The sequence below is a fragment of the Stenella coeruleoalba genome (assembly GCF_951394435.1).
Source record: "Stenella coeruleoalba genome assembly, chromosome: 2".
In the NCBI taxonomy this organism is placed as follows: domain Eukaryota; kingdom Metazoa; phylum Chordata; class Mammalia; order Artiodactyla; family Delphinidae; genus Stenella; species Stenella coeruleoalba.
In genome coordinates, this window is record NC_137147.1 from 180,100,444 (window position 1) to 180,677,159 (window position 576,716).

General features: G+C 48.5%; 2 protein-coding genes and 3 long non-coding RNA genes across 28 annotated transcripts; 3 read left to right on the forward strand and 2 right to left on the reverse strand.

The window, feature by feature from the left end:
- Positions 1-48,438: 48,438 nt before the first annotated feature.
- On the forward strand, positions 48,439-93,177 carry LOC307183143. The gene is made up of 4 exons (XR_013827380.1): positions 48,439-48,754; positions 55,359-55,464; positions 92,862-92,960; positions 93,063-93,177. It is a non-coding gene; the product is annotated as an uncharacterized lncRNA (long non-coding RNA).
- Positions 89,988-384,427, reverse strand: SVIL (supervillin). 23 transcript variants are annotated; one of them, XM_079915216.1, is made up of 43 exons: positions 384,150-384,427; positions 382,105-382,238; positions 339,946-340,089; positions 327,121-327,246; positions 325,799-325,951; positions 262,176-262,277; positions 255,495-255,674; positions 192,251-192,308; positions 186,547-186,638; positions 180,291-180,348; positions 180,025-180,176; positions 176,115-176,790; positions 160,287-160,367; positions 156,913-157,785; positions 156,382-156,552; positions 155,600-155,634; positions 154,957-155,018; positions 154,561-154,700; positions 151,304-151,547; positions 150,111-150,687; positions 149,061-149,286; positions 140,601-140,730; positions 136,971-137,018; positions 129,879-130,026; positions 126,033-126,122; positions 125,858-125,944; positions 123,995-124,172; positions 121,175-121,347; positions 119,500-119,655; positions 117,287-117,423; positions 116,021-116,168; positions 115,750-115,895; positions 114,038-114,213; positions 111,163-111,307; positions 110,561-110,837; positions 104,023-104,174; positions 101,693-101,798; positions 100,800-101,007; positions 99,083-99,216; positions 96,060-96,215; positions 94,415-94,558; positions 93,023-93,147; positions 89,988-91,227 (listed from the first exon to the last, which is right to left on the reverse strand). In XM_079915216.1, exons 10-43 carry the CDS (start codon positions 180,296-180,298, stop codon positions 90,967-90,969), a joined length of 6,570 nt encoding a protein of 2,189 aa, XP_079771342.1. In that variant the 5' UTR covers positions 180,299-180,348; positions 186,547-186,638; positions 192,251-192,308; positions 255,495-255,674; positions 262,176-262,277; positions 325,799-325,951; positions 327,121-327,246; positions 339,946-340,089; positions 382,105-382,238; positions 384,150-384,427; the 3' UTR covers positions 89,988-90,966. The 23 variants fall into 23 exon arrangements, with proteins under 23 accessions (XP_079771342.1, XP_079771347.1, XP_079771348.1 ...); XM_079915221.1 differs by lacking the exon at positions 384,150-384,427 and adding an exon at positions 383,677-384,069; XM_079915222.1 differs by lacking the exons at positions 382,105-382,238; positions 384,150-384,427 and adding an exon at positions 344,794-344,925.
- On the forward strand, positions 93,798-97,627 carry LOC307183144. The gene is made up of 4 exons (XR_013827381.1): positions 93,798-93,974; positions 94,355-95,148; positions 95,698-95,829; positions 97,556-97,627. It is a non-coding gene; the product is annotated as an uncharacterized lncRNA (long non-coding RNA).
- On the forward strand, positions 99,830-101,616 carry LOC307183145. 2 transcript variants are annotated; one of them, XR_013827383.1, is made up of 4 exons: positions 99,830-100,585; positions 100,825-100,990; positions 101,184-101,320; positions 101,450-101,616. It is a non-coding gene; the product is annotated as an uncharacterized lncRNA (long non-coding RNA). The 2 variants fall into 2 exon arrangements; XR_013827382.1 differs by having other exon boundaries at positions 101,184-101,616.
- A 117,846-nt stretch (positions 384,428-502,273) lies between the features above and the next one.
- On the reverse strand, positions 502,274-539,826 carry JCAD (junctional cadherin 5 associated). Its single transcript, XM_079914932.1, has 4 exons — positions 539,770-539,826; positions 525,538-525,879; positions 509,613-513,130; positions 502,274-504,953 (listed from the first exon to the last, which is right to left on the reverse strand). The coding sequence occupies exons 2-4, from the start codon at positions 525,819-525,821 to the stop codon at positions 504,919-504,921; spliced, it is 3,837 nt and encodes a 1,278-aa protein (XP_079771058.1). The 5' UTR covers positions 525,822-525,879; positions 539,770-539,826; the 3' UTR covers positions 502,274-504,918.
- Between the last annotated feature and the right edge of the window lie 36,890 nt (positions 539,827-576,716).

Here is a 576,716-nt window from a genome sequence, read left to right on the forward strand (position 1 = left end):
CTAGGCTGGGGGTTGAGGGCATAGCCAGGGAAGGGGGAGAGGGCAACACTGTACTAGATTGGCAGGAACGAGCCATTCCTAAGCCCAGCTCGTTTCAGTAAAAACAGGCATGAGGTGAAAGCAAGTTTGGAAACTGAATTCTCCCAACATGACTCAAGGGTTGTCTTTCGGATGCCAATTTGCAATTTGGTTTTTAATAGGTGGATGAAAGTCTAATCTCCACATGAAGAATAGGACATCCGACGTATCATGTGAGCATGAAGTGGGAAGGGGCTCTTCCCCAAAACCTAGAGAAATGTTCGAATGCGTATTCTGGAGAGGGAGATAATGTCCAGTGGGTCTGTTGTATAATGCAGCTGCGTACGGGGCAGGGGCAGGGGGAGGAAATAGGATTTAAAAATACAACCGTGTACGTCAGAGACGGGTTATAAAAGCATAGGTGCCTCTTCCAGGAGCCTCTGAAGTTGGAAAGTGTGAGTTACATACACTCATTAAGACTTGTTACGTTAAATTCAGAGTAAAATTAGAAGCCACGCTAATGATCCCGCCATCCAACAACTGGGCAGCAGATGCTGGAGCTTCTGGTTAAGAGATTACATGGTTCCAGACGGCGATTTGCTGTATGTGTCCCTGGCCAAGAGGAGGTGTAACAAACATATTATCAGACACAGAAAATATGCAGCCCTGGAAAAGGGACGCACGAATCGGACTGCCGTGACGCTTTCAAAGCTGCACATTTTCCCACTAAACCGCTGTTTCGGAGAATTAGTGGCTTTTTTTTTTTTTTTTTTCCTTAGAACGAAGAGTTAATCTTATCCAGGTTCAGAGCCAGAAACCTGTCATATGAAATCCCAGCGAAGACCGACATTCTTTCCAGGTTCGTTACTCGCCGTGGAGCTGAGTTTTCCAACGATGCCCAAGCTGAGTAGCTGTCTGGAGAAACGGAGCCACTTGTGGCCACTCTGGGGGGCTCGGGGGGACGGCTCTCCCGGTGTGCGGGTTCCTTTTGGGGGGGAAGTGCCGCTTGGGAAGCATGAATAAGGAAATCTGAAAGACTGGGAGGGACTGGGGCGTCCCGGTTTACAGACACCAGGAGGTCACAGGTTTGGTCCCCTGCAGAGGTGCCCAGCGCACTGATGGAAAGTGTCCCAGGCTTCAAGCTTCAAGCCTGCAAGTTTTAACTCCTACCCCTTCCAACCATCAGAAGAGGAAGAGCTGCAAGAGAGCTGTGAACAGAGGAGTGTCCACGGGAGCGGAGAGGCTGCAGCCAGGCTCCCCATCCGGGGATGCGTGCAGGGAGATGGGCGCAGGCCGCCCTTTCCATCCCGTTCTCCTACACGAGCCGAGGGGCTGGCGGGGCAGGTGTGACACGATTCTGCTGGTTCCGTGCATCCAAGCCCTCTTCCCTTTTCCACGTTGCCTGCAGCACTTTAGTTCCTCTTTCGGGGACCGGGCAGGGCTCCATTGTTTTTCTGGATTCCAGGGTGTACCCCACAAATTACCCGGGGTGGCTGGGAATGAAGCCAGTCTGCAATGTTCTCGTATGCAGCAGTCACAGCTGCCTGACCTCGAAGGGAGCAGTGGACCCAAGAAACCAACCATGAGGCAAAACCTGGGGGTCCACGCCCTCCAGTCGTGCACCCTCGGGCCGGAAACTTGCAAACGAGGAAGCGCACCGGGGCCGGCTGGCGAATGCCTTGCTCGCCTAGCTCGCATCTGACCGGTGCCCACCGTGTGCCAGCTTCCGAGCCAGCCGCCGGGCAGAGACATGGACCCCTGCCCCTGGGGGCTCACATTCCAGTGGGGATACAGACCTGACGCTGGGGTCCCCCTGCTCTGAGCTCTGGGGGTGTCAGGGTGCTGCCCACCTGCCTGCCTGAACTTCCTGTCCCAGCCTGTCACCTGCCAGCCCGCAGTGGGCAAACCTCCAGCTGCCGTGTCACCTGACTGCTTCTCGGGGTGCTTCCTGGTCTCCAGGCTTCCCTAGGGTCCCGGCCAGGAGAGGAGATGGTCCCCGTGTCACGGCTCAGGTGCCCTGTTGGCGGTCCTCCCCGACCCTTGATGGCTGAGAGCCGCAAAGCTGGGACTAAATAGAGAGGTGCGCCTCCTGGGGACCTGGGAAATACCGGGGCGGAGACCTGCAGGTCTTCAGTCTGCAAATTGTGCATCTTAACCACGAGGGTCCCTGTGTTTGAAGAGCGCGTTTCTCCATAAAGCGCAGGACAGGCAGGGCTTTCAGGTGACCGAACTGCATCAGCACCTCCTCGGCAGCAGGCAGGAGGTGCCCAGACGGAGCGTGACAGGAACGGGTCAGAACCCCTGCTCCTCCTGCCAAGGAAGCGGACAGATGATGAAGGCAAAGAAGTCAACTGTGGTGTATTCGAAGGGAAACGGTTACGGAGAAAGAGGAATCAGGCGAGAGGGAGAGGATGACGCGTCACGGCCGTTACGAGTAGAGTGACCCATGAAGGTGGCACTTAGAGCACGAATTTGGAGGTGAGGAAGCAGCTACTCGGGTATCTGGGAAGCGCACCCCCAGTGGAGGGACAAAGGCCCTGAGGTCGGAGCCCCCCGCCCTGGGCTGGAGGGAAGAGGGGCAGAGCGTAGGACACGAGGCCAGGGGTGCAGCAGGCCAGTCAGGGGTCTGAGCTCTGAGTGTGCGGGGCCTCAGAGGGCCACAGCGGACGCACAGGGTGAGGCCTCGCCCCGCGGAGTGGGAAGCAAGGGCGGGCGCCACAGCAGCAATGCAGGAAAGGAGGCTCCTGGCCTAGGTGCCAGTTCGTGGTGGACTGGATGTGACGCGTGGAAGAAAGAAAGAAAGAAACCGGGGACCGCGTCCAGGGCATTGGACTGGACGCCTGGGTGCCCGGGCGGATGGGGTTGGCATCACCCAAGGAGGGGGCAGGCCTGGTGTGGGGCGATCGGGGTGAAGTGTGAGACACACATAAAGTCCACGTGAGGATGTCAGGCGGGCAGGAGTTTAGTGCAGACAGAAGGCTGGAATCCCCAGCACAGAGGCGTTCTTCAAGCCCCCAGATGGCAGCGCTCATGGGGAAGTGGGTGAGGCTAAAAGAGGCCTGAGCCCGAGCCCTGCGGGCAGACAGGTTAGACCCACTTTACTCACCAAGGTCTAGAGACGTCTCTGTCCAAGGCTGCGGAAGGGGGTCCACTTGGCCGGCCCCCAGCTCCTAGGGCCCTGGGAGACAGGCCCCCAGCCCACTTCCTCTTGTCTACTGCGCTTCTCCCAGGCCAGGAGCAGCAGTGATGGCCGGTCGCCAAGTGTCACACGGGATCAGGGTGGGCAGGATGCTGCACGCGGACGCGCACAACCCCCAAGGCTGCCAACCAGACAGCAGTGCGCAGTGTGGCCACAGGCCCAGGAACAAAGGCAGGTCGGCCACTGCACGACATCTGCAGTTCTGCACAGAACGCGCCCTGTTACGCCCTGGGGCTCGGAAGCAGCCGGTCAAATGGGCTTCCCAGCAAACCCCCAAACCCGATCTCTTTCCTGGGCCAGACCCCAAGACGAAGGTTCCAGAAGGTTCCAGAAGGTCCCTCAGTCCCTTCCCCCCTCCAACCTCTCCCCACTAGGTGGCTGGGAGTTAGGGCTACATTCCCAGGTAGCATTTCCTCAACATGAAGCCACGTTTCTCAAACCCAGGCGCCTGGAGATCCCTCTAGATTCTTCGATTCCCACATTGTTCTAGAGGAAACTCTGGTCACCTCAATCCACTCTGAGAATTACCGACTGTGGAAATCCACATGTCTGGTGTTTGTTTTCGTGTTTTTGAGCCTGAGATTAGAAAGGCTTTAGGTGCTGAACCTCTTCCCCGGGGTGAGGGGGGGGGGCGGTGAGTGGCCAAGAGTTCGAAAGCCCAGCTCTGGATTTCCGTAGCCTCTCGGTAAGGCCTTACTCCCCTCATCCGTGAAATGGGGATAATAACCGTCCCTGGTTCTCGGGGTTCAATGAGTTAGTAAGTGTCAAGTTCTTAGAATAGCGCCTGATATAAGGAGCCCTCACGCAGTCCCAGGGACTCTTATTACCCCCGCAGAGGTGTGACAAATGGACAGAGCCCTCTGCCTAGGCCAGGTTGGAGCCGTAGTCGGAAAACAGAAAGTTTCGCATTATTTAAGCCTGGCCGCAGCGCACGCCGAGGCCTGCGTCACTTCGAACTGCAGTGTGAAGGGGTCAAACGGGGACTTCCTTAGATCGACTGAAGTTTCTCTCTGTTACACTTTAAACACAGTCTCGCCAGGTGTCCTGGGAGCAGGACGAATTAAGATAGTCTCTGCCAGTGAATGAAATCCAGGGTTTGGAATCCAAAGAGACAGAAGCCCGAGCAGCGTCAGGCAGCTGGATGGGCAGAAAACTGTCCCCTTTTGGTGTTTTCTTTTCATCCACAGACTTTCGTACGTGTCCTCGGGCATCTGTCACTCCCAGGGACCATCAGGCTTGGCTGGAGCGATGCAGTCCTTGACGCTGGGTTCTGAAGACTCAGGGAACATGCGTTCATTGCTGTTGTTTGGAAAACCAGGTGAGCTTCTGTGCGGCTCAGCCCCCCTGGGTGCCGGCTGGAGGGGACTCGGGGCAGCTGGAGTGTATGCTCAGCCTGTGATCCCGCAGCCTGGCCTGCCCAGCCCCAGGGACCAGCTCCCTCGCAGTCGGGGGACATTCTTTCCTGGGGGCATCCCTGAGTTTTCCTGGGCATCTACAACTGCAGTCACCCGCTTACAAGTCTCATTTCTGCTCCCACCTTGTAAACTTTCGCAGCCAAGCATTTGCCAGAGCCCTGGGGCCACCACCTGCGTTAGCCTCCAGCCAAGCAAGGACCTGCAGGGAGGCATAGACTTGAGGTTCTAGTTTACATTTTTTCGAATGAATGTTAAAACAAAAACATAACTACTGAAATTAAAAATGCTTGTCTGTGCAACACCAAGGTCACCCAGCTTGCCTTGGACGGACCGTCATCACACTTTGGGATGAAGAAAGTAAACATGACAGAACTGTGATCAGAGCCAGATAAATTTCATCTTTGTTACAAAATAAATTGACGAGGACTTTAAAGAATTACCTCCTCACTCCTCACGGCATTCCTTTAAAACTTAATTTCTGGGGCAGTGGTTAAGCATCCACCTGCCAATGAAGGGGACACGGGTTCGAGCCCTGGTCCGGGAAGATCCCACATGCCGCAGAGCAACTAAGCCCGTGCGCCACAACTACTGAGCCTGTGCTCTAGAGCCCGCAAGCCACAACTACTGAGCCCACGTGCCGCAACTCCTGAAGCCCGCGCGCCTAGAGCCTGTGCTCTGCCACAAGAGAAGCCACTGCAATGAGAAGCCCGTGCACCACAACAAAGAGTGGCCCCCGCTCGCCACAACTAGAGAAAGCCCGTGTGCAGCAACGAAGACCCGACGCCGCCAAAAATCAATCAATCAATAAAACCTTAATTTCTGTGTCCTTAGAGGAGGTAATCATGTCATTGTTCATAGAATAGTGGTTTCTGATTGTGTGTTGCATTTTTATGCCTAAACACACGTTTTCACATTAAAAAAAAAAAAAAAAACACTGGTTTTCAAAAAAGATGCAAGAGGCTTTCACTGCCAGACCTGCGAGGGTCCTTAAACGGTCAGAGAACCCTGTCTGAGACATGAGTACGCTGAGGCTCTAGAGCAGCTGAAGGGAAGTCCTCGCAAGCTAAGGTGAGGCGCTGGTTCCCCCTGTGCCCCCCTCCTTCCCGGAAGACGCCCCTTGCTCCCTTGCCCTCTGCCGGATCCCAGCCCCGTACACCAGAGGCCTTGCTCCCACTCTCCCTGCCCTCCTGGGAGCCTCTGTACGTCCTCTGGCTTGGGCACCTCCTCCTGGCTGCTCCCCTGACCCGCCACGTCCAGTGTATCCCACGTTTACAGGCGGCTCCCTGCAGGCCACCCTAGAGACACAAAGGGGAATGGAAGCCAGTCCCAGGCTCGCACCAGCGGCACTTGGCCTCTGGGGCGACCCTCTGGCCTCAGCCCCAGCCATCACACTCTGAGGGCTGCCGAGGGTCTCTGGCAGGACCTTCCTGGGATTGTGATTCCGGAGGTGGGAGGCCTTGGTGTCTGGCGGAGGGAACAGGCCACATGGGAAGATGTCTGCTCGGTTTCGGGGGTTTTGTGAGATGCTCCACAGCTGGGGCTCTGTTAGCTGGTCCCAGAAATTGGAGTCCGTGGAACGTCAGTGTTCCTCGAGAAGATCTATGAGAAGCAGGCCCTGTGATCAAGGCAATTTGGGCAACACTGCAGACTCTAATCTCCCTTTGGAGCACGATACCGTGCTAGCTTACGAAGGACTCCCAGGAATCCTAGAGTGGAGAAACTTGCTCAGCCCAGCGCGTCCCCATCTTATCTGATCACAGAATCCTTTCCTGGCAGACGACATCTGGAGAGGACGGAGAACACTGGATTCTCCTACGGTCCAGCTCAAAACCCCGATATCTCGTTTCCTCTGATCCGGTGGCGAGCTCTCAAAATTCGGGACAGATTGATTTTTCAGGGACGGTAACAATTTCTGATAATTGCTGCTGAGAAGCCTTCCCTCCCCCTCTCTCCCATAAGAAACTTAACCACAGGGGGAAAAAAATGAAGTTCTGGCCTCGAATGGAAGTAAACAGCTGGAGCTGATGAATTCCAGAAGCAAGTATCCCTCTAAGCATCTATGTGAGAGAGAGATGCATGCCACGGAGGCTATGTAAATATAATTACTTCTAAGTAGAATACCTTCAACATTTCCCATTTTCCATGAGGTAGCAGGGAGGTCACGGTGAGGCCAGTCGTCCAAATATGGCTGCCGATCCCTCTGAGTCAGCAAAGTGTATTAAAAAAAAGATCTTTGGGAGAGAAATTTCTATTTTCATATTCTAGTTAAGTCTCTCCAAATGTATGGGATATTATATTTAGAGCTGCGGTTTTCAAACTTGTTTTCAAAGCATGAAAAAAACCCCTTTCGAGGAGAATCATACTCAAAACCCCTTCCCACAAGCCCCAGGCCAGCTTCTGAGGCAGCCTCAGGAGACCCCAGGAATCCGGTCTGGACCTCAGTGCTCTGGGGCCTTGGTGCTCAGAGGCGGGCCTCAGACCAGAAACTTCTCGTCACCCGGGCGCCTGTTGGAAATGCAGCCTCTGGGCTCCACCCAGACCTGCCTTTACACTCCGCCTCCAGGGAATGTGGGTGCACGTTAACGAGGAAGAGGCAGGTACGGGGATTTCTTCCTCGATTGGATCGTTCTAAATACCAGAATGAGGCTTCTTGAAGGTTAGTCTGGAAATGTTCGACGCCCAGCCCGGCGACCGCTCTGAGCAGGTAATCCAAGCGGGTGCTGTCTTCTCTCTGCAGAATCTACTGTGTAGCCCTCCTCTCACAGAAATGGCAAGAGAAGAAGTGAGGGTGGCCTGGAAGGAGGCAGGAGAAGAGAGAGCAAAATGGTTAAAAGGAGAGGGTGTGAACCAGAGTGCCGGGGCTTGAACCGAACACTCCCACCAGCTCCCCGCCTCCCACCCCCGGGTGGAATCGGGAAGGTTGATTAAGGTCCTGTCCTATTATCCCCATCGTCACAGGGGGGTGGGGGGTGATGGCCATGGTGAACATGATGATGGCACCTATCAAACGACTGATAAGCAGGAAGCACCTGGAATCGCCTGGGCGGCCGGTCAGGGCCGTCACTCCCGAGTCAGTAGGCTCTAGACGCGAGGCCCGGGCGGTGCTTGTAAGCACCTGGGCTGGGAGCCCTTCCGGGCCCAGGGTTCAGCTGGGGCCTCCCGGGCAGCCCCTCTGCAGGGTGGTGCTGGCAGCCGGGAGCCTTTCTGCATCGTGCTCAGAGCCTCTGCAGCCTCTCTGGTTTCTTGGCACCGTGAACCACTTGGTCTCAGTCCAGGGATTTGCTCTTATAGAAAAGAGAGGAAAAAAATAGAAAAGTTGTGGAAAACTGACACAAGGAATTAGGTCACCCTAGAAATGCTAAGACATCAGCAAAGCCCTTGATTAGGAGGATTTCATTTGGGGACCTCTGATGGCCGCCAGGCCCTGGCTGTGTAGGCAGAGAATTCCAGATGGGACAGGCAGGCGGGTGAAGGTCAAGACGATCCACCTCCTGACCTCCGCCTTTCTGCTGCCGAGGGCAAGCCGTGGGGCTGCCCCACCGGTGAGGGTCTTGGACCTGGGGTCTGGGAGTTTGGGATCCTGATGTGGTGACCGAAGCAGGCTGCCCCTCCTCGTGGGATTCAGCATCGAGCTCCCCTACCAGCAGAACGCTAAGCCACCCTCCCCTCCTTCGGGGGCCTCATCATTGGACTTTCGCTTCCTTGGTTTTGATGCCAGCGTCGTGTTCGCAGAGACGGAGCAATTGTCACCATTTGCCCTGCAAAACACCTCGAATGATGAAAGCTAGTCTTCCACTCTGCTGTAAGCCTTTAAGCCACTTACCAGACTGTTCTTACTATAAATGCATCTCTGCATAGACAGTCACCAGCCTCTGGAACACACTTACACCTTGGAGCGGCGGAATGCATTTTAATGGCATTAGTAAGAGCTGGGACCCGAGCAAAGCGGTAAGGCCCTCTCTTGCTCAGTTAAAGGCGGCTGGATGGGGCAATGGACCACCTGTCTCGCAGGAGCCGGGCTGCAGGGAAAGGGATGCTGCGACCCATGCTGAGTGAGAAGGGAGGGCTTGAAAGGAAAGGGGGCTTGTAGGTGGTGGTTGGATTTAACCGAAAAAAGAAGCAAAGGGAGAAAGGCTTGTGATGCGGTGGAATGAGCACCAGGCTTGCGATTAGCTCTGAGGCAAGTTTTCTGCCTGTTTCCCCATCTGTAAAATGGGTGCAATGGTATCTATCTACTCCCGTGAAGAAGATGAAAAGGGGGTTTCCGAATCCATTAAGCACCACCTCATACGGCCTCTGCTGTTGATTGGGCGCTGACTAGGAGACCGGCCCTGTGTTTGCAGCAACCTGAAGGAAGGCAAGGGTGGCTGTGCCCATTTTACAGATAAGGAGAGCAAGACGGTTCCCTAACTTGCCCAGGGCCACGTGGCTGGCAGGCGGTGGAGCTGAGCTTCGGATGCAGGGCTGCCTGGCTGCGTCTTTACTTCGGGAAGGATGTGCTGTGTTTCCTGGTGACTGTGTAACGGGACAAAGCCACACGCCTGGAAACAGCAGCCTGAGTCCGTGAACTAGCTCCTCTTCTGCACGACTGCACCCCTGTGTGTACCCCGGCCCCTCTCCAGCGCCCACCACCCAGGAGCGGTGAGCTCTCTGGTCGCTTGCGGTGCCGGCCACCCTGAGCCAGGGCAGCAAGGAGCCAGACTTGCAAAAGTCCTTCTCCTCCAGAGTCCTGTGTCCGGCTGCTTAGACGGCAGGTGGGACCAGGCCGCCGAGCATCTCTCCAGGCCCTGGCCGGCAGCCGGCGCCTCTCTGGGTCTACGCTTACAGAGGGGAGAGTGCAGACCTCCCTCACGTGGCTTCTAGAGCGGGACAGCCCGCTGTCACGGCAACTCCAGTCATTCCCCAAGCGCCCACTGAGCTCACTTATTCTAAAGGCGCTCAGTGTGAAGAGAAACCCGTCCCCATTCTCCCTGCAAGGATGTCGGCCGGCCACCTCCGTCCAGTCTCCTGTTCTCTAGGTGAAACCTCCCTGCCCCCTTGTCTTCGGGGCTTGTGGGACTGAGTTCTCCGAGCTACCGGCTTCCTGCAGCCCGAGCTCTCCTTGCTCTGTCCACCCACGTCCGGTCTCCATCCTTCCCAGCTCAGGGCCCAGAGAGATGACCAACCGTTCTCAGCCTCGACGGCTCGGGCGGAAGGTGGGAGCCCTGGGGGGGAGGCAGGCAGCGCTCTCGGCAGCAGCTGGCCCTACGAGAGCTGAATAATTAGGGGATTCTGTAGGTGCCAGGTTCATGATCTGGGGATGAAGATGGGCTTTTCTGCGATTGTCCATGTTACATTGCTGATCCTTCATCTGCATTTATAGACCCCCGATTCCAAGAAAGTCTGGAAATTCTGAAAACCTGGAAATGTATCAGCCATTCCCCTTCCTGAGCCGCTGGGAACATCAGAGAACGAAGCCGCCAGCTGGACCCCGTGCTCCACAGAGCGGGTGATGCTGGTTGGGAAAGGAGAGAGAGAGAGACAGAGAGACAGAGACAGAGACAGACAGAGACAGAGAGAGACAGAGACGGAGAGAAAGAGAGAGAGAGGGAGAGAGAGGGAGGGAAGGAGGGGGAGAGAGAGAGGGAGAGAGAGAGGGAGGGAGGGAGGGAGGGAGGGAGGGAGAGAGAGACAGAGAGAGAGACAGAGAGACAGGGAGAGAAAGAGGAGAGGGAGGGAAGGAGGGAGGGGGAGAGAGAGAGAGAGAGGGAGAGAGACAGAGAGACGGAGAGGGAGAGGGAGAGAGGGAGAGAGAGAGGGAGAGAGAGAGAGGGAGGGACGGAGAGAGAGAGAGGGAATGAGCTGGAATCCAGTCCAGCTGGACCCCAAAGCCCAGACTCTTTGTTCATACCTCCACCCAGCCCCTCCGTCCTGGGCTATCTGCCTGTCCAGGTCAGATGGGGAGGGGAGGGGAGGGGTCGGCTCAGCCCCCTAGGGAGCAGGGGCTCCCACCTCCTCTGCTCCCTCCCCTCCCCCTGTTAAAGTGCAATCGTGTAACTAACACATGTCAGATGAGCTCAATTTGGTAATTCTGGGCACCTGCAGTGCCCAGGGCCCGAGGGCCCATCCTGCACGGGGAGGGGCGGGCTTGGTGCGGCTGGCCCTGCCCACCCTCAGCCTGTGGTCAGGACTTTGCGACCAGGCTTGGGGGATGCTCCAGGAGCTACCGTATTCCTCCCCATGTTCACGTTCCTAAGAAACCACTCTCAGATTGAGGGCTGAAAGGAAGGGGCAGAAGAGAAGAGAGCAGACGTCAGGGGAAGACGCAGGAGAAAGGAGACGGGCTGACGTGACGTGGATTCCCGTGAGCTCAAGCTTTAGCTTGGGTCCGATTGTAAGTTAATGCCCGCCTCCGAGATGATTTAATTAGAGGCAAATCCCACAGGCCACCTGTTGGTTTAGCTCTTTTTCCTGTCTGGTGGGGATGCTGGGACTCCCCGGGGGAACATGGAGCAATAGCCAGTGACCAGATTCTCCTGGGGGAAATGAGTGAGAAAATGTTCAACCCCAGACCCCAACTGTTAGATTTTCGTCCCTAATTGGAACGCAGACCCTTGCGCACGCTTGTCTGCATCTCCCACGTGCGTGTTGTGTTTTCTTTATGGGGTTGGGATGGGCGGGGGAAGGCGGGCCCGGCCCTGGTTCTGCTGGCGTCTGCACAGCGTCACCCCCGAGCTGGGTCTCCCCACTGCTTCTCCACGTCAGGGGGGGACTCGCGTCAGGCCGCTCATGCTACATACATGACTTCACAACGGTTCGCATTTCTTTTCTGCTGTTCATTCCCAAACAGCTGGAGGCCCGAGAGGGAATTCAAACCAAGTTGCCGGTGGATGGGCCCAGGGACTGATGCCGTCCTACAGGCCTCCCCGGGACCAGGGCACGGGACGCGGGGCTGCGATATTGGCTCACGATGAGCCGTGGCCTCTGAGGACGGCGCCGCACCAGCCCCCCGGGCCCCCTCTTCCAAAGGCTTTGCTAAGTCTACTCCTCAGAGGGTCACCCTTCCTGCCGTGACGTCCTCGCACCAGCAGGTACTGTCTGGATCATTTTTGCCGTATCCACGTACCACATACTGTAGTCTGCTGCTTACTCCATCCTTTTTCCTTAAGTGGACTCACGTTTTTACTTCGATAAATTAGTTTATAAGGAAATGACCTCACGTTTTTACTTCGATAAATTAGTTTATAAGGAAATGAACTACCGCCGCACTAAAGGGGAAAGTGGTATCATTTGTCAGCCGTGGAAGTTACCATTTTAAAAAACGCCATGAAAACCACGGTGTTCTCAGAATGTAGCTGCTGCCTGGGGCCGGCTCTCTGCCCCGCAGAGGGAAGGGCATCGCCGGGGGACACGCCGCGTGTTGGGGCTCCCTCTGACGTCACCAGGCGGGACGGGAAGCATCTCTCACCAGGGACGCAGGGTCCCTCAGCTGGTCTCTGGGTTCCTCATGCTGGGGCGGCTCCTTGCCGGCACCCTGCCGTGTGGCCCCCATCCTGCCAGCCATCAGGACCTCCTGGTCTCCAGCTCCGTGTGTCCCTGAAGTCCTCCCCTCTAGAAAAGCCTCTCCTTGGCCCCGGCACCATTGCCCTGCCTTCCAGATTCTTCCTGCCGTTCACCCCGTTTGGAATTCTGCCCTTCCTCCCCGTCCTTTGTGGGCTGGTGCAGCAGAGGGCTGGGAGCTGTGTAGACATCTCCAGTCAGGAGGACCGCGGGGCCACCTCACTGACCCCAGCGTCCTGGGACGTCACTCCAGGACGGGGCTCCAGGTGCACAAGCTAGGCTGGGGTGGTGGGTGTCTGTGGGTGCCCAGAGCCCACAGCTGGGTCGGTGTGGTACCAGCTGGCCGAAGGGCCTGTCGACAGTCAGGGCTTGGCCTCCCGGCCTCCAGGTCCCCGGGCAGTGGGTGCCCAAAGGGCAGGCCGAGCCTGGCACGGTCAGTGCTCGCAGGACTGCCCCTGTGGGTCACAGATGCGCCCTCCATAGATTCAAACCCTGCAGCCGAGTGATGCCCACGTCCCTGTGCTGGACCCGGTGGTCGGCCCGGGGGCGGGCGCTGCTGGTAGCCGGGCAGGTGGCCCCCGCTGCTGCCCCTCCCCTGTCTCACCCCCTCCCAGGGCCCCTCCTAGCCGGCAAGCACGTCTGCTCTAAGGTTCTCATGGGTATTCTGGCATCCATCCCTCCTGCCTCCCAGGTGTGTGCTTAGCCTGGGGCCGCGCTGGAGACAGATTGTTGATTCCAAGGTGAGGATGTCGACCCGGTCCGGATGGAGGGGGTGGGTAGGCGGAGGACAGCATGCCCACCCCGCCACGGCCGCGCTCGGCTCTGGGGCCACCCGTTTCCTCCTGCAGGCTGTGGGGCTGTGCTCCGCCTCTGAAACCCTCCCTGGGGTGACGAGGGTCCCTCGGCAAACACCTGTTTCCGATTTCTCCCAGGCTTAACCTCAGGTTGGGGCGGTGATGCCGCCTCGCTGGGATCCACTCCTGGGTGTGGCTGTGCAGTGTGTTTGCTCAGAGGGGTGGGGAAAGCCCAAGCCCACGTCCCGTGTCACTCAGGGTGGGAGACGCCGGGAAATAGGACTCACAGGGGTCGCGTCGGGGGAGACCAGAGTGATGAGGAAAGCGCAGACAGGTGCTTCCACGATGCTGAGTGACCACCCATCTCCCTGGCCCCCGTGGAGGCCCTGGGATGGGCTCCCACCCGCCTGGCGTGAGGGCGGCAAGCTGACCGGTCAGGCTTTAACCCCGGCCGTCCGACTCCAAGGCCAAGTGCTCTCACTACGGTGAGAACAGATTCCCTCTGGCACTCTTCGTGTTTTCACACCTGTTGAAGTGTGAACACTCTTAGATTAGACGAGGATGCTAAGGTAGTTAGATTCACTGCGCTTTTCCTTGTCCAACAGCTGCTTTTGCTAGACTGTCCTGGGCCCCAGGTCCCAGGCTTCCTCAGGAAAGAGAGGGAACCAAGGCCAAGCCTAGAGACACAATTCTTTTTTTTTAATTTTACCGAAGTCTGGTTGATTTACAATGTTATGTTAATTTCTCCTGTGCAGCGAAGTGACTCAGTCATACATATATATTCTTTTTCATATTCTTTTCCATTGTGGTTTGTCACAGGATATTGAATACAGTTCCCTGCTTTTTTTGTTTTTAAACTTTATTGAAGTCTAGCTGATTTACAGTGTTATGTTCACAATTCTTGGTTTGAAATGGAGACTTTGAAAAAACAGACAGAACAGTGCTCTCCACCATCAGGGGCAGCAGAGCCACAGGCCTGGCCTGCGGGGCTGGATGGATCCAGCAAATGCTGGGGTCCTCGGGTCTATCAGGGAGATGCAGGGCGCTGAGCATGGGGGCTCCCCTGAGTCTCCCCCTCACAGCCACCCTCCTCGGTGCTGCCTGCCCAGCCAGCCAAAGCACCCGTGGGCTTAGCTCGGCGGTGGCGGAGCGCCTGGGGACCCTGGGCAGACACGCTGCAGCCCCCAGGACGATGGGGCTGACGTGCTCGACTGCCAACCCGGGCTCTGCAGCAAGAAAGCAAACACGCCTTCAGCCGGCCTGACACATGGCCCTAAGACTTTAATAAAGCAACTCTTTGACACAAAACATAGGGATGGTTCCTTGGACCTGTTTCAGTGTATCGTGTCGCTCTTTGCTCTTGGAGATGTTACAAGCCTGTGAGGGACACAGTCCAGAGTCTAGTTTTACAAGGTTTTTGCTTAGAAGTGCAACCGCGTGTTGGCTCGGCCGACGCACAGATCTTTGGAAGAGTTTAGCGGGGAGAAAGATTAAAGTGACTCTAAAACCACAAACTATGTACAGAATGTATTACGGACTTGAATTTGCGGGTTTTTGTTCTTTTTTTTTTTTTTTCCTTGCCTCCTGCAGCTTGGGGCAATGGTTTCCAGAAGAGTCTGTTGTTTGGATTTAAAACTGCTTTGTGGAAATACTCTGTTCTCCAAGGTTCTGCGGGTCACGGAACAGTTGGCCGGAGTCCTGGTGGGCCCCCGGGAGGCTGGTTCTCTGGGTGATTCGGGCAGGGCTGGGCCTGGACTAGGGGCTCCGGGAGTCCGGCCTGGGTGGGAGTGGGGCCGGCCAGGTGAGCCCAGGGGCTGAACACCAGAAGTCCAGACCTCACTGGTCTCTTGTTTTCCTGCCTAATTTCTAGTTAAAGAAAGTAGGTCCTAGGGGCTTCCCTGCTGCTTTTGTCTTGTTTTGTCCTGAAGAGTTCACACCCTAGGGTGGGCCTTAGACACAAACCTCATCACCACCCTGACCTTCTGAGCTTCCAGCTGCTTCTGAGTCCAGGGTGGTTTTGATCATGGAACACAGTGTTGCGAGACCAGACGGGGCAGGAGGCTTCCGTGGCTGGGACTGCCCCTCCCTGTGTTTCGTGGGTGGTGAGATCCCACACACAGTGGATCACTGTTGCCTATCGTCCTGGGAGTGTGTCTTGTTTCCTAATCAGAGGGCGAGCTCTGTCAAGACAGACCCCATCCCTCATAGCTCCTTTCTTTGCCCTGGTGGTAAGAGGATTCAATACAGAATATGTGGAATCTAAAATAAGACACAAATCAACATATCTACAAAACAAAAACAGACTCGCAGACATAGAGAATAGATTTGTGGTTGCCAAGGGGGAGGGGGGTGGGGGAGGGATGGAGTGGGAGTTTGGGATGAGCAGATGCAAACTATTATGTACAGGAGGCATCAACAACAAGGTCCTACTGTATAGCACAGGGAACTGTATTCAATATCCTGTGATGAACCATCATGGAAAAGAATATGAAAAAATATATATATATGTAAAACTGAGTCACTTTGCTGTACAGAAGAAATGAACACAACATTGTAAATCAACTATACTTCAATAAAATTTAAAAAAAAAAACATAATCTGGATTTGATTGGAAGTTCCAGACCCAGCATTCCGGCCTCAGGCATCTGGCCTGGAAGAGGAATGTAAGAACAGCCGAATGCCTGCGATAAAGGCGCTGGTCCTATCTTTCTGGTGATTTTCCGGCAACCTTTAGCCAATCCTTGGCTATAAGCCTTGGCTTATAGAAGCACCACCCCCACCTCTGCCTTCGTGTTTGCATGGGGTTCTCCCTGTGTGCACGTCTGGGTCCAAGTTTCCCCCTTTTAAGGACACCGGCCATATTGGATTAGGGCCCACCCTCATGACCTCATCTACACTTAACCAATTACATCTACAATGACCCTGTTTCCAAAGAAGGTCATGTTCTGTGGAACTGGGGGTTAGGACTTCAACATATGGGTTTTGAGGGGGGTGGGAGGGATATAATTCAACCCATCACACCACCCTACCTCTTGGACCTTGGGACAGTGGGTGAATACTTCTGAACCACATTTTCTCCATCTGTGGCATTGCTGGTCTTTTAAGATTCTTTCCAGCTGCTAAGCTCAGTGATTCCAAAAGTCTGGAGCACATGATGGTCTATTTCATTCCCTTTCTTAACGGTTTTAGAGCAAGTAATTCTTTTCATTGGACGTCATTTTTAAAAGCACTTTATCTGGGCTTTAAGAAACTTATCATGGTTATTTGCATGGATGACACTCAGTATATTTAATGACCAGTATGGAGGGCCCCAACCAAACAAATGGCCACTGGCCGTTACAGCTGCACTGAACATATTGGTGTGTACTGATGTGTACTGGCTGGATCCCAGCCCTGGGCCTTTCTGTTATTTGCTTTGTCTCCTTTTCGACTTAATCTTCTTCTTTCCAAAAAAGATTTTTTTTCTGGCTTTAAAATAGACATATAATCATTGTTGAAAATTTAGAGGACCCAAATTTTAAAAACCTAAAATACCACTTCTTAGCGATACATGATGGTATTGAAGCAGGTTTTTATGCATATTCTTCGTTTTTCATATTTTAGCCTTGATATTCTCCTGTGCATTAAATACTTTTCGAAAATATACTTTTTATTTTTGCAAAAATTCTATCCTACGGATGTGCTATTTCCATTTTTTCAGTATTACAAATCACCCTGTCTTGAACATAATGATGTTAAGCACAGTGGTATTTAATCTTTGTGCCTGTCCTAACTGCTTCCTTAGGTGAAGCTCCGTAGCGTGGAATTACTGAACAAAAGTTTATACATATTTTAAATGTGTTGTCAAAATGCCCTCCGGAAAGGTGGTGACGATGAACACGCTCACCAGCAGTGTCTGAAATTACCTTCGTTTCCTAGAGGGATATTTGCTCTTTTCTTATTGATTTGTACAAGCTCTTGTTATACTTAAGATATTGGATCTATTCCCAGCACACGTGTTGAAGTATGGACTTCACATTTCTCAAAGTAAAGGTCCATATGCCTTATCTCATGAGATTCTCACAGTGTCAAGTTCCATGACTTGTACACAGAAACACCCAGTCAATAGCCACAGCATATAAAGGGATGACATCTGCCATTAAGAAGCATGTGTTGTAGCCCAAGGAATTTAAACAGATACAAAAACCAGAGTGAAACAAATGCTATAATGGAGGCATCAAATACTGTGGGATCAAAGAGGAAAGTGTGATCCGTTCCAACGAGGAGAACCTGGGAGGTCCAGTTTCATTTGGGGCTCGAGTATGATTTTTAACCAGAGAAGGAGACATTCTAGGCTGAAGGGTCAGCATAAATACAGCACATGGCATGACAATGCCTGGTGTGTTTGAGAGAGAGAGGGGGGCGTTCACGCCTCCCAGTGCTAAGAGGACCTTGAAGGCTACAGGGCTTTATGTAGACAGTAGGACCGAGTGGAGAACACTCTGCCCTGACCTGTGTTTGGGGAGGATGATGCTGGCAGCTGTGTGGATGAGAGAAGGGAGAAGAGAGAGACCGCTAACTTGCTTTAAAGGAAGCTTTGTGGGACTTCAGACCAAGAGGGCAGCAAGGGAGGGAAATTCAGAAATTTTGTTTCTGAGCCACTTAGTCTGGTGGCTAGAGGACAGTGTGTGTGGTGGGGCTCCTTCCCAAGGGGCCGTAAGAGGGCAGGGCTGTCTCTCTATAGCATCACAAACGTTTGCCTTGAGACGGACAAGTTGAAATGTCTGTAAGGGAGACACCAGAGCAGGCCTTGTTACAAGTTACCCTGTTAATTTTTTCAAGTTCTTTCCACATACGGGGAAAAGAGAATCATTCAAATGGAAATCGTTGCCACCTGCTGTAAAATAACAACAAAATTAAAAGAATAGGCAAATACGGTTTTACCTGGCTGCCTGGCGAAATGGGTTGAAATGCCAGGGAGGTAGAGGCAGTTGTTCTATTATTAATGGCACAGTCCATAATACTCAGAACAATGCTGTTTTCAGGTTTAAATTTTAGTGAAGACTTTTTAATGTTTAGGCTCTAAAGAAGATCCTCTCTTTTTTTTTTGGAGATGATGTGATTGAAATGACAAAGTGGTAAGTTACGAATTTCAAACGAGGGCACTTCTGGCCTCTGAGGAACAGTCCAGAATACCCCTAGATCTAGAAAAGTGTGTTGCTTTTATGGACTTCAGGTATTTCTTTAGTTACCCTTCTTCCAACCCCCCAGGGACACTGGCTCAAAGTGTCTCCTCCGGCCTCTGTCTCCCCCCCTCACTCCAGAGGGGCTGAGAAATACAGTCACGACAAGATGTAACTGACACTCAAGGCCGGTGTGTGCCAACCTGGGGAGTTGGCTTTTTCTGGGGTTGGGACCCCCGTCACTAGGAGGGTGGCGTCCCAGGTGTCCTCTCTCTGTCAGAGGCCCCCTTATCTCCCTCCTCCCTTGATGCCGTGTCTCCATCCTGAAATCTCTTCTTCCTCCCCTCCCCCTGCAGCGTGTAGCGGGCAGGGACGGGGAAGTGGGTCTGGGGTCAGAGGGCTGGGATTCGGACCTGCCATTGTCATGCCAGTTACTGAACCTCTCCCGGCTTCCGGAACCTTGAACTGCAAAATGGGATCACAACGTGCCTTATCCGTTCACAGTTAAACCCACAGAGGAGGCGGGTGCAGTGCTGGGCACAGAAGAGGCGGGCGGGCTGTGTGGCCCCGTTCCCAGTCTCTGCGGGGCAGGTAATTGCCCTGTCCTCTGAACTTGTAGGGGACGTTCAGTTTACACTCCTGCATTACCGAGACCATCCCTGCGGGCAGAAACACCCCCATTCTGCCTCTGGTCCCCACCGCAGTCGTCTCTCCAGCTCCCAGCTGACGCCTGAGCCCCCTGAGGCTCTACAGAGACCTTCTGCCTCTGGGTGACAGATGACTCTCTTCTCCTCTGGCCCAGGGAGGGGAACCACCGCCTAATGTTACCGAATGTGGCGAGTGTTCAGATGTAGCGACCAAAGCCACTGCCTGGATCAGTTATTGTCCAGGGTTCTCGTGTATTCCCTTCTCTCCTACCCTTTCTTCATAGCCAGAAGGGGTGGAAATTCCCTAATTCATCTGTGCGCTTCGAGGAGAATGAGAATGATGAACGCGCTGCGGTTCGTGGAATAAATAGCTCTTGTAAAGCCAGACTAAGTTGTGATTTGCAATACGGATTTTCCCGTCCGAGTTCTTAGAATCTGTTCCGTCAGCACATTCGGGCTCTGTGTCCAGACATACGTCAAGTGAACGGCATCACCTCCAGCCCCGCTCAGGGTGTGGGTGGGGCTTCGGTTTGTCTCGGAAGGCTGGGCTGAGGGATATGCAGGGAGCAGGCTCCGGGTGGATGTGTGTGGTCAGAGAGTTGCCCGCCGGCCTCCTGCTGTCTGGAGGACAGAGCCTAGTACCCAGTGGTCCCCAGGCCTCCCTCCCACCTGCATCTCAGTCCCTCCCCTCCACAGGGCTTTGCACACAGCAGCTGTGAACCGCCCAGCAGGCCTGCCTCTGGGGGGGACCACAGGTACCTCTGAGAACTCCCAGGGGACCTGGCCAGCCTGGCTGAGCAGCTGATGGTGGTGGGGGGAGGGGAGAGGTAGACAGGGAGTCAAACACAGCCTGCAAATTTTTTTTTAATAAATTTATTTATTTTTGGCCGCGTTGGGTCTTCGTTGCTGCGTGCGGGCTTTCCCTAGTTGTGGCGAGCGGGGGCTACTCTTCATGGCGGTGCGCGGGCTTCTCATTGCAGTGGCTTCTCTTGTTGAAGAGCACGGGCTCTAGGGGCATGGACTTCAGTAGTTGTAGCTCACCGGCTCTAAAGCGCAGGCTCAGTAGTTGTGGCGCACGGGCTTAGTTGCTCCGCCGCATGTGGGATCTTCCTGGACCAGGGCTAGAACCCGTGTGCCCTGCATTGGCAGGTGGATTCTTAACCACTGCGCCACCAGGGAAGCCTCAGTTTACAAATTCTTAAACAAGAAAATCTGCTATAAAATAGCCCTGCTTGGCTCTAAAACGAGCGCCTCTGTAGCTCATTCTGGAATCTGTAAGATATCAAGAGCCGAGCCCCAGGACGGGGTGGACAGGTGCGTGGGTGCTGCCTCTCCTTGGGCTACCTGCCCACGTGCCCCGTCTCCCTGGAGGGCAAGGCTGGGCTCTGAGCGCGCTGTGTGGAGGCCTCAGCCCTGCCACCTTTCTGCCTTATGGGATTCTGTGCTAAGTTGTTGGCTCCACTGGCCAGAGGGTCACGTGCCTTCCTTTGCTTTGAGATGAAATGATGCTACAGGATGCATAGAGCGACACACATCGTATTGGAAAAGCCACCTGTGACTTGGAGGGTTCAGGTCTGAGGTACCCACTTAATAAGTGACTTGGGAAGCTCCCCTTGGACCTCCCGGGCCTTGCAGGCTCTGCTACAATCCTGTCCTCGGGATCCCAGGCCACAAGGGCACCCTCTAAGGAATATTCTTAGTGTCTCTGGCTGAGGTGCCAGAAGACCCCCTTCCCCTTGCACCACGTGCTCCACCGTCACAGCTACTTGGTCGACAGGTGACATCTGGGCAGAGACTTGGAGGCAGGGAGACGCTCTCCAGGAGGGGAATAGCCAGTGCAGAGGCTGCGGTGGGAGTGAGCTGACCCGGTGGAGAAGTGGCTGGCGGGAAGCTGGGGAGTGAGCCAGAGGGGTGGCGGGGTCCCACCTCGGGGCGCCTGAGGGCCATCGGGCGCCACCTGCTTTTACCGGGAGGAAGGGAATGGGTGGGAATCACTGGGGGATTTGGAGCAGAGGAGAGGGCGCTGCTCTGAAGACAGACGTGTGGCCTGCGTGCACGTTCACACACCGAGGTGAGCACACCCAGGCCTCAGCGTGAGCCAGTCTGAGTCGCAGGACTGCCATCCAGCAGACGTGGCAGCTAAGTGCTAGTGAAGGTCACTACCTGGGCACTTAGACAATGGTGGGACTGAGGTCACAGATGAGACAAGGCTGACGGCAGAGAATCCAAGGCACAGATCCACTTCCAAACTGCAGATGGCCAGGGTGGGAGAGCCAGGCACCCAGGGGTTTCCCCGGGAAGTGCTGGGCGCCCAGCCCTCCTGTCCGGCCCGGGGCATCCCGCCCAGAATTGCACCTCCTAAACCACGCCCTTGACATTCACGGCCATGTAACTTCATTGTTCCTGATGGCAGTAGTCTGTTTAGTTAACCTTTGGCTTCCTTTTTTCCTGGTACTTTTATACATCTGGTTCTGGTAAAATAAAAAGATTCACTCCATTTACAACTGTACTTCCTGTGCTGGCCTGGGCTTCCCTCCCCCTGCCCCCAGCTGAGGCGGACATGACAGAGCCCCTCCGGAGAGACCCTCCAGGGGCGGGACAGCGCCCGCTGTGTCCCCCGGGACATCAGAGACTGCCCCTCCCTGGGACCGGCCACCGCACCCCCTTGGAAGTCACCACTTAGGAAGGGCCTTTCCAGGACACCACACTGCAGCATAGGGTCCCCTCCCAGGCTTTACCGGGACCCCAGGTGGAACAAGGCTGCCTCCTGAGAATGTGCGTTCTTGGTCCTGTGTGGGTTTTACACGGGTCCCCCTTTATCCACTGGGGATAGGGTCCATGACCCCCGGTGGAGGCCTGAAACCATGGATAGTACTGAACTCCATAGACACTATGCTTCTTCCTATACTTACCCACTACGATGAAGTTTAATGTATAAATACACACAGAGATGAACCAATATAGCTAAAAGTAAAACAGAACAATTATAATAATACAACATTTTATTGTAAAGATGTCCTGCCTTCATCTGAGCTAAGCATTTATCACCCACTGTGGCCGTAACTTTTGCAGTTTGCGGTGCAACAGCGGGACCAGCACGAATTCTCTCTTCCTTCTTCACAATTTCATGAATAGGAGATTTGTTCTGAATGTAGATCTTAGCAACCTCAGCGAGATTTCATCAGTCCTCAGAATGGCATGCAACTTAGAACATATGACTTGTTTATTTCTGGAATTTTCCATTTAATATTTTCTTTTTTAAGTTTTTGTTTTATATTGGAGCATAGTTGATTCACAATGTTGTGTGAGTCGTACACCTGAAACTAACACAACATTGTTAATCATTTAATATTTTCGGACCACGGTTGACCGCAGGTAACTACAGCCTCGGAAGGTGAAACTGTGGATAAGGGGGAAAGACTGTACTTACTGTTTCCTACCAGCCGCCGCGTTTGCTTGTGTTCAAGCAAGATGCAAACTCTTCAGTACAGGGAAGCCTCTGACCTGCAAAGGCTCACAGAGTCTGTATGTAGAAGAACAGGAAGAAGGATGCCAGAAGAAGGAGGGCCCCGCAAGGCCCGGGGAGGCCGCTCAGTGCGCAGGGGCCGGGGCCGGGAATTAGGACGGGGGCTCCGGGGCGCCCGAGCTCGAGGGACACCCAGAGAAGGGCCCCCACCCCGGCCACCGGGGCCAGCCTCGGGCTCCTTTGGGTCTCCCGGTCACGTGCTCCAGCAAGATTCCTGCAGGTGCGGCGGTGGAGCCCGACCTGCACACACGCTGCCCCCTGACCACAGCGCTGACCTGCCTGTGAGTCTGAGCCCTGCCTGCGCCATCCCAGCCTTTCCCACCCCCAGAGAGGACGGCACCTGTCGCACAGGAGGAGGCCACCCTGAAACACCATAACTCACAGTGCCGCCCACGCACAGGGCTCCGGACCCACGGGCCCTCGTGGATACAAAGGGGCAGTGCACACAGATGCACACACACACCCTGCACACTGTACACACCCCGCACTATACACACTGTACACACTGTACACACTGTACACACTGTACACACTATACACACTATACACTGTACACACTACACACTGTACACACTGTACACACAATACACTACATACACCCGACACTGTACACACGATACACACTATACACACTGTACACACTATATACACACACACCACACTTCACACACACTACCCTCTGCACACACGTTCCCCACAGATACACACACATACACTCCGAACAGACACATGCCAATCCACACACACACACACACACACACACACACACACACACAAATATCCATGTCCAAAAACATGACAGCAAAGCAAAAAGATCAAAATATTCAGATTGACTAGTGTTCAAAGAAATACAGTTTTTTAAGAAATATGCAATTGGCCACATTAAACAAAGTGCTGCTCTGGTGTTGAGAACACAGGCTCTGGCGTCAGGCCGCCTGGCACGAGGTGTCACCTCCCTGCTTACGTGCTCAGTGACAGCGGGCAGGTGAGTGAACCTCTGTCCCTCCTTCAGCTCTTCTGGGATGAGGGCCTGACAGCACCGACTTCAGAGCTGGGGTGTGAGGCTTTAATAAGTAAAAGTAAGTGAGGTGCTGAGAACAGAGCCTGCCACGTGGGGAGGACCCCACACGTCCCTCTGTTGTCACCACGGTAACCATTACGTCTGACGTGGACCAGGGGCCCAGCCTGAGCCCCTCATCCCTACTGGTGGGGACGTCTCTCTGGAAGGTGATGTTAAGACACATCAACTCCTGAAAAACCGTTCCACCACGTGACCCAGTGCCTGCTTTACCCTGAGGACACAGCAGAGGGGTGCCCACAGACTTGTGTTTAAGGATGTTCCCTGCAGCACTGCTTGTAGCAAGAGAAGGAAAAACACAGACTGCCTGAGGCTCCTACACCAGGAGGTGGGTCATGGGCCACCCGCCTGGCGCCCAAGCAAGGGACCTGGACATCACCCTTTGTTCCTTCCTCACATCCAGTCCTCGGCCAAGCTCTGTCGTTTCCACCTCTTCCCTTAGGGATCTGACCGCTTCCCAGATTCCCCCGTTCACGCCTGCGCTGGAGCAGGACTTCCTCAGAGCCACACCCTGCCCACCGAGGATGCCCGGTACACGCGGGGTGACGCTCTGTCCTTTCCCACCACGCTCACCACCTTGGCAATGACCGGATCCCCACTTCCTTCTCCCCCACCAGGTGGTGAGTCCCCCCAAGGGCCGGGCTGGCCGTCTCACTAAAATTGTGTCCCCAAAGCCTGGGACAGCGCCTGGCATACTCCATGTTTCCTGACTGAGGAACAAGCCAGTGAAAGAAGGCATGTGATTCAGCCTTCAAGCCATATTCTCAACAAATCCATATGGCAAAATGCTCACCATACAGTATTAGATGAGGAAAAAGCCTAAAAAACCGGACCTGTAGCATGACGTTAACGTCATCATATACAGATACATGTGTGAAAACCCAGACGAAAGGCATTAAATTGTTAGCTGTGGTTATTCCTGGACATTTTAATTTATATATATATATATATATGCCTGTCTTTTCCAGATATTTTGCAATGTCCGTTTCCTTTATAATCATGAAAACAGTGGGAAAATAGATGGATACAGCACCGGATCCAGAATCTGGGGCATTAGCCATGATTGGAGTCCAGGACGTGGGTGGTTGAGGCAGCCTGCGAAACGTCCACATTTGGACTTGCCCACGATGTCTATTAAAGCATCGTTTCCAGAGCAGCTCTGTACAATCACTGGTGATTCTGCTAATAACAGGCTCCTTCCTTTCTCGTGGGGACTCATTAGGCTGAGCGCATCAGAGGTGACAGGTAGTGGTTTCAGAAAGATAACAGAAATGTTTTTCTTCTTCTTAACAGAAAATGTCAGGGTAAATGAGTTTTTTTTTTTCCTTCGTAAGTCATCATACTACACATTCAGGGGAATGTGGTCAGAGGCTCTTACAGGAGGACTTGTGTCTATGTCTATGTCTTTGTTTGCAGTAACTGTTGCAGGGTACCAAGGTGACAGCCCCACAGTCGGGCCGTCGGAGCATCTCTAGGCCAGACCTCCCCAGGCTTGGGAATCTGCAGTCCCAGGGACGCAGCACATAGAGAGGCGGCCCTTGGATGGACCCAGGGAGGGTGGAACCTCGTGGGAGGGACATTGGTTTCAAGTCTTGATCTGGACCCTGGATTTCTTCTATTGCCAGATTGCTCAGGACCTTGGTTTTTCCATCAGTCAAATTGGAATGTGTGTGCATCTCTCTGAGACAGTTGTAAGAAGCAGTGAAATGTACAGCACTGCCTTTGGGGATATGTCCTCCCGACCTTCCGCCCAGAAGTCTCTCTCGAGAAGATCACCAAATGAGGAATGGAATGGAGAGAAGGAGGGCTGTTCAGCCTGGAGTAGAGTTTTTTTTTTTTTTTTAAAGGACAGGAAGTTGGAGCATAAAAGGTGTCGTATGTATGCAGGATAGATTTGTCCCATGTGGCGTCCCAGAGCAGAACTGGAGCCTGGGGTGTGAGTAATAGAAAGTAAGATTTTTGCTTCCCTTAAAAAAGAACCTTCTAGGACTTCCCTGGTAGTGCACTGGTTAAGAATCCACCTGCCAATGCAGGAGACACAGGTTCGAGCCCTGGTCCGGGAAGATCCCACATGCCATGGAGCAACTAAATCTGTGCGCCACAACTACTGAGCCTGAGCTCTAGAGCCCGCGAGCCACGACTACTGAGCCTGAGCTCTAGAGCCCATGAGCCACAACTACTGAGCCTGAGCTCTAGAGCCCGAGAGCCACAACTACTGAGCCCACACACCACAACTACTGAGCCTGTGCTCCAGAGCCCGTGCTCCGCAACAAGAGAAGCCACCACAGTGAGAAGCCCATGCACTGCAACGAAGAGTAGCCCCCGCTCACCGCAACTAGAGAAAGCCCGCGAGCAGCAACGAAGACCCAACGCAGCCAAAAGTAAATAAATAAATTTATATTAAAAAAAAAGAACCTTCTAGGAACAAAAAGTAATCCAAAGGGCTGTCCTGTAGGGCAATACTGAGTCACCTGTCACTATGAATATTTCACTGGGGCTGGTGATCACGGGGAAGTTTCGGGAGAGGGATTCAGCGTTAAGTTGAAGACAGGTAACCGCTAACATTTTTCCCAACTCCAAGAACCTATGTTTCTGCCACTTGGCCTTTCTGATTTTGGAACTGCTTGAAAATAATGTCTAATTCCTCCCAACCATGTTATCTAGGTCCAGCCAGAGCTGCAATGGCCAGAAGTTCCCCCTCCCCATTCGACCCGGATGGTGGAAATCTGTCATGTTTATTACTATCTCCCTCTTACATGAAGAGCTCACAATGAGTCCTGCCTTCCCAGAATAAAGGTCAGAACTCGAATTCCCAGCCTTCCTCTTACATGAAGAGCTCACAATGAGTCCTGCCTTCCCAGAATAAAGGTCAGAACTCGAATTCCCAGCTTTCCCTGCAGGAAGGATAAAGGCTTGACCCCTCAAATGGTCCCATTCAAGACCTGAACTTGGAAGTGAATGACCTGGAGGGAAACAAGGTGAGGGTGGGGAGAGGAGGAGGGAGTTCCTCCTGGGGCTTCCATACTTTCTTAGAAGTGTTCTGGGTGATGGCAGAGACATCCGCCCTTCAGTGGTGGCGGCTGTTTCCCAGACACCGCAAGGTCAAGCCCTGGGACCGGAAGTTCCACTAGTGCTAGCAGAGGTGGCACGTGCACCCAGGCAGGCCTCTGGCATTAGTGGCTCCGAGTGCGGAGGCCACCGCGGTCTATCCTTGGAGCCTGCGGCCGGGGTTTGGGAACGCTCCTGGAAGTTCAGCCTCAGCTCTTACCCGCGCCCGTCCGTGACGCTGCATGTCCTAACATCACCTGAGAGAACGGCTAGATGCTCGCCCGAGTCGTTTTCTCTTTGTCCTTGGGCACACACGGGGCTGCGCTGCTGGACTGCCTTTTCCAGGCTTCCTGGCCTTTGCGTGTGGCCACATTACTGTGCTCTAACTAATGGAATGTGGGCAGAAATGAAGGACTTCCATGCCTGGTCCCAACCCCGCCCCCCGTCATCCCACCCCCGTGCAGTCCTCCATGCTCTTAGCTCCCAGGATGGGGGACAGACCCAGTGGAAGACACAAGGTCCCTAGAAGATGGTGGAGCCAGGAGAAGTGAAGGAGCCCGGGGCCCTTGAATTCCCCCGACTGGACTGTGCCCAAAATAAGCCTCTAATTGTGTTAGGCCACTTTGATTTGAGTGTTGTGTTAGGGTTAGCCCCTCCTGACTAATACACTTAAGAAATCCATTTTCTGCTGAACTAGATTTATTTTTTATGACCAAGAGCGCTGAGTGTTTCCCCTCCCTACCTGGTCTGCCCTCAGGAAGTCTAATGCGAGAGACAGTCACGCCCGCGGGCAAGCTTCCCTCCGGCCAGGAGGCACTGGGCTCCACTCTCCTCCCCTGGCGATCCCCACCCTTCCTCCGGCCCAGGCCACAGAAGTCTCCCTGAGAAAGTCGGCTTCTCCTCCGCTGTGGTCTTGCCCCGCGTCCGCGACTTCACACCTAACTCCCTGCCTGACGCGGAGGGAAGTCAGGCACGTTCTTCCCGGCGCCCCTGAACTCGGCGTAAGGAATCCTGCCTCCTCTTTATTGTAAGGCGAAGCTGGCGCCGGGTCAGGAGCCCAGAGAGCCAGCCATGAGGAAATTACCCTACGCCGGGTTAAAATCAGGCTTTGGGTTAGCGCAGTAGATGCCCTTTGGCACGTCTGGCCCCTCCCACGCCTTAAGTCTCCCCTACCCGCCACGGGTGGGGGTGGGCCCATGGCAGCCATGTTTGTAGCATGTGACTGAGTCCTCACAGCGGATTGGGCCAGGGCTGGGCACGTGATCTAAGCGGGGCCAACCGGAGACTTCGTGCCTGAAAGCAGGAAATGCAGCCTCACCTGGGCTGCCCTGAGCCCACCTGTTGAATGGATCGTCGTGTGTGCCAGGTAGACTGAGAAAGAGGCCTAGAGGAAGCCAGTCGAACAAAAAGCAGAAATAGAGAAGAAAAGGTAAGTGAAGGAGAAACTAGGAACTTTCTGAGCCCGGTGCATCCTGGGTCGTGGGTCCACTAGCAAACCCTCTACCCGTAAACTAAGCTTTCTCTAGTTTGCATACGCCAGTTCAAGGTAGCCTGTAAAATCTAAACTGGAAGAGTCTTACCTGATACAGGAAGAAGCAGAAAAGGTCACCCCACAGATTGCCTCCTCATGGAAGCCAAGGCACCTGCTGGCTTGCCCTGAACTGGGAAACCTAAAAGTACTGGGAGCGAGGGAAAATGTGGCAGCTGGAGAGACCTCTGGGGATTTATCGTCAGCGAAACGCGCCCGACTGATTTTCCAGCCGAGCAGCCTCATGTCAGAGCCGAGCAAACACAGGGAACCCGGGGCCGGGCGGGAGCTCTCTGGATAAGTCAGCACGTGTTGCTAGGATGGCGACGAGCGACGCGCCTAACTCCCTGGCCCCGCCGGTCCCCGCGCCGCGGAGACGCGCGCTCCCTGCGCACACGTGCGCACTCGGCCGGCGCGGGAGGGGCTGCGGAGGCCTGGCCTCGGGGGAGACGCTCGGGCCCCGCGCCCACCCCACCCCTGCGCGGCGGGGAGGGCCCAGCCCGCCGGGCCTTTCAGAGTTAATTAGCCTTCATGCATATGGATGGTACCGCCGACTGAACGCCGTGGCGGGGTCATGACCTGACCCCGGCGAGGCGTGCAGAAAGAAAAGACTCCTCTTCCCAGCTCGCTCCCTCACTGAAAGCCCAGCTGCCGGGCGCAGCGCCGGGGTGTGATCGCCGCCGCCCCATTTCTCCCGCAGAAGAAGCGCTTGCGGGGAGGCAGGGGGCGCTGTCCCCGGCCCCCATGAGCAGCCATCCCCCTGATCTGTCGCCGTACTGATATCAGCGCTGGGAGTTTACTCCGAAGCTTTCCTTTCCCGTGATGGTTTTCATTTCCTGTCATTTAAAGCTGCAGCCTTTATGGAATATCACATGGTTTTCGTTTACACAGGAAATCAGCTGCAGTTGTGAGATGCCGACTTACTTTTTTTGTTTGTTTTTTAATCCTCCCCCCCTTAAAAAAATTGAGAGGGAAAGGGGGAAAAAAAAAGCCAGCTAGCAACAGTTTGTTTTGAAATCGTTTTCCTTTTTGATCCCAAGTCCCTGTTCTCCGAAGTGGTCTGCGGTTGTACAGAAAGCAGCAGTTTCTTTCTGACACGTGGTAGTCACTTTCCGTGAAGAAAGCCTAGCACCGAGAGATGCTTTTGCTTTTTCCAGGCCAGGGATGGGGGCGCGGGTGCAGCTGCGCCAGCAGCTCCGCCCCCGGGATGCGCCGCTTGACCCGCCGCGATCCGCCCAGGGAGCCGCGGGCCCGGCTGTGTCCAGGAGCTGGGTTTACCCTCCTGGAAAGGTGGCACGTACTGCCCAGTTACCCATTCTGGGATCCCTCTCCTTGAACCCGAAAGGAGCAGTGTCCTGACCGACCCCCGACCCCGGACCCCCCAAGGACCACAATAGAAGTCTGTCCTCGACCCGGTCCCAACACATCACGCCAGGAATCAGAGAATCGCAGGGCTTCAAAACGGGGGTGAGGATGGTGTGGAAGAATTCGCGATTCGTTCTTTAAGCCCCGCCCTGCAGTTACTACTGAGTTAGGAACTGCAGACTAGAAGCAGCCCCGCCCCCCAAGACCGCACTCCCTGGTTACCCTCTGCACGCCCGCCCTGAGGGCAACTAGACGGCCCTGGGCAATAGCGCCACCTGGTGCCCAGCATCCCTCCCAGCGATTCCTCGTATCCCTTTCCAGGATGCTGCGCCGCCTGAAGAGATCAAGGGTGCCCAGGATGGGTTCAGGACTCCAGGGGAGCTCCCACCTGGGGTTGAAATGGCCCCTGCCTCCTCCCGTCTTGTCCCTGAAGGAGCTTAAAGCACAGGGAACAGGAGGTGCTCCTGTCTCTACAGAGGCACCCACGATAACAGACCCACTCCTTTCATGGAAGGCCGAGCCCTCAATTAAATGGAAAATGCCCTTGAAGAGATGCAGTTTAGGCACCTCTTTCAGAGTGAACCAATGTGTTACCTTTTCCCAAGGGTGGGCGGGCATCTAGAGAGGCGAGAAAGCAAAGAGGCAGGAGGCCCACCCTGAGGTCCGGGAGGGCCAGAGCCAGCACCGCGGCCGCCCTTCAAGGGCCCGGGCCATCCCTGCGGTGGGACTGGGCGGAAGGGAGGGACGGCTCTGGAAGGCTGGGTACGGACAGGGCCTGCGCGCACTTCATGGGTGAGCAGGGGGCCTCACAGGACCCAGGTGTCCCTCCGCGACGGCTGCAGCCCTGGCAGCTGAGACCCCTTTAACTGAGACTCAGGCAGCCCGCCCGTGACCGTCCGCACCGCCCCTCCCCCAGCCCGTAAACCAGCAGCCCTCTGTGTGAACATGAGCCCCACGTGTTTACGGGCGGTCTGCGGGGACGAGAAGGGGACAGGGCTTAGTGCTGCAGCCCTTTCAGCCTCCAGGTATTAAGCTGCGTGATGTGACCCATTCTCTGAAACCAAATGTTTGCAAGGACACCCGGAAGCCACCTGGGAATTTCTCTGGGCTTCCACGGGTCAGCAGGCAGAGCTCCCCTCTGTTACGCAGGGGAGCCGCCCGCCGGCTGTCACCGCCCGCCCCAGATCGGGGTGCGCAGGCAAAGTCTGCGGCAGGCCTGTGAGCCCGGTGAAAGGAACCCTGCCCCTTTCCGCAGCAGCGGGCGGCTGTGGTCTCTGTCTGAGGCCCTGAGCTCTTTTCCTCCCAGGAAGCTGATTGGCCTCCTGCTGCCTATTACCTGACTGGGGGCTGCGAGAGTCAGCGTGATCCTGTGTCCAGACTCTTCAGGCCCGGGGTGAGCTCCGCTGGGGAGACCAGTTCGTCCCGGGCCAACGCCCTGATTGGGTCCCTTGTGAGATGCACCTTCTTCCTCCAGGTCCCACCCAGCACTCCTCTTTTTCCTCCCCTTTCTCTGGATGTATGGAGTTTATTGGTCTCTGCACGGAGGCCGGGGTCGGGGGGAATGATCTTAATTAAGAAAAGATCCAGCTCTGGCCTGGCTGTTTCGGTTTTAGGGCGGTTGCCAGCGAGTCACGCGGACTCTCACGTGAAACCTTCTCCGCTCAGGGCTCTTTCTGGTCCCCTTACTTGACCATCTGGAAGATGGGAGAGTTTGGAGGGAAGTTTGGGCAAGAAAAATCAGATGCGTGAAAGCCTCTTTCTCAGCCTCGCAGCTTCTGAGGACCCCCGCATTTCTGGCCAAGAGTGGGTCCTGCCGGCCCCACGCCCCAGGCTGCCTCCCCCAGAGAAGGCCTTCCCGACTCTGGTGAGTTGGCCCCTGGACTCAATTAACATTTCAATATGTATTTATTCCTGTTGCATGAAAAAAAACCAAAAAAAATAACCTGGTAAGGTGCCAGAACGAGACATATAATGATGCTGTTTATCCGCGACTGTGTCGTTCGCTGTTGTTGACAGTCAAATAAATCAACATAGTAAACACAATTTGCTCAGAAACGGCTGAGGAAAAGCAGATGGTTAGCACATTTCAGCAGGACCTGTTGGTTCAAGTCTGCACGGATGTTTAGACTCTGCGCTGCCTGCAACAGATGCTCGCCTGGGTCCCCATGTGAAGGGCCCAGGCGACGCTTGCGCTGGCCCTTGGGGGCGGGGAGGGCAGCCCGCCCGCTGGGGGGCAAGCACCCAGCCCATTAGCATTCACAGCCCGTGGCCGCCCAGCGCCTGGCCTTTGTGTGCCAGGAACAAGCCAGCTTTCTTCCCTGGGAGGATGGCGCCTAAGCGCCCCACGCGGCTACTGCCTTCGAGCTTTCCAGTGGCTTTGGGGGCCAGAGGGCCTCGCTTGGCACTCAGAGTGGGTGCCTCGTGGTGCTCAAAAGAGAAGAAAAAGTTATTTTTGCAGCAGGAGGAGGCTGTGGCTACCCGGTGCCAGGGAAGCCGTGGAGTAGTGGTGGGCGGGTCACTCCTGGGAGGGGACGGGACCAGCAGGTCGCTGCCATCCTAGGTCCTGGTGACCAGGCCCTGCTTCCGCCTCCAGCTCCAGTTTGTGTCTGGGGATGCCAGGGCTGTCCCTGGAAAGGGGACCCTTACCAGGGCCCCGACGGGCCCAAGAAGCTCCTGGACATGTCGGCACTGCCGGGGCACTTCTGTATGCAGAGCCCCGGGGTGGATGCTGGAGCCTTCAGAGTGGTTCAGGCGTGATTTCCCACAGGAAGGTTTAGGGTGGGAGAGGCAGCGGTGTATGAAATCACCAGGAAGAGGGAGGCTCTGATGCAGGGTGGCTCGCCTGCCCGCTGCGCGGCGGCTTAGCTGTGTGACGCCGCACAGGGACCCAGAGTCCGTCTCCTCGTTCCCTAAGCGGGCTTGTTCTGAAGACGGGGTATGGTGACAGTTGCAAGCTTAGCACCACGCCCCGCATGTGCTACGTGCCCACCAAACGGCAGCCACTGTTCATCCTGCCGGCAACATGCAAGGCGGCTGCGTGGGAAAGGCAGCATGTGCCCTGGGTCCAGGGGTAATTAGGACCTCATCCAACTGTCTGATAACTTCCTCAGACAGAGCACAGCCAAGACTTACCCGTCTGCCGATTTGCTCCTGAGCGGCCCCGACTGACCCGCCCCTTCCCCTTTGCTCCAGGCAGGATGCAGGATGGACCGCTCGGCACCTCTGACCCTGCTCTTGGGCCGGGCTCTCCGGGAGGCCGAGGCGAGACGGAGTTAGGAGGCTCAGGGCGGCGGGGGGGGGGGGGGGGGGGGGGGGGGGGCGGATCTGGAGGAGGCAGGGAGAGCCTTCAGACCGGGATGCAGGTTTGACCCCTGGGAAGGGAGAAAGGGAGGAAGGAAGATGGGGTCTCAGGAGCCTCAGACACCGGAGCAGCTCTAGAAAGCTCACCCCCGCCCGGAGGTGCTGTGTGTGAGCCTCGCCTCTGCTCTCCTGGACGGCTTGCGCAAGTCTAATAGGAAAGTCTAGTAGGGAGAGTGTTCTGGAAAGCTAGGGGCACCAAGTACCTGGCAGGAATTGATCCCTTATCTAAACATTTTAGGGTTTTTAGTATAACAGCCACTATGGTGCTAACCTGCTAGGGAAGGATGACTCAGAACCAACATCCCTTCTCTCTGTGTAGCCTTGAAAATCCTTTAGCACACAAAGCCTACTTTCATTTTCTAGCCCAGGAGCCTGGCTCAACTGTTGGCAATGTAGTCATTACCAGCGGCCTTAGTTCTAGAACGTTCCAGAAATGTGCTCTGCGACTTTGAGCACTTTGCTAGCATAACTCTTAGGTTATCTTGTGGGGGCAGTGGGAGGGTCTGTCTGTACAAAGCTCTCCTTGCTGACGTTCATGCCCAGTTGTTTCCAGTTGATACACACCCCAGACAAGCAGCATGGCCCCTAGAACCGTACCCCACGCAAACCTTAAACCCCGTGGAACTTCTGATGGTCCCAGGCCCTCTCTCCTGACTAGCAGAGCGCCGCGCCGTCAGTACGACACGTCATCGCCCAGTGATGGCAAAAATCTCCATTGGCTGGTGCAGCTGTGGCACAGATGTCCTGCACGGCAGTTAGAACATCGCCAGCGATCGATCAGCGCTGTCTCAGAGACATGGACCGCAAGCATGGAGCCAGAAACTGCGACAGCAAGAGCCGTGCGGACCCTTCGCAGGGAAATGGTCACAGACTCAGGACCCGCGGCGGGCCCCTCCCGCCCACAAGGAAGGCCTGCACGCCGTGGATCAGGCGCTGCGTTTTGGCAGGGCCCAGGCTTGAGTCTCTGTGCCAAACTAGGGTGTGCACCCCTAGAGTCTGCTCCTGGGGATGGATGCCTGGAGTTTGTGCTAAACCCGAACCCCGCAATTTGTGGTCCTCAAGCCCTGGGTCCCGCCTCTGGCGTTTGTGTGGCGGGTGGCTGCCAGGCTCACTCAGTACGCACTGCTTTGTGAAGCCGCTCCGGCTTGCTGAGCTCTAGTTGTGGTAGGCCGCGGCCAGTTTAAAAGAAATTTCTCCCAACGAGATAGCATCCCTCCAGGGTCCCCAGCGCATGTCTCCCTGCGTTCCTTTCTGCCAGAATAGGCGGCCTTTAGGGATGACGGGCTGCCACGTGGACCCTCAAAACTCACCGAGGTTCCTGGGAGGAGGAGGATGGAGCAGTTCGCCTGCCCGTCAGCAGGAGGCGCTGCAGTCCGCGCCACTGGACTTGAGCCCAGAGGGCACGGAAGAGATGGCCCAGCCGAGCCCTCATTTTGCAGGTGTGGAAACCGGGGGCAAAGCAGCGACATGACCGTCCAAGGTCACACGGCCAGAGCTGGACCACAGGCCAGTCTGATGTTTGGGTCTCACTTCCATTCACTGTGTTGTTCTACCTCATCTTTTTTTTTTTTCTTTTAATTTTATTTATTTATTTATTTTGGTTGTGCCGGGTCTTAGTGGTGGCAGTCGGGCTCCTTAGTTGCGGCGGGTGGGCTCCTTAGTTGTGGCACGTGAACTCTTAGTTGCAGCACGCGTGTGAGATCTGGTCCCCTAACCAGGGACTGAACCCGTGTCCCCTGCATTGGAAGGCGGATTCTTAACCGCTGCGCCACCAGGAAAGTCCCTACATCATCTTTTAAATGTAAATCATTGTGTGTGTTTGCGGGGGAGAGGGTTAGTACATTCTCAATTAAAGGGAAATTCTTCAATAAAATCTGACATTAAAAAAAAAAGAGTCAGCACAAAGCCATACCTAGATTCTGAGACCCTGAGTTGAAAGGCTCCTGACCCTGTAACATGGCAAGGACACAGGAGGAGGACATGAGTTTACAGACGGACAGACTCCAGGGACATTTGTCCCAGGGAGGAGGAGTCCAGGGCTTTGACTTGGCTCTGAAAGGGCTACGATTCCAGAAAGTCCGGCTTGCTCTGTCCCTGTCTCTTCCAGGGTGAGCAGAATTGCCGTACAAGTCAGAGCGCTGTGCGCTGCCCTGGATGTCGGGGTCTGCGTGGGCGCCCCCTGAGGCTGCTTGCCCCAGGGCCAATCTGAGTCAGAGACGGCCTTCTCAGGGCCCCTCTTCTGGTCCAGACCAGGTGGCAGTGTTCGTCCCCGACCTGGTCCACTCGGACTTGTCTCCCGTGGCTTCTGGTACTACACGGAGGGCCACCTCTGGACCCCGGCCGATGTCCTGACCCCACCTGCCCCGCTCTGGTGGAAGCCCCGTTTCAAAGTCACCATTTCACTGGCATCGAGCCTTCTTCCAGAAGACATCCAGGTGGACCCTGAGGAGGTCAGGACTGATCACTCACTGGTTGTAGGGGCGAGGAGCCCCCAGCTCTGCACCCCCGAGGTCACCAGGGCCTCATAAACCCTGTCTCCAACAAGGTCCCACAGACAGCAGCACCTCGTTCATTCTGATGTTTGTTCAATACTCATTTGCACAGTAACTCTTCTAAGGGTCATCCAGTGGGGACCGTCCCTCTTAGGGCTCCACAGCTGAACATTTACTGACATGCTGACACGAAGCTTCCAGGAAAAGAAAGAATTTCAGGACTTTACGGACCAGTGAGATTCTGCACAGTTCCCCATTAAGTTTCACTCTCCCTATTTCAAGGGAAAATCGTTTTCCCAAGTGACTGGGGGAGTCAGTGCCTGGTCTGGGGTCAACCCTTCCAATCCCGGCCACAGTCCCTCTGGCCTCATGAGCAGCTTTAATGAGCAAGGGAAGCACCAGGGCCCACAGAGCAGCTGCTGGGAGGCGAGGAAGAACGGACACCCGCGTGGGGACGGCCCCCTGTCCGTCCGTCTGTCTTCTCGCTGATGACGGCCCCACTACCCTGCTGGTTGATGCTAAGACTCACAGAAGGCAGGTCTGGGAACGCCTGTCATTAGACCAGCCTTTGTGGAGCAGCTCCCACCTAGCAGGCATGGTGCTGGGTGCCGGGGCCACAAGAACTGGGAAACAGGCTGCCACGCTCGCCCTGGGCAGATGCAGGAGGGCAGCTGTTTCTGGTCCAGCAGGAAGTGCCCCGGGGCAGGGGAGGTGTGGTGGGCTTTACGAAGAGCGTCCCGGGCAGACAGGGCCGCTCCAGTGAGCCTGGCAGGGTGGTGGATGCTGGCGGGCGAGGACGGGGACAGAGGTGCTGGCCTGGGCTCCTCGTCACCCCAGTGTCTGGCCAGGTCCCCGCGTGTGCACACGCCTGGCTCCTCTAGCGCTGACGTCAGTACCTGCAGGCCCACGGGGCCCGGAGGAGGTAGGAGCAGCTGCCGCGCCCTGCGCCTCCTTGGCCAGGTGCGCCACGGCGGGAACGGCGCTCCCCACGTCAGCACCTGTTCCTCCTGCCCGAGCCCCTCCTGTTGGTGGTGCAAAAGGACACGCCAGGCGCACCCCTGCCCCAGGCGAGGCGTGCATTGGGGGTGTGGCTTTTCAGGTGGGTTAACGGCGGCCGTGACCTGGGGCCGGGCCAGGAGATGCAGCGCCCAGCCTTGCCCAGGTGTCTGGACGCCTCTCAGATTCCTCAGAGCGGCCTGGGGAACACCCCCCAACACAAGCCTTGTGGATTAACAAACGCCATTTAAGAATGATGAGAAATGATTGATAATTAATTTCAGGAGAGTAGCCCTCGCCAAATAAGCCATTAAACGGGCTCTCGCTGGCTGTCTGTTCAGCTCATTGTCAGGCCTCCAGCACTCAGGAAAAGCAGCACCAGGTTTTAGCCAAAGTTTCCAGTCCGACTCTGCCGTTTTCGGCCGCTTTCCTGATTCCTGGGCCCCCTGATGTCCCAGCAGAGTCCACCCTGGTTCTCTGCAGACCAGGGCTGCAGGGCGTTGGTCTTGCAGGGCGTTGGGTGGGGGGCACCTTGGGTTTTTCTCCCAAGTGATCACAGGCAAAGCCCGAGAAATTCTCATTTTTATGTTTATGTCCGTCCTGATCTTTGTTCCCAGTTGTCAGGAAAGATAAGGAACAGAGATCCGAGCAGCCAGGACGTGTGCCCTAAGCCTCAGTGCTGGTCCAGGGACAGAGCGGAGCTGAGGCTGCCCAGGGACTGCGGGCCCCTGTCCTCAGAGTTGACAGTGGCACAGGGAGTTCACTGAGGTGGGTTTGCACCAGTGAGCATCTGGTGAGTGAGGGAAAGAGCTTGGAATGGGGGCGTGTGTGCCAGGGGGGTGGGCAGTGGCCAGAAGGGGGCAGCTGGGGGCGGCTGCATTTTCTGCCTCCTCTCTCCAGGCTGGCCGGTGGCTGGCTGTGCTTTTGTCGGATGCATGGCCTCGTGAGAACAGCCATGACCAGCTCACCTTGGAAGATGGAGATGCGAGCGCGTGGGGGACAAAAGCAACCAGACCCCTATTGACAGTGGCGTGTGGTGTCCAATGAGGGGTTTGGACAACGTAAACCCTCCCGTAAAAGGCAGGAGAGGCAGCAAGCCCTGCCGTTGAGGTCTTGGAAATTCTTCACCCAGAAAAGATTTGAGCTCTGTCCTAAAAACACGGTAGGATCTGGAAGAAGGTGTGTGGGGTTCTGGGAACAGGCTCGGGACAACACAGGTGGATCCGAGTCCCCCGGTGGCGGGTGTGGAGGAGAGTGGGCGGGTCTGGAGGGGAGCAGGTGGGTCCTGCTGGAGAGCTGGGTGAGAGCTTTGGACGGAAGACTGTAATACAATAGAAGATTTGTTCTGAAGGAAGTGATGAGATGGGAGTGTGGTCCAGGGCTCTCGCAGTGGAAGGCGTAGTGGGGGGCTGTTGCCACCCCCCATGAGTGATGCTTCAGGAGACTCTGGCCGTGGGGTGCAGGACGGATCGTTGGGGTACAGAGCAGCCTCCTCAATCTGCAACTCTGGGCTACCGGAGGATACGTTATACCCCAAACAGCTGTTAGGTATTCGGCTGCAAGTGGCAGAAAAGCCCCCAGTAACAATGACTTAAGGATGGTTATTTTTTTCTCTTATTTTAAAAATTCAGGGGTAGACAGTTAAGGATTGGCTGGTTTTCCTTGGTGTCAGGGATCCAGATTGCTTCTAGCTGATCTGCAGCACGTACCTTTTACTCCTAACGACTTCTCATGGTCCAAGGCAGCTGCTGCAACTCCAGCCTTCGCATGTCACTCCAAGCAACAGGAAGAAGGAGGAGATGAAGAAGGAGTATGGAAGACTAAAGATGGCCATAAATTCCTTGACGAGTCTCCCAGTGAGAAGTGGGGATCGTGCCCCCTTCCCTTGAGTGAACTACTGTGTCCACTAGAAGGTGGCAGTAGTCACGTCGTGCCAGTTTCTAAACCCACATCTGAAGACGATGGCAGACTACACGGCCTCTAGGAATAGTCTCTCTGGAGTAAGGAGCTGTCAGGTGATGCCCTTGACCATCCTGACTGCCATGCTGGAGAGGCCACGTGCAGGGACTCTGGCTGACAGTCTCTGTTGCTCCTGGCCTTCCTGCCATCTCCACCTACGCGCCAGCCGTGTGGCCCCCATAGGCCAGCCCCCACACCAGCTGAGTGTCACCAGCTGACCCAGTGGAGGAAAAAATTATATCACCCAGTGGGCTCCATCCAAGTTTTGGATCTGCAAAATTGTGGAAAACAATAAAAATGATTGTTGTTTTAAACCCCCCAAGTTTGGGGGTAATTTGTTATGCAGCCATGGATAACCGGAACAAAATTTAGTACCTGGAAGTGGGCTCCTGCCTCATAGAAACCTAACACATGGCCTTGGCTTTGGGATGAAGCATTGGGCAAAGCTGGGAGGACCTTGGGAAGGTCGTTAATAAAAGCCAGAAGGACCTCAAGGAGACTTGATGAGAGCTTGGAGGAAAGTGAGGAAAATATTATTTGGAGGCTGGACAGAAAGCTTAGCAACACTGTCACCCCTGGCAACATGGAAAATAGGATACGCAATGAACCCAAGGCCCTGGCTGAGGAGACGCCAGGCAGAAGATAGAACACGCCACTGGCTTCTTCCAGCTGCCTGCGATAAGCTGTATGAAGAGACAGATGGACTAGGGAAATATAAAGGGACCAGGGCTTTCTGGGTGTGATAACGAAACTGTGTCTCCTTGCCACTGTCTCCCAGAAAAAGTGACTCACAGTGAGACGTGGCTTTAGGACAAAGATAAAATCCAGGGCACTGTCTGCATAGCATGGCCTCAGGGTGACCATCCCAAGGTGTGGCTCTAAGACTTCTTTCCAGACCTTAGAAAGATGTAAGGATATACCTTGCCGGGCTTCTAAGAGCCTTAAAGGCAGGCCTTGCAGACTTTCTCGGTTAGACAATGGGGCTTTTAAGAATTTTAAGGGCATTGCTCCCAACAGCTCCTGACTAAGAGCCATTGGGAGCCCCTCCCCAAGAGTAGGACTTGGCTGTAATCGGGGAACCAGAGATGTGGCCTGGATGGGTTTCCAAATTGCATGGACCCGCTGCTGATATAGGCTCTCTCTCCTCCCTGCTTTGCACGGAGCGTGTTACGTGGAGCTTTCCTGCCCTGATATCACATCGTTTGTTGAATGGCTGGGTCATGGCGCTCTTTTCTCTGGTTCACAGGTCTTCAGAAGAAGAGAAACTGGGCCTGAGTTGCTGTTCCTGAGGAAACACCGAGATGGATCTGGACCTGCCTTGGGAAGCGCACTGCGGGACCTCGAGCCTGAGCCTGAGCCGTGATGGGGAGAGACCTTCGGGGGTCTTTGGATTCTATGTGCAGAACGAGTGTAAGTAACTCATGCCCGAGGGAGGTCTGGGGAGGGTCAGGTTCTTTGATGGTCGTGCTGTGGGCCTGGATCCCACACTGGCTGGGTTTGAAGGGTGTTCACTGGAGGCGACTTTCTATTCCGGTTGAAATGCAAAGCGAAAGCACAGCAGGTTGGTCCTTGGGGTCAGCACATCAGTTCTAGAAAGCCCAGGCTGGACTCTGAGGGATGATAAATGGGCGACACTCCACGGGGAGCTGGGGGCCGAGAAGTAAACAGGAGAGACCAGGCTCCAGGTCTGCTTGCCCGTCCGTAGCTTCCGTTGCGGCTGTAGAGGGTGCCCCTCGCTGGGGAAGGTGACACAGTCTAACAGACTCTCTGTGACCCTCTTAGGGGTCACACGTGGAAGGACAAGAGGTGGCAGGGGCCGAGGAGCCCGTGGTGAGATGTGGCTCCCTTGACAGCCCGTGAAAAATGACTTGACTGAGAAAAAGTGAGTTTTCCAGCTCTCTGGGGGTGGGTCCCGAGCTCTTTCCCGTGGGAGGTCAGAGTCCCCGGGAGGAGCTATAGCCCAGGGACGGGGTGGCCCCGTGGGACCAGCTTCCACCTGTCTGCACGCTCCCCTTGCATTTTTCTTGTAGCTCTGTGACCACGTCCAGTTTTTGCTGCTCACCCGTTCTCCTGAAGGCACGCTCACTTCTGTCTCCCCAGAAACACTTTAGAAGTGATGGCTAAACCAGGCCTCCAAGGTCAGGGCCCACGTGAGCCCCACTGCGGGACAGGGTGAGCAGATGCAGGAAAGGGCCCCAGATGCGTATTTCAGCCCCTCCAGAAACTCCCTCTGCTCCGCATCTGCCGGAAGTTCTGCGTTTGTGCTTTAGGCTCTTCATTTAAGTAACCGAACCGAATGGATTCTACCGCGCGTGATCACAATTGCCTCGAGTTAAACCATAAAAACGTTTTACTGCTCGTCTGCAGTTCGGCTGTTATAAAGAAAGTAAATGGAAGTGTACGAGTTTAAGAGCTTCGAACTAGTTTCCTCCGGGGACAAAAGTGGCAGCTGTCAGACACCTAGCTGCTAAGTCATCACTGTGCTTCCTGTTGTAGGAACGGGGCCACTGGGGCCTGAGGCGCTGCAGACAGGGATGCAGGGAAGGAGGACGCAGGGGCTGCTCCTGGGAGCGGAAGGCTGAGGCACACGTAAGACCTGGAGCAGGGCTTCCCTGGCGGCGCAGTGGTTGGGAGTCCACCTGCCAATGCAGGGGACACGGGTTCGTGCCCCGGTCCGGGAGGATCCCACATGCCACGGAGCGGCTGGGCCCGTGAGCCATGGCCGCTGAGCCTGCGCGTCCGGAGCCTGTGCTCCGCAACGGGAGAGGCCGCAACAGTGAGAGGCCCGTGTACCACAAAAAAAAAAAAAAAAAAAGACCTGGTGCAGGAGTCCAGGCCTTATTTTCTCTTCCTAATTTTTTCCTAAATGAGCAAATGCCCTGCTCTAGAAATGGCAAGCATTTTCCGAACGATGGTCCAGGTAGAGTCTCGCATTCCTGAGAAAGCACTTAAAACCAAACTTCAGGAGCAGATGTCGGCATTTTGGCCTCTCCTGACGTCAGTCGTTGAAGGTGCAGATGGCAGCTGACATGCTGAGTGGGCGGGGCCGGAGCTGGCCCCTCCCACCCAGAGGCATTGAAAAGCATCATCCCCTAGAATACCCACCAGGGTGATGGGCCAAGCCTGGGAAAGGTGGGAAAACACTTGTCTTCACTCCAAGTTACGCGTGGAGCCCATCCCCAGAGGGAACAAATGATCGCAGGCTGCTGTTCAGGACGGCTGGTGATGGGTGGCGGGGCCCGGGCTGCCCCGAGAGCCCTCGCCTGTAGCTCAGCCTCGCCCTGGTCTCACCAGCCTTCCCGGTGGCGCCCAGGGACCCCAGCCTGGACCACGCTTTCCGGGCCACTGGGCTGCAGGAGCAGAGCTGTGTGGGCCAGCCAGCGCCTCACCACACACGCCCCGCCCCCCCGACCCCCGTGTCCCCCACCACTCGCTGCCTTGGTGGGCTGTCCCGTCCCTCCGGCCAGGCCATGGTGGGCAGCGCGTCCTGCCCGGAGCGGGGGCTGGACTGCAGATCCTGTTTCAGGAAGCAGCTCGGCCTCCCGCCTAATTGTAGGGGTGGGAACAGAAAGGCAGCCACAGGGCTTTCCTTTGCCAACGAAAAGGCCGGAGTTGGGTCCTCCTCCCAGCTTTCATTTCAAAGAAGGCGAAAAACAATCCGCTCATTTTGCCTGAGTGCTGCCTTCCCAGGGTGAAAATGGAGACTTTGATGTGTCTCTGCCCGCCCAGCTCTCCAGGCCACCTGCCTCGGGGGCGGCCTCAGGGTGAATCACTCACCCCTGCCACCCAGTTCCAGGGCCCGGGACAGGACAGTGCAGGAGGCAGGCACCGCAGGGCGTGGGGCAGGGGACGCACTGCACTGTGGCTCCTCCTCGGGAGGGGCCGTGGACGCGGTGCGTGGCCGCCTCCAGGTCTGCCAGGGCCCAGCTGGCCTTCCGGGAGCACCGATCTGGGCTCAGGTGGGGCTCCTGTGCATGAACGCTCCAAGAACAGCTTTCCTACTCAGGCCTCTGGAATTGGCCGTGGGGTCTGAGCTGGAGCAGAAGGAAGCCGCTTCTCTCACCCCATCAGCCCCCATGGGGCACGGCTGGGCCACAAGGCCTGCCTGACTAAGCTGGGCTGTACTATCAAAGCGGTGCTTGATTCATTAAAGCTAGAAAATTTTTAAACCCAGTCTTCCTTAAGGTTTTAAGCCAGCTTTTAACAAATCTCGCATTCATTTTTAACTTGAAACGTTTCACCCCCTTTTGAGCTGTCATCTTACCCAGCCGGTCCATTTAAAAGCTTGGAAGGCTTCGTGGATCGCCCATAAGAGTGTCAGCCTCACCCGCAGTTCAGTCCAAGCAGTTTTCCTCTCTGTCTCCCTTTCCATCCAAATGCCCCATTATCTGAAGGGAAAAAGTGACTTGGGAAATTGTCAGTGTTCCGATGTGAACTTTCCTCCAATGTACATCTGGAGGCGTGGTTCTCTGTGTGCTCCATCTTGCTGTAGGTGCCTTATGTACGTGGCACGTGGATTTTTACAGTCCAGGGCAAGCTGCCTCTTTCATCACTCAGACCAGAACATTTCAGCGAGAAGCCCTCTCTCTGTGTCTCTTCTCGTTCCATCTGGAAGACAGGCTCACGGCGCCCATTAAGGTGGGCTGCTGGCACTGCACACCTTGCCCTCAAAAGCCTGGTGGCCCATCTGGAGCACCTCCACCTCCGTCCATCCCTGAGCTGACCTGAGGGCCCAGCTCCATCCTCAGCCGCTTTGTCTCATCCCAGGCCTGCGGGTAGAGTGAGATACTTGTTCGTCTGGGGTGCCCCCAACGCCGCCCCAGGCATGTCCTTCCGGACCTCACCTCTAGACCCGAGCTCAGGTCTGTTATTCTGCACCCGAGTCCCATCAGCACACGGCTAATCTGTTAGGATATCGCCAAGCAAATACTATACATTTCATAAAGCTGTTTGTGTCAGTGGACACTTCCACGGGAAGTGAGTTTTCAGGCATGACTTGGAAGAAAACTTTATTGCTACGGAGTTAGGGAACCTTCCAAATTTAAACACACACACAGCATGAACTTTGCAATAATAGACTATTAACAGAGTCTTTGTAGCGTTTTCAATGAGTTGTCTCTGGACGATAAGCGATGGTCATTAACAACAGCTGGGGGACTTGAGTTACCGGCTGAAGGCATCCCAGGTGCGCCCCACTGTCTAGGGCCTGTACCAGACGGCTGGCCATGAGCAGCCTTGCTTGGCTTGCTGGAAACCAGTGGCGGTGAACACTCTGACTAGGTAATTGGAAAGTTGCCCTTTGGGATCCATATATTTTAGTTTCAAGACCTTCATTCATGAGCAAGTTTATTCAATGAGGAACAGGCACGGTGGGGGGCGGGGCTTGTGCAGAGCTAAGAAAAATGTCCACCAGGCCAATTACACGCACTGGGGCCCTTTAACAGCCCTGGTGCTGGGCATGTCACGTCTGTAAGAAAGTGCATGGCATTGCACTGGTTTGCGTGTGTGTCAGTGAGTTGGGATTTCTGCGTTCGCTCGGATTGATTTTTCTTTTCCTTCGTAATTTTGCTAAAAAACAAAATCAAACCTCCCGTCAGCCTTCTGGAACTTCCGGGAAGGTCCCTTTGCTGAGGAGCTCGGAATCTGTGCAGAGTTACGGGGGCAGAGCTGGAAACCCCTCTTCCGCAGCCCTGTCCGTCCTGGGCTGCGTCTGGGCGCCCACGGGCCCCCAAGGCCTCCGTGGGTGAACAGGAGGCCAGTCAGCAAAATCAGCCCAACCAGACGGAGTTTCTGTCGGCGGAGGCACGAGAAAACCTCGCTGATGGTGTGAAAGGGCAGCTACGTCGTGACGGGAATGAAATTTTCCTCCTCTCCTCTAATTACAAAGAAGAAAAAAAACACACACCAAAAAAATGTTTAAAATATCTTAATATCGGTCCGTACAGCCCCAAGCCACCATCTTAAGCTTCGAAGGCCGAGTACTTTGAGGCGGTTTCCGATCGTAACTCCACCTCAGGGGGAGTTCCAGCGGTCGTGGGGACGATTCTGCTCCGGAGACGCGTCCCGCGGCCCTGCGTGCGGGGCTCACGCTAGGTGCGGAGCTTCGTAAACACGAAGGACAAACGTGGCCGGGTTGGTTTGCTCGGGGAGAAGCCGTGTCCCGGGCCTTCTTCTCCACTAACCACCAGCATGGCCCTGGCTCTGGCTCCGCCCCCTCGTCAGTGTCACAGGGGACACCCCGCGCCACGGCCCTTTGGGGCTCGGACCCAAGGCCTGACCCTGATAGGGCTGCAGGGACTTGCAGACTCATCCTTCCTCACAGCTCGCTCCCTCTGGGGCTGCTTGGGCCATGGAAGGGGTGCGGACAGAGTGAGAACGTTGTGGCCTCCAAGGCCTCCGGACACTGGGCTCTGTGTGGCCCCCTAGGGTGCAGGAATCTTCCATCTCTTCGGAATTCCCGTCTCTTGCCTTTCTGTGTTAACTCACTTGCACTGCCCTCGGCTGGGCCTTGAGGAGGCTGTAGGGGACGGAAGAAGGGACTTCCATGGACTGACAGGAGGGGGACCTGGGGGTCAGTGGGGGTCATTCAGCATTGGCGCTGGCCTCTTAGGCAGGTAGGAGGTCTTTAAATGGTCCCTCGTGCCTCTCATTTCGGTATCCACGGTCGCCCCAAGGTCACCCAGCGCTCACTTCTGAAGTCCTGCCTTACTGGCCGTTGCTGCCCACGGTTCACGTCCACATGGGGCGTCACCTGGGGTCTGTGCCGGATCTCCCATCATGTCCTGCCCATCTTTGCCTCTTTCCACCCTGCACCAACTCCCCAGCCTCGTGAGGCCCAGCACAGTTCTCTGAATTCTGAAAGTGAGCAAAGCTCTGCTGAATCATTTACTCTTTTGTATTTATTTAATGTATTTATAGCCGCCTTTTCTAGAAGGCATTTAAGATGACTCATAAGACACAGAAATAACAGCTAGATGGACGAATTTATTTTTTGAGTAAATGAATTCCAGTTCTTTCCAGATATGAGAATCTGAGAGTTGACACACACAAGGTCCCTTCTGCATAAAAACACGCACGTAAAGCAGCAGTCCTGAAACATACGCCCAAAAAGCGGTCCTGAAACATACATGCAAAAAGCCGTGGAGGGACCATATTCTTGAGTCTGTAAAGAAGACCCGCCCCCTGGAGCCTCCCACCTGGTCATGCAGTGACTGACAGCGTTTCACGCGTGTAAATCATTTCTCCTCACTGGAGTACGTGGCACTTGAAGAGGGGAATGGCCAGCTGTGTTTGTGTCCACCAAAGGGCATATGCTAAAACCTAGGCCCGCAGGAGAGGTGTAATCGAAACCTTGGCCTGAATTGAGCCCAGCCCTGGACACAGTTGCCCATAAAGGCTACAGCAAACGATATAACATTTTCCTTACTCACCCCCGTAATGGGGCCAGTTGCTACGTGCCCTTAAGCCTTTTAAAATATGTGTAGCATTTAATGGGCTATCCAATCTCTGTACCAATTAGGGCCCTGGATTTCAAGCCCAGAAACTGAAATTTCCTGAAAAGATAGGGTAGCTCAGAGAATCTGCAGGAAGCATCGGGAATGAGACTGTGGAAACAAGGGGTCTGGGGGGGAAGGTCATCCATGCGGACTTGGTCCCATTGCTGCCGCTGACTTACCACTAGCGGGTCCTGCCCCTGTCACCCTGGAGTCACCATCTACCATCACCACCGCATTCTCACCTGTCTCACGGTGTGCCTCACTCCTTCGAGAGCTAAGCCCAGGGACCCAGTCCGAAGCAAGTGACTTCACTGTGTCTTCCTGTCCAGATGTCCAGTTCCACTGCAGGCAGCCACGTCACCCTGGAATCCTTGAACCCTGGACACCCTGAACACCGTTCTAGGTAGACCCGGCCCAGTCTCCCAAGCCCTTCCCTCCATGAGCACTTGATTCCGGAGACCCCAGGCCATCATTCAGCTCTTTTCCTACTGTGGTTCAGAGCCCCATCTCTGAGCAAGGGAACGGCTCTGCCCTCAGCCAGGCAACAGTCCAGGCTCCTCCCCATTTCCTCTGGGCTTTGCTTACTGGCAACCCGCTCACACTTGGCAACGTCTCCCCTGCTAGACTGTCACCCTCAGGAAGGCAGCCTTGGACTGATTATCCTGCCCATCAGTGTGATGCCAGACAAGCAGCAGATATTGATGAACGTGTTGATTAAACGAATGAATATATGATTCCATTAGCACTCCGTGTCGCAGAGCTACGCTTAGGAAATTCTTTCCTGGAATTCTAAAATCCTCCTTGTACGGCCAAGATTAGCCAAGAGCCACGTCTGGTTTCTTGAAGGGAACAGCAGCATCTGAAGTAGGACCCTTGGCTGCCTCTTAAAGGCTAGAGAGTAACCATCCCCCACTTGTAACCCTCAGGCCCATCGGTGTTTCACATCAGTGATGGAGCGAGGGGTGGGTTTGATTATCTGAACTCATCCAGCCTAACTTGGGGTGGGGACCCCAGACTGGGGGCTTCTTCTAACTTAGGGTCCTCTGTGAAGTGGATTCAGGACTGGCCTGGACCTACAGAACTAGGTGCAAACTCTTGGGCCTACCTGCTGAGCGATGGCCTCTGAGTGACCAACTCAGGTTTCTAAGAGGCTCAGGGTTTTGAGTCTTTGAAATTGTGATGAGTCTGCAGGGCACTGCTTGGAAAGTTTTAGTGATAAATGATGGACTTAAGTGTTCGGTGGAGTCTTTGCTGATTATTTTCAAAGCATTGCTTAGAAATTGTCCGAACAAAATCCCCTCTGTTCCGAACACACGGTTTGTCTACGTACAAACATTACAAATAGTGTTCACAGGAGTTTATTGGCTGGTGTCCAGCTCCTCCGTTTCTGGGGCCCCTAGTGAGCCGAGTACTAGCCCAGGGAAAGTGATGACATGTTAGTGCATCTCTGTAGAAAGCTGCTTATTGGTCAGACGGATCCCAGCCAGATTGGAGAGTCTTCGAAAGAGCTGACCCGAAAGGGACCTTCAGGGTCATCCACGCCAACGTTTTTTTAATTGAACTGTAGTTGATTTACAATATTGTTGGTTTCAGGTGACAGCAGTGATTCAGTTATCCATATACATACCGATTCTTCTTCATGATAGGTTATTACAAGATATTGAATATGGTTCCCTGTGCTCTGCAGTAAATCCTTGTTGCTTATCTAGTTTATATTTAGTGGTGCGCCAACTTCTTAACCTAAGAGGAATTGGAGGCCCCGAGGGAGCCTTAAAGGCCTAGGCTGGGCCGGCACCCGGTTCGCCCCGCCTTGAGAGAACTTAAGCCCGCCGGTGCTGGTTCTGGCGCGGGAGGCTGAGACGTGAACGCCACGACCGACCTGACGCCTGGATGGGTCTCAGCACCTGGGGATGTTCCTCGGTGTCTCTTCTTACGCCTTGTTTGCCCTTGGACGTGACTGGGCCCTCTGGGGCCGAGTCTGCAGCTGGCCTTGGCCCACCTGTTCCCCCGCCTGTTTCCCGGATGCCCTGATGGGGGGGGAGGGGCCCGGCCAGCAGCAGCACGGCAGATGGAATTCATTCCGGGGGAGCCCGGGGCGGCAAGCCCGGCCCGGCCCGAAGTGGAAACTGGTCCTCCACCAGATGGGGGCCAACTCCAGCCGCTCCACGCCTTCTTCACACGAGATGTGCTGCTTTCTTTGGAAAGTAACTTTACACGAGCCCGTCCAGGCTGAGGCGGGGAGCTGGAAGCCTAGCATCGGCCCATGGGGAAGCAGGAACAAAAATCAAAACGGCACAAGATCCGGTCCTTCTGCCCATTCCAGCCCCGGTCCCATGGCCTCCAGCTGGAATGGCTGAGACAGCTGGGATTTATCAGCGGCCCGACATTAACCCATTGGCTCCAGGAGTTGGGATTTCCTGAACCCAAAGCACTAATTTCTGCCATTTTTTTTACCTTTCCTCTCTGACTTCTAAGGAAGCAGGGAGCGTGTGTGGGCGAGGAGGCCAATTTGGGCAGCAGGTTGTTTCAAGTGAACTCGGCAGCTCAGGGAGGGAGGAAAATGAGCTCCAGCGGCCCTTGTTTATTGTTCCTGTGGGGTCCCCGCGTTCCTGCCCAATGCGGCCTTTCTGTCTCTGGCTTTTGGAAGACAAAACCCTAGGTAACAGGGACCCTCATCACCCCTCCCTGAACTGATTACATAAACAAACGTGGGGATCTTGGACCGCAGAGGTGACCCTCCCCCAGCTCGGGGGGCGCCGTCGGGTCCCAAGTGAGCTAAGCACCCTCGTTCGGCTGGGCCCGGGCAGCCCGCGAGTGCAGGGGCGACAGAAGGGGCCCACTGCCTATGCTCTCTCACCCCCTCTTCCGAGGCTCGCCCACAGGCCCGGCCGTAGCCGGACTGTGAAAGGAAGCCGACGTGCAGCGGGACTGGAGGCCAGCTTCCACCTGGCCAATCAGCTCCAGCCTCCCCACGTGGCGGCCGGGCGGGCGCGTGCGCACACGCACACGCGAGAAGCTTAACTCAGGGCCCGGCGCGGTGGAGGACGGGGTCGTGGCAGTTTCCCGCTGCCCCTGCGATATCTTCTTGGTCTCCTGCTCACGCTGACCTTTCCCCGTGAAGGTCCCCACCAGGTACGTGCGTGTTGGGTCTGCGGCCGAGTGGCTGCCGTGTAGGTAACCGTGCTATTTGCCAATGAGCTGCAAAGGTACGGAACCCAGGGGCCGCGTCTGCGCGTATCGGGCGCACAGTTCCCCCGTCCACTCTGCCGCCCCTCTCCTGCCAGCCCCCTCTCCCTGGCGGCTGCCCACCCCAGCCTGGGAGCTCAGAGGCCTCCTTTTCAGTGAGCACTCGGCTGTGGGACCCCAGCACCCTCCAAGCATCGCTCCAGAGCCCCCGGGGAGGAGGGAGAGGCGCGGGGATTTGAGAGGAAACAGCTGAGTCACGGTACTAGCTTGTGGAATGGGTGGGGGGGCCTTCATTTCCTCACAATTCTTGGGGCCTTTTCTAAACTGGTATCTGGGGTCTCGGGGCGTCAGCACCAGGGGAAGGCAGCTCTCTGGAGACCAGGCCGAGGTGAAGGCAGGGGACACCCTGTCACCTGGCTGCACGCCAGGGACAAGAAAGCAGGGAGGCCATTGGTGTCTGCACCAGCGGCCGGGAGAGAAGAGGAGGGCGGCCGGGCCCTGCCAGTGGGCCCAGAACAGGGGCTTCCGGAATGTTTCAAGTGCTGTCACAGACGGAACCCCCGACAGGCCTCCGTGCTGCCCTCCGTCTGGAAACGGTAGCGTTTGTTGTCCGAGCTGCATAGCCTTGTGTGCTGTGAAGGGCGAGTTCCCCCAGGAAGGCTGTGCTCTCAGGAGTTTATAGATTGGTCTCCTCCAGGACAGGAGCCCCTGGGCTGTTGACAAGCAGGAGGGAAGAAAGGAGAAGGAGGGTTCTGCCGTTGTATTTGGTTTCCTTTACAGTTATTCCCTGGGCGGCCCAGAGAGGAAACAGCAAAACAGTCTTAAAGAAAAGGAAGTAAATACGAGAAGGAGACGAGGATAACTAATACTCTTTCCCTTAGACCCGACTTTCACTTGCTTATAAACACCCTAAAAGACAGCCCAGATTTATTTAAACGGCCTGGATGATACCTAAAGCAGTGGAGAAGCAGGTGGGACATTGCAGCTCAGGCAGGCTTGGAAACAGATGAAGGAAACCAGGCTCACAGCTGCAGGGATGGGGCGAGGAGGGGCGCTGACAGCACCCAATGCCAACAAGAGAAAGGGCACCCTTGTCGCCGGGCCAGACAGCTGCAGGGCGAGCCTTCGGGGCTGCTCCCAGAGCCGCCCTGACGGGGGATGGAAAGGACAGGTAGGGAGTTTGCGTTTCGGATCAGGCCGCTGCCCGGTGCTCTGATCCCTCGCGGGCCTCGGCTCCTTTGTATGGCGAATGAACGACTGTTAAACACGTATCACTTGGGTGAAAAGGGCCTGGCCTGCAGGCACTGGGCGCTCTGGAAGTGTCTGCGGTGGCCAGTTTGTGCTCAGTGGTGGCTTCAGGGCCACCTGGCAAAGGCGGAGCTGCGGGCGTTGTCGCCGGGGAGGGTGCAGGCCCCCAGACCCTCTGGGAGGAGGGGACAGAAAGCCCGGTCGGGGGTCACCCATTTCTCCAGCAGAAGCCAGGCTCTCCTCCTCACAGGTGCGTCTGCTCCAGGGCCGCCTGCGGGCTCAGCGGCGGGGCCTCTTCCACTTTGGGTTGGAGGGCTAAGGGGCCGCTTTACCGTTTGCAAGCGGATGGGCAGGCGTCTTCCTAAGCGGGGTCTGTCGCATCATTTTCTTGTCCTGCTGTCCCTCTGGGCACTGTCTCTAGACCCACGGGCAGCGGAAGCCACAGGCCGCCCTCCACAGCTGGGTGGTACGGACACGTGCCGCAGTCACATTGAACTTTCCAGAGCTGTCACGTCTCGGGGTCCTTAGCCTTTGGAAGACTCTGCTCCCTGGCGTGGGGCATCCAGCCTTGCCTTCACGGTCCCCTTCGGCGTGTCCGGTGGCTCTAGCTCCTGACGTCCGCCACGGGCCGCCAGCGAGCCGTGCGGGGTCAGAGGGGGCCTGCCAGCCGCCTGGCCTCCGCCCCTGGCTCCCTTCCCCTCCCCCTGCCTCGGTTCAGGATTCCAGCTTCAGGATGGCCAGCGGGCAGCCCCGCACAGAGACGAGCCCCAGGCCGGGGCCTCCAGAGGCCGACTGGAGCTCCGTGGGCCTTGGCGCGGGCTGCGGTGCCGGCTCGAAGGGGAAGCAGGGCTTCCCGGCCCTGCCCGCTCCCGGCCTGCAGTTTCCTTCCGCTGGTTTTGTCGCCTCTTTCCACTGGCTGTGACTTCACCGCGGACACCAGCCTCCGTCAGTTGGCAAGTGGGGACGGAGCCAGCTGGCTTTCTGAGCGGCCTCATCCCCAGTGTGCTCCGGCGGCAGGGCACACTCGGCCGCGGCTTCCCCGCCTGCAGCCTGGCTCCCGGCAGGCCTGGGGCCCCCTCTGCCGGCGGCCGGCGTCCACGGCACCCGGGGCGGGGCCTCGGGAGGGCGGGCCGCCCGCAACTCTAGCCGGGAAGCCAGCTCAGAGCTGACCTGCACCTCTCTTGGCTCCTAGGGTAACCGACGATGGGAAGGGAGGACAGAATCGGTCCAGCTGGCCATGCTTAACTGGGGACGCCTGCTTTCCTAGGCTGAACCACCAGCCTTCTGTGTGCGCGGATCGGTTTAGATGCTCTTCAGCAAGGTGGAACTGTCTGGCCATAATGCAGGGCACAACTTCCCATGATGCTCTAATGGGCTTTATCGCTTTAGGTCAATTTTCTGTTTGCTTCTCACCCCAGAGATCGTCCTGAGATCCAGTGTAGGGCCTGGAGCCCTGCTCCCAGCGGCTGTTTGGGTTTCTGAGTACTGTGTGAGTGACTCTATGAACCAGTCGGGGGTTGGTGTGTAGCTCTGGGACAGAAAGCTCTGGTCTCCCGAAATGTCGAGGAATGAAAAGGCCTGTGATCTGACAGCCCGCGGGGCCCGTCACCAACTTCTCTCCAAGGCCGTCCAGCCTGGGGCCTCCCACCAGGCTGCCCATCTGCATGGGCCGAGCTCTGTTAACAGCCCACCAGCATCTGCAAAGCTGGAAATTTCTAGCATCTTCCTGAACACACGTCGGGTTGAAACTCTCCCCGGTGGACAGCGGTGGAGACAGGCAAGCCTCGGCCGGGCCACGCAGAATAAAAATAGCCCAGAAGGGCTTCCCTTGTGGCGCAGAGGTTGGGAGTCTGCCTGCCGATGCAGGGGACATGGGTTCGTGCCCCGGTCCGGGAGGATCCCACATGCCGCGGAGCGGCTGGGCCCGTGAGCCATGGCCGCTGAGCCTGCGCGTCCGGAGCCTGTGCTCCGCAGTGGGAGAGGCCGCAACAGTGAGAGGCCCGCGTACCGCAAAAAAAAAAAAAAAAAAAAAATAGCCCAATGGCCCGCAGAGGGTGTTTTCTCTGGGCTGTCTGTAGGGCCGGATTTCCTGAGGAGTGGGAGTGGGAGAGGCATGAACCTCTGTCACTCGCCTCAGGAAACCCTGACTCCCCAGATGGCGAGCAGACCCCCCGCCCCGAGGGCCCCTCCGAGCCAGGCAGAGGCTCAGCACAGGCCCCGCTGGCTGTCCGTGGCAGGCTGGGGGCAGGTGATGGGCTGGTGTCAGGGGCATGTCAGCAACCATGGCCTCTGCGCAGAGCGAGGCTTGGGACCGCCGACCCGCCTGGTGGGCACTGGGCCTGCGGTGCCCACGGCCCCCAGTTCCTCACCCCGGTTTGTGTTCATGGCATCCTTCCCTCCCAGCCCGCTTGTCCGTGGTCGGCGATGACAGCCCCGTTGCCAGGATGACGGTGGCGCCGGGAAGGCCCTCCTGTCGGCCATGGGGCGCCTGTTGTCCCAGACGGGTCTCTGCGCCCCGGCCTGAAGGCCCCTTCATCCCAGCACCTGCCCGGCCCCTGGACCTGACTCCGCCCCGGCTCCAAGCTCCTGTGTCGGCTCCCTGAGGCCTGCGCGGTCCATCTGTCCTCCTGCCCCGCGCGCCTGCCTCCTGGCCTCTGGCCGCTCGTCACACGGCCTTCCGTCCGTCCAGGTTCCCTCGAAGGCTCTGTATCCATCTGTCCTGCCCGATTGGAGCCCCGTCTCAACGCCCGCTTTGAGGAGCCCCTGTGGCCCTCACGCCCCAGGCTCTGGGCCTGGCTCCCTGCTCCCCATGGGCCTTTGACAAGTTACCCCGCCTCAGGGGGTCTCAACTGGGGGGTAGCGTCGCCCCACAGGGGACACTGGCCACGTCCCGAGACTTTCTTGGTTATCACGCGTGGGACGGTCCTCTGCTGGGTAGGGGCCCGGGATGCTGCCGAACCCCCCCGCCCCCCGGTGCACGGGGGAGCGTCCGCCCCAAATAGGGACAACGCATAGCGAGGAACCTGCCTTGGTCTCCCCACCCGTGAGAGAGGAAGGTGGTGGAAAAGGCGCCAGGACGGCCCGCGTGAAAGCAGATGAGACAGTCGATGTTCTTTGCATCCTGTCCTCCCCGCCCTTCCTGCAGTACTTCTTTTGCGGGGGCTGCGTTGGTGGGAGTTAACAGCCCGCGCCGCACGCGCGCTTGTGTGGGTGAGCCCACGGCGTCCTCCTGGAAACCCAATCGCACGGGGACTAGTGTGGACCCTACTTTCCGGAAGAGGAAATGGGCGCTCAGAGCCACCAGGAAGGAGCCGGAGGGTGCCCGCTCGTGGATGAGGAGGGCTTTCCCAGCCCGCACTCGAGTCCCCGGTCTCATCACCTCGAGACAGCGTCTGGAGCAGCATTCGAAAACGGCGAGACACTGCAGGTGTGCTTGCGATTCTCTACCTGTAGCCCCTCCCACAGGCTCCCTGCGGAGACTCAGCCGTCCCAGCAGACGAATTCAATGTGCCTGACGCTGGCAGGTCAGGAGAGGCTGTGGTGTGGCCCGGAGGCCGAGTCACCAGAACCTTGGAGAGTGCCGGAAGCTGGAGGAGGCTCCGTGGCTCCAGGGGAGCCTGAGGCCTAGTGAGGAGCGGCCCCTCACGGCCCACGCCCGGCCTGGCTGGCGTCTCTGGCGCCTGAGCGGCACACGCGCGCCCCTGGCGGAGGGCACTGCTGACCAGGGCCCGGGGCGGCTTGCCTCGTGGCAGCAGCGCGGCGGCCAGGGCAGCAGTGCTCACCTCCAGAGTGGGGGGCGCCCCAAGCTTGTCGGGGCGGGCAGCTCGCATCACGCTGTGACGTCCACAGCACGACTCTGTCCCCTAGAGCAAGGCCAAGTTCTCTCTCAGGCACCAGGGAGAGGTGGCCAAGCTCCTTTGGGGACGCACGTCCAGGAAGATGGAAGGCCCAGCCTCACACCATCTACCGAACCACAGTCAGCCACTGTCTTCCTGTACGTAAAGGGCAGATCAAATCAGGATGGCTCGCCTCTCGTGACCTGGCCGGCTTTGGGGAGCAGTTACTCATCTCCGTCATCATTTCCTCTTTGTTTTTCCATTTGGGAAGTAAGAGATTAAATCTGTAGGTGAAAATCTCTTTCCCAGGTTCTCCTCTGAAAATAATTCTGAGGTTAGGGACGGTTACTTCTCTGCTCTGGGCATAATGCCCGTAAGACGAGTGACACTGACAAAACCCTCCGAGCAACACACAAGAAGCAGCATAATCCTTCTGGGAAAAAACATCAACCCAATAAGAAGATAATATATTGCCTGCTCCCCTGTAAATAAAATGGGCCACGTCACCTGCCCGTGAGTGATGACCAGTTTATCCAGTGTACGCTGAATAATGATTTTCCGTGGGGGCAGCAGCTCTTATGATAAAGTGTTACCGCTCTAGCTGTATTATTATAAACAACATCCAATTTATGGCGTTAGGAAGCAGTAATGTGCCGCCGTCGTTTAGAACGAGCCGTAAACTCTAGGCTGTCACGTGTTTTCTGGCTGCACATTTCAAACACTTAATATTCCTGTAACACAGTCTTGATCGCAGGACCAATTTAGAAATTACTTGTTCAATATGATGATTGAATTGCAGAGTTAGAGCTTGCCGTGGCCAAAGGTGAATCGCCACATGTGACGAACCTTGTACAGCTTCTCCGACGGAAGGAACTCTTTGAGACATTGGGGATTCTGGGTGAATTTCAAATGAGGTCCCTTCACCTTAGGAGGATGCCACGGTCTTGCCTGCCTTCCAGAGGAAGATGAGTCACTGGTGTTTTCCTGCATCCAAATACCACGGCCGTTCCCTGGGCCTGAGTCAGTCTACGGAGGCGGCAGACACACACCCAGGAGGACCCTTCACCTTGACAGATGGCAGAATCTCTCCCCTGCTCTCCCCGAAAGGTCTTAAATAAGGTCATCTTCTTCTTCCCCAGCTCAGGGAAGCCAGACGGAACTGCAGGCCTGGGGGACGCAGAATGAGCCCTAGGAGACATAGAGCTTGGAGTGATGCCCCTCTAAAATCTATGCCACCAACAACCGGGTGGAAAGAGTGACAGGTGATGGGGACATTGTCACTGACTAATAGGTTATTTTAAATACGTGGGCAGGGCCAGGCCCGAAATTTTCATCCATACCGTGTCAGCAAAAGAGCGTCGTTTTATCATTTCGTTTGCAAACCTGTTTCAGCCTTCTGTTCACGTGTAAACATGTCCTACGTTTCCTTGGTCATTTCAGAAGTGCTGTCTTTTGTGTATCTGTAGGTTCCCAAGGATGGAGGTGAATTCCAAAGACGAATTTCCCTGTATCCTGCATGGCCCACTGCATCTAAAATGGAATAGCCGAGAAGAAACCAGCCGCTCACTGGTGGTAAGTGTCTGGGGAGAGGGATGCTCGTACACATGCTCCGGACGGTACGCCCTGTTAGGAAACTCGGGAAGGACAGTGTGGCCGTAAGTATCCAGACCTGCGTTCTCTGACGCAGCCGTTCCACTTCCAGGAATTTATTCTCAGGAAGAGTCAGTGGAGGAGTGCTGAGCACAGCATCCCTGCTGCTCCCAAATGCCCGGCGTGAGGGGATCTGTTCAGTGAGTGTGGGGTCATCCATCCGATGTAATGGTAAACAGCCATGGAAACCGTGTTATGGACCACGTGGTGATCTATTGCCCAATGCAAAGGGCCACTTAAAAAGCACATCTCCTATGACCTCAATTTCATATAAAAACGGATATCTTACACAGGCTTGGGGGGGGGGAAGGATCGCGAAAACGTTAACGCCGACTATCTCTGTAGTTGAGAGAGTGAGTGGGTGTCAGTTTTTCTTCTTGGCGCCTGGCTAAATGTTCTAGAATAGACACGCATTACATTCGTTATCAGAGGAAAAGAATCCGTGTGATCGTTGAAGCACATTTGCCAGTTGTTAGCAGAATTCTTACAGAGACTGAGAATTTGTATGATATACTGTGTCCCGTCAGATCGTGTTATATTATATAAAGTTCTGTTCGTCACCAGGGGATGGATCAGGGAACTTCTTGGCCGTTCCATTTATGATCAGATGATCTGGAGAAGAAGTGGGGAAAGGAGACCTGGGGCCTGTTGAACACGGGATTTTCTAAAGAAAATCATTTATGATGACCTCACCTTGGAAAGTAGATGTAAGAAGAGTCCTGGATACCTTTTGGTTTGGAATTCACCATACATTGGAAAGAAAGTGGTCAACTTATCCCATAACATAACTTGGAATCCTGGTAGCGTTAAGCTGCCATCCACGTAAAATGGAGCAGTGAAGGCAAGACCAGTCACGCCGCCACCGCTCAGAGTGAGGTCCTGTGCGCAAAGCACCAATAAGAGAGGAGCCTGGCCAGGGCAGCTGGAGTGGGTCATCACCATCGTGGCACCGTGAGACCCAGCCCTAAGCCTCCAGTTTCCCCAGACGGAAGCCCCGGCGGGGAGGGCGAGGAGGACCGGCCCTGTGTAGGAGCAGCCGTAACACCACCTTCCTTGTCAGCCGCAGTCCGTGCACCTGTGTGCGTGCACGCCGGGCAGAGCTCACCCACGTGCTGTGTGTGTGTGTGCGTGTGCGCGCGCCCATGCGTGTGAGCCAGCCGCCATCCTGGCTGAGGTCCTGCTCTGTTCTGGCACCAGGGCCGGTGCTGTGGGTGCCCCCGCTTTGTTCTCTGTGTCTTAGTAAACAGCCACTTCCTCTTTTCATGGTAGTGAGGGCTCAGTTCCTTAGAATCACGGGGGGAGCTTGTGTAGGGGGACATGTAACTGTATTATGCCCTCCAGCACCCAGATTCCCGTCAGCATTTCTCAACAGAGGTGCTGTTGGCACTGGAGCAACAAAAAAGTGTTGTTGCTTGGGATTGGCCCAACGCCTTATTACTTCAATGTCTTTAGTTTTCCGAAAGAATTCCTCCAAAGGAATGCCATTGGGGCCCTTTCTGACCCTGTGGTCACCAAAAACGCCCTCACCACTCTTCCAAAGCCACTGCAGGAGCCATTCTGAAATCAGAGGTTTACTCCCCGCATAGAGTCGGGTCGATTCTCAAACCTGGACCCTGCTGCTCTCTCCATCTGTGCCCGCCTCTCTGGGAGAGTGGCTTTGCATAGCCACCCGGTTTGTATGATGGCTTTCCTGTTTGTTATTCCTGGCTTTCCAATACCCCATCCCTCTGATGATTGGAAGCATGGAACTTGTGGCCTTGACCTATTTTGTGAGGTCATAAATCTTGGAATATCAAAGGTGGGTCAGGGCCCTATATTTCAACTCACTCATTCATTCAGTCAATATTTGTAAAGAACCTACTACTGTTAGTTCCTCTGTTAAGGTACGGGTATACAGTAGTGATCAGAGAAATCAATCCAACAGTCACATGACTGATACGTAATTGTAGACTGAGATGCATATTCTGAGGAAGGAAAAGAATGAGACTTCAGGGGAATTTGTTCTAAAGGACCCCCCCTAGACCGAGCAGCCAGGGAAGGTTTTTAGTGAAAGGATGCTTGAGCAGAGACCCGAAGGGGATGGCTGGATGGAAGGGGTGGCCGTGCGTGCTGGCACTGGGTCATTCCGGATGCAGGGAAGAGGGTGTGCGAAGGCCTGTGCGAGAGCTGCCAGGCCTGGGAGGAGACGCAGAAGCCAGGGTGGGCAGAGCACGGAGGACAAGGGCATCTGAGTAGCGGCCTGGGAGGCTTGTTAGAGAATTGTTTTTCCTTTTTTTAACAATGTTGTGTTAATTCCTGCTATACAGCCGAGTGATTCAGTTATACGTATATTGTACATTCTTTTTCCCATATTCTTTTCCATTATGGCTTATCGTGGAATACTGAATGTACTTCTCTGTGCTCTACACTATACGTTGTTGTTGATCCATCCTATATATACTAGTTGGCGTCTGCTAATGCCAACTCCCACTCCATCCCTCCTCCTCCCCTCCCCCCTTGGCAGCCACGAGTCTGTTCTTTATATCTCTGAGTCTGTTTCTGTTTCATAGATATGTTAATTTGTGTCCTATTTTAGAGTCCTCATATAAGTGATATCATATGGTATTTGTCTTTCTCTTTCTGCTTTCTTCACTTAGTATGATAATGTCTAGCTGCATCCATGTTGCTGCAAATGGCATTATTTTGTTCTTGTTCATGGCTGAGTAGTATTCCATTGTATATATCGACCACATTTTCTTTATTCATTCATCTGGCAGTGGACATTTAGGTTGTTTCCACATCTTGGCTATTGTGAATAGTGCTGCTATGAACGTAGGGGTGCATGTATCTTTTTGAATTAGGGTTTTGTCTGGATATATGCCCAGTAGTGGGATTGCAGATCGTATGATAGCTCTATTTTTAGTTTCTTAGGGAACCTCCATACTGATCTCCATAGTGGCTGTATCAACTCACATTCCCACCAACAGTGCAGGAGGGCTCCCTTTTCTCCACACTTTCTCCAGCATTTGCTGTTTGTAGACTTGTTACTGATGACCGTTCTGCCCTGTGTGAGATGATACCACACTGTAGTTTTGATCTGCATTTCTCAAATAGCTAGTGACGTTGAACATCGTTTCATGTGCCTTCTGGCCATCTGTATGTCTTCTGCCCATTATTTTATATTTTATTTATTTATTTTGCGGTACGCGGGCCTCTCGCTGCTGTGGCCTCTCCCGTTGCGGAGCACAGGCTCTGGATGCGCAGGCTCAGCGGCCATGGCTCACGGGCCCAGCCGCTCCGCGGCATGTGGGATCTTCCTGGACCGGGGCACGAACCCGTGTCCCCTGCACCGGCAGGCGGACTCTCAACCACTGTGCCACCGGGGAAGCCCCTTATGCCCATTTTTGATTGGGTTGTTTGTTTTTTGATGTTGAGCTGTATGAGCTGCTTGTATATTTGGAGATTAAGCCCTTGTCAGTCGCATCATTTGCAAATATTTTCTCGTATTCCATGGGTTGTCTTTTTGTCTTGTTTATGGTTGGCCTGGCCCCTCTGCTGTGAGATGGAGGCCTATGTATGTCTCTAGGAAGGCTCTCAGAGGCCCCTGCCCGGGGCCATTCATTAGTAAGATGGTGTTTGTGACGTCTCCCTCCATGTGTGGGGGCCCCCTTTCCATTCCGAAAGTTTAGATGGCGCAGTGATTTCCGATGCCACAGGCTCCCTGAGTCTCCCGACACAATTGGTTGTTGGTACTTCGGCTCAGCTCTGACACTGACACCCCAGCCTCACAGGTTAAGGGCTGCTCCCACGTCAAACACCAGTCACAAGCCCTGGGCGTCCCCTACTTCCCACCAGCTGGCTGTCAGTCGGGTTCCTGTGATCATTTGCTAGAGCACCTCCGAGAACTCAGGAACACGCTGCACTCCCATTTACCAGTTTATTACAAGGGATGCGACAAAGTGAACTCCTATATGGGGAGAAACACAGGGCGAGGTCCGGAAGGCTCCCAGGCGCAGGGCTTCTGCCCTGTGCACTTGGGGTGCCCGCCCTCCTGGCACATGGCTGTGTCCACCAGCCTAGAAGCTCCCTGAACCCCATGCCATTGGGCTTTCTATGGAGGCATCATCACGTGGTGATGATGGATCATAACTCGGTCTCCAGCCCGTCTCCCCTCTCAGAGGTTGGGGATTGGGGCTGAAAGTTCTGAGCTTCTAATCACCATTCGGTCTCTGGGGACCTGCCCCACTCTGAGCTATCTAGGGACCCAACAGCAGTTGCCCCATTAGGACAAGAGATTTTCCCATCACCCAGGAAGTTCCGAGAGATGGTTCCAGCCACAAAGACCAAATAGTAGGACAAAAGACACTCCTCTCACCCCATCACTTAGGAATTTCCGGGGGTCTCTGTATGAGGAACCAGGGACAGGGACCAAATACACGTTTCTTCTTATGCTGTAGGTGGCTGGTCCACGGCTGGCCCACCCTGGAGTAGGGCAGGGGCACTCCCGGGGAATTCTAGAACAGTCTGCAGCTGCCGCCCATCCGCCAACCTGCCCTGAGCACCACCCTTACCTGCCGGCAGGGGGAGCCCGTCTCCGACGTAGGACCCACCTCTGAGGGCAGCGGAGGCCCCGGGACAGGGAGGGGGGCGGGGTGAGGAGGGGGCCTGCTCACGCTGCGGGCTTGTGCCCCCGGAGTGTGACTGTGTCACGCGGCTGGGACCTCTGCCACCACAGGCACGGGGCAGCAGCAAGAACGGGGCAGCGCTCGCCGCTCGCTGGCTTCCGATCTGAGCAGATCTTAGCCGCGTTACTGCTCACCCTGGAGCCCTGCAGGGAGGCAGGAGCAGCCCCATCTTACAGGCGAGTAACCGTGGCTCCCGGACGCCTGCAGACCTGCTCAGCGTCGCGGTCTAGTGGCAGAGGCGGGATACACACCCCACCTGGTGGGCGCCAGTGTCTGTCGTGTGCGTTTTCGTGATGGTCGGGGGACAGAACCCAGACCCAGGAGCCGATCCCGGAGGCTGGCCACACCCAGACCACAGCCGGCTGACTTACCCGTAAACTAAACCAGGGCGCCGCGAGCCCGGAGATGCCGTAGACACTCTTGTTCGCGGCTTGCAGCCTTCGCTAGGCCGCCAGGATGGAGGGGAAGTTCCTCAGCTATTTCCAAGTTCTCTTTCCGGTGTCTCTGGGACCCTATTTGAGAGGCTTCTGTGCATCTTCGTGAATGCAGGCTTTGCAGCCCTGGCACGGGCCCCTCGGGCACCGCGAGTAGGCATCTGGGCAGGGCCGGGGAGAGCACGGCGGCAGTCCACCCATGCCGCTGCCGTAGGCAAGCCTAAAGCTCCGCGTACAAAGAGCTTGACCCCCCCCCCCCCCGCCCCCGGGAAGGACGGCCCCGTGCTCCCCACACCCACTTTTCCTGCTGCCCCTCCGGCCACTTAACTCACTTTCTTTGGCCAAAGAGACCGGTGTGTGTGTGTGGGAAGCCAAGTTGTGCCCTTGGGGCAACTCCGCTTCTATTTTCAAACCCGCGGATGCTCCCACACCTGCTGAAGCGCCGTCCTCTCCCTTCCCAGCCTCTCCCACACCTCGCTCCCTCTCCGAACGCCCCCTGACCTTCCCAGGTGCACCATGATCCGTTCTAAACAGCTGGTCCTTAAGCAACTTGTTGGGGAAAAAACAAACAACCTGACGAGCGCTTTAAACTGCTTCCACCCCTCCAGGCCCCTCTGGACCCCCGAGGGGGACTGGACGTCTGTTTACCCATCACGGCAAACGGTGTGCACACGCCACCTTGCGACCTCCTTCTGGAAACGTTCCTTTCCGAGGCCCCCTCCATGTATGGACATGAGCGGCACGCGGGCCGTCTCCAGCGGCTCTGCAGCGGGCCGCGGGGTTGCAGCGTTTCAGGCTTTGCTTAGTCATCACAGGGTGGCTGGGCGTTTGGGTTGCCTCCAGACCGAGGCTGTTATAAGTAGCCTTGCTGCCTTCCAGTTGTTTTTTGCACCGAGTCACCCACTGCTTAGCTCTTTAGCTGTTTCCTGGGGAGGGTCCTCCCTCGCCGGAGCAGCAGGAATGTGCTTTAATCTCTTGGGTCCTCCCCCCTGCCCGCGGGGGTGCTGAGCCCAAGGAGAGCTTCCTAACAAAAAGAGCCACTTCTTGAGCCTCTGCTCTCTGCCAGGCCCCCGGGAAAGCACGTTCTGTGTATTTTCTCATTTAATCCTCAGGGCGTCCCTGTGCAGTAAGGGCCACTGGGATTCTCATTTTATAAATGGGAAAATCAGCACTTACAGAGATCAGATAATTTCACCAGTCACATAGCCAAGTAAGCGAGCGGCAGGGCAGGGCGTGGATGTGAGCCAGGCCCCGGATCCATGCTCCCCTGCGGGGCCCATCCCAGTGAACTCATCTGTGCCCGCAGGCAGGTGAACTCCTGTGCCCTCCCAGTGCGACTGGCGGCTCGTCCCAGGCTGACCTGCAGCTTGGGAAGAACGTTCCTCACATCAGCCTCATGCGGGATCCTGTGATGGAAAGTCAGTGCCTGGGCTGCTAGTTTCAGGTAGAAGCCACCTGCGGGGGTGTCTGCCCGGGATGCCTGTCTGTCCCACCAGGTTCAGAGCGAGCTCCGTATGCCCACTCCAGCTTCTGAGCCCCCAGACTGAGTTTTCAGAACAGAAGATGTGGTCTTCCTCCGGTTCCCAGGGGAGAAGGCAGGCAGGAAGGACGTGGGGTTCTGCTCGCGGGGCCCTGGGCACCTCGGGCATCTTAGAGGCAGAGGACCACAGGCGTGCCCCGTGTCTGAGAAACCCCTGAGGGCCGGCAGCAGAGGCCCTGGGGCGAAGGAGGGCTGCAGGGCCACAGCCCCAGGAGAGGAAAGGACAGCGGCTTCCTCCTCTTCCTGAAACTCCTGCCTGGTGGGGCAGCTCAGGGCAGCTGCGGCCCTGGAGCGAGTCCTCGGCGCGAGACATGGAGAAGCACGCGGCCTCCGCCCTCCTCGCCCCTCTGGCCGGCTGGTCCTAGCCACGTATGTCCCTGTCTGAGAGAAGGGGCCTCACCAAGGTGGCTCCTACGAGACCATCGGGGCTGGAGAAGCCTTTCAGATCGCCTGACCCGGCCCGCGGCCTTCAGACAGGTGAGGATCCGCCGCCGCTTCTCCGCGGAGGCCGCCGCGGTCCAGAGAGGCGAGTCCACGGGCTGGGGGCTGCTCGAGGCCGCACGTCCCGGGGGCCGCGGCTGCGGCAGCACCACAGGCTGCACTGGCACGGCTCCCCAGCAAGCACCCGGCGTCTTTTAAGATAGCATCATTTTTCGTTCTGCTTCAAAAAACAGTCTCTCATTTTAGAAACTGTCGAAAAAGGAAAATCAAAACTGTCCGTTATCTCATCACTTGGCAACGGTCACCGAGGATGAACACTTGGCTCTATTTTATGTTCTTCTTCACGCACACGCTTTTTACATAATTACGTTCACTTACGTAGTATTTTGTGTAGCTTGCTTTTCTCACTTACCATTATCGACATTTCCCCCAGTCATTCGGAGGTCTTTGTAAATACGCGTTTCATAGCTACATACGTGTCGCTTGATATCATGCCAAACTTTTCTTAACTATTTCCTTAGATAATAGTCGCTCAATTCCAGTTTTCTGCTGTCGTTCATAATTCTGGGGCTAACGTTTTCGGAGTAAGCTTTGTCTGTATTTTTGCGAACTTCCATAGGATTCCCCAGGTGTGGAATGACTGGGTCCAGGTTCTTGGTAAATTGCTCTCCAGGGCAGGAGCGTCCTTTTATACTCCTGCATCAGGGCCCGCTTCACCCCTCCAGTCTGAGAGTTCCCATTAAAAAATTTAAAATATGTAATAAAATGATCGAAGCCCATCAACGTCTGCAGTCATGACGTTCTCCACGCCTCAGCTCCGTCAGTCACGCGGCTGATAAGGAGCATGTCCCCTATACCAGACTCTGTGCTAAGCATCTTACCTGCTTTATCTCGTGGGATCTTCCCAGCAACCCTGGCCATGTGCTGTTACTGCTGGTGCTTTGCAGATAAGAAACCTGAGGCAACAGAGAGGTTCAGCAGGTTGCCCAAGGCACACAGCTGGTAAGTGGCAAGACTGCAGTTAAAGGGTCTAACTCTTACCTGCCTCCTCCACCCACCCATCCCGAATGCCAGGGCCAAGCTGGGCCCGGGTCCGGACCGCTCTGCCCGGCACGGGTCTTACTGCTGGTTCGGAGTGAGGACCCCACGAGGAGCTTCCTACCTGGTTGACTTCATGGCGTATCAAGAGCTCGGCCTGTCAGGGTCAAACCAACCGAAGCGGCCGTAGCCGTTCACACTGCCGCCAGACTCAACGCCACGCAGCGCTGGGCCGTTCGTGACACGCCGAGCGCTCTGCGGGATGGAAGGTTGGGAGAACGTCCTCTTTCCGTCAGAAGTTTACAGATTAGCTGAGGGGTGAGCGGAAATACACAAATGGCTGCTATATAAGATGCACTACGTAAGGGCCTTGAAAGAGATTTGAGGGTCTTGGGTGGTCAGAGAAGGGAGGGGCAGCTGGCTGGAGGGCTCCGCTGAGGAGGCGCCGTGTAAGCAGCATGAAGGGAGGGAAGAAGGTCAGTTGGCACAGGTGGCAGGCGGGGACCCCGGGCAGAAGGCCTTGCTGACCCAAGGGGTGGAAGGCTGTCGAAGAAGCGGTGGGATGTCCTGCGCGGGGAGCCGTGAGGGGCGGCGGTCGCAGACTGAGGCTCTGCTTTTCCTCTAATTGAAGTCGAGGGGATTGACAGTGTTGGGTTCATTTCTGCTGCACGGTGGAGTGACTCAGTTACACACATTCTTTTTCATCTTCTTTTCCATGATGGTTATTGCCGGATGTTGAACGTAGTTCCCTGTGCCCTACAGTAGGACCTTGTTGTTTATCCATCCTATGTGTACTAGTTTGCATCTGCTGATCCCACACTCTCCCTCCCCCACTCGCCTCCCCCTTGGCAACCACAAGGCTGTTCTCTGTGTCTGTGAGTCTGTTTCTGTTTCGTGGATAAGTTCATTTGCGTCATATTTTAGGTTCCACGTGTAAGTGATATCATATGGCATTTGTCTTTCTCTTTCTGACTCACTTCACTTAGTATGATAATCTCTAGGTCCATCCGTGTTGCTGCAAATGGCATGATTTCATTTCTTTTTTATGGCTGAGTAATATTCTATTGTATATATGTGCCACATCTTCTTTATCCATTCATCTGTCGATGGACACTTAGGTTGCTTCCATGTCCTGGCTATTTTAAATAGAGCTGCAATGACCATTGTGGTACATGACTCTTTTTGAATTATGGTTTTCTCAGGGTATATGCCCAGGAGTGGGATTGCTGGGTCGTATGGTAGCTCTATTTTTAGTTTTTTGAGGAACCTCCATACTGTTCTCCATAGTGGCTGTATCAACTTACATTCCCACCAACAGTACAGGAGTGTTCCCTTTTCTCCACACCGTCTCCAGCAGTTATTGTTTGTAGACTTGTTAACGAGGGCCATGCTGACCCTGTGAGGTAGGCTGTGCTCTCGACGTGGGCTGCAGGACCAGAGGTTGTGTCGCCGCCCAGGGGGGCAACACCAGCTGCCCGTGGGGCTGGAGGGGAGCTCTTGAATCCAGGCGGGAGATGGAGGGCTCGAACAGTGAAGGTGGATGTGAGAATTGGGAGCAGAAGGACACTTGAGAGCCTTTGGAGATGGAGCTGACGCGCCTGGATGATGGGATGAGGAGGAGTAGCTCATGATTGCCCAGGTCCCTAATTCCTCTCTTTCCTGCCCTTCTCCACCCCCGCCGTCAATCCTGTTGGCTCCACCTCTACCACACATCCTGGGGGTGTCAGTCCCCCCAGCTCCCCAGCCGCCACCCTGGCCAGAAGCCCGTATGGCTTGTCTTCACTGCATTCACTTCCAGCGGACCTCTCGGCTTCCACAACAGCTGTGCCCACGCCCCTCCCTGTGACCAGAGTCACGGGAATCCTGTGATTTATTGTCTGAACCAGGACACTTTTAAAATTGGAAGGAGGCACGATGATGAATTACACCAGGCAGAAGACACAACAAACCAGGACTGTCCTGGGCAAACCTGGACCTACGGACTTTCTAGCCAGAGGGGTCATTTGCAGATGTGAGTCACATCACGTCACTTCTCTGCCTGCCGGCTTCAGCTCTGCATGTCGTCACCCCAGACGTCCGCCCAGTCTCTGTCCTCCCTCCTCTCTGCCTCTCCCTGTGCTCTGGCCACGTAGGCCCTTCCATTCCAAGAACTCACCGCTGCCAGTCCCGATGCCGGAGCGCCCTCCCCTGGACCTTCATGAGGCTGGTTCCTCCCCACTCGTCACGTCTCTTCCACAGACAGCCCTCTCGTGACCTTGCGGTAACTCATGCCCATCGCCCCAGTCAATTCTCCCGCACTTCATCACCACCCGAAAGTAAGTTATTTACTGACTTTTGTTTCCGAACCAACAGGTAAAGAGTTTGGAAGTTCTCACTCCCATCCTTAACGATAAGAAGAAGCTGGCCAGACTGAAAATTAACACCTTTTCTTTGACCCGTTAGAGCAGCGGCCCCCAGCCTTTTTGGCACCAGGGACCGGTTTCGTGGAAGACAGTTTTTCCACGGACAGGGTGGGAGGGGTGGCTTAGGCAGTCATGTGAGCGGCGGGGAGCGGCAGACGGAGCTTCGCTGCTCACTCGCTGCTCACCTCCTGCTGTGCAGCCCGGCTCCTAAAAGGCCGTGGACTGGTACCGTCCACGGCCCAGAGGTTGGGGACCCCTGCATTAGAGAACTGAGGTTTCTGGGAAAACCACAGCCCTGAAATCTGCAGAGAATGCAGAGAGGCACGGCTGAGAGGTTGTTACCCAAAGCCAACGCTGCTGGACCCGTGAACTGGTAGGGACACGTCAGCGGCCGTTTCAGTGACTTGCTGGAGGCTGAGTATACACTTGTGTGAGAGCACCCAATTCCTGGGGAGTGCGGCCTTCAGGGGACGCCCCCCCCCCTTCTTCGAGCTTTACCTCCAGAAACTCCACCAGGTTGTCCTGGCGAAGGTCTAAGGCTATGGCTGAAGTGAAGGAAGAGTGGCCCTTGTGAGATATCCCAGAGTGCCCTCTGTGGCTTCACCGTAGCTAGCCTTGTCCCGGGTCTGGGAAGAGCATCCCTCCCCAGGCCTCCCTGCCTCACTACACAAAAAGAAACACTTGTGAAGGTCGCAGACAAGAGGCACACACCCCCTACAGGGCTGAGATTTAGCTAGAAGATGATGACGTTTCTCCCCTCCCCTCCACTTCTCCACACCAACAGGGATCCCCATAACAACAATGGGTTGCAGCTGAAAGGGTTACAAGACACACTCCCTCCAAGAAGGAGGATGTAGAGAAGCCCAAGATCAAGAGTGGAGACAAAAACCAGACATGGGGACCCCAGGGGGATCTAAAGTCTGTGGCGCTTATAGCTGCAAAAAACATTAAACAAAGCCAACTCCTAGCCAGATTATCATAAATCCTTACAGAAGACGCCTGTTTGCCTCAGTTTCTATTACCCAGTGCGGCACGTCCAGCTTTTGACAAAAATAATCGTAAGTTCCACCCAAAACCAAAGAAAAACAGTCTGAAGAGACAAAAGATGCATCCGAAAAGCAGACTCAGATGTAACACAGATGGTAAAAGTGATCATTCAGGGAATTTAACGGTGATTAATTTGTTCAGGGCTCTAATGGAAAAAGTAGACCACATGCAAGTGCAGATGGGAATGTAAGCAGAGAGATAAGGAAGACGCGAAAGGAAATGCTAGGAAGAAAAAGAAAACAGGAATGAGGAGTGCCTTTGATGGATTCATCCATACACTCAACACAGCTGAGGAGAGAAGCAATGAGCTTGAAGATAGACCAATGGAAACTTCCCAAACTTAAATACAGCAACAAAGAATTTTTTTAAAACATCCAAGGATGGAGACAATTATAGAAGGTGTGACACGCACCTGATGGGAATACCAGATGGAGAACTGAGTAGAACAGATATTTGAAGTAATAATGGCAGAGAACTTTCTGAAATTAATGACACAGCAAACCGCAGGGCCAGGAAGCTCGGTACAATTAAACTAGCTCCCTTTGTGTCTGCCGCATACTGCCTGCCCCGGCCCTACCGGGACCCCACGATTGTGTAGGCTCTCTGAGAGCATCCGTCTTCTTCATTTCCGTAGCTCTGGAGTCCAGACAGGGCCTGACGCACGGTAGATACTCAGTAAAGATTTGTTGACTGAATGAAGGAGTCAGGCGGGTTTTGAGACTGGGTGCCTCCAGAGCCTGGGCGTGTGCCCTGTGATCTCCTTGGTTCCTGGTGGTCACTGTGCCACTCCTGGCACCATGGCTTCCTACCCAGATGACAACAGAGGCCTCGGGACCCGTCTGCTGATTCTAGCTCTGTTTCCCTCCAATCCACGGTCCACGCTTCAGCTAGGGTGGTCTCGATCAACAAACATATCAGTCCTTTCATTTTTCTCATTACAGATCCTTCCGCAGCTCTTTATTGCATTCATGATAAAAAACAAACCAACAAAAAAACCAAAAACCCAATTCCTGGGCATGCGCACAAGACAGCTCATTATTTTACCTGCTGTCCTGGCCAGTGTCGCTGCATGCCCCAGTCCCAGTGTCACCGACCAGGGTTCTTGGCTTCCTTAATCAGTTGAAATTGATAAGAGGCCAGACAAGAAATGCAGGCAAGGGTTTACTGGGGCCCCTGCCGCAGCAGGGGGAGTGGGAACAAGTAACAGTTTCCCTCGCTCGCTCCCCAAGCGGGGAGTCTGGTGCATACCAGGCCCTGCTGTTTCAAAGGCACTGGGAAGGCCTCTGCAATGGCTTCTGCTCTGAGCTGGTTTGGTGCCTTTCATTTCAAAGCGCCCATGCCTCCCACACGACCTCATTTCTCCTCACAGAGTCCGTGCCAGGGCAGAAAGGCTCAGGCATGTGACAGAGGGGACGTGAGGAAACGGACCAGAGGAGAAGAGATGCTGCGGCCTGCCAGGCCCCGGAGTAGCTTGGGCAGGGAAGCTGCGGCCAGACGCCTCCCCCCACCACCACCTCATGCTGCTGCTGGGCCCCCTGGGCTGAGGAGGAACGGGACAGGCAGGGAGGAAGCCGAGCGCTAATTCGAAAATTCTCCCTCGTAGTCCTGACAGGTACAAAATCTATGCAAACCTGTGTTTAAGATGAATTTCCTGATCATGCCTTTTTCTCTGGTTATTCAGCAAGTTGAATAGATGATTATGACTCATTCCCCCCAAGCGTGGCTGATTAAATATTTGGTAAATAGAATTTAGCGCTTTTCACCCACAGAGAGCTTTCCTGACATTAACTAATTGCTTCTAAGAAAGGTGTCACCTTCCTTCTATGGACAGCAAACCTGGCCAAGGGGAGACACTCACAGGAGCCAGCAAAGAAAATGTGTACAGGGGACAGATGCTGCGAGCAAGACGATCCGTGGCCCACGGGACCCCCCGATTTGGGGCAGTTTCATTTAACTGTGAAATGTCTCGCCGCAGGGCTGGCCTCACGAGGTGGATTTGCTTCTGGGAAGGTTCCCTGGGCGCGGGCAGCGGGGGATGGAGAGGAGGCAGCAGCGGGATGGGAGCCCCTCCCCTCGGGTCACCGAATTCAAGTTCTCTGTGCTGGAAACAAATTAACCGGCAGAGGTGGGGTTGCTCGGTGTCAGATAGGGCCCTGCGGGGAAGGTCTTAGCCCCAGCCCGACTCCGACCCCGACCCCCGTGCCCAAGAGCGGGCGCTGCTTTAGGGACGGTGACTCGGGGCGAGGCGGGGTGGGGGAGTGGGGGCGGGGCGGCCCGGCTCCTCTGCGTCCGCTGCGAGCGACAGCGCCACCTGCTGGCCCCACCGCTCTTCGCTCCGCGCTGCGGGCCCTGGGCCAGATGTCCTCCTTCTGTCATTTCCCTACTTCCTCCCCAGGCCAGTCCAGGCTCTGAGTTCTGGCTTTTCAGCCGGAAGAATTCAATTGACACGTTATTTCAAAATTAATATAAATTAATTGGCCATTGGACCATTTGGATATAAACAGCAAACATCTCCCCCTGAGACATCACCCCTGCGTTAAATTCAGTATTAAAGAAGAAACTTCAGGCTTGACTGGCCCTCGGGAATGAGGTCTCACCTATCCCAGGGGGCGCTGAAGCCCTTCCACCCTGGGGGCCGCTGGGGGAAGCGCTCTGTCTGGGCGTGGGTTTCTGCATAGCGAGCGCTGTTTTCTCCCTTAAGCTGCGCGCCTGCTTGGGGCTGCCGGGGGTGGGGGGGCGATAGAGATGGCGGGCTTTGGCGCAGTTACAGGTCTGCTGTGCGAAGACCCCCCGCGAGGCCTGGCTCCGCCACCCCTCCCGCCCAGGGTCTCTATTACCTCCTCCAAGTGCACAGAGATGAGAAGCCTCTTTTGTTCTCCGAGTTCTGAATTACTCTCCAGGCTGACAGGTCCTTTCTCCTAGAAGGCAAGGCGATTCAGCTTCTCCTTCCCCCGCTGCTGCCACGCGGGAAGCACTCGCTGGCACCCTGTCTGTTACTTCCTACAACCTTATGTGGGGTGGGTACTGCCATCGGCAACCCCATCCTGTGGGTGGGAATAAAGCTGGGGCACAGAGAGGGTGAGGAATTTGCTCAAGGTCAACAGCTGTAAGGGGCAGGACAGGGACGGGCACCGGAGAGCCCGGGGCCTGTGCTCTTTGCCTTGGATGACCACCCCCCCGCCTCCCCCCCCACCCGGGTACTGTGTTTCCAGCACCCACAGCGCCACCGGGTATCTTAGCCTCCGACATGGAAGGCAATGGGTTTGGGGGACGGGTGGGTGAATTGGGAACTTTTTTTAATTTTATTGAAGTATGGTTGATTTACCGTGTTGTGCTAATTTCTCCTGTACAGCGAAGTGACTCAGTTAGACATATGTATATATATACATTCTTTTTTATATTCTTTTCCATTACTGTTTATCCCAGAAGACTGGGTATAGTTCCCTATGCTCTACAGTAGGACCTTGTTGATCCATCGTATATATAATAGTGGGCATCTGCTCATCCCAAACTCCCATTCCATCCCTTTCTGTACCACCCTCCCGCCCCCCACACCCCCAGCAACCACAAGTCTGATCTCTCTGTCTGTGAGTCCATTTCTGTTTCATCGATAAGTTCATTTGTGTCATATTTTAGGTTCCATATATAAGTGATATATTTGTCTTTCTCTGTCTGACTTCACTTAGTATGATGACCTCTAGATCCATCCATGTTGCTGCAAATGGCATTATTTCGTTCTTTTTCACGGTTGAGTAATATTCCATTGTATATAGGTACCACATCTTCTTTATCTGTTCATCTGTCGATGGACATTTAGGTTGTGTCCATGTCTTGGCTATTGTGGATAGCATTGCTATGAACATTAGGGGTGCATGTATATTTTTGCATTATAGTTTTGTCCAGATATATGCCCAGGAGTGGGATTGCTGGATCATATTGGCAGCTGTATTTTCAGTTTTCTGAAGAAACTTCATACTGTTCCCCATGGTGGCTGCACCAACTTACATTCCCACCAACAGCGTGGGAGGGTTCCATTTTCTCCACACCCTCTCCAGCATTTGTTATTTGTAGAGTTGTTAATGATGGCCATTCTGACCAGTGTGAGCTGGTACCCCATTGTGGTTTTGATTTGCATTTCTCTAATAATTAGTGATGTTGAGCAGCTTTACATGTGCCTCTTGGCCATCTGTATGTCTTCTTTGGAGAAATGTCTATTTAGGTTTTCTGCCCATTTTTCGATTGGGTTGTTTGTTTTTTTATTGTTGAGTTGTATAAGCTGTTTGTATATTTTGGAAATTAAGCCCTTGTCAGTCACATCATTTGCAAATATTTTCTCCCATTCCAAAGGTTGTCTTTTCGTTTTGTTCATGGTTTCCTTTGCTGTGCAAAAGCTTCTAAGTTTGATTAGGTCCCATTTGTTTATTTTTTTTTTGTTTCTATTGTCTTGGGAAACTGACATAAGAAAACACTGATATGATTTATGTCAGAGAATGTTTTGCCTATGTTCTCTCCTAGGAGTTTTATGGTGCCATGTCTTATATATGTCTTTAATCCATTTTGAGTTTATTTTTGTGCATGGTGTGAGGGTGTGTTCTAATTTCACTGACTTACATGCAGCTGTCCAACTTTCCCAGCACCACTTGCTAAAGAGACTGTCTTTTTCCCATTTTATATTCTTGCCTCCTTTGTTGAAGATTGACCGTAGGTGTGTGTTTATTTCTGGGCTCTCTGTTCTGTTCCGTTGATCCGTATATTCTGTTTTTGTACCAATACCACACTGTTTTGATTACTGTAGTTTTGTAGTATTGTCTGAATTCTGGGAGAGTTATGCCTCCTGCTTTGTTTTCCCCCCTCAGGATTGCTGTGGCATTTCTGGGTCTTTTATGGTTCCATATAAATTTTTGGATTATTTGTTCCAGTTCTGTGAAAAATGTCATGGGTAATTTGATAGCGATTGTGTTAAATCTGTAGATTGCTTTGAGTAGTATTGCCATTTTAACAATATTAATTCTTCCAGTTCAAGAGCATGGGGTATCTTTCTTCCATTTCTTTGAATCATCTTCAATTTCCTTTACTACTGCAATTTTATAGGTGCAGTTTTATAGTTCTCAGCATATAAGCCTTTTCTGATATTTCATTTTTGGTGTAAAGAAATGCAACTGATAACTGTATGTTAATCTTGTATCCTGCTACTTTGCGGAATTCGTTTATCAGTTCTAGTAGTTTTCGTGGGGAGTTCTCAGGGTTTTCTATATATAGTATCATCTTATCTGTATATAGTGACAATTTTACCTCTTCCCTTCCAATTGGAATAACTTTTCTTTTTCTTGTCTGATTGCTGTGGGTAGGACTTCCAATACTATGTTGAATAGAAGAGGTGATTGTGGGCATCCTTGTCTTGTTCCAGACTTTAGCGGGAAGGCTTTCAGCTTTTCACCATTGAGTATTATATTGGCTGTGGGTTTGTCATAAATAGCTTTTATTATATTGAGATATGTTCCCTCTATATCCCCTTTGGTAAGAGTTTTTTCTTTTATCATGAATGAATGTTGAATGCTTTTTCTGCATCTGTTGAGGTGATCATGTGGTTTTTGTCTTTTTTGTTTATGTGGTGTATTACATTGATTGATTTGCATATGCTGAACCATCCTTGTGAACTAGAGATGAATTCCACTTTGTCCTGGTGTATGATCTTTTTTATGTGTTGTTGGATTCAGTTTGCTAATATTTTGTTGAGAATTTTTGCGTCTATATTCATCAAAGATATTGGCCTGTCATTTTTCTTTTTATTTTTGGTGGTATCTTTGTCTGGTTTTGGTATCAGGGTGATGGTGGCTTCATAGAATGTCTTTGGGAGTGTTCTCTCCTCTTCAGTTTTTTGGAAGAGTTTGAAAAGGATCAGTATAAGTTCTTCTTTGTATGTTTGGTAGAATTCCCCTGTGAAGCCATCTGGTCCTGGACTTCTGTTTGTAGGGAGTTTTTTTTTTTTTTTTTTTTTTAATTACAGATTCTCTCTCACTTCTGGTGATTGGTCTGTTCAAATTATCTGTTTCTTCTTGATTCAATTTTGGTGGGCTGTATGTTTTTAGAAACTTGTCCATTTCTTCTAGGTTGTTGTATTTGTTGGCATATAATTGTTCATAGTATTCCCTCGTGATTTTTTGTATTTCTGCAGTATCAGTTGTTATCTCTCCATTTTCATTTCTTATTTTGTTTATTTGGGTTCTCTCTCTCTTTTCTTCTTGGTGAGCCTGGCCAGAGGCTTGTCAGTCTTGTTTACCCTTTAAAGAACCAGCTCTTGGTTTTATTGCTTTTTTTTCTATTGTTTTTAATCTCTATTTTATTTTTTTCCTCTCTGATCCTTATTATTTACTTCCTTCTGCTGACTTAAGGTTTTGCTTGTTCTTCTTTTTCTAATTATTTAAGTGGTAGGTTAGGTTGTTTATTTGAGATTTTTCTTGTTTTTTGAGGAAGGCTTGTATCATTATGAACTTCCCTCTAAGAACTACTTTTGCTGCATCCCATAGATTTTGTATAGTTGTAGTTTCATTGTCATTTGTCTCAAGGTATTTTTAAATTTCCTCTTTGATTTCCTCTTTGATCCATTGGTGTTTTAGTAGCTTGTTGTTTAGTCTCCATATAATCATTTTTTTCTCATTTCTTTTTCTGTGGTTAATTTCTAGTTTCATGTCGTTGTTGTCAGAAAACATGCTTGAGATAACTTCTATAGTCTTAAAATTTGTTGAGGCTTGTTTCGTGCCCTAGTATGTGGTCAGTCCTAGAGAATGTTCCATGTGCACTTGAAAAGAATGTATATTCTGGTTTTTTTGGATGTAATGTCCTGAAAATATCAATTAAGTCTAACTGTTCTGTTGTATCATTTAGGATCTCTGTTGCCTTATTGATTCTCTGTCTGGAAGATCTGTGCACTGATGTGAGCGGGGTGTTAAAGTCTCCTACTATTATTGTATTTCTATCAGTTTCTCCCTTTATGTCTGTTCGCATTTGTTGTATTTGGGTGCTCCTATATTAGGGATATATATGTTGACAAGTGTAAAATCCTCTTCTTGTATTGATGCATTTATCATTATATAGTGTTCTTCTTTATCTTTCTTTATGGCCTTTGTTTTAAAGTCTATTTTGTCTGATATGAGTATTGCTACCTCTGCTTTCTTGTCATTTTTGTTTTCATGAAATAACTTTTTCCATTCCCTCACTTTCAATATATATGTGTCCTTTGCCCTAAAGTATGTCTCTTGTAGGCAGCATATCGTAGGTTCCAGTTTTTTTTTTTTAATCCAGTCTACCATTCTGTGTCTTTTGATTGGAGCGTTTAGTCCATCGACATTTAAGGTAATTATTGATAGATATGTATTTATTGCCATTTTAAACCTTGTTTTCCCACTGATTTTAGACTTCTTCCTTGTCTCTCTTTCTTTTTCCTATTGTGGTTTGATGATTTTTTTAATTATACTTACGTTCTTTTCTTTTTGGTTTTGTGAATCTATTTTATGTTTTTAATTTGTGGTTACCCTGTTTTTCAAGTATGTTAATCCCTTCCTATTATCTACGTGCCTTAGACTGGCAGTCATATAAGCTCAAACACATTCTAGGAAAAAAAAATTTACATTTTCTTACCCTTCTTCCCCTCACTTTATGATTTTGACGCGTCCTCTTTTACACCTTCGTGTTTGTCCTTCTGCTGTTCATTGTGGTTATCATCACTTTTCATAGAAATTTTTTGATTTGATTTTTGTTTTTTTAATCTGTGTACTGGCTCTTTTAAGTGATTTTATTTCCGATTGTGATTTCCTCTTTGGTATAGATTCTTACTTGTTTTCTGTTTAGAAAAGGCCTTTCAATATTTCCTTTAGAACAGGTTTAGTATTGCTGTATTCTTTTAGTTTTTGCTTGTCTGAGGAACTCTTTAACTCTCCTCCTATTCTAAATGATAATCTTGCTGGGTAGAGTATCCTAAGTTGCAGAATTTTTCCCTTTCGGGACTTTGAATAGACCTAGCCACTCCCTCTGGCCTGCAGCATTTCTGTAGAGAAGTCAGCTGATAGCCTTACGGGGGTTACCTTGTAATTAACTCTTTGTTTTTCTCTTGCTGCCTTTAGAATCCTCTCTTTAACTTTTGCCATTTTTATTATAATATGTCTTGGTGTAGGTCTGTTTTGGTTTATTTTGTTTGGGACCCTCTGTGCTTCCTGTACCTGGATGTCTGTTTTCTTCTTTAGGTTTGGGAAGTTTTCTGCCATAATTTCTTCAAATACATTTTCGATCCCCTTTTCTCTTTCTTCTCCTTTTGGAATCCCTATTACATGTAGATTGGCGCACTTTATATTATCCCATAGGTCTCATATTGCTTTCACTTTTTTTTTATTTGGCTTTCTGTTGGCTATCCTGATTGGGTGATTTCCATTATTCTATCTTCCAGGTCACTTATTCTTTCTTCTGCATTATTAATTCTGCTGTTCATTGCCTCTAGCTTAGCTTTCATCTCTGCAAATGGGTTTTCTAATTTTTCTTGCTTACTCATTATATCTTCTAGTTCCTTTTTACAGTAATCTGCATTTCTGTCGATAGCCTTTCTTAATTCCTTCACTATTTTCATTATCTCCTTTTTGAAATGGGTGTTTATTAAACTGAAGAGGTCTGTTTCAATGTTTGTTATTTCTGGGGAATTCTCTTGGTCTTTTCACTGGTGTAGTGGTTCCCCTGCTTCTTCATTTCACTCGTATTTCTCTCACTCTGTGAGTTCAGGAGAAGCAATTATCTACTGTGGTCTTGGAGGGCTGTTTATATTCGGGAGTGACCCTGTGTAGCTTGTGTGCGTTTAATATATTTGGCCTGAAGGCTGTTTTTTTTTTTTTTTTTGGTGTGTGTGGTACGCAGGCCTCTCACTGTTGTGGCCTCTCCCGTTGCAGAGCACAGGCTCTGGACGTGCAGGCCCAGCGGCCATGGCTCACGGGCTCAGCCGCTCCCGGCATGTGGGATCTTCCCGGACCGGGGCACGAACCCACGTCCCCTGCATCGGCAGGCGGACTCCCAACCACTGCACCCCCAGGGCAGCCCAGGGCTGTTTTCAGTATTGACGCCCGTCGCCTACTTCCTCAGCATGTACTGATCACTATCCCCTTGACTGGGGGTGTGCAGACGTGGTGGCTGGTGCCCAGTCCTGGGGTTCTGGGTGGCTGTGGAGGCCCAGGCCTGCCCCCGGAGCGTGCGATGGGAGTGGAAGCGGCTCTCGACCACTCCTGGAACCCGTGCAGGCAGCATCCTGCCCTCTGCGAGTGCGTGCACAGGGAAAAAGGCTACAATGCCACCCCTTCCTTAGTGCACCCCCCAAACAATCGCGCCTGGCCTCTATGGCGGCCCATGCTTCCTCTGCCTACAGCCTCAGTTGCGGTTGCACCAGATGCCAGCCTGCCCGGGCTGCTTCTGCACAGCCAGCCCAAGCCCTCTCTCTGAGTCTGACCTCCGAAGCCCGAGTTCCAGCCCCCAGCCCCCACCTGCACCGGCGGACTCCGCCTCAGGCTGGGGAGTGCAGCGCGGCAGCACTGACTGTGCAGTTCTCCCTCTGCTCTGGCTACCGCAGCCCGGCCGCCGTGCTCTGCTCTGAGGCTCTGAAGCTCCCCTGTGTCCTGGCTGCTCTCCCCGTCTCCTCTTCTATAGCTTCCTCCCCCCGGGCACAGGTCCCATCCCGATTCCTTTCTTCCTTTCTTTCTTTTTTCCTACTCCGGTGCGTGGAGGTTTTCTCGCCCTTGCAGCAGTCCGAGGTCTTCTGCCAGCGTTCAGCGGGTGTTCTGTGCGACTCGTCCCACGTGTCGATGTGGCGCTGACGTATCTGTGGGGGAAGGTGAGCTCCGCGTCCTGCAGCAGCTCCACCTTCATCGCTCCCCCTGCACTGACTTCTTACAAGTAAAGGAGGAAGTAAAGTAGGGCTTTTTCTTTGGGTCAAATACTGCACCAATATATTCAATTTCCGACTATTTCAGTTTTCAATTTGACACTCCATTGTTCGCATTTGAATCATGACCTTGACCTTGACGTGTTATTGTCCCCCTGACCCTTACTAGTCTCTCACTACACTGCTGACCTGCTTTGCACAGAGGCCTGTTTTGAGGCTTCTGGCCCTGACTCTGGATCTCAGATCAAGAACGGGCTTTGAAAACCAATCCCCAAACCCTCCCTCTGGGCCCTGGCTGGATGCCGCCCACCCTCTGAGGAGCACTGAGTGCTGACCTGGGCCTTCACACTGTGCCCCACGTGACCGCAGAACCTCACACACAGCCGGGTCAACATCCAGAGACCAGCGTCTGAGCGCTACTGCTGATGGGAGATGAACACGCCAAAGAGCAAATGCAAGTTTTCCCTTGGAAAAACCCCAAACGTGAGCACGCATCTCTATGTTAGTTAATGTAAAGAAGAATCTGGAAGACTGTAAATCAAACCACTGAAGTACTTGTATATGGGAAGTGGTGATGAAGACACTGTCTTTGGCCAAGCTGGACTCAGGCTCCTCTGAGCCTGGCCTCGGGCATGGCCTCCAGGACAGGCCCACATGCAGCAAGATCCTCACCCTTGATGTCTGATCACCCTCGTTATCTAGTCGGGTGTCTCCACCATCCCCCGAGGCGGCGTCTGGTCACCCTGACCTGCACTCAGCAAGAGTCGTCTTAGGTTGATATGGCCAGACCCCCCCTTACCCTGACGTTTCCTCCTAGTGATATCCACTGATGCCCACACCCCGCCTCTGCTTCTTCACTGTAAATCCCCACTCTTCCTTCTGTATCTGGAGTTGAGCCCAGTCTCTCTCCCCTTCAGCAGTGGCCCCTACACCTGTCATGATTGTTGGGAGTAACGTCTGCCGTACTGTCTTTTTTGGGGGGGCGGCGGGGGGCACAGCTCACAGCTTGTGGGATCTTAGTTCCCCAACCAGAGGCTGAACCCAGGCCTCCTGCAGTGGAAGCGCTGAGTCCTAACCACCAGACCACCAGGGAAGTTCCTGCCTTACTGTCTTGACCAGCGTCATAAGTGATTGTTTCTTTAACAGCAAGAATAGCTGTGATTTTCCATCCCTAAATTATATATCCTTACAATGCTGACATTTTCCACGTAGATCAGTGTTCCTATTTTTCTGAAGCAGCACCCTCGTGGCATGACATCATATGCGGTAAGACACACCTACGCGAGTGCACGGCCCAGTACCTTCTAGTGCTTCTGCAGAGTTGTGCCACCATGACCAGAATCCAGCTCTAGACTGTTTCCGTCAGCCCCCCCGCCCCCAGAAAAGTTCCCTGGGGCTCATCCCCAGTCCCCTTCACTCCCATCTCCATCTCGAGCCGCCACACATCTGTCTGAATGGGTTTGCCTTTTCAGGAAATTCCATATAAATGGACTTGAACAATATGTGGCCTTTTGTGTCCGTCTTCTTTCATTGAATGACGTTTCTTCCCCCCCATTTATTTATTTAAATGTTATGGAGTGTGGTCGATTTACAATGTTGTGTTAGTTTCAGGTGTACAGCAAAGCGATTCAGTTATACATATATTCATTCCTTTTCAGATTCTTTTCCCATATGGGTTATCACAGAATACTGAGTAGAGTTCCCCGTGCTACGCAGTAGGTCCTTGTTGATTATCTATCCTATATATAGTAGTGGTGTGTGTATGTTAATCCCAAGCTCCTGATTTATCCTATCCCTTCCCCCCATTTTTCCCTTTGGTAACCCTAAGTTTGTTTTCAATATCTCTAAGTCTGTTTCTGTTTTGTAAATAAGTTCATTTGTATCATTTTTTTAAAAATTAGATTCCACGTATGAGTGATACCATATATTTGTCTTTCTATGACTTACTTCATTTAGTATGATAATCTCTAGGTCCATCCAGGTTGCTGCAAATGGCATTACTTTGTTCTTTTTTATGGCTGAGTAGTATTCCATTGTATATATGTACCACATCTTCTTTATCCATTTCTCTGTCGATGGACATTTAGGTTGCTTCCATGTCTTGGCTATTGTAAATAGTGCTGCTATGAACGTAGGGGTGCAGGCATCTTTTCAAATTATGATTTTCTCCAGATACCTGCCCAGGAGTGGGATTGTGGGATCATATGGTAGGTCTATTTTTAGTTTTTTAAGGAACCTCCGTACTGTTCTCCATAGTGACTTTATCAGTTTACATTCCCACCAGCAGTGCAAGAGGGTTCCCTTTTCTCCACACCCTCTCCAGCATTTGTAGACTTTTTGATGATGGCCATTCTGACCGGTCTGAGGTGATACTTCAGTGTAGTTTTGATTTGCATTTCTCTGATAATTAGTGATGTTGAGCATCTTTTCATATGCTTTTTGGCCATCTGTATGTCTTCTTTGGAGAAATGTCTATTTAGATCTCCTGCTCATTTTCTGACTTGGTTGTTAATTTTTTTTTTTTAACATCTTTATTGGGGTATAATTGCTTTACAATGGTGTGTTAGTTTCTGCTTTATAACAAAGTGAATCAGTTATACATATACATATGTTCCCATATCTCTTCCCTCTTGCGTCTCCCTCCCTCCCACCCTCCCTATCCCACCCCTCCAGGCTGTCACAAAGCACGGAGCCAATATCCCTGTGCCATGCGGCTGCTTCCCACTAGCTATCTACCTTACTACGTTTGTTAGTGTGTATATGTCCATGACTCTCTCTCACCCTGTCACAGCTCACCCTTCCCCCTCCCCATAACCTCAAGTCCATTCTCTAGTAGGTCTGCGTCTTTATTCCTGCCTTACCCCTAGGTTCTTCATGACATTTTTTTTTCTTAAATTCCATATATATGTGTTAGCATACGGTATTTGTCTTTTTCTTTCTGACTTACTTCACTCGTATGACAGACTCTAGGTCTATCCACCTCATTACAAATAGCTCAATTTCGTTTCTTTTTATGGCTGAGTAATATTCCATTGTATAAATGTGCCACATCTTCTTTATCCATTCATCCGATGATGGACACTTAGGTTGTTTCCATGTCCTGGCTATTGTAAATAGAGCTGCAATGAACATTTTGGTACATGACTCTTTTTGAATTTCGGTTTTCTCAGGGTATATGCCCAGTAGTGGGATTGCTGGGTCATATGGTAGTTCTATTTGTAGTTTTTTAAGGAACCTCCATACTGTTCTCCATAGTGGCTGAACCAATTCACATTCCCACCAGCAGTGCAAGAGTGTTCCCTTTTCTCCACACCCTCTCCAGCATTTATTGTTTCTAGATTTTTTGAGGATGGCCATTCTGACTGGTGTGAGATGATATCTCATTGTAGTTTTGATTTGCATTTCTCTAATGATTAATGATGTTGAGCATTCTTTCGTGTGTTTGTTGGCAGTCTGTATATCTTCTTTGGAGAAATGTCTATTTATGTCTTCTGCCCATTTTTGGATTGGGTTGTTTGTTTTTTTGTTATTGAGCTGCATGAGCTGCTTGTAAATTTTGGAGATTAATCCTTTGTCAGTTGCTTCATTTGCAAATATTTTCTCCCATTCTGAGGGTTGTCTTTTGGTCTTGTTTATGGTTTCCTTTGCTGTGCAAAAGCTTTGAAGTTTCATTAGGTCCCATTTGTTTATTTTTGTTTTTATTTCCATTACTCTAGGAGGTGGGTCAGAAAGGATCTTGCTGTGATTTATGTCATAGAGTGTTCTGCCTATGTTTTCCTCTAAGAGTTTGATAGTTTCTGGCCTTATATTTAGGTCTTTAATCCATTTTGAGCTTATTTTTGTGTATGGTGTTAGGGAGTGATCTAATCTCATGCTTTTACATGTACCTGTCCAGTTTTCCCAGCACCACTTATTGAAGAGGCTGTCCTTTCTCCACTGTACATTCCTGCCACCTTTATTAAAGATAAGGTGTCCATATGTGCGTGGGTTTATCTCTGGGCTTTCTATCCTGTTCCGTTGATCTTTCTGTTTTTGTGCCAGTACCATACCGTCTTGATAACTGTAGCTTTGTAGTATAGTCTGAAGTCAGGGAGCCTGATTCCTCCAGTTCCTTTTTTCGTTCTCAAGATTGCTTTGGCTATTCGGGGTCTTTTGTGTTTCCATACAAATTGCAAAATTTTTTGTTCTAGTTCTGTGAAAAATGCCAGTGGTAGTTTGATAGGGATTGCATTGAATCTATAGATTGCTTTGGGTAGTAGAGTCATTTTCACAATGTTGATTCTTCCAATCCAAGAACATGGTATATCTCTCCATCTATTTGTATCATCTTTAATTTCTTTCATCAGTGTCTTATAATTTTCTGCATACAGGTCTTTTGTCTCCTTAGGTAGGTTTATTCCTAGATATTTTATTCTTTTTGTTGCAATGGTAAATGGGAGTGTTTTCTTGATTTCACTTTCAGATTTTTCATCATTAGTATATAGGAATGCCAGAGATTTCTGTGCATTAATTTTGTATCCTGCCACTTTACCAAATTCATTGATTAGCTCTAGTAGTTTTCTGGTAGCATCTTTAGGATTCTCTATGTATAGGATCATGTCATCTGCAAACAGTGACAGCTTTACTTCTTCTTTTCCGATTTGGATTCCTTTTATTTCCTTTTCTTCTCTGATTGCTGTGGCTAAAACTTCCAAAACTATGTTGAATAAGAGTGGTGAGAGTGGGCAACCTTGTCTTGTTCCTGATCTTAGTGGAAATGCTTTCAGTTTTTCACCATTGAGGATGATGTTTGCTGTGGGCTTGTCATATATGGCCTTTATTATGTTGAGGAAAGTTCCCTCTATGCCTACTTTCTGCAGGGTTTTTATCATAAATGGGTGTTGAATTTTGTCAAAAGCTTTCTCTGCATCTATTGAGATGATCATATGGTTTTTCTCCTTCAATTTGTTAATATGGTTTATCACATTGATAGATTTGCGTATATTGAAGAATCCTTGCATTCCTGGAATAAACCCCACTTGATCATGGTGTATGATCCTTTTAATGTGCTGTTGGATTCTGTTTGCTAGTATTTTGTTGAGGATTTTTGCATCTATGTTCATCAGTGATATTGGCCTGTAGTTTTCTTTCTTTGTGACATCCTTGTCTGGTTTTGGTATCAAGGTGATGGTGGCCTCGTAGAAGGAGTTTGGGAGTGTTCCTCCCTCTGCTATATTTTGGAAGAGTTTGAGAAGGATAGGTGTGAGCTCTTCTCTAAATGTTTGATAGAATTCGCCTGTGAAGCCATCTGGTCCTGGACTTTTCTTTGTTGGAAGATTTTTAATCACAGTTTCAATTTCAGTGCTTGTGATTGGTCTGTTCATATTTTCTATTTCTTCCTGATTCAGTCTTGGCAGGTTGTGCATTTCTAAGAATTTGTCCATTTCTTCCAGATTGTCCATTTTATTGGCATAGAGTTGCTTGTAGTAATCTCTCATGATCTCTTTTATTTCTGCAGTGTCAGTTGTTAATTCTCCTTTTTCATTTCTAATTCTGTTGATTTGAGTCTTCTCCCTTTTTTTCTTGATGAGTCTGGCTAGTGGTTTATCTATTTTGTTTATCTTCTCAAAGAACCAGCTTTTAGTTTTATTGATCTTTGCTATTGTTTCCTTCATTTCTTTTTCATTTATTTCTGATCTGATTTTTATGATTTCTTTCCTTCTGCTAGCTTTGGGGTTTTTTTGTTCTTCTTTCTCTAATTGCTTGAGGTGCAAGGTTAGGTTGTTTATTCTAGATGTTTCCTGCTTCTTAAGGTGGGCTTGTATTGCTATAAACTTCCCCCTTAGAACTGCTTTTGCTGCATCCCACAAGTTTTGGGTCGTTGTGTCTCCATTGTCATTTGTTTCTAGGTATTTTTTGATTTCCTCTTTGATTTCTTCAGTGATCACTTCATTATTAAGTAGTGTATTGTTTAGCCTCCATGTGTTTGTATTTTTTACAGATCTTTTCCTGTAATTGATATCTAGTCTCATGGCGTTGTGGTCAGAAAGGATACTTGATACAATTTCAATTTTTTTAAATTTACCAAGGCTTGATTTGTGACCTAAGATATGATCTATCCTGGAGAATGTTCCATGAGCACTTGAGAAAAATGTGTATTCTGTTGATTTTGGATGGAGTGTCCTATAAATATCAATTAAGTCCATCTTGTTTAATGTATCATTTAAAGCTTGTGTTTCCTTATTTATTTTCATTTTGGATGATCTGTCCATTGGTGAAAGTGGGGTGTTAAAGTCCCCTACGATGAATGTGTTACTGTCGATTTCCCCTTTTATGGCTGTTAGTATTTTCCTTATGTATTGAGGTGCTCCTATGTTGGGTGCATAAATATTTACAATTGTTATATCTTCTTCTTGGATCGATCCCTTGATCATTATGTAGTGTCCTTCTTTGTCTCTTTTAATAGTCCTTATTTTAAAGTCTATTTTGTCTGATATGAGAATTGCTACTCCAGCTTTCTTTTGGTTTCCATTTGCATGGAATATCTTTTTCCATCCCCTTACTTTCAGTCTGTATGTGTCTCTAGGTCTGAAGTGGGTCTCTTGTAGACAGCATTTATAAGGGTCTTGTTTTTGTATCCATTCAGCCAATCTGTGTCTTTTGGTGGGAGCATTTAGTCCATTTACATTTAAGGTAATTATTGATATGTATGTTCCTATTCCCATTTTCTAAATTGTTTTGGGTTCGTTATTATAGGTCTTTTCCTTCTCTTGTGTTTCTTGCCTAGAGAAGATCCTTTAGCATTTGTTGTAAAGCTGGTTTGGTGGTGCTGAACTCTCTCAGCTTTTGCTTGTCTGTAAAGGTTTTAATTTCTCCATCAAATCTGAATGAGATCCTTGCTGGGTAGAGTAGTCTTGGCTGCAGGTTTTTCTCCTTCATCACTTTCAGTATGTCCTGCCACTCCCTTCTGGCTTGTAGGGTTTCTGCTGAGAGATCAGCTGTTAACCTTATGGGGATTCCCTTATGTGTTATTTGTTGTTTTTCCCTTGCTGCTTTTAATATGCTTTCTTTGTATTTAATTTTTGACAGTTTGATTAATATGTGTCTTGGCGTATTTCTCCTTGGAGTTATGCTGTATGGGACTCTCTGTACTTCCTGGACTTGATTAACTATTTCCTTTCCCATATTAGGGAAGTTTTCAACTATAATCTCTTCAAATCTTTTCTCAGTCCCTTTCTTTTTCTCTTCTTCTTCTGGAACCCCTATAATTCGAATGTTGGTGCATTTAATGTTGTCCCAGAGGTCTCTGAGACTGTCCTCAGTTCTTTTCATTCTTTTTTCTTTATTCTGCTCTGCAGTAGTTATTTCCACTATTTTATCTTCCAGGTCACTTATCCGTTCTTCTGCCTCAGTTATTCTGCTATTGATGCCATCTAGAGTACTTTTAATTTCATTTATTGTGTTGTTCATCGTTGATTGTTTCATCTTTAGTTCTTCTAGGTCCTTGTTAACTGATTCTTGCGTTTTGTCCATTCTATCTCCAAGATTTCGGATCATCCTTACTATCATTATTCTGAATTCTTTTTCAGGTAGACTGCCTATTTCCTCTTCATTTGTTAGGTCTGGTGCATTTTTATCTTGCTCCTTTATCTGCTGTGTGTTTCTCTGTCTTCTCATTTTGCTTATCTTACTGTGTTTGGGGTCTCCTTTTTGCAGGCTGCAGGTTCGTAGTTCCTGCTGTTTTTGATGTCTGTCTCCAGTGGCTAAGGTTGGTTCAGTGGGTTGTGTAGGCTTCCTGGTGGAGGGGACTAGTGCCTGTGTTGTGGTGGATGAGGCTGGATCTTGTCTCTCTAGTGGGCAGGTTCACGTCTGGTGGTGTGTTTTGGGGTGTCTGTGGCCTTATTATGATTTTAGGCAGCCTCTCTGCTAATGGGTGGGGTTGTGTTCCTGTTTTGCTAGTTGTTTGGCATAGGTTGTCCAGCACTGTGGCTTGCTGGTCGTTGAGTGAAGCTGGGTGCTGGTGTTAAGATGGAGGTCTCTGGGAGATTTTCGCCGTTTGATATTATGTGGAGCTAGGAGGTCTCTTGTTGACCAGTGTCCTGAAGTTGGCTCTCCTACCTCAGAGGCAGAGCCCTGCCTCCTGGCTGGAGCACCAAGAGCTTTTCATCCACACGGCTCAGAATAAAAGGGAGAAAAAGTAGAGGGAATTAGTAGAAGTATGAGGAAAGAAAGAAGGAAAGGAGGGTAGGAAGGAAGGAAGAAAGAAAGAAAGAAGCAAAGAAGGAAAGAAGGCAAGAAGGAAAGAAAGGAGGGAGGGAGGAAGGAAGGAAGGAGGGAAAGAAGGAAAAAAGAAAGAAAGAAGATACAGTAAAAATAAAATAAAGTATAATAAAGTTATTGAATTTAAAAATTCTTATTTAGAAAAAAAAAAAGGGACGGATAGAACCTTAGGACAAATGTTGGAAGCAAAGCTATACAGACAAAATCTTACACAGAAGCATGCACATACACCCTCACCAAAAGAGGTAAATGGGGAAAAATCATAAATCTTGCTGTCAGAGACCACCTCCTCAATTTGGGATGATTCGTTGTCTAAAGGAGGGAAGGAAGGAAGGAAAGAAAGAAAGAAACAACGAAGGTAAAGTATAATAACGTTATTAAAATTAAAATTGATTATTAAGAAAAAAATTTTTTAAAAAACACCATGGACGGATAGAACCCTAGGACAAAATGGTGGAAGCAAGACTATACAGACAAGATCTCACACAGAAGCATACACATACACACTCACGAAAAGAGGAAAAGGGGAAAAAAATCATAGATCTTGCTCTCGAAGCCCACCTCCTTAATTTGGGATGACTCGTTGTCTATTCATGTATTCCACAGATGCAGGTACATCAAGCTGATGGTGGAGCTTTAATCCGCTGCTCCTGAGGCTGCCGGGAGAGATTTCCCTTTCTCTTCTTTGTTTGCACAGCTCCCAGGGGCTCAGCTTTGGATTTGGACCCGCCACTGCGTGTAGGTCGCTGGAGGGCGTCTGTTCTTCGCTGAGACAGGACGGGGTTAAAGGAGCCGCTGATTCGGGGCTCTGGCTCACTCAGGCCGGGGGGGAGGGAGGGGCACGGAGGGCGGGGCGGGCCTGCGGCGGCAGCGGCCGGCGTGACGTTGCACCAGCCTGAGGCGCGTGGTGAGTTCTCCCGGGGAAGTTGTCCCTGGATCCCGGGACCCTGGCAGTGGCGGGCTGCACAGGCTCCCCGGAAGGGGGGTGTGGAGAGTGACCTGTGCTCGCACACAGGCCCCTTGGTGGCGGCAACAGCAGCCTTAGCGTCTCCTGCCCGTATCTGGGGTCCGCGCTTTTAGCCGCGGCTCGCGCCCGTCTCTGGAGCTCCTTTAAGCAGCGCTCTTAATCCCCTCTCCTCGCGCACCAGGAAACAAAGAGGGAGGAAAAGTCTCTTGCCTCTTCGGCAGGTGCAGACTTTTCCCCGGACTCCCTCCCGGCCAGCTGTGGTGCACTAACCCCTTCAGGCTGTGTTCACGCCGCCAACCCCAGTCCTCTCCCTGCGCTCCGACCGAAGCCCGAGCCTCAGCTCGCAGCCCCGTCCGCCCCGGCGGGGGAGCAGACAAGCCTCTCGGGCTGGTGAGTGCCGGTCGGCGCCGATCCTCTGTGCGGGAATCTCCCCGCTTTGTCCTCCGCACCCCTGTGGCTGTGCTCTCCTCCGCGGCTTCGAAGCTTCCCCGTTCCGCCCCCCGCAGTCTCCGCCCGCGAAGGGGCTCCTAGTGTGTGGAAACTTTTCCTCCTTCACAGCTCCCTCCCACTGGTGCAGGTGCCGTCCCTATTCTTTTGTCCCTGTTTTTTCTTTTTTCTTTTGCCCTACCCAGGTACGTGGGGAGTTTCTTGCCTTTTGGGAGGTCTGAGGTCTCCTGCCAGCGTTCAGTAGGTGTTCTGTAGGAGTTGTTCCACGTGTAGATGTATTTCTGGTGTATCTGTGGGGAGGAAGGTGATCTCCGCGTCTTACTCTTCCTCCATCTTCAAGGTCCCCTCTGTTAATTTTTTTGACATAGAGCTGTATGAGCTATCTGTGTATCTTGGTGATTAATCCCGTTGGTCGCTTCATTTGCAACTATTTTCTCGTATTCTGTGAGTGGTCTTTTTGTTTTGTTAATTTATGCTGTACAGCAAAATGATTCAGTTATACATATACTTTTTCGTTTTCTTTTCCATGATGGTTTATCTCAGGATATTGAATATAGTTCCCTGTGCTATAAGTTGGACCTTGTTGTTTATCCATCCTATAGATAATAGTTTGCGTCTGCTAATCCCCAGCTCCCAGTCCTTGAATGACGATGTTTCTGAGTCCATGCATGTTGCCGTGTGGATCAGTGCTTTGTTCACTTTGCTGTTGGATAGTATTTCATTGTGTGGATGTACCACGTTTTGTCTATCTGTTTCTCAGCCAGTGGACAGGTGGGCTGTTTACAGGTTTGGGTTATTATCAGTGATGCTGCCGTGAACATTTGTGTACTACAAGTCTCTGTGTAGACAGTGTTACTTTTTTTTTTTTTTTTGCGGTACGCGGGCCTCTCACTGTTGTGGCCTCTCCCGCTGCGGAGCACAGGCTCCGGACGCGCAGGCTCAGCGGCCATGGCTCACGGGCCCAGCCGCTCCGCGGCATGTGGGATCTTCCCGGACCGGGGCACAAACCCGCGTCCCCTGCATCGGCAGGCGGACTCTCAGCCACTGCGCCACCAGGGAAGCCCAGACAGTGTTACTTTTATAATCAGAAGGCAAGAAGAACAGAAGCGAAGGGCCAAAACGGGTTCTCAAGCTGTTTCTGGGGTGCATCTCCTTCTACCAGAATGGGAGCTCTGCCACAAGGGGGGGCTAAAGTTTTAAAATAAGGAGAGAATGAAGTGGGCTCCTGCGCAGTCTTTGACCCTGACCCTGACCCGGGCACAGCCCGAGAAGGACACATTGGGGCAATGGCGCCTGTCCTTTGGAACCTGCTTGTATTTCTGCGGGAATTTTTATTAAAAACGGTTGGTGTTTTCTTCATTTGCTGCTTTTGAACTCAAGGACTTTTAAAGAGGGGAACAGATATCTGGGTGGAGACAAGATGTCACGTGTGTTCTGAGGCTCTGGAGAGGGAGCGGGAGAGGCCACAACAGTGAGAGGCCCGCGTACCGCCAAAAAAAAAAAAAAAAAAATTCCCCAGATGGTTTGCCTTGGAGTGGCACTGGAGAAGGGGTGCAGCCCAGGGGGTTGAGTTGTTGAGATTTAGCATGTCATATGTTCAGGTGGGGTCCTTTCCCAGGATGCAAAGGTCATGTCCTGCTACGAAGGGAAAAGGATCACAGAGCCACATACGAGAGGATCTAGTCCTGCAGGCCAGAGAGAGAGCTGGGAACAGCTCAAGAAAAGAGGCGAGAAGTACTTATGAAATGCAAGACAGGGTTCCCTGTTTACAGAGAAGAGGCGAGAGGCAGAGCACAGCGCTGGGGGACAGTGTTTAGTACCAGTGGATGTACGCGGTTTTAAAGCATTTGGGACAGTTTGGGGTAATGGGTATTGCCGATGACTGTGTTATTCATCACACCTACAGCAGGCTGTCCTCTGGAAGTTCTCATCACAGCCCTGGTTACTTTCTGTGCGTCTAAGGATCCAGGTGACTTCCTTGGACGGTCACGACGCAGGCAGCCCTGCCTCTCTGACACTCACTGGTTGTCCTCCTGGCTCTGTGCGCCCCCCTCTGCTCCTCTTTGCCTACTACCCATGGGACACACAGCCTGAACCCCTCTCTCTACTTTTCCTTCTACATTTTTTCTTTGGAAGGTTCTACTTGCTTGGGTCGAACCTGTCATTTCTAGGTGCGTGACTGTGTTCCTTAACGTCAACTCTCTTGCTTTCCTAAGTCCACTGCCATGACGGTAACATTGGTAGCAGTGGGGATCTAGCCCTCCTTGCCAAGAATCAATCCTGGGAGGTGGGCAGTTATAGGATTGATTTCTTTTCCTTAAAGAGATCGAGGTGGGATAGTTCCGTGCCTTCCCAATGTCACACAGTCATCAAGTGGTAGGGCCAGAGCAGGTAGAGACCCCTGACCCGGCACAGTCCTGGGGCACGGAGGGGGTGGCGCTCATGAGTCAGCGACGGAGTTTAAGGAAATTCTGTGATCGACGTGTGAACTAAGACCAAGGCAGGTGGTGGTAACTCACAGCGGGCTCTGTGGTCTTTGTTCAAAACCAGGGATTTGGGGTTTGACTGACTGACTGAAGTACAGTTGATTTACAGTGTTGTGTTAGTTTCAGGTGTACAGCAAAGTGAGTCAGTTATATATATTTTTTCTTTTTATTGGGGTGTAGTTGCTTTACAATGTTGTGTTAGTTTCTTTTTCAAATTTTTTTCCCTTGGACCTAGGAGTTTAAGAACATAAGAGCTGGTGAGGAGTTTTTTTTTTTTTGCGGTACGCGGGCCTCTCACTGTTGTGGCCTCTCCTGTTGCGGAGCACAGGCTCCGGACGCGCAGGCTCAGCGGCCATAGCTCACGGGCCCAGCCGCTCCGCGGCATGTGGGATCTTCCCGGACCGGGGCACGAACCCGTGTCCCCTGCATCAGCAGGTAGACTCTCAACCACTGCGCCACCAAGGAAGCCCTGGTGAGGAGTTTTTAACGCTTTCTAAATGCCTTATGTCTGCAATGTTTTTTAAAAGGCACTGAGCTCTTGAATTTGAGATGCAGCTACAGTTGAGGGTAAAGGGCTTCTGTTGAATGATGACTTGCAAAAATATGTTCTTCGGCAAAGGACTTACAGCTTACTTTACGGGCCGAATTTCTGTCTATTTAGCCTCATAGCCTCGTATTACGTCTTGCCCTGAGCTCAATTAAAAGTTACGGCAGTTAATACTGAATCGTGGCATATTGGTACTAGGTTAACATTTACAAAAAAATATTTTTCAGAAAGGAACTCAGTGTGAACTAAGCAATTCATAGTCGTGTTTATTCTGAAGCTTTTATTTTGGAGTCTTCTATCGCCGAATGACACATTTAATTTTTACAACAGGTATTAGAAATTGAGATTCTTTTTAAAATTTCTACCATTTCAGCGTAAAATTGTAGATGATGTTCCAAACCATCGTCAAAAAATGCAGAGCAAACTTTTCTGTATATAAACTGTACATAATACAAGGCACTATACATTCGGGGGCGATATTAAGGTAGAAAGGTGGATTTGCACAGATTCTTAAGAGCCTGTGCCTGGAAGTGTAAATTCTTTGTTCATCTTAGCACCGGAAGCAGCACTCAGAACGAGTCCGACTTAACGCTGAAGGAGGCGCCTCTGAACGTGGGTGAAGGTATGCGTTGGTGGCAGAACTAATTCAACAGAAGCAACTACCTTTTAATATTATTTTGACACCAAAAAAAAACCCTTAAAAGTGAATGAATACATATTGCTTTGTTAAATACATATTTGATTTATACGGTGTTTATATAAATATATATATATTTAGAATCCACAAACTATCAAAATAACAATTTATAAAGGGAACCGCTTAAAAAGTAATAATAACAGGCAGCGCTTAGCAGGACCAGGAGGGCAGTGCCGTGGCCTTCGCTGAGGACCCCCTGCGTGAGCGCGTGTGGAGATAAGGATGCCTTATAAACATCGTCTGCTCAATCGTGGAAGGTGTGTTTCCAGAGTTTTCTGGAACATTTACAAAATACACAACTCCCAAACAAGCAGGAGAGCTGATCGCTTCAGGTTTCAAAAACGCAGATGTAAAAATATTTTTTAAAGGACTAGCCATACCCCGCTTCCAAAAACAAAACACATCCATTTTCCTGGTCCAACAGTATTGAAGGTGACAACAGAGGTTCCTCCAGCATCTCATGACTCAGAACAGACCTTTTGCTTTCTTCAGGTTCACCTGCTTCCAGGCAGGCAGTGCGTTGTATTCGTCGCGGGTCATGTCTAGTGCAAACTGGAAGGAGGGAAAGAAACGCCCCGAGTGAAAGGACCCTCCGACAAGCCACGCATGCTGTGTTCAAATGCTGTCCCACCCGAAGAAGCGCTTACCTCGAAATCCTCGTCGGTGAGGTAAATCTCCAGCTTCAGAGGGTCCACGCCCTCGGGCAGGGGCCTGGCTAGGAGGTCGGCCAGTGGGTAAATGGTTTTGCACAGCTTGGCTAAGACATCCTCCACCAGGGTGATCTGATTTGAAACTTCCGTGTCCTGGAGAAGAGGAGGGGGCAGAGAGGGGGACCTCCGTGTCCCACATCTGAACACGTTTCATCATGTGCCTGAAAATATGCCCCCCTGGCCCATCTGCACCGCAGCCTGGAGACCCCGCTCAGGGAGATGAGGCTCTGAGATGCCATCTCACCCTGCACGGCATTTCAGATACATCAGGAAAAAGTTTAGGGACTGTCACACGAGTGAATTATCCAGAAGATGATTAAATGTGAAGCTGAAACGCTGGAAGCATGCAAATAATGGAACTTGTTTACAAATATTTAAAAACGGTTAACCTTAAAAGGAATTACCCTCCTCCACCCCCTCAGACCCCATCTCTTCATCCTCAATAGAAAAAGGAGGTAAGAAAATGCATCTAGAATAAGCTGGGGCTGAATTGAGGTCTCTTGCTTTTAAACCACTGTGTGCATTTCATCTGAACAGGTTATTCCGGGTGAACGATCTTCCTCTGTTAAACCTGGGACCCCGCAGTGGGCTACCTCCTTTGGGTGGACGTGTGTGTGGGGAATGATGTGAATTCAGCTGCACACAGACCAGGGATCGGGGGCGAGTGGCGGAGGGAACGCGTCAGAGATCGGGCGAGCTTCTCCGAGTGCCCACGCCTCGGCTAGTTCGCCAGTGAAATGGGATAAGCAGCAGCTGGATCTTAGTGGACTGTTGTGAAAATTAAAGGCGAAGCTAAGTGCGGTGTTCGGAGCAGTGCCTGGCACAGAGCGGCCCTTAGTGAATTCTCATCACGACTTGCCCGACGGCAGACTGGCCGATGGCCTGCAGGCTGTACAGGACTCCCCAGAGCCCCCCGGCCAGCCCCCGGGGGTCTGCAGGGCACACGGGACAATGGCAGTGATTCATGTAATTGAACTTGGACCGCAGCAACGGGGCTCGTAACCCCTAGAGCTCTGAGGTGTCCTGGGTCACACGTTCATCATGGATAGAGCCACCTTGCCATGCCTGTCGGCTCCCAGGCGGCCTGAGCCCCCATCTGTGAAGGTCAAGTCCACGGGGCTCCAGGGAGTGAGCTTAGGGTCACCAGCAGAGATGAAGCAGGCCCTCTCCGTGGTCGAGAAGCGGCACACATTTGCTGTTTGTTTAAACTTACCCAGACCTCCTATCAAATACCCCTCCACGTCATCTCTGCCAGGGAAGTGGCCCTCCTCCTACACAGTGAGAAAGCCTGAACGGAACAAACCTGTCTCCCACGACACCAAAAACGCCCTTGGGATTGCTACTGCAAGCAGCGTTCGAAGCTCAGACACTGAGAAATTCTACATAGCGGCAGTAAGCGTCCTCTTTTCGGTGCAGTTGGAAAGGGTACCGCTCTGGCTCATAATGAGCTGCGTACCCCTCAGGACGGGCTCACCACCTCCACTCCCTGACGCAGCTGAGCAGGGACTTCCCCACGGGCTTCTCTCGCGTCCCCTCTGACCCAAGGTTAGGGTCTGAGGCCCGGGGCGCTTTTGCGGTGCCTTATGTGGACTTGGAGAGGCAGCGGATCTTTAGCTGACGGGAGGGAGGGACGGCTGCTCCAAATGAATTAAATTCACCTTTGCGTTCAAGTGTTTGAACTAAGCCGTGTGCAGATTACCAAAATACTTCCACTGACTTCTCCTCAGGCCCTTCCTCTTCCTGAGCTGATTCTGCGGAGACTGGTGAACGTGTTGTGACCAAGGAAACGTGTTCCCACGTGAAATGCAATTGGCTGCTTCTCCCAGGTGAGGTCCTCCCACAGTCCGAAAGGCAGGGGGCCCCCTGGACAGGGAAGGGGCGTGCTCACCATTTCTGTGATTTCTGCAATGTCTTCTCTGTGCTCCCAGCTGGGAAACATGTTGGTGAAGGTCAGGGGCTCCAGACCGGCATGGATGAGGTAAGACTTGGGGGGCGGCTTCTTGAGGTTTTTTCCTGCGGTCACACAGAAGGCAGATGTCACAGAGCCAGCGTGGCCCCGATGGCCCTGGCTTTTCCCCTGTAATTTTTGCCCTGTTTGCATCTCTTAAGGGTTAAAATGGAAGTTATGAGTTTGTAGCCCCTCCCCGCCATGATGTTTACCAAAAATGTTAATTTCATGCATGTGACTGTGCATGAAATTGCATGGGATCGACCTGACTTTGAACTTCCTGAACCCAACAGAACACTTCTGGGTCCCTGGATGGGAGAAGAGCAAGCCTCTCTCTGTGGCGTCTGGGTGGGACCGTCCCTCCTGGACTCACCTGTGAAGTATTCCTCTGATTGCCTAACCCAGCCATGAGTTCGGTGTGAATTACCAGCTAGTGGCAGCATTTTAGAAGCTACTTTAGCTTAAACATTTGGTGGGAAGTTTATTAAGTTATTTTTTATGAAAGAGCTTTCCAAGAGAAAATCAGCTGTATACATTCAGCAATACTAATCAATGAACTCTTAAAAATTCAGGTAAGAAATTAATCACTGGCACCTTCGTTTTATGTAAGAGAACAGACGTTTCAGGTGGATGGCATAGTAGGAAAGCCATGAATTGGCTACAGATCTTTCTTTTTAGGTAAAACACTGAACAGAGCAACAGATGGCAGAAGGTTGCCATTGGCCTTCCAGCCCGCTTGGGGGTGCTCTCTCCTCTCCGACGGGGCTGACACTGGGTGTGGACAGTGTGCGGATGGGGCCTGGTGTCCCCCAGCATGATCGATCCTCAGTGCAGAAGGGTTTTAACCAGGCCAGGCATCCCACAACTCAGCCGTTAACCTCGAGGGTGACAGGTTAGTCGGCCTCATAATATAAAAGAGAAAAATGATATTCACTAGTTTGTTGAAGGGGGGGGCATATAGGGGGAGTGGGTTAAAAGGTACAAACTATTAGGTATAAAATCTGCCACCAGGGTATATTGTACAACACGGGGAGTATAGGCCAACATTCTATAATAACTATAAATGGGGTACAGCCTTTAAACATTGTGAATCTATATTGTATACCTGTAACATACAATATTCCACATCAACTCTACTTCAATTTAAAAAAGAGAGAAAAATGAAATCTCATTCACGGTGGCAGCTGAGAATGTACTAATCTCAAAAGTAACAAGCCTCAAGAGCTCAAGGGAAAGCAGTCGGCTTCAGGGCTGTCTGCCGGCTCTGTCCAGGCTGCTGGCACCCGTGGAAAGGGAAGCGTGTATCCGGGCCCCCCGCCGCCGCGGCCTCACCTCGGCAGTACTGCAGCACCGTCTCCATGGCGCTCTTCCGGTCCGAGGCCCAGCGGATGCGGGCGGAGCCGGTGATCTTGTTCTCCACGGGCCACCAGCCCTGCCAGAGGTACACCTCGTGGTGATTGTCAACAAGGAAAAGTGCTGCGAGGGCGGAGCAGAGCAGACGTCTCGTCAGGGGCTCTGTCCCACACCGAACCGACGCCTCCCTCCCTGCCGCCTCGGTCAGTGCGAGAATCCGCTTGGCAGGTAAACTCGGGGCCGCAGGGAGGGTGCCCCTGATGTCTTGGCGGCCCTTTGAACGGTGAAGCAGGAGATGCCTCGAGGCAGAGAGATGGCGTTGATGAGGGGGGCTCTTTCCTCCCTCTCCCCCCATTCCTTCCCCCTTTGCCCCTCCTGCAGCCGCCCTCTGGGTCCTGGCCGGTTGCGAAGAGTGGGACAGATGACATCACACTGGCCCTCGGGGCATCGGTGGTCATGCCCCACGTAGGACTGCTTGGCAGGCCATCTAAGTCCATGGTTCTTTCAGGGAGGAATGGGCTTTGGAAATCAAGTGTTGCTCCCTTTTCCCTTCAGCAGACCCTCAGCCTGACTCTTCCACGTGGTCAAGGGCTCTCACACCCGCCAGCCCAGCTCGCCTGAGTCCTTTCCTAGCCTGCATCTCAGAATTCTGTGATAATCACATGCCTGAAAAGCCCGGCGGAGGCTGCCCCCCCGAGCCGCAGGACGGAGAGGTGGGTAGCAGCCCCTTTTCAGACACTGGCTGATAGTTCCCCAGTATGACCCTGTGACCACGTGCACCGTCGAGGTTTTAAGGTGGTGACCGCGGCTGCCAGGGTCCGGGAAGTTCCTGGTGCCGCTCCAGGCTCTTGTAATATGAGAGCAGAGATGCCGTGAGGCCAGGGCGGCCGACCTCAGCCTCAACTGTCTCTACCGCCTGGTCTCTGTCCCACGACAAGAGCGTACAGCTTCTGCCTCGAGGTGGCAGTCACGTGGATACAGCCCTGACCTTGGAATCAGAAGACATGGGCCTTGGCCCTGCTGTGCAGCATGGCAGACACTGCTCTTTGGCTCACTCCACAGATACTCCCAACCCCCTGCTCCTTGGACTCTTGCAAGGTTCCCTTGCAGCTGGGGTGTGGCCATGGGACAGAGCTCTGGCCAGGGGGATGTAAACGGAAGTCTGCTGGGGGCTTCTGGGAAAGCTTTTGCTTTATCTGGTAAGAGAGAGACATGGCCATCATTACTGCCCTTTTCTCTACTCTTCCTTCTGCTTTGAACAGAAACATGATGGCTGGAGCAGGGGCAGCTACATGGAGACCATGAAGCAGCAAGCTGGAGGGAAGGCTGAGAGAACAGCAGAGACTCATGCCTGACACAGCTGCACTCAACCTACTCTTAACTGACGAATTTGGGTGAGTTGAGTAACTGAGGGTCAGTGTTTTACACTATAATATGTGATTGATGTCAACTTCCTTTGGGGGGGAGGTGTGAGGATTAAATGAGATAATATAAAGATTAAGTGAGATAATATTAAGTGTACTTGGCAAATTAAAAACTGCTTACTAGATGCAAAAGTAAAAAGCCTTTTGGAAGGCGTGCCTTCTGCTGGCTCAGCACGACTACCCCCTTCTGTGGGCCATACCTGGTTGCGGGGCGCTGTACAGGTCTTCCTGCAGGAAGGGCATAGAATTGACCACAGAGGGGTCTCGGGCTGGATACATGAACTCGGTGGCTGAGAAGTCGCCAGAGGAGCTACTGAGGATGAACAGGCGGGGTGTGAAGTTAAAATTTCCAGGATCTTTGAAAGAAAAGAGAACAAAAGCTAAAGACAAAATAGGCACCAAAGTAAATTCCAGGTGGATTGGAGAATTAATGTTTGTTAGACGTGAAATGATCAAAGCATTGTAAGGTGTAAAAAGAGGTGAGGTTTATCTGAGCTTGGAGGTGGGGAAGGCCTTTTTAATCATAATTACGAAAGAAGTATAATTCAAGGAGAAGAGATTTATGCATTAACAACATAAAAATGAAAAATCACATTATACAAAAAGCACCCCCAACCAAAGAAAACTAAAAGGGAAGTGACAAAATGGGAAATATGGAAACCTGTTAATATCCTTAGTAGTCTATAAAGGAAGATAATAATGAAACAATACATATCTAAAAAATGTGAAGGCACAAAGAAAACATTCACCTAAACGGAAGTACGAATGGCTAAAAAATACATATAGAAAGCATTTAACATTCTAATTTAAAATATTAGGTTATAACAGTGTTTAGATAGTAATTTCTACCATCAATCTTGGCAAACAGGAAAAAGTAATAAACTGTATGATTGTGCTGTGAAACGTACACATCTGTAAATTGCTGGTGAGAGTGGAATTTGGTGCCAGTGTTCTGGGGACATTTGCTGATCTGTAACTGTAAGGCTTTTATACTAACTTCAGCAAAGGAGATCCATGTCTAGGAATTTACCTTAACTAGAAATGAATGCAGATGATTCTTTTGAAAATTATTTGTAACTTTATTATCGTTGGAGGAAAACTGGAAAGAACTCAGCTCTCCAACTATAGGACACAGGCTAAGTAGAGAGTCGCAGATATACTCATGAAATACCCTGCAGCCATTAAAAGTCTAAATATTAAAATAGGATTTGGGAAATTGTTCATAATAAATTAAGGGGAAAAAGCAGGTTGCAAAACTGTGTGTATAAAGAATGCTATCCAAATTTTATTTTAAAAAATAAGTATTTATTGCATAAAGAAATGTTAATTCTGGTTCACATCTTTTGAAAGATGTCATTATAAGGATCATATTTTCTTCCTTAATTTCTTTGTACTTTCAAACATTTCCCATCATCAATATGCCGTACAGTTAACCCCCGAACAACACAGGTTTGAACTGCACACACAGGTCCACTTAATACATGGAGATTTTTCAACAAATATATTGGAAAAATTCTTTGGAGATGTGTGACACTGAAAAAAACCTGCAGACCGAATAGCCTAGAAATATTGAAAAAAGTAAGAAAATGTAGGTATGTCATGAATGCATCAAATATATGTAGATACTAGCCTGTCCTTACATAGGCATGAGGTGATAGTTGAAATAAAATGTGTTAGTTTTCTTACTGTTTTATAGCTTCGCTTTCAGAGAATTACATTACCGTACAGTATGCCTCTCTCTAATTGGGGAAGCTGTGTATCAGCCTATCATCACGGGTGAGTGATTTTTATAAAAATGTGACAATGTTTCCAATACTTGAGTATGAAGAGGACTGTAACACTGCCATGAAGATTTCATAGCTGTTCATAGTGTATAGGCTGGGCTGCTGTGAAGCAATTGTATTGTGACACTAGCTGACTGTAAAGTAATCATATTGCTGCTTCTTCGTTATACCTGTATATAGGAATTTCTTTTTCACGTTATCTTTTCTTTTTTTTTGTTTAACATCTTTATTGGAGTATAATTGCTTTACAATGGTGTGTTAGTTTCTGCTTTATAACAAAGTGAATCAGTTATACACATACATAGAGGGAAGAGAGATGGGAACATATGTATATCTCTTCACTTTTGATGTCTAGTGTTAGTATACATATAACATCTATAGTGTTTTGTATCATCTAAGAGAATATTGATGTAGGCACTGACAAATGATTCATTTCGTAAACAGATGATGTAAATTTACGGTGTCGATAAATACGATACAGTAAATGTAATTTCTCTTCCTTATGATTGTCTTAATAACATCTTCTTTTCTCCAGCGTACTTTATGGTAAGAATTACGGTATTTAATACATATAACCTACAAACTGTGTGTTAACTCTCTATGTTCTCGGTAAGGTTCTTGGTCAGCAGTGGGCTGTGAGTAGAGAAGTTTGGTGGGAGTTACAAGTTACACGTGGATTTTCGGCTGTGTGTGTGTGTGTGTGCATGCGAGGTTGGCCCTTAACCCCCATGTTGTTCAAGGGTCAACTGTACTTTAAAAACCTAGGTAAAAGTTTGTAAAAGCTGAGAGGCAGTACGGTGGTGTGGTCATGAGGACATCCCACTGTTATCCAACCCGGGCAAGCTGGTTAACCACCCCAGGCCTCAGTTTCCCCATCGGGGACCAGGGCAGCTTGTTGGGTTGTGAGCACTGAGCGAGGGAACATCCAGCAGGTGTTTAGACAGGGCCTGGCTCGCCTTTTTCTGACGTTATTCTGCACGTATGTCGACCTGTATCTTGTGTATTTAAACACAAGACCGACCCACTCTCTCACTTAAACCCCACTATTTCCCTGCACCCCAGATGCCGGCTGCACCGAAAGCGTCTTGTTCCAGAGCTTCAGGCTGTGCTCAGCTCGCTTCCTGGAATTCTCCCCCCTCCTTCACTTCTCTCCAAGCCACCAAGGCTACACCTCCAAGGCTCCGGTAAGTGCTGACTTCCATGGAGCCCTGTGTGATTTCTTCCTGGAGGAAGAAATCTTTCTTTTTAACTCTCCACCTCTGTCACCTGTACCTCTTTTCTGACACACACAGCTTTTCCTTGGCATCATGATCAGTCATAAGCATTATTTAGCCTCCTTGTTGGCCCCAGAGGAGTCGGCCTGGGTGTAGCTCCCGGTGTGCTGTACAGAACACGTGTGCGTAAGCGCGCACTGAGTGAGCCGGGGCGCCGGGGGTTACCTTGGAGCATGCAGTCGTAGGCCTTCCGGTCTCTCCTCCCCAGAGCGTCCCAGAATCCCAGGGGCTCCGACCCTTCGTCACACTCGTGAATTGTCACTTTGCTGCTACTGTGCAGCCCGGCCTCCAGGGGACATCTGCACAGAGAGTCCGAGAGTTTGTATCAGGCCCAGAAGTGAGGGCGGCACAAAATTAGATCCCTGCTAAATCTGCAGGTCGGTTCACCAGCTCGCTCCTACTTTCTAACTAGAGCAATTCTTGTAAGGAATAAAAACACGCTCTGTGGTACCTGAGTGTGTGCAGCAGGGAGGGGTCGGCTTGGCCCTTAGAGAGGAACGTCGGATTACAGAGAAGCCGTGATGAAAACAGTCAGTGTTTTGCACGTACACACTTCCCGTTCCTCGGCCCGGGGTTGGGTGTGTCGCCTCGCATGGCCCTGGTCCCTAGATCTGTGCGTGACTTCAGGCGGCGGCTCATAAGTGTTTGTTATTTTTTTTTTTTTGTTGTTTTTTTTTTTTTTTTTTTGCGGTACACGGGCCTCTCACTGCCGTGGCCTCTCCCGTTGCGGAGCACAGGCTCCGGACGCACAGGCCCAGCGGCCATGGCTCACGGGTGCAGCCGCTCCGCGGCACGTGGGATCCTCCCGGACCGGGGCACGAACCCGCGTCCCCTGCATCGGCAGGCGGACCCCCAACCACTGCGCCACCAGGGAAGCCCAAGTGTTTGTTATTCATTTTGTTTTTTCTCAGGGGTCCAGGGGCGAACCTGATGGGCCTCAGTGCCATGTGAGACCTGGCTGAACCCTATCATCTAGCTTGCTGGCCCTCAGCGTGGTGTCGGGAGATGAAGCATCCCGCTTCACAGCTGTCCACCAGCCGGAAGGTCCCCCGCCCTCCACGTGCGCTGGGTCACGTGTGCGCCGTGAGGGGGAGCCGACCCTGACCGCACCGCTTTGGTGCCCAGAGAATGAATTTACCAGGTGGCACCTGGTGGGATGTGGCCCCGGGAGACTCTTCCTCTCCACTGTACGGGTGTCACCAAGGTCCCCCCAGGTCTCAGCTCGAGGGGGCACTGGGCTCTTTGGCTGCCCGAGATGCACAGAGGCACCTGGGCAGGTGGTGGGCGGCACAGCTGCTTCTGGGCTCTCCCCGCCTTCCCCTCCCCAGGGTGGGTCCTCACCTAGCGCTGTCATGCTGTGCTGTCTCTGGGTCGTGGGCACCTGTGGGTGCCTGTCTGGGAAAGGGCAGCTGCCTCGGACGCTGGGAAACACACTTGTCCCCGAAGGAGGGGGCATTCCTCAGTCTGACACAGTGGGTGGTCTCCTAACTGTCTTTGGCTAAATGCCCTTCAACCTTCCACTGCTCCGATACAACCAGCTCTGCTCCCCTAAATGATATTTGAAATTTGCTCTCTTTAAATAGACAAGGACTCCAGGTTGACAATTCAAAAGCCAAATCACACCTTCAGAGAAGCTGCTGGGGGTCCTGTGCCTTTCACGGAGGCCAGGTAAGTCCTCAGGAAGCGGGGAGGCCCTCACGGGGGAGAGGTTTGGGCTGGACACGTGCCACATGAACTTGGACCTTCAGGGCCCCTGACCACGTGGGGCTCAGCTTCCCACGCTGAGTCACTCTGGGCACACGGGGCGTCCACGGGGACCTCAGGGTCCTTAGCCTGCACCCGGGAAGCCCTCGGGAGAGGTGCTCACACACACAGCACTCACTGTTCCTTGATTTTATTGGCCGCAGTCCTTCCGACCTCCTTCGTGTGGGCCTGGGCTTTGCATCCGTGCCACAGGTAGATGAGGGCTTTGTGGACGTTGAGGACGACCATGGACGTCCTGGACCTCAGGCTGCTGCAGTGACAGGCCACCTCCAGCAAGTTCCCTTCCACGGGCACTTCTCCACGCACACAGTACAGCCTCCACTCGCCTGCAGGGGGCGCCAGTGGCACAGTCAGGACGCGGCGCGGGGGGGGGCCTGGAGGGAGGGGAGCCTGCAGGGGGCGCCAGCGGCACAGTCAGGACGCAGCGGCGCGGGGGGGAGGGGCCTGGAGGGAGGGGAGCCTGCAGGGCAGCCCACGCCCCGCCTCCTTTCTGTGTCTGGAGGGGCAGGTGGAGGCCAGGCCAGGCTGCGGTCTTACTGAGTCCCAGGAAGCCAATTTTGTTGGAGTTATAGTTAGAAGCAGGCTGCCCAGAGCGCACGATGCAGAAAAACCAGTTTTACATAATTTATGAAGATCCAGGTAAGTCATAACAGGCATAGTTTTTTAAGAGGCTCTGAAACTATGATTTCTTTTTTGTTTTTTGGATGCTGGTCAACAAAAATCTCGTAATTTAGAAGAGAAGATCACTAGTTTTTTTTCCCCCTCCAGGATCCAGTTTAAGGTCGAGTCATCTTGCGGCCTCCTTTATGCAAAGCTGCTTTCTGAAGGCAACTCCATGGAAGGAAGGGGGAGGGAGGCACCCAGGAAGCTGATTTATAAGGCAGACATCAGGAGGCCTTCGCTGGTCAGGCCGCAGCTACGTGAAGAGAGAGTTACTCTAAAGCCCACGCCTATAAAATACCTTCCCGGAGAGGAGAACAGAGTCGAATTCCAGCCGCAAAAGTGACTCACTCTGTGCGTTGTCTTCTTCCTCCTCCCGTCTCCCGGAGTGGACCACCATCCCTCCCTGGAAACACTGCAGAAAACAGGGGGGCTCCTTGCCCTGCAGGACCTGGACCTTCCGATTTAAACACATTACAGTGAGTCACGTGTCCTGGTTTTGCAGAGTCATAAAAATAACACATGCCTGTTGTCGAAAATCTGAAAGATACTGAGAAGTACAAATAAAAGCCACTGATAACACTGTGATTTATGGAGAACACTACTACAGTTCTGGCGTGTGGCTTTCCTATAATGCAAAGTATTTTTCCCAAATAGGATCGCTGTTTTTTATGTTGCTTTATCCCTGGATTTTCTTCAGCTGACGTTTTTCTGTCGTCACATAAGATTCTTAACATGAATTTTGATATTTTAATGGTAGTGTTCCATGGTACGGATATAACGTGATTAACTTAAACATGTTTTTAATAAAGAAAATCTCTCAGCAGTGAGAATGACTAATCCCTGACTTAATGATTCCGGGGAAAAGAACTGTCTCTTGCAGGCTCTGGTCCACTCACAGGGCCTGTCACTCAGCGGCGCCTCTGTCAGCACAACAGTTAGGCATCAGCGTGAGACGCAGCAGAGTAACAGGAACGTACGTAGGGCGGAGTCAACTGACTCACTTTGCCAAGGTATATCCCCTTAAACAAGGAAATGTTTACTGAGCCTGGCAGTCGGGGAACGTTGAAAGGTAGGACACATTTCTCACCATGAGTTAACTTATTAATCTCAGGGCCCCTCTGTGTCATTAAGAGCCGTTCTGTGGCAGTGTTTTCTATTTCTGCAGTGATTTTTCCATCCGTTGGATTGATAAAAAAATTAAATGCTCCAATTAGATTAAGACTCAAAACTCTAAGGATGATTTTGAAGGCATGATAAAACATATTCGTTCACAGCCTTTACGAGAAAAAAAAAAAACAGCTGAAATGATCCACTATGAAACAACTGTTTGTCCCTGAAAGCTACTTGGAAAATATAGTCCATAGTAGAACATCTGCATTAAACACTTTCTAGGGAAGAGGACTGGTTCTTAGGAACCTGGAAGGCTGAATGAGTGTGGATCTATTTCTGGAGAAAATTCCTCTGCTCTCTTTCCTGATGTTAGTTTTAACTATTCATCCAAGATAGTAAAAGGATCTGCACAGGGTGTTATGGTCCCCAAAACCCCAGAGTTAACTCTTAATTACTGGTAATAAAGGAAGGGACAAAACATTAAAAAGAAATGCTTTCAAAACCTTGACTTGGGGTAGTGGTACCTGCGAGGCGTCATGCAGGCCCTGGGGTTACAACGGTGGGTAAGACCAGGACAGACATAGTCTCTTTCATGCTCACGGGGAAGACAAAGAATAAATAAGTAAACAAAATGAATGTTGTTTTACGTAGGGGTAGGTGCTATGAAAAAATGAAGCAGAGCAAAGGGACAGAGGAGGACAGGAAAATGGGGAGAGATGTGGATAAAACATGGAGGCGACATTCAAACAGAAACCCGAATCGTGTAAGGTTTCAGGGGGAGTGTTCCAGGCCGGGGAATCAGTGCAAAGGCCCTGGGGTGGGGGGGCGGAAAGAGGTGTGTCTAGGAACTGCAAGGAGGTGGGAGTAGACTGACCAGGTGCAAGAAGAGGGAGGTTGGAGGGGGGTGCAGGGCTGACCCCCGGGAGACCCTCGGATGGTAGTCCGAGTGTGATGAAGGACAAGGAGGGGCACCATCTGATGTGTCCTAGAAAAATCACTCAGGCTGCTGTGAGGAACGCAGATGCTGGGCAGACACTTTACATCAATCCCTGATATCTCCTTAGGGTGGGTTTGTGTACGTGGAATCACTGATCAAAGGGTATGAGCATCTTAAGGTTCCTAAGCCATGGTTGCTTTCGGGATGGCAGTTCACACTTCTCAGTGGAAGCAGGCACGGGTACCCGTCCTACTGAATCCCTGCCAGCCCTGGATCTAGTCTTTTAAAAATCTCTGCCATTTGAGGCGTGGAAAATGGCATCTCTTTGTTTTAGTTCCTTGATCAGTCCAGTGGAAACTTAAAAAAAAACCACCCATGGGCTCTCTGCACTTGTTTTGTGGATTTACTATTTGCAGGTGTACTTTAAGGTCATATTGCGAGAGGTCTGCCTTCCTGGTGAGGGGGTGGCGAGATGAAAGATGAGGCAGACCCTGACACCTGGAGAAGCCAGACCAGGATTAAAGGGGCTTTGGATGATACTGTCTTCGTGTTTAGGGGACCAGGCCACACACCCTGCGGCTCCCGGAAAGGCCAGTCCCTCATTTCCGGCGCATCTGCCTCCAGGACTTACCTGGGCTCCCCTTTCCTCGTCCAGCTGCACCGTCATCAGAGCCGATGTGCCCTTCTCACTCACAGTCGACTGCCGGCCTTGCCAGAAGAAGTAGACGCGCTTCTCTTTGCCAGCCACCCTGACCGGGTGCTCGCCCTTCTGCCGACTTCCCACTGTGGACACACACAAGAGCAGAGCGCGGGGTGAGCAGCAGAAAAAGCCCAAGGAGAGCCAGTGCCAGCTCAGGCCTCCAGGCCCTGTGAGGACGAACAGTGAAGGCGCAGCGCTGGGGAGAAAAGTCATTCACAGCTGGGGGGAACGTCGATCATGGCTTCGGAGGAGCGAGAAACCGCCTTTCTTCTAGCTAACGGATCCTGAGCCTCCAAACTGCAGAAAAATGATCTCCAGGGCCCTCCTGATACCCTAAGACAAACACCTGTCATCCTGAGGGAGGTGGCAGGCCATCCAAGTGTGTGACAGAGAAAAGTGGGGACGCCAGAGCAGGGTCAAGGGCTCCCGAAGACAGACGCATTTTCCACATGACACCATCCTTTGGCAGAAGATTAGCTGGGGGAGAAAAGACACTGCAAACGACTGCTGGGCCAGCTTTAAGCACGAAGGGAAAATGTAGTCTGCTAAGACTATTCTAGTAAAAAAAACCACTTTGAAGTCTCCAAGTTGTGTCAGAAAGGGGAGAGAGAAATTGCTGACCTATGGCTTTCACAAAATAATCTGGGATTTAAATGATATCGGCCGCCAGGGCTGTAGCCAGGATTAAGGGCTGGTTCTCCTCACTGTCTGGGACCTCGCAGGCACTGGATACCTGTCAGCAGAACACAGAACACAGACCCCACTGAAGGGCAGTCACGGAAGGTTCTCTGGGCAAGTGGTCGTTTCAGATGGTATTTCAGACCCCAAACTGCAACCTTTAGGAACAGATCTCTCTCCAGATTTCTCTCATTTCTTCATTCAGCAGATACTTACTGAGCACCTACTGTGTGCCAGGGACTCTTCAGGATACTGGGCTATGGCGCTGAGCAAGGCAGCTCCGGAGGGTGGGAGGCGCCGTGAGGAAAAGACGGGATGTGACATGGGGCGGGGGAGGGCTGCTGCGAGTGCCTGGTGGGGGAAGACCTTTCCGAGGAGGTGCGCGAGCAGAGGCCCGAGTGGCAGCGACCATGGGGCATCCGGAGACTAAGTTCTCGACTCAGATGCCCGGGTGGCCCCAGGTGGGGTCAACCCAGGGAGGATGCAGGTGGCTATGGTACCCACACGTGTTAGCAATCAAAAATAATAACTGGGGCTTCCCTGGTGGTGCAGTGGTTAAGAATCTGCCTGCCAATGCAGGGGACACGGGTTCGAGCCCTGGTCCAGGAAGATACCACATGCCAAGGAGCAACGAAGCCTGTGCACCACAACCGTTGAGCCTGCGCTCTAGAGCCCACGAGCCACAACTGCTGAGCCCATGCACCACAACTACTGAGCCCACATGCCACAACTACTGAGCCTGCGCTCTAGAGCCCACAAACCACAACTACTGAGCCTGCGCTCTACAGCCCATGAGCCACAACTACTGAGCCCGCGCGCCTAGAGCCCGTGCTCCGCAACAAGAGAAGCCACTGCAATGAGAAGCCCACGCACCGCAACGAAGAGTAGCCCCCGCTCACTGCAACTAGAGAAATCCTGTGCACAGCAATGAAGATCCAACGCAGCCAAAAATAAATTAAATAAATAATTAAAAAAAAAAAAAAGAACTGGATCCCCTGGTTCTATACGACCTCAGTCCTCCTCAGCTCCAGTCCCACCGACACAGTCACAGCTGTCTTGAGGTTTGAAAGTAAGAAGGAAGCTCATTGTTTTCAAGTTCTTAAGAGGTCAGGGGCCATACTTAGGTGATTTTTTTGCGGGGGCCCTTTATCAAAGTCCTCTAGGACAATTTTCATAAATGATTCTGAGAATTCTTAAAGGATTCTGACCAAGCTCAGCCCTTAGTGCCTTCTACTGTGAACCTGAAATGGTCAAGTTTGTGTAGTTTGAAGTGGGCAAAGTGAACAGAAACCATCCTGAATAGATGATGCGTGTCCGCTGTTAACCTGGAAGCCACTCCACTGAAACTTCGCTAACTTAGGTAGGAGCAAACGTTCACCTCTGATTAGCAATCCCGCACTCTCATGCCAACTAGATTACTGGGGAGAGATGTGCATGAAACAGACCACAGATCACAGCAGCTGACACGTATCTTGGAATTGGGTAGCACTTTGTGTAAATACACGTTCACGCTTGAATAACCAACCAATGTTTTACATCCTGACATTCAAAAACGGGCTTGTGTGTATATACCTAAAAGAGGGTATTTCCTTAAAAATATCCCATAAAAGTTTTCATGAATTTTCCTTGCAGTTTTCTGCAGCATACCCCAAATTTAATCCTATGTACAACTTACTTCTTGACTCATTTCTTTCGTTTTAATTTTAGCAAATTAAAGGCTAAGCTATATAGTAACAGCTGCTGGGCTATCATCTTTGCGGCCTGGCCCCGAGGCCGAACTGAGTGTGTCGCTGCATCCCGCGTCCACCCTGCTTTCAAGAGGAAGTTCACTGCCAGCAGCTGCGTTTACGAAGTAACAGAAAACCGAGGTACGAAGAGCGAGCTGCTCTTGGCGCTGTCTTGCAGCCGGACCCCATTTACCGACCCCCTACTACAGGAACTTGGCCCCTGGATGGCGCTCCAGCGTGGCCTGACGCAGTGTCCCTGGGTGCCCAGAGCTGCCTGTCTGCTGACCCTGGGGGGACACGAGTCACACCCTGCAGCGCCTGAGGCAGCCTCTGGGGCAGGACACTGACCACCGGGGCCTCTGGGCTCCCTAGTCTGGGGGCCACAGTTCACTTCGCAAGAGCAGGCTGCCCGGCATCTGCCAACAGGGCGACTGTGCTGTGTCCCCCGGGACTGCTGTCTGCTGGGCCCGCCCCAGAGGGGCGCCGGGCTCAGCCCTGTCGGCAGGTGCGGCCCCTGTGGGGTCTGAGCAGCGTGAGGGCTGGACCAGCTGACACCGCGGGGCTGGGGCTTCCGTGACGACCACGGGGCAGCTGCGGATGCCATCGGGCCGCGCTTTTCTGCCCCCCGAGGGACGGCCTGGAATCTGAGCGCTGCCCGGCCTCACTTAATCCTCCGCAGCTGGGCTTGGTCAAAGCTGTCACTTTGCCCATTACGGTGCTGCTGGATCAGGCCGTGACATGTACCTTCTGTTCGCCGGGGAGAGATACAGCAAGCATTTGCCTGGGTCAAATCAGCGTTTCTTAGGGGTCTCCAAGTAAATAGTCAAGGAAGACCTCAGAAACCTGAGATCTGTTTTTAAAGTTCATTCATTTTCATATCGTTTTAGTCATCCTTTCACAGACCATTACTTCTTGTTTTATATCTAACAGCTGAGGTAAGGAAACGACTGAATTTCAAACTGTAGTGCCCAGTGTGGTTTTGTAAAACACCAAGTCCCTTCACTTCCTGTATCTTAAGGAGGAGAACGACGGGTGCAGGTCCACGACACCAAAGGTCAGTAGATCCTTCCCCGCTTAATTCTCTCTTATTGTCTTTATTGCCACGCGGCACAGATTAGTCTTCAGCTCGCCAACTCCGCACGCACTCAGCAGCCTAAACCCACCATAGAGACCTTCTGAGAACTGCTGTCGTTTGGGGCGGGGCCACGTTATCTGTCTGATCTTCAGGTTCAGTGCAGGAACTATGCTTTGCCTGCTGAGAACGTCAGCGATGATGATTTCCTGTAGCCTCACGTAAGTAAGCGGTCGGCTCTGCGCTGAACATCGCGCACCAGATCCTGGGACCCTGCGGGCCGGGTCTTAGAAGCTCTTTTCCAGGTGAGAAAACCGAGGCTCAGACAGGTTAAGTCACTTTCCCCAAGTTACACAGCTGGCACGTGGGGCCTGAGAGAAGACTGAGACCCAGGCTATAAGGCCTCCTTGGGTAAAAAAAGGGGCTTTTAGTGTCCAGCCCTGTTCTCTCCTAGCCGTGTGACTGCAGGGGGCGTTCCTTAATCTTGGTGTCCTGTTTCTCTTCTGAGAAGTTAGCGAAAGGACAGAACACATCCCGCGGAGCCTCCGTGAGGCACTCACCTAGTGCGGGTGGTGAAGCCCAGAGCGGTGCCTCTCGGCCTGCGGTCCGTCTCCCCACCTCCGATGCCTGCCCATTGGCCGCTGGGCTTTCCCACAGCCGCCAGGTCCTATTCAGGGAACGGAGCTCTCCTACCCCAGCAGGAGGCAAGCACCTCTTCCATACTTGCCCACCGCCACCCCCCGTCATTTATACCACATGCTTCTGGAAGGCAGGGCCAGGAATATTTACTGACACCCAAAAGAAGGGTCTTATTCCTTAAACATAAGACATGACACCATAAAACTCCTAGAAGAGAACACAGGCAAAACATTTTCTGGCATAAATCGTACCAATGTTTTCTTAGGTCAGTCTCCCAAGGCAATAGAAATAAAAGCAAAAATAAACAAATGGGACCTAATCAGACTTACAAGCTTTTGTGCAGCAAAGGAAACCATCAACAAAATGAAAAGACAGCTATGGACTGGGAGGAAATATTTGCAAACGATGTGACTGATGAGGGCTTAATTTCCAAAATATACAAAGAGCTCATACAACTCAACAACAACAAAAAATAAGCAACCCAATTGAAAAATGGGCAGAAGACCTAAATAGACATTTCCCCAAAGAAGACATACAGATGGTCAACAGGCACATGAAAAGATGCTCAACATGGCTAATTATTAGAGAAATGCAAATCAAAACCACAATGAGGTACCAGCTCACACCGGTCAGAATGGCCATCATTAAAACCTCTACAAGTAACAGATGCTGGAGAGGGTGTGGAGAAAAGGGAATCCTTCTACACTGCTGGTGGGAATGTAAATTGATACAGCCACTATGGAGAACAGGATGGAGGTTCCTTAAAAACCTAAAAATAGAATTACCATATGATCCAGCAATCCCACTACTGGGAATATACCTGGACAAAACTATAATTCAAAAAGATACCTGCACCCCAATGTTCATAGCAGCACTATTCACAACAGCCAAGACATGGAAGCACCCTAAATGTCCACTGATAGATGAATGGATCAAGAAGATGTGGTGTGTGTGTATGTGTGTGTGTGTATATATATATATATATACACACACACATACATACACACATATACACACACATACATACACATACACACAATGGAATACTACTCAACCATAAAAAAGAACAAAATCATGCCATTTGCAGCAACATGGATGGACCTAGAGATTACCAAACTAACTGAAGTAAGTCAGACAGAGAAAAACAAATACCATATGATACCACTTATAGGTAGAATCTAAAATACGACACAGATGAACCTATCTACGAAATGGAAACAGACTCACAGACATAGAGAACAGACTTGTGGTTGCCAGGGGGGTGAGGGACGGACTGGGAGGTGGGGTGAGCAGATGCAAACTAGTGTCTATAGGATGGATAAACAACAAGGTCCTACTGCAGAGCACAGGGAACTCTATTCAATATCCAATGACAAAGCATATATATATATATAACTGAGTCACGTTGCTGTGCAGCAGAAATTAACACCACATTGTAAATCAACTATGTTTCAATAAGATAAATTTTAAAAGGTGTCTTACCCACAGAGATACATTAGGAAAGAAACCAAATGGCTCTAAGCCTGCAGGTGTTTGATCAGCTAACCGTGGCCTCCGCCCTGTGCCCGGCGGGGCAGCCACACCCGGACGGCAACGGGGCTGGAAAGAGGTGAACGAACTCCCTTGGCAAGTGAATCTCGGAGCGACCGAGTTGTGTCATAAACTGTCTCCTAAATGCGCCGGGCTGCGGGACACTGTGCACGGCCTGATTCGTGCTTTCTTCTTGGCAGGAAAAAGGGATTATTTCTCCCAAATCTGCGGCTGTCCGCCCTCGCTGCCTCTAGCGCAGAGCACAGCGCGGAGTGTGTTGTTTCGCCACGAAGAGCACAGCACTCGTGGGAACCACGAGTAGTTCTGACCGTGTCTTTATTCCTCCAGACCCACAGAGCACGGTCAGCGCTCTCGGCCTCAGAGGAAATGCGCCTTTCATTCTGACTACGTCTTCTGGGCGTGGATTTACTGTGACGTCATGGCACCCTTTTGTTTCCGCACTGACGCGTCGGCTCTGTGTTACTTAATGGCTTTCATTGCGGCAGCATCCAGCCACATGGTGACCGTCATGTGGGGACAGATCATCGCTTTCCTAGGAAGCCTCTGGGGACGGGGCAGGGGAGGGGCGAGGGCGGCAGAGGAACCTTACCACGCCAGTCGGCTTTCTAGAGGGAGACGTCACCGCTGCCGGCCACGGTGGGGTGTTAGGAATCTATCCACGAGGTTTACGAGGAGGTTCTCAAAGGGAACAGGCCTCGACCGGTCCTTCGCCCGCGGCTGGGGCAGACACGGCACGCGCTCCGTATCTGGCAGCCACGATCCCCGCGGCGGGGCTCGAGGGACACGCGAGTGGCTCACCCACCTGCCGTGCTCACGATGAACTTCCACTTGACCACGTAGGCGTCGCCCTCGTGGAACTGCCCAATGCTCTGCTTGGGGAGCCTGCTGTAGTCGAATTCCAGGATGTGCCAGACGTCCACCGACAGGCTGGCGACCTCCAACTGCCCGCGGTCGTCCCCTTGCACCAGGCCGTAGCCCCGGCCCACGTTGACCCCGTCTAGCACGGTGCCGGCTGTCGTCTGGGGCACCGGCACCATCCGCGTCACGTCGTAAGGCTTGACCTCTGCCCGCGGGTCGTCCTAGGAGAGAACGCAGAGATGCTCGGCGGCAGCCCGTCGCACTCCACACTGCTGCGCTGGCGGTGGGACGGCCTCAAGTACAGCGCTCAGGCTGTTTCGGGGCACTTAAAGAAAGGCTGCGTTTAGGGGACAGAGAGCCACGGCTGTGAACGGGCCGCCATACACCTGGAGCCGCAAACACGGCTGCTCTCACCTCGTGAAGTCAGAACATGACTGGAGGCCGGTTTGCTGTCCTAGGAAAACCCCAGGAAGGCGTTTAGCATGAAGGCCCCTCTGCCGGGACCCAGACCAAGCCCTGAGGTTGGGGCTTGATCGTCCCACATACCTTGTGCTGGGCAAGTTCGCTGGCGTTCTTCTCGTTAGGTCTCTTCATTTCCGTCCAGTCGAGAAATTTCTCTTTGAACAAAATCGTCTCGTTGTGTTCCGTGAGTCTCCCAAATATCGCCCAGTCAGGCCGCCCCTGTCCTTTTCTGTCGGGCGGGTCGGGGAGGGGAGGGGAGGGGAAAAGAACCAAGATCAGACAAGTCCTGCCGAGCCCGAGAAGTCCAAAACCCACACACGTGGTGAGTGAGAGGAACGCAGAATACATAGGCAGTAGACAGAGCAAACAGTTCGCTTTCACTTATGTGACCCAATCAGTGGCGTTTTGCTATTTTAGCCCAAAGCCTTGCAGGGCTTTGTGTCCTTGGAGCTGACGTGCCTGAATGTGATGTGACCCACGGCAGGACTGGACCTGCCTGGCGTTCCAGCAGATTCTCGTGTTGGGGTCCCCTGGGGGGCAGCACGCTCGGCTGGGAGCTCAGCACAGGCAGGAGTCACACGCGTGGCTTCCTCGCCTCCTTTACGCCACCCGTGCTCACCCCGGGGGCTCGCCGCGTTTCCGTCAAGTTAGTGAACAGGTGGAAGAATTTATGCTCACCCCGAATCCTCTTTTTGTAAGTCACGTTACAATGGAGACGTCCAGTCTCCAGGAACAGGAAATTCTCCTCTGTTCCCCAAGTGAACACACTCTCGTCAATCATAAAGTGAATGTGTGCATGTTGATCTCTAGGCCACTGGACGGGGCAGCGGGCAGGCAGAGCACAAGGACGGGGAAGGAAGCAGCGTAGCCCAGTCGGGAGGTCCGAACCGCTTCGGGGTCTCAGAGTCTGACGCTGAGCTCGGAACACAGCTCGCTCAGAAATGCGCAGAGCCAAGAAGAGACGTGGGTGAGCCCTGAGGTTAGGGTGCGGGAAGGGGGTGAGCCCTGAGGTTAGGGTGCGGGAAGGGGGTGAGCCCTGAGGTTAGGGTGCGGGAAGGGGGTGAGCCCTGAGGTTAGGGTGCGGGAAGGGGGTGAGCCCTGAGGTTAAGGTGCGGGAAGGGGGTGAGCCCTGAGGTTAGGGTGCGGGAAGGGGGTGAGCCCTGAGGTTAGGGTGCGGGCAGGGGGTGAGCCCTGAGGTTAGGGTGCGGGAAGGCGGTGAGCCCTGAGGTTAGGGTGCAGGCATTTCCCATCCTTCCAGACCAACCCTGGCTTGTGGATTGGGGCCATCAGACCGAGGGGCAGTGCTTCCTGGGCCCCGCGGTGGCCCCTGACGTGCTTCGTCACGTCCTGTCTGGTCCAGACCACAGTTTCTGGCATCATGGCTAAGGCACATCAAGGGGGGCTGCCCGTTTCAAAGGGGACTGAAAGGATAAAAGGCACTGTGTGCAAATACTTCCACTGCCAAGGCTCCCGGGACTTAGGAACCAAATACCAGCAACTGTGGAAAATTCAGGGCTACCCTGAAGGCTGTGGTCCTTATCAGAAAATAGCGGAGTGACTGTCTTTTGTATAAATTCCGCTGGGCAGACTTGCTAAGGTGCCTATGGAAAGACGCTTGGTCTCAGCTTAGCAATGCATCTTGGATGCGTGAGGTCAGGGGGCAGAGGGCAGGTCTGCAGCAGGAGGGTGTGACGCTGGATGCTCTCTACCTCCGTCCTGACTTGCAGGTCTGAGCTGGGCTAAGTCATGACTCCTCGGTGAAGAAGGGCGGGGCGCCCTACCTTGGCTGTACCTTCAAATCCCGGGGGGAGCTTTTAAGACGTACTGACACACAAACCCCACCCCACCCAAACTGAAAACACAGCTCCTGGGCCAGGACCGGCACATGCATTTTTTTGTTTTAAAGCTTCTCCGGTGCTTCCGATCTGGGAGACGTTGAGAGCCAGCGGGTTAGGTGCCCACTCATCTACCTTCAGATCTCGGATGATGTCACGACTAAATATAAATCGTCCATCACACAGATTTTATGCTGCAGTATGTTTTTTTTTACTATACCAACTAGAACATTCTTTTTAGTCTTACCTTTAGGCCTTACAAAACTAGTTGTTTCAGTACTAATTTTATGTTAAATGTGCACTCGCTTGAAAAGGATTTGAAACCTTTTCACCTACACTGACATCCCTTTGTTTCTATAATGACAATGAATAATAAAATCAATAATTGTATTTTAAAATAGGAAACTAGGTAGGAAGGTTGAAATCTGTGTGTCAGTTCAACTGGAAACATCACAAAGCAGTTTTAATGTGCAATTTCTGACCCATTACGTGGCATATGCATGGTTTAAACGCACTTCTCTTTCTTCCTGGTAGTTAAGAGATAAACAATGGTCCTTTGCGTGTAAGAATTCCTGTTTTCATGACCGTATTTCTGAGAGTTTCGTGCACCTTTGGCTGATTTGCCAAAATGACTTTTAAAAGTCCAGTAGACTGTCGGAAATATTATAATTACAGCCATTATTTCAATACCGCATCCTCCCTCCCCCCAAAAGGCATCATCTACTGCCAGCTAAATGGAATTCAAGGGCTGGGCTGGAAGGTGTGAAATCAGAAAGAGACGCGTTGCTTTTGCACCTTCAGACCCACGGCTGAATTCCAGGGCCTGGCAAGCTTTTCAGGTCAGCAAGTCATTGGTTTAAACAACAGATTATACGTGACAGCAGCACCTGAATACTGCAGGTACCATCGATTTGTCTCCTTCAAGAACTGAAATATAACAGGAGCACCTTCCAGACGACCACACCGTCCATATTTCTGTATCTCTTAGGGAGAAGCGAAAGCACTGTTCTCGTTGTGAATACTTGTGGTACTGCCCTGCAATCACTTATGAAAACTAAAACCCCTGAAGGGTGAAGGCTGAACACTGCGGTGGGAGCCTCGGCTGCCCAGGGCCCCAGCGGTACCTGGGAATGAGCGGGTTGCACTCTCCAGGGTCCAGGGGGTTGATGTCACAGTTCTCGTAGTCAAAGGTTCCGTTCCATAAGTGCTTTGCCAGCTGAAAGGCTATCTTCCGTTGCGCTAATGTGACTTCTTTCCCGTGCCACACGTAAACTTCGCTCCCAAAATCAAACACCAGGACCTGGGGAAATGGCACGGAAGGACGTGTTCACTTCAAGGGCATGTTCTCGTTGAACCAGGGTCCCTAGTGACCGTGAGTCCAGCAGGTGATGATTCAAATACTAACGAAGCACTCAGTACAGGCACAGCCCAGCCAGCCTCTGCCCTGCGGGGATGACTTCTGTCTTGTGGTCCTAAATGCCCAGGTTAACACCCCTCCTCCAAACACATGGGCTGCCCAACACTTCTGATTCCTCACAGCTATTTAAGCAGGTCTTCCTCCCTGGCCCCGCCCTTCCTTCCGCCTTTCCTCCTTTGTCATTCACTCACTTAGCTCATAAGGGTCGCTTCACATGGCACTGAGGACCCAGTGATGTCTTTTCTCCCCTATACAATTCTAGGGCCCTCAAGGGCAAAGAACATACTGTACTCATTAACGTATTTACCGTCGGGCTCACTAAGTGTTTGGTGAATGAATACATGAACTCAGTGCTCTTATTTACATACCTGTTGGTTTGTTCTACGCTTTCTTCCTAGAATAATTTCTTTCTTCATTTCCAGCGATCCCAATTCTACTTAACTGCAAACTAGGCTCAATTTCACCTTCTCTTTAAAATCATTCCTGATTATGTCTTTTTCTGTGACATTTTTTCTCCGTTTAAATTTGTCATACAATCAGTCTATCTTTGGATTACATCCTTTCTGCTAGCCTTCTACCCAATTAAATTTAAAGTCCTTTTGCGTCTTCCCGTTTTTTTCTCAACACTCAGAATACTTAGTGGTGGGACTTCCCTGGCGGTCCAGTAGTTAGGACTCCAGCTTCCACTGCCAGGGGCTCGGGTTTGATCCCCGGTCGGGGAACTAAGATCCCCGCAAGCTGAGTGGTGCAGACAAAAAAAAAAAAAAAAAAAACTTAGTGGTGCTGGAAATATATGTAATTTTGTAAAAATAAATATGTGCTGGTGTGAGAGGAAAAATGAGCACATTACTTGGCAAACGCACACACTATAGATACACCTATGTCTCCTGAAACCTAAGGACTGAAAGATATTTAATGTTTATACAAAAATCAAGAGACGGGACTAAGTCGTATTTCCATCTGGCCTAAAACAGAAAAGCCTTCAATGAACAACATTCGGAATTCGGTATCAGCATCTAAGATGGCAGTAACGGTTTGAAATCACAGATTGGTAGGTAGCCTTTACAAAGATGTCTCTGCATGTACACACTACTATATTTCAAACAGACAGCCAACAAGGACCTACTGTATAGCCCAGGGAACTCTGCTCAATATTCTGTAATAACCTAAACGGGAGAAGAATGTGAAAAAGGATACATGTATATGTATAACGGAATCACTCTGCTGTACACCGGGAACTAAAAAAACACTGTGAATCAACTAGACTCCAATGTAAGATACAAGTTAATAAAAATAAAAAGATGTCTGGTGTGCAGCGAGTGCCATCCCTGGCTAGCGTCTGGCGGTACTTACTGCCTGTTTTAGCGGGCAGCCCGGGGCCAAGGGCTTTCCTGCCGAAGGGCAGACCACTCACTGTACCTCTCTTGCCTGCAGAAGGGAGCACTTTGGAATCTTCCCCCAGTAGTCGTCATCAGGAACGAGTTTGTCATCCATTAGTCGGTAAATGCAGTTGGTTTCTATTATGGCCGTTTCATAGAGCTCATCTTCCTTTGGGTCTCCAGCAGCTTTGGGGTAAGAACGGGAAGAGGACATTATGTTTCCCACTGGAGGGAGGCTGGTTTGGGAGAAGGAAGCAGGCGAGGAGGAAAGGTAGGCAAGTCTCATTCTCTGAGATGCAGTAAACGCTTACACTGGTAACTGGTTTGGCCGCCCAGAAGCTTCCAGAAGTCTTTGGCTGCATGAGTGTGTGTGTTAATTCCTTCTTCGATAGTTTGGATATACGTAGCTCTACAACCAAGTTCCCTCTTGGTCTGAATTAAACTTGCGAGTTCTGAGGCCTAAAAAGAGAGAGGAACACAGTTACCTGGGCAGACAAGCCCACGGTCAGAGGGAGGGGCAACGCTGAAATCAGAGCAGAGAGGCAGCGTGTCTGGAAGGAAAACCTTGTGACCACAGGGTCCGGGGGCACTGGCGGCTGGGGACTGTCTAAAAGTCAAGAAAATGGAACGAAAGGACTGGGGGCATCCATTCTTTACAGCAACACCTGTCCGTCTTCAAATTCAAAAGATCATTCATGAAGATTTTAAGAATACCCATCCCATTACTCAGCCACATAAAAGAACAAAACCATGCCATTTGCAGCAACATGGATTCAACTAGAGATGATTATACTAAGTGAAGTAAGTCAGAAAGAGAAAGACAAATACCATATGATATCACTTATATGTGGAATCTAAACTATGACACAAATGAACCTCTCTACAAAACAGAAATTAACTCACAGACATAGAGCACAGACTTGTGGTTGCCAAGGGCGAGGGGGCGGGTGGGGGAGGGATGGAGTAGGAGTGTGGGATAAGCAGATGCAAACCATCATATAGAGGATGGATAAAAAACAAGGTCCTACTGTAGAGCACAGGGAACTACATTCAACAGCCTGTGATAAACCGTCATGGAAAAGAAGATGAAAAAGTATATATATGTATAACTGAATCACCTTGCTGTACAGCAGAAATTAACACAACACTGTAAATCAACTCGACTTCAATTAAAAATAAATAAATAAAGGGGAAAGAAAACCCCAAATAAAAATACTCACTCCCTGGTCTTCTCCCACTAAAGTCTCATTCAATAGACCCACAGCAGGACTTCCTAGACACCTAGGATAAACAACTTGGAAGTGATGGGCCAGTTCTTTTTCTCCACAGAAAGAAGGATGAAGCAGAACTTCCAACCTGGAGGCACAGGTCAGACTCCTTTTAAAACATCCCCCTTAAGCACTTACTAGGAGCTCGTTTCAGAGACCTTCTGGACGATAAACACGCCTGTCCCCTCTCGCCTGAATGAAACACTGGACGTTTAACAAGCTTTCTGGGGATCTGGCCACTGGAAGAACATTCTACCTGTGTCTAAAGGAGATGCAAAACGAGACCACTTTCGTTCCTCAGATACCGACCTTCGCCTTCTCTATGACGTTGGCAAACTCTCCGACCCACAGGAAGCAGTGGTGGGGGGACAGCACGAGGAAGCAGTCCCCGCTGTTGAGGGAAGAAGCGCGAGGTTCCACCAGCCGCGTCTGCACGTGTCTTCTTCCTGAGCACGAGGCACAGGGTCACCGTCTCCCCAGAGACGAGCACTGTCCCGCAGCCCCGGCAGGGCCGACCCGGAAGCACCCCGCGTCCGAAGCATCCCCGCCCCCGACTTCCCATCCTGAACAGCCTCATCTGTTCACGTGAGTTCCCATGACCCAGGGCACTTAGAGGCATAGCCTCGTCGATGACCTTCCCTGGTGGCAGGTTCCCAGAGGTCACCATGTTTCCCAGGACCATTAGCAGTGTCCCTTGACAGAACGTGAATAGATTAATTAAGGTTCCCTCCCCAAGGGACACCAGCAAACACCTCCTTTCCCCTCCCCCACTCATCTCCTGATCTCTCTCCACTCAGCCCACCTCCTACACTTAACAGCCTCTGCGGGCCGGGGCAAGGCGAGGGCCTTCAGAGAGCCTCTGCATCCTTGGGAGTTCTTCTCTAAACCGAAAACTTTGAGTCTGGAGAGGACTCAGCTCAGAGGGAAGCACTGCCTTGTGCAGGTTCCAACTCCTCCTAAACGGTTTCAATCTTTCCACAATCACACTGATGGTGTAGTCTCTGCGCCACAACGTAGGAACGGAGGCGGGTGGTGTGCACTTTTCACGGGTCTTTTAAATACACTAGAAAGGACAGTGGCCACGCAGACACACCCTGCAAACCCCCAGCGAAGCAGAGGACAGGTCATGCTTTTCTTGAGCATTAATTTACAGCAGTGCCACCCGAGGCAGCTAAGTCACTGGGGCAGAGCCAGAGCCCCCCTGGTTGTGGGTTAGGGCTCCTTGCTACAGGGAGAGAGGGAGGGAAGGAAGAAAGGAAAAGAGATAGAGGAAGAGAGAGAGAGGGAGAGAGACAGGGAGGGAGGGAGGGAAGAGAGAGAGAAAGAAGGAAGGAAAGGAAGGAAGGAAGACAGGGAGGAAGAAAGCAAAAGAGGTTGAGAAAGAGAGAAAGAGGGGGGGAGGGAGGAGGGAGGGAGGGAGGGAGTGGGAGGGAGGAGGGAGGGAGGGAGGGAAGAGAGAGAGAAAGAAGGAAGGAAAGGAAGGAAGGAAGACAGGGAGGAAGAAAGCAAAAGAGGTTGAGAAAGAGAGAAAGAGAGAGGGAGGGGGAGGGGGAGGGAGGGAGAGAGGGAGGGAGGGAGACAGGGAGGGAGGGAGGCGGAGGGAGGGAGGGAGGAGGGAGGGAGGGAGGGAGGAGGGAGGGAAGAGAGAGAGAAAGAAGGAAGGAAAGGAAAGAAGGAAGACAGGGAGGAAGAAAGCAAAAGAGGTTGAGAAAGAGAGAGAGAAAGAGGGGGGAGGGAGGAGGGAGGGAGGGAGTGGGAGGGAGGAGGGAGGGAGGGAGGGAAGAGAGAGAGAAAGAAGGAAGGAAAGGAAGGAAGGAAGACAGGGAGGGAGAAAGCAAAAGAGGTTGAGAAAGAGAGAAAGAGAGAGGGAGGGGGAGGGGGAGGGAGGGAGAGAGGGAGGGAGGGGGAGGGAGGGAGACAGGGAGGGAGGGAGGCGGAGGGAGGGAGGGAGGAGGGAGGGAGGGAGGGAGGGGAGGGAGGGAGGGAGGGAGGAGGGAGGGAGGGAGGGAGGAGGGAGGGAGGGAGGGAGGGAGGAGGGAGGGTGCTGGAGCTGCTGAGACCCCCTGCCCCATGCTCCCTTGATCCCTTCCTCAGGGACGGCCCTCTCTCCATCCTGCTGCCCTAACTTCTGCTGACCCTGGCGAGGAGGACAGATGGAGAGAACACTCTGGTGGCTGAGGGGGTGCCTGGCGACCGCATGCAGTGTGCGGCCGGGGCCACGGGAAGCGGAGCAGCAGCAAAAGCTGAGGTTCTGGAATCAGACAGACCAGGGTTCAAAGCCAGCCCTGCTGCTCAGCCGCTGCTGGGGCCTCGGGCGCGTCAGGAAGCGCTACCACGCGGGCGTAATGTTTCCCACCTAGTGGGATTCTGTGACGCTGATGTGAGATGAGGTGGCACCCGGTGGGCTCTCCAGAAGCATGCGTTCCCTTCTCCCTTCGGGCAAGTAGGGGGACGTCAGGCCTCCCGATGTTACCAGACTAAAATCCCTGGTCGTGTGTCATTCTCTCTGCTGCTCTAAATACCTTTAACCTGTAACAGCATCAGCTTTTTGTAGGGCACCGCGCTATTGTTGGAATTCTGTTCCGTCAGGTTGACGCTCCGCAGGCTGACGTTGCTGAAGTTTTCTTTGCTGGCTAATCCCGCCAGGGTGACTTCTGAGAAGTTGGAGCTGGCGGACACTGGGAGGGTCAAAGGAGGAAACACAGTGCAGGGGAAGCAAGACATTCAGGAGAAATGACAGTGTTTACACCCAGCGATCGTGCATAAGTGACTCTCTCCTGTTTTCCTTTCAAGTTAATCCTGATGGGGAAAACACACTCCAGTCTGATTAACTATGCAGTGAAGCTTGTGTTAGGAATTAAACATAGGATTGAAAGTGTAAATGCTTGCTGGAGAGTGTCACCCTGGCCATGCAGAGAGACAAGAACTGAGTGGCCCTGTGGACCAGCCACATCAGTATAAAATCAGGAGCTGGACTCGCGCTGCAATTCCACTAAAGCTGTTATCGTTCCTCACAGTGTTAGATGCTGAAAACGCATTCCTAAGGGAGACTGTTAGACATCTTCCATCCAAAGTCTTTATATGCAGAAAAGCAGGCACCTTGTAGGCATGGTTTAGTTCTCATCTTTCTCTGGAGGCTAAGTGAACAACTACATGATCTCTTGAGATCACCTGCTCTCAGATTTAAGATTGTAACAAGATGCTGGATTTTCAGTGTGGACCAACAAATGTACATGTGTCCCCAAAAAGTGGAGATACAGTTAAAGTACATAAAACTTGTGCCAAGAAACCTTTATTTCTCCAGCTCATTGTTTAAAAAACTATGCATATGCTAGAGAGAAACTCAGAAAATTATTTTGCTGGGATGAGGTTCTAACGCTGAAGAAATATAACACTACCTGACAACTCGTATGGCACAGAGATTTCGTAATATCTTATTTAGTAAAACAGTTATAATGGAAAGACTCAACCACTTCATCCAAAGACTATTTCTAAAAATAAACTTTAGTAAGTAGGTTTATGAGCGCTATAGGAAAATAAAAATGACAGCAAGAATCTTCCGAATAACAAGATTATGCATGCCATTAGCTCCGCTGGGAAAACCAGTCTGAGAACCGGGGAGCCCCACAGGACCAGGCAGATAGAAGCCGAAGGTTTAGTCTGAAGTGGGATGAAAACCTCAGGCCTGCTCCCACGCTCCATTCACTGCCCCATCCCACTCTCCCGACTCCCCCACAGCCCACACCCCAGCTCCAAGGAGCCCGAGGGTCCTGCCCAAAACAATGTGAAGAGCACCGGTTTCTGCATTAATTAATAATGCAGAAACAGAGATTTGGGACACTTGCCCCTGAGAGAGCGAATCATTTGCTCTAGAATAAGATCAAGTGAAGAATTGCTGTGTTTGGAAATGGGTTGAATTGCAAAGCCCAGCAACCTCCCTTTCCTCCAACCTCTTGAAAGAAAACTCAACAAAACAGGATAATTTGATGTCAGTGAATAGATGGGCCACACTGCAAGCCTTTCCGTTCCAAGCAGAGTTTCTGCAGGTGTGCACGTGTGTGTACAGACTTGCTCATTTTTCTTGCACGAGAGTCTCTGGGCGCTGTCATTGGCCTTTGCAAGGCAGGGAAAGGAGAGGACAGAGTCACCTGCTCCCCGGTTCCCGAGTGCACAGCTGGGGATGGCCCTGATACTCACTCTTTTCGACTTTCATACGCTTTGATTCCACGAAGGCCACGTTCAGTCTCTGCTCCGTGTACCCCTGGAGGAGATCTTCCCTTGCCGCCAGCATCTTCAGGGGGTTTTTGGAAGCCTGAACCCGGCGCTTGGGCCTCACCGCACGCTTGTGCTCAGCCACAGAGGATGTCAACCTAAGAGGCAGAGCAGAGCTGGTGTGGCCTGGGGCTGCAGTGTCACCCACGCCTGGTGGCTTGCGTGTGTCTGAGCTGAAGCGGCGGGTGCCGCGATTTTAGTTCTTGACTTCGTTATAATCGTACAGTTCCTCCCCTCCCATCACCCCTCCACTGAGGATCTCGGAGGTGGGAGACTGAAGCCCATTTAGTTCCAGATGCCAGCCCACGCCTGGAGCCCGGCTCTCACCACGCCCCGTGGTCTCCAGCTGGAGGAGCGGCCAGTGCCTCTGGGGCAGCCCATCCCCCTCCTGGACAGCCCTGAAGGGTGCGGTCCTTCCCTCTCATCGCACCCACAACACGCTGATCACTACTTCTCCTGCCGGAATAGGACCACCTCTCCTCCTCTGGGCTCCAGTAAGCCCTCCGCGGATGGACAGCCAGCCACTGCTTCCTGATTTAACCCTCTCTCCACCAGACTCAGCTTTCTCTCCATGCAAGTTTCCCAGTTCCCTCCCCAAGCTCCCCATCACTGAGCCTCCTCTCGACCCACTGCCCCCCTCTGGAAAATAAGCACTATTTTGAAAAATATATTGAAATAAAAGAGGCCCACAAAACCAACTATGACCCTCACACACGCACACTCAGCTCTCTGGGGCAGAAGACCAGACACCGGGAGAGGGGTGGACCCAGTCACATGGTTTCCCAGCAGATTCCAGCTGCTTTTAATGTCTTAAGTGCATGGATCTCTGTACCTGGAGGTCTTCTTTCATACAGAACATTGTCGTGTGTGTGTGTGTGTTTGTGTGTGTGTGTGTGTGAACATACATATCAATGTTTGAATTACATGTAACCATGTAAACAATATCTGGGTGAGGAGAAGATTGAGCAATGGTTCACTACCAATGTATGCAAATACCCAAAATATTACTTCAAGGTGGGGAATGGCAAATTGTTCATTTTCTTAAGGTAGCAAATTGAAAGAAACTGAACACATTGAAAAATGCAAAACAGGTATCAGGAGCAGCTTAAGGAAACATTTATGATAACCACGCAGACTTCCGGAAGAGACGGGCACTCTGAAAAATTTGTGGGCAACAGATACACGTGGTGGATGGCCGTGGGGTTATAAGCTCACCCAGCACATTCTCCCTGCTTCTCGTAAGAGCTCCTTGACTTTCCTTTGGGGGAACCATCTCCCTCCATGCCCTGTCCCCTACCCTGGCTCCGGAGGGGGAATCCAGAGACCACCCACTGCTGGCCAATCAGCATCTTCCATCCCCTTGGCCACAATGATGGCTGTAGGGCTGGATGCAAACCCAAGAAAATCAAGCCTGGAACTTCTTCTGGGAAGGCTGGGCAGGTCAGCTGCCTGTGCTGGCAGTGGCCAAGGAGATGGGATATAAATCTGGAGTGAGGGGTGACCACCTACCACGTGGTGACAGCCTGACTGAGAGGAAAGCCAGCCTAAAGGAACCAGGTGCGAGAGACCTCATTCTGAGCCCCCGGAACCTGAGTTCATGCCTGCGCTTTTCCAGGGGTGAACCTGTAACTCCCTCCACGCCTCTCTGCTGCTGCAGCCAGCTGGACTTGGCTTTCTTTGTGGCAATCACAACCAAGGGAATCCTAACGCCATGAACACTCTTTGGTGGTTTAGTCACGTTCCTGCGTGAAGAGGGACCCTGGGACATCACTGAGAAAACCCTCAGATCTATTGATCTTATCAATGATTGCAAATTAAGTAACACGTTTCATTGATTTTCCAGTTAGCTGTATTCATTAGAGCCCAGGTGATCCAAACAGTTTGCAAAGTTGAGTAAGAATTTGACATGTCAAATGAAGAAAGGCATAGAAATTTCTGCTAACCAGTGTTCATAAAGTCTGCAAAACAATATTTGAGTGACGTGATAAACACAGTCACTTTATTTTTATGGACCAGGCATGTGGTGGGGATGCAAGGCTTTCTGCCGGAGGGGACGTCTGTCCTGGGTACGCAAGCTCTGTCTAGCCCAGTGTCTGGTTCTAGAGAATAGTGATTTTGAGACGGGCTGGGACCTGAGACCTGAGACCCTTTGCTGCAGGGCTTGCACCTGGACACACGCCTCTCCTCAAGCAACAAAATACAAAAAACGATAAGGGACTAAAAATAACTGTGCATGTGCAATTGGGCCAAATTATGGACAAAGGATACAGAAAGACCAAAAAACCCAACTGCTGCTTCTGAAGAGCAGGGAGCAAAAACAGGGTACCAGGAGCCAAAGCAGGGCACTGCCCATGCCCTATACACACACCACCACCGAAGGGGTGGGCAAGCCACCTAAGCCACGCCTCCAGCCTGACCCCTGGACCCGCCCCTGCCCTCTCCCCATATAAGGAAGCAGCTCACCCCACCTCGGGGAGCGAGCAAGGGAACCTGTTACTTGTTCTCTCTCCCCACTGCTGCAGCAGGGGTCCCAATAAGGCCCTGCCTGAATTTCCTGTCTGGCCTCTGATCAATTTCTATTGACTGGGGGAGGCCAAGAACCTTGGCTGGTATCAGGCTGGCTGTAATGAAGTTCTATCGCAGAAGGAGGTAACAGTGAGAGAAGATTCCCGAGGAAGTGCTGTGTGGAGACCAGTGAAGGAATCCGTGCTCCAGGGGTGAAAGATGGGAAATGAAATAACTCACTTGGGGGCATAAGGGTCGAAAATGACATCAAAGTCCTCGTCCAGCTCCACGGGGCTTCTCGGTAGAGCAGAATCCATGCTGCGGTAGAACTTGGCAAAGGTTTCCTCATCGTCCGGCTTCATCACCTCTTTCACGGATTTCCCGGTGACGGTGAGGACCGTTTCTTGCATCCCACCAACTACCGACAAACAAGCAAATCAATGACCTGAGATTCGTGTAAAAACATGACTCCAACTATGCTTCACTGAATCTTAAAAATGATTTTCTTCCCGCTAAGGTCCAGGAGTGGAGCAAACATGACAGGGCTGTCCAGGGTTCTGTAGATGCTTCCTGGGTATCAGCTGGCTTCTCAGGAGAGGACTTTCCGTCTGAACAGAGCGTGCACTGTGAGTGCTAGGAGGGATGGAGGCTCCAGCGCACCGGGAATTTCTGAACCTGCTCTTTTTGCTCTTTTGGACGCAGAACTAGCTCAGCCTCGTTCTAGATCAGGGCTTGGTGAAAACTTTTCCTGCAAAGGGTCACGTAGTAAATATTTTAGGCTTTGCACGGGAGTCTATTTGACCTGTGTCGCCCCTTACATGACCCTGCTGCTATAGTACAAAAGCAACTATTACCAATATGCTAAGGAATGGGCACAACTGTGTTCCAATAAAACTTTATTTACAAAAAGAGGAGGTGAGCTGGATTAGTTTGCCGACCCCCGGGGCTAGATCACCGTTACATGTAGGTAATAAACTCTGACTCGTTTGCATTCTTCGCCTTGCCAGCTTTGTTGTTATATTACACTTTTGTATTTCTGGTTTCAGGTGGTTGTCGGTATTATTTTCAACCTATAGGGGTCACTGTCAATAGCAGGGACTCCAGTGCTTAGTATTTGATAAATTGCAAGTACTGGACGTTTTCATTAAGAGATGAGGCTATTTCTGCATGTTATTCTTTTATTATGTATACTTCATGGACTTTTGTATTGAAATCTTTATTTATTCACTAGAAATTTCTTTTAGAAATCATTTGTGATTATAATAGCAGCTGCTACCTTACTGGAAATTGACATATACGACTGAAAGTTTATCAGGCCCAAGTTCACGTTGATTTCGTGTAATAATCTGCTTTCAGGGTTAAAGGCAAAATTACCGAGTCTACAATCCTGATTGGATGACATCCCAAGGGTTTATTTACTTCTTTTTCATAAATTTATTTATTAATTGATTTTATTTTTGGCCGCGTTGGGTCTTCGTTGCTACGCGCGGGCTTTCTCTAGTTGCAGCGAGCGGGGGCTACTCTTCGTTGCTGTGCACGGGCTTCTCACTGAGGTGGCTTCTCTTGTTGGGGAGCACGGGCTCTAGGCACGCGGGCTTCAGTAGTTGTGCCGTGTGGGCTCAGTAGTGGCTCGCAGGCTGTAGAGCGCAGGCTCAGTAGTTGTGGCTCATGGGCCCAGCCGCTCTGCGGCATGTGGGATCTTCCCGGACCAGGGCTCAAACCCGTGTCCCCTGCATTGGCAGGCGGATTCTTAACCACTGCGCCAACAGGGAAGTCCATCGCAAGGGTTTAGATCCAGGAACAAATGTGTTATTGGGGGCTCCCTACTGAGTTCATTAGCAAGTGAACCAGAGTTTGGTAATCTAATCAATGTTGACCAGTAACTTCATTTCTTAAAACCTAACAACAAAGATAATGCTTACAGTATGAACTGGTGACGTCATAATAGAAGACAATTTAGCTGAGGAGAAAAAGCAATCCGGGATTTAGAGACTCTGAGAGCAGGGCAGGTGTTCCTAGGCTTCCTGAGCTACCCACTGAACCCCGAGTCACACTGGCTACAAGCACATGAACCCAAGCTTCCCTCTGGCTCCTGGCGTGTACCTTTGTTATTCAGCCTTCTCAGAAAGGTTTCCAGCCTGTCCAACTTGAGGTCTGATTCTAATTGCATGTCTGGTCTGGCTTCGATATCTAGGCAAGTAGAAAACACAGGTGAGAGAAACACGGAGGGCTCTTCTGACCACAGACCTCTTGGCCCATTGGGTGCCTGGTGACTCACCTTCCAGGGGTCTGGAAACTGGCGTGGTGCCCCTCGTTCTACTGCAGATAGGGGACGCTACTGGGGTGATGGCAGTGGGGGACGCCAGACCTGCAGAGCAGACAAAGGAGCTACTGAGCATCTGAAGAAACTTCCGGAAGTTCCCAGGACCCTGAGGGACGGCCACGAGTCCCAACGGAGATCTAACAATTGACAGAATTTACACACACGCGTGGGACACACATATGTGCATCTGGCAGGGACCGTGCCCACACGTGCAGGACACCTGCCAGTGGAGACAGGGTTTTACTGCTTCTAAGGCCTGCAGCAGCTGTCAGGCTGCCACTCCACACTGAACCACGAAGACACGAAGGCAACCAGAATGTCCTGGAACAGATGAAACGGTGACGTCTGGAGGCTTTGGGGGCAGTGGAGGTAGCTGAAGAGAAAGTATACAGTCGTCCCTTGGTATCCACAAGGGATTGGTTCCAGGACGCCCGTGGGTACCAAAATCCACAGATGCTCAAGTCCCTTATACACAATGGCAGATTTGCATACAGTCTACGTACACCCTCCCCTATACTCTAGACCATCTCTGGATGCCTCATTATACCTAAGACAACGTAAATGCTGTGCAAAGAGCCGAGGTGGCAAATTCCAGTTTTGCTTTTGGGAATTCTCTGGAATTAAAATTGTATTTTGATCACGGTTGGTTGAATTCGTGGCTGCGGAACGCGAGGATGCGGACGGTCAGTTGTTTCTGCACCACCCCCGCAGAGGATGGGGGAGACTGGGCTTGCCACGCCGGCCGGGAAGTGCCCCGCGGTGTCCCTCCCAGCTGAGAGGACATGGGGACAGTCTGGCCTTTGGGGGCGTCACTCAGAGTGTGGTCCTATTAGGCAATAATGCAGAGGGTGCTAAGCTTTGTAAGAAAGGCACAAGAGGAACCATCATCTGTACTGATCTGTGACTGCTGGAGGATCGTACCAGTGTCAGGTGTGGCTGGGAGCTAGGGACATGCTTCCACCTGCGTCTACCAAGAAGCAGGATGGGGAACCTTTCAACGGAGAAATGGTAAAAGACACATGAGAGGGAAAGACAGACGTTCCAGCCTGAAGAAGGCATCTGATTAGAATAAGAAACCTTAATAAAGACAAAGGTGAGTATTCTTCCCTAACCTTAGGAGGGATTCGAAAGGGAAGTAATTAGTTACAAAGAACAAAATGCGACCTTAATATTCTTTGTCTCTGTTTGTAAGAAACGAGAAACCCTTAGGTGACGTTGCTCCAAGAACCACAAAGGGAGAATATGTAAATCACTGTCACTTACAGGGAAAGAGAATCACTGAAGCGAATGGATCTGCGCCTCCCTCCCGTGAGGTGGAGCGTGATGTGCTACAGCATAAAATTTTTAAGGAAAAATACTGGAATGCAGTTTACGACTTAAATTTTAGGTGATATTCTAGAAGTACTTCCCAACATGTACGTATACTTCCTTAATGATGTCAACAACGTTTTAAAAAATTATTTCTTTACCGGAACTGCAAAGGGTTTCTATCCGTGAGAAAGTCAACTTTCTTGAAAGATGCTAAAAGGATAAGTAAACTTTGGTATCACCGGCTGGGGCAGTAAACCATCACCTGCCAGGAGGGTGCGTAAGAGGCACGGGAAGATTTCATGAGCACAGAGGGTCACCAACTCTGAAGCCAATCAAACAGGCCTGACTCGAGCCGACCAGGACACCGGCCCCTCGTGCTGTCGCGGCGCGCCCTGCTGCCTGTTCAGGCTGCAGTGCTGAGCTCCCAGAGGTGGACCAGCTCCTTCCTGGAGAGATTTAGGGTTCGGCCATAGTGGGGGAGGGCACACAGATTTAAATTTCACGATGTTAAAACAAAACAAAGCATTCCCCACACCTCTTTTCAGTGAATTCTACAGGCAATAACCAGTCACCTGCTCTCTTCAGGAACATTTCACATCTCTCTTATTCAAAGGTGCACTTTGAGTACCTTCCTTCCAGGAGAATTCTAGAATACCACAGAAATCTGTGGCGTCCTCACTGTTATGTAGCGTCTAGGAATAAGAAAAAGGGAGACAGTCCTGGCGAGGCTGGGGAGAAGAGAGTGTTCTGGGGTGAGAGAATGAAAATCAGGGTACGGCACGCCTCTTGGCAACTCGCAGGTACACAGTAACCCGAGGAGATGGGAAACCTCGGTGGCTGCAGCGTGGGGACTACTAATTCTTTGGCGAGTGTAGGACATTGGACGCCCTATCACTGCAAATCCGAAAGAGCGGTGACTGAGTGAAACACATCACTGTGTAGGTGGTAACAAATATTAGAAAACAGGGTACAGTTTTTCCATTAGATTGAAAGTATAAGACAATTATTTCCTGAGCAAAGTCATATCGCACCCGTTAAATCAAGATCCCTGATTTATTCAGAAACGCGTGAACGTGAACTCATCCACTAAGGGAGAGGAACATCTCTGACTTTACTCTCCAAACCTGCCTAAGAGCAAAGCTACTTCCTCTGACACTCCTGTGGACAAGGGCAGTGGTATCTGGTAGTAAGGGCCCGACTTCAAATAAATTACCATCTTTTCAGATGGAAGAGGAAAAGAGGAAACCAAAGTGAAAAGTCATCAGGATAAAAGCCTGGGCTAGAAGCTGGCAGGTCTGAGCTCCAGTTCAAGTTCTCAGCTCGAGTTCTTCTTAACCAACGTGGGCCTTAATCTGCTTTAGTTAACATGGGGATGGGGGTCATGTAAAGTATACAGAACATATTCAAATGCCACCTCATTCTGAGAGTAAATTATCTTCTGTTATCCTTGACAATTCCAAGCAAAGTTAATAAATTTGTTACAAAGGGTTTTTCCACCAAGATCTAGGTTCATCTCAGTTCGGGGCTTTTCCCTCCCTCCTTCCCTTCCTTTCTCTCTCCCTCCCTGCCTCCCTCCTTTCCTTCTGCAAATATTTATCATGAGCCTACAATGAGCTAGGCATGGTCTTTGAGTGAGGATCCTGAAAGGTTTTGAGGAAAGCCAACTGCAAACCGAGAAAGCAGACACCAATGTAGGTTAACTCTACCTGAATGTGAAAACCTTTATCACTAAGTTAAGAAATTTGCTTAAGCCACAGCTTAGAAAATGAAGGTACGTGCACGCAGGTGAACAAGGACCCCAGATTTTAACCGTCTCCTACAGGATGTGGAGCCCCTCAGCTCTCTGGTGACTTCTAACCACGTGATTCGTCACTTTCATACATCTTTGGATTCCCCGCTGCAAATTAGTTCCAAGAGCTCAGCTGCAGGGAAACTGCCCCTCTGTAGGGAACTCTCACTTCCCTGTGGAAGTGGATCCATCCTTTGGACAGCTATTAAAACATCGCTGGAAACGGGGCTTCCGAAGCCAGGGAACTCTGGTTTGATGGAAAGAGACCTGGGAATTACCCTAAAAGGGAGAAGACAGAAACTCCTCCTTCATTGAGAAAAAGGCTTATTTGGGTGAACTGACTGCCAGATGGCAAGAAAATGGAAATAATTTCAAAGCAACGACAGGAAAGGACTAAGCTTTGTTAGCAGATTTGCAAAATCGCTTTTGAAATCTGGGCTCCATCTCCAAATGGCTGTTTTGAAACGTGACTAATTGCATTACGCGTCTGACGTCGAAGATGACGGCGTCGTAGGAAAAGGCTTTCGGTAGGAATATCTCACAAAACCGACCCAGAAAACGCGTGCACAATTTCAGCGAGAGTGAAAGCCAGAACGGACTAAGGCCTCATTTTTCACACTGAGCCCTCCCCGGCCATGGCCCCTCCGTGGGCGGGGGTGGGGGGGTGGGGGTGGCGACGGAGCTCGGACACGCATCCTGACCTCGCTTCACCATCCTGCCGGCCACGGTAAACTGGGTGGAGTCGTTGGCTGCCCCTCGGCCTCTGCTCTTCCAGGCGTCCTCTCTCACGGTGATGAGCTGCTTCCTCTCTTCAATCGTCATCTGGCTCTCTCGACTTTCTGTGACCCGCTGTTTACCCAGAAGAAAACAGGAGAGCAAATCACAGAGACAGAAGCGTTAGCGCGCAGCCCCGTGAACTGAGAAGCAGGCAGAGCGCAGCCGTGCCTCGTCCCCACACGTCCCAGCTGTTCTCGCTGAAATAGGCGGGGCTTCCCTATTTCCAGCTTGGGTTAGAGATCGCCACCACCAACGCGGGAACTGCAGGTTAGAACTTTGTTTTTCACTTATTTGTTTGCAACGCTGGAATATCAAAATGATACTCTGTAAAAAGAAACAAAAATAGACTGTCTTCCTGCCATGAATTTTACAGGGTTTTAAAGTTGCTCTGTTTTACTTATCTAGTTAAACGCAGTTGACTAGGACTCTCTATCCATTATACTCACAAAGAGCACGGTGGGTCTAGAAAATCTTACCCTCTTAAGTTCACGAGGAACATGGTCAATCATAAAGGAAGGAAAGCTGATTAGGGGAGGATGTGCTATCAGAAGGCTTCCTGGAACTCGCGTGCTTTTTCCTAGAGCAACTATGTTACATGGGCAGTTAGGCAACCAGGTCAAGCCCATAAAAGTGACTTTTAAGTCACAGAATATCTGACACTGGGTTGTGCTATAGAGATAACCTACATACACAGTAACAGTTCCACCTAAAAAAGGCTTGAATTCAAACGCTTCTAATGGGGGTTCTGCAGATAGGTGCCTCTTCAATTTCTAAGCGGTTGGTGACACTCATTTGGCCTAAAAGGCAGAAGCTGGAGGTGGTGGGTGACTTGAGGGAGACCAGGAAAGGAGGGGGATGGGCAGGAAGGAGGCCGAGGACGGAGCCGAGGACCAGTGCAGAGGAAGGGGCGTGGCCGGGAGAGTGGTTGACCGTAGCACCGGGCCCGGGAGGTGCTGGAATGCTGGCTGGAGAAAGTCTCCTTTCTCTCCTCCTTCGCCCGTCCCTCCTTTCACTACAAAATCCCCCTGGGTATGGGGGTGGGGCACACAGGGGGAGGGCAGGAGCCGTGGAAGCTAGTGCAGAGGAAAGAAAAGCATCGTCCCCAGAACAGAAAGAGCTTCTATCTCCAGGTCCTTCCTACTCATGAGTGGTGAGATGACCCTAATTCCAAGTAATTCTCTGAATCACAGGCCCTTATAAACTATGAGGTGGACCTGCTAGGAAAACCTCATCAAAATTCAGAAAAGAGGATAAGTTTTCTTGGAAAATGAAGTTTCAGGAGTGAATTTTAATCAAATCAATAGGACACGAGCCTTAAAATATTTTCAAAAACATATAAAGTGCCAAGAAAGTTTTCTTCTCCGCAGATCCAGACATCACCAGTGCTATGGTGAGCTCAGCGAAATCTTCAGAGCCCTGGTGCCTGGGGAAGTGTGGTTCATGACTCAGAAAAATGGTGTCCCCGGATCAACAATTCCATTTCCCAAGGCACCTGGATTCTCCCGCAGCTCCAGGGAGAGCGTGATGCACGGAAGCCCTGGGATGATACAGGTGTCCCAGGATTCAAAGTGTCCGGTGGTGCCAGATCTACGTTAAGGAGCACGCTTTCCACTCACCTCTAAATGATGTTGTTAAACATAAACGTTTTTGCTTCTCTAGAAGTTTCACCTTAACTTTGCCACTTAGTAGGGTTGGTCTAGAGGCCCCTGATTCCCCTTATCTGACTTTAAATGGTTCTATAATGCAGTAAGATATATATATCTTATATATATGTACACATATCTCGTATATATATCATATGCGTGCGTTATATGTATGAATATACACAGTTTATTTATTCCCTTTAGAAATTAATAGAATGTATCACAAGTTGCTATTACATTTTAGAACTCAAAATGTGAAAACAGGCAAGATAGAGATCTTCGTCTATGTACTTTTTTTTTTTTTTTTAGCTTAAAACTTCATGATTGTCTTGCCTTGCTTTTCCCTTCGAAGGTTTTCTTTCCTCATTTAGAGAAGGACATAATACATAGTATAGTAAGCACTGTGCCATTTTTCAGGTTTTCCTAGGTTTAGCCGATGATATTTAGGATTGACTGGGAGAGTAAGGGAGTTGGGGCATAATATGAATAGAAGCCCTACCCAGTCTATCTTTAACTCTTTCAAATATAGATCTCATGAACGTGATGCAGAAAGATGGGGAGGGAGAGAGAGGGAATGAGAGAGAGAGAGAAGGAGAAAAGAAGAAGGAGAAGAAGAAGAGGGAGAAGAAGGAGAAGGGGAAGGAGAAGGGGAGGAGAAGGCAGTGAAACAGTTGGGAGGAAAGGAGGGTCTTAGGGATGGACAGAGCCTCGGCAGGACACAGCTAGAAACTGTGCAAAGGGTTGAGCTGCAAGAATGTTCTCAGCTTACCATACTGCTGCTGATGGGTTTGCCTCTGTACACCTGAGAAATCACTGTGCAAATCTCACTAAGCGTTTCCGACACCAGAGGTGATACACGAAACAGAACTAACATGTGTGACTAGGATTAGTGCAGATCTAAGGGTAAAATTCTTCTATACGTGGAGAGCTTCATAGATAGAAAATACTGTGATCTGACTTTTAAGTTTTTAATCTTAATTACCTCTAGTGAAACTACATGACAGGAAGAAATCACAGAATCATGTGTTAAGAGAAATAAGGTACAGTGACAAATCGTCCCTTCTCAGTTTTCAAAAATGCTATCACCATTTCGAATCCTGTGCACTGTTACGGGAATTGAGCTCTGCCATCTCTTTAAGTGATTTCTATCCATCATCAGTGCCCAGAGCCTCACGTGGCCTGAACAAAACACGGAAAAAGATCTCAACTAGGTTTGGACCTCAAAGTGACTATAATCTGACCTTGTCACCCTTTCCCAGCAACTAAGATGAAAGGAAGGGAACAAGGAAAATCTTATTCTGCTACAGCCCTGAGGCATGTGAGGAAGAAGAAAACGTGGGTTGAGGACTGACAAGAGACAAATAGTCCATTTAGGCAGAGCTTGTGTTTAAATGCTCTGTCTCCCTCTCTGAGCCCCTGCACTGTTGGATATCTATACCAGGGCTGCTGGAGGAAAGGCTCTCCAGGAACACTGAGGAGCTAGTGCCCCATCACTGGTATGTAAAACATTTATCTGGGAAAATTGTCCAGAAGTAAAAATATAGGATTTTTAGGCCATTTTAATTTTGAAGTGATAAGACATAGATTGCCTCTGGTAAATGTTATTTTTCTTTAAACTTAAAAATATATGGATGGGGAGATGCCATCTTGTCAAGATGTCAGTTCTTTCCAACTTGACTTATAGATCTGGTGCGATTCTAATCAAAATCCCAGCAAGTTATTTTGTGGGTATTGATTAACAGACAAGTTTATATGGAGGAGCAAAAGACCCAGATTAGCCAACACAATATTGAAGGGGAAGAAAAAAGTCAGAAGACTGACACTCCCCAACTTCAAGACTTACTGTAAAGCTACTACAAAAGTACCATTACTACCAAGACAGGGTGGTACTAGTGAAAAAACACACAAATAGATCAAGAGAACAGAGTAGAGAGCCCAGAAATATACCCACACAAATATGCTCAACTAATCTTTGAAAGAAGCAAAGGTAATACACTGGAGAAAAGACAGTCTTTTCACAGTCTTTTCAACAAATGACTGGACATCCACAGGCAAAACAAAAGAATCTAGACACAGGTTTTGTACCCTTCACAAAAATTAACTCAAAATGGCTCACAGACCTAAATGTAAAATGCAAAACTATAAAATTTGTAGATCACATAGAAAAAAATCTAGATGAGCCTGGGTTCCGTGATGACTTTTTGGATACAACACTAAATGCATGATCCATGAAAGAAAGAGCTAAGAAGCTGGACTTCACTGAAATTAAAACCTTTTGCTCTGTGGAAGACACTGTCAAGGGAATGAGAAGACAAGCCACACGCTGGGAGAAAATATTTGCAAAAGACATATCTGATAAAGAACTGCTATCCAAACTATACAAAGAACTCTCAAAACTCAACAAGAAGAAAACAACCAATTTAAAAATGGGCAAACGATCTGAACAGACACTTCACCAAAGAAGATGTACAGATGAAAAGATGTTCAACATCCTATGTCATCAGGAAAATGCTAATTAAGACAACAAGATACTTCTACACACCTATCAGAATGGCCAAAATCCAAACCACTGACACCACCAAATGCTGGCGAGGCTGTGGAGCAACAGGAACCCTCATCACTGCTGGTGGGAGTGCAAAATGGCGCCACCACTTTGGAAGACAGTTCAGCAGTTTCTTACAAAACTAAACATACTCTTACCATAAGATCCAGCAATCATACTCTTTGATATCCAAATGAGTTGAAAACTTATGCCCACACAAAAACCTGCAATGGATGTTTATAGCAGTTTAATTCACAATTGCCAAAACTTGGAAGCAAGCAAGATGACCTTCAGTGAGCAAATGGATAAACTGGTCCATCCAGACAAGGACGATTATTTAGTGGTAAAAAGAAGTGAGTTATCAAGCCATGAAAATACATGGGGGAAACTTAAATGCATATTACTAACTGAAAGAAGCCAATCTGAAAAGGCTATATGCTGTACGATTCTAACAATATGACATTCTGGAAAAGACCAAAACTGTGGAGACAGTAAAAATATCAGTGGTTGCCAAGGGAAGGGGTGGGGGGAAGAGGCAGGGATGAAGAGGCAGAGCACAGAGGGTTTTTGTTTTCTGTTTGGTTTTTTTTTTTTTTTTGGGCCGCGCTCCACGGCACATGGGATCTTAGTTCCTCGACCAAGGATCGAACCTGCACCCCCTGCAGTGCAAGTGTGGAGTGTCAACCACTGGACCGCCAGGGAAGTCCCCACAGAGGGTTTTCAGGGCAGTGAAACTACTCTGTATGATGTTACAATGATGGATACACGTCATTATACATTTGTCAAAATCCAGAGAATGTACGACACCAAGAGTGAACCCAAATATAAATGATGGGCCCTGAGGGATGACAACCTGTCAACTGTAATGAACATGCCACCGGTGGGGTACGCTGATAATGGGGGAGGCTGTGTGGCGGGGGGGGTTAGGGGAAGTCTCTGCACTTCCTGCTCAATTTTGCTGTGACCCTAAAACTGCTCTAAAAAGTAAAGTCTATAAAAAAAAGCATACCATATATATATATATATATATATATACACACGACATGTGTATTATATAATATACATAAGTTATATTTAAAGACTTGAGTAACATATCTTTTCTTTTAAAGTCTCACGTTGGCTTATTTAGAAGCAAACAGGCATTTCCCCCCTTAGTGATGGGACAGCAGGTCCGCTCCAGATTTCAGCCTCTTTTTGGGGGTGGACCCCAGCTGGCAATGCAGGGCTGGGTTCCCACAGACCCGCATCCCTAACTTCAGAGGAAAGGCACTAAGAAGAGTGAGGGAAAGGCCGCCTTCGGGAGAGAAACGGGGAGTTCCTGCTTGTGAAGATGCCAGATGAAGCCGGGAGGACCCAGCAGACCCTTCCTCTGGCTGAAACCCTGTGCCTCTCCCTCAAAGACCTGTTTGGCCACCACTAGTCCTAAAGGAACAGAACAGTCATGAGACTTCTAGTTGGAGGCCACCTGAGAGGCGTGGTCCCAGGGCTGGTGAGGAGACAGAAACCCTAAGAGGGGAGTGACCGGCCAGGTCCCCCAGACGGAAGGCAACTAGCACCTGGGGCTCGCGGCAAAGGGGATGCAGCCACTGTTTCTAGCTACTTTGACCCCAGGGACATTCCAAGGGGAATAACAATCACTGGTATTTTTAGCTTTAAGCATCATCACATATCATGTACCAATGTATCATATCAGCCCAGGCTAGGTCTCCCTTCTGTGGCGGGGTTCGGACGGGGTGCAGTGGAGGTGGAGAGTGGGGAAGGAGGGCTGTGGTTGCCATGCCAACAGCACCATGGCAGCTAGCTCCCATCAGGACCGCCTCTTCCATCCTGTCTCTTCCACGCCCCAAAGCACCTGGGCCACCTCCTCCTACTTTATCAAGATAGCCCCGGGGTCCTTTCTTGGGCTCCTGACTCAATTTAGGATATAAACCTTGGAGATTAAAATGGGGGACTTTCCTCTTGAACCAATTACGTGACTATGAGATGAATTAACACCATAGGTCTCCCTAGGGGTCTGAGCGAAAGTTGAGGTGTGGGTGACTGACCCTAAATATATGAAGTAGCAATTACATCTGCGCGCGCGCGCGCACACACACACACACACACACACACACACACACACGCACACACGCACACAGAAATGCAGCAGGAGTTACTTCCCCAAATGAAACACGTTTCTCCCTGCTGCTCAGAAATTGCAATGAGGCTTAATACGTGTAGGCAATTCCTCACCTGATTAATAGATACAAAAGACAGGTATTTATGGGCAGCAGGTATAGCAGGAGAATAAGTAGAAGCATATACAGGTTCCTATAGAGCAAAGCAAGAGGATTAGAGGTGAAAAGAGAAGATTTATCACAGCGGGGTGGGGAAGGGGGAGGGACAAAAACAAGGATTTCTCTCACAGAAAGTTAATTTACTCATTGCAATTTCAATTCGCTTCCCAAAAGAGTCCGTCCTACTTATTTTTTTAGAATGCTAACAGAAATCCCCACATAAGCACAGTAAATAGACCCAAGTCAGCTCTGTGCAGTAATTGAGTTACTGGCAAGATTACTGCAGTTTACAGAAGATATTCCGTGACATACAGGGGAACCCTGACTTCCATGGACCGTTTTAACATCGAATATAAAATATCTTCTTCAACGTCTTTCAAGTTTTTTCATTCTACGGTTGAAACAAAATTTCAGGAAACAGGATAGTGCTCCACTCTGGATCAAGGTGGCATCTTGCCTCGGGATAAGAAAACCAAACAGAGAGGGGCACCAAGGGGAACCGTCGGGGATGTGAGTTACACGTGGCGAGGAGATCTACGCGAGAGTCAGGCTTACCCAGAGCAGATTAGAAACGGCATTATCATCTGTCAATGCTCCTTCTTCCTACAGGTTAAAACAAATAGGAGACACTGCAGAGGGCTGGAAGGGTAGGATCGGGTTATGGTGTCACAATCGTCTTCGAGAACTCTGTGCTGGGTTCCAGGAAAAGCATGCACATGCCCACAAGACCAGGTGGCACAAACACCAAGTGAACTCATCACTCGTCAGTGGGATAATAATCTTTAATTTGGGGGTCATACCAACAGCCTTCCTTGCCCTCTTAGCCTCGTTCCTTCAACTGACTTCACGCTCTTGAATTGGGATTTCGAATTTCAATGACAGAGCCAATCAGGACACGAATGTGGCGGACTGATCTTCCTAGAATTTTCAAGGACTTGTTCTGGGGACAGCATAGACCTTAGCTTGCTTCACTGACCTGACACGCTGACGGAAGCAGAGCCAGATATCAAATCCTGGTCTGTGACTCAGCTGTGGACTCGCGGCTGTAACCACAAACTCTATACAGGGTTTTTATTTCCTGAAAAAGTCTGAAACACTGACGATTATCTTGACCCAAGGGCACAGGAGTCACGTCTCTGCCTTAAATACTGAAGATGCCAAAATGGGGCTGGAATTTTAACTAATTTGGTGCAAATTTGGTGCAAATACATAACTGCAATTTAGTTGAAACAAAGAGACGCCTGCCAAATCCCTTTTCTTTCGAACTTGGCTTCATTTCATCTCTCTCACCCTTGGGACGGGATGAGTTACTCTGAAGGAAACTGTCCACATACCATGCTCCAGTGGACACATTCCCTGCACTACAAGCCTGGCCGTACCTACAAACCAATGGGCTTTGCCATCTTTAGAACTAATTCTATACACTACAAGGGCAAAAATGTGTAAGTCAGGTTAGCAATGCCCTAAACCATGAACAGGAGGAAGGGAAGAGGCACGGCGAGAGAGAGAAAACCCAAGCTGTTCGTCGTAGGAAACGACAGGGTCCGCCAGGTAAACGATTAGCACTGTTAAGCTCCAAATCGTCAATCCTGATTTCGGGGGGATAAATTTGGAAAGCAAGGAACTGATGTTAAGTGACATCAGCTCTTGAGACATGACTGATCTTTCAGAAGGGAAAGGAAAACGCTAACTAACCTAAAATCTAACCTCAAATCTATTCATGGACCAAAAGAGTATTTTCTTCCATATAGGACCCCCGGTGAGATGCGGGTTAGAGCACCGAAACTTTGTTTTGTTTTGGGACAAACCCTTTGACAGAAACAAAAACTGTTTTAGATTTTCAAGGCATCCTTTACATCATTTTTTTTAATGTGGCCGCATGACAATCTCTAATTACTCGTGTGGCTCGCATTATATTTTTACTGGACAGCATGGATTTTCACAGGGGAAGTGATTTATATAGAGGCCGGTCTCCATCTCCTGCTTCCTCCGCTTCTCCACAGGCTGTAACTCGTGGGACCCTGCTCACTGCACACAAAAGCTCGAGGAGGCCAAAGGGTGAAATGTTTCGTAACCACGAATATGTGCATTTGATGAACTCAGAAACTGTGCGGGAAGTGATGAGCTGACTGTAAATCTAGTCCCTTGTCCCTTGGTGCAAAAGATGGAAGGTTCCAGAGCCTGTGCCCCTAGCAAGTCTAGCTCCAGCCCAGGCAGCAAGCTCCCATCTGCATGGAGCACGTGTCATGAATGTCCTTCCTTCTCCAGAGAAGCGTCTGGACACCCAGCAAGCCCTGGCCATGTCTCTAGCAACAACCCCCCCCCCGCCCCCCACCGCCCCGGGGGACTGTCTTAAGGCAGATCAGGTTCACCGCGGCTCTCCTGCTTCATCTGAGCTGGCGAAGGCGTGGCTGAAATACACGGCCTGCCCTTGGGAAGACACGAAGCTAAGGGCTTATCAGAGGCCATGGGAAAACCACCTGACCTCAACAGAACCTGCGATTTCCCCATGCCTGCTACAAGAACTGGAAATAGGTGGGCTTATTTTAACTTCAAAGAGCTTATTGTCTTGGGCTGAAGTGAACTAGGTCACTCAGCAGGAGAGCGACAGTGAGTTCACTGCTGGTGCAGAACCTGCCGCATCCGTGAGCCCAAGACACCACTTCCCACTCAAGCCAGGGGCAACCGCAGTCACCTCCTCCCATCTCTCGCCTCCTGAGACCCTCTGCCTAGTGTTAAGGCCATTCTGTTCTCACCCGCTACTCCCAGCCTCTGGGTTACCCAGCCTCGCATGATCTCTGTCTCCAAAGTGGGCAGAGCACTGAAATCGATTCCACTGATCACGAGGGCTCTACCTGGCTTTGTGTCTTGCAGCTTTACTTTTCACCATGCCGTGCGGGACCTGCTAGGGAAGGTTTCTTTGCATCTTTTGACATGACCAAGAATGAAGCGCTCAAGTTATGTGTGAACCAATGATTTCAAATCAAGTTTTACATAAAGTTTGTGGGCAGTGGGGATCAGTGATTTGAGGGACAGAGTTTTCTTTCACTTCCGGGTCTCATTCTGGAAACCCAGATTTCCTGCATAGGTGCTGTAACATCCAATTGGATTTGAGATCTTTACAAATGGCTCAGCTTTAACTGTCTTTAGTCATTATCTTTAATGTCATGTCTGTCTCAAAAAAGAGAATTCAAATTGCTGTTTCAGTTTAACCTACGAAAACACAGGGGTGCCACAGGAAACAGTGTCAGAACTCTCTCCTCGCAGCCCTGTGGACACACCTCCTCTTAATGTAAGTTTCTGAACGCCTGAAGGTCACATTCATCATTTCTTTCTTCCACGGATGCGTATGAAATTGTTTTAGATTAGAAGGGGTCCAGGTGATCATCTGGTTGTAAGTATGTTGTTTTCCTTTTTGTTTGAAGACTTTTGATCCTAGAAGTTGGCCAGTGGGAGTGTGTTACACCATCTACTTTGCCCCCAGCCAGCAGGTGCATTGCCAATCACAGGGCCATGCAGTGGGCAAGTCACCATCCGCTTTCAAAGTGTGCACTGACTGGTCAAAGCTGGTCATCATTACTAGTAATTTAACAATTACATTTGCCTATGAAGAAATGCTTGCCCGTATCAACAACAGTGTATTACTTTTCTCGAAACTTGTAATGTACTTTGCAGTACCTTCTCAATAAAAGGCTTACCTGCTCATCATGAAACATGTCTTTAATTATGAAATAAGTCCTCACCGACCACAAGCATGTCCTTCTCTTGTATACTCCTGTTTTCAACCTCAGCATAGGACATTCAAGCCCATATTTTATATGCAACTTAGAAACGGTTAGCGGTCAATGACAGTTTTTCATTCTAAAGACTTTGATAACATTGTAAAGTCAGACTTCATTTAAGAAGGTCTGGAACCCAGGTAAAAGTGCACACTTCCAAATTTAGGAACTTGCTTGCTGCTGCATTAGGCATGTGGTGCTGTTCACAGTTCTAGAACATCTCAAGACTTTACCTGGTGATCCACTGAAGCCGCTGTGGGACAGGCGTTAAGTGTGGACCCTCGTGGCAAGACAGTGCTATGCTGCCCGGGGCAGTAACCAGCTAAGTTATGCATGCTCGCCTGGTGGATGCACGTCCAAGCGTGGTGTTAGTTAGAATGATTTTCCCGTGCACGGACAACGTTACCTTCTTCTTGAGCGACTGTCCCGCTTCTTGGATGTGCACGCTGCTGGTGACGGACGCTTTGCCATACTCCTGCTTCCTGTTAAGCCTGTTTCTCCAGTCTTCCTCACCACTCTTCTTCAACAGTGCTAATCTAAGGGGAAGACACGCCGACCAAAAAGAGTTCAGCACCAGCCCTTCCCGGTACCAGAACCACAGTTTAAGTCACCCAGAAGCCTTTGCCCAAGAAATGACCACAGCTGCCTAATTTGAATCATTCTGAATGTCACTTATTCTGAAGAAAGTCTGTCTGGAAAAATAGTACAGATGACTATATTATGTAGATTATTATATTTTCTAAGATGGCCCCAACAGTCTTAAAATCGGATTGAAATGCAAAGCTGAAAACTGACTTTCCCAGATAAAAGAGGCAACATCATTCTACCAAAGGAATATCTCTGTTTTTTTCCTTGCCTTTGGGCTGAGAGCAGGAAGGAAAATAAAAGTAAACGTCCCCAGAGAAAAATGTGTTCGAGCGATCCCTCCTGGTCACTTGATGAATTAACATTTAATGACTAAAGCTGGATAGCAGAAATGGGTTTAAACATCTAAAGCTATTGACAATCTCTGAATATCACATGTTTTAATTACAGGTAAAAGATGATGTTAAGACGTCCTGTATTCTAAGTCCTGTTCTTTTCTTCCAAATGAACTTGGTCTTTCCAGTCTGCCTTCTTAATACAGAAACTTCTCTAGAAACCCATTTTAAAGATTATCATTTCAACTTTCCTCAGGGGAAAGCTATATACAAAAACAGAATCTAATTAACTGAGGTTTTTACCTAACCTACTTTAGCTCAACTATGGTGTGACTTGATAAAAAGCTGCTTGGATGTTAAAATCTATGAAAGGCTATTCTCATGGACATGAGGCTCTTTCAGTCTTGGGCATTTAAGTTGGACAAACCCAGGAAAGATAAAAGGCACGAAAGTGGTGATCATTAAACTCGTTTGAGCTGATGCTCAAACAATTTAAACATTAGGGAAAACAACGATTGGACTCCTTTCCCTTATGGTGAGTCTGCTGGGCCTTTTAAACATTCACTAATGCGTGTCCATAAAGAGTGTATTTTGAGCGACACATCAGCGCTCATTTGGCTGTTAACTCCTGTCAAGTAACCTGGTCTCCGTTCCTTACTGGTCACAGTGGGAACTGAACTAGATGGTTTCTAAGGGCCCTTCTACCGAGTGTCCTGACTCCATTAAATATCTGAATTGGAGATGGGATGAAATATATCATACTCCACGATAAAGGTTTAGCTAAGCAAATAAGAAAACAGATTTTGCAGTAAATATGACTCCATGTACATCTACAAATTCATACAGAATCATACTGTATATCTGGATTCGCTCAGTCAAATAATGGAAAGCAAGCTATAAAGAACTCCCCAAGGCGTTCAAGGGGGGCAAGGGCTTCAAACCCTGGACCTCTCCCCTTTCCCGACCTCTTCCTTTTCCTTCTCTTCCCTTCTGCTATGTGACAGCAGATAAGACCCAACATTCACTCCACAAAGCTGGTATAAGGCCGCCTCATTTACCTGTGATATTGTGATTTATAATAAATATATACTTGGTCTTTGCCCCCTTTCCTGGCACAGAGCTCCTACAACTGCTGGAATTTCCTGAATGATGAGAGTGGTAATGCTATCTTATGTGGACGAGGTGACTTTTGGAAGCATCTAAGTGTGGGCTTGTTGCCAGGAGAACCAACCCTGTGATTAGAGGGTTGGAACTTTCAGTGCCCCCCCCGCCCCGCTGACCTCCAGGGCGGAGGAAGGGGCTGGAGATTAACTACATCATTGGCCATTGGTGATTTAGCTCAATCAGGCCTATGTAATGAAGCCTCCATAAAAGAGCCAAAAGGACAGGTTCCGAGAGTTCTTGGGATGGCAGGCAGGCGGAGGTCTGGGGAGGGTGGTGCACCTCGTGAGGGCATGAAACTCCACACCATCTCCTCACACCTCGCCTGTGCGTCTCTTCCATCTGGCTGTGCCTTAGTTACCTTCTCTGATAATAAACTTGAAGTCTAGTAAATAAATGTATTTCTCTGAGTTCTGTGAGCCACTCTAGCAAAGTAATTGAGTCCAAGGAGAAGGTTGTTGGAACCTCCAGTCTGTAGCCGGTTGGTAGGTCAGAAGCACAGGTGACAGCCTGGACTTGTCACTGGTGTCTGCAGAAAGGGGGAGGGGCGGTGTTGTGGGACAGGGCGCTTACCCTGTGGGGTCTGATGCTGTCTCCGGGTAGACAGCAGCAGAACTGGGTGGAACTGTAGGACACCCCGCTGGTGTCAGACAATGGCTTGATGGGGAGGGAAAAAATCCACACTGGAAACTAGAGTCAGAATCTTATGTCTAAGACCCTCCTTGCTCTCATTTAGCCCCGAAGTCTATAATCTATGATGTCTGGCAATACTCTGCATCTACAAGGGCTGGTTCATGTACTTGAAAACAGATTCTAATTTCCTTTAAGGATTTCCATCTAAATGCCAGACTATATAAAGACTACGATTTATCTTTCCTCCAATTATTCTGAGTGAGTCAGTTTTATTCTAACAGGAAAAAATAATCAAATAAAATCAAATCATGAAAAGAAATCATGAGTCTTTGCACGCTGCAGTAGAGCTGTCAAAGCGTCTATAAAGGAGACTTCCAAAAGGTAAGCATGCCAGTACCACCCAAATGCAGATGTATTTCCAATTCCTCATCTTGTGAACATGGACATTCATCTCGTGGATACTCTCCTTACCGCTCAGAACCAGCTCTGACTTCACCCTTGACCTAGACCAGTAGTTATTCATCTTGGCTACCTTACCTTTGTAATCAGATTAGAGTCCAAGTGATTTCAGAGAAATTAAAAAAATCAAATGCAGCCTCAGAAGTTGCGTTTATTAAAAAGAATGCACTATGGTCTTTAAGGGCATTCTCAAAAATAAGGTCCCAAACGTCTGAAGCCATGCCAACATCATCTAAATAATCACGTGGCTACCCTGGTGGCTGCGCGGAGGAATGGAAAACTGATTTAGAAAAAGGCGAAGTATGGATCTGTAATCGCTCTGTAGTCCACCGCACACCCACTCTGCTGACCTGCTCAGCAACCTCTAAGACACTGGATATTGTTCCGAATGAGACAGGGGTGCACACACAGGCCAAGGATGTCACTGACCCAGGTCACCTGCATGTCACTGGGGCAGGGAGCTCTGGTTCCAACCCCGGCACATCCTGGCTTGTTTCACCAGTTGTGTGGAAGCTGACCAGGCACGTTTTCGCTCTCATGTGTTCGGAACTGCACTGTAATTCTGGCTTTTTTATATATTTCCCCCCTCTCCTGGGACAGCCTTCAAAGAATTCCTCCATTCCAACAGCCTGAAATCTTGCTGTTAGATACGCTGGCAGGGTCATCCTCAGGAACTTCCAAAGACTACAGAGCAACCAAAATAATACGGAAGGGGCGGTGCTTCAGTGGAGCCCACCTGGTATCAGGCCCAGCCGGAGCCCGCAGAGTGCAAGTGACGGAAAACAAGCAACACGCACTGAAACACACATGTATCACTCCTGTCCGCTTAGATTTCCGGCCTGGTGTTGAACAAGCTGAGGAGGGCGGGTGCCTTCTCTCCTGCGATCTCATGACGCTCCTGAGTCCCCGCAGACCACCGTGCGCTGCAGAGGGCTGGGGTGGGTCGGGGGCAAGCGTCTGGCCCTGCACCTACCATAAATTACTGCCTATGCAGCTCAAACAGCTGTCGGCACTTTTAACGTCCACCAAGTCCAAGTGCTACTTGCAGGGCTGGGATGTTGAGCGCCTGGGCATCTGCTTAGTCTGAGGCTGAGTTATTCACCCCAAGGCCTGGCCGGGGCCACCGTGATGGGTGCTTGCCAGGCCACTGGGGAACCGGCTCTGCCTCCAGCCACAGCCCACGCTTTCCCAGCAGGGAACACTGGCCCAAGGCGGCTGTGTCAGCAGCAGTGCTGACAGCCCTGCTCCACTGCAACAGGTTTCGCAGGCTCACGGCAGCCAGGGCTGGGTCAGAGCACGGGCCGGCAAACCGAGTGCCTCTAAGACGCAGTCCTCTTTTCTCCTCCCTCCTTTAAAAATGCCCCCTCATTTCAGAGGATCGCGGACACCACACAGATAAGGCTGAACAGCACGGGTTAGTCCTCAGATCGGATCTTGGCCTTGGCTGGTTTATAGGCTGGAGGAGTGAACTAATATGTCTTTTATATGAGGTCAAATCAAAGCTCAGAAAAGGAGGCAGCAAAGGAAGGACACCTCTGTCCGTAATGCCAACACAAATCCGGGGCCCTCCAGTGCCTGAAATCTCTGGGCCGCAAGGTAAGAACCTCGAGTCTGACTGGGTGGAAGGTGGGGCTCGCGGGGAACACAGGGGGACCCCAGCCAGGCCCTATAAGGCAGGAGTCTGCAGGCTCAGCCAGAGGCACGGGCGGCCTCTTCAGCATTCCTGGGAGTTCAATACATCCTTACGCTCCATCAAGTTCCCGGTGGAAGGACGGCTCTTCTGCCTTTTTTAGTCATCTTCTCCCCCCGAAAATGAAAACACAGAGCAGTTGTTTCAGTAACGGTGGAAAAAAGATTTCTAAAAGCCTGATAAACTTCTAAAGAGGTGTCAAAGGTTTTATCCCTAAATAACACAAAATATATTCGATTTACCATGGTTTTCAAAGACGTGTCCCACGAGGGACAGTTTCAACCCAAACCACGTAGGCAGTTACAAAACAGTGGTTTTATTAATCCAATGGGAAGAGCAGAACATATCCTTAACCTGATGTTACTTATGATCCAAACTTGACGCTCGAGATGTCAGAAAAGCAGAACATATCCTTAACTTGATGTTAGTTATGATCCAAACTTGACGCTCGAGATGTCAGAAAAGATGAAAGAAAAGGACCTTTTATTTATTTATTTATTTTTTTTTTTTGCGGTACGCGGGCCTCTCACTGTTGTGGCCTCTCCCGTTGCGGAGCACAGGCTCCGGACGCGCAGGCTCAGCGGCCATGGCTCACGGGCCGAGCCGCTCCGCGACATGTGGGATCCTCCCGGACCGGGGCACGAACCCGCGTCCCCTGCATCGGCAGGCGGACTCTCAACCACTGCGCCACCAGGGAAGCCCAAAAGGACCTTTTAGATACGTTTCCCCGACCGTCAAACATGTTCTAAAATAGGAAGGTATGGAGGATTTCCTCTAATTTCTCAGTTGCTACCCTGTCGTAAGTCTTAGTTTACATCTACGAAATGGGGATAGCATTGCCTCCTTCGAAGGGCTGTCTTCAGCCCTCAATAAGGTCACACGGGGGAAATGCCTTGGGCAGCCTAGCAGCCTCGGTGGTCCTCCGTACGGAGGACTTAAGATACTCAAGTCCTGAGCCGGAAAGAGACAGACGCACAAGATCAAGGAAGGCAGAACCACATCCTCAGGCTGCAGCTGCTTAGAAGAAACGATGAAGGAAACTGACAAAGTCCCGTCACTACTTCTGAAGAGTCTGAAACATGAAAGTGAAATTTGAAACAAGTGAAGCGAAGAACACATGAGTTGAGGAAATTAGTACAGGAGGAGGGTGCGCTCTTCCGAGCACTGCTGTCCAGTTAGAAGTTCTGCCCTCTAACCGACATCCCCCCGTGAGCACACGCGTCAGCTGCTGAAACGCTGACCTGAACACACGGCAGCCTTGTCACGTGTACTGAGGGGAAGAGTTGACGACCAGCCCCTGGGGGTGGTCCTATTGGCCACGTGGCCCCAGAGGCCACTGGAATTCAACCTCTCCTTCCGCGAAATGAGGCGGTCAGAGGAATTAGAATAAGGTTTAAAAGTTCTGTTTTATGTCATCTCAAAAAAGGAAAGCCCAAATGAATATAAGAAGAGCATTCTTATTTTTAATGGTCAAGCTTCATTATTTTATTTTAACAGAAGGGAGTAATAGAGACCCCCGCCCTTGGGGAAAAGCTATTGCATATGGCCCGTAAAGATATATAGCTTTAGCAAAGTACAAACAAAAGTACCATCAACATGGGGGGGGTAAGATCTCTGGCAATATGTTTTGTTTTGGCATAATTTATTACAAACATAAATGCTAAATAAAGTGTCCCTCCTCCTTTGTTAAATGTACAGTTTGACAATTAAACTGAATAGCTGAAAATTTAAGAAGCATTCTCACGATCACGCTTCTGGACACGATGGGACCAGCAGCCCGTTGGATCTGTGAGAAGCGCCACCTCCCACCAGCCAGGAGGTCCGAGGTCCGTGTGTACGCGGTCGGCTTTGAACACCCTTCCAGGCAGCTCACAGCAACCTTACAGCCACCCTTCATCTCCTCAGACACCTACAAAGCCCGGGTTAGGGAGAGGCACCTTTACCACATCTCGCGTTTTTTAAAAATTACAATTTTACAGCAGGATTAAAACTGTTTTCAGAAAGAGAGAAACTAAAAATTCACTAAAAACAGGCAAGTGAACCAAGAATGACTGCATAGCAGATAGGACATCTGATGAAGTTTTTTTGTGTAACAGACAGAATGTACCCCAAGATGGGGAATCTCTTTAAAAGCCTTTGAGAGAAGGGGTATATTATTATTTTCTACTGGAATCTTACCCCAAGGATGTTTTCTGATGGGTAAAGCATCAGAACTTGTGTATAAGTGGATACTTACCATTATTTCCCTTAAATGGTACCTCGTCCTTCTCACCTAACCAGTTATCAATAGTTGGGTCTCTGGAGGGTGTGGAGAAGAAAAGGGAACCCTCCTACACTGTGGGTGGGAATGTAAATTGCTCCAGCCACTGTGGAGAACAGCGTGGAGGCTCCTCAAAAAACTAAAAATAGAGCTACCATACGATCTGCAATCCCACTCCTGGGCATATATCCAGAGAAAACTATAATTCGAAAAGATACATGCACCCCTATGTTCACAGAAGCAGTATTCACAGTAGCCAAGACATGGAAACAACCTAAATGTCCATCAACAGAGGGATGGATAAAGAAGATGTGGTACATGTACACAGTGGAATATTACTCAGCCATGAACAAGAATGAAATAACGCCATTTGCAGCAACATGGTTGCGGCTAGACATCATCATACTAAGTGAAGTAGGTCAGACAAAGAAGGACAAATATTATATGATATCACTTATTCGTGGAACCTAAAAAATAATCCAATGAGCTTATTTACAAAACAGACTCATAGAAAACAAACTTATGGTTATCAAAGGGGGAAAGTGGGGGGGGAGGGATAAATTAGAAGTATGGGATTAACATACACACACTACTATATATAAGATAAACAAACCCTACTGTACAGCACAGGGAACTATATTGTACATCTTATAATAACCTATAATGGAAAAGAATCTGAAAAAAATGTACAGGTAACTGAATCACTTTGCTGTACACCTAAAACTAACACAATGTTGTAAATCAACTATACTTCAATTTAAAAAAAAAAAGTGAGGTATCTGGGATCAAACCCTCTTTGAGCCAGTTTCTGTGGAGAGGACTTCATTCCAGAATGGGCCAAACTGCTTCCCTGATCCAAGTGTCACTCCCTGTATTTCGCTCCACTCCTTTGGCCCCAACACCCACACCTCCTCAGTCTGGCCAGTGCCGCCCAGAGCAAGAAAACTCCTGAACAGTGGAGGTGCTAAGGAGGGATCAGCGTGGGCGGAACCATGCTTCTGCCAATCAAATTGGGAAATTCACGAGAACATTCCGGACCCAGTCCTCCTGTCACTCACATCCTCCGCTAAAGGCTAGCATGGAAAATACAACCCCAAATATTTCACTCCGATTCATTGTATCTGTCCCCTTTATCTCCTCTGAACCCTCCGTGACTCTTTGAATGAAATGAGCGCTCAGTGTTATTTAATCCTCAAATGTAGTCTTTCATAGCTACTACCGATAGGAAATGTCTAGATGCAGTGCAGAAGAGTCGCCCATTTTACTCTCTGTGAGATAAACAAAACTCAGATTCTAATCCCGAGGATTTCTGTCCTAAATGTTAATTGTTATCCATTCCCTCCGCATATAATTTACACTGACACACAGTCACAAGCAGTGGACACGTTCAATTTCAAGCCATGTGTATCTGAAAGAGAAAGAGCCCAGATCTCTGCTCTCGTCACTGGCTGGTCAGAGAACCGAGTATAAAAAAAGAAAACAGAAGCACCAACAAAAGAAGCAGGCAAAAGCCTGTTTCTGTTTGTCTCCTCGTCTGAGTCTTGAAGCGGCATCTCCCAGCGTCAGGAAACCAGGCATGGGGATAAACGCGGTTTCCTCTCAGATGCCCTGAGAGCACAGTCCCTCTGGTAGCTGGATTCATGAGTTTCTCTCTCTGCCCATTCCTCAGATCTTTTTCTAAAAGTAAGTTGTACGACGCCCTCCCACCAGTAGAGTTCCTTCTCAATCATTAAATCTCGTTACCTTTCTTTAATGGACATGGTTTTGCTGGGAGAGTCGAGGATGCCCTCCGCCGCTGGTGCTTTGATCTCTTCAGCAGCAAACATTGCACACGGACTCCGACAGCGCTTCTCCTGCGGCTGTTCAGAGGGATCTTGCTGCTTCCAGGACACGGGGGCTGCAGTCTGAGCGACTGGTCTCCCGGCAGCTGCGCCTGTCTGCTCAGCAGTGAGATCCAGGAACTCTGCCGCTGGGAAGCAACGGAGCCCTGTCAGCACTTACTCCCCTGCGCAAGCATTCTTCGAGCCCTTCACCCCGACCCTGACCCCGGATGACCCGCACTTGGAGTTCAGTCCGTGGGCACATGGCAGGCTACCCAATCCACTTGGATTTATGCAAATCTAGGGCATGCTCTAGTCCCTGAGAAAACCAAACTTCCCCGTGGATGACTCCACCCAGCGACTTCTTTTGTGACAACTGGTCTTTTCCTGCGTGCGACACACAGGAAGTCGGTTTGGACTACACACTGCAGAATGTTTCTACGCCTCCAAGACAATACTTTGACATTTCACATGGGTCAGACTCCCAAAGCAAAGCCACTATTATAATTGACACACTATCATTTCATGGAAATGCAGAAAGAGAATTACAGTCCCACGCAGCACGGCTTGCCAGTCTGCACGAGAAGGATCTAGGAAGAGAACCTGAAACCCAGAGACTGGGCTCCAGCCCTATCCCCTATATGCTCACCCAGCCCGGGACCTTTGGGGTCACCAATTTCTAAAAGGGGCCAGAAGAGCTAGGGGTTCACAAGGCTGTCGTGTCAGTTAACGTGACAAAAGTCATCAAAAACCCTTATCAAGATGTGGGAAAGCGCTTCAGGTATTTTTATGGCAGAAACGTTGATGAGTCCACCAAACAAGCCGGGTCCAAGAGGAGGGTGCGATTCACACTGGACTTTCAATCAACACTTAACACTTAGTTGTCAACTGCCTTCATAATTCAGTTAAAAGCAATCCCAAACACACGCGACCCGCCAAGCAGAAAGGAAAGGAGCAGTAAGTGGTAAGTTACCTTTCAGCGAAAACTTCCTCTTCGTGACATTCTCCACATCCACCTTCTCTTCAAAGAGCTGCCTGTCCTTCCAGTCCGGGCTCCCCTGTGCGGTGCTTTGTGCAGTGGAAAATTCCTTCGGTTCATCACCGAACTGAGCCGCGGGAGGATGGGCGAGCTCCAGGCTTCCCCTTCTCGGAACAGCATAGATGGGCTCCTTGTGGCCATTTCCTTCCCGGACTCTGCTAAGCATGGGGTAGGATGGCTCTGCTTCCTCCAAGGACCCGTACTTCGTAACACCACCATCTCCACCTGTCAAGACTCCCTTGCTTTCTGTCTCTTCAAATTCTCTCAACATTCCTTTGCTCCCACCAGCCTCTACCGAAGACTGCCAGCCCTGGGATTTCAGGATGCTTCTAACTGGAGAGTCTGAACTTTCTAGCGAAGAAGGAAACTTCTGCTCAGCGGCACCGGAGCTGTCATCCAGCGGTGGCTTTGTCCGAAGATTCCCTGCGTACATGGGGGTGACGGTAGATGCCGGGGTGGACACAGATGTGTTAACAGTGGGGCAGAAAGGGCTGAGCTTGCCACTTTGCACCTGGGAGGACACAGTTCAAAAGGAAAAGGCTGATTTAAAAACACCACCTAGGGAACTCCCTGGCGGTCCAGTGGTTAGGAACTCCGCACTCCCAATGCAGGGGGCCCGGGGTGGGGGTTGATCCCTGGTCAGGGAACTAGATCTGCAACTAAAGATCCTGCATGCCGCAACTCAGACCTGGTGCAGCCTAATAAATAAATAAACATTAAACAATAAAAACACCGCCTATGTAAACACTGCCGTATGGATTGACGCGGATGGAGACACTACACTTGGGGCAGTTTTCCTGCTTCTCTGGGTGAGAAACCAATCCTAGACGTAGCTGTACAGATGCGTCTCGTTAATCAAATCATCTGGGTGAAAAGCAGGTCATGCGCCCTATTTTTCTCCCCGAAAGGGACCCAACTCAGATGATTTCAGCCATGATGCGAACAAGAGAAGAGATCCATCCTCGGCATGGTTATATCCTCCTTAAGAACGAAGTTATTACCAAGTAACGACAGGTAACATAGTTTACAGGTAGACGCCCTAACTATACGCTAACCTCAGAGGGACACCGTGTTCCCATCTTTTAAGGACATACGTGCAAATTGGAGCTGTATCACAGGCCACCCACCTGTTCCACCTCTCCAAGCGTGACCGGTTGGGTTTGATAGCGAGCATTCATCCTCCTGTGTCTCACATCTAATCTGTTCCGCGTTGAAATCGCTTTTGAGACCGGCTGGGACAGTTTGTTAAACAAGGCCAACTTCTCCGCTAAGCTCAGGGTGGAGATGTCAGGTTCTCCTTGCTCAGCAGAATCTTTGCCCTCATTCGCCTGGTCTCTGGCTAACGCCTTCTGGTGAGCAGATGCCTGCAGTCTGAAAGGGGGCAAAAGTCAACCACACACAGGGAGACAAACAGAAGCCCACTGCCAAGTGTGTCTGTTAACTTTCTTCAAGGTGTCACTTCAATTGGAAAAAGGGCGTATCTTTCCCGGCAGCTGGTTAGCTATTAACAAGACGACAGCGTAGGCTGGAGACCCTCGCATGGTCAATATCACACAGAGCAGACTTTCAGCTCTGAATTATTTCTAAAAATTGAATTGCCTATTTAAGGAATGAAAGTCGCCTTGGTATACCTTATCTTGGAGAGCTGAGCTGTACTGTTAGTATCAACGATAAATACGGCTAAAGGGAGTCCGCAGACATCACCTACTGCATATTTAGACATTATCTAAAGGTGTGGTTCAGCAGGTGGTCTTTACATTTTAAATAAATAGGAAATAACACAGTCATTCCATCAACAGCGCTATCTACAACACAGGGTTTTGAGCTTCACTTGCTAAACACAAATAGCTTAATTGTAAAGATTCTCTCCCTCTTTTTAGTCTAGTATTTTCTCTCATAGGTTTCTACCTGTCTCCTGAAAGGTAGTTAAATCTGAAATTCCAGGTAACTTGCAAAGTGAAGGAAATGTCGGGGCTGATAAATCCCTCCCGCTTCCAGGTAGAGGAGAAGCCTTCTAGTTACCGGGTCAGTTCATCTTTGAAGGTCTAAGACAATGTCCCTTCTGCCACTGGAAAATCTAATTCTAAATCCAGTGAAAAATATATTCTGCCTCGACTCTGATTAACCAGCGCCTTACAAGTTGTCCCAGACGAGAGCAGTGTCAGTTTTCCAGGGCACACTGAGGATGGGAGTAAGGGGACCTGAGTCTTGGCATCTTTCCTGAGGTCCAGCAAAGAACTAGGAATGATGGCAACCCGCTTCCCCAAAGAGAGCCCCGCTTCTGGACGAGGCCAGCTCTACTTCTGCACTGTCATTTTCCTTCTTTTAATTTTAGCTTTAGCCTTTGCATTTGGCCCAAGATAATAAAACAGAGGGGATATTTACGTGCCTTAAGGACATCATTTTAAAACACCACCATTGAAAACATAACAGTAAAACAGTAAAACATCTAAGTTCAGACACAATAAACTGTTACTGTCCCAATCCCCAAATATAACGGCATTGTCTCTCTATCCATTAGAAACAGGTAGGATTGTTTTTAAACATGTATTTATGTCTAGAAGTGTTTAAAAAAAACTAGGTATTATCAGACTTTCAACATTCAGGTTAACGTCCTATTTTTCTGTTAATCTTTAGTAAGTGCTAGTGTTTTAGATGAAGAATGAAACTTTTTAGGGATGACCAGCGTTATGAAAAACAAACAAAACAAACGGATAAGTGGGTTAGTGGGATCCGAGTTCCAAGACATAATGAAAGGCCGTGGATGAAATGCTGTCATATACAGGCCGACGTGAAGTCCCCAGGGTGACAAAGCAAAATGCCCCACGTTCCCTGGGACAACTCCTTGTTTGTCAGACAAATGACAGGCATTGAAGACCTGAAGATGCACCTCTGCTCTCAGTGCGACATGCAGCTACTTCTGTCCAGTACCTGGCAGGCTGCCCGGGGCTCTTAGCTACAGTGGGACTAGGATGTCTTGTCATTACAGGGTGGGTGGCCACAGAGCACGAAGCAGGGGTAGGTTCGCTTTAAAACCAATTGCCAAAGATGGAACATTCATAAGGAGAGAGAAGAAAAGAAGCATTAAGGAAGGTGTAGTTTTCAATTCAGAAACATTAAATCAAAAAATATTGGAACGAAATCCTTTGCTCATTTCTTAGGGAAAATCACAAAAGAACTTGAAAAGCAATTACAAACTTCGGAAATAAGAGACAGAGGTGACCAAAGTCAGTGGAATAAGAATAGGTTTTCAGAGCTTGGAAAGGATTTAGAATATTTAGAATAAGTTCCCGGTTTAAAAAAAAAAAAACTTTAAAGAAAGCCAGTATTAACCAACACCAGCAAAGCAGTAGGTTGTGTCCGTGTTTTACAATGTTGTTCTAAGCTATTTTTAGAGTCAGGGTCCTCGTATAACCTATAAGCACATCAAAGTACATTCAGCGAGTCTGACAAGGGGATAATTCTTGCTTATATTTACTGTTTTGCTCCCAGGGGTAGCTGCTTCTTATTTTACAATAGCTGCTCAAATATTAAAAACAAAAACAAAAAACTGATTTGCTAAGAGTTCCCAATGAATACAAGATGTACTTGTCCACAAATACACAGAGAAGTGAAGGGAGTTAGGGCAGCTAAGTGAACAGCAGGTTCACAGTTGGGCTGTTGATGCCCTCGATGAGATGAACTTCATTTTTTCAGGAAGGGTGTGTATATGTGTGTGTCTGGGGGGAAAACAATTTGAAAAAAACTGGTAAAAGTTTTCACTTTAATGGAAGCAGTAATCCCTGGAGGAATTACTTTGGGAGATTCATTCTGAACACATTGGGACAATGCTCAAAACCTACCTCCCACGGTTTGGAAAGTTATCAAACTTCCAATTAATCTTTAAAAATTCGTGATTATTTAAAAACAAATCAAGAGAACCCTTATCTTTTTGAGATACAGACTGAAATATTTACGGCTGAAATGATACCTGGGGTTTGCCTGAAAATACTGCAGCAGGAAGTGGGATTGGGTGAGAATACAGGTAGAGCAAGGGGGGCCGGGGGTCGCTGGCTGTAGGGACTGAGTGACGAGGACATGAAGGCTCATGATATTACCCCATCTACTCTTCTGATTTAAATTTTCCATTGCAAAGAGATAAAAAAAATGCACAGGCAAAAAGAAATTAAACAAAATTCCTCTTCATGTTCTTCTAGGAGATACAATAGGTAACACATCCCTTTACAAAGTTCAGAGACACCAGAGCAAGGAAAATCCCTAAACACCTACTTCTCCGTGGCTTCTAACTGAACCGTCTTCCGACCTCCTCATTTTAAAAGTCTTTAAATCTTTCTTTAAAAAGAAGACCTTACAGCCAAGGCCCAAAGGCCCCAAGGGCACTTACGTGGCTGCAATGACCACCTCCTCGGTGGTGACAGGCTGCGTGTGGGATCGGTCCTGCAGACGCCGCAGCCTCTGCTCTACGGCTGCATTCCTGGAGCGGCGCTTCGGAACGTTCTTCTCGTCAAATGACTTTTCCATTTCCTGAGATTGGAAACAGTGTGGATCCTGATAAGTTGGGGGAAAGGGAGTCGGGGCTGCAGAATGTCGCGACTCTGTTCCCCTGCAGGACCTAGAGGAGGGGCACCCCGAGAGGCAGCATCGGCGTCAGCAGTGCACACGCCAGCCACACCGGAGGAGAGAAGCGCAGGTGGGCCCAGGGCCGGCGCAGGCAGCAGGCTGGCCGCGGGGCCGCCCACAGAGGTGACGGCTTCTCCGACAGCCCTTCAGCACATCTTACCCTGAAGAGCAGCCTCTTCGCAGCAACGCTCAGCCTGGCTCGCTCATCCACCTTCTCTTCATCTGTAAAAGGTCACAGGTGAAAACTGGATGTCATTAGAAAACGTAGGGAAAGCCCGTGAAACGTTTCCCAGGGCTGACCTGGAAATCCTCTGAATGTGAGAATTCTTAGATATACTAAAAATGACAACAGGCAATACTTTCCCCTTGGCGGGGGAGGCTATCCTTCTGCTTCTGAAAAGGTACTAGTTCCCACTGCAATTAACCAAACGGAGCTCCTGTCTGGGCCATAATTTTCTACTACAATATTTGACTTAAGTATAGATATTATGGAACTAAGAAGAGATTTTATGGAAGGAACTTCTCTTCTTGATTGTTAAATAGTAACAAGAAAGCAACAAGAAAAGTCTGCTTCTTTGATTCCAATCAGTTGTTTTAGTATGGTTCACGGCTCCGTTCTCTCTCTTGGCACTAAGGGAAAGTGCGTGTGAAAATCTCAACTAGGCTTTATTGTATTCACAGGAAGAAAACCTGCCAGAAAGAACGCAGTATGTTCCATCATCTCATTCTTTCCAGAAGCAAAAATCTTATGATCTAAATCTAATCTGGGTGAGATGACAAAGAAGAAAAAGACAGATACTTGCCCTCTGCAGCTGGCATTTCTGAATTTGAAGTTGACCTGGGAAAGACATTAGCAAAAAAATAATAACTAACAATTAGCTGGTGGGAGTGGAAGATCCAAGGATAAACTAAAAGTGAAAATAAAACTGCAGTTAAAGTCTCTTAAAGAATATCCCCCTGGTAGCAATTCTAGCTGTGGACACGCGTGGACAGCTGTGGACACGCGTGGACAGCTATGGACACGCGTGGACAGCTGTGGACACGCGTGGACAGCTGTGGACACCGTGGGCTACGTGTGCACACAGACCGGCTAGGTGTTTCACCTTGTGCAGACAAACCAGGACCAGGTACGACTCATTAAAGACGACTGATCATCACCCTTTGGACGAACCCTTTCATTTCTCTGCATTCGCATACGATAAGATTAAAAACTCACAGATAACACGCAGGTAGACGTTTATAAACTGAATATAAAATCCCTTTTCACCGTAACATCTGGTGGACAGTCCATCTGGATTCTAACTTAACAAGGGCATAAAAATTTTATACCCTTAAATGAATAACGTTTCTCACTTCTTACCATTTGAACGCAACTGAAAACTACGTGGTGATAGTGTCGTCATGGTCAACATTCTTTAAAGATACATTTACAAGAGCCAAATAAATATCCCGTATAGCTCAGATGGGAGAATTACGGAGTCATCACATCCCATTGAAACAGTATCGGGACCATCCCTGGGATAGAAATTCCCATAGGATTTCTTGTAAGTTCCTAGACCAGGGAACTTGACAGACACATGCCTACCTATCTGATTCCTTTCGTTCTGCTGAGGTTATGGGTTGAGTTCTAAATCTCTCAGAAGTCTTTCTACTTTCACCAGGAGAAAAATAGCGTCTTGGTTTCCGGGACCCTCTCTCCCGTTCCACGCTGGTAGGCAAGCCAGCACCTTCGCTTGACCCCTCGACCCGTGAATGGCTTTTACAGTCGTGGGGAGAAGGTGGACAGAAGGGAGACGGGGAGACAGAGAGAGGGAAGAAAGCACAGGTTTATGCAACTCGGTGAGTCAAGGCACGAACACCGCCAAATCCCACTGCATGCCTCTACCATGCACGTCGGGAGATGGAACATTGCGAGACCCGACACTCTAGAGCTCCCCGTTAGTAGGCGAAAGCAGACTGGTAGTCGTGGAGCCATGTCCTGGATGGTCTGCCCTGCACACACTTGTGAGCTAAGCTGGTAAGACTCAAGGCAGGACACCACACAAGTCGAGAAGTGAATTAACTCTGCCAAGGACGTGCAAGTGACACATCGGGGGGACGCGTGGACATCACCTACAGCTCGGGTCTCTCGCTGGCCCGGGCTGACTGCAGGAACACATTGCAGAGCTGGGCGACGGAGACCTTGGTGTCCAGCAGGCCCACTTCCGACTCAGCCTTGGACGCCTGCGGCTCCGGGTCGCGCTTGGAAGCCGGGGCCGTGGCCTTCGCGGCCTGCAGCTGAGGCGGGCCCGTGTAGTCAGACAGCGAGCGGGTGAGGACCTTGCGCTTCCTCGTGGGCTCTGCCTCCTTCCTGTGACCTTGGGACACAGACTCGCTCTGAACATACACAACCATTTCGCTTCGGCCCATCCTCTCCGTGGGCTGCTGAGCTGGAGGCGGGCGGGCCAGGCTTTCAGGTTCCTTCTGAGGTTCCGAGGTGACTGTGCTAGCAGAGGGCTTACCCGAGTCCTCGGTTCCAGGGGGGTCTTCCTGGCTTCTCCCAGGCCCACGATCCTCCAAAGCGAAAAGCGTTTTCCTGCTTTTCTCCAGAGCTTCAGAGAAGAGCATATCGTCCTCTGCTTTTGACTCACAAATATGGAGAACCGGGGTATCTCTTCTCTCACCTTCTAGAACCTTCGAGGGGGGAGGCTTTGTGACGGTCTGGGTGGCCGACTCCACCCAGCTGTACTCGGATGCGCTTTCTGGGGTGTCCGAGGTTGCCAGCGTGATGGTGTGACTGGGATCTGCCGGCTGGACGTAGCCGTGGATGGGCTGTCGTGCAGAGCTGGCTGCCTTGCCCGAGACCCTATCGAAGGCTGAGTTCTCTGACCGAAAGGCCAGGTAATGGCCTGGCACTGGCTGGTGTCTCCTCTGAGTTAAGGACTCAGGGGCAAGTTCAGGGCTGCTGCGAGCACTCTCCTCTCTCACCAGTTTTTCTCTAACTTTAACTCTTTAAGAAAGAAAAAGGATTTAAGTGCAGTAACTGCTTAAGGGGAAGAGAGCATGTGTGTGCAGATCAGGGATGCCCAGAGAATGGAAAAGCATCTTGGGGGTGGGGGCGGGTGGAGTCGGTGTCAGAAACCCACTGCTGTTTGCCAGAGGGAGTCTGAGTTGTTTCCAAATGCCAAACTCACCCTTCCTTCTGTAAGGCTAAGAGGGGTCAGATGCTACCCTGGGAGAGAATGGATGCCTTCCGACTAGATGAATACTCAGAAGCCACAGAACGATTCATTAATAGGCACCACGGGTATGCACCAGGGCACGCTGAGGCTGGGCTATGGGTTGGTACGTGTTCCACATGGACAGGCCCAGTGTAAGGGGCAGGGACAGCTTCCAGGCGTTTACAAGCCTGCAGACCATATGTAATTTCATTGTCTCCTGCTCGACCTTGCTTACCGCTCAAAATTATATTTACATTCAGAAAAGCTTGGTGCTTGTTGGTCTGAGGTCTAAGAGAATTTTATTTGTGGTAGTTTTGCATTTATCGAAGATAGTTGTGTGCAGACCTCCGGTGTGCATATTAGACTAATTCCTACTTTCAGGAGTTAGCTCTCCACTCGTTCGTTCTAAGCTTTTTGTGGTACCTTAGCTAAATCCCTTTGCCCAGCACCTATTCCCTCTTGTAAGTTAAAGCACAAACTGTAGGCATTTATGAGATACGTATTGAAAGTGATATTTCTGTGAGCCCCTTCTATTTTTGTGTATGAATATGATTAATAAAAATTGTAGATTCCCACTGAAAAAAAATTTCATTGTCTCCTGTAAATGTCAGAGCATTCGTGATTATTATTATTTTTTATTGAGCTCAAGATATATCAGACGATTACCTCTTTTCAAGCACTCAACAGTCACAAACTTTTTCATGCCATGCAGACTACATTCAATCATTCAGAAAACGTGTGACCAGTTAAGACACCATGACTTCTAGCAATTCGAGCGCTAAGAAGAACGTTAGGAAAAAAAGATATTTGTTGAAAGAATTAATGCACTGAACATTTTCTCCCCTCTGGAATTGCCATTAGGCCCTCAGTTAAAAACTAATCTAAAAAGGGAGGGCTCTGGTTGTTTCTAGAGCTATTTAAGTATCTGAGAGCAAAACTGAAATCCATTTCAAAAGCTACCAACCTTTTCTTATGACTGTAGCCAAGAGCGCTGGCTGTGGGTCCCAGGAGACCTCTTTTCAAAGCCTGACTCAGCCAGTTCCAGCTGTATGGTCTCAGGTAACCTACCTGCCCCAGCTGCTTCACCTTTTAAATGGAAATAATGTGATGTCTGCAAAGTTCGCGGTTTAGTGCTTAGCAAAGAGTAAATGTCCAATAGTGCAAACTAGTTCTTGTTTTTACTTTTTTAAAATACCACATAGTGAGGAAGAAGAAACCATTCAGACTGCTTAGGAATGGATTCCTTCCTGGGGATAATCTTCAAAAAAAAAAGAAATGCTTTTGAAGTGGGAAAAGCGATTTCTTGGGGAACGTAAAACCTTTATTTACTCAAGATTACTCAGCAAAAATAATTGCTTCTGATATTTATTTTTTGGAAGGGACTATTTCCTTAAAGGACAAAGGCACCCTGCTGAATTTGATATAAATACCTACATGTTTTTCAGCGTAAGATGCAAGGTATCTATCTATATTTCATTAAAAAAAAATCAATGACACCTAAAAGGCAGTTACTATGAACAATTCAGAGGGGAAAGAAAGCATTCTGGGTTGTTACTCTTCCCAGAGACTAGCCAGTGCTGGATGTTTTCATATTTATAATCTTTGTTAATCAGAAGGCGGCTGAAATGTGGTTCAAGTTCTCCTGCAGAATATGTGTCCTTCTCACCAGAGACAATCTGAACGTTGCCCTTGGCCAAGAACAAAGTGACTGTCAGAAACTCAATATATGGGTGTTTTGTCCTCCCAATGACTTATTCATTCTAACTCCTGCTGCCTCTCCCTGCCCCCAGCCTTAACAATGAAACGAGAGGGGGTCTTGTCTGCTTTGAAAACCACATGCCCTAAATGTAGCTGTGCCAATGGTTGAGGGACAGGCAACACGGAAAGGAGGAGGCTGGATGGGCAGGGGCAGCTGCGGACAAGATAGGACACTAGCTGGTTAGCCTGGTTCAGGGGAGCAGCCCAGAGATGCTGGTTACATCGTCACTACTGCCCCTTCCTGGCAGCACGTGAGTGTGAGAAAGGAGAAAAAGCCAGAGGTGTAGCCAAAGAGTTTCCAAAAGAGAAGCTGAGGGAAACACTATTGACATCAGCAGGGATTAGGGCAGGAGAAAGAGAGAAGCAAATGATTGGAAAGTAATTTCCAGCAGCCCCTTGGGAACACATGACTTTTAAAAGTCCTGCCACCAAAAAGAGGGCAAAGGAGAGTTAGTTTCGGTGACGTGCGGGACATAAGCCAGCTGGACCAGAGATGCAGTCGCTAAACGCAAGCCGAGAGCTCGGGAGATACCTGGAAGGCCAGTTGATAAGCGAAGGTGTGTCCCCTTCTGAATCTTTCTGGAGAAACCACTCATGTTTGGGTTTCCCGGTACTATTGTGTACAAAAAACAAAACTTCAGGTAATGTCTATGAAAATGTTGACATATACACAGACTTAATTATTATAATTTAAAACTCTCAAGGCTGATTTTTCTTAAGTAAAGAATAATTCTGGCTTTTGAAAAGGTCTAAGCACGTTTTGCCATGGGGTTTCTATTCAGTTCACGGAATTTCTAGGACGTTTGGTCCAGTACTGAAATCAAGAGATCGAATAAATATATCCGAAGCCACCAAATAAAGTGTTTTTGGGGTCATTTAAAAGTATCAGGAGTCACACTCTGCCCACAAATAGCAGACAATTCTCTTGTAAGAAGCTGGATTAAAAATATCAATTAATTTATCACCTATAATTGTGTTAAGGTACACTGGTAAATAGCGAAATATAAAAATAGTGTCCATGGGCTTCCCTGGTGGTGCAGTGGTTAAGAGTCCACCTGCCGATGCAGGGGATGCGGGTTCATGCCCCGGTCTGGGAAGATCCCACATGCCGCGGAGCAGCTGGGCCCGTGCGCCATGGCCGCTGAGCCTGCGCGTCCGGAGCCTGTGCTCCGCAAAGGGAGAGCCCACAGCAGTGAGAGGGCCACGTACCGCAAAAAAAAAAAAAAAAAAAAATAGTGTCCATGCAAAACAGTACCTATCAAATAAAGGTAATAAATAAAAAGAAATTCAATAAGTTCATATCTTTAATTGCTATTCTATATTTTCCTTTTATATTTGTCATTGAACAATGCAGCCAACATTACAGTTACCAAATACTAACGCGAGTCCATCCGATAAATGTTTACTGAGTTCCAACTATGTACAAAGCACTGAGCTGGGCGCTGAGAAGTAGCAAAGGTGAATCAGTACCATGCCAGCCATTAAAAAACTTACACCGTGCTAGGCAGGATAAAATAGGATTTATACAGTCACTCCTCAATGCACAATCGAATATAATGCAAGCCCGAATGTGACAAAGTAATAACGCCAGGCTGAAGATACCTTACCAAAAAATCATAGGCAAGGAAAACCTTGTGGTCATTATGCAGAGCGAGACACAGGAGGAATACTCAAACCACCGACCTGTACCCTCTCACAATATACAACGAAAGCATGGAAATTCTACAGGCTAGTTAAAATGTTTACCAGCTCAAAAGCTTGCCAACCTACCTGTAAGAGTCCTTCAAGACCAGGCTGGAAACACATTTCAGATCAAAGTAATTTCCAAAAGAATAGAATAGAATAGAATAATAATTAAAATAAAATTCTCTTAATTTTCTAAAATCATTTTAATTTGGGTTTTGGTTTGAGCTCACAGGCAAGAACCTGTCGATCATCACTACCCTGCATTTTGCTGCGACCACTGAACTCTGTCACGACTAGGTGTGGAACTAGGTGTTCCCCAGTCTTGCTACACCCAAAGCAATGACCCCTCCACCCCTCCCCGTCTCCAGTATTATAGCCATTTAGCCCGGGGTAAATAAAAAAGTCAGATGTATGGGAAGCCATCTTATTTCCAACAATAAAGGGTCTAACTTCTCGACATCTATTTAAACATAGGAATAGTCTGGCATATCCTCTGTGGCCCGGAAAGGAGGCAACTGATGTGGCTCAGGACACAGAGGAAGAAGAGAGAGCGATGGATGCCTGCTTCGGAAAATCATCAGTTAGTAACTCATACGCCTACATCCCAGAGCCATTTTAAGGCTCAAATGCTTTTTGTACGATAGAATGCTTTGCAAACTCTGACATATGCTATACAACTTTCTGAATATAACCTTCATTAATCAGAATAAACCTTGGTCAGTATTGCCCTAAAAAATTATCAGGCCACTTATGAGACCAATAAGTTCTCAGGATGTAATGTACAACGTGGTAAATATAATGAACACTGCTGTATTTTATATATGGAAGTTGTTAAGAGTGAATCCTAAGAGTTCTCATCACAAGGAAAAATACTCTTTTTCTATTTCTTTGACTTTGTATCTATATGAGATGATGAAGCACACTCAACTCACTCTGGTCATCGTTTCATGACGTGTATACGTCAAATCATGATGTTGCACACCTGAAACTTACACAGTGCTGTATGTCAACTATATCTCAATAAAACTAGAAGAAAAAACTAAAGATAAAAACAAAGACAAACAAAAGCAAACAAACTTATCAGGGGGTTGTTTAAGAATATGTTGAGGTCAGCATTTGTAAAATGAAATCATACCCAGACCTGGGGGATCTGCTGGGATCCATTTATCCATCACAACTTAGATGTGGGACTAGCCAAAAAGCCAAATAACCACTACCATCGTGGTGGATACTCAAAGCCTGACGCTTCACATATGATAAATACAAATGTATGTGACAAGACGTAAACGAATGTGAAGGCATCACGTGGAGACCGCAGTGAGCCCTTCACAATGCTGGTCTCCTCCTTGCCTTTCCTCTCCAAGACGACACAGCACTGCACGTCTGTGAGTTCCTGGTGAGTCACCTCCCACATGTAAGGAGAGTGGGTCCAGCCTGAGCTCGCCCTAAGTCAATTCAAAGCAGGAGGGATTTGGAAGAGCATTTCTCCAAGTAAGGCTTTCAGGACCCTTGAGGTCGGCCAAGGCACTTACTAAGGTGAGGTTTTCTGCCATCAAACCCAGAAAGAAGGTGGGGCAGGTGGGGAGAGACCTAAATTTAATGAAACGTTCACTGTCCACGAGGCTGTCCTGGGCACTTGGTCTGCTCCATGTCACAGAGCGCAGCCGCTTCTCCGCCCTTCTCTGACTCACCCACTGCAGCCGGCGGTCGCCCCCTTCACCTGCCCCTCCTTCACTCCTCACCGTCCTTGTCGACTCTGCCTCCCCGCCTGCCCCTCTAAAGCTCAGGGGGCTCCACGGCTCTGTCTCCTTTCCTCCTCAGTAATCAAGGCCGTGACGATCTCACCAGCTTCCACTCCCCTGCGGACCGTCTGCCAGTGGTTTCTCCCCATCCGCTCCCTCCCTTGGAACTCAGGCTCTTGGGTTCATTGCCATTTGGGTACCTAACAGGCATCTTAAAGTTTACCTGTCCAAACATGAACTCTCGATTTCCCTCCAAACTCAGCTTGTGCTGGCGTCTTCCCTATTTCAGCCATTGGCAACGCCCTGCTCTGAGCTGCCCCGGCCAGAAAACGGAGACTCACCTTTAACTCCTCTGTTTCTCTCTTACGTCACATCCAAGCCATCAGCAAATCCTATTGGTTCCCTTCAAGAGATGACCTCTTTTCACGACCTCTGCTGCGTTCACGCAAGTTCAAGCCACCGCCCTCTCTCACCTAGATTACTGAGATGACCTCTTAATTATTCCACCTGTTCTCATGCTTGCCCCCCTACCAGGTCCGCAGCCACAGTAATCGTCTTAAGATGGGAGGCAGATTGGTCATTCTTTTCTTGGAAACCCTTACATGGCTGCACACGTCATCTAGAGCAAAACCCAAAGCCCTCACGATGGGCAACAGGTCCCCACTGACCTGCCCACCTCACCTGACACATCTCACCAATGTCACCCCATCACTCCACCCCCCTCCAGGCTCCTGCCTCACTGGTGACTGGGGGTTGCCTCAAACGCTCCACACATGGTGTCCACTCAGGCCTTTGCAGGGGCTGCATCTCCCTGGAACCGTCCACCTCCAGAGCTACACGGCTCGCTGCCTCTCTTTATGTAGGTCTCTGCTCCATGCCTATCTTATCAGAGAGACTGTCCTAACCACTTTATATCAAACAGCAGCCCCAATCGCTTCTTTTATTTTAATCATTACTTTTTAAAATTTTAATTATTATCTATTCCTTGAAGTACAGTCGATTTATAATGTTGTGTTAAGTTCTCCTGTACAGCAAAGTCAGTTATACGTATATATATATATATATATATATATATATATATATATATATACACATACACACACACATTCCTTTAAAAATTCTTTTCCATGATGGTTTATCACAGGATACTGAATATAGTCCCCAGTGCTCTATAGTAGGACCTTGCTGTTTATCCATCCTATAGGCACCAGTTTGCATCTGCTCATCCCAACTCCCACTCCATCCCTCCCCCAGCCCCCTCCCCCTCGGCACCACCAGTCTGTTCTCCATGTCTGTGTCAGTCTCTTCCTTTCGATGAAAGGTATGCCCTGGCTCCCCAAAATGGTGAACTGAAGTGCAGCACTGATCTCGCTAACCCACAGGCTCCCAAACCTACGGAACATGATGGAAGTTTGGGACCAAGTTTTCCACCAGGGAGCTAGGGGAGGCCCAGGCTCAGACGAAAAGATACATCATTTTATCAAGGGACAAAATTTATTTCTGGAGCCTGGGGGCATTGTTTTGAAGACATAATAATAGCAGGTGAGTGTTTTAAAATGTGGAAAAAAAAAGAGATCACATCTGGAGAGTGGCAATGAAGCCACGGGTTCTTTTCTCTGTTTTTTAAATCTTGCGTGGACGTTGTTATTTTGTGTCTCTTAACATTATGCTTAACTCTTTTTTAATAATTACGCTCGGTTAACAAGTTAACAGTGGGAAGGATTAGTGTCATACAAACATAATGAGTTGAATATATGACACTACCAGCCTCTGTATGAGAGCTAAGTGAGGTCCTTACAAAGTCAAGAATCGATGTAGGTGGAGAGAGGCACAGCGGTGACGAAACTTTTTCTCTCTAGACAGGGGTAATGCTTACACATTTCCCCAATTCACCAGCCTGTGTCCTTAAAATACTACATGCAGTTTGATGTAAATTATACCTCAATTTAAAAATATATCACTGTTGGGGCTTCCCTGGTGGCGCAGTGGTTGAGAGTCCGCCTGACGATGCAGGGGACGTGGGTTCGTGCCCCGGTCCAGGAGGATCCCACATGCCGCAGAGCGGCTGGGCCCGTGAGCCACGGCCGCTGAGCCTGCGCGTCCGGAGCCTGTGCTCCGCAACGGGAGAGGCCGTAACAGTGAGAGGCCCGCATACCGCCAAAAAAAAAAAAAAAAAAAAAAACATACAGATGGCCCCAGGCACATGAGAAGATGCTCAACGTCGCTAATTATTAGAGAAATGCAAATCAAAACTACAATGAAGGCTTCCCTGGTGGTGCAGTGGTTGAGAGTCCGCCTGCCGATGCAGGGGACACGGGTTCGTGCCTCGGTCCAGGAGGATCCCACATGCCGCGGAGCGGCTGGGCCCGTGAGCCATGGCCGCTGAGCCTGCGCGTCCAGAGCCTGTGCTCCGCAACAGGAGAGGCCACAACAGTGAGAGGCCCATGTACCGCAAAAAAAAAAAAAATCACTGTTGGGACATGGAGAACAGACTTGTGGTTGCCAAGGCGGGTGGGGAGCAAGGAGTGGAGTGTGGGGTGAGCAGAGGCAAACTATTATGTACAGGATGCATCAACAACAAGGTCCTACTGTAGAGCACAGGGAACTGTATTCAGTATCCTGGGATAAACCACCATGGAAAAGAGGATGAAAAAGAACGTGTGTATGTGTAACTGAATCCCTTTGCTCTACAGCAGAAATGAACACAACACTGTAAATCAACCCTACCTCAAAACAAGTTTTAAAACTATCTCACCACCAGGTTATAGAGTGAAGCTTTCTTGAGTAATCAAAAGGTAGAAAGAGAGTCTTCTTGGGGCAGAAGCAAGATAAACATGTTAGATAACCAATTTCACCCAGGCTCCCTCGGGGCTAATCTCAGTGCTAAACGCCAAATGCTGCGATCTCGGCCAAGAAAGGGTGAAAGGACGGAGGGCTGGAGGGAAGGGTGGAGTCTGCGGCAGGGGCCGGGGTGGCCTTCGGAGGGGGGATCAAGTTTCCTGTTCCCAGATCCATTTGGGTTTCCACATCTCCTGCTTCGCTTCTAATGAAGTAACCAAGCAAAGTCATGCAGGGATTCAACTGCCTTGAGACCAGCCTAGAATCAGCCTTTCGGGGCTGGAGGCTGCATTGACAAGGCCAGCGGCTCGTCAAAGCGGCCAGCAGCTTTTTGGCTCACGTATCACGATCCCCACTCACAGCTGAGCAGTATTTATGTGGCCTCAAGACCACATACAAGGATTCTAAGCCCAGACAAAGTGGACAGAGCCTGGTAGTAGAAGCAAGGGCTACTCCAAGCGTACTCTGCTGATTGGGGTCACTGGTCCACAGTTAGATGAAAGGCTTGGACCAGAATATAAATGACCATCCCTGAGTCCGCTGTGCAGTTCAATGGCATCTTCTTCCCAGCACAACTTTCCTGAGGAAGGAAATGACCCAAGACTTACATTCCTTACAAGTCCCTTATACGTTGTGGGCTACTGTCTCTTGACACTTTATGAAGACATGGAAAACAGCAGAACATTCATTCAGCAATGACTGATGGAGCCCCTTGGTATGTGTTAGATGCTGGGAAGGAGATAGGAAAGTGACTGAGACACGGTATCTACCCTTCCTGTAAGGCTTCTACTAAAGCAATGCTATCACTGAGATCGTCCTTACCCATCTTACGGATTGGCTTAATACCAGATTCAAGGCGCCATGTTTGGGGGCATCCTGACAAAATCGTGAACATCCCTGTCTGGGTGCGTCCGCTTTGCTGTAGGATGCTGGGCACTGAGATGCCCCTCTTCCTGAGACGTGAGGTGCAGCTGAAGCTGCATTTGTGAGACGCCTCATCTGGTTCCTGAGCTCTTTCTCTCCTTTCCCCCTTTTGGCAGAATCATCATCAACCAGAAGCCAGCCTGGTAACACGAGGGCTCCCTGCACCAATTCAAGCTACAGCTTTATGACCGTGCTGGGAAAAGGACAGTCTGATAAAGAGAAGAACAGACTGCTTCGGGAATCTAAGCACCAGAGAATGTGTAAGAGACTCCCAAAATGACTCTTAGGTTTCTCCTAAGACAGACAGAAGCTTATACAAACTTGGAGAGGTCAAGAAAGCAGGCAGATGGGAAGGTGGACTCTCTGAACGTGCTCTCATAGGTTGATAGCCCAAGGAGAATGAGATCCCCAGATGTGATCTGAGCACTGCAGAGCACAGGTGGACCAGTGCTACCTGTGCTTTTGACAGTTCATGTTCATTAATGTCCCCTAAGATTGGACTAGCCATTTTGGCAGTCAAATAAAGGACTTACTGTCAACTAAAAGTTCTAGGTCTGTTTCCCATGAACTGCTATTAAATCAGGTTTCCCCAATCCTGAACTTGTACATTGATTTTTTTTTCCCCTTCTAAATACAGGACTTTCTTAAATTTCATCTTGTTAGTTTCCAGCCATCGTTCCAGGTACATGTGCTCTCTCGCCTCCATGCTCATGTTCTCTCTTCCTTCTCTCTCTCTCACCCTCCCTCTAATGTCTTCTCTCTCCATCCCTCCCTCTCCCCTCTCTCTCTCTTTTGCTATCATCAAATTTATTTACACAGTCCCTCCTCCAGAAATCTGACCACCCTAACACTGGCATCTCCCAGATCATCTGATGAAATGCCAAACAGGACCAAGCCCAACTTGGAACCAGACTCCATCACTTCATGCCCGGGTAACTGCAACCACCTCTTTCGTGACCTCCCTGACTGGAATCAATTCTCCTTCAGACCAATCCCCCCCAATCCTCCAGCGCTATCTTTCTAAAGTACATCATCAAGCATACTTGTTTTAAAATCCTTCAGACACTTCCCACTGTACTGTCCACAAGGAGAAGGCCAAATGCCTTGTCATAAGATGCTCTATGGTTGGTCCCCACCTGGCTCTCCTGCTTCATCCCGTCCCCCTCCTTCTAGGTCACCTGAAGCAGCCTCCCCTCCACGTCTAGCAAACTCACCACATCCTTAAGGACTTGGTTCAACTATGCCCGCTTCTCCAAGGGAGAAGGTTGAATACCTCATCTTGGTGTCCCCATGTCACCCAGCCTCGAGCTGTGTAACCTTATCAACCTGTGTTGTAGTTATATCTCCCACACTTAAAAAAAAATGACACGCCCACCCAAGAGCACAGTGCCTGGCACGAGATAGTTTTCTTAAACTACTTCAGAGCTGAAATTAACCCATAAATCAAGACTTCTGAGGTCTGGGTGGATGGACAGATATCTATTGAGTTTGAGTCCCCCCAGACTATATGTTTTCATTTTGTTTATGAGGATGAGGTCCTTAAATACCTTATGTAAATCCACATAAATGGTTTCTATAATATCCCTGACCTTCTTTCCTAAAGTTTCTAACCTTCAAAGGTCAAAAACAGCAAAACCTCTTTTCCACTATGATGGAAAACAGAACTGACATTAATAACAAGAGCAGCGTGTCATGGAAAGAACTCTGACGGATTCGGAGACCTTGAATGACCGCATCATGGACTCAGCTATATGGTCTTATATAGATCATACAATATTCAGAGGTTTTTTCATGTATAAAATAGATTTTTAAAGTGAATAATCTCCCGGGTTACTTCTGGTTCTGAGAGTTTAAAATTCTTTAACACAGAATATCTATTTTGTGGGGTCCTGGGGTGAGCCCGCTCTCCATAGGGCGGAGGTTACCTCTCGGGAGAGGGCTGTAGGATTAGTGTGGACGAGACGGTGACCTTGAGTGTAACCGAACTTCTTAATGATGTGGCAACTGTCTGGCAGAGGATTGTATCACCAAGAAATAAGAATTCACCCAAAGCTGTCAAGGACAGGAGTTGCTCTGGGTTTGTATCCCTAAGTATACAATAGGGTGACATGCTTTAACTCCCTGTAACCCCTAAGAGTTAACAGACAAAAAAGTGCTTCCTGCCACCAAAAGGAAGTCAAACCCAGCACAGTAACATTAGTTTCACCCTGTGGGTGTCCAGCTCTAATTCTATAACAGCTCCTAACGATAAAACACGATTCAGCTTAGGAAGAACAGTTATTAACTTCGGCATCTCATTCAAACTAAAAGTTTATTTGCTGCAAGTTGTTTGGAAAGCTGCTAACGATTTCTTTGTATTCACTAGCGGTGAATATGTATGCCACTATTCCTACACACTAGGAATGTGCAAAGGCACAAGCACACAGGCACAACTTTACATTTTAAAATCCGGCAGACTTCTGCATTTTTAGGACAAACCAGCTAGTATTGGGGGTGACACAGTCTTATTTCTTTCAATGGACAGAAATGGATACTTGCCAGTGAAACCAGAATAAAATGGAAAAAAACGGCAATGAGTTAACCACAAAAATAGCCCAAATTTAGAAGAACACGGCAAGGGCTGATGTTTGGGGATACAGGGACTGAAAGGTGAAAGCCATCCTGTGCTGATACAAAAACAGACACGTGAGGAGCACCCAGCGGTCTCTTTAAAGAGTAGATCCTCGGAGATCTCTGTTCTTATGACATTCTGCCCTGACGCAGAGTCTCTGCTAGGAACCTTCCTGCCCCGGTAGAGACAGGAGCTGAGCCAGGAACACAGACGGTCCAGAGGCAGGTGCCTTCCTCAGCATCTCTCTAATTAACCAAAACAATGAGCTTCAGGCTCTGGAGATGGTTTTTAGATGCAAACCTCTCACTGGGAGATGCCCAAACGATCAGAAATAAGGGATAAAAACTCTAATTCAAAATGATACGTGCACCCCTGTGTTCATAGCAGCACTATTTACAACAGCCAAGACATGGAGACAACCTGTGTCCATCGACAGAGGAATGGATGAAGAAGATGTGGTATATATATGTGTACACACACACACACACACACACACACACACACACACACACACACACACACACAATGGAATATTACTCAGCCTTGAAAAAGAATGAAACAATGCCATTTGCAGCAACGTGGATGGTCCGAGAAATTATCATACTAAGTGAAGTAAGTCAGAAACAGAAAGACAAATATCATATGACATCACTTATATGTGGAATCTAAAATATGACACAAATGAACATATCTACAAAACAGAAACTGACCTACAGACATAGAGATCAGACTTGTGGTAGCCAAAGGGGAGGTGGGGAGGGAGAGGGATGGAGTGGGAATTTGGGATGAGCAGATGCAAACTATTATGTATATGATGGATAAACCACAAGGTCCTACTGTAGAGCACAGGGAACTATATTCAATATCCTGTGATAAACCATCATGGAAAAGAATATGAAAAAGAATATATACATGTATAACTGAATAACTGAGTATATGTATATGTATAACTGAATATATGTATAACTGAATGTATAACTTTCCTGTATAGCAGAAACTAACACACCTTTGTAAATCAACTAAACTTCAATAAAATTAAAAACAAAAGAAAACAAAAGAAGTTTTTTGAATTAAAAAGAAAGAAAGACTGCAGCATAATCCCCCTTCCTTCCTAGTTGGCCAGAGTCTGCACGTCACAGTGTTGCAGAAACAGACTGTTCTGGAGGATATACCCTGGCCTATCTTCCTGGCCAATGCTCCATCGCAAGGGAAGCCCAGTCTAAACCATCAGATCACCAGTGGCGGCTGCCCCCGGTCAAATGTCAGCATCAGCTCTGCATGAAACCCCCATCATCATTTTCTGGCCACGAATGATACAGTTTACTATGTGGGAGAAGGTGTGATGGGGATCCCAGTAGAGTAATAAACAAACAAACAAACAAAAACAAGGGTTTTCCAGAGCAGGTCACCTCTAGGAAATCAGGTGTGATTCTCTTCTTTCCAGTCACGTAGGAAAGTATAGACGCTCAGGAGAAGAGCAGCTGTGGGACTCGGGGTAGTGAAGGAGTCCCTTCACGCACAGAAGGAACCGAGACGGTACATCTTATTGCTTTTACTATTAAGAGATACGCCGAGGAGCAAATTCAACAAGAGCTTTGAATTTAGGATTTCTAATAGAGCTCAGAGTTCTAAATTTTTGAATAATAATTCATAGGCCCCAGATCCCTTTGAATTTTATTCTAAAATTCACAGTGGCTGAAGTAACAAAGAATGGTTCGTATCAGTAACACCACCTCGTCAGAAAACGTAGTTTCTGAAATCCCAGACTTAACAGGATTTGGCAGGATTTGGGGAATGGTGGTTGGGAGGTGTTTTATTCTCTATTACTGATATAATATAGCATATATATATATATATATATATATATACACACACACACACACACACACACACATATGATGTGGTGTATATATACTGCTCTGTTACTATGTACATTCTTAGTTTGCTACAGAACAATGTTTTCACCCGACTTCCTGGGAAACTAACAGGGTTTCTGAACTGAAGACCCTGTGACTAACATACATAAACATACATTAACATACACACATACATGTGTTCTTTATCATATAAACTGGACGTTAAATAATTCTAAAATAAACTTACTACTCAGCTAAATATTGCCCTAGAGATTGTTACTGAGCTTATAATGCTTAAAAACAGTATAGTACAGTGCGAGAACTAATGGTTATTCTGTGTGTACATATATTTCTGCGTTAGCATATATGAGAATATACAAAAACCATGCATTCGCTACCTGGCTCACATTTGAAATTTAGGACACCACGGGCAGTGTTTTGATGTTATAGTTCATGAGTGATGTATTCCTATTTAATTAATGAAACAAAAAGAGCCTCTTTCTCGTGAGCACAAAATGAAACGATGGAATGGGCATGACTTAATTCAGAGATGAATTGTTCCAAATCCTGGTAGAGCTAGGTGATGGAAGAGTAAAATACAGCAGTGAGGAAAATACTCCGTTTCAGTGACAGGACAAATCCATGATTAAGTACGGCATTCAACTGTTTTGTTATTTGTAGATAATTATTTTGGGTCATTCCTTAATCTTCTAAACTTCTCTGTCACATATTTCCAGGTCAGACACCATCTTATTTTCACTTATGGTTACTGGGTCACCGAGGGTTCTCTGGTTACTGTTTCAGTTCACAAAATATTTTTTGTCTTTCTTCTCCCCAAGTGGAAGTGAGACAACAGTGACCTTCTGACACCTGAATTTCCTGGCTCTAGAGAAAGGACAACTAGCAGAATGTTCATCCATTTAAATCCATCTTTAAAAGGTGAATAAATAGAATCATTGCCAAATAAATCCCAACGCTATTTTAACATCATACCTGTCACACATTCTTTTCCATCCTTTTTTAATGTAAATATCTCTGAGGTATTTTCCTTACACGTATGAAATGATTTGTGTTTCTTTGCCTGTAAGTCATAGAATTGTATGCCTTGAGTGGCTTCAAAAAAAATAAGGCACGTGCTTCCTTGTGAACTCCTTTACAATTTCTCAATACTTTTAAGCCTTTCTTCCATGAAAGTAAGGCGCTGTCAGGCTAAGGCTTACGAAATTTTCCAGGTAACGTGCCTCTTCAAACAATCTAGAAGGAAATGGGCTCTTGCGATTTTAAGTGATATATATTTTTGAATATTGAGATTTTAACTCACAGAGAACTATTAAGAATCCTGTCATTTTACCTGGAATACTCAACATGGTTTTAATTATTATTACAACTGCTTCAAAATCTCTTCTACTATATGTGATCTAGATGGCTAACTAGACACCACGATAATAAACAGTTTTCATGATATGGCACTCAGAAGTTAGATTCCTCGTTATTTTTTAACCCATGTAACCAAACTGCGATGTTAAGTTTGTCTGTCCTGCTCACACAGCCCATGAGGAGTTTGCTTTGATAGAGCGTAACTAACGCCAAAACACTGCTTCTACTACGAAAAGCAAATTTCCCAAACAACAGACTTCCCTTTCAAAGTACGAGACAATAGGTCCCTAAATTTTAAGCAGTTAAGTTCAAAGGCTGGACAAAGGCCCTCAAAATACAATCAGGACCCATACTATTGAATTCTCTTAGAAACTAATATCCCTAAATATTCTAGCATAGATGATCAAGCAAGTGGTGACAGGTCTTGAGGTCAATATACTTCAATAACTAAAACAAGCTGCTTTAGACATACAACTGCCACATGAAGACGACCATCTTTACTGCTCCGTTCCAATGTGGAATAAACAGGAGTATTTTCCAACATCTTTTTTTTCTTCCAGAATAAATTTGCTTTATCTCGGGTTCTCATCCTTCCTCAATTCACCTGCAAAGCTAACGCTTGTTTGAACTGAAAAAATACATGTCGGAGTCTGTCTAGACAATTACCCCAAACCGTTATGTAGGATGTTCAAGTAGACTGCATTTTAATTGGTCATCACGCTTATTAGATTTAAATATCTAAACTGAACTTAAATTTAAATTGAGAAAGAAACACATATCCTCTCTGGCATCTGACCTTTTGATTTTATTCCTTTTCTGATTTTCCATAGGTTGACCCTGTGACACGGCGATTTCTCCTACTGGCTGATCTTTTCAATGAGATGCTCGTATACACAGCTGTCTTCTTAGCGTGCCAATATACTTATAAAACATATGTCACAGTTATATTCAGCGTATATCACAGTCACACTTCATACCCTAAACTGAGACCCAGTGGAAACTGGTTAGTGGTGTCCTTCTGCTTGGTGACTTTAAATGACTGCAACAAAAACAATCGCCCCAAAGTCTTGGGTATGACCACAGAAAAACAAAGAAAAAGACAGTTGTTAAAGGCGAGCGAGAAACACAGTAAGAAGAAAGGTCATGAGGAGGACCTTCAAGATGGCGGAGGAGTGAGACGTGGCAAACCCCACAAATACATCAAAAATACTTCTACGTGTGGAACAACTCCTACAGAACACCTAAGACCTCACACCTCCCAAAAGGCAAGAGACTCCCCACATACTGGCCGTGTGGCTGACAGGGTCTTGGTGCTCTGACCGGGTGTCAGGCCTGAGCCTCTGAGGTGGGAGAGCCGAGTTCAGGACATTGGACCACCAGAGACCTCCCGGCTCCATGTAATATCAATTGGTGAGAGCTCTCCTAGAGATCTCTGTCTCAACACTAAGACCCAGCTCCACCCAACGACCAGCAAGCTACAGGGCTGGACACCCCCTGCAAACAACTAGCAAGACAGGAACACAACCCCACCCATTAGCAGAGAGGCTGCCTAAACTTATACTAAGTTCACAGACACCCCAAAACACACCACTGGAGGCGGTCCTGGCCACCAGAAAGACAAGACCCAGCCTCATCCACCAGAACGCAGGCACTAGTCCCCTCCACCAGGAAGCCTACACAACCCACTGAACCAACTTTAGCCACTGGGGACAGACACCAAAAACAACGGGAACTACGAACCTACAGCCTGCAAAAAGGAGACCGCAAACACAGTAAGATAAGCAAAGTGAGAAGACAGAAAAACACACAGCAGATGAAGAGCAAGGTAAAAACCCACCAGACCAAACAAATGAAGAGGAAATAGGCAGTCTACCTGAAAAAGAATTCAGAATAATGATAGTAAAGATGATCCAAAATCTTGGAAATAGAATAGAGAAAATGCAAGAAACATTTAACAAGGACCTAGAAGAACTAAAGATGAAACAAACAATGATGAACAACACAATAAATGAAATTAAAAATTCTCTAGAAGGAATCAATAGCAGAATAACTGAGGCAGAAGAACGGATAAGTGACCTGGAAGATGAAGTAGTGGAAACAACTACTGCAGAGCAGAATAAAGAAAAAAGAATGAAAAGAACTGAGGACAGTCTCAGAGACCTCTTGGACAACATTAAACGCACCAACATTTGAATTATAAGGGTTCCAGAAGAAGAAGAGAAAAAGAAAGGGACTGAGAAAATATTTGAAGAGATTACAGTTGAAAACTTCCCTAATATGGGAAAGGAAATAGTCAATCAAGTCCAGGAAGCACAGAGAGCCCCATACAGGATAAATCCAAGGAGAAACACTCCAAGACACATATTAATCAAACTATCAAAAATTAAATACAAGGTAAAAATATTAAAAGCAGCAAGGGAAAAACAATTAACACACAAGGGAATCCCCATAAGGTTAACAGCTGATCTTTCAGCAGAAACTCTGCAAGCCAGAAGGGACTGGCAGGACATATTTAAAGTGATGAAGGGGAAAAACCTACAACCAAGATTACTCTACCCAGCAAGGATCTCATTCAGATTTGATGGAGAAATTAAAACCTTTACAGACAAGCAAAAGCTAAGAGAATTCAGCACCACCAAACCAGCTTTACAACAAATGCCAAGGGAACTTCTCTAGGCAGGAAATACAAGAGAAGGAAAAGACCTACAATAATAAACCCAAAACAGTTAAGAAAATGATAATAGGAACATACGACGTAGAGAATGGACTTGAGGACATGGGGAGGGGGAAGGGTAAGCTGGGACGAAGTGACAGAGTGGCATGGACATATACACACTACTAAATGTAAAATAGGTAGCTAGTGGGAAGCAGCCGCATAGCACAGGGAGGTCAGCTCAGTGTTTTGTGACCACCTAGAGGGGTGGGGTAGGGAGGCTCAAGAGGGAGACGCAAGAAGGAGGGGATATGGGGATATATGTGTACGTAAAGCTGATTCACTTTGTTATACAGCGGCAACTAACACAACAACATAAAGCAATTATACTCCAATAAAGATGTTAAAAAAAGAAAAAGGTCCTGAAAGTGTGTCCCCATGACACCTGTTCAATTTATTCTTTTAAAAAAGAACACACCAAGAATTATAAAAATCAAAAAGGCCAGGAAGCTTTCTGCTTCCGTAGGACCTGTGTTGAGACTGCGGAAATTAAAAAACCATAAATCGCATTATTTCTGCGGTGAGCCCAGACTTCCGCAGAGCGCCGAGAACCCCCAGATCCCAGACACAGCAGTGGCAGAGGGGACGCAGGTGTCTGCAGGTCAGCACTTACCTGGCTCGAGCCTCGGCAGGGAGTGGCAGGTCGCCTGTGGAGTGGCTCGGAGAGGCTGGCTGCCCAGGTGGCGGCCCGGGCAGGCTGTGCGTTGGCTTTGGGGACCTTGGCATTTCACCGAGGGCGCAGTCTCGCCCGGAGAACGGGAAGGATGCGGAGCCCTCCCCCGCGGGGGGCAGGTCTCGGGCTGGCCCGGTGGCACTGGGCTCTTGACCTCGTCTTTGGTTTTCTACGTTGAGCAGCACCTCTGTGTCGGAAACACCATCGCGCCGGTGGAGGGCGTGGTCCTTGGACCCAGCCATGCAGCTCCTGAGCCCCGGGACCTCGGTCCTGGAGTAGGAAGCGCCCGAATCTCTGCTGGGCTCAGCAGAGCGGTCACTTCTTCCTCCCCTTTTCTCAGCCGTCTCAGGGTCCTTCCTGGACTTGCTGTATCGAGACGGAGATTCAGCGTCGCCTTCCGGGTCCAGGGTGAGCCCATACTTTTCTGCCAGCTGCCGTCTCCTCTCTGCTTTGTACCTGGCGATCCTTTCGGCTTTGGACTCTAGGCTCTGGGTGTCCATGATGCTGGAACCGTAGGGGGAGTCACCATGGATGCCCGAGGATTCTGTGCAGTGTTTGGATCGAGTCTGCTTTTCTAAGGAAGAATCCAAAGTTTCTTCCTCTTCATTTGATTGGCCTACAAGAAGATCACACACACAGATTTCAAGCAAATAATAAAATGAGGTGATTCTACTCTGTTCCGTACACGATATGCTCCGAGCGCCCAGGCTGTGAAGGTCCGATTTCTCACTTACGTGCAGCTGCCTAAAATGATTTACCGGGGACGCTGAGGAAGTTTGAGGTCTGCAGTGAAATACGTAAAGGCCGTGACGTTCAATGGGCTGCGTAAGCTGGGTCAAGCATGGCCGCAGCTACAGCTCAGTCCCGACAGCCCTCGCTCTAGTTCAGTGCCTATTTCCCCTTATTTACTTTTCTGCTTTTGAGTTTAATGTTTCATGTGTGAGGCCAGAGGACGAGTTCAGACTCCTCTAGAAAAGATAACAGATATTCGAACTGCTGTAATTTGACGAGTGATGGATAGTGGTTTCATGGGAAACCACACAGGATCTGATAGTAACCATAACAATAATGGCCCATGTCAACATCTGCAGGTGTGGCTGTGTTTTTCGTTTTTTTTTTTTTTAACAGAAGTGGCTTTTTCCAATTATCCTCTGCATGCTTGATGTAGAAAAGGTCTACGGTGAAAACAGGAAGGTTACCCTCCAAATCACCAATAATCACTAACATACAATAATCAGTAATAAATACATGGATAATTTGCTAAACTTTTCTATACACTCTTTCTAGTCTTTTATGTGTCATTTCTTTTTATATAAGTGATTTCTTTTTTTCTATATAAAATAACTCATATTTTATGTAACCTTAATGTCCTACATAAAACATTTTTCTAAGTGTGGAAATCTTATTTTGAAGACATCATTTTAAGGTTTCATAATATTTCACACTACAGGCATTCCAGAATCAATTTAACCATTCTCATATTCCTGGGCACTGAAGTTGACTCTAACTTTTAATCCATCTTATTTTCTGATTACTGTTACGAAAGATAGTTGCACGAAAGTGGAATTGCTTTACCAGTAGGTGCGTCATTTTAAGACACGTGCTAGACTGTCAAACTAGTTTTTGTAAAGCTTGAATCGATGTACACTGGAACCTGCAATGTATGCTCTCACTAACGCCGAGTGTTAATTTTACAACTCGCCTTTGAGGATATGAAAAAGAATGTATACATATGTATAACTGAATCACTTTGCTGTACAGCAGAAATTAACGCAACATTTTAAATCAACTATACTTCAATTAAAAAATTTAAGAAAGCACATACGTAATATATAAAACTATACACGAGACTATCAAATAATCACATAATAATTTATTATCTATCTGTATCTGTTGTACTTCATCTTTATATCTCTATTTTGGATTTATATAAATAGTTCCACTTTTTTTTTTTTTTTTTTTTTTTTTGCGGTATGCGGGCCTCTCACTGTTGTGGCTCCTCCCGTTGTGGAGCACAGGCTCCGGACGCACAGGCTCAGTGGCCATGGCTCATGGGCCCAGCCGCTCCACGGCACGTGGGATCTTCCCGGACCAGGGCACGAACCCGTGTCCCCTGCATCGGCAGGCGGACTCCCAACCACTGCGCCACCAGGGAAGCCCAGTTCCACATTTTTAAAAATGTTTATCATGATGTCCTGTTTCTCAAAAAAATTTTTTTTAAATTAAATTAAAAATTGCCTTTGATTACTAGAAAAAGAGGACGTATGCATTTTTCAATTATTTAGTAGCCACTTGTATCATTATCTTTTTCTTCTCTGGAATATCTGGTCAAGCTTACTGCTCTATATTCTTTTGATTCACAGTGTCATTTTTATTGTTGTGTAAAATTTTATAGGAATATGAGCTCTTTATCTTCTTCATGGATATTTTTAAACTTCCTTAATTTTTTGTGAAGTCAAAGATCTTCTTTGAAGCACAGATGTTAATTATTATGTAGTCAAGTCAATGGACCTGGTCATTGGTGATTTCTGCAGCTGTTTCAGTGTTTTGAAAGTCCTTTTCCATTCAGCTGGAACTAAATACTCACCTTTGTTTTCGTGTTTTTAATTATTCTCTTAAAATTAATTATGTGATTAATTGGACCTTATTTAGGTTTGGGTAGGAAGTGAGGAAGGGGTATAGTTCCTCCCTACTGCTATCCCATTTTTCCCATTACTGGTTTATTAAATAATTCTTCCTTTTCTTACTAACGTGATGCTTCAATGATCATATAATACATGGACTAACATGTTATATACACTGGGGTTTATTTCTGGCCATATATCTCGGCACTCTGTCTACTTTTGCTTCTTCACGTATGTAAAAAAGAATCTTAGTTCTCTAGTTTTCTGACCGCAGAAAACCAGAAACTGTAGAGACAGGCAAACTTATCACATCACGAAGGGAGACCAGCATCTCTCTCTCAGGAAGGAACCAGAAAATACCGGATATAAGAGCAGCAGCACAGAGCCGCAGAGCCAGGGACGGGGAGGGCAGGAAGGGCAGCCCCGCGCGCGTCACCCTCTCCCAAGGTCACGTGGATTATCTGATGCTACAGCAACGTCTGAGTAACCAAGGAAAAGCTGTCATGTTTGACATGCTGTTCAGTATGAAACAGATACACAATGCATTTAAAGTTACACCTATTAAAATAACTTAAATAGGATGCTTGTTGCATAAACACAGAGATTAAGAGCCCCAGTCATTCGAGGTCCAGCTTTGCTCTTCCAGGCTCCCTGCCGAAAGCCAACGCTGTCCTGTGCTGGGCATCTGTGCATTCTATTTAAACCTATTATAAGAGATGCCTGTCTTACTCAGCCCTTTCCCAAACAAACCTGAGGGTCTCTGACAGCTGGGGCCCTGAGCGGGTGGAGAGAGAGACAGTTCCTGCCCTGGGATGGTCTGAGCGCGGGGGTGGAGGTGCGGGAGACAAATGACTGGTCATCAATTACCCAACTGGGGGGCCACTTCTCACTGCTGTGACACTGAGGACCACACCTGGGGCCCTGAGCAGGTGGAAAGAGAGACACAGTTCCTGCCCTGGGATGGTCTGAGCGCGGGGGTGGAGGTGCGGGAGACAAATGACTGGTCATCAATTACCCAACTGGGGGCCACTTCTCGCTGCTGTGACACTGGAGGGCCACACCTGGGGCGTGTGGCACAGCTGACACGGGTGTTGCTGCTGGTGTGAACACACCCACAGATTTAATACACATTTTACATCTACACAATTCACGCTCTTGGAACATCTCATTTTCCAGGAGTGCTGGATAGAAAAGGCTGATGACGGGCCAGCGGGCCACAAGCTCACCGATGTGAGGACTGGCTGGGTCTGTGGCGCGCGTGTATCTGGGCAGGTCCTCCTCCAGCAGATGATGACTCACTAAGCCCGTGCAGCTCTGCAAGAGGATGGGCTGCGTGTCGGTTTCGATTCCTTCTAGGCGCCTGGCAATTCTTTCTTTTCTGTGCAAGACACCAGCAAAGGCGTGGTGAGCCACGGACATCAGTTCTCAGGCAACACTGGACACTGCTCTGCAAACTCTTCTACTTCCTAATTATGTACAACGAACATCTTACCTTTTCATGTCTGAAAATTCTTTCCTCTTTGGTTCAAAGAGTTTTCTTAATTCTGCAACTAAAATAAGACAATAAAGAAGAAAAAGATAGTCCAGTATTTAGTCGTCATGCGTTCATTTTATTCATTCATTCGTTCATGCAACATCTATTTATGGAACTCATACTTCTGTTCATGGCTCCCATGCAACAGTGATACACAAAACGGACACAGTTCCTGCAAACTGTCTTATAATGGGGGAGGCAGATGCCAGATGAGCACGTGTACACACACACACACACACACACACACACACACACACACACACACACACACACACACACACACACACACACGTCACAGGCTGGTCTAAGAAGTAAAACCATGGAGTAATAAGAGTGAGTTCTATTTCATCCAGGGGAGCCAGAGGGAGCCTAGCCCTGAATCTCTCTCCAGCCAGCACAAATCTCACCGTATTTTAGTTTTATTAGGTTTAGCACAGTATTTCAAGCTTTCCATCATGCAAAACTGCAAACGTGCAAAAGTAGAGACTAAAGTACTGTGAACCCCCAAGTGCTACCAGCAAGCCGCAGCAGTCAGGAGCTCACACCACTCCTACGTCCCCCATCACTGACCTGTAAAGACCTGTAACTACCCGGTGGGGTTTCTAACGGTGCGTGACTGCACACCTTGGTCAACTACAGTTGAGATTAACCCAGTTCCTATGCCTCCCCTTACAGGCTTTCCCTGAAGGAAATGTTAACGTTTGCTTCCTGGCTGTAATTCAGGTGGACGATGGAAAATGTAACGACCCCTACTCTCCCGGCAACGCTGGGAGATGAGATGAGCGTCCTACTGATGTTGCGAGGGTCTCCCGTGACGCTGGCCACAAAGATATTGCACTGAGAGGCCAAACAATGGTTTCTCTGGAGAAATGGTCAAACTTGGCAGAGAACCGAGGTCTCTTGTGTCCTCCTCAATCAGGTGAATTCGTAAGGGCTCGTCTGACCAGCTCCCACTGAGGTCCTAGGAACAGAGAGCTGTGACAGCCCTGGGGCCCACGAAACATCTGCAAGGCTGAGTCAAAGCAGAAACTCACAGGATAGGGTATGAATGCACAGAATTGAATTTTCAGCTGCTTCAATTTCCACTGGATTTTTTTAAGTGGTTATTTTTATTTTGGGCTCTGCCGCATGGCTTGTGGGATCTCAGTTCCCCGACCAGGGACTGAATCCAATCCACGGCAGTGAGAGCCCCGAATCCTAACCACTGGACCGCCAGGGAAGTCCCTAAGTGGTTATTCTTAGTAGTGAGTGAAAACCTCACATGTGCGTGCACACACGACTTTCATACTGTCCTTTGATTGTGTTCAGAGATACCAGCCATCTTTCCAAATTTATTTTTAAATGACGGCCACCTGAACAGTTAGCTGGATTGACAGTTTTCAAAGGACAGTTGGCTTCACAAGTCTGTCTGTCCAGTGGCCTTCACAGGCACCAGAGCAGCTGGGGGTGGGCGTCTGGCTTCTCGTGTTTGGTGTAGAAGGCAAGGGTTTGGTTACCATGGTACCTCCTGCCTTTGGAGGAAGTGTGGCTTAGAGCAGTGTCCCTGATCATTTACTGGGGAACAAAATAAGGTCATAAATCAAGCTATACTTTAAATGGGCCCATGAGCTTGTTAATTCTTCGTGGAAATCTACAGTGAATCTTCTAGGAAAATAAAAAATCCCTCCAGTAAATAAGTTACCTCTCCGTCTATTCTTTCTCACAAATTAATTCTTGAGGACCAAGACCTGCCTCACTCCTACAGACACGAGACAACAGAGAAAAGAAATGGTGTGGAAGGCAAAAAGAAGGAGCAGAGAGACATCTGGAGTTTGGTTTCCCTTCTCCAAGTCTACCATTTAAAAGCAAATTTAGTAAAACACACATGTAACATAATGACTCTGGTACACCTATTCCATGTGAAAACATGTCGGTTGTATAAAAGAGAAGGATGCTTTATTTCAATGGCTGACGTGTGTGTGTGCACTTTTTTCATTCCTTTCCAGGAAACAGAACACCTTCATACAGGCACGTGCAGTCCTTATTAGGCACCCCCCCTCCCGCGTTTTGGTTGGGTTTATTATAAAACACTGGAAAAGAAGCTAATACTAAAAAATCATGGGAATTGCCCCGACTGTGGAAACATGTCATCACTCCATGTACCAGGTATAGAGACCACGGACTCGTCTATCATTGTTATCTTCTGCCAGCCCTGAATATAGTTTATTATTAGTTATAATCTCCCAAAAGGTTTCCTTCCTTTAAAATTTTTATATAATTTCAGACTCAGAAAAATTCAAAGACATATTTCATACGTTAACATTGGTCACTACATTTGACTGAGTTTTTTACCCCCTTTCTCTCTCTCCGTATGCATGTTTGTGTATATACACATGAATACAAATGCACATATTTACATATTAATCTTTCTGAATCATTTAAGAGTAGGTTGCAGCCTGATGCCCTTTCTACCTCTAAATTTTTCAGTGTCTGTTTCCTCAAAACAAGGAATAAGAATTTTGAAAAAATTAGACGCAAAAGCCATAATTCAATTGATGGTATGCTGTGTCATGTGTATATAACTAAAACACGGTTCAGAAAACAGTGATGTTCACCAACATAAATCCAGACAGAAGCCAGCAGCTGATCTAACTTCTGTTGTAACAAATTTTCTACTTTGCTTTCAAGTGCATTGAGACTTGTACCCTTTATACCTGTGATTTTAGCTGCTGCCCTTGTCTAACAATATAGATTCTGTGAGTCTAGTTCTTCAGTTATTTCTGCTGGGCCTTGTGTTGGTCATTTTCCAAGTAAGGCAATTTAAGGGACTTTGACATCAGGGCTGTAATACTTTATAAAAAATATTTAACTGCCTCATATACTTTGTATTAGTATATAATACCAATACTCAGGATAATTGGTTCCGTTAGGGGCTTTTTTTAGGAAACGTGGTTTCTTCAGTTAGTTCTGAGAACAGGCTTTCTGGTAAAGTTATTGTTGAGTTCAGTCTCCCAAGCCTGAGTACAGCAGAATCTTCCAAAGAAATATAAGTGGCGGGGGGACTGCCAAGAACAGCTCTCTCCCTGCCTGCATTTGATACCTTAGGCCAGATCCAGAATATTCTGAAGGCTTCTCTTTCTTCCCCAGGAGTAAATCCCCTTTAAGTTTTACACGTGGATGGCAGCCACTAATATAAAGACCAGCAACTTCTAAAATAAGTCATCACACACCTAGAGGAACGAGGGGGAGACCTGATGGCTAAGAGAAGGGGTTTTTTGGGGAGAATAAGAATATTCTAACATCGCCTCTGCCGATCGATGCACGATTATGTGAACCTGCCAAAAGCCACTGGACTGTCCACTTTAAATGGATGAATTGTATGGTATGGGAATTATGTCTCAATGAAACTGTTAAGAAAAAGGAGAGTCATATATTTGGTCCATTTCATAATTCATTAATGGAACATCTATTTTAATATGATAAGTTTTACACAGGTAAAGGGTCTTAATCCCTCGATTACCTGTTCGTGATACACAGTTAAAGGAAGTTCCTTACAGAAAAATCAATGATCATTTTAGAGCTCAATTTCACGGAAGCAAAAATCCCTCACTAAATGAACAGGAAGAGACTTCTGTAAACTTATAAACATACATGAAACTCCATGCCATTAAAAGTCATAATCAATTCCTACTTTTAACCTGCTATTGCTAAGAACCGAGAGAATAACAAACATGGAAGTGCAAAGTTCACTGGTTATACCTGGGTCTTTGCAACCACGCCTGCCCAAACTGATAAACAGTAAAGACTGTAAAATAAGACTATGGGAATTTAGATGAAATTTAGGGGAACAGGGACTCTGACACTTTAAAAGCATGTTTTAAAGGCCTTGTTAATTTAGAAACATAAATCTGGTGAGTACATAAAGTTAATGATCTTTGATTGGTGAAAATCATGATTTTTATTACCAATATGGTAACATGTTTAATTAAACTGGTTAATAAGCTTGTGCATTTTAAAATTTTGTTATATGTAGAGTTCCAAGTCGTTGAACCTTAAGGAATCTAGGCTCTCATACTGTTCTTAATTTTTATGATCTTAATATTGTCTATTATTCATCAAGGAACTGGGGGCAGGGGAGAGAGGAAGAGGGAAAACTTTAGCTCTATATAACTTTCCTTAATCAGTCAAGTCTAAGCTATTGCTAAAATCAAGCTGTTCATTCTTATTCTTTGCTTTGATCGTCTTCATAGACTTTTACATTTGGCTCAGATTAAATTGAGTTTGTCTTTCACAAACAGTCTTAAAAAATCGGAAGGGCCTTTCCATTTCATACTTGGGGTTCCAGGTGGGAACCCTTCACGGCATCTGTCCTACCCTTGACTACGTGGCTTCTGACCTGACTTGAACAGTTAATGCAGAACGAATGAGATCACAATGCAGTGCATTTCACTTCGACGTACTACGGACTATCAGAATTTTCCTTCTCCCACAAAATTTCACCCGCCTCCTTGTAATTCTAGACATTCTTCTTACTTTGGCCTCCGGAGCAACACAGAATAAGCCTCCATTTCAGTTGACAGTGTTGTTAAGTACTTGAAAACTGAAAAATTTCCCTGTTTGTTTCCACCGGGCCAGATCCCTGGGGTCCTTCAAGTATCCATCTTTGTCACCCTGTGTCCGGGCGTACGACCCACTCAGTTCCTCATGATACATGCGAATTTACCAGTGGGCCTGTATAAATTGGATTTCGTTTCTATTAGAAGACTATTTTTTTTCTGGTCTAATTTCTTCTGGGCTTGATCTCATGTGTTTTGTTGCTGCTTTTTTTTTTTTTGGTTTTGTTTTTTTCTGAATAGAAAAAAGTTCTGACCTTTCACCAAAGCTGTTTCTTTTTTTTTTTAATTTATTTTTTATTGAAGTATAGTTGTATAGTTGATTTACAATGTTTCAGGTGTACAGCAAAGTGATTCAGTCATATATATATATGACTTTTCAGATGCTTTTCTATCATAGGTTACTACAAGATACTGAATATAGTTCCCTGTGCTATAGGTCCTTGTTGTTTATCTATTTTATATATAGTAGTGTGTATGTGTTTACTCCAAACTCCTAATTTATCCCCACCCCCCACCCCTGCTTTCCCCTTTGGTAACCATAAGTTTGTTTTCTATGTCTATGAGTCTGTTTTGCAAGTAAGTTCATTTGTATCAGTGTTTAGATTCCACATATAAGTGATATCTGATATTTGTCTTCCTCTGTCTGACTTCACTTCGTATGATAATCTCTAGGTCCAGGCATGTTACTGCAAATAGCATTATTTCATTATTTTTTATGGCCGAGTAATATTCCATTATATATATGTACTGCATCTTCTTTATCCATTCCTCTGTCAATGGACATTTAGGTCACTTCCATGTCTTGGCTATTGTAAATAGAGCTGCTATGAACATAGGGGTGCCGGTATCTTTTTGAATTAGAGTTTTCCTCTTTTCTGGGCATATGCCCAGGAGTGGGATTGCTGGAAAAGCTGTTTCCTCTGAAGTAAGGGTTACACAGCTCATCTGGGATGAAGACAGCTTGTGAGCTGGTACTCCCCTGCGTTAGTGTTACATTTGGTAGAAACAAAGTTCAGGTAATGTTCACATCATTCCACGGGCAGAACTAGGCACAGGGGGCTGGTGGCTGATGCAAATATGTGACTGCATGTGCGTCTAGTCCAATGAAAATACGAATTCGCCAAATGTGTGAGAACCTACTTGGGTGAGAAGAGAGATGCTTCCGACGCAGTCTGCACTGCTTGCCCAGTGTGCACCCCGGTTGGGAGCTGAAAGATATCAAGTGTAAATGCCTTTCCTAGCGCTGGAAAGCATCAGGGGCTGGAAGCAGGGGGAAGGGGTGGAGAAGAAATGGGCAAATGAGCGGAACCCACCACCCGTGGAGAAGGTGAAAGGTAGGAGAGAGATGAGGTGAGGATGATTCTAGAACCCCTCTCTCATCCTCTGCACCAGCTTCCAGTGAAAACCTGAGGACGCCTAAAGTGAAAGGAGGGAACTTGTGGAAAGGTGAGGTCTAACCACGCAACAAGAGAGGTACTTTGAGGCTGATTCCTGGAAGAGACAGAAAGGTACACAGAGGAGAGCAGAGCTGGAGGTTAGCGTAGGGGCCTCCTTCAAGAAAGTCAGGTCACACAACACTTATACACACTGTGCACTTGTCAACCATCTAGAAGCCTCACCTTTCGGGAGGGCAGCTAAAAGCTGAGCATCGATTCCTCTTTTGTGGTTAGCAAGCGGTTCTTTGTCTTCAAGCAAGAACTCTTCCTGAAAGCTAAAAATAATTCCATTAAGAAAATGTTTAAAGTCATTTTAAACCCTGGTATCTGATATGAACCAAAACAGTGCAGAACGTAAAAATTATGCTACTGTTATACATAGTTAAACATGTGTGTGTAGATCACAAGTGAAAAGTTCTATTTGGGGGCGTTAACTGGTACCTTTTTTCAATTATTTATGATTTTGTTAATATGATTTTTGGGTGCAGCTAAATAATTACATCAGCATAGGCGGGGGCGTGGCCTAGGGGAGTGAAAACGTCGCTGTGCTGGGAGCCCGATGCCTTGGTTCAGACCGACAACCTCTTCAAGGGTCACCAAGAGCTGTGCAAGCCTGGATTACTCATTCAACCTCTCTGTGCTACAGCCTTCCTCAGAAAATCAGCAACTTGTCTAGGTGATCTACATGCTTTCCTCTGGGTTGAAATCAAAGTAACAAATGCCTTCAAACAAACAAGAAATCAAAGCATGGTGAAGAGGTCTGAAAGGTTCATGAAAACTTGTCTGGGAAAAACAAGAATCAAAAAGGGGAGACGAAGAAAGGAACTGAGCGCTTGCCTCGCACTTGCCTCGCACTTGCCTTCTACAGGAAGCCATCCCGGGTAGGAGCTAGCTTCACAAGACCCTCTGGGGTGTGACCTCCTGAGCGCTGTGCCGGTGCAGGCTTAACAGCCGACTCCCTCCTCCGCCCACCCTGCCCGCAGCCCCGCAAAGCACCTGTTGGGCAGCATTGGCTGGTGGCGTAAACACTCCCCTCCCCCGGCACTGCCACTCTTCCAGCTCTCCCGTGGCTCAGTGACCTATGCACGTGGGCACACTCGCTAGGGAAGAGGGGTGCGAGCCAGTCCCAACACCCCCGGAACTACTGTCAGCCTCGGCTCCCGGATCACGAACCCGTTCGAGGCTTTGCCCATGCGGCAAGAACAGTACATGAGGCGCACATCTCGCTCAGGCTCCTCCACTGTGTGCCGTCGCCCCGAGACTCAGTACCCACAAGTTCAAGGTCTCCGTGGGGACGTGCCTGGAGCTCGGCGAGACAGAGCTGCTGCCTCGCAGGAAGAAAACGAACCTAGGGAAACAGGAAACTCATCTTCCCCAGCGACACGATCACCTCTGGAGAGGCGGCAACAGGTCTGCAAACACACCCAGCGCGAAGCCGACCTTCCCTGTTGATGGTCCCCTGTCTGTGCTTGTGCCTGGCAGGGGTGCGTATCCACAGAGGCCCGAGGGGAGACTGAGGAAGCGCTGTGCGTGCCATGTGAGGGAACGCGTGGATTACCTACATCCCATGTGTAAATTAAATTAAATTTCAAGGATCGCCTGCACATTCCAAAATATGGCCATCCCATCTTCCTAGAGCCAAGCTCATCTCAAACCTTCGTTATTGCTTATAAATGTGGAATGGGAATGGGTGATGAGGGCCACGTTCACATCAAGAGCCTTGAGAATGAGCAGTCTTTGTAAACCACAGTCCAGTTGGCTTGAAGATCCTAAGACGCTTGCTGAGGTCAGAGACTTGGGATTAGCCCTGACTTCTCAAGAGTGAACCGCAATGCAGGGACAGTTCTCAGTGTTTTTTTCAGAGGTATGATGTAGTCTAAACCGAAACATTTAAACAACTGCAGAAAGGTATCCTACTTGAGGAATGGCACGCTATTTTAACTGACTGTTTAAATGCTTGGAATATCCGGATGAAGTTCTGTACTGTCTTTGGGAAATGAAAATCTCAGGGAAAAAATCCTGTATTACAATGAAATGGTGCAGCCCCTGAAACAGCCAGCTCCTGTGGCCACGACCTTGGGGTACAAATGTATTCTCTCATCTTTTCAAAAATAAACATGTGTGTTTCTAGTTTTCCCCTTTCATCTGCTCATCAAAAAGCTCAATGAAGCCGCTAATAAAGACTAAGAAACGACCCCCTACTTAAACATTCTGCTGAACTTCTACAGAGTGGGGTTCACAGGCCATCACCCTACACCCCTGGCTTCACACGCACTTACTTTCTTGAAACAAACTACAAATGTGTTTGTGCCGATGGAAAGGATTACAGGTGGTCAGAAACCAATGGAAAACCAGAGCACATTAGGAAAGTCTCTCCGGCCTCCTCGCGTGGTTCACTGTAAATGCTGTTTCCGCCTGAATTCTCACCTCTCCTGCTTCCTTCCATCCTGGCTGAGTCCTGCTTCTAGTCTGGGCCTCAGTTTAAGGTTGTTTCCTTAAGAAAGAACCCTCTGACCCAAGTGCCTGTCCTACCAGAGCTGGTTGTTTCTGTAAGAACCCTCTGACCCAGTGTCTGTCCCACCAGAGCCGAATCTATATTATGCACCTCTGTTATTTTCTCTCATGTTATCCTGTTTTCCTATTTACAGAACCAAGTGTCTCACTTTAAATTACTGATGTTTAAGAATATTTTTAAAAAATCAATAAACGTATAGGGAATGAATGAAGGAATGGCTCCAGTAAAATATTTCAGATGTCTAGTGTGACTCGCTCTGAAGTGTTTTACGTATACATCTTATACACTGTTGATGTGATGGGGCAAAGAGCGTTAGAAATACTGAGACTAATTAGAAGGGCATGCATTCAATCACATCAGTTATAAGCTTGCTTTCTCCCTCCCTTCCTTCCTTTCTTCCTCTCATCCTTTCTTCTTTAGAATAACATATAATTGGGAAAACATCTCTCCTTATTACCTCTGCCCACCTGGCATGAACGTATGAAGATATGTGTATGTTTGCCCGCGTGTGAAGTATTCCATGTTTCAAGTCTCCATCTTCGAGCTAAACTTTGCTTATTGGAATCCACGTGTCATCGTCACATTTTGTTCTTGCTTCTACTGCCTCTCTCTATGTTCACCAAACGACTGCTAACTTCTGAGGAAGCAGATGAGCAGGTCGAACGAATAAGGAGGATGGGTCGGAACCAATGACCCTGACTTGAGATTGTCACAGAGCTGTGACTGACACAAGATCCCCCAAATCGACGTGGAACCAGGTTTTGAAAAAGGTCACGTCTCTGCCCTGGACTTTCGACGCCCGAGGGTATGAGGCAGCAGTGAAAATGCTTGCAAGACACGCTGGTAAAGAAGTATGGACTCTTCGTGAATGAGTCACCCCTTCTGATCACCACGGCCGGTGAGACACTTACAAAGGCCGCCCCTACCCCAAAGCCCTGACAGCACGTCCTCTTGCTTTTCTGAATCAGAGGCACCCAGAGCAGCCTCACTGGTGGGGCCCATCCTCAGCTCACACAACTGGTGACTCCAAACCTAAGCTTCGGATGCTGGCTTGCAATCTTCCTCGTCGTCACCCACTCGGGGATCAGGGGTCTCTGCCTGGACAACCTCTGTGGGTCTTGGTGGGTTTCCACAGCTCCAGGTGGGATCCTCTATTTCAGCATGAAACTCTCTCTCCATATATAATGAAGACATGCTACAGTCTTCATTTTTTGGAATTATAATTTAAAAAGCTTCTAGTGTGAAGAAACACCTTTAATATGTCTTATTTACCTTCATCTGCTCTGAAATGGAGCTCACTCCTCATGACTAATTATTTTCATGCTTCTAGCTCTTTCCATCTGCTTCAGTAATCTAAAAAGAGCTTGCCCTTTGCTTCCACGATAATTTTTTTTTAATGTGTCCCATTAACCTACTTAAATGCCCAGCAATAGCAACAAGGGGAAATTTTATTAAAGTGAGAGCAGGATATTCTGCTGTCATTACCTCCTATCTTTTACACAACGTGGGATACGGTATTCCAGTAACTGTTCAGTATCCACACAGTGAAGGGCTCCCCGACATCTGCTCACTCTTCTATTGCAGTTTAAGTTACAAGATAGATGAAATCCATTACCTCATATTCTCACCTCTGGTGTCTGGGTGACTAGATTTCTTTGAAGGAAGCAGGTTCTTGTATTTCCAGCCCAGTTTACACTTAGGAGCATAGCAAGGGGGCCACTGTTTTAATAGGTACACATGAAATAACACCGTTTTAGAACGGCAGTGTCCTCTGAGTCCCTCTCCACTGGAGTGACTGACCTGCATTCATAGTTCATACTTCTCCTTCCCAACTCCCTTCCTATTGTTCCATTCTCTTAGTCACTTATTAGGTCTATTACAGCCAAACCAACCTGCTAGAGACGTATCGGGAATGAAGCTGCTGTGGTCTGAATGTTTATGTTCCCTCAAATCCGTAGGTTGAAATCCTGACACCCAAAGGTGATAATATTAGGAGGTGGGGCCTTTGGAAGGCGATTAGGTCATGACGGTGGAGCCCTCATGAAAGAGATTAGCGCCCTTATAAAAAGAAACCCAGAGAGCTCCCTGGCCCATTCCACTAAGAGCAGATACAAGAAATCAGCAGTGGGCAACCCGGAAGCGGACCCTCACCCCACTACGGTGCACCCTGATCTTCGACTTCCAGCCTCTGGATGTGAGAAATAAATTTCTACTGTTTATCAGCCACCCAGTCAACGGTAGCCTGGACGAACTAAGACATAAGCCTTAGCTTCTATTAAAAAGATGGAGAAGATGAGAAATACGGGAGATTGTGTCAAGCCCCACAAGAGTGAGATTTCATGAGTCAAGTAAGACAACCTTACTGATAACTCTGCCTCCCCACCTGACGCTAAGATGCGCACGCAATTCATCAAAGCTTTACCCCGTCCAGTGCGTTCACAAGGCCAATGCTAACATTTTCAAATGCAGAGCCAGGCTCAGCCTGACGAGGACAGTGGTGACACAACTGTTTATCCCGATGCTACTGAAATACAGACTTTTTAAGTAAAGAAACGATGTCTTACGTAACAAGCGCATCCATGTGGAATGAGGGGCAGATCTGGGTTGGGTCCTTCTAGCATAATAAAGTGTACGTTAAAAGCCACACCTGGCTGTGTAAGAGATAATTATTTTGTGCCTCTACCTGAAAATCTCAAAACCTGTTAGGGACAGCGATGTACTAGGAGGCATCTGAGATACAGCTGCCTTGTTTGGTACCAACTTTAAGTTTTGTATTATCTCATATCAGTTATGATGTACTGCATCAGGTAAATCAAATTAGCACATCAGGTAAATGAAATTAGCACCCATAACATCCTGCAGCCAATGGAACTGGAGTGCAGAAAGGTTAAGAGGCCAGGCAGCAAGAACTCACCTGGACAGGGGAGTGGCTGGATGGGTGGAGGGAGGGAAGTAAGGGGAGAAGAAAGGGCCGAAGGAAGGGAGAGAGAGAGGAGGAACAGGCTAGATCCTTTCTTAAAAAATGAAGAGCTCCCTTCCTCGAGGGATAGACTGCGAAAAGGACATCCCATGCTTAGAGGCAGGTGTGAGACAGAAAAGATAATAGCCCTTGACAAGTTTGTAATTATAGAGATACCAGTAGCCGGTTTTGCAAATAGTTCCCATAAAAAGCATTAAACACACAAAGAATCTTTGCTAGCTGCGTGTACTAAGTCAGCTCGCTTCGCGTGTTTTAACGAGTCAAACTCTGGGGAAAAAACACTTTTTTTTTTCAAACATTTAAAACTCATGAATTAGGAACGTAGGAGAATAATTTCAAAAGCTCTTACAAATCTTCAAAACTTAAGATTCCTTGAGCAAAGACTACTTTACCTTGGAACTATTCTTTGACGCGGGAATCCAGCAAGGCTTAAGTTTTTCTTGTTCAAATCTAAGGGGAAAGAAATAATATAAGATTGAAATACCCACACAGTCAGTTAAGACCAAAAGAAAACACTCCAATGGGAAAAAAAATTCTTCAGCCTCCCTTTGAGAGCATTTAAGAAAAAGGAAACCATGAACCAGAAATGTGAATACAAAAAGGACACCTTTATGAATCAAATTCCACCACATACATTTGACTTAGGCAAGTTTTTTTGGTTTTGGTTAATAGTAGCCAAGATACTCCATGGGTTAAAAAAAAAAAAATTCTGACATAGTTCAATGCTATCACTTAAATTCTCTATGGCTACAAGAGTAACTCAAAGCAATTAAATACTGAAAAACATGGATATTATCCTCAGGAAAAAAAAAAAAAAAAAGGAGCGAAAAAAATTGAACAATTTTGGTCCAGGTGACCAGGAAGGTTGAAAGTCATCACTGCCTGATATATTTGAGATGCTTTTAAAGAATGCATGGTGGGGGGCAGGCATGTGAGGGGTTGATGAACGGGGGGCGGGAACACTTCAGGTGTGTTTTTATTGCCTTCATTAAGATCTAAATAATAACAATACATCGAATTCGCCACTTATTTATTTTTGAAGACAAGACATATATTATGTAAAGACAGCTGGTAACAATCCCATCCGGCAAAAACACACACTGAGTGAGTTGGTTAATGAAAACCAGGCACAGACAAATGCACAGCCAGCCTTGGGTAAGTAATCTGTTTTACAAGTTTTGGCATAGAGCAACCGTTTGTCCACCCAGAAAACCACAATTAGACCACTTACGGAAATTCTTTCCCCCGTGGAAATTCCTTTTACTGTTTAATATTTGGGGGCAGAAGCTTGAGGAAAAGGAGGTACAAGATATACCAGATGCCGACATGTCGTTAGTCATTAAAATACACCCTGAATCCCGGAATTTGGAAATTCCGACCAACTAGAGAAATACAATAAAATGAAATGTATATTGCCAGTTAAACATCTAGGCTTTTCTGCTAATTACACAAATATCTTTGTGTCACATTTAGAAAAAGAGAACTCAGTTCGAAAAGCTATCAAAGCACAGGGAGATCAGCGTGGTGCTTTGTGTCGACCTAGAGGGGTGGGATAGGGAGGGTGGGAGGGAGGTTCAAGGGGAAGGGGATATGGGGACATATGTATGTGTATAACTGATTCACTTTGCTGTACAACAGAAACTAGCACAGCATTGCGAAGCAATTATACTCCAATAAAGATGAAAAAAAAAAAAAAGCTATCAAATACGGTAGAAGAAAATTCCTGCATCTGATGCCCCAGCTGTTCAAATCACTTCCTAATCGTGCATTTGGGCTCGAAAATGCTTTTATAGGCAATGGCTGAATTTCCAATGTGTCCTTCAAGATAACCTAAGCGTCTCCTTTTGGTTCAGTCAGTGAACTGAATCTGAGATGTCACTTCACTAGTTACATTGAAAGCACATCTTTTCCTCTGGGCTCAAAAGGAAGCCACTAAAAAGACAACATTTTGTTCCAAACAGTCTCCCATGAAGATTTCGTAAAAAGACAACCACCACTGCCTACTGGAAATAATTTAGTAGATATAACATTTGGTTTAGAAAAATATTTTAGCGAAAGTACAGCACATCCAGAACTTAATCCAAAGTGTGGGCATTCCAATTTAATCTGCAGTGTTTCCTCCATAAAGGCTTTAGTGGCTTAGCAATATCTTTAACTTACAACAGAAAAAAAGAAGTCATGTTTCTCAGCAATCGCAAGATAAGCTAACTTATAAAGTCAATGAGACATTTAAGGTATCCTTTGAGAAAACCACAGAACCGTGTAACAGGGGCATCCGAGATGAGATGGAGGATGCAAGACGCTCCCGACGTTATGAAATAGACACTTCAGTGCATTTTGCATTTCTCTCGCCTTACCTTGTTTCTCAGAGAACTTGAAAGCTCCCAAGTAGCTAGAAATCCCTGGGCTTCTGAACATGGTTGCACACAGAAAGTTCAGGGACAGAGCCTGCTCCACAGCTAATTCTCAACCAGCCACGGCCTGAGGCCTGTCTGAGCAAAACTAGGTTGAGCTTTTCCCAGCGCAGGGCTACAGCAGTCAGGCACTGGTGTCCTTGACAGTATAGTAAACGCAAAGCAAGAGACTGCAGGCTAGAAGAGCTCAAACCCCGTAATCAGATTACAAGCAGAAATTAGGCCTGTGGATGCTGAAATAGACTGGATTCCAGGGATGGGACATTTATGAGGTTACTACTTCAAAGCCATGGGCAAATCACAGCTTCCGCTTAGGAGACAATGCCGTAACCTAACTACCATGGGGAGAGTCCGGACAGCTCCTCCCTGCCTTAAAAAGAAACAAACAAATAAAAACAAAACCATACAAAGCCTCTCAATGTACTGGGAAGAAGGGAAGACTCCTAACTATTCCCAGGCCGCTCCGAGTCTGGCTTTGGCTAAGTTCAATGAAATACTTTACCGAACAGGGAGCCAAAATCCCATAGTTAAGACTTAAGATTATGAACAACATATGAGTGAAATTGTGGGAAAAGGACGGACAGATATTACTAGAGGTTCAAAAATTTTAATTGGAGACAGAAGCTCTTAAGAATTACTTATTCTACTGACCCTGTTTATTTTACTTTTTAAAAAAACATTTTTAAATTTATTATTTATTTTTGGCTGCATTGGGTCTTCATTGCGGTGCGTGGGCTTCTCATTGCGGTGGCTTCTCTTGTTGCAGAGCACGGGCTCTAGGTGCGCAGGCTTCAGCAGTTGTGGCTCGCAGGCTCAGTAGTTGTGGTGCACGGGCTTCAGTAGTTGTGGCTCGTGGGCTCAGTAGTTGTGGCTCATGGGCCCAGTAGTCGTGGCTCGTAGGCTCTAGAGCTCAGGCTCAGTAGTTGTGGCATGCAGGCTTCAGTAGTTGTGGCTCGCGGGCTCAGTAGTTGTGGTTCGTGGGCTCTAGAGCTCAGGCTCAGTAGTCGTGGCACACGGGCTTAACTGCTTCCCGGCATGTGGGATCTTCCCAGACCAGGGCTCGAACCCGTGTCTCCTGCATTGGCAGGTGGATTCTTAACCACTGCTCCACCAGGATGTGAGAACTTCAGTTTTGTAGTAAACCCAAACCTGCTTTAAGGACATTTTTTAGAGCAGGTTTGGGTTTACTACAAAAGCGAAGTTCTCACATACTCCCCACCCCACACGTGCACAGCCCTCCCCATCTTCGACATCTCCCACCAGATGCTATATGTTACCAAGGGTGAACCTTGGTAACACTGATACATCATAATCAGCATAGTTTAACCGCAAGGTTCACTCTTGGTGTTGTACATTCTATGAGCTTGGACAAACATACAATGACACGTACCCATCATTTTCTCTGCCCTCAAAATCCTCTGCACTCTGCCTATTCATCTCCCTCCCTTGGAGACCACTGATGTTTTTATGTCTCCATAGTTCTGCCTTTTCCAGAATGTCACAGAGTTGGAATCATGCAGTACGTAGCCTTTCAGATCGGCTTCTTTCACTTCGTACGTAGTATGCACGTAAGGTGCTCCGCGGCTTTTCATGGCTTAACAGCTCATTTCTTTTTTTTTTCTTTTCTGCGGTACACGGGCCTCTCACCGTTGCGAACTCTTCCGTTGCGGAGCACAGGCTCCGGACGCACAGGCTCAGAGGCTATGGCTCATGGGCATAGCCGCTCCGCAGCATGTGGGATCTTCCCGGACCGGGGCATGAACCCGTGTCCCCTGCATCGGCAGGCGGACTCTCAACCACTGCGCCACCAGGGAAGCCCAGCTCATTTCTTTTTAGTGCTGAATAATATTCTGGATTATAACTGGATGTAGCACAGTTTATTTCTCCATTTGCCTACTGAAAGACATCTTGGTTGCTTCCAAGTTTTGGCAATTATGAATAAAGCTACTCTAAACACCCACTGTAGGTTTCCGCGTAGGCTATACATTTTCAGCTCCTTTGGGTAAATACCAAGGAGTGTAATTGTTGGATTTTACGGTAAGAGAGTGTGTAGTTTTGTAAGGAGCTCCCGAGCTGTCTTCCAGAGCGGCTGCACCACTGCGCCCCCCCCAGCAGCGACGAGCGTTCCTGTTGCTCCCCAGCCTCTCGCCAGCATCGCGTGCTGTCGGTGCTCTGGTTCTGGCCGCTCTGATGGGTGTGTCGTGGCGTCTCACTGTTGCTTCCATTTCCATCTCCCTGATGACCTGGGATGTGGAGCATCTTGTCAAGGGCTTATTTGCCATCTGTATCTATTCCTTGGTGAGGTGTCTGTTCAGGTCTTTGGCCCAAATTTTATTCAGTTGTTTGTTTTCTTATTGTTGAGTTTTAAGAGTCTTTTGTATATTTTGGATAACAGTTCTTTATCAGATGCATCTTTTGCAAATATTTTCTCCCAGTCTGTGGTTTTTCTAATTCTCTTGATATTGTCTTTCCCAGAACCGAAGTTTTTAATTTTAATGATGTTCAGCATACCAATTATGTTTTTCACGGATCGTGTCTTTGGTGTTGCATCTAAGGTCACTGAGGTTCTCTCCTAGGTTATCTTCTGGCAGTTTTATAGTTTTGTGTTTTACATTTACGTTTATGATCCATTTTGAGTTATTTTCCATGCCGGGTGTAAGGTCTGTGTCTAGATTCTTTTTTTTTTTTACACGTGAATGTCCAGTTGTCCCAGCACCACTGGCTGAAGAAACTACGTCTGCTCCATTGTTTTGCCTGGGAGTCTCTGCTCCTTTAAGTAAGAACGACTCCCTGTATCTGCCTGTGTCGTTAATCTTAGAGGCAGTGAGGGCCTCACTTTCTCCATTCCTCTGTTGACGGACGTTTAGGTTGTTTCCGTGTCTTGGCTATTGTAAATAGAGCTACTAAGAACACGGCGATGCATGTATCTTTTTAAATTACAGTTTTGTCCAGATATATGCCCAGGAGTGGGATTGCAGGATCGCAGGGTAGCTCTATTTTTAGTTTTCTGAGGACGCTCCATGCTGTTCTCCGCAGTGGCTGCACCAGTTGACATTTCCACACCTGCCTTTCTTTTTGCACAATGTTAGAGTACTCTCTCAGGATCACACAGCTCGTGGTGTGGCAATGCCAGGCTGGAAGTCCACACCCTCTCACTCTCCCCAGGACGAGTCCCACATTAGCCTGGGCACAAAAGAACGGGGGCCACTGCTATAAACTCGTCCTGGACTGACGTCATGGTGTCCCCCAGCCCAAGAGCCCGGGTTGCCTTAATGGGCAAAAAGATGAGTCTGACCCCAAGAAGAGGAGGCAAGCCAGCTGCTGCCTGCTTTTTACAAATCTCACACGATTTCCTGGTCTGGTTTTGGTGCTACAGATGTTCATCGAGACCAGGGCTGTTGACTCCAGACATGAGTAACTAGGGCATATCTGAGACCCAAAGCAAAGACGGAAGCCGATGTGCCTGCTGTGGGTGGGTGTCACGAACCAAGCAGGCGGCTGGTAAGTCTCTGATTTCTTCTCCCCTTCCCAAGCCCTCACCTTATGGCAGAAGGACAAGGTACAGATGTTATTAGCAACTTTGAAGAGTGTATAAAACAGTGAGTCAGGAATTCTACTTCTGGAAATGTACCCAAGGAAGGAGGAGAAGGATAGTTACCGCCGTTGTGTTTATACACGTATAACGCTGGAACCAGCCCACACGGGGCCGTGGAGAACGGGTAAACAAATTACACAAGAAAAGCAGATCTGAAACTCCACTGGTGATCCGAACCCTTTTCATGAAATGTGAGATACACACACACACAGACATTATCAGAAAGACAATAAACATCCCAAAGCATTAATTATCTCCCAACTCAGAGATAACTCTCTCCATGTTTTCCCCTCTCTATTTCCAAAGTTTCCACAATAGGCATGAATGGCTTCTATAATTACCAAAATAATTAAGCACAAATAAAGATGAAGGTAATAGGTCCTTCTGAGATCCCAAGGCTTAGAGCTGGCCTAAAAATCCAGGGCAAAATCATGATGGGAAGCGTGCCCATGGGCCGATGGCACGAGGTCAAACCGCCCATTCCTTCTAAGCCTCCTGTAAGCATTTCTTGGCTATAAATGAAGCTGAGCCAGAGACTGGCCAACGCCCTCAACGACACGCAACACAGGCTTTCTCAAACTTGACCCCGGGGGGCCCTCCTTGAGACTCCTTCTGAAGTCGTCTTGTCTTTCCTGAAATGTGGGGCTATTGCGGGAAGCAAGAATATGGGTGCTGGGGGAGAGACGGGAAGAAAAGGTCAAAGATTCTCCAGGGATGTCTCGTAATGGGAGAACCCAGGGAGATGATTCTTGTTGTACAGCCGTGGACAATGTCACTAGGAGGCCAGGTAAGAAGGGTCACCTCCTCCATTGCCAAGGTCCAAAGATAAGGTGTTGGATGACAAAGGATCAAGGTGTTAAACCCTGAGGGAGTGTGCTGCGTGGTCATGGCTGTGGCTAGACCGGGGCCGGCGGTCCTGTGGCGGGTTCTAGCTGAGGACATCCACGCATCCCCGCAGGACAAGGGGCAGCTGTTCTTTGGGAGTCATCACCACGGTGGACGAAATGGAAACAAAGCCAGTGAAGAGGGAAAGAGCCACGTACCGCAACTGGCAACGAGCCATTTTTCTACCATACCCGGTGGGATGATGGGCAGAAGCTGGGAAGACCTGGCCAGCATGCTGACAGCATGGTGGGGTGGGCGCAGTGCTGAGTGCTCTAGGGCAGCGGTCCCCAACCTTTTTGGTTTCGTGGAAGACAATTTTTCCTTGGCCGGAGTCGGGGGGTGGGGGAAGGTTTCGGGATGATTCAAGCGCATTACATTTATCGTGCACTTTATTTCTATTATTATTACACTGTAATATATAACGAAGTAATTATACAACTCACCATAGTGCTGACAGGAGGCGGTAACGCGAGCGACGGGGAGCGACTGTGGATAGAGATGAAGCTTCGCTCGCTCACCCACCACTCACCTCCTGCTGTGCGGCCCGGTTCCTAACAGGCCAGGGACTGCTACCGGTCCATGACCTGGGGGTTGGGCACCCCTGCTCTAGGGCGCTAACTCATGTGGTTCTCCCTAGGAGATCCTACTAGTATCGCCCCCTGCAGATGAGAAAACTGAGACACGGTGTGATCTGGGAGAAATATGCAAGCCTAGATTGACCCTTTAAAACGCATCTCTAAAGGCAGATCAGCCATTCGCTGGGCAGACAGCCAAAATAAAATCAAAGAGGGAAATACAGAGGCGAGGTCATGACTCAGTGAGAAAATGATGCGCAGGCACCCTGAACGCTGGAACGTGTTATTTAATCCACGCAGGGATCTACATACTGAAAAGACCTGCAGGCACACGGCACCGGGCTGTGTGACCGCACCCTGCGTCTCTCACTGTGCTCCCTGAATTGCAACTGGGGCAGCCCCAGACCACAGGAAAGTGACCTGAAATCTAAGGCAACACGGGCCGGTGTGCAATGACTAACAACTGTCCGAATACACACTGTTGTGAGTTACCAGTGCATTCCTAAAATTAAGACGTGCCACACGATTTTAACGAAATCTACCGTAAGCTACTAAGGTCGATGGCTGGGCTGACATTCCACAGTGAAGGATATACGTTTCCAGCCTCCGGAAGGAGCATCCTGCGCGCCAGCAGCAGCTGTAAACGGTCTTCTCATTTTCTTTAGTGGATTTTATGTATGTGCACAGACTCTTAATCTGGGGCAGAATTGCCGGCCATGAGGTAATCCCATCAGCGGGGAGACCGTTGGGTCCCTTTCATTTCCCTTTTATCACATACTGGTTATTCATGCATTCCAGATGCCTCATTTTAGTGTGCACTGTGAAATGCTCTGTAAATTTTCGTTAGTGGTAATATTTAGGGCAAGTCTGCAAATAAAATTGGGTGTTGTGTGATTATGTAAGGTAATTTAATACAGGCCACGTATGCAGAGATGAAAAGGCAAAAGTACTTTCAACAATAAGAAATATTACCACTCAAAGATATCTCTTTATCAGATGTGTTGAAAGAAACATGCCAGGTCTTGCCACATTCCAGAATTCTTTTTTAAAGAAAAGGCCTATTGCAATCCTTCAAAAGACTTATTAACGCTCTACACTAAACGTTCAAACAAGTAATGTTAACATTTGTTGTGAGAATTTAATCATCTGAACTTCTGGCCGATTTTGAATCTATAGCTAGTGAATCTTGCTGGAAAACGATCCAACGAGCTTAGAGAGGATAATCCACTGTTTCTCAGAGCGAGAGAAAAACAGACAAAGGGCAGTTTCGTGTTTAAGATATACAGACAGTGGCATATGATTATTCAGCCTTAAAAAACGGCATTCTGACACATGCTATGAACATGTGTCATAGATGAACCTTGAAGACCTCATGTTCAATGAAACAAGCCAGACACAAAAGGACAAACCTTGCATGATGCCACAGAGAAGAGGGAGAAGCAGAAGAGTCAAGTTTATAGACACAGAAAGGAGAGTGTGGTCACCAGGAGCTACGGGGAGAGGATGCTGGGGAGTTCGCGTTTAATGGAACAAATTCAGTTGGGGAAGAAAGCAAGCCCTGGAGGTGGATGGTGACGATGGCTGTACAATGTGAATGTGCTTAAGGCCATTGAACGGTGCCCTTCAAAATGGTTAAAGTGGGGGACTTCCCTGGTGGCGCAGTGGTTAAGAATCCGCCTGCCAATGCAGGGGACACATGTTCAAGCCCTGGTCTGGGGAGATCCCACATGCTGCGGAGCAACTAAGCCCGTGCGCCACAACTACTGAGCCCGTGAGCCACAGCTACTGAGCCCACGTGCCACAACTAATGAAGCCCGAGCACCTAGAGCCCGTGCTCTGCAACAGGAGAAGCCACCGCAATGAGAAGCCCGCGCACCGCAACGAAAAAAAGTAGCCCCCGCTCGCCGCAACTAGAGAAAGCCCGCGCGCAGCAACGAAGACCCAACGCAGCCAAAAATAAAATTTAAAAAAATAAAATAAAATAAATTTTTAAAAAGGGTTAAAGCGTTAAATTTTGTGTTACATATATTTTACCACAATTTTTAAAAATGTACACTGTAGGTAAAGCACAGACAGACACAAGATGTAGGCAGGTGCTGGACGTCCAGGGCACAGTTCCCCCGAAGGGCAGGGGACCAAAGACGGATGTTGACCTGGGTCGGGGAGACACCAAGGATGTTTCTGACCCGTTAGGGCACCAACACACAAAGGGCCCTTACGTGGTGATGTGATGAATAAACAGACACTTAGGTGTTTACTGTATAAAATCTGAAGCTATCTCCTAGAACATCATAAGGTGCAGACACCCTTTCTTTAGAGCAGCAGGGGCCCAAGCCCCATCTCACTGAGGAGATACCCCATCACAGGGGAAGGACGCGGACAGGATTACAACGACCCAGGAAAGTCGGAGAATGCCGATCGCTCAATACGCACTAGTGGATGGTTTTCACATGAACAGAAAGCTAGGAGATACTGAATCATCAGATGGGAGAATTTTCTAAGAGTCTAAAAATCCAGATGGCAGACAAGTAAACATGTCAAATCCCTGTTGATATCTGATAGATCCTAACTGTTCAGGGTTATGCCAGAGTGATTTGAGGGAAACAGCTCTGAGTAAAAGAACTTCTGGGCTTCCTCGTCCTCAGAAGGGCCTCTTAATAAAAGCAACACCACGGCCACCTCCACAACACTCAGTGTGAAAACCCAAGAAAAATGCAGCGATCTGCCATTCCCAGTACCCCTAATGTTTCCCAAAGGTTATGTTAGCTGGTACCCCAAAGCCCTTGCCTAGAGTCTGAAAACAGGTTCCAATGCGTTTGCTGGTTGATTGGGGCCGGGGGGAAGAGGGGTGTCAGTGACACCTGACTGTTCATGGTGGCTTTTCCCTTGGCAAGGGTCACCGAGAAGGCAGATCCTGTGCTCACACATTGAGTGGCAATGGAAGGTCATGAGAAAGACGTCGAAGACGTATTCTCCTCTGCTCGCAGAAATGCCTAAAGATATATTTGCACTTCTGAGTCAGTTTCACACCTGATAATAGGCAAATGATGCAAAACATGGGTGCCCTCAGAGCCACGTGGGGTGCTTGTTAAAAATGAAGGCCCTCCCCCATTCCCTGGAGGTCCAGTGGTTAAGACTCTGTGCTTCCGGGACTTCCCTGGTGGTGTAGTGTTAAGAATCCGCCTGCCAATGCAGGGGACACATGTTCAAGCCCTGGTCCGGGAAGATCCCACATGCCGCAGAGCAACTAAGCCCGTGCGCCACAACTACTGAGCCTGCGCTCTAGAGCCCGCGAGCCACAGCTACTGAAGCCCACGTGCCACGACTACTGAAGCTCGCGTGCCACAACTACTGAAGCCCACGTGCCACAACTACTAAAGCCCGCGTGCCTAGAGCCCGTGCACCGCAACAAAGAGTAGCCCCCGCTCACCACAACTAGAGAAAGCCTGCACTCAGCAACGAAGACCCAATGCAGCCAAAAAAAAATAATAATAAATAAATAAATAAATAATCTTTTTTTTTTTTTTTTAAAAAAAAGGCTCTGTGCTTCCAATGCAGGGGGAGCGGGTTTGATCCCTGGTTGGGGAACTATGATCCCACATGCTGCATGCTGTGGCCAAAAAATTTTAAAAAAGAAAAAAATATATAACAGAGCTGTAATTATATTTTAAAAAAATAAAATGAAGGTCCCCCTGCCGCAGACGATTCTGAGATGGTCGAAAGTTCGGAAACCACTGGTCCATGCCATTTGTGATGTGAGGACATAGAATCAGAGGATGAGTTTGAAGAAGGAAGGCTTCTATACGGTGACTGGTGAGCCTTACGAGTGGCGAGGAGAGGGCTGGACATGGCAGGAGGAGGAGGGGACAAAAGCATGAGAAATGGGATGAGAACGATGCTTAAAGGAGGTGCGAGCTTAAATGGGGCCCCATCCAGGAGCTGAGAGGGGGCCCCACCAGGCCATTCAGAGGTAGGGGTGGCAATAGAGAGCCTCCTGGATTGGGATGGGGGAATACATGTGCTGTGAAGAAACATGGGAGCTGTCACTGAAGCCCAAGCAGAAAAAGAAATGTCAGGTCCCCCTTCACAGCCGGACACCAAGCTGAAATGTCACACTGCACGGTCTGCAAGTGGTGAGAGAACAAACCCTGTCTCAGGAACAGAGAGGGGCCGACCAACATCTCCTAACATGTGGCCTGTGTGCCTCTTAGCATTTCAGCCTCTGAACTGGGACTGTAGACAGTGAAATGCAGAAGCTTCTACAAACCACACTTTGGGGATTAAGAACCTCAGGACTGCGATCCCCTCCCCAACCTGGCTGCCCCCAGCGCTCCTGGGGCTTGGTCTGCGTTAGACGTGACCAGCCAGCCTTCACGTCCCGGCCACTTGAAGCCGGTGAGACAAAGGTCTTTAGACCTCTGGACCCGTCTCTTCTCACACAGGATTCACTGAGCAACTACTAGAGGTCAGGCACCAGGGCGTCGGTACCGTGAGTCAGTTCACGGTCTGGATGAGGAAATCACCTGCTGCATCAAGGGTGGCAGCACAGTCCTTTTCCCCCTGGTATCTCCGCCTCTTTGAAAGTTTCCCTGCTTCCTCCATTACTCCCATCAAGTACGTGCATTTGTCTTCCCAGGTACGCTACTCTTCCTGGGTCTAATGAGAGGACGTTCCACGAGCTTTAGACCAACCGAGAGCACAAGCGGAATTGAAGGAAAACAGTGCAGGGGTCCTGCGGGGACCCAGTCCCCATAACAGAGAACCGACGACTCTGTCTTCCTCCTCTTGGCCTTCAAACCACCCAGTGATACGAGCTGAAGCACTTCCGCTGTGACAGAGCAAGTAAGTAAGCACGCAACTGCGGAGTCCCAGACAAGTAAGCACGTAACTGCGGAGTCCCAGACAAGCATAAATCATCGTATGACTTTCTACATTTAGACAGATTTGGAGTGAAGTATTTACTGTGGCTCCACCGTAGCTAATCACTTATTGAGGTGATTAAGGGATAATCAAACACAGTTGGTTAAAGCAGTATAATCGATGTGAGTCAGTGATTAAGTCATTTTCCTCCTCTTTGAAAAAGACAACACTTTCACTTTCCAAAACCAGTGACTATGCCTCAAAATCAAACCCCCATTTATCATTAAAGCTATATCCATGTATTTTAAAATCAAATGGGAAAACTCAGTTGCCCACCCGCTAGAATTCTAACTTCCACATTCAACGTAACAAGGATGTCAAAGCTTCAAGCAATTGTCTCGGAACTTACGATGCGGTAGACTTCTGCGGCTTCTAATACAGAGCCTCACATTGCCCGTTCTTACGGGAAGCCTCTTCCCTTCTCCCGACACCTTTGTGAGGCATAAAGAAAACGTCTCCACTTGAGAGACTTCTCTGCTCTCTCTCATCCTACACACAGTTCATCTTCTTCTCTTTACAATTTGAAGTGCAAGATACACAATGGAATATTAGCCCATAAAAAGAAACGAAACTGAGTTATTTGTAGTGAGGTGGATGGACCTAGAGTCTGTCATACAGAGTGAAGTAAGTCAGAAAGAGAAAAACAAATACCGTATGCTGACACATATATATGGAATCTAAAAAAAAAAAGGTTCTGAAGAACCTAGGGGCAGGATAGGAATAAAGACGCAGACGTAGAGAATGGACTTGAGGACATGGGGAGGGGGAAGGGTAAGCTGGGACGAAGTGAGAGAGTGGCATGGACATATATACACTACCAAACGTAAAATAGATAGCTAGTGGGAAGCAGCCGCATAGCACAGGGAGACCAGCTCGGTGCTTTGTGACCACCTAGAGGGGTGGGATAGGGAGGGTGGGAGGGAGACGCAAGAGGGAAGAGGTATGCGGATATATGTATATGTATAGCTGATTCACTTTGTTGTACAGCAGAAACTAACACACCATTGTAAAGCAATTATACTCCAATAAATATGTTGAAAAAAAAATGTGAAGGGCAATCATTTTCCCCCTGGCCAATGAACTTTGCCTCAAGTCCCAGGGTCTTATAACGCCCTGGCAGAGCTCAGCACCAAGATAACACGTCCCCTTTTGAAGAGGTCAGAGGTTTATGTATTAAGAAAAGTATCTCAAAGCCACAGCCCATGCCTTGAGGAGCCAATCAGCTAAGCAGGCCACAGAGATGGAAATGGACACTTTAAACAGGAAAAGAAAAAAAAAAAAGGATTTCTTTAACAGGAAGGGGAAAGTCATTTCACCCTTTTCCTGAAAGACAAGAAGCAGAGGTAAGTCGATGAAAAGACGATAACAAGGTCAAACATGCCCTCTGCCCCTGCGGTGAAAGTCCACACACAGGAGCCCAATCTGACCCCAGGGGGAGGAGAGTCCCTTGTTCACAGAGGCGTCTGGTGAGCTTCTGGAGGGAGTCACCTGAGCAGGGGATGGGGCAGCTGGAACACCTGCTGTAGGTGCCCTTCCTTCTTGGTGGGTGGTCCAGCGCCTGCACCAGCTGCAGACGGGAGAGAAGGAAACGGCTTAGACCAGAGACATGAACTTGAACTCTCCTCTGGCCAATCCCGCCCCTCCCCGTCCCCCACAGCTCTGGTTCACCAGCTGCTTAAACTCAAGAACGTGAGACACCTGAACAAAAGTTTCAGTATAGAAAAGTGCCGTCTTCCCTACTTTCTAGCTACCGCATCCAGTTTTGGGGGGAAAAAAAATGCAAAAGAGAAAAGATGGACTCGGCGTAAAAAGTTCCATCAAGTTAGGTATTTCCCTTGGACGCTGAGCTGTGGCTACCATCCACCGAGGCTCATTAGACCTTATTACTGAAGAGAAACAAAGAAGATGTAAGGAACGGCATTTTGGAAGAGAAATTTCCATGGAGAGGTCATTTCAGAGCCTGTCAGTCAAACCTGCATTTTACAGGGAGCAATGGAAGTGACTGGTCCAAGGTCCTATGCCCGTTTGTGGCAGCCCCAGAACTCAGGTCCCCGCCCCCAGGACTGTCCTTTGCACGGTGCCACCTTGCTGCCCGGTGACAGCTCCCCCGTACGTGACCGCTCCCCTAGAAAGACAATAAAACACCATCAAGATCCTGACTTGCCAAAACATCCTGGACTAAAAGGAAAGCGTTAAACGTTCCCTGGTTAAGTCCATACTTCATCGAGTAAGTCCTGACACAGGACTCGACAGAACAAGCTTCACGGTAAGTGGAGCACCAGGAAAACGAGCTATGCCCCTCTGTCCTTCGGGAAGTCACCTCCTCTTTTCCAGCCACACCATAAAGTGTGTCTGCCACGGAGCATGCCTGTTCTGACATCACCGCCCCAGAACTAATTGAGCAGTACTAGGCCGCGTCTCCAGGGCCTGGGCTCCCTACAGGACGCAGCCCACTGCCACCCGCTGCGCTGGCCCGTCCCCAGGCGCCAGCCTTCTCGGCCTGCTGGTCTGCCTAATAAGGCCGTGTGCAAGTTGACGGGCTGGCTGGCTTTTAGGTCACCTACTGTTCACCGTACAGACTCGGAGGCTCACAAGCAAAGCCAGAGCCTACCTTTGGGCAGACAAAGGGTCACCCTTCGCCAAAGCTCTTAAAAGCCTGCCCAGTTGGTCCATTTACATAATAACAGAGCCTGCTGCAGAGTCTGCCAGCCTCCAGATCTGATGGCTTTCTGAGCTAAAGGAACTTCAGCTGGGGCCTGGGGCCAGGGAGGCTGTGCAAGGGAAACCTCTTTGCCTCTGCCTTCCCCGGGCCCCTCCAGGCTCCATCAGAGAGCGCGCACCGTCTGGCTTCGGAGCAACCTCTGTGGCGTGCATCCTGACTCCCCCAGACGCCCCGACTTCAAAAACAGCTGCTGACTGTCTCCAAATAGGTTGCGTGTCCTGGGTCCTTAAAAGGGGGTCAGTGGGTCAGGTGTAGGAACAACACTTAGCATTCCGGGAAAATAAACTTCTGTATTTTCTAATAAAGAGTCTGAGCTCTGAGCCAAACCACACCTGAATACCAGCACTCCTTACTTCCATTTCTGTTCCGGTCTGGGCGCCTTGGACTCTTACGCATACAAGGACGAGACCGTGTCTGTGTGGTTAACGACAGCACATTCACCCGTGGCTCCAATTTCCTTTTGCTTTTAGCCATCGGTCTGTCCTTCAGAAGGTGGTCCACCTGCTGGGTCACCCAAATCTGATACGTCCCCACAGAGTTTCCAACGCTACCAGAATTCCGAGTTTCACCAGTGGACTGCCGATGCGAGATAAAGAGGGGTCAGGGAGCAGGAAATAGCAAACCTGGAGGACGGGTGCCCCCGCAACCACTCGTTCACACGTGAAGCCACACATACAGCGAGATGCTGATGGATTACGGCAAAGAACACTGACCCAACAGCCACATCCCCCTTGTGCTCACGTCCAACGTGAACTTTTTCCCTGTGAACTTGGCCTCCTTTTGAATGGCTCAGAGCCCCAGTGAACACAGAGCAGCCATCCTTTTGCTTCTCACAGGAACGGAGTTTGGAGGGGCTGAAACCAGAGTCACGAGAAACGGAGGCCTCGTCCGTGCTAAAGTGCTGGGCACGTAAATATCAGATCAAGCTTTGGTTTCCATGAATCCGGCGTATACCTATTCAGTCCCCGGCGGTGGGGGGATTCTCTAACAGAGATATTAGGAAATTCCTGTCTAGATATTCCTGGCAAAGAGCAAGAGGGTGAGAAGGGTGATACTGAAGACGGAAAGCTTGGGCGCAGCCCTGGAAAGCGGAGTTTAAGAAAGGACCGTCCACCCCCATCTGGCCCTAACCTGCCTCTGCCCTCCTCGCAACCTGCACTCTGAAGGGACTGGCTCGCTCTCTCCTTTATGGCCTTGAAATCAGGCAAAGCAGGGGAGGGCCAGGCAGGGCCAGAGCCTGGAGGGGCCGAGAGCTGCTCCTGGATCCCCGTCACCCCTGGAAAGGGAAGGCAGCCCGAGCTGGCAACCCCTGAACCGCTTGGTTTTTGCGATTACTTTACTCCCGTGAAGCTTAATTCCCGTTATTTAAGGCCCAGTGAGAGAGTCTGGCCACCGCTGCGCCCACCCCCTCCTCCCTCCAGCGCCACAGCTCTGCGGCTGTCCGATTCTGAATTAGCCCTCCACCAGGGACGAGGCCATGAAAAGAAAAAAGGTGAGAGGCCTTAGCTACCGGCCACATGCTCTGTCCACCGAGACCCCTTGCAGGGAGGACGTTGCAGCAAGAGGCTGGGGTGGCCTGGATCCACCCTGCAAAGAGTTAGGAGGCCAAACCTCAGGACCGTCGGAATGACAAACTGAAGGCTGGAGGAGAGGAAAAAAAAAAGCATAAATTTCTTAAATAATCAGCCATGACTACTGAGCCAATCTCACGATTATGCTAATTAAACGTAAGGTCATAATGAGAGAAAATCCCTCCCTCCCTGTTCCTGTGACCCTGTCCTTAACAGTGGAGACACTCCCTGACCTCGCCTCCCATGGGCACTTCTGTCTTGTCCAACGGGTTTCCACACAAGAGATCTATTCATAGACTTGACTACGTTAGGCGAGCAGCTGACACTCGGTTTTGAAGGTATATATTTAGTCAACAGCCATGTAGCAGAACTAGAACCACTGCATTTCCCCCCTGAAATCAGCAGATGATGGATTTTTTTTTTTTAGATGATGGATTTTTATCAGATCTTTTCTTGTTCAGAAGAGGAAAGAATGTTCTCTTTAACATGCACATTACAGCTGTTTTGCTATTAGACCATACATGCAATTTGATTGGGTGGCAGAAAGCGATCTGAAAATGATTAAGCACTAAAGCTTCACTTGCCACCTTTTCATAAAATACTTTATTTTTAAGCACATTATCAGGCTATTTTTATGGATATGTTTTTAACCTGGGCACACGCTTATCCCGTGTTCAGCTTAAAATATGCTGATATAGCTTTAAACCTCCTCCTGCAGTACTGATTTACTAGCCACAGTTACCCACATCCACAAGTATCAGTTCAAGTACTCACCTCTCTTTTTAAAAAAGTCATTGAAACTGGATTCCTTAACTGCACTATGTCGTCCCCTAGTGGCGGAAAGGAGTTGATGCACTTTCCCAGGAAAGCCTGAAGTCAGGACAATTTTGTTTATGGCAGCTTTAATGTCTCTAAGATATGGAAGGCTTAAATGTTAGCAAATTACTTCATTCAATTACGCAACAAATGTGCACTGAGCACCCTACAGACCAAGGCCTGTTCCGGAGGATACAGTGAGAAGGTTCCGTTCTAGCAATAAACAACTAAAACGAAGGTCTGACATAATTAACGTCCCACATGTGCAGTGGCCTTTTATTTTAATGTACATGAAACGTATGTTATGTGACCTAACTATCAAATATTCTGAAACGCTACTGGTTTTGTACTGCAGGTTCAACCCCTGGACTGTCCTTCCCACCTGCTTTTACCTCCCTTCTTCCCAGGCAGGCCCAGAACTTTCCACCGGTGACCTCAGTAAGTATCTGAAGAAAATGACTGTGGCCTGTAAGTGCCCATATGCAATCCAGACTAACAAGTCTTCGTGATCAGCGAAATAAAAGGGCTCTCACTGCTCCCAGCTCTCCTTATTATCAACTAAAATCCTGAGAGCTACAAGCTGAGGTGGTCTCATACGAAAGTCACAGGCCTAATGCAGTAATATACCACAATCATATTCTTTGGCAGATAAACACTACAATGCCGGGGACACGGTATGCAGAGTCGCGCATCTGATGGAACAATAACCATGAACTCCAAAGCGGCAGATGCGACTGCTTCATCCCTTCCATCCCTCCTCTTTTCAGCTGGCAGCGTCAGAATGAATGGTCCTAACTGTGTGAGTTCTTACAGAATGTGGGAACACTGGGTGTTACAGGACACACCAGGGCGGCAGAGAGCACGCTGATGCCACTTTGAAACCCAGGTCTTGGCTGTGTGAAGCCCACGCTGACACGGGGTCTTACCCAGCCGCATGTGGGGAAACCCAGTGCTCTCTGGGTGGCTGCTGACATCAGCCCTGGGCCCAGAGGTGGGGACGGGCAGGGTACCCGCCCCACCACCCATCTCTGCTCCTTTATACCAGTCCTAGGTAGCACTCTAATGCTCAGGCATGTTAAGAGGCTTCTTGGAAACAGTGCTCATGTTTTTAAGTGCCTAAGTGCCACGGACACATATTCTCTTTTTCAACCTATTACATATCTTCAAATAGGAAAATAAAGCCACTTGAATATTCCACGAGGAGCAAGGGAGTCCCCTTGCTCCTCGTGGAAGGAGCATAAACTCTCACAAAAGCTGAGTCCAGGGAGATTCTCACTTCTGTCGAAATCCTACCTGAACTAACCCCAACCCTAACCCTAACCTGTTCAGCTTCTTCTTGCCAAGATGGTTCCAGTGAAGGGTGAGGATGCAGATTTCAACGCCAAGGGGCCCACGGTTCCACCTCTGACACTTGCAGGAAGGAGGTATTCTGCAAGCCTAACACGTGATCCAACTTAACCACACACACGGACAACCACTGTTGAAATACGCAAAGTGAGTTTTGTTGGGGAAAATGTTGTCTTGGAAAAAGTAGCCAAGTTGATTTTCAAGCGAAATCTGTGTGACAATCACACTGGAAGTCCAACCAAACTGCAAATAATTTACTTAGATGTTTCTTTCGTGGCTAAGGCCTAGGTTAAACTTCATTCTACTCACTTTGGATTCTGCCTCATTTTCTATGGCTATAAAAGGGGGTGGCTGGAAATACGCTGAATTTCAACTCAGTGTCTACCTCGAAAGCAAAAAATCTCCCAGGTTTTAAATGACTGATTTGTTAAACTGAAATGTTAAATAAAAGCAGGACTTCGGATATTTGAGGTCACATTGAAAGTCATCAAGTACGGAGACCCAGGCCCAAACTTATCCGAAGATTATTTCATCTCTGTTATGGTTACAGTTTTCGATCACAGCCGTGCTATCATCTGTGTGGTTAGAGGCACTTGCGAAAAAGGAGGGGTTCTGTAATTTTAAACTAAAACCGTATTATGATGCAACGTCTTAGAAAAATTTCACACTATTTTAAAAGTACAAACCAGGCACACATTGTCGCCTGGTCCCCTGTGGGCTCTGCCAGGAGCCGATGGCAGTGGGAGGTAAACTGGTAAGTGCCTGAAGCTGGTCCTGAAACCTTTCCATGAAGAAGACAGGCTTCTGTCCCTGCAATTCCCCAAATATTTCAATTGGCAACCTGAGGGCTTCATCTCACGCTCTTCCTGCCCTCCAGGGAGACTCCAGGGCAAGGGAAGCCATGCGGGGGGCGGGGGGGGGGGGTCCCGGTTACCTGCCCATCACACTGAGGTTCTCAGAAACCGGGCTGCCTTCACTAACCTCTGGCCAGGCTGGTTATCCAAACCCAGACAAGCCAGACGCCTGCTCCCCTGGCCGCCCTGCTTCCTTTATCACTTGCAGGAATTCACAGCGCTTTTCACCTGCAGCCCAAACCCTCTCATGAAAGAACAATACATTATGGAACTGGCCAAATTAGCAACATGATATCTTGGACCATGTGTCAAATTGCACTGAGAATATTTCATACTATCCACATATTAAGCTACAGTCAACATATAAATCCTATAGTTTTTTTTTTTAAAAGACAGTATGTTGTTAAATGCATTGACTCCAAATCCTATCCCTGGAGATTCAAGAAGTCCTTTTATTCTTAATGCACACCCAGTTCTAAAGAGCTTGGCTGTCTGATCCCCCAGCCCCTGGTGAGAAGCTGCTGAGAAGCTTCTGGAAAGTTAAGCCCACACCAGGGAGAGGGGAGGGGGAGCTGGTCGGGTGGGGGAGGACACCCTGGCGTCCCCTAAGGTTTGTCTTTGCTACCTGACAGCTGCTAACCCGGGACGTGAGCGTCGGCGCTAGATGGGCCTCCGCCTCATGGATTCTTGCACACGGGGCCCCTGGAAGCAGCCCCTCCACGCTTCTCGGGCTGAAGCCTGAGGCTGCCACAGCTGCCCGGGAAGCAGTGCAGTGAGGTCCACCCAGAGAGCTGGCCGCCCCGGGCTCGGCTGGGCGGGCGTGCAGGGGCAGTCAGGCGGGGCGCTGAGGGCACGGGGCCCCGGCAGCACCAACAAAGGATGTTGCGATATTTACAAAGGACGGTGACGTCGGAACACACGGGCCAGAGCCGTCCAGTCGAGGGGCAGAGCAAGCGCGTCCCACTCATCCTTCTAACCAGTTTCTTGATGGGGGGAAGAAAAACAACTGATAATGTAAAAACAGCAAAACACGTTCTGGCGGGCCGACCTTTTAAACTCATTTTTCAAGACAAAAATACACATGGCAAGGGGGAGGCTACAGCTGGTCCTTGTTCTGCATTTCGGTGCTTCTCTGTTTCTGCCACATGGCTGGGTCTACACCCCACCGGGACACATGCATCCTCACATGCCTGCTTCACGCACGTGACCCTGCTGCACCCTCCACGGCCCGGCCCAGGCGCTCCTGCTGTATCCCCCAGCCATCACCCGGGCCCCTTCACCCGCGCCGGGGCAGAGGCCCCTCGGGCAGGTGGCCCCGTAGCCTGTGGACTCATCCCTGGGCAGGCCGTGTTCAGCGAAGGGTCCAGGACTCCCTCTTCCGCGGGGTTAACTGCCCTGTCTTCACAGCGATGGGTCAGGCGGTGGGTCTCACGTCTGAGTGTACACAGGCTGTGCCGTGTGACCCCTCTTCTTGGGGGAGCCCCTCCTCCAGTCAGAGCTCGGCTGTGCTGGGTGCACCCACCTGGCCTCTGTCTTTAGAAAACTCCCTTCCCGCTGGATGCAGAGCTCACGGTGGGAGCATTTCAGCAAGCCATCGGCCATGGAGAGGTCAAGGGGTCTGGGAAGTGATGCCACAGCTAAAGAGGTATCGGGGTCCGGCCAGAGGGGGTCACCCCATCCTCTCCCGCACTGCCCTCTTCCCTATCTCCTCACGTCTGGAAACCAGTTCGCACCCAGTGCTCAGCATAAACGACTAACCCCATCGTTTTCCACTGATACGGTCTTTAACTGCAGACACAGTGCATCTCACCTTCGCTGCCCGCAGCTGCACATCACCGTAAGGCATTCTCTAATTTACAGCGTGCTTTAGTGCACCTGCCTTCAGGTGAGCCTGCCGCCACGACGGTGAGTATCCAGCCCCATATCACAGGTGACAAAACTGCCCTCCAGGGATGTTAAAAACACAGCATTCGCCAGAGATGAGGGAAACAAACAGTTAACCAGTGGGTTCTGTACATGGTGGAGGGAGGGCTGTGTGGTCCCTGCATTCCAGCTTGAGCTCTTAAAGGCAGAGATGACCAACCTGAATTGCAATCTCTCTCTCTCCCTCCCTCTCTCTCTCTCTCTCTCTATCTCTATCTCTCGCTCTCGCTCTCGCTCTCTCGCTCTCGCTCTCTCGCTCTCGCTCTCTCGCTCTCTCTCCCTCCCTTCTCTCTCTTTCCCCCTCACTCCAGCCTCAATGGAGACTTGCAGATACCACAGAAAGGGTGATCCCATGTGTTCTAAAACTCAGCAGGCACTACCTTTGGAGTGAGTGGGAAAAAGGGCCTGCAAATGTGTGTCTGGGGTGAGTGGGATAAAAACCACCGTTTCTTCTTACGAATCATGGGAAAAGCCTGTTAGGTTTTATTCAAAACTGCTGCTTTGGAGTCTTGGCGATCATGGCTGTGTAGATGCTGGACTCTGACTGAGGAAAGGGAGAAGTGAGAGACAAAAGATTGAAACAAGATTCTCCCTACATTCTTCTGGTGACAGATTTGGAACAGGAGCTACTAAAGCAACACACCAGCCCCGCCGAAGCTGAAGGAGAACAATACTCTCTACAGCTGCCTCAGGGCATCGTTCTGAGCACAAATTTGCCTCGCCCTCCTCCTCTCAGCAGCTTTTCTTTCTTTCTTCCTTTTTTTTTTTTTAATTGATGGGAGGGTGTGGATAATCCTTGCAAACCAATATGTCATTCTGTTTAGCTTTAGAAATATTTGATCACGCTGATGTGGCCAAGAAAAAACAGTGCTCTCTAAGCAGGAATATTTCATCTCTGCCATAACTAGTTCAAGCAAGTCAGGGATGGGTCTCCGGCTGACTGTGAGGGACTGATAACCCAACACTGAGGACGATGCTTCACTCCTCAGCCTGACTTTGACCCTCAGGCAAACTCACAGGATAATAGCTGTTTCTTTTTGTCTAGCCCAGAAAATTTACAAGTTCTGAATCCCAACAACCTCTGTAGGTTTTTTTTCCTCCAGTGTTTGCTCAGTCTTTGTTTTAAAATTTTTTTTTCAGTCCTCTGGTGGGAAGCAAAATAACAAAACCAATTCCCAGCAGGTCACATGGACAAGAATTGGGTTTCTCACCAGAGATGAAAGATCCCTGGCCACAGGGCGAATGTAATTCACAGCAAATGCGAGTTGTTCAGCAAGCTGCAACCTTATGTGGGGTATTGTTCATAAGTGTCCTCTTCTGTGTGGTTTGCTATGCTGAATGCAGGCAGGATTAGGATATCATTTACATGTAGCCCATGACTGAACTGATAAAATGACACTGCAAGTGGCAGAAAAGATGCTTCACTACTTAGTACTTCAGGCTAGGCGAGGTTCTTACAAGGATCACTGAGAAATCCAACTGAACTCTGGACATTAGTTATATATGACACAGGCTAGAAATCAGAAAGGGGCAGTCACGTTCATTTAGGACCTCGAGGTCAGGTGGCCTTCAGGGTTAGTCCTGGCTTTAGAAACCCTCTGGTTTAGTTTCTCCACTAGAGCTGCGGGGGAGACTCTTCCCAGGGTCTGGAGACGTTCCCGCCCCTGCCACACCCAGACTCACGGCCCCAGGATCTCTGGGGATCTTGTGAAGCACCCCAGGTGACTCAGGGTGCAGCCCAGGGTCAGAACCGAGGCTAACCGAACAGGCTCATGTGATGGAGGAACATACAGGTGGGCTACGAGGGCAGCAGCAGCAAAACCGAGGCCGTAAGAACTCAGGTTCTTTTTTTAAACACCGGCATCATTTTCATAGTAAAGTTTGTTGCATGGTGGTGCATTTAAACAAATATTATTAGACAATACGCGATTTGAATTTGATCAGTCCCAGAACTTGAGGGAATAAAGGGCCTCACTCAAACATTACGGACTGGAATTACGAAAAAAACACAACCGATGAGTTTCCAGTGAACCAGGGAAAGGAGCGGATGAGACAATTCCAGGTCATCCTAACTAACATCCCACTGTTGCACTGGCCTACAGCCGCCTCCTAGGGCTCCATGCTGTGAGAGCCTTTGAAGGAGCTTTTAATTAGAAGGACTGGCTGACCCAAGTTACATTAATGCATATTATGATCATGTTCTGGTTTATTTCTAACACTCAGATGGTAAGCAACTCACTTCTAGAAATCCCATATAATATAACCACAGGACGCAGGGCACCCCTGATATCTGCCATGTTCGTTCTTTAAAATCCCTTTCCCTGGCTCCATTTCTGTCATTAATATACAGTACTCATGTGCTGACTTGAAAGGTTTATATTTTGTTGCGGTTTTCATCCTCTGTATCTCAGAAACATGTTACTACAATTATATAAGTTTGTCATCCAAGGAAAATCGCTAACAACACCAGCATAAATAAGTTCCCAAGCAAAGGCATTTAAAAAAAAAAAATCCCCCCTAGAGTTTTATTTGTCCACTTTGTTTTCCAAAACGCCACATGTCATGTTTTAATCTAAAACCAATGCACATATCAGACTTCCCAAAGCCCAGAGTTGGAACTAAAAGTGATTATAAAGATCAAGATGGGCTGTTCTTGATCTGTGAAAAGGATGCTTCTAGACCATTATCAGGGAGAGCTGCACTGTAATGTATTTCTCTGAAAGAGGCCATGCATTCGGGCCCGCCATGCCCTACACTTTCACCCCAGCACGTGGCCCCTTCTGGCCCCAATTTTCGGAGGGCGTTAAGCTTGAAGTATGATCTGCAAGGGAATTATGAAGGTCTTGCCCTTGGCCCATTTCAGGATCGAACCCTCAGCTTTTAGCTCTGGAGAGGTGACCAATGACGTGCCACAGATGCCACGTAATGCGAAGAGCTGCCCGGAGGTTAAGGGTCTGGGCTCTTCAGACGGACAGGAGTTCAAACCCCAGCTCTGCTGTTCCCCAGCTATGGGACTCGTAGGTCAATTATCCCCTCAACGATGGAGGCCAGAAGCTTGTTCCAAGATGGAGGACGCTCACGTCCAGAACACAGCACTCGGCTCCGTGCAGGCTACTGAGGTACCATTACCTGGTGGCATCACCCACTGCCCCCTGCACACTCCCCTCTCCCCACCCCTCTCCATCTGTTTCTTCTCTTCCCGAACTCGTTTCCGGGGTGCGCGCAGGCACACACAGACTCCCGTCTACTTCACCACCTGTGCGTGTGAGGCCCGCTGGGATCCCTCTTCCCCAGTTTGCTTCACGCTCTTCTAATTGTTTCTCTTTTCACCGGTTCCCTGCCTGTCAGGCTCACTATAAACTCCACTTAGCCCAAATCAGTGACAGTGTTGGGGATCTAGGTGACGGATTTGGTTGTGTGCTCTCAAAACATGGGGCCCCTATTATTAGCTTCTATTCCACCCTTCTTGCTTTTAACAGTTTGTGGAGCTATTAGCAATCCTAAACACCGACGAAAGACATGCTGTCCACGCCAACACAGTTTGGATTATTTTGCAATAACCTACAAGCAAGGAGAACACGCTGGGGTGTTTCCTGAAGTGGCCCAGACTGGTACGTCTCCCAACACCACTGCCTTGCCTGCCTTGTCTTTGCCTCCTGCCTCCACCTGCCCAGAAGGGCTGGGAGCGTCCATAAAAGGACTGGGGCAGGTTAAACGGTCACCACCAGAATGATTATTGGAAGAAAAAAATGCAAATGTTTCCACTCAGGAATATAATATAAATGCTTGTGGGGGTCACGCCTCCTAAGGGAAAACCTGTAAATCGTGTGAATTTGTAAACTGCAGTTTTCCTAGCTTTGCAATGTAGTGTCGAAAGATGCAAACTGTGAAGTCTGAAAGTTGACTAAATCTAACTTTCAAGAAGGGGGGAGAGATACAAAAAAAAATTTTTTTTTTAATTATTTAAAATATTTTCATTCCTAGTAAGATGACAAGGGAGGATGTCTTCAGGGCTACACACCTGGGCTCTGCTCAGGGTACCTTCTTGCCCTTCCTTGGATGTGCCTTTCTTTGGACTTAAATAAAAACAAGTGCTGAGCAGGACAGAGTTGCTGACACAAATGGCCTTCAGTCCCAGGTGAAGGAATAACTGAAGCAACGCCACCCACCCTGCCCTTCTAGCTCAGTCTCTTACCCCATGCAGAGAATGAAAGCATGAATAAGATTTCTAACCGTCTCCTCCTTACAAAGAAAAAAGGAAATGGAGAGGAGGAGAGAAGTTAGTAATTTTGTTTCCAGAAAGACTAAGAAACAGTCATCTTTGTCTTTCAAAGAAGGAGCTCTGTCTGGGGGTGGGGGGGTGGGGGGGGTAGTGATGTCAATAAAGTAGGTGCTAATTGGCAGTTTTTAAAATGAAAATGAAAGGGCGTTCAGCAAGTAAATTCTTGAAGTCTCAACCCAAGTAAAAGACCTCTGGCTCCAGGCAGGGGAAAAAAAACCCCAGAATCATGACATAATTTATGGCCAGACAGTTCACTGAATTTCTTCACCTGTAGTTTTGAGACATACGCGGCATTCATATTTAATAGAGCAGCTGGCTGGGCCGGGGGCAAGAGATGAAGTGACAGAGCGATGGGCAAACGGAGCAGCATTCCCCTCAGAACAGTCACAATATCTTACTTAATCCAAGTACCCATCCAGGGCCGGTCTGACCACATTCTGAACAAAACATATATTGAAAAGCACATCTAGTGGGGCACCTGAGGCATATGTTTTCAAATGACCTAACCGTTATTTTTGGATTTGTACTCAATTCATACAAAATTATACTGCTAATGGATGTCATATAGAAAGCCAGAACTTGGTCTGCAAAGGTGACTCTGGACTGAGCCCAGAGTACAGTCTTTCCAAATCCAGTTTATGTTTCTAATTTCTGCATTCATGTGATTTGAATAAAGCTAAAAAGTGGGAGAAGGTTCACAGTGAAAAAACAGTTATTTAGTTTCTTGTTTGTCCTTACAGGCTTTCTGTATGCAAGCAAATATAAATAAATGCTTATTTTCCCTTTTATACCCAGATGTAAAGTACCCTTAGCAATGGCCCCCTGGAGATCTTTCCACAAAGGCACACTGGACAGCCTCCTCATTTGCTACACAGTACCCCATAACTTACTTAATGAGTCCCCTATTGATGGGCACCACAGTTTCTCATCTTTTGCTCTTTGCACAAAGCCACAGTGTATAACCAGGAATGCAAATTCACCTGAAGTGAACGGCCACATTGCCCCTCCCAGACACTGTATCGTTTTGTGACCCACAGCATGTGGTCAAATTCTAGATCTTTGCCGCTTTGAGGTTTCACAGTCATAGGACTTTTTTACTTTGCTTACTGAGTGAATGAGGTTGGGCATCTTTTCGCGTTTTAGCATCATTTAAATTTCCTTTTTCTTTTTGTGTGTGTGCTGTCCATTTAGAAGTGTTGCTGATTTTTCTACCGTGTTGTTGGTTTTTTTTTTTTTAGGATTTCTGTAAGTTTACATGTTAACGTATTATTAGCCATATATCTGTGATAAGAGTTGAGAATAGTTTTCCTAGTTTTTTCCCTCTCTTTGGTGCTTTCGTTTCACAGTGCAAACGTGTCGTTGTTGTTTTTAGAATCTAGTTGGTTTTTATCAATCTTTTATGTCATGGCTTCTGGACTGTAAGCAGTTGGAAAGATTTGCCAAATCCATGGCTATTAAAGAATTCTGTTTTTGAAAAGATGCTCATCATGCTAATTGTTAGAGAAAGGCAAATCAAAACTACAATGAGGTACCACCTCACACTGGTCAGAATGGCCATCATTAACAAGTCTACAAATAACAAATGCTGGAGAGGGTGTGGAGAAAAGGGAACCCTCCTACACTGTGAGTGGGAATGTAAATTGGCACAGCCACTAGGGAAAATAGTATGGAGGTTCCTCAAAAAAACTAAAAAACAGAGTTACCATATGATTCTACAATCCCATTCCTGGGCATATATCTGGACAAAACTATAATTTGAAAAGATACATGCACCCCAGTGTTCACTGCAGCACTATTTACAATAGCCAAGACATGGAAGTAACCTTAATGTCCATCAACAGATGAACGGATAAAGATGGGGTATATATATATATATATATACATACATATATACACACATACACAGAACGGAATATTACTCAGCCATAAACAAAAGTGAAATAATGCCATTTGCAGCAACATGGATGGAACTAGAGATGATCATACTAAGTGAAGTAAGTCAGACAGAGAAAGACAAATACCATATGATATCACTTATATGTGGAAGCTAAAATATGACACAAATGAACTTATTTACAAAACAGAAACAGACTCACAGATATAGGGAACAGACTTGTGGTTGCTAAGGGGGTGGGGGTGGGGGAGGGATGGATTGGGAGTTTGGGATTAGCAGATGCAAACTTGTATATATAGAAACAACAAGGTCCTACTGTATAGCACAGGGAACTATATTCAGTATCCTGTAATAAATCATAATGGAAAAGAATATGAAAAAGAATATAGATAAATAATTATATATGTATGTATAACTGAATCCCTTTGCTGTACACTGGAAACTAACACAACATTGTAAATCAACTGTACTTCAATAAAATAAATTAAAAAAGAATTCTATGTTTTACTCTGGTACTTAATTTTTTTGATTTTGAAAAAACGTAAACCTACACAAAGTAGAGACAAAGCTACAATGCACTCCTTACACACCCACTAGATTCAACAATCACCAAAGTTTTGTCATGCTCGCTTCTTCTATCTCTTCTCTCTCCACAACATTATTTTAAAGCAAACCCAAGATATCAAGTCATTTTACCCCTATATATACTTCAATCGGCATTTAAAAACATTATGGACATCTTCTTGCCCAACCATCCAGATATTACCCTATGTAACAAAATTAACAAATTAGTTGGTGTCATTTAATACTCGATCTACCCTCCAACTGCCTCAAAAATGTGTCTACACAGTTGGTTTGCTCAAATCAAGATGTATCTATGGTTTAATTTTTTTAAACATTTAACTCTGTGAATATTAGATCTATTAGAAATTTATCCTGATGTAATGGTACAATTTAAAGACATAAATTTATTCATCATTTATTAATTATTCTCTCACGTGGTCACCCAGTTGTCTTAACGTTTATTTAATAGTCCTTTTTTCCCCATTGATTTTAAATGATACTTTTTTTCCATTTCTTTTATTTATTCCCATATATTCTAGGGACTCTTTCTGGTTTTCTAGTCTGTTCCACTGTCTGTTCACTCACATGCCAGTGAGTGAGTGAATCACCTTTTAATTACTGAGGCGTCACAATGTATTTAATAAGTGGTGGCTCGTTTATTTACTCGTGTGAACTTTAGAATCCCCTTGCCTACCTTTTTTTCTTTTTTTAAGAGTTGGTATTTTATTGGAAATATGTTAAATTTAATAAAATTAACTTGGGAAGATTTGCGATATTCGTGATCTTGAATTATCCTATTCTAGAACACGATGCATGCCTTTCCACTTTTTTTTTTCAAATTCTTTTTGTATTCTTTAGGTGTATTGTACAATTTTCTACACATAGATTTCACATATTCCATGCCAAGTTATTCCTTGGTACTTAATCCAAGGCTGTGTTGCCTTAGTAAATGTGCACGTGTCTTTCTCCGAAGTCCTTGCATGGGCCCTTGTTTGGAGGTATAGCTTTTAAGTGTCAAGGTCTGGCTCGCTGCCTTGGAAGATGCTCAAAAGCCCAGGCTCGCCTGTGCTGTGACAACCAGGCCACACCCCCGAAGCAAAGCAGGCAGCAGTTCAACTCAGGCCAAAGCCTTCCCGTCCCGACTCCCATTCCATTCGTGGGCAGGGCTCAAGGAGCTGGGGATCTGGGGAAAGCAGAAGATGCGAAACAGCCAACTCTGGGGCCTGTGAGATTCCTTATCTCCTGCCAAGCTCGTACAGAAGCTAAACTTTCTCTAATCGGCAACTAAAAATTTGCTCTGTGATTAACTGGGCTGCAAGACAGGCACCTGCCCGATCGTCCTTCCAGGTTGCCAGGGCAGGATATGAAAGGCCCCTGGCGGCCACCGCACAGCTCTGGACATGGCAGTCACCCCCGCAGCCAAATCCTTCTTGCTCACGACAGGGGGCTCCGTGTGCTTCCTGCTGACCTAGCGGACCTCCATCAGGATGCAGTGCTGGGGATGGAGAAAGTCGGGGCAGCCCTCGCCCTTTTCTCGTGCATGTGCTGTGGCTCCCCGTGGACTTGAGGGGTGGTCCCACATGGCCCCTCCATTCCTGCAGACCTCTGTACCCAATCAGCCCTCCAGCGCCGCCGTTCCCCCTGCGCCCGCTCTGGTCCCTCCCTTTTTCTCCCTGGGGCTGTCATCGTAGTTTGGGACCCGCCCAATCCCAACTGCCTCCTGACGACCTCATCCTTCCTGCGGCCACCAGCATCTGCCCTGTCATGATGCCCAAGGTTTCCTGTGGGCAGTAAACACACCCCATTTACCTCGCCATTTAAGGCTCTCCACGGCCCAGTCAATGTCTGTTCCTTCCACCTTCCCTCCTGCCCACCAACCCCCATCGTTCCACTTATCAAAATCCTCTCCAGGGCTTCCCTGGTGGCACAGTGGCTGAGAGCCCACCTGCCGATGCAGGGGACACGGGCTCATGCCCCGGTCCGGGAAGATCCCACATGCCGTGGAGCGGCTGGGCCCATGCGCCATGGCCGCTGAGCCTGCGCGTCCGGAGCCTGTGCTCCGCAACGGGAGAGGCCACAGCAGTGAGAGGCCCGCGTACCGCAAAAAACAAACAAAAAACAACCTCTCCATCCTTTGCTTCTAGGAAGTCTCCCCAGACTCCTGCTGCTCTGCCCCAGCACATACCCCATCAGACCGTGAGCCTTCGTGCGCCTGCCTACGGCTCCCGAGCTGCCTGGGGTAGCTCTGCAGCACCCAAAGCACTGCTTGCTCGTAAAAAGCTTCCAAGTTGCATTTGTGCACAAAGTGATCAGCCGGTTCATACTCGCCTACGTGTCTGATCTCTACTTTCTGCTCTTTCGATATGGAATATCTCACTTTCTGCCTTTGGGGATAATACCAAGTCGCACTTACAGAACACCCACTCAGCGCCCGAGGGCAGGGCGCATCTCCATCCTGAGTCACGTGTTTGCACTGGTGTCTCCTTCTGCCTCGCCTGGATCCCTCTGACCGTAATGCTTGGTGTACTTTCGTGTGGTTACAAGGAAGCTCGTTTACCGCCTTCCGTACACTGCTCCTTCCTATTTCTTTTAACAACTCAAAGCACTCAGCAGCCCCTCTTCTTAAAGGCTGTTTTAAATGTAAGGGCTGGACCCTAGGGCAGGTGCGGCTGCTAGGAACTGCGGTGGGGAGGGACCGTCAGTCACTGTCAAGTGGCTACTCATCCCCAAGCGCCCTCATGCCAGGCAGGATGTGACAAGTCTCTTTTTAGCTCTGGCAGGCGTGTCCCTCTCACATATGACCGTTCAAATGCCACCCCTTGGTGGAGATTAAAAAATTACTTGACATTTTATGACATCCTGGGACGTTCCATAGAGGAACCGGAAGCAAGCCAAGGCCAAAGGTACAGAAGTCCTTGAGTTCAAGGGCCACCTGGAAGTTAGGGTTGGTGACCGTCAGATGAGGCTGCAAGGCGGGGGGTCCCAGCCCTGTAGCATCTTACAGGAGACGAACAGGAATATCTCAGAAGCTGGGCAACTCCTTGGAAAATGGCTGGTCGCCACCAGTCAGAACTCAGAGTGAATCCTTCAAGGTGGCTGGAGATGGCTGGCTGCCTGGGACCCCTGCACTTGCGGGCAGCCTAGAGGTTCAAGGGCACTTACGGATATTATAAGCAAAAGGGGCCATGCCGGCAACAAAGGAGAACATGTATCGCTCCACTGACACTGAGCTCCAGGAATTAGTGGGAGGGAAGGGGCTGTGGAAGGGCGTGACATCTGCCAGCAAAACCTTGGTTCGTTTTTCTCCGGAAATATTCTACCTGTCTTAGGGGCAGGTTCAGGTGTTGGCAGGATTCACCTCCTCTTCTATCTACGAAAATATCAACTCTCGGCGCTCCTTCCCATTACAAGCAAAAAGAGAATCTGCGTGGACCTCGGGTGGCACGTGTGTGCCAGGTGGGCAGTGGGGTCACTGGAGCCAAGTTCCCAGGGAATCTGGAGACACAGGGACAGCACAACTCTGGCTGCAGGTCCTTAGCGGCTGATAGAAATACATGCCCTTGTTCTAGTTGTTCTCAGGGGAAGATTCTAGAGCATCACCCCTAGCTTCTCATGTGCTGACAGTGACATCAGCTACCAGAATGACTGGGAGTTCTTCACCTCATACATGCAAGCGGTGATGGAGTTGGAAGGGAGCTCCTCCGTGAGCTGAATTGTAGTTGAATTACTTGCAAACTGAAACATGATTCCCTGCTTGAGGACTCAGGGTCTGGGAGCCATGCTGTACTCCCTTATGAGCTCTGCCCACAGACGCTGCGGTTCAACAAATCATTTGCATTTCAAAGGAACTGCCCTGGAACTCTGGATCTAGTAAAAAATAAGAAGAGGATATCCTGCGTTCCCTTGGATTTTAAATGATTTTTTCCTAAGAGATGTTACACACTTAAAAAAAAAACACCCACAAAAACTTAGCAAAGGAAAATTCAGTTTTCAAAATAGCTTCTGATCCTTTAGTAAGTGTGCTTTTCCTGACCATACAGCTGAGTAGAACAATGGCGACAAGGGCCCACAGCAGGTGTGTCCATTCCCACACCGGTGGCAATGGGTGGCACTGGGCCAAGATGCTGTAGAGGGAGGGACAGAAGGCCAAAGGCGGGACCACCCACCATGCTGTGCATCACAGCACCTGGGGTAGGGTAACAGCCCCGCCCCTCAGTTATGAATAAACAGGCTGGGGTGGGGCTCAGTAAACCGTTTCTGTCAAGAGCCGCATCAAGCGATTCTAATGATCTTTCAACTTTTGAAAACAACCCCCTCGATAAATTAACTATGACCTATTCAAACTGATGCTGATATGACTCTAGCTAAAATATTTTATTTCAATTAATCCCAAATCTCCTCTGATGAATTATGCAACTATTCACTACAATTTCACATCTGAACCAAAACAAAATTCTCTTATTTTATGTGCTATTTTAAAAAGGAACCCACTAAAGGGTAACAAAATCCAGGTAATCATCTTACATATCAGTTCCAAAAACCCACCCAACTCCACATAAGCAGGAAAGTTTTCCTTTCCCCTGGTGGGATGTACACGAGTTATGACCAAGGCGTTCTGGGTGTGAACCAGCTACAGAATGCTGGTTAAATCTGGCATACTGAGCACCACCTCTTGAGGAAACTGAGTTTGGAATGATCACTCAGGCATCAGAAGTAGTCATTTTCTATTACTGTTACTAAGATAACACGTTTTTAAACAATTTTTTAAAATTAAAGAATATTAAATAATTTCACTAGATTTCAAGGGAAACACAGGCTCAAACCACCTACTTTTAACACCAAGGTTACAAAAATCATTGCAATAACTTTTTAGTTGAAAAAAAATCCTTACAGTGTAAATTGGCGCAGCCACTATGGAGAACAGTATGGAGGTTCCTCAAAAATATAGAAGTAGAACTACCATATGATCCAGCAATCCCACCCCTGGGCATATACCCTGAGAAAACTAATAATTCAAAAAGATCCACGCTCCCCTATGGTCATAGCAGCACTATTCACAGTAGCCAAGACATGGAAACAACCTAAATGTCCATCGACAGATGAACGGATAAAGAAGATGTGGTAAATATATACAATGGAATACTACTCAGCCATAACAAAGGACGAAATAATGCCATTTGCAGCAACATGGATGGACCTAGAGATTATTATACTAAGTGAAGTAAGACAGAGAAAGACGATATCATACGATATCACTTATATGCGGAATTTAAAATATGACATAAATGAACTTATCTACGGAACAGAAACAGACTCACAGACACAGAGAACAGACTTGAGGTTGCCGGGGGGGGGGGAGGGAGGGACTGGGAGTTTGGGGTTAGTAGATACAAACTAGTGTATATAGGATGGATAAACAACAAGGTCCTACTGTAGAGCACAGAGCACAGGGAACCGTATTCAATATCCTGTGATAAACCATCATGGAAAAGAATATGAAAAACAATGTATATATATGTATAACTGAGTCACTTTGCTATACAGCAGAAATTAACACAACATTGTAAATCAACTATACTTCAATAAAATAAATTTAAAAAGAAGAAAAAAAAATCCTTATAGCTTAAGGCTAACATTAAACCTCAGAGTTATCTTTGCTCTAATGACGATTAATAATCATAATCTCTCAACAAACACAGCCATGCTGCAAGCGCTGCTTTAAGTGTCTCTGAACAACTCTATGTGCCAGGTACGTTATTGTCCCCATTTTACAGATGAGAACACTGAGACAGAGGCTGAGTTACCTTCCCATGCTATTACAGGTATGGGTGACGCTTGGACAACACGGGTTTAAACTGTGCGGGTCCACTTAGATGCAGATTTTTTTTCAGTAAATACAACACTATGTGATCTGAGGTTGGTTGGTTTCACGGATGCTGAAACTCGGATACTGAGGGCCACCTATGGGACTTGAGAATCCACGGATTTTGGTATCCGTGGCAGGTCCTGGAACCAATGCCCTGTGGATACCGAGGGAGGACGTTAGTAACTAAATGTTGGAATTTGAACCCCAGCAGTCTGGCCGCAGGGGCCACACAGAGATGCTACAGTCACACACCAGGTTTGAACTTTCAAATAAATGAATCACATTAGCAAACTCTTGAAGGTAAAGGGCAGCACCTACAGTATTTAAGGAACGTACCAATTTTTACATTGCTATTATTAAAAACTACCACATCACAATGATCTTAGCGCCCTGGCTTGAGATTTAAATAAACCATTTTCCAGACATCGGCCACCTTGTTTTCAACCTTTTAAAATTATCCTAATTCAGTTATTTTAAAAAAAGTTCAAGAGTCTGTTGTTTAGCATTATTTCCCCCGGCAACACACAAAGCAAATTCTGCACGGCACTGGATTAAATGACAGACTGGATTCCAGTTTTATCAGCAGTATCTTCTGGGCTTAATTACTCATTTCGTTTAAAAGCTAAAACTGATTATTCCTCCCTTGTCACAGGCGGTATAAAAACGGAACTGGTTAAAACAAAAACCCGTAATTACCTTCCTTCTGGAGAAGGCCTGAATGAGTCAGAAGTGCTAACAAAGAAAATTGTCGCTCGGGAGCTGGGCAGGTGAGGACAGCAAGCTCATTCCTCATTCGCGTGTGCGTGTGCGTGTGTGTGTGTGTGTGTGTGTGTGTGTGTGTGTGTCCCGTTCATCAACTTCTTCACGGCACAAGTATTTATTGATCACCTGAAGCAAAAGGAATCCTAAATATCAGACACAGCAATACCAAATATAAGTATAAAAACATTTTCCAAACCTGTTCAGATATGCTTAGAAGCACTGCCACTTGGAAATACCCAATTTTCAGGATAATTAAGAGTTCACCATTTTGACTTAGCTTTTGTGCACCATGTGAGGTTTAGATTCTTTTTGTTTTGCCTTTGGGATATGCAGTTGCTCTAAAATCATTTGCTGGAAAGGCCACCCTTACTCCATTAAGCTGCTTCTACATCTTTGTAAAACATTAGCCGGGTTCATTTCTGGGCTCTGTATTCCATTCCATCAATCTATGTGTCTATCCCACAGGACCACAGTGTGTTGATTACTGAAGCTCTATATTTCAAAAACTAACTCAAAATGGATCATGAACTTAAATGTAAAATGTAAAACTGTAAAAGCTTTTGGAACAACAGGAGATAAATTTATTATTTCAAGATCTAGGACTTGGCAAAGAGTCCTTAAATTCGATACCAAAAGCACAATCCATAAATGGAAAAACTGATAAATGGAACCTTTTCAAAATGTAAAACTTTTGCTCTTCAAAAAACCCCATTAAATGTGTATCAAATCAAAAAAAAAAAAGAGTTCACTGTAGTTTCATCAAGTCTAAATGTAAGTGGATGGCTTCCCTACACAGTTTGCAACACCACATCATAGCCCACCTTAATAAGGAGCCTCTGAAGAAGACCAAATGTAGTCGTCGTTTAAATCCTGATCAACTCAAGGTTCTTTCAACATATAGGCTGGTGGCTTATTAGACCTTTTCTATTTGAGGAAACTGTGTTTCTAGCTTTAAGACAAAAACAGGTAAGCCTGTTCCATAACTCTGGAGTTCAGGCGATTATGACAAGATATGTGCACAATGATATGTGCACAATGTTCTGAAATTAAATAAAATCTACAACAAACTGATCCACAAGACAGACCTCAGATAAATAAAACCTCACAGAGCAAACCTGTTAATTTGCCATTAGGGTTTGCCATACTGCGTTGCTATTTTTTATGGAAAGTGCATGGCAGGTCATGCGTTTCTCTAAAGAACAGATTTTATTTTAAGTTTCAAATAATATGTTAGTAAAATCCTAAAATGACAGTACAGAGGGCAGCCAGAGGGCACCCAAGTAATGCCATTCTTCTGTGTGGTCTACACTGAGGCCGGGGTGCTGGCTGGCTCTAGGATCTTCTCTCGTGTGCCAAGGTCCTACCTACACGGGGGGGGGCGGGGTGTGTGTGTGTGTGCGCGCGCGCGCGCACGTGTGTGTGTGTGTGTGTGTGTGTGTGTGTGTGTGTGTACGTGTGGCATATATATGCATGCTGTTCTCCACGCTGCTGTCTATTTAAATCTAAGTCAACTGGCGAATTAGCAAGTTCACATTAAGAAATTCTGACCAATTAGGGAACTATAGTCAATATCCTGTGATAAACCATAATGGAAAAGAACGTTAAAAAAGAATGGGTACCTATGTATAACTGGATCGCTTTGCTGTACACCAGAGATTGACACAACATTGTAAATCAACTATACTTCAACCAAAAAAAAAAAAAGAAAAGAAATTTTGTAGGCATAACTAAAAAACTCTCCAAGAAGTATGTGAAAATACACCCTTTTCGTAGATTTCCTGGAGGGTTCCTCCTACGTGACCATGACGTGGGGTATCTGTGTGTCCTCCGAGGTACACAGTATACTTGTTGCCAGTGGGCTCCAGATGCCAATAGGGATGAGACTTTTCTCAAATCAGTGTCTGTGCGGCTCTCCACGGAACGGAGGGGGAAAGATGGCCTGGACAGGCCAAATTTGGTAGCAGGTGGGGAATACCTGATTTAGAAGACGGACGCCTGCTTCAATATTGCACAGTCTGGCCCAGACAGAAGAGGTTTTCAAGTCCTGGAACACGGTCAATGTCACAGGCCATATAAAGCTGGCTCAGTAACCTCCAGACTATACGCAGTACAATGACTGGGGCAGCCCACCTGGAGCCCTACGACGGCTCCCAAGGGGCTCACGTGAGCACGAGGGCAGCGGGCTGTTCTCCTGGGGGGCTGGCTAATGCAGCCCTCTTCAGGATGCAAGACAGAAAGCTCTAGAATAAGCCCCAAACCCAATAGCTGCACCGGCTCAGATGAGGATTCAAGACCCCAGTACATGATTCTGAGGGTGGGGAGAGCTGATGGTAGAGTCTGTCATCAGGGGCCTCGGGCAGACTTCTTCTGGGTTAGCGTCTGCCGGAAGCAGAGACAAAGCTCAGGCAGACCCCAGCCCCGCACGGCCCTGCCGCTCACACAGACCCACGATGCCCGGCGCAGCCCGGACCCTGTAACCAAACCCACTCGCAGACCCCGGGGCCTCCGCGACTCACGCGTGACCATCCAGGCGCACTGGTCCAGGGAGCGCCGGACCCTCTGCGGCCCTTCTCTTCCAGGTCACAGGCGTGGGCTTTCAGCAGACGCTCTAACGCAGAGCATCTGGGGCCCCCGCGTGCTTGAAGGCCCCAGAGGTCTGTAGCGGGAGGGCGGGATTCGTGCTAAAAGCGGCGACTCAAGGTCCAGGCCTGAGCAGCCTAGGGTGGCAACCATCACATCCCCCAGGGGAAAGAGGACGGAGCAGCCGCTGGAGTCTAAACGGAGACTCTCGAGTGACAGACGCACAAAACAAACGTACGGCTACCAGGGGAAGATCGGGGGAGAGGGAGAAACTGGGAGACTGGGATGGACATAGACACACTACTGTATATAAAATAGATAACTAATAAGGACCTACTGCATAGCCCAGGAACTCCACTCAATACTCTGAAACGGCCTATATGGGAAAAGAATCTAAACACGAGTGGATATATGCAGATGGATAACTGACTCACTTTAACACAACATTGTAAGTCAACTAGACTCCAATAAAAACTAATTTAAAAATAATAAACTGAAACTAAAACTAATAATTCTTTGAATTCCTTCCCCAGAGGGCTGACAGAAAGCACTACACACAAAGCCATATATATATATATTTTTTTCAGTCACCCATGTTTAAGTTCTTTTATATACTTCATTGGCTTAAGAATATAAATTGAAGGGGGTTTTTCAATACCAGAGAAGAAATGTCTTCACGTGGATACTGGGTCACAGTCTGTGTGAGGAAAATGAGGGATCTGGGGTAATCTGCTGGGCTGTCAAACTCTAACGACTCTTCTGACAGAATGATTTTGGTCGGGGAAAGCTAAGACTGTTCAGACGTAGGACAAACGTTTACGATCAGGGTCAAGTGTGTTTACTCCTCTTCGGCGGTTAGCGTTTAGAAAAGAGCTTTGACTAAAGATGAAGTCAATGCATCCAAAGCTGACACTTAACACTCCTTGGAAGAGGCACCGACTCACAGCCACCGCTTCCAAAGCCCACCGACTCACAGGCACCGCCCGGCAGTGTCGACGGTGAGGTCCATCTTTTCACGGCAACATCTATTTTTGAAGGCCAGCACATGCACACATACAACATGATATGGTTTCCTTTTGAAAGTCATAACAGCCAAATAATTACAACGTTTCTAAATTTAAATTTGAGTTAACCAACACCCAAGCAGGAGCTGAGGTTCGATTTTAATTTTCGCTCTACTAAAATTACACTAGACGGTCACGTACTCCCTGTCTCCTTCTTACCAGTGGCAAACTACATTCTAAACACTGTAAGTAGATACTGTGTGGCTGTCAGTCACACAGCCACACAGACATGCACGATGCATCTATAAACAAAGGTAACAGGAAAGGAAAGGTCACCAGTTCACTCTAACAACAAATGAGAATCTCGGTCCACAGAATGTCGTGGTGCCTAAAAACTTAGATTCCACGTTTCAGAACATCATGATTTTTGAAAGACCAATTCTCGTATTAGCAGCGTTACCAAAGCTCTCGGAGCTGTGAAAAGGGAGGGTTTATGTCTATATAAATAGATGTCATATATATGTTTTTAAAATGATCACGGCACTCCTTCAAATCGGGAAAACTTACACGTATCCATGGCTGCATGCTAGTCCTGATCGTTAAGCTGAATATGAAGAGGAGGTGGGAAGAGAAAAGGGAATATGGGAAAGTGGAAGTAAAATAGGAAGAAGGAAGATGAAAAGGGAAGAGGAAGAAGAAGGAAGGAAGGAAGGGGAGAAGGAAGGAAGAGAGAAGGAAGGAAGGAAGGAAGGAAGGAGAGAAGGAAGGAAGAGAGAAGGAAGGAAGGAAGGAGAGAGAGAAGGAAGGAAGGAGAGAAGTGGGGAACAGGAAAGAGGAGGGTGAGAAGGTGGCTAACTCTCCTTATATCGTCCCTAAATGTTCACCAACTCCTCGAACAAACCAGAGAAGGTCAGGTGGTGACTCGGGTAGTGCACGGGGTTGGTTATTTTAAAGACATCCATTCAGCACAACAGCTGAGCTGAATTCTTTTTGATATATAGTCACCTGACCCAATTAAACACATGTGTTCACCCACAGCGGACACAAGCGTCCAGCAGGGGCCGTGACGGAGCATCCCCGCCTCTCTGGTCCTGATGTTTAATAACGGACTACCCTACATTCTTCTAAGAAATAGGTACGTCTTGTTGCACTCGTAGAGGGAAAATCACTCTGGTCTGTTTGGATATTCAATGAAAAGAAACGCAGTGGAGACTTAACTGACCCCCCCGGGTTATTCTACACATAAGGACACCGGTGTTTGCCCTGAGCTGCTCAGATGAGCCCGTCGCTGTGGGAGGGCAACAGGAGGCCCGCTTCACCCTGAGCAGAGCTTCCCGGGGGAGACAGCGAGTTCCCTGCTCTGGAAAGCTGAGGGGGCTGCTGGGGAGAGGCACCCCAGACCAAGGAGAAGAGGATGCAAAGGCAGAACAGGGAAGGCCCCTGGCGCCGGGACGGGGGCTGCCACTGTGGTCGGAGCCCGGGGTGCAGAGGGAAAGGCTCTCCAGGCTCCCCAAGGCCGTCACCCCAACCACCCGGGCTGTGGGCTCATGGGCGGGGCTGAGGGCCAGGACCTTGGATGTTGGCTGGCCCTTCTCGACCTTAAAGCATCCTCCAACCCTGAATGTCCTTCCTGCACCGCCCAAGAGTTCCCATTCTCTTTTGCTGTGGGTTCATTTTAATAGTAAAGGTTCTGGGGAAAAGCTGCACACACACACACACACACACACAGACACAGACACAGACACACACACACACACACACACACACACAAAGGTGGTATAGGTCGACACCTGGGATTTCAGGTGTGAGGCTAGGTGACTTGGGCGGATTCACAGGCCAGCCTCCATTCTTCCCTTCCCATTCCACGTTCTCAACTGTCAGAGGTTCACAGGACGTAGACATTTGGGGGAAGATACACAGGATCATTAGCAGCCAGGCTGGTCCTCCAAAGAAACTGTTATAAACGACAAGCATCCGGCATGGTTCTCCAGGAAAGACCAAGACTTCACACAAGCCCTCATCACAGAAAAGTGTCCCCGTCACACACAGCACAGCCCCGGCTCCCAAAGGACAGCTCTGGTTTGTATCCCTAAGAGTAAAAAAGTTAAAAGCAAAACTAAATCAAAAAAACTGTGTAACACTAATTTCTCACAAAACTCCATGACCTCAGGCTAAAACACAGACTCAGGAAAGATGCAGGACGCAGCCAGAGGACACGCTGGTGACACATTCGATTCCAGCCCCGTCCCCCAGGCCACTTCGGTGCTGCATTCGCAGCAAGTCCGTCCACATTGAGCGTTAAGCAAGCGGTGCCTGGGGTATTAGCTTGCGGATTCAAGTTAACGCTATCAGTGATGGTGAGGCTGCAAACACGTCTCTTTGGATACATAGTTCAAAACGTGCAAAGGAACATTTGAAGCGTTCGGGGCCACAAAGAACCTATAACACCACACCCTGTGTGTGTGTGTGTGTGTGTGTGTGTGCGTGTGCACACGCGTGTGTGCTTGCATCGGGGATGTTTATTTGTGCACTGGTGGGAAGGATGGGGAATCCACAGAAAAGTTTCCTCTGATACAATAAGCGTCAGTTTCTCTTACAAAGCGCGGCATTTTAAATGTTTCCGCTGCAATTCCAGCATCACCAAGATGCACTGAGGTTCTCCAACCTGTATCAGCAGATGCGTAAAGCGCAAATCCACTTCCCCAGACCTGCGCCGTCCACCACACAGGGCTGCTGCCGTCTGAACTAGCTAAAATCATTCAAGTTGGAAGTTCAGTCCCTCAGCTGCACACACCATTTTTCAAGGGCTCAAAGCCACCTGTGATTAGCGGCTACCCGACAGAACAGCATCCACAGAGAACATGTCCATCAACACAGAAAGTCCTACTGGACAATCATGACCCAGACCCGCCGGCTGCCCTGACCGTGTTTCAGGGGCTGGATGGGCCGCCGCAGAGCTCCGGTTGGGGTCACCTGGAATTTCTGAGAGCCTCACTTTTATACAAATAATCAGGAGGAGGCTTTAGTCTCTCGAAAGACTGTGTTTGTTCTTCAGGTTTGGGGAGTCGTTAGTCCCTTTCCCTTCTCCTCTATTAAATGAACTTTCACCACGAGGAACATTTTTCATATAGTTTTTGTGAGACAGTCCAACCTCCTGAAGCCTGTCCATGCACCTGTTCAAACACATCTGCTCAGCAAAATCATCTCTTGCAGTGACCACACCAGAAACACAACTTGCCTGCGATAACAGTTCTGGCTTCACCCCGTCCTCAGTTATCTACCTGTCAGTCTTTTTCTTTAATTTGAGCTCATTAGTTATAAAAGTCATCATCAGCTCTCATATTAGCCAGAGAGATACTCTTCATAAAAATTAGCTCTGAAAACTCTCTTCGTTCAAATACCAAGGTACTTTGTCCTCCTTGAATCCCAGAGCAACCATTTACCATCTGATGTGACCACTTTGATCTGGATACGCTGTGATTCACTTTTAATGAAATCATTCTCTTGTGAAGGACAAATGTTGAAATGCTTACGGTCCTACGAACCAAGAACGCCCTTTCCAACTTGTGCAAAATTAAATGTAAAAATAGTGCTAACACACAATGTGAGCAGGAAAGCAGCTTATGTACTAGTTTGTAACACAGTCAGTTTCACCTGGTGGTAGAGCTGACCAGATGGATAATCTTAGGGAGAAAAATGCACAGAATGTTAAAGTACAGGTTGCAAAGGTTCTGCTGTCAGACGGCTCCCCTCACAGTACAATTCTTACACGATAATAGTTCATCTGTGATGCCCAAGCTCTGTTTAAGCTCATTTCAAAGTCTTCAGGTAAAATGACCTTGCTTTTTAAATTTTTTTCTAAGTTTACTAAAAAGATTCAAGAGACACAAAGTCTGAAAGTAAGAAGTCAAGCTGATTCAATGACTTATTTCTGCAACATCCTGGTGGATGATATCAATGTCCACCTTTACCTCGGCAACGAATCAACATTTTATAGATAGCCCTTTATGACAGCGGAGGGAACACAGGTTAAAAAAAGAAGAGAGAAAGAGAAAGAGGTATCTGACCTGTACTCGCCTAAATTAAAGTTTTTAAGAAGCTTATGAACTTTATCAGTATAAATTATAGGGGAAGAGAGAATTGCAGAAGATAGAAAATGCAAACAGTAGGCAGATAATAAACCTAAAAAGTACCTCCTTGGGGCTAGAAACAAAGTATTTTAAATTCCATCATTTACACACTCTAAGGGCACATTTAGGGTTGAAGATGAAGAGTCTCAGGGGACTTGAGTACAATTCCATTAGAACTTAACTTAAGCTCCATGACGACTGGGATTTTGGTTTTTCACTATTCTTTCCCCAAAACCTGTACCAGTCCCTGGCACATAGTAAGTGCTCAGAAAATAACTGCTGATAGAGAAAGCGCTCAGCCTACTCCTGTCACGACCAGAAAAACTGAGTCTTGGGCATCCCTCCTGGACTTGGCCGTGACCACACGGGGGTCTCACATCAGGCGAAAAAGTAAAAGCCCTAAAGAAGATAAGACTATGTCAAGTTGGAGAAAAGTTAATCTAAAATGATGGTAGAAACTTCCAGAAAGGACTGAAGACAAAGAATGGTGATCAGGCCAACGGAGAAGGAAGAAATTGGCTGCACATTTCAGGAGCAGCAAGTACAAGGAGAAGACATTGTACATACATATGCGTTCTCGCTCAAGACATTTCTAACTTGTTCTCGCCTCTCTCATCTTGGACCACCACCTTCCAGATGCAGGGTTTCCTTTCCAGGGAAGGCTGGAATATTTTCAAGCTCTGAAATCTTTAGATTATAGCATCCATGTCAGTAGAAGGGGCTTTAGAAATCATCCAGTCCGGCGCTCATTTGAATGAGTGAGGCTCAGAGAGGTTAAGAATGTACCCAAGGTCACACAGCTGGTTATTAAGACAAGCGTTGTCCTCACTTCCTCTGTCATTGCCCCCAAGCACTCCTCAGGGTCACACACCTTCAAGGTCTAAATGAGATTTTCTTTGTCCACTCAGAGCAGGAAAAATTTTACCCGGGAGCTCTGGGAGGTGGGCTGAGGGTGGGGAGAGCACGTAGCTGGTTTGCTATCATTGCTTTCACAATATTTTCCTCCCATGTGTTCCCTGTTCCACTTTCTTCCTGCAGCTCACTTTTGAATATTTAAATATTTAAGAACTGTGAGCTGCCTGCAAGCTCTCTGAAGCCTCCGGAGAGAAGAACGGATACACATCCAAATAAATAAATTCCATCTCCACGGGAGGCTCCTGTGCTGGGGTACAAGGCATTGCAGGAAGCTCACTCATCCTGGTCTACTGCATCACAGCAATGGTTATCCAGTCACGGAAGTGTAAAATATTCAACGCTTTTGATCAAAAATGTATGAAATCGTAAAGCCAAAGGATTATGCGTGTGTGCCTGAAATGAACTTCTGGTGGAAATTAAGACCGTGAGCATAATTTGCAGAGCCGTCTACCTTTTAGTGGCTTGCCCCAGTGTTTTCTTCTAACCTGGTTCAAACGTATGGCGTCATGAGCTGCGTTAGGTATCCGACACAATACTTGCCAACCAATAACAGACATTCAAATGTCATTTGTCTTTGGGTTTCATTATGGCAACTGTTAAAGGAATAAACGAACTGCAGAATTAAATGAATACAGCTGAATTTGGTGACCATCCTAGCACATGGTAAGCTGAAATATCAGCTTCAATTTTAAAAAACTCTTTCTCTAAGAAAATCCGTATGCAAAAAGAGGACTAAAACTTTCAGAAGTTATTTTCCCTTTCATAACTGATTTCTTAATTCCATATATTTTAAGCTACTACTGAAAACCAATTGCTTTCCTACTTGGGTTTGGCTGGAGTGGCTGTGTGTTGTTGTTGAGTGTATAACGTGTGTCCAAGTACAATACGTGTCTATTTTAAATTTTTGGTTAAATGAGATAAAATTAGATACGGTATTTTCAGAATGTACGAAAAGACCAGGGCGTAGAATACTTAAAGTATTTGAAATCTTAAAAATATAAAGATATCAATATGATCTTTCTGTTCAGTGACTGCATATATATATATATATCTGAGCCTGAGATTTCTGCCTACTTTCCATACTCAGAACCTAACTGAAAAGTCAGAAAGAAACAAGAAGCCTCTCACTGACCAAAACAGAGTTCACCCCTCACATACTGGGTGGGAATGTAAACTGGTGCGGCCACTATGCAAAACAGTATGGAGATTCCTCAAAAATTAAGAACAGATTTACCCTGTAATCCAGCTATCACACTTCTGGGTATTTATCTAAAGAATGTGAAAACACTAATTCGAAAAGATATATGCACCCCTCTGTTCACTGTGGCATTATTCACAATAGCCAAGATATAGAAACAACCTAGGTGTCCATAAATGGATGAATGGAGAAAGAAAATGTGATACACATACACACAAACACAAACATACAATGGAATACTACCCAGCCATAAAAAAGCACGAAATCTTGCCATATGTGAAAACTCAGGTGGACCTGAGGGTATTACACTTAGTGAAATAAGGCAGATGGAGAAAAATACAATATGATTTCACTCATATGTGGAATATAAAAACAAAATAAACAAATCAAACCAAACAAAAATAAACACATAGATTCAAGAACAGAGTAGTGGTTGCCAGAAGGGGAGGAGGGGGGAGGGTGAAACGGGTATGGTGATGGACGGAAACTAAATTTTTGGTGGTGAGCATGCTATAGAGTATACAGAAGTTGAAATATATTGTACACATGAAACACAAAATATTATAAACCAATGTTACCTCAATAAGAAATAAATTTTAAAAAAACAGTTCACAAATTGGGTCAGACACTCATTGTTCGTCTTTATGCATAATTCTAGCAATACTGTGGATGTGGGATATAGACCCTAACATAGCAAGAAAATAAGGTCTGAAATCCAAGTGAATATATTCCACCTGAAATGGACAGGTCATATAATTAACTCAACGTATAATGAATAGCACAAGAATTTTTACCTTAACGTGGACCCTAAGAAGGTGAGCTGTACAAACGAAGAGACAGAAAATGATTTAGAAAATAAAGGCAACCGGGGCTTCCCTGCTGGCACAGTGGTTGAGAATCTGCCTGCTAATGCAGGGGACACAGGTTCGAGCCCTGGTCTGGGAGGATCCCACATGCCACTGAGCAACTAGGCCCGTGAGCCACGACTACTGAGCCTGCACGTCTGGAGCCTGCGCTCCGCAACAAGAGAGGCCACAATAGTGAGAGGCCCGCGCACCGCGATGAAGAGTGGCTCCTGCTTGCCACAACTAGAGAAAGCCCTTGCACAGAAACGAAGACCCAACACAGCAAAAATAAATTAATTAATTAATAAACTCCTACCCCTCCCAACATCTTAAAAAAAAAAAAAAGAAAAGAAAAGAAAGGCAAGAGGATGGTCCAAGCACACAGCAGTCTGGTGAAGCTTAGTGCTGAGGCCAGAGTCTCGAAACTTTACTACAACCGAGATGGGATCCTCAGAGAGAGCAGCTCAGAAGGAATGCTCAGCGAGGTCAAAGCAGCGGGGAGATGAAGCAGGTCTCGGAGGGAGAAAGAGCTCCGTGCACCTGGGGGCTGTGGAGGAGTGAATGGGTGGTGAAAGAAAGAGGGGACAGGCTTCCCTGGTGGCGCAGTGGTTGAGGGTCCGCCTGCCGATGCAGGGGACGCGCGTTCGCGCCCCAGTCTGGGAAGATCCCACATGCCGCAGAGCGGCTGGGCCCGTGAGCCATGGCCGCTGAGCCTGCGCGTCCGGAGCCTCTGCTCCGCAGCGGGAGAGGTCGCGGCGGCGAGGAGCCCGCGTACCGCAAAAAAAAAAAAAAAGAAAGAAAGAGGGGATAGCTTGAGGTCAGGACAAGTTTTACTTAGGATGCAGGAAACCTGAGTATGTCTTCAACGCGAGGAGAAGGAACCAGGAGAAAGGTAGACGTGGAAGCGAGAGAAACAGGGGCAACTGTGCAGGCAAAGCATGGGGAGGGATGGCACAAAAAGCACGGAGGAGCAGAATCACCTCTTTCCCGGGAAGAAGCCTCCTTCAGACCGCCATCCGACCTGGTTGCCTCCATCTTGAGAGTAGTTTACAACCAGCTACTCAAAGCCGGTCCTCAGACCAGAGGCGTCAGTGTCACGTGGGCTCTGGCCTGCTGCCTCTCTAGCTACCCCAGCCCTAGCCAATCACACATGACAAGCTCTTGCACGTTAACAAGGTGGCAGGTGATGCCCCTGAAGTCTGGGATGAGCTGGTTTAAAGCAGTGGTTGTGAACACAGGCATTGAACTGAGACAGATCTGAGTTCAAGTCCAGCTCTACCTTGAGCCCGTGGTATGTGCCCTAGGGCGAGCCTCCCCAGGCCTCAGGTTTTTTCCTCTGTAGAACGGGGATAATGATACTGTTTCTTCTCAGGGGTCTTTGTAAAACTGAGATCATGCAGGGAAAGAGCGTGGCCTTGAGCCTGGCACACAGTAATGATGTTGTTTTTGTTCATCCCTTCCAGCCTCCTTGGGTAACAGCTCTGTTATGTCCACGTCTGAACCCCGGTAGGGAATGAGTTCACCAAGGACGGGAAACATGCATCGGACCGGGAGATCTGCACACAGGTGTGTGATATTGAGGTGAAACACTCAACGCACTACGTGCTGACGTGGGGCTGGGACACGGGCAAGTCGATGATCCCACAGCAAATAGGAAAGCACTTTTTTCGACTCTATGCATACAAAAGCCGGTTAGAAATAGGTTATGAACTTGCTTGGGATTAAAGGATAAACTTTCAGAAGAGAATAAGCAAGTTACCAGGTGAATACACTTTGAAAACCTCCTGCGTCAGGGCGTGGCCATGACAAAGTGAGACGGAGATCTCTCTGAACCCACACCCAGGTGCTGCACCCCCTTCCAAGGTCAGCAGTGCAAACCACCCAGAGACGTTTCACCGTAGGGATGAAGCTTAATTCTTGGGAAAAGTACCTAAATCAACGCACAGCACGAGACGAGTTTCTTCATTTTCGGCAAAGCTCCAATAATGAAGGGGCTGATTTCATCGCACGCACCTTAATTTCTTCTCTTGGCAAAAGCACATATACAGAAACCCCAGCAGGCTTGTAATAGGAGAACAAGTCTTTCTGCTTGTGTTATGAGATATGGGAAAAAAACAGAGAACTTATTAACACTGAACACCCACTTCTGTCGTGAATAATATATAACAGCAAAAGTATTTTATGGAGCTCAGTTAAGTGTCTCGACATGAAGAATCCACAGGTGATCTCAATGCATTCAACTCTAGCAACTCACACCTGTGGAACAGCCATTGTGCAGTGGGCTCGGGCTAGATCCTGGGGCCGCACGGGGGCTGGGACCCAGGTGCCTTGTTGGGCACCCCTACCGAGGAAGGGAGCCTGGGACATGGTGCCAGGGCCCTGTGGGCTAAAGCACAGTCAAGGTCCCGGAACCCAGAGGCAGAAGGTCAGAGGAGGCTTCCCGGAAAATCTCATTTAAGATCACTTCCCTGGGGCTTCCCTGGTGGCACAGTGGCTGAGAGTCCGCCTGCCGATGCAGGGGACACGGGTTCGTGCCCCGGTCCGGGAAGATCCCACACGCTGCGGAGCGGCTGGGCCCGTGAGCCATGGCCGCTGGGCCTGCGCGTCCGGAGCCTGTGCTCCGCAACGGGAGAGGCCACAACAGTGAGAGGCCCACGTACCGCAAAAAAAAAAAAAAAAAAAAATCACTTCCCTGGCAAGCAAGGGAAGGCAGAACATTTCAGGGAGGGGGGCCCAGCAAAGATAGTGGCATGAAAGGCCCTGAGGGGGAGGCTGGGGAGCTGGGCTGTAGCCTCTCATCAGTGGGAAACGATGCACGTTTGGCTTTTGCTCCGATCTTGGTTTAGCAAGGTCATTCTGAGGATGGACGCACGGTGGAGAGCCTGGGGCAGAAGGATCCATTAAGGGCGACGCAGTCATCCAGGTAAAGGAACTGGGAAGCTCTCGAGGAAGTGGGGGGCAAGCGCTTCCTTTCAGACACAGACTTAGCCACCTTGGCGACCTGTGGGGATGGTGACAAAGGGGCTTCTGGTTCAGAGCTATAAAAAAAGGAGGCTGGAAGTGCAGGAAAGGTCCAGATCGGGGAATTCTCCTGGTCACAGTGAGGCCCCGAGATCAGTGTGTTAATACAAAACAGCGAGTACCCTAAAAGCCCAGGCCGCCCTGGAGTGAGAAGATGACTTCCTTTGTACACCAGCAATGAAGAGACGCCTCTGGTGGTCCCTCCCCACAGCTCTCTGCAGCCTCTGACCCTGAACGCTGCAGCTCTCCGGACAGCCTTGCAAAAGCCCTTTTCTTTGGATACAATTTCTGAATTGTAAAATTTTAAATGACCTCAGGTGTTGCCAAAGGTGTTCATGCTGAATTGAAGTTCAAAATCGTGCAGTGGTGTGGTGACCAAGAAACAGGATGTCCCCCAGTACAAGCAAGGGTATCTGTGTGTGTGTGTTGAGTGCAAGTAATGTAAGCTGGGTGCTTTGACCGAATTTTGCTTGGAACAGTGTGCTCGGGGCACTAGAGTTAGCGTGTCCCCGGGAGATGACGAGCACGGTCCCGGGCCCGACAGGGGGAAACAAGATGAGCCAACGGCCTCTCTCTGCCCATCTGTGCCACCTTCTCAGGGAGAGACAAGGATGATCTCTCCTGGCAGGACACCCCACTGCTTGGCTTCCCAAGACTTCTCCTGGGCTGGTGAGAAGAGGCAACCCTATAGGCCTAGTTTATTGATGCTTCTCCCTGGGATCGAGGGAATCATTGACACCCTGCAGTTTTTCTCAGCGGGGGACACCACCAGCATTTTGGCCAGGGCCATGCTCTACCACAGGGGACTGTCCCATATTACAAGGCATTAATAATTTTAGCCACATCCCCCCAAACGCCAGCTGTAGTTATTATGAAAAACAGAATCACCCCAAGCATTTCCAAATGCCCCTAGGGTTGTGGCACGCTAGCTGGTTGAGAACCACGGCAGTATTCACCGATGAGGTTCATCTCTATAAATATTCTGTTTTTCTACCTGATAAAAATAATGACTGCCCCTATTGGTCCATCTGACACAGTATGCAGAAACCATCTTTAAAATAAAGAAAGAAATAAAAAGAAAACAAAAACAAACAAACAAAAGAAAAAAATCAAAGAAACCATGTTTTTTTCAGCACAAGCAAATCACCAAAAGCTACGTTACAGAGAGACGACAGCTGTCTCTAGGGCTTTACAGGAATGATACGACATTATTTTCTTGGAGAATTAAAAATTGAAATAGAGCCCCAAATCTAGAAACTAAAGTGAGATTAAAAAATAAATAAATTCTGGAACATAAGAAGTTCTATAAATCAAGCTTAAAGAATCCGAGTCAAGGTAAAGAACCCTAAAACAAAGATCACACAAAAGGATCGCTGGTGATTTACGCTTCCCCGTGGGTTCATAATAGGCGCGAAATAAAACTTGCCCTTCTGAACGTCAACCTCATACCTGTGGTACAATGACTGAAGTACTGTGTATTGTGTATCATGCTTTTAATTCCAAGGCTTCAAGTGCTAACATTCAGACAGGAGGTACCTTCTAGATTCTATTGACGAAATTGTTAGTACCAACTTCGCTGTACCATAAAGTAAGTTCTTTTGTTTTTAAGAAAAAACCCCCAATCATTCCAAAACCAAAAAACATGCCCAAGGGTACTCAGAGGAGTATGCGATTACTAGCACATACTGGCAGGAACATTCCAGTGTTTGAAATCAACAAATCCTTAGGAGGCATGCTCAGACAGATGACACTTAAGAAAAAACAACTGCGTTTAGATTTATAGGAAGGTTTTTCACTTACTTCAAATTTCTGTATAATCCTTGTTCCTCTAAGTTAAAGGGGGAAAAAATCACTCTGTAATTCCTTATTTTTCTAATTAAAAAATAAACAAAACAAAACACGTTATATCCTCTAATTCGGCTTTGGCTGTCCTCAAGTATTTTCTTTGCGTCTCCTTTCAGTGAATACTACTTTCAAATTCTAAACAAAAAGCAAAATATCAAAAGTGAGCCCAGGGAACACTGTACAAAACCAAGTATCACAATGCAAACAAGGCAACTGCATCTATCAGAAGTGATGATTCAGAAGAGGATAAATATAGAACGGTGCTTTCCAAATGGCGTTTGGGTGGCAAGCGCAGTAAACAGGTGAAGGCTACATCCCAAAAGTTTCTCTGAAAAAAGATCGCCAAAGTGTTATCAACAAGTGTCTTCTTTTTGAAGCTGTCGGTCCCCTGGTGCCCCTGACACTGAACTTCCGCAATCTGGCCTTGGTGTGGCCATCCATTCCTGGGTAAATCCAAGCAAAACCTGAGGACACTTCAGCCTCTGAGGACGCCGTCAGAAGCAGTGGAGCAGCTCCACATGGGACGGGCCTTTTATGGCCTGAACTGGAGAGCCTTGATCCCAGATCATCCACCAGAAATAGCTCCTGAAACTCAGAGGCGCCCACCAGCTGTTGCAACAGGCCTGGCCAGCAGCAATTTCAAATGCAATGAGAACTGTCACATTGTCTTTCAGCTTGTTTTACAGAGAAACTAAAAATGCACCAGCAATCTCCCGAACGGGCTACAACAATACGGAACTGAACGGGCAAACGTTTTTCTAATTCTAGTCTTTGGGGTATAAAAGAACACATAACCAGCTCAGATATAGACTCTCAAAAAGGAAGTAACACACCTATGCACGCATAAACAGTTTGCTGTAAAGGCACACGCCTCTTTACCAGTTTGCAAGTTGTGTAGACATCTGTGGGTTTCTTCCCACTTCCAACAAGAGAATTTCCAATAGAAAATGAGTCATCGGAAGATAGAATTGTGCTGGAAGTAATTTCTCTAAAACAACACAAAGGTTTTGCCTTAAAACCAAAGACCACGCTCTGAATGGATGGATCTGTCTTCAGATGGATCTCAGGCTGCTCAATTCACTCAAAGACCAGAAGAAACGTAACTAATGGGCAGGGCGGGGAAGAACCATCAAGCACAAGCACTTGTTAAAAGGCTATTTATGTTTTTTACTTTATTTATTTATTTTGCGGTACGCGGGCCTCTCACTGTTGGGGCCTCTCCCGTTGCGGAGCACAGGCTCCGGACGCGCAGGCTCAGTGGCCATGGCTCACGGGCCCAGCCGCTCCGCGGCACGTGGGATCCTCCCGGACCGGGGCACGAACCTGTGTCCCCTGCATCGGCAGGTGGACTCTCAACCACTGCGCCACCAGGGAAGCCCTATTTATGTTTTTTAGATACTCAAACTACTGTTGCAACTCTGCCTACAAAAATCCTTACACCTGTGGGTGTCCTTGTCGCTGGGAAGCATAACAGAACGTCTGGATCATCCTGACTTCAATATAAAGCACAAAGTTCAGAACTCTGGGCTGGGCCAAGGCTCTGCACTGCCCCCGGGGGCAGGTACCCGGCTGTTAGCTCTCAGAACAGCAGCTGCTTCAGTCAGCAGAGGCCGCCCAAGCACGATCTGAATTCCTGTCATTAATTAACCCTGCAGGACGACGCCTCCTTCTAGACAGACAGTCCGGTGGCCAGGTGAAAGACGGCAGATACCCTGGGCAGCCTTCATGATTAAACACCGGCTTTGTTTTTCTCTTTCTGACTTACTTCACTCTGTATGACAGACTCTAGGTCCATCCACCTCACTACAAATAACTCAATTTCGTTTCTTTTTATGGCTGAATAATATTCCATTGTATATATGTGCCACATCTTCTTTATCCATTCATCCGATGATGGACACTTAGGTTGCTTCCATCTCCGGGCTATTGTAAATAGAGCTGCAATGAACATTTTGGTACATGACTCTTTTTGAATTATACCGTATGCTAACACATATATATGGAATCTAAGGGGAAAAAAAGGTCATGAAGAACCTAGGGGTAAGACGGGAATAAAGACACAGACCTACTAGAGAATGGACTTGAGGATGTGGGGAGGGGGAAGGGTAAGCTGGGACAAAGTGAGAGAGTGGCATGGACATATATACACTAGCAAACGTAAAATAGATAGCTAGTGGGAAGCAGCCGCATGGCACAGGGAGATCAGCTCGGTGCTTTGTGACCACCTAGAGGGGTGGGATAGGGAGGGTGGGAGGGAGGGAGACAAAAGAGGAAAGAGATAGGGGACATATGTATATGTATAACTGATTCACTTTGTTATAAAGCAGAAACTAACACACCATTATAAAGCAATTATACTCCAATAAAGATGTTAAAAAAAACTAAAACCAAAAACACTGGCTTCATGTTTTGCTCAAGGGTTAGAGACAATTTGTCAATTGTAAATAGTGCTGCAATGAACATTGGGGTGCACGTGTCTTTTTGAATTATGGTTTTCTCAGGGTATATGCCCAGGAGTGGGATTGCTGGGTCATATGGTAATTCTATTTTTAGTTTTCTAAGGAACCTCCATACTGTTCTCCATAGTGGCTGCACCAACTTATATTCCCACCAACAGTGTAGGAGGGTTCCCTTTTCTCCACACCCTCTCCAGCATTTGCTGTTTGTAGATTTTCTGATGATGCCCATTCTAACTGGTGTGAGGTGAATGTTCACTGCAGTGCTATTTACAACAGCCAGGTCATGGAAGCAACCTAAATGCCCATCGCCAGACGAATGGATAAAGAAGATGTGGCACATATACAGAATGGAATATTACTCAGCCATAAAAAGGAATGAAATTGGGTCATTTGTAGAGACGTGGATGAATCTAGAGACTGTCATACAGAGTGAAGAAAGTCAGAGAAAAACAAATATCACATATTAACGCCTATATGTGGAAACTAGAAAAATGGTTACAGATGAACTGGTCTGCAGGGCAGAAATTGAGACACAGATGTAGAGAACAAACGTATGGACACCAAGGGGGGAAAGAGGCAGGGGGGATGGTGGTGTGATGAATTGGGAGATTGGGATTGACGTGTATACAATGATATGTATAAAATGGATGACTAATAAGAACCTGCTGTATAAAAAATAAATAAAATAAAATTCAAAAAAAAATTAAATAAAATTTAAAAAAAAAAGACAATTTGTCCAAGCCACATTTTTTACTCACCTCAAGCAGACAAGCAAAGCTTCACAGTCACTTCCTAATCTCTGTCCTGGCCCTCACCTTATTTTCCCTTTGACCAATTTTGCTTTCTACTGCTTTTTAATTTTATTTGATCTTGTTTTATATATTTATATAAGCTGCTTTACATTCTTCCTGGAGCAAGCAGGGTAAAAATAAATAAAAACTTACATGAAACAGTTGACTATCTGGGTCTTTCTTTCAAGAAAAGATAACACTGTTACTGCAACAATGCAGGGTTTTTTGTTTTTTGTTGTTTTCCTAAAAAAGATTCATTCCCACAAAAGAAACATCTAACTTTTGGATGCCTCTGAGGTTACTGGTCCCTGCAGCATCAAACTGGCCTAGCTTAATGCACTGGAGTCTAGTAGAATAATTCTCCGAGGCTGCTTCTTTCATACTTGCTTCTAGTCTTTGTTCAAAGTCCAGTTAATTCTACCTGCGCAATCTGTTTAAATACTTTCCTCCATTTTTCTTTTTTTTTCTTATATCGTGAAATCAGGAAACTCTTGTCATACATACTTCTTCCCAAAAACTTGACAGTAATCAGAACTGATATGCATGAGAGTAGATTTAATGATATACCCATGAAGAAAACGGAACATCACATTTTATAAATTAAGAACTAGACTTAGACCTCTCCGAGATATTTGATAAGTAACTATTCCTCATTTGCTATTATTTAATACTAGTAGGATAATAACCATATGGTAGTCTACCATTCTTTCTAGTGACTTCATTGTATCAGCTTCAGTATGACTTTTTTTTTTTTTTTTTTGCGGTACGCGGGCCTCTCACTGCTGTGGTCCCTCCCGTTGCGGAGCACAGGCTCCGGACGCGCAGGCTCAGCGGCCATGGCTCACGGGCCCAGCCGCTCCGCGGCATGTGGTATCTTCCCGGACCGGGGCACGAACCCGTGTCCCCTGCAGCGGCAGGCGGACTCTCAACCACTGCGCCACCAGGGAAGCCCCCAGTATGACTTTTAATCTGGCTTTTGTGGGTTAATCTAGAAACCATGACTACTTATGATATTGATCTCAAGAGAAACTACATTCTATGGTACCTGTTTTATAATAAACAATGAACATGTGGAAACCAAAATTAAAACACAATGCTTTTTACAATCATGACAAAAAAATAGACATAAACTTAACTAAACATATACAGGATCTGTATGCTGAAAATTATAAAAGGCTGATGAAAGACATCCAAGGAGACCTAACTAAACAAATACACATACACTGTGTTCATGGGCTGGAAGAGTCCACACGGTAAAGATGTCAATTCTCCCCAAAACGATCTGTAGAGTTAATGCAATTTCTATCAACATGCCCGGAAGGATTCTGGTAGATAAAGACGAGCTTATTCTAAAATTTATAGGAAGAGGCGCAGGCCTTAGAATAGCTAGAGCAATCTTGAAAAAGAAGAATAAAGTGAGAGTAGTCAATGTACCCCACGTTAAGGCTTACTATAAAGCTATAATAGTGGAATAGAGTAGAGAACCCTGAAATATACCAGGCAAATATACCCAACAGAATTTTGACTTAAGGTGCCATTTCAACAAACGGTGCTGGAGCAGATGGACAGACATAGACAAAAAAACAACAACAAAAACCCAAACAAAGCAAAACAAAAAACCCAAAACCCTTAAGTCTAATCCTTACAACTTATACAAAAATTAACCAAAGTGAATCACAAAATTAAGTGTAAAATATAAAACTATGATACTTTTAGGGAAAAAAAACAGGAGAAAATCTTCACGACCTAGACAAAGTTCTTGGACTTGACCCCAAAAGCACAAGCCATGAAAAATGACAAAGGAGACTCATCGGAATGTGAAACTTCTGCTTTGCAAAAGACTGCGTTAAGAGGACGAAAAGATATGCTAGGGAGTGGGAGAGAGTATCTGCAGGTTACATACCTGAGAAAGGACAACTACACAGACCATAGGAAGAGCTCTCAAAATTCAACAGCAAAAACTCCAACAGTCCAATTAGAAAATAGGCAAAAGATATGAAGAGACATTTCACCAAAGAAGATGAAGGACAGGTGGCAAATAAGCACATGAAAAGATGTTCAACACCGTTAGCCATTAGAGAAATACAAATTAAAACAGCAACGAGGGGCTTTCCTGGTGGCGCAGTGGTTGAGAGTCCGCCTGCCGATGCAGGGGACGCGGGTTCGTGCCCCGGTCCGGGAAGATCCCACGTGCCACGGAGCGGCTGGGTCCGTGAGCCATGGCCGCTGAGCCTGTGCGTCCGGAGCCTGTGCTCCGCAACGGGAGAGGCCGCAACAGTGAGCGTACCGCAAAAAACAAACAAAAAAAAAAACAGCAACGAGATATCCCTACTCACGTATCAGAATGGCCAAAATGAAAACAACGGTGACCAAACCAAACGCTAGCAAGGAGAAGCAGGACACACGTCGCGGGTGGGAACAGAAAATGGCTACCCGGGGAGGCAGCTCGGCGGCGGCTTCAAAAACGAAACCTGCCAAAGCAAACTACCGTATGGCCTGGCAACTGCATCCCTGGGTATTTATTCCAGAGAAATGGAAACGTATTTTCATACAAAATCCTGAACACAAATGTTCACGGTAGCTTTATCTGCAATAACCGAAACCTGGAAACCAGCCAGATGTCTTCGATGGACGAACAGTTTAATAAACCTGGCGCACCCACGCCGTGGAAGGCCGCTCAGCGATAAAACGCAACAATCTACTGATACATGCAGCAACCGGATGAATATCCAGGGAATTGCGCTGAGTGAAAGAACGCCAGTCCCCAAAGTTTACATGCTGTGTGACTGCACTTACACCACATTCCTGAAAGATAACATCGTAGACGTGGGAGGCACATCGGAGGTTAGGGATGCGGTGACGGGGCTACGAGAGGCCAGCATGAGGGATCCTTCTCCTGTTCTACTGACTCTGCATCAAAGCCAATATCCTGGTGATGATGTCGATTTCTAGTTCTGCCAGATGTTACCATTGGGGGAAAATGGGTAAAAGGTACACAGGCTCTCTCTGTAGCAAGTCTTACAACCGCATCCGAATCTATAATTATCTCAAAATTAAGTCTAAACACTAAAAAAAAAATCGACTTCAAGTGAAACTTCCAAATGCAACCCATCTGTAACTGGGTTACTTACCATAATTGTACTTTGAGTAAATCTACGTAGATTTGCCTGTCATCAAGGCCATCTGAAGAAATCCGAATTGGAAATGTTTCTTTTCCCCTACGAGAAGGGAAGTCATGGCCCCAAAGTAAAATATTTGATACAGAGTAAGAAAAGGAGAGCATTGCTTTCCAATTAAACATGTTTACTTGGCAGGTTGTCCGGATACTGAAAAGAGCATCTCTAATGCCTAGGGCCAGTCAAAGAACAGGATCCCTCCCCTTCATTTTCCGCAGTTCAATCCACCGCCAAACACGATCGACACTTGAGAAACAGTAAGAAAACAACTCTTCAGAAAGGGAAGAGACCGGGTCCTCTCAACATTTCATCCAACTACAAATACAGCAAACAGGTTTTTCAACTCTAGAGTTCTACAGTCTTGGAGGTGTCATTCTTGAAAATAAAAGGACAAGACCAGTGTTCGGCCTTCCAAGTGCTGGGGCAGGTCATCTGAGGGTGCTTCAGTATCCTCTGTCCTCTCAGATGCTATAGCACAAAACTTAGATCCGAACATCCTGAACTGGCCCTCCTGGGGGTCACTCACGCTGGCCTTCCGTGCTAGAAAGGATCAGCCCTGGGGAAGGCCACGGCAGAGATGAGATGAAGCTTCTCTTCAGTTCACCTTAGGCGGGGAGCACAAGCCCAAGAACATCTATGCTCCCGCCTCTCTCATCTCCGCCCCCAAGTTCCTCCAGCCTACCTCCGCCTCCCAGCCCGTGCCCACCTTCTTCCTCTCTCCCCCTCACTCATCGTCCGTGACTACTGTCCCCTCCGGCCCCAGAACCCACAGGCTCCGCAACAGGTTTACAATTGGACTCCAGCTCCCTCTGCATCCCAGGAGCTGCTCCCCCACCACGGAGCCCGCCGGTGGACTTGGCCTCTGGCCGGCGGCGTCTGACACTCTCTGACCATTTCCGGCGGCACGAGGTCTCTACCCGTCCCAGGGTGAGTTCTGCCGCGATCCTCCTGTCTCGACGGCTCCCGTTCTCCTGGCTGCGCTCGGCCCTCACCTCGCAGCCGTGACCACATCTTGCTGCCTGGGGTCCTCCCCGCCTGCCCTCCCCCATCCCTGCTCTCAACGGCCTCTCGCCAGGACTGCTGCAAGAGCCTCCACGGCCCCTCCGTCCTCCACCGACACCTCCCCAAGCCCATCCTCCCCGCGCCTTCCAGACGCACCTGACCGTCTCCTAACGCTACACTAATGCACCCCTGTGAGTCTGAGCTTGGGCTGCCTGCACCACGGACGGATAAATGTTAACCGCTGGGTAGGTTTAAAGAAAGCAAAAGGGGGGATATTATCGTTGGTTAACAATATTTTTCAACCAATAAATCACCCTCCCCCAGACAGTCTAAATCAATCAATCTCTGTCTCTCTGTCTCTCTGTCTGTCTGTCTCTCCCTCTCAAAGCTCAGGGAGAGCTTCAGTGGTCTGGATGACAATATTTCGAGCTCCAAGGTCACGTGTAGGTCACTGGCTTGAGCACCAGATGAGCAGGCCAGCTCTTCTCTCCCACGCTGCTGCTTCAAGAGCGATGGGTGGAGAACCAACGCTCAGCACGAACAGAACCGCTGGCCTCAAGGTCCAGATGAAATGCGAGTTTGCCAGGGAGGGAGCTTGGCCCGTGTTTTATGAGTCCTGGCTGCAGGGAGGGGATACAGCCTCTCACAGGGCTGGACCAGCACTGCATTCCTGGACACCACGCTGAGTCCTGAGAGTAACGGGAGACGTACCAAGTGTGACATGCTCTGTTTAGGCTGCTATGCATCTAAGAGTATGGGACTGCTGTGAATTCATCGCATGGCAGAAACGCAGAGGTGGCTTCTCAAAGGGAACACGGGCTTGGAGGGCTCCAGCCGGTGGAGGGAGGTACTCGGACACGGAAGCAGACCCAGGCGCTTGATCCTTTCCACGAGGGCTTGACATCACAAAGGTTAGCACCAAAAGTGGTTCCCTTGGCTGACCCCAAACGCCAAGAGGGGACAGACAGCCCTGACTCCTGCGTGAAAACACAAAGCTTCTGCGGTCCTCCTGGGGGGCCGTGCAAAGGTGCGTGTCTGCGCCGAGATGCACAAAGGAGAACCAGGGGCAAACTCCAGCCCTCAGAGGTACGCCGGGGACAGGAAGGACGGGGGTGCCCTCTCTGCAGCCACGGTCTCCCAGCCTCGACACAGTCCGACAGCCCACGCGGCCCTGGGTGGGAGCACAGCGCGTGCAGTCTCCCCGTCCATGGGCTTCCGTTATCACGTTCACGCCCCTTCTTTTCCGCCAGAAACACAATTCTAAGCGATGGCTGCACACTTGGGCCAACCCACAAGCGCCTAATAATCCTGTAATGAAGTGGAACCGCAGCACCAATAATTCTATCAAACTGAACCACTACGCGCGGCGGCTTCAAACGTGTCTGCGGCTCCCACTGCGGCTCCGGAACGCCGGCTCCCTGGCAGCGCACGTGGTGGCTTCCCACCCTAAGGCCGAGGCAGAGACTCTTGTTCTGGGGGCCGGGGCTACGAAGTTGAGAAGGAGAGCACCGCCTGGGCGGCTGCGTGTGGGACAACAGGGTGAGCAGGTGGCGTCAGCCGTGCAGGCAGCGTGGGCTGGGGGGCTGAGTTCAGGGGGCAGGAACCCCTGGGGCAGAGAGATGATGCTGAAAGCTGAAAAGTTTCAAGAAAAGGAAGCAAAGGAAAGATATGGGGACCCACTGACTGGGGTCTGAAACACCGACTTCATTTTCTGGTATTTTCTCATTTCACGGCTCCAGGTTAAAGCCTGGTCAGTCCAGAGGCCAAAAACTTGCTGCTCTAGGTTGACTCCCACGGTCCCACTGGGTTCTAAAAACCTGAGACTCTGTGATTCTGAGGCAAAGCACTGCGTCACAGTCACCAAAGAAAAAGGGAGAGAATTAAGAGAAAGAAAAGAAGAGTGCAATACGGACGATGGAAAGGAGAGAGAGAGAAGGAGAGAGAAAGTGTGTGAGCGCCAGGCCTTCCGGAGTGAGAAGTACTAATGAGACAGCAGGGCAGGAAATAACAACACAGGGTCACCCCTCAGCTCCCTCAGATAGAGACTCGGTCTGGAGTGGATGATGCCCTCACAGACCCTGAAGTTATCTGCCAGACTTGCTATGCCGGCGTGGACTTAGTAGCGTGTATGGGGAACTCCCTTCAGAGGATCTACTGCAAACATCTGGTAACCTCATCAGTGGGATGGAGAGCGTGCCCCGCATCAGAGTGAAGAGAAGAAACGTAGCCGCAAATACACTGTCAAAGGACGACACTTATTTAGGAGTCCTTCCAGGTTCTCCCAAGTCCCTGACTCTGCTTTACGCAGCCTACATCCCCCCCCCCCCCACCAGCGCCCTGAGAACGTGAATTCCAAGAGGAGAGAGATTTTTGTCTGTTCTGTAGATGGTTGTTAATTTCCAGTGCCCAGATCAGTGCCTAAGACATAGTAAATGTTCAATAAATGTTCCTTGGAGGAAAGGAATGAATAATACCTATTTTACAGGGAGAGCACCCAGAGTTGTTTTAAAAGTAAAAAATTTTTTTCTTTACGGCCCGCCCCCCATTACTCTCTCCGCAGCCCCCAGTCTGGGATCACGGTCCCCGCTGGCTTTGGGAAGAGCATCCCACAAGCCCGAATTAGTTTACCTTCTTTCCACATACCTCTTTGGGGAAGACTTTCCTCATTAGATGGGGACTAATTTCAGTGCCCAGCTCCCGGGCATCCTGATCTTTTAGCATCACTTATGCAAATCCACGGCACCTGGACCAGCGCAGGGAGGGAAGCGAACTGCGTGATGAACCTGGACGGCAGGATCGATTTCCAGAGTCAGCCTCCTGACAGGGCCCTCCCTAAATGTTTTCTGATGATGGCCAAGTGGGCAAGCTCAGGCCTTTCTCCCCAGAAACACGATCCTGCTTTCTATACTGACAAGTATTACTTCAAATCCCTAGTGGGCAGTCCAGGATATGGAAATTATAGTAATCTAATCTTGTAGAGGAAGAAGTATGAATCATCATTACACGGTCTGACAAAGAGCTAAGTGATTAATCCCAGGTTGCACAGAGGCTGGGGTCCACGGTGATGGCTACCCGTGGGCTACCACCCAAACAGTGGGACCCGGCCGGCAGACATCCGACAGGCAACATCACAGCTTTCATCCCAGGGGAGCACCAAGAAACAAAGGGCCATGTTCTCAGGACCACGCTGCAAAGCTCTTGATTCTTTGGAAAACTCTTGATTGTGCGGCCAGAGGAGTGAGAGAATCTGGGGCTCAAAAATCTTGTCTCTCTTCTGACTCTGGTGTCACACGCTTAAGTTCTGAGGTTTACTTTTCAGTAGGAACTGGGAGGTTTGCGGAATAATGGCGTCTCAAAAAGTGACCAGACACTCCTATCCTCTCCAGGGAAAACAAAAGACTACGGTTAGGAAAAGACACCACCAACAACCAGGATGTGCTCTTCACCACATCACAGACACCTACCGCTCTGAAGGAAGGTCTTGACCTTTTCCTGAAACTTGCAAAAAGAACACTGAAGCTCCCCAGCCCCCATCAAGAAACCACAGCCCCAGGCACCCTGGGAAACTTGGTCAGGGCGCCCACAGCCCTGAACCATCACTGGGCTTGGCGCTTTTTTCCCTCCACTTTTTCTCTCGCACAGCTGTGTTCAATTTTCTGTCCTTGGGGTTTTTAAAGGAACATTTATTCTAGGGCCAGGATTCTCCAGTTTTACGGTTATACAACTCCCTCTCAGGGCCAAAGAATGTTTGAAAAGTCTTAAGCCCAGCACAGAGAGTTAGTAAAAGTATCCAAACGAAAGTGAAATGAAAAGTCAAGACTTGTTCCAATGTCGATTCAACCTCTTACTTGACTGCGCTGTACCTTCTGTTTGCCCTGCAAGACATTTGCTACCTATTTTTAATCAAAGTATAAGTATGGGTGTGTGTGTGTGTGTGTGTGTGTGTGTGTGTGTGTGTGTGTGTGTGTGTGTGTGTGTGTGTGTGTGTGTGTGTGTGTGTGTGTGTGTCTGTGTGTGTCTGTGTGTGTCTGTGTGTGTCTGTGTGTGTCTGTGTCTGCGAGCAGGTAAGGAACAGAGAAGTCCAAACGTGTATTTATATTCTTCCCACGGTTACTGTTTCCTGTTCGATGGTAAATTTTATTTTAAATAAGACCTCCATCTTCAATTGGATGGAATAAAAGATCACAAAGAAAGATTCCTTGAGGATTTTTAAGGGCTTGTTTGTTTTTCCTAGTTAGAGAGCCAGACAGTACTAGGTTTTTGGTAGTAGGATAGCAGTTTAAAAAAAAAAAAAAACCACCCTAGTTTTTACTTAAATGGTGAAACTAGCGGCACTGTTAGCTGAAACGCCCTAAGTACATTACCAACATCCAAAAGCACAGACCCACACACGTACGCGCCAACCAAACAGCGTGAGGCTCCCACCAGCCGTGAAATGCTATCCAGGCTTCTGAGCGCAGCCGAATGGAGCTGTTTCAGAACGCCCAGCAGTCTCTTACCCGTCCGCTTCTCTTCTCTTTTCCTGTCACCTAGACTCCCACGTCTCAAAGAAATCTGCCCAAAGGCTCTGTCTAATACAGGTTCATGAACGTCACTCTTTTTTTGCCCCCTGGAGTCTCCCAAAGGCCATCCGCCTGCTTGATACACACTCCCCCCGATCTGACAGATAAAGCAAAGGTCGGGCGCTGAGGCCTGAGCTATGTGACACAGCACACAGCACCCACATGAGAGGCCTGGCCGCAGCCCAAGGCAAACAAGATGATTTTGAGAAACAAAGTAATACGCACAGACTCACCCTCGAGCAGAGAGAACTGAATCCGTTTTCCACCGTGGAAGGATCTGAAATGCTGTCGGCAGCACCTGCTAAATACAGTCCGATTCTCTGAAAACGATGAGCAGATACTGTAAACTAACCTTGCGACCAGGTCATGATCAGAGACAAGAGGCAGGCTTCCCTCAAGGGGCCGACGTGAGCAGAGCACATGATACCTTTCCCTTTCGACCACCTTCTCCTGCTCTTTTAAGATCAAGATATCAAAAGTGCCCTTTAGCACGGCCTTACAGGCAAAATGACAGGTTAATGTTCACATGATTCCTCCCAGATAACCAGACTCTAATTCTCCCGTGATTGGAAGTTGCCGGAAGTTAGTGAACATCTCTAAACCTAGGGCAGGGGACAGCTGAAAATGCAGATTCTGAAGTCAGGGTGTCTTTGAAGTCGGTGATTTCCTCAAGTAGGACACACTTCTAATAGCATCTTCTCATAATAATCAATGAAAAACCCTGTGGCTCTGTGCTCTAGAACAAAGATGCTTCTTTCAGAATAAGAATGTTTTCATGAAAGTAATACAGAAAAATTCTCCCCTCAAAATCCCCAAACACATGCTCCCTACATGTACAAGGAAACACAGCCAAACAACAATAACCACATAAAAATAATTTTTCAAACCACACATCCAAGAAAAAAAAAAATCTTTACAAGAAGCTATAAGCGGCGCTTGAGAAACCAGGATGTTTTCTAACATCACGCCAAGCCAGTTAGAACACACTGGGTTTTAAAAATACGGTTTTACGATAGCCCATTTACATTCCATATAAGAAAAGACAGAAATGTGGCTGAGAACGGTCAGATACAACTTTAAAATCTGCCTCACTGAAGCGTGTAGGCACACACACTCACCCCTTGTAGAAGAGAAAACAAACACCACTTGGGCTCATCCAAAATGTGCGGCCTTTGATCACGGTCTCATGTTTACCCAGGACATCCAACGCGCTTTCTAGCCCAAGGAGCAGTCCAAGCTCTCAGCAGAAGGTTGTCACTTGAGGGACCGTGTGTCTTGAAGAGCTGTTTTCGCACGATCTAAATGAATAAAGAAGCATGGGGGAAGCAATGCACTGATGCAAATGGTAAGACCCAGAGTCATCGCACCTTCGAGGCGTATGAAATGCATTCCGCCTCGAGCATCTGCATGTGTGCCTTTTGAGAAAGTCACCCCCTGCTCCCTCCACCTCGCTTCAAGGACCCGCTGTAGTCTCGGGGGCCCCAATGCTGGGATCCACTGATGTCTGAAGAGATGCAAGGCAGTGAGGTAGGTACAGCCAGGACTTCACTTTACAGAGACCTGCGCTGCATCTGAAAGCCTGTGGGATGTCTTTTCTCTTTAATCTGTTTCAAGTGAAGATTTTATTTATTTATCTTCAATGTTAAAAACTTTTTATTGAAGTACAGTTAATTTACAATGTTGTGTTAGTTTTTGGTGTACAGCAAAGTGATTCAGTGTATTATATATATGTATTTGTATTCTTTTTCAGATTCTTTTCCATTATAGGTTGTTACAAGATATTGAATATAGTTTCCTGTACTATACAGTAGGTCCTTGTTGGTAATCTATTTTATATATAGTAGTGTGTGTACATTAATCCCAAACTCCTCATTTATCCCTTCCCCCCCACCTTTCCCTTTTGGTAATCGTAAGTTTGTTTTAATTAATTAATTACTTTATGGCCGCTTTGGGTCTTCATTGCTGCACACAGGCTTTCTCTAGCTGCGTCGAGCGGGGGCTACTCTTCACTGAGTTGCGCGGGCTTCTCGCGGTGGCTTCTCTACTTGTGGAGCACGGGCTCTAGGCATGCGGACTTCAGTAGTTGTGGCATGTGGGCTTCAGTAGTTGTGGCTTGCGGGCTCTAGAGCGCAGGCTCAGTAGTTGTGGCGCACGGGCTTAGATGCTCCATGGCATGTGGGATCTTCCCGGACCAGGGCTCGAACCCATGCCACCTGCATTGGCAGGCAGATCCTTAACCACTGTGCCACCAAGGAAGTCCATAAGTTTGTTTTCTATGTCTGTGAGTCTGTTTCTGTTTTGTAACTAAGTTCCTTCGTATCATTTTTAAAGATTCCACATATGAACGATATCATATGGTATTTGTCTTTCTCTGTATTACTTACTTCACTTAGTATGATCATCTCTAGGTCCATCCATGTTGCTGCAAATGGCATTATTTCATTCTTTTTTACGGCTGAGTAATATTCCATTGCATGTATGTACCATATCTTCTTTACCCATTCATCTGTCAATGGACACTTAGGTTGTTGCCATGTCTTGGCAATCGTAAATAATGCTGCTATGAACATTGGCCTCACTAGAAACACTTCCCTCACTGCCTGTACTGCTCTTATCCATACCCCTCCTCAATCCACTCTGGTCTGGGGTTCCCACTACCGAGCCACCCTCGTCAAGGCCACCCGAGCTTGGGGACCCCGCACTCTCCCCACTCCTGCCTGGCTGCCTCTCCTCCACCCCACCCCGTCCCGAGCTTCATTAACAATCTCTCTCTCTCCTCTCTCTGCTATCCTCTCCATGGATTTATCTATGACCTACATTCTATCTCCAGTCAGAACCACTCCTCGGAGCTCCAGCCTCACATTCAGCTGTCTACTGAACACCTCTATCTCGATACTCAACAGGGACCTCAAACTTAATATGTCCACGACAGAACTCTCGATTCTCAAAGCTGGCCCCCCTCATTAAAAAACAAACAAACAAAGAACAGAAAAGAAAAACGAAACGAAGAAATCCCTCCTCCCCCAGTCTTTCCTCTCCTCAGAAGTTGCTAGAATTTGGGAGTCATGCTTCCTGCCCCCCTCATCCTCACTCCCCGAATCTCATCCGTCACCAGGTGCTGACAGCTGTACCTCCAGGACACACCCCTTTCCCTTACAACATACAACAGCTTTACTGATGTATAATGCATACGCCACGCGACTCACCAATGTAAGGTGTACACGTCAATGGCCTGTAGTAGGTCCATGGAGCTGTACGACCATTATCGCATCAGTTGTAGACATTTTCATCACCCCCAAAGGAAACCACACACCCACCAGCAGTCGGTCTCAATTTCCCCTTGAACAATCCAGTCCTAGGCAAACATTGATCTACTTCACGTCTCTGTAGATTTGCCTGTTCTGGAAACTTCATATAAATGGACTCACACAGTACATGGTCACTGGTGTCTCGCTTCTTCCAGTTAGCCTATCTCCAGTATTCATCTATGCTGCAGGATGTATCAGTGTTCCATTCCTCTCTATAATCAAACAACATCCTGTCATATGAACATACAATGTTTTATTTGTTCATCAGTTAATAGACTTTGGGTTGTTTCTATTCTTTGGCAATTGTGAATAATACTGCTAGGAGAGGCAAACTATTATATATAGGATGGATAAACAACAAGGTCCTACTGTACAGCGCAGGGAACTATATTCAATATTCTGTGACAAACCATCATGGAAAAGAATATGAAAAAGAATATATATATGTATAATCGAATCACCTTTCTTTACAGCAGAAATTAACACAACATTGTTAATCAACTAGACTTCAATAAAATGAAAAAAAAATAAAACTGCTATGAAAAGTTTTTATACAGAAAAATGTTTTCATTTCTCTTGGGTGTACACCTAGGAGTGGATATGCCAGGTCATAAGGTAAACTCTATGTTTAACTATGTTAGGAACTGCCCGACTGTTTTCCAAAGCAGCTGCTTGGGAAAGAGTCTGCATTCCTACCAGCCGCATAGGAGAGTTCGAATTTCTCCATATCCTCACCAACACTTGTTACTGTCCATCTTTCATAGAGGGTTATGAAGTGGTAGCTCACTGTGGGTTTGATATGCATTTCCATGATGGCTGGTGATGTTGAAAATCTTCTAATGTGCTTATTGGCCATTTACATATCTTCTTTGCCTACTTCAGATATTTACCTATTTTTGAATTAGGTTTTTTAATAAATTTATTTATTTATTTTATTTTTGGCTGCGTTGGGTCTTCATTGCTGCGCGCGGGCTTTCTCTAGTTGTAGTGAGAGGGGGCTACTCTTGTTGCAGTGTGTGGGCTTCTTATTGCGGTGGCTTCTCTTGTTGCGGAGCACGGGCTCTAGGTGAGCAGGCTCAAGAGTTGTGGCACACGGGCTCTAGGGCACAGGCTCAGTAGTTGTGGCGCACGGGCTTAGTTGCTCTGCGGCATGTGGGATCTTCCTGGACCAGGGCTTGAACCCGTGTCCCCTGCACTGGCAGGCGGATTCTTAACCACCGGGGAAGCCCAAGGTTATCTTTTTATTATTGAGTTGTCAGAGATACAAGTCTAGAATACATGATTTGCAAATATTTTTTCTCATTCTGTAGGTTGTCGTTTCACTCTCTTATCAGTGTCTTTTAATACACAAAATGTTTTAATTTTTGTTGAAGTCCAATTTATTTTTCTGTTGTCACTTGTACTTTTGGTGTTATACCTTGAAAAATCATTGCATAACCCAAGGTCATGAAGATGAACACCCACGTTGTCTTCTAAGAGTGTTACAGTTTTAGCTCTTATATTTAAGCCTTTGATCCATTCTGAGTTAATTTTTGTATATAGTGTAAGGTGGGGTCCAACTTCATTCTTTTGCGTGTTGATATCCAGTTGTCCTAGAACATTTGTGGAAGAGACTATTTGCCAGTGAATTGTCTTGGCAAATTTGTCAAAAACCAATTACCATAAATGTAGGAGTTTATTTCTGGTCAATCAATTCTATTCCAAAAACCTATATGTCTATCTTTATGCCAGAACCACTGTCCTAATTACTGTATTAAGTTCTGAAACCAGGAAGGGTGAGTCTTCCAAGTCTGCTCTTTGTTAAGATTGTTCTGGGTATTCTGGGTCCCTTAAATTCCTATATGAACTTTAGGGCCAGTCTGTCGGTTTCTACAAGGAATCCATCTGAGATTCTGAGAGAGAGACTCTGCGTTGACTCTATGATCAACTCAGGGAGCACTTCTGCCATTTTAACGGTAACGTCTTCTGAGTCATGAACATGGGATGTTTTTCCATTTATTCGGCACTTTCTTTAATTTTGTTCAGCATTTTGCAGTTTTAAGAGCATGTTTTATCCTTCTTTAACTGCATTTATTCCTAAGTACAGGCACACCTTGTCTTATTGGGCTTCACTTTATTGCACTTTGCAGATACTGCCTTTTTCATATGAAGTGAAGGTCTGTTGGCAACCCTGCGTTGAGCGAGTCTATTGTCGCCATTTTCCCAACAGCATTTGCTCACTTGGCGTCTCTGTGTCACATTTTGGTAATTCTCACAATATTCCAAACTTCTTCATTGTTCCATTTGTCATTATGATCTGTGATCAGTGATCTTTAATGTTACTATTGAAAAAAGATTATGACTTGCTGGAGGCTCAGATGATAGTACTTTTTAGCAGTAAAGCATTTTTTAATTAAGGCATGTACATTGTTCCTTTAGACCTAATGCCACTGCATACTTAATAGACTACAGACAGTGTAAACATAACTTTTATATGCACCGGGAACCCAGAGTATTTGTGTGACTCACTTTATCGTGATACTCACTTTACTGCGGGGGTCTGGAACCAAACCCGCAATATCTCCGAGGTATGCTTGTGTTTCATTCTTTTTCATGCTGTTGTAAAAGGAATTATTTTCTTAATTTCATTTCAGACTGTTTGTTCTAAGTGTACAGCATTACAGTTGACTTTTGTAGACTGATCTTGTGTCCTGCAACCTTTCTGAATGTGTCTTTTAATTCTAACGGTTTAGTGGATTCCTTAGGGTTTTCCATACCCAAGATCATGTCACCTGCAAGCAGAGACAGTTTCCCTTCGTTCTTCCCAATCCGGAGGCCTTTCGTATTCTTCAGTAACTGCCCTGGCTAGACCTCCCAGGAGAATACTGAGCAGAGGTAATGAGAGTGGGCATCCTTGTACTGACCCTAATCTTAGGGGGAAAGCTTTCTGTCCACAATTAAGTATGATGTTCGCTGTGGGGTTTTCATAGGTGCTCTTTTTAGGCTGAAGACGTTTCCTTCGATTCCTAGTTTGTTGTTGTTTCATTTATTTATTTACTTATTTAATTATTTTGGCTGTGCTGGGTCTTAGTGGCAGCATGCAGGATCTTTAGTTGTGGCATGTGTGATCTAGTTCCCTGACCAGGGATTGAACCCAGTCCCCCTGCACTGGGAGCACAGAGTCTTAGCCACTGGACCACAGGGAAGTCCCTGGTTTTTTTTGTTTTTTTTATCTTAAAGAGGTATTGGAATTTCTCAAATTCCAAATTTGTTTGCATAACAAATTTCCAAATTTCTCTGCATGAGACACACCCGTGCGCAATTGTGCTTCCCTCTGTATTCTCTCCCTATACCATCTCCACAGCTCAGTATCACTCATCTTTCCAGGTCTGTACTTCAGGGCCATGCTGGACCACCCTATTCAAAGTTCCCATCCACCGCTACCTCCTCCCGCGTCCGCCCTCACACAGCCTTCGATGCACTCGTCATTATTGTTCTCAGTACAGATGTGCTCACGTTTGCATAGGGTTCAGTATTTGCCAGCATGAATGCATCGTTGCAATCCTCACAACAACCTTACTAGGTAGACGCTATTAACACAGTTTCACCGATGTTGAAATTGAACGAGAGGTTAAGTGTCTTGTTCAAAGTCACGCAGTTTATAAGTGGCAGACTCAGGATTCAAACTCAGGGCCCACCACTCCTGAGACCATTGTCTTAAACCGCTGGCTGTCGTGCCTATCGATAGTTGCTCTCACTTGCTTCTTCCCATATTTTCTATCTAGACGCAAGCAGCAATCTCTTTATCGCTGTACTGTTAGCACCTAACACGAGCGTGGCAGGTGTTAATAAACAATGAACAAATGAACACGGGACCTAGGACGCCCTACAAGAAGAGTTCCACGGGACTCTGGTGAGCCCTGCCGGCGACACACGTCCACGGAGAGTCACGAGGCTCACCCACTTCCGAGACCCTTCAGGAAGGAAGGTGAACTTCAATGTTTCTCAAACTCACTGGAGCACAGACCCATCTCCATAGCCCTGTCTCCCCTGCACTAACAGTCTAGAGCAGTGTGTTCCATGGAACACACTTTGAGAAACCCTGCCCCAGAGTGGCAGGGCAGATAGCACAGTCCCTAGAAAGGTGCTTCTGCTCCCTTCCGTGCCTGGCTCTGCCCGCCTCTAAAAAGTCTAACTCGGAGTCCCTGAAAGCTCTGTTCAAAAAGGAAACCCCCGGACATTAAGCTTTGCTTTTCTTTCACACATTGGAACACACGGCTACTAAGGAGACAGACAGATTTTTCCAACGCGTCAGATGGCTCTCCCCTCTGGATGCTGGGGGTCCCATAACTTGTCACTGAGGAACCTTTAATTTTCTCAGACCTCTGGTTTGTTGAGAGTGATTTAAACAAACTCATCCTTCACAACGTCCTTTAACCTATTCTCAGAACTGCAGCCAAAACCAATGATGTGTCAACCACAGAACAGTTATATTTCTTTCTAAATACTTACCGTAATGTTGATGTTTAAATCATGGCTTCTGATAGAGAAGGACTTCGAAACTCTCCCTGTCTCCGCTCTCCCAGTCTTCTAGCTCATGTACTCCAACTCTTCCTGCAAAAGGAGAAAGAAAAATTTCTACTCGGAAATCTGAGAAAGAAAACAGCCAACAATATAAGACAGCCACATGCGTGAGCGAGGTGAGATACATGGCTGTGACTCATCTGCTTCTAAAGAGCTTTTCCCTGTCAATGCATCAGCTTACATCGGTGACTACAAATGATAGGCAGTGGTTAGAATATCTTTTTACACCTCTTAGAAAAAATACTCAATTAAAAATACATTTTTTATAGAGTTATCATATGATCCAGCAATCCCACTCCTGGGCACATATCCAGAGAAAACTCTAATTCGAAAAGACACATGCACCCCAATGTTCATAGCAGCACTATTCACAATAGCCAGGACATGGAAGTAACCTAAGTGTCCATGAACAGAGGAATGGATAAAGAAGATGTGGTACATGTATACAATGGAATACTACTCAGCCATAAACAGGAATGAAATAATGCCATTTGCAGCAACATGGATGGACCTAGAGATGATCATATGAAGTGAAGTCAGACAAAGACAAATATCATGTGATGTAACTTACATGTATAATCCTAAAAAATGATACAAATTAACTTATTTACAAAACAGAAGGCTCACAGACATAGAAAACAAACTTATGGTTACCAAAGGGGAAAGAGGGAGAGGGATAAATTGGGAATTTGGGATTAACATATACACACTAGTACATGCAAAATAGATAACCAACACGGACCTACTGTACAGCACAGGGAACTACACTCAATATGTTGTAATAACCTATAAGGGAAAAGAATTTGAAAAAGAATATAGATATATGTGTGTGTGTTATATATATTTATATAAGTTATATATATTTATATATATAAATTCAGTTTATATATATAAACTGGATCACTTTGCTGTACACCTGAAACTAACACAACATTGTAAATCAACTATACTTCAATAAAATAATAAATAGAATTTTCAAAAAAGAAAAGCAAAAACAAACGAACAAATACATTTTTTCCTTCATCTCAAACTCAGTGAATAAAATCATTTCTATGTGATCGTTCTCCAAAGCTCTGATTTTTCTCTGGTGATGAAATCTGATATCTGATAGCATCGAGATAGCAGAGCTATCTTGAGTAAATATGAGTTCTTTCTACGACACAAATTTACATCAGACCCAAACAAGAGGCTTTGGGAGAGAAGCCTTGTAACAAAGGAAGACTCGAAAAGACAGAGGAGGGTGGGTTGGAACTCATCGAGGAGCTGGACGTGTACAACGAGAGGGTAGCGACAAAGGCCCAGGTCCTTAAAAAAGAGAGAGGCTGGGTAAAGAAGTTGAGACCAGCGTAACCCGTCTAGGGCGTCAGGACTGAGGGACTGACTGGGCTAGAAACTGGTCTGTGCCATTAATTCCAGGCAGAGAAAATCTTCAGCGTTCAGTTCCCTCAAAGGCTGGGGAAACGAGGGAAAACACCACCTGTGCTGGAAGTACAACAGAGCAGGACACAGGGAAGGATGCACTTCCCTGTGTGATTTTCCGAACTGTGAGTAATTTGCATACAGCATGACTTCCCTGGAAGCACGCTCATTCCTCACCCTCAAAAGGCCAGCTGCTGCCTGTGTGGCACTGCAACGACTCAGCCTGGGAGAGAGGCACCATGCATGAGCAAGGCTCCAGCCTCAGATCCCGGACTAGAGAGGGAAGCCCTAGGTCTCTTAGTTAGTTAATGGTTAGTTGTTTAGCGGTTAGGCTTTGGGAAGTCTTTGGTTTTAGGGGCTAATGAGGCACCTGTTCCTCTCTCTTCCTGATGTCTAGGCAGTACTGGCTTGTATCACCTTTTGAAAACATCATCTTAGGAAAGAGTTCACTCGAGTACAAGAGGCCCTGAGCTGGCGAGCAGCCAGCGTCCTAAAGGTCAGAGCTGGTGTCAGTAGCAGGTTTGGGAAGCACATGGGAGGCGAGCTATCAGAGCCTCTTTTACCTCCTGTAGAGAGAATGGGGTTCATCTCCAGAAGCCCAGGCAGAGGCAATTTACAAGGAAATGAGCCTGTGGGGAGGCGGAGGGGGGTGGGGGGGGACAGTCGACCATTTGAAGTTCCCACAAAGCACAAAAACATTGTTACCACTGCTCCGTGAACATCAGACAGCCCTGAACTCATGACTTGAAGCCACAAAGACGCTTGTGGTTAACACAGACCGACTATTGGGTTTAAGGAGAATTTTTTGTGCCAAAAAAATTTATTTGCCTTCCTCCCCCCAAAATCTGTTTATTATTAAAAAGCCCTGGAGACTTGGGAACTGGGCTAGACCAATGTTAGCCTGTCCTTCTCCCGAGCCTCTTCCAGGCACCAGACTGGGGAGGAAGTACCGGCTTTAGGAAGGAGACCCTCTTTCCACACTGGCTGCAAAGGAAGGGAAACTGAACTTATTTCACGAAGAAAAAAGGCCAAGAAAACCAAAAGAGACAAGGGCAGGAGAGGACATACTCATCTCTCTTTCTCTTTGGAGAGCACCCCTCTGTCCTTGGTATACAGCCCCCGGTACCCTCTAGAGCTGGGGTTCTCAATCTCGCATGTACAGAGGGATCCCCCTGGGGCTCTACTACCAGGGGGCGAGAAAGAAGAAAATCTCCAGTGGAGATCGTGAGCCCACAGACCAAGAAGGAGTTTGAAAGTCCCGTACCTGAAACACTTTCATTCTTGGAATCTGCTTTGTCTAAAGACAAAGGGAAACCTCGGTCACTAGATAATAAAACTTCAGAATACAGCATTGGCAGGAAAACAAAACAATGTATCGCCTTAGTGCACTCATGATAACTTGGGGAAAAAAAAACAAAAGAGCAAGGCCCACAGTGAGGCAAGGGTCCAAACTAAGTGACAGGCTGAAGTTTAACTAAACTAGTCAAACCTGTATAAAAGGAGAAAAAATTCCAGAGGAGAACAGGGCACTGGAAGAATCACTACGGTTTTAGTGCAGCAGGAAGACATGTCCAGCTCAAGGTCAGATCCCGCGGGCTTGTCCAGTCTCTCCAGGGCTCTCTCCATCCTTCGAAAGCATATCTTCCTGGTCAAAAATAAACTTTCACTGGACTTTCAGATGATTATCTCTATGCAAAAACTCTGACAGAGCTCTGTCACTAACTCTAGACCCACTGCATCTGGAGGGGAGATTACGGCAGAGAAAGACAGGCTTTTATCTTAACGTTTCAGAAGACAGGTCTGACGGGAGGTGCGGTGGAGGTGTACACAGGAAAGGGACATTTCGGTGAGTCGTAGGCACACGTTACAGTCGGCCCTTCGTATCTGAAGGGGATTGGTTCTGACCCCCTTGGATATCAAAATCCATGGATGTTCAAATGCCTTATGGAAAGTGGTATAGTAATAGATGCGGTACATATACACAATGGAATACTACTCAGCCATAAAAAAGGACGAAATAATGCCATCTGCAGCAATATGGATGGACCTAGAGATTGTCATACTGAGTGAAGTGAGTCAGACAGAGAAAGACAAATACCATATGATATCACTTATATGGGGAATCTAAAATATGACACAAATGAACTTATCTACAAAATAGAAACAGACTCACAGACATAGAGAACAGACTGGTGGTTGCCAAGGGAGAGGGGGTTGGGGGAGGGATGGAGTGGGAGGTTGGGGTGAGCAGATGCAAACTAGTATCTATAGGATGGATGAACAACAAGGTCCTACTGTACAGCACAGGGAACTATATCCAGTATCCTGTGATAAACCATCATGGAAAAGAATATTAAAAAAAGAATGTGTACATATATATATGTATAACGGAATCACTTTGCTGTACAGCAGAAATCAATACATTGTAAATCAACTATACTTTAATTAAAATTTTTAAAAATTAAATTTAGAAAACAGAAAAATGTGGTACAGTGTTTGCATACAACCTATGCACACCCTCCCGTACACTGTAACTCATTTCTAATGACTTATAATACCTAATAAAATGTAAATAGTTGCCGGTATGCAGAAAATTCAAGTTCCGCTTTCTGGAACTTTCTGGAATTCTTCCCCCCACTATCTTTGATCTTCAGTTGGTTGAATCCAGGGATGCAGAAGCCATGGACACGGAGGGCCAAAGGCACCTAACTACCACAGTGTCAGGTGCCTCTGGGTTAGAGTATTGACCAGAGTCTCGTCCCCTCACCAGGCCTCCGAGAGTCCCCTCTTACCGGCTCTAGGGATGAGGTTTCCCCAGACCCAACTTTCTCTCTGGCTGCTTTCTCCCATCTTTCTCTCCCTGGATGCCTAGAGCAAGAAAGGAGGTTCTTGAAGATATTTTCCTAGAGCCATAGGCACTTCCTTCACGCTCCCCCAACAAACCTCAAGACACCTTCCAGGATTCAGCTCAGAGGGCCTCCGGGTCCTAGGAGGCTTCCCTGACCGCCTCCCTTCCTACTCAGGGACCTCGCTCCCTCAACTTGTGCCAGACACCTGGTTAAAACGACGACTGTAGTTCATTCTCAACCATCGTGGGTTGGTTTAGTCACAGCGATAATAGTAATAATAATCATTTTAAAATAGTAATCATTTTAATTATTTGGACATTTATAAAAAATAAATGTCTCCAAATCAGAAAAATCACGTGCCTATAAGAAGGTGTCCACTGACCGGCACTACGAAAACCTACGCACATCTGCCTGGGTCTGTGACAGTGTGGGGACAGCCCAGTTCCATCAGCCCCCAGATAGGCACTTACAATACTGGTGCCCAAGCCGAGGTGACAATCTGTTAGCGTCAATTCCAGGACCACGCAAGCTGATGGAAAAACCATTAGCAAGCGACTGGACTGGCATGAGCAGAAGCCAAGGCTAGAGGCAGACGAGAAATGACAACAGGCGTAGGGGCCATAGGAGGTGAGGCAGCAAAGATGCTGAGGGAGAGCCCCCCCCACCAAAGATCCTGGGTCCCCGGCCGCCTCTAGAAAGAGCGCAGGACCGACCGCTGGCAATGACACACTGAGGCTGCCTAGGCTTCGTTTTAATATGGAACTGGGGGTGGGTACCGGAAGCTTGGATAAAGAATAAATAATAGGCCATTTTAAGAGTACTAACAACGGTGCATTTTGTTTGTCAAGTAATTTATCAGAGATTTTGTGATCCTGAACCATTACTCTTGTACTATTTTTACACATTAGGATAACATCCATAGAACATTGAGTATTTTCCTAAATACTGGATTCTTTTACTAAGTAAATGTTGGTCATTTTCACTAAATAAGGGTATGTTAAACACATTTCGAGGTACAATTTGACTGTGCCAACTTTTTGTCCTCCAAGTACATAAGAGAACTTCTTATGTATTTTTTTCCTCTAAAATGGACTGTGCGTTGTTATAAGCAGGTCTCTGATCTTGTATCTTTGTAGTATTTCACAGTCCCGAGTCCAGTGCTCAAGGAGATGCGGAGAGACCCACAGGAACCAGTGGGCACAGGGCAGCTCACTCCCCTGGGAGGGCATCTGGCAATCAGCACGCCACCAGCTGCAGGAAGATGCCCACAGTCAAAATAGCAGCTGACGTGGGGACACATGAAGGAGAGGGAGCTAAAATAAGCACACAATCCTCCCTGGTGACATCCAGAAACACCACCTCCCCTCTGTCCTTGGGGACACCTTCCTATGGGGACACACTTCCCACTTCATGGGCTTTATGCTGCCACCAGGTGGGCTTCCCATGTGTCCCATTACAGCACAGGTTCTTAAAAGGCCATGTCAGGTCCTCATGCATTTTCAAATACGCTCCTGTAAAACCCTGGGAGGTGTTCCGCTCCACGATTCAAAGGATGCACGTGTCATCCAAAACTGCAAGTAGAAAAATTAAGTTGATGGGCTGAATTCTCAATTTTAAGTTCTCTCGTACACTTTTTTTTCAAATTCTTCGGCGTCTCCTACTACTTGCCTAAGAGCAACCACAAAATAAATAAACAAGTAGCAAACAAACCCTGAAGGAAAACTCAGCTTGCTGTTTGACAGATATATGCGCTTGGGAATATGATTTCATATTGTTTATAGCAACCAAATATAGAGCTATGTGTCCCTCAAAATTAATCTGTTGAAATCCTAATCCCCATTGTGATGGTATTTGGAGGTGGGGCCTTTGGGAGGTGATCAGGTTATGAAGGTGGGACCCTCATGATGGGATTAGTGCCCTTACAGAAGAGACATAGAGCTTGCTTCTGCTCTCTGCTCTCCTCCAAGGGAGGACACAGGAAGAAGGCGGCTGTCTGCAAACCAGGAAGGGAGCCCTAACCAGGAACTGAATCTGCCAGCTACTTGCCCTTGGACTTCCCACCCTCCAGAATCATGAGAAATAAATGTTTGTTGTTTAAGCCACTCAGCCTACGATATTCTGTTACCACAGCCTGATCTAAGACCTATAGTAAGACAGATAGTAAGAGCCACCTTTATATTTATGAATGATATAAATATATATACACACACATGTATATAGGTATACATGTATATATACACACACACACACACATATATTTGTAATTATAGTGACACAACATACCACGTGCCAAGTTGCAACACAGAACGCGACACTGCAACATTTCACAGCGTGCCTCGAAGGGTCTGACTATCTCCAAATGCCCTTAAATCTGAACAAACCTAAAAGTCCCCACAAGAGCACATTTTCCCAGGCAGCCCCAGGAGGCACCCTAGATGTGCAGCCGCCACAGCAAAAACAGAACTAAGACCCTTCCTAGGCTCACAGGATCCAGCACACGCTGTTCCCTCTGCTGGAGACACGTGGGGTCTCCCAGTGGACTGGAGTGGGCTCAAAGCAACCACCACGATCATGACCCCTCTTTGGACTCCATCGACCCTTGAAATTCAGCAACTGGTGAGGGCAGATATCTTTTATCACTCTGTTGGCTTTATACGTGCATGTTTTCGTGAAAATGAGATGACGAGGCTAGGCCTTGCTCTTTCTTTCCTAAATGAACAACAAACACAAATTTAAGAACCTACTGATGAGCAAACTGTATTTGATAAGAAAAATATATACTAAGCGCTGGGGTTCACCGTCGAGCATATATGCCCATCAACCGTCATGGCAGGTAAGGAGGTGATGGGTCCTGGTGGACTCCAGGCCACCCTCCCCTCCTCTCTCTCATCTCTGGGTGCCTGTTACAGATGTGGGTCTCAAGAGCTTCAAGTATGAGGAGCCCCCTTTCAACGCCAACATTGCCTCTTATCCGTAGCACGCCAGCAGTTGTGTGTTTAGTAAGACAATGTCAAAAGGCTGCTTTGAATTGAGCGACGCATCTCACAGGTTTATATCTTATAAGTCACAGCACTTACGGACATTTAAAGTAGTACCTTATGAGTCACGATTCAGCCTGCAGACGACGCTCAGATCAACACGCGGGCCACAGCAATGAAGTGAATATGGTGATAAAGTGAGCCACACGAGGCTTTTGGTTTCCCGGCGCACGTAGAAGTTATGTTTATACTACACTGCAGTCTGTTAAGCGTGCAATAGCATTATGTTGAAAAAGTGCGCATACCTTAATTAAAACATATTTTCTTGCTAAAACACGTTAACCATCATCTGAGCCTTCAGCCAGTCGTAGTAGTGACATCTAAGACCACTGATCACAGATCACCATAACAGAGTAATAATGACAAAGTATGAAATATTGCAAGAATTACCAAATGTGACACAGAGAAAGGAACTGAGCAAATGCTGTTGGAAAAAGGCACCCGCAGACTTGCTCAACGCAGGGTTGCTACAAACCTTCAGTTTGTAAAAAGCAAACACAGTATCTGAAATGCAATAAAGCGAGGACTGCCTGTGAATTCCTCCAGCCTCTGTGGTAACTCTGAAGGGCAGGAGAGAAGCAGGGCTGTGTCAAGGCGGGGGCCCCCGCGGGCAGGCCTGCCGGGCCCACTTGCTGGCTGCGTGCTCGCCCACTGGTCCCTGGGACCACCTGCTCTAGCCCTCAGGTCGTGGCCCCCAAACACAGAGGCAACTTACTGGACCTCCCGAAAGCACAGGTCCCAAAGGGGAAAGCCAAGTCAGGTCCGGAAGAAGTTGCTAAAAGGGCTAGAAGAAACCATTTTTGTGTGGAGGTGCCAACACAGAAATTAGGAAATGAGAGAGAAATGACTGAAAATCTTGTGCCCAAACTTCCAACCCTGACCTAGTGAGCCAACTGGTAGACTCGGCCCTTCACGTGGAGGACACAGAGACATCCTGATGGAGGGGACAGCACTGCTCAGAAACCACACCCTCCCCGAGCTACCAAAAGTAAAAGAAAGAAGCAAGTGAGACCAGACAACTGAGGCCACTTAACTTGAGCTGAGTCAGCACAGTGAGGATAAGTACACACCTCTGGGGATGACCACGCCAGGTAATGCCGCGAACTCTGCTGCTCAATTCAGTTACACGTATATCTATTCTTTTTCAGATTCTTTTCCTATATAGATTATTACAAGATATTGAGTAGACTTCGCTGTGCTATACAGTGGGTCCTTGTTGGTTAGCTCCTTTATATACAGTAGTGTGTCTGTCAATCCCAAACTCAATTTATCTCACTCCCTCTCTGTTAACTGAATTTTAATCATTCTTTGATCAAGTATCTAGAACCTGACATCCGTGAAAGTGTCACAAATGTATGAAAAACACACATTTTCAGAGTACTAGGGGTAAAGTTTAGTTAATAACAGTAACAGCAGTGACTAATACTCCTATAGCGTTTAACACCAGCCAGGCACTGTTCTGAGCACTGTGTACATCTCAACCATTTATCATCACTCCTCACTGCTATTATTATCCCCATTCTACGGATGAAGAAACCAAGGCATTGAAAGGTTCCCAAGGTCACACAGGTGGTTAGTAGCAGAGTTTGTCTGCAGAGCTCTCACTCTTGACCACTACGCTATGCTTCAACAGTGATTAAACAATAATGTAAAATCTTCAAGAGAAAGAAAAGCCTTCTCACAAGAGTCTGCACATTTCATGGCTGGTGTCTCCAAGCTAAATCTATATACCTTATAATAACCACAGATTTGGTTCTGACTTTTCCACCCTTCACCACTGCGGCAGTCCAAACCCAGCTTTATATCCCACATTTTGTGGCTGATGCCTTATTGCCAGGAGAGAAATAATAGGAATCTCTCCCTAGGTCTTGGGGTAGGGCTCACCTACCTTGTGCAGATGCCCCATGAGCCTGCTAAAACATGCACCAAAGCCCCACTATGGGCCATCTCTGCCCTGGAGATCAGTTTAATCTAGTTTATTACAACCAAGTCCAATAGGTACGTACTTAGTATCTGCTGGGTACAAGGCACTGCACTGGTGCGATAAGGAAAACGGAAACTCAGGCAACAAGGAAGAGCGGAAAGACTTTTAAATAAAAAGTAACTTAAAGGTCCAAGTAGAAGAGACTGGAACACAGAAGTGAGGGGAGAAGAGGGGAGAGATAAATCCCGAGGTTTCTCTTCAAGAAGGCAAAATCCAGGCTTCCCTGGTGGCGCAGTGGTTGAGAATCTGCCTGCCAATGAAGGGGACACGGGTTCGAGCCCTGGTCTGGGAGTATCCCACATGCCGCGGAGCAACTGGGCCCGTGAGCCACAACTACTGAGCCTGCGCGTCTGGAGCCCGTGCTCCGCGACAAGAGAGGCCGCGATAGTGAGAGGCCCGCGCACCGCGATGAAGAGTGGCCCCCGCTTGCCGCAACTGGAGAAAGCCCTCGCACAGAAACGAAGACCCAAGACAGCCACAAATAAATAAATAGAGCAAACTGTCAACAAGTAAAAATAAATAAACATTATTATAAAAAGAAGGCAAAATCCTCTGGGCATCGGCCCTGAGGACCAGAAAGCGGCTCCGGAAACTCCCATACCTTCCTAGTGGGAAGAGAAAACAGCCACTCTGGACATCAGTTTGGCAGGTTTTTATAAAGCTAAACACATACTTACCATATGACCCAAAAACCCCACTCCTACGTTTTTATTCAGGAAAAAATGAAAATGCATGTTCCCATAAAAACCTATACATGACTGTTACTGGAGTTTTAGTCATAATCACCCCAAATTTTAAACAATGCAAATGTCCTTCACCTGGTGAATGGATCAGCAAACTCTACATCCACAAGGGAACACTTCTCAGTAATAATAAGGAACAAACTACCGATAACACACAACAGCACTGGTGCATCTCAACAGCGACAGACTGCATGATTCCATTAGAGGGCATTACGGAAAAGGCAAAGCCGTAAGGATAGAAGACAGATCAGTGGCTGCCAGGGGGCGGGGCTCAGTGATCACAGTGGGGCATGAGGGACATCTCAGGGGGATGAAAACTTACATTTTGTTTATGGTGGTTGCACAACTGTACGCAATACTGAAACTCATAGCTGCATTAAAAAGAGTGAATTGTACTGAACGTAAATTATGAATCGGTACATCCGACTTTTTAGAAGCAGCTCAGAGTAATTATGCTGACAAAATTATCTCATGGAGTGGGGCTCTTAGTATCGTCTACAAGGGTCTACGGACCATTTATCCACCTTCCTGTATGTACCCCCTCCCCCAATTTCTTCTCATCTAATATTTACAAGAAGATGATTAGCTGCTCAGTGGTAGGAGAAAAAGCTCCGTTAGTCTGATAACATTTCTTAAAGTAACCTCTCAGTGTTTAGATAATTATGGGAACTCTACTGTACTAAAAATAGACACGACTATTGGCTCTTTTTCCCTTGTGCTATAGACGTGCCTGCTAATCGCTAAGGCAAGTGAGACTCCAGCGGCTCTGTCCGTGGACACGTAGCCACTCTAAAGCCGTTACAGCGCCAGGAAGTCAAGGTCCTTATGTCCACATGGTACCTGTGTTCCATATGGTGAACTACACTGAAGGTCGACCAAGGTCACTGCTAAGATCTTTAGGCAAGAGCTAAATCTAAGATAGACCCTGATCGTTGAATTGGAAACCTTATTAGGGTAGGAAAATCAAAAGCATCACTGTCCCACTGAACAACGTGACTGCTCAAAGACTTGGTCTGCATGTGCAGACCAAAAGCAATGTGAATGATTCTGGTTCTTTCCTTCATACAATACCCAGCAGATATGTCTTGACTGCCTACGTGTGTGAGGCATGAAAGATACATGTTTATCATCGTAAGTCCCTGTCCTTATGGAGTTTACATTCTCTTGGGAGGGACAGATGAACTATAAATAAGTGAATGGACAAATAAACCAAGCGACGAATCAGTAAGAGACCGAATGTCCGCTACTTAGAGCCGGAAGGAAGGAAAAGCAGGGTAAGAGGCTGGGGGCTTCTCATTTAGATAAAATGGTCAGGTCTCTGTGGCGGTCACCGCTGAGCAAAAACATGGAAGAATTGGCCAGAAAGCTGGTGGGATGTGAAGGAAGAGGGCTCGGGGCTGGGGGGGGGGGGGGCGGTGGGGAGAAGGAGCAAGTGCGAAGTTTCAAGCTTTGAGATGGGGGTGAGACTGGTGGGTGCACGGGACTAGCAAGGTGGCCGGTGTGGCCAGAGCCGAGTGACGGACAGGAAGGGCGCTGGGCAAGCCAGCAGGCAACGTCCGGCAGACACAGGTGAGCACAGATCAGAGAGGCCCTGTGCCAGAGAAGGACCTGGGGTTTGATTCGGCGTTACCGGAAGGCACTGTAGGGTGTGGGCGAGGGAGAGAATGATCTTGATTTAGGTTTAAAGAATCAGTCTAGCTGCTCTGAGGAAAACAGACTTTGGGGGGTAGGTAGATGGGGAAGAGGGAAAGCAGAAGCAGGGAACTTGATGGGGGGCCACCACAGCCAGGCAGGCGGAGACAGTCAGCCCCGAACTGCGTGTCAGCGGGGGAGGAGATGCAGAGAGAAGGGGCCGACTGGGCCCTGGGTGCGGGATGGTGTCACCAACTGAGATGGAAGATGGCGATGCTGATGCAGGAGCTCAGTTCCATACACGAGAGCCGCCGCCAGAGCTGCCAGGAAATGTAAATTATGTTGCTTTCAGGGAGCTCAAGAGGTGAATTAAGATAAAGACGGTTAACTTGACCTAAATAACATCGTACCTTATGAGTACATAAGCTTTGCAGTGGAAATAACCGACTCAGGACCAGTTTAGATATTAATTTTATCTTGCAGTAGCATTCCCACTGACTAGGTAATTCACTACAGACAGCTACGGAATGGATTTGTGTAAGAAACTAGATATACCATTAGCGAACTTTCCAGGAAACAAAGATTTCCAGGGAAGCTAAAAGAACTTCAAAGCTTTCTGTAACGTATCACCAAGGCTTTGAAGATCCCCCTTATTTAACCCTTGCTAAAAGAAAAGAACATCAGCAAGACTGTAGAGTATGGACATTCCTTACTATATTTACGTTACAAAAAAGCTTTGTGTGACGGGAAAGAGAAGTCAAATTATAAGACCCTTTAATGGGTTTACGTGTTAAAGTCTTTGGAATAAACACTGTTTGTTAGATGTAATCCACATCAAAACATGTATCTGTTTCACAGATTATTTTCTTCAAGCAGTCCTAAGTTTCTGAGTTTTATGACGTTGCATGGAACTTAGAAAGGGGCCAGAGACGGCACACAAAGGCACAGCTGGAGCATGTCTGATTCCTGCAAGGAAGAGTGAGGGGCAGGAAAGTCACCAAAGCTTAGGACGCCGTGCACGTCCCCAGAATCACATCTGTTTCATCCAAGACAAGATTCGTGCCTAGGATTCAAAACAAGGAAAAGCTTAACTTGTTTTGGTTGGAATAACTTAGCCTGCTAACCTCCACAGCGTCTTCCAGGAAGATATCAACTCCCATCTTTTCCATCTTTTCCTCCCTCTTTCCCCCAAGTCAACCTGAAGAGCAACAGCACAGAGCCAGATGGGGAACCAGATCAAAACACACCAGGGGGCGCCGAGCATGGGGACCTCTGGAGACATCCACACCCTTTCAATGGATTCCTGTTGGTGAGAAAATGTTTCCATCCAGTTGGAACCACCCACACTTGTAACCATCTTACGAACTTTGTCTGCTTTTGATTTTTTAAGTTTTACTCAAAAGAAATAAGCTTCCCAATGTCACCATGCTCGTCCAAGCTCTCTCTCGTCAGCCAAGAGGAAAATTTCCTTTTAGTCATGTAGGGCTGGGACAGGTGACCTAAATGGCTTCCCGGGGTCACATTTCTGAATCCTTTAATGGTTTTCCAGGTGTTTTCCTACCACCCTGTATCTCTCAAGATATACTCTTGGAAAGATCTCTTCTCCAAAAAATTCACTGTTTTGCTCTAAAGGATTAAGAAATCAAATGAAGAAACTCAAAATCTCTGAATTTAGTGACTTTTCCCACGCTACTAGCTATTTTTAAAAATAAATTTATATATTTTATTTTATTCATTTTTGGCTGTGTTGGGTCTTTATTGCTGTGCACGGGCTTTCTCTAGTTGTGGCGAGTGGGGACTACTCTTCGTGGCAGTCACGGGCTTCTCACTGCGGTGGCCTCTCCTGTTGCGGAGCACGGGCTCTAGGCACGTGGGCTCAGTAGTTGTGGCTCGTGGGCTCTAGGCGCACGGGCTTCAGTAGTTGTGGCACATGGGCTTAGTTGCTCCGCAGCATGTGGGATCTTTCCGGACCAGGGATCGAACCCGTGTCCCCTGCACTGGCAGGTGGATTCTTAACCCCTGCACCACCAGGGAAGTCTCACTGTTAGCTATTAAGGACAGACTTTTTTCTGGCTTGTTGCTTCAAGATGTCAAGATCTATTCTGCTTTTCTAATCTGGACTTGGGATTTCCTTTCACATCACCCCTCAATGTTACACTAACCAGATGCTTCTGCCTCTTTCCAGAAGACAGCCGTATTGAGACGTTACACTCTAGGCTTCTCCCAGGTCATCCATTCGGATATTTACCTTATTTCTTCCCAATGGTTCCAGACAAATCTTCTTTGTTTCCTTTTTTTTTTTTTTTTAAATCTCAGAGTTAAAACACACACGTGCCCACACACTGTCAAAGCCTCCGCCAAGACTGCTTAGTGTGGTTTTCTCCTTGGACGCGTCTACGATGACCTAAAGATGGATCACGTCTGGATTCCCAGAGGTCTGCTCAGTATTCACCATGATGATGTGCAATGTTAGACAACTGGGTCTGTCTGAAGCTCCGTCATTAATCCAGTCTGCTACTGTTTCTTGGTGAGATTCTATAACCCATTTTGAAACTGTCACTGACCCACCTGTAAAGCGAATGAAACCTATAATCTCCCTCTCCTGAAATATCCTGAAGCAAAACGGTAGCTATGATGGCTGTTCTGGAACAGGGATCAGCAAGCTGCAACCCCGGGGCCATATCTAGCCCACTGTCCATTTCTGTCAATAAAGTTTTATTGGCACACAGCCATGCTCACTCCTTTCCATATTCTATATGGCTGGTTTCCTGCCACAAGAGTTGAGTTGAATAGTTGTGACAGAGACAGTATGGCCCCCAAAGCCTGAAATATTTACCATCTAGCCCTTCACAGAAAGTCTGCCCACCTCTGCTTTAAAACCGACAGCTTAGAAGACAATGATTATGAATCCCACTCTGTGATTTTGCAAAGATGCTTCATTAGAATATCGTTTTTCTCAGGGTAGAAACGAAATGATAAAGTTACATGTAAAAGTGCTGGGACTCAGTAGGCAGTTAATACTTGTCCCTTCTGGTCGCCACGGTCCTTCTGGACCTTCGGTCTCTTCCTCTCTGCTCTGTTCTCCCTGCAGAGTTGGAATTTTCCTCCTCTTGGCATCACAAATTATTTCAATATTGGCTGTTCCGTCCTCTCATTATCTACACGCTTGTCTTTCTTCCCATCTAGAAGGTGGCTTTCTCTGGGAAGTACCATATCTGAGTTACCTTTGTTTCCCCAGGGCCTGGCACATGGCAAAAGCCTAGCAAAGATTTTTTTTTTTTTTTTTCAGGGAATAAGTGAGTCAAGAAATAGCAAATGAACACTAGAAGTATCTGTAATTCTAAAAGATGCCAGGCAAAGATCATTTATAATAGATTAGTATATAGTACCAGGCTCCCCAGACTAAGTGTCACAAACAACGAGCGCTTTGGTGGGCAGGGGGCTGGGGTGTCATGGATTAAGGCTACAGCTTGCTACCTAGGACAGCTGCTTTACTGACAAGGCAAAGGGCAAGTCAACACTCCTTCCCTGTATAGGTACAAGGAAGCTCCTAGAACCCAAGAAAGCAAAAGGGATTCCTGTTTACACCTAACAATTTACAAAAAAATTCTCCAACAAAACCTCTCATCTTTGAATGACAATGTAAAGTACGATATTCTCTGTCTACAACAAGAGCCTGAATTTAAGATTTCTAATCATAAGCGATACGCTTTAGCATCCAATAATTCCTTTGAAAAGATAGTTGTTTTGGTTTTTCATGGATTGAAATGAAGAGATTCATTTGTTTAAAAATGAATTTTAGAAATGAACTAGGCAGTGAGGGTATAATAGTGAAGAAATAAAGTTCTTGCCCTCACTTTACTGAAACAAATTAACTTAGAGAGAGCTTACAATTCATTCTGACAAGATTCTTCTCTGAGTTATTTATCGTCCATAAATTTTCCATTATATTTCGTAAATAACGAAGAGGGTCTCACATTTCCAAAGGAGAGACGGGTTTCCGCATTCGATTGTTTCCCATTGCTGCTGTGACAAATTACTATACACCTGGTGGCCTAAAGCAACTTTACTATCTTACAGCGCTAGAGGTTAGAAGTCTGAAATGGGTCTCACTGGCCTAAAGACCAAGGTGTCGGCAGGGCTGCACCTCTTCTGGAGGCTCCAGGGAGAATCCATGTCCTGGCCTTTTCAGTTTCTAGAGGCCACCTGCATCCTTGACTCACGGACCCTCCTTCATCTTCAAAGCAACAAAGCACAGAGACTTTATCACATGGCGTCATTCCGACACGCACTCTCCTGTGTCCCTCCATCACGTCAGAGGACCCCTGTGATTACATTGCACCCACCTGGATCATCTGTGATAATCTTCTCATCTCAAGGTCAGCTGAGACCTTCCTATTTGCCACGTAACCTAATATATGCATAGCTTCTGTGGATTAGAACATGAACCATGATTCTTTGGGGAGTCACGATTCTTCCTACCGCACACATCTTTGTAGCAATCAGTTCAACAAGCCCAGGTCACATGCATGACGCAGTGTGAAAGCTGGACACCACGACCGCTTACTAGAATGTTTCTCCTACCCTCGCGGTTCCCCGGCAGCTGCCAGAAGCGCGCCACCTCTGTGCCTCCACCAGCCCCTCCACAGTTGCCATTTCCTCTTCATCCAACCCTGCTCCATTCACCCCCTCAACGCTGCTAAGAATAAAACTGACTTTCCTCCCACCTGTGCCCCCTCCAAGTGAAGGGAGAACCATGCCCTTTCCTCCATCCTTCAGTTCTTGTGAGGGATCAAACCCCCTCTGTTACTGTTAATTACAGTAAACGTCATTCATATTTGATGCTCCCAGTCTACCTCCACCATGTCTTAATGCTCCACCTTCAACCCAGAGAACCCCAAAACACGCAAGCAAGAAGGCACCCCAGAGAGCAGCGTTTCCAGCCCCTTCAGTCTATTAGTGAAGAAATGCTTGTGATCCCAGCAGTGAAGCCAGAGTCTGCTTATCTGTAAGACGACAGGTCTAGAATCTCACCTGAGCCCTGCGTTTGTGACTCTGTATGTCGGAGGTAAGCTAAGTCACCGTTCCCTGGAGGAGTTACGTCCACAGGATGCAGCCAAGCAACTCTGAGTACGGAGAACAAGCTTTTGTCCCAACAGGGACAACTGCACACAGCAGAAGCCTCCAGAGCTGGGTGAGAATTCCAACGCCCTCCTTGCCCTCTGCTCCACCATGGTTCTCCCCCCATACTCAGGAAGAGGGGCCCAGGAGCTGATGGGAGCTGACGGGAGGCGTGGCCACCTCCTGGCAGTGGTTTTCACAGCCGCCCACGTGTAAAATGAAAAACACCTGGCCCCACAGGTGTGCGTGGGAACGCAGGGATTCTATCGCTCCACTAAACTTCTACCAAAGTCTCAAATGTGGTGATCAGCCCACACAGCACCGCCTCGGGAGAAAGGCTGCTGATAAAGCCACGAAGCTGCTTGAAGAAAGAAGGGCGACCCCGATCGACGTGCCCTGTCTCCCTCCGCATCAGGTGGGTCTTCCTTATTAAATACTTTGTTAGAAAAAACAGTAACCTAAAAGGAAAAGCACTGAGTGTAGGGCGGAAGTCTTAAGAATCAACAGTCAGAAAGCAAACACTTTCTAAACACCCGTGTGTGTGAGGGATGATGTCACAGGCCAGGGATCCAGTCCTGCCTTTATCAAAGTCTGTTCAGTGGAGACTGGTGTCGAAAACACACCACCTGGCACGAATACTCTTGAGATGAGTTTTGTCCAGGGCCCCCAGAAGTCCCTCTCCCAACAGGTGCACCTGACCTCCCTTGCTTCCTGGGGGAGGGCCCTGGTGACAGCTTCAGTGACCTGTCAGGTTCAGCCCATTGAGAAGGAAGGGGAAGGGCACTGCAGGCTGTAGGAACAGCGTGTGCGAGGTCGTGAGGTTGAGGCCGCGCCTGGCATTTTCAGAAGGCATGACTAGGACATGGGGCAACCGGGTGGGGATGGAAGCCTGCATCAGAGGGGGCTCTCTATGCCGGCTGAGACTAGATGTCAGCCCTGAGACTGCAGCCGGAGACTCAGGCGCTAAAAAGTGCCCTGAGCATCTCGGGAGGGTGACAGAGTCCAGTGCAAGTGGACAAGGGGAGGGAGAGACAAGGTGGTCGCGGCTGAGGCTCCTGACTCCCCAGCCTGCCGGTCATCACCTGCCAGGCTCGCCCCTCCAGAATCTTCCCAGGGCAGCACCAGGCTCTGCAGAGCTGCAACCCGGTGGACTTCCTGGAGGCGGGGGCGGGGCAGGGAGCAGGCAGGTGAAATTGGAAAGAGATGACATGGGGAGAACGGAGCTTATATAAGAGCGTGGAAGGGCTGGAGAGTGAGGCTCAGGGCACACGCAGCAGAGAAGGGAGGAGAAGCTGGCAGTAGGTGTGGGTCACAGAGTGAGGACTTCATAAGTAGTCGGTGATGATGAGACAGACTGTAGCTACCTTAGCACAGAGCCCGACAGGGGCAAGCGTGACCGTTTCTAAAGTGTCAGCCCAGGGGAGTGTGTGTGTGAGAGAGACCGAGACAGAGGGAGAGAGACAGAGAGAGAGACAAGAGTCAGAGAGACAGAGACAGGGCGAGAGACAAGAGTCAGAGCGACAGAGACAGAGAGACAGAGACAGGGCGAGAGACAGAGAGAGAAGGAGAAGCAGCAGAAGAGGAGGAGTGGGGGGAGGCGCCTGAGGCCTCGGTTCTATTTAATTAGTATCTCACGACCGGCTCAAAGGTTTCCCCCCGCTGACCAGAAGGCAACTCCTACTGCGCCTGTGGTTGAAGCCTTGGACCTACGGTGTCCTTTCCAGGTAAACTCACGTGGCACAGAGGTTCTAGAAGAGTCTGCCTCCTGCCCTCCTCCTTGTGACCTCCCAGGAGGGCGCGCCAACAACCAAAACGGGCCCTCAGGGCAGCTCCTCAAAGGTGTTACTCGCTTGGACTTTCCATCCACCAGACTCCCGACCGGCTGCAAACCACATTCCACGCTGCCTGCGCTCCTTTACTCACTTCAACAGAGGCGGGGCGGGGCCCGAGCCGCCTGAACCCCCATCAGGGACAGACACTGCCGCCACGTGACCCAACCACAGGCTTCCTCTCAGACCCGAGGGCAAGGCTCCACTGTGACAACCAGCACACGCCCTTCCTGCCTTCGCCTCTCCCCCCAACTACAGCCCATCCATCAGAGACGCTTCCTGGGAGGGGCTGGTGAACACAGCAAGCACGGGCCCCACCAGACACAGCGCTGCCTCTCAGCCCCGCTTCCCTTCCACATCACGCCTGCAGGCATCCTGGAATCGCCCTCAGGAGCTGAGGGCTTAACCCGTGGTCGCCAAGGCAGTGGCAACACAGCGCACGCCTCCCCAGCCCCTGCGAGGGGACCAAGCACCAGTGAGCACAGACCACAGACCAGCGGCCAGTGAGGAGAGCAGCCGCTGTGTCAGCCCAGCAAGAAGTTCACGGATGAAGGGACGGTCCTGCTGCCCCTAAGGCATGTGGGTCAGGAAGATGCAAATCGGTAGCTCGTTCAGTAAATGTTCATCAAGCGCCTTCCTTGTACCAGACACTGTTCCAGGTGCCCGGCGTCAAGTGCAGGCAAAACGGAAAGAAATCCTCTTCCTCACTGAGTTAATATTCCAGTGGTCAGAGAGGAAACACCTCTTCCCACGTACTTAGTGAAAGGAACCAAAGCAATGACACCAGGCGAGGACCGAGTGGTGCTCATACGGAAGGAAAGAGGACAAAATACTTTCTGCTGGAATAAGGGAGGCTTGAGGAGGAAGCAGGGGCAGAAGAACCTTGTTAAAACACAAATATGCCTTCAGAGGCTCAAACATATAGACATCTTCAAAACAGACGACCGCACTGCGCTTTCCCTTGTCTGTATGGGCCCCTGCCCCGCCATTCCCCAGCAGACACTAGCGGTTCAAGGGCGGCAGAGCAGGTGGGGTTCAAAGGTCACGTTAAGGTCCTCGTAACAGTCAGGTTTATAATCGACTCCCAGCCCAGCCACACCGACACACCCGCTTCTGACAGCTTGTCATCTATCACCTTGTCTCACTGCCCACCTGGGTGGACCCGAATTGTCATGCACCCCGATCCACCCCGCTCCCCAGGGCACTCTGGGCTCCCCAGCTGCACCCCGAGGCCCACGTCACACAGAAGAACACCCGCAGAGTCATTCTCTCCCTGGGCAGCCTTTCAGGAAATACGCTCAAGAATCAGAGGTTAAAGAAAATTACCTTTCAGTAGCTGTGCAGTAATCTAGTTGAATATTTTGCTCAATTTTTTTTAATTATTATTTTTTAAGTTATTGTTTATGTTTGGCTGCACTGGGTCTTCGCTGCTGCGCGAGCTTTCTGTAGTTGCAGAGAGCGGGGGCTAGTGTTCGTTGGGGTGCGCGGGCTTCTCATTGCAGTGGCTTCTCTTGTTGCTGAGCATGGGCTCTGGGCATGCGGGCTTCAGTGGTTGCAGCACGTGGGCTCAGTAGTTGTGGCTCACGGGCTCTAGAGCACAGGCTCAGCAGTTGTGGCGCACGGGCTTAGTGGCTCCGCGGCATGTGGGATCTTCCCGGACCAGGGCTCGAACCCGTGTCCCCTGCGTTGGCAGGCGGATTCTTAACCACGGCGCCACCAGGGAAGCCCCTATTTTTTTTTTTTTTTGGCTGTGCCACGTGGCATGCAGGATCCTAGTTCCCTGACCCGGGATGGAACCTGTGCCCCCTGCGTCGGAAGCATGGAGTCTTAACCACTGGACCACCAGGGAAGTCCCTATATTTGCTTAATTTTTAAAATATGTGAATTTAACAAAACACACACACACACACAGACCACGTTGCTTCCTTTGGGCCATCAGTTGAGAAACTGCAGAATTCCTTTTGTTTGGTACCTAGAAAACCTTGTCCCAAATCCAGCCAGGCTCCTTTCCTGGAACATCCTTGTCAGACAGATGTGCAGTTTCTATAGAAATACCTCCATCAACAGAGGTCCTCCTCCAGGCAGGGCAGCCTGTTCACTAGACAGTCAGAGGTTCAAAAATTCTCCGGATATTTCTTTACACCCTCAGCCCATGGGCCCTAAAATTGATTTGGCTTAAAAAAATGTAGATCGATATTAATTTAAAGATGATTTCTTTTTAGCTATAAATCCAATCATTAAGCAGAGCGAAGAGGGGGAAAATAAACGGACGCGCCGAGAGCAGGAACTGTCACTGTTCATAAGGACCAAATACCGCCAAGAGAGTTTGGAAAGACAAGCTTTCGGGAAACAGTAAGTGAGCTAACGGTGGTCCTGAGTTTTTGCTGTGAGTTCTGGGAAACGGGAACGAGGGCATCCAGCGAGGACTTCTGGCCTGGAGAGGATACCCAGCTTGAGGATGAGGGGGCTGGGGGAGGGGGCTGCTCCTGGGGTCCAGCCAAAGACAGGGTGGGTCTGGGGCAGGGGGCGGCAGCCGTCGTGGGCCTTAAGTGCCCTGCATCTGGGGAAAGTGTAAGGCAGCTGCTGGTGATTATGTTTGATCAAATCTATGTGTGATTAAAATGAGTCCCTACCCTTTAGCTGTCTTTCGCTAACTTCTATCTTGGAAATTCTCGCATTCTCTCTCTACATGTGGGCATGTCACACAGACCAAGCCTGGGAGACCTGCCCAGGGATGCAGTCTAAGAAAAACAGTAAATTACTCAGCTGGGTCCCACCTTCATGCTCCGGTATACCTACCTGGAAAGCTTATTTTAAAGCAATATGCTAAGCTTTGTTTAAAAAAACAAATCCCACAAGTAATGAGAATAGTACGAGTTGGTTTTTGGTGACAGCGAACATCCAGGACTCCTGGTTACCTGTGTGCTGCCCTTGCAGCCGGTCGACACACAGCATCGCAAACACACTGTGGAATGATCAATACCTACTTTCTATTCTGTGGCTCGAAACTCAAAAAGAATTCATCGTCCCTTCCTGGGCTTCTGCTTTAGTTTCAGGAAACGACCAGTCTCCAGTGTAGCTAGAACCTGAAATATATATATATATATTTTTAATTGTACGATGTAACTTCTAAAGCTGAGGCATACATACGTGAGATGGAATAAATTCATTTGCCTTAAGTTAACCTCTGAGGACACCGGACTTCCCCCGACTTTATCAATATCCCTCACTCATAAGGCCTCGCACAGCGGGAAGTGAAACTGATAATTTCTGTAACAGTTTTTTTCTACTTGACCATTTTGACCACGACTCAAATTGCCTTGATGAACCTGACTTAACTCGAAACATTTGCCTTCAGCTACTGTAAACAACCAAGTTACGCCCGATTTCAGCAACAAGGAGTTCCCTTTCTTTCTCACTAACCACGTCACCGTTGTGACAACTTACGTCAAAAAGCATCACAAGCTGTTCACCCGCATACGCAGGCGACCCAACACCCAGAGACCAGAGGGGAGCGAAGAGGGTCAGTTAAGCTTTCTTCATCTTGATAAGAGGGAGCAAATCGAATTTTAACGGATGAACAAACTCCTATCCCCCATGGATGCACTGAAAATCTCCCAGATCTGGACTTAAAATTAAAAGTGCTGCCGTTTTTAACCACGCAGCATCCGCTAATTCAGTCTGTGGCTGCCTCACTGCGGTGAGCGAGCACATCTGCTCCTCCCTGCTGATGTCTGGTGGCTTTGTTCTCTGGACCTGGCTCACTGCAACTTCAGAAGCCAGAGGGCACCAGCACTCCCGGGTGACTGAATACGAGGTGCAGTGTGGCAGGGACAACCCTGCCTCTGAAAACGCATCCAGAACCCGGTTGTGTGTCCTTCCCAGCTTTCTTTATTTACGCCAGACTCCCTGGGATCTCGATCTGCCCTGCTGGCCGCAGGAAAAGCAATGTCCTTCCAGCTTTCCTTGCACCTCCCGCTGCTTCTCTTAGCCAGAACTTTGCCTTAGTATGTTTCTTCCTGTTTACAGTAGCAACTAAAGGCATTTAAGTGCCGCAGTGCACACAGAACTGTGCTACCAGGATGAGAAGCTCTTTTTATATAACTGTCTACCTACAGAGATGTCCCCGGTAACATGAAGCCAAAACTCTCTCCAAACTCTAAAGTACAGAGATGCTCCGTTGCCAGGATATACTGGGCAGGATATATCAAAGTATATCAAAACACGTGTACTCAATGGGTTACTATTATTGTTATTAATGGCAGTCACCAGAACAGATCAATGTGAAAAAGAGAAAGATATTAAGATTACAACAGATAGGCAAACACTTATGAGATAACACAATTGAAAAAAGCAGAATTTAAAATTGTTCCAAAGTGCTAATTACAACTCTACCAGAAGTATCATCACATATGGATGTAGCTATGGAAATTATTATATAGAGATATACATTTATGCATCTTATAATTATATATAGATATCTACAAATCTACATTTAGCACAAATAAACTACAAGAAAGAGTTGGTTGATGATTATTAAATTCTAGGACTCTCAGAACAGTGATAAAGCTGTTCCCAGGCTTAAAGTCTGCAACACGGGGGCTTCCTGGTGGCGCAGTGGTTAAGAATCCGCCTGCCAATGCAGGGGACACGGGTTTGAGCCCTGGTCTGGGAAGATCTCACCTGCCGCGGAGCAACTAAGCCCGTGCGCCACAACTACTGAGCCTGCGCTCTAGAGCCCGAGAGCCACAACTACTGAGCCCGCGTGCTGCAACTACTGAAGCCTGCACGCCTAGAGCCCGTGCTCCGCAACAAGAGAAGCCACCGCAATGAGAAGCCCGCGCACCGCAACGAAGAGCAGTCCCTGCTCTTTGCACCTAGAGAAAGCCCACACGTGAAGACCCAACGCGGCCAAATATAAATAAAAAACTTAAAAAGTATGCAACATTTCAGAATCACAGAGTCTTGTCACCAGAAGGGACATTAGCTCAACCTTTTCATTTCACAGATTAGTAAATTATACCAAAAGAAGTTAAGTGACTTATCCATGGTCATAAACCTACTTCCTGGCAGAACTGAGACCAGCATGGGGAGGTCCCCACTCATGAATCTGCCTTCTCTTCAGAACACACTGCAATGGACTCGTGCAAATAAATCAGGGGGTCCCGGTTATCTGAGCGGTCACTGTCCAAAAACCCACGTGGTTAGGAGCTTTTTTAGGGAAGCACACCTTCAAAACTCTACGGTATTTCCTAATATCAAGTCATTTAAATGACTTGAATTCCCACTCAAAATTCCATCCTTGTTCACTGTCAGCATCTTTCCTGATTGCAAATCTTGCCCTCCGAACACAGAATTTCACAAGGTTAATCAAAACGGCATTAGAGAACTTCCCCAATAACAAGTGAAACAAGGGCAAGTGGGGACTGAGAAGGTGGATGTAGCAACAATCTTTAAGAAAAACATTTTAAGTTGGTGGTGAGACAGGGATTTCAATACAGAAAGAGTTTAAGAGTAAGGAATCTAAAGGGCCCAAAGGAAAATGACTAGGACCTCAAATATTCCTGTAAAACGGACCATCTTGAAGATGTGATGTCAATGGCAAATGGGATTTAAAAAGTACCACGATATACTACCATACAATTTTGTCTAAAAATGTATTCCTCTCCAATCAATCAATCCTTGATTTTTGCATTGCTCATTCTAGGAGTTAGCCATGGTCAAAATGATCTTCTAAATTGTGTTAAATATAAACTAAAAGAATTATTTTCATGATATTCAGAGTTTTGGGCAAGATAAAGTCCCAAAGCTTTTAAAAATTGTATTATGAAATTTTGGTCCCCATTTAAGTGGATTCAATTTAAATGGCCTTTTTCTGGCTCTAATTATCCTCAGATAGCAAGCACCTGCTGTAGACTCTTCAGAAGTAATTTCTTAAAGTATAAACCAGTAATACGCTGGGCATTTATCTCATTTCAAGCCAAGTACACATTTTAGGAGCAGGAACTTTAGATCCAGAATATGAGATATCAGGGGACAGTGTGTTTTTAGTTTGTCCCTCTGCCATAAAAAATAATGCATTTTATATTTTATTTTATACAAAATTAAAAGGTTACAAAATTACAAATGACTATATTTGTCTCAATTCCTTTAAAAAGTGCGAAAGTGTAATAACGTATTTACCATTCTGAATTACATAATTAAATTTTACACCCTATTTTATTTGAACATAACCATGAAAAAAGCTACATAAGGTTCTTAATAGTGGTTCATTTGCATACTGTGATTGGTTCTATCACCTGCAATTATCTGTGGTTCTGTACAATTCCTGGTCTGAACTTCACCTGAGAACAATCAAGTTGGCTGAGTTCTCCTGTGCCCAAAATGTTTATTACGCGAAAATGGTTGCTATTCAGGGCTGTTTAACATTCACTCAGATAATAAAAGGGCTTCTAGTATCATGAAAACACAAGGTTTCATTTTAGAAGCATCAATTATTCAGTGGAACGTTTTCTTCTAGAAGAATAAAGAAAGAAAGAGAATCTTTTTTTCCATTAAATAAAACTACAATGTTCTATAGTAGAAAGATGTTTTTTTCTTTTATTTTCCAAATCCGTAACAATATTAAGCATCTAAATAATCAATGACAAACACACCTTAAAGTATGTGGGATAATCAATTTGAACGATTCCCTTCTTGGAAAGTTTCTAGCTGCTGTGACCGAAATAATAAACAATTCATGAGGCAGTTTGTTTACTAATCCTGTCTCAAAGGTCAAGGTCAAAATTATTGACTCAGCCTTGTTGTCAAATTTACTTTGCAAATGAGTACGAACGTATGACTCAGGATTAAGATGTGACTACAGCTTCCTTCCAGGAAGGACCACAAAGCTCCCAGTTCCCACAGCCATCAGAGGCTGAAGAACAAAGGTGGGGCTTGAATTATTTCACCGCTGCGGTCTAAGAACAGTACAAAGAAAACTGCTCAAAATCACCTTCCCAAATACTTGAGACTCACGCTAAATCAATCAGATAAGCCCTCTGCTCTGGTCCCCCTTCCTGGAGTGGAAGCAGTGAACTAGTGGAAATTCAAGGACCAAGGGAATCCCTGCTCTACTGACTCAGGTAAGTTACTGCCAACCTCAGGGGAGAAGTCTGCCTGTTTTACTGCTCTAAACAGGAAGTGTTTGTGCAGGGAAGCTTGACCAAACCATAGGAAACAGGAAACCATGGACTGGGCTCCTCATTTTCGGCCAACTGACTTAGAAGCAGGTGTTTGTCAACATTAAAACTGCCTTTAGAAGGAAATGCACCACTAAACTTCCTATCAGCCCTAAGAGATGACGTCACGAAGATGCTAATAAACGTGACTAACCCTCCCCTGTCTGCTCAGCATCTTCCAGCCACAAGGGAGGGAGCATCCCCACACTCTCTAAGCAGGGGGACCAGGTGGGCTCAGGAATCCCACAGATTGCCTTGAAACGCTTCCTAGCTGGGGCACGTTTCCTCATCTTGCCAAACCTCTTTACTCCTCTGTAAAATGGCTACAGGAGCAAAGTCGTAAGATTCTTACTGGCTTTAAAGTGTCAAGTGTGTGACACAGTGCTTTGGACACAGAATGTTCAGATGCTTCATTATTCTTCTTTTTCCTGCTACATACAAAATAGAGTACCTTTCTACATTCTCTTGGGAGAAGCTGCCTTCGATACTGAATATTTTCTCGACTTAGAGCTGATCCTTTCCACCCAAAACTGTGACTGGGAATGTCTTTTATTACTGTGAAAATACAGAAAAAGTAATACTTCAGAATGCAGCATTCTAAAATCCTTTTCTCTAAGTTACTCCAGAAGAGAAAGGACCCTTACGATTTGGGTTTAATGATCACTAACGCTGACATAGCATCAGGCACTGCTTTCCATACGTTAACTCATTTAAAATCCATCATATCCCCATTTTACAGATCAGGAAACTGAGAAGCAACTTGTCCACATGCCAGAGCCACACAGGACCTCTGTGCTGTGTATTGATTTGGGGGGATTTGGGGAGGAAGAGTAGGGAGGGAAGAAGGAGGAAAAAAAGCAAAACAGTCTAGAATATTCTTCCCCCCTCCAAGACACAAACATAGCAAAGAAGACTTTAATTGTGAAGACATCAAATACCTTCCCACTGGCTAGTTCTTCAAATAGAAATGCTTGATTTCTTATTTAAGTATTTTCCTAGGGATACTTGCAGAAACAGGAGGAAAGAGAGGGCTGGTTACCAAGCAGAATGGTGTCAGGTAGCAGCATAGAGAGAGGGACCCCTGCAGGGCTCTCAAGGTAGGAGGGTGAGAGGGGATTGTTCTAGACCTTACTGACATCTAGCACCAAATGGCTATGGTTCATCGCAACTGCACACACACAGGACACCTGTGAATTCCAGCCCGTCCTCCCACCGCTAGAAACCGTCCCCAACGCATTCTTCTTAAATATGACGCTTTCAAATGTGAGAAAAGCCAGAGGAGCGGGAGTTGCTACTGCAAGAAGTATGGGTACATATGCACGTGGCCTGTGCAAGGTCATTACCAGCATTAGTCAAATCTCCACTCATCATTCAACATGATCCCCATTTTAGAGGCACGCTCAAGGGATGGAGCGTTTTGCCCCAAGCCACCGCAGACTGACTGATAAATTCCAGCTTCTAGACGCTATGATGGACTGAGGAGTCCAGTGAGGTTTCTGAAAGGCAATCATCTCCCCGCATCGCACAGAGACACCCCTGGGAATGAAGACGGGTGAACAGTGCACCCCAGTAAGAAGAGGTATACCTACGTAAACAAGGATGGGAACAACAAACATTAATAGTTACAGTTGCTTCGTTAAGTGTTTTGCAAAACACGATTTAATGCTGTCTTTATATAACCACAGGGGAAAAGGGAAACTAAAGAAGAATTTGGAACGTGTGGGAAGCCTCGAGGTGAGAGGTTGACATGAACTGCACAACGTTAGGGACAGAAACGTAAGGAAACTGAGCTTTTGGAAGTAACTGTGGATTCAGAAGAAGAGACGGCAAAAGGGAGAGAGAGGACCAAGGAGCCACTGCAGAGCCAGGCGCCTCTCTCTCCTGCAAATAACCGCACTGCTCGTGGCGTTTCTGAGGCCAGCAGTTAGGAAACTACTGCATCAGAGTCGGGGGCTCAGAGCACACTTTCCGCTAGACGGTGGGCCCCTGGATTCCACAAAGTGAAGAGAGATTAGGAATGAAGACGCAGCAAAAACCAGGGGGGCCTCAGCAGCCAAGCTCCTTAGAATGTTAATTTAAAATTAAATTAACTCATTTAAAATGCTAATTTGTCATTTCAGAGGGTGAATAAGCTTGATGTCCCCCACGAGAAAACCCCGGTGCCTGAATCATCTCACTCCCCCCCAAAGGAGGCAAACTTTGAAGGGAAATAAATCCCATCGCTTGTGTTTAAAAAGCTGTTCAGGTGGCAAGGGGTGGACAGTGGAATCACATCCATGTGAGCAAATGAAAAGTTGCCTGAAGTTTCCCTCAAGCTCCGTCTCAGGATCAAGGCGGACAGAAAAAGGGTCGTTAACAGGCGATAAGGTGGGGAGGCGTCCGGCGCCCGTTGGCTGCACCATTTAAGCCAACGGGAGCCAGCCCGGCTGGAAAAGCAGTCATCAAACGACACCGCGAGACCACGGATTTGGAAGCGCTCAAGACGGATCTGAACAACTGGCGGGTGGGCAGGACTGCGTCTGAGAGCTGAATACAAGAACGGATTTTAATAACTGAACAACGGCTATGGTTTTAATGACAGGGCCGGACGGGCTGAGGCCAAACCGACCGAGGGTTTTTTCAGCCCGATTTGCTAGACTTTTTAGCGAGTGGTATTGGTGGAGGTGGGAACACTGGACGGGAAGCCAAGCAGGGCCAAATCTCCGGGCAGGAGAACGGGAGACGGTTCAAGTCCAGGCCTCGGTGTACCTGGGGTCAGGGGCACCTGCTGCGCTGTTTCCTCTGGGTACGTCGGCGGGTGAAAGTGCTAGTCTGTGAAGAGAAGACACCAAACCAAATGAACAGTGGTTTGGGCTCGAAACCCTCCCTTTAGACAAATCAGAAACTGGAGAGTGATTTTCAAAGTTTACACTGATGGCGTCTGAGTGACCAGGCAAAGATGAAGGGAGATTTCCAAACTCAGGGGAGAACCGCTGTTTTTCTTCAAAAAGGAAAAAGAAGAAAAAGAGGACACGATGAAGAATATAAACACAGATAAAGGAAATTAATTCGCCTAAAATAAAGAGGGGCTCAAAATGTCGGCTTCTTTAGCAGATATTTGACCAAGACGGAGTGCTCACCGCATAAGACAAACTGCTGAAATCAAAAGCAATCAAAAGGAGAGCTGGATGAAGGCGGGTCTTGAGGGGACGTCCGAGCTCTACCTTCGTCTGTGTGGGCTGGAAATTCACGGTAAAATGAAGGTCATCCTCGGTCACGTTTTTCACGGAGAGAAAGCCCTGGGATGAGTATTTTCCCCGAACACTCTAACCACCACATGACCCCAGAGGCACCTTCTCACCGAGGAGACATACCTGCATAATCTTTCTGCCAACAGGAGCCTAGGAATGCCACAGGAAGAGCTCGGGGCACCTGCTCCGTGAACCCCCTGCCGCAGCCTATAAAGCAGGGAGGAAATGCATACTATCTCCACGCCTTCTGGAAGACAGCCTCTGCCTGCTACTCTGTACCGCCCTCAGCCCCGATCATAAGTGCCTCCTTCTTGGCTATTCGGATACTTACATAAACGCAAGCTGGAGAAGCGCTCTAACTGGGCCCACGAAATCCCAAGGCTCCAACAAGCAGCAGGTCCCCCTGGCGCTGCCGTTTTCCTCTTCTCTAGCCTCCATCCCTCTAACACCAGGTGCCCTAACAACAGCAGGCCCGTCTTCCTCCTCTCTCCCACCATCACGCCCCCCCACGACCCCTCACTGCAAGGATGGACCCTGCATGGCAGCCCAGCCCTCTGGGTACAGCCATGGGTGCATGACCCAGGCCAAAGGGACTGCTTTCACAGGACTTGATTAAGCAGCACAGGAAGAAAGAGGGTCTTTCTTCTTTCTTTTTGGGTCGAAGCTGTAAGAACTGCCAGCAGCCATGTTTCAGGCCCATCCCCCGGAGGGCACCTGAGCCTCGTCTGAAGCCAGGTTCACCCTTGCATTTCCCTAGTTTATAAGCCAACAAACTCCATGTTTTGCTTAAGCTAGTTTGAGCTGGGGGGGCGGGGAGATGTGTAACCCCCAATGTTCCTCAAGAAACATAAGACTGTTGCTTTTTTTTAATAGGAAAGAGAAAAATCTTATATCTAATAATATAACCAGCTACCATTTCCCATCCAGAAAGGTTCTCCACATTTCAACAGAAAATAATTGTTCTCAAATACACTCGTGAAACAGTCACTTATTTTAGGCAGAAAATTGTTCGAACTTGATGCTTGAAACCTTAAAATTAAATGGTTTAATTTATTATAAGGCTCCAAGTTATCTTTTCCTACATTGTGACGTTCTAATAAATTTGAAGGATTATGTAAAATAGTTTTTAAAGAATTCTGTCAGACAGGATGTGGCGGCATTTTGAAAAACGAGCCACGGTGTTTCCCAGGGAACTGTCCCAGGCTAACGCCTCATAAAGAAAGGATAGAGCAAGTGCTACTTTTGGAATAAATGTCCCATCAAAACCGGAAAAGCTCCTGAAAGAAAAAAACCGCACACCCAACAGCACAAGCAGACGTCTTCTGTCTCCCTGTGGCACTCAGACATCCCGGAGGAACCTGAACCAAAACCATCCCTTGGAGACCAGGGGCAGAGACAGTGAGCTCCCCGCTGGATTCTGCAGGAGGTGAACTCCTGGATGGGATGGTCCACGGAGCAGCCGCCCACTGCAGGCTCAAGCTTCTGCACTTATCCCATCACTCACTCCCTGGACCCCGAGGGAACTACAGCCAGAATCGGGATGTTAGCTCCGATCACAAGTTGATGAGGTTGATCATATGGGGCAGGAATAATCAATGAAGTTATTCCACTTCATAAATAAGGCCACCCTAATGGGCATCAGTCCAAGATATATTATGGTGACAGTGATAAGAAATCCCTAAACTGACAAAGCTCACAGACCTTTGATCTTTCATGACTTTCCAATGTATTGTCTGTGGACAATCTGACCACCAGACCCATCCCCGGCTCTGAGTGGCTCCTGTCCCTGGTGCAAACCTTCAACTCGCAGCCCGACGCTGACACATTGTTTTCTGCATGTCTGCCCTTCTGGAAGGGCCCAAAACTCTAGAGAAGCAGGGATGGAGTCTCCCTGATCTTGCTTCGCGGCACAGATTCTGAGGAATTTGACAGGCTGCCTAACAAATAAATGTTCATTAAATGGATAAACATTTACCTTCACTTTGCTGTTTAAAAAGAAAAAAAAAAAAACCAAAACCAAAAGAAATTCCAAACTTGGATCTTAGGATCTCAATCAAGATACTCCCAAAATATGAGGGGGCCCAATACAGACTTAGGGGTAATGTGAAATAATCTAGGTGTTTATTTTTAATACAGGAAAGAGCATAGTTTTTGTTAAAAAAATAATAATAATAAAAAAACAAAGAAAAAATTTCTAACTTTAAAACAGACCCAGGATTCTTCCCCCACTTGCATGTTTTTTTATCAGTCTTTTAAAATTTCTCTGGGTTCAGTTATTGAAGGTCCTAACACTGGATTTGAAAGTAACTCAGGTCAATTCAGGGTCAAATACCAGAGACTGAGCACACTCCCTGCACAGGCTGTCTCTGCTGATAGGGAACTGTCAGCCCTCAGCCATCAACACCACCTGTTGTCAGAAACCCCCCCTCTTGAAAATCGCTTCTTCCACCCCAAATGCATTCCTGTTCTCCACTCATGTGCCCTCCATTCATGACGAGTGAAGCAGAGAAAGGGCAGGAGGACAGAACAAAGGCCCCTCTGTTGGCCAGTCCTCAGGGTGCTCCAGCACCTACCGGGGCTCTGGGCTCAGAACAAAGAGCCCAGCGATGGGCCAGTGGGGCGGACATGTGGCCCTGGGCAGGTGACCTCTGCTAGGGGAAGGGTCCAGACGTTGGTGGCCTCAAAGAGGTAGAGGGAAGCATCAGTGGGCAATCACTGGATCCACCTGCAAATAACAGAGTCCTAAAACATGGGATGTTGCCCATCCCATCTGGAATGCCTCAGCAGCCCTGAAAAACAGTCCATTCAGTGGAAAATGCCAAGTCTCTACGGGGAGGTAACTGTCAGATGTGTCCTTGACCTGGGTGTTTATTGCTTTAGACTGAATGTTTTGTCCCCCACAAATTCATATGTTGAAACCTAACCCCCAATGTGAAAGTATTAGGAGGTGGGGTTTGGGAGTTGAGTAGGTCATGAGGGTGGAGCCCTCACAAATGGGATTAGTGCCCTGATAAGAGACACCAGAGAGCTTTCTGGCCCCTTCCACCATGTGAGAACACGAGGAAAAGACAGCTAGCCATCTATGAGCCTGGAAGCGGGTCTTCACTAGACGCCAGATACGCCAGCACCTTGACCTTGAGCTTCCAGCCTCCAGGACTGCAAGAAACACATCTGTTATTTAGGCACCCAGTCTATGGTGTGCTGTTATAGCAGCCCAAACAGTCTAAGACATTTATCAATACAGAAGTTCACTGCTATTTCTTACTTCTGTGGGCTGGGCATGCCCACATTTTACCCCTAAACTGCAACCACTCTTCTCTCAACCAAATCTGTGAATTCCTATTAAGTTTTCCAGTCCACAGAGCTCACGCCACTCTGCAAATCCATAGCATCTCACAAGTGTGTGTGCGTGTTCACTTAGGAACTGAGCATGCACTAACAGGTGACAGAAAATATGCTGTTTTACCATATTTTGGAAATGTTTACACCATGTCTGCCTCACTAGCAGGGATTATTTTCTCTCTCTTTTTTTTTAATCTCCAAAGCACCTAATACAGGCCCTCATATAGAGTAGGTTCTCAATTATTTGTTCCCCAAATTCCATCTAGAATTTAATTTCTTTGGTTATTGATCATTTCCCCCCAGTTGTTCATTTCACCCACAACCAAGAAAACCATTTACTGGTGAAACAGAAAAATGAACTATTGTTCACTTTTATTTGAGGGAATAATCCTGGGACACAAACTCTTCCAATAACAAAGCCAGGATAGCAGATGCAACAACTGAATAATATTACCCTGGAGACTCAATCATTCATCCACAAAATACTCAGCTTTGGAGGGACAGTAACAAATGCACTGCCTCTGTCTTGGGAAGGGATGGGAGGGAAGAAGATGTATGAACAAAAGTACACTGAAGTTCCACACGTGCAGTGAACGTATACACACAGGGCTCTTGCACACACAGCCGGTGCCACCAACAATGCTCTTCATGGTATGACTGCTCCTTAGATTTCAGATTGTGGTTCAGATGACACCTCCTCCAAGAAGCCCTCCCTGACCACCAGTGTAAAGTAGGTTTCTCCCCCCACCCCCAACCCATTTTCCACACAGCACCCTTCTGAGCACCTAGCACACTTGTAAGCCTGGATTTCTTGGTCCACTGCTCATGTCTGTCTCCCCTTCCAGTCTGAAAACTCCAGGAGGGTAGGGACACCTTGTTCTTTGCATCCCTGCTCAGAGAAGGGGTGTGTGTGACCAGTGGACGCTGTGAGGATCCATGTGCCAGGATGGCCAATCCCACCGCCAAGGTCAAAGGTGGAGGAAGTTGGAAAAGCTGTCCTAAATCACAGAGGAAGTTCATGGGAGCAAAGCATCACCCCCCACGAGCAGAGGAGACGGGCAGGCCTCAGGGGGAAATCCTGCTCCCTCCTTTTACTCACATAAAATGGGTACAGCCACTGCCAATGGGGTTGTGTCAGCTCCCCTGGCACAGTGCCCGGTACCCAGGACTCGAGCAATTACTGCCACTTCTTCCTCTCTCCTCCGGAGCCAGGTGATTTGGAAAAAAACACATACATACAAAGCACGAAATCCTCCTTGGCACAATTTAATGGACCGACGTCCCTGGCGAGGGTGGGAGCCGGGTGGGGGAGAGGTAGGCAGAAAAGAGCGAGGAGGGTTATGTGATCAGAACGTAAGGTCGAGCTCACACTGAATTAGGACTGAACCCCTCCCTGGTCGTTCGGGTAACTGCTCAATTTCATCGCTTCCTCCATCAGCAAAGATAACCCAGAGTGACTCAAGGCCTGGCCTCCTAAACCAAAAGACATGCGCAGATACCTCTCAGGAGCCCTCAGGGGTGCTACTTTAGCTTTTAATACATTTAAGGAAGCAATTTTTTAAAAGTTACCCTTCGTTTATACACTGGTGTTATATTTAAGTTGAGATGCTTGCAGTGAATCTGTTTAAACCATGTCCATGTGGTACCAATTTTAAACACATTAATACCTTTTGAAACGTCAGGAGAGCAGAAATGAGAGCTTTACAATTATTTTTTGAATGCATGGAACAAAAACCATGAAGTGTTAGAAGTTCTTTATCTCTGAATATTGGTAATTAAAGGAAAACATGGCGGGGGGGGGGGGGGGGTCATTTTTCCTTTAATTTGCAACTTTCCCAAAGAGATATGCAGTGCAAAGGTAATGTAAGCAGCATAAATATTCATGGTCAGAAGGAAAAAGGTGTGTATGGTAAACTGAATAATTGCTCCTCCCCCCCAAGAAAAAAGACATTCATGTCCTAATCCCTGGAAGCTGTGAAGGTTACCTAACACAGCAAAGACTCTGCAGATGTAATGAAGTTAAGGATCTTGAGATGGGGAAATTTATCTGGGTGTTATCTGGGTGGGCCCAACATAATCACCAATGTCCTCACAGGAGGAGGCAGAGGGATATTAACTACAGAAGAAAAGGATACGAGGATGGGAACAGACTGGAGAGAGATGCTTTAAAAACGGAGGAAGGAATGCCGGGAAAAGCCAAGGAATGCAGGAAGACACTACATGCTGAAAAAGACAAAGAAACAGAAGCCCCTTGGGAGGCTCCAGAAGGAACCGGTCCTGCTAAAACCTGATTTTATCCCTGTAAGACTCATTCTGGACTTCTGACCTCTGGGACCGTAAAGGAATAGATCTGCATCGTTTAAGCCATTAAGCCTGTGGTCATTTGTTACAGCAGCCACAGGAAACAGATACAGTGTGATTGTTTGTTACTAGATGAAAAATCCAATTTTAACAGAATAATTATAAATTCTCACCCCCAAACACATAAACTTGTAAGTTTGACCTAATAAATTCTGGGTGCCTTTCCCTTTGCAAAAGCCAGAGCTCTGTTTCATTTCAGACAAAGACTCCTCCAGCATTAGCAAATTCAGGGTATAGCTGGAAATCTGTATTTTATTTCTTGTTCTATTATAAAGGTATGCTTTCTGGAATCTTATAGTGTTAAGTGAGTTCTTAGATATAGTTCTTATCTCATATTAGGATTAAAATAGGAATAAAGGAGACACGATTTTACAGAAATTCACCATACCAAACTTTAAAAATTACAGCTTATCTGCAATCTGCTCTCGTTGGGTCTCAGGCTGTGTTTGTTGGCTGAATGATATACACAGAAGTTTGAGTGAGAACTCAAAACTTAATAATTTTATACCCATTGCTTTCCCTCCACTTCTGGAAACCGTTACAGCTGTAAAGGGACTACTGCATTGTGACGAACCAACGTCTGACTAATAAAGAGCATGGCATCCCTCACTTAAGAAAATGGGTAAACGTGTTAGCTGACATAATTTACCAAAACCTTACGCTATAACTCAACCTGGAAACATCTGAAGCATGTATAAACGAAACAATAAGGAAATGAAAGAGCATAGCCCCATAGTTGCTTAAGAAGAAGAATATGTAACAGTTAAAATTCTAACAAAGAACAGAGGAAGTAAATTCAAGTGACTGAGCCACAGGGCTTTGATTGTATACTCTGAATAGGCATCTTCTAGTAATGAAAAAGAACTGCAGGAAGTCATGACCCTTACTTGTAGTTTCCTGTTGGCAGTGCCCTCGGAATTGGAATTCAGATACTCTTCTATGTGTACTGCAGGTAGCATAAAGCAAATGAATAAATACACACTTCCTGTTGGAAATCCAGGCTTTCAATGTGGGAAAAGGGAGATGCAAATATGGAATTAGAGAAAAGTGAGGAAGGACCATGTGAAGATGGATTGGAATGGGAGCATATCAGTATGAACTAACTTTTTTCTTACATTTACTTCCTAACTCTGTCCAATGAAGAAGCCTAGACACTGGGACACCACCTCAGCAAAAAGCACACATGGCACAGATCTTGACTTCTAAGTACACTCCCCAAAAGGAACCAGGGTCCACAGAGAAATGCCTGATTCCAAATCTGCAGCAATGACGGTACAAAGTGAATCCGGAACTTATACTGTCCCTTTAAACATGGAGCCATTTCATGACTGTCCCGTAAGTGGTGGAGCTTTTGGTCACCTGAAGTGGGATAACCTAATTATACCTGCCTCCCGTTGTGATTAACTGAATACACAACATCACTCTTGGACAAAAGTGTCCAAACTGAATCTCATTATTAGGAAACAATGAGACAAACCCAGAAGGTGGGACACTTGTCATGACTGTAAGTCCAGAATTTGGAAAACAAGACAGTTTCATGAAAAATAAAGAACGGCAATGTCACTATTCTAGATTAGAAGAGACTAGAGAAGCAACCCCCCCAAAATGCATGAACATTAATTGGATGTGGGTGGTCTGGTGCAGAGGGCATAACAAATTTTTTTGGACAACTGGAAAAAAATTTTAAATGAACTGTGCATTAGATAACATTGAGTTAATGGTAATCTTCTTCCGTGTGATAATGGTATTGTGGTTATAAGGAGACTGTCCTTATTCTTAGGAAATTCCTGAAGTATTTATTCAGGGATACATTTCATGATGCTTGCAATTTAGATTCAAATGATTCAGCAAGGGAAAAAATGTATGTGGAAAATCATTGATAAATCCAGGTGAAAAGTACACAAGATTCATTAAACCGCTCTTCACACTTTTCCGGAGGCTTAAACATTTTCAAAATTTAAAAAGTTGGAAGAAAAATTCCAAGGAAAGGAAACTTTAAACGTCTTCAAACCACATGCCATTAATTTTGCCCTAAACTAATTTCTACTAATTACTATGCTTGCTTGTTTGAAGATATCCAGGGAAGTAGTGCTAATAATAACATCAGCTATAGCAGTTGTAGTAAAGAACCAAAGAAACAGTAGTTTACAGATAAGAAGTGCTCTTTACATAATAATTAAATGGATTCTAACCAATTTAAAATAATGTGGCATATTTACAAATAATAATAATCAAAGCCACTGTGCTAAGTACTTCTCATTATCTCATGAATTATTATTATCTCATTTAGTATTAGTATTATCTCATTTACTCTCATATTAAAACATCTAAGATAGGTACTATTATCATCCCCATTTTATAGATGAGGAAATTAAGACTTAGTAAAGTAATATAAAGTATAGCTAATATGTCTATACACATATACATACATACACACATAGCTAGGCTGTGATTTAAACTCAGGTAGTCTGACCCACTAAAGGACGGTAAAAACATCTTTCTTTTCAAAATGTGTAAACTTACGTTAGTGAAAAAAGGAATTAGTTATCAGGAAACGAAAGATTTTGACACAGTTTTGAGACAATGAACACAACCATAAGAACATGCAACTATAAAAGAAGAACAGAATGCAGAATGCTTAGAAAAAACTACAATCTGAAAATAAAAAGAACTAATGAAATTTTAAAATAAGGAATACCAAATAAAAATGTCAACAGATGAGTCTGAGGATAAAGTTATGGGAATCTCCCAGAACACGGAGCAAAGAGATGCGAAATTAAGGAAAAGATAAAAAGACAGAGCACTAAATCCAGGAAGTCTAACGTAGGGCTAATAGCAGTCCTAAGAACCACAGAAGAGTGGGGGTAAAAGGAAGAAGAAATTATCAAAGAAATAATATAAGAAAACTTCCCAGAGCTAGAGAGAGACAGAAATCTTCAGACTTGAAGACTGTGCTGGTGATCACTGCACTGCCTCTTAGCTGCCAATCCGCCCTCCATGCCCTCCTTCCTGATCCTGGAGCTGCATGTGGGAAATGTCTCTCCTTTGCCAGCTGCCATCCGGCCGAGCTTTGTGAGGGCGCTCAAGGGGTGGTACACAAGGAAGGGCTTCCCTGCCGGGTGCGTTCTTACCTGCTTACTGCTGAGTGCCCACAGGCCAGCAGCAGGCGGAAGATCCCAGGGCATCCCCTCAACAGGTACCAGCAGCATCCTTGCAGGTGGTTCCCAGCCGCTCCAGCGGGTACCCAGTGAGGTGCAGCGGCAGCAAGCCCAGGAGTGCTGCTCAGTGAGAACTTGCAGGTACCCAGCAGGTCCTGTAGGCACCAGCGGGGGCTTCCTGAAACTTCCATCACCACCCCAGGAGGCAGTAGCCCACCCAGAACTGCATGCAGAGCCTCACAGTGGGCCACAGAGCCACGCCCTCTTCAAGGGGATCCAACTCTTGGCTCTCAGGTGGACGAGGGGCAGCTGCTTCCACATTGGATCCTGCCTCAACCCTAGAGGCAGCAGCTGCTCCCTGTATCCACCATCCCTATATCCCTTACAGTTCTCTTTTCCCCTCTGTAGCTAATCCCCTGCTAACCCCTTTGCAGTTAATCCCCTGCTACTAGTCAGTAATTCTTTAAACTTTCCCTGTCCAAATTTCTGTGTGATTTTTGTCTCCTGAACAGAACCTGACCGATACACCCACTGACTACCAAACACAATAAACGAGAAAAGACTCTCGCCCAGACATGTCACTGTGAAATCACTGTGAAACTGCAGAATACTGAGGAATAAAAAGAAAGAGAGAAACTCTAGGAGCCACCGGAAAGGAAAAAAGAGTCAGTTAAAAAGATTAAATAAAAAATCAGACCCACATATGGCTTTTCAAATCAGTAGCAATGAGGCAAGATTTTGACACTGAGAGAAGAATTGATTTTAAATCTATAAATCCACACCAATCGTCGTGAAGAATGTTTTCAAACGTGCAAGATTCAGGAAGTTTCCTTCAATCCTAGGAAGTCATGTGAGAGTATATTCCACCAAAGTGAGAGTGAAAAACAAGAAAGGGGAAATGCAGCATACAAAAATGGTAGAGCAAAGCCTGGAATTCAGAGAAAACTGACAGGCTCAGGCCCAGAAAGCAATGAGAACTTCAGTGAGTGGGCTGCACAAGGACGCAGAAAGGCATTTATTCCACGCGATAAATAAGTGAGGTGGAAGCTAGAGGGTCTGAGCGATATGGTAAAGGAGACATGAGTCTTCCCTCAATAAATAAAAAGGTCAATAAAAACTCAAGGGAAAATAAATGCCAGAAACAAAATGCAAGAAAGACATAGTACAAACGTGCCATGGTTTTGAGTGACTGGTGGAATTTAACAGAATGAACCCATTTGTAAATGACACTGGAAATTTTCTCCTTTGAGCAATGCTGTAGTTGCAATACAAGAACTACAGGGAGGGATGTGTATTCATACCATATTACTGGGCCCTGCCGCAGGGAGTATTTCCATTAACACACTCACTGTCTTGTAACCTTCAAACAACCTATGGACAAAGCAAAGGAAATACTGCCAATTAGAGAAGGCAAACATTACCAACCTCAACAATGCAAAAGTAAAGACAACGCGGAGAAAAGTCGAACGATGGACAAGGGGAAAAGAGAGGCAGACGAAAGGGTGGTGGTACCTAGGATCCTCATCTCATGAAACTTGGCACTTGAAATAAAAGGTAGAAAGTAGATGGAACAAGGTATATAGATTTATGAATATTAATTTTTTTAACATCTTTATTGCTTTACAATGGTGTTAGTTTCTGCTGTATAACAAAGTGAATCAGCTATACATATACATCTATCCCCATATCTCCTCCCTCTTGCGTCTCCCTCCCACCCTCCCTATCCCACCCCTCCAGGTGGTCACAAAGCACCGAGCTGGTCTCCCTGTGCTATGCGGCTGCTTCCCACTAGCCATCTACCTTACGTTTGGTAGTGTACATATGTCCATGCCTCTCTCTCACTTCGTCCCAGCTTACCCTTCCCCCTCCCCGTGTCCTCAAGTCCATTCTCTAAGTCTGCGTCTTTACGAATATTAAATTTTAAATTGCAAAGGTAACCAACAGAGAAATTCATGTAGCGATAAAACTAAGACGTTGTGCGTGCTGTGTGCGCATGTGTGGGCTCCATCCGTCACAGCCAGCGGTGTCAACAGATGAAACTCAAAGCAGATACATCAAAGAGAGCTGAGTAAGTATGTTGTTAGTTACAGAAGTAATAACCGCTACCGGAGCCATCAAAAATGTGTTGCCTTGGGCTTCCCTGGTGGCGCAGTGCTTGGGAGTCCGCCTGCCGATGCAGGGGACGCGGGTTCGTGCCGCGGTCCGGGAAGATCCCACATGCCGCGGAGCAGCTGGGCCCGTGAGCCATGGCCGCTGAGCCTGCGCGTCCGGAGCCTGTGCTCCGCAGCGGGAGAGGCCGCAGCGGTGAGAGGCCCGTGTACCGCAAAAAAAAAAAAAAAAAATATGTTGCCTCTGGAGAACAAGACTCCTGTTCTTTCATTATTAGTGCTTCACAACCATGTGACTTTTTTGTAATCACGTTCATGAATCACTTTGCGGTTAGGGCAAGAGCTGGCAAACGTTTTCTGTAAATAACCAGATGGTAAATATTTTAGGCATTGTGAGCCGTACGGTTCTCCGGAAACTACGCAACTCTGCCACTGTGGTGCCAATAGACATTTGTAAATGAGTGACTGTGACTGTGTTCCAATAAAACTTTATTTATACAAACATGTGGCAAGACCGATATGGGCTGCAGGTTGTAGTCTGCAGACCTCTGATCTAGTCCAGTGTTTCCCAGACTATGTACTATAGGATGCTCCAATATATTTAAGGATCTTCCTCCACAGAGAGGGCAGGGAGAGGCTCCATGTTCACAGAGCTTAGAAAATGGTGGGTTAAACGATGCTAAGCAGTCATCTTTACCCCAGGACTTGAGTCTCTAATATGCCTATGAGCCTGTGCCCAACCCAGAAGCACACAGTCTGAAGTACACACCAGGTCTCCAGTGTTCCTGAAGACACTGGAAAAACATCAAAGGCCACAGTGTTCTGTTAAACGGTTTGGGAAACAGTGTCATAACCAAATTCCTACCCTATAAAGGTGAGTAAATAAGACTCAGAGTGGCACGTTACTTGCTCAAGGCTACTGGCTTGATGGTGTCAGAAGTGGGACTGGGAGCCAGCACAGGGCACCTGCCGCCACCCCACAGGGCGTCTGCTCAGATGCCCACGGAACCAACCAGCGCAGAGCTAAGGACATCTCCATCCTGAGCAACTCTAGGGGACACACTTCAAAAGAGTGTCACTACGTTGATGCCACAGTAATATTTACACTTCAAGAAATTGGAAACTATGGGCTTAGATCTTATTATTTTCTTTAGCAGCATCATGAGGTGAGCTGAAGCGATCAGGCTCGACCACTGTGAGTCTGTTTCCTCGTCTATAATATGGGGGTGGGAAGAGGCGTAGGAAAAAGAGAAAACAAGGAAGAAGAATAAAATAATCTTTTTTCTCAACTTTTTAATGATTCAAGGTCATACTATTCAGCGGTACTAAGCGTACTTCATATCTTACGATGTTAAGTCACAAATAGCTGTTGATTAAGCTCTATATGACCCTACAGCAACAGTCAAAGCACAGAACGTTGCTTAGGAGATAGAAGCAAGTTGAGGATCAGAGACAAATGAAAAGGGCTTGGGAAACCTAAGGTATAATCACTCATTTTTTGTGAAGATAGTACTAAAATATGAAACAAAGCAACACAGTCCCAAACATGGAAATGTTCAGGATACAAACTGAAACAAAAACAGGTGGTCTAGGCAAGGTGGGATTGAACAGACTTGGGTATACCCACTGGGAAAATATCATCCTGGTTCCTAAGGTGGTTTCTGAATTTTAGAATGTTTTTCAAGATCATTCTTTTCATTCAAAGCCCAACCATTCCATTTTATTCACGTCTTTCGGGTGTCATTTCATTGTCTGTGATTGTAAATGTAGATGGCGTTCTGAAAACACTCTTAGCCACCTGAGCTACAGGGCAGCTCTCGCCTAACACCCTCATTAATGGCGTGGAAATGAAGCCTGCTCCTTCCGGAACCATGGAAACGCTGCCTCTGCTGACAGAATGTCCATCCAACCAAGTTCGGGTGAGATGGAGCCAGAGGTCAATGGTCAGTAGCCCAGGGGAGAGGAAGAACAGTAGCAGTTGACCTACAAACCTTGCTTGACCTTGTCCCAAGGTCACAACCCACAAACTGTCCCTGAGGTCGGATCTTCCCCCCCCCCGAGACTTGTCCTAATGGCCTCCCAGTTGGAAGCTGGCCAACCCCTGAGCCATGGTCACTAGATCCCCCTGAGGCATGGTCACCAGATTCTTCAGAGACCACATACTGTATGACTTCCTCTGTTAAACTCCTAAATCCCTGGGTGAGGTGGGACCAGACAAGGAGGAAGCAGCTGCAGGACAAGAAAAGTGAGGCCGCTTCGGGGTGCTGGTATGAGGTCCCCACATTCCAATGCAAACAAGCCCCTGACCAGCCCTGCCCAATGCAAGAACCATGGCCACACAAGGCTACTTGAAATGTGGTGGGTACAACAGAGGAACCAAATGATACATTTTAATTAATTTTAATTGGTTTTATCTATTTTTAAAAACTGAAACAGTGTAAACTATTTTTCCATGAAACACGAATGTATTACTTTGGTAGGACTCCATTTCTCTTTAAACGCTATATTGCTTAAGATGGTGTTGATGTACTGCAGTGCCTGAATCTACACACGAGTACATCACTGATCTACTTCGTGGGAACAAGAAGCTTCCATTCAGACGGTTTCATTTCTACACACTGCCGTCCCCTGTAATGTGTTTGTTGGAATAGTGTGTGCCAGTAGCACAGGTGACAGTAATAATTAGGTCAATCCTAATTGGTAGCTAAATCAAAATACTTGTTTTAATTAAAATATTTAATTTAATTATTCTTCTAATTTATAAAATAAATATGGTCAAACTTTCAAATTTAAAACAAAGTCTTTGTACTGACACAAAATCAAGTGGAGATATAAAAGCTAGTACTATGATCACACAGTAAAGGATAAAAGGAACTAAAGAAAGTAAGTAAAAAATGTGATTATCAAAGACAATTTTGGGAACCGTCCTGCACTGTTGGTGGGAATGTAAACTGGTGCAGCCACTATGAAGAACGGAATGGAGGTTACTTAAAAAACTAAAAATAGAGTTAGCAAATGATCCTGCAATTCCACTCCTGGGCATATATCTGGAGAAAACTCTAATTCAAAAAGATACATGCACCTCTATGTTCATAGCAGCACTATTCACAATAGCCAAGACATGGAAGCACCCTAAGTGCCCATCACCAGATGAATGGATAAAGAAGATGTGGTATATATACACAAGGAACACTACTGAGCCATAAAGAGAATGAAATAATGCTATTTGCAGCAACATGGATGGACCTAGAGATTATCATACTAAGTGAAGTAAGTCAAAAGAGAAAGACAAATACCATATGATATCACTTATATGTGGAATCTCAAATATGACACAAATGAAAAGAAACAGACTCACAGATATAGAAAACAAATTTATGGTTACCCAAGGGGAAAAGTGGGGAGGGATAAGTTAGGAGTATGGGATTAACAGATACACACTACTATATATAAAATAGATAAATACAAGGTCCTACTGTATAGCACAGAGAACTATATTCAGTATCTTGTAACAACCTATAATGGAAAAGAACCTGAAAAAGAGTATATATATATATATATATATATATATGGCTAATCACTTTACTGTGCACCAGAAACTAACACAGTGCTGTAAATCAACTATATTTCAATTAAAAAATAAATAAAGACAATTGCAATTTGCTGTGGCACAGCAAATTGAAAAAGCTGTTTACTACATTTAGAAAAACAAAGATAATAAAGCAGACAATATTAAGACACAGTTTCAGCAAGGGCAGTGCATTTGATGCTCAGTCTCCTTCCAACAGTCACAAAGGAAACAGCCAAAATCACAATTAAATGACCAAGAAAAAATTTTAAATGATTTTTAGCAAAACTTGAGCTTGTAACTACGGTCAGCTATAAGACATCTTAGATTCTTGAATAAAAACAAAAACAAAGGAGCATTTTTAGATGGAGAGATATGTAATGTAAAATACATTATTATTTAGTTATGGCAATGTTGTTCAAATATTATGAGAAGATAGAAAAGATACTGTTGAAAGAGTGAAGGACTTTCAATTAGCAACCAAACAATTGCCCATAGAAAACACACCATTTCTAGCAATACCAAGATAAATAAATTCAAAATTTGAAAAATCACAAGAATTTTCTTTAGCTTTAGATGAACTATGCAATATCAGAGACATTGCCCAATTAGTACTTTGAGTACGTTTTGTCTCAAAAGACTTCCAAATTCATGAAGAAATGTTGTCAATTCGTAGACTAAGAAAACTGAACTCTCATGGTGAAGGTACTTTTGAACCTTGTACATCTGCCAAAGAAGGATTTCGGCTAGATATGACAACAAAAGGTTTCTATCATGACAGACAGTACTGCTGCTATGTTGGGTCAAAAATCAAGACTTAGTAGACTTTTCTAACAGGAGACTGGCATTTCTCCTACTGCTTCATTCTACTGTATGATAATAATTTTTAGTTGGCTTTCTAAAGCACAGCCTACGAAAACCATCATGGATATTGTTGTTAAAATTGTTCAGTATAGACACATAAATGCTATGAATTACCACCAGTTTAAAGAACTGCTGGAAGAAATACATGACAATGAATTTAATGACTATGTGTTCTTTGCCAGTGATCTTTGGTTGAGTCATGGAACAGTTTTACAAAGATTCACTGTATACTTAAGCAATTCAAGATTTTCTGTAAACAAAAATAAAAATTTAAAAATTGCTGTGTGGTTTATGTTTTCTCACAGACATTACACTGCATGTGAACAAGCTAAATTTAAAGCTCCAAGGAAAGGAAAAGCTTATTTATGACCTAGCTAGAAAGTGTGAGAATTTATATCAAAATTGATACTTTTCATAAATGAAAAATAATGGTTTTATGCATTTTCATAACTTGGATCAATATGCAGAAGATTTGATTGAAATAAAAAGCTTTATATGAATTGCCTATAATCTACAAGAAAAATTTGAAGAAGACTTTATTGAGATTGATAAATTTAGAGTTGGTTTTTAATTTTTATAATATCCCTTTGAATTTGATGTTAGTAATTCTGAGTTGGCATGAGAGTTACCAAATTCACATAACTTGAACAGACTTTAAAATTGACAAGCTTTTAGTTTCAAAAAATCAAATCAATTCTTCTAAAAAGATGAACCAGTTTTGTTAACTGAATGGCAAATAGTAAAGGAAAAGTATTTTTGACACTTGATTCAGTTATCGGAAAACTTAAGTATGTTTGAAACTTGGTTACACAAATCTACTTTTTCGACTACAAATTTTATGAAATCTAAAAACAGACCCAAGTATTTCAGATGTAGTGCCTGAATTTAGCTATGCTATAATCCTAACATATACACCAAATTTCAAGACTTAGTACAATAAAATAAAGAAGTCTCATTAACATTTTTATACTGTTTACATGTAGCAATGGTAACATTATGGGGAGATTTAAAGAGTTAAAGAAAATATATTATTAAAATTAATTTCACCTGTTTCTTTTTAATTTTTTCAATGTGACTATCAGAAAAATTTTAAATTATATACGTGGCTCACATTATATTCTATTGAATAGCTGGAGATGTTGGCTACTCAAAGTAGTCTTTTCCCAGAAGCATCAATATCATCTGAAAGTTTCTTAGAAATGCAGACTTTTAGGTCCCAGCTGAAACCTACTGAACAGAATCTGAATTTTATTGAAAATTGGTTTGGCCAATATGCAATAATAGGAAACAGATTTAAGCCTTTGCCTGAGACAAGCAAAAACAAATAACCACATCCCCGCCCCTACAAAAAGACAGAGGGTGGGGGGAAAGGAAAAGAAACCAGACAAAATATATGAAATAATTGTTTTCAGGAGACAAGACTTCAGGAAGCAAATGAGGTGAGCCTATGAGTATCCCAGCTTATTGCCTTAAGAGATTTCCTGGCCAAGACACAGAGAAAGAGAATCCAAGAAGAGCCCAGGAGATTCCCTGAGTGGAGGATACAGAACTGAGAGTCTAGGAAGACCAAGGCAGCTAGAGTCTGTAGGAAAGAGCGGAGAGCTGCACAGAAAGAAAACTCCAGATATCTGCAAAAGTCACTCTTGAGTATTCAGCAGAATACTGATCACTGCATGTGTGTGGGCAAACTATCCGTGGCTGGGAAACAAATATGGATGGATTAGACGTATCACTGTCTGGTGCTCACACGGGGCCAAGAATAGTACCTATTTCCACCAGACAGATTAGAAAACCTCATAAATCAGCAGCGTTAAGTACTCAGGAAGACCCTGCCTCTTTAGTGTGAAACATTAGCCCTAGGTTGAGCACTGCTCCAGTCCCACCTAACAAGCCTCAGAAGCAAGATACAAAAGAATTGCTTGTCCCCAACTAATTTAGCTATGGTCCAAAAAGAAGCTCCAGAATATTTATAGTGATACAAAAATATCCAGAACCCAAGGAGATAAAAATAACAATAACAATGTCTGGCATCCAATAAAAAAAAAAAAATGCTAGGCACGCAAAGAAGCAAGAAAATCCAACCCATGCGGGGAAATATCAAACAACTGAAAGTGACCCAGAATTAAGACAGATATTGGGATTATCAGGCGAGGACACAGATTCAAGATTTTAAATAGTGACATGAATTTATAAAACACAATTAAAACACATGAAATTTATAGAGATGAAATCTACAACATGTGAGATGAAAAATACACTGGATAAGACTAATGGTAGAATAGACATTGCAGAAGAAAAGATTAGTGAACTTGAAGACAGCAACAGAAACATCTGAAATGAGAAAAGAAAAAGAGTTTAAAAAAAATTAACAGAGCATGAAGGAGCTGTAGAGATAGCTCAGGCATTCTGATATACGTGAAATTCGAGCCCTCGTGGCAGAGGAGGGGTGGAAAAAATATTTGAAGAAATAATGACTGAAAATATTCCAAATCTAAGAAAAATATAAGCCCCAAAAAACAAGGAGCTCAACTAACCCCAAGTATAAGATATAAATACCAAGGCACATCATAAATTGCTCAAAACCAGTGATAAAAAAAAAAATCTTAAAAGCAATCAGGTGAAAAAGAACACATCATAGAGGAAGAAAGATAACGATGATAGCAGATTTTATGTCAAAAACAATGTAAGTGACAAGACAGTGAAGCAACATCTTTAAAGAACTGAAAGGAAAAAACTGTCAATCTAGAATTCTACACCCTGCAAAAATATATTCCAAAAATGAAGGCAAATAAGGACATTATCAGATATATAAAAGTAGAAAGAACTCATTAGCAGCAGTCCTGCATAACAAAAAATGTTAAAGGAAGGCCTTTTAAGCAGAAGGAAAATAATACCAGGTAGAAATATGGATATACACAAGGAATGAAGAACACTAGAAATGGCAATTACCTAAGTAAATATATGACTTTTTTTCTTATTATTTAAATCTTTTTAAAAGAGAAGTGACTTCTAAAACAAAAATAATAATTTATGTGGAGTTAATTACACATATAAAAGTAAAGTGTATGACAACAAAAATACAAGGGCCAAGATGGAAGTACACTATTGAAAGGTTCTTATAATATAGGAAAAGTAGTATAACATCCCTTAAGGGTAGATGATTAACGATGTATACTGTACACCCTAAAGCAACTACTAAAATAACTAAGCAAAGAGATAGAGCTAATAATCCATCAGAGGAGTGAAAATGGAATCGTAAAAAATTCTCAAATAATCCAAAAGAAAGCAGAAAAACAGGAAAAGAGAATAAACGACAGGATAAATTAAAAAAAAAAAAGGCAAGATTACAGACTCCAAACTAATGATATCAGTAATTACATTAAATGTAAGTGGTCTAAAACACCAATTAAAAGACAGATATTGTCAAACTGGAAAAATAAAAGCAAGATCCAAACCCCATACTACCTACAAGAAATGCACTTTAATAAAAAGACACAAATAGGTTTGAAGGAAAAGGATGGACAAAGATATACCATGCTAACAGACAAAGGATATTTCAGAGCAAAGATTATCATCTGGTATAAAGAAAGTCACTTCATAATGAAAAATGTCCAGTTCGTCAATAGGACTTAACAATCCTAAACATCTATTCAACTTAACAAGCATGCTTCCAAACACATGAAGCAAACACTGATAGAACTTCAAGAAGAAAGGCCAATTCAAAAGAATAGTCACATATGTCAATACTGTTCTCTCAATATTTAATAGGACAAGTAGACAGAAAATCAGTAAATGTAGAAAAGATTTGAACAAGATCCTGAGGAGATCTGTATGCACATTAAGGTCTAAGAGGCACTGCTCTACCTAATCATAATGGATAGACAGTCCATATTCAGTCAACTTGTAGCAAATTTTTCTTTTGGCTTCTTACTGGTATCATCATAACTGGCACAGGCATACCTCATGGTATTGCATGTTGCTTTATTGCACTTGATAGATGCTGTGTTCTTTACAAACTGATATTGACGCAAGTGGCAACCTTACATCAATCAAGTCTATTGGTGCCACTTCTCCAACAGCATTTGCTTACTTCATGTCTCTGTGTCACATTTTGGTAATTCTTGCAATATTTCAAACTTTTTCATTATTATATTTGTTTGGTGATCAGTGATCTTTTTTTTTTTTTTTTTTTTTTGCGGTACACGGGCCTCTCACTGTCACGACCTCTCCCGCTGCGGAGCACAGGCTCCGGACGTGCACGCCCAGCGGCCACGGCCCACAGGCCCACCGCTCCGCGGCACGTGGGATCCTCCCGGACCGGGGCACGAACCCGCGTCCCCCGCATCGGCAGGCGGACTCCCAACCACTGCACCACCAGGGAAGCCTGATCAGTGATCTTTTGATGTTACTACTACAACTTGCTGAAGGCTCAGATGATGGTTAGCATTTTTTAGCAAGAAAGTGTTTTTTAATTAAACCATGTACATTGTTTTTTTAGACATAATGCTATTGCACACCTAACAGACTACAGTATATTGTAAACAAAACTTTTATATGCACTGGGAAAACAAAGAGTTCATGTTACTCGCTTTATTGTGGTACTTGCTTTACGGCACAGGTCTGGAACCAAACCTGCAATATCTCCGAGGAATGCCTGTATACTTCTGTCTGGCTTCCAGGCTAACCAGGAGTTAGAGGAGAAGGTAACTTTAGGAAAGCTAATCTTAAAGAATAAATCACAGAACTTAGAGAGTAGAGTTGAAAGAATCTGGATTTACTCACCTTATAGACCTAGAAATAACACCAGCTCCACCACTTAGATTTAAGTTTCCTGAGACTTAAGGCACTCATCTGTGGGGCTATGTTAAGAGCTACCATGAAGTAACGTATAGACAATGCCCAGCACACAGCCTACCCCAGAATGCATGACCAGTAAACATTAATTCCTTTCCCACCAGCATGGACTACTCAGTAAACACTCCTGGTACAGAGACTAGCTTTCCAGCTCATCTGCTTGAATAATCTCAGTAAGGATGGGGAAGGTCAAGATCTTCAACAGCAAAGCATGCCAGTATCTCTATCCTGATCACTGGATATCCTGACACACTGCTGAACTCAGCCAATACTTTTCCTTCTAACCCTCAATGAAGAGGTTTACTTTATTTACAGTGGTCACTGACATTCTTCTAACTGCTGTTGCCTTCCAACTCATAATGGATTAAGAGTGAAAGGAAGAAACTGAAGAGCTTTATAACAAAGTTTTAAATTGTGGGAAATGTAATTAAAAATATTGCTATTTTAAGTATCTTTAAAAATCCCATTGGAAAATATCACTTGTTATTGACCTAATCAAATCGAGAGTGAAAAAACAGGGCTAAGAGACGACATGGAATCCAGGCCAGACCCTAGTACCTGCTTCCTTTATGATCTGAGTAAAACAGTTTTCTTTGTGACCCTTAATTTCCTCATCTAGAAAAGAAAGATAGACAAGCCCAGTTCATCATATAGAGTGCAAAAGGAATTTAAATGAGATGCATGCGAAACTATTTTAAAAAATACTTAAGTTCAAGGTATTATTATTTTCAATGATCATGGTCATTGCTTGTTCCTATTAATATGGAAAATCAAGAGGTAACTGGGGGGTAAAACCTGTCAAGTATCAAGCCACTATTCTTCTTTTTAGATTTATGCACTCAATATTGTGTCAGCAAGCATAAGTTTTTATAAAGCTCAAAAATTTCCCAAATTTCTCTGCAAGTAACAGGAAGTGCAGTAACAAGAAAAAAAAGTTTGAGTAATTTTTGTAAGACTATATTACATAAAGCCCAAGAAATCAAGAAATTTTAGCTTAACACAGACCCAAACTTTCACCCAGACCCCTGTTAGAAAGTTAAGAAACACTGGCAACATCATATCTCAATAAAGCTATAGAAAGAAAGAAAGGGAAGAAAGAAGGGGGGGAGGGAGGGAGGGAGGAAGGAAGAAGGAAAGAGAGAAAGAAAAAAGAAGAAAGAAAGAAAGAAAACAGTGGCAATGGCAGTTGGAGAATGCACACATTAAAACACAGCAAAACAAAAACAAAAAACAGTGCTTTCATGTTGGACACAGATCTGGGACAATCAACGTCTTCAGCAAAAAGCAGACAAATACTTGAATCCTATTCTCTAAACCCAATGTGGACTCAAGAGCACTAAAAACTCCAATCCTACTTTGATAGCTTTATTCTTAAAATTTTACATTAGCATTGTGCTGCCTTTCTGGAATCTCCCATTACTCATGTGCCATTCAGTACAGCGTCACTGCCATTTATGTACTGGCTTAGCCCACTGGAAGCTCAATGCACCTTGGAGTCAGAAGACCTAGGTTTAAATTAAATCTCTATCCTGTCACCCGTTAGATAAGTGATTCTGACCGCAATTGGTGGTTATGACTAATGACATTAGCAATGTGAAAGTGCTCCTATATGTAGACGCTTAAATAAGCATCTCCTAAATTCAAACATGACTATTCATGCGAGTCATGCTCGTAGCACTTTAACTGAAACGTCCGGTATTCACTACCAAGACGGCATTCCTCTTGGAAAGAGTTGTTTGCCCTACCAGACTATGAATGATACTTTAGGGAATAATAATAATAGTAATAATAAGAGGAACCCATCTTGAGAAAAATTATCTGAAGAGTCTTTTCATCTTTTAAATTGTCTCCACTCTCCTATCTATACAGAAACTAAGAAAAAATATTAAATCCACAGGCATCCTCATTATTTTTTTTTTTATTTTCTTTTTTGCGGTACGCGGGCCTCTCACTGTTGCGGCCTCTCCCGTTGCGGAGCACAGGCTCCGGACGCGCAGGCTCAGCGGCCATGGCTCACGGGCCCAGCCGCTCCGCGGCATGTGGGATCTTCGCAGACCGGGGCACGAACCCACGTTCCCTGCATCGGCAGGCGGACTCTCTACCACTGCGCCACCAGGGAAGCCCGGCATCCTCATTATTTACCTACACTGAGTGAGGATAACTAATTCGGTAAGCCTAAACACAATGGGGGCAACTCCTTCAGAGCTCATTAACTCTCCCCAGCTCTTCCTAGATTCCAAAACAATGGGGAAAGCATTTGGGAAATGGGACACCAAGATGAAACAGAAAAGCCATTCTGGGGTAACTATTAGCAATGCGTGTGGATCCGGCAACCAAGAGAAAAAGGTTTGGGTGATGATTCTGCAAACATAGCACTTATCTTCATGAAGGAGACTTTTAGCTGAAATGGGAAGTAAGGGAGTAGAAAATGTGTACAGTCGGCCCTCTACATCTGAGTCCCGCATGTGCGGATTCAACCAATCGCGGATCTGCACATGCGGGAATCCCGAGAATACCAAGGACAGACTGTGTTGCAAACTATGCTTATGGGGCAAAAAACATATAAGTGGGTTTATAAATGTTAGTGGCTCTACCATCAGATAAAGGATACTACTACTTGAACCTAGAACCAGTGTCTGTGCTCAAAATGAAAGTGGGAAGTTTTCCACAATAAATTTGCAGTTTCGTCTAAGGTTTGTTTGCGGTACGCAGGCCTCTCACCGTTGTGGCCTCTCCCGTTGCAGAGCACAGGCTCCGGGCGCGCAGGCTCAGCGGCCATGGCTCACGGGCCCAGCCGCTCCGTGACATGTGGGATCTTCCCGGACCGGGGCACGAACCCGTGTCCCCTGCATCGGCAGGTGGACTCTCAACCACTGCGCCACCAGGGAAGCCCTAAGGTTTTTTTTGTTTGTTTCCCAAGAAGCCTAGACATTAGCGATGGAACTAATTTGTTCATGGAAAAAAATAAAGTGGTTTCACTGCCTGATGTTCCCTTCCAACACCGGGAGAACCAAGTATAGAAAAAAAATGCCACATGATGAAAGCTTTTAGTTTTCTTAAGAAGTGATGAAGTTTTAAAAAAAAAAAAAAAAACACAGATGTTGGGTTTACATAAATAATCAACTGAAACATTTTTCTACTATATAATTTTCTTGTCGAGCATATAATATGCTTTTCTTTTTCCTGGAAATTCAATGTCAGAACTGTATGACGATGACTGTTTTCCAACAGATAACTGGATAATTCTGGGGTCAGAATAAGAATATAAACATATATATATACACACACACACACACACACACACACATATATCTACATATCACATATATCTTACTTAAAAGTCTTATGTCAGATTCATTTTTAGGTATGGGAAGGAAACAGTTTAACATTGCTTGAAATAAGTTCCTTATACTTGAGGTCACGGTCTATCAGTTTTTCTAGGAATGTAGGTTCTTAGCCTTATTCTTAGAGCTTTTGGACTTAAAATCCAACAGATTAAAAATCGCAGCTCTTCAAAAAAGAAAGCATGTTTACCTCCGAATTTTCAAGCATGGCATTTTCCCCTCATGGCACAGAGTTCGGGAACAGAGGACTGTCTTTCCACTTACAGTCGTATTAAGAGCCACATCTGAAACCAGACATACAGACACAACCCTGAAGCAGACCATCCTTGTCCAAGTTTCTTCTTGAGCCCCAGAGTGATCCATCCTGAAAGGCCACCCTGGGTCCCCACAAGCTGGTCCAGTTTCCCTTTCAAGCCTCTTTTTCTCCAAGAATCATAGGTTTCACCAACCTGCCCGGCCACAGTATCCTTAAAATCACAACTGGGATTTATCAGAAATACAGACGCTTGATCCTTGAAAGCCACTGAAGATAAGAGCAGTGTCGTCTACACCACGCTGGGTGTGAAGATGAGACTTGAGGGCTCACACACAGATATGCTTCTGATGGTGGGAAGTCCCTCTTCCCTTCAACAGGCCTGAAATAGAAGCACTTTCCTCCCCCAGACACGGTTGAGAACAGCAAGGCGGACACCAGAGGCTGCTGGCTGCGACACACAGCACCACAAAAAGAGGCAGAGCGCTGTGGAGTACAGTCCCTCCCGGGCGACAATGAGCCTGGCAGCCAGTTTCTGCAAAGCTTGGCAGAGGGAAAAGGAAGGCTCTTTAGAAATACAGTTGGCGAAACACTGAGTATAAAGGACACTCTGAGAAAATGCATAATTGCAGACTCAGAGTCACTGTCTCGACCAGTACATCCTTTACGGGACAGCGGAGGAAGTCTAGACCCCCACTGGACATCCTGTAACCGCATGGCTCTCCAGGCTTTCTTCTTCCTTCGTTACATGCAGCGGTGCAGATGGACACAGAAGGAAAAGTAAACCTACAAGACGTTGACCTGGTGTCTCCTTGACTGCATAAAGTTTATGACTTGGGATCTGAATTCAAACCCAGACCTGACTACTTACTGTCTTCTCTCATTTGAAGTACTTCCTCTATCAAGGCTTCAGCTCAGAGAGGGTGCTGATTAAAAGACGCCCAGCACGTCCAGCCCGAGGCATAGAGCCCGAGGCACAGTCCCAGCCTCAATGCTGCATCGCCACGCCCACCACTGCATCCTGCGTGCCCGTCACACCTGGAATGTACTTCCGTCTCACCTACAACACGTTCCCGTGGTGGCAAAGCCATCTCCGACTGTAAGCCCCATGAGGGCAGGATTCGCTCTGTATTCTCAATGCCAAGCCCGCACACACGTGCACACACACGTGCTTAACAGACGTTTGCTGACCAAACCAATGAATGAATCAACAGTCTGACTGATCACTTTCATATCTTGTTTTCTATATAATCCCAATTTAAAAAACCTTTCCCCAGGTGTTGTTACAGACAGATTACTAGATTGCGTGAACTGAACCCGATGCCCACATCAAGATTCTGCTGGACGCCGATTACAGAACATTTGTTGAAACAAAGATCCCTTGGTCTGGGTGAGTCTATAGGAACATAAGCTCCTATTCCGATGCTCTAAGCAGACTCCCCTATCTACCAGGGCAGAAAAATGGGCTCCCTTTTAATTGGGAAGGTCTAGAAGCAAACTCCATGTTGGCACAGGCAAGCATCCTTTCCCTTTGTTTTACAGAATTAAAAAAAAAAAAAAAAAAAAAAGGAGAGCAAGGTGCAAGGGCTCCAGGGCTCATGGGGAACACCACCTAGCAGGGGCTACACCCCAGACACTCTCCCTGCAGCCCTGGCTCAAGGCATCCTTCCCCACTGCTTCCCAACAGCCAACCCGTTCCATCGTGACCCTGAGGATACCCCTCCATGTTCGTAGCTTTGGAGAGAAAAATAAAGAGTCCCAAATCAGGGTGAATCCGTGAAGGATCTCCCCAGACCTCCTCTCCAGCATATTTTCATGGACGAGGGATCACCGCTAGGAAATACCCCCCATGAGCCTCTGGAACGGCACAGACTTGAGATGACCAATCATTCAGAACTTACACACAAGCCAGACCGGCCACACAGTACAAACTCAACTTCCTTTCAAGATCTTTCAGAAATGTAATTTGAAGGGGTGGGGGGAGGCGGGGGAGAGCACGTGCTAATTCTGCTCTGTGTGTGTACAATTTCCATTTGCAAGGAAGAGGTTATCCAAAAACAAGCTCATGTTTCAGTGACCTTCACGGCACTGCCACGTGAAAGGAGAGCCAAAATAAATCCCAAAGCCATCACCCCAAAGTTCAACCCTTTGAAATGCCCTGACTTGACCAGTTTCAAGACTGGTGTTTCCAAGTTTCAATGCCAAGAACCCCCTTTTTTTTTTTTTTTTTACAAATATCTAAATAAAAACTGTGATAGCGTATATGATGTATGTCACGATTATACCCAATGCAGGCGACAGCCAAGCAGGACTGGCCTGGGACAAAGACAGAAGGGCCTGCAAAATGTGGGTCTGAAAAAATACAGGAGAAAGAATCTACTTCTCAGGCAGCACAGTCAAAGAAGGGGAGGAAGGACTGTCTATTTGAAAGGGACTAAGAAAGTAAATCTTAACAGTGCTCAGCACAAGGAAAAAAATGTGTCACTATGTGTGGTGACAGACGTTACCTAGGCTTACTGTGATCATTTCGTGATACACACAAGTACTGAATCGTTAGGTTGTAGGACTGAAGCTAGTATGTCAACTACATCTCAGTAAAAAGAATTAAAAGGGTTAAAAGGGGTGGGGTCGGGGAGGGGAGGCAGGACAGGAACAAAGCCACGTACACACTGGAGGCCTGGGGAAGCGCACACACAAAGGGGCAGCAGGGAGCCCAGAGGAGGGGCTGCGACAGGGCAGCAGAATCAGTGGGAGGAAAAGCCGACAGGAGTCAGCAGCAAGGACAGCAAGGGGGAAAGTCACCCCGTGTCAAAGGGCAGGCTGGCTAGTGGGGGGAAGCAATTAAACACCAATGACAGATGGAGATAAGGGCATCCCAGGCAAGGCCGGCGTCCCGAAGACACCTGACACCGAGACTGCGCGGCAACAGACTGGCAGCAGAGGAGGGGCAGGCGTCAAAGAGGAAACACAGGGTCCCAGGAGGAGCGGAATGCTGCCTAAGTTTGGGGGTGCTGTTGGAGGCATATGGGGAGCAAAACCGTGGCTGCACGGGGCACCCGGGGGAGGCCTGGGCCCGGGAGGGGCCTCACGGCTGCAGCCCCAAAGCGCATGGGCTTCGTCCTCCTGCAGGGAAGGGGCTGCCGCTTCCAGCCTCTAAGCAGCAGGATACTGAAGGCGTTACCTGGTCCCCACGACCACGAGAGCCGGCGCACTTCCCAGCGCCCCCCTGTGAAAAGGAGGACGCGGTACCCTGACCATCCGTGAACACCTGACATCCATCAAGAACTGTGTAGCGTCCAGAGCATCAAACGGGGAGAAGTACTTCGATGCAGTTAACGTGAAGTCTCCTTCTGAAAGGAGCTGAGCCGGCTGGAGAAGGACAGCAGGTCCAGTTACCATGCTGGGCCTCTGCGTGTCTGCAGGTGTGTGTGCACAGGTGTGCACGTGTGTGATGGGAAGGAGGGATGAACGTGTCAGAAAGCTGGATGGACCTAGAGCTCATCCATCAGACTGAGTGACGTAAGTCAGACACAGACAAATATCATATGATATCACTTAAGTGTGGAATCGAAAAACATGGTATCAATGTACTTATTTACAGAACAGAAACAGACTCACAGATATAGAAGACAAACTTATGGTTCCCAAAGGGGAAGGGGAGGAGGGATAAGTTAGGAATCTGGGGTGAACAGATATACACTGCTATAGATAAAACAGGTAAACAGCAAGGTCCTACTGTAGAGCACAGGGAACTCTACTCAACACCTTGTAATAACCTATAATGGAAAATAAGCTGAAAAACAATAGGTTTATATCTATCTATATCTGTATCTATAGAGATATATATAAAACTAAACCACTCTGCTGCACTCCTGAAACTAACACAACACTGTAAATCGACTACAATTCAATTTAAAAAATAAAGGGGGAAAAAAAAGAAAGCTGGCAGCTGTGCTCGAAAGCCAAGACTCGAAAACAGAACGTGATGAATAAACGATTATAACGTGCAGAGAAGTGTAATAAGGAAGAGAGTCATCCCAGGGAAAGAACCCAGCGAGGACCGGTGCAGTCGGCGCAAGTACAGCGAAGTCTCCAGAAGGACCTCGAGGACTCATCCTCTAGTTTTGAGCAGGCTGACCCTTCCAAGACTTGGCCAGTGAGGGCGCTGAGTTCTGAGGCAGGACCTTGTGATTCCAGTCCTATAGCCCAGGCAGGGTTCTCAACGGCAGGCAGAGCCTGTTTCCCCTGCTGTACAATACACCCCACCCACTCCCGCCCCCGGTCATCAGCCCTGAGAACCAAACAGAGTTCCCCAGAGTCTCAAAAGAAAACGGCAGCTAAACCAACCGAAGGCCAAAACGTGGTCAAAAACCTAAGATTCCTAAGCAAGAGGGATGGAGTAAAAGATATGCGAATGCGTCCATGGCGCCCAGAAGGGGATTAAAGGGCTTAGAATGGTGGGTCTAACTCAGCAACTCTGGGTCGCTGGGTGAGCTGAAGCCACAGCCGTTTCCAGCACAAGAGCCCCTAAGAGTGAGACGAGCATCGGCGTCTGAGGCTTTTGCCCGTGTCCGAGTGATCGGGGTTTACTTTAGAACCTCTTCTAGAACAAAGGAACTGAAGCTGACTCAGTCCCTGTAAGGGGCTAGATTTACGCTTGTGGCTGCTAGAGGCCATTCACTCACAGGAACTAGGAGGCAAGACGCTTTCGAGGGCTGGGCAGGAGTTGGGGCCAGGGGGGCGCAGGTAGAGACAGGTGTGTCTACACGCACAGGCAAGGCCTTCTCTCGTTAGTACACGTACTCAACATCTGATCAACCCTATAATGCTGCTTCTGTCTTCCTGTACCCAGACACTCCTCCTCGGCTTTATTTGAGCAGACGTGGTGACAACACCGATGCGATTACACAAAGAGCTGCCTGAAGAGGCACTTTCACACAAAAAAGACGCTGCCTCTATTACAGCCCAACAGCAGTACTTGTTTGCGTCTGCTGTTTCTGAGCTCTGAGTCCTCCAGGGCTGGGCCCAAGCCCTTGTTCACCTTCAGGCCCGCTGCCATGTGGACGCTCAACCTAAGATTTGCTGAAGTAAACCACCCAGCCAAATCATCTCCGATAAGTAACAGTAACAACTTCTTGGAAACGCCAGTTTCCTCACGGATAAGGTAAGGGGCGTGGGCAAAGCACCTCCTGGCTCTAACAAATGCAAAATACCCTAATCTTCTGAAAACAAAAGAGCACTGTCTGGACACACGTCGTAACTTTTACACATTTCAGGCAACAGAAAAATGTATGTGATTAACCTTGATGGATACGGCAATTAAAAACACACACATTTAGTTTCAATATGAGACCCGTTCCTTTGTTAGTCAATGAAATAGAAAAGCGACCTAGGTTTTAAGTAGGGAAAAACTATATACACATTGGTCATCCTGAAAAAACTGTATTCGGAACAAAATGTTAATTCTGACATTTCCTTTTAAACCTTCTCCCCTGAGAGGCTCTATGGGGAATAACATTGACGTAACAGAAACAAACAAGACTCTTTACAGTGGCTACAGTTTAACAACGGCATCTGCGGACGGTTACCTTCCTCGGGGACTCTGCTCAAAAGCAGAGAACGGAGGCACAGTTGTCCCAGCAGCTGGCAAGTTCTCCCCCATATGCGGAGAAGTTGTGGAACAGCTGGGGAATGCAAGATGCTTTTGAACACGCTGCTATGTGATCCAAAATAACGCTGTCTGTTCATCTTCCCGACAATGGTAGCGACAGCCCAGCGCAGGTCTGGCGCATGCCCTACAGCTGCTTCTTTCTTCCGCCCTGGAAACTCAACAAGTAGCTACAAATGAAGCGAGATGCACAAAAGGGGAGAAACCCTGCCGCTAACCCTTTATGTGCCGTCCCCTGCTTACACGGCAGATCGCTTTGCCATGTGGGAGGACGCTGCATTTCGAACCCAAATGGAAAATCTACGTTTAGCTTTCAAGGGCAAGGCCTCCCTGGACTCCATGCCATGCCCATCCTGGTGACAACGTTCACGATCGGGTGGCGTTTAACAACATTATAAGGTCTCCAGTGCTGTCGCCCTGGGTGATTATTTAAAAGATAAATGCAAAATCGAGAACTAGGAAATAGCAACGTCCAGGGGTCTTTCATCAACAACTTGACATAGTATATTTTAAAACAACTGTTTCTCCACTTGTTGCTAAACTGAAAAGCTTCCGAGATCTTTTAACATATGAAATAGCTATCCTGCTTGTTAGCTGCTTCTGCAGCTTAACTGGACATAACCAGACCTCTCTATGTCACCTTCCAAATGTTAGTTTGGCAATTTTCAGATCATACATAGGTCACCATATTTGAGCAAACAGTTCTGAAATGTTATCTCAAACTCTCCTCCCTCCTCTGTCCATTTCGTGGCCCATCTTTAAACAGACTCCAGGCAATCTTCTGTTTTCCAAGTAATGGTCCCACTTGCCAAGTCGGGCCAGCACAATTTTCACAGACGCAGATATTCTCTTTAGTGTTGTCAATGGCTAGTGAACGAACAAAGAGAAGACCTGCTTCCTTTTCTCCAGCTTGTTTGGTTTTGAGCTTGCTTTTTTAAGTCTTGTCATCCTGGCTATTAGGATACTGGCTTCAAATTTAAAGGAAAGAGAAATAGCTGGAGGGCTGGCCGCAAAATTACACAGTGGTAACACTAGGAGGAAAGCCCGATGGTTCCGGAGCCCCTTGTAAATTCCCTGGGCAACGAGACAAAGTTTTCCATCACTACCACCCCGCCTCCCACCACACACGGACACACAGCACTCGCTGACAAGAAGAAGAATCGCTAAGCGCCTCACACCTTGCTGTATGAACCAAGAAGATGAAGTTCAACTATCAACTATTTTGCCTCTCTAGATGAGGGAAGGGAAGAAAGAAAGAGTCTGTTCTTGGACATCATCATTATTAGTTAACACTCGTTGGGCGGCTACGACCTCCTAGGCTCTGCGCTACTAAGTACCTTGTATGAATGACCAAATTTAAGCCTTGCAGCTTGAAACCAGGTGGTGCTGTGACTATTCCTGCCCTAAAAGAGCAAAGTGAAGCTCAGAGAAGCTGAGCAACTTGCCCAACGCTACAGACCTATGAACGGTGGAGGCGGCATTCGAAGCCTGCCCTTAGTCATCATGCCTCACTGTCTCCACAACTGGCCCTGCACTAGGACATTCTGAGTCAGAACTGTCATTCCAGGGTTCCAAACAACATCTTTCTTTAAGGCAATACACTTTCAGTACATTCAAGACAACACCACCGCCCCATATTATAAACTTGAGCTCAATAATGCCTAAAGATGTGGAGATGATCTCAGATGTCTAAAAGGAATTTTAGAGTCATAACCCATCAGACAGTTAATGAAGGCTGGCTGCATTTCCAAGGCATTTGAAATACACATTCAGCGTGGTGGCAAAGTCACAGAGCTTAGACAGGGTAGGCACTGCGGCTCCTTTCTGCAGGGAAGGCCCACAGAGCTCCTAGCTACACAGACCTCCTGACCCCAGGCCCACCTGCCTAATGAGACACCACACAAAGCAAAGGACAGCTGTTTCTGACTCTCTCTGGGGCTGTCAGATAATTCTAAGCGGTTTACTTGTCTTCACTATACCTTAAGCTTTAAACTAAGAGTTGGGGGACTTCCCTGGTGGCCTAGTGGCTAGGATTCTGGGCTTTCACTGCCATGGCCCAGGTTCAATCCCTGGTTGGGGAACCGAGATGCCACAAGCTGGGCAGCACGGGCAAAATAAATAAATAACTAAAAAGAAATAAACTAAGAGTTGGTTTAGCTGAGGCCTTGAGCCACAGCAAAGTCAGCCACAGGTGGAAGGTCAATCTAACCCTAATAACGAACATGATCAACCCGAACCTGGGGTTACAGCCTGCTCCCTGACTCTTCAATCAGCAAAACCCGGAACAACTTTTCAGGAACGTCCTTTGGCATAAAACTGGGACGAGCAAACCTTACCCTTTGGGGCAGGAGAGACTCTTGGGCCCAGAAACCTCTTTAAGCCTGTCTCCCCACCTGTGAAATAGAAATCACCGCTCTGGAGGAGGCTGGGAGGTTTCAAAGCGAACGGTGAAGCGCTTTCCCAAGTGGACACAAGATTCTCTCAACAGAAGGCCTTTCCCTACTTCAGAAGGGAGTGGCGTCAGATAAGATAAGAAAACGTGAATTCTATCCACGGATTACCGAGGGATCAGGTTTCACACCAGACCAGAGCGCCCCCGGTTTCTCTCGGGCAGCACCTCCTCTGGGTCCAGCTCCCGCGAAATGTCTGTCGCGCAGGGGAGATGGTGCCCCTGCCATTCCAATGATAGACTCGTGCCTAAGTCTGGGGTTTGCATAACCTCGGGGGAGGGGGAGCGGGGAGGACAGGAGCTCTCTCCTTTCTCGCCGCGGTCCTCTCCTCTTCGGCGGAAATTCCAATGGCAACAAACTGTCAAGGCTGCACCGGAGCTGTACTGCCGAGGCCAGGAGCGCTTAACCCCGCACCTGACCCAGACTGCGGCCTGGACTGGAGTCGCCGGGCCGCTAACTCACAGGAATGCAACCACCGCCTTCTGGAGGTCCCCTCTGGGCGCCCGGGGCCGCCGCTGTCACCCCAGGACTAAGCCCCTCCCTTCCGGGAGCCCGCGGGGAGGGGCGTGGCCCGGCGGTCCGGCTGGGCGCGCGGCACTGGGACCGTGCGCCCGCGGGGGCCCTGGGGCCCGGGCGGTGGGGAGGGCAGGCCGGCAGTGTCGCGGTTCTACGCACACGCGTGTCGCTCCCCGGGCCGCCCCTCCCCCGCCCCTCCTGCCCGCCTAACCGGCCGCCCCGCTAACTTCCCGAAACTCCGCGGAGGGAAATCCTGAGACAGCCGGTACCTCCGGACGGCGCGCGCCGGGGACGGAAGTGGGTGGGAGCGGCGGCCGCGCCGCGCCTTTGTTGCTGCGCCGGGACCCCGCGGGCCCACGGGAGCGCCCCATCGCGGCGGCCCGGGGATCGGTCGCCCCTCCCAGCTCGCCGACCCCGGCAGGACCGCCCGGAGCCCGAGCCTAACTGACCCCTCCTCCGGCCCCCGGAGGAGGGCGCGCCGCGGCGCGTCCTAGTGTCTGCCAGCCGGAGCCCGGCGAGGCCGATGCCCGCCCTCGGCCACCGCGCCAAGGGACGCTCCTCACCTTCTTTCCGAGCTTTCCCCAGGCCTCCGGGGGCACAATCGCCGCTCCCCGCCCCACAGCAGCTGGGCAGCCCCGACTCTCGACAGCGCCACGGCCACTCCCTGACTCCCTGCACAGAGTGAGGACCGGGTCCCCCTCCCGGGAGGATTCACCGCTCCTCACCTGGAGCCTCGCTCGAGTCCCCTCCCCTCCGCCGATCCGCGCGACGACCAGGAGCGGGCGCCCTCTGCCGGGCCTCCCGGCCGGAGCTCCCCAGGCCGGAGTGGGTCGGGAACATGGAGCCCGGCCGAGCGCGGGGAACCCCGCGGCCACCCCTCGGGAGCAGGGGCCATTGCGCCGGGACCGTCCCGGGCCGCCAAGCCCGGGCTGGGCCCGACCTCGGGCCAAGAGGACCAGAGCTGTCCCTGAACCCCGGGGCCACTGCGCGCCCGGAGTCACCACCCCACTCGCGGGCCGGCCGGTCCAGCCCTGCCCCCGGGAGGCGTCCCCAGGAACCCGCCATCAATCGCGTGCGCACGGAAAGTCAGTTTAAAAGCCCCGGAAAGTCAGTTTCACTGTGTGAAAACAAAGTTTGGGTCCTCGTTCCCAGTAGCCCTCCTCCGCCCGAATTAAAGGGACGGAGGGGAGGGCGGAGGCCTGTCACAACCCCCGGGTCCTAGGACTTGGAAGACGCCTGGGGCGAGCTTCAGAGACAGTCGCAGCCCGGGTGGAGCCCAAGGTCGGCCGGCGCGTTGCCCCCCAGCCGGGGGGTGTGGCTGGCCCATGACTCGCTCTTTCGCCCGGGTAAACACACTTCCAGCAGGTGAGCCTACCCGCCCCCGCCTCTGCCCTGCGCCAGGTCCTGGGTGCAAGTGTGGAGGGGGACCAGGGGGAGCCGAGAGGACACCCAGGCGCGATGGGCCGCGTCCCCCGCCGAGCGCGTCCACGCGCGCGCCCCGCCTCCCCGCACTCACCTAGCCCGCGGGCTCGCCCACCTGCCGGCCGGCAGCCGGCGCACAGCTCCCCGCGGCGACGACGGTGGCGGAGGGCGCACGCTGGTCCCTGCGCGAGCTGGCTGTCGGCGAGGGAACCGGGAGAGTCTGTCCGGCGCCCCGGCGCCGCAGCTGCCCGAGCAGACAAGTTGCGAGGCGGCTCAGGGCCGAGCGGGCGCCTCCGTCCCCGAGTGCGGGCGCGCGAGTCCCGGCGCAGCGGGCGGGCGCCGGGTAGTAGTTGTAGGGCCCCCGGGTGTCGGCCCCCGGGCGTTCTGAGTGGCTCGGACCGCGAGCCAGGCTGGAGGGGCCGGCGCGACCCACCCCCTCGGCACGCGCACGCGCCGGCCCGGGGACGCGCACGCGCGCGCGCCCGGCGGCTCCGGGGCCCCGGGGCTCGCCGCGCTACCCGCGCTACCCGCGCTGCCCGCGCTCCAGTCCCTCGTGTTGCCCGAGGGGCGCCGCTGACCTTAGAGACCCCGAGCAGGCGCCCTGAGTGTCCAGCAGATGCAGGGATAAAAGCGTCCGACGTGTGCGAAGGTTGTAGCCGCAGTTGTCAGAGAGACCGTCAGGGAGACCGTCCTGGTTGTCAGGGGGACCGTCCTGGCCCCGCGGCTCACAACTGTGAAAAAGTCACGTCACCCTCCGACCTGGCCGTCTTGACGGGGGACCAACCCCTCTCTCCGTGGTTCTCACACTTCACCCTTCGGCGGATCAGAATCGCCCGCCCACCTGAGCCTAGTCACGACACAGAGCGCTAGCTCCTCCCCACTTTCTCATTCTTTACATCTGCCAGGTGAGGCCCGGCAGCTGTGCAGACTAAACAGCTGAGGTGCGTGAAGTGCTTGGTAATCTGCAAAGCAGTGGCTAAATCTAAACTTGCGAAATCCACCCGTGCTACTTGTCTGTTTCACTAGCAGGTGTTCCCATTTAATCTCCCTCCAATCCCTGCTTCTTTTCCTCTGAGTGTTAAGACTTACTTTCCTGCTAGGAGGCAGCAAGCTTAGGCATGGCAGCCCCTATGGGAGGAGAGAAAGGCGAGCGCGTCAGCTTCCTAGGGCCGCCATCACAAACTACCAGACGCTGCGGCCTAGACCACAGAAGCTCCTTTTCTCACGGATCTGGAGGCTGGAAGTCCAAGATGGAGGCGTCTGTCAGGAGGGTTGGTTTCTTCCAAGGCCTCTCTCTCCTTGCCTCGTGGGTGGCTGCCTTCTCTGTCTTGGCCTGGACTCTCCTATGTGTCTGTGTCTAATGTTCTCTTTTAAAGACACCAGTCACACTGGATGACAGCCTACCCATAAGCCCTCATTTTAACTCAGTTACCTCTTTACAGACCCTCTCTCCAAATACAGGCACATTCGGAGGTACTAGGAGTTAGTGCTTCAACAGATGAACTTGGGGGGTCGGGGGGGGGGGTGCGGCAGGGCCTGGGGACGCAGCTCAACCCATAACAAACAGGGAGCGCCACTGCCCCGAAGGTCCTGGCACAGAATTTGAGCGTCAGCCTTCCCTCCTCCCTACTTATCCCTGTACCCTCCCCGTAGGCTGGCCTGTGTGTGGACTGACGCACACTGAAAGGCTGAGATTCAAAGCTGGAAGGACTGAAAATCCAGTAACAAAACGGCCCTCTTAGCTCAGGACATACGATCAGGACAATACGATCAGGACAACACTGCAGTGTGTGAAATGGATATTGGAGAATGTATCAGCAATTTGGAACCCTGACCCAGCAGATATTTCAGAACCAGCCCATTACAGTTTGTTAATGCCTAAGTACAGAGTCACCCTTACCTTCGTCCTGCCTTTGTTGGAGCCATGCCATCTCCAGAAGCCTCCTGAACGAGGGACTGTTGAATAAACGCAGTAAAGACGCTTCCCTCCTCCTAGCTCCCTGAGAGAACTCTGGCAGCATCGAAGCTAGGAAAGGCAGGTGGAAGCAAAGACAAGGGCGATTTGCACGGATCCCAGGCTCACCAGACCCAGCTGATCCTCAGCAAGTCAGCAATAACCCTGAATTGGGGGCCTTCCCAGAGCCTCATTCCCAATCCTCTGCTGGTCCCAGCTTTGCTGTGTGGCTTCATCTAACACCAGGCTAGACCGCTCCCCAATCTCCAAATCCAAGTGGCTATTGGATCGGCTTGGGCACTCCAAAGTCGGTGTGTCCATCATTGAACCCTTTCCCCAGACTTTGTCTCCCCGCCTGCACCCTCGATCTGAGCGGATGGCCCAGACGCACATCCGAGACAGGACCTGCTTCAAGCTACCCGCTACGGTGTCCTTGATGCCTCACAGAGGCCTCCCCGCTTACCCATTCCCACCGCCGTTGCCCCAGCCAAGGCCCTTCGTACAGTTTCTCCTCTGGTTTTCGACACCGGCCCCCCAGATAGACCCGCTGCCCCAGCCTGCCTCTGGCCAGCATCACCCACGCTGCTCCTTTAGGGATCTTTCAAAGCCAGAAACCTCGTTATCCTGTGCCCTTCTTAAAACCTCTCAGTGGATTTCCTTTATGTTTCGGGAGAAAATTCAAGCGCCTTTGCTCCCCTCCTCTGGAGGCTCATCTCTGACCATTTCCCACCTGTGTCCTTCGCTGGCGCGACAGAGACCACTCACAATGCCTGCAGACTCGAGAGGGCTCCTGACCTCAGAGCACAAACCCCTAGGACTCTCTTGGTCTAAGGAGACGGTGTCACTCCTCTTCCAGCGTCCTCCAGAGAGCCACCAGGTCTAGGAAGCCCACCCACTCCTTCCTGAATTGGGGGGGGGGTCCCCACAGCACCCCAGGTGCATCTCGGTTGTAGCAGAACATTGGCCATGATTCCTGGATCACCCTTCTGCAACCAAGAGGTCCTGGACAACAGGATCCTTATCCATTTTTGTAAACCGAAGTCTAGGCTGCACTGAATGCTCAAAAAAAAAAAAAAAAAGTTTGCTTTAAGGAATGAATTAATTCTTAGAAATTCAGAGGATTTAGTCAAATGTGGCATCTGTTAGCAAGTCCCTTATTTGGAGCAAGCTTCACTTTTTCTGACAATACTTGTGAACACTCTCCCTTAAGTCACTTCCTGTTTGAATTATAGGTTCATCCTTTAGAATCGCTAATTAACTTCTATGCTTCCTAAATACCCAGGGTGCCTCTGGGGTTTTCAAGCTGCTGGTCACGGAATCAGTTTTATGGGTAGAGATGAGCATTTTTTTTTAATGAAACAGAATTAGAATTAAACACATGCATCCTGCCTAGTAAGAGTTAGTGTTGTTTTCATAAAACTTTTGTTAACTATAATTCTGAATGGGGTGTGTGTGTGTGTGTGTGTGTGTGTGTGTGTGTGTACAAGGTTGCTGTGTCGTCCAATTTATCCCTTCCTGTGGGTAACGGTTAAAAGCTGGGGCAACGCTATCTTACAGAGGGCTGGAGTTGTGCTCTCACCAGATGACATATTTTTAGAGACACTGGAAAAGGGGGTCATTAAGCAGAGAACATTTTCTGGAAAGAAATTCTGAGCCAGACTTTTAATCAAGGAATTGGCCAAGTGGAGAGTAAAACACAGGACTCCCTCTGGCACACAGTAGGTGCCCCCTAAGTGCTTGGATTGCCTGGTCTATTCATGGAGATGTGTGCGGGAAGTTCTCTTGGCTGGAATCTGTCAAGGAGTAATAAGAAATGAGATCAGTGACACAGAGCAGAGGAAGGAGGCCTGGGTTGTGGCCAGACCTTGCCCTGAGGTTTCACGAACAGGAGGTGGAGTGACATGGGATTTCCTAACCCGGCTTCCATCACGAACGTTCCAAGATCAAATGTTACGAAGCAAACCTTTGCTGAAATAAAAATACCACTTTCCCTGGGTTAGAGTGGGAGATGTAAGTGCTCAAGGCAATGAATTCAGATGAGAAGCTGTATTTTCTCATCTCTGACCGTCAACTCGTCTGGAAAGCCTGTGGGGAGAAGGGTCTAAATGAGACAGGATTATGAAATGAGGAGAAGTAACAGGTGGCCCTTATAGAACTATAACCTTGAGAGATCTGCCAAGTATTTCCATCCATATTAGACGCCTTTAACTGAGAAACCAAGACCCAGCCCACAACTATTCGGAAGGCAAGGTCCCTACTCCCTAAAGTTTAGAAGCTGCAAAGGAAGGTTGCCGTGTAAATAAAGAACACGTATTATTGCTACTATGTTTTTTCATTGCTTAAGTCGTTCTGATTTGGGCGGATGAGAAGAATAAAAACTTGGACCGGGGGGATAGAGATAAGATTTTGGGAGGGTTGTTAACTTTAAAACAAAATGTTAGACTTTTTTATTTTATTGCGGTGACACTGGTTTATAACATTATATAAGGTTCATGCACCCAATATTCTATTTCAATTTCAATATACCTTACAGCGTGCTCACCACCAGAAATTTAGTTTCCATCCATCACCGTACAGCTGATCCCCTTTACCTATTTTACTCTTCCTCTTACCCCTTCCCCTCTGTTCTCTGTATCTACATGTTCGTTTTTGTTTGGTTTGTCCACTGATTTTGTTTGTTTTTTATATTCCACATGAGTGAAATCATACAGTATTTAGACAAGATTTTTAAAAAGAGAAACAAATAGGGTGGACCAGAGATAGCCAAAATTATAATGAAAAAGAAATTCTAGAAGACAATTTCTCTGTGCTCTTGCTTCTAAGTAGAAATACACTTGGCCATGAATATTATAGAATTATATTTTAAATTTGAAAGATGGACAAAATCTGAAAGAAATCAGACTGTCACAAGCATGAGTTTTAATAAAACTTTAAAATGGGTTCCAGATTCTTCTTTCAGCTTTTGAAAACACACACACACAACAGGATGGGTTGGCCAAAAAAATGTGGTTTCAGAAAATTCCTGGGGACTGAAATATTCTTTGATATTATTTATAACACTAGCCATGTCTCAACCACCTAAACTACCTAGATGGGTGTTAGTTGAATTTTCCCCCTAAACACAGAGAAGAATCTTTGACCATATTTCACCCTCCACTCCCAATTTTGTGTAATTTTACAAGTAATAAACCCTTCTTTAATATCTTGAAAATTAGCAGTAGGTTGGGTACCAACAGGAGTATATAAATGAAGGTACTGATAAAAATTGAAAATATAGGTGGGACAGAACTAACTTAGCAGAAGTTTCTCATCTCCTTCAAAGGACCTGCTGAAAGAGGCTATGTAGTTACTTCCTTGATGCTGCTGTCTCTTTTGGAACTGCCAACTTTTTTTGGCTAAGCAAATTGGTAGTAAATCTTCATTCTTTGTGTAGCTGATTTCTGCCCACTCGCTACTTCACCTGTCACTTCCTCCTTTCGGCCTCCTGTTGGCTGTGGTCCATTTTCTAGTTTATTTACCTGCTTCTCCATCCTCTGAGGGTTGCAGAGCTAGCCTGCTTGGGTTCAAAGCTGTGTTACTTTGGGCCAGTTATTTAACCTCTCTGTTCCTCAGTTTCCTTATCGATAAACTGGGGGTAATAGTCCTCCTGTCCTGAGGACTTTTATAAAGAATTTAGAGAAAAAAAAAAAAAGAAAGAGAGAAAAAAAAAAAGAATTTAGAGCATGCGACTGACAAGTTAATATCCAAAATATATAAACAGCTCATACAAGTCAATATCAAAAATCAAATAACCCAATCAAAAAATGGGTAGAAGACCTAAATAGACATCTCCACAAAGAAAACATACAGATGGCCAACAGGCACACTCAAAGATGCTCAGCATTGCTAATTATTAGAAAAATGCAAGTCAAAACCACAAGTTAGGGCTTCCCTGGTGGTGCAGTGCTTAAGAATCTGCCTGCCAATGCAGGGGACACAGGTTTGAGCCCCGGTCCGGGAAGATCCCACGTGCCACAGAGCACCTAAGCCTGTGCACCACAGCCCGTGAGCCACAACTACTGAAGCCTGCCTGCCTAGAGCCCGTACTTCACAACAAGAGACGCCACTGCAATGAGAAGCCTGTGCACCGCAACGAAGAGCAGCCCCCACTCGCTGCAACTAGAGAAGGCCTGCACACAGCAATGAAGACCCAACACAGCCAAAAATAAATAAAAAAAAATAAAATAATTTTTAAAAAGCTTTAAAAAATCCCCACAAGTTATCACATCACACTGGTCAGAATGTTTATCATCAATATGTCTACAAATAACAAATGCTGGAGAGGGTGTGGAGAAAGGGGAACCCTCTTGCACTGTTGGTGGGAATGTAAATTGGTGCAGCCACTATGGAGAACAGGATGGAGGTTCCTTAAAAAACTAAACATAGAGCCACCATATGATCCTGCAATCCCATTCCTGGGTATATATCCAGAAAAGACAAAAACTGTAATTTGAAAAGATACATGCACCCAATGTTCATAGCTGCACTATTTACAGTAGCCAAGGCATGGAAGCAACGTAAGTGTCCATTAACAGAGGAATGGATAAAGAAGATGTGTACATATATGTATGCACACACACAATGGAATACTACTCAGCCATAAAAAGGAATGAAATAATGCCAGTGGCAGCAACATGGATGGACCTAGAGATGATCATACTAAGGGAAGTAAGTCAGACAGAGAAAGACAAATATTATATGAAATCACTTATATGTAGAATCTAAAAAAAATACAAATGAATCTATATACAAAAGATAAACAGACTCACAAACATAGAAAGCAAACTTAACGGTTACCAGAGGGAAAGGAGGGGGGATAAATTAGGAGTATGGGATTAAAGATACGAACTACTGTACATAAAGTAGATAAGCAACAAGGATTCACTATATAGAATAGGGAACTATATTCAATAGCTTTGAATGACCTATAATGGAAAATAATCTGAAAAAATATATATATAACTGAATCACTTTGCTGTACACCCAAAACTAATACAACACTGTAAATCAGCTACATCTCAACTTAAAAAAAATGCTCATACTATGTGACCCGGAAATTCCAGTGAGAAAAATAAAATTTAGGATAATCCCTCGAACATGGTAAGTGGTTAGTAAACAGTGACTGTTGTTCTTAGTTATTGTACATGGAAACTTCACCCATCGTTCTCTCAGTTAATTATTTGCACGAGAACCACTCTGGACGTTGTCAATGTCAGCAGTCTGGATACTAGGATGGCCCCTCCACGCATCATCACAAGCGTTTCGCTTGTTTGTTGCAACAAATCTTTCAGCTCCTCGGGCCCTGTGCCGGACCCTCGGCAGAAAGCTATAGGCCGGCATCTTTGCATTTGAGATAACAAAGGAAACAGTTATTATTGGTAGTCACTGACAGGTGAGGTCTGAAGATGTCCAAGTTATAGTTATATGGTGCCTTTCCCAATAGACTGTAAAGCCCTTGAGGGCTGACCCCCACTGTCCTGACTGGAAGGAAATTCGCTTTGCCCTGGGTTTCCTTCCTCAGTAACGCCAGGATCCCCAGAGTTGTTAAGATCATACTCTGCCCCCTGTCATCAGCTGAGCCCCTCAGGGAGCCCCTCAAAGCTGATCTCCACAACCTCCGACTTCTAGACATACCAGGGGCTGGGCTCAGGAATGGTGCCTTTGTGAGAGACACCGGAACAGAGCTGCCAGGGGGCCGCAGGGGCTAAACTCATGACAGAGGCGTAGAAATTAGCCAGTGAAGAAAGAAAGACAGAAAACCCCAGGGAGACAGTCTATTCGCATTTCCAGGGTATTACACACGAGTTATTAGTTTCATTTTTCTGCCAGCACAAAACCACCTAAGTGACCTTGAAAATACCATCCCTACCTTCTGCCTCATGGCCTAGCGCCAGGTCCCACCTCCACCAGCCGGACGAGAGCTAGTCTGGCCCCTTCGCAGTGAGCCCGGGCTGGGCCACTCCCCACGCTCCCGTGGCGGTGGACCTACCAGCACGCAGCACCATCTGTGCTTTTTGGAAAGTTTCTTGAACCCCTTACAATCGCACTCTCACCCAGAGCCCTACGCCTTAATTTAAGCCCTTTGCCTCCAGTTCCATTCCTGGCGAGACAGCAAACAGCCTCATATCAATCGTCGCAGAGACGATATTCCTTTTGAGGGAGCTGGAGTCTTCGTGTTTTTGTCCTATCACGTAGCCACTGCAGAGAGGAGATTTTTTTTTTTCCCATTCCACCCCTGTTTATTAAAAACAGCCCTTTTATCCTCCTTATCAAATCTTGCCGAACTCTGAACCAGGGTTCTATTTCATGTGACAGGATAAAAAATAAGTAGTTCTCCCCTTCGCCTTGAACTGGAACAACCCAGGAACTAAAAGACTAGCCACGCAGTCAGAGGCCTACAGGGCCTTTTCCTGGTATGGGTGTGAATCGAAGATGTGCCTCTGACTCTAACCTGATCTGCCTTGGAGAAGATGATGTCAGAAGAGGCTTCACGAAACCCAACTCCAGAAAATTAAAGCCAATAGCCTTGCTCAGCCAGGACAGAAAGGGCATTGGAACCATTCAGAGGTATCACCCGACCTGATAGAAATCACAGGGTCTCGCCTACCATGCTCAGACACGGTCTGTGTACAAGAGCTGGGCTGGCACACCCAGAAGGCTTGCAGTCATGTTACAGGACTGTCTTATTTCCAGGACCCGGCCCTGGAAATTGCAGCTAAACCCCAGAGGCACATCCCTCAAGAGGGCTCAAAGAGAACCAGCCGGAAATCTGTGCTGAAGATCAAAATCTGGGGTTAATCACCGGTCTTAAGAATAGTGCTTTCTTCCAGACAGTGTAATAGATCTTTCCTAAGAGATTAAGACAGCAGCTACAGAGCCAGCCAGGAACCTGCCCACGTTGCCAGGGCCCGCGGCTGGGTGTTCGGGGCGTGGTGGCTGGGCTGGGTGGTGGACCATAGGCATCGTGCCCACCTTCCGGTTGCTGCCGCTGCTGGGTTCTTGCCCCATCCCCCCCCGCCGTGATGCTAGTCATCCTGGCTCTGCCCCTCTCCCACTCCTCAACGCCCCTCTTTCCCTCAGTTAACAGGTGGATGGTATTGGTCAGGCTGCTTTCAGCTAAGAGCAATAGACAACCCTCTTCCTGTTAGCTTAAAGAGCGCGGCTCCATTAGGAGTCACGCAGAGGGTTTTAGGATTTGCTCGGTCTGGGGACTTTAAAGTCTGTTTCCCTGCAGGCTCTTTTTGCAAGCTTCATCCTCAGGCTGGGGGCAGGAAGATGCTGCAGCTGTTTGCAGACGTCACGTCTATGCTTGACAATGTCCACAAAAAGAAAGGAAAAGTCACTCCTGGAAGCTCTTTAAGAAGACTGAGAAATGAATTTCCCCTAGGCCTCCAGGAACTTAAAGTCTGTTTGTAGGCCATTGGCTCCAATTACATGTGCTCGTTCCTAAATCAGTCACCAGCAAGAGAGGCGGAGCCCCCCTTGAGCAATTGGGCCAGCCCTGGAGTTGAGGGTATCGATCCTGTTCGTTCCCCTTGAGGCCCTGTGACTATGGGGGGAAGGGGAGAGGCCTGAACAAAACCAGGGTTCTGTTACCAAAAATTAAGGGATGGAAAGGATGCTGACTAGGTGGTTATGGTGTGCTCTGCCACCGGATATGTATTTATTATCTTTTTTAATCATCATAAATAAAAGCTATGGTAATCATTATGCTTTCCCCCAATATTCTGTCCCTCCTCCTTCTGGGAACACGGTAGCACTGAACTTCTTGACCCCCCCGCCCCGTGAGGCTATGTCACCAGATCCGGCCAGTGAGCTGTGAACTGAAATGATGCGTGTGTCTTCTGGGCCAGAACATTTAATTGCCTGCCCTAGTTTCTCCAGGCAGTTCTTTTCCTCTGCCACAGGGACCAGCAATGGTCCAGATAACGGCTGTCCCATCAGCCTTGTCCTGGAGTGAGGACAGTGGAGACCAGGGCCTCCAGGCCACATGCAATGAACAAGTGGCATGATAAAGAAAAAAACACACACTTTGATGTTTGGAGATAATTTGTTACTGCAGCAAAAGCCCAGTGTATTTCAGCTGATACAGTAGCTTACGTCTAATGGAGTGTTTCCCATGTTCCAGGCATGTGATAACACATTATCAGTAGTTTCAATGGACAGGAGAAGTCAGGAGTGGCGGGGGCCCCTACCCACACCCCCAAGGCGACTTCACTCCTAGGCATTTCCACCAATTGGCACTTGCCTAAGGATGTATCTGAGTTCGGGTTGCTCCACCACAATAGATAAATGTCCTAAGGATTCTGGAGCAGAGAACAAGTGAGTATTGGTGCATGTGAATAGGAGTCACCAGAAAAAGATAGGAACATTCAGGTATACACGGACGCTGCGACTTCGGTAAGAGGAGAAGGGGAAAATACGCCACTGGAATAAATTCTCCACAGTTCTCTTGTGTTTCTGCACACCTTGTGATCAACGCACTGATCTGCCTTTCCTTCCAACTACCCTGTCAAGGATGTTTGTGTAGCAAATAGTTTGCAAGCTAGAGATAATGCTTCCCCCAGAGCAAAGATCGGGTTTGCCTACCCCCTTGGAAGGCAGAGATAGTATCTTTCTCTGAAGCAGAGGCAAGTACACTTACTCTCCAGTATGATAGAGACAATGTCTTGCTTCCCAGCAAAGCAGGCATGCTTCATGCCCATTATAATATGAGTCAGGCTCCTTAAGCTCCAGGCTCCCCTCCGGTAATGCAACCCACTGGGTGTGTAGCTGTCATCACCGTGTGGGAATTGACACTTCGGTGCAAACATTCTGATACACTAGTTACTGCTACTGCTGTGGGTAATAGACTGTCCTTTGTCTCTGACCCAGGAATCTTACCTCTCCTGGCAGCATTAATGGAACTGTGGCAGGCTAACTTTTTAGCCTGCCAGTGGGGTGAATCTCAGACCCTTCATAATTCCGGACACATGTGGTTGTTTATGGACAGGTAACATTCCAAATTAAGCATATAGAGAGAAGTTAGAGAGAAACCTTTTTTATCTCAGGAATTTGCCCAGAGAAATTGATCTTCTTCCTATTAATATCCATTATTTTCCTTTCTTAAAACTGGTAGATGATTAAAAAGAGAATTTTCTCTAGAATCTTCACATCCACCTGAGACTCTAAGCAACCAGCCTGTGAAAATAAACCAGAATGCTACCCAGGGAGATCATTCTCAAACTGCCTGATTGCAGGTCTGCTCTTGCAGCCCCTGCGTCTGTCTTCAAATGTCAGAAAACCTTGGCACTCCAAGTTTCCAAATTGGAAGTGAAATCTGGTCAGTGAGGATCTGATTTGAACAGAGTGTGGAATTGATTCTAAGGGTTTGGTATAAGCTTTAACATCTGACTTATAAATGTGTCACCTGCTATGTGCTGAATGAAGAAAACTTACTACAGACAACCAGGGCTCAGAGAACAATGGATTTTGCAGAGTTCTTTGCGCACAACTACACATTTCCCCCCGCAGTATTCAGTGTCAAAAGTTTAAGTAGGGCTTCCCTGGTGGCGCAGTGGTTGAGAGTCCGCCTGCCGATGCAGGGGACACGGGTTCGTGCCCCGGTCCGGGAGGATCCCACATGCCGCGGAGCGGCTGGGCCCGTGAGCCATGGCCGCTGAGCCTGCGCGTCCGGAGCCTGTGCTCCGCAACGGGAGAGGCCACAACAGTGAGAGGCCCGCGTACCGAAAGAAAAAAAAAAAAGTTTAAGTAATTCCTTATAAGACACCACAGAGTTATGACAGGTCATACAGGAGAGAGGGATGCAAGTATATTTTTACCTTTGCCAAAAACAAAGGACAAAATAAGACAACCTGCATGGAACTGAGACCATCCGAAGGATAATCTTTAGACCCGAGTCACTGAGTCAGACTTCAATGATTAATTTTTATAAAGGAATCTGCATTGTGACAAGCTGCCTCTCGATCATAGATTATCTGAGTCTATGAGACGTGTTGGGGAAAACCTCATAGGATAAAAATGAATCATCAGTATGGCATTTCAGCAAGACCTCAACCCATTTATTTTCCAGTATTAAGTTCGTTCACTGATTAATTCAATCTGAACAATTTCCCGAATGCTTAGTAATGTGTTAGGCTAAAACAGATACAGTCCCTGCCCTTAGAAATGTTCTCTCGAGAAGGTTTGCTTTGAAATATGTTAAGTGCCACGAAGAAAAAGTAAACAGTGTTGTGAGAGCTTATAATAGGAGCCCTACCCACTTCTGGGAGGCTCAGGAAAGGCTTCCCTGAAGATGGGACCCTGGAGCTGAAATCTCCAGGCTTTAAAGGGATTTACTGTGCAAAGAAGTTGGGGATGGAACAGGGGTGACAGGGGGAGGTTAGAAGATTATTCCAGGCTGAGAGAACAGCATGTCCAAAGGCCTAGTGACAGATGCATCCTTTTTACTTTTAGGGCAATGAAAAGGGTCAAGTCCAAAATCTGGGACCATTTGAGCAACAGAATATATAATGATAGCAATAGATTATATCATAGAATAAAATAAATACCCACCAGGCCACAGTGATAATCAACAATCAGACAAATAAATGAACAAGAAGATAAGCTATTCTTGCAGCAGAATTCCAATTAATAAATGTAAAAAGGATAATGGACATAGAGAATCACCATTTGAAAAACACCACGGTAATAATTACTGCATGCAAGAATCATCAATTGGTGATAAAATTGGCAGGTAAAACGATGATGAGAAACATTATACTTACATAGATTCACAATGTCTCTTCTCCCCATCCCTCCAATAAAGGGTAACTTTACGACGCAGACACCATCTTGACCAAGGGCTCAAAGTTAACACCACCAGTAATGAGATGTGAATATCATGTACCTCCTAATACGGTACGCTGAGAAGGACACAATATCACTTCTGTGATATTCTTCCCAAATTATTTGCAACTTGAATTTAAACACGAGAGAACATCAGACAAACCCAAACTGAGAATCATGCTACTAGATAACTGTGTTCTTCAAGATTGTCAAGGTCATAAACCACAAAGGAAGAACGGGAAACAGCTCCAGACTGGAGGCCAAGAAGACATGGCACGCACAGGCACTGAGTGATCACTGGATCCTGAACCAACTGTTGAGATTCAGGTAAGGCGTGTAGGTTAATTAATAGTATTGCATGTTTTGGACAACGAATGTTGCCTGCCATTTCAGTAAACAAAAATGCTGTTTCCAGCGATCACGCTGGCTGTGGTGAGGAAAATGAGTTCAGTTCAAGGCAGGCTGGAATACATGTGGGGAGATCAGAAACAGGTCCTTGCAAGAGAGCAGGGGAGAGGATGCTGCAGGCTTGGTCTAGGGTGATGACAGTGAGAATGGACGAACATGAGGAGGCTCTCGAGATATGGAGGAAGTAAAAACATAGAGTGACGTGGGCGTGGAGAAGGACCAGGTGGTGGGAGTCCAGGATGAGTATCCACGTCTGGCTCTGCCCGAAGAGAAACAGAGAAGCTATTCACCAGGAGAGAGCACACGCTACAAGAAGAAGCGATGTGTGAGTTGAGCCTTGGATACTCTGAGTTTGATGTCCCTCTGATGGACCCGGATGGTGATGCCAGAAAAGGCACTTGGAGGTTAGGGGAGTGGAACTCAGGGGTAAAGTCTGAGGTGGAGATAACAATTGGTCGTTGAAGCAACTTGTCCCAGACTAGTGGGGGAGAGACTTTTAAACAAAGTAGTTATGATTTATTCTAGAGCGTAAAACAATTGGGTTATAAATAAAGATGTGTGTGAGCAGAAAGAGAAGTAGCTGCTAATGTCGGTGAGTGAGTACGGCTTTCTCAGAGGAGGTGCTACAGAGATGAGCTTAGAAGGATGGACAGGAGTCTGTTACACGGATGTAGAGGAATCTTTGGACAATCTGCCTGAATATTCCTGTTTCTTTAACTAGTGGGGGTCCAGCCCCACAGGCCCAGCTAACAGGCAGTGGCTGTTAGCTCCCTGAGCTCTACAAGTGGAAAGAAGGCAGTGCGTTTGCAGTTGCCCAACTGGTCTTTCTTTGCTCTTTTCCCTAACTGGGCATATTCTGAACTCCATCCATAGCGCATGCACCTCCAGAGGTTTCCTCCTTCCCCTCTTCTGCAATTCCCCTCTCGTCAAAAGTCCCCAAGCCCTACCTACAGGGCACTACAGACCATTTCCCAGGTAACGGTTCTTTCAAAAATTACTTGTTGGTTCATGTGTTAACTGTTGGGTAGTGACTGACTTAGGGGCATTTCCATTTTAATGAGGATTGAAGCATTCCCATCGGAACCAGTCTTAAACCGCAGAACAACAGCATTGTAGCAGGAACTGCAGGTTCCAAAGGGCTCTTCTTCAGGGCCTCATGAGAAGTACCCATATTCCAAATGACCCCGCGTCACTCAGGACTGTTTTCCACCTCCCCACGCAGAGACATACGCTGTCCTCCCATCGGTGACTTGGCCTGAGGTCACAGCGGTTATCAGAGGGACTGGAGGGAGGATACCTGTCTGAGGATCCATGTCAGAATCTCCGGCGATTCTGAGAAACTGCCCAGGGGATTCTGAGTTGCTCAGAGGAAGGACTTCTTTCTTCCCTCTTCCCCCAAGCTTGTGAACCACTTTCAGAAACCCTTAATTCCTCTTCCCAGGGTCAGACTAACTGAATTCGTATCTCTAGGTTGGTTAACTTACCCTGCAGGGTCACCTGTGATCTTGGCTAGCTTCTGTCTGAGCCCTTGTTCTTAGGGGAAGCCGTTTCTTAGATAGCATTTCCAACCATACACGCTTTTCATGAATTTCTTCTGGTAGTTTCCCGAGTACTGCCAGAGACCAGTGCTTTCGCTGATGACTAAAAAAAAACACAAAAAACAAGGACTAATTTTAGCAGAAAGTCACGTTAAAACAATTTATTAAACTAGCAGGGAGAAGTTAGCAATTGAAATGACAATAAACAGTACCATTTACAGGAGCATAAAAACCTCAAAATGCTTTAGGGACAGATTTAGCAAAATAGACACAACACCCGAACAGTGAAAACTATACAATGTTTCAGAGAGAAATGAAGGACACCTGAATAAATGGAGTGAAATATTATGTTCCTGCATTGGAAGATATTGTTTTCATATCAGTTCTTTCCAAATTGATCTACAGAATAAAGGCACTCTCAATAAAAATTCCAGCAGGTTTTAAAAATATATAAATTGACAAGCTGATTCTAAAATTTATATAGCAGTGCAAAAGATCTGTAATAGCTAAAATAGTTTTGAAATAAAAGAGCAAAGTTGGAGGACTTACACAGTTGTCCCTTGGTATCCTTGGGGGATTGGTTCCAGGACACCCCATGGACACCGAAACCCATGGATGCCCAAGTCCCTTTTACAAAATGGTATAATATTTGCCTATAATCCATGCACATCCTCCCATACACTTTAACTCTTCTCTATATTACTTATAATACCTAACACAATGCAAATGCTATGTAAGTAGTTGCCTGTGCATAGCAAATTCAAGTTTTGCTTTTGGGAACATTCTGGAGTTTTGTTTTTTTTTAAAGAATATTTTCAATCTGCAGTTTGTTGAATCAGAGGATGTGGGACCCATGGATACAGAGGGCTGATGGTACTACTTAATTTCAAGACTTAACATAAAGCTATAGAAATCAAGATAATGTGGTACTGGTGTATGAACAGATATACAGATGGAAGAAACAGAATAGAATTCAGAAATAGACCCACACATACACAGACAATTGATTTTTTAAAAATTTTTTTTAATTTTTGCAGTACGCGGGCCTCTCACTGTTGTGGCCTCTCCCGTTGCGGAGCACAGGCTCCGGACATGCAGGCTCAGCGGCCATGGCTCACGGGCCCAGCCACTCCGCGGCATGTGGGATCTTCCTGGACCGGGGCACTAACCCGCGTCCCCTGCATCGGCAGGCGGACTCTCAACCACTGCGCCACCAGGGAAGCCCCAGACAATTGATTTTTGACAAAGATGCCAAGGCAATTTAATGGGGAAATGATAGTCTCTTCAGGGCACTGGTCATATAGTCATATATATGTATTGGCAATACAAACAACAAAGTCCTTGTTTCAGAATATTTAAGAACTCTTAAAACTTAATAATAAGAAACAACTCAATAAACAATGATCAAAAAATTTGAAGAGACACTTAATACAAGAATGGCCAGTTGGCACATGAGAAGACGCTTAAAGTCATTAGTTATAGAGAAATGCAAGTGAAAAGCACAAAAGAAACCACCGCACACCCATTAGAATGTCCAAAATTAAAGAGACACACCAAGTCCACAGCCAGTGTTGGCAAGGATGTAAAGCGATGGAACTCATACACCGCTGGTGGGAAAGCAAAACTCCGCAACCACTGTGGAAAGCACTGTGGCAGTTGCTTCTAGAGATACGCTTCAAGGGATCCACCCAGAAATCCTATTCCTAATATTTATCCAAGAGAAATGAAAACATATGTCCACAGAAAGATGTGTAGACAAATGTTCAGAGGAGCTTAATTCATAACAGCCCCAAAGTGGAAACAACCCTAATTTCATCCACAGGTGAACAGGTCAACAGATGGAGGTCTAGTGACACAACAAAATGCTAGTCAGCCACAAAAACAAGAACACGCTGTACACAGTGGCACGGATCAGTCTCAGAAATGCTATGCTGTGAAAAAATAGCCTGACACAGCAAAGAGTGTGCCCTGTATGATTTCATTTATATGAAATTCCAGAAAAGACAGATCTAATCTATAGTGACAGAAAGCAGATCAGCAGTTGCCTGGAGCTGGGGTGGAAGGACTGAGTGAGAAGCTCTGCAAGGGAATTTTCTGGGGTGCAGCCCGTGATCTCTATCTTGACTTTTCTGGTGGTTATACCTGAGCGTACAAACTTGTCAGAACTCATCACAATGTACACTTTGAAGTCGGTGCATTTTACTGAATTAAGATCATACCTCAATCAAGTTGATTTGAAGGAAAAAGCATTTAGTGAGTAGAAAATACTATGCTACACAAATATCAAGTTGAGAGAAGGCTACATACAGACAGAGAGTCAGAATTCCTGGGACACCCCAGTCTGCAAAATGCACTCACTTTCTGGGAGACGTCGGTCCTTCTCAGAGCTGCCCCACGGGCTTGGCGTGGGAGCCGGCTGACGTTCACGGCCACCTTGAGAGCCTTGCACGTGCTGGGTCATGGGAGGAGCTGGGAGCTCTGTTTCAGCCCTTGCTGGAGGACCTTGCCTGCTCTTGTCAGCTCTGCGGCCACCCTTCCCAGGACTCCCGGGATGCGCAGAAGCTCGCGCCTGCTTCTACTCAACTTTCCACCTGAGGCCCAAGTCTTCTCAAAGTTCACAGAGACAGGCAGCACAAGCCTTCTGCCTTCATTTGCCCTTTTTTTTTTTTGTGGTACGCGGGCCTCTCACTGTTGTGGCCTCTCCCGTTGCGGAGCACAGGCTCCGGACGCGCAGGCTCAGCGGCCATGGCTCACGGGGCCCAGCCGCTCCGCGGCACGTGGGATCTTCCCGGACCGGGGCACGAACCCGTGTCCTTTGCATCGGCAGGCGGACTCCCAACCACTGCGCCACCAGGGAAGCCCATTTGCCCTTTTTTGCTCTTCTTCTCACTGCTTTTTCTTTCTCAGCTTCCAAATCACATCCTATTTCTGTTGGACTCTCCTAGCATCTCTCTCCCTCCTCGGTTCTTAGTTCCCACACCCTGATTTCGTGTCTCAATATCATGGTGACACAGCCTGTGAGAAGATTCAGGAGTTGCCCTCTGATTTCAGGGGGACCTAAGGACTCAGGAAAGGATGGATGGCCCCAGGGGAGCCAGCGGCCACCAACACAATGCCTGTCGTATGGAGACTTGAGTGAAAGCTTCCTCCAAGGAATGCCAGTTGGCCATTTGTCCAAAAGTAGCCTGTTGGAAGATGAATACACTTTTTTCTCTTATTTATTTATGTTTTTATTTTATATCAGAGTATAGTTGATTAACAGTGTTGTGTCTGTTGCAGGTGTACACACTACTGCATATAAAATAGAGAACCAACGAGGACCTACTGTGTAGCGCAGGGGGCTCTGCTCAATATTGTAATAACTTAGATGGAAAACAACTTGAAAATGAACACAGTTTGGATTGTTCTTTATTTCTAAGCGTAGAGTACAATCTCCTCGGCTTTGCCCACCAGGCCATCACAACGCGGTCTTGGCAGACTCCTGGAAACCCGGCCCTAGCTTGTCCTCACCCACCACCCCATCCCACTCGGTAACACTTCAAGCCTCAGCTGAAGAGTGAGCGTGAGTCCCTCCTTGCCCCCCTCTCTACCTGTCTCTGTTACGGCATCCGTCACAGAGTCCCGTGGGGACTCAGCCGCCTGGGCCTCTCCCCACAGAAACATCCAACAGCGCAGGTAAGCTTTTGTCAGCCCCAAGCCTAGCACTGCTTCGAACCCGTAGTAAGTGCTCGAATCTTTATATCGCGGTGCTCAGTGCTGTAAGAGACACAACTGCCCAAGGCTTCGTCTGCATCTCCCGGAGCTCTCAGGCCAGAAGGCAACTGGACAGGCAGACGCAGCTGCAACCCAAGGGAAACTGCCGGGTAAGTGCTTCGTTAAGTGTCGGGCAGGACAAAGCAGCAAGGAAGAAGGCTTCAGGTGTTTGAATGTACTGAATTATAAGGGCTAATTTGCAGTGAGTGGCTTCTCTGCGCCACGGACCAGCTAAGCATTTACACGACGTATCAGTTTCCCGTGGCTGCCCAAACCAAGCTCCAGAAACGGGGTGGCTGGAAACCTCAGAAGTTTATTCTCTTCCAGTTCTGGAGTCCGGGGTCGGCAGGGCCGTGCTCCCTCTGCAAGCTCTAGGGGAGAATGCTGCCTCGCCTCTTCTAGCTTCTGGGGGTTGCTGGCAGTCCTTGACCTCCCTTGGCCTGTGGCTACTTCACTCCAATATCTGCCTCCGTCCTTCTTCCGCGTGTGTGCATTTATCTGCGTGTTCTCTCCTTTTCTTATAAGGAGGAGAAGACGGATTTAGGGCCCACCCTAACCTGGTATGACCTCATCTTAACTGATCACATCTGCATTCTGAGGTTCCAGGTGGATGTGAATCGAGGGGACGCTAGTTAACCCACTTCACATGCCTAAGCTCCTTTAACTGTGACCATGAACATGTGAGGTAAACGTTATTACAATCCCCATTTGATACATGAAGACATGGAGGTGTCTAGACCTGAAGTGGTGGCCCAAGGGAACATTCCAGAAACGCTAGGAATTCTGGTGTCAGAGCATTTTATCACACTGTGATCCTCCACTCTTAAGACTTAACGAAGTTTTAAAATTGTAAAATATTATCGTTCATTTAAAATAGTGTATGTAAAACGAATGTACAGATTAGCGAATATTAATAAAATGAATACCCACGTACCCATCACTCAGCTTACAGAGCAGAACACTACTGGGGCCTTAGAAGCACAATCCTGTTTTATGCCCTCCACCCACAGTGTGGATCTGAGATCACCCCCTAATAAACATTCTGCGTGCTGACCTGCTGACGCCCATCTCTGAGTCAGCTCCCCGGGGCCCCGCCCCTGAGGACTGGCACCAGCAGTGGTCTAGGAAAGCACGCATTCAGGTGGGATTTTGCAGATCAACATCCCACCAGCTGCGGACGATGAAGATTCCATCCCTGTTGGCTGGTGGGTCATGAAGAGCTCTGTGAATTTACAAACGTAGTCTGGTCTCTCTGTGTCTGGGGAAAGAAATCTTCTTTGAGATACTGAATCCTGGGGGGGAAGAAGGGGGTAGGACATCAAGCCCACAGTGGGCTATTCGGTCAGTGGTTTTCACCTGAGGCTGGGGGCTCGTGGAGGGGAAGGAATTCCAGGATGGGGGACTCACCTCCCGCAGCCCCAAGTCAACTCTGATCCCCCGCCCCATTCACTCCACTGTCGGCGGCTGGGATGGAGGTGGACAGCGGGGAAGGTAGGCAGGAAGGCTGTTGGAACTAGAAGAGGAGCTCTTCCAAAGGCACGGACGCCCCTTTCCTGGCTGGGAAGCACGAGCATCACCATCTCGCTTTATCAACTGGCCCTTCTCTTGAATTGGAAAAATCACCTAGGTAACATATCACTTATGTAAGTACTATAGAATACTTATCACTTAAAGCATTATTATTATTATTATTATTATCATTATCATCATCATCATTTATTTATTTATTTATTTTTGGCTGCCCTGGGTCTTCATTGCTGTGCGTGGGCTTTCTCTATTTGCGGCGCGGGCGCTACTCTTTGTTGTGGTGAGCGGGCTTCTCACTGCGGTGGCTTCTCTTGTTGCAGAGCACGGACAGGCTCTAGGCACGCGGGCTTCAGTAGTTGTGGCACGCGGGCTTCAGTAGTTGCAGCACGCGGGCTCAGTAGCTGCGGCTTGCGGGCTCTAGAGCGCAGGCTCAGTAGTTGTGGTTCATGGGCTTATTTGCTCCACGGCATGTGGAATCTTCCCGGACCAGGGCTCAAACCCGTGTCCCCTGCATTGGCAGGCGGATTCTTAACCACTGTGCCACCAGGGAAGCCCTTATTATTATTATTTTAAATCCTCTGAAAAGGCAAACATTAACCACCATCTCAGAAATATAATAATTTCAATGGTAAACAGGACATTTTTGTTCATTTTATCTTTTTTATTAAGGTGCAGTTGACATACAACATGATATTAGTTTCAGGTATATGACATAATGGTTCAATATTTGGATATATCGCAAAATGATTACTGCACTAAGTCTAGTGAGGCAGACTCTAAGCAGAGAACAGTCTTTCGTGTGCGATTCAGTTATACATACATATATATGTATATATTCTTTTTCATCTTCTTTTCCATTGTGGTTTATTACAGGCTATTGAATCCAGTTCCCTGTGCTATACCGTAGGACCTTGTTGTTTATCTCTTTTATGTACAGTAGTTTGTAGAGAACACTGTTGAAATGTAGAATTAAGGTAAAGGTGTTTTCTCTCGCTAGAGTTGTTTCTGAAGAGGTCTTGGCACAAACTCCTGCAGTGTGTCGAACCCCATCGTCACACCGTGTACTGTGGATCCAGGCCACGCCAGAGGGTGAAAGCTGACTCACAAAGGGAAACCAAGAGAACTGCCAGCCTCTGCTGTATCAGATCAAGTCAGCTGTGAACGTGCTTTTCCTCAGTCCCGCGCGCCCAGGCCCCCGGAGGCTCAGGCAGCTAGTGAGGCTTCTTCTCTGCGTGTCCGTCAGAGGAAGGGCACAGGGACACCTTGCAGCCTGACCTCCACCACCGCTGACTCACATTCACTCAACACGTGAAAACCCAGGGGAAATAATAAATGGGTGATAGAACCTTTTACAAGAAATAGAAAATCTAGCAGGACTTTTGAGGATGGTAGGAAAACAAGCTCTTGGATAACGTGGTTTATGTTCCTTTCCCTTTTTTTTTTTTTGCAGTTTTCTTTTTTCTGCCTTAGGAGGCATTTGTGATTTGTATGTTCTGTAGAAAAGAGGGCTTCCCTGGTGGCGCAGTGGCTGAGAGTCCGCCTGCCGATGCAGGGGACGCGGGTTCGTGCCCCGGTCTGGGAAGATCCCACATGCCATGGAGCGGCTGGGCCCGTGAGCCATGGCCGCTGAGCCTGCGCGTCCGGAGCCTGTGCTCCGCAACGGGAGAGGCCACAACAGTGAGAGGCCCGCGTACCGCAAAAATAAAAAAAAAAAAAAAAAAAGAGAAGAGGAGCATGGAAATTCTAAATATGATCCAGGAATTATCAGTGTCACTATTTCTGAAAAACGGAAGCCAGTTTTTAAAAATGATAAATGGTGCTCAAATCACGTTCTGCTTTAAAAGTTTGTAACAAATACAGACGAATTAAAAAGAAAAAAGATAAATGCAGTACATGCATTAAAAAATTTCAAATAGTTGAGAAGGATATAAAAGATGAAAATAAATTTTTCTTTTATGCCTCCTCTACCTAAAGATAGCCATTATTAACAATTTCTTATATATCCTTCCAGAGTTTTCCATGCATACACAACATTGAAAAAAACATACTTAAAAATTTGTATACAATATTATGACATCCTTTTTGAATAATTATTTATTATATATTTAATAATATATTGGCATGCCTTATTTCAACACACACAGATTTACTTTATTATTTTTAGTAGCTACATAGTATTCTTTCTATAAATGTGCTTTACATACCAGTCCCCTATTCATGGACATTTAAGTTAGCTTCAGATTTTTAAAAATATTACAATATTGCAGTGAATATTCTTTATTCATATATTTTTGTACACGCACAGATATATCCGTAGGGTAAATTCCTAAAAGCCAAGTCAAAGGGTTTGTACATAAAATTTTTTTACAGATATTACCATGGTCTCCACAGAGGCCTTTATATCTGACCATCAATCAATGAAGGGAGTTTCCCTAAATCCTCACCTATCCTAGGTTTTATAAAACTTTTAAGTCTTTGCCAACTGATTTGGAAAAAGAAAAAGATGTCTCCTTTGTTTCAATCTGCATTCCTCCCATAAGTGTCTCCATTTCAATTTTTAGCAAAAAGAAGGCAAAACATGCTATGCTGAGCGGTTTGCAGTCGCAGAAAGAGCGACCTGTGACCAGCAATGCCGCGCTGAGCGGTTTGCAGTCGCAGAAAGAGCGATCTGTGACCAGCAATATTTTGCGTCCCTTGACCTAATTATGTCCGCGCTCCAGATATTTTCACGAAGCAGGTAGCTTTTGAGAAAATCCAAAACAGGTAGAGTCGGAGACGGTTTATTTACAAACGAGTCTGTTGGTGAGGAAACACTGATGCCGACGTCCAGGCACAGTTCCGGCTCTGCAGCTCTGCAGCCGCCTGCAGGCTGCGGATCGCAGGGCTGTCGTCGACAGCTGGAACGCTCCGCGGTCCAGCACTGACCTGGCCTCGGCACCTGAGCAGAGCCAGGCTCGCTGGAGGCATGCACTCCTAAAGCAGCCCTTTGCTTTCGCTTCTGGGGAGCTGGCGGGGGAGCAGCTGTTTAGAATTTCATAAATAAGGCATGGATCAACTCCGCTGGTTTTCTTTATCCCACTGCCCCTGCCCCTGTAGTGACCCTATTGGGTGTCACAGCAGGTACAGAACGAGCAGACCCAGGGCAGGGGATCTGTCCACCTGCGCACAGATTCCCAGCTGCTCACCACCTCCCTTGGTCATCTCTGGAGGCCACGCTTGCTCCCTTTGTGACACGGATTGCCACACAACCGACCTGTTCACCCACATGACTCCAGCTGTATCTGGATGGCTTAAACGTGGCCCATCAGGTCGGGCAGCAGGGAATAGGCAGGTTCTAGGTGCTGCACGGATCCCGGCCCCAGAGCAGCCAAGTGGCCGCCTCTTCCTTCCCAGATGCTTTCTCTTGGGCCACATGGAAAAGTCACCATATGGCGCAGTGGTTAACACTCAGGTCTTGAACCCCACGTGCTGCGGTTTGAATCTTGTCTCCTCTAATTAATTACTGCGGTGCCTAGAGGAAGCTACTTAACCTCTCTGTGCCTCAGATTCACAGAAGATCATATCTAACTCATGGGCTTCACGTGGGATATGATCACAAACAAGACCAGTACTTGGCCTAAAGTTCCAAAAACGTTGCCTGTTGTTATTACAACCAGCCTGTGAGACTCCAACTCTCCTGATATGAAAAACCTATATTCCATTTGCAGGTTGGAGTGGCAGTGAACTAGTAAGTCCAGGATTCATCAGAAATCATTTCTCTTCTTTCGCCTGTCTTGACCTAGTATCTGGTTTATCGCTACACCTAATTTTCACGCAAAGACGCAGACTTTCCGCAGCAGGAGTCATGAGAGAGGGCTTTCGGCCTCAGCTTAGCTGCGCCGCGGAGTTCTGCATTCCGTACACAGCTGTGTTTCCTCCTACACCTCCCACCAAATGTGGTTGTGTACTCAGGGCAGCTACACTCATGAAGGGGCTTGGCATAGACAGTGTCCAGATGTGGGAACACAGCTGCATGGAAACACCCTGCTCACTGGTCACGATCAGACTGAAAGAGATGAAGAGTCAGAGAGAACTTTCTCCAAGATCTAATCTCATGCCCCTTTGCTTCCACACTCTTGCTTGCGGCATTCACGCCACGAGGAAGAGGAGGTAGAAATCAAGGATGCTTTACAGTGATTTGTACGCCCCTCAGCCACGAGACAGTTCATTTCTGATGGGATACCTTCCATCTGGTGCAGAGTTAACCCGCTCCCAGAGGCAGTGTGACAAAGAGATAACTACCAGACGTGTGCTGGTTAAATAACACATCATAAATTCAAAAGAGTTATGCAAACTGGGAACGTGACTGAGGGTGGCTGTTTTGCAGAGAGAACGGGTTCAATACCATTGAAGGGTGAGGAGTGCTGAGGCCTCAGACCTAATTTACAGCTTCCAGGAAACATAGGGGACAGTGCGGTTAAATTGCCCCAAGGTGCACATGCTGGATCTTTCCTGAAGGTGAAACATACTGCAGGAAAGCTGGCCTGGAATCTTCAAAGTCATCATTATAGGAAAAAATCGGAGAGTGACCTAGGTGAAAAGAGACGCAGTTCCCAAAAGCAAGGTGCAAACCTTAATTAGCTCCTTGTTCAAAAAAGTAAAGGAGAACAACCATAAAAGACGTTTAGGGACAACTGGAGATCCTGAAGGATAGGCTGATTCTCAGGCGGCTCTACAGAATTATGGCTAATTTTTCTGGGCATGAAAATGGCCCTGTGGTTACCAGGAGAGTGTTCTTATTCTCGCGAGATGTCTGCCACAGTAATTAGGAGTGAAGCATTATGATGCATGTGGACAACCTTCCAGTAACTCAAGAGTGAGAGGGAGTAAACGCGGCAAATAGGAGAATTGTTGAATCTAGATGGAGGTTGGTCCTGGGAGGGTTGTTCCAGGCTGAATCTAGGTGTTTGCTGTTCTATTTTTTTTTCAACTTTTCTCTAAGTTTGAAAACATACACAGTGAGAAGTAGAGAGGGGAAGGAGAGGTTACGGATCCAGGGGCTGGCAGCCGTTTCTGGCAGCCTTTGTGGGACAACTCAGCTTAAGCCTGGCAAGCACCTTCCCTTGGGAAGGGGGGAGGCCTTTGATACCATGTCCGTTCTTAAGTTGAGAACTGTCTTGCTGTGGGTGCCTCATCCCCTGATGCCGGACAAAGAGGACACCTCTGCAGAGTCAGCAGCACCTCCAGGCCCAGGGCTCTGAAGGCCACCATCCTACAGGGGGAGGGTGTGCCAGGCCTATTTCCCCTTATAGAACACACCCTCCATCTGCCCTCATTTGGTGCAGAAGACAAGGCTAGGTTTCTACATCACCTCCTTTCTATATCACCATGTAGAAAACAGGATTGTGTGAAAGTTAGATGTCAGATGTTATGTACTTACAGAGTGGAAACTTTGCACCATTGCTCAGAGTACAAGGTAATATCAAAATTTTAAGAAATAATTGAACATTGTGTTGCTCTTGTATCTTATGCTTGGACTCCATAATTTAACCCAAGGAAAGAATTCTCTAATAGCCGGCCTTTGGGACACAGGCAGTAGAGGAGCTTTGGGGTAAGACGGCCTTTTAGAAGAATGGTTCAAATCATTGAACCTTGAAGGCAGACCCCCTCCTTGATGAGAGGCAACAGACCATTCTGAGTGACTGGAATTCACACTGTGTCTCTCACCAGAAGATACATCTTTAACCAGCTGTAGGAAGCTTGCTTATCACAAAACTAATGAACCTTAACTGGGTATGGACAGCCAAACATGTTGACAGCAGTGGAAACCAATACCCAAGACACTGTTTGGAGAACAAAGCCAGAACTGTGATGCCCAGATGTTAACATCCAGTAAAATATTTGTTAAAAAAAAAAAAAAAATCCCAAAGACATTGGAGGATTGGCCGAAGCAATCTTGAGAAAGAAAAATGGAGCTGGAGGAATCAGTCTCCCTGACCTCAGACTATACCACAAAGCTACAGTAATCAAAACAGTATGGTGCTGGCACAAAAACAGAAATGTAGATCAGTGGAATAGGCTAGAAAGCCCAGAGGTAAACCCACGCACCTATGGTCAATTAATCTATGACAAAGGAGGCAAGAATATACAATGGAGAAAAGACAGACAGTCTCTTCAATAAGTGGTGCTGGGAAAACTGGACAGTTACATGCAAAAGAATGGAACTTTTAATTTTTATGAAAGGAACAAATAAAATCTATCGTCTGCTTCACCATAATTTCATGAAATGAGGTGCACTTTAATTTCAAACAAGAAGTAAGGACATGATTGGAGAATGAAGATGCCTGGGTGGGGGGCCTAGATGAGAAGAATAACCAGATGGGTGAAGGCGGTTAAGGTGTTAGCACCCTCGATTAGAATGCTGTCCAAAAGAACAGAGCAGAAAAGCATCTAAAGGATCAAAGGAGGGATGATTATGGTCAAAAACGTTTCTTGCCCTACATTTCTGACATCTTCTTATGTTGCTGACACTTTATAACAAAATGTTAAAGGTTTACTCTGCATCAGAAAACAACTATGCTGCATATATGTGATGATGTGTGTATGTAAATCATTTTATATTTTCAAAATGCTATTTAATTCATTTAAACCTCACAACAGGAATATGAGATTCTCACCATAAACTTGGTCATCCTATGTCTCACTTTACATTGGAAACCAAAGCTCCCAAATGAATCCCTGATGAATCAGCAAACGTCCTAAAATGTGTCAAGTCAACTGGCAAATTGGTCTGGATCTGAACCTTGTGGGTGATGCTTGACTAAAGGAATCCAGAGTTTTAAAAATCTGAAGCGCTATAAATCTTCTTTAATGGGCTTCAAGTACCTTCTAACTATACTTCAACCCAAATAAGAATAGAATCCAAATGAAACAGTCCAGAAGTTACCAGTGGCCATGATACAAGTCAATTCTGGAGACAAAACATGCCTGAAACAGATGTGGAAAAAGAACTCATGTGAGAGGATTAGGTCACCCTCACAGCCTTGGGATCCTCTAGAAAGCAGAGGCGAAGGCGGGATCTAGGTGTGGACACTTGTCTGCGAAGAGCAAGTGCAAAGCACTGGGCGGCAGGGCAGCGGGCTGTGAGGTGGGAGGGATGCAGGGCAGCGACGTGGTCCATTGTACCACAAGCCTTAGACGCAGCAGGTCGCATGGGAGCTTGTTCCTGGGGCACTCGGGGCTTCTCTGGAAGGGTCTGCAGGGGAGCCACATCTCAGAATGATCCCCGGAAGGGACGCAGGGGTGGTGGCGTCTGCCCGGCTCCCTCGCACCCCCTCTCCCGGCAGCACTATCTCACCCATCCATCTATCGGGGGACCTTGCACCTTACACTTTCCTGTGTGCCAATGGCTACCGAAAGTCAGATTCCAGGCCCTGGGACTTGGTATTTGGTACAAGTCTGAAAGAAAAGGGACTTGGGGTTCCAACAGAGAGGACGGAGGGAGAGAGGAAGTGGGAGAGAGAGAAGAAGAGGGAGCAAATCTCAAGAGGCTTGTGTCCCGTACGATCAATATCACCTCCTGGTAACCATGAAGCCACTCAGTGATGTTCAGAATTCTCCGTGCCAGTTAATACATGAGGTGGCATGAGGGTGGTTCCAGTGCCCAGAAACACCTCATGAAGGAGCCAGTCGGCAAGGAGACACGGCCGCTTTTAAATAGACACGGTTAGATTTTAGTAGGAGCCACGAGCGACCATTTAAAGTCAAACGTTTTGCCGAGGATTGAGCATACTGAAAACTACTTAGGTCTCGGTTCTATAAGAACTAGAAGTTGTTTGATTCCAGCTTAAATATGAATTATCAGAGGCAGTTGCATTGTCTTAGACTGGGTTCCTCCAGAAGCTGCCCTGAAATACGAGAATGTGAATGCAGGCAGCTTAGTTACAAGGTGAAGGAGAGAAGTGGACTAGGGAGAAGTGAGGGGTGCAGGGAAGACGTGTGGTTTCAGGCAGATCGTCACCGCATATTACACTGCTGGGGACTCTGGGGGCCCAGAGTGAGACACTCTCCAGGGTAACTGCATCCAAGGGGCAAGGAGCTGGGGTATTTACACACTGGCTTCTGGCAGTGTCCTGTTGAGAGCTTCTCCCAAGGGTTCTTATGTCTCCAGAACTTCCAGCCTGCTTTGTGGGAGGACAAAATGGTCTCCAGCTGCCAGATACACTCTCAGGCAGAGATGCAGATGCGAACAACTGGAGGCCAGGCCTTTGCACTGGGAGCGGGGCACCCAGACAACAGGCTGCGGGTGACTTTGTCAGCTGCCAGGGCGAGGTGACTCAGCAGACACCTCCAGATATTATGGTGCTTTCTAAGTTTTAAAAGTGTTTAATGTTTGCTAACAGTAGATCTCTTTCTTTGTGAAGTAGATGCTTTAAGTCCCTTTGAATGCATTCATCTAGAATGCTTTCTTCTTTGCAAAATTAAACTTAAAAAAATTACTGTGTAGGTAGTTAAAATCAGAAAACTTCGAGGTTGGAAAATCTGTGTTTTTCTTTTTCCTCTAAGAGGCATATTCCTACAAAAAACTTAAATACTTTTAGAAGCTAACTAATCTTGCCAGTTGCCTGAATTGTGGAGGTGAGAGATTGTTCAATCAGGATGACTAAAAGTTTTTTAAAATAAATTTATTTATTTATTTGTTTGTTTTTGGCTGCGTTGGGTCTTCGTTGCTGCGTGCGGGCTTTCTCTAGTTGCAGCAAGTGGGGGCTACTCTTCGTTGTGGTGTGTGGTGTTCTCATTGTGGTGGCTTCACTTTGTTGCAGTGCACGGTCTTCAGTAGTTGTGGCATGCAGGCTTCAGTAGTTGTGGCTCATGGGCTCAGTAGTTGTGGCTCGCGGGCTCTAGAGCACAGGCTCAGTAGTTGTGGCGCACGGGCTTAGCTGCTCCACGGCATGTGGGATCTTCCCGGACCAGGGCTCGAACCCATGTCCCCTGCATTGGCAGGTGGGTTCTTAACCACAGTGCCACCAGAGAAGTCCCCAGGATGACTAAATTTAACTAAGAAGGAAAGCAGGCTCAGCAGACACGTTGAAAATAGGCGCACTAGCAGAGGACTCCCAACTTCAGTCCAGCAGATGCCACCCCAACGTTCAAGGCATCCTGGTCAAAGGCAGATGGAAAATTCTTGGCCACTCTACATGAGCAGAGGATGGTCAAGCAGGTATTGATGAAGTATTAATGCACCTTACTTTTGTTCATCTATTTTATTGCTAGCATGATAAACAGCCACTTTCTCTCAGATGAAACACAGAAAGAATCCAAGTACCACAATGATGTCCTTGATGTGAAGACCAGCTCTAGGAGGACTCGAGCATAACTGCTGTAGTTTTGTTTTTCTTAATTGAAGTATAGTTGATATGCAATATTATATAAGTCACAGGTGCACAATACAGTGATTCACACTTTTTAAAGTTTAGACTCCATTCACAGTTATTATAAAATATCGACTCTATGATGATCGCTGTAGATTTTGTTGTTTGCTACGTAAAGCCCTCTTGTGAGCGTTCCCAAACCAGGCTTGGGTAAAACCTTCCCCTCACGACGACCTCAAGGGAGTGTCTGCAACGCATTCATCTCCCTTCTTAAGGTTTCAAGCTGTGGTCTCACGTTTAGAACCCACATTCCCCACGCCAGGGGTTTTCCTGGTTGATGGCTTTTTTAGAGGGTATCAGATCGTTTATTAATTCCACAGGATAATGGATGATACCCGAGGTTCATTCCCCTCTATAACTTTATCTAGTACCATAATTCAATTTAGATGCATTTCACAGGATGTTCTCACCTGGAACTTGCCTGTGTTGAATCCCACCCCATATCATCCTTCTTGCCTCTTTCTGAGTATTCTTCTCATTCTCCAGTATCCTCTGCTGGTTTGGGGCTGTGTCCTAGGGCTCCTTTCCTATTTCATAAGCGTTTCCTCTACAGTTCTTCAGAGTCTTATGCTTTGTTTAACCATGTTTACATTAAAAAAAAAACTTTAAGCAAAAGAATACTCCAAAAATGTGGAAAAGTCACCAATTAAGTAAACAAGCACGATTCTTATAAACAAACTCAGAAACAAGCACGATTCTTATAAACACTTCTGTGAACTGTATTAAGTTGGAAATAGGTGTCGTAGAAACATCTCGATTTAATTTTAAGACTGTGAAGTCAACAAATGCTTAGAAGTATAAGTACTTTCTCCAAAGAGTCACTACCCACGTGTCACCAGTCTGTAAACGGACAGCCACAGTGATTCTTTGATGTTTGTGCATTCGTTGCTGAGAGTGGATCACACGAAATCTTATCTGAGCCTCAGTGGTTTTTTCTATTAAATGGGAATAATAATACCTACCTTGTAAGTTTGTTGTGAGGATTAAAGAAGACCATTCGTATACAACACAGCACTGTGCTCAATAAATTATTGTGCTCAATTAGCTATGGTTATGTGAGACATTTTTACCCCTGTTCGTAGTAAAAATTGAAGTGATTAGAAGTTCAGCTTCTGACCACCACAACCCTCTCCTCTAACTGCCTCCCCAAAGGCTGATGATGTGACAGATGTCCAGGTGACGCTGAAGGAAGCAGAATGCAGGGCCTCTCCAGAGTCCTGTGCTGATGCCCCACTAGCTGTTCTAGCTGTTCTTGCTGTTTCTTGTTTTTCTTCTTCCTTTCACCTCCGTGGTCAAAACCATAGCTGACGAAATATGTAAAACATTCCGGCATGATGAAGGGATTTTGGGTGGATGGCGGTCACCTCGAGCATCTTGGACAGTCCCCAGCCTCTGCAGTGAAGGCCGGTTGAGTTACTCCAGAACCCAAAAGAAAACAATTAAATAGGCAGAGAAGAATTTTACTTCAAAATCATATTCATGCTTTCTTTCTTTTTTTTTTTTTGCCATGTTGGGTCTTTGTTGCTGCCTGTAGGCTTTCTCTAGTTGCGGCGAGCGGGGGCTACTCTTTGTTATGGTGTGCAGGCTCCTCATTGCGGTGGTTTCTCTTGCTGTGGAGCACAGGCTCTAGGCACGCGGGCTTCAGTAGTTGTGGCACATGGGCTCAGTAGTGTGACTTGCGGCTCTAAAGCGCAGGTTCAGTAGTTGTGGTGCACGGGCTTAGTTGCTCTGTGGCACGTGGGATCTTCCCGGATCAGGGCTCGAACCCGTGTCCCCTGCATTGGGAGCATGTAGTCTTAACCACTGCGCCACCAGGGAATCCCCTATTTATTTTTTAATATTTTAATGTCTCTCCTCCATTCTTTTTTAAAAAAATATTTATTTATTTATTTTATTTTGGTTGTGTTGGGTCTTAGTTGCAGCAGGAAGTCTCCTTAGTTATGGCTCAACGGCTTCTTAGTTGCAGCACATGGGCTCTTTAGTTGTGGCACATGGGCTCCATAGTTGCAGTTCACCAGCTCCTTAGTTGTTGCATGTGAACTCTTAGTTGTGGCATGCATGTGAGATCTAGTTCCCGGACCAGGGATCGAACCTGGACCCCCTGCATTGGGAGCACAGAGTCTTAACCACTGTGCCACCAGGGAAGCCCCTGCTTTATTTCATTTTAAATTCGACATTTCCCTTGTGGAGGTAAGAGCAAGCCCATCTCCACTCACTACTTAGACAGTACAGTGGTTTGAACTGTGTCCCCCTAAAAGCATGTCCATCTGGAACCTCAGAATGGGACCTAAGTTAGAACAGGGTCTTTGCAGATGTAATTAGTTAAGAATTCCCAGGGGCAATAATCTTGGCTTGAGGGCGGCCTCTAAGTCTAACGACTGGTATCCTTGTAAGAATAAGGTGGTGTGAAGATGGAAAGCAGGGACTGGAGGGAGGCTGCCACAAGCCAGGGATGCCGAGGCCACCAGAAGCCGGAAGTAGTAGGGAAGGTTCCTCCTCTAGAGACTTCGACGGGAATGTCGTTCTGCTGACATCTCAATTTTGGACTTCTAGCCTCCAGAACTGGGAGAGAATAAATTTTTGTTGTTTTCAGCCACCAAGTTTGTGGCACTTTGTTACGACAGCCCTAGGAAACTAATACAGACCGGAAAATCCCACCTGTGCCCACACTGTGGAAAGGGGAGAAACAATCAAAACTCCTTCACCTCCTTCACTCCACCTGTCTCCTCTGCTTTATTTGTCTACGCGGTGCTCACCACAGTGCAACACATTACTGGTTTTTCTTTGTGCTTGTTTTTGTCTCTCCCCCACTAGCATGTAAGCTCCACGGGGCAGGGGTTTCCTATCCTGGTAACTGCTGTATCCCTGCAGCCTAGATCTATGCCTGCCATACAGTAGATGCTCAGTAAACATTTGTTGAACTTAGGAATAAATGAAAGAATGAAACAGGCAGGAGTCCCGGGAATTGCCTAGTGTAATTTTTTTCTTCTTATAACACACAAAAATAAGAAGACTAAGAGGATTCGGGGAGAGGAATCAATAAGGGAGTGAATGGTGGAGGGTCAGGAAGACCAGAGCTGCTGGTCTGTTGATGGAGAGTTCAGGGTGAGGATGGAAGGATGGACTGGGGCCTGAGTGTGAAAGGCCTTGCATCTGGGTAAAGAATTTGGACTTATCCTGAAGCAGTGGAAAGCCAATGGGTTTATTTAAAGCAGAGGAGTGATAGAGGTTTTTAAGGAATTGCTTGGAAGCAGTGGCAGTGATGAATTCAAGAGGCGAGAGAAGAGTGGCAGAAAGTAAAGTAAGAGATGCCAATGGCCCAAGGGGAAGTCGCCCCATCTGAAGTGTGAGGACAGCCCTGGAGAGGGACTGGAAGGGGGTGGAGAGGGGATCAACCTACAGGGGCGGCCCAGCATGGCTCCCAGGTGTCTCCCACGGGGGCTGAGTGCCTGGTACTGGACAGCATAAGACATGGAGCAAGTTCGAGGTGACACATACAAGTCTGGGGCGCCCATGGAACATTCGAGCGGAGATGTCCGGTACAGGTTGGACAGATAGGTCTGGAACTCAGGAAAGAGGGGAAAAGCTAAGGACCTATCACTGGGAGACACTGACAGAGATGCAGGCGGGAGAGTAGATGAGACCACCTGGTTGGGCGCAGATAGAAGGAAAGGGAATTCAAGGACAGACCTCTCGGGAACAGGAAGTAAAGATATCTACATGCAAGCACACTGATCAAAAGCCTGATCAAAAGCAAGCTCAAAATGCTTGCAGCTCTCCAGAGAAGGGCCAGCCTTTGGTACTAAGTTAATATTTTTAATGATTCTGTTCTATTTGTCTTTTATCAAGCTTATCAATAATGAACCAACAATACTAATGTGGATAAGACAATAGGCTCTACATTAAAAGAAGGATAATTACAACAAGTCTCAATCATCCAAGATAAACACAGGAAATGGGAGTGATGGGCATTAAATTGGACCCAGAACACAAACAGGATTTCCTGTTAGTGGAAGAGGGTCACACAAAGAACCTACAACGTTTGAAAATCTCCTTCATCCTGGATGGATGGTACGGACAAAGGGCCATCTACTTCTTTCCTGACCGGCATGGAAAAGCATCCTTCGTTCTCCTTTCTGTAAACCTACCCAGACCCTCAGGTGGTTCTACAATCACCTGTCACTTGTCAACAACCTCCTTGTTAAAAGGTTCATGTAGAGGAAGCACGTGAGTTAGTGCTCTTGCTGTCTGATGCGGGGATTTGGGGTTTGGTTGCAGAATTCTTCCCAGAGGAGGGCCACAGAAAGGTAGGAAGAAGACATGTGTCTGTCTGTTGAGGCGCCCCTCACATCTGCTGTGGAATTCCTTCTACTCACCAGCTGCTTCTCTTTCAACACTGAGTTCAGGTGTCAGCATTTCTGGGAAGCTGATCACGACATGGCTTCTCACCTCGCCCACCGTCTAAACACCCAGAGGCTACATTAGAGCATCTTGTCTAAGACCCTAGTCATCCTCTCTACATATGCCTAACCCTGGAATGTGATTCCGTAACCATCTGTTTATCTGCCTTTCTCCACCACCAGACATGTTTTCCTTGGGACAAGGGATCTGTCTTTGTCATCTTTTGTAGAAACAACACCCAGAATGGTCCTGTCCTAGAGCTCAGAACCAGTGACACTGACCAGCCTGCATTGCCTGATGGCAGCCCGGGGACCTCTGCCCGGGCAGAAGGTGCAGGTGATCTGATCTTGACCCCTGCCATTGGCCTGACTCAACTCTCTGTGTCCAAGTATCTTCCTCGTCCATCTGCCTCTCTCTCTTGAATCTGAGGACCAGAGCAAGGAGAATCCAGGGTAGGAGGAAACTGCAAAGTCTCCCCGAGAGAAAGGAGGCACGAGATCTAAGAGGAAATGACAGGCAGCCATGAACTTGGGGTGGAGAGCACACCACACATGAAAAAGAGAGAGAAGCCACTGAGACCGGCTTGGGATGGACCACATCCCAACCTTCTGCCCTCCAAGAGGTTCCTGATCTTTCCTTTACTTGGAGAGCTGGTGACAGGGGCAGTGAGAATGGGTTTACTGCCTGGACATGTAACTGTTCTTACAGCCAAATTCAACCAATGAGAGAGAGGCACCCTCACACAGTTATTCAGTTAGAGCACCCGTGTGAAGACAAGCGCTTCTATAGCAAGACTCTGTTTCCAAAGGGTATTACTGTCCACCATCTTGTTGGTGCTACTAGAATGTGAAATGGTTGACTCTTTTCATTTTCGATTATGGAAAACTTCAAACACAAAAGTAGAGAGTAGACGATGATGCCCCCCCAGAAAGCTCCTTCAACATTATCAACACTTTGCCAACCCTGTTTCATTTGTCTCTACCTCCCCTCTTTTTCTTTTGTATTAGAGTATTCTGAAGCAATTCCCGGATACCATTATTATTTTCACGATGTCATGATCACACCCAACAAAATTATAAATAATTCTTTGATATCGTTTAGGGAATAATTGATTGCAGAACTGGTATCCCTACCCCATTATTTTTAATCCACAAAGACAAAAGTGATTAGCCCAAGGTCACGTGGCTGTCAGGAAGGGCACCGCACCAGACCTGGGCTCCTCTGACCTTATCGCCCAACGCACCCCCCACTGGAGCTCCCAAGCCAGAGAAATGGAAGTGGGGAACAGTCACACAGGCTCAGAGGCAAGATCCAGCTGGTGTGCTTCTCGGTAGGTAAGATATCGCAGCTGCAACTCTTTTTCCTTTGGGAGATTTGTTTACGTCTTTTCCCAGAATCAACCCAAAGGGTGTGTTGCAGACAGAACACACAACCCCGGGGCTCGGCCTCTCTGCAGCCACCCGCATGCGGGGGCTCAGGGGGCTCAAGCTGCTTGTTGGAGCGGGAGGGGCTCCATGTGCTCTCTGGATCTCAGAGGAAGAGTCTAGAAGAGTGACAGGACATCCACGTATTACCAACCTCCCCCTGGAGAGGAAGGACAGCCAAGCTGGAGACTTCCCAGGTAATGCTTCGGTGACCAGATCCTGTTTCCAGGTCAGGGTCCCCAGACCTGTCTGTATATTCCATTCCTTGTATACCTGCTCTGGTTCTTTTTGAAGAAGACAACTGTTGGAAAGTTTCTCCCAGACAGGGATGTTCAATAATACAGGCAGAAAACGGAGTGAGGGATAGATACATCAGGCTGCACAAGACAACGGGAAAGGATCCTGGAGAAGGAAAAAAGGAAGAAGCTCCAGGATGGGGTGGAGAGGGTGAAGCAGCCTGTGACTGCGGGCGCCGGTGCTACAAAGTGTGTTTATTTCCGTCATCCTGAGTCATCAGCTTCACGGGCTTCCCAGCTGCACGGCTGTGTCACTCCTGATGTTGACATGTGTTTGGGAGGCAGGAAACTTGAGAACAGAGGAAAGGAGGTTTTTAAAAAACAACAACGGCAACCAGCAGCGAGATGGGAACGAGGTCATGGGGCCAAGATTCCATCCTCAGCAGGTCCTGGAACCAAAGGACATTTCAGAGCACAAAAAACAGCCTTACTTTTTTCCTGTCAAAATCCCAGCAAGATTTTTTGTAGATATAGACAGGATTATTCTAAAATTTTGTATGGAAAGGCAAAGAAAATAGAATAGCTAAAATAATTTTGAAAAAGAAGAATAAAGCAAGAGGAATCAGTATACGTGGTTTCAAGATTCACTGTACAGGGACAGTAGTCAAGGCAGTGGTGTTGGCACAGAGATAAACACACAGACCAGTGGGATAGAATAGAGCCCAGACATAGGCTCATACAGGTGTGCCCAACTGATTTTTTACAAAGATGCAAAAACTGGTCAGTGGGGGAAAGATAGACCTTTTGACAAATGGCGCCAGAGCCACTGGGTATCCAAAAGCAAAGAGATGAACCTCACCCTAAGTCTTTAGCTTTATACGAAAATCAACTCCAGAAACACAGTGGACTTAAATGTAAAACATAAAACTGTGATTTTTTTTAAACATGGGAGTTTTTAAACCTCTTTAAAAACATGGGAAGAATCTTTGGGATTTAGAGCTGGGCAAAGAGTTCTCAGACTTAACAGCCAAAGCTCGATCCATAAAAGAGAGGAATGGATGAATTGGGCTTCATCAAAATTAGAATCTTTGGCTTTTTGAGACACCCTGTTAAGAGGATGAAAAGACAAGATACATAGAGAAAATATTTGTAGACCACATATCCAACAAAGGTCTAGTATCTAGAATATAGAGAGAGAATTCTCAAAATTTAACAGTATAAAACAAAAAATCCAATTAGAAAATAGGCAAAGGATACAGAGAGCCATTTTACCAAAGAGTACATACAGATGGAAAATAAACACATGAAAAGATGTTCAACATCATTAGCCGTCAGGGATTAACCATTCCGGTAGAATTAAAGGTGTTGCCTAATCAGCCAGTGGTTCTCACTCATGGCAGCAACAGGAGAATCACCTGGGGTGGGGGAGGGCAGGGAACGGGTGAGAACCACTGACCCCAAGGGCTTTATTCCAGCTGGACACAGAGGATGCCCACGCTCATCTTCTTGCAGCTTCGGCCTTCCCCAGCTATGGTACTTTTGTGTCTATTTCTGGAGTGGCCTCTGTTTCCGGGGGCTCCTTCCTTCCCAACCGCTCCTCCTTGCATCTCTAGTCTGATCTGTCTTGACTTATCAGCCTGTACGTCTTCCCTTTTCTCATCAGTGCTCATCCCCCCTCCACTGGTCCCTACTCATCCCAGTTTTCTTCCTACCTCTACAGCTCCATAGAGCAGGGGAATCTCATATGTCCTTCAACCTTCTTATGTTATGTTTAAATTCTTCGGGGGAGAAATTTTGAACCTGAGTCAACAGGAAAGCATGATGTCTGAAATTGTGGTTGCCTCTCAAAATTTTGGTTGTATGGCCATTTGCCTTATAAAGGACATGTGGTGCCCTCTAGATCCCCTGGGGCATTTTACACATATACCTATATCCACATCAATGTATCCATATATTTATATATATTACATACATTTAGGCATATTATGGAGTAGAATCCTGAGAGTTTTTTGAAGATTGGAGAAATGCAAGTTGAAAAACGTGCAGAAGTCTTCTAATTTATTCAAGATCTTTAGGAAATGATCAAAACCACGTCCGAACCGCTAAAGGTAGACATTGAGCATCCCTGACACTAACAAGGTTGGTAAAACAAGGAAAGTTTCAAGCTGGTACCTTTTATTATAAGACAGCAAGTAAAGAAGTCTCTGAGAATTTTAGGCCAATCAAAATGTCCTCATACGGAAAAAATATCCAACCAGATAATCAAAATCAATTCTGGCAAATAAGGTTCTGGGTCCTAAAGGTGTTTTATTAAGTAAGATGGCTTATGATAATATTTATTGTAATAATAAATTGTATCAGTCATAGTCAATATATTTCCACAAGGGTCAGTCTTGTAATGATGAACAAGTTCTGGTCTTGGATCCACTGTGTACGACACGTGAATAACAAGGTGGGAAATGATGCTCCCAGGGAATTATAGCAAGTATGGGCATGGGAGCAATTTCAGAGAGTGACCGTGGGAGCCAAGAGAACCCTCCCTCAAGGGGTGGTGGCTGTGTTGTGAGGAAGGGTCTCCAGTCTCTGACTTCCACTGACAGGGTCTTCCCCAAGAGCTGGGAGTCAGGAAACGTGGCTTCAGGCACTGGCTGTAAGGCTGAAGGGCTCGTCGTTCAACATCCATTGACCTCATGTTTTGAATTGACAATGATATTAGCATTACCTTTATCTAGGATATTCTATAGGACAGGGCATTAAAAACTTATTAGCTACCATGTCTAGGTCACGCCACTTTATCCAATGTCTAGTGGCTTCCTAGTAAAAATATGTCCCACAAGGGACTCAATACTGTCATTCCTGGCCAGAAAACTCATCAATTTCTTGGCCCTGTGATTTCAGACATCCTCTGAAAGTTCTTCAAGTCCAATTCCTGACGCCTGGAAGGCTGTTGTGAGTTAAGAACAGGGCAAATCTAAGCCAACAGTCACACAACACCATCAAAGTAAAGTGCCCCATCTTGTATCACGAGTCCAGGTGGAAACTAGCGGTGACAAAGAAGTTTTCCCATGATGCCATCCGCCTACAAACACCTCTGCATTAGTTACCTCCAGGGATTCAGACAATTCACCACTCCTAGGAGTTTCTTGGGAAACACCACTCGTGTCCCTCTTCCAGGGTACTCTGCAATGGGTCTCTGCTTTGGGAGAGTTGTTTTGCCTCTTTTCTACCAGATCTGGAACTTACGTCTCCAAAGTCTTAGCTGAGTTAAAATACTGACTCTTTGTTAAATACAAAAGTAATATCTTTAGTTTCAAATCACTTCCCTTAAAATACTTACTGATTACAAAGGGGAAAAAAGGGTCTGACAGACATCACCTCATCAAGGGATCAAAGTGAACATCCCCAGTAACAAGACAAACTGAAATCATGAACTGATAAGACGCAGTGAGAAAAACACAGCATCACTTCTGTGATACTCTTGCCAGATACACAGAACCTGAATTTCATCATGAGAGAACATCAGGCAAACCCAGACTCAGAGCCATTCTATAAACGATCCGGACTGTCATCTTCAAAGCTGTCAAGTCATGAGAGTCAAGGAAAGCCTGAGGAATGTTCCAGATGCAAGGAAACTAAAGAGACACGACAACAGAAAGCAATGTGTGATTCCAGACTGTCTCCTTTCACTACCAAGAAAACATTAGGATAAGTGGCGAAATTTTAATCGGGCTGAGGATTAGGTGGTAGTAATGCATCACTGCTAACTTCCTGCTTTGCAAGGTTGTATAATGGTTACGGAGGAGAATGTCCTTGCTTGTGTTCGGGGGGGATAGGGCATCGGATTAGAAACTTCCTCGTAAATAGTCTAAGGGGAAGAATTATTTGTACTGTACTTGTTACTTCCTTTAAGTTAGTGATTGTTTTGAAATCTAAAATACATACACATATATGTTTTTAAAAGTATGCCTTACATAGTAGAGAGCTAGAAGAGAGGTTTTTGTGTGTTTTTGTTTTTTCTGGGTCCAACCATTTATTGATGTATCTTTCTCAGAGGTGGCTGGTAATACTGCTCTAAGCTTGGCACCATCTTCAGAGGATGAGTTCAGCTTTGAAATTGAACAGACAAATGTGAAAACGTCCAGGACTGTTGGAATTATCAGCCTGGGCTGATAAAAAAAAAAAGCTTCATATAGATCGTATGCGTTATTTCAAACCAGGGCCTGGTTCCGGAACCACAAAATATGTGGGGTCCCTACTCTCACACTGAAATGTTAGAATCTACTCACTAAAGAAAGTCCTTTTCACTCATTACAGTTCTCCCAGGAGAGAGAGAGAGAGAGAGAAAGAGACGCCTGTGTTCCTTTGAAACTGCCCTTCACAACAAAGCACCACCTTTTCCTAATAAGGCCATCCACACTCTCAGACAGAATCAGCCACGCAATATAGTTCAAGTTCTCTGCGCATGCAATGTCAGACAGCAAGCAAAACATCTATTTACATGTTTTGTGATAATGATGTGTATCTATCGTTCAGTCATTTCTCTACATCTTACAAAAGAAGCAGTGTTCTTGGGCACAGCCCTGGCTGCATCACTCCTGGCCAAACATGGGGGACTTGACCATCACCACAAAGTTGCCTCTAGTTACGGCTTGGCTTCCAACTTTGCCCTTTTACCCTTTTTAAGCTGAATAGAACTAGTTAATGAGTGAGGCATAATCTGGAGGTGGAGGTAGCAAAGATGAATTTAATTTGGCCAGAGGTCTGCAACTCAGTCTCTTTCCTCCTGAGAGCGGCGTTCTGTTATGTTCACAGCACATTCCCTCTCTGGTTTGTCCCAAACTAAACGGAGAATGGAATGCACCGCGGTTCAAACAGAACCCAGCTCGACAATAAAACCAGGGCCAGGCCTGCTGCTAACCTACGGGAGTGTTATTGTCAAAAGTCTTCCTGGAGGAGAAGGAAAAAGCCAGTGTCATCGCTGAGATGTGTGAAAACCAGGGGTTGTTCCGGGCCACAGATCACCCCTTCCCCTCCTGTTTCACACAGCTAATGTGAGTGGAGATGCCTGGGGCTGCATCTCCTGGTGGAAGGTGGGGCTTTTGTGATGGGCTTGGAGAAACTCTCCAGGGATAAACTGCTCCAGGAGCAATGGAGGTAAGAAGTGGTTGGGAACAAAAAAAGAGAGAAATGTCACCGAGATCAGTGTTGCAGGAAGCAGTAGGGAAAGTCTCCACGTGGGTTACTGGAGGGATTTGAGAGAGACTCTCTGGATCCAGGGTTTCTGGGCGAAGGATGCTCGTTTCTCCTTTCTTTAAAAGAGACAGGTGTCTTAGGAGGTCTATGGCCTGGGAAAAAGAGGTTTTTTCTCATTCTGAGTCATATGAAGAGCATTCATCCTCTGGGCCAGATGGGCGATCTCCCAGGAGACAATAAACCACTAACAAGGCTAGGACCCCTCTGTGATCCCACTGGCATGGAGTGACAGAGAAAGCTGACCTGGGCAGCAGGAACCCTGAGTTCCAGCTGCAGTTTTGAGATGAAGCGCTGGTGGGACCACAGAAGGAGCCTCTGAGGATGCGGTGACGCAGTTTCACCACCTGTGTAATGAGAGAGCTGTGCAGGGTCCTGCCTGGTTCCACCCTTCGTGCCTCTGGTCTTGGTGAAGACCCAGCATGGCAAACAGGAGGTGCTACTCCTTCCGGAACCCTGCTTGAGAACCACACCTCCCTGCTGTACCATGGAGACAGAGCGGATCCATGGAACCCAATCGATGCTGTAGGAGGGCAAGACTCGACCCCTGCCCTGGCTGTGACTGCTTCACCAAAAGCCCGGAGAGAAAAGATGGGCTCTCCTTCCCTGGTGGGAACTCTAGCTCAAATCGCACTTGCCTTGTGACAAAGGCTAGTGACATAACGACTAAAACCATGATGATAATCTTACTAATGATAGCAGGTGACACCTAATGAACACTCACTACGTGCCAGGCCCCTTCCCAAGCCCTTCCTGTCTTTACTCCTGTACCCTCTCTCTACCTTGTTCACAGATGGGAAAACCAAGGCACAAGAAGGCTGGGTCGCTTGAGTTAGGACACACAGCCAGTAGGCTGTGGGGCTGCGATGTGAACTCCGACAGGCAGTGGCCGTCCATGCTGTCCACTTTGGGGCATCTCTTTTAATGATCTGATCATATAACACCTTTGCTTAAACTCTTCAGTGGCTCCAATCACCTAGACTATAAGCTAAAGTCAACCCCCTTGGCAAGGAGCGCCCAGCCCTGCATGGCTGCCCTGGCCACCCTGCCTGGCCTCACCTTGCTGTGCTGTCCACCTGCATGCAAGGCTCCTGATGTGAAGGTCATTTGCCTTCTCCAAGTGGCCCATGCCCCCTCCCTGCCCTACTTCTTTTGCTTGGTAACGAGCCCATCACCATGTCCAGCTGGCAAATTCCTGGTCAGACATCACGTCAGGAACAGGGTGGCCCCTTCTAAGGAGACTTTTCTGGCTCCTCCTGGTGGAATGAACCACATTTCCCTTCTGTGTTTCTCCACACTGTGTCCACAGTGTGCACATCTCTGTGTTACAGACCTGAGCTCATCGGAGCAGAGCTGCCTGCTTGCCCTGGTCTGTTTCCCCACTGAACTGGGACTTCCGCTGCATCTCATTTACTTTTGTATTCCCAGTGCCTAGCACACAGCAGACTTGCAATAAATATTTGCGGGATTCAATTACATGACTTGGTAACTTTGGATTCATATGTCTTCCCGAGGCAAACTTTAGATCGTCAATCCCTGGAAGGCAAGGACGGTTCCTTCCCCCGCACACATTTCTCGGTGCTGGGGGCATGGTTGGTGCTAAGCAAGTATTTGTTAAGTAAATGAATAAATGAACAACTACCTTGAGGATAAGCTTTAACATGAAATGAGTAAAAGGGAGATCTAGATCCAGTTATCAGAAGAAACACCCAGTTTTCTGGATCTTAATCCGCAGAAGTAACCAATGGGGCTAAAAATGGTGGACAGTGGGAAATAAAGAAATGATTTCAGGAACATAGAGCAAGTAGAAGGTCAAGCAGGGAACACAGCTTTTTAGATTAGGAGAAGAGCCTTGTTAATATAACAGTAATTGCTATTTTGTTCCAGGGGAAATCTGTGTCCAGATTTTATTTTCCTCTTGATGTTGTACTGTTTACATTAAACCAAAACTACTCTGATGCATTAGTACCCCTGACTATTCTTTCCACTAAATACCAAGAAAAAATTTGCTTCCACCAGTCCATAAACAGACACTCATTTTCTTTCTTAAGTCTTTGTTTGCTCTTTGTCCAATTACTTGAAAATAAGCTTTATGCTTCTGCAGGGTATGAGGTGATGAGATTCTGACCATGAGAAAGGAGTTTTCACAGTCTACAGATATAAATCTTGGAAACTTGTGCTAAACCACAGAAGAAATATTTAAACAATGACAGATTCCTTTCTTCCTTTTTTTTTTAAGGATTTAAATTTCTTTCCAGTAATTCTAATTTCCCACTACAGGTCATTGAAAAGGAGGCCCCAGAGTAAAAGTTTACTGTAGACCCCAACTTAATCCCATCCCTCCCTGCAAACACTCCACCCTCAAAGGTGGCCTTATAATTTAGGTCGGAGTTTGCTGTTGCTGTTGTTTTTAGGTAGCAACTACCTCTCTGGCCCTTTGATTTACGTCGTACTTACTTCAAAAGATACAGTCTTTGAGGGGAATAAATGAGCAAATCTAATGTGTGTTTAAAATATTCTCTTAATTGTTTCTGTACGTATTTCTGGAAAGAAGGACATTTTTGGAGGAAGAATGGTCACGAACATTACTGGCAGATACAGGCCATCTGGAAGAGTTTATAAAAATCACAGAGGTTTTGTTCTGGCTGGGGTTGACGGTCTGGCCCTACTTTTTCAGTTGGGGAAACTGAGGCTTCTTAAGGGCCTGGAGGAGATCTCAGATGCTGGCTGAGCGGGGCCCTCATTCCAGCCTTCCCGATGCCCAGTCCAAAAGAGCCAATCACAATCCCACTAACTGCAAAAAGTCCTCCTGGTGACCACGACTCTGAAGGGAATTGTTGGTTAGGAAAATTCCAACACTGGGGAGCATTCTCTGTTACAGAAGATGCCAGATAATGAACCTGCTTTACAAGCGTGTGAGCTGTTCCGTTGGAGGAAACAAAGAATAAGGGGCATGGAAGTGAGGCCCGTAATGGGAGAGCACCTGACTTTCAAAAAAATGACTTTTATAGTTAATTCGCAGCCCAGGCTCTAATGATGCCCCTCCCCCCCCGGAAGGACAATGGCCCACCCATTAAAAAGGATGATGTGCTCTCTGAGTTCTAGAAAGCACAGAAAACAGACTAAATAAGTCCATCATTAAGTCAGAAGGAAATGATGCATGGGAGATAAGGGATTTCCATATTTGACCTGAACAGTGGACGTTTAAAGCTTACATTACCATGGAAGTGTTGAAAGGGTTAGAAACAGATAACGTACAAATGGGCAGAAAAAATAAGATACCTGCTCCAGGTAACACCAGGCAGAGATGAGAAGCCCCGCCCACCAGATGTGGGAAGCATGGCATCAGGAATCCTCTGGAGGGCACCAGCCCGTTGGGAGGGGAACAGCTTCCTGCACACAAAGAGCTTCCTGGTGTCACCTGGGGGGATTCAACTCAGCTGCCCTAGGGGTGACCCTGTGGAAAATGGACTAGAGGACAATTCAGCCACACCTGTCAACGTGCAACATATGAATAGAGCCTGGGTCCAACAATTCAACCGCAAGGGGTTCAGTCTCCAGATATACTCACAAATACACACCAAGTCACGTAAAAGGCTGCATTACAGCAGTATTTGTGACGACGTAATAGGGGAATGACCTAAGTGTCCATCAACAGGAACGGGTCTCACAAGGAACGTTTGTATGAAAGGCGTGAGGTAGACATACATACGAGCTTCTCTGCAGAAGTGTGCTGGCATGTTACCTTTCATGTAAAAAGCAGGGGATGTACTTCTGAATGCATAAACAATGTCCAGAAGGATACATGAGAACCTGTTATCTCTGGTTCCCTCAAAGTCTAAGGAAATCTCAACAATGACAGTAACATCATCTCTCCACACAGAGCTTCCATGTGTTGGCGCCCACTTGCGAACTTTACATGAATTAACAAACTTAATCTCCATTTTACAGACAGGGAAACTGAGGATCAGGGAGTTTCCATAACTTGCCTAAGGTCACCCAGGCTGGCAGTGGAGGAGCTGGGTTTGAACCCTGGCAGTCTGCCTGAAATCTATGCTCTGAACCATTACACTGTGAAATTTACTTTTCATTGTATATCCTGTTTATTTGAATTTTTTCTGTTACCGTATTTATTCATATATGTTTTCAGTGAAAAAAAATTTAAAGAGACTGGTTGGCCCCTTCCCTTCTTCTCATTAGAGCCCCAGACCGGTCTTTGGGTGAAAGACCCATAAGAGGGAGGATACAGTGCTGGCAGTGGGTCCAGATGCAGGAAGAGTCCAGGGGACTGAGGTGTCTGCTGGGGGCGCACTGGGGTGGCTTGGGGAACGCGTACGTGGGGGGTGAGGAGAAGCAATCACTTCTCCATGGGCTGCACTTCCTTTCTTTGATCACAACTCTCTATCTCGATTAAAGATTTGCTGTTTTCATCCTGCTGCAGAACATGCAAAACTTTGCCTTACCGGCAACTGTCATTGACTTTTCAACATCCATCATGTTTTTAAGAGTCATAACCAATTTTTATTTTCCTGCAGAGCTGTGGGAGCATCTGACTTTCCCACGCCAAGAAGCGGTTCTGAGGGAGTTGACTCCCATAGTGATCTCTGTACACTTCAGGTGGAGGGAGAGTAGGAACTTGATAAACCAGTCTGAGGTCAGAAGAAAAGCAGGAGAGGGGCCCCAGGTAACGTGTGATGTGATCTCACATGCTCCCAGGCTCCAGATTCACCGAGCCAGGCAGGGAGCATGGCTTCTTCCTGGCCACCGTTTTTCCCAATGGTTCAATGTATTACAGCGCTGAATGCAAAATCCTTTTAAAATTTTACAATAAAATATAAGAAACCTTACGTGTGTACTATGAATTCTGTATATGCCTCCCCCTTCCCCGAGCATTAGATTCACTGACTTCCAGGTAGGGGTAGCCTGGGAAGATTACTGACAAATGTTCCCAGCCTGCTAATTGGTGGGTTAAGGATGCTAGGGCGGGAAAGGCAGGGAGGTCAGAATCTAGCTCAGGACGAGTGTGGTGGAAACCTTAGGATGTGCTTTTTAAACCATAGGATGGGGGCTTCCCTGGTGGCGCAGTGGTTAAGAATCCGTCTGCCAATGCAGGGGACACGGGTTTGAGCCCTGGTCCAGGAAGATCCCACATGTCGCGGAGCAACTAAGCCCACGCGCCACAACTACTGAGCCTGTGCTCTAGAGCCCGCAAGCCACAACTACTGAGCCTGCGCTCTAGAGCCCGGGAGCCGCAACTACTGAGCCCGTGTGCCACAACTACTGAAGCCCGCGCACCTAGAGCCCATGCTCCACAACAAGAGAAGCCACCGCAATGAGAAGCCCGCGCACCGCAACAAAGAGTAGCCCCCGCTCGCCGCAACTAGAGAAAGCACAGCAACGAAGACCCAACCCAGCCAGAAATAAATAGAATTTAAAAATTTTTTAAATAAATAAATAAATAGACTATAGGATGAGAGACGTGATCTGTTGTATGTTTTTAGCTGCTGTGGAGGGAACACTATCGAAGGAAGAGTGGAATCAGAGCAGGTGGGATGCTGTGGTGAGATTCCAGGTGAAAGACGATGGCGACCACAATGGTGAGAGCTGGGAGGTGGTGAGGAGTGCTGGGCCCGGGGTCTGCTTTGGAGGCAGAGCCGTAAAATTTGCTGACGTGGGAGAGTGAAGCGTACGAGCATCCAGGATGACTCGGGAGGGAAGCGGGTGTGGGCTCTGAAGGGTGGCGTGCGGCCTCCTGCCTATTCCAGGCGGCCTCTGGCGGGGGCGGGGGGGGTCTCTGGAAACGGGGCTGGGGGTGAGGCAGGTGCTGTTGTGATAAGGAGCCCTGGATCCAGGGCCGGGTCTCCTGGTCACCCCCTGGTCCTGCTGGGCACTAGCTGTGAGGCCTTGGAAACGTACTTATCTGCTCTGTGCCTCAATCTCCCCATCTGGGGAGGAAGGGGGGTTCCTGTCAGGATCAACACACGCGAATCACTTAGAAAAGGACCAAACACACGGTATGCTCAGGAGACGCAGCCCCAAGAAGACGGAAAGCAGGAGGGACCTTGCGGGTTTGGGGGTCAAGCCGAGGCTAGTTTCTCCCACGTGGAGCGGTCTTCGCTGCGGTAGAGCTGCCCACGGAGCGAGCCTCTAACCGAAACTTCTGGGAAACTTTCAGAGGCTTCAACGTGACTGTTGATCCAGCCAGAAGTGATCTGTGAGGCAAGTTGTTCTCCAATAAACACAGCAATTTGTGAAGAGTTTTTGGGTTTTGTTCTTGGAAAGGAGTACTGCTGTTATACAGGCTACAGTGAAGAGAACGATTTGTAAGCCTCAAAGCCTTGGCCTCAAAGTTATTCTTTTATTGAACTGCTCTCTGAAATAGTTCTGTTTTGTCTTTTTTTTTTAAAGCAATATTTAATAAACCAATTTGAACAGGAACAGAACCCCTGCAAACGTAAGAGATGGGACCCTCATACAGTAAAAAGATAGTGTTATAGTTAAGAGCTGTTCTCTAGCATTGAGCTGCCTGGGTTTGGTCCTGGCTCTGCCTTAGACCCCCTGTGTGACCTTGAGCGAGCGACCTAACCTCTCTGAGCTTCTGCTTGTCTCAGATATGAAATGGAGATGATAACGAAAGCTTACTCATAGCTTGTGGTGAGACTGGAATAGGGTAATGTGTACAAAGTAAAGCTCACCATAGTAAACCTGCAGTAATTAGGAATATTATAGTAGTAACACGTGATATACAAAGTAAACAAACATAGGACATTTAAAACCCCCCACAATGCCCACCCCATTTTCTCACTCCCTATTAGAAAGTATCAGACAGTTTACGCTGCAGTAAGGAAACACTCCGAACCTCAGTGGCTTGGGAGAGGGACAGAGATGGGGGGTGGGGCAGGGGTTCTCCCTGGTCTGTGATGTCATTGGGTGGGTGGTGTCACCTCTGGTGGCTGCACCAGAGGGAAGGGGAGCTGGAGAGCCAGGCACCGCCTCTTAAATGTTTCCTCCTGGAAGTAACACACGTCATCTCTGCTTGCGTTCACCAGCCAGAACAAGTGCTGGCCTCGGGGAGCTCCAGGGAAGTAGGGAAGTGAAGTCCCCCCATGGCCGGAAGTAGAGGCTGGACAGTAAGTAGGTCTCACCCAGCCCCCCAGGGCCCCACCAGGCAATGTCCCAGCTCAGCAGGAGAATGAGGCGTGCGTGTCCCCCTGAGACAGGGGACTCCACCCCTACAAGGCATCCTCTCAGACCCCCCCCCCGTTTCCTGCCCTCCCAGCATCAGTGTGTCCCCTAAGAATGTTTTTGAAAGTAGAGTCCTGCAAACTCATCAGAATGGCTCTAGAAGCCTGTCCAATAAGCACCGTGTGACTGATATTCTAGAATTCCGGGTTCCACTGTAATTTTGATGACTAGGTGGTCGTCACCATTAGAATTCATAGAAGAAAGGCTGAGAACTAGACGCCAACCACCTCTCGTTTAATATTGAAGCAGAATGTAAGCGAGGTGCTCTCAACATTAGCTCTCACGATAAGGTTTACATTCACCTGAAATCCTCTCAGTGTTTAAAGTTTTTACATTATGAAGATGTCAAACATACTGAAAAGTAGAGATGATAGTGGAATGAAATCCTTATACGAAGACTTGGTATCATTTCCCCACTGCTGCTTCTGGGTGTATCTCTAAAAAATACAGACTTTTATTTTTACATGAGCACAGCCCATCATGACACCGAGTAGGTCCTGGGGCCCTCTTACTCCCAGCCTGTGATTAAACTCGCTCAACCGTCTAAAATTTTTCTTTGAAGTTGATTTGTTCTACGTGGGATCCAAATGAGGTCCACAAATAGCTGTTGGGTGGTATGTGTCTCTTTTTTTAAAAAAAAAAAAGGCTTTTGTTGATTTATTTGCATCCCTTGGATTACTGACGATGCCGTAACACACTGTCTACCACCTGAGGTTGCTTCTCTGTAAGTTGCCTGGTCAGCTGCAATTCTGTTATTTGTGGGTTATTTTCATTTTGTTTGGGGAACGGTCTTATATGTTCTTTTAATTGAAGCATGGTTGATTTACAATGTTATATGAGCTTCAGACGTACAGCATGGGGACTCCATGTCTGTACAGGTTGCACTCCATTAAAAGTTATTACGAAATAGGTTGTTGTGTCTCCTAAACTGGAGAAGCGCCTATTTCTGTCCCCGCGCCCCTGTGTGCCCTGGGCTGACGGCAGACGCAGGGTCACTGTCCCGTGGATGCCCCGCTTTCTGGGTTTGTCTGCTCCCTTCCTTGAGGTTCACTTTCTTCTTTTGGGTCCTGTCTCCAGGAGTTAGCTCTGGAGGCATGATTTGGTTTCGACTCAACCGTTCTGGTAAGGAGTTTTCACAGGAGGTGCCGGGCGGCCCACAGCGCGTCCCATCCGCAGGTGCGCGGGGTCCCGTCGCCCACCCAGCGGGATGCTCAGCGAGTCTCCCGTTGTCACACGGACGTGCAGTCGCCCCTTCACGTGCAGACCATTCACTGGCGAGGGTGGCTTGATCAATCATTTCATTAGAGGTTGCAAAAGGCTGTTTTTACAGATTCATTACCTTTTCCCATTCCTTAGTGAGATTCCTTCAATAAAGTGGTTTTCCCTCATCCACTTAGAAACGGGGTCTGTTTCATTACCCTCGAATACAGTTCATAAGGAAGGGCTGGAGAGGAGCTTGATTCTTTCCTTTTGAGGCTCCCTTTCAGAGTAAGGAGTTGGTGCCCTAGTTACTTCCCGTGGTGTCCAAAGGTTGCGTTTCTTGGTTGGTTGGTTTGCTCGTTTTTTTCTTTTTTTTGGGGGGCGGATGAGAGTCTCTCTCTCAAATGACGAGGATGATTATGGTGATGGACTCTTGGGTTTTTACCTATTTAGTGTATTTCAATCAATTGCATTTACCAATCCCTTTTGTTCTTCTATTTCACCCTCTTTAGCCACTGGGAGGCCTTCCACTTTGGCTCCTACGTCCTTTTCATGTGACCCATCAGTCTCTGCTTTCTTTCATCACAACGTATCTCAGCTCCTCTCGCCTGTTTCCTGCCTAGACTTGGCAGTAGCTGTACCTCCAAAGAGCCCTGCTTCCTCCTAGTGGGCCTACTGATTGCATTCCAGAACACAAAATACATGTCTCTCTATGCTCATCAGCCTGGGCACGAGAGCTAACATCTCTTCCTCCCCCACCTCCCCCAGAGCCGCCCACTCAGCAGGTCGGCTTTCTCCCAAAGGTCTGGAATAGATGACATTCTGTGGTCCCCTCATAAAGCTTCACTGCATTCCAAATGGGTAAATAATTGCATTCTTAGTATTTTCCCGATGCAGCTGTGAGTCTGAGAAGTGACAGACGCAGTGAGATGTAAACCAAGGCGCAGGCTAGTCAGAGAGCAATGTGGAGTTACCAGCAAAGGGGACCCTGAGGTCCAGGGGGCAGTGAGATGAGGGGGGAGGGGACCAAGACACGAGGTGGTACCGGGTCTTGCCCTGAACACATGTGCCAGCCCTGAGGGACTGGCCTCCTTTCCCTGGGAACATCACCGTCTTGGAAAGAGGGAACACAACTTCCAGAAGGATTCCCTGGGAGCAGAGGAAGAGGAAGGGGACCTCTGACTGAGATCAGCTGGATACACCAAACCATCAATGGTGGGTAGGGGGAACAGGCACCAGAGACAGATCCTGTCGCGTCCACACCCACCAGGAACCAGTGACACAGGAGGGGGAGGACGCTGCCCTTTGCAAAGGCAAATGAGCAGATTGGATGAATGAGCAAGGGAAGGTCCATGCCGAGTTCCCTTGAACTTGAGTAAGGACACTTTGTACAAATTATAACCATCAGTAAACGAACTGCCAATTGAGTTCTTGAATCACTGGCAACTTGGAATCCAGAGGAGAGCCCTTCAGAGACGTGACAGGGATTCTCTAGGTGCGAGCTGAGACAAAGATCTGATTTAACCACGGGCCCTCCCTTGGAACAGCGTGTTATCTTTCAGAGAAATGCAATGTTGATCTCTTCTCCTCGAGTTTGGCTCGGGACAGAAAGAATCTTCCACTGTGTGTCTGGAACTCGTGGAGACCGGGCATGGGGAATCTAGCTAAAGTTACGCTCTGGGCCGCACGCCATCTGCTGAGCCCTGTTGTGCAATTAGCAGACCTCGCCTTTGTAAACCGTGTGGCCTCCTGCACAGCTTGCTTGAGTCCCTGCCATCAGAATAAGTTTTATATGGGCCGTCACTGCTCAGTGTTCTGCAAGTCATTTCCCTCGCTTGAGACCATACAAGGTTAGGGTCTCTGTCCACTTCGTTTCAAGGGTCACCTAACCAGGTCCTGCAGGATTTCACATCTGATTCAAAGGCACCCGGCGTCCTGGTGTTCCCAGGAGAAATGTGGGGAAATAAAACCCATGGCTGACACATGGAAGAGGCTGCTGGGGGTGCTCCGAGAGTTTGTCCAGGTGGGCTTTGCAAAATCCCGCGTTCAGGCAAAGCCCCGGTGTTTTAAACAGACAGGAAGCTGGCAGAGAGAGCCTCCCCGAGTGACCAGCCTGTCGATATCATTTTCTGCCTGTCGTGCCAGTCTGTCTCCTGAGGGCACAGAAATAAGTCTGTGCTGGCTTTGAGATAAGCACATTCGGGGTGTGCTGACTCGTGATCTCAGTGCTGCTGGGGTCCCCAAATCCAAGGAGAAGCCGCACCCACAAAGCTCTCGGTGGGCGCGGGGGTGGCTTTGGAGCACCGGCTCCAGCATCTGCTCCTGCTACTTGTACTGTCACCCTCTCCATCCATCACCCTCTCTTTCCGTCCCCCCTCCCCACCCAAACGACCCCCGCCTTGCCAGTGGCCGCGCTCAGTAGGTTAATACTGAATTACGAATGCCAACAATTACCGATACTGATATTACAGAATGTAATACTGAGCGTTGGAGCTGAAGCGAGACAGCAGGGGTGGCGAGATCTCACCTGGGGTCTCTCTGGGGAGGGGGTCCCATCCCCTTCTTTGTCCTTTCAGGGATATGATACTTTCGAAGACTACCGGGAAAAGGTTTCAATTTGAAAAGCGTTAAGATGCACGTTCAGCTGGTAGAAGCCGCCACTCTTCAACTGATGAGAAGACACTGAAGAAGTTGGGAAGGGACTTCCCAGGTGGCCCAGTATCCACCTTGCAAGGCAGGGGACACTAGTTCGATTCCAGGCGGGGGAACGTAGATCCCACATGCTGCGGGGCACCTAAACCCGCGACGCAACTGCTGAGCCCGCGTGCTCTGGAGCCCACGAGCTGCAGCTAAGACCCGATGCAGCCACGTAAATCAATCAGTAAATATCTTTTTTTTTTAACGTTGAGAAAACTGCTGGGAAGCTGATTTCAGGCCTGGGCTTCTGGACCTTTCTCTATCTTCAAGCAGGACTGCCAGGGCACTCTATTCTCAGAGCTTCTGTGCAATTCGGGGTGGAGGGCCGCAGGGGAACGTGGGAGGAAGCAGAGACAGGCTTGCTTCAGACTCCCCCGGACTGTCAGCGGGGTAAGCATGTGAGGCTCAACGTCAAGTCAGCTCTTAGCGGCCTTGCTCTTCGATCCCCCCACTGAGCTCATCTGGGGGCCTCCCCTGGCCTGGGGGCAGATCTAAGGGCCCGGGGCCCCAGATCCGTGCAAACCGCCGGCTTCCCGGGTGTAGTGTGGGACCGCCTCCTGCAGGGGGCGCTCGGGAGCCCCTCGCCCTGTACACTGGGGTGGCGTGGCCGCGCAGAGGGGGCGGCGCCAGCTCTGCGGGATTTCACTCTGGTGCCAGAGAACAACCCCGTCTTCTCTGCCCATCTTTTCTCTCTCCTGGTCCTGCTACGTAGGGGCGGTTCCTCCTCCCAGTCTGCGTCCCATCTTCCATTTTCCTGCCCCCTTCTCCCCCTCTCTTGGTTCTCCTCTTTTCTCCTTTCCTCTACCTGTGGTCTTTTCGGCCTGCATCATCGCCCCCGCCCCTCATCAGTCCATCTAATCAGTCAGCTCACCAAGAGCCTGCTGCGTGCCAGGCGGTTCTCCGCACCGGAGATGGGGCAGGTACAAGGCAGAGAGATCCTGGACCTCTAAAATGGACCTGGTGGGCGATGGTGGGACAGACTGATGACAAGGAAGCCGAGGGGTGGAGATGGTAATCTCAAGAAGTGAGAGATGCAGTAAAGAAGGTATATTAGAGAAATGAGACCGAAAGTGACAGTGGGAAAGGGAGAACTCTTTTAGCCAATTTGGTCAAAAGGAAGGATTTTTTTGAGAAGGTAACATATACTTCGGACTTGAATACTGAAAAGGAGGTGGCTGTGTGAAGAGTTGAGAGAAGGTTTGGTAAGTGCAAAGGTCCTGAGGCAGCTGGGAGCTGGTGTATCTGAGCCGGGAAGGAGGCCAGTGTGGCCGCAGCTCAGCGAGCCCCAGGAACCGAGGTGGATGAGTAAGTGGGAAAGTTGTAATCTGCAGGAAAGGGTTTGGGTTTGACTCTGGTTGAGTCAGGAAGATGCTGGCAGTATTTAAGCAGGTGAGTGGTAAGAAAATATTTCTGTCTTAGGAAGCTTCTGTCTGTGCAGAGGGGCAGGGGTGGTGGCCAGGAGGCCAGCTGGGAGGCTTTGCAGTAGCCCAGAGATAGTAGGGGCTTAGACCCTCAGTGGAGCAGAAGAGGGGGGACGAGAGGTCAGATTCAGGGTACCTTTGGGAATCCGACTGGCTAAGGCAAAGAGATAAAGAGGCTAAATTTCCTTTCCTCCCCTTTTCTCCCCTTTCCTCTCCAGCTTCCTTCTTCTCCTCCTTTTTCTCAATTGAATGGTGCTGTATATTGAGAGTAGCAGGTTAGAGGTGGGGAGAAATCAAAAGATATACTTTGGTCATGGCCTCAGCTAACCTATAAGGCAACTTGGAGAGAATTAGAAAGGCAACCCCATGGAAGCTACCTCCTCTGCTCTGCGTTGGAGCCCACACCTGAGCTCAGGGCTTAGGAAGCTGGACACGGGCTGCACGCCCATCGGGCTCCCTTGGCTGGCTGCCTTTGGCAGTACACAAGCTGGACAACGGTCCATGGCGACCCTGGTCTGGCCCGTATCACATCTGAGATACCTGTTAGGCATCCAAATAGAGATGATAGGTAGACAGCTGAATAAGCGGGGCTGAATTTCAGGGAGAAATCGGGGCTAGAGATGTGAATTTAGGAGGCATAAGAAAAGACAGAATTTAAATTCAGGGGGCTGTTTGAGATGCCCTAGGCTGTGAGGGTGAAGGAAGAAGAGAAGCAGGCTAGGAAGTAAGCCTGGGACACTCCATGATGCAGCAGTCAGGAAAGAGGAGGGGAACGCAGCAGAATGACCCAGAAAGAGCTGCTGGTGACACGGGGACAACCTGGGAAGCGATGACCCAGACAGCAAATGAAGAGAGGATTTGAAGAGGCGGAGATGGGCTCTGTCAGGTGACGCTGAGGCTTAAGTAAGATGAGTGGTGAGCGGAGCATCTGGTCAGGTGGAGACTCGGGGTGCAGAGTGCGGGAAACGGGGCAAAGCTTGATTGGAATGGGCTGGGCACAGAGAAGGAGACAGAGGCGACCCTTTGGAGGCGTTCTGATAAAAGGGGGAGAGAGAAAAGCAGGAGGTGAGTGCGAGCACAGGGCAGGCAGCGAGGTTCAACCAGAGCAGACCAGGAGGGCAAAGAAAGAGTAAGGGAAGCAAGGGACCAGAGGGTGTCTGCAGAGTGATCATTAGAGCATAGGACACAGACTCTTATTAAGAAAAAAAAAAAAAAGGCCTGAAATACACATAAGAGAATATATATAGTCAAGACCTTTCCTAGCTCAATCGCAAGGGCAGAAAGTATTAATAAGAGGACTAGGTGATGAAATGATACATGTATCAAAGTTACTGTAAAGGAATCTGCAAGCAACACTTATAAACTGACTTTGAAGCACTTGCTAAGTCCAAGCTCTGTAGTGAGAATTTTATACGCATTATTATTTAATTAATTTACTTATTTATTTTTGGCTGCATTGGGTCCTCATCGCTGTGCGCGGGCTTTCTCTAGTCGCGGTGAGCAGGGGCTACTCTTCGTTGCGGTGCACAGGCTTCTCATTGCGGTGGCTTCTCTTGTTGCGGAGCACGGGCTCTAGGTGTGGATTCAGTAGTTGCGGCACGTGGGCTCAGCAGTTGTGGTTCACAGGCTCTAGAGCGCAGGCTCAGTAGTTGTGGCACACAGGCTTAGTTGCTCTGTGGCGTGTGGGATCTTCCCGGACCAGGGCTCGAACCCGTGTCCCCTGCACTGGCAGGCGGATTCTTAGCCACTGCGCCACCAGGGAAGCCCCTATATGCGTTATTTTTATTTAATCTCAGTACAATACTTTCTTGTAGGCACAGAATCTGAACTTTCAAGGCTGTGCAGTTAACTAAGTTATAATGCTTCTTCAAACTTGGAAAGGATATTTGCAACATATATGACAATTTTAAAAGACTGAATATTCATTAAATATTAAAAGCTCTTATACAGCAATAGGAAAAAGAACCACTTAATAGAAAGATAAAGCAAGGAGCCACAAACAGGCAATTCAACAAAAGAAGGAAATACAAGAGGCTAATAATATTCTCCTCGGCATCCCTGAGATACAGGAAATTCAACAATGATAAAAGCCTATCAGTTTAGCAGAGATTAAAACATACCGGAAGTTGGTACTGTCGTGCATTTTGCCGGAGCTTAAATTGGTACAAGCTTTGTAATGTGGCCCATTTGGCAATATTTGAGGTCCTCTCCTTTCACCCAGTGATTCCTCTGTAGAGTTTATTGTATAGAAATCAAGCAGGTAAAGATATATGTTCAAATATTTGGTTTACATTATTTATTATAGAAAAAAATCCAAATGGCCACCAATCAGGAACTGGTGACATAAATTATGGTAAACCATGGAATGAAATATAATGAAAAACTTTCAAATATTGAGGTAGAAGCCAAAGAACTGACCTGTGAAAAGTCTACAGCATATTGTTTAGTGAATAAAAGAGACGTATTCAGTGTGTAAATGGTGGTTCTGTTTAGCCGCATGTCTACTCGTTTGTGCAGAGCCAAGGTACAGAATAGCATACACGCCACTGTAAAGCAATTATACCCCAATAAAGATGTTAAAAAAAGAAAAAAGAATAGCACACACGGAACTATTCTCCTTTGGGGGTGCTTTTCGGGAGGCTTTCACTTTTATTTTCTATGTTTCATTGTTTATCTTCCACTGAATATATATTATTTTTATAGTTATAAAAAGGAAATAAAATGTGATATAATTAAGACACCTCATCAGGATGGGAGTTCCTTTTTTTTGCCTCTGTCAATCGTTACCATTTTCCCTCTCCCCCTCCCTCTGCCCCCACTTCCTCCCTCCTCTTTCCTCTCTCTCTTTCTACTGATTCCAGTTGAGTAGCTGTGTGCCACCCTGCGCAGATTACAGCTGTATCACCTGTGGAGGGCGGGACTCTATCCATCAGGCATTCTGTACCCGGCACAGTGACCAGCACCCCTCCAAGTGCAGGCAGCCCCGGTTAGCACTTGCTAATGAGCAGTGGGTTCGATGATGGTAACACATCTCCTTTCCACTGTTCCCCTGGAGCAGTGAGGCTGTTACACTTGCTGGACCCACTGTGAGCTCACTACACCGAACGCTCCAGGTCGGTTTGTTGAAGGGCTCACAGAGAACTCGGGCTGCCTTGAGGTCTACGTTCGGCTCAGCTATTTGCCCTGTGCTTAGCACAGAAGCCACACTGCATGTACTCCATAAATGCTGGATGCGGCGATTATTATAGTTAACACTGCCGTACGGTTACTCGCAAGTTATTCAGAGGGTAGATCCCAAGAGTTCTCATTACAGGGAAAAAAACCCCATTTTTTCCTTTTTTTTTGTATCTATATGAGATGATGGATGTTCGCTAAACTTATCGTGCTAATCATTTCCTAATATATGGAAGTCAAATCATCATGCAGTCCACCTGAAACATACAGTGCTGTACATCAATTATATCTCAGTAAAACGGGAAAACATGACTAAGATAAAAAGTAAACGTTGAATGAATGAATGGGTGGACAAAAGAATAAATACCAATGTATCTTACCATTTGTGGTTCCTGAAATATTCTGTGTTCAAAACCGTCATACGTGAGACTGCTCCTCGAGATGTGGCCTGAGGGCAGCAGCATCGTTTCACCTGGGGCTCATTAGAAATGCAGCATCGTGGGCACCCGCAGACCTGCTGAAACAGATGTGCATTTGGACACGATCCCCAGCAATTCGCACGCGTGTGTGGGGCCTGCTTTAGAGGGGAAGTAGGTGGCTGCTGTTGTTTTAATTTCTGGGTTTAATGTTCTCTAGCTCTTCGGTACTTAATTATGAGACTTTAGAGGTTTCACTGGAGGACAGGCTAAGAGGAGGTGGCCCTGCATAACTGCAGGCTTCGGCGGCTAGGAGAGAGTTGACGGAGCAACTTTTAAATCAAGGATGAAATGTCTGTGTTCCCACGATGTGGCTAGCCCTCTATTTCCGCTTTAGCCATGCCTGGTCCCAGCCTCCCCTGGGATGGGCAGGATTAAGGCAAGGCCTCCTCTCTGGGTGAGTGAAGCAAGCTGGCTGTTTGCCCTCCACAGCCTGCGCCTGAAGCCAGGTCAGTGGTCCTATGAAGCCACCCGGCGGTGGAGTGTTTTCCATCTGCGAAGTAGCTCAGAACCCGGCTCAGCTGCCAGGGACAAAGAAGGCCGTGGCTCCCGCCCTGCTTTCTGCCCACGCTCTCAGAGCCCCATGAAATCAGCCCCCTCCATCCAGCTCTTTACAGACAGGCGGGGTGTCCAGGATTATGATGGAGGGGCCCTGGCAGGGAGGAGTGGAAAACAAGTCCTGATTCCAAGCCCAAGTCCTGGTTATGAGCCCCTTGCTGCTTTCCAGAAGACTGCTGATGCAGGCTGCCCTCGGCCAGGGCTGGTCCAGCCTCCAGAGCAAGGCCCAGGCTGATGTCCACTGGGGGGGGGCACACCCACTCCCCATGGGGAGGAAGGTGGCTTCACCTGGTCCATCAGCTGAAGAGCTAGGAAGTAGCTGGGCTCTCCCTCCCTCCCTCCTTCCCCCTCCTTCCCCCTCCTTCCCCCTCCTTCCCCCTCCTTCCCCCTCCTTCCCCCTCCTTCCCCCTCCCCCTCCCCTCCTCCCCTCCCCTCTCCCTCCCATATCCCCCTCCCTCTCCTTCCTCCTCCCCACCTCCTCCATGCCACCCCAGCCCCGCCTCCTGTCCTTCTCTCTCCCTTTATCTGGGGGCAGGCAGGAGCGAGCTGAGCTGGCCTCTGATGATTCTGTCTTTGGCTGCAGAAACTTGACTTTGGGTCAGGATCAAGATTCCAAAAAGACGGCCTCTCTGCCGTCCTGATTTTATTGAAGGGCTCCTGCCAGTCTGTCTGAAACAGCAGAGATAAGTATAATCCACTTTCATCGCAGCCAAGGTCGCTGGATAAAGTTGGAATTTGATAAAGAGCTAAACTGCTGTTGAAACACGGGAAACCTTGCTGAAGCGAGTTCTTCTAGCTGCTTCCTCACGCAGAGTGAGTGCAGGGCGCCAGGTCCAGCCAAGACAGATTCCTGGGCCCCGCAGCTATTGACTTCAGCTGCTAAACATTTAGCTTGCTACTTGTAACTCCCTCACTCACCTGCTGGGAGAATCCCGATAACTGGCGGAAGCTGAGTCCAAACAGCTCTCGGGGAGCAAAGCGGAGATGCCCCCGCCCCCCGCAACGCCTCAGGGGCTGAGAAGGCAGTTCCCATCAGGAGCAAGAAGCATCCTCTCCGTGAGCATTTGCAAGGTGTGCTCCACGTGGCCGCTGCGGCGTGGCAAGCGTGACTGCAGGTGTGCTGGAGGCTGGGCAGGTACCGCCCAGGGAGCATTTAACCCCGCCCCTCGCTGGCAACTAAGTTATCCCTTTTGAGTCCCAGCTCCTTTAGTTGTAAAATGGGAACAGCAACGCCCACTACAAAAGTTTGTTGGTTAAATGAGGAAAGATCCGCCTTGCTCCACCGTGGGTGCCAGTAAATATTTGTTCTCTTTATTGGCACCAAAATTCTTGGCGGAGATGTGGGAGAGAGGATTGGGGGTATCACGGTGACTTTTTTTCAACCTACGTACCTCTATCCCCCCAACTCCCTGCTGCCTGAGCCGGGTATTCAGCTGTCCTCCTCTCCTGCCTTCGCCTCCAGGTCCTTGCAAATCACGGCCACACGCACAAACATCCCCAGTGGGAGTAGGCCTTTGTCAAAGTGCGAATTCTCCTTGGAGGAGAAGCAGGCTGAGTCCCGCCCCCAGGGCATGAGTGCACGTCTTGGGTGTGCTCTCCTAATCCGCAGCAGTGCTTCAGCTTCAGGAGCAGACCTAGCCGGGGAGGAGAGGGAATGGTGAAGGGGGAGAGGTGAGGAGAAGAGGAAAAGACCGGAAATGGGAGGCATAGGCGCACAACGATGATGCGGCTTCTCGCCCTCTGATGGCAAATCACTTATTTTGTGGAGGACAAACCTGCTGCTTTACAGGGGACTCTTCCTACTCTGGCCATTAGAGGTAACAGAGATTTTCTACAAGATCCAGTAGGAATCTGATTTCACAGTGAAGCCAGATTTGCACCACGTGACGCCATCTTGAAACGAAATCTGCCCCCAGATATTCCAGGATATCAGCTTTCAAAGCCAACATTTCCCTTTCATAGACGCAGGTAGAAAACTTTTAAAAATGATTTTAAAAAATCTGCAAATCTTTGTTTTCCATCAAGATGTATTAAATATTGAAGACATTCAAAAAGGAATAAAGAATACTATAATGAAGGTTGTCCTATCTCTCAACCAGTTTAACTGTATAAAGACAAAAATACAAAATATTTTCCTAGAATATGTATCAACGAGATAACAATGTGTAAAAAGGGTAGCAAGGGCCTAGTGAACAGACTTGGGGATGGTGGTTACCTTGCGTGGGGACATCGAGGGAACAGGGTAGGGGGGACCCACGGCTCGGGGAGCTGTTCAGGTCTTAGCCTTCTTAGACAATGGCGTGAACCAAAGTCTGTTAAATTCTGCCTTCAAAATTCAAAAAACAAAAAGCCCAAGATGCTCAGTGAGAGAAAATTCTAGCTCTTTTCAAAGTCACAGGTTAAGAAAGGACACTGGACTTCCTGAAGTGACATATTTCATTCGGCGACCAGGCAATTTGGATTCAGTTCAGATTTGGGCGTCGAGCCCACGTTTTTGCTAACGCAGTTTACGCGCACAAAACGGGGTGGTGCCTAGCGAGGCCTGTTCTGTTTAGGTGACTAAAGAAGCGTTAAACAGATCACACAGAAAGCACAGGATAAAGCCTGCTGAGCAGCACATGTGGACCTTTGTATTATAGACCACTCTCCCTTCTTTGCAAAGGAAAGGCATTTCCATAAAGTGAGCGAATTTACTGTACATCTGGTGTCAGACCTATTCAAGATCGCCGTGAAAAGATTATTTATGACTCAACAGCTACTCTTGTTTACTACACAGATGACATCATCATCCCAATATTGTTACATTACATCAGCCTTTGCCCCACTTTTATTGCCTTTGCTATCAAGCCCGTGGCTCAGGCAAAAATGCCTTCCAAAGACAAGCCCAGAGACTAATAAAAACATGCAATTCCAGCCTCTCTGAGCTTGAAGGTTTATTCCAGCCGGACCACCCTTGGCCCAAAGAGAAGCCCCCTCTGTCTGTTGTCTTAAGCATTCGTCCCCCTTAGTGGGAGCATTTCTCAAGGAGGGGCAGAGTAACATCTTCCAGGGGTGCAGAGCCTAACAGGAGTATGAGAGCCAGCATCCATTCATCTTCCTCAATAACACCACCCCAATTTCGTGGAGGGAGGATGGAATTACTCCTGTCCTGCGAGATGGGTCTGGGAGAAATTGTTATTCATGGCACTATGCCCTCCTGCGGTTAAGAGACTGTCATTTGACACAAGCTGGACCAAATAAGCTCTTCACAACCCAGGACCACCTCTGGATTTTGAATCGTAATCTCCCCTTGCGCACAGGAGGGAAAAACAAGGGGCAGAGGTGAAAAGACAGAAGCCACTGGAGCTCATTTATGTGAGTGGCAGTGCGGTCAGCCCTCGGCATCCACCAGGGATGGGCTCCAGGAGCCCCGTGGATACCAAATCCAAGGATGCTCAACTCCCTCATATAAAACGGCGTCCTATTTGCATATACCAGTGCACATCCTCCCGTAACACTTTCCATCTTCTCTAGATGACTTATAATACCTAATACAATGCAAATGCTATATAAATAGTTGTCTGCGAGTGGCAAATTCAAGTTTTGTGTCCTGGAACTTTCTGGAATTTTCCCCCCAAATGTTTTCAATCCAAAGTTGGTTGAATTTGCAGACGCAGAACTGGCCGATACTGAGAGCCGACTGTCGTTGGGTTTATTGAAGAAAATTTCTAGTCCCTAGATGGAGACACTCCTGCCCTGGGTGCCCTGACAGCCAATGGAAACTACGCCCTATCTTATAAAAAGGTCCAGGCTTCTGCCCCATGTTGCAGGTCCCAGGATTCTTCCTTGAGAACGGGGACCACCCACATCATGAGGTGTTGAGTAGAGTTTGTTTGTGTCACTTCCGTTGCTGTCTTTAATCATCTTTAACAGGCTACACTGACGCCAAGTTCTAGGTCCCGTTCCTTCCAATGAATTCCCTTTATCGTTAATGAAGCTGGCGTCTCCGTCTATCGCTTGCAGTCAAAGACTTGAAGCCCAGCCCCTGGACTGCTCCGTAGCTGTGTGGACACCCCAACTCCAGGGACAAGTATGCTACAGCCTGTCCTGAGGAGTCAATCACGCAGCCGGCAAATGTGGCAGCCCCAACAGGGACAGCCCTGTGGATGGCGCTCAGGCTCCGTCACACCCACCCTGAGCGCCTCGAGGCTGTGTGCCGTACAGAGGATCAACTGAGCCTGCAAACCGAATGCTTACAGGTACCATCAGCTCCTGACGTTGGGTATATCCTCCCCCCACTGGAGAAACAATCGGCAGCAGCATTGCTCCCACGGTCCCATAAAGGACTTGAATTCCGAGGTGAATCCAGGGGCCGTCCTGTAACTGTCCCCAGGGTTGTTGTTTTCCTTCCCCCCTCTGCCCACACCAGGCAGCCATTCATCTCCCGGTAGCAGGAAGCTCTGCCTGTCCCCTCATCTCCTGGCAGCTCTAGGAAGCAACAGTGGCAAAGGGGACACGGTCACCAGCACCCCCTTCCAACCCCACTGGGGAGATGTGCCAGGGCCAGCCGCCTTCATGGAAGCTGGGAAGGACCCGAGAAACGAATGCTCTCGTGAAAGGAAACCTGGAACAAACAAGTGAAGCTGGCTGGGAACTGGGCTTGTCCCACCTGGAGTCGTGTCCTGCTGAGGGCCGTCCAGGACACTCGTACCTGGCTAGTCGTTAAGCAATTCAGTCCTTGTCGCTGAACCCTCACTCACTCAGCGGAGCTCTCTGCATTAATCCGCTTGAAGCACAGGCCCCGAGACAAGCGTTCTGGTTACTGGCGCGTGCAGATTGGGACGGCGACCCAGACAGGCCCGGCAGGGCTGGCTGGTCCCCGCTCCGCAGTGCCTGGGGCCTCGGCCGGGGCTGACTCCACAGGCTGGGGGCTGGACAGTGGCGGCGGGTGGATGCCTTCTGAGATGGCTCGGTCACGGTCACGCGCATCTGGCACAGCGTAGGGATGGCTGGAGGGCCAAGTCCAGCGGGACTGCAGGTGCAGAGCCCAGTGGGGCAGCCCTGGGAGGTGGACCGCACTGCCTGCCTTGGGTACTCAGCCACTACCTGTTGGTGGAAGTAGCACCACCCGGCCCAGGTTCAAGGGGAGGGTGTCAACGAATTGGGAGCCATGTTTAAAGCGCCTGTGGGCTGCAGAGAGACTGTCCAGGCGGGATGTCACTGAGGGCGGGAGCCCCGGAGAAGCCTGGCCTCGGTCACTGTTTGCATCACACACCTCTCCCTCCTCTGGGCTCCAAATACAGCTCTCAGAAGACTCTCTGCTGCCCTTCAGCCTTCAGGGTGAAGTGCACGGTCTGAGGACTGAGGTGCGAGGGCAGCACAGCTGACCCACATGCTGAGCCTCAGAGCACCCACGAAGGAGCCCGTCCATCCCTCCCGTGTCGGGATCTGGGTGGGCAGTGATGCAGCGGGGCTGGGCTGAGGCAGGGGTCGTCCTTTCTCTCCCTTGTCCCTCCCCACCAGGCTGCCCTTGACTGTTCCCCCTCCCGACAGTGGGGGTCTGACCCTGACCCTGACACGCAGCTCCAGACTTGGGACTCCGTGGCCTTCATCCGCCTGCCGAGTCTGCAGCCGCCAGAACCTGCGGTTCCTGGCACCAACTCTGCACAGCCTGAGCTCATTCCCTCCTGGCAGCCCCAGGATCCGCGAGCTCAGGTTAGGATGGGCTGGCGGCACTCAGGTGACACCGTCTAGAAGGGCCGGCATCCAGCAGAGCTGGGCACCTGCTCCTGTCTGCGTGTGGCACGAGTCAGCCCGGCACCAGCCCGTGCAGGACGATGCCTCTGCCCACCTGGTGCCTGACGGCCGGGCGAGTCCCCGTGGCACTTTAACTGGTAAAGGAACGAAGGTGTATGGGGGATGGAAGGAGTAGAAAGATGTTACAATCAGAGCTTTCAAAACAAAGAATAGTAAAAGTCTCTGCAGCAAGGAGTGAAATTCCAGCAGGCTGGTGGGGATACAGGGCGAGGGAATGTAAGTGTCGCGTAAGAACCCGGCACAGCGCATGGAGGCGCACAGGTCAGTGTCGCTCAGTCTGGATGGACCCTGGGCCCCCGCCACCGCTCGAGGTTCTTTCCCTTCCAGAAAGCACAGTGTGTGGTCAGTCCTGTGGGCTGTGGGCATGACTGTCCCCAGAGGCAGCCCCTGGCTCTTTGCAACTCCCTGCATAAAATGAGCTGGACCTTAGATTCCACATATAGATGTTAGCATACCGTTTTTGTTTTTCTCTTTCTGACTTACTTCACTCTGTATAACAGACGCTAGGTCCATCCACCTCACTACAAATATCTCAATTTTGTTTCTTTTTATGGCTGAGTAATATCCCATTGTATATATGTGCCACATCTAAGGGAAAAAAAAAGGTCATGAAGAACCTAGGGGTAAGACGGGAATAAAGACACAGACCTACTAGAGAATGGACTTGAGGATATGGGAAGGGGGAAGGGTAAGCTGGGACAAAGTGAGAGAGTGGCATGGACATATATACACTACCAAACGTAAAATAGATAGCTAGTGGGAAGCAGCCGCATAGCACAGGGAGATCAGCTTGGTGCTTTGTGACCACCTAGAGGGGTGGGATAGGGAGGGTGGGAGAGAGGGAGACGCAAGAGGGAAGAGATAGGGGAACATATGTATATGTATAACTGATTCACTTTGTTATAAAGCAGAAACTAACACACCATTGTAAAGCAATTATACTCCGATAAAGATGTTTTAAAAAATTCATGTAAAAACCCAATATTTTAATGAAGACAGTGTTATTTTCATTAAAAAATTATCTTACAAAAAAAGAAAAAAAAAATGAGCTGGACTCGCGTGAAAGGTCACGGCCTCTTGCACTGACAGTTCCTACAGGCCTCACCGCGAATCAAGAAGCAAAAACACAGTATAGAACTGAGGCCCGGTGGGACATTTATGTTACACGCTACAGCCCTGAGTGCCGGGGGGAGCTCCCCAGCTCTCAGCCTCAGGAATCTCCAGGTCAAGCACAGAGCTCCTCCGGGCTCCTCTGCCCCATGTGGAGAGCTACCACCCAGGCTGCCGAGACCCCATCACACAGCATCCAGGCTGCGCGCCTGTTTCCTACCTTGCTAGTGGAACAAAGTGTATCGTCTGAGTCTTCATTCTCAACAACCCCTGGACCTGGCTTAGCTTTGTGGCTGGCAGAGCGCATCTCTGGATCCTCACGTGGTCCACTCGAGCTGTGAGGCCCTCTTAGCCCTTTCCCCCACAAGCTCGCACTCTCCTATCTGTAACTGGGTTAGCCTGAATGGTCCTGTCTTTAGGTCTTGCCTGTCCTGCAGTTTGTACCCTGTGTCTGGTTGGGTTGTCCTGATTCTTCACCTGTCTCTTCTCATCTATAACCACATCTCCATTCCCTCACTGTGTGAAAGAATTAACAGTACATATGTGGAATCGGCCAAGCAGTCATCCTCATCCCATTAATGTTGGGTTTGGGCACCTGACTTGTTTGGCTGGTAGAATGTGTGTGTGGGGGGAACATGATATGAGTGTGTGGGGCTTGGCTCCCTCTCTTGTACTCTGGTTCCAGAACAAAATACACAAGAAACTGACAGAAACCCAGGCAACCTACAGACCCAGAAACAGGAAAAGTAAATGCTTGTAAGCACAGAATTTGGGGATTGTTTGTTTTACAGCATGTTCGATGCAAAAGCTGACTGATACAGACCCTGTGCAAGAGCCTGCCTCATTGCCAGTTTTGTTCTTTCTGATTTTGTGACTTCAGCTGATGACTTCTTCTCCCATGACCAGCCACTTACACCAGCTGGGTCAGCGCTTTCCTCAGTCTCCCCTCCTCAACTCCCTCCCACCCGGTGGGCTGACGGAGGACCCCAGCCCCTTTGATACTAGGTTATGCAGCTTGTGATAGATGAGGCCCATGGTTCTACAATACAGACCACACAACTGACACAGACCCTCTTGGCCATCCTTCTCCCCTGGTTAGAGATGTCCTAGTGATAGGGAGAGAGCACAGTTATCCCTCCTGGTAGGGGCCAGTGCTGTTTCTTTAAATTGTGGTAAAATATATAAGCACAAAATTTCCCACTTTAGCCATTTTTAAGCGGACAGTTCTGTGGCAGTAAGTACATTCACATTCTTGTTCCACCATCACCACCAGGCACCCATCTGAAAGTCTGTTCCCATTAAACATTAACCCCCATCACCCCACACCCCCAGCCCTTGGAAACCACATTCTTTTTCTGTTTCAATGAATTTGACTATTGTGGGTACCTCGTATCAGTGGAATCATATATGTGTCCTTTCATATCTGCCGTATGTCACTCAGCATCATGTCTTTTGGATTTAACCATGTTGTAGCATGTGTCAGAATTTATTCCCTCTTTAAGGCTGAATAATACTCCACTGCATGTATATGTCACATTTTGTTTATCCATTTGGCTATCAGTGGATATCTGCATCGCTTCTACCCTTGGCCGTTGTGAATAATGCTGTGAAGTACATGCGTACCGAAGGCTGGTGTTTCTTAACTATGGTGTCTGCAGCTGGAGGGTAAATACCAGTACTTGTACTTTGCGGGGAGTGCTGGGAAAATGAATCAGACCATGATGTCTCCCTGAAGCCCCTCTCACTAGGCTCAAGGTGAAAGACAAAGAGGGGAAGAAAAGTGCCTCTGCCTTCCAACAACTCTTTCCAAAGAAACTCTCTAACTTCTAACCTCAAACACTTTCAACCCTTGGCCGGTACAGAGCGAAGGGTTGCATAGAGTCTTCAGTCCTCTCCTTTGCAAATCCTGCACAGGTGGATGCTGTATATCATGCCCATCGCTTCCTTCCCTCCCTGGACGTTCACCCTGCTGCAGCTCATCAGGAAAGTGGACTCTCTTCCTGCCCTGCCCCTCTCGGTCTGGCCTGGCCCTGCCACGTGCCTTGACACCCTGCACGTGGCGTAAGTGATGCTGTGATAGCGCTGAGCCTCGCCTTTAGGAGGCCTGGCGTCTTCTGCTTCCTTTCCGGGGAAAGGTGAGCAGACCTGTAAGCAGTCCACCACCGGGCCCACCATGCCGCGAGGAAGCCCAGGCTAGCCGTGTGGACAGGCCACACAGGAGCTCTGAGGACCCAAACTGAGGGGAGAATGCAGGCCCCAGCCACAGGGCCCCGTCACGCCACCTCAGCCCCCCTCGCCCCTTTCCCTGATGTTCTGGGGACGCCAGCTGAGGCCCAGACATTAGAGGCACAGGCGAGCCGTCCCCTCGATGCCCTGTACAAGTTTCTGACTCAAAATCTGGGGTGGAAATAAAATAGCTGTTTTATTCCTCTGAGTTTCGGGTGCCTGTTTATGCCGCCACGGACACCCGGAGCAGAGGTCTCACACTTCACCTTGCAACGTGGGGACACTCGGCCCTTACGCTTTTGTTCTCAGCCCTTGGGCGCCTCAGCAGAAAAGGGGACAAATTCCATGTTAACATCCTGCTACATACATTTCAAGACATTCTGAGAATACTTAGACGTGGAGCTTTGTTTTTTACATTTTTTCACTGTAGTAACTTTTTTCTAAGTCCCCGTGGCTCCCCAAGCCCGCAGCACCACGGGGCCAACAGCAGGTACAGGCCTTGAGGCTGTGAGGCTACAGGGCATACGTGGTGGTATGCTCCAGCACTGAAATGCACTTCTCCCCCCCCGCCACCCCCCCGGTCCTGGGGCGCCGGAAAGGGACCCCTGGGCGGTGGGAGCGCCCCCACCTATTACCCGAGAAGGGGGTTCGACGCGCCAGAATCCCGCCGTTACTGGCTGGAGCACGGCGGGAGAACCCAGCCTCACCCAGCCTCCCGACTCCCGGCGGGTCATCACCCTAAAGTTTGAGAAATGGTCGCAAGGGAGGGGTGTGCGAGGGGCCTGAGGCTGCTGGCAACAGTGGCCGGGGGTGGGGGAGGGGTGGGGAGGGGGAGGGGTGGGGAGGGGAGGGGTGGGGGAGGGGTGGGGGGAGGGGCTGGGGGCAGGCGCTTACGGGGTGGGCGGGTGCGGAGGGGAAGGGTGGGTGACATGCCCTCCCGGCCCCTCCCCAGGCCCACCCTCCGCCCGGCTCTCACCGTCCACCTGCCTGCTGCTGGAAGTAAACGTGCCGGGAGCCCCGCAGACCCGGATGCTAAGGATGGGCCCGGCCGCGTGAACTTGCCGTGGAGCATGGCCTGGGTCCTGTTGGGGTGTAGGTCCCCCACGCAGAGCCACGCCGTGGGGTGGCTGGGGGCACAGGGGCTCTTCTCGGCACTGCTGCCTGCAGGGGGCCGGAACACGAAGGGACACAAATCAACCGGAATCGGAAACTCCTGGACGGTCCGCAGAACCTGGTCCCTCCGCCCAGGGAGCCCGGGTGGCAGGGTTCGGTGGGGCAGCGGGGAGACCTCCGTCTCTTGGTTCCTTCCTGGAGTTGGCGGGGCCGACGTGTTACCCTTTAGCAGCCTGCGGTAAAAGATGCTCTCGTGAGGAAGGAGCCTCAAAAAAGCAAAATTCTGGGCTTCCCTGGTGGTGCAGTGGTTGGGAGTCCGCCTGCCGATGCGGGGGACGCGGGTTCGTGCCCCGGTCCGGGAAGATCCCACATGCCGCGGAGCAGCTGGGCCCGTGAGCCATGGCCGCTGGGCCTGCGCGTCCGGAGCCTGTGCTCCGCAACGGGAGAGGCCACAGCAGTGAGAGGCCCGCGTACCGCAAAGGGGAAAAGAAAAAAAAAAAAAAAGAAAATTTCTGACCATCAGCAATCAGTGGCTCCTCACGTTTCGTAGCCCGGGGCAGGAGTACAGAGACATGCACGCCATCTGCCTCTTAAAGGCAATAAGTCAGGCTAACAACTTATTACATTCAAGAAAATATGTTCTGTCTCCCTGTTGTGACAAAAAAAACCCACAAACCTTCATAACCATCTCGAAGGCCAAGTTCAAATTCAGAATTCTCGACCCTTGGGAATTGGACACCAAAATATGGTGTTGGTGGCCCCTGGGCTTTGCTCCATTGCCGGCCTCTTCCCAGGGTGTCGTGGTCATGGTCCGCATTACCCGCTCCAGGCCATGGCAGTGGGCACAGGGCACTGCCAACCAGGGAAGCCTTCCAGGGCATGGCTTTGATTGAGCCCCCATCTCGTACTGCCCACGTGGCTGACCTCTAGTCTCCAACCCCTCCTGGAGTCTCGGCCTAATACCTCCAGAGGTTGGAACTGATACAGTGCGTCCTGAGTCCCCATCGTAGATCATGTTGTCATGATGCGCAGTGGCTAAAACCGTCAGGAAAACAAAGACCCTCTTATTAGGAAGGACATTCCAGAGGCTCAGAGATCCCCTCCCAGTAGCCAGGGCAAAGGCCAGACCTCACTCTAGGTAAGGCTAATTCTTCACCTCACAGGGACCCAGAGTTGGGCCCCTCCTACCTAGGTCAGGGGTGGTATTGATCAGAAACCCTCCCCAGGAGGTGACATAATCCCAGGAGGAGCGACACAGCAAAAGAAGCAGGGTGGCAGCATCACGAATTCTCAGAGGAGCCCACGTTTCCAAAGGGAACAAGGTAAGGAAGGAGATTCCCAGTCCAAGAAGAGCAGCCCAGAGTGGCCAAGCCTGGCAGGGGTAACGTCAGGAAGGCCTAGATCGTGCTGAGGCTCACGGCAGTCACCAGTTGGAACAGCCCTTCTAGCCACATTCCAAAAGCATGCAAAGGACCGCCTGCTCCGGGCACCAGGGGCAGCGCGGCAGATCTGCTCCCTCCTCCGGAAGCGCCAGGGAATGAAAGCTGTCCACTTGTCCAATGAGAAAAGCAAGAAAGCTCTGAGAAAATCAAAGCCAGAGAGAGGGAAAGGCTGAAAGAAGCCAAACCATTGCATCCCGGACTTGGATTCAGCTGGAATCTGAAAAACTCCCTCCTGGTACCTCGTGTGAGGTGAGATACGGAGACAGAGACCAGGTGACGGCAGGTACAGTCACACCTGGCTCCAGGCCCCTGTGCTCAAAGGTGGACGATGCTCTCACCTGCAGTCACCTCTAACCCTCTGTTTGGGTTCCTCATTTTTATTTTATTGTCAACTCCGATCAGGAGACCAAAGTTATTCTTATCACCTAACAGATGACGTGAAGCCAGAGGGCATCCCTGACACCTGAATAGAAGAATCAGGACTGAGAAGGGTTTTGGCAGACCACCACAGCAAAGGAAGTTTAATGGAGATGACTCTTATATCTGTAAGCTTGAGTTGGAGGAGACCTGGCTTAACAGGAATTCACATGAAGAAACAGCAGAGGTTTTCAGTTTTTGAGAGTCCTGTATGAACCCACAATATGGTTATTCCCAAGTATTAGCCGGATCTTAGAATGCATTGAGAGAAAGAAAGCAAATACATCAGTGATGTGCTTGTCAGATGGCTTTGGAGGACTGTGCCCACCTGCTGTTTGGGCTTCCTGTTTTAATGGTCAGGTCCAGAGAGAAGTGGTTCAAGTGGTGATGACTCTGGAAATCACATCATTTAAAATTTTTGAAGAAGCTCAGGGCTTTGAGTCTGAAACAAGAAGGCTTAGAGGAGACTTGTTAGCTGTCCTCCAATATTTAGAGGACCATCACGGGGAAGGGATAATAGACTTATTCGATGATACTCAAGAGGGGGAAGATTAGAAGGAATGAGTGAAGGATACAGGAAGGGCTTCAACTCAACACAGGGAAGACTTTTCCAAAATGAATGTCTTATATCGTAGTTAACTCCCATCCCTGGAATACCCACCTAGGGATATTACAGAGAAGACTTTTGGAATTCAGCGAGGTATAATATCTGACCAAAATGCGGGATCCCTAATGGTGGAAATCCCAAGCACTGTGGCAGGCTGCAGTGCTCATCAAATTGGACCACGAAATCAGCTATCTCCTGCCCCTACAGTAACCAAAGGATGGCTTCAGTCCCAGAATCAGATTACTTTTCCCCTTCGTTTTGAAGGTTGGTCATAAATCAATAGCTTTGTTGTGGCCAGACTGAGGTTCTGGCTTTCCACGTTGGCAACAACAGTCTCTCATTTGACTGGAATGCAATTGGAGTAAAATTAACTCACTTTCCATATGTTCAGGTGTGCAAAAAGCCCGTGTTCGGATTCATTTTTCCTGGATTGTGATTCTTTGTATGTTTCAAACATCTGCACTTTCTGAGGTCTCCTATTTATAGCTGATGAGATGCTGAGATGGCCCAGGGGTTGACTTCTTATGCTCGTTCCTCTGTAAAACTCACAGCAGCTATAAAAGCTAGCTATTTTCTAGAAATGGTACCTCTATTATTTTTTTGTATACACGATGTGGCACCTGCAAAGACATATCAGGGCTGACCTTGTAGAAGTTCAACTTGGCTTTTCTTTTTCCTGCAGAGCACATCTGATGAAAGTCAGATGGGGTTTAGGTCATCAGTGGGAGTTTGCCAATGGAGCTGTACTTAAAGGGACGGGAAAATAACAATAGATGTGTGTGTGTCCTCAGGCTAACACACTAATTTGGTGAAAAGGACACTTTCTGAGGAAACAGGAGGCTTTATAAATTTACATAAACTTAGGAGAGCTCTTGGGTGTTTCGAGCTCGCAGGGATGGATTAAAAAATTCCCCCGATAGTTCCGAGGCTGACTTTGCTGAGAATGCGACTCATTTTCCCTAATGTGTGTGTACGTGTGTCATGACCGCTCTGGTAGACGTGTGCTCCAGCAAATTCCCACAGCTTATCAGACAAGTCAGTAGATTACGGTCACGCTGCCACCTCTGTTCCCAGCCCAAGTTGAAGATGGTCTTGTAGCTTCATCACCTGATATTAGCACATCCGAATGGGTGTATGATGCTTGGCATTTACTTTCACCCACACGCTCTTTTTTTTTTTTTTTTAGCATTTAAAAACGACCTTTTAACGTTTTAAGAATTTCTAACAGTCTGAGAAAAGCAACAACCTCATCGATGCCATATGGAGTGTTCTACCTGATGGATGAACTTTGGTACGTACTCATCGGGACATACACTCAATCTTTTCAAAAGGCCGATCAAGAATTAACCCCATGGCTACAGGGACGCCCTTGCCCTACCTTCTTCATTAAACCCTTGGATGAAAGAAGAGGGGACGAATGACAGCATATGTTGTCACTGGAAGTCGCGACGTGGCCTCGAGGAAGACTCCACTCTGTGGGTGCAGACCCACCGGTGTGTCGGGGCCAGAGGGCGTGCAGGTGGATGGAGAAGCTCTCCTGCTTGTAAACACGCAGGGGTCCTTGGCTCCTACACTGTACAGAGTCTGAATTTGGAACAGGAAAGGGTCTTTAGAAATAACCTTGCTGCATGTTAGAATCTGCTGGGGAGCTCTGAAGACAAAACCGAAACGATACGTACTGTCAACTGAAAAAAAAAAACGCACAACCTAGAAGTTGAGAATTATGTTTTATTCGGTAGACTTTCTGAGGACTTAAGCCCAGGAAGCAGCCTGTCAGGTAGTTCTGAGGGACCATCAGAAGAGGTAAGGGAGAAGCCAGGATACATACGGGGTTTTGCAACAAAGACCAGGTGGTCAGAACTTCAAAAGATGACAGTTAATTAAATAAAACCAGACATCTCAAGTTGAGGAATTTAGCACCTTTCTATTTATGGGAAGATGGACTTATTGAATCTGGACTTATTGAAATCATTCCGTTGATGGGCACCTTAAGTAGGGCCAGTATCCTGTTACTTCCCATCCTGAATCCCCTCAGGGTACACAGCTTGGTGGAGGCGGGGTGGGGGGCACTACAGTGGCTGATGGCCATATGATGGCCATATCCTTTGTTTACTGATATGACAGATGACTTTCTTCATCAATACTACCAATGCCTGTGCTATAAACCACGTGAATAAGACTTTCTGGGGATAGGGCCCAGGCATCTGTATTATCTAAGCTACTAGGTAATTCTGACATATATTAAGGCCAAAAAAACCCCATTGATCCTGGCCTAATCCCTTTATCTTACATATTGTGGTCACACAGTTAACTAGGGCCCAGACTGGAGACAGATTCTCTGGTATGTTCTCTTTAAATATCAATAACCCACAAGGGGAAAAACATAAAGTTGGTTCTGGTGTCTCCAGTCTTCCCACTCTTCTGTATTTACTTCTTTGGCTATGTCCTCACTCCCAGCCAACCCTCTTGGGTTTCTGTGCCCTCAGATTTCTTCCCTTTCCTGCTACCCTTTGGTGCTTAGGAAAGACCCATTTACACTCATGGTGATCGGTGTGTATCATCTCCCTTCCCCGGATATATGCATTTGAACACTTGCAAAGCCTTGAAAGCCACTTCATTCTTCTGGGATTTCAGTTCTATCAGCTGTAGATAGAGTTTGGGGTTCAAGAATAGGGTTCTCACAGTAGAATTGCAGATATTAGTGAATGGGTCATTAAGGAATTCTAATTTGAGGAAGAGACCTTCTCTCACCCTTGAAATCACACTCACTTAGTTGCCCACACTCCACAGTTTAAGGGGGACTGTCCCAACGTGTGTTCAGTCCACGGTACTGATTTCGTGCCACTTCTGTACCGTCGAGGAACCCACACCATCCATCACGCTACTCCACCGAAACAAGCTCGTCCATGTTTCTCTGGGAAATCAGGAATTAGCTGTGAGGCACCTAAATGGGAAAGATGGGCTGAAAAAAAGTTTTTTTCCTAAAGGAGAAAATTAGAAAAATGGACTAAAGGGAGAGAAAGAAAATTTCTAAAATGTGTGAACAGTGAGCTGGCAGGTGCTTTCAATGTCTTTTTAAAAAAATATAATTTTATAACCAAGTTTTTTATAAGCATGCGTTATTTCTATAATCAGAAACACAAATTAATATTTTAAAAGAATAGACCCATTGCTGGGGTTTGTGGGCCTCCAGGATTGAGCATTCAGGCTGTCTGGTTGGCCAGACGCCGGCCTCTTATAGGTCAGCTAGTAAAACGCTGACCAGCAGTAGTCTAACCCTTTGACTGTGAACTTGCCTGGGGAAAGGACAGCAGCTCTAGGAGAGGAAAGGTTTCAAGTCTTATGCAGCAGTTACGGCTCCGAGTGGCAGAGTTGGTAAGATTCTTCCTTGGGGGCAGTTCCTGGAGGTGATGGTTCAAGGCACTCGGGGCAGGGTGGGGGGCAGGCCCGCAGGCTGCTGGGTCGCTGGTGTTTCATCGTCCTCCTTGAGTTGTGGAACTGCCCTGCCGCCTTGGAACTTGCGGGCTTGTGGTCCGAGGAGGTGGAGTGAAGGACTGATTCACCAAGAAGGTGGAGGGAGACTGTGGTCCTCCAGACAGAGCAGTTAGGGAAGTGACGGGAATAGGGTGACTTCCTTCCTCTCTGCACGTGAAGAGAAAGTGGCTCTATTTGTAGAAACGGTTGAGGGAAAGAAGCACGGGGCATATATGCTTGAGGGGTGATCTTTGTGCGTAAGAGACACATTCAATGAGTATTTATGGAAACTGCATCTGCGCTAATGCCTGACCCAGGAGCCCATTCCTTCCTCAAGGAACTTACATTGTAGTGCAGGGAGGCCGGCGACAAGCAACGATCGTAACAAATGAGGACGTGGCGTGAATAGTAAAAGGTGCCAAGTGTGCAGAAAAAGCAAGGGGTGAGGAGGCAGCAGCCCTGGAACCGACCCCACTGGGTCTGGGGAAGAAGTTGGTTCTCGGCTTCCTTCCCAGGTTGGGAGGGAATGGGATGCAGCCGGAGAAGGGCTTGTTGGTCTTGGGAGGACAGCACATTCCTCCGAGGGGAGGGTGGGGGTGCTGGGGGCGGAGGGATGCAGATGTCCAGGTCAGGAGTTCCATTCTTGCGGGCCGAGGAGGAGAAGAAGCGGGCGCGGCCTGTTCCTGGGCTGGATGACCTAATAAGGCCTCTTCCATCTTGCCTGCTGACAGTCGGGCCGCAGAGAGATCTCCCTGTTCTCCCTGGCAGGCGCTGCAGAGGCCACAGTGTTTAGGATTTCTGAGCACCACTGAGTGTTCCAGCCAAAGACTTTCCATGTGACCTTCCCCTGAGCTGGGGGGAAGGGTATGGGAGGGAGGGAGGGAAGGGGGAGGGTGTAGGGGGGAGGGGATGTAGCGGGGAGGGGGAGGGAGGAGGGGGAGGGGGAGGGGGGAGGTGGAGGGTTGGGGAGAGGAGCTTCCCATTTCAGCCTCTGGCACCAGGCTTTCTGCTGAGACCAGGCAGACAGGGAAGAGACAGAAGGAGAAAATGCCAGGGCTCCAGCTGTACACGGAAGTTTTTCTAAAGTAGCTGGAGCTGAGAAGAAAGGTAGTTGAGAAGGTAAAGAGAATAAAGGCCTGTCGAAGCAGGGGCGTTTGGGGCTTGGAGGCATTTCTGCAGCCTTTCTTCTCGCAGGAGCCCCGACGCAGGGCTGGGGCCGCGGGTCACACTTCTTTCCCTGCCTCTTGGGAGATAATTCGGGAAAGGACTTCTCCGCCTGGGGAGGGGAAGAGTGGGTTGTGTCCTATCTCTTTCAGACTCCTTGCGTGCTGAAGCTGGAGGAAGCTTCTAGATCACAATCACCGCGTCACATGCTGGGGCCTTGGCGAGCACCGTACAGGGAGAGCCATCCGTCCGAGGCCAGGCCCGGGCTGTCATTTCTGCGAGGCCGGTCTCTGATCTGCCTCCATGAATAAAAGCCTGGAAGGGAGGCTTTGCTTGCGTTTGCGCGTTCTTTTGCCATTAAAGGGCACATTTGGAGACCGGAGGTCCAGGCTGGTGAGAGTAGATGCCCGAGGTCTGAAGGAGGATGCCGTCGGGGTTCTCAGGCTAGAGCTCAGGTTTTATGTTAAAGTGAATTTCATCACCTCTACATCGGCTGCACATTGAATGAGGCACGGGGTGTGGGACTGTTAGCACGATGCGTGAGTCCACAGCCTGCCTGGGTCCTTTGGGACCAGGCGGCGGCCTTCCCTGCGTGGAGTTGCCCCGGGCTGGCGTGTCCTTCGTGGCTGGTGGGGAAACGGGTATGGGCTGTGGAGAGACGCGGAGTCCTGAGCCAGGAGCGGCCTGGGAGAGTCACTGCTCGCTGCTATGGGACGCTGGCTGAGTCCCTTCCCTTCTCAGGCCCTTTGTTTGCCATCATTGCGGGGAGGGGTTAGAGGAGACCTGTGTTTCTGGAACTCTGCTGCTTGGAAGGTGAAGGAGGGCTTGGGGCTGGGGAGACAGCTGCCACATGTCCCCATCCACAGCCCTGAGAGCTTTTTTCGTGTAATGTAGTATGTGGTATGTTAGAATGTGTTTAGAATAGAATATTACTGAGCTGGACTTCAGGGTAAGCTTGTGTTTGCAAGAAGGATTCCGTTACCTCAAAAGTTTAAACACCCCTGTGTCAGGTGACTTCAGAGGCCCCTGGATCCATGATTCTATTTCTCCTTAAACAGTCCTGAGCAGAGCCAGAGAAGACTGGCAGTGTTCACGCTGCTTACTTAGAAGCCTGAAAAAATGCCAAGAATTCACAGTCAGAAAAACACCCTCTGGTTCCTCATTTATCTGGAGGGCAAAACAAAGTCGCTTGACAGACTGTGTGGTTCTGGGGAAGCAGCGCGGTGGGAGAAGACCTCGCTGACGCTCAGGACGTTTGCGATTTCCAGCCCATCCGGCACTCACTGCCCCCGGAACGTGCTTGAGCGCGGGAGGCCCGAGCCCCCCCCCCCCCCGGGGCGGGCGGCGGCAGCTCTGCAGAGCCTGGGGCCTTTGCCACCTGCGGACGCGAAACTGACTTTTCTCACGGTTTACAGGGAGATGTAAGATCTGTGACGCGGGGTGAGCCTTCGGTCTCTAGAAAGGAGAGGTTGCGCTGTTGAAGGTTAAGTGAAGTGACCGGAGGTGATGAGGGGCTGTCTGAGGGTGGGCTGATTGCCCGTCACCTTGTATGTAAAGCCACAACCGCGAGGGCCTTTGCTAGTCTGTCTCGTTAAGGAAAAATCTGAATTTCAAGCTGCAGGACCAATGCCTGGGAGCAAGTCTCTGGGCCAGCTCAGCCCTGACATCTCAGGGTGGCTTCCCAGTTCTTTACTTCACTCAGCAAATATTTATGAAAAGCCCACCACGTGCCTGGCACTGTTTGAGGAGACGGGCTACATCCTTGAGCAAGACACATGCAAATTCCTGCCCTCAAGGAGCTTCCATTCTGATGCCCATTCGCATTCACGGCCACTTGCTGGGGGGTGGGGGTGGGGATTAGGACACAGAGGTCAGAGCTTGGGGGTTGGTGTCAGACACCTGGCTTCAGACCCTTTGCCTATCCTCTGGCTTAGTTCTCTCCTTAAGCAGGTTCAAGGCCCATGGCTGTTCCCTCGTCTGGTAAAGCGGATGGTGCGAGGTGTGGGGGGTGGATTAGGCAGGTTGGGGCGGTGCCTGGAGCTTAGTCAGTGCTCCGTAAGGAGGGGGCCAGCTGCTGTCAGTTCTCTGCCTGAGTCCAGCCTGCAGGGCTTTAGGGACTGTGCCCTTAACCGTCTGTTTGGTTACCACGGGCGCTGTATCCGTGGAGGGCCTCAGCAGGATGCGGTGCTGTCAGGCGTGGATGCGTCCTCTGTCGCTGTCAGGCCAGCAGGTGCTGCTGTCCGGGAAGGGAGTGGTCGACTGTCCCCAGGGCCACTGTGCCCACCTCCCCTGGGCATATGGCCAGGGGGCCACCTTCAGCCTCAGGGCAGCGCCCACTCCCAGCACTTTGGCTTCTTGGTCCGGGCAGGCCGCCTGTTCTGCGTGAGAAGACCACGCTCCTCCTTGCGGTCGCCATGCGGCAGGCCCTCTGCTGTCCTGATACCCAGCCCAATGCTGCCCTGAACGGGCTGTGTGACCCGAAGCCAATCGCTTCACCTCTCTGGTCTCAGTGTCCTCGTTGTCAGAACGGAACTAACAATGCTCGTGGCTGAGGGGCACGTTGTCAGGTGAGACGAGGAGGTGAAGAACCGTAGAACTGTACGCAGGGCGCTCATCCCCCCATCAAGTCTCTATTCTGCCCAATCTTTGTCCCCCCCAAGCACCTGTGACCTGGCGACGCTCCCTTCCCTCAGCACAGCCTTTCAGCACGTCTGGCCGCCTCTGCCGACCGTGAAGCCGGATGGCCCCTGGGGCGTAAGAAGCATGCACTTCTGTTGGACTGGGAGTTTCCTGAAGCAGGGCCAGCTCTGTTCCTCTCTGAGGTGCCCCCTTCCTCTCCCGCAGAGCCGAGCCTGCAGCAAGTGCCCGGCACACAGACGTGTGGGACAGACGTACAGACGGACGTGGGTGAGGAGCTGGCCCCTCTCTCCTGATGCCCGTTTATGTTGTGTCATGTAAGGACATTGTTTCTGAAACTGTCGCTCAGAGATCTAAATTTAGACTTCCCAGGAGCCCTTCTGCCAGGAATGGGTCTGAAGTATAGTCCTCAAGGCTTGCCTTTCTTGGTCTCTCAGAGGCACCACCAAAGAGCCAAGTCGGGGCAGCGTTCAGCTCGGAGTCTTGGAGGAGTTTCTGGTTGAGCGCGGACGGCTTGTACCACCACCCGGCTGCCTGGGAGGCCTCGCGCCCCGGTGATCCCTCAGGCTAGCCGGGAATCCCGCGGCCGCGCCCCCAATGTGCGTGCTTCCTAGCCTACCTGTCCTGCCCTCCTGGCCCTCAGGGCCGCCTAGATGCTCGTCTCAAGGACTGCCGATGACACGGCAGCTCAGGTGCGCTTCTTGTATCTGGAGTTGAGAACTAAGGAGGTTTCTCTGCCAACACCTCGCAGGTGAGGCGGTCACAAGAGCCAGCAGAGACTTACGGCTGTCTTGGGGTCACGTATCCAAAGCTCCAACTTTCCCCTGATTATTTGAGTGATACGATGAAGACACTAATACCTAATATAGGAACTAGCCTGCCCGAAGGACCAGATTAATTACTCTAATCCTCCATTGCCCACTTTCAGTGAGGATCTGGTTTCAGTCAATCATGTAGTAAGTGGTACCAGATTAATCTGGGCAGGGAGAGTAAAATGGTACAGACAGAGATGATGGATGCGGAGGGCTAATGAGAAAACAGAGCATTCGCAAGTGCCTCTAGGATTTAATGAGACTGAGTCTGTGGGTCAGAGAGGAAATCCATCTCATCACCCTGGTTTTTTGTTGCCTCCCGCGTCTCATTGTTTTAAAGCCAGTCGGTCGCAACATCTCTTCTGGTGACACAGCTGAAGGAAATATTTGCGTGATGGCCCAGGCAGGCTGTTGATAAAATAAAGTCCTCAATAAACCATGCCTTCCAGCATCCATGCCCCTGGGTAGTGCTCTCCTCAAATCCGGGCTCGTCCTCTAATTTGTCTTAACCAGTCAGCTGTGATGGGATTTACATTCTGATGATTCCGGGCTGTGGCCTTAAGGAGGCCTAGCAGCCTCTGCTTTTGCATTTTTGGGTGCTCTGAGCTTCTATGTAAGAGGTCACGCTCCCTTAATGGAGACCGCTGGAGGGACGCGTGGAGAGGTCATATGGAGGGAGTGCCGCCCTGAGACTCCACATAGAGAGAGAAGTCGACTATCGCAGCGTCCAGCGGAGCCCAGCCTGCAGACTCTCTGGGCATTGCACATATATAATGACATCTGGGCATGTGACTCAGCCACACTGATGCATAAAGTTAACCATCACAGCATCTACTGGCAAAAAACGAGTGCTCTTTAATTTCACCAAGAGGGTAGTGTGTGCTTTTTGGAGAAAGAACCTGACCAGGGAATAAGAAGACCTGAACTGTGATGGAACCCCTGCCACAGACTGTATCATCAGTGAATCTGTTCATTTCTCTGACCGTCTGCCCAGGTTATGCAGCTAGCAACCGGCAGAGCGAGGATTTGAACCCAGGGAGTCTAGATCCAGAGTCACTGCTCTCAACCACTACACTAGTGCTGACGTGCTGATTTCAGGCTCTTCTGGGGACCCAAGAATAGAGGGGACCTGTGGCCTGCTTTGCGAGGCAGAGTCCTGGAGTTAGCGCTGTCACACACACGTTGTGCCTTGTCCAGGCAGATGGGCCGGGGACAAACTTGCCAAGGGCTCTGTGTGTCTCCCCTGTCCCTGCCATGGCACAGAAGTAGCAGAGGGACCATGACGCTCCCCCTTAATTTGGCTCAGCTGTGGTGCAGGGGCCCAGGGAGGTCACGTGCCCTGCAGCGAGGGTCAGCTCTGCAGCCACCTAGGAGGGGTCGTGACCACGTGTCAGAATGGGAAGAAGGCTATTCCAGGGGATGCTTGCCTTCAAGCCTACATGTGCCCTGAGTGCCTTGGCACTAAGAAAACCTACTAGAACTCAGACATGACCCCAGGGAAAATGGGGAAACCTCTAATTAATTGATAATCCGCTCTCTGCAAAATTGACTTTTTTTAAAAATTAATTAATTAATTTATTTTTGGCTGTGTTGGGTCTTCGTTTCTGTGCGAGGGCTTTCGGCAAGCGGGGGCCACTCTTCATGGCGGTGCGCGGGCCTTTCACAGTCGCGGCCTCTTTTATTGCGGGGCACAGGCTTCAGACACGCAGGCTCAGTAGTTGTGGCTCACGGGCCTAGCTGCTCCGCGGCATGTGGGATCTTCCCAGACCAGGGCTCGAACCCGGGTCCCCTGCATCGGCAGGTGGACTCTCAACCACTGCACCACCAGGGAAGCCCAAAATTGACTTTTTGAACAGAAGTTAATTTGAACAATAGAGAAGCTAAGTTATTCATACGTATCTGAGGGTCAGAAACCTTTACCCACAGTGCTTTCAATAAAACTGTGTTAAACAAAAGATGGATGTGAGTACATTGAGCAGAAGTCTGCTTCCTACAAGTTGTATGCATTTGTTTTAGCCCCATCCTTTGAGCCTAATCTAAATGGTCGAATCCCTCTTCTACCAGATAACTCTTGTTTGTTTGTTTGTTTGTTTTTTGCGGTACGCGGGCCTCTCGCTGCCGTGGCCTCTCCCGCTGCGGAGCACAGGCTCCGGACGCGCAGGCTCAGCGGCCATGACTCACGGGCCCAGCTGCTCCGCGGCATGTGGGATCTTCCCAGACCGGGGCACGAACCGACGTCCCCTGCATCGGCAGGCGGACTCTCAACCACTGCGCCACCAGGGAAGCCCAACTCTTGTTTTTGACAAACCAACCATTCACAATCCCATCAGAGGACTCCGCATAGGTCACACTTCTTTTTTTAAGATCAACATTATCGAGACATAATTGAGGTACAATAAATTGCACCCAATTCAATAACTTTTGACAAATGTATCCACCCATGTGGCCACTACCACAGTCAAAATGTCCAACGTTCCCATCACCCTCCAAGTTCCCACATGGCCCTTTGCCGTCGCCCCTCCCCCCAGTACTGGCCCGAGGCAACTTCTCTTCTGCTTCCTGTCATTCTGTATTAGTTTGCCTTCCTAGGAGTTTTTCTTTATAAGTGGAATCACATGTCATCATGTTTTAAGTATCTATAAAATAAATGGGAAAACCAGAGAAATCCCATCAGAGGGAGTGGGGACCACTGATGTGAGTCTGCTTGGCCAGCTTGCTGGGCGCTGCTGGGACCAGAGACAACCGCCTCTCAGAGCCAACATCCCTCTGTTCCTGGTCTCAGGATCCTTCCCTGTGGCTCTCTGTCTTCACGACCACGTCCCCTCCCTCCTTCTTGGAGCCGTATTTCCTTTCTTGGCCCACATCTGCTGACTAAGTAAACAGCCAGTGCAACCCCTGGAGAAGCATCTTTGCTGAAGAGTTTGCTCATCTTTGGGGAGAAGCAGACAGGAAGTGTGTGTCCACTCAGCTCTCACCAACAGCCCAGATAACGTAAACTCTTCGTTTCTTCCACAGCTGAGTCAGGGTTTGGCCTCTCGGACACAGTGAGGGGACTTTCAGTCTCTCGTTATCGAACAGCTGGAAGCTCCTTGCTCTCCTGGCACCTGGGGCTAGCTCTCCTTCTCCTGTCAAGAGCTTCGATTTGTTTTTTTTCTTTTTCTTGATCTTGTTCACCTCCATACTGAAAAGAGTGTGAGGGAGAGCGATGGTCTAGTGTTTGAATCATTTCCTCCTCTCCCTAAAGCTGTCTGGTTCTTCACTCACGTGAAGAAGATTTTTTATGGCTGAGGAGATAGACATGGGCTTCTGGAGTCCAGCTAACGGTTAACATGTTGTTGTTATTCTTCTCAGAAAAGGTACTTCCACAGAAGAGTGACTGGTGGAAACCGAAGACGTCTGCAGAAAAGAGAAGATGTATAAACCCGAGAGCCTGACCCTCCCCTGCATCTCTGGGCATCGTCAGTGCAGGCAGGGGCTGAGCCTGTGGCTTCCACAGCATGTAGGCTGGACCAGTGGGTCCCAAAAGGTGATCTTCAGACCAGTGGCCTCAGCATCCCCTGATGTATTCGTTATCTGTTATGTGTAACAACTTGGCCCCAAACTTGGTGGCTTCAAGCACCAATAAATCTTTCTTATTTCTCACAGTTTCTATGAGTCAGGAATTTAGGAGTGACTTACCTGGGAGATCTTGACCCAGGGTCTCTCATGAGGGTGCAGACAAGGTGTCGCCCAGAGCTACAGTCATCGGAAGGCTCGACCAGGGCTGGAGTGACATCTTCCAAGGTGGCTGACTTCCAGGAAGGTTGGCCTTCCCCAGGGTGTGTGACCTGAGAGACACAGAGAGCCAGAGACAGAGACACAGAGAGGATAGAAGCTGCTGTGCCTTCTAGAACGTTGTCTTGAAATCCATCACGTCTATCAGATACAGTTAGAAGCGAGTCACTAAATCCAGTCCACTGTTTTCAGGGAGGAGTGTCAAAGAATTTGTGGTTGTATGTTAAAAATATCTTACCTGGTTGAGAAACCTTACCTGGTCTTGGGCCGCCCAGACCCCCTGAATCAGAGTCTCTGGGGTTCACATCCAACAATCTGTTTCAACAAGCCATCTGGGTGATTGTGATGCTGGGTGAAGTTGGAGAACCACCAGACTGGACCAAAGAACACTGAGAAAACCTCAACTCACTCGTTGGTACCTGGCGTGAAGCCTTACTCACCAAGGCTACCTTCTAGAAGCTGAGTTTTTGTGAATTTGACAAAAGGTATTGGTCTTACTTCAAGGTAATCCACAAGAAAGATGCGGTAGGCAGGATAAGGGGCCCCCCAAAGACGCCCGCAGCCCAGGAGCCTGTGAATATGTTACCTAACGTGGCAAAAAGGACTTTGTGGTTGTGATTAAATTAAGACTCTTGAGGCGAGAGATTATCTTGGCTTGTCCCGATGGGCCCAAAGTAATTACAAGGACCCTTGTAAGTGGGAAGAAGGAGGGTTAGGGTCAGAGAGAATCAGAGAAGGAAAGTGCTGATGGAAGCAGGTCAGAGACAGATTTGAAGATGCTCCACTGCTGGCTTTGAAGACAGAGAGAGGGGCCACAAGCCAAGGACTGTGGGCCTCGAGAACCAGGAAATGTCAAGAAAACAGATTGTCTCCTAGAGCCCCTGGAAAAAGTGCAGCCCTGCCGATACCTTGATTTCAGCCCAAGGAGACTCATTTTGGACTTCTGACCTCCAGAACGTAAGAGAATTCATTCGTGTTGTTGGAAGCCACTCTGTCTGTAGTCATTCATGAACAGCAACAGTAGAAATCTAACAGGAAAGGGTTCTGGTCTGGGACTTCCTTTGGGTGGAATAAAGAGAAAAAGAAGAATAGGATGATCTGCTCCCTTAGGTGTTTCCACGGGAAGGGTAGACGTGTGTCATTGCAGGGTCTGTGCTTGTATTTTTACCTGCAGAAGAGAAATACTGTAGCACTTCATTGTCTAATATAGTAGCCACGAACCAGATGTGGCTATAGATAAATTTACATTTCAGTTAATTAAAATTACGTAATATAAAAAATTTAAGTTCCCAGTCCTCCAGCCACACAGCAAAGGCTCAGTAGCCAGACATGGGCAGGGGCTAATGTACTGGTCAGCATGGATACAGGATATTTCCAAAATGTCCTATTGACATTTGTAAACGTTCCACTAGACAGCACTGCTCCAGCCTCTTTGATCTTCCCGAGTTTGAAATAAGCTTTTGCAAAAATCTTATTTTACGATTAAATCTTATTCTGTGGCTGTGACTTCCAGTCGAGACTATTAGAATCCTTCAGCTCCATCACTTGTGTGTATCTGCATTGCTCATTCCCTAGGTTTTATAACCTCCGCGCTTCAAGGGCTCCTGGGGATTCAGAGATGCTGTGTGGACCAGAACATGGGGGAGGGGCATATCTGTGCGTCCATGTGTGTAGGGGGATATGGGGACAGGGCCTTCACCCTGGCTTGAACTAGAGCAGCTGCCCTCGGTTGTGTTTACCTATTGAGCTTATTGTACCGTTTCATTTGGAGAACGGTCCCATGACTTCCAAAAGAAGAAGAAAAGTCTGAAAACCCTGAGTGTGGAAGGAGGGTCCCTACCCCCCCTTCTTTGTCCCCCTTCGTAGTCTCCTGGAAGTCATTTGGACACGGTTCCTTCTCACTTCAGACCATGACCAGAGCAATAAATCACTTGCCCCTGGACATTTGCATGGGGTCATCATCCAGAATTTCTGGGTTTATGGAGAATTCTTCAAAAACTTGAACTAAAAGTTTATTTTAGAGGATGCAGTTAATTTGAAAAGTAAGTATATTGGGTTGATCATTTTCCTCCTAGGATTAACTCAACTATTTTGTATTTCTATTCTCAGAAACATTATGTTCTGTCCCACTTACAAACACACACGCCCACCCGCTCACCCACACAAACACCTATTTTATAGAGCACGCTGTCCCTGCCTGTTGTAGTAAAGTTTTATAGTGCTTCTGGCCCCAAACAATAAACTAGGGATACAAATGGAGGGCCTTTGGAAGTTTCTTCAAACTGCGTAATTCTCAGCCCCCAAGGGGCTTCTCAGCAGAACTGACAGCCCCTTGGCTCAGCAGAACCTGGGGGACCAAGCGGTGGGAGCCTCACCTTGATAGATGAGGTTGTACAACTTCTTATATTAAACATTAAAAGCGTTTAATACAATGAGATCACACTTCTCGCCTCTGACAATAATTTCACTTTTATCCGATATGACCTTGCATTCAATACGTACAAATCCCCCAGTGAGAGCCAACTTCGCTAGGAGTGGTGAGCGTGCCTGTCCTTCTCCTTCCCCAGAGGAAACACTAAACACTGGCCGAGGTCATTGTCATGGTTCTTGTACAGACGAGTGTCTGTCTCTCTAGCGTTAGCCTGGGCCTCATCCCTGAAAATCCAGGTTTGTAGATTAAAGGAGTTCTGTCTCTTTCCAGCTCTGAAGATCTTTGGTTACGTGACGGATGAAAATAATTAGACTCAAAGAACTCCGTTTTCAGGTAAGAAGTGAAATCTGTCATGCATGATAGTAATAGCAGGAAAATTAGGCCATATTTGATAGCAATCATTATTTCCATTTAAAAGATGAATGCACCCGTAGCCAGATGACAGTGAGAATAAATCTCATTTAAAAATACCGCTGAGCAAGGTGGGGCTGGAGGAGCGCTCACCTGCAGCTGCGGAAGATACAGCTTAGGCGCCCCTCACTTCAGTGGGTCCCCGCCACAGCCCTGGGAGGGGACTCTGCAGCATGATTCCATCTTCATATATTTTGTAAACCTTGAAAAGTGCAGGCTTTCGGATGTAATATGTTAAGACTGCCGTCTCCTTCCGTCCACGCTTTCTCCCTCTTGGGTGCGGTTGGGGTGGTCTTGGACACTTGGGGGATCCAGCTAAAAGCAGATGAGCTGGCCTGCATTTACTCTGAGCTCAGTAGGATACTTTGATGTGGTTTATTCCGAGGCCTCTAGAAAGTCACTAAGAGTTCAGGGTTTTTCCCATTCCCACAAAACCTCTGCTGGAGAGGTTAATGAGTGAGAGCCATTATTAGAATGTAGCAGAACAGGAAGGAAGAGAAACATGAAACTGCCTGAATGAGTAGTTTGAAGAATCAGTCCTGTTTTGTTTTTTTTTTTTTGCGGTACGCGGGCCTCTCACCGCTGCGGCCTCTCCCGTTGCGGAGCACAGGCTCCGGACGCGCAGGCTCAGCGGCCATGGCTCACGGGCCCAGGCGCTCCGCGGCATGTGGGATTTTCCCGGACCGGGGCACAAACCCGCGTCCCCTGCATCGGCAGGCGGACTCTCAACCACTGCGCCGCCAGGGAAGCCCATCAGTCCTGTTTTACTAACCAGCAGCACTTTGGAACTAGGCATGTTGAGAACAAGGATTTAGAATAAGGTTAATTTCAAGTCTCAGCTGTGCCAAGTGTTTACCTTGTCATCATAGACTCAGTATTTTTCTTTGAATTTGTTCCCTCCTCCATGAACGGGGAAAGGAATATTTATCGGGGAAAAGAATATTTATCTCCCATACTTGTTTGGAACTTTCAATGCTATAAAATAATGTGGAATATTATTCCAAATAGGAATTCCGTAAATTACAGCTTGTTTCTTTCCTTAATCATACCATGGAAGGTTCTTGCATGGTACACTTAATTTGAACACCAAACATTCCAAGCAAGGGGGAAGATCTCCTTCAAGGACTGTTGAAGTGGGGAGGGACCTTGAGATGTGTAAGTGAGGACATCGGGGTTCTGCAGAGCTGTGACGTGGACCAGCTCGTGCCCCTAGGGAACGGCAAAGCTGGTCTTAGCACCCACCTGTTCTAACTAGGAGTATAATCAGGACGAGCTAGAAATGTGTGTACCTACGTGTGGGCCTTCCTTACCGACTGGTATTTGCTGGAACAGTTGTTTAGTTGTCTTCAGAAAAGGACATTCTCATTGGTTGTTGTTAAACTCAGCTGTTTTCAGGACAGACTAGACTGTTCTCTCTTTTGCTAAAGCCCCAGATCCCCCTTGACTAGAGTTCACGTCTAAGGTCAGATGTGTTTTGGGGAGAGTGTCAGCTAGACCCTCAGAGATGGGGCTGCTGTCAGGGAAATCCACAAGACAGCATTGAACCTGGCTCTCGGTCAACAACACATATCTGTTAGATGAATAAATGAAGGATATATAATGCTCCTAGCAGAAGAAAACATTGAGAAAATCGCGTCTGTGGCTTTAAGAAGAAAGAGAAAGGACTTTTTGGCAAGAGCTCCGAGATCCCTTTAAGAATTGGGAGAATTTAAGTGTTCAACAGAGAAGGTGGCAGTGAAATGAGAGGGAAGTTGAGTACGTAACGTGAGTGAGGAGGGAGCTCAGAGGGTGAACAGACATCCCTGTGGATCCCAGAAAAAGGCTGCTTCACATCAGAGCAAAGCACCCTGCTTGATCTCATGATGCCATTTAAAGAAAGCAACATTTCTTTACTGCTTGAATATTGGAGTCGGAGCTTAAATTTTTAAATGCTGTATACAAGGAGAGGCTGTAAGAATTAATATGATACTAAGTTCATAGGTGGGTGGGAAAGGAAAGGAGGCAGGGGAAATGACAATTTCATGGTGTGTTCTCCCCCTACCCTTCCCGTGTGCTTTGAGCATCTGGTCCATGGCCACTGAAGCTGCTTTCCTGTCCTGGACTGATGGGGCTGCAGTCAGCGCTGGGTGCAAGGCAGCAGTGAGCATTGCCTGACAGCTGCTTCATTGCAGGAGCAAGAAGTTTAGGAGGAGGATGGATTTCTAATCGACTTGGGCAAAGGAATTTCTCTTCTGGGAGAAGCAGAGTCCCTGAGTCCACAGTGGCCCCTGCAGGGAGTGGGCTGGTCAGGGAGAGGTGACGTCACAGTCACCTGGGAAGAGTCGATTGCCAGGGGACCCTCTGTCCATCAGAACTGAGTCAGGGCACTTAGGAGAATCTGCTTATAGGCTGATCGATACTGATTTGCTCAGGGAAATGCCGTCTCCCTTAACTAGGACTTATGCTATCCACTGTGTCCTCGGCTGGTGGCAAGTGTCAGGGACCACGTCACAGGATGTCTGGCCATCACAGGCATCCCTCTCACTCCAGCCTGGGTATGACTTTCCCAAGGGTAAGCGGGTGGGAGAATCAGCTCGGATTGCCACCATCCTTGACAACCACGGTGAGTGCATCCCAGCTCCCCGCTAGCAAAGGAGCCAGGTGGGTACCACAGAAAAGTGGTCAGGGCACTGGCTGTGGTCCCAGCTATTCTTGGGTTCAAATCCCAGCCAGGGCAGGGACAGGATCCGACAGGGCTGGGATCGGGGTCAGGCAAGTAAGGCTGAGTTCTGCCAAGTACAAGGTCAGATCCTGTCTTTATTTAGAATTTTGATGTTTTGTTCATTACGGAGTTTTTCATTCATTTTGATTTTCTAAATATGGCATTTAGAAACACATTCTTTGCCCTGATTACTGAGTTTGGGGCTCCCCTTTACATTTTACACATAAGTTGAGCATCTTACTTGCCTCCCTAGTCCTAACTTTACCCGGCCCAATTGCTCACCAGCCCTGTGAGGTTGTGCAAGTCACTTTAAGCCTTGCTTCGCTAGTCTGTAAAATGGAACCATTCATAGGGTCTTTTGTGTTTCCATACTAATTGTGAAATCTTTTGTTCTAGTTCTGTGAAAAATGCCAGTGGTAGTTTGATAGGGATTGCATTGAATCTGTAGATTGCTTTGGGTAGTAGAGTCATTTTCACAATGTTGATTCTTCCAATCCAAGAACACGGTATATGTCTCCCTCTGTTTGTATCATCTTTAATTTCTTTCATCAGTGTCTTATAATTTTCTGCATACAGGTCTTTTGTCTCCTTAGGTAGGTTTATTCCTAGATATTTTATTCTTTTTGTTGCAATGGTAAATGGGAGTGTTTTCTTGATTTCACTTTCAGATTTTTCATCCTTAGTGTATAGGAATGCCAGAGATTTCTGTGCATTAATTTTGTATCCTGCTACTTTACCAAATTCATTGATTAGCTCTCGTAGTTTTCTGGTAGCATCTTTAGGATTCTCTATGTATAGTATCATGTCATCTGCAAACAGTGACAGCTTTACTTCTTCTTTTCCGATTTGGATTCCTTTTATTTCCTTTTCTTCTCTGATTGCTGTGGCTAAAACTTCCAAAACTATGTTGAATAATAGTGGTGAGAGTGAGCAGCCTTGTCTTATTCCTGATCTTAGTGGAAATGGTTTCAGTTTTTTCACCATTGAGGACAATGTTGGCTGTGGGTTTGTCATATATGGCCTTTATTATGTTGAGGAAAGTTCCCTCTATGCCTACTTTTGCAGGGTTTTTATCATAAATGGGTGTTGAATTTTGTCGAAAGCTTTCTCTGCGTCTATTGAGATGATCACATGGTTTTTCTCCTTCAATTTGTTAATATGGTTTATCACATTGATTGATTTGCGTATACTGAAGAATCCTTGCATTCCTGAAATAAACCCCACTTGATCGTGGTGTATGATCCTTTTAACGTGCTGTTGGATTCTGTTTGCTAGTGTTTTGTTGAGGATTTTTGCATCTATGTTCATCAGTGATATTGGCCTGTAGTTTTCTTTCTTTGTGACATCTCTTTCTGGTTTTGGTATCAGGGTGATGGTGGCCTCGTAGAATGAGTTTGGGAGTGTTCCTCCCTCTGCTATATTTGGGAAGAGTTTGAGAAGGATAGGTGTTAGCTCTTCTCTAAATGTTTTATAGAATTTGCCTGTGAAGCCATCTGGTCCTGGGTTTTTGTTTATTGGAAGATTTTTAATCACAGTTTCAATTTCAGTGCTTGTGATTGGTCTGTTCATATTTTCTATTTCTTCCTGGTTCAGTCTCAGAAGGTTGTGCTTTTCTAAAAATTTGTCCATTTCATCCAGGTTGTCCATTTTATTGGCATATAGTTGCAGTAATCTCTCATGATCTTTTGTATTTCTGCAGTGTCAGTTGTTACTTCTCCTTTCTCATTTCTAATTCTATTGATGAGTCCTCTCCCTTTTTTTCTTGATGAGTCTGGCTAATGGTTTATCAATTTTGTTTATCTTCTCAAAGAACCAGCTTTTAGTTTTATTGATCTTTGCTATCATTTCCTTGATTTCTTTTTCCTTTATTTCTGATCTGATCTTTATGATTTCTTTCCTCCTGCTAACTTTGGGGTATTTTTGTTCTTCTTTCTCTAATTGCCTTAGGTGTAAGGTTAGGTTGTTTATTTGAGATGTTTCTTGTTTCTTAAGGTAGGATTGTATTGCTATAAACTTCCCTCTTAGAACTGCTTTTGCTGCATCCCATAGGTTTTGGGTTGTCGTGTTTTCATTGTCATTTGTTTCTAGGTATTTTTTGATTTCCTCTTTGATTTCTTCAGTGACCTCTTGGTTATTAAGTAGTGTATTGTTTAGCCTCCATGTGTTTGTATTTTTAACAGATTTTTTTCCTGTAACTGATATCTAGTCTCATAACGTGGTTGGAAAAGATAATTGATACGATTTCAATTTTCTTAAATTTACCTAGGCTTGAATTGTGACCCAAGATATGATCTATCCTGGAGAATGTTCCATGAGCACTTGAGAAGAAAGTGTCTTCTGTTGCTTTCGGATGGAATGTCCTATAAATATAAATGAAGTCCATCTTGTTTAATGTATCATTTAAAGCTTGTGTTTCCTTATTTATTTTCATTTTGGATGATCTGTCCATTGGTGAAAGTGAGGTGTTAAAGTCCTCTACTATGACTGTGTTACTGTTGATTTCCCCTTTTATGGCTGTTAGTATTTGCCTTATGTATTGAGGGGCTCCTATGTTGGGTGCATAAATATTTACAGTTGTTATAGCTTCTTCTTGGATTGATCCCTTGACCATTATGTAGTGTCCTTTTTTGTCTCTTGCAATAGTCTTTATTTTAAAGTCTATTTTGTCTGATATGAGAATTGCTACTCCAGGTTTCTTTTGGTTTCCATTTGTATGTAATATCTTTTTCCATTCCCTCACTTTCAGTCTGTATGTGTCCCTAGGTCTGAAGTGGGCTGCTTGTAGACAGCATATATATGGGTCTTGTTTTTGTATCCATTCAGCCAATCTATGTCTTTTGGTTGGAGCATTTAATCCATTTACATTTAAGGTAATTATCGATATGTATGTTCCTATTCCCATTTTTAAAATTGCTTTGGGTTTGTTATTGTAGGTCTTTTCCTTCTCTTCTGTTTCCTGCCTAGAGAAGTTCCATTTGTTGTAAAGCTGGTTTGGTGGTGCTGACTTCTCTTAGCTTTTGCTTGTCTGTAAAGGTTTCAATTTCTCCATCAAATCTGAATGAGATCCTTGCTGGGTAGAGTAATCTTGGTTGTAGGTTTTTCCCCTTCATCACTTTAAATATGTCCTGCCACTCCCTTCTGGCTTTCAGAGTTTCTGCTGAAACATCAGCTGCTAACCTTATGGGGATTCCCTTGTATGTTATTTGTTGTTTTTCCCTTGCTGCTTTTATGATTTTTCTTTGTATTTAATTTTTGATAGTTCGATTACTATGTGTCTCAGTGTGTTTCACCTTGGATTTATCCTACATGGGACTCTCTGTGCTTCCTGGACTTGATTAACTATTTCCTTTCCCATATTAGGGAAGTTTTCAACTATAATCTCTTCAAATATTTTCTCAGTCCCTTTCTTTTTCTCTTCTTCTTCTGGGACCTCTATAATTCGAACATTGGTGCATTTAATGTTGTCCCAGAGGTCTCTGAGACTGTCCTCAATTCTTTACATTCTTTTTTCTTTATTCTGCTCTGCAGTAGTTATTTCCACTATTTTATCTTCCAGGTCACTTATCCGTTCTCCTGCCTCAGTTCTTCTGCTATTGATCCTTTCTAGAGAATTTTTAATTTCATTAATTGTGTTGTTCATCACTGTTTGTTTGCTCTTTAGTTCTTCTAGTCCTTGTTAAACGTTTCTTGTACTTTCTCCATTGTATTTCCAAGATTTTGGATCATCTTTACTATCATTATTCTGAATTCTTTTTCAGGTAGACTGCCTATTTCCTCTCCATTTGTTAGGTCTGGTGGGATTTTACCTTGCTCCTTCATCTGCTGTGTGTTTTTCTGTCTTCTCATTTTGCTTAACTTACTGTGTTTGGGGTCTCCTTTTCTCAGGCTGCAGGTTTGTAGTTCCCATTGTTTTTGGTGTCTGCCCCAGTGGCTAAGGTTGGTTCAGTGGGTTGTGTAGGCTTCCTGGTGGAGGGGACTAGTGGCTGTGTTCTGGTGGATGAGGCTGGATCTTGTCTTTCTGGTGGACAGGTCCACATCTGGTGGTGTGTTTTGGGGTGTCTATTGCTTTATTATGATTTTAGGCAGCCTCTCTGCTAATGGGTGAGGTTGTGTTCCTGTCTTGCTATTTGTTTGGCATAGGGTATCCATCACTGTAGCTTGCTGGTCGTTGAGTGAAGCTGGGTGCTGATGTTGAAATGGAGATCTCTGGGAAATTTTCACCGTTGGATATTACGTGGAGCTGGCAGGTCTCTTGTTGACCAATGTCCTGAACTTGGCTCTCCCACCTCAAAGGCACAGCCCTGATGCCTGGCTGGAGTACCAAGAGGCTGTCATCCACACAGCTGCTGTATGCCTCAGTTTTCCCCTCTGTAAGCTGGCGGGAGTAGGGCAACCTCCAGTTTATTCTTTCAATGAACATTTTAGCATATCCAAAGAACACTTATTGGGTGTCTCATATAAATATGCCATATTAAAACTGGATAGATTTCATGCTTACCAGTAAAGTTGAAATCATCTCTTTGAAAATTTTGGAAAACTTCCAGACAAGAGATTCTCCATGGACTAGTGAAATTTGTGGACTTGTTTTACGTTTAAGGTTTTAGGCATTGAAAACTTCTGTCCTATTTCCTAGGATAAAATTCAATTCTAAAAGGAATGATAAGGAGAGAAGTGATTGATGAACTTATGATTTCAAACCTCTTTATGACTTGAGATCTGGAAACATCTTGTGTGACAGGCAGAAAAATGGTCCCAAAGATGTCCACGTTCTCATCCCCGGAACCCGCATTACCTTCCATGGCAAAGGGACTTTGCAGGTGTGGTTAAGTTAAGGATTTTGAGATGGGGAGAGTATGTGAATGGGCCCAGATTAATCATGTGGGTCTTTAAAATCAGAGAACCTTTACCTGCAGTGGGTAGGGACAGATGTGACTGTGGAGGAAGGGTCAGAGAGGTGCAACTTTGATGGCTTTGAAGCTGGAGGAAGGGGCCACAGGCCAAGGAATGTGAGCACCTCTAGAAACTGGGGGGGGGGGAAGTAATGGACTTTTCCCTAGAACCTCCAGAAAGGAACACAGCCCTGCTGACACCTTGACTGTAGCCCAGTGGGACTGTGTTGGACTTCTAATACACAGCTGAAATCATGTCACTTTTCATTAGTCACTTTTATGACATATTACAGATTTATTAGATGTTTAGAAGCAAACCCTAGCACAGTAATTTTTTTATGTTATTATGTTCATTGCTGGGTTTTCCATCCTAGTTTTCCACATTTATCTCAGGATACCTCAGGAGGGTGCTGATGGACTTCTAGACATGAAAAAGGACCCTGGAATTACTCTCCGGGAAGCTCCTTCTTTCCAACCCAAGAGACGAGAATGTGGCCATGCACCAGGACATGCCCAGTGAGAGGAGAGGCTGTAACCGTGGGAACTGGGCCTCTGTAGAACAAGATGTAAATCGTTAAAGTCGTTTTTTTTTTTTTTTTTTTTTTTTTTTTTTTTGCGGTACGTGGGCCTCTCACTGTTGTGGCCTCTTCTGTTGTGGAGCACAGGCTCCGGACGCGCAGGCTCAGCAGCCATGGCTCACGGGCCCAGCCGCTCCACGGACCGGGGCACGAACCCATGTCCCCTGCATCGGCAGACGGACTCTCAACCACTGCGCCACTAGGGAAGCCCTAAAGTCGTTTTTAATGAAACGTAAACACGGAGTTAGCGTGAGGGCCACAGTTTCTGGGTGGTTGGCTCTAAGTTTGGCAATCAGGATTTAGAGGGAAAATTCACCAGTTTTAAGGACCTCCAGATGTTCTTCTGGTTCCAGCCAGAACGTTTTCATCCTTTATGGTTACTTTTTATTGTCAGCAGCAGAATTTTCTCACAATATCTCCGAATCGGTGGAAGTGGCCGTTAGTCAACAAACAAACCCCAAATAAGAGTTTAATCTTGGGGTCACTTTAAGTGTCGCATCGCACCCCATTTAACTTATAAGTTTTTAATAATGTAGTGGCCAGAATTTTCAGTTTGTATGACAATGGACCAAATGAGTGTCTGATGACAAATCAGTCACTGAGCTCGTATGAATACATTGCCCCATTTTAACAATGGTTGGAAACTGGCCGATGTTTAGAAGGAGGAAACAAGGATGTCAGAAGGCCGCCATCTTGTGTGAAGAGGCAAAAGGTTTATTGCAAATTACAATGAACTACCTCGTCATAGAATTTAGATTAAACACTCCGTTCGCATCAGTTGGGAAACACTGAAGCGGTTACTTTTCAGAAGCACTCTTTGGGAAATTCAGAACTTAGAAAAAAAAAAGACAACTTCCGTTTTCTAGAGCAAGAATTTTGTGACCACCTACACTTAATAAAACTTGACTCTATAGGATTCGCTCTGGGATTTGGTTTAAATTACGTGACGTAGTCTAAAAAGAAGTAAATCACTTCTATTCATGCTTCACTTTCCTCTGAAGAAATGAGAAGAATGAGAAGAGCAGTTCACCTTTCTGGAAGTCTCTTCTGAGAACCGCCGTCCACGTGCCGTCTTGGATTCATAAGGAAAGGACTGCATTGGGTGGCTGCAGTGAGTTCTCATACCCTCGCGATGCCACAGCAGGACCTGCTGGAATTAGGGTGAAAAGGCGCCTGAAGAGCCTTTGTTACTTGCCTATTTATAAAGGACCGGCTTTATAACTTGTTAATAAGTCACATCCCGCTTGTCCTGGCGCTTTTATCAAGGGCTTTTATCTCTGCTTATATTCATTTGTGTCGCTGGATAATTGTTGAGATTGACTCACCAGGGCCTATGGGTTCATGGGTAATTAGGGCCTGGATGATAGGCCCCTCAAGCCACTTAGCTACTGAAGCCTTGTGGCTACTGACGGATAATAGAATCTCTTTGTTTTTACAAAATGGTAATAAATCATTTGACTCTGTACTAAGCCTTTAATCAGTAGCCCCCCACCCACGCACCTAGCAGAGCAGTTGGGAGTTTTACTACTTACAGAGAGGAAAGGTCCTTCCAGAAGGTTAGAACAAAGGCGAGATGTCACTTCCGACCCTAAATGCACATGTAGGTTTCACTGGGGAAGACTTCTCCCGTCCCGTGTGGTTTCCGTTCTCTTGCTGGTTCGGGGTCCACACAAGCTCTTCCCAGCAGGGAGACGCGGTAGCAGGGGGCCCAGCCCCATCTGGAGGGACGGGCAGGGCACGCAGCTGGAGTGGACAAGATTTTAAAAATACAAGTTTCAGCGTTCATAAATTCTCTCCTCTGCTGATAAGTACTTTTGAAAATGTAAACCGCAGACGCATTCTTTTAGGACATTTTCCAGCAGGTACTCACTGTATAAAGTCTTCTTAGACTACCCCTGGCCCCCTTTGAAGCCCAAGGCTGATTTCCAGCATCTACAGTCTCTCCAGGGCCCTATAATTACCGAGGCAATGAGCGTCAGTCCCCGGTGGTCTGCGGAATCCGACCCTCCCAGGCAAGGAAAGGCATCCCTTTGCTAATTGGAGTCCTGGTTTTTTCCTCCTTAAAATCAGCACGTGCGATATGATGGGTCGCATGTGTGATGATGTGACGTGATCACATGAGGGGTAATGAGAGAAGTTCTGCTCTAAGACGATGCGTCACTTCATCTCCTCCACCCCTCCCCCATCACATTGTTGAAAATGACAGCAATGAGAACGATTACAACAGCAATGAAGAGAGCCAGCATTTGTTAAACCTTGATTGTGTATCAGACACCCTGCCGAGTGTACAGCCTTGTTGTCTCCTCTAATCCTCAGGACGACCTACGAGCCAGGCACCATTAGTATGTTTACCCTATTTTACAGATGGCCCTGGAGCGGCTAAGATACTTGACTTTGGGGTCAAGCATTGAACCCGTTCTTCTCTTGCTTTTAAAATGTATTCATCTGTTCTTTTAACAAAGATGTATTGAGCACCTTCTGTGTCCCAGGCCCTGTTTTAGCCTTCATACGCTCTTGGGAAAGATGTAATGAGCTCAGCAAACCCCTTTGTTGTTAGAGAAGAAAGGCGGTTTTGTAAGAGCAATGGAATTCAGAGGAAAACGAGGGAACTAACCTCAAAGTTTACTGCCTTCCTACTTCTGCCTCAAGCGACAGTAATAAGAGCCTCATCTCACAGGTGTGCGTCTGTCATCCTCACCTTTTCACCTGGGTGGGGAGACTGTTATCTGGGGAATGTGAAACGTTCTTCCTCCCGGCTTTCTGCGAAGTCTGCTGGGGAGTTTAGGGCCCAGAAAGGTCGGGGGAGTGTCCAGGTCTGAGAAAACTCACTGACAAACTTAGTATCCTGGTATCTCTGTCTGAAAGGACCCCAGAGGCCCTTGCGTCCAGCCCTTAAACCAAGCAAGATCCCCCCTTGATGAGGGGTCAGAGCACCTCCGTTTGCATACTTTCTGGGGAAACTGGGGAGCTCTCCCTCATGAGGCAGCCCATTCCGGCGCTGAAGGCTGTTCTTCATCCTACTGAGCTGACACCTTTCTCCTCATCACTTAATGATGTATCGCTGGTCCCAGCTCTGCGCTCTGATGGCGTGCCCAGCTCGCTGGTCCCAGCTCTGCGCTCTGATGGCGTGCCCAGTACGTCTAGCTCCTGCCTCACAGGAATGTAGTGCCCTTAAGTGTCTAACCTCAGAGATCTCATCCCCACTAAGACCTTCTCGCCGCCTCAGCCTTCTCCTATGCGCTATGATTCCTAAAGCCTTCAGCCTCTTAGCCGGAACGAGAGAAATTGGAAATAAAGGGGCTGAACTAACTCAAGGCTCCCTGGGAAGAACTATTAATCAACACACACTTAAGTGACAAGAGGCAGTGAAGGAGGTGCAGGGGGGGCAGCCCCTCTGGCCATGAAAACAAGGACAAAGGGTCTTTAGAGTCAAGAGGTCTCTGAGGTCAGGGCTCATCTGGCTGGTACTTGAGCCCCTAGATAATGCTTAGGGCACTCAGAGTCGTTTCTAGAAGGCCAGGCTGCAGAGTCTGATATCCTAGGATTGGGAAGCAAACCTAATGTTTCTAAGAGCATCCTTGCTCCTGAAGTTTATGCAGCTGTCTCTGGGGGGAGTTTTATTTACAGGAGGAAGGGGACGGGTGGAGTTAAAGCTACGGATGCGCTAAACCCTCTTGGAAACGACAGCTCCCGTGAACCCCAGTTCTTTCACCCGCATAAACATTTTCCCGATCTTTTGTAAAGAACTGAAATTGAGAAAAGGCCACCCGTGGTACCATAATAACGCCCACTCCACCCAATGACGTCACGGACTCTAAGAGTGAGCAAGGGCTTCATTTTTTAAGGTTGCTTTTCAGCGATAAAACCAAAGGAGCTAAGTGTAGGTCGCGTAGGCCAATCCGGCCCCAGTAATAGAAACACATTTTTTTCTATTTATATGGTGGCAAGTTAGTTTGCTGTTTGCCTTGCTGACGTTGTCGGAGGAATTTGTCCTGGGTGAGCCCGTGAAGCTTGGCTACAACCTAACGTGTAGGTTCAAAGCCATGTTGATGTGAGGCGAGTGTCATTTTGTCCTAATTTCTTCCGCTTAATAGAATGATGCTGCTTGACTGTGTTAATTCTTGCTACACGTTGCCAATAGTTCCGGTGATGATGACAAGGCCTCCGATAGGAGGGTAAATAGTAGTAGCTCCCTTTCGCAGGTCAGGTAAGCTGAGGCTGAGAAGGGTTCAGTGACGTGCACAGGGCTTCGTGCCCCTGAATAACAGACCCCAAATAATATCCCAGTCTACTGCCCAGTGCTATTTCCCTTGCAGAATTCTCCAGAAAATGAGCAAACTAAAACGGAGGTGTGAGCGTTAAATGCACAGAGGTGCATTTCCATTCGAGACCCATGGGAGACGCTGGCGACATCCATTAGACCTGTCCATTGCACAATTAAAAAGAAAACAAAACTCGATCGTTAGGTCCTAAACAAAATCAGCAAAAGGCGAGTCTCTACATCTTTGAAAATCTTAACGAGGGTAAGCTTTTAAAAGACAATGGTCTCCCGTGGCATGTAAGCCACGAGGTAGGGTAAGCACTTGATCATCCTAGATCCTCTAGATACATAGAATTTTCCTTCTCTCCATATCTGGGCAGTCTTTTTTGGAGTCTGCAAAGAGTAAGGCACACAAACTGCTTTAATTCCTCAAAAGATGAATATACCAGAGATAGAAAACAGGCCTGTCACTGAGGTTTGATGATTGCTCCACCAAAGCCACAGACCTGGCTACCCTCAAAGTGGTCTGTTAGTTAAAGAGTAAAAGTTAAGGAGAGCTCGTCTAATTCTTTGGAGGTTTAAGATAAGCGCTTGTCAACTGGATACCGTAATCTATTTCTTTGGGAGTAACTGGAAATATTCTTTTCACTTTTATGTAAGATATGTGTTAATGTTGGCTCTGAAGGAGAAATTTATATCCAAGGTTCTCAAGGAACTCTTCTGAGATTAATTCATTTTGGGCAAGCATAACTTACTTGCTTCCATTTTGCAGAGATTTAAATGAGTCCTGGCAGGGGAATGTTCCTCTTCCAAGGAAGGTGTCGTACATCAGAGGCTGAGTTCTTACTCAGCTCAGGGTCTGTTATCCTCCTAATGGGTACTCTTCCACTTCATTTTGAAACAGAAGAGTGTTAAGACCCACAATTCACGTTAAGAACATAAATTTTACATATTGATGCCATACTTACATAAAAGAGGTAGCTAATCAGTTACTGGGGCTAATGCCTTCATCTGACACCTGCCACCCACTCATCCATCCGTCCATCTTCCATCCACCATCTAGCCAGCCAGCCATCCCTCCATCTGTCCATCCATCCATCCACCATCCATTCGTCCACTTTCCATCCATCCTTTGATTCATTTAGCATTGGGTAATGGTAAGTGCATGCAGTCCAAAGCCTCACTGCAGATCGTCTGACTTTTAAACGTTTGCACTTAACCAGCAAGGCAGGACGGCTCTAACCCAGGCACAAGGCAGGAAGGGTCCTTCTGGAGCAGGGTGGCCAACCATCCCAGTTTGCCCGGGACTGTCTTAGTTTTAACACTGAAAGCCCTCTGTCCTGGGCAAATGGGATGGAGGGTCACCCTAACCTGAAATTACTGTTGGCAGATAACTTGACAGGAACAGTGTGGAACGGACGGCCTGAGTGGTATGCAGTGTGTTCACCTCTCTTAAACCTATTAAACTTTATTTAGGATTATTTAGCCCATTTATTATTTATTTAAACAGCAGAGGGGTGTGTGTGTGTGTGTGTGTGTGTGTGTGTGTGTGTGTGTGTGTGTGTATTACCCAGTTCTGGTCCCTGTAGAATTATTTTCATGGAGATTCCCTTTTTCAAGATGCTCAGGGTCTCCACAGCCGGGGGCGGGTGTGTGTGTGAAGAGCCCTGGGACACTCACATATGATTCCCTGTATGGGTATCATTGAGACCTAATTCTCTATGTTACGCTGTGTTGCCCTCCTGAGGACCCTGGGGGCAGTTTCAGGACTGGGGAGACCTCAGAGTCCCAGCTGCTGGGATGGTGGGTCCTCTCTGTGGCTGTCCTGGAACCAGTTGGGGTGAGTTCTTCCTGATTCGTCTTATTTTCTTATATTTACATCTAGAAATGGAATGAAATTAATTGACCGTTTCTGGCCCTACCGTACCTGTGCCGTGTGCTGTGATGGAGGGAGATGTGTCAGCTCGTCTGCCTGTGGTCAGTGCCACGGGGACCCTCTCGGGATGGTGACGGTAGGTGGCTGAGTCCCGACCCTCAGAGAAGGGCTCAGAGTGGCCATCAGTCTTCGGAGGAGCACCTTGCAGTGGTTCTGTGCAGACAGAAGGAAGTTATGTAGGAGAATCATCAAGAAACCCACGTCAGGAACCTTCTACCGGGGCTGAAGTGAGAGAGTCATGTCTTCAGGCCGGCAGCAGTGGGATAAAGCTCTGAACTAGTCCTTAGTCTTAGACCCCATCTGTCCACAGCAGAGAGCGAGAGAGTGACACAGGGGGGATGTAAGGCGTGTACAGGAAGGTTTGGGTCTCAAGCAAAGTGGGTCCTACGCTCTGCTCTCCCCAGGCCTACGGAAGGGGAATGACAGATCTCGGGGAGTCAGTTGGCAGAGGGGTCCTGGGTCTCAACCTCTCCTGGACCCAGCTCTGGGAAAGGGACGAGATCCCCAAGTGGAATGAGCCCTATGAGAGCCTCCCAGGATGCCCACGCAGGTCGTGGAAGAAGCTGGAAGAGACCTGGGCCTGAAGAGGTGGCAGCTACCTGTGCGCTGAGACCACACCTGGATCTCTGGGGTTGTGGACCAGCCCCGTCCCCAGCACCTTGGCTGTGTGGAGGTCAACCCTCCTCCAACAAGGAAAGGAGGTGAGGCTGGATTGCCAGAGATGCATTTTCCTCCAAATGGGGGCTCGAAATAGACGGTGAATTCAGTTTTAGAAAAATAATGTTACATTTCCTTCACACCTGACCTTGTGGACTGAGATGAGAGTCGCTCGGGTAAAAGGATGATGACAATGGTCATGGCGGAGACCCTGAGAGCTGATATCCGTGGAGCATTTATGACGGGTCTCTACCTGGATTAACTCGTGAAATCCTTACAACAGTTAGGTACTGCTTAGTCCCCACTTTAGAGGAAACTGGGGCACAGAGAGGATGAGGAACTTGCTCAGAGTCACAAAGGAGGATGCAGGATTTGAACCTGGGTCCTCTCCACAATCCTTTAGCGGCACACTCAACGTTCACAAACCAAGTGGTCAGAAATTCTTCCCTAATCTCCAACTGAAGCCTTCTTGGGGGAGTGTAAACCACTCCTTCGTGTCTTGTTCTTAACAGAAAGAGCTAATAGTTACTCACGTGATCCATATCTTTTCTCCATTTCCTCTTTTTCAAGCCAAATGACCTCAGTTGCCTCAGCCTCTCCGCAGAGTGGCTGTGACCCGAGGCTGTCGCTGCTGTGCTCACTGCTTTGGTGTCTGAGCCTGAATTGGAACAAAGGTTAGTACCTGATGAGTATTCTGGGAAGACTGCATCTTTCCGATTCCCAGATCAATACATGCTGGTGTTGGATTTAACAATTTCTTTCAACAGGGACAGATCACTCCCGTGGTCTCCCACGGTCCTGGCCTGAGCCTGCGGTGCTTTTATGAAGATGCCCTAAGCCTTTCTCCAAGGCTTCTGGGAAACAAGCTATTTGGCCTTACGGATGTGGCCGATTGCCAGGCCTGTTCTCTGTCCATCTAAGTTATGATGGCAGAGAAGATAAAAATACAAAGACCAAAAAGTCATTTTTCTCCCCCCAAAACACCACAATTCTTTGAGCCTTTCATTTTCTTCTGCGTTTTTTTTTGCTGATAACGATGAATAATGGTTTCTGCCTCTGCTTTTATTGGCTTAGCATTTGGGGTTATAAGAATGTAAATGTTTCCCCAAGGAGAAATACATTTGGGGGGATTAACTAGATTGTTTCTTTTATTTTTAAAATTTTAGTTCTAAAAGGAAGAAAGAATCTGCGAACTAAACCAAGTCACGATCCCAAACAGGAACTGGAGAGCAGAGACCACCATTCATTTGGGTCGGTCACCTCTGGGGGTCCCATTTTAGTTGGCACGCCTTGAAACAGTTCTATTTTAAAGCCAATGACAGTCATCTTTAAGCGTATTCATAGTTGGGTCAGATCACGTGATGATAAACCCGATTTCGTTCAGCATTTTATCCCTTTAACTGACCGTACCACCCGATTTCCACAGCAACTCTTCAATGTGGGTGTGTTTAGCAAATGGTTATTACCTTTTCCTCATCACCTGTTTTCCCCTCGAGTCCCTCATAAGCTGTCATTTACCCTCACCCCTCCGTTGAAACTGTGCTCTTAGAAATCAGCAAAAACCTCCTTTAGGTCAAATGGAAAGAACTCGAGCTCTTTTCTGTGCTCTACCTGAGCCCGTCAGCCCTGTTACTCCTTCAAGGCTCCTCAGTCCTCGGCCTCTCTGATACCATGTGAGCGTTCCTTCTCTGGGGAAGCATCCATCCTCCCTGGATCCACCAAGGCTTGGCACCCGTCTCTAGGCTTCATTTTCTCTGTGTTCATCTTAGCTTAGGCTCCTATCTTCAGCTGTCAACATTATTTATGTTGTTCCCAAGTCCACATCTCCCACCCCGCGTCTCTGAGCTCCCAAGCAGCAACTCCATCAGCTTCTGAACAATTTCATTTGTTAATTTGCTTTACTCTGGCACCCGAAACTCAGCAGACCGCCTGCCCAAATCATCTTCCCTCAAGTTCACTCTTCCTGAATTCTCTCCCAGCAGCACCATCATTTCATCTCTGAATCAGTGGTCCTTGTAGACTCCTTTCCCCAGACTTTAAGCTCCAAGGAGAGCAGAGGTTGTTCCCACCGTTTTCACCACCCCGCCCTGGAGCCTGGCATAGTGCTTGGTGCATAGTAGGAAATACAGTAGGTCTTTGTTGTTTATCGATTTTATACATAGTAGTGCATGCCTGTTCATCCCAAATCCCTAATTTACCCTTCCTCCCTCCTTTCCCTTTTGGGAACCATAAGTTTGTTTTCTATGTCTGTTATACTTTAGTTCTGGTCATAAAGGGAGGGAAATAATAATACCTACCTGTGTGTGTTGACGTGACGATTAAGTGAGAGAATGTTTATTAAATGGATATAGTAAGTGTTCGATAAGCTTTCTGGATGATGGTGATGTTGGTGATTATGATGATGATCATGATGATGGTGATGATGGTGATGTGATGCTGGTGATGATGGTGGTGATGATGGTGATGATGACGACAGTGATGGTGATGATGAAGGCGGTGATGATGATGATGGTGATGGTGATGATGAGGATGACAGTGATGATGAAGGTGGTGATGATGATGGTGATGATGAAGGTGGTGATGTTGTTGATGATGGCGATTATGATGGTGATGATGAGGATGACAGTGATGATGAAGGTGGTGATGATGGTGGTGACGATGGTGGCAGGGGAGAGGCATAAGCTGGGCCTGGTGAGGTTTGGAAGCAAGTGCAATGCTGTGAGGAAAGACATCATGTTAGGGTGTGGGCAAGCAACTGCAGCAGCTGTCAAGGTCCAAGGTACGTTCAGGGCAGAAGGTCGAGAACTCCGACAGGCATGGAACGCGGCTGGAGAAAAGGCAGAACCGAGCAGACTCAGTAGGGAGGTGGGCTCCAGCCGTGCTCCTCAAGGTCCTGGGGTTTTCTTGGAGGGTCTCAGAGACTCTGTGGGTGGGGACAGGGACGGGTAGGGTGGCTGAAGGATTAGGCACTAAAACATACAGGTGTGGGCTGACTAAAGGGGGAGAATGTGCTAGACGTGTGCAGATCTGAGCCAAGCTGCTCTGCTTTTGTTTTACCTCTTGGTTTTCTAAGATCACCTTTGAAGGAAGAGTCTTGCTGCTTTATATAAAAAAGTGAGAAAATCACCGGTGTGGGCCTTGAAGGCGAGCTGAGAAGTTTGAGCTTTCTATGTTTAGCACTGGGGAAGCTGATGAGATTTGGATGGAAGAGTAGCAGGACCAAAGCGACGCTGTGTCAAAACTCTTCTTACAATTCATTCAGTGGTGGTGGTGCAGCTAGCTGGGCAGGGGAACGAACACATTGCCCAGGCAGGAAGGGCCACTGTGAGACTGATTCTCCCTCCAAAACACCCGCTCTCTGCCCGCTGCCAGGCGTTCTCTTGGCCAGCAGTGTGGTGTGGTCCCAGCATCCTGCGTGGAGCATGGCAGCCGCCCCCTAACCCTCTGCCCTGGGACTCTGGCCCCCCATCCAGGTCAGCTCGACAGAACTCCCATCTTGTCGTTCCATCCATGTGCCAAAGCCCCCCGTGGTTCTCCCTTGTTTGTTGGAGAAAAAGCAAACTCCCTTGCTTGGCATTCAAGGCTCCACAATGGAAAACATTCTGTTCTTTGAGTCCTCTCTGCTACTAGCTGGTGTCTGCAGCTGGTGAAACCTTCTTACAGCACCGATACCCCCAAACACAGGGTGTTTATTTTCTCTTGTGCATTTCGTGCCATGCCCTGGTCCTGGGATGCACCCCCCATACACACACACACACACACACACACACACACACACACACACACACACACACCCCTGTACTTAGTTTTCTATCCTTGTAGACTTCACACAAATTCTCTCAGCCTTCCTGACCACATTGGTCATAACTGTCTCTCCCCATGTGAATTCTCGAAGGAGCCCTGCCTCTTAAATGCTCATTCTGCAGCCATCAGTAGATTAGAGGTTCCAAGTGTCACCTAACATTGTGCTGAGCTCATTGCAGACCGACAAGCCTCAGGGACTTGGTCCACTGAACGGGGAGCATCCCCGATTCCTTCACTCCTTCTCTGCCTGAGGCCACCTCATGCCCCGCCCACCCCCCTTCATGCAGCACCTCCCGCCCTAGCCTGACGTCCTCCTGGGTCTCAGGACAGGACTGCTCAGGGATTTTGTGCAGCTGCCTGTGTTTTCAGAAATGGCGTGATTCCAGCCAGCATTCCTTCCCAAATGGGGCTTTTTATGAAATGCTAGCAGATTGGAGATTCACCTCACTGTTCATCAAAGGAACCAGAGCCCTGCCCGACAGACCTGCTGCTCCAGGCTCTCTCGGCCTACATGTTCTAGTCAGAAGCCATTGGGAGAAGATTCTGAACAGGCAGTAGAGGCCCTTCCCCTCCCCACAGGCAGGAGTGACAAGAACAATTTCAAGACGCGCAGTTGAGGCAGAGAAGAAGCATTTCCTGTTCCGCACTTGGCCAGGTCCTCATTTGTCAGCCCCCAAGCAGTACATCTGCATCTATAAAAAGCATCCTTTGCCCCGAAAGTGCCAACGTTCTAGTGACAGACAGACTCATTATAAACCTGTGTAGCCGGCTTCCTCTTTCAAGACACAGGAACCATGGCACAGATGGCTTTGTTGTCATTGATGGACGGCCCCCAAGGACTCCTCTGGCCTGTGCCAGGGATGAGACATGACAGGCATGAGATGTGCCGGGTTCTGGTCTTCAAGGAGCTCCAAATTAGGAGGGGTGATGGGAGCTGCCATAGAGAAAATAAAATAACAACAACAAAATCGATAAAATAAACAAAATAAAGTTTCTGGCTAGCTCAGGCTGAATGCCGCAGCAGTTCAGAGAGGGCTGCAGGAGATGGAAGGGGACACATGCCATGGGTGTTCTACCAGCAGAGGGTCCAGGAGCAAAGGATAGGATGGACTTGGGCTTGAACAGCCTGAGGTGAGAAGAGGGAGGAGAGGAGGCTGGATTCTTCCCCAGACGCTGTGCCCAAGGTTAGGAAGGGGACTCAACCTGCTTGTAGACGCAGTGCGTTTCTCCTCTGAGCAGAGAAGGAGCATCTTTCCCTCCAGGCAGCCCCGCTGTGAGGTGTCAGCTTTGCAGAAGACAGGCCCGAGGGCCCCATCAGAGGACATCAGAAAGGGGACAGGGGAACGTCCAGGCTTCTCCTGGTCACACCACATGGCTTTGATTTCTGGCCACACTTACCCCATGCTCTGGGGTAACCCAGATATCAATGATGAGGCCAGATATCAGGAATTACCATCTGAGCCTCAAGTTAAGATGGGCCTACTTCACCTGAGCTGTCACAGGTGGGACAGGTAAAGGAGGGTTACAGGTGACAATATATGAAGGGCCACCAGCCTAAATGACAGAAGCATCCCACCTTAGTCGCCTTCTGTGCAGGAATCCCGTATTTTTAGGGGCAGCTCAGACACAGCTCTCAGTGTTCCCACCATGTGGGTGAAGGGAGAAGCAAGGAGAAATTCAATCCACGGACAGATCTCAGTCCCAAGTTTTAGTCCTGGTTTCCAGCATCTTCCTCATAAAATCTTTGCCCAGAGCCATCACAAAAAGGACAAAACTGTCTGATTTCCACATTGTCTTTCTGTCTTCCGTCAATAAGTTGGCTGACCTTGAACGAGCCCATTTGGTGCTCACTCTTTCCGGTTGTATAATGAGGATGGCGTTGGTCTGGGAGCACAGAGGTCACTGCCAGCACTGACGCTTTACCGTTGTCTCCCAGTAACGCTCTTCCCTCTGCCGGGCTGGGAGATGGGGACAGCTGAGCAGGCGGCAGTGCTGGGCAGTGGTTAGACCTTTGCCTCTAGAGTGGGAGAGACTTGGCTTACATGTTGGCCCCTCTCCGGGCTCAGGGCACCTCCTGCTCTGATAGAGGTCGGCTGTGAGCGTTAAACCAGCTAGCTGGCCTCCATCAGCCAGACCTACACGCCAGGTCAGGCTTGAACTGAGTCAGCATGAAGATTGTCTAAGGGATTTGGGACGGGATCATGGCCATGGCTCCATCTCAAAATCAGGAGAAAGTCAACATTCTTATCAAAACAATCTATCGTAAAAACAACACGAATCAGAATGAAGCCTTTCCGATGTGGACCCAGCTGCCAGGAGGGATGAGCATTGGCCGGCCTGTGTGGCGACCCTGGGGCTCATGGTGTAAGAGGTCAGGCTTGGGGGGAAGCCAGCACCTCTCAGCGGCCTGAGGGTGGGCGAGGGCCCTGTGTAACCGTCCGCCCAGCTAAGGAGGGGCTGGGAGGCTGATGGGTGAGGGGAGAAGTCCTGCATGAAACCTTTTCACTTTTCTGTAGAGCGAAGACTCTAATGGTAAAAAGTGAAAATAATCACTTCCTTTTCCTCAGGCAGAGGATGACACCTTTTAAAGAGTTTCTCCTAAACTGTTCCCTCAGGGACTAGATCCAAGGTCCCTTTTGGGCTCCCCGTTTAGACTTGATGTTTTAATTGGGAACACTTAGCGTTGCAAGCACGGGGAATTTCTGATCGCCCACTGTACCTGAAAGCTGAAAAGGCAGCTCTATTCCCAGCAAGCCCGAGGCTCTGGCTCTGTGATGGGATCACGCAGCTGGACTGTGCAGGGGCCGGGGAGAGACGCAGAGCCCTTCCTCAGGCCACAGGCACATCTGTTTCCCACCGAATGGCCCAGCCCCGGGGGTCCTTTTTCAAAGGCTGCCTTATTACTGGGGCTCCCTCCTATTTTGTAGGGCAGCCACTCCGCCCTGGCCCGTTCTTCCACCCACAAAGCACGTACCCTGCTCTTGGTGAGGCTGTTCTGTGGAGCAATAACAGATGCCCCTTTTTATTCCCAAGGGGATGGGACGAAGCACAAATGAATGACAGCCATGAAGCCTTCAGTCGGATTTTCTTGTCCAGTACGCTTCACGTGGATGGGGGACTGTGTTTCATCTAAGAAGCAGTAAACAGGGGAATGAGGTTCTAGAGACATTTAAAGGGAACTTAGAGGGTTCTGACATTCCTGAGACGAGGAAGCATTTCGCTCTGAAGTTCCAGGTCACTAAGCGGGGCTGAACCCCAGGAAGCTGACGCTGGTGGGAATGTCCTGGCAGAAGGACAGGAGCCCCAGGCTGGTCCGACACTCCTGCTACTTGGCTGGGAAGCCCCGGCACTGGGAAGACAGCTCATTACTTATGTCTCTGTCTATTACTTGCCTCGATGTGGAGGCCCCGTGATGAGTTGCACTGACATCAAGAAAAAAAGTTGAGGGGGAAATATACCGGATAGTGACAAGCTGGGAAGGCTGGAGGTCTCGTAATGTTCGAAATGTTCACTAGATTTTTCCTGAAAATGAGGTTGGGTGGGAAGAGAGCGGCCTGTCCCCTGGCTTGGCTCACTGGCCAGGTGGACTCTGGGCATCATCAAGGCCACCAGCAGCAGGGTTTTCAGATGTCCTACAGAGCACATGGCGGTCCTAGGGCGTCTCAGAGATTCAGATCCAGTAACTCCAGTATCGCCCAGGATACGGTCTTCTCTGCAAATGCACCAAGGCTGAGAGCTGGACATAACAACGCCTATGGCGTTACGTCAAGTTCAGGACCAGCTTATTTCTGTCAAGTTCAGGAGCACCTTCTGGTCCTGCAAGTTTTCAAGGAATGGGACGTAAATGGACAGGCATGTGCCTCTCACCCACTCAGGGTAGGTCCAGGATTTGTGGGACCAATGCTTATTCAGTTCAGAAATAAGGGAAATAGTACCACATCGTCAGTGCAAAATCAGGGGCAGGGCCTTGGAAGGGACTTGTACATGGCAGAGACTCAAGCTTCAGCGCTTCTAACTTCACAGTACATTATCTCTGTCCCCTGCCATGGTTATCAGCAAAGGGCAGTTAGGTTACTCACGGCAAACTTACCCTCTGGTCGTGGAGTCACAGAACATGGCGACCGTGGCCCTTGGTGGCCTGAACAGGCTTTGGTTCCCCCCAGCAACTAGGGCAGCTCCTAGAATCTCTGTTACAGAAGATAAAGCCAAGAAGGCGTGCGTCCCATGTCCTCCAAGCGCACATCATGCTCCCCGGGGGACAAGTTTCTTGCACCCTTGCCTCTCCCGGGGCCTGGCCGAGTGCGGCACAGAGCCAGCTCATGGCTGAATGGATGCGGAAGTGAAGAATTAAACTGAAGGAAAAAACCCAGATCCCCAGGTGAGAGTGAAATTCCCAGACTGGGCTTGGAGGCGAGGGGCAATTCCCTTCCTGTGCCTACGAGACAAGTGCGTTCCTGCTTTGCCCGCAGTGGGATGATAAGCCTCTCCCTGTCCGTCGAGGAGAGGGGTTCTTCTGGGTCGTGTCCAGGGCCCCCAAGGAGCCCTTGGGCCTGGGCTTCCCGGCATGTGGGAATTTCTCTCTCCAGAGAAGGTGGTGCTGAAGGGGCTTGCAGACGTGATCCAGCTGTCGTCCCTCGGCTTCCAGCCCCTCACCCTTGGCTCCGCTGCTGAATTTGGACAAGCAGGCCCCTTCCTGCTCTTCCTTGAGATGGTGCCTGGACCAAGTGCTTTCCACTGTGGGAGATGGAAAGATGAAGATCTCTGGCTCAGCCTATGAGCTGACAGGGCTTCGAGCCAGAAGTCAGTGCCTGGAAGGAAGCCTCGTGCAGGGTCAGATTTCGTCTGGTAGAAATTGGTACGATGTGGGGCGGGGTCTGGACATGGGGGTGGAGCTGCTGTTGACAGCAAAGGCTTCAGGTGGGGCTAACCTCTGTCCACAGGCTGGATGAGGGAGGGCGTCACTGTGTGCCGAGCCCAAGTGATGGGTGAAGGGGAGTGTTCCACGGGACACTGACGCAAAGAGCCACTGTGCGGGGAAAGAGGGTCAAGTGGGCTTGGGGAGTGGCAGACGCCATCGCCTGCTGGGACGTCTGTCGTGTGTGTAGCGTATTAACGTCTGAAAAGGCTTACAGCTGAATAAGCAAAACAAAACAACGTTCACTCTGCCGGCATTTCCCAAGTGTGCTGGTCACGGCACCCTTGTTCGGGTCACACCACGGACATGCCACAGGCGACACTGGAACTGAATCGAAACCCAGCTGAGGCTGAAGACGGGACTGACTGAGCGGGAGGGTGGCCCCGTGTGGCTTCGGCTGGATGGAGGGACGGCGTGGGGTGTGCAGAACACTCACTGAGCCTCGATGGTCAGGACTCTGCCCTGCAGTCGAAGGCGGGAGTCTGTAGGGGAACCTTCGGGAAAAGGTGGGGCAGAGAGGGTAAAAAATAAAAAACCCTCAGGCAGTAATGCATGTCTTGCTTGGGCAAGAGATATGGGGGAAACAGGGTCCCACTGTGTGAGGTCAAGGAAAGGGAACCCGCGGGGAGACTGAGAACCTGCTGCAGAAGATCTACTAGGATGACAGGTGTTCCCAGGATGGGTGTTATGAGGATGAGGGGTGTTAGTGATACCCCTGAAATATGACTGTGATTATTTGCTCTATTTATTACCACGAGGGGTGATGCTAGCGTTTATCTGCAGCTTTATTGTTTGCAAGGTTATTTAATCTCCTCGGATCCACAGAAAAACTCTGAGAGACGGATGACGGTCCTTAACGTTATTCACTCTTGGGGGGAGATAAGTTGAGTACGTTGCTGACTTTCACTTAAGCAATAGATGCTGGAGCTTGGACTCAAGCGCTGGGCTCGAAGCTTCTGGTCCTTTCTTCGGGAGGAGCCAGCAGTCCTGTGGCCCTCTGGCTGCCCTTCTTGGGGGACAACCCGCAGGAGGGGGCCAGGGCCCCGGGATCCCTTTGGGAAGGATAAGAGGAAAGGCTGCCCGGGTCCTTCAGCTGCCATGTTGCCCAGAGCCAAAGGCACAGAGGTGGTAGGAGATTGTGTCCTGTAGAGGTTCCCCTAAAAGTTGGGGATGGCCAGGGTGCGAGGCCAGAAAGACAGCTCTTTTCCCTCACATTTACCTCTTTGGTCCCTGCTAAGCCAGAAGAAGAAGTGAACAGGGCTCCGGCCTGTGCAGGGTTTTCTAGCTTTGGAGGAAAGGCACAGACATCTGCCCTAATTATATAGCAGGCTTCTCCCCGAATTGGAAAGGCGGAGTGAAGAAGCCTGGATCCATTTTCAAGCTGTCTTATAGGCTTGTTCTGGGGTTCTGAGACCCGAAGGGGACGGGCTGATTCCAGGTGTTCAGCCCCAGGGCCCTGAGCTGCAGGTGGACCGGGGCACAGGGAGGGGTCCACATGTAACCCCACCCCAGCCTTGGGCCATGGGTGGATCTCGAGGCCAACCTGGGAAAGCTGTGGCCGTAAAGACCACCTGGAGATGATCCAAAGTTGCGAATCACCCCCAGGGAGCAATAGGCCTGATCCACAGGCCACCTGGTGCACGTTCAGATGCTCTGAGCGAGGGATGCGGTCACAGGGCAGAGCTAGGCGCAAGCCTCGAGGCTTACAGGAGGAAGGTTCGGAACACAGAGGGGCTGAAAGCAGAGCCCTTGGGGACAGTGGGAAGCAGCCCGGCGGGGGTGGGATTGCACCGAGAGGGGCTCAGTTGGAGGGGAGGGACCCAGGGCCAAGAACTGCCGGGAGTGGGGAGACAGCTGAGCGCGCTCGGGAGGAGAGAGAGAGCAACGTGTGAGCAGAGGGCCAGCGAGGCCAGGACTGTGGGCTGAGATGAGACAGAACGAGTGAGACAGGCAGGCGGAGGCACGGTGGGGGCGATGGAGTGGACGCCCCAGGGAGCCCCTCCTGGGCACCGTGCTGGCGGGCTTGAACTGTAGCGGTGGTTGGTACCGCGTATGGGGGGGGGGGGCGCAGAAGGGAGGAACAGAACCAGGAAGCAGGCTCAGCGTGCAATGCGAGAGCCTCGCGGGCTGCACTCCCGGCCAGGGAAGACTCGTGGGTCACGGCCAAGGTGGCAACAGTTTGGCCTCCCGTCACCGTGAGCGATGGGGCAAGGTGTCGTGAACGCATCTTCTAGAACACCCAGTCCACTTGATGTCGACCCGCACCCACTCCTCAGGCCACAGAAGGAAAGGTCTTGCTGGTGATTCCGAGTGTCCTGCCTGGGGAGCTCTGCACCCATGGGCTCCCGGGTCAGCACACAGCCTCCTCGTCAGCCCTGACGGCCCAACGTCTCCTCCAGGAAACCGTGCAGACCCCCTTCCAGCGGGAACTCCCTTACGAGGGCACCCCTACCGTGTCTGTACCTTCTCAGCCGCCTTGCGTCCCATACCAGGCTCACTGCCCCAGATCCCCTTCTAATTGTACCACCTGCCTGCCTGGAAACGCAAAGTGATCCACAAGGTGAAAGTAAGGCAAAGTAGAGATGCGCGTCCTTGCGGTGTCATGCTGGAGCCTGACCCAAACGCCCTTCCAAGGGTGGTTCAAAACCCATCCTTTGCTGGGCTAACCATTTGCTACAGATCAGGACCCAAATTCACGGAAGTTACTTGGAGATTTATGCCAGATAGTGATGCAAATTATTTCTGTCGGATAGAAAAGTCAACCCCAAGCGGTATGGCTATATGGACGTAAACCAATTTAGAAAACTCTAACCTGGTGTCTAATTCCACACGCTTTCTTCGGTGGCTGTAAATACTGTACTTCAAACGCTCTTTAAATCAGCTCGTCTGTTTGTTTCCTCGTTAACGAGTTAAATACATCTTCGACGCAGGTTTATTCTGTTTTCATGCATTTGTGTTTTTAACATTTGGGAAATTTGGCACTTTTAGAGATTGTTTCATAGAAAGGCCCCCATGGGCTTCCTTGTTGAAGCCCATTAAACTGTGTCTCCCCCAGAAGAGTCCCATGTTCTGCTTGGTCCCAGGCATGCGCTTTCCTGGGTCCCAAAGTCAGTCTCTAGGAGCGAGCGAACGCCGTCTCCGGTGACTCTCTGGTTTTCTGGGGTTTCTTGGATTTTTGGTTTCAATGTTTCAAATTCTGATTCTATGTTTCTGCTTTTTTTTTTTTTAAATTTATTTATTTTATTATTTATTTATTTATTTAGGCTGTGTTGCGTCTTTTGTTGCTGTGCACGGGCTTTCTCTAGTTGCGGTGAGCAGGGGCTACTCTTCGTTGCAGTGCACAGTCTTCTCATTGCGGTGGCTTCTCTTGTTGCGGAGCACGGGCTCTAGGCACATGGACTTCAGTAGCTGTGGCACGCGGGCTCTAGAGCACAGGCTCAGTAGTTGTGGCATATGGGCTTAGCTGCTCCGCAGCATGTGGGATCTTCCCAGACCAGGGCTTGAACCCGTGTCCCCTGCATTGGCAGGTGGATTCTTAACCACTGCGCCACCAGGGAAGTCCTATGTTTCTGCTTTTGTTTCTGGTCTGTGTAACAGTCTCTTTCCACTGTCCGTTCCAGTGAAACCAGTTTTTATCTTGGGTCACTAGTTGGCCTTGACATTCTTCTCATGCGTCAGGAAACTCTGGGTCTGGGCCACACTGTCTTCAAGACCGGTGGGTGTCTGACCACTAAGCTGGTCTCCACTGCACGGGGAGAGAGCACTCTGTGTATTTGGTCTGTGCACGGCTGCTAAGTTAAGCCTCCTCGGTGAAAGCAGGGATTGGAAATCTGCCTTGATGGGCTGATCTCTTGGTGACCCATTATGGTCTGTTGGGCCGGGTGGATGATGGGAGAATCTAGTTTGTTAATTTTTTGTTGTTTGTTTATCTATTAGGAATCAAATCAATTAAGAAAATATTTCACGCCCACTGCAACGGAGAATGGCTCTTTGAGAACTGGATGGGTGAGTTTCACTATTTCTGTGATTACCTTTGACCTGCAGCTCAGCGTATAGAACTACAACTGCAAGTTCTCGGTGGGTCTGTACATCTGTCATTGAGAACAACCTCTGTTTCTCGTTGTTTCCGTGTGAAATATATTCCGAATATTAATATTAATAAATATTAATTTATTTATTATTAATAAATATTTATTAATATTAATAAATTGAGGATATAAATTTGATGATGTATTTTCTAAAAGAAGTTCTATTCAGATTGGTTTATAGAGAATTGTAAACACTCACCTGTATCTAATATTCCCTGAATTTCTAGAAAATAAAGAAACTGAACTTCTAGTACTTTAGATGTGCTGGTCTTTTAAGGAAAAAAAAAAAAGGCCCTCTTACAGAAACTGCTAGTTAGGAATCTTTTAATTAAGAATCTCAGTTCACATAAGCAAGGTGAATTGTTAAATAAATCAAACTGGTTTAATAATTTTGGTTTAAAAACCAGCTGCATGACTTTTCCTCAATTTTATAAGCGTGGACTATAATACAAGGATACATTTTACTTAAAGATTTGGGTTTGTTTTCACATGAAGAGATTACTTATAATGTAAGCTTCCTGAGGTTTTTTTTTTACTGGTTTCCTGGTCAGGTAAACTGACATTACTTCTATGTAATGTTTAAATTAAGAAAAGTATAAAATTACATGTTCAACTAATTTGAATTCTCGTTCTGACAATTTTTATATCAACTTTTACTATATTCTATAGTGTATCAGCTTAAATATAAGTCTCAAAATCCTTCATTAACCTAAAACCTTGAATTAATATTAAATCAAGGTAATTAATGGACAGTTTTTGGATGCCTGAACAACTTTTTAAATAAGATAGACTGTTGAAACACTATAATTTAGAATAGACGGCCTCCTTTTAACCAGGATAAATTAGGCAAAGTAATTGTGCAACCGAGGTCATGCCTGGAATGTCACCATTAAAAATTGTTATTTTATCAGATATGTATGTATATATATCTGCATAATTTCTATATAGATATATATAGAAATTTTTTAACGAGGAGTCTGTATTTTCATTTTGGACTGAGTTCTGCAAATTATATAATCAGTTCTGTATGTATTTGTGTGCATGTGTGTACATACACGTATATGTATTCATATCTTTGCTTGTTATTGTTATATATAACAATATATATAAGCTGTTCCTTTGGGTTTTACTTATCAAACATGTTCATTTTCTGCCATTTTATAAAAATGTGTAAGGATGGAGGTAGCCGTAGGGGGTCCTAGTACGTGTGTTTGTGGGATTTGCGAATCTGCTGAAATACTTGTGTAGGACGGAGAACTTTCAATTACTCACCTTTAAGTTTTCTCTCTGGTTCAAGTTATACTTTATAGGAATATATAATCAATATAATATGTTTATCTGAGACTGTATGAGGAATAATAATGGCAAAGAAACACAACTGTATGTGCCAAGTAATAAAATGTGGTTTTGCTTTTTAAGAGAGAAAGAGGATAGCTTTGTAGTAAAGTGTCAGGTGGCGCCAGAAGGTGGAGGACTTTAGTGAAGGGTAGAATGCTAGTGGCTGCAGCACCTGTGGAAGGTGTGGGTGGAGGTGGTTGATTGGCCTTGGATTATAATTCCTGGAAATAACAAATCTAAAAAAGTGTAAGAGTGTGTCTGCATTTGCCAAACTCTACTCAGTTCTCATGGGTTTATCCATAAGATAATTTCATTAAAAGTTCTGTGACTCCCTTCCTGGTAACAGACCCATGTAAAATTAGAATTTGGTTTCCTTTCTGTTAAAATGACTATAGGTCTTAGAATATTTTATCTGCTCGTAATAAGCAGTAGCAAAAGACCTTTCTTTACCTTTATCATAATTTTCCTAGGCAGGCGAGATGCCATATGTTAGGAGTAACTTTTCGTGCTCTGTGCTGACTTTTATCTTGATTACTTTTAAAATTTCAAAGTTCCTCACATCTGAAAGAACTAAGATCCCTACCTAACAGCTGTGTTATCTTCTCAGTGTGTTTCGAAATATCATATTGTCATTTTGATGCATAAGTAGTCAAGCTAAAATCACATTTTTCCTAGGTAACTATGATCCTTTCAAAATCCCCTCTAATAACTTTAAAACTTAAATGAAAAAGTAAATTTTGCCCCCCGCACTATTTAATATTTTTAAATTTCAAAATAGATTTTACACCTAAACTACATATGTTATTTCCCAGAAGGTCCCTGGGCAGTTACAAAGATTCATTCTTTCATATTATATACAGAGGGATGATAGAAATGATTGGGTTTGTTTGTACGTTGTCTATTTGGTAAATAGGTCAACACTAACAAGAGCTACACAGGAAGACGGTCAAGTGAAAAGAGAACTCAGGTTGCCCAAGTTAATTTTTCACAGGTAGTATGTTATTAATATAAATATATTTCAGAGATTTTACGTTTGACAGGAACTCCTACAGGTCTGCCAGCGCTCTCACTGCCTGTAATACATCCCTCCCCTGAAGGTAGCCACGAACCAGAGCCTTGTGGACCAGTGAGGTTATTACACTTAGTAACTGTAATAAATTAACCATCACTATTCAGAGTTTTTCTCAACAGGTGGTTTTTGCTTTCCCCTCGTATTTGCCGGAATTTTCTATAATATCCAGGTTAGCATTGGATCTTTAACCAAGGATAGTCTCAGAGCATTAGTGGAAAGGCTTATAGCAGGTGCACTAAACTATTGATTCCTGGCAAAATACACTCATGCGTACAGGTTTGGGAGTTTAATCAAGGTGGCATCACTTACACAACTCTGACAGCTTGTATCAGACCAGAGTCACGTTTCTCAGCTCTCTCCAGTCCAAAAGCAAATAACTCTGCAAAAGCAGCTTGCTGACCCATGAGCCAGTGGTACAAGAATTAGTTAAAGAGAACTGAACGAACAGATGAAGGAGATTTAATTGTGTGGGGTTTTTTAAGGATTATTGAAACTGTTTTTAATATTTTATTAAAAGAAAATATTTTATTTTAAATAATTTTTTAATAAATAATTTTAAAAAATATTTTATTTTAAATAAAATAAAATAAAATAAAAAATTTGATGTCTGTATGGGGGAACTCTTCTTTTTCACGGTAAGATATACATAACGAAATAACCATGCTGACCATTTTAAGTGTACAACCCCATGGCATCAAGTACGTTCACAATGTTGTGCAACCATCACTACCATCCATCTGCAGAGCTTCTCATCATCCCAGACAGACGTTCTGGACCCGTTAAACAATAACCCTTACCACCCCCATCCCAGCCACTGACACCCACCATCCTACTTTCTGTGTTTGTGAATTTGACTACCCTCGGTGCCTCATATAAGTGGTATCATACAATATTTGGGCTTTTGTGACGGGCTTATTTCACTTAGCATAATGTCCTCAAGGTTTCTTCATGCCGCAGCATGTGTCAGAATTTACTTCCTCTTTAGGGCTGAATAATATTCCATCTTATGGATAGGCCATGCTTTGTTTATCCATCCAACTGTCCGTGGGCTTTTGGGTTGCTTCTTGCTTCAGGTTCAGAAGCCATCTCTTTCCCCATCGTTCTGACAGTTTAGGCAGGCTTGTCTTTTCCATAATCTATGAAGGTTGTAGATTTCCTTTATCTGCAAGGCCGGCTATACTGGGGTTTACATAGCTTGCACCAATTTCCAAGCTCACTCATCCTCAACTCATAGAATGTTAGAGCTCAGTGGAAGGCCTGCCTTCCCTCGGTTATAAAGAGAAGCTGAAGCTGAAAGAGAAAAGGTTTAGGTAGATATGATAGAAATATTGTAATTTATTTCTGGCCATGTATTGACATACGATCTCTTCCTGTCCATGTATCTTTTTTCCATATGTTTGCATCTTAGACTGTGAGTTCCAAGGCCATAGGGACCATATGTATGACTTCTCTCCCTGCAGCTTTACTGCTTCCCCAGAGGTGAACGGGTATCGTGTAAGTACTTTTCGATGGGGATGAAACAAAGGAAGAAATGTTTCTGGAAGCAGACATTCTGGACATTTCCAGAGAACTCTGTTCAGAGGTCAGAAGGTGACTATTCCTCTGTCTGAAACTGCTCTAACGAACCCTCCCTCCCCGGGGAGATGATTCAACTCATCCCTGCCTTTAAGCTCGGCCCAGATGCCTCCCTGAGGCTCTGCTTGGGGAAGTATTATCAGTGTCACTACCTAGGAAGATTTTTGCTTGGAGCAAAAAGTTTTGTTACTTTTGGCAGATATAGCTAGAGAATGGCCAAGAAAGGATGTGACATGAAAATTCAGCAATTTAATTCTGAAAACCCCGTGGTTTCAAGGCTGTTCATTTCTTGTTAGAGCTTTGTTTTTCCTCTCTGCTCTTAACAAGTGGACTTCCAGGGGAATATTTCTTCTTACAAATTAAGGAAATTTTCAGAGCCAAATTTCAGGTCTTTCCTGATCTAAAATAAAAAACAATGAAAGGATAGTGGGCTTGGCTTTGAATAGTAGCCAGGGACACTACCCAAAAGGATGACTGTTATCACACTTCCTAACAAAGCAATGCTATTTTTGAAAAATAAATGCTTTTGTTATTGAGGAAAATCTAACACTTTTATGGAACCTCCACTTGGAGGTTCTCGTAAACATAATTCTAACTTTAGAGGAGATGGGAACGGCACAGTGCAGGGAACGGATTTCTTTCTAAAGCAAATTTGGAACCAAAGCTAGAGATGCAGGTATTACAGCGTTTGACCCCATCCTCCGTGAGGTCTCCTGGTGTAAAGAGCTTAACCCAGTGGTCCTTGACTCCTGGCTCCTTGTCGCCAAGGGGAAAGTCACCGCTTGAGCCTCAGCTTCCTGTTTGGTGAGATGGGGTCGTCACACCAAACTCACTTCGATGCTGGGAGGATCAATGAAATAGGAGGACGAGAAGAGCTAATATTTGGGCTTCCCTGGTGGCGCCGTGGTTGAGAGTCCGCCTGCGGATACAGGGGAAGCGGGTTCGTGCCCCGGTCCGGGAGGATCCCGCATGCCGCGGAGCGGCTGGGCCCGTGAGCCATGGCCGCTGAGCCTGCGCGTCCGGAGCCTGTGCTCCGCAATGGGAGAGGCCACAACAGTGAGAAGCCCGCGTACCGCAAAAAAAAAAAAAAAAAAAAAAAGAATAGCTAATATTTTTTGAGAGCTTACTATGTGCCAGGCACCTATGTAAGGACTTAATACATAAATAATTTAAGGACTTAGCACATATTCTATCACTGAATCCTCACGACAACCTCCGATGCAGAAGCTATTTTTCTTCACCATCTTACAGACCCCTATCCGTAAGACTGAAGCACAGAGAGGGCAAGTTACTCAGTCAAGGTCTCACAGCTACTAAGTGATGGAACCCATGGTCAAGTCCCCGCTGTCCAGCTTCAGGACTGTGTACCCAGACACTGGGCCATGTTCCATGTCCAGACTGCACGCGTGGATGTATCTAAAACCATGTCAAATATAGTGAGTATTCAAGTAATTTCAATCTCGTGCTTACAGATATCACAGTCCGTTGGATGCTGTGTTGTGCCCCCCAGATGTCCCTTTGGAGGAGGACTCACTGCCCAGCTGCTGGCAGTGCCCCTGCGGGCACCCCTCAGCTGTTGGCCACCTTTGGTGATTGGCTCTGCTGAGCTGAGCTACCTTGTCCAAGGTCACGCTTCCTTCCGGGGATGGGCCACAGCCAAACGATGACTGGCCTGGGGATGTAAAGGCCTGGCTGTTTCCCCACACTCAGGACAGCTTTGCAGGCTCATCTCATCTTCAGAATCCCTGCAGCCCCATCTGAGGCCACCCCTAAGACTGCACCGCCGCTTGCCCTCCCCCGTCTGATCCTGCTTCCAGCCCGTCCCTTCTCTTCCCCAGGTGTCGATCCTAAGAGCATATGTCCTCAGAATCTTCTTCTGTGCAGAAGTGCACCTCAGCAGCTGCTTCTAGAACCCAACCTGTGACCAAAAAGAATTTCCCAAACAGATTGGAATACGGAATCTTCATTTTTATGAAACACCTACCCCCTGGGGAACATTCAAGAAGACAATTTTGGGAAATGGAAATCCAGCAGAGGAAATACTTGCAACCAAAAGAACTGATGTGTATTCAGACCTGTCTGTTGATCGGCTGTTTCGATCTTGATCAAGCTTCCTGTTCTGCGGGAGCTTCAGTCTATCATCGTAAAATGAGCACAATAAAATCCACATTCCAGGACTGCGAGCAGACCTACCAGTGCTCAGGTGATCCGTCCAAAAGGCTCCAAGAAGCAGGCATTTTGGCCTGGTTTATATGCTACTATGTCCCGAGTGCCTAGAACTGTGTCTGGTACGTAGTAAGCATTTGATAAATATTTGAATTCATTAAGTAGATAACACACATCGAATCTTGAAAGTTTTTATCGAGGTATATTTCCAGTCCATATTGTTGAATCGGTCATTTATGAAAAGAACACCTGAAGATTATTTTCAGAAGATCTGCTTGCTGACCTTTCCCGCACTGACTGCGGAGCCATAAAAGTATCAGTGCCGTTACTGCTGAGGTTTCGTGGGCAACGTCCCACACACCTTTAAGTGCAGCTACCCGTTTAGTTTGCTGACCCTTCCTGTAATTTTTGGTGTAGGTCATATTCTCAAGCAAATAACAAGAGATCACTTGCATTGACAGTTGTATTAGAGTAAAGCGAGCTTCATAAAGTCCCAGTGAAATGAATTCTGAAGGCTTATTAATTTGAACTGTAAAACCTCTTGAAGCTTACTGAGAAGAATCAAAATGCCATGCCATGCTGGCCTGCCGTAGCATGAATAGGACAAAGGAATTCCAGCTTCATTGAGCACGTCCCAAGGCTTATGTGGTGAGGAATTTCCTGCTGGCAGTGGCATCAGAGAGCCACAGTGAACAGAATTCTTCAAGGCGGCATTGTCTGAGTTGGACTTTGTGCACGATTTTGCTAAACGACGTAGTCTCTTCCCAGAGGAAGACTTCAGCTAACAGCAGCAGGAGCTCTAACACCTTCTAGAACGAGGAAAGGTTTGGGGTCTTGCTCTTGACTCTGAGGCATAATTTTGTGGGAGAAGAACACACCACCACAAACTTCTAGAAGAAGAACAAATAAAAGATCTGTGTGGAGAGATCCCATCAAGTAGAAAAGGGACCCAGAAGGAGGCTACTAATTGTAGCCTGAGCTTGGAAAGACATCTCGAAGAAGCTGTCACCTGAATTGTGTCCTGAAGACTAAATATAATTTCTGATGGAGGGGTCATGAGGGAGGGGCATTCCAGGAACAGTACAAAGGGTACAATCTGGAAACCGATCGAGACGGGATACTGGCGCCAAAGGCTAATATGATGCGCAATGAGAATGCACCGATGGTGCCGGGAATTAAAGACTTACGAACATTTCATTACGTGTGATCGGTCACTGAGTTAGGAATTATCTCTTCTAGTTCTCACAGTGTATCTCACGCCCCAAGTCTTCAGCCAAATTGTAGTTCTTCTGTTCTCACTCCGTGCACTGGCTGGACTCAAATGAGAGTTTTGCTCACCTTGCCTGCTGGGCGTTGGGTACTCGGGCAAGGATGTTAACACAGGGAGAGTCTCCAGGAACCGTACAAGATTGCCGAGAGGCCGGCAGGGGAGGGCGGGGCCCGCAACGCAGACATGCGTCTACAGGACACACTGCGCGTGCTGGGCCACATCTTAAACCATAAGGAGGACGCGGTCAATGTCATAAGAGTGTCCCCGAGTCCATATGAAAGGCTGAATTCCTTCATGCAGTCCACGTACCTTCCGTAACCAAAACATCGGGAATGACGTGGGGATGATAGAGATGAATGTGACACTTGTTTTAAACGGAGCTGGCAACAAGTCGGGCACTCTACACACAGCTAGGACATTTTCCATTCAAAACAGTCAAAATGAGCAAAAGTTTGAGTTATCTGAAAAGAAAGAAAAAAAACATGCTTGCGGAGGAGGCTGATTTCCCAGCCTTGTGGATAAGCCTTGTGGACGGCTTATTTCCCAGCAGCATTTCACGATGAATCATCGGGTCCGCTGCGCAAGGCTAGGACCAGGTGCTCATGGGTTGACTGCCAATTGAACGGGTTCTGCTTTGCTTTTGTTTTGCTCAATAAAACGGGTAAGCACCGGTTTTTCCTCCATTGGTAACTAAACTTCGTCGCAGAGAACGGGTGCTCCCTCCCCATTCCCTGTTCCAACTCCTGGCACTGCCATCCTGAGCCTTCCAGACTGGAAATGGGGGGCGTCTTCAAGTCCTCCCTGCCCCTCACCACCTTGCCCAGATGGTCGGCCCAGTCTACAAACCCTTTTCTGTAACATTTTGTCCATTTGTCCCCTTCTCCTCATTCCTACTTAAGCAGGTAATTCTTTTCTACCCGGATGGTTGCAACAGCCTTTTGGAAGGCAGCTGTACCCCATTAGCCTTTAAATCCATTCAGTCCTACACCCTCTACCGGAAGATGCTCATCTGAGAATCCGGCTGGGACCCGCCCGCACCCTGACCATCAGCACCTCTCATAAAGCACTTCCAGTCACTGCTTCTCAGCAACGGGGTCAAGGCCTGCTTCTCAGAAGTATTGTTGGAAGGGACAGTGTCACTTCTGGGTAGAACACTCAGCACCGGGGTGAGACCCTCCAGAGCTTTTCTTTTCCTTCTCCCGCAGTGACCGGTGTGCCCCAGACGGCAGCAACCCCACCGGCCTGAGTCCTGGGGTAAGGACGGTGTAAGGACGGTGTGCAGTGCAGCCTGCAGCTGAATGTAACATACATGGCAAGTCCCGCTTGCAGTCTTAAGCCATCGGGGTTTAGTGGTTGCTTATTACAGCAGCAGCACTGAGTCCATCCTGACTAATGCAACCCTCCCAAAGGCTTCAAAGAATCCCCGTTACTTTGAGACTCTCTTTGAAACCCCTTGACACAGCATTGAAGGACCCTTGATGCAGATCTGCCCTTCCCGCTTGCTCCCCCGAGATGTCCCTTTACACACTCTGTATCTCAGTTAAACTGGACCAGTTTCTGCCCCCCAAGACTCTCTCCACCTCCATCCCTCTCCTCACAGGATACCCTCTTAATATGCTTTTTCCCCATGCCTCCCATTACCAGTCAAATTCCGCCCATCCCTTAGTACCTCCCTCAAACATCCTTTTTTTTTTTTCGGACTGGGGCACGAACCCGTGTCCCCTGCATAGGCAGGCGGACTCTCAACCACTGCGCCACCAGGGAAGCCCTCAAACACACTTTTTAAGATGTAGCCTTTCCTGACTTCTCCTGATGCCACCTTTGTCCCCTGCGAGTGTCTCTGTTGTCTGTTGCCCTAATCACTTTTTAAGGTCCTCGAGTGAGAAACCTGTCACCCTGGGCATTACGTTATCATTACCTAGAAGCCAAGCCCAGAAGCAACGCCATTCACTGCTCCTGGAGGGGATTCCCGCCGCTATGGGCTTTACCAGTGCGACGCCCCCAGCCCGTGGGGGGCAGGTTCCACAGGAAAAGCTCATTGCAGCTGATTCCTGGGGAGTAGGGGATACATTTTTTCTCTGAGGTTTTGGTTTTGTTTTTAACAAGGAAGCTCTGGTCACGATGAATAAGCCCTTTAGAGGACACTATTTCTTTCCTTCTCTTTCTCACGTCCCCCAAAAAGAAGGGAGAAAAGAACCCCTGCGGGGTGAATGGAAGGTTTCTGAAGATATTCAGTTTTTCAGCATTTTCTAAGCAGGCCACAAATCAGCCTAACTGATTCCAGTCGTGGGCTGATGGGAGTCCAGGTTCACATGTTGTCTGCCAAGCAGACTGGGTCAGGCTTTAGCCAAGTCTGCATATGGTTGGTGTTCGGAACATATCTGTGATGGATCGACTGAGTTCTGTGTGCCAAACCCAGCCGTTTCCAAAGTGAAAAAGGAATAACGATGGCTCTCTCTTTTCCTGCTTGAAGGAGTACACTGTGTACAATATTCCGTAGGTCCCTGGGACCGGCCTGAACGTCTTCCAGTGTAATCAGATCCCTGACTTGTTCACACTTAGAGGATGTGGTAGGAAAGCAGAAGATAGAACTTTTCGATTCAACTCTCAAGCGCTAATTAGTCTCCGTGAAGCCCGTGGTTTCTCCTGCCTCCTTGTTACCAGTAGGCGCTTTAGAAAGGGAGGCCCTGACCTTCACAAGTGAACACACGTCCCCTGCAAGTCAGGGCTCGTAAAAGGAACCGACTGCATAAGCAGAAGTGGGATTTACTGAAAGTACACTGGGAAGCTGAAAGAATTGGAAAATCTGAGAATCAGGTTCAGGGCCTCCATTGCCACCCAGAAACATCTCATTGTGGACCAGCCCGGGGTGAGACCCACCATCTCGCCTGTGGGTCCGGGGTCTCCACTTGCTCCGCCCTCCTGGCTGGAGCTGTGATCGCTCCTCTGCCCCCGGAATCTTGCTCAATGGCCCCCCGCTCCAGCGAGACTGGTTGCCTGGTCCAGTGTGGAGAGTGACTGAAGGGCAAGGCCAAGGTCACAGGCCCACACTCTCAGTTGGCACTTGAGGACGTGCCATTCTCGGGGGGGGTCTCACTACTCACAGTTTGGGACGCGGAGGAAAACGTAATTCTGGCATCGCCTGGCTCCCACCAAGACTCAGGGTCGGGGAACCTCGCTTCACACAGGGAGGGGCTCGGACGCAGGGTCGCCAAGAAGAGTGACAATGTCCGGACTCCTTAACCAGATACGCAGCACTCGCTGCGATATATGTCTGTGTTGTTTGGTCTATGAAACTCCTTAGGAAGCAACTGGGAACAGGATGTGAGGGGAGAGGCTGAGGTGACTCCCAGGCACGTTTTGGGGCCCCCCATGCAGTCCCAGCAGTTAAGGTGCCCGAGTGCCCACGTTGTACCCAGCATGGCAGGAGGGGACCCTCATTCTGTGGGGCTCTTTGTACCCCTGGTTGGGAGAAACAAGTCCACCTCTCAAACCAAACGGAGGATTAGGACGGCATCGCAAATTTTGTACCAGCCCCCTGGGGACCTTGTGAAACGTGCAGATTTAAGGGTTGAGGCTGGGACCCTGCATTTCTGACAAGCTCCTGGGCGACGCTAGTGCTATAGCTCGTGGACGTACCTGGAACAGCTGAGCACAAGAGAGCAGCACGTCACGAGTGCCACAAACCAGGAGAACATTTGCATGGATCACAGCGCCACGGCCCTTCTCAGAGGGGAGATCCCAGCCTTGACAAGCAGGCAGGAATTCATTAGGTAGCCTGGGTTGGGCCTGGATGTGTGTTACACCAAGTCCCGGTTTGCCCTGGACTGTCCCGGTTTAAGTGCTGAAGGCCCTGCGTCCTGGGAACAAGTGATGTGCTTCTCTGATATCTGCCCGGTAACACCAGCCAAAGTCACACAGTCACCACGTGTTATTTGCTTGACAGATTGGCCAAGTTTACACTCTGGAGGCTAAAGTCACAGGGAGTCTGTTTCACTTCTGGTCTTAGTAAAGGCTCCGAAAGGAAGCAGTGGCGCTTTTGGTATTTTTTTCCTTAATATCATTGTGATGTCAATGTTCACATCACTGTTTTACAGTAGCAGGGTTCCTGAGGCTTTCTTTTATTACCGAGAACATTTTAAATTCCGGTGCATATATTCCCACATGCGTATGAAATGTCAGCACCACTGTCGGAGGCCCCCGAAAAGGCAGTCTCGGTGCTGCCTGAACCAGGCCGCCACAGTGCAGCGCATCAGCTGGGCCGGGCATCCAAAGCGTCTGAGCCGCCGAGGCCCCGCCACGTCCCCGGGGGCACAGCTCCGTGCACGGGCTCAGGAAGCCGGCTTGCTCGGCACCCGGAGAGAGGCCCGTCCCACGGCTGGGGCTTGTCCTCAAGAAATGGGTTTATTTGCTATGATCAGTTTCCTCCTTACCCACAAGCATGTTTTCCATTCCTGGTGAGCCAGAAAGACGCTCATTAAACTTGACATCTAGGTTCCCTGCCCCAGAAACCCAAGCAAAGTCCGAGAAAGACCAGCTGCCCCTTTTCACGGAGCAGATCCTCCAGCCAAGCTGATAAGCACACGTGGCCTGGGCATGGGCTGGGGGAGGCGAGGGGTCACCTGCACAAGCAGCATCCAGGCGCTGGTCCTGCAGACAGTCCCCTCCTGCTTCACAGCGTCAGCGGTCTCCTGCTGGCCTGGGAACGCACTCCTATTGGAACGTGGAAGCCCCAGTTTCAAGAGCACAAGTCATCCTGTTCTTCCTCTCCTGCCCCCTTCCCTTCTCTCCACCTCCTCTTCCCTCTCCCTCCCCCTTCCTCTTCCCCATCTCCCTTCCCCTCCCCTCCCCTCCCCCTTCTCCCTCTCCCCCTCCTCCTCCTGCCCCTCCTCCCCTCCTCTTTCCTCTCCCCACTTCCCACCCCTTGCCCCCCTCCCAGCCTCTCTCCTCCTCTCCCCGTCTCACCCCACACACACTTCTCCCTTTTCCCTTTCCTCCAGAACCTTGAGGGTCCCAGCTCCAGGTCTTGAAACGGTCACTGTCTTTTCCAAGCTTGATGCCCCCCGGAGCTGAGCGGCCTGTCCGGTCCATGCACGGCTCGTGGTTTGAATCCCTGACTCTCCGAACCTGTGGCTGCCTCCAGTCCTAACCTGCAACCCGATCGCAGAGACCAACGTGTCTCCACGGGACCTAATTGTGACACGAATCCCACGGTTCCCTGGACTCCCTCCTGGGCTTAACTCCTCTCCGAGCTACTCAGGGAAGTCACCCAAGTTATTTTTCACCGAGTTTTAGAAGATGGTGGGCAAGATTGGGGAATAAGCGGAGGGCAAAGGAAGGCCACAAATCGACCTTTGTTTGGGGAACATGCTGTGCTTTGGGAGCTGAACGTTAAAGAATTTGGGTGCATCTGAGACTCAGCGCTTGCTACAAAGATTAATCCGTCAACTCTGCTCAAAGCCCAACCTCCACCTGGATTCCTTCTCCTACTTGGCCCCGGGCTCTGACCGCTATCCCAGGAGCACCGCCTTGGCTAACGAGCCTCACTGGCCTGGGTGGCTGCTGGACTCTGCACTCAGGGACTGTGACCCTCCAGTGGCTGCAGGGACCAGGGTGTGGATGGAGGGACTGGCGAGGTCGTGACAAGCGTGTCCCAGACTCGGGCTGGCTCCGGACCGTTTCTCCCCTCCTGGAAGCCTGCTGTTTCTGCTGAGTTTTTTTAAATATGCACGGTTGTCTTTCTGTCTGATCTTGTTGGAAGTTGCTGTCCCCTTCTCTCTGGGGTCTGGGGCCGCTTTCACCTTTGTGACTGGGTTTGGGCCCCTGAGCTTTCTGTAGGATTCAGCAGAATCTCGCCATTGGTGGCGGTGTTGAGAGTTAAGTGCCCAGGAGAGCGGGGTTCCGGGCCTGCCGTGGGTCCCCACACCCCAGGGCGGGTCGGAAATCCAGGAGGCAAGGGCTGGACTCACGGCGCCCCTTCAGGACACCCTGCCAGAGCCATTCCCGCTCCGTCCTGGGGCCCCGGGCAGGCCTGGAGAGGCTGGGGGAGCAGGCTTAGAGGAGCACAGGGCTCCAGTCTTGACCCGAACGCACATTAGCTGTGCAGCCTTGGTCAAGGTAGGCACCTCTCTGGGCCCACATTTACTCGTCTGTAAACTGGAGCTTATAGTCTCTCCTTCTGGAGGGTGATTGTGGAGATCGGATGAGAGCCTCTGCACACTTCCTGACCTAGGAGCTCGTCGACGGTTGCAGTAAATGCCCAGTAACGGACACTTGGCTTAGAGAGCAGAAGGGAGAAAGAGGCAGGAAGCAGTGAATGGCGGCGAGCGAACGGCGAAAATATCAGAACAAATGCAGGAACTGACCCTTAACCTCGAGCCTTAGGTATGGTGTCTGTTTGCATGAGGGATGCAAGCAGAGACAGCTTGCCTGTGGAGCCACCGGGGGCACCAGGAAAACCGCTCCTGAGAGCCGGGGCAGCGCCGCCTACAGCAGTTAGGAGCAAGGGCGCTGGATCTGCACAAAGGACTCGAGGCCCTCGTAGGGGAGCTGCCAGCCGCCTCCTACATACAGTGCTCGTGGCTGACTTCTCCGAGACAAATAGCAGTTTTCTCAGTTCAGAACTGGGAGCTGGTGGCTGGGAACGACAGGGTCCTTTAAAACTTTTGCTCTTGCTCGATGTAACATCTGTCCCCATCTCAACGCACAGGCTCCCCGAGAAGCGTCCAGCCCTCTTGGAATTTCTCGTCACAATTCCAATCATCCCAGCTGTCGCTTCCAAGCACCACTATTTTTGCTAACAAGGGTCCAAGTGCCTGGGGACCTCTTTCACGTTGAGTCCACACCCTTGTGCTGGTTACACAGTGGCCGTGAGCTGAGTCAGGCCTGCAGAGCAGTGTGTGTGTGTGTGTGTGTGTGTGTGTGTGCGTGTGTTGGGGTGAGGGCGTTGACCCAGCTCCAGGCCCCAGCATCACCCTCACCCTGCTCTGTTCCCATCTAAGAAGGTAGCTTGGGGCTTCGAGGTAGCTTGGAGGAGAGAGATTTGGCCTTGAAAAGCATTTCCTGTCCATGAGTGAAATCTCTCCCCTCTCTCCGTCTCTCCCTCAGACCCAGGGTAGCTTTTGTCAACTGGCCGCAACCAGGAAGGCTGAGCTTTAAGTCTACTCGTTTATTTTCAGACAGATCCCTTCACGGACGCCTCCTAGTGGTTTAGAGAAGGCGCGTTCTTGCTAAAGCACTGTCTCTGGGCAGGGTGCGGGGTATCAGTCTGAAAAGAGGTGATGGGGGAAGCGCGCGCATGGCTGTGTGCTAATCACCTTCCTTCCCCTTTCCCTTCCGCGAGGCTCTAATTTTGCGTCTCAGAACGAAGATAGAAGAGGGCGTGGCAGACACACACACACCCGTGCCTTCTCTTGAAAATTCTCTAGCACAGCGCCGCTATTTTTAAAGGGCACATGGATCTCTGCGGCGGCTGAACAATGCAGGGAGCTATTTGCGTCTAGTCCCGGCTTAGCACAGGCCTGCCTGGGATGCCGGCGTTTTCAGCTCCAAAGGGAAAGCACGTGCTCACCCGCAAATGCCTGCCTGGGCCGGGGGAGAGCTCCAGCTGCAGGGGAGTTAGCTGCGCGAGCTCCGACCTGGAGGAGTCTTCTCTAGGCAAATGGGAGGCCGCGGAGGGTCACTGGGCCCCGCTGCAGGCTCCCGAAGACAATTAGGAAAAGGAAGCAGGATGCGACACCCATAGGATGGAGGTCCTGGGGGGCCCTGACAGCATCAGCCAGCGTGTGCTCCTGTCCTGTTTCCTGCTTTTCCCTCCCATCCCAGCCTCTCTGCCTCACTCTGAGTGAGAATGTCTTCAAATAGACCGTCTCTCTCGCTTCCCATTGTTTGACATCCCATCAGAAAAGCACAGGGGAATTGTGTCCGTCTGTTCAGGCTGCCGGGACAAAACACCCTGGACCGGGAGGCTTGAACTGGGGACATTTCTTTTGTCAGTTACTGCAGGCTGGAAATCCAAGGTCTGCAGCAGGCCCCCTCCCGGGCTTGCAGACGGCTGCCTTCTTGCTGTGTCCCCCCCGGCGTCCGTGCCTCTTCTCACGAGAACACCAGGCCACCCTCATGACCTCATTCAACCTTCATCACTGCCTTAAAGGTCCTACGTCCACACACAGTCACACTGGAGATTAGGGCTTCGGCGTAGGAATTCGGGGGGAGCACTATGCAGTCCAGCAGGGGTGTTCCTGAACTCACACGTGGACACAGCACAGCCCACAGATGCCCCGTGCCCCCTGCGTGAATGTGGGCACGCTCCCACGGAGGCCCCAGCACACCACGACAGAGGCACACGGGCCCAGGGACAGGGCCCGCACTTACACAGGCTGAGGCGACCAGCAGGGGGCACACGTGGTAGGACGCCCAGGGACGCCAGCACTGGGCAGGACCCAGAAAGGGCACCTTTGCCCTTTAAGCGGAACCCTGAATGGCCTGGAGGTTGGGTGTGGAGCAGAAGGGCCAGTGAGCAGATGTTCCCGGGACGGAAGGAGTGGGGACAGGAAGGGTCAGAGCCAGGCCAAGCCAATCCTGGACCTCGGCCCTGCCTCCTCCCAAGGGCTCCGTCTGTCCTGAACGGGCAGCCGAAGCCCTGAAGGAGGGGGCGCCTTCCTGACGCCTCAGGTCTGGGCCCCCCGCCAAGTCAACGTGGGCAGCCCCATCCCTGAAGGCACCAGCTCTGCGGGTACCGGGGGCGCCCGGGGAAGCCTGCCTTGCGCCCTCCCCATGCGGGAGGGGAGCCTGGAGGTCAGCCGCCCCGCCCCACCGCCGTAGGGGATCCGAGGAGAAGCCAGCGAGAGGCACAGCCTGGAGCCTGTGGTCAAAGACAATCACCTGGCCTCGCCCTGCAGAGCTGCTGCCCTTGGGGGGAAGGAATCAGATGGAAAGAAATAGAGTCCTGCCCCCTCCCACCCTACCGAGCGGGGTACCCCTCAAGGCTGGGGGCTCAAGAGAAACGCCTGGCCTGCGTTACCGCTGACGGCCAGCAGGGGGCAGTTCCCGTTTGCCTGAGGGCGGACGGGCAGTGAAGTTTCTGGACATCACATCGTCTCCTGCAGGGAAAACGGTAAAATATTGCAGAACATTGAAATAGCTGTCCTAGGAACAGAGTCTTAAATGCTCCCGTAAGCCTCTGAGAATCTCAGGATGCTGCGGAGGGTTACGTTCCCTAATTCTTCTTGTTTTCTCCCAGCGTCTACCTCTTGCATTTCCAAAGATGGAGTCTAACGGAGCTCCTGTTAGGCTCAGAGTAAACGCCGAAGTCCTCCTCAAGGCCGCAAAGCACTGTCCTGGAGCATCTCTGAGCACATACACAAGGACCCCCGTGGCCCACCCCACTCACGACCCTGGCTCCCTGCCGTGCCCGAATGGCAGGTGTACATCTTCCCAGGGCCTGTGCACTTGCTATGTCCTCTCCTGGGAGCCCCCAATCCCAGATATCCACACGGCTTCCCCCTCCACTCCCTCAGGTCGTGGCCAAAGGTCTGCTTCTCAGTGGCGCCCTTGCCACCTGTCTGAACTCTCACTCAGGCTCCCGCACCCCCAGCTCCTCTGCAGCACTTCCCGCACCTAACACCTCTGCATTTTCCTTATTTATCGTGAGTCTTTTCCCCATTAGATTCTAAGCTCCACGTCTGGTTGGTTCCTCACAGCCTCTCCAGGGCCCAGCATAGTGGCTAGCAGATGCATAAACAGTTGTTGAATAAGAATGCGTCCTTTTAACTTAAAAGCCCATTTCTCTCCGTGACGGATGCAGAAGGCCAACGTCGTTGGAAGGACTGCCCTGTGGACTGGGATTGTTACTGAAAGTGGGTCCGGGCGCTCACCGCTCAAAAGCCAATAAAGAAGCAAGGCTGGTGGAAAGGAAAGTTTGCTTTATTTTGGAGGCCGGTAACTGGGCAGGGGAAGGGGACAGGGGTGGACCCCTGTCCAGAGGCCAACTCCCCTCCACACACACCCTGACAATCACGGGGCAAGACCTTTTATAGACGGAGAGAGGGGGCTCCGTGCAGCTCTGACGGTCATATTGACATTGGTTACGCGGTGGTCTGACCAGTGTCATCTTGATCGTTTAAGTACAGTTAGTCTTTAGTTCCAGGGTTGCTTTGTTCCCATTTCTTGGAGGCCAGCTCTTGGAATTGTGGCAGCTTCTGTCATGGCTACAGTCAGGTCATCATGTGGTTAACTTCTCCCACCTGGTGGGGCTTCAGTACCTACAGGACAGCTCACAGGACATGGCTCAGAATATATGGTTCCTGGGCTTCCCTGGTGGTGCAGTGGTTGAGAATCTGCCTGCCAATGCAGGGGACACGGGTTCGAGCCCTGGTCTGGGAGGATCCCACATGCCGCAGAGCAACTGGGCCTGTGAGCCGCAGAGCAACTGGGCCCGTGAGCCACAACTACTGAGCCTGTGCATCTGGAGCCTGTGCTCCGCAACAAGAGAGGCCGTGACAGTGAGAGGTCGACGCACCGCGATGAAGAGTGGCCCCCGCTCGCTGCAACTGGAGAAAGCCCTCACACAGAAACGAAGACCCAACACAGCCAAATAAATAAATAAAATAAATTTATTAAAAAGAAGAATATATGGTTCCTCCTTGAGAAAGAACTAAAGGTCCTTGACCCTGCTTAAAGACTAAACTACTATTATTTGGTCTTATTTGAGTGCTGTCCTTTGTTTCTGCATCTTCTCCCTTCTCTGATTCAACTTATTCTTGCGTCAAAATTTGTCCACAGACAAAAGGCAAGCCGAGGACGTGGGGGAAGGACTGTAGGGTCCTGCTTTCTTTCAGGATGACCTTGGGAACTCCTTGCCTCCAGGGTGGATGGTGACTCCCCAGCGATGGAGCTCGTGCACACCTTGCAAAAATCAAAGTTTGCAGAAGTACAGGGCTTTCCATCTGTCTACGTATCAGCTTGGTTTCTGCTTCTAGATCACATCCTGCTGGGACGATGGAAACTCCCCCTGTCTTTTCCCTGAGGTTGTGGCTTCTATCACCCAAGTTCCAGGGGGCTGACATTCCACCAAGGAGCCAGGTGGTGGGTAGCATCTGGCCAAACTGTCGTCTGCTCACATCAGCACCCCCTAGAATGTTCAGCATCCGTCTTGGCCTTTGCCCTTGGTCCACACAGGTAGTGCGGTGAGATCCTTTGCTCGCCTTCACGTGCCGCGGCGTCCTGGGGGCTGTGTTACTTCCACACGCACCCAAGGTCACAGAGGCAAGTTGTTGTTTCTGCTTCGTGCTGGATGAGTGTGACAAAGGCCCAGGGTTGACCCACTGCACGGACCGCTGTTCTGCTCCCAAGGGCTCTGCCTGGAAAGCAGGGGGCAGGATGTCACCCAGCTTTCTGAGACCTGCCGGGGTCTGATAATCTCATAACTTGTCCTCTATGAAATCAGAGTTTTCTCTGGCTGGTGGCAGAAGGAGAAGTCAGAGATTCAAAGCACAAAGAGGAGGCCACGTATGCCGTTGGTTTTGAAGATGAAGGAGCTGAGAGACCCCTCAGTGCCCGGCTGCAAGGACCTGGATCCAGCCAATGACCTGAAAGAACTCAGGGTGGATCCTTTCCAGAGGCCCCAAGAAGAGCCCGCCTGAACAACACCTAGATCTCAGCTTGGAGACCTTGAGCAGAGCGCCCAGGGGGACCATGGGACATCTGCCCTGCAGGGCTGGGAGTCTGTGAATGGCGGTTGTACGAAGCCCCTAAGTCTGTGATGACCTGTGACACAGCAACAGAACGTGAATATGGGGACAAAAGTCACCGTGTGTGACGCTGAGACGGCACTTAGCAACTTCCACATGATTTCCTCTCCTTTTTGCTTCTTGATGTTTTGTAGGTAGACTGTGCAGCAACAGGGCTCAGCCACGGATTCTTCAAGTGCATTTCTCTGCCTCTCTCGCCGCTCGGATGAGGCCGTATCATTAACCTAGGCCCGTGGACCAGAAGTGGAAGTGATGGGTGTGCCTTTCTGAGCTGAGGCGATTAAACTTGGGTGCTTCGTCACATCTTTCTCCTACTTTGCTGGGGAGCACGTGCTCCAGACGGTGCAGCTCCCAGAGCCCCGGCTCCATCCACCAGACCCTGAGTGTCTGCGTGGAGCTGAGGGCCTGCCCACCTGTGGCACTCGTGCTTTACATCTGTCAAGCCGGCAGCGACGCTTGCCCTGGTTAACACGCATGCGGTCGCCCCGTGGGCACTGCTGTTAAAGCTTACAAAACAAAGGAGAAGGAATGCTTCATGCCAGGAGTTCCCTTGAACAGCAGCCTCTCCACTGCAGTTAAGTTTTCCTTTATACCGGTCGGGAAGGGCAGGGTGGCCAGAGGAAGGGGTTTGGAAGCACTACCAAGAGAAAATCAAACAATGAAGAGAGAGCCATCACTGAAATAAGTCAGTGGGGAAATACTCGTTCTCTAAAGTCTGTCCACAGATGGTTTCCTAGAGCCTTGGGCTTCTTCTAAAGAGTCAAGCCCATTTCTGAAAGCTTCAGCATTTCTGGCCCATCATCACTGTCTGACGGCCTGATCTCTGGCATCAGTATGGACCTCACCCCGCGAACATGTTGCTTCCACCTTCTCCCTACAGGTTTCTCTGGCTGCAGCTCTCTCCGGGCCCCTGTGAGCTCCACACAGACAGCGACCTTCTAGGAGATCAACAGGCCAGTTCACTCCCTGCCTGAAAGTCTTAGGAAACAGCCAAACCCCACAGCACGTGAGAATCTGCTGCTTCTGCCGTGACCGCTTCCCCCTTCATCTCAGGACACAGCTCTCTGTCACTTACCATCCCTGAATCCCGTTGGTGTTTTTCCTGTTCCCCAAACAGACCTCAGGGTGTACGTGCGGTTCCCTCTGCCCGGGGTTTTGGGCCTCATGCCTTCTGCCTAAACCCTCCCTTAGACGCTTGAAATGGCCCCACTCCTGAGAGGCCGCCCTCACTGTGGTGCGTCCACCATGAGACACACTGTCTGTTTCAGCCTCTGATCATTTCTCTCTAGTTACGCTGACAATTCAGATTACTTTGCTTGGTTACACGTGTTTTTCTTCCTCCATCAGGATGTAAGCTCCGTGGGAGGTTCAGACGCTGAAGGGGCTGAGGTTTTGCCCTCCTCACTAGCTAACTGGCTAGCCTGCCCCGGCTGAGTGGATGCTGGCAGACGCGAGACTCCTGGGTCAGAGACAGAGATGCAGCAGCTCCGGCGGCGGCAGCAGCTTCAGGCTTGACCCTCAGCTCCCCTCGTCCATCAGGTTCAGGTTCAGCTGCACAGGCAGGGCTGGCATCACAGCTCAGGAACCCTGTGTTTAAGGAACCCCAATCATTTATCACGGGCTGCAAGCACACCTGACCTTGGCCTTGGAGAGACTCATCTTTATTATACGGGATAGTACAAACCGCCCTTTTCTCTAAAGGGAGGTGCTGTCTCTATTTTCCGAGCTACCTGCAACACAAACATCCTTGAGAAGACGTTGCCTCTGCTGGCAGGGGTACAGAGATGTGAGAGACCACGGAGAGCCGTCTCCCTGCAGAGGGCAGAGCTCACGAAGACGCTGGTCGCTGCTCTGGCCCGTCAAACCAGGGGCCACTCTCAGCTGTCAGCCACAGAAATGAAGCCACGGGGGCTGCGTCAGCCCAGCGGAACTGGTTCCATTTTCAGTAACACTGAAGAGCCATGCGGGCTAGCGGAGTCCTACGAAAAAGCACCTTCTTTATTGCTTTCCAGCACCTTGGAATTCCATTCTGGAAGCTGTCTTGGCTTGCTCCTGCCCGGAGAATGAGATAAGTACTGTTTAAATCTGACATAGACGTGATGGGGCAGAGTTGTCTCCGGGAGATGCTTGAGTATTCTGGTAGAAAATCATGATTTTAAAGATGACTTTTGTTTAGGAAACTCCAAGATTAAGACAGACACTGTATAAGGAGGGAGGGTGAGCGTCCACAAGAGGAAATAACTGGCTGAGTGTTTGCGGAGGGCAGTGGCTACAAATAGAAATGGTGTTTATCTCTGCTGTCTGTAAACATTCAGAACCTGGGTTATCTTCCTGGGGAGGTCAGCGGGCACGAGCCCAGAGGCTGACTGCAGAACTCTTCCAGACACCGCAAGTCCTACACCTAATCAATCATGAAGGCTGGTCTTATGTTCCTTCCTGTCCCATCCCCGTGCCCCTACTCGATTCAGACCGTCTCAGACCACCATTGCATCATTTCTTCACCCTTCTGGTAGGTTTCCCTGCATCCAATCCACACCTCTGCTTTGGAGATCTTTCTAAAATGCAATTCTGATCCTGTCATTCCCCGTCTTAAAACTTTTCAGTGATCTCCTCTTGCCATAAGGATAGAGCTCTAACTGAAAAGGGCTCATGAGACCCTCCCTCTTGCGTGACTTCTCCCCCCGCCCACCTCATTCGGACTGTCTCTCCCCCTCTTCAGCCACAATACAAGTGTTCCCTTGGGCAGGAATGCCTTCTCCGCCATTCTTGGGAAATTTATGTTTTTCAGAATCCCAAGAAAAATCAGTCCGGGAATCAGGAAATGATCATCTTACAAGAATTAAGGCTTAACCATCCACATAGGAATGTTACCAGTTTGGAAGCATCCACGACTACCAAGTGGAAAGTGAGAGCAGGAAATGCTGACACGTAGAATCCGGAGTCAGAGGCACATTGCTGGGGACCCCGGGACAAGAACCAGCAGGGGAGACGTGGTGGAAATCGCTCGGTCTTGCTGGCAGCCGTGGCCACGTGAAAAGTGTGCTTATGGCTCTATCTCCTAATTAACAGGTGATTAATTCTTGCAAATTAAAAAAATTAATTACTTTATATACATAGTATACCTAACACAAATCTTACGAGTAGCTTTCCGAGAAATAACGAGGCAGAACAACAGATGTCCCTGACGTGCCTCCCCATCCTTCATGTCTGGTTAAGGTCTGTTCCTCCAGGAAGTCACCTTGAACTTTAAACCTGGCTTCCTTGTCCCTCCAGCGTGCTCCTACTGCTCTCGTAGTATTTACATCAAGTGGAGGATCATTACTTCGTAGTCCCCAGAAGAACCGCGCCTCCTGCTTTGCATAACCTTACGTGGCCCCTCCCACACTGACTGTGGGCGTGGTCGTGTGACTCGCTTTGGCTGTCGGGACGTGAGTCAGAGTGATACAGGCAAGTAATTGATAGCACCTCTATCCTGGAGCTTGTTTCCTTGGAACACTCCTTGGGAGGCAGTCACCACAGCCTCAAGTAGCCCAGGCTAGTCTACTAAATGACGCGAGACCCTGGGGGATGACAGGCCATCTTGGACCTTCCAGCCCCGCACTCCACCCCACCCCCAGGCTCCCAGCTGAATGCAGCTGCTCCAGAATGTGGAGCAGAAGAGCTGCCCAGCTGAGCCCCGTCCACCCAGAGACTCGTGAGAAACAAAAGGCATCTTTTTTTTTCTTTTAAAGCCCCTGAGTTTTAGGATGATATTTGACACAGCAATAGAAAACCCAAACACCCTGTGTTGTCATTACCTGTTACTCCTCCCTTTGCAGATAAACTCTAAGTTCCAGGAAGATAAGTTCAGGCCTGCCTTGCTTTAAGTAGAGGCTCATTATACACTGTTGCTCCCTAGCCTCAGGTTAGTTCAGACCCAGCAGCACTGCCAACTCAAGCTCAGCTGCATGAAACAGGGTGTGATTAAGCATTTTGTTTCTACTTGCACCAATGTTATTAAAGAGCACAGTCTGACTTTCTGTATCTCGTGCTGAAACTAAGTTACACGACATCAAGTGAAGAAGCAGGATTACTTTAGGACATTGCTACTTTGCTGGGCTTTCTTGTTGTTCTTTGGAAGCAAGTTTAGACGGACAACCCTTCTTAGAACTTTGCTTGGAAAACACCTCTGCTTCCAAACACCCAGAGGATCCGGGGGGAGGAGAATGGAAGGTGGTGAAAGGAGAAAAAAATAGTTTGGCCTGAATCCAGGCTACACTTTTTAATCAAGTCCGCCTCTGACTCAGCACCGGTGTGAGGCAATCACGCTTCTTCTGAGCTCCTGGGAGGTTTTTATCTGGACCATCTGGCAAGCAATCACGGCGCACCCTGTGATCTCCTCCTTTGTCTTCTTTGCACTGGGTCCTGCCATGTCATTTTTCACAGGTTTGTGCCCGGCCTCTTCACTGAGTTCCCACAGAGTCCAGCACATTGTAAGCACTCAGTACATAGGTCCCAGGGGTTGGTTTTGCTCCAAGCAACCCTACCAAAAACTGGATGGGAAGGACTTTGAACAGCCCAAGGTAAGATTGCAAAGATCCAGCAGGGCTGGAGTGCACTGGTGTTCAGAGGGGGTGAGTGTCAGCCTGGCGCAGGGAGAATTGTACACGATTTGTATCTTGGTCTTTGGAGACATCCGACCCCAAACCCAAGGCTTTCTCAGCCTTAAGCTGAGGGATGGACGATTCATTGTCTCTCTCTGCCTCTGTGTCGATTTCTGTCTCTTTCTCTCTTATCTGTGAATCTATGAATCATTTTCTATGCCTTCACTGAGGTTACAAAAAGATGAGGATTTCAGTCAAACACAGTCTGTCCTGCCGGCTAGAGATACCAACCTGGGTAATAGGGTCTCGGGGCAGCAGGAGTCTCTTTCCAAGGATGTCTTCAGAGAAGAGAGAACTTCTCTGCCGGCTGCCATGATGTCTGTCTGCGTCCAGTTATCGATTCCTCGCTCTCTGATGATACCACGTGTCTCAGGAATAGACCTGGACCCACATTATTCTGAGAAGCAGCAGCAGAAGCAACATCTCTCCCCAAATATACAGTCTTTCTTTAAAAATGACCAACACGTCCATGATTCTAAAGGAAACTCAGGAAATAAACCTGGCTGGGGCTATTCTAGCTTTAACCCCAGAGCTCTTCTCATGCTATGGAACTTCCTAGAAGCTGGGGAGGTCTCAGAGCCTTATGCTGACTGTCAGTAGCCCAGCCCTTTCCCCTCCCTGCCGGCCTGATGCTCTGAGCCCATTTCTCCCAGGCCACATTCTAAGTTCTCTAAGACGGACCGCAAGATCCTGCCCCCTAGTGATCACATGCTATATAACCCCCTCCCCCAAGTACCGGATGAACAGGATGGCTGGCCTCTTCCTGGGTAAGGTTATATCCTACTGGCAAAGCGATGGGATGATTTGGTCGCATTCTATATATCACATATCATGTGCCCTTCATAGCTGACTGAAGGGAGATTTGAAGGGAGAGCCGTTCTGTTGGCTCTGAGCATCCCTGTTGGGGGTGGTCAGAGGCTAGGACCCAAGGCGGGCCTCTAGTAGCTGAAGGTGACCCTCCGTGACAGTCAACAAGGAAACGGGACCTCATTCCTTAAAAACCAATATGACCCAGCAATCCCACTCCTGGGCATATATCTGGAGAAAACTATTATTCAAAAAGATACGTGCACCCATGTTCATAGTAGCCAAGACATGGGAACAACCTAAGTGTCCATCAACAGAGGAATGGTTGAAGGAGATGTGGTACATATATATTATACAATGGACTATTACTCAGCCATAAAAAAGAACAAAACAATGCCACTTGCAGCAACATGAATAGACCTAGAGATTATCTTACTAAGTAAGCCAGACAGAGAAAGACAAATATCATATGATATCACTTATAGGTGGAACCTAAAACAATGATACAAATGAATTTATTTACAGAACAGAAACAGACTCAGACAGAGAAAGCAAACTTATGGTTACCAAGGGGGCAAGCGTGTTAGCATACACACACTGCTGTATATAAAATAGACAACCAGCAAGGACCTACTGTAGAGCACAGGGAACTCAGCTCAAGACCTTGTAATAACCTACAAAGGGAAAAGAATCTGAAAAGGAATATATGTGTATAACTGAATCACTTCGCTGTACATTTGAAACTAACACACATTGTAGATCAACTATACTTCAATAAAAACAAACAAACAAATAAATAAATAGAAAGAAAAAGGGACCTCGTCCTACCCCTGAAAGGAACTGGATTCTGCTGAAAACCAGTGACCCCGGAGGGGGCCCTGGTACCTGGATGAGCTCGGAGCCCCTGTGGACACCTTGATTTCAGCCTGGGGACACCGTGAGCAGAGGCCCCAGCTTTGCCGGGTCCGGACTCCTGACCCACAGACCCTGTGAGATGAAAACTGTGTGTTGTTCTAACCACTCTCTGTGTGAGTTGTTACCCAGCAGAGGATGAGTGTAACCCTCTCCCCTCATGGCAGCCCTCAGCCTGCTTGGTCACCCAGCGGCCCTCGACCAGCGATGGGTAACTGAGCAGCGTTTTTGCCCCGGGACACCTGCTTTTGAGCGGGAGATGCCTTCAGTCTCCTCCGTCTTGTACCATCACCCCCTTTGCCAGACCCCAAATGCTCGGTGGGCACCAGGCTACACCAGGAGTTCTCACACCCACCGCGAGGCCCCCGGAGCCTCACAGCCATGCTGCCCTTGGGGCCTGGGGGACACTGCGCCCCCAGAGACACTGCCTTCCTGCACTCTTCGCACCCAGACAGAAGGGAACACAGAGACTGGAGCCCAGGTTTTCCCAACTCCGAATTCCATGCTGCTTCCACTCTGCACACTGTGGAACTGCAGACGATTTCTGAAGGCTTGAGGAGGGATGTTGGAAAGGGGTGGTTTTCCAAAATTACAAACTAGACCACAGTGCTAGGACCCTGGGTGGAGGGACCTTGCCGGAGGGAAGAGCCGGGGAAGGGCTGAGTGCCCGAAGCATGGTTTCTGCCTCTCTGCGGTCCTTATCTGTCCTCAGTCCTCCCCAGAACATCACACACCGTCCAGGAAATTTGCTTTCGCTTTGGGAGTGGCTCTGAGGCTCCCTGAGAATCCTCTGGCCTCTGCTTCCCTTCCTGTGATGCCATCTTTAGTGTGACGCCCGGAACAGTCCTGCCTCAGCAGGTGGGAGTGGTCTCTCTGTTCCTGGAAGGCAACAAGCCCAGAGAGGAGAATAGGGGGAGAAAGCGGGGTACTTCCTAGTAATCTCTTCCTTCACCACTGATCCCTTCAAAAAGCAAGTAAAGGAAAGAGGAGAAAAGGGAACAACATGGGTGGAGTGGGGTAGAAAAAAAGGGTTTCTGCCCTAAGCACCGATAGGGACAGATTTTAGGCGGGTGGAAAAGGAACTTACCAATAAATGACAAGTTCCAAATACCAGTCAGCATTATGTCTCCATTATCCACCAATCACTGCCCGTGTGGGCAAACCGTGTTCTTTTTATTTATTTATTTATTTTAGTGATAAGAAGAAATAACATGCAAACGGTCATAGTTCAGAATCTGTGGATTCTTCCTGAAAAATGCCGAAAACAAGTTGATGAAGCTTTAATTCCCGGAGAGATTAGCCTCTGGTGCTGGCTCGGCCACTATCTCTCCTTAACACGCTTGTCTCTGCTGATAATGTGGGCTAATCTCTTGTGGGGTGAGGGGTACATTTGTGCTTTTCTCATTGCCTCTTTTTCAGGTGTTTGTTTTGTCTTCCCCAAAGCTGGAACAGGAAATTGTCTTTTGTTTCCAGCAGTCTTTCTGTCTGTCGTTGCCATAGAAATACTCCTGGATATCATAACATGGTCCACAATACGCTCCAGTGCCAGCCCTGCGTCCTTGCTTCTTTCCAACCCCCAAAGGGTCCTGAATTATGAAGATGTCTGCTCTCTTCTGCTCTGCTCGTGCATGGCTTTTCCCTCCAATATTTTATTATGAAAATGTTCAAGCATACAGCAATGTAGTAAGGAGTTTTAACGGACACCTACCACCTAGATTCTATAATTAATGTTTTCCCATACTTGCTTCACGCCCTGTCTGTCCAACTCCGTTATCCACCCAGCAAGCTTCCTTGTTTTAAATAAGGCAGTGCCAAGTAAATTACAGTCATCGGTGCACCATCCCCTAGATATTTCAGCATGCATGTTATTAGTGAGGGTTCAATGTCTGTTTGTAGTTTTTCCTTTGGATGTAACATTTACATGTGATGAAATGTGCACATCTTCCACGTCACTGGCTGTGTTTTGGGGATGTGCATACACTCTGGTAACCTAAGCCCCTAGCAAGATAGAGAGCTTTACCTCCCCCGCCATGGGGACATTGCTCTGTGCCCCTTCCCAGTCAATTCCTGTCCCTACTCTGCCCCCAGAAGAGCTTCTTTTCTGATTTTCCACCATAGATTAGTGTTTTCTCTTCTAGAAGTCTGTAATTGAGAATACTTCCACGCAAAGCTTCTCAGCACAATGGCCGTCAGCTCCATCTACGTTTTTCCTTTCTTTTGATCGCTGCGTTGATTCTCTTCCATGAATGTGCTTCCTCTTGTTTATCCATTCTTCTGGTGTTTCCAGGTTGGGGCTACTCTTTACGTGTATTGAAGGGAAGACCAAGTTGAAATCACAAAAAATTAAACCAACAACAATAAAAATTAAACGAAACATACCCAACACACACACATTCATGAAGTCTTATCTTTGGGCTAGAATTTCATTACTTTTTCTTACATACAGTTCCTAACAGTATATATTTGTTAACACAATTTGTACACTAGAGAGTCTATTCGGATAAACAGACTAGGATTACAGGCCATGAGCATGTTATTTAGTTGCATAAAGATGGGTACGAAATGGTAGAAACCAATTTGTTTTTCTTAAGCCAGGCTGGCATTTTAAAAAATACAGCTCAGGACAATGGGAAATGATCATCAATGTCTAATGATTGAAGTCTAAATGGACTATAAAGGAATAGAGTACTATCCTCTGGTCTAGAAACGGGATTCTCGGGTACGGTTTTATAGCTATTGGTCCCTCTATGTGTTGAACAACGTTTTTCCAAGTAAGAGGTGGTGTAGTGTCTTAGAAAGAGTGTCACATGGGAGGGGTCCAGGCTGAACCCCAGCTCTGTGGTCTGGGGACACCACTTACCATCTCTGGGCCTCAGGCATCCTCTTAAAATGAAGAGATCAGAATGGACGATCTTGAGGGTTCTTTCCAGATATATATACATGCTGATTTTATGGTATTTTTAGGTGCTTTTTGTCAAGGTCTGTTGATTTTAAGGAACCAAAAACCTACAAGAAATTATACATTGGAATATAACTCAGCCATAAAAAGAAATGAAATTGAGTTATTTGTAGTGAGGTGGATGGACCTAGAGTCTGTCATACAAAGTGAAGTAAGTCAGAAAGAGAAAAACAAGTACCCTATGCTAACACATATATATGGAATCTTAAAGAAAAAAAAGAAAGGTTCTGAAGAACCTAGGGGCAGGACAGGAATAAAGACACAGACATGGAGAATGGACTTGAGGACACAGGGAGGGGGAAGGGTAAGCTGGGACGAAGTGAGAGAGTGGCATGGACATATATACACTACCAAATGTAAAACAGATAGCTAGTGGGAAGCAGCCGCATAGCACAGGGAGAGCAGCTCGGTGCTTTGTGACCACCTAGAGGCGTGGGATAGGGAGGGTGGGAGGGAGATGCAAGAGGGAGGGGATATGGGGATATATGTATACGTATAGCTGATTCACTTTGTTATACAGCAGTAACTAACACAACAATGTAAAGAGATTATACTCCAATAAAGATATTAAAAAAATTTATTCAAGAACAAAGAGGGGAATTAACATGACATTGTAAATCAACTATACTTTAATAAAATAAAATTTTTAAAAAAGAATAAAGGGGGGATTTGTCGTAAGGCCAAAGAGACAGCCTCACGGCCCTCCAAAGGCCGGCCGTCTGGTCCCCTGGGTCTTCCCAGGATGATCTGGGTCCTGGTGGGTTGGGGCCCAGGACTCTGTTCCCAGGCATTTCCCACAGCATCTGTGGTCCATGGACACAGCTCCCCTTCCTCCCGGATGTAGACCTGCCTTCTCTTCATCCTCTGCTCACACCACCTGTCACCGCCACTCTCTGCTTCAAGTCCCACTGCCAAATTTTATTGCTCCACAAGTGCTTATTTGAATGAAGAAACCAAATCCATTAATTTCCCATGTATAATTGCTGTTGCCCTTGGAAACTGTTATTCCTTTGTGGGGATGTGACTCGGACACCCTTTCAGGAACTAGAGTGGATTAAGGGGAACCCCACTGGCATCTTGCCGGTTGGGACTGTTTGGAGCGCTTAATAAGAAAAGGTCAATGAAACAGGTGATGTGGGGCTTAAAGAATCAATAAAGAGTAGCTGTTCTGATGATTGTAGAAAGGATCACTGTTCACAGTTCACAGTATCATCTGCAGAGCACCTGTTTTAGATGGGAGGGGGAGTTTTGTTAGTTGGACTGGTTTGGTTTTTGATGGTTTTGAATAGAGTAGAGAGCAAGGGCAGTCCATCTAGGCTAAATAAAGCTTAATTTAGCAACTATTTTCACAGCTTAGTGCCATGTTTATTTGGAAAGATGTGGGCTAATCCCACCAGCTTTGGTGACAAGGGTTTCCAGAGTTCAAGCTCACCTGGCTTCCACAGGGCCCTGGAGTTTGTACTTGAGTCTTTTCTAGGAGCCTAAGATGCCACCCGGTAATGGCAGAAACATCAGCTTTCTTCTCCCGGGCTGGGGAGCTGGGACAAAGAACTTGTCCTGGGGAGCTGCTGACAGACAGCCCCCCGTGGGCTGAGGCTTCCCGGGGCCTGCTCCGTTGTCCCATCAGACTTTATTTACAAAATACACATTCAAAACTAAAATTTAATCATCAAATTCATTGTATGAAGGGCATTAAAACCCAAATGTCGGGCCCTTCTGAGCACTGGGCCCTGGACGTCTGTACTGGTGGCTAGCCCGTGAGCCAGCCCTGTCACTTAGGGACACTTGACTAGAGTGGGGGGACCCCAGCACTCGCCACCGCATCTGCCCCACCTCGGCTTGGCCCGTTCCCTGCCGGGCCTCTGGAAGGGTCTGGATTGCAAGCCTTGGGTTCAGCCTCTGCAAGGCAGGAACAGTCATACTTTGCACTCTTCAGAGTCTGGCCAGGCACTGGCGTGCGTCTCACAGGCTTGCGACAGTGTTTGCTGTGTTTAATTGGCTCCTACGCATGGGGCTCCAGCTTGTGCTGTCTCTCTGGTCCCCTGGTACGTGGACGGCCTCTCCTTCCTGGATCCGCCTACCTGGGCCACTTCTCAGGAGTTAGCCTGAGAAGCCCCCAGGCAAACCGTCCTGCACGCTCAGAGCTTTAGTCGGTGTGTTTTCCTGAAAAAGGGAGATTAGGGGATATCTAGCAGTTTTAGGGGGAGCCTGGTAAAGAGGGCTTCCACTATAGTGGCGAATCTGTAAAAGAAGTAGTGAAAACAGAGAAGGAGGGTTTCTGGCCCAGCGTGCAGGCAAACAGTCGACACACAGCTGGAGATTCCTTTCCTGCCAAGTCGCCCAAGCTGCACAGCAGGCTATTATGAAACCATTTCCATGAAGCAAGTTTTCCAGTGAGGCAGGGTTGTTGATGTTCCCAGGAAAACCACTCTCCTTGCATTCAGGTTGGTTGGCGACATGGCCTTGGTGACCCCCGGCTGTGACCAGCACACTTCCGCGTGCCCCTCCCATCCCTGGATTTGTTAGATCGCACGTCCTCACTTTGCTCTTTGGAAGGAAACCCACTGGGACGGGACAGAATTTTCTGGAGTGACGCTAGTATAGTTTTCTTGTCCAGCGTCTTTCCTGGTCAAAGCTGGGTGGAGAGGCAGCCCGGGATTATCTTGGTTTTGGTTTGAACCTGAGTATGTTCTTTTTTTTTTTTTAAATAAATTTACTTATTTATTTTTGCCTGCATTGGGTCTTCGTTGCTGTGCACGGGCTTTCTCTAGTTGTGGCGATCGGGGGCTACTCTTCGTTGCGGTGCACGGGCTTCTCATTGCGGTGGCTTCTCTTGTTGCGGAGCATGGGCTCTAGGTGCGTGGGCTTCAGTAGTTGTGGCACGTGGGCTCAGTAGTTATGGCATGCGGGCTCTAGAGCGCAGACTTCAGTAGTTGTGGCTCTCGGGCTCAGTACTTGTGGTTCACGGGCTCTAGAGTGCAGGCTCAGTAGCTGTGGCGCACGGGCTTAGTTGCTCCGTGGCCTTGGGATCTTCCCGGACCAGGGCTCAAACCCGTGTCCCCTGCGTTGGCAGGCAGATTCTCAACCACTGTGCCCCCAGGGAAGCCCTGAACGTGAGTATGTCCTGAACCTCCACAGGCCCACTTCTTCATCCCATGTGCAAAGGACCCCAGCGGTATTTCAGTCTGGACGCGCGAGCCCCGTGCTCCCAGCCCCGCCCTCACCTACCTGTCAGCCCCCCTCCACCGCCTCAGCAGAGCCCTCCTCACACCCTCCAGACACACAGCAAGAAAGTAAATCTTTCTTAGGAGAAGATAAATCTTCTCCCAGGAGTTACTGCCTGACAGAGTCTGACGCAAGCTTCAGGATAGGCTGCCTTCTCTAGAAGGACGTTCTTCTTGATGTCCCTGCCTTGTTACCTCCAGTATCCAATACTCATGAAATCCTGTTAGCTTCACCTCCGAAGTAGAGGGGATTTGACTGCGTTCCCTCTACCACTCCCCGTGACTCCCCCTCACTTCCAGCCCTCCTCACCTCTCCTCTGGACCATCGCCAAGGCTCTTAGCTGGGTGTTTTGCCTCTAGACTCTTCTCTACCCACCCCTTTCTTTAAGAGACTCCAGGTGCAAATTCGATCATGTTACTTTCCTGTTTGAAATCCTTTACAACAAATCAGAAAGTGCACGGGATAAAGCCTAAGTTCCTTGACCTGGCACACGGGGCCCTCTGAGATCTGGCCTTGCTTTATCTTTGCATCTTCCGTCCTGTCATCTGAAGCGCAAATCACCGGTCTCATGTGGTCCACATAGTCAGTTTCACTCGTCCTCCGAGATGGTTTCCAGCCTCCATTTTCTGAGAAACCTCCCTCCCTGCACCCGTCTGCCCTCAGCCAGGACTGTGCCCTGCTCTGGGTCTGTCATAGCCCCGATCACAGTCACTGTGACCATCTGTCTTCTTCTGATAAATGGTGAATACCTCCTGTGTCCAGGGCACATTGTAGAAATATTCAGATTAAAGCACTTACTTATTCAGAAATATGCATGGAAATGTTGATTGGGACACCGTCAGACATTTGAAGACAACCCCAAAATATATATTTCTTAATTCGGCAAGTGGTTTATTTTGAGACAGCTATAAGTCGACATTTTTGTTTTTAAAGGCTTATATATTGTAAACTAACTATACTTCAAAAAAATAAAGAGCTTGTATATAAAAAAGGCCCAAAGACTGTTTTTAAAAGAGATGCGCCCCAGTCTTTTAAAAACGTGACCGCTGAAGCAACGCAGTGTTGTGAAGTCTTTCACCTTCTCCAAGGATGCCCAGAAAATTATCTTAGATGGATAGATGCAAGAAAAAATGGACAAGTCAAAGTGGAGTATGACCTTTCAGCCTCCTTAGCAATATGGGGGAAGGAAGACTGGGGAGACCCGCCAAGGGTCAGAAACAGAAACGTCTTTCTGTGCTAACACCACGAAAGCTGGGGCAAACTCAGAGGCAACACTCGTTTGCCCGAGAAGCCTTGGTGACCGTCAGCCTTCCAAGGAGGGTGACGCTGTAGGAGGGGGTAGAGTTACGTCGTATTCCTAGAATAGGGCAGCAGAAGTCCCTCTGTTGAGCAAAAGTCACCATGCTGGGCTGAAGGAGTCTGCTGGCACAGGACAGAATGTTCCAGCACAGGGTAGCTATGTCGGAGCACAGGTTGTGAAAGAGGTGAGTGTCTTCTATGGGGAGCAGCTCGCTGGTACCTACAACACCAGGTAAAAGGCTACCATGAAGCCGCCTTACTGAGTCTGGGGTCCCACACCCGCAGCTGTCACGGATGCCATGAGTCTGAGGAACTTCCCTGTGAGTGAACCAGGAAAGTCCAAGGCTGATGGAGGCAAGGCAGGCTGGCCTGACAGAAGCCTGGCTCCTGCCCTGCAGAGGAGACACCAGCCGTTGTCCCGTCACCCCCGCCCTGGAGGGCCGGCACGCTTCCCTGGGCCTGTTTGAGGGAGGTGACCTGAGCCCTGGTGTCACGAGGTTCCTGATGGACAGTTTGCCCTCATTTCCTCACGCAGCTTCAGCCTGAGCAAAGTCAGGCTGCAGCCGCGGCTGAGGTTCCCCGGAAAGCATCCTCCTGTCCCTCTGCCGTCCCTGTGGGCTCCTGCCCCCTCTGGTTTTGACTGTGTTTCACGAACACGGTCCAGCAGCTTGCCGGGATGCCAAGGTCAGAGCCTGTGGGAACTGCCCTCACCTGCGGCTGTGGGTCTGAGAATAAACGTGAGGTCCAGAGGTGGTCCTGGTTAGGGCTAGGGTAGGATTAGGGTTAGGGCTAGGGCTAGGGCTAGGGTTAGGGTTAGGGCTAGGGTACGGGTTAGGGTTAGGGTTAGGGCTAGGGTTAGGGTAAGGGTTAGGGTTAGGGTTAGGGCTAGGGTAGGATTAGGGCTAGGGTAGGATTAGGGCTAGGGGTAGGGTTAGGTTTGTGTTAGGCCTAGGGTTAGGGTTAGGGTTCAGGTTAGGGTTCGGGTTAGGCAGAGTGCTTCCTGTCATGGTGGGATGGGTCTAACCCATATGAATTTTTCACATATTTGCCCAAGTTGCCCAAAGTTCTTATCGTGGGAAGCCCCTTAGTCCTAGGCAAATGGGGATGACGGCTCTCCCCTTCAAAGCCCCCAGAGTTTCTCAAATCATCATGCTTCTCCTGCGCTGTTGAGCTCTCCTCCTTCTGGCTTCTTACAGGAACGCATTGCAGGTTCCTCTTTGCAGTGAGCATGGTTAGTTGCTGCATCGCCCTAACAAACACGTACGGGGCCATGTGATGTCTTTAGTGTGTTATCTTTCTCCTGCCAGCCTTTTTCTCTGTAGTTTCCCTTTGGCTTATTTTAATACTTATTGTACATTGTACGTCCTTTTGTTTGATGGTCTATCTGAAAGACCTACATATTGTTAGTTCCCCCTCAAATCTCTTGCAAGAAATCTTTCCTAGCTGTCCAGGCGCTCATCTGAATGCCCCAGCCTCGGCCTGGAGGCACAGTTATAATAAAATCCACCTTATTGGGCATATGGAGAAGAATCACTTTTCTTTTAGTGTTTCTTGCTACATACAGAGCTATTTTCAAAAATGCCTCGGCTTGGGAATTCCCTGGTGGTCCCGTGCTTAGGACTCAGCACTTTCATTGCCAAGGGCCCAGGTTCAGTCCCTGGTCGGGGAACTGAGATCCCACAAGCCACGCAGCTCTGCCATCAACAACAGCTGCAACATAAAATGCCTGAGCTTAAGAAAGGTCTTAAGGGTCCATCAACGAACAAATGAATGCGTATATATATGCAATGAAATCTTATTCAGCCACGGGAAAGAAGGAAATCTTGCCATTTGCCACACGGATGGCCCTTTAGGGCATTTTGCTAAGTGAAATAAGTCAGACAGAGAAAGACAAATACCATATGGTCTCACTTACATGTGGACTCAAAAATAATAATAATAATAATAATGATAATAATAAACAGAAAACAGCTCACAGATACAGAGAACAAATTGGTGGTTGCCAGAGACAAGGGACGTGGGGTGCTGGGAAGCAAAATGGGTGATGGGGGGTCAAAAGGGGGATGCGACATATGGCGCGATGACTGTGGTTAATCATACTGTCTGGTATATTTGGAAGTTGCTAAGTAGTTCTTAAAAGCTCTCAACACAAGAAAAAAAAAAGATTTGTAAACTCTACGTGAAGAGAGATGCTAAGTAGATTTATTGTGATGATTTCACAATACACACAAATATCAAAACATTATGCGATACACCTGAAACTCATAATGTTATATGTCAATTAGACCTCAATAAAAATAAATAAAGTAAAATTTAAAAATTAAAAAAAAGAGAAAGGATACTTAGTCCTCCAATTGTGCTCATATTCTGAACATGCCTGATAGTTCGTTCTGCCGTAGCAGCAAGGTGAACGAGTCCAGCTGTTACCCCGCACTATCACTAGCGTGGTTCCCGTGCACTGATTTCTCTCTAGTTGGAAGACGGTAGCTTTTCCCGCATGGGAAATTCTAAGTACAGAACGACTGTTTAGGTTTCTTGGGTTGAGCCGAAGGAAACCAGCCCAGTTAGGCTCTGTGAACACCAGGCTGTGTCTGGATGGACGCTAGGGTGGGTCTGGCTTTGATGAGGTGTGAGGAACACAATTCCACCGGCCACAATGTGGCTTCAAGAATGGGCCTTCCAGTCGCAGTGTTACAATGCTTCGCCCCTGGCTGTTCAGGTTCTCAGTCTGAGAAGTACTCTTGGGCTAATGAACTCTTCCTTTGGCACTTGTGGAACGAATCCAGGCACCGTGGGGCAAAGGAATTTGGACGTTTCTTAACTGAGTAGGATTTGGACACGGGATCATCAAATTTAGGAAAAATCACTTAGAAAATGCGTCCTAGGTGTGTTAGCGGCAATCAGCCCCCTTTTCATGTACCTTCACAGAAATTCACTCCCTGCCTCAATCCCATTCAGATAACAAGTTCATCTTTAGATCTGAAAAAACGTGGGCTATGGTCTCCGCGCTGTTATCTGAATTGTCCAAGTGGCCCCAGGAAGAATGGAGGTACATCTGACTGAATCCTCTGACTTCCCAGAAGGTTTATGATTCATTGGGAAAATGTTTCCTGTGGTTTTTAGAGCATTTTCAAGCCACAGCCATAGTGAAGAGGTCTCGGCTATGAAGACCAGATACTAAATGACACGTTATCAACCCTGTTGCTGGGCAAATGTCTTCATGAAACCTGAAACCTCAGTTAGCTCTGGGTTCAAGCCAAGCAAAGCACTTTAGCTGATTTCACCAAAATCTCTCCCAGACCTTTGACCTTTATTAGAAACCATACTATGAGGGCGATGCCCCACTCAAAAAATGTACTTTTGTTTCTTCCCATGAAACGTTGTGGTTGTACAGAGAAGCTTGGCAGAGGTACCAGTTTATGTTCAGTTTAAGATAACTGTGCCCAAGACGATACATTCAACATGATACGTGGTTTCCTTTTCTTGTGAAATTTCGGTCACCAGACCTTCCCAATTAATCAGAGCAGCTGAGCTAAACCAAAATCCCTTTTGGGGTTTGGTGTTCCACTCTCCTCGTGGTTGGGACCTGCCCGTAACACAATGGGACGAACTCTTATAACCCCGCCAATACCCCCTAGATGAAAACTACTCAGTCCAAATACAGTCCATGCCTTTGCCCAATGGAGGTCCATGGGACTCTGTGACTTTGTCAGGGAAAGGAGAGAGTGCCTAGAAGGTCACCTTAACCCCATGAAAGAAAGGCCAGGAAGAGAGGCATCATGTGACATGCAGAAATCCTGGCCAGTTGTGGCGGCCAGCAATGTTCTCCCCCATTTTTACAGAGACCAGGACCCTTTTAGGAAGTGTATACAAAGCATGTCACCCGCCATTTCAGTAAAGAAAGGGTGTTCAGGCCATCAAGCCATCAGCCATGGCAGCCCCCCGATGGTACGCCCTGAGGGGAACTCAGGATGGAGAAAAACAAGATACTGGCCCTAGAGAGCTAAGATGCTTATCAAAGGAATGACTTCAATGAGCCCAGGCTCTTGCATCTTCCCATACACAGAAAAGCACTAAAATCCTTAACTGAAGACGTCTACCTTTTTATGATTAGCAGTGATCTTTTGATGTTCAACTACATTTTTTCCCCCAGCAAAAACTCCTATATAACCTGATTCCTCCCTGAGCTCTTTGGAACAGTCCCTCGGAGTGATCTGAGAGGCTGCTTTCCTGGGCTATAGTTCTCAGTAAGGTCCCCAAACAAAACATAATTCTCAACTCTTAGGTTGTGCATTTTGTTTTGTTTTGTTTTTAGTTGACAGAAGAATCAAAAATTAGATTCACTGTGGTAGGAGGTAGTGCTACACACATGTGGGAGGCTGAGTGGAGGGAAAGAAGGAATTTAAACATGTTTTTGGTGGATAAACTCCCAGAATTATTCTCCCAGATATGGAGCAAGGATGAGGGGCATAGAGTAGTTGGGAGTGGGAGAAGAATTTGAGAATTTGAGAGAAGCTGTTACCCACTTTTAAGGCAAAATAGCGTCACCATAGCACAAGATTTTTGAAAGCTCTGTGCAAGATTGATTTTAATGGTACCATTTCACTACATCTTAACACAACATCTAAACTCTCTGCACCTTCCAAATTTCTGTCTAATTCATCCCCGAGCTATGAAATTGTTACAGATTTCATCCCTGAGGGGTTAGGGAGTATCTCCCCATTGTAGAGATAAGTAAAGCAAGGTTCTGTGGATTTTGTTGGTTTGTCTTCTGGAGAAGAGACCTCTATCCTCTTAGGTTCATACACTGAAATTTTTGCCAGCATTTGGTTGGTATATAACGTGATTTCCTTTTCTTTACCTTCTTTCTCTTGGAAACGTGGGCCTGACACCATCCTTTACCAAGGACTACCGGCAGATGAATATATTGAAAGGTGATGAGTACAAAGGAACTTGACCGCCAACCACTCGGCATAGTGAAAGGAGGAGCACGTAAGATATGGATGGATTAGAACTGGCTGGGATTTTCTGATCCCCGAAGTTGCAGTTTGCCACGCAGGGACAAACACGTGCCTTCCATAGCCCTTGGTGTAAACGGGGTATTAATCGGGCTGTGACTCCGTGTGCTGGGAGCAGATCAGAGCTCAGTCCAGACCAAGGCTGCGTCCCCTGCCCTTGGTGCGTATGGACAAGTCCTGGACCAGCAGCTGTGGCCGCTCGCAGGTGACAAACAGGGTGCAGCTGGAGGGGCAGCGGGCAGCCTAGGGCCTGGGCTCTGTCCCTCGGGCCTCCTTGTCTCTTTGCTTTACTGGGATCCTGGGAACGAGCTGTGGTGTCCAAGGAGAAACCAGAGCCTCCAGATTCCTTTCTTACAAACCTTTGTCCACTTTATTTAAAACACAAGCAGGGCATGGGCAGGCCATCCAGCCCTGGCCTCACATTACACCACACACTGCTGTGTGTCAGCAGCCCACCAAATTCCTGAAAAACCAGGTAACTGTAGACAATCTGTCACGATTCCTTTCAGGGTCACCAAGATTATAATAAATATTTCTAGAGGGGACAGCCAAACACTTGTCTTTAATATAATAATTATTTTTAATATATTTATAAATTTATAATTGTAACAATAAATAATAAAACGTTATAATCATAATAAAGCATACTTATACTAAATTAAATTATAGTAATAAAACATAATAATTATATACTTAATCATAATAAATTAGAATACAAATAATATAAATAATTTCTAAATATAAACGTAGAAATGTATATTTTAATAAATGGGCGTATGTTATATTCAGTGGGGTGTGGTGTGTATATGTAAATATATACATATATTTATATTCAGTTGTTGTTGAATTTATCAGCGCCCACCTCGGCCTGCACCCCAAACAGCAGAAGGAGATCAGAAAGCTGGGGGCTCCCTTGCCGTCTGGCGGCGGCCGTCCGGTGAGCCGCGATGGGCACCTGCGCGTACACCCGGGAGCTGGGGCCGAAGCAGCCGTCGGACGCGATGCGCTTCTGCTCAGGGGACGCCGCGGGCAGCACCCCAGCTCTCAGCGCTGTGCCGCCCCGCGCCCCGCCGGCCCGACAAGACGCGGCTGGGCTGCGAGGCCAAGCAAGGCTATGTCATGCATCGGCTGGCGTGTGGCGCGGTGGCCGCAAACGCCCGGTCCCTAAGTGTGCCTGTCCACCATGGCGCCACCTACGGCACGCCTGTCCACCATGGCGCCACCTACGGCACGCCTGTCCACCATGGCGTCCACCCGCTCAGGTTCGCTCGAAGCCCCCTCTGCCGCCGAGGAGCTAGCTGGGCGCCGCTCTGGGGCCCGGAGGGTCCTGAAGCCTTACTGGGTTGGTGAAGATTCTACGTACGGATCTTTGGAGGTTGTCCTCCTTGATCCATTCCATAAAGCTAAGAGAAGAAACCCTGACACCCAGTGGATCACCACGCCAGTCCACAAGCACAGGGCGGCGCCTGCAGGCAGGGGAGGCCACAGGGTCCTCCGCACGACCGGCGGTTCTCGCCGCGCAGCCTGGAGAAGGCACAGTGCTCTCCAGCTCCACCGCTACCACTAACACGAGTAACGCTTGTAAAATCCTTACCTAATAAACAGTTCAGGACATCCGCGTCTAATCTGTCTGTTAAAACTAGTTGTCTGCGGACTGTTTCACTGAATGCATTGTCAGGTTCTGAAAGTGCAATAATGTTTGAAGACCTTAAGTGATGGGGTAGCTTGTTTCTAATAAGGGAAATGCCTTTGTTTTTGCTTTGTTAGGGAGTTGATATGTCCGTGTTTAAAATGCCGTTTGGTACAATAGGTGTAAAATTCTGGAAAAGAGGAGCGCAGAAACCAGCCGTGTAGATTTGTTGGTGCATGTGATGAAACCTACAGTTTTATTGGGGTGATGCAATGCTCTGCTGGTTTGCTCTGCTGTTTTATGGAGTTTGGCGAGGACACACTTTCAATTGGGTTTTCCTTGGAAATGTGAAGGGTGTCGTGATCCTTTATCATAATCATATGCAGAAAAATAAAGTTGAGTAGGGCCCACATTTTTAGACTTAATCTGCTATTCCATATATGCAACTGCTGCTTCCAAAAGGCGAAAAGTAAAGGAATGCCACCATTTTTAAAGAGAATTGAAAAAACCTGTTGCAAGATGTTTCTCTTACCAACTGAAACAAATCCTGGTTAACCTAAACTAAATTGCCTTGGCCTTGACGGTACCACTGAAGCGCACATAAAAGGTGCGAGGGCTTCCCTGGTGGCGCAGTGGTTGAGAGTCCGCTTGCCGATGCAGGGGACGCGGGTTCGTGCCCCGGTCCGGGAAGATTTCACATGCCGCGGAGCGGCTGGGCCCATGAGCCATGGCTGCTGAGCCTGCGCGTCCGGAGCCTGTGCTCCGCAACGGGAGAGGCCACAACAGTGAGAGGCCCATGTACTGCAAAAAAAAAAAAAAAATAGAATTTCCAGCAGAATGCAAATGTTGGCATTTTAAAATAAAACAGTTCATCACTCTTTAAAATGTATCTAATGAAAGGGAAAAGCTATAGTGATTTTATGTCTACTATCATGCATTTAAAAAACATACCAAATTCTCTTCTCTAGGTGTTGGAAATTTATTATCTTTAAATTGTATTTCCATTCCTCTTCCATACAGGATCTTATTCCAAGAGAAAATATTTTTATGATTGAAAAATCTTTCAGGGAATTCCCTGGTGGCACAGTGGTTAAAAATCCGCCTGCCGATACAGGGGACACGGGTTTGAGCCCTGGTCCAGGGAGATCCCACATGCCACGGAGCAACTAAGCCCGTGCACCACAACTACTGAGCCTGTGCCCTAGAGCCCGTGAGCCACAACTACTGAAGCCTGTGCGCCTAGAGCCCGTGCTCCGCAACAAGAGAAGCCACTGCATTGAGAAGCCCACGCATTGCAACAAAGAGTAGCCCCCGCTCGCCGCAGCTAGAGAAAGCTCGCGTGCAGCAACGAAGACCCAACGCAGCCAAAAATAAATAAATAAATAAATTTATTTAAAAAAAGAAAGAAAATCTTTCATTGATTGCCCACTATAGTTCTTTGTTACAGAAATATGAACAAAAGTGGAAATTAAAAAATTATTTCTTCTGGATTTAGTTATCATTTTAACATTAATCTACATGTGATCAAAACAAATACATTGTAATAAGCTTCGATTAAAATAATTATTAAATATAAGAGGTAAACATTTTTGGAAAAGTATCTTTGATGAGATGGTTGGGGTGTCACAGTGCCTTCATTAAAAGACACCTTGCTGATGCCAGTATTCCTAACTGTCCCTTCCTTTGGTACCCAGTACGGCAGATAGACCCTAGGGTGGCCTCCACTTACGCCACTTCCTGGTGTCCACACACTGCGTAATCCCCTCCCTGAATGTGGCTGGGACCTGTGACTTACTCCTAACCTGTGAAATATGGGAAGGGTTTGGGCATGTCAGTTTTCTTACATAAGCTTGCAACTTCCATCTTCCCAGAAGACCCCCTCCCTCCCTGGCTTTAATGAGGCCCACGTGGCAGGGAACACAGGGCAGCCTGCAGGCGACAGCCAGCCGGGCTCTGAGGCCCCCAATCCAACCACCCGCAAGGAACCGAACCTGCCAAAACCCTCAGGAGCTTGGAAGTGGATCCTTCCCCAGCTGAGCCTCCGCTGAGAACCCAGCTCCAGAAGACACCTGAGTGCAGCCCCGAGCAGAGGCCCTAGCTAAGCCACACGGGGACTCCTGACCCACAGACACCGTGAGATCATATACGGGTGTGGTAAGCCACTAAGTCTGGGGAAACACTTTCTGCAACAAGTGCCCCACGAGTGCTCCATAAGCGCCCACGTCCTGAATTAAGGGCTCTAGCTTTCTGCCCGCATTGCACACGAGGGGGGCGAGGCAGGAGGGGGACACCCTTGTGACAGCCAGGAGGAACTCCTTGCTCTTGCAAGAGATAAAGACCTTTGAGTGCTTTCGTTTATTTTGCTATGAGTAGAGCCGATCTCCCCGACAGGGTATGGGAGGGAGGGTTCTGGAACATATTCTTGCCTCCTAGGGGTGGGAAACTCTTCCAGGATGCGTCTGGTCTGCCATATGGCAGAGAAACCGAGCCCAGCGGGGCACTGGATGGCTTGGAGCGGGTGGCCGTCCTGGGCAGACATCCTGGGATAGGAGTTCCAAGGGCTGGATCTAACCAGATTGCTCCTTCCCAAGAAAACAAGGCACTGGTGGAAAGTTTAATTACAATACCGACCAAACAACATCAAAGATGCCACAAGGCAGTGGGCAGATCCCAGAGAGGGGGCAGGCAGTGGGGCTTGGGGACTCGAGGGGGGGGGGGCTGCGGTGGGGTTAGTGGTCAATGGGGTTTCTGGGGTTCAAGGGCAGTTGAGAGAGACAGGTTAGGCCCCCTGGCTAACCGCAGAGAGCCAGGTCTGTGGAAAGCCAGACTGACTTCTGAGGAAACCTTTAAAAGAAGCAGGAATCAGGAAGATGATTCCAGCCAGAACCCCTAGGATTTCAGCCCAGGACAGGAGAAGCCCTGGCCGCTGGGAAGGCGCTGACTTCTCACAGGACAGGCCCGTTTCCTCCGTGGAGCGTAAGTCCCTGAAGCTTGGTTGATGGACCACACCGTGTACTCCCTCCATCACGGCTGAGAGGAGAAACCAGGCCACAGAATGTCATGCTCAGACGTGGAGTGGAAACCAGATGGTGAAGCCTGTAGCCTGTGGCAGGTGTGAGGGATGCTCCCAGGTACCAGTTGCAAGGCTGGGCGTTTGTGTAATGACTCTGTGCTTCTAAGCCCCATCCAGTGGCCTCTCTTCAACCCCCTCCAACAGCCTTCTCTGCCTGGTCCCAGCTGTCAGCACACAGGTCAATTCTAGTGCCTGAAAGGTGATCTGCCAGTGAGGCTGAGCAAATGGAAGCATTAGATGTTGGTGAGACTTGCGGCGGAGTTAGCAAAGGTGGCCAAAGCAATGCGCCATGATATAGTCAGATATGCTTCCAGAGAAATTCTCTGAAAAGGCTCTTTGGAGCCTGGGTAGAGAATAGCCATTTAGAGTGGATCTAGAGAACAAAATGCTTTATTCTCTTCCTCAATTCCAAGCGGAATCCATCCTTGTGTTCATTTATGAATCCATTATTATGTTCGTATATGTATTTCTTCTCAGTGTGCACCAAACTTTTTTCAGCGTGCACTGAACTTTGTTGGCCTTGTGAATATTAGAGTACATTTTATTGGCATTTGTAAGCATTGCAATAAATTAGACATTTAAAAAAATACACATCTCTGAAAATAATTACTGGAGTTTTGGCTAAGGGAGAGGTATCCCCAAGAGAAGCATCAATTTCTTTTGTTGGAGAAAAGGCAAATATTTTTATGAAAACAGTGCTCACTCCACATAGCGGTAGATGTGGGAGTATACACAAGAGATGATGCAAGTTCTTTTCCCACGCAGCTGAACTGAAAAACAAGACCAATATTTGAACAGCTTATATGTCAAGGAGACATGTGCAGACTCCACTTGTTAAAATAATAATGGTATCGCGGTGCACTGAAGTGGTACTTTCATCTTCAAAGCAATTTATGAACGTTCATGAATTGACTCGGAACAAAAGATCAGAAATTGGCGGGAGGTCCTGGGTATATGATTTTAAGAAGAATGGGTGGGACAGAGATCAAAGAAACAGCCCTCCACCCCTGAGGCTTTGTTAAGTGTCCCTTGGAGCCTAAAAGGAAGCCCGTGATTCTGCCCTGGGGGGTGGTTTCTTCTGCCTGTGGAAGCTGACAGTTCAAAGGCAGGAAGAAAGGTTGTACCCGTTTTTCACCAAAGCCCACTTCCCTAGCCCCGTGTGGTCATGGTCCTAGAACCAGGGTGGGCCAGGAGACACATTCCCCACCAGGGTCCCAAGGACCACCTCACACCCAAAAGAGGGAAGAAATTTCAGCTCCTGATATGGCCTCTACCTCACTCCCATCTCCTTGGGCCAGGATGGGCCGTACACCTTGGATCCGATGTCATAATAGTGATTCTGGAGGCAGGTAGGGGTGGGAAGGATAGATTGGGAGTTTGGCATTGACATGTACACACGGCTATATTTAAAACACATAACCAACAAGGACCTGCTGGATAGCACAGGGAACTCTGCTCAGTATTCTGTAATAACCTAAATGGGAAAAGAGTTTCAAAAAGAATAGATACAGGTATATGTGGAACTGAATCACTTGGCTGTACACCTGGAACTAACACAACATTGTTAATCAGTATAAAATATTGATACTCCAATATAAAGTAAAAACGAAAAAAAGTAGTGATTCTATTTACTGAGAGCCTACAATGGGCTAGGCCCATGTCACTCTTCACTTGGATCAGCCGTTTAATCCACACAACTGCTCTCTGAGGCAAGCACTCTAATTGTCCCCATTGTTCAGATGGAGACAGTGTGGTTAAGTAGCTTTCCGAGGTCAACAGCTACAGGCCGTGGAGCTGGGACCCATTTGCTGGCAGTCAGCCTTCAGGCCTCATACCAGCAACCCTGCACCACGATGCCTCCAAATGACAGAGAAAGAAACCTCAAGTTTCTAAGCTTCAGTATTCTGTGCACAATAAGCTTGTCAGAACCGCAACTCTAGGTTTGTATTCGATTGTTAGGCTGTCCAAGGTTATTTAAGAATGTTGATGCAAAGGGCAAAAAATCATAAGTGGCCTTTGGTACATCACATACCAGGGGTGACAGGGAGTTGAGCAGTAGCCTTTTTTTTTTTTTTTTTTTTTTTTTTTGTGGTACACGGGCCTCTCACTGTTGCAGCCTCTCCCGTTGCGGAGCACAGGCTCCGGACGCGCAGGCTCAGCGGCCATGGCTCACGGGCCCAGCCGCTCCGCGGCACGTGGGATCCTGCCGGACCGGGGCACGAACCCGCGTCCCCTGCATCGGCAGGCGGACTCTCAACCACTGCGCCACCAGGGAAGCCCGAGCAGTAGACTTTTGATCTTGACTTGCTGAGTCAGGAAACAGTAAGAAGAAATCTTTGAACTGGCCCTCGGTGAAACGTGTGCCTGCTTCCTGGTCCCGAGCCGGCTGCCTGCTCTGTTCGTCCCCAGAGCTGTCCTGCTTGGCCCCGGGCCTGGGCTTTCTATTTGTCCTCTTCCGTTCTGCGCAGAGCTGTCACCCTTTGCCCACCTGTCTCTGGGCTGAATGACTCTCAAGGTCCCAGTCACCCTCACTTCCTTCCTTTTTTCTGTTAACCTCACCTAACGATGGTGCCCGGGGGGCGGAGCTGATTCCATGGGCACCCCGTGCCTGGATTTGTTTCCGTGTGTCTTTAATGGAGTGTTTCCGGAGTCCCCACTCTGTGCTGGGCCCCTTGCTGGGTGCTGGGGCCATGGTGTGAATAAGGCAGTGTTGTCATGGCCTTCATGGAGCTTCTGGTCTCAAGGAGTCAAGCATCCCACGCGTGAATGAGCACTGATTTATCAGGGGAAACGCGCCCTATGCGTGACGACTCCAGGGAGCCAGGAGAGCCGATAGCAGCAGGTCCTGACCTCATCTGGGGGTCAGGAAAGGCTCTCTTGAGACGGTGTTTGCGGAGGACGCTGTGGAAGCAAACGAGAGGAAAGAGGGGTGGGGTGGGGGGAATCCCGGGAAGAGGCAAGGCCTGAGGTGGCGGGAGCCAGGGGGACTTGACAAAGGTTAGCGTGGCTTGAAGCCAGGGAGGGAGAGGCAGTGGGAGAGCGAAGGGGGGCTGGGCCAGGCCCTGCAGCGTTCTGGGGGTCAGAGGGCAGACTTGGGTTTTAAGCTGAAAAGCAGCGACAAGTCAACAAAGGATTTTCAGTAAGAGGGTGATAGCATCTGATTTACATTTTTAGAAGATCACCCTGGCTTCTATGTAGAAACCAGCTGCACAGGGCGGGGGCAAGGGATGCCTGAGCAGGACCCCACTGTAGCCATGCAGTGGGAGAGGGTGGGCTTGACGAGGGGTGTCAGAAGGGATGGAGGGCACTGGAGGGATGTTAGTTTCTCCAGGCTCAAGAGAGGGTGTTTGCGTATATTCTCGGTCAATAATAAATGTTTTACAAATGTCAACCATCATCATGGTTGTTATTGGTCCACGTATTTGGTTTGGAAATACATAAAGTAACATAACCTCATTAAGGGAAAGAGCATTCCAGATCAAGAGTTGGCAAACCACAGCCCATCTCGTGGGCCAAAGCTGGCCCACTGCCTGCTTTTGTAAATAAAGTTTTATTGGCACACAGCCATGCCCACTTCTTTCCCTATTGTTTATGGCTGCTTTCACCTGGCGAGTTGAGCGGTTGTAACAGAGACCACATGGCCTGCAAAGCTTAAACCACTTACAATTTTACAGAAAAGTTTGCCAGTCCCTGTTCTAGACCTTCATGCTTCCTGTTGACGGAAGCTGGATTTCTTAAAACTTTCTCTCTGGCTTTGCCAGTCCTGAGAGCTATGGGCTCCTCTCTCACTTCTGCCCTTGAGGTGAAGGCAATTGTCAGTCTTCCTGGGTAAAAGGACAGCTGTAGATAAGTGCATACACTAGTTATAATTCTATGTCTTCTTGTTTTACAGAATAAGTAAAAATATAGAAGGAAGGCCGCTGGCCCTGGTACTTTATTTTAGGCTGATGTTACGGGTAAACATACTCAGAATATTTTGACCAGACCCTACAAAAGTCCAAGCTGCTGGTAGGCACGTTAACAGAGGGTCTGCCCCATGGCTGCTGTCAGAAGCTCCTGGTCATCCAACAGGTGGGAAGCAGTAGCACACCTGTGTCTCACGAAGTGTTTTTAACAATTTTGCCCCTAATAACAGGCAGGTTGAATAGCTCAGGTTTGAAAACATTTCTCAAAAAAAAAAATGGGAGGATGGGTAGCTACCAGAGAGTTTGAAATGTCCATGTTCCATGAGGCTTAAACAGACAAACATATACGCAAATGCATCCAATCACAGACGTATTTTATTTGATTTTCCAAGAAGCAATGATCATCAACAACTATGGTCAGTGGGAAACTTCGAAGGGCAGAATCCCCAGCTTTATGTGACCATAGAAGGAATTAGAGTGGTGGCCTGGGGACAGCACAGGATTTAGAGGGGACAGAGCAGGATTCACCACTCACTGGCTGCATGAATTGGGGCCATTAGCGAATTCCTCCAAAACCTTAGTTTCCCCACTTGTAAAATAAGGATAATGACAGCCCTAACCTCATAGGGTTGTTTCAACGAATATTCATTGGATACCTACAAGGTTCTAGGGACTGTCCTTGTTTTGGAGACTACAATGTGAATAAACCAGATAATGTCCCTGCCCCTGGAGCTTCCAGGGCGAGAAGAGGCATCAGCAGTGCCCAGCAGGGACAAAGCGCTGGGTAAATGAAGCTGGTACAGGTACAAGGATTACCCATCCCACCACATCATTACCCGTCACCACCCGGACCTTGGTAGTAACCCAAGCTTCCAGGCTTGTTGCCATCTGAGAATCGTACACAAACGCAAAGCCGGACTAGGGTGAGGGAGAGGCAACCATCTCAGATGCAAACTTTAAGGAGACCCCAAAAAACTCCAATTAATGAGACATCATCAAAATAAAAATTAATGCAGGGGGCAGAGTCAAGATGGCATACTAGGAGGACGTGGAATTTACAAACAAAGCAACTGACAAAGGATTAATCTCCAAAATATACAAGCAGCTCTGCAGCTCAATATCAAAAAAAAAAAAAAAAAAACACAACCCAATCCAAAAATGGGCAGAAGACCTAAATAGACATTTTCTCAAAGAAGATATACAGATTGCCAACAAACACATTAAAAGATGTTCAACGTCACTAATCATTAGAGAAATGCAAATCAAAACTACAATGAGGTATCACCTCACACCGGTCAGAATAGCCATCATGAAAAAGTCTACAAACAAGAAATGCTAGAGAGAGTGTGGAGAAAAGGGAACCCTCTTGCACTGTTGGTGGAAATGTAAATTGATACAGCCACTATGGAGAACAGTATGGAGGTTCCTTAAAAAAATAAAAATAGAACTACCATACGACCCAGCAATCCCACTCCTGGGCATATACCCTGAGAAAACCATAATTCAAAAAGTCGTGTACCACAATATTCATTGCAGCTCTGTTTATAATAGCCAGGACATGGAAGCAACCTAAGTGTCCATCAACAGATGAATGGATAAAGAAGATGTGACACATATATACAATGGAATATTACTCAGCCATAAAAAGAAACGAAATTGAGTTATTTGTAGTGAGGTGGATGGACCTAGAGTCTGTCATACAGAGTGAAGTAAGTCAGAAAGAGAAAAACAAATACCCTATGCTAACACATTCATACGGAATCTAAAATAAAAAATGGTTCTGATGAACCTAGGGGCAGGACAGCAATAAAGACGCAGACATAGAGAATGGACTTGAGGACACGGGGAGGGGGAAGGGTAAGCAGGGACGAAGTGAGAGAGAGGCATGGACATATATACACTACCAAACGTAAAATAGATAGCTAGTGGGAAGCAGCCGCGTAGCACAGGGAGATCAGCTCGGTGCTCTGTGACCACCTAGAGGGGTGGGATAGGGAGGGTGGGAGGGAGATGCAAGAGAGAGGGGATATGGGGATATATGTATACGTATAGCTGATTCACTTTGATATATAGCAGAAACACAACACTGTAAAGCAATTATACTCCAATAAAAATGTTAAAAAATAATGAATGCAAAAGAATCCATGAGGAACAAACCATCGAAATGTTAAATAAAAATGGAATCACCTTTGCTGAATTTTCCTTTTGCCTCAGGGTCCAAGATGGCTTGGCCGCAGCTGCACAGACTCACAGCCACAAGTCCGAGTGCGTTGTTCTGCTCTTGGGCACGCACGACCCTGTCCTGGGCTGCAGGCACGTGTCCTCACTTCTTCGTGAAGCATAACCATTAGATGGAACTCCGATGGCTGAGCGTTCCGTGTTCTGAAACCTCTTTCCCTTTCCCCTCTTTGGATGCCTCGGAAATGGAGTTTTGCTGTGTTTTGTTTTGCTTTGTCGACATTTGCCAGAACATAAACCAGAGAACTTCCCGTCGTTATTGGCTTGGCCTAGGAAAGTAGAAACATAAATAATTGAAATGGCATCCCATCAATCTAGAGACGCAGCCTCAGAGACCTACGGGCCCGGCAGGGGGGACGCGCAGACCTCACAGTCGGGTGGGAAAGAACCCAGCCTTGAGACCTGAAGCAGAAGAGCCTTCTCCTCTCAGGTCCCTGGGCGTCCTGTGAGTCTTCCTCGTCTGTAACACACACACACTCCCACTCACACGCAGATACGCACACACACACTCACACACACACATAGACACTCACACACATTCCCACACACTCACACACACTCTCTCACACAGACACACACATATACACAGAGACAGACACACTCACACACAGACACACAAACACAGACACACACACATCCATGTTGGCTAATTATTTGTGTTTGCCAGAAAATTGAAACTCACCCTTTTAGGGAGTTAAAACAGCAAAAGTTGAAATGATTTGTGTCACAATCAGTATATGTATTAATGCAGAAGACTGAAAAAGTAAATTGTGTGCGCATGTGTGTGTGTGTGCATGTGTATGTGTGCATGTGTGTGTGTGCATGTGTGTGTGTGAGAGAGAGCAAATCCTCCCAAGAGCACCGAGGACCCTGATGACGTCATCCAGTGGCTATCGCGGTGCAGACGTGGGGTTCAGGGCCGAGCCCCTCGCGGCTGCCGCAACGCCGGGGGTACAGCGAGCAGCCCCCCGTGGATGCTGACATTGGGAGCAGCCCGGGCGTGGCCCGGCTTCTCAGTAACCCGGCCTGCGGACCCAGTTCACCAGAAGGGGACGGTAGGTGTCCAGCGCTTTGCTATAGCTTTTGCTTCCAGGAGCGAGGCCTTCTTTGTTGCAGGCGGGAGAAAGTTCGATACATCACGTCCAAGAGGAGCCCCATGGTGATGAAAGATGGTCCAGCAGGTGAGGGGGCGGGAGGGAAGACTCGGCTTGTCTGCCTTCCCAGGGATGGAAAAGCGCACCTTAGAAATCAGTAGACGGTGGGGGTCGGTCTGTTCATCTAGAAAATTACCTGTTCATCACATGTTCATTACAGCCACTTGTGGTTGGTAATAAACTCAGGAGAGAAACATCCAGGAAGGCTTAGGAAAGTTACCCTGTCACCTTAGAGGCAAGTTACATGTACAATAGCGAATAGAAGAGAGGAGCTTGCTTTGTACGAGACACTGGGGAAAAGATTCCACAGATGGGCCACAGAAGACACCCCACCATTAAAACCAGAATGTTAAATCTAGAGGCACAGTGGAGTATGAAAAAAGAGGAATTTTAGGATAGAAATTCTCGACCTGATCAAATAGTCTGTTTGTAATATCAATTTCTCACATGACAGTATTTTGACTTTTTTATTGTGGCAAAATATATAGAAAATTTGCCTTTTTTTTTCATAAACACACTTGTCTGAGTACTTTTTTTTTTTTTTGGCTGCGTTGGGTCTTCGTTGCTGCACACGGGCTCTCTCTAGTTGCGGCGAGCAGGGGCTACTCTTCATTACGGTGCGTGGACTTCTCATTGCGGTGGCTTCTCTTGTTGCGGAGCATGGGCTCTAGGCGTGCGGGCTTCAGTAGTTGTGGCACATGGGCTCAGTAGCTGTGACTTGCGGGCTCTAGAGCGCAGGCTCAGTAGTTGTGGCGCACGGGATTAGTTGCTCCGCGCCATGTGCGATCTTCACGGGCCAGGGCTCGAACCCGTCTCCCCTGCATTGGCAGGCGGATTCTTAACCCCTGCGCCACCAGGGAAGCCCCTAAATGTCCCCATTTTAACCATTCTAAGCGTATAGTTCTGTGGCATTAAGTACCTTCACATTATTGTGCAACCATCACCACCATCCATCTTCAGAACTGTTTCATCTTCTCCAACTGAAATCTGTACCCACTCAATACGAACTCTCCCCCAGCCCCTGGCAACCACCATTCTACTTTGTCTGTGAATTTGACAAGAATTTGACTAGTCTAGGTACTTCATATGAGAGGAATCGCACAGTATTTATCTTTTGTGACTGACTTATTTCAGTTAGCATAATGTCTTCAAGTGCATCCAGGTTGCAGTGTGTGTCGGAATTCCTTCCTTCTTAAGGCTGGGAAATATTCTGTTGTATGCCTCTACCACATTTTGGGTATGCATGCATCTACCGACGGACAGTACTTTGACTTTCAGCCCCCTACATGCTAACTACGTGGAAAGGTGGAAAATAAATGAGGCGTCTGTAATGCACTTTGCATAGCTGGAAGGGAGTCATCACCCCAGGCGGTGAGTCAGTGGGCAAGCTCATCCCAGATGTCACTGCTCACGGCTGGCTTGAGAAGCGATGGAAAAAATGTGACCTAAATGTCCATTCGTAGAAAAACAGATAGGATCAGGGTAATGTGAGTGGTGATGTCAGCTTTTCTGTCAAGAAGCTCCCAGCAACAGCGTCTCGAAACACCAGAAATAATGGCACCGCGGTATGCACTTATCTGACAAAGGTTTACATGCATACACTGAGCCTGCGTCCACTAATAGCAATGACGGTGATATTTAGTGTCGGGGTTGATGATTCTATTTTCAAATTAGTACTGTGTTTATTTCAGAAGAGCTACCGTCTTTCTAAGTGGTGTATCAACGCTTTTAGGATGGAAATGTTCAAAGCGCCAAAGCACTGGGGAAGGAAACAGTGCAGTTCTGCTTTCTCCTTTGTTCCAAAGTCTGCCTTATGAGGGTCCTAGTAAGAGTTAAATTTCTGTTCAGCTAAAAGGGAAGCCAGGAAACGGGGGCTACCAACAGGCTGGCCCTCAGTGGGCAATGGCTTGAATGTGTCAATCAATAAACAAGAGGCATCACTGTCTATCGGCCTGTGATCCTGTCTCTGAAACGTCCCCATTGCCTCTTTCGATAAGAAACAGGCTGCTCCCAGACCTCGCCGCCCTTGGTCCCTCACACACCAGCTTCCCTCCCCGTTGGCCCCCGTTGCAGACTGAATAGGATGCAGGTGTCGTTATTCAGGGTCTGCTTACTCAGCAGAATGGAAGGGGAAAAGAAAAGTTCACTCCACATGTGCGAGGAAGCAAATGGCTCTCCAGGGGGGAGAGAAAACCCCGGCCAGCAATTGTGTAGGAAGAGCTGTGTGCTGGGGGAATTTTTCATTCATATGAGCTAGTGAGGCAGCAAAGGGGTGATTAACATATTATTCACCTCAAATCAGGAACCTAAGGGAACCAAGAGAGGTGGATCCCTTTCCACCCCTCATGGGATCCCCCAAAGAACAGGTCCTGTCGTTTTCCTTTGCGCCTCTATGTTTATTAATAAAGAACTGGACCAATGTAGACCTTTCAGGTGTCTTACTCACCACATCTGGGCTGAGCAGGTGAAACGATTCAGGGTTATCCCCCATCTGGGACAGTTTCAAGCACATAACTCATGGAAGTCTACACCCTTCACAAACTGACCCCATGCAGATCCTGATGCAATGCAGTGGGAATGGCACACATCACCAATGTGGTGTCCTAGTCCCTAGAAGCAAGGGTTGGAAGAATTCCTTTAGAAAAGCCCACAGTTGAAGAATGCCAAATGTCCTGCTTCACTTTGGGGGACTTGAAATTCCCACCCGGCTATGAGTGAAGACATCCCATGCTCTGTGCTTTCCTGTACACTGTTCCTTCCTGTAGAAAGTTCTTTCCTCACTTCTCCCCCTAGAGATCACTTGCTCACTGTTCAAAATGCATCCCAAACGCTCTGCTCCTCTGGGAAGTCTCCGTGGGCCTCGCCAAGCATTGGATTGTGTTATCTCCCCTGATTCCACATCCATTTATTTATAGATACCTCTACTCTGCTGCTTAGAACCTGCTCACTGCACTGAAATTCTCTCTGCCCCTCTCCCCGTCTCTGCCTCTTTCTCAGAAGACTCTGAGTACCTCTGGCCTGGGGACTAACTGCGTGTTGGCAGGAGGTAGCTGTTGAATGAATGAACAGGAACTCACCACGCACCTCCAGAAGGCCACGTGGAACTGCAGAGCTGGGACACAGAAAGGAACAAAGCATTGATCCGCCAGCTTATCAGTTCAGTTGGCTGCCACCTGGCACAGAGCAGAGACCTGAAAAAATGGGATCTAATCAGAAGGGAGGGACTTTAGGCCTCCCAGTGCCTGGGCCCTGCTGCTTTCTCCACCTGCCATGCTCGGAGGAGCCCGCCTGCAGTGGGGTAAGGACACGCAGTCCTCGGTTTACAGGTGTTTCCAACATGAACGTCTGCACCACATGTTTTGGGATCTCCGGGAAGCTCGGCCATCAGACGTCATGCCGCGTTCTGTTCTCGTCTGTCCCCGCCGTGGAGAACCCAGCCCTCCCCCAGCCCCTCTCAATCCGTCACTGCCACCTTCCCCGCGCAAATGCGCCCCTCAGCCTGGAAGCAAGCGGTTCAGCACAGAGCCGGGAACACCTGAACTACGACAGACTTGAGCTAGAATTTCCTACCTGAGATTCTGGTGGCCCCGCAGAGGACCGCTATTCGGGAATAATTCTGTGCTGGGCAAAGACCAGGGGGTCCCCGATTTGTAAACGGGGACTCTTTCCTCAACCCCTTGAGGATGTTTGGACCCAGCAACTGCTGCTCCGGGGATGGGGAGGAGAGGATCGCTGAGGACCACTGTCAGCTGCGGAGCGTTAAACGGTCGCACGTGTCGCACACGCACATCATCACGTTCACACACGCACACGCAGTGCGCGCCCGAGGAACGCGCTCACGTCACACGGGCGCACGGCGCACCGCGCACCGCGCACACCCAGGGGCTTCCGAGACCTGGCTGGGCTCTTCCTACAACTGGCCAGCAGGGGGCAGCATTGCGAAGGCTGGAGGTCAAGGACTTCGCGTCAGAGGCGGCGAGGATTAATTAACCGGACAGCCTGCGTCCAGTGCGTATGTGCCAGGCCCTGAGCTGGGTGCTTCGAAGCCCGCGATGAAGAAAACGGGAACACCTCGCCTTCCTGCCAAATCTCTTTAGAGCGGGCTTCATCCAGAGCCGGCCATGTGGCCGCCTGGCTGAGGCAGGAAGGGCAGGGGAGTCGCTGCCTTGGATGCAGACGCTGGGTTTGTGGTGCTGGGTGAGCACGTCATCCCCGCCCCTTTCCTGGAACACGTTGTGGCCGACAGAAGAGCATCGCCCAGTAGAACCGTAATGTGAGCCACATAGGCAAGCCGCGTTGGTGACTTTCAGAAAGGAGAAGAAGCAGGTGCCACTAACTTAGTACTGTGTTCTGTTTGACCCAATATACTCAAGTAGTATTTCCATGTGTAATATACAAATACCGAGCTATTTTGCATTTGTTTTTTGAAGCCTTCAAAGCCGGGGCGTAGCTTACGCTTTGACAGTGTACATCCCCGCGAGGACAGCACGCCACAGGGGCTCCTCCGTGTGGAGCAGGCCTGGCGGCCGTGGGAACCGCTGGGCACTCGCCCAAAGCCCCCGAGCTGGGAGGAGGGACGAGAAGCTGCTCTGTGCCCAGTCCCCACAGTACGAAGCTGGTGTCGTTCAAGACTTGTCACCAAAGGACCACATGCCTGCCAAGCGCATTTCTTTTCCTCTTTCCAGTGTGCCCCCTATACCCTCCTCTGCACACACGCACAGGTACACACACACACAAATACACACAGACACACACAGACAAACACACACAAATACACACACACACACAAATACACACACAAACACAGACACACACACAAATACACACACACACAAACACACGCAGACACACACACAAACACACACGGACACACACACAGATACACACACACACACACACACACACACACAAAATGTTTGGAACCTGCAGTCCGAGTTTCCTCAGAGGTCTCTTTTATTAAAAAATATACAACAGAGGGACAGAAGGGTGGCCACTGTGCAGAACAGGATGGAGGTTCCATTAAAAACTAAAAATAGAACTACCATATGACCCCGCAATCCCACCCCCGGTCGTATAGCCAGAAAAGATGAAAAGTCTAATTTGAAAAGATACCTGCACCCCAACGCTCATAACAGCACTATTTACAGTGGCCAAGACATGGAAGCAACCTAAAAGTCCATTGAGAGAGGAATGGATAAAGAAGATGTGTCACATATATACCATGGAATACGGCTCAGCCATAAAAAAGAATGAAATAACGCCATCTGCAGCGACATGGATGGACCTAGAGATGATCATACTAAGTGAAGTGAGTCAGACAGAGAAAGACAAATATTATATAAAATCACTTATATGTGGAATCTAAAAAATAGTACAAATGAACTTATTTACAAAACAGAAACAGACTCACAGACATAGAAAAGAAACTTTTGGTTACCGAAAGGGAAGGGAGGAAGGATAAATTAAGACTATGGGATTAACAGATACTCACTACTATATGTAAAATAAACAACAAGGATTTACTGGATAGCACAGGGAACTATATTCAATATCCTGTAATAACCTGGGCAACAAACAGTAACTTGAAAAGATATCTGCACCCATGTTCATTGCAACGTTATTTACAATAGCCAAGATATGGAAACAACCTAAGGGCCCATAGATGGATGAATGGAGGAAGAGACTGTAATAAATAAATAAATATATATATATATATGGAGAGAGGTTTGGAGGAAATTCGGTTTTTAATTAGGTAATTAAACTTTCCAGATGTCTCCTCTGATGTGTGCTAGCTGGCTTTGGAAGTATCTCTAAACTTCCTGAACCTCTGTTGCTTCACCTGTAAAACAGGAATAAAAGTATCTGCGTACCTGGCTCGCAGGAGTGTGGTGAACAAGGGTTTCGGCTTTGGCTGAAGAGGGTTCAGGACTGTGAAGGCTCTGAGGTCGTCGCCCGCCCTGTAAGCGAGGCTGGCCCGGTGTCACAGGTGGCGGCAGAACACAGAAGCATCCTGGGCCGGGAGGAAGGGCTGCGCAGCTGTCAGCAATGGTACTTAGCCGGGTGCCGGCGTTTTCTTGACCCGGATCCAGATCCCTAACCGCCAATAGGCACAGGGCGGAGTGAAGAGGGCCAGGTGACACCTGCCGCGGGACAGGAGCCCTGCGCTTAGGAGACGCATGTGGTCGGAGGGGCGCTCAGCCTGAGCTTGGGCCCCGAGGCACACGGTCTTCATCCCGCTGAGCCGTCAACAAACCTGCGCTTTGCCCGGGTGACAGACACTGTCTCTGTCTTTCCAGACTGTTCGTTCTGTGAACATCCTTGGAAAGCTGGTCGAGAGCAAAAGCTAGAACAAGAGCCGTCAGCAGAAGGGCAGGGGGCCTGCAGAGAGCTGTCCCCCGATACAAGCGCCACGTTTGGTGTGGGTACTGGGCGTCCGTCTGGTGCTCTTGCTGCGCGGATGCTGACAGCGCCCCTGTGAGGGGCGGGGCCGAGACGACCCCCCTGTGTTGCTTACGCGGATGCGGAGCTGTGGCAGGAAGAGGTGAAGCAGGTGCCCCAGGCCACCTGGCTACCCGGTGAGTCGCCGAGTCTAACCCTGAGAAATCTGGCCTCCGGGGCCCCCGGCAGGATGATCTCTGATGTCACTCGAGCCCCATTCATCCCCACGACAACCTACAAATTACAGGGCCGGAAGCACTCAGCAGTCACTGCCCTTAGAAGCTTCGGAAGCGTCCGAGACTGAGCACCTATGAAAACAGGTGAGAGGTGTGCTGAATACCTGGGCTGCGTCCCGGCCATCGTGCTTGCAGGGGTGGCAGAGGGCTACAAGGGCGCTCGGGACACCCAGAAGCAATCCGGACCTGGAGCTGCCCGGGCGATGGGGCTGAGCCCGGCGGCGGGACGGGGTGTGTGGGGGGGGGGGGGCTGGCGGTCAGCCAGCCGCACTCATGCCTGCACGGCCGGAGCTGCTTTGTCCCCCAAGGATCCGTACCCGAGGGGCAGTTGCTATGCAGTGAAGGTGGCCAGGCTCGAGAGGTCGAGGGGTCTGGCCTGAGGTCTGTCTTCGTGCTTCAACAGGTGTCGGCAAGGGGCTCTCGCCCGGGAAGCGGGGAGCGGGGTGCCTGCAGGAGCCCCAGTTCCTGCCCCGTCTCCTCCGGGGCTCGTGCTCGGCCTGGCCTCTTCTCCAGGCCGCAGCGTGACTGCTGATGAACTTTGATTGAATAGGGCTTTGCGAAGCTCTCCGCGCGCGTTATTTTATCTGATCCTCGTGAAACCCTCTCTATGACAGCATGCTAGAGTCACACAGTAAGTGACAAGACGCCTATCCGTCCAAGGCCCCAGTGGCTCTAAGGCCCGTATATGCTTTTCACAAAAGGTTTCTGGTTATCTGCATATTTTCACAAATCAAGTCCGGGTCCAGCAGCAGAATCCCTTAAGAGCCTTTCTTTCGTGCCGGCCCATTGCAGCAAAGTGCCTCAACCCAGATCTTAGATGAGTAGGTCTGGGGGTTCTGTTGGCGGGAAAAGCTGCCGGCCCTCCCCGCAGCCCCGAGGGATCAGGTGCTCTGGACCAGCTCGCTTCTCGGCACGAGCCGACGCTGCCCTCTGGTGTCTGAACACCGGTTGGACACCTCCTCTAAGGATGCTCTGGACGGCGGCCCCCGTCGTCCCTGGAACCACAGAAGAGAGCCCACACCTCTGAGCCCTGAGCAGTGGGCCACTTCCCAGCGTCTGACCACACAGACAGCCAGACGCTTCCTGCAAATCCCAAGCACGCCTGGCCTGAGCGGGGCTGCCAGCACTGTCCAGCAGGCTCTGCTCCACAGAAGGGCTTTTTTCTCTGGTGGGGATTTGGGGACACCCTTTGCCACAGTCGGTCATCCCTGAAGGCGTTTATCCCAGTGGCCAAGGGCCAGTGTTGATGTTTGGCTGGAATGCCAACTCGGATTCCATGACCCTCAAATGTTCTGCATCTCCTAGTCTCTCCCAAGTGACCATCCCTTTAGAAACCAAGGATATTTCCAAAGACATGGATCTGAGCACTAAGAAACACAGCAGCTCCTTGTGTGAGGCCTTTGGAGAATACCCCAAAAGCACAGATGCCTCTACTGATTTTTAGCCTTTGAAGAAGGTCAGAGGAAGGCTCCGAGGTCAACTTGACCCTCAGGTATAAACGGGGCGGGTGAGAGGTGAGATATCCCAAGGCAACCAGCCCAGGTCAATCTAGCACTGATGGTTGCCAGGCAGGCATAGGGTCAAAGGGCAGAGAGCCAATCTCTTGAGCACACCCCCTCTCCGGGTGATTCTTCGTATCCCTGAAGGCCCTGACCTCAGGCATTTGCAAGTTATAAAAATTCCTGGATGCCTTGAGAGCGCAGGGCTCTCCCTGTAAATGCAAGCAGCATATAATGAACGATGGAATTTGCCCGCGTCCCAGTCAGCAGCTCTGTCACTGTCACGCTGCGTTAACAAGAAACCGAGAACATTTCAAGAACGTGCACAGTAAGCATTGGGTTCTCACTCACGCTACCGTGGGTCAGCTGAGCCGACCCGATTTCAAGCTACAGGTTTTTGGATCGACTGGGGTAAGAATGCCATTCATGTTTCCAGAATGAGGGGCTGCTGGGGTGTGTTTTCACGGCAATGGGCGTCATCCAAACATCACACCCTGTGGACCCCAATGCGTCTTTGAACTAATTGGTGGGTGGAGCACACAGAGCTGTGGGGAGGCCCATGCTGGGCTGGCTCCCCAGTCAGTGATGTACTGAGACCCACCAGCTTCAAACTGGAGGATTTATGTGCAGCCGCAGAAAAATGGCCAAATGCCACTTTTCATAAATATCACTCAAGAACAGACAGAACTGTGTAAGCAGCTCGCAGAGGCTGAGGAGCGGCCCAGTTTCCTAGGACTGGGAGTCTCCGCCCAGGCAGGCGCTCGCCGTTGTCACTGTGGGGTTGCCTGTGGAGATGGCCGCTCCGTGGGAATCGTGGTTCTGATCTCAGAGCTCACTCGAAGCAGGTGGCCCAGCGGAGATTCTTCGATAAGCCATGAGCAAGGCATATTGAAGAAACCTGCCCCAGACAACCACCTGTTATTTTCATAAGAAGATGTTTTCTCTCTATTGCATGTGATGGCAGGATCTAGGCAATGATTCTGTGACTTGAAACGTCTCTGGATAGAGAAAAAAATGAACCCCTTCCCAGACACCATCCATCGGACGTACCCAAACTTAATAAAGATGATCTATTGTAAATGAAATAAATTCTGCAAACTTTAGCTTATTATCCTTCATAGTACAATCTTATGTATGTGGATTGTATCTGAACCAGATATGATATGGGCATGATTATAACTTTGACAGGGGACCTGAGAGTAACAGACACTTATACTAAAGAGAGTCATTTTAAAATATTGGTATAACCTGTGTGGCACAATATTGGTGTGACTCAAACACAGAGTTCTGTCCAAGTTCATCCCTGTAGGGCTTCCCAAAGCAAAGCAACTCTCCTGACAGCTTGTATACAAAAAAGGCAGACCCTATGGTAAAATTACAAAACTCTCAAAATGAATCCTCCCAGGACCCATCTTACATTTCTTATTCTTTCTCCAATAGCCATCATACATTCCCCTTTTGCTTTCACTTGTAACAGAACCCTGATTATATTCAGATTCATAATGGTGTCCAACTTAAAGGATTACATTTCCCAGCCTCCCTTGCAGCTAGTTTGACCATGTGACTAAGTTCCAGCAAATGGAATAAAAGTAGAAGAGTGTAGGACGTCCTGGAAGTCTCTTTAAAGGAGGCTAACCTACCTGGGAGGAGAAGTCTTCCTCCTGTCAGCTACCTGGAAAGTGTCTGAGATGGCTGGCACTCTGGCAGCTGTCTTGGACCATGAGTTTACCTCGAGGATGGAAGCCACCACGTGAGGATGCTGGAACAGAAAGACGTAGGGAGCCTGGCTCCCCATTTGCCATGGAGCCGAGACGCTAGCCCTGGGCTGCCTGCCTCTGAACTCCGTGGAAGTGTGCGAGACATAAGCTTTTATCTCATTTAAGCTACGTTGTTTCCAATTTTCTGACATAAGCAGCTGAGCCTGATTAACAGATGCATTTAGTGTGGTAAGATGTTACCTTTGAATTTCCTGACTCACTGGAGGATCATTCTCTCGTCCTCCTGGGATGAAGCAAGCTAAGATGAACAGCATGCACTTTGGGGTAAAGAAGTAGGTTTAAACCCCTCCCCTGCTGCGAGCTGCATCTGTAAGCAATTATTTGTCTTCTCTGTACCTGTTTGTCTTTTGTAAAGCATTGTACGTTAAATTAATGCTATAACCTACCTGGCACACAGTAGGGACCCAGTGATGTTGGTTTCCTTGTTTTCTTCCATCCCATGTTGAGAATTTAATTTTAAAACTCAGAAGAAACTCCAGGTAAATGCACTTGGGTTTGTTTCTACACGAGCTGACCCTGCTGTGATAGCCTTTGAAACTCCAGTGGGGTGAGGCGAGGTAAAAACAACCACAGTTAATGCAGCAGGAAGCACAGGACAGAAGGAGGAACCACGAGAAGGAACAGCAAATAGAGCCTCTGTGTGATCTGGTACAAACCTCCTCTACGTCAAAGAAGAGCTGGGCTCTCCCACTGAATCCAGACGAAACACCTACTGGGCCCGGGAGGAATAACGCTCAGTTTTCCACGGAGCTGTTGTCCCCCAAATGCCGAGCGATGGGGTGACCGACAGCATTTCCAGCCTGTGAAATACAAGCTGAGCATCTGGGGGGAGGTTTATGCTCGGGGCAGAAGCGGAAAGGCCGACTTAGCTGGTGAGACACAACTTCTCCCAACCTGCGTGCATTGAAATCGTGAGAAAAGGCTACTCAGACACTGCAGATTAACGCCTGGGACTGACTGCCAGGCTCATAAACATCCCGGTGCCCTGCTCTAACCTAAGAAAAATGTTTGGGAGAATTCAATGTTGTCAGTCTCTTGGCTGGCCCGTAACTATGGCAGTGGAGAGAGAAGCATGATAAGTTATTGGAAGAGGGAAGTGGACCACCCCGGTGAAGGGTAAGTCGTGGCCGGGCTCCCTACCCCAGCAGTGACCCGGTCCTCTGTCGTGCACAGCCGTAATTTTCAAATTATTTTACTCCTGGACTGTTCTGACAGGGCAAAAGACCCTATGGACTCCCAATTTTGCCAAAAAGTAGTTATATCATGTTAGAGTTGGAAGGAACCAGCTAATTTAGTTCAGTCCCTTCTCTCCACTTGTGAAGTGTTTCCAAGTGGGTAGAGGAGGTGGCCTCAGTCACAGAGGGTTTATGCGGAGCCTGGCCCAGGACTGGGCCCCCGATTCCTGGCTTGCGTGTTTCCTCCCATAGCATTAATTTGGTCAAGGGACTCCTTTTTCAGTTATGTTCTAATGTGTGCCTTGAACTACCAGCTGGCTGGGAGTAGCTCTTATTTTAAAACCCGCATCTTAACATGATCTGAAGTTTCAGGCTACCGAGAGGGCACTGGAGCTCCTGAGCTTTGAGGCCCACACACGTGGAGCCAGGAAAGAATGAGGACAACGGTCTGCAAAGCTAATGGGAAAGAGGAAAAAAGAACCACATTTTCTTACAACTCAGAAACAGCAGCTTAGCAGTTTGCTGGGCTGCTGGAAACACACCGAGAGCCCGGTGGGGTAGCGAATTTGCATCTACCTCCAGACCCGCGCTACTGAAAACAAGGCAGTGAATCCCTGCAGGACCCAGGCCTGGATTTGAAAACCTTCTGCCGGCTTCCCACGGGTTGCAGGTCTTCGTGCGTTTCTGTGCACCGAACACCCATCACGGGTCAGGCAGGGGCTTTTTCATACACTTGATTATTATGTTCAAGGGGTAACAGAGGCAGACGGGGAAACAGAAGTCAGGGAAGGGGCGTGTGCAAGGCCACACGGTTAGTGGTAGAGTCGAAATACAAACTCAGTCCCCAGGTCGACTCCAGGCCTCTCCCCACCTTGCGGAAGATGCAGAGGCGCTGGAACACCCAGGAGGCGCTCGGTGGGGACCAGAGGTGCCCCAACTCCCTGGGCCCCATGTTCCTGCATCTCCGGCCCCATCTGAGCTGCCCCCCCTGCAGCCTGCTACCCTCCAGGGGCCAGCCTTTAAGGCTCAAGGGGCAGCTCTCACCCACAAGGCCAAAGACAACAGACGTAGGTATTTTCAAGCGAAGTCTTTATTTGGAATACGTGTCACCTAGTGGGTCAACCATCCCGAAATAGCCAGTATTTACATCGTGCGGAGAAACACAAGAAGAGCCCCTTGAAGGCAGTCAGCTGAGCTCTGCTGGGGCCACTCGTCTCCCCCGCTTCACCTCTCCCCAGTCAGGGTCTCGGGGGCAGCCTGATGGGGGCCACGACCGCGGCTGGGAATCGGCCGTGACCTGCTGCGTCTTCTCCTGGGACCCTCTCTCCCCGCCTTACTGTGTTAATACGTTATACTGGTGCCCAAAGAAATGATGGGATTACGGGGCGCCGCCTTCACCAAATCCCCTGCGTTTGTCTGTCCCGCTTTGTGACTTGAGGGCTTCGGCGTAGCTTCGCGCAGGCCGGGCGCCGGGCTGACTTGCATCGCGCGCAGGCGACGCTTCTCCCCGGGCTGCTCTGGCTTCCCTGCCGAACGCACCTGGACTTGGACTGGCCTTCTGTCTCCCTCGGTCCCCCCGACACTGGCCCTGCTGTGCGTGGGGTGAGGGGCCGGAGACGGGGTGTGGGCCGCCCAGCGGCCTGGCTGCCCCCTGGAGTGGGCTCATCTCGAGCGGAGGGCTCCCTTCACCCCCCAGTCAAGGCCCTGGGACGAATCGCTCGACGACCTGGACTTGCCGGAGGTTCAAGTCCAGTCGCTGAGCAGAGGCCACAGAACAAGGACCTCCCTGCCCTGTGCAGTGAACACCGCCGTGATGGGGCCCTCAACAGCCACGGGCGGGGCTCTGCAGGCGCTCGGCCCCTTCCCTCGCCGCCCGCGGACCCGAGGCTCTCCCGGGGAGCTGTGAGCTGGGCCCCGTCCACCTTTTCCAGAGGCTGAATTAGAGTCTTCACCACTCCCCACACCCTTTTTTTCTTTTTAAAACAAAACATGCAGGCTGGGGGACCATTCTATCTTTCGTGTTATTTTATCATCTCCCCCGTCTTGGCTTGGCGGGTCCCCAAGTGGACCAACCCACGTTCCTGGCAAAGGACCTCCCACCAGGCAGACTCTTAAAGGTCACTTGGAATCTGTCTCTTAAATCCTGTCCTGAGAAGCAACTCTCCTCCCACACACAGATGTACAGAATCTGCAGTTCAAAACAAAATAAGAAGAAAATGCAAAAATCCCCCAGGCCTGCAATAGCTTCAGCTTAAGAAACACACTCCCACCCTTCACTCCATCCCTGGGGCACCGTCTCCTGCGCGCACACGGACCTGGGGGAACAAAGTCCCAGCAGTAAAGCAACTGCGTACAAGTCTCTAAGCCCAGATCTCCAGAGAGGGATTCTGCTGTGCTGGTCAGTTACTAGGAGATGCTGACCTGACACTGAATTGTGTATAATTTAGTCATTTTAAACAAAAGAATAGCCAAACCACACAAACAAGATCTTGGAGGGTCACGGATGAGATGGTGGGTTGATCTTATCTTCCATCAGCCCTTTCTGCTCAGAGCTGGGAAGGAGTCGTGTCAACAGAGGATCAGGTTCATCACTTTTCCCCAGAAGGCCTAAACCAAGGTGCTATCAGAGCAGGTCATTTCACTGCTGGAAAAAGCGGTCGGTGTCTAGTTTCAGAGTCATTTGAGTTCAAACACTCGGACTTCCATTAACGACAGACAGCCCTTCACCAACAGTCACGTGGAAAAAGAAAGATCTACTGAGAATTTCCACATGAATCAAACCTCAACCTACAACTCTCAGAAGGAAGCCAGGATCTCAGAGAGCACATACATTTTTAAGGGAGTTTTAAAAAAGGAACCCAAAGAGTTCACGTACAACGTGGAAAAGGATTCTGAAGATGCCATCAGGGGCTGTGCATCCTTAGGTGTTTCCTGTGGTCTGCAGGAACGGAAGGTTCAAAACAATACTAAAGATATTTGGTTTTCAATCATTCAGAAATTTTCTTCAAAGAAAGGTAATTACAGCTCTATTAACATAGTCCCCTTCTTTTGCAAATCGAGAAATACAAATACATTTCAAATGTGATTCCTCATATAATTCTTTTAGTCCAAATAGCCAAAATGAGAACTTTTAATTTTATAAGCCACCAATTATTAAACACTAATAGTAAGTCATCTGAATGAGAAAAAGAATGACAAACACAAAATATGAAAACTTCTTTTCCAGCCACAAATGATAACGGAGGGTTGTGTGTGTATAAGAAACAGAAATAATAAAAGTATAATCAGCTGAACTCCAAAAGCCCTGGAAAAGCTCTTTTTGATTAGAGACTGTATTATTTACCTCAGAATACGCAAGTTTAAAAGCCACATTTTCAAAGTCACCATCCCCACACCTCCCCACCCCCGGAAGACTTATGTACAGGCTGGAATCCAGAAATTAAGGTTAGAAGTATAAATATTGATAATTTCCGCCACATTTTCAGAACGCTATTAGAGTGCTGTGATACAACAATTTAGAAGAAAGGAAGAGGGTCGCAGTTTGGTTGGTTTGTGATATATGTAAGGTTCGGTAATTTCTTCCCTTTAGGGTCCTTCTCTTTCTCTCGAGGAATAAGCTGTAATTGGATTCTTTGGGTTAAAAGAAGTGTTAGATGGGACCAATAAAATGTAAGGGGAAGTCGGAACCGTTAAGATGTATGTACATGGATGATACACGTACGTGTCTATATGCATACGTATATACACACATGCCCTCCTTCATCTGCACTTAACAGGAATGCACACCCACGAGGACCCCCAGGAGCCGCTCTCACTGAGTGCTACCAGATGACGCCCGTGGTTCACCAACTACAGCACAGTAAAGCGGCCTCTTCCCCACGACATCTTTCCTGGGAAAAACAGTTCCAGCCATTCCTGGCAGAGGCCTGGCCCATCGTCCCCGTGTGTTGTGAGAAGCAGAGAATCCTCTAATTTCACAGGAACCAAAATCTGGAAAGGAGTAACTAGGAGTAACAGGTAAGAACCAAGGCTGCGGGGAAATGTGTTTGAAAAGACTTTTCAGAACTGCTTGGATTCTGTGTTGTTTATTACCATCCAAATACATGAAGTTCTGATGAAATAAAATCATAAAGTACAGATAAAAACAGGCCATGAAAGCCCAGAGTTGTTTTAGGGCCAAACTGCAGACCACCCAATAGTTCACATTTTAGGAATTTGAAATGCCTAAAAATAGATAAGGTGGTTTCTGAAAAAGAGAGAGACAGAGAGAAGGAAAGAAGAAAGAAAAAGAAAAAAAAAAAGGAGAGGAAAAGGAGGGAGGGAGGAGACAAGAAACCATTCAGGAAACGTTAGCTCCCAAGAACGCCCGACTTAGAAAGAAGGGACAAACGCATAAAAAATGCATAAACTTTGCGCAGGTTAATGCAATAGTAAACAGGAGAATACATAGGCCTCGTAATACTTTTGTAATGGGATACATACGACGTCTCCAGCACTTTTGAAAACTATGCAGACACTGATTAAGGATGATTCTCGGTAAAAATACATATTTCTTTAAAGGGGCGGGGTGGGAGGAGGGGAGGGGTGGTCTCAGGGCGGATCCCCACGGACGTACAAAGCTGAAACTATGTTTTTTGGTAATTCTAGTGGCTGTGGCAGCAAAAATTTGTCTTAAGGATGTCGGCTGGTTTTAAGAGGGTTATTTTCAAATATAACCGTACAGCTCTCTTTGTAAAAAAATCTTTGTGAAAAGTTAATTTTATTAACCCTGAAAAATGCCTATATTGACATCTCTTTCTAAGATAAACTAAAAGTAGCAGAGTTGTGAACGGGTAAGGGCTATATGCTTTAAAGCAAATGTGAACCCTCTTTGGGTTCCTCTCACACAAAGGGATACAGAGTCTTAAATACAATAAACTTCCTTAAAAATCTGCCACCTAACAATTGTTTACATCATAGAAAAATAGCGTTTTTGTAAAAAGAAATATAGTTACTTTGTTAAAATGGTCTATTTTAAACCAGCAATTATTTTTCATATAAAGAATTTCTAAACATCCATACAGGAAATAAAAATAGATAATACTGAGTGCAAAGCAGACAACATCATGTTTGCAAACGATCAAAGCATCTCATTGCCAGATAAATAACACTCTCAGTTCATTATGGTACAAGTCTGAATCTCTCGGGGACTTAAAAGCTACGCGGCTTTATTCTCTGATGGCAAGTTACTTATACGTAAAGTGACTTCAGCAGAAGGCCAGACTGATGAGAAATGGATCATACATATGCGTTCACATTTCCCCAGAACTCAAAGTGCTGACACACTAGCAGTGGCCTGCATCCCAGACTCTGTGACACGAGCGGGGACCGCAGGCCACGGGGAAGCGAAGGGGGACTTACGACATTCACGGTCCTTTTAAAAAATCATTCATTATATCATCCACATTTGAGTTTTCACATACAGCCAGATTAACACCAAATTCTTTACCAGCTTGGCTAAACCCATCATTAAGGAGGGTCTTTGTGACTCTTTTCTAAATACAGGTATTAACTCTTCGTGCCATAAAAACAGATGGTTTCAACCGACTACTGCTTTACTTCCACAGAGTGACTCTCTAGGGCTGATGAGTTTCCTGGTGGCTGTGGGGACAGGATGTCACAGCGAGGGTCCCAGCTTCCTCCCAGGCGGCGGGGCTGAGGCCACCTCGGAGATCACTCTGTTAGCAGAGGACAGCCCCGCACTCCACTGGCGCGTCATCACACCCTCTCCACCCTGCTAGGGTCGTACGAATCTGCAAAAAAGAAAATGAAAGACAAGTAGCGGTATGTTCAGCTGGTCTGTTGTCTGTTTAAGCCTCAGACCAGAAATAAATATGTTTAGGGAACCAAGTCCACACGTGCAGAAACGTTCATTTTCAGACATCTCACCCATCTTATTGGTATTTTTTACTACGGAGTGAAAAGCTATCTAAACAGTCTAAAGGCTGTTTTAAAGGGACGTGTATGACCACTGCCTAATCACAGATGGAAAAATGGGAGTTGCGTAGTATTTTGATGGTCCCTTCCTGTTGTTCACAGTGGAACATAATTAACTTTAAATGCAACTCTTGTAAAGCAGCAGTGACGCTCTTAGCTGACGGTAAAGAGGATATTGTGTGCGCGTAAATTACAACTCTAAGGAAACCTTGCTGCAGAATGTGCGTCCTTGAGATCAGTGATGTCCCAGAAGGGCCTGAGGACCCCGGGACCCTGAGAGCTGCGCTGGCAATGACAGGGCTCCTGTCCCCGACCCGACAGCCGGCAGCAGGCCCTGGGAGTCTGGGCTGCCACGCTGATCCGTTCTACAGGCACACACACTGGGCCCAGGTGGCCTGGGTTTCCGAAACGGGACACCACACGAAAGAACAACAGTCCTAGACCGTCATTAGGGCTGTGGCTAGGCCCTCGGGGGCCACAGATCTCTGGGGCCCAGGCAAACCTGAGGCTTACGCGTGTGGCTCCCATGGTCAGAATTTCCTGCCACGGCAGCTCAAACGGTTCTTAAGTTCTCAAGAGAAAACACGTAGGAAACCTGGAAGTGGGGTACAAGTCAGCAGTTACCACAGCTGTTGCAGAGCCAGCTCTTCCCAAAGCCTCTGGACCACGTGCATCCTGGAGGCCGCGTGGAGGCCCGCCCCTCTGGCAGCAAAATGTTTGGCCGCCTCCTCCGGACACCTTCTCGATGCCCCATGAGGTGTTTACGACGAGACACCGCAACCGCGACGACTAAGGCAGCGTCTGTCGCGCTCGAGCCGCACGCCACAAGCCAGACGGGACAGGCTCTTCTCGTGGCAAGGAGTCTGCTCCTCTGTAAACATCTGCCGCACCGAGTGCCCCTCTGGCTGGAAGCCGAGTTCCCGCGAGCCAGCCGCCTTCCGAGGGTCCACACTTCACACCCACCGTGGCAGCATGGGTAGCAGCTGAGCCTACATCTCTGTGCTCAATCGGCCTCATCTTAGGTGGATTCGGAGGGACGCCCTGTGAGCAAAGACGCCCTTTTCGCCGCTGAGAATGAGGCGGGCGGGCTCACTGCCGACAGCAGAGAGGCCTGGAGAGGCTGTGTGTCTATTAAGCCTCCAGTGACAGAGATCCCGGGCCCGGAGCAGCCCACCCGAGGGCAGGTGCACGGAGATGCCTCCACGGAACGAGCCTGCTCTCTGACCTCCACTGCGGAAGCTGAGGGCCCAGAGACAGGGGGCCACGGAGAGAATTCTATAGAATAAGGGGCTCCCTCTTCAGATCATGGGGGGGTCGAGGTCCAGTAAAAATATAACGTGAGCCACAGCGTGTTATTTTAAAGTTTCCAGTAGCCGTGTTAAAGCAAACAAAAGGAAATCGGTGAAATTAATTGCCATGATGTACTTTATTTCACCAGATAAATCCGAAAGGTTATCATTTCAATAGGTGATCCAGATTAAATTATTGAGAAGTTCTAGATTTTGGGGGTGAATGTCTGTGAACTCTGGCGTGTGTTTTACACTTGCAGCGCACCTCAATGTGGACAGGCCACACTGCAAGTGCCCAGGAGCCGTGTGTGACCGGGGCTACCACACCGGCCGGCAGAGGTCCAGAGAACAGACAAGTCATCACCCTCGGTATCTGGAATCCTGGTTCCCATGGGCACCATTTCAGGTGAAGACAAATCACTAAGGCCCACCCTCGTGGGTATTTCGAGCATGAACACCCTCAAAAGCTACTGCCCTTGAGGACGTGCTGACGCCCAGCCTTCTAACGGCATTATCTGGCATCATTAAACTGCCCCAGGTTCCCCGCCGCGGGCCCAAGCAGACAGGCTCCCCCCACTCTTCTCCTGAACGTCTATTAGGAGAGCAGCCAGCAGAGGCTGACGGGACCAGCAGGTTCGGACGCTGATGTGCCAGGATTACACGTCTCACCTGGAACAGAATCCGTTCGGCAGAGATGGAGTCTAGGACCTGAATTAGTTTTGAGCTGCTGACTTCTTAGCTAGAGCGCAAAAAACCACTAAAAAATGTTCACTGAAATGACCATCTTTAAGCTGAAGGAAGTCTTTGATACAATGGGTGCACAACACAGACAATAAGGTTCTAGAAGGGTGCGTGTGTGTGTGTGTGTGCGTGTGGTTACAGATGTACACGGTATAATCTTGTTGGAAAATTCCAGAACAAAATCTGAACTTAAGTGGCCTGTGAGTTCAGGGGCAGTGAAGGGGGTCCGGCACGCTGGGGTGACAGAGGCAGGGGTTGGGCGGGGATGGAGATGATGACTCTCGTGTCTAAAATGATAAAATTCATCAAAAGGAAAGAGTCCAAAAGCTTGTGAGCAACAAGCTTTACTATGTCAATCAAAGACCTCGCAGAAGGACTGGCTTTGGATCCCGAGGCCAGGTGACCATCACCTGGAAGGCTGACGGGGTCACCTGAGCCACTGCACGTGTGTGAAATCGTGCCTGTGGGTCGTGCCATGCGGTCACTTCAGGAAGCTCGAGGTAGCTATGACCACGAGGAGCGCTCTGCCTTCCGATTTCTGGTCATCTTACTGTGTATCAATAACAAATGCACCAGACGGAGAGACAAGAAAGTAATCAAAATCTCGAACTGTCGGAAACTATGGTTAGAAAATATAATAATGAAGTCATGGGGGTGGGGTGGAGTTTGAATGGCTGGCTACAATGAAAATCAGCATTACCTAGGTGATTTCAGACACCCATCTGGCCCCATTCACGTGTCAAAAGGTCAGGCTACAAACTGAGGGGGTACTGAATTGAACTAGAAATCTTTTGTTACAACATATTCCCCGAAATACGTGGCCACGGACAGAGGCATAGCGATCTCTACAAACCGGTGTTTTCCTTATAACAGGATGTGTCTTACTTCAAAATCCTTATAATTCTCAGGAGCACTGACAAAATCATCGTGATTTGATAGATAAAGAAACGCCCTTTAAAAGCCTGTGATGATGTCCTTGTAACCAGCACTTAAAAGCCAAGGGGCCTGTTTTTGGTGGGGGCAGAGGGTCTCATGCCACAGCCTGACAAATCCCAATGGCTCACAAAATGGGCCACGGAGTACTTTCCACCGTGATGGCAAAGGCTCCGCATTCCAGGTATTCTCTTCCGCAGCAAAGACCAACTTTGTCAGCTCAGATGACCCAAGAGGGCCCTGACAAACGAGTTCTTTCGATCATGGATGCTGAGTGAGGGTGGGAGCAATGTTGGCTCGTAAGAACCACTCTGCATTTGTGGGAAAACTGAAAAAGTGCCAAGGAGATTTTTTTGTTTAACCAAAATTTCGGGACTCTTCCAGCTGAAACCAGTGATCTTCTCCATCTCCTTTTAAACCCTTGGATTTCAAAACAGGAAGCAGAGCAGCGAGGGTTAGGGGTCACCAGGTCGGCGCAGCTAGTCAGATGGGAGGGCCTGGCTGACGAGGCTGGGCTGGGGTCGGGGTCTGGGGACAGCGCCGGAACACTGAGAAAGGGGCGCACTTCACCCTTCCAGCAGAAGGGTCCCTTCTAGTCGGTAGTTTATGATGTGGACTTTGAATTACCTCTAATCACGGCTAGGGTATATAATCGATAATCCGCGGCGCCTGAAACAGAGATGCCAAGGGCTCTGTCGCCTGTTCCTGTCAGAGCCGAGAGGGAACGGGTGTTTGGGGGCACCACTGTCACTGTCATGGGAACCTGCCTTGTAGTTCTACATGCTGAAGAAGGCTCAGGAGACACGTGAAGGTGAGAGGATGCAGGGCTCATGGGCCTGCAGGATGCTGCGGCCAGAGTCAGCTCCCCTGGGTCTTAGCCATCAGAGCGCAGGGGCTGGAAGAAAGAGGGCTGGCGGGTGAACTTCCAGGGGTAGGTGGGTACTGAGAAAAGCAAACTGCTAATTCTGTCTAGACCTCTCAAGTCTTAGGAATGGTGTGGTGGTGAAGACAGATAAAAATGGGGACAAAGGATTCTGCAAGAATCACGGGGCGGGGAGTTTATCGAATCGACTGGTACGTCTTTTCCCATTAGGTTAATAGAGCAACGAGGGTTATCTGGGTGAATGGCTATTATCTGGGAAGAGAATACAGAGTCCATGGTCTCCTACGAGACTGATCAAGGTTCCTGCACTAAAGCTGGAACACTTTACTGATGTACCTCTTCACAGTTGGGGGCCCCCAAGGTTGTTTATGTCTGGAATTCTACCTAGTTGCTTACATAGATAATTTCTATCAAGACTGGATCATTTAAAATACACTATAAGATCTTGCTTTTTAAGGAAAGCTTCTGGATGATTCTTGGTAAAATGAAGACTCTTTTGGCCCATAATTCACAGGGTCAGTTGCACCTTTTCTGCACCTGCAGGTTTCAGCATCCACCAACCTTGTGTTCCGATGCTCTCGGGACGTCGACTGAACACAACGCGCCCGCCCGCCTGCCCCGATCCTCACCTGGGCACCAGAAGTCCTGAGCGCCGTTCTCCTCCCTTTGTGCTGTCGGATGCCCGTCTTCTTCCAGCGGGGGGGCACCCTTGGGGTCAGAGAGCTTGTGCCTGGCGCTCAGAGCCCCGGGGCCCCTCTCGGCCTTCAGGTCCTCGGCCTCCTCCGCAGAGTCCGCGCCCCGCGAGGTCAGGAGCCTCAACCGAGACACAGAGCTCACCTCCTTCATCCTCATCAGGCGGTCGGGGTCTGCCCTCCGCGGGGGGGACGCCAGTTTCTCCTGTAAACTTTCAATCACTTTGGACGTGCTTCGGAGCCTCTTTTCGGAGGCTGTCAAATTTGGGGTCCTTTCTATAAAATGGAACAAGGTGGACCTGAAGGGTGGCTTTGTCCCCACGTCCTTGGGATGGAAGGGCCGGCACTCCTGGGGGCTGGGGGGAGGCTCGGGGGCCTTGCTGGGGACGGCCCCGTCCACGCCGGCGGGCTCGGAGGCCTGGGGAGCCTGCCGGGCGCTGCCCACTTCTCCCACAAACAGAGGGCTTTCGGTCCAGCCACACCTCCTCCTGCTGTAGAAGGCGTCGGCGGACGCGGCGGGGTCACACCGCCGGGCTGGGCCGGCCGCTGCGTCCCGCCTGCGGGCCTCAAGCCCGCGGGCGCCTCCCTCAGGCTCGGGGTCTTGACTCCGCCCCGTCCTCCGGGCGCCTGGCAGCAGGGACTCCACGGCCACCTCAATGCCCAGGATCCTGGCGGCCCTGGCTTGCAGGGACTCGTTTAGGGGGATTTCTACTGCACTGACTTCCCCCGGAGACCCCGCTAACTGGCCGGCGCTCTGCTCCTGCCCCGGCGTTAGCCCCACAGACCTCAAGTCTGGCGCCGACAGGCCTCGGGGTTTGCCAGCCACGGACAAGGGGGCCCCCGTGGTCCCCCGCCCCCCACCGCCCGCCTTGGGCGCGCTGGCTGCGCTCAGCTCCGCAGCACTGAGCTCCCGACTCGGCGGGGGCGCCCTCGGTTCCGCTGCATCGGGCGGGGGCCCTGCTGCGGCATCGCTCGGCCCGGAAGACGCGGCTCGTCTCACAGGCCTCGGGCTGACGGCCGGCTCGGGCGCCCCGGCCTCGACCTCCCGGTCCCGCCCCTCCGCCATCCGGCTCCCGGGGGGCGACGGCCCTGCGGCGCGCCCGCTGCCGTCTGCCTGCCGGGGCCCGGGGGCCCAAGGCCTCGCCTCCTCGGCCCAGCTCTCGGGCTTGCCCTTGACGCTCCCCGGCCTGGGCCCCGGGTCCTCGGGTGCCCGGCCCTCCGGGAGGCCTGGGCGCGTGGACACGGGCTGGCTGCGGCCTCCCCAGGGCGGCTCTGTCTCACTGTCCTCGCGGCCGCTGCCGCCGTCCCGGCCCCCTTCCTCCTCCTGAAGCTCCTTGTTGAAACTTTCCAACTGGCTGATCAGGTCCCAGGGGCGGCGGCTGACGGGCTTCAGGAGGAACTGCCCAAACGGCTGTCTGCTGTTGCAGGGGCCTGTGGTCGCCCCCTTGACAACCTCGGCCCTGGGCACCGGGCTGCCTCCGCGGACACGGCCGTCCACGCGTGGCTCACCCGGGCCGGCCCTTGGTGCGGGGGCCTGGCTCCTGGGCGAGGAAGACCCTGAGATGGTGCCGCCGCCGCACGGGCTCAGGGGCCCCCCTTGGCCTTTCGGGGAAGGAGCCCCGGGCCTCTGGTTCTGGTCACTGGACGCCAACGCCACGTGCATCTGAACCTCGAAGGCGTCCAAACATCTTGGAGGCAGCGCGGTGTCGGGGGACCCTCCCCACATCTCCCCAGGGAGGGGCCGCGGGCTTTGGGATTCCTGGGTGAAGCTGGTCTGCGTTTGCTGGTCTCTGTACTGCTGCCCGGGCCACGAGCCAGGACACGCGAGCGCTCGGTGTTTCACAGGGTGTGGGAACCTGGGGTCGTCTGTTGGCTGGTCTCCTCCGGGGCTCCCCGGGTCTGATTTCTGGAGCTCCGTCCTCCCGGTCATGCCGCCCATGAGCGCCTGCAGCTCCAGGTCGGTGGAGGACAAACTCAGCAGACTCTGCTCTCGCAGAGCCGCGCTCTTCTCGGGCCCAGGCCTTTCATCCACGTTCTGTTTTAAGTCATTGTTGTTCGTATCTGTAGCTGGCAGATGTGATTCTGACTTAACTGGGATGGAAACCAAACAAAATATCGTCTCGCTCATTTTTTTCTTTGAACTTTTCTTGGTCTGCAGCCCAGCTTCGAACTTTCTGAGCTGGGTTTGTATCTCACAGGTACTCTCGCCCTGGGGGCTCGGGGAGGAGACGAGGCTTTCTGCGTGCACGTCCGGCCGCTGACTCCGAGTGAAGACGCAGGAGTCTCTGTGCTCAGCAAAGCCACCATCTTCTCCACCCCCGGGGAGCCGGTCCCACAGCCAGCTCTCGCTCCCCGAGGGGCCCCGAACGACAGCCTCCCGCTGCAGGCTTCCAGGCGCCGGCTCCGTGGCAGGGACAAGGCCGTCCAGCTTCACGTCTTCCCAGAACCCGTGGGGTCGGGCGAGTCTAATGTGTCGTATCCGTGGGTCGTCGAAGGGGATGTACAGGACGGAGCCGTCACAAGCCGTGGCGGGGCGGGGCTGCGGGAGGACCCCGACAGGAGAGCACGGGCTGGGCCCCAGCTCCTCCTCGGCTCCCCGGGGGCCCGAAGGGGGCTGGCCGCCGGCCGCAGCCTTCTCCACCGGCTGCCGCTGCGTGTGGCGGCCTCCGCCCTCGGGCCTCTGCCCTCGGGCCTCCCCCGGGCAGGCAGGTGCGGCGGCCTGCAGCGGCGACCGGTAGGAGGGCGGAGGCACGTACACCGGGGGCTCCAGGCCGGGGTCAGGCGCGCACGGCTCCTGCCTGGCGGCGTCGTTCGCCTTGGCCGAGGGGGCGGCAGCCGAGTCCGGCTGCCGGCTGTCCGCGTAGCTGCCGTTTTCCCCGCCGGCCCTGCAGTGTTGGTGGGAGCCGTAAGATGGAGGCTTGAGGGGTCTCCCAAACCGAGGCCGGGGTAAGGGGGCCGAGGAGCCACCCTTCTCGGGGTTCCTGGTGGCTTCCGAATCGCGAGCACCGAATGAAGGCTGAAATGCCACTTGAGGGACACCTGGAAAGTGCCCGTCGCTCAGAGGGATGGGAATCTCCACGCAGCTCAGGCTCTCGGGGGAAAGAACCCTCGGCAGCGAATGGGATTTCTCGGAGGTCAAGCCGTGGCCTCCGAGCACACACGGGTACAGGTCTTGGAACAGCTTCTCCCCGACGCCAGCCGGCATCTGCCCCCCTGGGTTCCGTGGCTGGGCCTGGCCTCCGACGCGGACGCTCTGCCATCTGGCGGGACCCGCCAGTCCCAGCCCTTCCTCGCAAAGTGCCTTCCTCATCACGTCCTCGCTCCTTCCGCCAGCCTCCCGGGGCCCCTGGGTGGCTTGCGCGGGCGGGCTGGGGGCCCGGGCCGGCTCCTCGCGGGCTTCTTGCTCCCTCCTCCGGTAGGTATGGCTGCGGCTGGCCGGGGGCTGCTGGCGGAGCCTGCGAGACAGAGAGGCACGCAGTTACGCCAGGGAGGACGTGCACGGGGAGCCTGCCTGGGCCGTGACTGCTGAAAACCACACCCTGGGCCTTCCCTGGCGGCGCAGGGGTGAGGAGTCCGCCTGCCAGTGCGGGGGATGCGTGTGTGAGTCCTGGTCCGGGAAGATCCCACATGCCGCGGAGCAACTAAGCTTGTGCGCCACAACTACTGAGCCTGTGCTCTAGAGCCCATGAGCCACAACTACTGAGCCCGTGCCACAACTACTGAGCGTGTGTTCTAGAGCCCAAGAGCCACAACTGCTGAGCCCACGTGCCACAACTACTGAGCCCATGTACCATAATTACTGAGCCTGTGCCCTAGAGCCCACACGCCACAACTACTGAGCCCACGTTCTATAACTGCTGAGCCCGTGCACCACAACTACTGAGCCTGTGCCCTAGAGCCCACACGCCACAACTACTGAGCCTGCGTGCTACAACTACTGAGCCTGTGCACCACAACTACTGAGCCTGTGCTCTAGAGCTCATGCGCCACAACTACTGAGCGTGCGTGCTACAACTACTGAGCCCGTGCACCACAACTACTGAGCCTGTGCCCTACAGCCCACATGCCACAACTACTGAGCCTGCATGCTACAACTACTGAGCCGGTGCACCACAACTACTGAGCCTGCACTCTAGAGCCTGCGAGCCGCAACTACTGAGCCCGTGTGCCACAACTACTGAAGCCCACGCGCCTAGAGCCCGTGCTCTGCAACATGAGAAGCCACCGCAGTGAGAAGCACATGCACCGCAACAAAGAGTAGCCCCCGCTCACCACAACTGGAGAAAGCCTGCATGCAGCAGTGAAGGCCCAATGCAGCCAAAAATAAATAAAATTAAAAAAAAAAAAAAAGCAATGGACTATAAAACAAAAACACACTCCCAACCCCAGCACTCGTCGACTTGGAAGAAGCCACGGCCCACGAATAAGGGTTGGAAGGCAGCCAGCTGTTCGGCCATTGCGCGCCTAGCGACAGGCTGCGCTCAAGAACTTCAGGACTTCGCACGCACGTGAGCGAGGCCAAGCTCAGGGCTCTGAAATGCCCGAGGGGACCGGGCTTCCAGAGTGTGGCCCTGGGCCCTGGACTCCATCCCCAGCTCAGGCGGGACGGCTGCTTGCTCTCTGGGGGCGGGTCTGGGAACCCGCGTCGAGTGTGGGCAGGAATCACGAGGGGGCCGCTCAGGTGAGGACCCTGGGTCCCAGTCCAGAGGCTGACTCAGCAGGCCTGGGTGGGGCTCCATCAAAGGCACTCCTGCCAGGTCCCTGGGTGCTGCCTGTGCTGTGGGTCCCAGCACCCCCGCCCAGCACCATCACTGAGGGCGGGCGTCAACCACGAGCGCACGGCAGTCGGGGGACCCCGCCTCCCCACGCCCGTAGGCAGTACCCCAGCTCCACCCCGTGAGAGTCTCCGAGGCAGGCGGGCAGCCAGGCACCGCGTCTCTCCGCGGCCCCCAGCTCTTCCCAGCGTCTGGATGAGACGGAGGCTCCAGCAGAGTTCCCACACCTCCCCGAAGGTAACCACCCACTGGGCTCATTAAATATACACATTATCAATGTCCCTGCCCCTGAAAGTTCAGATTCAGTAGCTCCGGGTTAGGGTCCGGTGTCTATTGTTACCAAGCTCTCTGGGCATCTTGTCTTCAGGGGACGTGGAAACATGCTCAGGCCACCTTCTGAGACTGAGGGGCTCTGCTCCGGAGAAGAGCCCTCTGCCAGGTAACAGATGCTGGCACCTGCGGCCGGCCAGCTCCAGGCTGTGGCCCACCGCCTGGCTGGGCGTCAGGGTTTCCCTGTGACCCTTTAAACCATACCACCGCCCAGGGCCCACCCCCAGACAGGGGATCTCATCAGTGCCGCCAGGAGCCCGGGCCCAGATATTTCAAAACCTCCTCAAATGACTCTGGCAGCCCGAGTTTAGAGCTGCTCTACTGCAGCTGAAGGAAGGATCTGAACACTGCTGAACTGTGCAGAAATATTAAGCGACTGCCCACGAACCGGCAGAGACCAGGACTGTAACACAGAAAACCCATGAGGCGGAAGGAAGCCTGGGGCGTTCCGCTACCTCGATTAACCACGGGCTAAGCAAGAAAGGTTCCAACTCTACAAGTCCTGATTGCTTTTTAAATTATAAAAGTAATACGCACTCATTGTTGAGAATGTGGAAAAATATAGGAAAGTACAAACCCCAAAAATCGCTCGTAGTCTTTATACCCAGAGACGGTCATTTTGATGTATATCTTCTGGTCTGTGTGTGTGTGAGGATGTGGATATTCAAACAGCCTTAGCGTTGATCTGCTTTCTGGTTTTACGTCAACATTCCCCAACATCTGCAGCGCAAACGACAGCCAACACTTACATAGTGGTGACAGTGTGCTAGGTCCTTACTGAGTGCTTTCCTAACTCATTTAAGCTTCACCAGCACCCCTCCGGGGTAGGAACTGCTGTCAGTCCCATTTTACAGAGGAGGAAACTGAGGCACAGAGAGGTTGAACAACTCTCCCAAGTCACACAGCTTGCAAGTGGTGGGAAAAGAATTCAAACCCAACAAATGTGGCCATAAAGCCCAGTTAGCCACCATGTTTCACTTCTTCCAGCGTCATGACAAATCCCTCACGAGCACAGTTTCAATGGGAGAATGGCAGTCTATCATGCGTACGTGCTTTATTCAACCATCATGCTGCTATCAGACATCCACGTAGCTTACGTTCTGAAACACTTTTGAGAAACTCTATTCACCAACACTAAGCAGGTCCCAGGTTATTTAGAATCAATCCGTAGAAAAGGAAGCGGCAGATCAGGGCATCATGCTATCCCTGTTGTGCAATGTGACCTCAGATCGGTCCGGCCCGTTTAGGCTCGTCCCACCCGCAGCGTGGAGCAGAGCTGGCCCTGCCGCACTGTTCCCGTGTCCGGCTATCACAGCCGATGTGTTTCCTTACTAGACAAGTGCAAGTAATCTCTCATTTTTTTTTTTTTTTAATGTGCTTATCGGCAAACGTCTGGAGGGACTGAAATCCTGAGGTGCGATTTGTCCACGTTCGGGCCACGAGCATAATCACAGGCAAACCAAGAATGACATAAACAGGACAAGGATATAAACAGGCTGTAGTTGCCTACGCCAGGAAGGGGGCCAGTTTTCTTCCCCGCCCAAAAATGTTCCGTTATCACCTTAACCTTGTCAAAGCTGCCATCTGTAACTGATCAAAACGGCTGGGCATTCTAGGCAAAACTTTCTTCTATTTGCACAATACAGCAAAGCCCCAGTTTCAAGAAAACACAGATCCACCCGGAGAACTTTAAATAATCTATTTTAAAGAGTACACATGCTTTTATATGAAGCAATGATTTCACAAACATCTAGTTTGTACCTAGTCTGAGCCTGGCTCTCACAGGCACACGTGGCCCACGCGGTGACAGTTCTGGTGAATTTCTCCTTCAGACAAGTTATCAAGTTGGATATCTACTGGCTTCAGTGTATGACGTCCATTAACAGCTAAAATGTATGCCACTTCACATGGCTTCAAAGCCAAGAACGTGTTTTCCGGTACCTTTGAGGAAATAAGCTGAGATCAAATTTTTCTTTTTAAAAAATGAGACTAATAATTTACATTTACAAAACGTTAACAATGGGACGTTTCACAAAAAACATGCTGAACGCGTTAATACGGGGTGGGAAAAAGATAAGGAAAGCCAAGTGGCGTGTGAGAGCCCAAATAAACGGTGTCGACAAGGTCAGTGAGACAAGCAGGGTCTTTGTACAGAATCCCTGGGAGAACAGGTCAGAGAGGAGACAGAAGCCACACCTGCGAGCAGCTCCCTGAGTATCAGAAAAGAGACACGATGATGACAGAACCACTGATCGGGGTGTTTGGAAAATCTTTGAAACATAAACATGTGAAAAACAACATGTCTATAGGAAAAGAGGCAGATCTGTTTGCTGAAGGTATAAAGGCTGATGATGAAAAAAGTGAGGAGACCTTTCTGTCTGTTCACATGACATTTTCAACCGCAACAGGAAATCCCACCATCCTTTCTAAAAGGAAAGCCTGCTTAGAAGGGCAGCAGGGGCCATGGTTTTTAACCATGGTTGCACCCACTGCAGGATTATCCCCTCCACGGTCCTCAGAGCTGCACCAACCTGTGATCGCCTGGGCTCAATGCAGCCTAGCTCTGTGCCTGATACCCCGCGGGCGGGGGGAGATGCCCTCCTCCCTTCCCCACAAGATCCTGAATCTGGTCCCCCAAGGGCAGCCCCCAAAGGCTCGTCTTCTCTGTGGAGGTCGGGAGGCCCCACCGAAGTGGTCCCCAGTCCAGTGACTTCTTCCCGTTGGCAGGGCCACCACCCTAGCAGATGCTGGTGCCGCCCCATGACCTTGAAGCCCTGGTGTCCCTTCCTTCAGAAGCCACGCCCTCTTCCAGATGGGAGGGTCAGTCTTACCCAGGAGCACAGTCTGAGCATAACGGTAGTACACATCCCTTAAAGGACCTCCCACCCCGTGAAGGAGCAGTGCTTTCCTTCTAGGTTGGCAGGGGCACTGGGGCATCTCTTTAGAGGGACTCAGCGCCAGCAGCCCAGTGCTGGGTGTCTGGCACGTTTCTGGGACGCGGTCAGCTATCTAGTGCTACAGAATTTCCTCCCCAGTCCTCTCTGGGCCTGGAAGCCTGCAATTTCACTTTCCAGCGAGCCGTGGTATATTCAGTGTACTACACTGTGTGACTAACCCTCTGACTCAGGGTAACAGACAAGCTAATTTTGGAAAGGGGAGCCTTAAGGTCAGGAAGAGGTCACGCCTAGGGTTAGCGGTTAGCACAAATTAAGATCAGTCAGAAGAGACAAAGCTGCTCTGGGAACATAATGGACAGATCACTACTCAGCCAACGGCTCAAGGTGAACAAGAACTGCAAGTTGCACTGGCACAGAGGTGACTAAGAGACACACATCTGTCGGGTCGGACGGCGAATGTACTGTTACGCCTGCTTTCCACAATGTCGCGATGAGTGAGTGCAAATGATAAATACTACAGAATCAGCTGAAATAAAGGACCAGGGAGACTATTTCAGGAGGTTACTGTTTGGTTTTTTTTTTTTTTAAAATACACACACTTAACAATGGGTCTGGAAGAGGAAGCATGATAAATGACGGGACTGATGAATGATGCTAACTTTAGCATATGCGGGAGGGGCGGGGCAGGAAGACAGTCCAAAGCACTCTAGGTATCCACACGGACAGGTAACTAAGCAGACCCACCCGGGAAACACATCTGCTGACGCAGGGGATGGAAGGCCCTCTGAGTCTGGTCCTCCACCCGGGGGTTTGAACGCCTGAGCCCGGGTCCAGGGCCCACAGAGATGAGCTCAGGATGGGCAGCGTCCCTGGGCAGGGCTGGCTATCAGACCGCGTTGCCAGCAGTGGACGCAACTTGCTCCGTGGCGGCCGGCAGTTTTCTGCATCATCTTCGGGGTAGGACTTCAAGAGCTTTTTGATTCTGCGAGGTCTGGTGAAGACCTTTTATCCAAGTGACCTAAGTCAGAGGCCCCGCCCAAGAGGCCCTGCTGCGGGGAGGGGCGTTTAGGGTCGTTGCTTGCTTTTTACAAGCCAGCGCCTGGAGCTGCAGTTCTCGGGGATACACGTGGGGCAGACGCCGTCCCCTCCCTCCCAGATGTGGGACCCTCCCCCCAATGGCTGGTTAGCCGCCCTGCACTTCCTCTGGGTGACCCGGCCCCTTCTGACAGATTTCCCAGCTTCAGGAAGAAAGGGCTGAAGTGGGGAGAAGTGGGATGAGAAGACAGGGCCTGTGGTCAGGTTGCCGGGAGCCTGCGGCGGACCCCCAAGGAGGGCGGCTCCCGGCGATGGAGCTGCCGAGGCGCCCCTCGGTGGCGCCACCAGGGGGCGGGGTGGGGACGCTGCCCGGAGTGTGTGGGCGTCTCCTGGGGCGCTGGACGGCGGGGGTCCAGACGCCTGCAGCAGGGCTTCGTGGCCACATACCCTCGGCAACACGCCTCGCCTCCCCTGGCCTGACTCCTCCCCTGTCCAGTGGGTGGTCCGAACGCCTTCCTTTTCAAGCTTGTTGCGAGGATTAATGAGATAATACATTTCAACTGTTTGGCAGAGTGTCTAACATACGAACCCCCTGTTTTTAGCTATTAGTACCATCATGACCCCCATTAAAAGCAATTCTCAGCAGGGTGGATCCATTTGGAAAGTCTTCGCCTCACATGGTACACGGAGCGGGTGAGGGGCACGCAGGGAAGAGACAAGTGAGTGTCCGCCCTCGAGTGGGGTTATTGTAGACCCGTACTGTCCTCTCCTAAGCTGTAATCAATGGGCCTGCACTGACTGACATAACAAGACCCTGACCCTCCGGCCAGGCTCTAAGGGAGGGTCCGTAACAACGATGTCCAGCCAACCAATATCTAGTCTATTCAAACAAAGCAGGAAGAGCAAGCTGGGGCCCACCTTCTCTCTCATGAATCCACTAGGTAAGGCAGATTATTCCAGAATTTTCCCCGTGTTCTCGTAACAAGGACATATCCTTACGGATATATATGGGTGTTTCCTCACCTACTAACGAACCCAGTCCTCTAGCTGAAGAAGGAACTCGTCACCAGCAAGTCTCCTCTTGGTGATAATGTTGCTGCCAAGAAAAGTGGAGCTCTTGGCTGTGCTGCTGATGCCCTCGTCCTCCTCCCCACTGTTCTCCCTGAAGTCTCATGTTCAAAGGGTCCACCTGATTCTTCTTGGGAAAACATGGTGACGGGAGAGCAACATGGGAGCGCGTGCAGGGAGAGAACCAGCGTCCGGGCTTCTGGGAGCTGACACTGCTGATGAACAAAAGCAAAGTGCCTCGGAAGAAGGGTTTACAACAAGACAACGGGAAATCGGAGGTCTGGAGCTTCACGTGCGCTGACGAGCGCTCCAGCTCACACAGCCCATACTTTGCTCTGTGAAGTGGTCAAACCAACAAGGCCTAACACTTAGGAGACGAAGCAGCAGCTACAAGACAAATGATGTTTGTGGAAGTGTAATTCTGTACAGAGAAAGAGACACATGGAAACAGATGTTAAACTCGAGGCGTTCCTTTTTTGGAGAACCATTATAAGCAGGATATGATGGGAGAGAAGCTTAAAAAGCCTCTGCAAAGGAACTGTTTACCATACCCAGTAGCACCACCTAGAACGACGTCCACTGATCGGATGGAAGGCTCCCCAGACGAGGCCCCTCACCCCACATCAGAGATCCTCTCAGACTGCTGAGTCTCTAATTAGCTACGACTGCGCTGACGACAGGACATAATTACAAGCTATTCTCAGGATTTCTGGGGCTGAGCAGAAAAGAGCTTATTGTGGTACAACTTTCAGGTTCAGACCTCTGCTATGTTACGTTACTTTACAGCTTCCTCTGATTATAGCATTTCAAAGGAAACACAGTAAGGAAACAGGGAATGCCTGATAACAGTGTTTCACAAGTTTAATGGTAGCCGAGTATTATTCAGTGATGGCTACTTGCATTTAAGCATGCAGTTTCCTCCACATACAGATAACAGCTAGCTTTCCCCCTTTGCGCGTTTCCTCTGTTTCCCCTTAATCTGTGTGTGTGTGTGTGTGTGTGTGTGTGTGTGTGCGTGTGTGTGTTGGCAAGCACACCCTGCAACAAGGCAGTACGTGCAGAAATAGTTAAACTTGGTACAAACTGATGAACTGAAAGTCTACTCGTTATAAGCTTTGAGCACAGATGTAAATACCAGCTTTCAGAAGCATCCTTTTCATGTTGCCATGGGGAGGACAGAGAGGCCACAGAGAAGATGCACACAGTTAGTATCTGCTGTTGGTTATACGGCCAAGATTAGGACACAACAAAAGCCTAGCATTAAATCATCTGACATCTAGAACGCTGTCTGCAGTTTTACAGACATCCTGGGTTTCCCTGCTATGTACATCCTGGGTTTCCCTGCTATGTACATCCTCGGTTCTCCTGCTATGGGAATACTGTAGTGACATTTGACGTGACCTGTGAGTTTTCTTCTGTACCACGTGGGTGACTCACACAGCCAGTTCCATCACCCCAGTCCGGTCCCTGAGACCATCTAGGAGTGTTTAGCACCCAGGTGAACACTCTGCGGAGTGAATGACTCAAGGGGGACGTGCCAGGGCTTTAGGGTTCCTAAATCAACGGTCTGGGAAGAGAAAAGAAAATATGAGTGGGGTGCACGGTCAGCCCCGCGCCCACCCTGGCCTGGAGAGCGGCCTCATCCGAAGCCTTCCGCCCAGAGCGGGTGAGGCCCGGACACCCACCACTGTCCAGCCGCCCTGCCCTGGCCAGCCCCTCGCGTGCTGACCGCCGACCAGAACAGGGCCGCAGGCTCACCATGCCCAAAGCATCTCTGGCTGCCCCAAGCTACACATACTTTCTCTTGGAAATTTAAACTGAGACCCGAGGGCGGAAGTCGGCGGGGGCTCTGGAGCCAAACCTCTGCCTCCACGTGGGACTCGAGTCCCGGGGAGCCCAGGTTAGCGGGAAGGGGGAACTGCTGGTGACGTCAGTGGAGGAGCTGCAGTGCAGGGAGACGCAGTGACAGGCGACATCTCGGGCGGAGAGGGTCCCGCAGGGACGAGCCACAGCCTGGAGAGACCCGGGCTAATGGCCCGTCCTGGGCCCAGCTTGCTCGTCCCTCATCGGGTGAGGCCGCCAGTCTTCGTGTCCTGCGGGCCAAGCCCCCGTGGTATCCTCACACCTCCCCCTTCACGCAGGTGCCTCTGGTTCCCTGCACCCGGAGAAGCCACAAGGACGGAAGCTTTCCCGCCAGGGACCAGGCGGCCCCCGGGAGTTCTGCTGAGCCTGTGACTGTCCCCTCCCCACCCGTCCCCCAAGGTTGGCATAAACGAAGCCACCAAGGCCGCGACCTCAGAGCTGGGGTCGACAGTGCAGGTGACGGGGCCGCACAGCCAGCGTTTGTGCTTTACACGCTCGTCCAGTCTCCAGCCCTGAGAAGGTCAGTCCCGGCAACACGTGGGACGCAGCTTTGGACAGCAGTGACTCTAATTATCGCGCTGGATAAACGGTCTCCCCACTTGGGCCGAAGGGCTTCTTAGCAGGTTCAGCCGGTCCTGCACCCCTCCTGCCACCCCAGGAGCTCGGTATCGCTCGATCCAACAACAGCGACAGCTCAGAGCACAGCCTCTCCGCCCACTTAGGAAGCGTGGGTCCTGCATTCGGGAACCTAGTCAAGGCTCCAAATCTGTTCTGTGTTCCTCCCCGCCTTTTTTTTTTTTTTAACATTTTGCTGCATATAACCAGCTCATACACGAGAAACTCTAAGGTGATGTGAGTTATCAATCCTATCGTTCTTCATTCTCACCCGGGAACCCTGATGTTCCAGCCACGCCCAGATGACGGGCGACACTGCTCCCCACCTACGTGGCCCCGGCCTGTGTGCGCAGGGCGGCGTCATTACCCGGCTCTGACCAGGGAGCACAGATGCCATCCCTACACAGCTCCCCAGACAGGAAGGGGCTCGGTGGCGCGTGGGAGTTGCTACCCCCGCCCACGGGCAGGGAGTGCAGGGGAGGACGTGAGGATGGCCCAGCACAGGCGACGGGCCCCGCCAGGCACAGTGTGGCCAGGCCCGGTGCTGCTGTGGCCCGAGCCGGGCTTCCCTCCACGCCAGCACTGAGTGCGTGGCCCTTGCAGAGTCACTGACGTTCTCTGAGCTTCAAGCTCTTGGCTATAAAATAACGACATTGCTAACATGCCTACCTCTCCACCATTCCACCAGAATAAAACAAACCAGTCTCCTTTCGGCCCCTGTGGCCTCTTCCAAACTGCTCTGAGCCCCCCGTCCCCAGGAGGTCCAGGGGTGCTGCGGACCTGCCTGTGGTGAGGGCACTCTCTAGGGCAGACCTCACCCCACCGAGGAACTGCAGGATGAGGGGCCCCTGTGCTGCTCCCCAGTCACCCTGATGGCTTGGAGTTGGACAGCGCATCCTGGGCCCCAGCGGCCCCCCAGACCCGGAGGCCAGCCCGGCAGAGTCACAGTGGGGACCAGGCCAGGTGCAGGAGCACGGCTGCCTCGCCCCATGACTAAAGGCTGGGATCTAGCTGCGCGCCGCTGATGCGTCCCGACTCAGAATTAAGCTTTAACTGTTAGCATCTATTTATTTCCTCTCAAGGCACGCTTCTCCCGAAAGGGAAACGTAATCCGCTCCAGCCTACCTTTCCGTCTGCCTCCTCTTTCCAGTTCTCTACTGGCCACTAAAGAAAGAAAACGTCTTTTCACTTCAAGCCAGGAAGCTGGGCAGCGGGTCTCTGAGGCACGGGGCGCTGGCATGCATCTTTGCGAACATGAATGCGTTTTCTCTTTCTACCCTACAAGGCAACCTTCAATCCAAAAGCACCTCGACACCTCCCAAGTTAACCGGGCAGCCTCAGAACCGGGGGGGAACGGCCAGATCGCTCAGAACTCTGTCGACAAGCAAAGACGTCCCAGCGCTGCTCTCAACCCAGCTGAGCCCTTCACTTGCGACAGAAAGAAAGGCGCCTATAGGTCTGAGGGAGGCTGGGATGGAGGGCCTTGAGGTTCCCAGGCCCCCGTGATCACACAGGGCTAGGGAATCCTGAGCAAGCTGTGAACGGGGCTGGGAGCCTCACTGCCCACGTGGAATCCTCCAGGGGATTCTGCTGCTTCCCGAGCGGGACCCAACTCTGATCTCTGATTCAGCCCTTTGGACTGGGATGGACCCCACTCGTGGCACGTGTGCAGGGATTCCAAGGCCATCGTCTTCACCTCGTTAGAAACTAAACCTTCTGCTTCTCAACAACTGTTACGAGGCTGGGTGGATGAACTGAATCCCTGGGCTTACACTGGACACACTGTGTGCCCAGCGCGTAGCAAGCTCTGCAGGAAATGCAGGAGGGGGAGCAGGGCACAGCCTCGGTGCCCTGAAATCCAGGGCGGAAGGTGCAGGCGTGCTCAGCACAGAACCGGAAGCACAGGAGGCGGGGTGAAACCCAGAACGCGTTTGTGCAGCAGCAGCTAAGGCTGTCCTGGCTCTCGGACAACATACCCGCAATCACCCTCCTCCAAAACCCACGGTGGGCATGCTTTTCAGGGAACAGGGCTGCAAAGGCAGTAGTGGACATAAGGGCAGGTTTTGAAGGGCAAGGTTAAAAAAAAGCAGCTTCAAGCCCTTCTCCATCCTGGGCGCCCTCCTGAACCCGCCCCATCAGTGACAACCTCGCCCTCCACAGAGAGGCAGCTCTGACTTGGCAACACAAACCTGCTTCTACTCCACTGGGTGTGAAGAGGGGCCCGCCCCTTTGCTTGTACTCAGTGACCAAGGTGTTGAACGCTCTGACCTGTAAGAGCAAAATCCCTCCCTGAAGGCTGTCGACCAACAAGGAAGATCCTCCCTGTGAAAGGCGACCTGTAACCGTGGAAGCTAGTTCATTCCCTTTGGACTAGACTCACTGCCCTTTTCGTTTGCATGTCTGTTTGCTTCCCTTAAACAGAGGCCTCTGCTCCCACCTGTTTGGGTGGCCCATTTTGCCCGGCTGTACCCAGCCTCGCGCTCTTTGTAGGCACGGCCCCTCCCCCGGTCTGAGCCTGGTCCCCGGGCAGCATTAAAGGCAAACACAGCTTTAGGAAGTGATGGCAAAGGGTTCCCCTAGGTTGAAACGGCACCGGGTGAGGGCTGCGGAGTCCTCTCCCGCGCGGGCTCTGGGGCAAAGCCGCCCAAGTTCCCTCTAATTTACCTCCCCCCCCTCCACCAACCCTCCCCGGTCCACCCTCTTTTTGGTTATTAAGAAAACACCCACAGACGCAGCTGTATTCAGACGCGATCTCCACACTAGGGCCCGTGTGTGCGCGTGTGTGTGTGCGTGTGCGCACGTGTGTGTGCGTTTGTGAAAAGATGGGTGGAGGCCAGTGGAATTACACGGATACGCGAGAAGAAAGGTTTGCTTCGGCACGGGTGGAGGAGGCGTATCCGTCTCCCAACTCTGTGAGGTACAAGGTGGTGAAACATGTTGATGAGAAAGCAGAACGTGCTGGGAATGTGTGCCTGACATACACTGGCTTCTCCAGTGCTTTTAAGTGATTCCTGGCTGAGGAGATACGAAGAGCTTACATGGGAACAAAGAGGCGTCTGAGGATTTAGACGCCGCGCCAGCGGGCGGAACTCGGTTACCGGCCACTCTGCGCTAAACGCCCGCTGCACCAGCCCTGCGTCCCCGCGCACGCCGCCTTGTGCCGCTCTGCTCCCCCCCTCCCAGGCCCCCCAGCCCCACCGGAGGTGGCCAGGGACGGACTCACACACCCACTGCCAGACCCCCGGGGCACGGGGAACGGTGGCTTCAGCTGGAGCTTACCCAGCCTCGGAAATCCGCGCAGCGGCAGCAGCGCTCGGGGGCTCCCCGAGGCCCCGAGGCCCGCGGCCGCGGCTGTCGGGCTCGCTCAGGCGGCCGGTCCCCAGCGAGGCCTGGCCGCGTGGGGAGGCGGCAGGGCCATCGTCACACCCGTTCAGCAGGCCGGGGCCCGCCGGCGCCCGGGACTTCACGGGCTGGCGCCCCTCGCCATCATCCTTGCGCGGCGCCGGCAGCTCTCTGGACAGCTTGTAGCCGTGGGAGATCAGGAGGTCTTCTACGCTGTACATAGCGCTCGGGCCGCGTCCAAGCCCCGCCGCCGGGGCCGTCGTGGTGGCAGGACCCACACTGCGGGACAAGGAAGGAGAGTATCTGTGAGCCGTCACCGACTCCCGCTGGGGCCCCGCGCCTCGCCCGCCCTCGACCCCGACCAGTCCGGACCCTGGGCGCGGTGCCAGCAGAGGAAGGGAAGGGGGGCTCCTGCAACTCATTCAAGCCCGGGCTTGGGTGAGTTGGCCCCTCGTGGACCAGAGAGGTGGCGTCTGTTCTTTGATTCCGCTGAGCCAGGGCGGGGCGCCGATGCTGGGGACCGCGCCCTCGGATGGCCGCTCCTGGTGGGAGAGTCGGACTAGCGATTTAAGCCATGAAATGATTGACAGTGTCCCCAGAGCCCACAGCCCAGACATCGGAGGACAACACACACCGGAGAGAAGACAAAACAAAGAGAGAGACTCGGAAGCTGCAATTACTACTCCATGCTGCTAAAAAGAGCCATTCCCAGCTTAATCTTACTGTACTTCCCTGCTTTCATCTTGGAGACACACCTTTTGCTCCAAGAGGGCAGAGCGAGATCTTTAATCAACCCGGGGCCAGGATGCACTTCAGCAGACGCAATCTGAGTGGGTAACTAGCCGCTGAAAATAGATCTTCAGCCCTTAATGAGAAACGCTGACCAAGCCTACACACCCAATGCGCTACACGATCCCAAGTTCCTTCCCACACGAAACCTGTAAGAATCAAATCCCTCCGCAACGTTATCCTGGGGAGATGGTTTGCACCTCTGAGCCCAGGGCGCCCACGTCCGAATCCTGCCAGGGCACCTTAGTTTAACAGTGGCAACTTCCCCAAACACACTGTCCTAAGACAACGGTACCGGCCAAGAAGAATGAAAATGGACAGAGCCCCACGAGAAGGCACACGCGTGCACAGACGTGGCACTGCCATGTTTACTTTGACACCAGAGAATCTTCTTTCCTGCGTCTTCCCATCGCTAATAGGGTGGAAGGCGGTTTGGTGAGACCTGCCGCTGCCTCTCCTTGGGCTGTGATGCTGGCCTGGGAGAGCAGCACACAGCAGCGGGCCTGGAAGAGCCCGGCCAGCTCCAGCCCCGCTTGGCTGGTGGACGGAAATAGCTCGAGCACCGTGGCAGCCCCTGCAGACAATGGCCAGGAAATGCCTGCCGCCCGCCTGCAGGTGAAAGGGGGGCGCAGGGGGGCGCAGGGGGCGCACGTGCTTCCTGCTGACGGGACCTCTCACGGGGGCCCATCACAGGATCCCGCTGACTGTGCCCGTCCTCAGCTCATCACACTCTCGGCCCGGCAGCAGCAAAGTCTCCACTGTCAGCACGGAGAGGGTGGGGGGACCAGACTGTGGAAGTCTGTGGTTCTCCGTCAGGTACCTACACGTCACGGAACAGCCACAGGCTCCTGCCGTGGCTGTACTACTAGTGGAACCGTCTCCACGGCAACTCTGCCACTCCTGACCTGCTGCTGTGCGTCTTCTAGGGTGCTTGTACAACATGGCCAGAGAAATGGAGGGACCAGAGAGGCGAGCGTTCCTTCCGATTCCACTGAGCCGGGCCCTGGGCTGGGACTGCAGAGGAAAGGGATTCCATCACAAACCCAGGGCCGTGGCGACGTGGAGGCAAGGTCTGTCTTGTTCAGTGCTAGGCCCTGGCATCTGGCACAGAGTATGCTCTCAATAAATCACTGTTGAATGAATGCACAGTGGGAGGAAGGGACATTTGAGCTAGGTTTTGAAGAATGATTAGGAGTTCACTCCATAAACTGCACATGCATGTGTATGAGATGGGGAACTGGCATTTAAAATAGACTTGGGGTGCCGTCATACCAGGAGTAAAGAAATGACACGGCAACAGAATCCTGGTAGCCTAGACTAGGGTCCCCAGACTCACTGGCTCAAGGTCACACAGCCAGTTGGCACCACGGCTAAAGTTAGAGTTTAGGTCCGAGGACACTCAGTTTCTCTCTCCGTTACTACGTCAGGCTCTTGAAAAGCAAAGCCAAGCGCGCTTTGGCTGGCCACCCAGTACGCAGAGGAGCAGGCCGGCGTCCACCACAGAATGCACTGTGAGAGCGGTAAGAAGCAATGACCCTCAAGGAAAAGGCCCGTGGGTCACTGTCCTTCCGGGATTAGGTGAACCGCTCCATCCTGGCTCTGTCTGTGTGTAGGTATAGTTAGCAAACCCTTAAGTGGCACGCCAGCTCAGGCCAGGACGTGAATACCTTTCAAAAAAGACCCAAACGCAAACAAGCCGTACTTGACCTTAGAGGTTTGAGGTCAAAAGTGTATTGATCTGGGGGGACTCGTAACCTGCTCGGCCTCAGAGGCCAGCAGCCTGGGGGAGCAGGAGAATGAAACACAGCAGCTTCGGCACGCAGGCCGTGGGGCCCCATGGGAGGGGGTGACCCACAGGCCCTGCCGCCCGGGTGGGATGCCCAGCGCCCACCCAATCCCCAGAGGACCCCTCTCCCTCTGGCTGGCACTCACCACTTCTCGACCCCAACTCAGAGCCTGGTCTTCTCCCTCCTTTCCACCCCAGGCCAAACATCAGCCCTCCCCTCAGACAGAGTTTCAATAGCCACGCGGTGGTCCCAACCCCTCTTGGATTCAGTGTCCTTCCCGTAGCATCCTTACCTACTGCAGAAGGGCTGGCCTGTCCCTAACGCAGCAATCCCCCTGGCCACCAGGAGGGGACGCCAAGGTGCTGAGGAGGAGATGCGCCCTTTCAAACTTTCTGCCCAGCCCTGAGACAGCGGCCTTCTGAACGGATGGCACCCGAGGCCACCCTTGCCCACCAGCCCAAAGGGCTGCTATTCAGACAAGCACACAGCAAAGCTGGACATAAACGCAAGCTATTATAACATGAGGGTTTACAACTTGGAGAGATGTGTGTGTACAGTGGACCCTTGGGTCGCTGACGCCCGGGTCATCAGAAATCTGGGGGTGACTTTACAGTCAGGCCTCTGTACACAGGGTCCCTCTGTATCCTCAGTTCCCCATCCGCGGATTCAACCGAGCCTGGGCGTGCAGGCTCACACCCTGTAAGGAGGCGCTTACTGAAAAGAATCTGTGTATCTGCGGCCCCGCGAAGGTCAAACCTGCGTTGTTCTAGGGCCCGGGCAGGAGACTTTTCATCCCCATGGTGGTGCTGACACCCAGCCCCAGCCATGATCCCGGGGGCAAGTCATGAACCACACCAAACCTCAGTTTTCTGACCTGCAAAATGGCCACTCTCTTCTTGGCTCACCAGACCGTTCTGAAGGCCACATAAGTACAGGGAAAAGTGTAACTCGTGCACAAATGTGAGAGTGCGTTCATCATGCAGCGATGTCTCCTTTGTCTCTGAAGGGTTACCTGCCCGATGAAAAGCTTTCACCTTCGTTATTCATTGTGACCACTAGACCCTTCCTGATTCCCTTCGTATCACTTGGGATGTGACTCTTGATTTCCAAAGTCACTCCCGCTTTCCATCACCCAGACAGCTGTCTTCCAGGAAGGGACGCTTCCATCGCCCTCCGAGTCACTGACAACAGCAAATGTTATTTTACAGAGTCCCAAACGTGGAAACACAATTCCTGAGGGCCTAGGATGCACTGGACGCTGAAACTATAACAATGAACGAGACACGTTCTTTGCTCTCGAGAAGCAGCTCACTGGCTCGCTGTGGCGACAGCGGGAAAACAAGTCGTTGAAGCATGGCACACGCATGCACACCGACGGGGGCTTGCCCCTCCCCACAGTGTCACAGCGCTGCGGCGGAGACAAGGACAGGAGGAGAGACGGGACCCTCACCCAGGCTCTCAAGGGGTCAGGAAGGCCTCTGGAAGATCGCTTCTAAGCCAAACAAATCCCTCAAGGTAGGGCTGCACTGTGAGATCACCCTGTGAGTATGATTTTCCAGCCAGTCCATGTAAGAAATTTTTTTCTTTGCTACTTTGTCACCTTGTGTCAAATAGTCATAGTGGAACATCTAATAAAGAGAAGACCAGTCAGCGCAGGTACCTAGATGCACTCTCAGGGGAGGAGTCCCGGGACACAAGGACAGACACGAAGGAGCCCACTTTCAGTATCTTTTTCATCCTATGACTATCTGAATACCATTGATGCAGAGAAGACATTTAAGATAAGGACACACGTGTTAACAGGACAGTCCATCAGGGCCCGGCTGCCTCTGAAAGGGGGGAGTTCGTGGCTGGGAGAGTCTTCAGTGGCGGTCAAGGATTTGTCAACTCTGTTGTTTTTACAGCAAATCCACTGAAGGTGTGTGTACACACCTTAGTCAAAACTTGAAAGGGAAAGTACTTACCCTCACATCCTGACGGGTGCTCTCATATTTTCTCTTCCATTTTCACTTTTGAAACATGCTGGCCACTACCCAGTAAATTCAGTGCCACACGAATCGGTCACAACCTACAGTTTGGAAAGCACTGATGTAGAAATCGATCCTGCGCTGGTCAGGATGCTGGACTAGGTGACCCCTGAAATTCCGTCAAGTTCAATGACCCCATCAAGCTATGAGAAATTCCTTAGTCTAACAAGTTCCTTGCTCTGTTCTCAACAGCAAATACACCTCTTCTGTCCTATCAACAATTTCCTTTCAAGAAAAGTCACAGCAACTAAGTGAAGCTACTTTTCTATTCTTAAGAGCATAAGACGAAAAGAAATAAACCTCCTTAAGGGAAAGGACAGTCTGCTGCTTCCTTCCTCTGCCTGTGATCTACCTGGGGCTCGAGACCTGAGGCCTTGGAACACAGCATCACTGGTTGACAGATAAAACCCGGTGTAGCAGGAGCCAAGAGGGCCACCAAGGAGCCCTCAGCATGAACTGGACCTGCAGTGCTGCCGCTTTTATTCTTTTTGGTTGGAGAGAGCCAGGAAGCAGCATTTTGTCTCTTTTGAGTTCACTATGGCTCTTTTCATCTTTTCCTACTATTCTCTGCCCCACAAATTGCTAGAGTTAAGTCCATCATTTCAAAGACAAAATTGAGAAACCGGTTGAAAAACTCTGCCACCCCAATAAAAACCTGATGGCCTGGCAAAAGGGCCACGTGTCCTGGTGGGTCTCCTTCTCTGGGGGGCGTATGTTCGGCTGTTTCTTCTCATCTCAGGTGGAAGCTGTCTGCAGACTTCCACCCGATCAGAGCGAAAACGGAGCAGCTCAGAGAGCTTTCTCGGCAGAAGGGCCTCGCTTTCCATCCTGGCTTCTGCTTGGCGGATGGCCTTTACCAAGTGACTCAACTTCCAAGCCGCTTATTCCAAAGAAAAGCGTGTGGCTTCTAGTAGCTACTAGGATGTCAGGAGAGCAATTTCTACTGGACTTTGTGGCGTTGCTCAATGTTACCAAAGAGAAATCAGGGCCCAACCTGGCCACCCGGCTCAGAGAACCTCTCACCCGTTTATACAACTTGAGTTGAGCGACAGAAGCCATTGGATTAAAGCAAATTGTGTAGGACAGTATATACGAAGAAGGAAAACCGGATTCATAACAAGTCTCTTTTTACAGAGGAAAACTTTTGTGCTGAGTGTGTGACAACACACCAAAAAATAGTTACACTAAATGCAAACTATTGCTTTTTCCCCCTCTGTTCTGTTATTAAAATGCATAATTATAAGCATCAAGACTCCAAAAATAATCGAAGAAACAGTGAAGGAAATAAAAAACAAGGAACAGTGAGCTGGGTGAGAAGACTGGGTTCAGTCCACAGTTCTCTTGTTCACCTCGACAGGACTGGTTTAGATTAGACGAAATTCATGAGATGAGGCCCAAAGAGAAATGCTTACGGCACACAGGCTGTGATCTAGGTGGTTTAGAGGGGTGGGGGGGGAGGGAGAGGAATAACAATGCTGAACAGCTCAGTTTCCCGGGTTGGGTTTTATGATTGAGTCATGACATCACTAGGTTTATATTCTATTACTTTTCTTCCCCTTGAGGATGCTTGGGCTAGGTGGTAAGATGCTCAAATACCCTCCAGGAGATGCATGACGAATTCACCAAGAACATCTTCCAATCTGTGGTTAATTTATCCCCCTGCCACCGCTGCAATTAACTCTCTCTGTACAAAGCAGAAGGAAGAGCCTGTTCCATAAGCTCAGAATAGCAGCGCATGAAAGATAATAACATCATCCGTCCCCGAGCATCTGCAGTCTGCCAGCTACTCTGCTAGCTGCCTGGCGCACTTTGTTTTCTACTCCCAGTAAATGTCCTGCTGTGGATATGAACGTCTCCATTTTATAGACGAGAAAACCAAGGCTGAGAGTCCAAGGTGACACAGCCTGCAAGCACAGATCCAAGGGTCAGACCAAGGTCTGTCCAGCTTCACAGCCCGTGCACTATTGTAGGCTCTCAATTTCCTTCCTTAATAAGCAACAGAAGTTTCCCAATTTACCAAATAATGCATAAATATAAACAAGAAAGGAGAGAAGGCATGGTGGCATGAAGATGAAAACTATATTTAAAAGGAAAAAATTCTTTATTCTATTGGACTGAGACGGCTCTTCGAGGCGATGCTTCCCTTGTACACTGAGCACACACACCACACACGCGCACGTACACGCACACACACGAGGGCTCGTGCCTCGCTGACGGCAACGTCTTGATGGTCGTACTAGCACTGACTTCTAAACACTCAAATACTCAGTAACACGATTCATTCACAAATACACCACACGATGCTCTCCGACCTTCAGCAGACCTCTTCAATTATTCTGGGTTCCAGGCTCTTGGTTGGGGACCTGGGGTTCTCATAAAAGCTGCCGTGTGAAGCTGAAAAACGGACAAACTGCACGTATGAGAGATGGGAGGGGAGCTTGTAACTTTCAGAAAAAAACTAAATTCTAAGAGAAAAAAAATTATCTGCATAGAAACAGACACCCTTGGGAGTTCCCTGGTGGCGCAGAGGTGAAGAATCCACCTGCCAGTGCAGGGGACACATGTTCGAGCCCTGTTCCGGGAAGATCCCACATGCCGCGGAGCAACTAAGCCCATGTGCCACAACTGCTGAGCCTGCGCTCTAGAGCCCACGAGCCACGACTACTGAGCCCGCGTGCCACAACTACTGGGCCTGAGCTCTAGAGCCTGTGAACCACAACCACTGAGGCCTCGTGCCACAACTGCTGAAGCCCACCTGCCTTGAGCCCGTGCTCTGCAACAGGAGAAGCCACCGCAGTGAGAAGCCCGCACACTGCAACGAGGAGTAGCCCCCCCTCACCGCAACAACAGAAAGCCCGCGCGCATCCCAGTGCAGCCAACACAGCCAAATATAAACAAATAAATAAATTTATAAAAAAAGTAAAAAAGAAACAGCCACCCTTATCTGCAACGATAACAGGATCTGGACTTAAATGAGCACACAGTGTGAAACCACAGAAGGGTTTGGGCAGATAAAGGAAAGGTGCTTTACACTGACTCTGGCAGGAAAGTGAAGGACTAACACGGTCAGAACAAGGACAGACGTGTGGACAAGTAGTCACAAGTCCCCTCTTTTGTAATGTGCAGGGGTGGTAGCAGAGAGGATAAGGGATGAAGGAAATTATTGAGAGTAACTTTCAAGGGAAGAAGTACAATGGATTTTGGTCTTGGTGACTAAGGTAATGGTCCTTTCATTAGGAGAAACACAGAAGTCGGAAATAACTCCCGGTTGGAGATGACAGGTCATTCGATTTTAATTTAACCAACTTATTCCTGCAAAATTTCTTTGTGCCCAAATCATTCTCGAATGGCTTTTCATCAGAGTTTTTGTCCTTTCCAAAGAACCCGAACGAGACCACTTAAAGCCGTCTTACTCCGCGGTGGGCTTCTAAGTTCTGTAAGTAGCAGCTGTATCCTTTATATCCAGGCTGAAGGGACGGTGAGGTTAGGAAAGCACCGCTAACAACCCATCAGCATTGGAGCATGAACTTGAGCCGTCCACCCCCTCGCTGTAGGGACTAATTTCCATTCCTGCACGTTGCTCAGTACACATCTGCTGTGTGGAACGGGGCCTGAGACGATGCATGGGAGAAAAGGAGAGAACCCACGGGTTTCAGTCTTCTCCCTAAAAAGTAAATTAAGAAGACTGAACTAGAGGTTCTTCGGGGTCCTTCTAGCTCTAGAAATTGCCCCTCTCTCTAGCCTCTTCTCCCCTGTGATGAGCAGCGTGCATTTCTAAGTCAGCCGGCCCCGGTGAAGAGAATACAGCTTGTGGCTCTGACACAGAACAAAGCTAACTGGGTCACAGGAAGAGAGACCCTCTGACCTTGGCCTCGTACGTAGCACCCATACAGAGGCCAGCCCAGAGAGCAGAGCTAAGCGGCCACACGCTGAGAGGAGGGCGCAGGTAAGGCCAGGGAGTCTACCACCCAGCACCCTCGCTCCCAGAAGACCCCGAGCGCAGTGATGCCCACTGATTGCAACCTGCTTTGCCCTGGGTGTGTAGGCCCTGCGCTCGGAGAATACAAAGACACACAAGCCCCGCCCACACCCCCACCTGTGGACCTCCTAGGCTGGGAGGCGTGACTCAGGCATTCTCATCACTAGAGGCGGAGCCTTGCGAACGAATGGTACCTAAACAGGCTCCACTGCCTCTTCCCTTCCCATTTATAAAAATGTTCCATCTTTTCGTATTGACGGTCAGCAGGCTCCGCTAGACAGTGAAATGAAACAAAATATTAATAAACTCATGAAATCAACCAGCACTTTTCTGCCTTTTTAACAACTGCCTAGCACTGAAAACTAAGAGACAAATACCCAATTAGAAATATGAACCAAATGTTCACCCTCACCTGTGATCAAGGATATGCAAATTAAACCCAAATGCCACTATTCACTTCTCAAATTATTGAAGCTTCTAGAAAGCAATAGCTGTTGTTGGTGAGGACACGGTGAGTGAGCTTTAAGGGTTCTCCTATTTGTGTATGACTGTGTGCAGGGATCTGTAGGTAAATGCTATTTCCTTTCTTAAAAGTGATTAATGTTATAAAATCTTTAAAAATCTGAAATCCTATAGACTAATAATCTCACTTCTTGGGATCCACCCTAATGAAATCATCCAAGATACACATAAAGTTTTATATAAGGATACTTATCCAAGTTCTAATTATGACAATAAAAAAAAGCTAAACTAAATGTTCATTTAAGGGATGGTTAAAATTCTGGTGCGTCCACGTGGTAGACTACAATATGCACACAGGTGTATAAAATGATGTTTTCAGATATATAACGGCACAGGAGAAAATGCTCCTGGTCCCGTGTTAAACAGACAGTTTACAAAAGCCTAGATTCAGTGCATATAATACAATTTCATTTATATACGTACACACACACACACACACACAGTGTGGGGAAGAGGAAACATACTAAAATAGCAACAGTGCTATTGGATTCTGAGTTTTTAAAACAATGTCCTTATTTATACTTTACTGTATTTTATGATGTTCTGTAATGAAATGGAGTAGATCGAACCGTATGAAGTTTTACGGGTAAAAAATGGTCAAATATTGGCACTTTCTCACACTTTATTATTATTTCATCATCGGGGAAAAAAACCCGTAAAAACAAAAAGCTACATAGGTAGGATTAGGGAAATGTACCACTGAAAACGTACGGCATATTTGGAAGACTCAACGAGCATAGAAGTGACACAGAAGAAAAGAATAAATGAATAGTAAATTACGTAAGGCTCAAAGGGTCTAGTATATGGTATCTGCGTCTTATCTGCTACAGATATACTTAACCTGATTATAGCAGGCTCAAAATCACGTTCTGCTGATGGAATTGTATGTAAGATTACAAGCAGCATTCTAAAGGTCTCGATGAGACATTGTTACTCTTCTAGAACACGTTCTCAGTTGCATTTGCTGACATTCCATCCTTAAGATGCAATTAGTCCCTCAAATTGTTGGCAGTTGACTGTAAATATTTCTTCAACTGACAATTTTTTGGTCAAATGTTATGATTAATATATAACAAAGTACTTTCTTTAAACAAGAGGTGAATAGCCAAGACACAAAACAAACCAGACTGAGGCATGTTGCTAACTGAGGCATGGATTTTTATTGCTTTCTACAGCTTTTTTTTTGGTGTTTTTTTCGATGGTAGAGCCATGTATTTTATTATGAGCAAGAGGATTGCCATTTCCCTTTCCAGTCTTAATAATTAAATAAAGAGCTCAACAGTTTAAGTCCTGGGACAGTAAGTTCTCACACACTGTCGTCACCACACCACAGAGGGATGACCAGCTCTGCCAGGGCCCTCAAGTGGTGAAAACCTCTTTAGACATAAAAAGCGTATTGAACCTGGGAAGTAATAGTTTTTAGTAGGGCAACCGTCATGGAGTTAAGTTTCTTTAAGGTGACAACAACAACAACAAAAAAAACAACGAGATGGAAAACTTGGGTCTGAGATCAAAAGGTTCCTGGAACACTAATCTTGCTGGGTTGGGTTGGTATTAAGGCATTGATTCAAAAAGAGAAGAAAATAAAGTACCAAATATTACAGACTTTATTTTTTTCATAAATATTATCTCTTCTAACTTCTTTGTCTCTTCACCACAACTTGTATGAACACACATACATACACATTCACACACACACACACACACACACACACACACACACACAGATCTTCTCTTTCACCTCTAAATCCTGTCACACAATTATTGCTTTGGAGACCTCACCCATTTGTAAGAGACCCTAAGTACCTCATTAACATTTCCAAAAGATTAGCAGTCATTAAGAAAAGGACTGAAATTGGATACGATTTTTTAAATCTTCTGGAATTGTTGGCTATTTGCAAAAACAACTGTAAAACTTATAATAGGTTAGAATTAAATTCCACTATCACCATAGACATCAAACTCCACAAACAAAGATTCCTGAAGTCGTCTATTAAACGTATAACACACTCGTTTTGTTTCGAATAAAAGAGCCAACATTTAAAAATGTTAGTTTAAATTATTTCATATAATTCTTACATTATTTATTTTCTAATTGCGAAAGTCATATAATGTCATTCTAGAAATAAACACTGAAAAATTCAGCGTTTAAGTAAAAAGTAAAAGTGCCCCCAAGCCCCACTGTGTCAAGAGATAAAACCATCTGGTTTCTGTTTCTCCAATTCGTCTTCCTATACACAGTTGCTTTCTCTCTCTCCCTTTTCTTTCCCTCCTTGAAATATGTATCTTGGTGTGTCTTTATAATAGTATCTAAATTCTTAGACTTACACACAGAAGAAACAAGCTGAATGAGAAGGCTCTAGAGAGAGAACCAAAAAGCAGCAAACTACAAAGATATTTAGTGGTCTGATAATAAAAGGCTCTGTCAGTTGGGCCAGGCGGTCCCCAACTGTCAATATATTACCTTTAGAAAGTTTCTGGAAAATATATTTAGTTAAAGAAAGTTGAGGTGATAAAGCCAAACTAAACAAAACATCACAAATTCAGAACAAGATAACTGAGGTTTTAGCAGCCGGACGGTTCCTGTATGTTTCAATGACATGTAACGTTTAGAGACTACACCAAAGTACTGGAGACTGTTCTAGCCCCTCTGGGCTGCTGGCTTTAGCAAGTGAGCGCCCCTTTAGCGCGTGCTGCATTCCCTAAGTCAGCCCGCCCTCGAAACAAAGCACAATAGCAAGGTTTCAACGACTGAGATAACACTTCCCATGCAAAAGGTGAACAACAACATCTGCTGAAAAGCCAAATAAACTGCAGTAATGGGTTCAGCCACCGGCCTAGAGGACGTCAGAGACGTAGTCCTTGCTTCTCACAATAAAAACCACAACAGAACAATTGTTTCACTCCAACGCTCTGCATTCTAAACTCTCTTTAGATTAATTAGCGAGAAGACCCGCCAAGCTCTTTAACAGAGAAACGCTGGACTCTGAACAGCCCGGCCCGTGTTTGCGGTCCTCCCAAACTCGAGAACCTGCTGGGGCTGCAGACTGCCGGGCTTTCTTTACTCATAGCATTTCTAAGATTTAGTTTTAAACTGCATTTTAAAGATTAGACTCCAAGGATCTTTTCAAAGGTTTTATTGTTTTTTTTAACTGAAAAATTGGTCCTTATTTATTCTCCTTGTGTACCTCCAGTCGTCAGTTACCTTTTATAGCTAAAATTTTACGGCCCAATGTCTCTGGAATCTGTGACTTACTCAGATGCGTTACTGGATAACTCTGATTAGCCTGTCAAACCCTCCAGAGCATGTGGACACTCGGCATTTTAAGTTATGTTCCAAGGAGGTGGAAAGACAAAAAAATTTTTTTTTTTTTTCCTTTCTGGCACGGGATTCCTCCACCCACCCAATCCCCCTAAATCTCTTGGGCCTGCCAAAGGCCTGACCTTCCCATCTCTGCAACAGCGGGTGAAGTCTGGAGGAAGGCCCAGCAGATGAAGGCCTCTGTTCAACAAATATTTGCTCACCCCTCTAGCGGGAGGGAAACCGTTTGCTGCACGCTGCCTGCCCTGATAACACTTGGAGCCCTTCAGGAAGCTTGTTCAGCTGGTGGCCAAGAATTAGACACCTACTATCAAGGTAAATATAAAGTCCAAGCCCACAGAGCATTACGGAAAACCGAACGAATTTACCAAACTCCCCACTTTACACGAAAACCAACACGAGTTCCTCGAAATAGAATCTGCGTGGAACTTCCAAACAAACTTACACTCGCCTGCCCTGCTGGGCGGTCTGAATCCATTCATCTTAAATTCTGAAACTACCTGACAGACGGCAACGCTTCCCTTTAGTTTTCCCCACTCAGACGACTGCGTCTGCGATTTTCACCCCAGCGTTTCTGGCCGCCTGAATCCCTGGCCCACTCCCCCTCCCAAGAATCCCCTCCCATCGTCCAACCCGCATCTCAGATCCCCGGGATACACACTTGCGAAACTGAAAAGACAGAAGGAAGACCTCCGAGTTGTGTGGTCCGCACGGCTCCGCTCTCTCCCCAGCAGGCCAGGCGTCTAGAGCCGGGGCGGGAGACGCAGCACGGGGTGGCCAGGGCGGCAGGGGACGGGCGGGGGTAGGAGCCCGCCTAAGCTAGCTCCCCGAAGCCTTCGGCCCCCGGAGAGCGCGTACGAGCGAGGGCTGGGGCGCGGCCAGGTTGCGCGGGCGTCAAGTTCCCGTTTCCATTTTTTCCTTCGGTAGTGAAATCACAGCTGCTTTTCCAAACCCCTAGGAGAATCCCAGGCGCTCGGCTGCTCTGGCCCGTTTCGGGGGCGAGAGCGGCGCCCTGAGCCGTAGATCGGGCGTGCAGGAAACCCCTGGCCCTCGGGGGCGAGCCGCTGGCGACCGCGGGTGCGGGGCGCGGAGGGTGCGCGCGGAGACCCGGGCCCGGCGGGCGGGCGCGCTGCAGACCGCACAGGGAGCTGGTCAGCCAGACGCACGGCGCTCTCGGGCGGGGCCCTGCCCTTCTCCCCCCCGGTTTCCCTTTCCCTCCTCCGCTTCACCGCCCGCAGCCGGGGGCCGAGTCGCCGCGGGCACTGGCGGCGATCTGCGCCCTAACACCGGCGGCCCTGACCCCCCGGCGGCGGGCGCGCGCGGCCGGGCGGAGATGGCGCGGCGCGGGGGGGCCGTGGGAACCGGGACCTCAGGGACCCCGCGCAGCGGCTGTCAGCTCAAAGGGTGGACACGCCCGCGAAGGCGCCGGACCCGGCAGCGACCCCCGCCCTCCGGGCCCCCCCGCGCCGAGGGGCGACACGCGCGCCGACGCCAGCCGCGGCCCTCGGCGCCGGCCGGGCAGCGCGCGCCCGGGGCTGGGCACCTGAGGGCGGGGACTCGCGCTCCCAGCAGAGCGGCGCCCCCCGCCCGAGGCCGCGCGGCGGGCTGGGGAGGGCGCCGACCCGAGCCGCGTCCGGGCTGGAGAAGTTGGGGGGCGAGCGCGGGAAGCTGGGGGCGAGGCGCCGTGGGAGCAGACCGGATGGGCGGTGGGAGTCAGGAGGGGCGAGGGATGCCGGGACTTACCGAGCGGCTCCCTCATGCTGCCCCGCGCCGCCGCCGCCGCCGCCGCCGCCGCCGCTCCGGCCCCGCCGGGGACCAGTGCGACCCGCCCCGCTCGCTGCCGCCGCGGCCGAGCATGCCCGGAGCCGCTGGCCGCCCCGCCCACCCAGGCCGCCCCGCCCGTCGACCCCGCCCACCCCTCGCTCCGCCCCCAGCCCCTCCCCGCCCGCCAGGCGGCCTACGGGCTCTGGTCTCCGGCCGGAGGGCTCAGGCCCCCTCCCGCCCCGCCGAAGGCACAGGTGAGCGGGCCACCCTTCCCTCTCTTTCCTGTCCCTTTGGTTTGGGCTGCTTCAACCCTGTGCGAATGTACACACACACACACACACACAAATACGTATCCACTCACAGAGAAGCACACACACATATTCACACACACACAGATGCACACACACACACACACACATACAGCCACACACAGATTCACACAAACACACTCATGCACACACACTTTCACAAAAACAGGCACGCGGGAAAGGCGTGAAGAGCGGAAGACAGTTGACAACAGTTTAGTGCCTGGGATCGCCTTCTTTAAAAGCAGAGCCCTGGGAGCCTTCGCTGGAGGCTGCCAGGGCCCTGGCAGGTCAGCGGCTCCGTCCTGTCTCCCGTCTCTGACAGATGAGGAAACTGAAGGCAGGAGGAGGTGGAGCTCAGCGGGATGAGCGTTTACCTGCTTCCAGCCCCCTCCACCTCTCTCGAAACAGTGATCAGGCTGCTGCCAGTTCTGTGGTGGCAAAAGTCCTTGTACTTCGGAGGGCAGAAAAAAGACAAAGCGTTCAACTTTGCTGATGAGTCACAGAGAGGGAGAGGGTATTGGCTAAGTCAGTTTCACTGAGGCAAGGATGGGTGGGCGGAGCAGCCTGGGACCCCTGCAGAACGAATTGCTAGAAAAACGTTCAGCCCCACTATGGATTTCGGGCTGTGCTCGTTGCCATCGTACCAATAATATCTAAAGTCGTTTGTACTCTCACCGCGGGCAGCCCCAGGCTGAGCCCTTCAAATGCATGATTTTCTTTTAATCCTCACCACCGTCCTTTGAGATGGTGGGTCTCAGGGAGGCGCCACAGTTAGCAAATCTCAGAATCTGGCCCAAGGCTCTCACTCTGAACCCTCATCGCAAGGAGTGTGCAGTCTACGAGAGAGGAAAAAAAAAAGCCAGACACGCCAGTGCTGGGAAAGAAAGAGAATATGATCAAGGGCTGTGTCGTGCCTTATTCGTGGTGCATCCGAGGAAACCAGGGCCGGGAGATGGGAGCAGACTGCGTGACCAGGAGCTCAAGGGGCAGACGGCTTGGGTCCTGATCCTGGGCGCTCTGCCACTTTCTAGATGCGTCACTTCACTTCCGTGAGCCTCAATTTCTTGTCTGTTGAGATAGGGACGACAACAGTGCTCACCTCATAGGGAAGCCATGAGAGTTAAGTGAGATAATGCCTTTTTAGCACTCAGCATACTGCTGGCACATGGTAAGAACGCAGAAATGTTAGCTCCTACTGCTAACACCTGTCCTGATAGTGGTCTGTGGGAAGGCTTTGCGGGGAGCGCCCTGAAGGCCTGGTAGGTTGCACTTAGGCAAAGAGGAAGGCGATCATCTCCGGGCTGGGAAAATAAGATGAGAAAAAAGCAAAGAAAATAAAATGCAGAGGCTTTTCTGGGAAATCGCAGTTATATACAGCGGTGACATTACTTCTTGTCATAAAAGCATCTCTCAGGGATAGACGGCTTCAATGACACACCACTCCCGTTTGTCCTCAATTTGTCAACACAATGAAATAACTTTTTTGGGGTGTGGAACATCTACATGTGCCCAGCAGTACACATATGCGCACACACGAAGCCAAATGTTCCCGCAGGATCATTTATCAACCAGCGCATTGAGATCAGGACACGGTTCCCCATAGAACAACGTTATATTGTCGGGTTTCTGGGTCAGCCCCACGGAAACTTCCTAATGTAGCTGAAATGCTGTGTAGTTGCAGCAGAAGACAACACTGAAGCAGTGGGAGAAACAAACTCAACTAACCCACATAAAGCTTCTTCAGAAAGAAACGGTGGGAGCAGAAAGGTAGGGCAAAGGCAGCTTTCATTAGAGGGAGGTACCGAGACTGCGGTACTGGAGATGCTGGAGAAGATGACTTCATGATTTCCAAGATTCCTGTGGTTTCCTGACACTGCCTCTTTATCATGACAACCTCGTTCAGAGTGTTTGCCTTCCCTCTTTCTTCAGCACAGACACATCACTGGCCCTTCTCTAATCACGGCCATGACTAAGGCCGTTTCAGAAGAACAAGCAGAATGAAAAAATGAGGATGGGGCAGTGGGAAGCAAGGAAGAAGGTGGGAGACTTTTCTGCAGATTTGGGGATACCGCTGTGAAGAGGGGAGAGGGCAAGATAGAAAAGGCACATGAGTATGAGGGGTGGGTGTCTGAATTATAAACAGAAGAAAACAGAGGTGAACGGGAGCATGGTGTTTCCCCAGATGAAGGTAAAAGCTGGGGAGGGAAATCCATTGCGCCCATTTCCCACACTGGTCACCAGTACATAGACCAGGGGTGGTGGACAGATGTGCGAACCAGCTGTGTATCCATACGCGTATATGTGGTCTTCTGCCTTTTATATATACACGCACATATACGTGTATACGTATGTTTGTTATTGTTTTTAGAAAAAAAAGGCAGGTCTCTGTAACTCAGAAAGCACCTGCATAGGTTTTATTTTGACTGCAAAGAGAACCCCTTTCCTTCCCCCCATCACCTCCCACTCTCAGTTTGGTGTAACCTCACCCCCTCTCTCTCATCTACTTGATTTTGGGAGATTTAAACACAGGAAAAAAAAAATCTATCTACTGCTTATGCAATTGTGAGAAAACAAAAAATGTGGTTTAAAGCAACCCTGAGCGGGACCCGGTGCCAGGATCCAGCCCCGGATGGCCGCACGTCTCCGCCTCTCTCCGAGTCCTGGAGAAGGCATTTCACAGGCTCAGGAAGGAACTGGATTATTGAGTCATCAGGGCAGATGTGCGATGACCAGAGAGAGAATGCTTAACGGCCTTCTTAAGGAAAAAAATAATAAAAAGGACAAAGCCCTTGTTCCTTTGACTTGCTGCTTTTATAAGGACCTAGAAACCTGCCCCCCGCCCCACCGCCGTCCTTGCTTTAGGGCCTCGGTGATGACCCTACCACAAGGTTTCTTTTAACTTACTATTGTTTGATGTTTTTCTCAGTCTGTAAAAACACTACCAGTTCTCGTTTTCTAAAAAGATTAATGTTCTCGATAAGATCTTGAAGTCCCTCTTGTTGGCTTGTTCTAGAAAGTCAGACAATAATAGTTATACAAAAACTAGAAAGGGTTTTATAGCAACAGGTGCTAAGAAAACTTGTTTTTAGACCTCGACATACTTTCTATTAATTCATAATGCTATGCTGCATTATTAGTTTTAACCAAGAACTGCATTATTAGTTTTAACTAAGAACTAGAAATCTGTTTTCCCAAATGTACTCCCTGGACCACTTACTTCCAGATCAACCAGGGGGTTTGCCAGAAAGCCAGATTCCTGGGCCTCATTGGACACAATCAGAATTTCCAGTTGCTACAGTTGAAAGCCTGGAACCTGTACTTTCAGTGAATGCCCAGATAATTCGCATACACTGCAAAGTTTGAGAAGCAGGGAGAGAGCACAAGAAACAGAGCTAGTGTGTCGAGGGCCTAACGGAATGATTGGCACGTAATAAACATTCACAGAACAGCAGCCGTCGTCATCATTACATGATGCTGGCGGAGGCCCTGGGGGAATAAAGTGCCTTAGGTGTCTGTTAACTGCAGGCTTAGAAGACTGGGCACCACCCCCAACAGAAATTTTACAACCCTGGGGATTAAGAAAAAGGATGACAAATGTATTTCAGTCCTATACCTTCACTCTGAGGAGATTGAATCTGCATGGTTATTGCATGAGAAAAATGATTTTTCATTGTTTTCTCTTTGTCCACTTTCTCGTCCATCAGGCCACGCACTTGCGGGAAAGCCTCTCGGCCTCCCTCCCGAGCCCTGCCGCCTGCCCCCGGAGCAGAGGTGCAGTTCGTTCTGAGCATCCCCCTGCCTGCGGTCTACAAGTCTTTGCCAGGTTCATAAGGAAAACGCAATTTTCCTGTCCTCCGGGGAATGACAGTGGCTGGCTGGGAGCACCTGGGACACAGGAGATACAGATGTGGCTGTAGGAGGACAGTGACGTAGGCCAGCACCGCAGTGTCCAGACACAGGCACAGGCACTCTGGCCTCCTCTCCCGACATCTCACACCAGCTGATCGAGAAGCAACCCAAACTGAGGATTTTCTTTAACCTTGTGTGACTTTTAATTTAAAAAATGGGAGGGACTTCCCCGGCGGTCCAGTGGTTAAGACTCTGTGCTTCCGCTGCAGGGGGCACGGGTTTGATCCCTGGTCAGGGAACTAAGATCCCGTAAGCTGAGTGGCACAGCCAAAATAATAAAATAAAGTTAAAAAAAAAAAAAAGGAGATACGTGAACAACTGTGAAACCAGTTGGTTATCAACATTAGTTGCAAAAAAAAAAAAAGCTTCCATCAGGGGAGAGAATAAGATATCAGGCTTTCATTGAGTAGGTGATGGCTAGCATACAAAAAGGACACCAGGGTGGGGAGAGGCAAGGCCTTGCTTTCGTTTCGTGTTCGTTGTGTGCCAGGCACTTGGCTAGGCCTCGACTTAAGCTCTTCCATGGATTTGTTACCAGGGTTGGATGATTCTGAAGGAGTGATTCAAGTCGAATGCTGAAGAGACTATAAACCCCCCATATAAGAAAGCTTTCCACATCTCTGCTTGTTGGCCTTCATAAAACTCCCACAGCATTTGGCCTAAGCTGCTAGGATAGCGTTTATCACGATACGCCTGGATTGGCTGTGTCAGCCTACATATCTAGTTCAGCTACTGGATTCTGAGTTCCTGATGGAAGGGATTGGCTCCACCCTGTCCTAACTGTGTTTTCTTAGGTCCCATATTTATCTGTCTGTCAACCATTAATCACAGGGCCAAAGCAGTGGCCTCCGTTGTTTATAACTCTTCTGTGATCTGGAGTCCATGCTGTAAACAGCCTCCTTATCTAACCCTCGCACACCAAGCCGATGTTTTCCATGCCCTAAATCAACCCAGACAACAAGGGACAGCCCTGATGTCCCAGAGCCCACCAGAGTCATTCAAACCAGCCAATCCCAAGCTGTTTCCCAGCCCTGTCTTGCCTTACCCACGGAGACCCCAGTAAAAGCTGTGACCTCTGCTTTCCCATCACTCCTTTCTGGGCCCCCGTGGCCCTGCATGCCGTGGCATGCCTCTCCTTTCTAGGGGATCTGTGAGGGACATTAAACTTTTCTGTCAAAGGCATTGACCTCTCTGAGTTGTCACTCACTCACCTTTATAAATTAAGACCCAGATCAATCCCTCTGTTTACCACACCCAGCACCATAGGGTTGAACTGAATTGTTGAGTATCTCTGAGTGGAAAATGGCCACGTGAACTCACATTGTGCAAATCCTGAGTTATAATTCCTCACCATATGAACAGGGCGGAATCAGTGAGCAGAGGGCTGAGTGCCACTGAAGGAAAAATGACCAACACTTTCAGAAAGTGCCTAGGGTTTCTCAAGGTTTTGGTCTATTGGTTTTCAGTTTGTTTTGAGTTTTACTTCAGCTATTTCCGTGTTCCGTCTTAAACCCAGCCTACTCTTCCTTTGTTTATTAGTCGCTTAAGTACCCAGGTGATTGATTGATCCACTATATCACTAGATATAGATATAGATAGATCACATTGCATGCTATTTGGTGTAATCCCACAAAAATTAAATTTTCTAGAAGCAAATAATGTAAAACATGCAAATAAGAGAGTCAAGGAGAATAATTAGTGGTTTGTAGGAAAGCATCTAATAGACACGAAGCGTAAGTCTGAGAAAAGAAAATAAATCATTAGTGAAAGTCAGCTTTTCATCAGCAGTGGTTAAAAAATAACAATAAAAGTCCAAACCCAGTGTCTCATTTGGCTGGGACGATTGTTAGTGAGCTCCTGGGTAACACCTTAACTCCTGCAGTGTTCCTTTTGTCACCCACTGTCCCCTGGATAAGTGGAAACTCAGTCCATCGTTCGGGGTCCCCACTGATAAGTCGCCCCCATCTCAGCATCTGCCTGGGCCAGAGCCTCTGTCCCCGCGTGGGAACCCACAGCAAACCTCCCTTGGAGAGGATGAATTGAGCGCAGTTTTCAAGTCAGCAGGGAGCCGTACGTACTTTCTAGTTTTCTCAAACTAGCGAATGCATTAATTCTTTGTCTCAATATTTTTACAGTCTTCGCTATAGTTCTTGATGCCTGGAATGTGTATTAGAACTTTTGCTGAAACCACCAAATACCTGAAGGTTACCATAACTAACTAGTCACAGATGTAGTGTTAAATGCACCCCTATTTTTTTTCCTCTCTACACAGCATACGCTGGAGCCATAATATTCTACATTCTTGGAACAGATGCTATTCATAAGCAAAACTAATATCTTTTCCAGAGAACACTGCCTGATTTGTGGTCAGGGCCCACCTGCTTATCAGTGGGCAAATCTACACATGAGGTTATGATGGATTTTACACGTGGACAGGTTAATTTAAAATGTAGAACATTTCCTAGTTACTAATTCTCTGCTGCTAACTCACAGTAAATTGTTCCATTATAATTATTAATTTATTTTTATTTATTTCCGCAGCTTTCCTAATGAACTGTAGTATGAACAGGGCACCAGCACATGGAAACAGAGATGGTGACAGAATGAGGAATATAAGGACTAAATATTCTAATGTTGAAGCAATTGCTGGAGGGTATATCTGACTTTCAGCCATTTGATGTAAAATGTTAAGGTCTTTTTTTAATTGAAATATAGTTGATTTACAATGTTGTGTTAGTTTCAGGTATACAGCACAGTGATTCAGTTATGTAATGCATATATATATGTGTGTGTGTGTGTAATATATATATATATTCTTTTTCAGATTCTTTTCCATTATAGGTTATTATAAGATATTGAATATAGTTCCCTGTGCTATATACTAGGTCCTTGTTGTTTATCTATTTTATATATAGTAGTGTGTATATGTTAATCCTAAACTCTTAATTTACCCCCCGCTTTACCCTTTGATAACTGTAAGCTTGTTTTCTCTGTCCGTGGGTCTATTTCTGTTTTGTAACTAAGTTCACTTGTATTGCTTTTGTTTTTTGTAAGCGTCCACATATAGGCGTTATCATATGATCTTTGTCTGGCTAACTTCACTTAGTATGATAATCTCTAGATTTTAAGGTCTTAATACCTATGTTTAAGGGAATATATTTAAAAGTTAAAAGACAGATAGGTTTTCTTAGATGTAGGTTTGAAAGTTTAATATAAAGAAAATGAGAAGAAGCCCCCCAGATGCCAGTGCATCATTGCTTTGGGAAAACAAAATGCTCTCTTCTTTCTAGTAAAGTTGGCCGACCAGAGGTTAGCATCATAAAAACTTACATGACATTTAAATTAAAGGCCATGAAACATCTTTAGCGCACAGTTAACTCCCACTGCTACTTAGCAGAGTATATTTATTGAGCATTCCCACTTTCTAGGTTGTGTGCTACACTTTGTATTCCACGCTATAGCAGAGACACTATGTTTACTAATATCTCAGAATAAGCACATGCTTCCTGCAGAACCTACACACACAAAGGCCTCCTTCATCACACCAGACTGTAAGCTTCTAAATGACAAGATACCCGATGACAACTACCATTCACAACAGAAACCATTAAGGCTGAAAATGTCACCATCTGATTTTATTAAAGTAATGGGCCGTTTGGAAAAAAAGAAGTGGGTAGCTGTCCTTGGCTAGGAATCCAGAGCTGGGGCTCAGAAAACTGCATTTTACCTAAGTTCCTTGGTTCAAATGAGCAGCAAAGTTTAGGAGCCACGGTTTGCAACATATCCTGGAATTAACTTGCTACTGACAGGTCCTCTTAGCAATGCTTCTTCACTTGCCCTGTAGATCTCGTTACCTACAAAGCCACCGGCTGCCCAGTGTGAGGAGCGAATGCGTTCACAGTGACACGCGTCCCGGTTCCCCTGCTTGTCAGGCGGTGACGTAACTGAGGGTTTGGGTTGGGTCTTCAGGCTGCCATGTATTGATTGTGTGTCTTTAGGGAAATCACTTTGTTCTCTGAGCCTCAGTCTCCCTACAGGATAACAAACCACATTGTGGTTACAAGGATCAAATGAGATCTTTTATGAAACCATTCAGAACGGAGTCAGCATTCCATAAATGTTAGCTGTCATAAATGTTGAAGGCTGCGCCTTTCCTGGGGCTCACGTGAGAATGAACGAGAGAGGTGGAAACTCCTGGCCATCACACACTCTCAACAAGAGCTCCCAGTGTCTTCACGTTCTGGGGACTAAATGTAACTGCTGAGCGCAGCCCCTCATTTGTTGAGAACCAAGGGAGAAACTTCTCTCTCTTCAGGCAGACGTCATTTTAGTGCATTTTGCTTTAATGTGCTTCCTAAACATTGTGTTTTTCACAAATGGGAGGTTTGTGGCAACCCTGCATTGAGCAAGTCTGTCGGCGCCATTTTCCCAACAGCATTTGCTGACTTCGTGTCTCTGTGTCACATTTTGATAATCGTCACAATATTTCTAAATTTTTCATTATTATATTTGTTATGGCGATCTGTGCTCAGTGATCTTTGTTATTACAACTCACTGGAGGCTCAGATGATGGTTAGTATTTTCAATAATAAAACGTTTAATTAATGTATGTACTTTTTTTAGACATAATGCTATTGCACTCTTAAGAGACGTGTAAACATGACTTATATATGCGTTAAGAAACAAAACACTTTGTGTGACTTGCTTTGTTTCTATCTCCAGTTTACTGAGGTGGTCTGGAACTGAACCCACAAGATCTCTGAGGCTTGCCGGTATTCATTTGCTTGTGGTAGGAAAAACGTTACAGAGATATTAGGTGATTAACAGATTGTAGGGACTGTTCCACTTAGCCTCTTAATTGAAAGGCAAGACTGTGATTTCCTTCCTTCCTTCCTGCTCTGCAGACAAGAGAATGGTATCTCAAAGAGCATTGCATTTTTAAGTTAAAACAAAGGTTTTAACTAAAGCTACTGAAATATCATAATGAATTTAGTTAAAAGACTGTGCAAGGCAGGATACTTAGAGCTACCTTGATTCTGCCAGGGATCCCAGATACCACAAGATCCCAAGAGAACACTTTAGTGAGAGGACTGTTACCTACTGTAAAATGTAAAGGAAGGCTCAGAGCTTAATCTGAGCGTCTGGCTCCGTGTGTGTGTGTGTGTGTGTGTGTGTGTGTGTGTGTGAGAGAGAGAGAGAGAGAGAGAGAGAGAGAGAGAGAGAGAGAGAAGAGGCCAGTAAAAGAACCAGCTTTCAGGATTTAGAAAAGTAGTTTTAACCCAATGACGACAGAATGGAGAAACGTGTTAGAAATCTTGACAAAAATACTGTGGACAAAATAGCTATCTGAGTGTAACTCAAGTGTACTCTGAAGCATCCCTGATGGGGGTCAGTTTGCATGACTCTTCTTTTGGATATTACCCCATAGTGGGCCTGTGGCTAGGACATTACTGCACTGACCTTTCACCCTTTTCTTCCAAATTCAGTGGGAGGGCACCAAGCAGGCCACTGGCCAAGATGAACGTAATGTGACCATATTATAAACTCACTGAGGGAATTCCCTGGTTGTCCAGTGGTTAGGACTCCACTCGGTCACTGCCAAGGGCCCGGGTTCAATCCCTGGTCGGGGAACTAAGGTCCCAGAAGCCACTCAGCGCGGCCAAAAACAAGGAAAAGAAAAAACTCACTGAAAGTTTCGGCAATTTCAAGTTCAAGTCCTCTTTGTGTGTCTTGAGCCAGATTCTCTGGCCTGGACATTCCGAAGAGCCAGCCTGGCTCTGTGGCCTGGCTTTTAAACGTTCCCAGGTGGATCGCATCTCACCTCACGTGTGAGTGCATCATAGCAGGGGTAGAGCTGATGGGCACAGCTCCGTGTCCACTCGGACACACAACGGAAGCGATTTCCGGAGACCTGCAGCTGCCGTGATCCCCACAGGGGACAGGAATCCAGAAAGGGCAGAAGTCATGACAGTCCTTGCAATCCTCAGAACAAGGTTGTGGTGGAAGGTGACAGGGCAGCTGGTGGCTCTGTCAACCCCCCGGTCCCTGTCCTGTATCCATCCCATCCCGACACACCATGCTTTCAATACCTGCTGTCATAGGAGGCTGACTCCCTTTTCTCCATTTCCCACATCCAACTAACTTTTAAAGGCTTTACCTATTTTATTTAAATCTGGATTTCACAAGCAGGAAATCTCTATAGACTTCTAGGAGCCATCTTCTTCCCTGGGGCAAAGGGCCCTGGAGTCCAGAGTGGACTGGGTCGGCGTGGCCCTCCTCTCTGAAGGAAATAAATGGGCTTTGGGGATGCAGGAGCCAGTGCAAACAGAGTCCCCGCAATACCAAGAAAAAGCCCACAGAACGGACTGTCACATGCTGCCTTCAATCTGCTTTCAGCAGCCTTCCTCAGGAATAGTGTCCTCTCCTCATTAAACCCATTAGCCTGGTGACATTTCACACAGTTTTATCCCAGCTCCAGGGAATGGCCTCATTGATCTAATCTCCCTGTCAGCAGCAGTGACACTGGGCAATTGTTATATAATAAGTGACTAAGGAGAGAAGGTGCCCAAGGTTTGCTCTGACTTTGGTGGGTTTCGAAGCAAAGCTGTCCCCTTAACCCACTCTAGAAACTTACATTTATTCCAGAGAAGAATTCTTGCATCCAATGAAGCCAATGTCACATCAGAAACGCCAAAAACCCTGGCAGAAGCCAAGCTGCCAGAACCATGCCATCAGATTATGGAGCAGCTCAGTGGAAAAAGCCAGAGCGAGTGGGAAGGGAAAAGTGCGCTCGAAATTAGGGCGGCTTGTCTTTGTTTCTCTAGTATCTGCTAAAGGGGGAAGACATCCCTTGGAAGAATTAGAGGAAAAAGCAAAGAGCTGTCACGCCTCCGTTTGCCTAGCCTGCCACTCCTGCATCCTCATTTCATGTGAACACGCACTTCCCAGAGCTGTCATTTGTTCTGAATCTTCTCCACTGAGATGACAATTGGAGTTAGCCTGATGCTTCCTGGGGCAAATGTGTTTTCACTTCGAATGTAGCAATATGGTTCATGCAGGCACTTTCGGGGCATTTGGTACCCACCCAGAAATCTGACAGAGTGATTTCTTTCTAGAGTTCGCACGCCTGTGTTTGCATTTTATCAGAATAGCTACACTGCCCAGGCGGTCCTTGATGGCAGAAACCACAGCTGGGGCTGAGTTTCAAAGTCAGGTCCTCCAAGACTGGGGAGCTCACTCTGCCAGACAGAGAAGCAGGGCTGCCTGTTTCGGCAAGGGACAGCATCCCAGCACTGCCCGGTCATCCCTTCTCTAATTATGCAGTGGGACTGTGAAGGGCCATGTCTGGGGGGTTAAGACAACAGAAGACACACGTGTAACCCTGGGGACCGTGGCCTTGCTAATCATTAGTCTAAATTGAACTCGGGTGTGATGGGACCGACAGGCGCCTGCCAGCCTCAACTTCCCAGGAATCAAAGTTAGCCTGAGAGCAAAGCCATCGTGCTTGTCGAGGATGGAAGGAAACAAAAGATGCACTATAAGCTGGCGAGACCAGCTGCGAAGGCTGAATTGCTCGGGCCCATGTTTTATTCATTTGAGAAGGGTTTCTCGGGGAGAGAAGAAGGGACATTCCCCAGCAGAATTCACTTGCCCAGAATGGCAGGCAGAAAAATGGACATGTATGTGATTGAATTGGGGAAAATGGAGGAAGACATTTGGAATTGCAGAATATTAACCACGCGGCTGCAAGGCACCTGGACTGGTCCGGTGCCACCTGCCTTCAGAGAGCTCCCGGTGGTTCTCTGCGGCGAGGTGACACACAGGTGTGGGCAGAAGGCGGTACCTGGAACTGAGGTGTCTACACCCTTGGCAAGGAATTGAACAAAGAAATGTACTTTTCCATACTTTTTTTTTTTTTTACCATTTTTAAGTATACAGTTCAGTGGCACTAAGTATCAATACACTCACCATCTTGTACAGCCACCACTATCCATTTCCAGAGCTTTTTCATCAAGGCTAATAGAAATTCTACCTGTTAAACAGTAAGTCCCCGTTCCTCCTCCCTTCAGCCCCTGGTAACCTCTCTTCTATTTTCTGTCTATAAATTTCCCTCTTCTACGTACCTCACAGCAGTGGAATCATATACTATTTCTCATTTTGTGTCTGGCTTATTTCACTCAGCGTGACGTCCTCAAGGTTCACCCACGTTGCGGCATGAGTCAGGATGTCCTTCCTTTCTGTGGCTGGAGACTAGTCCATTGTATGAACATATCACATCTTGTTTCTCCATTTGTCTGTTGTTCCATGGATGCTCGTGTTGTTTCCCCCTTTGGGCAATCGTGAATAATGCCGCTGTGAACATTGGTGAAGGAATATCTGTTTGAGAGCCTGCTTTCAATTCTTTTGAGTATGTACCTAGCAGTGGAGTTAAAGATCATGCAGTAGCTCTATGTTTAACTTTTCGAGGAACTGCCAAACTATTTTTACACTAGCTGCACCATTTTACATCCCAGTAGCAATAGATGAAGGTTCTAACTTCTACACATCCTTGCCAACACTTGTTATTTTTTTTTTATGATTGGTCTTTTTCTTAAATAAATTTTATTTATTTATTTTCGGCTGTGTTGGGTCTTCGTTGCTGCGCGCGGGCTTTCTTTAGTTGAGGCGAGCGGGGACTACTCATGGTTGCGGTGCGCGGGCTTCTCATTGCCACGGCCTCTCTTGTTGCAGAGCATGGGCTCTAGGTGTGCGGGCTTCAGTAGTTGTGGCACACAGCCTCAGTAGTTGTGGCTCGTGGGCTCTAGAGTGCAAGCTCAGTGGCTGTGGTGCACAGGCTTAGTTGCTCTGCGGCATGTGGGTTTTTCCCGGACCAGGGCTCGAACCCGTGTCCCCTGCATTGGCAGGCGGATTCTTGACCGCTGTGCCACCAGGGAAGCCCATGTAATTTTTTATTTTCTTTTTTAAAAATAACCATCCTAATGGGGGTGTGATGTGGTATCTCATTGTAGTTTTGATTTGCATTCCATGTTCTTAATAATTTAGTCACTAAGGACAGGTATGGCTTATCCTTTGAAATTCTAGCAGCTCACCCTGGTCAGCCAAACAGGGTGTGTATGAAGCCTATTTCCTGACAAGTCTCAGAGCTGCCCTGGAGGGGTTTCACCTTGTAACCCTCACAACCGCAGAGCACACAGAGACTGATGGCAATTGTAGGAAGGCAGACTGGATCAGGAAAGGCACTCTGTGCTCCTGGGCCAGATGGCGGGCTTTCTCTTTCTTTCTTTTTCTTTCTTCCTTCCTTCTTTTCTTTCTTTCTTTTCCTTTCTTTCTTTCTTTCTTTTCCTTTCTTTCTTTCTTTCTTTCTTTCTTTTTCTTTCTTACTTTCTTGCTTTCTTCTTTCTCTCTCCCTCTTTCTTCCTCCCTTCCTCCCTCCCTCCCTCCCTCCCTCCCTTCCTTCCTTCCTTCCTTCCCCTCCCTCCCTCCCTCCCTCCCTTCCTTCCTCCCTCCCTCCCTCCCTCCCTCCCTCCCTTCCTTCCTTCCTTCCTTCCCCTCCCTCCCTCCCTCCCTCCCTTCCTTCCTTCCTTCCTTCCCCTCCCTCCCTCCCTCCCTTCCTTCCTTCCTTCCTCCCTCCCTCCCTCCCTTCCTCCCTCCCTTTTCCCTTTAATGCAGCAGCGTCAGAGATCTGCCATTCAGTGCAAACCAGACACTTCACCCATCACGCCTGTGAAGATGGTTGAAACAGCTGCTCTAATGCCTGACAGGCTAGACAATGGTGAGCGGTGCAAGGCTTGCTCTTTTGGAGGGAAGAGCCGATTACTCTAAAGCAACAGCAAGATCCATAAATTATACCTGTGGTGATCGGAAAGAGCTGGATCTGGAAGAATCAATCAGAGAAATCTCTTCTCTAGTGATTGGCTGATGGCAGCAGGCCCTTTTATACTACTTGGAAAGTCCACAGGACAATAATGCATTGCTCTTCAGAATTAGAGGTATCGGAGCTGCCCCAGGCATTTCTCCTTGATGACACTTAGGAGGATGGTGCCGCTGGAGTAGGGATGTTGGCGGCATTCAGGAGGGAAGGGGTGCAGACAGTATTCTTAAACAACCCTTGGTAATGGATGGTCAGAGGTCATAGTCATCCTCTTTTGTGTGCACTAGAAGCAGGAAAGTTTATCTGATGCTGTGGGGATGGCGGGAAGGGCTCTACAAATCTGGTTCTGGGCTCCAGTTGTCAGACACTGGTGAGGCTATTCCAGTCAACGCCAATGAAACTCACCTCCACTACTGTTGCTGTTCCAGGGATGTGACTGTGTTTGTTTGTAGGCCAAGGAGAGTAGTGATTATAGGAGCTTCTGGCCTGTGGCGGCAGAGTGCAGAAAGGTGCAATTGAACTTCTTAGCGATGGAGATATTACTACTCTAGATGGGCTTTTTGAGTTTCTAAGGAGCAAAATTTCCAAGAGGCAGAAATTGATTAGTGTGTTTAATCACCATTATCTCTGAGCAAAGCTTTTTTTTTTCTTTTTTCCCCACAAAACCTCTGCTGGGATTTCTGGCCATGGATTGGCTGACCTTGTGTCAGTTTCTTGACCAGGCTCCAATCAGCTGTGTCTGGGGGCCTGGATCACCTGACACACCACATGGCTGCTCCCATGCAGATACTGAAGGGCAGTGGGCAAGAGGGTTTCAGGAGTTGGGGACCTTGAATTGCATCCATGGTTGGTGGGTCTAACACATTCACACCTAAGTCTGCACTTACAGAAACCAGACACTAGGTTTTCACAGTTCTCTCCCCTGCTTAGAACAGTTTCTGCAGATTATGAGAATAAATTATAAAAAATATATAGCTCAAGTCTTACTTGCACAATTATTCTTATCATTATTCATCACTTATTTAGTTTTCCAAACAACCCCTCCCTCCCAAAGAGAGAACAGGAATAAAAATGAATATTCATATAAACCTCTTGGCAGAAAAACAAATCTGTAAGAGGGTTTCCTTAATGAGTTGTCTGAGTTGAGTAGTTTAGATGTTTCCCAGAGTAAGTCCAGATGGAATTAATTCTCCTACTGTCCAGTAGTTTGATTTGACAGTGATTGAGTGAAAGAAACAGTTCTCCTCTCCTTTTGGGAGTCTCATCTTAGAAGAACCACCAGGTTTTGAAGTCTCACTTGCATCTTCCTTCTTCAGGATTCAGTTGTTCCTCCTTTGCCCCTCTTCTCTCCTCCCCACCTTCAAATAGCTACATTAATAGCACCCTCCCCTTGGTCCCCGGGACTCACAGCCTTGAGTCAGCTTAGCCCTTCCCTTCTCTCCTCTCTTTCCCCAACAGAAGTCATCGGTGAGTCCTGTCTTCATATCCTTCAACCTATCTCTCCCAATATATTCCTGCAAATTTGGCACGTGTCCCATCTGGGGCTCTGCCTTTGGCCTTCCTCTACTCCCTCAGCCTTCCTACACAGAGCTTAAATCTCACTTGAATCAGCCCACTCCCCTCTTTGCAAACCTATGGTACAGCCTCTGTCAAATTCAAATGCTACTTTGCACACTTTCTACATTAAAGTTCCTAATCACGGGCTTCATGGACTGTCAACCTGTTACCGACCAGAGTTCTTGGCCTCCTTAATCAACAGAAATGGATCAGAGGCCAGACAAGAAATTCAGGCAAGGCTCTTTTGGGGCCCCTGCTGCAGCTGAGAGGTGCAAGATCAAGTAAGAGGTTCCCTTGCTCACTCACTCCCTGGGTGGGGCAAGCTGCTTCCTTATATGGGGTAAGGGTAGGGGTGGGTCCAGGGGTCGGGCCGAAGGGGTGACTTAGGTGGTTTGCCCACCCCTTTGGTGGTGTTGTGTGCAGGGGGCGTGCACAGTACCCTGCTTTTGCTCCCGACATCCTGCTTCTGCTCCCGGCTCTTCAGAAATGGCAGTTGGTCTTTTTGGTCTTTTTGTGTCTTCTTGTCCATGATTTGCCCCAACTGTGCATGCATGCAGTTATTTTTAGTCCCTTATAGTTCCTTTGTATTTGTTGCTCAAGGAGATGTTTGTCCAGGTGCCAACTTTACAGCAAAGGGTCCCAGGTCCCAGACTATCTCAACTCCACCCCCATTCTGTAGGAGGGCCCCACCTCTGACCCCTCCCCTTCTCATCCTTTCTACAGGCCATCGCCTCTCTGGAACGCTCCCCCACATCATCACCCCCAGGGCCCCGTGCTCAAGTCCAACAGCAAGCCCCCAGCTTGTACCACAGACCCGATACACCCATGCCTTCATTTAACTGTCCTCCTTACAGCTCAATCTGCGTCTTCTTGTCCATGATGCCTGCTGTCCTGTTGGTTCCGTTAAGCTCCTCTCCCACGTGGGAGTCTACCAGGACTTGCTCTTGGCCTCCAGAAAGAGGAAAGCCGATTCTCTTTTCACCAGGGCAGCTCTATTGTAGACTTATACCAGGTGATGTTTGTATTCTAAACTCACTGAAGAACGGGACACATCCTTACTCTGGCCCAAATCTCCTTACTGCTGACCATCTGTCACGTCCCAGATGAAGGCAAATTCCCCCAGAGGTCAAGTTTAAGAGGCATCTATGTTACCTGGGAGGGATAAGATATTATTGGCACGTAGCGAACTCATACCACGGACTAGTTAACCAGATTAGCTAGAGAATAAGGAATAAAAGACTAGAACAAAGGGCCACTAGAGTTTGATATTTGATATATCAGTCAGGATTTTCTTTTTTTCTTGGTGTTTTTTTTTAGTCGGGGGTGGTGTAAAATGACAAAAACCCAGTTAGAACTAGCTTGGTCATACAGGGAGCTTCGATTGGATCACGGAATTGAAGAAAGGGTTGAACAAACAAATTGGGTAAGTAAAGGCGTGAGTTGAATCAGAACCTGGAATTCAAATGGCAGTAGGTAGAACCATGGTCCTAGCAGGGCTCTGACGAGAAGAGAAATCAGTGTCCCTGAGACACACCCATGAGGACAGCACAGAGCTGCTGCAGAGCAGCTCCTGGAATTAGGAGACACCCATTTAGAATCTGCATGTAGTATTATCACCTCCAGCACTGACTGCAATTCTGGTGCAAAAAGATGTTCCTTTAGTTTTTAGAGCTATCAATCGAATGTGTACATAACTAGAAGGTCTACGGGTATATCAAATTTCTTTATTTGCTGCAATTTAAACAGCTGCATTTGTATAAATGTTATATCTTTGAAGCCTAAGTGTAATTGTTTTTTACCTTTTTCTTAGAAATGAATAATTATGAATATATATTTTACATCTCACACATAATGGTGATGATGAAAACCTTTAAAAGTGCCTTGGAACAGATGGTAGTTTTAGAACAAAACAGACCAATTAGCTGTCAAATCCAGTTACCCGTAGGATGAAAAACAGAGTCAGTTCTCAGGTAGTGCTAAGAAAAACTCCCACTTATTCTAATACCTTAAGATATGAATTCTTTTGTAAAAATTTTGCCATGGGAAGAACTATGACAGCTCACTGTTATTGAAGGTCACAAACTGGAAGAAAAAAAAAAAAGACTTCCCTTATCAAATGATATAAAACCTAATTCAAACTGATGTCACTGATTCCAGACCAAATGGTGCAAATTTCTAAGGTGTTCCAAATATGCATTATTTTCCTGTCCCCATTTGCAGAAACGTTTAATCTCTTTATCTTCTTGTTAACCATAAGAAGGAGGAAGAGCTAATCTCCTATTTTACGAAAGTAGAGTTTTCTTCACAGATACAGAGAACAAACTAGTGGTTACCAGTGGAGACAGGGAAGGGGATTAAGAGGTACAAACCATTAGGTATAAAATAAGCTACAAGGATATATTGTACAACACACGAATATAGCCAATATTTTTACAATAACTATAAATGGAGTATAATCTTTAAAAATTGCAAATCACTATATTGTACACTTGTAACTTATATAATATTGTGCATCAACTATACTTCAATTAAAAAAAGAAAAGAAAAATACCAGTAAAAAATAGCAGAGTTTTCTAGAACTGAAAAACCTTAGAAGTCATTACAGATGAAGAAAATGACTTGTCTGAGGTCAGACAGCAGTTCAGAGTCAGAGCAGGCACCAGAAAACAAGCTCCCTCTCCAGCATCTTTCCACTACCTCCCTTCACTGCTAAGAAGTTACTTCCTAAAGGACTGTTTCTATAAATAGTCACTCATATCAGATTTTCTTATATGTATATTCATGTGGATCTACTAAATGCTTCAATAAAAGATTTTTAGAGAACATTTTACATGACCACAAACAGTTTTCAAGATAAATATATTTATGGGTGTCCTGCTGTACTCGATAGATATAGCAGGGTTCTTTGTACAGCCCAGAATACGGGGTCTACAGATAACTGGAAGAAGTTTAATTTAATAGCTAAAGCTTAAATGCCTATTTACTAAGCCATCACATCTGTGTTTAAATAACCGAATCCATGATTTTACATGAGGATGAATTGAACTGTCTGTCTATTAGCCCTAATACAGGTCAGTCAAGAATCAGAACAGAAATACAGGCATCGAAATCATAAGAAAAAGAAAACATGTGAATGAGCAAAGCAGATTTAAAGAATCTGAAAACGTCTATTATTCATGAGGTGGGAGAGTAAGTTAAATTAATTTAATAATTTAATAATAATAATTTTATTTAATTATTTAATTATTTTTATAATTATAAATAGATATATTAATATATATAAATATAACTATATTAATATATAAATATATATTTTATAAATATTTTAATAATATTTAATTTTTAATAATTTAATAATTTATAAATAAATAATAATTTAATAATTTAAAGCAATTATTTGCACTCTGGAAATCATCACAGTTACCCAATCCATGTTTGTTCTGTTCTCTACTTTTATACAGTTTTCAGATTAGTTTGTCCTCATATCCTTCCCACAAAATAAAGTAACAATCCTGATGTTAGACCTAGTGGAATACTAGAATCCTGATTCTAAAATACTGGTGGGTATTCTGCCATCACCGGTGTCTTTTCTTCCGTTACATAATTTTTTCTTTTTAATCTTTGGTTTCTTTATGAACTCAAGTTCAGTTTTTACGTGTTTACTCTTTCAGAGGAGTAATGTCTTTCTGGTATGGCTTGCATACTTGGTGTTAAAAAGGGAGTCTCTCACGTTGTAAAATTAAGGAGAAAAGCAAGGCTGAACTGAAATGATCCACCATGAGCACATTTTGAGGCCCTGTTCTGTGTGAACCATCTGCTTTATTTGCAACTCATTTTAAAGAAAATTTATAATATTGTGTTTAATTTCTGCTGAACAGCAAAGTTATATTCTTTTTCATATTCCTTTCCATTATGGTTTATCACAGGATATTGAATATAGTTCCCTGTGCTATACAGTAGGACCTTATTGTTTATCCATCCTATATATGATAGTTTGCATCTGCTAATCCCAAACTCCCAGTCCATCCCTACCCCACCCCCTATGCTTGGCAACCACAAGTCTGTTCTCTATGTCTGTAAGTCTAATTTTGTTTCATAGATACATTCATCTGTGTATATTAGATTCCACATATAAGTGATACCATATGGTATTTGTCTTTCTCTTTCTGACTTAACTTTGCTTAGTATGATAATCTCTGGGTCCATCCATCTTGCTGCAAATGGCATTATTTCTTTCTTTTAAATGGCTGAGTAATAGTCCATTGTACATAGATACCACATCTTCTTTATCCATTCATCTGTTGATGGACATTTAGGTTGTTTCCACATCTTGGCTATTGTAAATTGTGCTTATTTGCCACTCTTTTTATGTGACCTTGTATTGGTCTTTTTTATTTAAATTTTTATTGGAGTATAGTTGATTTACAATGTTGTGTTAGTTTCAGGTGTACAGCAAAGTGAATCAGTTATACATGTATCCACTCTTTTTTTTAAGATTCTCTTCCCCTTCAAGCCATTACAGAGTATTGAGTAGAGTTCCCTGTGCTATACAGTAGGTTTTTATGACTTATCTATTTTATATATAGTAGTGTGCACATGGCAATCCCAATCTCCCAATTTGTCCCTCCCCCCTTATCCCCTGGTAACCATCAGTTTGTTTTCTCATCTGCAACTCTACTTCTATTTCATAAATAAGTTCATTTGTACCCTATTTTTTTTTTAGATTCCACATATAAATGATATCATATATTTGTCTTTCTGTGTCTGACTTACTTCACTCAGTATGACCATCTGTAGGTCCATCCATGTTGCTGCAAATGGCATTATTTTGTTCTTTTTTATGGCTGAGGAATATTCCATTGTATATATGTACCACATCTTCATTATCCATTCCTCTGTTGATGGACATTTAGGTTGTTTCTATGTCTTGGCTATTGTAAATAGTGCTTGTTTGCCATTCTTTTTATGCGACCTTGTATTGGTCTTTACATTTCAATAGTATCTCAACATTTGTCCTTTAGTCTTTACCATAAGATTCCCTCTAGCTCAAGATTTCTTTAATAAATCACAGTCATAGTTCTTGCTTTCAATAAATTTACTGTCAAGTTAGAGCAAAGATGTGCTGGACTGCAATATGGGACACAGGTTTTGCAAAAATCTGAGAAAACAGAGGCCAGTCAGAGATGTGCAATCGCAAAAGGATACTTGAAGGGGATGAGATGCCCTTACAGGATGCGAAGAAGGAAGGGCTTCCAAGTAATGGACAATACGAGTTACAAGCCAAAGTTGTGAGAACTAGTTTCAAGAACTAAAGATGTGTGTTGGAAAGTGTGCGTGTGAGTGAGGAACGATGCGCTGACCCTGAAGATGCTCTTCGGTCACTTTGCAGCTAAACCAAGAGCCTTAATCTCCAGCACCACCCATGACTCGGTTTACCTGTTCTATCTAAGAGTGCCCATGGACTTAAGGTGATATCCAGTCTATGAGATTCTAACTTCTCATTGGCACAGCGAGAATCTATGGCATCAAATAGAATTTTGTTCAGTCAAATTCTAACACCAATCCAGTGCTCCCTCTGGAAAGTCTAGTTATTTAAATGAACTCATTTAAAACGTTCAAAATTGAAATTCCGTGACAAATCGGATGGGATTTTATAAACAAAATTTGCAAAACTCTGTATCTCTACTAACTCTTCTGAAAGTGGGCAATTTAGAATTTTTTAAGCATTAAACTGTCACCAAAATTAAAACTGTACATTGAATTTTATAAAAAGGGATTTTTCTCAAGGAAAAATGAACAGGTACAAAGCGCACTAAAGATGAACTGCCCAGAAAAACAATTCGAAGCAAAGCTTACTTATTGTCTGCCTCTTCTTGGATATTGAAATTCTTCTCTCCACAAAGAACTGGTTTGTCCCTTTGGCAGACAAGTCAGTTGTGCGTTTTACTGACAGGACAGAAAATAGAGTCTACCACCGAATTTGAAATGAGCCGCATCTACAACCCAATGGAGAGCTCACTTCTTTTTGTTTGCCTGCAGATGGTGTCAGGGGGCCTAAGGTAGGACGTTCTGTCTGTGTTTGGACCTCACCAGTTGCCTTAGCTTTGGACTTTCAACAGTGAATTCTGCGTGCTGAGGGCCATGTCACAAATCCAGATCATTCATTACTACCTAGGTTGGGTGGAAATGCGATCCCACTATTAGAAAAACAAAAGTCATTCAGTGCTTTGTTCCAACTGACACAAGGCATCCTCACTTTTGTCACCCTGGTCTTTCCCACAGATCAAGAGATGGGGAGGTGTCCACCTAGCTTTTTCCAACCAGTAGATCTGAACTCTTTGCAATCTGAGGCATATGATTTGGAAATGTTCACCTACTTCTTATAAACAAAGAAGCTAGGTCTTCCTGATAGTCAGAAATAGTTTTCTAAAAGGCATACTGATAGATTTCTCTCTGTTTTGAAAGTATGGAATACATTTCTTAGTTGTGGTAGATTTTTATTTCTTGCTAAAGAACTCCTGCTGTTACCTGTCGGATCAGCAGGATAGGTATGGGGGGATGAACTCCAGACTTGGGGGCTGGAGCCTTGGGTGGGAATCCTGGCTCTTCTGAGTTAGGGGCACCTGCATGATGGAGACGGTGCTGTTACCCACCGGTGATGTAGCCACAACCCGCCTCTCCACTCCTGCATACTCTCTACCCCAGGTGGGAGGCCAAGTAGTATCCGATTGTCAAGTTAGGGAGGAGCATTCTCCAACATCATTTTATCAGTAACACAACTGCCGGACTTAACTGGTTCCCAGTGTGGGATGGGAAAAAAGGGAGGAGGTTATTTCTCTATCCTTATTCAAAAAGACCTAGCATGGTCCCTGGAACCTCACTGGACTTTAGTCAATTTTTGCTTAAAAGTAATGAAAGTAGAGAGAGTGGCTCTAGTAGAAAAAAGCCAAGTAGGTTGAGTGTGAAGATTATAAATAGGTGCTGGAGGCAGATGACGTGGCTTCCAGTGGCTTCCAACTCCCCAAGATCGATCATTAACATTCGGATAGAAAACAGCAGTCTCTCTCCCTGTGGGAAGTTCAGGAGAGAAGGTTCATCCTTAGGAGTTCCAGAACACACCACTGGCCTGAGTCTGTGGGTCTCAGCCAATGCTGGAGGAATCCTCAAAGCAGCCTCCGCCCCTACCCCCATCCCCGGTGCATTTGTTGACTTAGAACAAAAGGAGGGGTCTGCCAGCTCAGTGTTCAGGTTTTAAATCAAAGAGTTTGGGAGATAGCAAGATAAAGGGCCTGATTCCATTTCAGTTTCTTTCTCTTTTAAAAATAATAAGGTTCAGAAACACAGTGACCCCAAAGCAGGGGCTGGATGAAGTCCATCTGGTTTCCAGGCCTTGATGTGGGAAGAAAAGACACGGTACAGACCATTAATCTCTATCTCGAGAAGGAAGGCGATGTACAAAAAATACGGCTCATTAACCAAAATGGAGACTTTCATTTTTGCTCTTTGGGGAAAATTTTGAGAAGCCGTTGATGGTAAGGGTGGACCGCTACCTGGCCGTGGAACCGAACTGCGGAGGTGTTGGTCAGAGCATGGCTACCTGAGAGAGAGAGGGGCTCAGAGACGACGAGCATCTGTCTCCTAGAACCTTGAATGGTAGGCACCTCTCTGCTCCCGCCTCATCTGGCTGGGGAACCTTTGTGGAACATCAGGGATGAGGGCTGTGAAATGAGGATGCTCCTTCCATATTAGTTTAGTTGCTGCTAATCGCTGTCCAGGGACAGAAATGTTGGGGCATCTTTTTGGCGATCCCTTCAGAAATACATAAAACTATCCAGTGTTCACTGGACAGTTGTTTCCTAGGATACGGAATGGCCACCGCCATTTTTGTAGCCAGTGATGCCGCTTGGTTTATCCAAGGGGGTGAAGAGCCTCCGTAGGTGAGTTCATCACTCGGAAGAGAACAGCAGGTGGCAGCTGTCTAGTGAACAGCAAGGCTCTTCTGTATTTTGAGGTTAAAGTACACACACACTCACACACATCTCATCAACTCTGCTGTGTAAAAGCTACTCGCGATTCATGAAAATGTGATTGTGTCAGAATAAATTCAGAATGCGTTTTGTTCCCAATTATGTTTATGAAAATGGTCCAAAGAACGTCTGTGTCCCACTAGCGAACATCAATGCCCTATAACCTTCTCAACCTAACGGGTGCTTATCTAACTAAGTGTTTATCATCCTTCATTGAGGGGGTATCACCCAAACAGCTGGAGAGCCCAGCCACGGGATAAAGGTGTTCTGTATGTCCCTTTGTGTGCCAATAATTTAACTAAAAATACTCTGAGTACTTCAAGGCCCCAAGCTCATGGTGGACCCCACCTACTTCCTTGCTGATTGCTTGAGTCACTTTTAGGAGAAATATTTGCCCAGGTGACAGGCAGCCACGGGAGGTGGGGGGTGGGGCGTGGATAAAAGAGGTGGTTAAGAGAAGAAAGATGTGAACCTTCTAGATTTTTCCCTTACCCACTCCTAAACCCCTTTCCATACTCAGCCAAAGGTCCCATCAAACCGCGAGCAGCAGGAAGCCAGAAACTGAAAGTCAAGGTCGAGGCGTTGCAGGGAAGGTGTTGCATCCGGGCCTCCAGGCAGGGCGGTCCTCCCAGGGCGGAGGATGGTCTGCTCTAATTCTCATGCTATTGGTTTATCGAGGTCGAGGGAGGGAACGGGAGACAAGCTCACGGCAAGATTAGAGACGGCCTGATGCAGACCCAGCCTCCGAAAAGCTGAGCACTGGCCTCACAGCCAGGCCGGGGCCCCGCTCACTAATCCCCTTCCGGGTCTGACTTCCCTGGACCACAGGGGCAGAGGCATCTCTCCATCCTCACGGCTAAACAAACCCCTTAAAGCCCTGGAGGATGAACAGTAGGGTGACTTAAAGGCAACTGACTGGTCCATTTGTGAGAAGCTCTGTCTGCAATGTGATTTCCGACAGTTGTTTGGCATAATTAAAGGATCACTAAACAAAGCTAAGAAAAAAGTCTCAAAAATAGGTGTGATTCTGGATGAGATTCTAATGGCATAATGGGCTTTCCGTTTAAGTTTACCTTTAAAGGGAGCTCCTGTCAGAGCAGGGCTTCGAGGATGCTTAAAGCTGGCAGCCGGCACACGTGGTGACTGACGTCAGAACTTCTGGGAGGGGCGTAGGATTCAGGGAGGGGAAAGACGCGAAAAGACGACTTCAGCAGCTATTGGATTTCCTCGGGGTGGCCGTTACTATATTTTAAACTCTCTTCAAGTTCTTTAAGGTCAGTCTACTTTGGGGCTAAACCCTATGTTTTCTCCGACACATAGGGATCGCCTAGAAAAAGAGAGTGGAGCATGGGAATGGGGGGTGGTGAGGGGAAGAGGTGTGCCCTGGGTTGCTGTCTGTGGGGATCCAGGTAGGCCCGGGGCGGTGGGGGGCAAGCATTTACGTGGCGGGGCCCAGCTGCAGCTCCCAGCTGCACACAGCGGCAGGCCAAGCAGGGCGCTGGGGCCTTCCATAGCCGTCAAAGGCATCGCAGCCGCCGGACCCGCCCCCATCCATCCAAACAAGAGGCAGCAGGCCGAAAGGTCCCAGCCTACCACGCCTGGGGCAAGAAGCCCCCGAGGGCTCGCAGGGTTGCCTGCGCTCATGGACAACATCCCAGGCAGAAGCCGCCCCTCGAGCACGTGGCCCAGCGCTGTATGCCACGCGGTCCCCGAAGCGGCTTAGAAGCTTCGAGAAAGAAGAATTTCCCTTCCGTGGGCAGCATTAATAGCAGCACCTGAGCCAGGATGTCGGCTGCCGGGCACTCGCTTCTTGAACGTTCCTGGTTTGGCTACTTGTGAACAACCCCCAAAGCCTGTGACACGTGGTCACTTGTTCTCCCGCTAAGGCGCAGAATGGAATTAGCCTGAGAGCCGGGTTTGGGGCGAGAGTGAGCCACGTGGCTGGTGAAAGGCGCTCAGCTTACGGCTTAGCGTCTGCATCTCAATGCAGGGTTTGCTGTTTCTCTGCTCAGCACCTCTGTGAGTTGCTAGAAACAGAAAATGTTCTGTTGTGGGAAAGTGTTCATAAAGAGAGAGAACTACATATGTGGATTTTGAAAGAGAAAAGGATGCAAAATGCTCCAAATAAGCCACGGGTTTTAGCCAGAAAATAGAAATTTTGGATAAATTAGAAAATAGAGGAAAGGCTATACTATAGATGGAATTCAAAATCCACAGACGGGCCAGGGTCACGGATATTCAGTCCACTGTCATTTCCGATATCGAGATGTGAAGGAGCTGTGCTCTCCGTGTAGATCCTGAGACCAAGTAATGAAAGGAATCTACCTTCAGCCCAAACTAAGTATCCCTCAAGCTGGGCGCGGTTTACATTTTGATGAAACCCCGTCCTCTAGTTCTCCCATGTGGATCCCAATGGCGTGCTCTTTCTGTGACGAGTTCCTGGTGTCCACGTACTGAGAGCCGTTTACAAGCTCATCGTTTCCCACATCTGGGCATGCACGTCGGTTTGGATGATTTGGAACTGGCATGGCAGTGAAATCAGTGGTGTATTCAAGCTGCCTTGGAGGGGTGGGTGAGGCAGAGGCCCCGAGCTGGCCCCCCTGAGGACAGCAAAACAAACAGAGAGAGACTGAGGGTTTTCTGAGCCAACCATGAGGACCTGCTTATAGGACGGCGTGGTGCTTGTGTCCCTGAGCCACTGCAAATGTGTCCTGAACTCCAGACCCTTGTATTAGGACAATACAAGGGTTAGAGTTAGGACAGCGCCCTAACTCTAGTTGGCAGCACCCAAGTCGAGGGAACCCCAGGGACAGAGTGTAGCTTAGAGATTCAGCAGGTTTCTGGGGGTCAAGTTTCATTAGCAGGCATCCCCAAAGTAAACTCTAAACTCTTTGGTTTTGTAGGATATTGGTTTCTTTGATATCGCTTGCAGTAATGAAGCCCTCACCTGAGAGCTTGGGCATCTTGTTAGAAAGAGCTGGGAACTCCGTTGGCTTCTGTCTTTCTTGCCCAGCACTTTGCTAGGCCCCTGAGGACTTGCTGAGTGTGTGATATTTCTTTCGGGAATGCTCTAGGAAGTCATAGGGAATTCGCCTCCCTGCTTTGTCATTTCTTGTCCTGAAGTCAAGATGAAGTTTCAGGAACTGTGTCCTGGGGACTACTGTGAAATACGGCCGTGGGGTCACTGTCACTGTGTGAGGGGCCATGTAGAAGGGTCACCTTCGCATCGAAGGCAGAGGACCTTTACCACTGCCTGCGCTCCCCTGTGCAGCCCTCGGGGAGGTGGATGGTGTTCTAATGGAAAGAAATCTCTTCTCCTACTACTCAGAATTAACAAGCACCGTACCTGCCTTTGTAAAGGGCGACCGCCCGCTCCCACCGTTTTTCTTCTTGCCCACGCGCCTCACAGACTCAGCCCGCCGGTTCTCCGTCATCCTGATCACCCCGCCTCCCGCCTGGCTTTCTCCCCCCCCCCCCATCTCCCTGAGGTGTGGCCTGGTTTCCCATCTTTTCCTCCTCCCACACTCTCTCTGCAACAAGCATACTGAGTACCCTCGTTCCGGAGAGCAAAAAAGAACATCCTGTTCTCACCAGAAATTAGTTACATTCAAATGGTCTGAGTAGGATGTCTGACCCAGGGATGCGGATGTCAGTCAGGGTTGGGTTCAGGCTGGTCTGGCTGAGCCCTTTTCATCCCTGTATCCTTTTCCCTAGCATGGCCTGTGGCCCAGGGCCACACTTTATGAATATCGTACTAAAGCAAGTCTCAGGAATTCTTTGGCTTCCCAGTGCATATAAAAGTTATGTTTACACGACACTGCAGTCTATTAAGTGTGCAATAGCATTATGTCTTTAAAAAAGCAACGTACCTACTTAATTTAAAAATATTGCTAAAAAATGCTAACCATCCTCTGAGCCTTCAGCGACTTGGCATCTTTTCGTTGGTGGAGGGTTTGAAATACCGTGACGATTATCAAAATGTGACGCAGAGACACGAAGTCAGCAAACGCTGTTAGAAAAATGGCGCCGACAGACTTGCTCAACGCAGGGTTGCCACAAACCTTCCATTTGTGAAACATGCAATATCTGTGAAGCACAACACAACGGAGTGTGCGCGTATTTGCTCCCCCGTCGGTCTCCTAGGCCAGACCACAAGCTCCTCCTGGGCGAGAACTTCATCTCACTCATCTTCGGATGACCAGACAGGTGCTCAGAAAATACTTACAAACCGTTGGGGTTAGCAGCTGAGGTTCTCGAGGGGAGAGACCTTACAGAATCCTCCAACCTCAGCCTCGCTACAGACAGCGCTTTATCCTGGAAGCAGTGGTAAGAAAAAATGACCGATAACAAATGCTGGAGAGGGTGTGGAGGAAAGGGGACCCTCCTACACTGTGGGTGGGAATGTAAATTGGTGCAGCTACTGTGGAGAACAGTATGGAGGTTCCTCAAAAACTAAAAGTAGAGTTGCCTTATGATTCGGCAATCCCACACCTGGGCACGTATCTGGACAGAAATCTAATTCAAAAAGATACATGTGACCCCTATATTCACAGCAGCACTATTCACAAGAGCCAAGACATGGAAACAACCTAAATGTCCATTGACTGATAAAGAAGATGTCATGTATATATACAATGGAATATTACTCAGCCATAAAAAGAAGGAAATAATGCCATTTGCTGCAATATGGATGGACCTAGAGATTATCATACTAAGTGAAATAAGTCAGAAAGAGAAAGACAAATACCATATAATATCACTTATACGTGGAATCTAATATACACAGATGAATGTATCTATGAAACAAAAACAGAGTTACAGACATAGAGAACAGACTTGTGGTGGCCAAGGGAGAGGAGGGTTGGTGCAGGGATGGATTGGAGTTTGGGATTAGCAGATGCAAAGTATTATATATAGGATGGATAAACAACAAAGTCCTACTGTGTAGCACAGGGAACTCTATTCAATATCCTATGATAAACCATAATGGAAAAGAATTTTTAAAAAGAACAAATGACTGAATTAGCAAGAGACAGGCTGTTCCCATTCACCCCAGAGACTTTCTGTAGTTCCGTTTGTCTGTTTCTATTTGCTTATTTGTTCCTTTTTAAACAGAGTGGATTCTCTCTGAAACTCAGGTCATGTTGAGTCAGCTGACCACAACAGTCAGAAGAAAATTTGCTGCGTTCCACTTTTTTTGTCATTGTCAGTAAAAGCCAAGGTTCAAAGCACACAAATCATACCATCACCAGAAGAATGAGAGGGCACAGAAGCTTCCAGAAAGACGCAATCAGCTTGGACCGTTAGAGCCTCCTCTCCCCATCACTCTGCTTTGCTGTCTTCCTGACCCATCTCCCCAGGCTTCCTCACCTCCAGAAGTGCCAGGAGACAGAGGTCTGTGCATCTGAGAGCAGAGGGCTGGGGCCGGCCCTGGGGGATGCCACGTCACAGGACATAGAACTGTAGTCCTGCTGCGCCCCCTCACCTGAGCCTCAGTTTCTTCATCTGTAAGATGCGGGAGATGCCACCCACCTTACAGAGTCGTTACAAGGATGAGTGATGTCTAAGTGCTATTATTATTGTGACGATTATGGAAACCTCTAGGCTCAGACGACGTTCTCAAGCGGGCGCATCATGGAAATCAGGGAACCGCTCATGCATTATTCATCACACCTTGACATGATTTTCATATAACGTTCAGCCGGAATAGCTTCGATCTGTTTCTTGTTTCATTTGTGGTTCTGAGCCCAGAACACAGGATAACTAGCTCACCAGTCCAATAAGCTGATTTTTTTTTTTCAGAAAATGAACATCTGTTTGTGCCAAGGTCTCAGGTTCCTGAAATACCTGGTTTTCTGAGGTTGACGTGTGGACTGAGGAAGGCTCAGGTGGTGTCGTGGAATTTCTCAACTAGATTATTAAGGCTGCAGGACACGTATGCGACAGGTATCTATTTGGAGTCACCATGGGAAGGTGAACCAAGCTCAGATTTTCCAGGAAGCAACTGTCGAATTTTAATTAGCTTTGAGTCCATTTCTCTGCTGGAAATAGCAAATCCCTGAGTACTTTTTCAATAGCCTTCCGGTAATTATAACAACTCCGAAAGGAATAATTTACACAATGTATTTTTGTACGCTTAGAGGAACGAGAAAGGCTGCTACATGCCTGGAGTTACTGTCAAAGAGACGTTTAAAAAATATGAATGACAATAGTGTACACCATCTGGCTCGTGGTCTCCACCAGCATCTGGGACGGTGCTGCGCAATTGAACTTCCTGGGATAATACCAGCGTTCAGAGCTGTGCTGTCTCATATAGTGGCCACTGGGCACACGTGGCCATCAGGCCCTTGAAATGGGGCCAGTGTGACTAAGGCCTGATTTTTTAACTTTATTTCATGTAAACGAATTGACATTTAAATAGCACTCGTGACCAGTGGCCACCATATTGGACAGTGCAGCTCAAAGGCACCAGGTGGAGCTCCCGGTAGCCGCCCTGCCATTTGGAGCACCACGGGGGCAGAGGAGGAAACCCAGAGGGCACCCGCGGAGCCACAAAGCCCATGGACTTCAGCTCAGCTGAAGCCTCTCGATTGGCTTCTCCGGTTTCTTATCCCGCAACAGATTGGAAGCATCCAATGAGAGAGAGAGGCAGACGTGATGGAAAGGAAAAGTTGAAATCCTTTTCAAAAGAGAAAAGAGAAAAAGAGTCTAAGATGACTGAACATAGGACAAGCAGGCTTTATACCGCAAGAGTATGGTATTTGGTGCCTTGGACCGTCGAGGAAATGTTAAGAGTTCAGGAACTTAAGAAAGGACAAGAGAGAGTAAGAGCAACCCTCATCCAGACCTTTGTCCCTCGAAGGTGGTGAACATATAGACGGTTTGGGCACATGAGTTGGTGAGCACAGTACTGGGTATCTGGAGGGTCCAGCTCTTGTTCACATCCCGTCCCTCCTACAAGCAAGAGATGTCCTGTGATGTCCTACTGCTCTTGGGCTGAAACCAAGTAACTACCATGACCCTCTGGCCTGCCTGATGGAGACTTGTCCCCCACCCCTGCCTCACTTGACCCCATTTCTCCTGACTCTCTGCTCTCCAGCGATGCTGATCTTCCTTCTGTTTCTAGAAGGTGCCATGATCCTTCCTCCAGAGGACTTTGTGTGCTCTGTCCCCTCTCTTTAGAAGGATCCTTCCACCTGGCCTCAACCCTCTCCGTCTTCGGATTCCAGCTCAAACGCCCCTGCGTGGAAAGCCTGCTTACACGGCCACTCCTTCCCACCCCATCTGGACCTGGTTCCTTTGTTATTCACTCTTCCACGTGAACTCCTTGGGCCAACACCTGCTTGAATACACACACAGATATATATTCCTCAGTGAGGTTACCTGCTTTATTCATTTGTAAACTCCAAGAAAGCAGGGCTTGTGTCTGGCCTGATTCTTTCGCCTTTGTGTCTTCAGTGTCTGCTTCATATTCGAGAAATGCTAAGTGAGAGAATGAATGAGTTCTGGTGTGTTTCTAAGACAATTTTCAGGACGCCAAGTGTCCTCCAATTCCTAACACGTTCACATCTTTTTATAAAGTCTCTTAGTCTCTGGGATGACTCATCTCCTCTGTAAGAGCCATTTCTAAGTTCTTACCATCCCATAACTTTTTGTCATGAAATCCTCAGCCTTAAAATTCCACCCACTTCACCCTTATTTGCTCCACTGACTACAGTCACCCCCAAACTTCCTGTTTCCTTTAAACCATTCATTCTCCTTTGGCAAGCTGGACGGTTCTTGCCATCTGTGGCTCTTTCCTCAGCAATGCAATTTTCTTGATCTTTTTTTCCCCACTGTTTCTTTCACTTGATTTCCCTGATGGCCTTTGAACTCCTAGCTTACCTTCTCTCTGGCAGGATAGCTGCATTGTCTTTTGAGATTTTTAATTTATGTTCCATGAAATCTTTTTCTATCATCTCTTCCATGGACTTCCTCTAAATTTGCAATCTTTCTATTCCTTACACTTTCCCTTTTGAAGAAAATATTCAAAAGTGGGGGAAATGAAACCTACACTAATTCCCAACTCTTCTTACCTCTGAAACATAAAACATTACGAAGTTTCTAAAACCTTTAGAGGTTCCCACCTTCTCATTTTCTGTCTGATTCCATTTTTTTCTAAACAAATCCAGAGTAAAAAACTCCCATTAACCCTATGCCCCCCTCCCTAAACCTCAGTTATGCCTCAGGCCTCATTCTCTTTTGTAGAATACGCGCTCTTCTTTGCTTAAATGATTTTCCCTTTCTAGTAGACCGTATTTAGTGCCATAAATACTTGATATAAATTTCAATTTAATTTATATCAATTCAATTCAATTTATATCAATTTCTTGATATAAATTTCAATTCTCTTTAGCAAGTATTTTGATCCACTATTATGTACCAGGCACTGTACTAAGGAAACAGTAATGAATATATGATGAAAGAAAAATCCTTATCCTTGTGGAGATTACATTTTACGGGGAGAGATGTAATAAGCATAGTGACATATATAATCTTAGATAGTGGTAAACTCTGCAAATAGTGCTATATAATAAATGCTATCTATAACAAAAGGATCTGAATTGATAACCCCTAGCCTACAACACTGTCGTGAGCTAATCACATGTGAGCTAATGTATACATGATGTATAGAGGAAGGTTCATTATTCTTTTTTTTTTTCGGAGAAGAAAGGATTTGTCACGTGCAGCAAGTAAGGAGTGGCTTCATTATTCTTGATGGAAGTCGTGACTGTTTTTTAAGCACAGAGTCCTGCCATAAAGGTATTAAAAATCTTGTCATTATTACTTTTTTTAATGAAAGGGAAGATTATTCACCTATTCGCTCAAGAGGCTTTTATGGGGTGTCTTCTGTGGCTGAGGTACTAACGTACATGCCAAGTGTTGCCACAAAGAAGAGAAAATCTGCGACATTCTGCCTTTGAAAGCAGCACTGAAGTAACAAGCAGACTCACGGTGGCCTTTGCCCGAGGAAGGCCACTGGGGGCAGAGCGTGAGCTGACGCATTACCCTCAGACTACTCTGGGAGACTCACCTCCCACCCAGCCCACTTCCCATGGCTCGAGGTGGCAGAGCCCTGGCTGTTCTTCTGCTATAGTGTTTAAAGGTGCTTTATAAGGATAGCAAGGCCAAGAACTCAGACTGACGGGCTTAGAGTTGGAAGGCACTTCGTGTGCCATTTGTCTATTTGTGTTCGACTGACCAATGGTTGATTGACTATTGATGGATTGTTTTGGCTCTATCATCAAATAGGAGTGGAATTTTCTTCAAACTAAAACCTTAAAGGAAACAATGACCTCTGGGAGGAGGGGCAACAGAGAGAGAGAGAGAAAGAGAGAAACAGAGAGAGGTGGAGGGAGGGAGGGTAGAGAGAGAGAGAGAGAGATGGAGAATTGGCAGATAAACACCTGGTCCTGCCAAGGGGAACTATATTGAAAGACTTCATAGGCACAAATGTTTGCAAAAATAAAACAAGTTGTGCAAAGAAAGATCTGGAAGGGTGGTGGTAAGTTTTGCCCAAAACTGGCTTCTGCACATAAATTCATCTTGTCTCCAGACACTGTAGTTATCGGTGTTCAGAGAAATTGTTAACGTGTTTTACAAAGAGATGGAAGGCAAATCTTTAATGTCCTATCACCAGAGAAAGGTATAAATGAGAAAATATGAAAACATGAGATAGTAGGCTAACACTTCACAACAATTTAGAAAGAGGATATAGATGGATGGAGAGATAGATAAGTAGACAGAAAGATAGATAGATCATAGATAGACACATATATTCAGTAGGTCGACGGATATAATGGTGTCCACCTGCTTGAGGAGGAAGCAGTTAGGGAAAGAGAACCGGTTCAGTTTCATTTGATAAGAAGAGAAGATGTCAAGAGAGGGCTTGCCCCCGTGCCTGTGTGAGCTGGTCACATGACCAAGCAGCTGCACCAGAGGACGAATAAGACCAACGACCCTTGTTTCCCACCTTTCTGACCCGCACTCACCCAAAGGCACTTGGGTGGCTGCACTGAGGCACAAGTATTCCTCAAACCTCCAGCCCTTCTGCACAGAGAGAATCGCCCCTGCAGTTTTCTCTCCCTAAGATCCTTGTTTCCCCACCTTATCCTCTTTCAGAGAAAGACACAAGCCCTGCGCGACAGTCAAAAGCTAGGGCGCAGCTGGCTTCTCCCAGCGCCACTGGCACAGTTTTCCCAATCGTCTTTTCAGTAAATCAATGACAGAGGAAAGAAAATATTTACCTGAGGTTCCCGCTTTCCTCGTGAAAGTCTAAAATGGAATAATTACAAAGCAGCCCGATGCCTCTTCCCAGGGTGGTTTAAATCCCAAATCTGCCTCTGAGAGCAGCTCTGAGTGTGAGCTCTGAATAGAGGCTGTGTGTTATTTTAACCACAAGGTTTCTAGTTGGGAGGAGGAGAGATGGAAATGAGCTTGGCAAAAGCAGAGGCACGGCCACCTCAAATGAAACGAGCTCGCAGAGCTGATGGAAGAGCTCGGGGACGGTCGAAGAACCCTCAAACCAATGTTTCCTAAACTAGAGGTGAAGTAACTGTGGAACATTCCAGAGGAGTAAGATAAGACACTTACGGTCTTTTCTAAAAACAGACACATTGGTCCGCCCTGTCTGATACCGTGTGCAGGGAAGCCCCGCTCAGAGCTGGCCCGGGGAGCCCTGGGCCCGGACAGGAGCAAAGTCACACCTGCAGACAGCCGCGCTCTACTCAGCAGGGAGCCTCCTGGGGGCTAAGGGACAGAGGGACCGGGGAGCGGGACCAAGTGCGACCTTCCGTGTAGAAGCATCCTGAGAACCCGTAGGAGGTTATAGCGTAAGGGAGGAGCGCTTGTGGATTATGTTATTAGGGAAGATGGACGTGTGAGTGTGTGTGTGTGTCCCTCACTTCCCAAACAACTTAGAAAGCAAAGATCCCGCCTCAGCTTGGGCCTCGGTTAGAGACCCCCCTCGTCCTCAGCATTTTGGCAAAAGGCAAACGCCACCTTCGCACTTGGAGGAGGATTTATCGCATCACAGAATCAACAGCTAAAACCAGGGCCCCTGAAATGGCCAACGGTCCTTTACTGCCAGCCCTTCACAGAGACCAGAGGGGGTTAACTCCGCTTTTGGAAAAACTCAGCAGTGCTTCCCTTCAGCAGGGTCGTAACTCACTTTTATATAGAGTCTTTCATCTCAAAGGAGCTTGAGGTGCGTTTACACCAAAATATAAATTATCCTGTGCACAGTCATCTCGGGGACAAAAAAAATGGCCCAGCAGCCGCGGGCCAGGACATGGCCAGTCAGTTTGGAGCCGCAGGTGGACAGCAGGATGGGGCCAGGAGGGCCTGTAAGAAAGAACAAGAGGGACCTGTGATGCTAATGTTGCCCTTTCCTCCCTGGAGCTAGAAGGAGCCCCTCCCATGTGTGTGTTCCTTCTTGACTCCCCCTGTGTCTCTTCCCTTCCTACCTCTACACACACAACCTCCTAAGGGACCTCGCAATCATAAACTAGGAGGAAAACAGTGACTGCGTCTTCCAACTGGATCTTGTAGACCAGGGGTTGGCAAACCCAGGCCGCTGCCTGTTGTCTTTAATTAAGTTGTATTGGTCATAGCTACGCTCGTGCATGCAGGGGCTGCCTTTTGTTCCGTGAAGGAGGGGTGGCATGAAGGTGGCAGAGACTGTATCTCGACTATTGTTTCGTTTTGCATTGTTTAATTATTTGAAAGTAGAAGAAAGGAACAAGAAGGCTCTCGCAGTTATCTCTCAGGCTCTCCAGCAGAAGAAACACTGACTCATATCCCTCACCCTATATTAGGGCCCTCCACTCTTAGTAACCCTTCATCAGAGAAACTCTTCACCCGTGTCCCCTCCCAGCCTGCTCAGCCCCACGCCCCAGCTCACCAGCTTCATCCCCAAGAAATGACGGTGGCCGCATCCCATCACTGTCTCAAATAGAAGCTCTGGGCAGGTCCTCAGGGGCCCTCACGTCCTTGTCTTTGCGACCCTTTCTGGTGACTCCCTCCTCCAGGCTCTCATCATAGTTTGTTCATTCTTCTCTCTGGCAGTTCTTGTCATTATATCCCAATGATCCCTTTCTGAACTCAATACAAACTATAAATGACTGTCACATGCTCATTCGTACTCAATGGCTCTGGATGACCTACAGAATAAAGACTAATACTCTTCATACGGCATCATATATACATGTATATTTAATGATCTCCGGACTACGGGTTTCCCGAGAGCAAGAGAAATATCTTATTCAGCGTTTTATTCCCAGAATCCAACACAATAAGAAACACACAAGGGAACACCCTAGTCATAGGGGTTCTTATTACAGAAAGGGCTCAATCTGTCTTACCACACCGGAGCAGAACCTTAAAGGAAGTGAACTCAAGGGTGTCTGATACTCTCTGAGGACTAGGCTTTCTTAACATAGTCTTCCTCGGGGATGACCTTGGCCTCACCTTCTAACCCTGGCGCCTCCGTGGGGCTGACTTTCACACGTTCTTTGTGAGCCGACCATCTCATTTTGAATCTGTGCGGGACAATCTGCATTGCAGGAATAGATACCAGCAGCAGCTAGAAAAAGACGGCCTTTGTGACAGCTAGGGCTGTCAGAAGGCTTGGTAGGGTCCAGCACGGGGTGGGAAGTGTCCCTCTTCACGCTAAGGTGATAGCTCACCTTCTGTGGTGTGGCCTCATCTGTCACGTGGCCAAGGGATGCAGACATGCCCCGTCAGGTCTGGAGCTCATGGAAACCAGCCCTCTCACGTGACAAGTGGCACTGGCGCTGTACCAGTGGTGCAAGCAGGGTCACCACTGTCCTCATGTGTATCCGTTTTAATGGTCACAAGTGTGGCAAGACCTGGTAACATTTTGTGGTGAACAAAAGGTGGTAACCTGGGTGTACAGGACGTTTATTAAATGCATGGCCACCCCACGTCTTGTGAACAGAACTCCTGTGATTAGCGTGGACTCCACATTGAGCTCTTTTCTCAGTGCTCGGGCTGCGTGACAGAACACCACAGACTGGGGGACTCAAGCAACAGAAGTGTATTTTCTCACGGTTCTGGAGGCCACAAGTCTGAGACCAGGGTGCCAGTGTGGCCAGGCGCTGGTGAGAGGGCTCTTCCTGGCTTGCAGGCTGCCCGGTCACCTCTCGCTTTGTCCTCGCCTGCCCTTTCCTTGCTGCTTGTGTGAGGACAGATCGC

Coding starts and splice junctions, on each gene's coding strand:
- SVIL (XM_079915220.1), bottom strand. CDS start 194,276: ATGTTCAGAAGCCCAGGGATTTCTAGCTACTTGGGAGCTTTCAAGTTC. Junction 111,308..114,037: donor TGCAACCCGCTCATTCCCAG/GTACCGCTGGGG, acceptor CCCGCCCGACAG/AAAAGGACAGGGGCGGCCTG. Junction 90,977..91,071: donor TCACCGACGAGGATTTCGAG/GTAAGCGCTTCT, acceptor CCCTCCTTCCAG/TTTGCACTAGACATGACCCG.
- JCAD (XM_079914932.1), bottom strand. CDS start 525,821: ATGTACAGCGTAGAAGACCTCCTGATCTCCCACGGCTACAAGCTGTCC. Junction 513,131..525,537: donor GCGCGGATTTCCGAGGCTGG/GTAAGCTCCAGC, acceptor TCTGTCTCGCAG/GCTCCGCCAGCAGCCCCCGG. Junction 504,954..509,612: donor TCAGGACTTCTGGTGCCCAG/GTGAGGATCGGG, acceptor TCTTTTTTGCAG/ATTCGTACGACCCTAGCAGG.